This window comes from Musa acuminata, chromosome BXJ1-2 (assembly GCF_036884655.1).
Source record: "Musa acuminata AAA Group cultivar baxijiao chromosome BXJ1-2, Cavendish_Baxijiao_AAA, whole genome shotgun sequence".
Taxonomy (NCBI): Eukaryota; Viridiplantae; Streptophyta; class Magnoliopsida; order Zingiberales; family Musaceae; genus Musa; species Musa acuminata.
This window is the reverse complement of record NC_088328.1, coordinates 26,017,225-26,572,794: the sequence shown is the minus strand read 5'-3', so window position 1 is coordinate 26,572,794 and position 555,570 is coordinate 26,017,225. Positions and strand designations below refer to the sequence as shown.

The 555,570-nt window shown below is 39.0% G+C and overlaps 69 protein-coding genes, 4 long non-coding RNA genes, 3 other non-coding genes and 3 pseudogenes across 135 annotated transcripts in view; 41 read left to right on the top strand and 38 right to left on the bottom strand.

The window, feature by feature from the left end:
- LOC103975665 (homeobox-leucine zipper protein HOX32) overlaps positions 1–1,748 on the bottom strand; it is a 6,479-nt gene extending 4,731 nt beyond the window's left edge. Inside the window, exon 1 of the mRNA XM_009390689.3 lies at positions 1,100–1,748. Coding sequence (XP_009388964.2) covers positions 1,100–1,347 — 248 coding nt within the window. The 5' untranslated portion in view covers positions 1,348–1,748. The remainder of the gene's footprint in view (positions 1–1,099) is intronic.
- Positions 1,749–5,610: 3,862 nt separating this feature from the next.
- On the bottom strand, positions 5,611–16,557 carry LOC135605912 (single myb histone 6-like). Of its 4 annotated transcripts, none has more exons than XM_065096542.1 (7): positions 16,260–16,555; positions 14,541–14,738; positions 14,154–14,374; positions 12,946–13,030; positions 11,066–11,149; positions 10,349–10,684; positions 5,611–6,091 (listed from the first exon to the last, which is right to left on the bottom strand). In XM_065096542.1, exons 2-7 carry the CDS (start codon positions 14,688–14,690, stop codon positions 6,080–6,082), a joined length of 888 nt encoding a protein of 295 aa, XP_064952614.1. In that variant the 5' UTR covers positions 14,691–14,738; positions 16,260–16,555; the 3' UTR covers positions 5,611–6,079. The 4 variants fall into 4 exon arrangements, with proteins under 4 accessions (XP_064952614.1, XP_064952602.1, XP_064952597.1 ...); XM_065096530.1 differs by lacking the exon at positions 5,611–6,091 and adding an exon at positions 8,137–8,448 and having other exon boundaries at positions 14,541–14,743; positions 16,260–16,557; XM_065096525.1 differs by lacking the exon at positions 5,611–6,091 and adding an exon at positions 8,137–8,448.
- A 5,211-nt stretch (positions 16,558–21,768) lies between these two features.
- Positions 21,769–22,692, bottom strand: LOC135612975 (CSC1-like protein ERD4). The gene is made up of 2 exons (XM_065109834.1): positions 22,574–22,692; positions 21,769–22,490 (listed from the first exon to the last, which is right to left on the bottom strand). Exons 1-2 carry the CDS (start codon positions 22,580–22,582, stop codon positions 22,107–22,109), a joined length of 393 nt encoding a protein of 130 aa, XP_064965906.1. The 5' UTR covers positions 22,583–22,692; the 3' UTR covers positions 21,769–22,106.
- A 1,906-nt stretch (positions 22,693–24,598) lies between these two features.
- LOC135605907 (protein kinase PINOID-like) lies at positions 24,599–27,134 on the bottom strand. The gene is made up of 2 exons (XM_065096513.1): positions 25,697–27,134; positions 24,599–25,623 (listed from the first exon to the last, which is right to left on the bottom strand). Exons 1-2 carry the CDS (start codon positions 26,302–26,304, stop codon positions 24,903–24,905), a joined length of 1,329 nt encoding a protein of 442 aa, XP_064952585.1. The 5' UTR covers positions 26,305–27,134; the 3' UTR covers positions 24,599–24,902.
- Positions 27,135–27,994: 860 nt separating this feature from the next.
- LOC135612970 (pentatricopeptide repeat-containing protein At5g64320, mitochondrial-like) lies at positions 27,995–31,933 on the top strand (annotated as a pseudogene).
- Positions 31,934–35,337: 3,404 nt separating this feature from the next.
- Positions 35,338–44,161, top strand: LOC135605890 (transcription factor PCF6-like). Of its 4 annotated transcripts, none has more exons than XM_065096490.1 (4): positions 35,338–36,002; positions 36,198–36,356; positions 36,466–37,933; positions 43,762–44,161. In XM_065096490.1, the coding sequence occupies exon 3, from the start codon at positions 36,606–36,608 to the stop codon at positions 37,887–37,889; it is 1,284 nt and encodes a 427-aa protein (XP_064952562.1). In that variant the 5' UTR covers positions 35,338–36,002; positions 36,198–36,356; positions 36,466–36,605; the 3' UTR covers positions 37,890–37,933; positions 43,762–44,161. The 4 variants fall into 4 exon arrangements, with proteins under 4 accessions (XP_064952562.1, XP_064952556.1, XP_064952553.1 ...); XM_065096484.1 differs by having other exon boundaries at positions 36,163–36,356; XM_065096481.1 differs by having other exon boundaries at positions 35,338–36,356.
- Positions 44,162–44,677: 516 nt separating this feature from the next.
- LOC135605903 (protein TIFY 5A-like) lies at positions 44,678–45,829 on the bottom strand. Its single transcript, XM_065096504.1, has 3 exons — positions 45,688–45,829; positions 45,503–45,611; positions 44,678–45,012 (listed from the first exon to the last, which is right to left on the bottom strand). The coding sequence occupies exons 1-3, from the start codon at positions 45,747–45,749 to the stop codon at positions 44,794–44,796; spliced, it is 390 nt and encodes a 129-aa protein (XP_064952576.1). The 5' UTR covers positions 45,750–45,829; the 3' UTR covers positions 44,678–44,793.
- Positions 45,830–48,716: 2,887 nt separating this feature from the next.
- LOC135605883 (pyruvate dehydrogenase E1 component subunit beta-3, chloroplastic-like) lies at positions 48,717–51,449 on the top strand (annotated as a pseudogene).
- A 632-nt stretch (positions 51,450–52,081) lies between these two features.
- Positions 52,082–55,789, bottom strand: LOC135605888 (uncharacterized). Of its 4 annotated transcripts, XR_010484595.1 has the most exons (5): positions 55,378–55,789; positions 53,988–54,268; positions 53,547–53,880; positions 53,192–53,407; positions 52,082–52,936 (listed from the first exon to the last, which is right to left on the bottom strand). It is a non-coding gene; the product is annotated as an uncharacterized LOC135605888 (long non-coding RNA). The 4 variants fall into 4 exon arrangements; XR_010484592.1 differs by having other exon boundaries at positions 53,192–53,880; XR_010484593.1 differs by having other exon boundaries at positions 53,192–53,829; positions 55,378–55,788.
- A 7,013-nt stretch (positions 55,790–62,802) lies between these two features.
- On the top strand, positions 62,803–65,002 carry LOC135605877 (9-cis-epoxycarotenoid dioxygenase, chloroplastic-like). The gene has a single exon (XM_065096454.1). The coding sequence runs from the start codon at positions 62,968–62,970 to the stop codon at positions 64,756–64,758; it is 1,791 nt and encodes a 596-aa protein (XP_064952526.1). The 5' UTR covers positions 62,803–62,967; the 3' UTR covers positions 64,759–65,002.
- A 16,911-nt stretch (positions 65,003–81,913) lies between these two features.
- LOC135612965 (uncharacterized) lies at positions 81,914–82,880 on the bottom strand. The gene is made up of 3 exons (XR_010487152.1): positions 82,838–82,880; positions 82,694–82,755; positions 81,914–82,489 (listed from the first exon to the last, which is right to left on the bottom strand). It is a non-coding gene; the product is annotated as an uncharacterized LOC135612965 (long non-coding RNA).
- Positions 82,881–83,877: 997 nt separating this feature from the next.
- Positions 83,878–96,386, bottom strand: LOC135605874 (serine/threonine-protein phosphatase BSL2 homolog). The gene is made up of 21 exons (XM_065096447.1): positions 95,602–96,386; positions 95,193–95,253; positions 94,912–94,990; positions 94,683–94,762; positions 94,505–94,599; positions 94,292–94,391; positions 92,391–92,460; positions 90,550–90,651; positions 90,370–90,451; positions 89,367–89,546; positions 87,457–87,730; positions 87,049–87,292; positions 86,714–86,884; positions 86,142–86,380; positions 85,696–85,780; positions 85,479–85,577; positions 85,193–85,392; positions 85,017–85,092; positions 84,802–84,937; positions 84,581–84,720; positions 83,878–84,454 (listed from the first exon to the last, which is right to left on the bottom strand). The coding sequence occupies exons 1-21, from the start codon at positions 95,963–95,965 to the stop codon at positions 84,371–84,373; spliced, it is 2,961 nt and encodes a 986-aa protein (XP_064952519.1). The 5' UTR covers positions 95,966–96,386; the 3' UTR covers positions 83,878–84,370.
- An 884-nt stretch (positions 96,387–97,270) lies between these two features.
- On the bottom strand, positions 97,271–103,807 carry LOC103975674 (nuclear transcription factor Y subunit A-7). Of its 3 annotated transcripts, none has more exons than XM_009390698.3 (6): positions 103,645–103,801; positions 102,369–102,629; positions 101,346–101,455; positions 101,177–101,245; positions 98,517–98,657; positions 97,271–98,190 (listed from the first exon to the last, which is right to left on the bottom strand). In XM_009390698.3, exons 2-6 carry the CDS (start codon positions 102,463–102,465, stop codon positions 97,786–97,788), a joined length of 822 nt encoding a protein of 273 aa, XP_009388973.2. In that variant the 5' UTR covers positions 102,466–102,629; positions 103,645–103,801; the 3' UTR covers positions 97,271–97,785. The 3 variants fall into 3 exon arrangements, with proteins under 3 accessions (XP_009388973.2, XP_009388974.2, XP_064952510.1); XM_009390699.3 differs by lacking the exon at positions 103,645–103,801 and adding an exon at positions 103,391–103,516; XM_065096438.1 differs by lacking the exon at positions 101,177–101,245 and having other exon boundaries at positions 103,645–103,807.
- Positions 103,808–106,880: 3,073 nt separating this feature from the next.
- Positions 106,881–112,069, top strand: LOC135605857 (uncharacterized). Of its 4 annotated transcripts, none has more exons than XM_065096407.1 (11): positions 106,881–106,932; positions 107,318–107,364; positions 107,735–107,791; positions 107,909–108,147; positions 109,601–109,715; positions 109,792–109,872; positions 109,959–110,100; positions 110,177–110,619; positions 110,856–110,980; positions 111,424–111,513; positions 111,810–112,069. In XM_065096407.1, exons 3-11 carry the CDS (start codon positions 107,771–107,773, stop codon positions 111,913–111,915), a joined length of 1,362 nt encoding a protein of 453 aa, XP_064952479.1. In that variant the 5' UTR covers positions 106,881–106,932; positions 107,318–107,364; positions 107,735–107,770; the 3' UTR covers positions 111,916–112,069. The 4 variants fall into 4 exon arrangements, with proteins under 4 accessions (XP_064952479.1, XP_064952492.1, XP_064952471.1 ...); XM_065096420.1 differs by having other exon boundaries at positions 106,885–106,932; positions 107,729–107,791; positions 109,959–110,082; XM_065096399.1 differs by having other exon boundaries at positions 106,885–106,932; positions 107,729–107,791.
- A 2,396-nt stretch (positions 112,070–114,465) lies between these two features.
- On the top strand, positions 114,466–117,523 carry LOC135605853 (uncharacterized). The gene is made up of 4 exons (XM_065096387.1): positions 114,466–114,616; positions 115,361–115,462; positions 116,543–116,703; positions 117,259–117,523. The coding sequence occupies exons 1-4, from the start codon at positions 114,517–114,519 to the stop codon at positions 117,361–117,363; spliced, it is 468 nt and encodes a 155-aa protein (XP_064952459.1). The 5' UTR covers positions 114,466–114,516; the 3' UTR covers positions 117,364–117,523.
- A 121-nt stretch (positions 117,524–117,644) lies between these two features.
- LOC135605850 (methyl-CpG-binding domain-containing protein 11-like) lies at positions 117,645–123,172 on the bottom strand. Its single transcript, XM_065096376.1, has 3 exons — positions 122,925–123,172; positions 118,621–118,771; positions 117,645–118,495 (listed from the first exon to the last, which is right to left on the bottom strand). Exons 1-3 carry the CDS (start codon positions 123,042–123,044, stop codon positions 117,867–117,869), a joined length of 900 nt encoding a protein of 299 aa, XP_064952448.1. The 5' UTR covers positions 123,045–123,172; the 3' UTR covers positions 117,645–117,866.
- Positions 123,173–124,070: 898 nt separating this feature from the next.
- LOC135605846 (uncharacterized) lies at positions 124,071–129,210 on the bottom strand. Its single transcript, XM_065096370.1, has 4 exons — positions 128,595–129,210; positions 126,690–126,839; positions 125,758–126,420; positions 124,071–125,390 (listed from the first exon to the last, which is right to left on the bottom strand). Exons 1-4 carry the CDS (start codon positions 128,928–128,930, stop codon positions 124,311–124,313), a joined length of 2,229 nt encoding a protein of 742 aa, XP_064952442.1. The 5' UTR covers positions 128,931–129,210; the 3' UTR covers positions 124,071–124,310.
- An 8,036-nt stretch (positions 129,211–137,246) lies between these two features.
- On the top strand, positions 137,247–143,215 carry LOC135605842 (protein YABBY 2-like). 2 transcript variants are annotated; one of them, XM_065096362.1, is made up of 7 exons: positions 137,248–137,750; positions 139,240–139,359; positions 139,899–140,016; positions 140,333–140,381; positions 140,520–140,595; positions 142,270–142,401; positions 142,556–143,215. In XM_065096362.1, the coding sequence occupies exons 1-6, from the start codon at positions 137,682–137,684 to the stop codon at positions 142,393–142,395; spliced, it is 558 nt and encodes a 185-aa protein (XP_064952434.1). In that variant the 5' UTR covers positions 137,248–137,681; the 3' UTR covers positions 142,396–142,401; positions 142,556–143,215. The 2 variants fall into 2 exon arrangements, with proteins under 2 accessions (XP_064952429.1, XP_064952434.1); XM_065096357.1 differs by lacking the exon at positions 142,556–143,215 and having other exon boundaries at positions 137,247–137,750; positions 142,270–142,521.
- A 2,303-nt stretch (positions 143,216–145,518) lies between these two features.
- LOC103975680 (fasciclin-like arabinogalactan protein 17) lies at positions 145,519–147,933 on the bottom strand. Of its 2 annotated transcripts, XM_009390710.3 has the most exons (3): positions 146,325–147,933; positions 145,717–145,820; positions 145,519–145,618 (listed from the first exon to the last, which is right to left on the bottom strand). In XM_009390710.3, exons 1-2 carry the CDS (start codon positions 147,925–147,927, stop codon positions 145,747–145,749), a joined length of 1,677 nt encoding a protein of 558 aa, XP_009388985.2. In that variant the 5' UTR covers positions 147,928–147,933; the 3' UTR covers positions 145,519–145,618; positions 145,717–145,746. The 2 variants fall into 2 exon arrangements, with proteins under 2 accessions (XP_009388985.2, XP_009388984.2); XM_009390709.3 differs by having other exon boundaries at positions 145,519–145,820.
- Positions 147,934–150,152: 2,219 nt separating this feature from the next.
- LOC135611945 (uncharacterized) lies at positions 150,153–153,073 on the bottom strand. The gene is made up of 2 exons (XM_065107598.1): positions 152,753–153,073; positions 150,153–152,636 (listed from the first exon to the last, which is right to left on the bottom strand). The coding sequence occupies exons 1-2, from the start codon at positions 152,901–152,903 to the stop codon at positions 152,455–152,457; spliced, it is 333 nt and encodes a 110-aa protein (XP_064963670.1). The 5' UTR covers positions 152,904–153,073; the 3' UTR covers positions 150,153–152,454.
- Positions 153,074–155,324: 2,251 nt separating this feature from the next.
- On the bottom strand, positions 155,325–156,642 carry LOC135605827 (uncharacterized). The gene is made up of 2 exons (XM_065096334.1): positions 156,222–156,642; positions 155,325–156,009 (listed from the first exon to the last, which is right to left on the bottom strand). The coding sequence occupies exons 1-2, from the start codon at positions 156,546–156,548 to the stop codon at positions 155,539–155,541; spliced, it is 798 nt and encodes a 265-aa protein (XP_064952406.1). The 5' UTR covers positions 156,549–156,642; the 3' UTR covers positions 155,325–155,538.
- Positions 156,643–157,471: 829 nt separating this feature from the next.
- LOC135605820 (myosin-binding protein 7-like) lies at positions 157,472–162,176 on the bottom strand. Of its 2 annotated transcripts, none has more exons than XM_065096327.1 (3): positions 160,566–162,176; positions 157,953–158,003; positions 157,472–157,873 (listed from the first exon to the last, which is right to left on the bottom strand). In XM_065096327.1, exons 1-3 carry the CDS (start codon positions 161,874–161,876, stop codon positions 157,853–157,855), a joined length of 1,383 nt encoding a protein of 460 aa, XP_064952399.1. In that variant the 5' UTR covers positions 161,877–162,176; the 3' UTR covers positions 157,472–157,852. The 2 variants fall into 2 exon arrangements, with proteins under 2 accessions (XP_064952399.1, XP_064952394.1); XM_065096322.1 differs by having other exon boundaries at positions 157,957–158,003; positions 160,566–162,174.
- A 3,703-nt stretch (positions 162,177–165,879) lies between these two features.
- LOC135605814 (probable inactive leucine-rich repeat receptor-like protein kinase At3g03770) lies at positions 165,880–171,659 on the top strand. Of its 2 annotated transcripts, none has more exons than XM_065096307.1 (9): positions 165,880–166,396; positions 166,471–167,879; positions 168,216–168,349; positions 168,947–169,187; positions 169,297–169,499; positions 169,592–169,638; positions 170,413–170,524; positions 170,708–171,008; positions 171,521–171,659. In XM_065096307.1, the coding sequence occupies exons 2-8, from the start codon at positions 166,544–166,546 to the stop codon at positions 170,984–170,986; spliced, it is 2,352 nt and encodes a 783-aa protein (XP_064952379.1). In that variant the 5' UTR covers positions 165,880–166,396; positions 166,471–166,543; the 3' UTR covers positions 170,987–171,008; positions 171,521–171,659. The 2 variants fall into 2 exon arrangements, with proteins under 2 accessions (XP_064952379.1, XP_064952384.1); XM_065096312.1 differs by having other exon boundaries at positions 166,155–166,396; positions 166,460–167,879.
- A 2,208-nt stretch (positions 171,660–173,867) lies between these two features.
- Positions 173,868–182,069, top strand: LOC135605811 (cationic amino acid transporter 2, vacuolar-like). Its single transcript, XM_065096300.1, has 14 exons — positions 173,868–174,337; positions 174,985–175,186; positions 175,437–175,521; positions 176,381–176,521; positions 176,600–176,718; positions 176,794–176,890; positions 177,090–177,262; positions 177,376–177,442; positions 178,853–179,011; positions 179,180–179,450; positions 179,640–179,748; positions 181,289–181,401; positions 181,489–181,564; positions 181,733–182,069. Exons 1-14 carry the CDS (start codon positions 174,178–174,180, stop codon positions 181,884–181,886), a joined length of 1,926 nt encoding a protein of 641 aa, XP_064952372.1. The 5' UTR covers positions 173,868–174,177; the 3' UTR covers positions 181,887–182,069.
- Positions 182,070–182,909: 840 nt separating this feature from the next.
- LOC135605805 (glucan endo-1,3-beta-glucosidase 8-like) lies at positions 182,910–185,165 on the top strand. Its single transcript, XM_065096290.1, has 2 exons — positions 182,910–183,829; positions 183,908–185,165. Exons 1-2 carry the CDS (start codon positions 183,498–183,500, stop codon positions 185,022–185,024), a joined length of 1,449 nt encoding a protein of 482 aa, XP_064952362.1. The 5' UTR covers positions 182,910–183,497; the 3' UTR covers positions 185,025–185,165.
- A 1,889-nt stretch (positions 185,166–187,054) lies between these two features.
- Positions 187,055–190,693, top strand: LOC103975688 (uncharacterized). Of its 2 annotated transcripts, none has more exons than XM_065096270.1 (7): positions 187,055–187,401; positions 187,487–187,578; positions 187,759–187,893; positions 188,799–188,853; positions 189,062–189,149; positions 190,052–190,150; positions 190,238–190,693. In XM_065096270.1, exons 1-7 carry the CDS (start codon positions 187,091–187,093, stop codon positions 190,364–190,366), a joined length of 909 nt encoding a protein of 302 aa, XP_064952342.1. In that variant the 5' UTR covers positions 187,055–187,090; the 3' UTR covers positions 190,367–190,693. The 2 variants fall into 2 exon arrangements, with proteins under 2 accessions (XP_064952342.1, XP_009388998.2); XM_009390723.3 differs by having other exon boundaries at positions 187,056–187,401; positions 187,502–187,578.
- A 1,383-nt stretch (positions 190,694–192,076) lies between these two features.
- On the top strand, positions 192,077–192,157 carry LOC135613864 (small nucleolar RNA R12). Its single transcript, XR_010487391.1, has one exon. It is a non-coding gene; the product is annotated as a small nucleolar RNA R12 (small nucleolar RNA).
- Positions 192,158–192,283: 126 nt separating this feature from the next.
- LOC135613817 (small nucleolar RNA SNORD24) lies at positions 192,284–192,366 on the top strand. The gene has a single exon (XR_010487384.1). It is a non-coding gene; the product is annotated as a small nucleolar RNA SNORD24 (small nucleolar RNA).
- A 1,773-nt stretch (positions 192,367–194,139) lies between these two features.
- Positions 194,140–195,838, bottom strand: LOC103975689 (zinc finger A20 and AN1 domain-containing stress-associated protein 9). The gene is made up of 2 exons (XM_009390724.3): positions 195,702–195,838; positions 194,140–195,047 (listed from the first exon to the last, which is right to left on the bottom strand). The coding sequence occupies exon 2, from the start codon at positions 194,881–194,883 to the stop codon at positions 194,377–194,379; it is 507 nt and encodes a 168-aa protein (XP_009388999.2). The 5' UTR covers positions 194,884–195,047; positions 195,702–195,838; the 3' UTR covers positions 194,140–194,376.
- Positions 195,839–197,004: 1,166 nt separating this feature from the next.
- On the top strand, positions 197,005–201,103 carry LOC135605775 (uncharacterized). Its single transcript, XM_065096239.1, has 7 exons — positions 197,005–197,756; positions 199,009–199,063; positions 199,289–199,363; positions 199,455–199,546; positions 199,729–199,810; positions 200,658–200,741; positions 200,826–201,103. Exons 1-7 carry the CDS (start codon positions 197,419–197,421, stop codon positions 200,943–200,945), a joined length of 846 nt encoding a protein of 281 aa, XP_064952311.1. The 5' UTR covers positions 197,005–197,418; the 3' UTR covers positions 200,946–201,103.
- A 668-nt stretch (positions 201,104–201,771) lies between these two features.
- Positions 201,772–203,269, top strand: LOC135605785 (GATA transcription factor 9-like). The gene is made up of 2 exons (XM_065096248.1): positions 201,772–202,103; positions 202,509–203,269. The coding sequence occupies exons 1-2, from the start codon at positions 202,032–202,034 to the stop codon at positions 203,133–203,135; spliced, it is 699 nt and encodes a 232-aa protein (XP_064952320.1). The 5' UTR covers positions 201,772–202,031; the 3' UTR covers positions 203,136–203,269.
- A 1,417-nt stretch (positions 203,270–204,686) lies between these two features.
- Positions 204,687–213,507, bottom strand: LOC103975692 (glutamate dehydrogenase 1, mitochondrial). 8 transcript variants are annotated; one of them, XM_009390731.3, is made up of 12 exons: positions 213,156–213,507; positions 212,998–213,062; positions 211,620–211,676; positions 211,370–211,498; positions 210,566–210,679; positions 209,200–209,421; positions 209,019–209,093; positions 207,770–207,886; positions 206,433–206,683; positions 206,144–206,219; positions 205,964–206,050; positions 204,687–205,093 (listed from the first exon to the last, which is right to left on the bottom strand). In XM_009390731.3, exons 4-12 carry the CDS (start codon positions 211,475–211,477, stop codon positions 204,908–204,910), a joined length of 1,236 nt encoding a protein of 411 aa, XP_009389006.2. In that variant the 5' UTR covers positions 211,478–211,498; positions 211,620–211,676; positions 212,998–213,062; positions 213,156–213,507; the 3' UTR covers positions 204,687–204,907. The 8 variants fall into 8 exon arrangements, with proteins under 8 accessions (XP_009389006.2, XP_064952276.1, XP_009389003.2 ...); XM_065096204.1 differs by having other exon boundaries at positions 213,160–213,507; XM_009390728.3 differs by having other exon boundaries at positions 211,600–211,676; positions 213,156–213,506.
- Positions 213,508–214,997: 1,490 nt separating this feature from the next.
- LOC135605769 (autophagy-related protein 8C-like) lies at positions 214,998–218,833 on the top strand. Its single transcript, XM_065096227.1, has 6 exons — positions 214,998–215,157; positions 215,278–215,327; positions 216,836–216,891; positions 216,968–217,020; positions 218,373–218,491; positions 218,555–218,833. Exons 2-6 carry the CDS (start codon positions 215,291–215,293, stop codon positions 218,647–218,649), a joined length of 360 nt encoding a protein of 119 aa, XP_064952299.1. The 5' UTR covers positions 214,998–215,157; positions 215,278–215,290; the 3' UTR covers positions 218,650–218,833.
- An 818-nt stretch (positions 218,834–219,651) lies between these two features.
- Positions 219,652–223,260, top strand: LOC135605719 (FRIGIDA-like protein 4a). Its single transcript, XM_065096140.1, has 3 exons — positions 219,652–220,731; positions 222,068–222,240; positions 222,492–223,260. Exons 1-3 carry the CDS (start codon positions 219,855–219,857, stop codon positions 223,026–223,028), a joined length of 1,587 nt encoding a protein of 528 aa, XP_064952212.1. The 5' UTR covers positions 219,652–219,854; the 3' UTR covers positions 223,029–223,260.
- Positions 223,261–223,961: 701 nt separating this feature from the next.
- LOC135605730 (non-specific lipid transfer protein GPI-anchored 5-like) lies at positions 223,962–225,110 on the bottom strand. Its single transcript, XM_065096157.1, has 3 exons — positions 224,586–225,110; positions 224,365–224,499; positions 223,962–224,280 (listed from the first exon to the last, which is right to left on the bottom strand). Exons 1-3 carry the CDS (start codon positions 225,100–225,102, stop codon positions 224,204–224,206), a joined length of 729 nt encoding a protein of 242 aa, XP_064952229.1. The 5' UTR covers positions 225,103–225,110; the 3' UTR covers positions 223,962–224,203.
- Positions 225,111–225,641: 531 nt separating this feature from the next.
- Positions 225,642–227,128, bottom strand: LOC103975697 (leucine-rich repeat extensin-like protein 6). The gene has a single exon (XM_009390737.3). It carries the CDS (start codon positions 226,981–226,983, stop codon positions 225,826–225,828), a length of 1,158 nt encoding a protein of 385 aa, XP_009389012.2. The 5' UTR covers positions 226,984–227,128; the 3' UTR covers positions 225,642–225,825.
- A 12,159-nt stretch (positions 227,129–239,287) lies between these two features.
- On the top strand, positions 239,288–242,807 carry LOC108952138 (uncharacterized). 3 transcript variants are annotated; one of them, XR_001976714.2, is made up of 3 exons: positions 239,288–239,784; positions 240,476–241,120; positions 242,279–242,807. It is a non-coding gene; the product is annotated as an uncharacterized LOC108952138 (long non-coding RNA). The 3 variants fall into 3 exon arrangements; XR_010484525.1 differs by having other exon boundaries at positions 239,288–240,703; positions 240,779–241,120; XR_010484521.1 differs by having other exon boundaries at positions 239,288–241,120.
- A 989-nt stretch (positions 242,808–243,796) lies between these two features.
- LOC135605701 (uncharacterized) lies at positions 243,797–245,742 on the bottom strand. The gene is made up of 4 exons (XM_065096101.1): positions 245,131–245,742; positions 244,675–244,832; positions 244,517–244,597; positions 243,797–244,338 (listed from the first exon to the last, which is right to left on the bottom strand). Exons 1-4 carry the CDS (start codon positions 245,270–245,272, stop codon positions 244,204–244,206), a joined length of 516 nt encoding a protein of 171 aa, XP_064952173.1. The 5' UTR covers positions 245,273–245,742; the 3' UTR covers positions 243,797–244,203.
- A 153-nt stretch (positions 245,743–245,895) lies between these two features.
- LOC135583184 (2-methyl-6-phytyl-1,4-hydroquinone methyltransferase 1, chloroplastic-like) lies at positions 245,896–250,457 on the bottom strand. 3 transcript variants are annotated; one of them, XM_065096061.1, is made up of 4 exons: positions 250,298–250,457; positions 249,042–249,652; positions 247,643–247,949; positions 245,896–246,289 (listed from the first exon to the last, which is right to left on the bottom strand). In XM_065096061.1, exons 2-4 carry the CDS (start codon positions 249,602–249,604, stop codon positions 246,134–246,136), a joined length of 1,026 nt encoding a protein of 341 aa, XP_064952133.1. In that variant the 5' UTR covers positions 249,605–249,652; positions 250,298–250,457; the 3' UTR covers positions 245,896–246,133. The 3 variants fall into 3 exon arrangements, with proteins under 3 accessions (XP_064952133.1, XP_064952146.1, XP_064952140.1); XM_065096074.1 differs by having other exon boundaries at positions 249,042–249,667; positions 250,298–250,435; XM_065096068.1 differs by having other exon boundaries at positions 250,240–250,401.
- A 342-nt stretch (positions 250,458–250,799) lies between these two features.
- On the bottom strand, positions 250,800–254,833 carry LOC135605689 (large ribosomal subunit protein uL4-like; annotated as a pseudogene).
- Positions 254,834–255,052: 219 nt separating this feature from the next.
- On the top strand, positions 255,053–260,504 carry LOC103975700 (F-box/LRR-repeat protein 17). 2 transcript variants are annotated; one of them, XM_009390742.3, is made up of 11 exons: positions 255,053–255,712; positions 256,732–256,833; positions 257,678–257,822; positions 257,910–258,094; positions 258,328–258,432; positions 258,634–258,731; positions 258,856–259,103; positions 259,187–259,253; positions 259,332–259,417; positions 259,906–260,004; positions 260,111–260,504. In XM_009390742.3, exons 1-11 carry the CDS (start codon positions 255,141–255,143, stop codon positions 260,171–260,173), a joined length of 1,770 nt encoding a protein of 589 aa, XP_009389017.2. In that variant the 5' UTR covers positions 255,053–255,140; the 3' UTR covers positions 260,174–260,504. The 2 variants fall into 2 exon arrangements, with proteins under 2 accessions (XP_009389017.2, XP_018675967.2); XM_018820422.2 differs by lacking the exon at positions 260,111–260,504 and having other exon boundaries at positions 255,061–255,712; positions 259,891–260,004.
- A 779-nt stretch (positions 260,505–261,283) lies between these two features.
- LOC135605694 (auxin-induced protein 22D-like) lies at positions 261,284–262,371 on the top strand. Its single transcript, XM_065096093.1, has 4 exons — positions 261,284–261,492; positions 261,568–261,785; positions 261,871–261,973; positions 262,063–262,371. Exons 1-4 carry the CDS (start codon positions 261,284–261,286, stop codon positions 262,142–262,144), a joined length of 612 nt encoding a protein of 203 aa, XP_064952165.1. The 3' UTR covers positions 262,145–262,371.
- LOC135605705 (sec-independent protein translocase protein TATA, chloroplastic-like) lies at positions 261,711–265,513 on the bottom strand. Of its 2 annotated transcripts, XM_065096114.1 has the most exons (3): positions 265,077–265,441; positions 263,623–263,778; positions 261,711–262,077 (listed from the first exon to the last, which is right to left on the bottom strand). In XM_065096114.1, the coding sequence occupies exons 1-2, from the start codon at positions 265,386–265,388 to the stop codon at positions 263,638–263,640; spliced, it is 453 nt and encodes a 150-aa protein (XP_064952186.1). In that variant the 5' UTR covers positions 265,389–265,441; the 3' UTR covers positions 261,711–262,077; positions 263,623–263,637. The 2 variants fall into 2 exon arrangements, with proteins under 2 accessions (XP_064952186.1, XP_064952181.1); XM_065096109.1 differs by lacking the exon at positions 261,711–262,077 and having other exon boundaries at positions 263,455–263,778; positions 265,077–265,513.
- Positions 265,514–265,818: 305 nt separating this feature from the next.
- On the top strand, positions 265,819–274,842 carry LOC103975704 (bZIP transcription factor RISBZ2). 3 transcript variants are annotated; one of them, XM_009390747.3, is made up of 6 exons: positions 265,819–266,455; positions 268,265–268,361; positions 270,376–270,535; positions 273,184–273,259; positions 273,334–273,459; positions 274,262–274,842. In XM_009390747.3, exons 1-6 carry the CDS (start codon positions 265,988–265,990, stop codon positions 274,670–274,672), a joined length of 1,338 nt encoding a protein of 445 aa, XP_009389022.2. In that variant the 5' UTR covers positions 265,819–265,987; the 3' UTR covers positions 274,673–274,842. The 3 variants fall into 3 exon arrangements, with proteins under 3 accessions (XP_009389022.2, XP_009389020.2, XP_064952102.1); XM_009390745.3 differs by having other exon boundaries at positions 265,821–266,455; positions 270,352–270,535; XM_065096030.1 differs by lacking the exon at positions 274,262–274,842 and adding an exon at positions 273,897–274,011 and having other exon boundaries at positions 265,862–266,455; positions 270,352–270,535.
- Positions 274,843–276,604: 1,762 nt separating this feature from the next.
- Positions 276,605–284,044, top strand: LOC135605654 (protein WVD2-like 1). 4 transcript variants are annotated; one of them, XM_065096006.1, is made up of 8 exons: positions 276,605–277,643; positions 279,014–279,125; positions 279,237–279,675; positions 280,207–280,295; positions 280,377–280,467; positions 280,560–280,631; positions 281,700–281,810; positions 283,475–284,044. In XM_065096006.1, exons 3-8 carry the CDS (start codon positions 279,241–279,243, stop codon positions 283,775–283,777), a joined length of 1,101 nt encoding a protein of 366 aa, XP_064952078.1. In that variant the 5' UTR covers positions 276,605–277,643; positions 279,014–279,125; positions 279,237–279,240; the 3' UTR covers positions 283,778–284,044. The 4 variants fall into 4 exon arrangements, with proteins under 4 accessions (XP_064952078.1, XP_064952071.1, XP_064952087.1 ...); XM_065095999.1 differs by lacking the exon at positions 279,014–279,125 and having other exon boundaries at positions 276,621–277,643; XM_065096015.1 differs by lacking the exon at positions 279,014–279,125 and having other exon boundaries at positions 276,623–277,643; positions 280,395–280,467.
- A 1,737-nt stretch (positions 284,045–285,781) lies between these two features.
- Positions 285,782–301,427, bottom strand: LOC135605640 (TNF receptor-associated factor homolog 1b-like). Of its 7 annotated transcripts, none has more exons than XR_010484484.1 (14): positions 301,268–301,427; positions 300,517–300,740; positions 298,171–298,282; positions 294,954–295,042; positions 294,781–294,849; positions 294,558–294,687; positions 293,495–293,653; positions 292,968–293,331; positions 291,553–291,665; positions 290,978–291,128; positions 289,012–289,466; positions 288,733–288,931; positions 286,505–287,901; positions 285,782–286,399 (listed from the first exon to the last, which is right to left on the bottom strand). XR_010484484.1 is itself a non-coding variant. In XM_065095981.1 (13 exons), the coding sequence occupies exons 2-13, from the start codon at positions 300,701–300,703 to the stop codon at positions 286,555–286,557; spliced, it is 3,375 nt and encodes a 1,124-aa protein (XP_064952053.1). In that variant the 5' UTR covers positions 300,704–300,740; positions 301,268–301,427; the 3' UTR covers positions 286,413–286,554. The 7 variants fall into 7 exon arrangements, 1 of the variants encoding a protein (XP_064952053.1); XR_010484490.1 differs by having other exon boundaries at positions 290,978–291,125; XR_010484492.1 differs by having other exon boundaries at positions 293,504–293,653.
- A 2,307-nt stretch (positions 301,428–303,734) lies between these two features.
- LOC135605638 (uncharacterized) lies at positions 303,735–307,841 on the top strand. Its single transcript, XM_065095968.1, has 5 exons — positions 303,735–303,969; positions 305,494–305,566; positions 305,656–305,704; positions 306,167–306,290; positions 307,528–307,841. The coding sequence occupies exons 1-5, from the start codon at positions 303,967–303,969 to the stop codon at positions 307,606–307,608; spliced, it is 330 nt and encodes a 109-aa protein (XP_064952040.1). The 5' UTR covers positions 303,735–303,966; the 3' UTR covers positions 307,609–307,841.
- A 429-nt stretch (positions 307,842–308,270) lies between these two features.
- Positions 308,271–313,530, bottom strand: LOC135611939 (uncharacterized). The gene is made up of 6 exons (XM_065107589.1): positions 312,961–313,530; positions 312,787–312,853; positions 308,893–308,952; positions 308,616–308,760; positions 308,399–308,516; positions 308,271–308,324 (listed from the first exon to the last, which is right to left on the bottom strand). Exons 3-6 carry the CDS (start codon positions 308,942–308,944, stop codon positions 308,271–308,273), a joined length of 369 nt encoding a protein of 122 aa, XP_064963661.1. The 5' UTR covers positions 308,945–308,952; positions 312,787–312,853; positions 312,961–313,530.
- TRNAN-GUU (transfer RNA asparagine (anticodon GUU)) lies at positions 311,121–311,194 on the top strand. The gene has a single exon. It is a non-coding gene; the product is annotated as a tRNA-Asn (tRNA).
- A 135-nt stretch (positions 313,531–313,665) lies between the features above and the next one.
- LOC103975708 (glycine-rich RNA-binding protein RZ1C) lies at positions 313,666–319,768 on the bottom strand. 4 transcript variants are annotated; one of them, XM_009390757.3, is made up of 3 exons: positions 319,672–319,768; positions 319,390–319,526; positions 313,666–315,642 (listed from the first exon to the last, which is right to left on the bottom strand). In XM_009390757.3, the coding sequence occupies exons 2-3, from the start codon at positions 319,498–319,500 to the stop codon at positions 314,794–314,796; spliced, it is 960 nt and encodes a 319-aa protein (XP_009389032.2). In that variant the 5' UTR covers positions 319,501–319,526; positions 319,672–319,768; the 3' UTR covers positions 313,666–314,793. The 4 variants fall into 4 exon arrangements, with proteins under 4 accessions (XP_009389032.2, XP_009389033.2, XP_009389034.2 ...); XM_009390758.3 differs by having other exon boundaries at positions 319,640–319,702; XM_009390759.3 differs by having other exon boundaries at positions 319,667–319,689.
- A 439-nt stretch (positions 319,769–320,207) lies between these two features.
- LOC103975709 (small heat shock protein, chloroplastic) lies at positions 320,208–321,238 on the top strand. Its single transcript, XM_009390761.2, has 2 exons — positions 320,208–320,593; positions 320,692–321,238. The coding sequence occupies exons 1-2, from the start codon at positions 320,320–320,322 to the stop codon at positions 321,123–321,125; spliced, it is 708 nt and encodes a 235-aa protein (XP_009389036.2). The 5' UTR covers positions 320,208–320,319; the 3' UTR covers positions 321,126–321,238.
- A 451-nt stretch (positions 321,239–321,689) lies between these two features.
- Positions 321,690–327,486, top strand: LOC103976290 (peptidyl-prolyl cis-trans isomerase FKBP16-4, chloroplastic). Its single transcript, XM_018822083.2, has 10 exons — positions 321,690–321,830; positions 321,909–322,058; positions 322,999–323,054; positions 323,149–323,204; positions 324,051–324,108; positions 325,295–325,369; positions 325,630–325,719; positions 326,687–326,764; positions 327,043–327,083; positions 327,168–327,486. The coding sequence occupies exons 1-10, from the start codon at positions 321,776–321,778 to the stop codon at positions 327,193–327,195; spliced, it is 687 nt and encodes a 228-aa protein (XP_018677628.2). The 5' UTR covers positions 321,690–321,775; the 3' UTR covers positions 327,196–327,486.
- Positions 327,487–327,631: 145 nt separating this feature from the next.
- Positions 327,632–329,833, top strand: LOC103975710 (GDSL esterase/lipase At5g03810). The gene is made up of 5 exons (XM_009390763.3): positions 327,632–328,534; positions 328,616–328,746; positions 328,821–329,054; positions 329,230–329,488; positions 329,573–329,833. The coding sequence occupies exons 1-5, from the start codon at positions 328,300–328,302 to the stop codon at positions 329,764–329,766; spliced, it is 1,053 nt and encodes a 350-aa protein (XP_009389038.2). The 5' UTR covers positions 327,632–328,299; the 3' UTR covers positions 329,767–329,833.
- Positions 329,834–330,038: 205 nt separating this feature from the next.
- Positions 330,039–332,522, bottom strand: LOC135605621 (exonuclease 1-like). The gene is made up of 4 exons (XM_065095922.1): positions 332,279–332,522; positions 331,851–332,203; positions 331,712–331,763; positions 330,039–330,827 (listed from the first exon to the last, which is right to left on the bottom strand). The coding sequence occupies exons 1-4, from the start codon at positions 332,331–332,333 to the stop codon at positions 330,541–330,543; spliced, it is 747 nt and encodes a 248-aa protein (XP_064951994.1). The 5' UTR covers positions 332,334–332,522; the 3' UTR covers positions 330,039–330,540.
- A 128-nt stretch (positions 332,523–332,650) lies between these two features.
- Positions 332,651–339,048, bottom strand: LOC135605609 (exonuclease 1-like). The gene is made up of 7 exons (XM_065095902.1): positions 338,583–339,048; positions 336,551–336,670; positions 336,240–336,363; positions 335,916–336,053; positions 335,564–335,773; positions 334,473–334,816; positions 332,651–333,619 (listed from the first exon to the last, which is right to left on the bottom strand). Exons 1-6 carry the CDS (start codon positions 338,936–338,938, stop codon positions 334,577–334,579), a joined length of 1,188 nt encoding a protein of 395 aa, XP_064951974.1. The 5' UTR covers positions 338,939–339,048; the 3' UTR covers positions 332,651–333,619; positions 334,473–334,576.
- A 103-nt stretch (positions 339,049–339,151) lies between these two features.
- Positions 339,152–342,046, bottom strand: LOC135605603 (protein NRT1/ PTR FAMILY 2.13-like). Its single transcript, XM_065095891.1, has 4 exons — positions 341,894–342,046; positions 341,592–341,809; positions 340,236–340,807; positions 339,152–340,159 (listed from the first exon to the last, which is right to left on the bottom strand). Exons 1-4 carry the CDS (start codon positions 341,997–341,999, stop codon positions 339,286–339,288), a joined length of 1,770 nt encoding a protein of 589 aa, XP_064951963.1. The 5' UTR covers positions 342,000–342,046; the 3' UTR covers positions 339,152–339,285.
- A 2,380-nt stretch (positions 342,047–344,426) lies between these two features.
- Positions 344,427–353,096, top strand: LOC103975714 (exocyst complex component EXO84B). Its single transcript, XM_009390768.3, has 7 exons — positions 344,427–344,923; positions 346,033–346,130; positions 347,138–348,176; positions 349,920–350,435; positions 351,426–351,614; positions 351,722–351,855; positions 352,671–353,096. The coding sequence occupies exons 1-7, from the start codon at positions 344,726–344,728 to the stop codon at positions 352,831–352,833; spliced, it is 2,337 nt and encodes a 778-aa protein (XP_009389043.2). The 5' UTR covers positions 344,427–344,725; the 3' UTR covers positions 352,834–353,096.
- Positions 353,097–353,545: 449 nt separating this feature from the next.
- LOC135605597 (squalene synthase 1-like) lies at positions 353,546–367,455 on the top strand. Its single transcript, XM_065095883.1, has 14 exons — positions 353,546–353,888; positions 356,067–356,109; positions 357,012–357,101; positions 358,166–358,241; positions 360,373–360,442; positions 362,116–362,259; positions 362,366–362,470; positions 363,455–363,601; positions 364,696–364,771; positions 365,716–365,804; positions 366,753–366,844; positions 366,917–366,959; positions 367,045–367,117; positions 367,244–367,455. Exons 1-13 carry the CDS (start codon positions 353,694–353,696, stop codon positions 367,099–367,101), a joined length of 1,227 nt encoding a protein of 408 aa, XP_064951955.1. The 5' UTR covers positions 353,546–353,693; the 3' UTR covers positions 367,102–367,117; positions 367,244–367,455.
- Positions 367,456–369,192: 1,737 nt separating this feature from the next.
- LOC103975716 (uncharacterized) lies at positions 369,193–376,391 on the top strand. 3 transcript variants are annotated; one of them, XM_065095841.1, is made up of 9 exons: positions 369,202–369,659; positions 370,222–370,314; positions 370,495–370,890; positions 371,503–371,638; positions 371,762–371,924; positions 373,540–373,668; positions 374,897–375,091; positions 375,635–375,757; positions 375,882–376,391. In XM_065095841.1, exons 1-9 carry the CDS (start codon positions 369,470–369,472, stop codon positions 375,975–375,977), a joined length of 1,521 nt encoding a protein of 506 aa, XP_064951913.1. In that variant the 5' UTR covers positions 369,202–369,469; the 3' UTR covers positions 375,978–376,391. The 3 variants fall into 3 exon arrangements, with proteins under 3 accessions (XP_064951926.1, XP_064951913.1, XP_064951920.1); XM_065095848.1 differs by having other exon boundaries at positions 369,203–369,659; positions 370,234–370,314; XM_065095854.1 differs by lacking the exon at positions 375,882–376,391 and having other exon boundaries at positions 369,193–369,659; positions 375,563–375,701.
- Positions 376,392–377,223: 832 nt separating this feature from the next.
- Positions 377,224–385,791, bottom strand: LOC103975717 (succinate--CoA ligase [ADP-forming] subunit alpha, mitochondrial). The gene is made up of 7 exons (XM_009390772.3): positions 385,471–385,791; positions 384,890–385,099; positions 383,283–383,453; positions 383,081–383,204; positions 380,851–380,912; positions 379,300–379,381; positions 377,224–377,602 (listed from the first exon to the last, which is right to left on the bottom strand). Exons 1-7 carry the CDS (start codon positions 385,705–385,707, stop codon positions 377,463–377,465), a joined length of 1,026 nt encoding a protein of 341 aa, XP_009389047.2. The 5' UTR covers positions 385,708–385,791; the 3' UTR covers positions 377,224–377,462.
- Positions 385,792–387,366: 1,575 nt separating this feature from the next.
- Positions 387,367–398,489, top strand: LOC103975718 (serine/threonine-protein phosphatase PP2A catalytic subunit). The gene is made up of 11 exons (XM_009390773.3): positions 387,367–387,711; positions 389,070–389,126; positions 389,431–389,514; positions 389,660–389,731; positions 392,249–392,320; positions 392,507–392,547; positions 395,341–395,407; positions 396,143–396,334; positions 396,407–396,496; positions 396,592–396,699; positions 398,157–398,489. Exons 1-11 carry the CDS (start codon positions 387,616–387,618, stop codon positions 398,220–398,222), a joined length of 945 nt encoding a protein of 314 aa, XP_009389048.2. The 5' UTR covers positions 387,367–387,615; the 3' UTR covers positions 398,223–398,489.
- A 1,868-nt stretch (positions 398,490–400,357) lies between these two features.
- On the bottom strand, positions 400,358–403,874 carry LOC135605566 (lipid phosphate phosphatase delta-like). Of its 4 annotated transcripts, none has more exons than XM_065095803.1 (9): positions 403,620–403,856; positions 403,233–403,539; positions 402,949–403,044; positions 402,769–402,843; positions 402,510–402,640; positions 402,217–402,320; positions 401,903–402,031; positions 401,688–401,803; positions 400,358–401,071 (listed from the first exon to the last, which is right to left on the bottom strand). In XM_065095803.1, exons 1-9 carry the CDS (start codon positions 403,841–403,843, stop codon positions 400,664–400,666), a joined length of 1,590 nt encoding a protein of 529 aa, XP_064951875.1. In that variant the 5' UTR covers positions 403,844–403,856; the 3' UTR covers positions 400,358–400,663. The 4 variants fall into 4 exon arrangements, with proteins under 4 accessions (XP_064951875.1, XP_064951882.1, XP_064951889.1 ...); XM_065095810.1 differs by having other exon boundaries at positions 403,233–403,530; XM_065095817.1 differs by having other exon boundaries at positions 403,233–403,522.
- Positions 403,875–405,435: 1,561 nt separating this feature from the next.
- Positions 405,436–408,609, bottom strand: LOC103975720 (uncharacterized). Its single transcript, XM_009390777.3, has 3 exons — positions 408,271–408,609; positions 407,328–407,650; positions 405,436–407,249 (listed from the first exon to the last, which is right to left on the bottom strand). Exons 1-3 carry the CDS (start codon positions 408,467–408,469, stop codon positions 406,578–406,580), a joined length of 1,194 nt encoding a protein of 397 aa, XP_009389052.2. The 5' UTR covers positions 408,470–408,609; the 3' UTR covers positions 405,436–406,577.
- A 4,689-nt stretch (positions 408,610–413,298) lies between these two features.
- LOC135605547 (protein TIME FOR COFFEE-like) lies at positions 413,299–419,825 on the top strand. Of its 3 annotated transcripts, none has more exons than XM_065095783.1 (13): positions 413,299–413,679; positions 413,774–414,151; positions 414,219–414,358; positions 414,463–414,769; positions 414,850–415,222; positions 415,298–415,343; positions 415,426–415,515; positions 415,597–415,831; positions 415,927–415,990; positions 416,068–416,143; positions 416,214–416,615; positions 416,753–419,144; positions 419,250–419,825. In XM_065095783.1, the coding sequence occupies exons 1-13, from the start codon at positions 413,550–413,552 to the stop codon at positions 419,291–419,293; spliced, it is 4,677 nt and encodes a 1,558-aa protein (XP_064951855.1). In that variant the 5' UTR covers positions 413,299–413,549; the 3' UTR covers positions 419,294–419,825. The 3 variants fall into 3 exon arrangements, with proteins under 3 accessions (XP_064951855.1, XP_064951851.1, XP_064951844.1); XM_065095779.1 differs by having other exon boundaries at positions 416,750–419,144; XM_065095772.1 differs by having other exon boundaries at positions 416,717–419,144.
- A 709-nt stretch (positions 419,826–420,534) lies between these two features.
- Positions 420,535–423,583, top strand: LOC135605537 (uncharacterized). 3 transcript variants are annotated; one of them, XM_065095759.1, is made up of 5 exons: positions 420,549–421,425; positions 421,533–421,683; positions 421,757–421,823; positions 421,935–421,999; positions 423,452–423,583. In XM_065095759.1, the coding sequence occupies exons 2-5, from the start codon at positions 421,637–421,639 to the stop codon at positions 423,543–423,545; spliced, it is 273 nt and encodes a 90-aa protein (XP_064951831.1). In that variant the 5' UTR covers positions 420,549–421,425; positions 421,533–421,636; the 3' UTR covers positions 423,546–423,583. The 3 variants fall into 3 exon arrangements, 2 of the variants coding, with proteins under 2 accessions (XP_064951831.1, XP_064951825.1); XM_065095753.1 differs by having other exon boundaries at positions 420,549–421,683; XR_010484455.1 differs by having other exon boundaries at positions 420,535–423,378.
- A 383-nt stretch (positions 423,584–423,966) lies between these two features.
- LOC135605542 (uncharacterized) lies at positions 423,967–427,100 on the top strand. Its single transcript, XR_010484456.1, has 2 exons — positions 423,967–425,071; positions 425,702–427,100. It is a non-coding gene; the product is annotated as an uncharacterized LOC135605542 (long non-coding RNA).
- A 5,668-nt stretch (positions 427,101–432,768) lies between these two features.
- Positions 432,769–435,793, top strand: LOC103975724 (protein neprosin). Its single transcript, XM_009390781.3, has 7 exons — positions 432,769–432,971; positions 433,497–433,583; positions 433,664–433,915; positions 434,069–434,233; positions 434,314–434,367; positions 434,595–434,741; positions 434,908–435,793. Exons 1-7 carry the CDS (start codon positions 432,807–432,809, stop codon positions 435,283–435,285), a joined length of 1,248 nt encoding a protein of 415 aa, XP_009389056.2. The 5' UTR covers positions 432,769–432,806; the 3' UTR covers positions 435,286–435,793.
- A 7,144-nt stretch (positions 435,794–442,937) lies between these two features.
- LOC103975725 (tubulin alpha-3 chain) lies at positions 442,938–446,197 on the top strand. Its single transcript, XM_009390783.3, has 5 exons — positions 442,938–443,177; positions 443,671–443,885; positions 443,987–444,186; positions 445,044–445,552; positions 445,651–446,197. Exons 1-5 carry the CDS (start codon positions 443,065–443,067, stop codon positions 445,964–445,966), a joined length of 1,353 nt encoding a protein of 450 aa, XP_009389058.2. The 5' UTR covers positions 442,938–443,064; the 3' UTR covers positions 445,967–446,197.
- A 2,585-nt stretch (positions 446,198–448,782) lies between these two features.
- On the bottom strand, positions 448,783–455,466 carry LOC103975726 (protochlorophyllide-dependent translocon component 52, chloroplastic). The gene is made up of 7 exons (XM_009390784.3): positions 454,879–455,466; positions 453,440–453,627; positions 452,300–452,392; positions 451,954–452,137; positions 451,668–451,871; positions 449,751–449,938; positions 448,783–449,329 (listed from the first exon to the last, which is right to left on the bottom strand). The coding sequence occupies exons 1-7, from the start codon at positions 455,374–455,376 to the stop codon at positions 449,074–449,076; spliced, it is 1,611 nt and encodes a 536-aa protein (XP_009389059.2). The 5' UTR covers positions 455,377–455,466; the 3' UTR covers positions 448,783–449,073.
- Positions 455,467–456,050: 584 nt separating this feature from the next.
- LOC103975727 (uncharacterized) lies at positions 456,051–469,913 on the top strand. Of its 2 annotated transcripts, none has more exons than XM_065095715.1 (17): positions 456,051–456,087; positions 458,635–458,791; positions 458,890–459,078; positions 460,271–460,447; positions 460,650–461,058; positions 461,317–461,435; positions 462,608–462,685; positions 462,797–462,937; positions 463,046–463,090; positions 463,618–463,784; positions 465,257–465,335; positions 465,416–465,501; positions 467,857–467,986; positions 468,068–468,200; positions 468,366–468,508; positions 468,901–469,093; positions 469,294–469,913. In XM_065095715.1, exons 2-17 carry the CDS (start codon positions 458,672–458,674, stop codon positions 469,497–469,499), a joined length of 2,415 nt encoding a protein of 804 aa, XP_064951787.1. In that variant the 5' UTR covers positions 456,051–456,087; positions 458,635–458,671; the 3' UTR covers positions 469,500–469,913. The 2 variants fall into 2 exon arrangements, with proteins under 2 accessions (XP_064951787.1, XP_009389060.2); XM_009390785.3 differs by lacking the exon at positions 456,051–456,087 and adding an exon at positions 457,891–458,192.
- Positions 469,914–471,359: 1,446 nt separating this feature from the next.
- On the top strand, positions 471,360–479,488 carry LOC103975728 (phosphoglycerate mutase-like protein 1). The gene is made up of 10 exons (XM_009390786.3): positions 471,360–471,624; positions 472,438–472,499; positions 472,598–472,705; positions 475,572–475,651; positions 476,785–476,947; positions 477,242–477,316; positions 477,420–477,508; positions 478,950–479,069; positions 479,199–479,243; positions 479,320–479,488. The coding sequence occupies exons 1-10, from the start codon at positions 471,414–471,416 to the stop codon at positions 479,336–479,338; spliced, it is 972 nt and encodes a 323-aa protein (XP_009389061.2). The 5' UTR covers positions 471,360–471,413; the 3' UTR covers positions 479,339–479,488.
- Positions 479,489–482,457: 2,969 nt separating this feature from the next.
- Positions 482,458–487,041, top strand: LOC103975729 (probable E3 ubiquitin-protein ligase LUL2). Its single transcript, XM_009390788.3, has 3 exons — positions 482,458–483,211; positions 485,007–485,508; positions 486,646–487,041. The coding sequence occupies exons 1-3, from the start codon at positions 482,649–482,651 to the stop codon at positions 486,778–486,780; spliced, it is 1,200 nt and encodes a 399-aa protein (XP_009389063.2). The 5' UTR covers positions 482,458–482,648; the 3' UTR covers positions 486,781–487,041.
- Positions 487,042–489,834: 2,793 nt separating this feature from the next.
- On the bottom strand, positions 489,835–492,788 carry LOC135605500 (patatin-like protein 6). 2 transcript variants are annotated; one of them, XM_065095681.1, is made up of 3 exons: positions 492,483–492,788; positions 491,085–492,382; positions 489,835–490,321 (listed from the first exon to the last, which is right to left on the bottom strand). In XM_065095681.1, exons 2-3 carry the CDS (start codon positions 492,318–492,320, stop codon positions 490,052–490,054), a joined length of 1,506 nt encoding a protein of 501 aa, XP_064951753.1. In that variant the 5' UTR covers positions 492,321–492,382; positions 492,483–492,788; the 3' UTR covers positions 489,835–490,051. The 2 variants fall into 2 exon arrangements, with proteins under 2 accessions (XP_064951753.1, XP_064951744.1); XM_065095672.1 differs by having other exon boundaries at positions 491,085–492,788.
- A 2,947-nt stretch (positions 492,789–495,735) lies between these two features.
- Positions 495,736–497,340, bottom strand: LOC135605495 (phosphoenolpyruvate carboxylase kinase 2-like). Its single transcript, XM_065095660.1, has 2 exons — positions 496,517–497,340; positions 495,736–496,167 (listed from the first exon to the last, which is right to left on the bottom strand). The coding sequence occupies exons 1-2, from the start codon at positions 497,319–497,321 to the stop codon at positions 496,097–496,099; spliced, it is 876 nt and encodes a 291-aa protein (XP_064951732.1). The 5' UTR covers positions 497,322–497,340; the 3' UTR covers positions 495,736–496,096.
- A 10,464-nt stretch (positions 497,341–507,804) lies between these two features.
- LOC135605490 (protein SHI RELATED SEQUENCE 1-like) lies at positions 507,805–510,342 on the top strand. Its single transcript, XM_065095650.1, has 3 exons — positions 507,805–508,133; positions 508,216–508,904; positions 509,140–510,342. The coding sequence occupies exons 2-3, from the start codon at positions 508,274–508,276 to the stop codon at positions 509,526–509,528; spliced, it is 1,020 nt and encodes a 339-aa protein (XP_064951722.1). The 5' UTR covers positions 507,805–508,133; positions 508,216–508,273; the 3' UTR covers positions 509,529–510,342.
- A 4,224-nt stretch (positions 510,343–514,566) lies between these two features.
- On the bottom strand, positions 514,567–517,969 carry LOC135583112 (uncharacterized). Of its 2 annotated transcripts, XM_065095642.1 has the most exons (2): positions 515,541–517,968; positions 515,308–515,455 (listed from the first exon to the last, which is right to left on the bottom strand). In XM_065095642.1, exons 1-2 carry the CDS (start codon positions 517,514–517,516, stop codon positions 515,443–515,445), a joined length of 1,989 nt encoding a protein of 662 aa, XP_064951714.1. In that variant the 5' UTR covers positions 517,517–517,968; the 3' UTR covers positions 515,308–515,442. The 2 variants fall into 2 exon arrangements, with proteins under 2 accessions (XP_064951706.1, XP_064951714.1); XM_065095634.1 differs by having other exon boundaries at positions 514,567–517,969.
- A 2,146-nt stretch (positions 517,970–520,115) lies between these two features.
- Positions 520,116–529,722, bottom strand: LOC135605478 (protein gar2-like). 2 transcript variants are annotated; one of them, XM_065095624.1, is made up of 12 exons: positions 528,993–529,722; positions 526,836–527,221; positions 526,649–526,738; positions 526,301–526,540; positions 525,447–525,665; positions 525,172–525,367; positions 525,031–525,090; positions 524,756–524,940; positions 524,601–524,665; positions 524,469–524,518; positions 521,830–521,885; positions 520,116–520,406 (listed from the first exon to the last, which is right to left on the bottom strand). In XM_065095624.1, exons 1-12 carry the CDS (start codon positions 529,597–529,599, stop codon positions 520,335–520,337), a joined length of 2,226 nt encoding a protein of 741 aa, XP_064951696.1. In that variant the 5' UTR covers positions 529,600–529,722; the 3' UTR covers positions 520,116–520,334. The 2 variants fall into 2 exon arrangements, with proteins under 2 accessions (XP_064951696.1, XP_064951690.1); XM_065095618.1 differs by having other exon boundaries at positions 525,031–525,367.
- Positions 529,723–530,091: 369 nt separating this feature from the next.
- On the top strand, positions 530,092–535,747 carry LOC103975736 (probable protein S-acyltransferase 14). The gene is made up of 7 exons (XM_009390796.3): positions 530,092–530,383; positions 530,954–531,200; positions 531,311–531,402; positions 532,869–532,992; positions 533,092–533,177; positions 533,257–533,322; positions 535,325–535,747. The coding sequence occupies exons 1-7, from the start codon at positions 530,171–530,173 to the stop codon at positions 535,442–535,444; spliced, it is 948 nt and encodes a 315-aa protein (XP_009389071.1). The 5' UTR covers positions 530,092–530,170; the 3' UTR covers positions 535,445–535,747.
- Positions 535,748–536,282: 535 nt separating this feature from the next.
- On the bottom strand, positions 536,283–548,720 carry LOC103975737 (uncharacterized). The gene is made up of 13 exons (XM_009390797.3): positions 548,485–548,720; positions 548,250–548,408; positions 546,048–546,299; positions 545,807–545,926; positions 544,185–544,265; positions 542,925–543,017; positions 542,454–542,549; positions 541,930–541,983; positions 541,647–541,850; positions 541,053–541,178; positions 538,794–538,859; positions 537,151–537,450; positions 536,283–536,952 (listed from the first exon to the last, which is right to left on the bottom strand). The coding sequence occupies exons 1-13, from the start codon at positions 548,545–548,547 to the stop codon at positions 536,476–536,478; spliced, it is 2,091 nt and encodes a 696-aa protein (XP_009389072.1). The 5' UTR covers positions 548,548–548,720; the 3' UTR covers positions 536,283–536,475.
- Positions 548,721–555,570: the final 6,850 nt, after the last annotated feature.

The window sequence follows — 555,570 nt, the reverse complement described above, 5'->3', positions numbered from 1 at the left end:
CCCAGATAAAGTCTAACACTTTATTTTTCTCGCTAAATCCGATTCAAGATGGCATTCTGTATATCATTTTGTGAGCTAGATTCTAAGCCACTCGAAACACTACGAGAGAAAGGGATCAAAATACCAAGAGTCTAATCCCTTATGAATGTGGTGCAGCTTTTGAAAATATTTGTCATTTGTAGGTGTTCTTGCGGTCTTGATAAAATTATAAGCACAGGGCTTTTTGGATTACTTGGCACCTAAAGAACTTGTACAATGATTCATACCCGATTCGCATACAGCTTCAAGAACCAAAAGGTCACCCCCAATGCTCAATAGCCTTTGTTTTGTCAGGCAATAATCACTATGCACTACTATAGACTCCCTACCCAAACAAAAATCATTGTAATCTACCAAATTGAAACTTTGGGAAGCAAGATAGGAATTTTTGGCTCTCAAATAAACAATAAAAACTCCTGACTTCTAAAACCAAATAAGCCTGTTTTCTCCAAGATCATCTTAGCAAAATCCACATAGTGATAGAACAGAACCAGATCCTGAAAACCATAACCAAAGCCGAGCTATCGGAATGGAAATAAAAATCATTAAGCAACCGGACTCAATATCCTCAGGATCTTACCAAGGAATAGCAGCATTAGCGGGAAAAAAAAAATGCAATTTTGAATCAGAAACTCATAGGAAAAAAACAAGCAATAAGAAGCAGCATAGCAATAACACTTTGCAAAATGCACAATGCTTATAGGATTCATCAAAAAACAAACAAACAAACAAACGAAGCTGCAATTGTGTCTGCTAAAAACCCGCAGAAAGGTAATGGTTCTGTAGTGCGTTGCTTTTTGATGGGATTGACGTGTTTATAACGCCTGTCTCATTGAGGAACTAAAGGCGCTTTAATATGGTTATATAGTTCTAAGCTCAAGAACCAAGCAAGAAAGGTTTCTTCAAGCTACGTTCCCACCAGTGACTCGAAGTATCCCATTACTTCTCTGACTCCTACTCTATGGAAGAGAAGAAGATGTAATGATCAAAGAATCAATCTTTTTTCTTCGCAGACGGTTCCAGCCTTCCATTAACTCCTCGTGGTTTATGGATCCATTACCTTCTGTTCTGGAACCAGACCTTGATCTGCTTCGGCTCGATGTTGGAGAGGATGGGGCACTCCCGTATGAGTTGCTGTCGCTTCAGGGAGCTGGGCTTGGGGCACTCGTTGTAGACCCTCTCGAGCGCCTCCACCTGCTCCGGAGTATACCGCACGTACTTCCCCGCCTCCATCGCCGCCGCCTGCTGCTGGCCCTTCCCCGCCTCCTTACCGCTCACTACCATCGCCATCTCGCCCCCTCCAAGCATACCGCTAAAAATCCAACCTTTCCCCACCCAACGCACTTACCACCCTCACAAACCTCCCACCACCTCCTTCTTCCGGCTCCTCGGCAGCAGGAGCGCGCATCACCGCGCCTCAGAAACTCTCGTCCACCGCCGCCGAGGGGAACCCCATCCTCCTCCGCTCCTCCGAGGCGGCCATTGCTCTACAAAGAAGAGGCGACGGAGAAGCAGCAGAAAGCAAAAAGGCGTCGTCTTGCTCGGGAGGTAGTGCGAGATTTGCTTCGCCTACGCTCTGTTTTTGGCCTTTTATTGCCGATGGGGTGGGGTGGCCTTTGCTGTGGTGCGTCGCGCTGTCGATGCTTTAAAGTGAGCCGAGAGCGGCGATGTGTCCTTTGATGCCTTCTTCTCTCTCCTCTTCCTTCTTTCTAGTTTAATGAAGTGTGAGGTTTTCCATTCTTTTGAAGAAAATGTTTTGGGTGCAGAGGAATTGTTTATGGTCGGCCTGCTACTACGACTGCAGCTGCAGCTGCAGCTGTCTCTGTCTCTGAGAGAGAGAGAGAGAGAGAGAGAGAGAGAGAGGGAGAGAGACAATATGTTGCGATGGATGCTGGCATGAGGCATGTTATGATGCGCATAGCATGCGTGATGGAAGGTATTCCTTCTTCATGTTAGCTCCCTATTGTAGATTTAGATTTACCTTTATGTACACTCGATTCTCTGTGTGATTGAATCTACCAAAGTGAAATAGGACTTACGATCGTATAAATATAGGATCAAATGGATTTACTAAGCCATACATATCAGCGCATACTAAGCTCATATTAGCATATATTCTATATCATTTTCATGTCATGGATAAGGCTAAGAATAATTGTCATTTATATTAGCACTTATTTTCACATCATCTTCTTGTCAGAAATAAGATCAGCTTACCATAGGCGATGGGAATCAAAGCCATTACTCCTAACAAAGCCCTAATACTTTGAGCTGCAGGAACATAAAGAAGGGCTATATATATATATATATATATATATATATGATGTCTCCAACAATACATATACTAATATACAATCCACTGCAAGTCTTACGACCAAAATTTACCCGAATCTCTGCAACAAATGCGGTGAGATCTTTTGTCCCTCTACTGCTCATGAGCAGGCAACTTTTCCTCGTGTTCTCCCTCTCAGTGTTCCCCAAAAGTGAGCCCGATTAACTTCTTTTTCTATTATTCTTTTGATCTTTTGCAGGAGGCAGTAACTTGTGATTTTATTGCTTTTGCTGTTCTGCTGCTGATGGGAAGGCAGTGTGTTTGGTTCGCACTGTTCCATCGCTGCAGCGACTGAAACGGGAGGGGTGTGTGGCTTTTACTGTGTTCTTGCCATTTCTGATCTACGTTTGACCATGCAGAGAAGATGGAGGGGAGGAGGAAGCAGGTTGTGGAATGTGAGTTAATGTGCCGGCGCCAAATCTGGGTTGAAGGATATCTAATTTGTCTTCCTTCCATTACTACTGGAGTCAATGGTGAGGGATTCCATGGACGGCCAACATTTAAAGGTGCAATGAAACACCTGTGGAAGTATGAGAGATGCAGTTTTGGACACTGCTATTTTCCAATGATTTCTTCCCCCCCCCCCCTTCTCCCTTTTTTTTCCTTCTTTCTGAAAACAAAAGACACATATTCTTATCAAAATTCAGAAGAAAGCCATTGTGTTTTTCAGATCATTTATTTATGATATATGTTTGGGCTTTAAATTGTCATCAACAAAAGCTACTCACCAAACCTGTTCAAGATTTAATGTGACATCAGATTAGGAAGTCTCACATTCAATTTAATTTGAGGATCAAATCTCCATGCAGAAAAGTTAGGGTTTCTTCGTTTTCCAGCCACAGATCATCATCAAAGTGCTGACATTATTTGGCTCAAAATAAACTTGGCCACTGTAGTTGTCTTCCCTGCACACATCAATGACTCATTCATGAGCTAAGCCCTCGAGGCACTCCAGCAATGTTCCTGCGATGGCTGGTTTCCCAATGCATCGCAGCGCAGTGGATATTGCAAGCTCCATCGGAGAAGAAGTGAACATGTTGTAGTCCAAAGATGACAAGTTGATCTGATTTAAGCTGTTGAAGTGACTTCAACCTGGTTTGAACAGATAAAATCCACATTACAAATGGACTATTGTTGTTGCCATTTACCACTGAGATGATAAGTGGGTCCTTGGATAGGTTAATTATATAGTGCATGATGAATTAGTGGAAGAGTTGGACCCAAAAGATTAGGAGACAACACATGATAAAGCCCTATTCCTAGGTTCTTAGCATTCTTCTGGATCTAGATATTGGTCAAGATTTTCCCAAATGGTGGACTAAACTAATGACATGTGTAAACATCATATCTAATATTTTTGTGTGGGAACCAACCATATTGATTGAACCATTTAGTTCAAATGGAATTCATCTCATGCTGTTTGATGCTTTTACTACTCCAAGTCAATGGACATGAGTCACCAATCAACATATCAGTGGATGTTGATGGGTGTCTTCTCTTCCAAAAATCAATATACCTAGTTATTGTAGTGACTTGAAGTCCAAGAGAAGAATGCATGCATGCCACCCAATCCACAAAAGGAAGATGGAATGGGCAATGTGGAGCAGATTTGAGGTAGTGGTGGTGTACTATCAAAACCTTAAACCCTAAACCTAGGGTCCTTTAAAAAGCCACTTTTGTGGCATGAGGTACACCAACACCAACCATCACTTGCTTATATTTTTCTTCTCCTTTTCCCTTTGCTTGGGTTAGAGTAGAGAGAGAGAGAGTGTGTGTGTGTGTGTTGGCCACACCCCTCCCTTCAGTGCCAAGTTTGTCATTATCTTTAGTCGCAAAAGTGAAAGTGACTGTGGGAAGGCTGTTGGAGGGCAAAAAAGCATTCGACTTTTCTTGGTTTCCAGAGGTTGACATGCATGTTGTACGCATTAGCTTTTATCATCCCTACCTAAAAAGCATCCTAAGAAGAAGAAGAAGAATGCAGTCCACTCAGCTCACTCTGCTGAGACATGAGCTCACATTGCTCTCCAATACCATCAGCTACAACAAGCACAGCAACAATAAATGGGTCATGATGGGGGGTGTGGGGGAGTCAATGGCCATGGAGGTTTGCATAGGGTGTTTTCCTGTCTCCTCTCCGGCATGATGAGGGTTTCTGCCACTTTTCTCATGCCTCCTCTCCCTTGTCTCCTCCCCCCTCCTTTTCTTTCACAAAAGGAGCAGGTGGAGGAAGAGGAGGAGGAGGAGGCGGAGGGCATGGGATACGGAGGCCTGCCTTAGCAGTGCAACCAAGGCGTGCTTCCGAGATCCATTGCGTGATCCTGCAAATTAACAATGTGCGCAGGTCCCTTTCACAGCCCCCACTCTTTTTGTTTAGGGTGAGGAAGGGGAAGACCATGGGGTCCAGGACCACCCATTTGGGTGGTGGTGGTGGTGGCGGTGGTGGTGGTGGTGGATGCCTACTGACGAGCACGGCGGGCGCGTGTTCTTTGGCATGCGTGCTGCGACTGCCTTTGCGTGCCTCCCACACCTCAGACCCTCCTCCTTCAATCTGTTCATCCACCATGTATTTCTCCATGAGTTCGACTGCACATGCAATCGGTAGAGCTTTCACCGTTCCTTCTTCAACGAGTCATTAGTTAAGAGGCTTCTGGTCATTGTGATGGAAGCCATTAACTTCTTTCGGAAGAACCAATCAAGTCTGCATGGAACTTTGATTAAAAGTGTCACTGAAGAGTTTATTGCATGCATGGATTCATGATTAGGAATCCAAACAGGATTTCCTCTGATAATGACTTGGGGATTTTGTTGGTAGATTGTTATCTCCATGCATGCTTCATAATTCAAGGGGTCCAATCTCTCTCTCTCTCTCTCTCTCTCTCTCTCTAGGTTTTATCTGAATGCATGCATGCTTCATAATACAAAGGCTGCTGACTCTCTCTCTCTCTCTCTCCACTCCTTAATAATCACACAAGATTAATTAAGATACAGTCATCAAGTGAAGGATAGGGTGTGATGTAATGCATTGCGACCTGGCAAAGTTTCAGGAAGAGGAAATGGAGTGATAACTACTCCAAAGGACATGCAGCAGTCCGAATTACTTGGGTAGCAAGAGACTGAGATATAGGGGAGAGATCATGGAATGTGGACGTTCTCATGGATGTCTCCACCTTTGAAGAAGTTGCACTCCTTTAATATGATGGGTTACAGTGGATTTATAGAGTCAATCAGTCACAGTCTCCTTAAGACTTCAATGCTAAATATATTCAATATAATCATCTCTATCTAATGCATCCCCTTGCCCACTTCGGCTGTATGCATATGATATCAAAGTATACGCCTTTAATATCTGAAACCAAAGAGAATTCCACCAAAAAAAAAAAAAGATTTTGATGAAGAACACTAAGACGAAGCATTATCTGCACATGCTTTGTTTCCGAGAGAAACCCACATGATTGGATGGTTGAACTACAACGAGTCCTTCACTTTCTGCAGCCACAGTGATCACCATGTGAAGGAAAATATATTTGCTAACTCACGACAGATGAGCAAATGCCGAGATTGGAATTCGATGAAAGAGACTGTGTGGCAGACATTGTTTGAGTTCCTTTGAGAGTCATCATTGCCCAGCTTTGTTGACCTAGCCAACTGAGGAAGAGTTTAATGGTCAACCTTACATCAAGACTGGGGTTGAACATTTGAACTCCATCCCTAGCAGAGAATCTGCATGTTTCATGGTCAACTTACAGCACAAAGAAAGAAAGAAAGAAAGAAAAAAAAAAAACATATTTGTCAGATTAGAAGAAGTCAACCACTAGGGTGACTGATTAGGTAGACTGAAGCACACCTGAAAACTATCAGGGAAAGAAAAAGACAAATGATTTTCCCACCATTGATGCTAAAGAATGGAATAATAATTTTATTTTTATTTCTTTTAAAAGAAGAAGTAACTGAAATGGTGAGGAAAATGACATGTGTTGCTAGTAGAAGATATCCCTCTAGGGAAAGTAAAAACATTGTTAGCTTCCCTTCCCTTCCTGGTTAACTAATTTGTGAGCATAATTATTAATATATTTATTAAAAGGTAAAGGATGAAGAAGATGGGATATGTCTTAGGATGTTAAGTTATTTACCAGCTAAGCTAGTCAGCAGATATGCTTGAACCTAATAATGTTGACCTCCATGATCAACAGGCAGGTAACAAAGATCTTAATGGAATAATTCTAATTGAATACTAATTGCCAGACATGGATGAGGTAGAAATTAGTAACTACAAAATCTACATATAAAATACAACATATAAGAAGAATGGAGGAGCTAATGACACCCAATATTTTGTATAAACTTGTAGCTTAAATTTGGTGCAAACACAACTCCCGACTGAGCCCTTTTATTTCTTCATGCTTAAATGTCAAGAAAGTTCACTGGTGATGCAATGTAATTTATAACAACTTCTCAACATTTCTCAAGGACTTGAGCACTACAATGCATATCTCAATTCATGCATTGCATTGCCTTACCAAACTTCAGGCTCCCGAACAGTACACATTTCATCCATTTATTTATCGGTAATGGATAAAGGCTTCTCCTGGTATTCTTTCTGCCCCATCTCTTTGAGAATGAGAATAGATCGAAGCGTTGAATTAGATCCGATTCAATCATAAACGGATTCTGATTTCAAGAGGATCCGGATCTGCATTTGATTGCAAGGTAGGCAAGCATATTTCAGATACAGTTAGTTTCAGGTATTCAAAGTTCTGATACGTATTTGGACATGGAAATAACAATCAAATCCAGATCCGAATGAACCACTTGCAATGATGATACGTAATAAGGTTTCTTTATTAGAGATTAATTTGATTTTTTTTTTAGCAACACACCTATCAAATTTTGTTCATTAAATATTTATCATGCATTAATCTTCCAATATTTCAACCCTCCTAAGAATGCTGGATTTGTCTAAATTTCATATTAGCATTCATCCCAATCCACACACATGATCGATTTGTATTATCTGCCCAAAAATTTTGTATCCAGATCCATCCAACATTTGGTGTATACTTATATCTACTGTATATCCAATCCATTTTGGGTTCATATTCATACCCCTTCTCTCAAATAGCACTTCAAAATACAACATATATATTGGCATCCAAACTTGTATCAAATCCATTTTCGACTCTAATCTAATACCATGCAAGCACCCAATTTAATCGGAAGAAAAACGCCAATAGGGTGCCACAGAAACAGCATTTAATTTCACAACTGCAATATCTTGTGACAAAAATGATTTCCTCAATTCTTACCCTACTTGATTAACAACATCCAGTCAAATATCTATATAGCACAATATCAAATGCATGAGCCTTAACAAGATTTCATGTTGACTTGATGTTTCAAGGATCTCAACCTCTAATAAGAACTTTTGACAAACCTATACCCATCGCAAAAATGGTCAATTCACTCAAATAGGAACATGAAGGCTTGAACTCAGATCTGAAGAGCCAAAAACAGATGAAATTAGCAGCATTACTAATTTTCTTTGGATACGGCATATTCCAACCGTCAAACACGATGTGTTGTGCTTCATAATGATGACTTGATCTCTCTCTGATCTAGATATGCAAGAACAAACTGTACCCAACCAACACAGCACCTTAAAGATAGCCAGATGAAAACATCAAGAAGAGAAGATTTCTAACTGCTGGTCGTTTAGATACGTGTTTGTTAATATACTGCAAGACGCCAACTGATGTGAAAGATATTGATGACACCAAGTTCCAGCTGCCCAAGCAGTCCCACTTTTGTTACTTTCCGTAGCATGTCAACCGGAAATTGTTACATGAAATGCAGATGTGGAACAAATGAAGAAAAGCCAACTTCCAAGGTTGGCCATGAGAGACACAAGGCCTCTAGGGTGATGAACATAATAGATCATCAGTATACGAGCTATACAAAACCTGAACTATATCTACACGTATGACAAAACCACCATGAGGTGTGTACCCAAGTTGGAGGGAGAGAGAGCTAACGTTCTCCTATTAAACTCGAATCATCTGCACATAAAAAAATAAGTACATCTGAAGAATTTATATTAAACTGAATAGCTGCTTAAACACCAAAGCAGAAAGCATACACTATGCAGTTTACTGAGATGAGCAAACAAAAAAAGTACTGACTTGAAAACCAATACATCCACTGGATGCATGTTGGATACAGAAAGAAAAGTCAGTTCCTTTCCCCAAAACTAAACGCCAAGGGTGCTTGATTTTAATTTTGGGAAACTAACTCTTGTAATAATTCCAGTTTCTTGTAACAGTATACAGAGCTACTCTAGAACATATCAGTAACCTTCACAAAAGGAGGAAGAGGAATTGTTCTCCCTACCATCATTCGAAACTAAATATTTAATTGACACCTATTTTGGTTTTTGCGGTAAACAAACTCTTCTAGTCATTCCAGAATCTTCTTTATAAACAATACACAAAGCCACTCCAAGTTTCAGTATCCTTTTCCAAGAGGGGTCAGAGAAATTTTTCTCCAACTCCATTTAAAACTAACTGTTGCTTTAATTATGCTTTTTTTTCTCTCTCCTCTATCTTCCTCGGTAGTGACATCCACTTCTTCTCTTTTTTTCCTGCTGTCAATCTTCTCTCTTAATCACATTGCTGAACCCACTTTAACCCCAACACTAACAAGAAAATCATATGGCCAATTTATATTCAAAGCAACATGAACTTCACACTTGAGATCCATTACTGCTATGCCATGACGGTCCATGGCATTGACTTCCACCATGCCCTTCACCACAGTCAATTTTGGGGGCTTCAAAAAGCTCCAGTTCCAAGCAATGGCAAAGGAAATACCACTTACAAAGTTCACCACAGCCACCTTGACAGTCATGATTATCTTCCATGGCGATAACAGTATCGATGCCTCCTTCCTCCCACTGTTTCTCCGGGGCAATCTTACTCATCAACTCAGAACATATAAATGGTGGTTGCTCAATTTTTTCGTACTTCTCAAAAAGTACCCCCACAACATCTATCAAGCACTCTTATGTCTTCACTGTGTCCAATGTCCAATTTTCTTCTTCTTTTAAAAGCCTTGGTCAAGCATTCGTATATGCATATTAATAGATATTTAAGCATTAATTTACATTCACCAAGAGGATGCAATATGGTGCATTTCACCTGGTAAAAAACAGGTGAAATGTGAAAATGCAAAAAAATAGAAAATCCATGTTCATGGCATCAAGCACAAAAAAGACAAATCCTCAGGTTCTCTTCACTAAAAGAATCCCCATCTTTTTTCTTCTTTGTTCCCTTCCAGATCCTGATGGAATAGTGGAAACACAAACCCCAGATAACACCACAAGTATTCTCATCTCTCAAATTCGAAAATTGATGTAAACACCAAAATGGTCCCTAGCTAATAAAAGAACAAACAGACCTTTATCAGTTAATGGACGATTCAACTTTAACTTGAGCAAAGTGTATTCATAACCAGAATGGAACAGGGTCTAACAACCCGCATTCCATGTATTGTTCGCTCGGCAAAACAAAATGTTGTAGGTGAAATTATATGATTTGCCAAAAATACAAATCCTTGCATACCTATATAATAATCATAGACACTAATGCATATAGATATGCATACACCTCCATCAAAATATATTTTTCTAATTCCTCTTTTGGGTTCCTAATTGAAAATTGTAGTTGATAAATGCTCCGACGTTGATGGCAAGGTTCCAAAAACAAGAGACCTCTCCCTCTCAAATACATGCATAAAAGAACAAAAATCCTAATGATACTTGCATAAAGGTAACATAGTACATTATGTGCAGTTACGAACTTGAGAAGAAACAAAACAATGGAATAATGATGAACAAGAATATGGATGAAGCAAATGTGAATCGTGGTAATTTACACAAGTAGGGTCAGAAAGTTGCAATATTATCACAATAGGCAAGAAAATTACCCGTTTAGTAGCATTTCTATTTTTCAGTGTTAACATTGCAGCCTCAGCAAATGCTTGAGCTGCTTCTGCATCAGCTTCAGCAATCTCTGCCTCTCTTGCAGCTTGTTCAGCTTCTGCCATGGCTGCTTCTGCTTCTGCAACTGCTTGAGCAGCAAAAGCTGCAGCCTCCTGAGCTGTCATATTTCGCATCCGTGTTAATTCAGAATCTACTTGAGATTTCGAGAGGGATTTGATATCAACTCTTGGTTCCTTCTGTCTTCCCTCAAGAAGAAGAAATTTGGAGCTTTTCTCTTCTGAAAAAGCTGAAGTTGGTGCTATTCTATACTTGCGCTTCACCTAAAAGAATAAGGAAAAAAGTACAAATTTTGAGATGGCTACTTAGACTAACTGATTACTTATACAACAAACTAGTCAGAAGGAAACAAGAAATTTAATTTGTTTAATAAGAGAAAATTTGAAGGAAGTAGTTGCTAACGTGGAAGCTTATTCTCAAAGAACTCCATAACATTATTGTAGTAGGACGTCTCACCCCATGCTTCTGGCATATCGACACATGTATGAAGTAAAACCCAAAGGAACCTTTACCCAGAAGGCCCACTTAGATACTGCTTTAGTTTGACCAAGTTTGCACTTGCTTCATGACATAAAATAAGTACCTTAATTACACTGCTTTAGTTTAACCAAGTTTGCACTTGCTTCATGACATAAAATAAGTACCTTAATCAATCTCCCACATGCAGTCAAAGCCTTCAATTTTGCTGATAACAACTGTTTAGAATCTGTAGGAGGCCAGTAGTGATCCTACATAAGCCAGATCAATAAACATATCAGTCATTGCAAAAAGGAGGCAAGGTATTCAATTAATACCAAATCTGCACCTTAAGATGCGAAATGACATCTCAAAAGAAAGCATATCTAAGATTTTCGAATTTTCCAGTTAGTCATGATCAACAGAATGCTTGACGTGTTGATCATCATCTGTGGAAAATATTCATACATGTACATGTGAAAAGACACGAACACAAATGTAAAAGAAATATAGCTGAGCTGGTATCCTACCAGCAGGATTTGGAGCTCATTCCTACTGACCAAAAATAAAATACAAGAATACAATAGCTAGAATCAACTCAATTAGACACAGCATATAGATAATGTAGACACTTGCAACTATGTATCAAATAAATATAAAGATATTACGTCAGTGGTCACATATGAAATGACAACAAAATGCCTTCTTGAAGCTTGGTGTGCATACATATAGAAATACCTATAACAATCAATATTTTGGACCCTTGACTAAATATACTTAAAAAGAAAACAAAACCAAAATTCTTCTTACATTTTTCCATTTTTTAGCTTGACGAACATGCAAAGCATCCTTAATGTACATGATTTTTTATTATAGGTTCTATAATTGTTGTGTATCATGTTGAATAGCTGATTGTCATTCAGAGCTCCTATGTTTAATTTTGAAACAGTAGGTTGGGTGCCAGAAGGGTACTAGCTAGCTTTGCATACAATTGTTCTTTCCTTTTATACAGAAACCTTAGCATTGCATTGCTCCATCTCAATTGGTCAACCACCAAATTTTTAAGTTATATCACTTCCTAGTGATTTGGATTAGAACAGCAAGGCATAGATTGGAAACAACCTGAGTTTCACCCATTTGAAATTCTAAAAGATTGCACCTAAAAAAAGGGCAAAAGGTATTTCCATCCAAGATTTAATAACTGTTCCAACCTCTTTTTAAATCAAGTCCATCCTGTTTTGACAAAATCAAATGAATAGTACAAATTCTTATGCTTAGAAAGAAATGTAGTTTCATTTTCAAGACTTCAGTGAACAGATACATTTATTCTGTTCAAAATGTGATCTAAATTTTGCTTCAAATACTTCAAAATTGTGATATGAGAAAATAAGAACATGCAGTGGATGAAAAATAAATTCCATCCTTATGATTAAAGAGAACATCTAAAAACCATAATATTGGAAAAGCATATAACCACTCAAAATTGTTTAGAAGTAGTGCTTAGATCATAGGCTTCCATATCATTCTGAGACTTGACAAACTTCTGAACACATAGAATGGCAATGCGTTAGACCTTTCCACCAATCACAATCAGGAAAAAGGGAAAGAATATGTACAACCCTTTAAGAATAGTGGCAAAAAGTTCTTCTGGATTTCAGAACAAATAAATACAGTCTAGAAGACAGATCCAAATACTACAAGAATACCATAAAAGACTGGAAACTCTAAAAGCATAAAAAGAACAAGTATTGTTATATGTAAGTGAATATTGCCAGAAATAAGCTCTAATCTGAATGTACAAGTCCAATACCAACCATGTCTTCCGTATTTCAAGAGCAAAACATTAAAAAAAAATCTATAAGTTCATGTCAAACCAACAAAAAAAAGGACATTTACCAAAGCCTACTTAACTCAGATAAATTAGCTCAACAAATACCGAAAACCTATAAATGTGTATATCATTGTAGTGAAAAAAAGTAAAATATGGCTCTCCCTGTCATATATCCGTGTATAGTCTTGCAAGCAAATCAAGAACAGGAATTAGCCAGAGAAAGGGAAAATAAAGGACCTCTATATACAAGGCAATAGCTGTCTTGTTAGAACCAGTGGGTTCCTTCAAATTGGATATAGCTTCCAATATGAGATCGTCAAACCTGCATATATGAAAAATTATATCTAAAGGAGTCAGAATCAAAATAAGCAAATTGTGTTACCAGTAAGTACCAGTTATAGCTAAAAGTCACAATGCAGAAATTAAAAAAATCACATAAAATTAAAATGTCAAGAGGATAATGTAGATAAAAGAATCACACTATATCCTACTAAGTAAAATTCATTGTAATCCTCGTTATCACTGTTGTCATTTTTATGTGGAAAAAGAAATTACAGAAGGTAGGTATTTAAAATACAACAATGTTGTTATTATTGTCACAGAATAAAAAGCAGATCATGTTGTTTCATGACTAGCAAATGGGGGAAACTGAGGCATACATTGAAAAACTGGATCAGGCATGCACAGAGGGTCAGTATGACCTATCCCCACCCCCGACTTATATTTCCCCATGAAGTAACCACCACCGACAACTTCATATACATAATTTTCTATATATATGGCAAAATTGATTAAGACATATGTCAAGGATATAACATATGTTTCATAATTTGTACACAGGGGTCAGGGGAGGGAAAAAATATGTAATGCTAGTTTTTGTAAGGGTTTGAGAATGATATTGTAATTCTTAACTCAGATTGAGGAGAAGACAGGGATGGGGCAGAAATTTTTAGGTGGCATGGCAGGGACATTTTGAGTACGTCTACCAATACATTATGCAAAAGGAATGTGGTTAGCAGAAACAATGAACATAGGTACATCTACAAAGTTCCAAGTGCAGACATTTTCCCAAAAATGCTTATCTGGTCATCCCTGGCACAAACAAAGATGAGCATTTACACATAAAGAATCACACTTTTTAAAAATTTTCACATAATGAGACCACCTAAGCAGTACGATTGCTCCCCAATTAACCTCCCAAATATAGGCATACAGGAATTTCGCTTTTCTCTCCTATGCTTTGGGTCTTTGGCACTTAACCAATGTGCTTTAAACTTGGGAGAGCCTCTCTGTATTTTGCTCCGTTTGCAATACAGGCCCAGCTTAAATCTAGATTGGAAAGGAAAACAAAAGCAAAGGCAACATATACTAATATCAATAACTAAAATTTTGCATATGCTGCTAGAATTCCAAGCATGAACAGATGAAGCAATAACCAAACCAACCTAGAGATAGTTCTCTTTTGACCAGTAATTTGAAGAGGTTCACTAGACATGGCAAGAGGCTTGACATCAACAATTTCATTATCGATATCCTTAACTACAGTGCTGATGGACATTGGTGTGCCATCATGCTTGGAGATCTGTCGGCTCTTTTTCAAGGCTATCCTAGCTCTCTCTCGAGATCCCCATCCATATGCAGTCACACTCATGTTTCGCCACTTGTCCTGTTCAGTTGAAGACATAATATGAGGACTAAAAAATACTAACAAACTCAGAATTTTGATTATCTAGTGCTGAGATTTTATGTAACACAAGATTTTTCACAAAATATTTTTCAAGGATGTGAAAACAGAATTTTGGCCTATGAACATTTCATAAAAGAAATTATACCTTGAGATCAACATTAGATCGCATGCATAATATGCCACTAAATTCTTGATCTTTCAAAATCGTGCGCCATTTGCCAGGCCCATGCTTAAGAACTCCAGCCTTAAGTGCAGCTTCTTCATCTGGCGTCCATTTTTGCTTGGGAGCACCCATTTGAAATGGATTATTGCTTCTACTGACTTGTGAATATGACACTCAAACCTGAGCTAACACATCATTGAGAAATCCATCAGAAGTCATACAACCAACACTAACCAAAAGGTCCAAAACCGAATGAGAAGTTAATCATGTTCCTGGTTGGAGTTTGAAAAGTGGTCTCTGAATCATAATGTCAATTCCAGATTCAAAATCAAATTCTTGACAAAAAATGCAAATCAGGAACAACCAAATTACGTTGACCACAATAGCGAACCAGGCTTCCACAATAATCAGTGATAATCATGAAAGAGGAGATATCAACTAAAAAAGAGAAGTTTGTAAATTTTTTCACACCAAAAATAATAGAAATTAAGAGATCATGAGATATCACAAGGAAGAGGCAAAAGTGGCAAATGCATTACTCACTCAAGAAGGGGAAGAAAGAAAGAGCACGTGATTAGTCAGGTGGTAATTCAGATGTGCTTTGAACTTTTGTCATTAAAATCATTTTTCTTGGGTCTGAAAATGAAAAGAAACAATGAAATCACTATCAAACAGAGATATAGTCGACAAATTGAGTGAAAAACAAAAATTTGTTAAAATCGACGATAGCGAGTCTGGGTCTAAGTAATCAATGTTAACATAATGAGATTGAGATTGAGATTGAACATCAATTCAACCTAAAATTTTAAGCATATTATGTTGTACTTCTAATATCTCCTGTACTTAAGTATGGCTCAAACATCTTCCCCTTATTATTAAAATTTAAGTTAAATTACGAGCAAACCTATTTTTCATTTTCACTGGCTACGATCAAAATTTAGTTCCTTTTTTTAAATATTTTTTACACTTCTTTTTTACGCACAAACCTTAGCTCCGATAGCATGTTGACATTTATGAATCAACGATGAGTTAAGTCTAACTCAAACTAGTCACAATTAGCATACATGAGGTTGGACACCAATCAACTTAAACCTTAAAACTCATTACGTTGTACATCAAATCCAATGCAATATATGTTACTCCATTCTTTTAAATCTTACAAGTGTGGGACCATCCTTTACCGATGTGTGGGAGTATCCTCGTCCTCAATCAATCTTCATCTCGCTCACCCATAATATTCTTTTAACAAAATTTAGGTGGAAATAGTACTGCTACCATCACCATGGCAAAGCATCAAATTCTCCCCGAGTGGAATCGGAGAACCAGCGACCGATCAATAATCCAAAACGACGTTAGAGAAAAGCAAAGGCATAATTCATCATGAGTCCTATCAAACCCTGACTTCTTGCAGATCAGCCTAAACCTACAGAGACTCCACCAAAAATAATCCATCAAATTCCAGCGAATGTGATTCTAGCCAAGAACCCTAATATCACGTAAAAGAAACAATAACCAATCAAAATTCACGCAAACAAACATCTATCCGATCAAGAACGGTAAAACCTCAGACAAAGAATGAATTATCCGATAACAGATAAAAAATTCGAACGAGAAAAGGAAACCTATAAAGTATCCATGGGATCGGAGAGGGAAACCAAAGACAAGAGAGGAGCGAGGAACAAAATGGGGGTGGATCATAACCTTCCGCGGTGGAATCGACCATGGAGCGCATCCGAGGACGCGACGATCTCTCGTGATGTGCAGGTTCCCGATCTCGAGCGGTCACTAGGAGAACGACGATCCGGCAGCGCCCCGGGGGGGCGGGGGTTGGGGAAGGGTTGGGAGGGATCAAATCATTGCCCAAACCCTACGCTTGATTTAAACTGGAGCCCAAACACAGGTACAGAGACCCGAACTGACGATCTTCGTAATCCGTGAATTATTCGGGGGTGGCAGTCTTTAAATCACTCTAACAATCTTTTCTAAAATAATTTATCCAAACAGATATCTTTCCTAAAATTATTTATCTATAAAACGCCGGTCTGTCTTATATATATCTTCGATAATTATTCACATGACTAAACAGATGAACGGTGATCTATGTATTTTTCTTCTATCTTGAACAATTGACCGATAATATTTTCTTTATTATTTATCTCCCCACGTGTGCTTTAGAGGCTCTCGTAAGAATAATTGGAAGTACGATATCTAATTTGACCGACATATTAAGTGTATACCTTTTTAATTGATTCTCTAACTTTGTACGTTAGGTGGACGTTGAATGAGTTAGGGGTGCTCGACCTGAGCCTTGAATCGACGACCTCCGTCCCCCAGCAAGAGGTCATTTATTATCGACCAGCCCTCGTCAAGAGCAAGGGAGTCAAGGCATCCAACCTTCGTGCCTCGACAATGATGGTGGTCGGGGCACCTGACCTCCATGTCTCAATGAGACGTCGCTCATTGTCGATAGGCTCTCCTTGGCAATAGATCAATTCTCGCCAATATGAACCTGACCCTCCCTAAAGCGTGGAGGTCGACAACGACGAGAGTCGATTTCATGTCCTTCATAGCTTGAGGACGAAGAAAGCGAGGAGTCGGTTTTACAACTTAAGTGACTCTTAGTCGTTATTGTCTTGGTCACCTCCTTAAACCTTCAACCTTACGGAAGAGATAACAACACTCTTGGTTATAGTCTCTTTGGCCCTCTATAGGGTTTGATAATCCCCTCTATGAGCTCCGTACAATCTTGTCATCAAGGTCATAATCACCGATGGTAGAGGTAGCTTTGACCACATTTAGAGAGTCAGTAGGGTGCAACAACAATAAGAGTCACGTGTGCCATACATCGAAAAGGCCTTAGTTTTCTGACCTCCACACCTCAACAAAAGAGGGGTTTATTTGGTTTTTTTGACCTTCATGGCTCGATGACACCAAAAAGGGAGGGTCGAGTGCCTAACCTTCCTACCTCATGCAGAAGAGGCTTGTTTCCACCTGAGATGCCCACATCAGCTTGTTTCTACCTTAGGCTACAAAGCCTCTCACCATCAACTTGCCCCTCCCATCATTGATAGATTGACCTCGAGTGAAGAGGGCTTGTTTCAATTGGAGATGTCTACCTTGACCTTGAGCACTACTGGCGACAATATGGTAGGTTGCAAAGCCTCTCATTGTTGACTTGCCCCTCCCATTGGCGAGAGACTTATGCATGGGCCACCAAGTCAATCAGCTACATTAGGCAATGGCCTACCCATCTTGGATAAAGGAGGGGTCGACACTCGACCTCCCTACCTTAGATACTCTTTCCCTTGTATTTATTGCCGTAGCGAATTTATTTCATGTCAGTTGGGTTTTTCTGACTCGCATGCCTTAGACATATTTTTCTTTATATTTTTTTTATCGTGGCGAGTTTCTTCTCATGGAATTGGATTTTTTTTCGACTTATAAGCCCTGGACACATTTAACATTGTGCATCATGCTATGATGAGTTTCTTCTAATGTAAGTTGGGTTTCTCGACTCATGTGTCTTGGTTATATTTTGCCTTATATCATTTATTATGGTGGGTTTTCTTCTTATGTGGGTCGAGTTTTCCTAACTCGCTCATCGGCTACATTTTGCATTGTCTCCTACTATGATAGGTTTCTTTTTACGTGGGTCTGGTTTTTCCGACTCATGCACCTTAGGCACACTTAGCCTTATACCTCCTGTTGTTATAGGTTTTCTCTTACCCGGGTTGAGTTTTCCTAATTCATGCATCTTGGGTATATTTTACATTGTGCCTCTCATCATGACAAGTTTCTTCTTATGCGGGTTGGGTTTTCTTAACTGAGACGCTTTGAGCATATTTTGGTTTATGTCTCCCGCCTTAGCAAGTTTCTTCTTATGTGGGTCGAGTTTTCTCGACTCATATGCCTTGGACATATTTTGTCTTATACCTCCTATTGTGACGGATTTCTTTTATGTTTTTCGAGATGGTATTAGTATATCAATTACTTTTACACTTTCTCGACTCATATGCTTGTAGCATCACCATTACGTCACAACCCTTCTTGATTGAATATGAGACACTAGATTCATTATTTATCAATGGTCCCTCATAATTGACAATATCTACGAGGAGGTGGAGGAGCTAAAGAGGGAGAGGGGATACCCAATGCTTGTCAGGCAAAGGCTTGAGGAGTCGAGCTAGCGAGGTAGCTAGAAGAGATCGAGCAATGCCTCGCTGATTACACCGAACAGTTGAAGGTGGTCTAAAGCAACAACCGGAACATAGAGGACAAGCTACTATGACTTACCCAAGAGCTAGGTTCGATGAGGGCATACAACTTTGAGTTTGTCACACAAGTTGCCATGGGTCATGAGTATAATCGAATATATTTAAGGTCTGAATGGAGGCTGAGAGAAGTATGATAGTGAGATATCGGGAGGAAATGATTATCGACTACAATGCCCTTATCGGGTTTAGGAAGGTTATAGAGTGGTTGGGGGTTGCCTCTTGTCAGTATTGGTACTATATCACCTTAGCTTGTTTCAAGGTGAGGTACCTCGAGATGGAGATTGAGAATGATCAATTCATCGAGTGTTCCGATGATCAAAATATTTCGATGGCTACTGAAATATCTTTTAATGATGATCTTTACTCACAATCTTGCCCAGATGCTTAGTCAGTTATCTTATGATGTATTGGTCTTTATTGAGTTATTAGGTTTATCTACCTAACTCAGTTCTTATGTCCTTTCCTTGTTGCATCGTTGGGCTTGTTTGCCTAGCTAGTCTCAATCCCGATAGATCGATGTCTCATTTTAGATGTAGAGGTCAAATTGAGTTGATATTGTCTTTTTAAGCAATGAAACTTTATTTCTTCAACTTGTAACGCATACACCTTAAAAATACTCTTTTTTATTTTTCTAATTAAAGCTAAAAACATGAAAGATCGACACTCAGAGTATAGTCACCTTGACCTGACTTAGGGGTAGAATTTCTTTAAATTTATAATATGTCGTGTCTTTGATAACACCATCAATGTATCGTCCTAAGGTGATAGGTTTCATCTTGGATGACTCTGATGATTCGATATGGCTCTTCCTAGTTTGTCACTAGCTTATTTTGGGATTTAGTTGGATTGTTGACTTCAACTTTCCAAAGCACCAAGTCTCATAGTTCAACACCTTGTGGGTGAATACCTTGGTTGTAAAATTTGACTGTCGCTTTTGTATATCTTAGTGCCCTTAGGTGTGCTTTTGCTCTGGCCTCACTAATTAAGTTAAGTCCGTCCTGAAGTCATTCAAAGATTTTCTTATTAAAATTCTTAGCTCGAAGTGTTAGAAAGACTATCTCAGGTGGCAAGATAATCTCAGGGCTGAATGCTAAATTGAATAACGATTCTCTCGACCATGTCTTAGGTATTATTCGGAAGGCCTACAAGATATTTGATAGCTCATCTACTTAAGTATCTTTTACTCTAATGACCCGCTTCTTAAACCATTTGAGAATGACTCAGTTGGTAACCTCGAAGAGACTATTGGTCTAGCCTCCGTCCTCACCCTCCTTCTAGCACCAAACGTGGTCCAAATTTATATACGCAAGATTGTCCAAGGCAAGGTTCGCAATACCGTATCGTACCGGTATTTCGACCTAGGCTCGGTACCGGTACGATACGGTGTACCGAGCGGTACACCCAGGTGTACCGAGCACTGTAGCACTGCTACAGTATAGTGCTACAGTGTACTTGTGCACTGTAGCACTGTTACAGTGCACTGCAACAGTGCACTGTACTACTATAGTGCGGATCGGTACCGGGTGATCCGCGTACCGCTGGCCTGTCGGACCGGTACGTACCGCCCGTACCGGGCGATACGATTCGGTACGACAAACACTGGTCCAAGGTACCTCCAAGGTAAAAATTTAACTCCTAAGAGGACACATGTATAAAGATCAAGGTCGAGAGAGATTTCTTAACTCGATCTATTTGACATCTAAGTTAGTAACCCACGATAAACGAGTGTTATCAAAAGGTAATTCTCCTTTTTTTTTATTATATTAAAGATAAATTTTTATACTTTATCGTAAAGAAATAAAATATTTCATGAAATATTATATAAGGAAGTAACCTCTAACTACCTCTGACAATCTCCCTTTGATCTTTTGTCCATGTGAGTGATAAGGGAGGTAACTTACTTTTGCATGTCTTGAACCCTTGTCCACGTAGACAGATAAGTGTACGGTCTTCTCTTTCGAATCTGAACACCACATGTAATGTAATATATATATATATATATATATTAGCTTACACGGCCTCAATAATGCCGGATCAAATAATTACACGAAAATTTTAGTGGCAGATTGCACGCATTTGTACTTGGCGGATACATACTGCGTTCATGCTACACACCGGTGTTCTTTGAGGCACAAAAGAAACGTGTTGCCGCCAAGCGGAGGACAACTTCATTGAACTGATGTGCATCTCAGTCAACGTGATTGAGCATGTACAACCTGTTTGACCTCCTCGAGCTTCCTTGATCTAAAGCATGGTGGAATATAAGCCTCGTATATGGACACCATGTCTGGGGTTTCGCCTCCATTCCTGCACGCTGCTTCAAGAGAAGTGCAGTGGAAGGAGACGCAGAAACGCTTCTCGAATAAATAACCATATGTCAAGGAGATTAAGATCAAGGGAGTAAGAAGAGGACCGAAATAGAACTTCTTCCATGCCACAATGTATCCTATCATGATAGATGATGAGTGTGGCGACCACAGACTCCCTTTGCTCTCGTACTTGGGGATCTAAACCCTCAGCACCTGCAAATCTTCCATGATGTTATATCCTTCTTGCTCTATCAGAGATCATGGCACAAGCAAGAAGAGCAAGGTTCACTCACCTGATTCCTTGTGATGAGCCATCCGAGGCCAAAGTATACAGCACCAAATGGAATGATCATGGGAGCTGCCACTGAGTAGCAGAGGACGAGTGTGATGACAAGCATGTCACTGGGAAGTCTAGAAGCATAGCCGAGGTCACCTGGTGGCACTTCAGCTTTGGTCTTGCAGAGGAACTTCTTCTTGAAGTGGAAGATGATCAAGGGGAACAAGCGTGAGATTTCGAGCCCATTGCAAATGAAGAATCTGGGAAAACCAATCAGATGGATGCATCAGAATTTTTGCAGAACGTATCATTGATCAAGTAAAAAAAAGTTAAGTGCATCATACTTCAGAGAAATAAATGTGATGAAGAAGTTGGAATTTCTGGGCACGGTCAACCCGAGCAATGGCATAAACTGGTCAGAAGGTTGATCGATGAAGCCCTGCAGAGCATCTAAAAACGTCCCCCATACTCTAAATCCAAGGAAGACATCGAACACAACGAAGTATAAATACTTCTTGATGCCAGCTCTTACTGCTTGGCTTTCAGAAGGGAGCCCCTCTTTCTTGGATAGGAAAGCCCCCAGACCTGCCCATACCGCTGCTGGACAATTGTAGTTAAACAAGCCGACGATTGCAACTGGAATCATGAAGAAGCGTACTGTGAGGAAGACAATCCCATGTATAACAGATTATCTTGTCTGTATCTGGCTGCAGTTCTTCGGCAGATTTGCCCGGAGCAACTGGCGTGGCTCAGCAGCTTCAGTCACAGTCCATGTACCGGTCTTCTGCGCATGAATGGTTTGGGAGGCAAAAACTGCAGCAACCCTGCTGTTGAAGAAGACCAGGGCTGCAGCTTCTTGTTTCTCTCTGAGAGTGATCTGTTGTTCAGCTTCGAACTTGGGAAGCAGTTCCTTTATCTTCTTGTTACAGTGATCGATGGGATCCAATTTTGCGCTCACAACACCCAGGAAGCCAGTTCTGTAGGTGTTCCCCCTGCCGGACTCTGCAAGCACTCCTTCAGCACGAGCAAGCTTCTTCCTGCATTCTTCTTTCACCTTCCAGATTTTGTTAACCTAAAAGGGCAGAAAGCAAGAGCTGATCATTGTGTGCAGGTTGAAGTCTGGGCGTGCAAGAAGCAGGAAAAGAGATTGGCTACCTGTTGCATGGTTTCGTCTGTAACCAAGAGAACACAAGCATCAACTCGGCGAAGACGAGGAAGTACACCCCCAGCGACGCCAAGAAGGAGACGAATTCCATGGCTGCCCGCTTTCCTTATTGCTGCAAACTCCCGTCATCCCTCGCCTCTCTTTCTCTGTTTATATGTCCAAGCCGTAGGTTGACTTCCTTGCTCCACGATGCCCGCGCGACGAAGGACGATGAACTCCACACGTCAGGAAAACTATCCTCTTGCGGGCCTACGAGCAGAGTGGTTTTACGTTGACTGTGACCTGTTACGTCCATGCTTTCAGTTCTTACCGCACATCGTTTTCTCTGCAAATGGGGTTGGGAGAGAATTCTTGAGATATCCAATAAATGCAAAAGTTTAATCCACCCGTTGAAGGTCAAAACATTTCCAGCTCAACATGCATTACTTAAGGCACCAGTCATAGAACTGCTCCTCCCTTCTTTCGGTGCCTTGCCGCAGTCGTCGCCGCCACCGAGGTCTGCCTGCGAACGCTGCCGCAGCAAGCCGACGTCGGCCTCGGCTGACTCCCGCTCACCGTTGGTCGAGATCACGTCACCGCAGGCGATGCCCCTGGCGGGCTCCACCGTCGATCATCAGGTGGTCGCCGTCTTCATCTCTCGCATCTTTGGTTTTCAAAGGGAGGTCCTAAAGGTCAAGCTAGAGCGTGATGTGCTAGTCTATGCTACTGCATATAGGTCGACCTTTGCAAGCTTAGAACCCTACAAATGGCTGCTTGCTCGAATCCGTCAACTGCTGACGAGAGGATCACACGGCAGTCTTCTTGTTTGTACTCGAAGGATCTGCTGGAGACGACGAAAGGTGGTGGCAACACGCAAATGAGGTATCTTGGAACTCGAACAGGATTTTGGTGGATAAACTGGCACAATAATTTGACCATCAATTAAGATTTACGATTCGCCTACCAATTATCAGACTTTCACAGAGTACAATTGGCAGCTTTGCAATTATTATCCTTGCATAAAGAGCCCTGCCGCAGCAGAACCTACTGCTGCACCCTCATCACGCTTTTGCTTTACGTCGTCCATAATTGCGTACATTTACTTCCCTTTGTTCCGCACCCCATGCAAAAAGGACTCCGACCAACACACAATAAGAAATCCTGATCTAATGCGACACCCTTTTCGAACTTAAAAGAGACACCGGCACGTGAGCCATCAGTCACAGGCAGCGGGACCCATTGCATGCAATGCCACGCCACCAAACGTTCACCCCAGAGGTAAACTTTCCGGCGTCATCGGACCACCACCTTTTCTGTTCCCAGGCCATCGCTTCACATCAAAGGTGGCAGTACTCTCTCTCTCTAGGTGCTTCGGCCTATTTAATATTTATTTACGTAGCCGTCACGTACCTACGAACGTAAGGACTCCTCATCCAGGTATTTATGACGAGAGAGAGAGAGGGACCTGAAGGCCTTTGTGATGTGAGAGGCCTGTGACTTATCACTGGTGCATGCACCCATCAGAGGACTGCTTCGTGTCTGCCCTTCTCCACGTCCAATCTTTGTCTCACGTAAAAACGATGAGATTAGTATCTTAATTAGCAACTGTTGTGTTATCGATATATAATAGTAGAGGGAGAAAGAAAGATGGGATGGCACGTCCCACCCAGGTCGCGGTCGGGGTCCGGCAGGCGGCACGTGTGGGGCCTCACCCTCACATGCACGAGACGTGGCCGACCCACGTGTCAGGTCGGCCGAAATACGACGCACGTGACGCCGACATGCGTCCGGTCCGACTCAGGCGTCTCGATCGGGCCACCGATGATTCACGTAGTCGGCAACCATTGATAGGTTCGGCTCGAGCAAAAGCCATTTAAACAGGTACTAAATTTGGTATTTCCTCCGTGTTAAGCCACGTGGTCAGACTCCTCAACATGGCTCGGATCCCAAAGCACCACTGGCTTGGCAGATTAGGCACGTATGGCCCCACGTACTGATCAAGCCACCATCGCATGATGTGATGGGAAATTGCGATGTCACAAGTAATGCATATTACAACAAAATAATTGTATCCAACAGCATCGAATATATATATATGTATAAATATATATATAAGCAGAGATATGTGATATTGCAAGACGCATATTGCACAACTGTATACACCTATAACACATCCTAGGCCTACACGAGTTAATCCATAATTCCCCTTCTTCCCTTCAAAAAACTTGTGCGACAACGGAAGGGGGAGGAGGGTGCAATCTGTGCTTGAACAAAACCACGCGTGTCAGCTCTGCCCTGGTGGTCTTTCGAAGGGACCCACAAAAAAGGACAGTGGTCCAATTAGAAGTAGTCGAACCGGTCCGGTTTGCGACGCTCCTTGGCCGAGGCGGACCGGACTAGGCCGGGGATGACCGGGGGGCGGTGGGAGCGCATGAGGGCGAAGTTGAGGCCTTTGAAGAAGGGGTGTGCTTTGACCTCGGCGGAGCCGCCGCGCGAGCCAAGGCGGGCGGCTGGGTCTTTCAGGAGCAGACAGGTGATCAGGTCCCTCGCCGCTGAAGAGGAGCACGAGGAGGAGGAAGGGGGGAAGGTCAGCGGCTGCTTCACGATGTTCCGGAGCGTTGACTCATTGTTTGACCCCGCAAAGGGTGTTCGGCTGTAGAGCAGCTCGTAGAGGAGGACGCCGAAGGCCCACCAGTCGACGGCGCTGCCGTGGTGCCGGCCGGAGGCCACCTCCGGAGCGACGTACTCATGGGTCCCCACGAAGGAGCCCGACCGGGCGCTGATCGGCTCCGCTACGAACCGCCGGCACGCCCCGCTAGTGCGGGCAGGCCTCCGTGCCAGGAAGGGGATGCAGGAGAAGTCGTCACCGAAGGCTGCCTCGTCAGCGGCGTCGAATTGTTCGAGGGTGGGGGAGGCGGTGGACTCGAGGGAGAGGTCGAAGTCGGAAAGCATGATGTGGCCGTCGGAGCGGATGAGTATGTTCTCGGGCTTGAGGTCGCGGTAGACGATGCCAAGCATGTGGAGGTACTCCAGCGCAAGCAGCACCTCCGCCGCGTAGAACCTGCAGACGAATCGAAATCAGCGCCAAAACAATGCAAACATATGGTGGCGGCGACCGTGCAAGGGGTGCAGACCTGGTGGCCGCAACGGAGAAGCGGAGGCGGGGCTGGCGGTGGCGGAGCGTGTGGAGGTCGCCGCCACTGCAGTACTCCATCACCACGCAAGAGTAATGCGGGGACGCGTCGAAGTCGGCGTAGAGCGTGGGAAGAAAGGGGTGGTCGAGGACCCGCAGGATCCTCTTCTCGGTCGCCGCTCTCTCGAGCTTGTTCTTTTTCGCCAGCGCCAGCTTGTCCACCACCTTCATCGCGTAAACGCACGCCGAGGCTTCCTCGCGGAGGCGACAGAGGTAGACGGTGCCGATGTCGCCGCTCCCAATGCGGCGGACGATCTTGAAGTCCCGGGGGCCAAGATTGGCGTGTAGGCCGGCGGAGTTCCGCGACCGAATGGCCGCCCAAGAGGGATCCGACCAGCGGTGGGGCTTGGCGGGCAGCCGCCAGGCGGCGAGGGGGCGGTCGCCAGACGGGAGCTCGAGAGCCGCCGCTGCCGCCACGCCGTCGAAGGAGAGGCGGGAGAAGCTACTGTGGCGGTCATCGCAGCTGCCGCCGCTGCTGCTCATTGAGCTCTGGCTGGAATTCAGCGCTTCCGAGCCGATCTCGCCGTCGGAGTACATCGGCAAATCCATCCTAAGCTCCGCCACTTCCGATTCGCAGATCCTTATATGGCGAGCAAACGCAAAGGAGGAGGAAAAATCCAATCTTTTTCAACACCGGAACAGGGGAACACAAGAAAAACCCGGTAAAAGAGAACCCTTCTCTGGATCTTTCTCTGGACAACCCAAACGATTCTCGTCAACAGATGAGCAGCGATTCGCCGAATCCCAAAAGCAGTGAAGAAAAGCCGCAATTCTAGTCTACGCCGCTCCAGTGGCTCTCTAGAACAAGAAAGAAACAAGGGAGTCAAAAGAGCTCCGAATCGTTCGGTCTTCCTTCGCCGACCTTCTTTCTCGCCCACATACTTCGAATCCGACACAGGGACGCAGAGCAGGCAACGCACCAAAACTCCGTTTCCCTTCAACCTCCCAACCAAAAGTGGAAAACAGCAGCGACTCTTAGTCAACAAAAGAACACCAACGAAGCTAAGAATCACGAATCCGCCATCGGAGAACCTCCGATGCCGTCACTCACCCCACTCTCCTCCTCCTCCTCCGGTTGCTTGGAGAAGTGACGGCCGAGCTATTTATGCCAGCGGCCAGCACGCGACATTTCCCGTTTCAAAAAGCATCTGTTACGCGACGCTTTCCGTAACAGCAGTGAGGGAGTGGCAACATGGAGAATACCACCGAGCGTAGGGTTAACGAGAGTAGAAGAACGTCGCAGGTGACGCGGACGTATGCATGCAAAAGATGCGTACGATAGCATCGGCAGGCGTAGGGGCAAAACCGTGATTTGGAGGAGCTAGAGAGAGAGAGAGAGAGAGAGAGAGAGAGCGAGAGAGGTGCAGTACAATAAATATCGGAGGGTAGCAATAAAAGAGGGGGAGGAACACATTCTTAATCCATGACAATGTTGGCATCACTTTTGTAGATGCAGCAGCCAGTCAAAGAGAGTGCATTATAGTAAGAGGAGAGTGGAGTTGGAAATCTAACTCATGTTCAAATTAATCCAAAGTTGTTCTTGGGAACAAATGATGATTACTAATGTGTTTATTTACATTGACATAATATTTGGACTAGAAAAGGTAACAGTGAGCTCTCTATGAGTAGCATTTATAATAGTCACCATAACTTGAGTTGCATGTATTAACTTTTGCAAACTTTTTCCTGTTTTATTGGACAACATCTTAAGTTTGGGTGACATTAGGATTCTTGATGATTTGCCCCATTAATAGCATGGTTTACTTTGAGAGACAAGGTGGTTTCCCATCAATGATAGGCTACTCTTTTTGGTAACATAGGGGACCTTATAATCACAAGCCTTTTGACACCAAGAACACTGTGTTAGACTTGGATACATGGGAAAAAAAAATTGCTTTTCAAAAAATTCATATATCCAAAGTTAGTGATTTCACATTTCTCTCTAAAATTATGTTTAGGATATTAATTCATGTAATTTTAATGAGCCAAATTATCAATCATCTCATCACATCTAATTATGATAATTTAAATAATAAAAAATATAATTGTATTTAGTAATGTCATTATGTCATCATCTCTATTACTATTATGTTACCACTATTGATATTAGTATTTTAATTTTAATTTTTTTTTTATCTTTTGTGTTCTAATATGGAAAAATGAATTGGAGAAGAAGCAATATATATATATATATATATAATTATAATTTGAAGGCCTCTCAAAATGCCACTCGAAGTAATGCTTAGCGCCAAACAGTGGGAAACACAGGGACAAGCGTCACATGTCCTCTTCATCCTGGCTTGGATTGGCGGACAGCATCCCACGTTGTGGCTGTGCCACCGACCGCCTGTGACCCACGGCCATGTGCGGCGGCAGCAAGCGGCACGGCGTATGCATTAAGCTGCTGGCCCCTCCTCCACTGACCGCCGCAGGAGCCCATATGGGGGATCGATGTCTTGATGACTGAGATATGCTCCTCCTTTTTGTGCTGTCATGGGATGATGCTATAAGATGTGTCAGGGCAGCCAAGTATGTGAAGGCCGAGCTGTTCGCGCAAATGCCAGGCAAAAGTACACCATGTGGGGATCCACGCCGCTGCCCCCCTCATCGCCAAAGGGGATGGCAACAACTCATCCGAAAGGTGCTTGTTGGTTTGCCCAAACACGGGGTTGCAGCTCCCATAATACCTGTTACCAGCTGAGATGCTGAAACGACGCTGAACATAATGGTTGCTTTTATCATTCCAAGCAATCCCTTCCGGAGTTGAAACTGTGGGTAAGATTTGGAGAACCTACTATTGCTATTATATGTTGAATCTTGTCAACTGGCTTAATGGTGTTGAATCATGGCCTCCATATGCTGTTTCTTATGGGCCAACTAAGAGTCTTTCACTGCCACTCCTGATGATGACATGCGGTGAGAATTAGTACAATGTAGTTCGTAGAAGATTGACTTTGTTCTGTCATGATTAGCATCTAAAAGGAAGAGGATTTAGATCAGAAATTTCTCTTCAACAGGAATGGCCTTCAACATCAACCACTAAACCTTCATACTGAAATGTTAGTAATTTTCAAAGATGCTCCATATATTTGTTAGGAAATGTCCACCTGTTATTGCAAAAGAGGAATAACTACATAACCTGTAATAGTAACATTATGCATTTATGCCAAAGTTAAATGCAGGAAATATTTGATTGGAATGTTAAGTCTTTGCTTAGGAAGCTATTATTTCTTGTCCATGTAGTTCAAGTGCTGAAAGCCTCTCTAATCATGCTTTACAGACAGATTCAGTATAATGAACTCCTCAAGGAGGTCACTTACAAATCTTTCAGAAGGAGATATCAGTAAAATTGAAAAGTAGCTGATGAAAGTTTGATGGTTGTGCTTCTCATAAGAATCTAACTTCATTGTTTGATACTCTGTGAAAACCTAATTTAGATCAATCTTAATTGTAAGTTCTGACTAGAAATTGAACTTGTCTTTGACTCAGTTGATCGGAAGTTGCTGGAGACAATGATTAGGTGAGGCTATTTTGGAAGCCATGTACCATGTATATCACTTTCAGTCTCAAAAAATCTTCCTCCAATTGGTTTCAAAACTAGATGACATGCTGTGGAATAATGTTGCCAGCCATGTTCATCTCAAGCACTTGGTGCCACTAAGCTTCTCCAGTAATTAGTTTGCACAGCTAGAGCCTATTCAGAAGCTTTTTGATGAGCCACAGGGTTTGCTCATTTGATGGTCTCATACAGCTGAGCAGTAAAGCTCAGAAGTGGCTCTGGACCGAACCTTTGCATTTGCAACACTGTGATCCATGTGCAGAAGGCTTTGAGGTTCTTGGACCAAATGCAGCAGCTGGGGCTGCTTCTAGGTGCTCGCCTATAATTGCTTGATAAAGGGGCTTTCTGATGCCAACAGGACTTTGAAAATTATCAGGAAGATGTCTTTTAAGGGTTGCCCACCATGCAGGATCAGCTATTGCATATCAAGAAAAGAGTGGGAAGGTCAGAGAGTTGCTAGAGAAGAAAAAGTGAGGCTAATCCATTTCCTGACCAGATCAGTACTTTGATTCATGTTCTGCAGAGGAAAAAGGTTTCATTTGATAAAGTTAGTCATAATGCAAATTGTCTGGCTGCGAAGATGGAGGAGGCTATAAAAGTTGTGCATAAGATATTAGCAAGGGTCTGTCTTCCAGATTCTGTGACATTTAGTGCGGTGGTCAATGGATTTTGCCACACAGGGAAGATAGATTACTCAAGAAAAATGCAGAGGCACATGCAAAAGAATGGCTGCAAGCCCATTACTGTCACATACAACTTCCTTGCTAAATGGACTCTGCAGAATTGGATCCTCATCAGAGGCACTGGAAATGTTGAACAGGAGTGAAGAAGAGTGGTGGACTCCCAGTGTTGTGGCAGACAGTCTTGTTATGCATGGAAGCAGGCACGGGGAAAACTTGAAGGTGGCTTGTGATTTGGTCATCTAGATACCAGGGTATAATTTCTTCTTTTCCACTATGGTTGAGATGACTTAGCTATTCATGCATTCTGCAGGTAGCTTAGTGAGTTTGTAACTCACACAATTATTGTTGATGCAGCATTGGGAAAGAAAGTCTAACTTGAAAAAGCAACTGAACTTGCCAAGAAAAGGCTCTGCAGGGGTTTAACTCCTATGCCTGTTACTTGCAGGATGGTTATTCACAGATACTATGAGAAAGGTAGATGGAAGGAAGAAGTTCAGATCTGCATTCAAGCAAGTAATTGGGAAGCTTTGCATGTTTGGTAAACTCAAAATTGCTTGTAAGGTCTTTGACAAGGTTTTGAGGGTAGCTTCAATGTTAGACACCTATACATGCCAAATTTTGATGGAAAGCAATATGAAGAAAGGCATTTCATCAGTCATATAATCTGGCCTGCAGAATGTTCCACAGGAACTCGTTACCTGATGTGAAGCTGCGTCAAAAAGTTAGCAACTAGCTAATTGCAGGACATTTGGATGAGGGAGCAAGGCTTCTGATTAAGTCTGTCGAGAGAGGTTAAGCATACCTCATCATCAGGAATATTTCTCTGCCATCTTTGATTCAAGAGGTTCTCACTGGTGTCATGCTTAAAGAATCAGCAGCCTCAAAATGAAGAATTCGGTTTCTGGAGGTCAGGGGATGGATACAGATTTTGCACAATATAAAAATCCAGAGTTCATAATTCATCATCGTGTGTTTGATACATATCATTCATCATGGGTCAAACAAGAACTTGGTTGAGCTCCCATATCCTATTTTACACAGTGCTTGCGTAGACCATCCTAAGGATGCCAGATTTTACTCTTGATTATACCTGTCCAAGGAGCATTGCAGCATGTTACTCATGAACACACCAAGAACTAGTATCTGAATAGTCTTGCATCCATGCATACTCCAGTGATGAGGCAAGTGTAGTTCATTGGAGTTTGTCAATCAACAAAGGCCAAGCCCACATGCCAAAGGTTTTTTATCTCCATGAAATAGCTCTAACAGAAACATGAAGCTCATAAGCCATCACAAATTGCACCTCATGGGAGATTCTTTCTTGTTGCAGCACAACAGCTGTTGTTGAACTGTTCTCACAAAGTATGTGACTGACATTGTGATATAGATTCATGCCAATCACAGCATTCTCTTTCAGCAAAAAGGTTAGTATATAGTGCAAGAGACTTTTGCTCACTGTGGGGTTTGAGGACGATCAGCAAGTGTTCAGATGTTATTTTCGTGATCCGAACTATGGTCATCCACACTAAGCACACAATACTAGAACAAGAACAGAAACAGACGAATCCACATATCAGATCTTATGATTTATATCCACATCAAGAGCATGCTTAGTGGAAGCAAGGAACATGGCAGACCGGCTCGGAGGTTCGAGGGATTGCATATCTACCACACTGCAGGCTGTCTGGTATCTCATACAAGTGCATCTCCACCTTTCCAAAACCCTTAATGGCTACTTTTGACTTGGCATGCATGTAATCAAGTGAATTCAAACCGAATTCAACTCTTTCCAAGATTGATCTAAACTTACTCCTAACTTGTCGTCGATGGTCATCTTAACTTGAGCCTAATTTGTGTATCGGTGCATCAAAGAATGCGATTCTGTCGAGACAAAACTCGACGAAATCCGCCTTCGATGCTCAAGTTGAGAACTCGATGTATGATCAATATTTATTCAAGTTGAGGTTCTATTTTAATATCATAATTGCACAACAGTCGGATCAGATTTGAGTATTTCCACAAATTAGTATCATTAGAAAAGGAAAAGGAAGTTACGATCAAACATTCCTCAAGATTCATTAGCATCCATCATTGAAGTACATGGATTACTTGAATAAACGAGTGTGATTCATGCGACAGGGTATCTAATGTTTGTCGATAGAAGGAACAGAATGGTGATGTTAGATCTTTTCGTACAGGTGTCGTCCATCCAAATTACGAAACGTGTCCGAATGCCATCCAACCAAATCCAGACAAGTATCCTTCGTTGAATCTAGCAATTGCCGATTCACCAATCGAAAGCCTTCTAAATTTATGAATCCATGTGCTTCTTCATCTCCATGATCTAATCACTCCTCCCCACCCTAGATTTCATGACCATTAATCTTTTTGGTGTCTCGCTTTGCGTAGGTGCTGCACTATGCCATGCTCTCCTCCGGCAACCACCGGGCTTCCGGCAATGCAATCGTACCTCGTTTCCTTCTCGTCTTGGGCACAGACATCAAGAACACAAAACGAAAAAGAATAACTTTGATCCAACCATCTGTCGGTTTGATTCATAAAAATACATCATCTGAACTTTGAAAAGATTGGGAAACTCTCAATTTTGTTTATTCTTTTATGTGTTATTAAAAAAAACATTTTGGTTTTTCTTAAAGAATGTAAATGACGAATAATGATGATTGCTGGCTGTCAACAATCCCTGGAAGCTAAAATGCTCTTCGCATGTCCCTCATATTCTCATGAACCGCAGTTACATGCGGTGAATGCCGCCGCATTCCTCTGGAGAGAGTTAGAACTGCAATTCTTGTAATATGGAAACAGAGTTTGCGAAGAACATAGAAAGAAACACCAGCGTGCGTCCTTGTGTGTTAGCTTCAAGTTTGGCATTCATCAGGACCATGAAAGAAGCGACTCCATGGATGACAAACAAAGCATCAAGATCATGGAACCTGAGCCATCCATGTGAGAACATGAAGCACTGACCCAGGCCATTTGCTTTTCCTGCAACAAATAGCAACCAGCAGTGCCACCTTGTGCAGTGAAATATTGGTAGCCGCTGTTGCAAGGCCATCACCACCAACTTGAGATCTCCAGTTCCTTATATTGCTGCCCTTCCATGTACATTCCACTAGTGATGTTGCAGAAAGGCTCAAAATTATGGAGTGGGAGCCCCCAGAGTTGGCAGCAAGAGTCCAAGAAGTCACAGATTGCTGTTGCTACAGGTTGATGATTAAAGATGGGAGACAGAGAGACACGTATACATTGTCTCTTCTCAGATCTCTATCACTTTACAGCAGTAATCCTGTTGCCTCACAGCATCACTCGGTGCATGCATGCTCAAGTACGACCAAAAGCCTTCTTCTTCTTCTTCTTCTGCTTCTTCTTCTTTTTCTTCTTCTTCTTCTTCACACACACAAACCTTGTTCTTGAGGATGCGTGAGACTCACCACAAAAAAACTGAGTGGCAATCACTGCTTATGTTTCTTCTTTTGACTGCAGCTAGAAAAGAAGCAAGGAGGTAATATGCTGTCTACAGTCTTTGTTTCTTAGATAAAGAATGGAAGGACAGGTACTCTGTCCATCTCACTTGTTTCTCTCCCTTACTCTTTTCTGACACTCTATGATCATATACTGACCCTACAACCATTTGCTTCTTTGTTAAGAACGAAACTAAAAGATGTGGGTTTGTTTTCCAAGTTGGGATTGATCTGCTCCAAGAAAAGCCTTTGCATGCATGATAACAAGGTAGGTGGAGGGTGAAGCTGATATGATGAGGTCCAGATGAACTTGATCATTTAGATGGATGGAGTTGTTAGAGAATATTGCTGTATATAAAGATACCAAATTACCAAGATTTAGCTGGGCTTATATGAGAAAAAGCTATGTTTAAGGACTTCCTTATGTTCCCATAAAATACTTGTTGTTTTTTAAAACTAAAAAATGATGAAAATCAAAAAGTGGAGAACAGCATAAGGGTGCTTTCATTTTCAGAAGTAACAATTCCCACTTTTAATGTATGAATAATTATGAAATCATAAGAGTTTGTTTTAATATGTTGAAACACAAATGTATTTCAAAATGACACAGCTTGTAATTACTCTGAACATTTCATATTCCCCTTTAACTGTGTAGTTGTCCACATCAGAGAGAAGCCAAACAGTAATCACTAGGAGGATATGTTGCCAGGTCACTGATGACATGTTTGCTGGAGGCTGCAATTTGCTTGTAGGTTGTCTTCTTTGAACACAAGGCAAGCAAAAGTCCCCATCTGATTCACTTGGACAACAAGAAATGCTTAGAAGCTCCCACATTAAAAGAGAAGGAAAAAAGAAACACAATTTCATTAGTAGAAGCAGCACTGATATGTTACTTGTCTTCTTCTTTGATTTCTCAATCATCTACATTACCATTAGATGGATTTACACAGGACAAGGTGAAGCAATACCTGCAGTAAATCTCTCCAAGTGAAACCATAGGAACAGGGATGGTGAGAATGTAAGAGTTCTGAAAGAAGCTTCAAGCTCAATCAATGAGCTGCCAGGAATAGTTCAGCACCTCCAGTGTCTGATACAAATATCCAAGCGGAATGACATCATTGGGCAAGCACCATAATTTTGACCTCCAGGGAGCCTGCACATCACACAAATCTTTCTTACACAGTCCTCTCAACTCATTTCTGAACAGGTAACAAACAGTATCTGATATAATCAATGTCATTCATATGCAGTGTACAGGATCTGATCTCCCCACCTGTTCTATTGTTAGCCAATTATTCCCTCCTATCAGCTTAACCAGAAAAAGACTTCATTGAATAAGCCTCCCTCTCTTTAATTTATTAGAATAAGCCACCATTTTTCCTCTATGGCATTTATTATGCTGAAAACATTGTGAAAAGGAATTCAGAAAAAACTTTTTCTACCAGTTGTGCGATACCCGTCCTCCTACCTTCCTTGTTATTGGATGTGGGCCCATCTTGGTGTTGAATCTCAGGTCACAGGTGGCCGATCGAGTGGCGTACTGCGGAATGTTTTGGTGGAAAGAAATCGAAACAGTGGAAGAGAAGAAGAGAAGGGTAATATCGTTAATAAGTGAAACTTGCCTGCGATTCTTATTGTACGGAGCTAACGCGCCGTGAGGAAGCGGTAACGCTTTCCGTTAATGGGAGGCTTACCTTTGCTTATCGGGTGACGCGTCGCAGCGTGATTCGCAAGGATGGTATCGGGTGTCCGAATAGCACATGCAGAGGAGAGACGGTCGAGGGCAGAACGGTAAATAAATTTAAGTGCAGGGCGTAAATGGGAGGGGGTGTCCTCAGTATAAGAGGTGGGTGGGAGGAGGTGAAAGGGGGCGGCGGTGTGTCCGAGCTTTCCCGATAAGCTCGGTGATTGCTCGAAGGGCAACGCCTAGGGTTTCGATCCACGAGCTCTCTCTATCTCTGCAACCTTTTTTTTCCTCGGATGGATTAATTATTCTATGATTTCTCAGCAAGAGAACTATTTTTTTATCCCCCAATCCGATCCTTGCTTCCCTTGCTCTCCGCCCCACCAACTCGTGCTCACACCTACCTAAGCCCTCGAGCCATCCATTAGATCATACTCTTACTACGGCTGCTGGTACTTTTACCTCGCCGAGAAGATTGCGGGAGGAGAGGACGAGATCGAGGTCCGGTAATGGCGGATTCTTGTCCGACGCGGGTGTAGCATTGCACCGGTCTCATTTGGAAGATAATTACAGGCTGGAGGGCGGCATTTGCTGCGGGAGCTGTTTGTCGTTTCGATCTTGATGGGAGTTGGAGGAATGCAGGTCGATCGGGGTTGGCATGATTTGAATCTGGAGAAAAGGAGCGATTTTGAGCGTGGGAATTCGTGGTTCTCGGAGTTCGAGTGGGTGATATGAGAGGTCTGGGAAGCCGAAGCATTAGATCGAAGCAAGGCGAGTTTAGTTGACAAAGACAAAATTTTTGTGCGTAACATTGGTGTTTGATCGCTGAGATTTCCAGGCAGGTTCGTTCTCGAAGCGAGCATTTGCTTTTCTTCGCTTCGCTTCGTTGCTCATTTTACTGTCGTGTCTCGTATGGTTTCGTCTTTAAAGCTGCTACTTTGATTAAATTGGCTGCTGCTTGTGATTCGTGTTTTCATGGTTACGTTCTCAAAAACTCGCCAGAGTTCGGCGTCTCATACTGCCCTAAGTGGTTGCAGTCATTGCGGGAGCTGCCACTGCACTGCAGACTTCCTGCAGCCTGGTGAGCAGCGGGAGGGAGGGTCGGGGGGGGAGAGAGAGAGAGAGAGGCGGGAAGGAGGCAACCACAGGTCATAGCTGACACCTCCGACCACGATGGCGATCCGGAGCGTTTAAAGGTCTCGCCTTTCCTCTCCGTTTCTCCTTCTCTCTTCTCTTAACCTCTCGGAGTACTACAATTGTGAAATCATCATTAATGCTAAAGGACAGCCTTCCGCTGATTCTCAGAAACCCGACGCCCCAGAGCTGACATAACTCCTCTCAGACACCCCTATACAAAAAGGAGATCGAGAGGGGGTGATAAGAAAGGAGTGGTCGAGAAGGCCATAAAGATCCGTTATTGCGCCCAGGTGAGGCATGAGAGCTACATGGAATTGGAGGAGAACAACCACGCTTGCAAGCGTTCTTGGGCGGCGGGCAATGGCGGTCAGGCGGCCAAGATAGGGCGCACGGAGCACCAGGACGAGGACGAGGAGGACGGCGAGAGGAAAGGTGGAGGAGGAGCTGATACTAGCCGCTGGGGCCCCTGGCAGCATCACCCGTCGTCCAGGATCTTCCGGGTTTCGCGTGCTTCCGGCGGAAAGGACCGGCACAGCAAGGTCTACACGGCGAAGGGCCTCCGCGACCGGAGGATCCGCCTTTCCGTCTCCACCGCCATCCAGTTCTACGACCTTCAAGACCGCCTCGGCTATGACCAGCCTAGCAAGGCCATCGAGTGGCTAATCAAAGCTGCCGCGGCTGCCATCAATGAGCTCCCTCCCCTCGATTGCTTCCCCAAGCCTCCTGATCCTTGTGGGGACGAGACGATGAATGCCGATCGAGATGTCGAGCCGAGCTACGACCAGCAGCAGCAACAGCAACACCCGTCGAACAAATCCGGCTGCAGTAGCTCCTCGGATACCAGCAAAGGCTCCTCCGTCTTGTCGCTCTCACGACCGGAGAGCAGCATCAAGGCCAGGGAGCGAGCACGAGGACGAGAAGCAAAGAATAAAGAGGATAGAGACGATAGCGGCTACATTGTCGCCTCTCATCATCGGAACCTGAACCCTCAGACCTCCTCTTTCACGGAGCTTCTCACCGGCGGCAGTAACAGAGCCATCCCTGTTGCCGCAGGCGACGGGAACTCCAGCCACAATTGCATTCAGAAGCAAGTCTCTAACGCGGACTACTTCGGCCAAGATTGTCTCTTTGCCCAGTCCCAAAGGAGTCACCCGCTGCCGTCAGGGTTTTCCTCCCAATCTCACTTCGGAAACAGCTCTCCGACGGGAATGCTGTCGTTCAACATTGCTGCCGCCGGCGACCATCCAGAGATGCAGCAGTTCTCTTCCCTGCAGGACCATCTCTTCCCCTTCGCGGCGACCGGCAACTACAACCACAACTTCTCCATTTCGTCGGGTCTTGCAGGTTTCAACAGGGGGACCCTTCAGTCCAATTCACCAGCTCATTTGCCTCAGCTGCACCACGACAGTCACAACCACCTACAGAGGCTCTCTTCTACCGTCGACGGATCAAACCTGCAATTCTTCTTCGGTTCGGCTGCAGCCGCCGCCAACGCAGAGAACCAACTTCCGGCAGCGTTCGACGGCCGCCTGCAGCTCTACTACGGGGATGGCTATCGGCATTCAGACCTGAAGGGCAAGGGGAAGAGCTGAAACAATCAGCAAGATGGTGGCTTTTTGTCCGTACTCCATTACTGGTAAGAAGTCATTTCCACCACTCTCCTGGCTATCTAGAAGATCATTTCATTGGTCTATTACTTTAATCAAATCAAATTTGTCCGCATTCTCTTTTTTGCATAGCTTTTTGGGTTGTTGTGTTTTGTTGTCATACGTTCCTTTATCGAGGTGTTAAATTGAGACGAACTTTTCTCGATGTTGCATGTCTCAGTTAGATTCCCTTAGCTTTTATGACCTTACAATGCCCGCCATGGAAGAGAGCTTTAATGGTGGATCGACGGGTGGCAATGCTGGAATCCTGTGTTCCCTCATTTTGTTGTTTATGATTGACCAGCTGTCGAGATGTTAGGACCTATAAAGTCTGAATCCGATTGAAGGGGTAAAACTTGTTGCTGCCATCCATCTATACAACGTCAACAGTAGCCTGGCATTCTTTTGTATCCCAAGTTTGCACTGCATCCGGACCTGCTGTTCTTTTGTCCCATGGGGCCATAATCCAGAATCAAAGTTTAATATAAGTAAAGAAGCATTGTTAGAAGGATAAAGGCATAGGCATACTATTTGAATGGGTTTATCTAGTAGACATCCTCAATTGCCACGAGAATGATGAGGAATCTCATGCTTTGACATGGCTGGTCAAAGGCAGTGTAAGATTAAGGAAGTCAAATGTACATCTTGCGATAGTCAACTATAGAAAATAACAGCTGTAGATTGCCAAAATACCTCGTCTGGTACTTGGAAAAAACATGTAGCAGAGATTAATATTGCCAGAATAAGGGCTTTATGGGTTTCATATAGGCATCTTTAAATAAAGCAATCGTCTCTTGATACTAAAAAGAAAATACTAGAATTGAGAACAACTCTAACAAGGACGTAGTAATGCGTCACTGATTTTTGTCCAAGTGACCCAAGATTAGCAGCATACAATTCTTCATTAGAAGTCTAATTAAAATAATTAGCTGAGTTCATGGTTCATTGCTTTTATGCTGGTAATAATCCCTTGTCATTGATGCTTTGTCTAATATATATTCTGGCATTTCAGGCTTTGCACTTGTAGCACACCATCTATGAAATTTTCATATTCTTCAAAAATTTCACTGATAGTTCATATCTTTTCTATGCTACTTTACTCCATTCTCTTTCATCTATTCCCATCACATCCAGAGAAAGATTCATGAACGATGACTGTGTTTGCATGCCAATTATTTTCAGCATTATCAAATCACCTTCCTTTGGGATATTAGAGAGAATAACTATTGACCATACAAGTCTTTCTTTTGGTTGAGATTTATATTTCATGATTACAGATGGCAACTAGTGAGAAATGAACAATCATCAACCAACTTTATCCCTCTTCATCCCTATGCATTAGTGCTCAAGCTGTCTTTCAGGGTTTAAATGAAGATTGGATTTTAGTCAGTGACAGGGAGAAAGAAATATAGAGAGCAATTGACTTTGTAGTGCCGACAGCAGTTCTAAACAATGATATCATCATCTGTGTTGTAATCAAAGAGCCTTGTACTAGAAGCGATGAAGTTATATTCAGTCTGTCAAGTCTTAAATTGGAGAGTCCTACATCGCGAGGAAGAGTATCCTGAGATGAGAGAGCAGTGAGAAGAAAGGAAAGAGACCATAAACTGAGTCCCAGGGAACTGTCTTCATATCCACACTAGTTGGAAAGTCTTTGAGTTGAGTTTATCTTCACTTGATACTTTTTTCTTCCTCACAGTATCATTTGGGTGCCAAATCCTTACTATATTTGTGCATTTCTATTTTCAACAAGTCGTATTATAGCTACTACAGCGTTGGCTCTGAATATCTAGAAAGCTAGCTCATGGGGTGCAACAAAATTGAGAGAAAAAAGGGTAAGTGACATAACAAGTGGGAGGTTAACATTCTAAAATTTTTCTAATAGTGATTGTGATTAGGTTGAGCGCACCGATGCCCTGTCAAAATCGACAATGTATTATTGAATGGTCAAGCTAATGGTTCAATTTCTAGATTTCTGAAAACATGTGTGTTCGTCAAAAGTAGGCAAGTCTCTAAATTTTCTACAAGTCTGTTAAAGAATAGAAATCCAGACTTTAAAATTGGCATGATTAGGAGATCAATATGTTTTGTAAAATGACTTCTAGCAATCTATGTTGAGGTATGTGCAGATATTTTCAGAAACTAAAGATGAAAGTCAACTATTTTTGAAAAGGAGAACCAAGCACTGCTCCAAGGGTCTATCCGTATTTTTCTTACTTCGTACACTTTTCCTTGCTTGTACTTCTCTCTGGTTTTCACTTATTTAGGTTGAGGTGAATGCAAATCAATCTTTCTACTCTAGCCATTGTATGTTTACAAGATTTGAATTATACTGACGATCCATTATGCACTCCTTTTTTCAATTTGTTCTCTGAGTTTAAACTTTGAACCTTTTCTTTTCTTGATGTAAATGTGGATCATGCCAACCATTTTCATAGAAAAGCTGAAAAGAGCAATTCCAGATACTCATGATTCTCCTTTCTAAAATCTACTTGAACTCGAAGAACGTGAAGATGTATGGATTAGTATCATCATCTTTGAGCAATCTGCTGATATCACAGAACTCTTTTCAATTATGAATGTCATTTTTTTAAATATCTTTTTATACGTTCATAGGTAAGTAGATAAATGTTATTTTATTTATTATTTATAAATATTTATTATAATTTATTTATTCATCAAATCACAAGTAGAAAAATAAAAATAATTATATTAACTTCAAGAATCATTCAAATGGTTCTACCTAGCGATAGAGGAATGTTCACTCTTCGCTGGAATCTGATTTAGTACTAGAGGGAGGCTGCTTTGAAAATCAAAAACAAAAAAAATTCAGCAACGCTGAATAAGAACCCCAAAAGTCAACTCAAAATGAATATATGATTAAAATTCAATTATCCCATTGACGTATATCAAAAACCCGAAGAAGCACTCCCCCAACAGTGGATGAAGAGGCTTTATCCTAAGGATGAGTTTGTGTTCTCCCAACAGTGAATGAAGGAAAACTCATATCGTACTCCCAACAGCGGATGGAGTGGTATCTCTCACCCACTAAAGTGGGGACACGTTCCTCCCAACAGCGGATGGAGGAATCGTTCAACCGTCACGTCTAACGGCTTGCTAATCCCCGAAAGGAATCGCCCTACCTGCTCTCGGTAGGGAAATAACATAATCTCACACTGATCATATCCATATCGAGATGAAATAACATATTTAAAATATCTCTTTCAAATATCATCAATATCAAATAATACAAATTAACCATAGTTCAATCAATCTAATTGAACTCAATTTACTAGAACCTAACTGAACCGATCTCTAATCCTCATTTAAGTGGTCTGGAACCATCCTAGACTAGTATAATTTAGACTAGATTAAGTTCAATTTAGGTTAAATTGACTTGAATAAGTCAATCAATTCGGAATCACCCTGAATCCAATAACAATATTAGACTAGATTGGGTCATCCCATCTACTCGTCATGTGCATTACACATGATTGGATATGCATCACACAAAGCTGACCGAGCTCTGGCCCATGGACTGATCATGTTCGTCACATGTGATCGCCCATGATGGTTGGACTTGGTTAGCTTACGGGCCAAAGCTTGACCCGTGGGTTGGGCTTAGCTTATGGGTTGGGTCTGGTCTACTAACTAGGCCTGACCAGTGGGCTGTGGCATGACTTATGGGTTGGGCCACGCTTGTGAGCAATTTCAATCCAATTTATATCCAATTTCGTACTACAACATATATTCACTAATAATTATATAAACAAAAATATAATAATACATTAAAATATAGATTATGATATAAGCTTTAATACAAAGAAATAACCTTTTAAATTTAAATAGACATCATATTTTTAATGGACGTATAATTTCAACATATTCTAGTCAAATAAATTTTAAATTATTCAGAATAACATATTTTAAATTTCAGATAAAAAATCAAAAATTTTAGATAATATATTTTAATCTAACAAAAATTTTAATCCAGATAAGATTAAAGATAAATTTTAATGCTAAGAAATATTAAATATTTAATACATAAAACATGTCAATTTTTAACATGTTTAAATTTAAAAATAAAAATCTTAAGCAGGAATCAAAGAATGTTATAAAAACTTCAACATATTTTAATGCAACAATAAAATTTTGATATTTAAAGAATTGATAAATATTTTCAAACTAGCTTTCAACATTTAAAGAATCAAACTAAAAATTAAAACTTTTATTTTCAAGTAAGGTAGGGAAACCTACATCTTGTCAACATGGTGTAACTTCTCATTCCTCCTACTGGGCTCAACTAAGTGAGAAACGAAGGAGAGAAATTCTTCTCCTTTAATAGGAGATGATGAGCCTCCATTAAAGGAAATTTATTTTTTATTTTTATATTTATTTAATATAAATTATTTCTATTTAATGTACTAACAAATATGATATCGAATGCTTAATAGTTATTTCCTAATTTGTATTAACAAACAAAGAAATAAATTAAGATTTCCTAAATTATAATGGTAAGTAACAAAAAAATTAATTTCTAACTTAATTATTTGATTTGATTATATTAAAAAAATTAATAAAACCCGTAGGTTGAGGACTCAGTTTATGGTTTGTGAGATGAGATGAGCTAGAGTTAGAAAATATAGTATCTCTGTATGTTTTAATAAGGAAAAAGAGATAGTAACATCCTAATTAATTTTATATCAAAATAACTTATAAAAATTTGATAGATATATTATTATTAATTTTAACCTAAATATTTTGACTAGTGATTTGAATTTAATAAAATTGACAAGTCGATTAGCTCATCAAATTCAAGACAAATAATATTAGAGCTAACTTAGTATCCTCATGGATATAGTCAAAATACTAGAAGTGGTGTGAAGTTATCATTAGACTATGACTCACATGATCTATAACATATTAGGTCAGAATGTGAAATCGTCTAAGTATTTCTAGTTAATAATTTAGATTAAACAAAATTGACAAACTCATCTAGTTGAGAAAGAGATAGTACATATAATTCTTTTACAACCAAATACAAAATTAAAAGTTTTTCTATCCTATATCTAAAGCTAACTTGTGATCCTAATAAGAATGGAGATAAACAATATGAGTAATAAAGAGTAATAAAAAAACACAAAACTAAAAGAGAGCAAGGGTAGATTAAACCGTGCAGAATTATGCACATGGTTGGGCTATTTGTTTTGTTTTTTTTTTATTTTTCATTCTTCTTCTCTTTCATCAAAGATATCAAATGAAGCTTGGTCTTGTGTGAAGGTGGAATAGTCAGAGATCATGGGGTTAACATAAACCTGCAATGACCAGATGTTTGACTGAGTCTAAGCTCTATATTATTGCTGGTAAGTTTTATCCTATGGAAATGGACAGGTTTAGCTTCACTGATGAAATCTATGATTTGATCTAAGCTTAATCCATATTGCTACAGCATTAAACTTGCCTCACTGTGACACAACATGTAGATATCATAAACTGTCTTGAATGACAAATTTATTTTTGGTCAAGTAAACCCAAAATGGGCAGCCCAAGATCTTTGCTTCATGTGCACTACCTTGTTTAGGTGGTTCCTATAAGACAATTTAATCCAAACTAATAAGTTTATATGATCAAGACTGGGTAATAATATAAACTATTTTTATGACTTGATGCTGATTGATGGTAATATGGCTACCATAATAATGAGTACAGTCCCAGAATCAATCTTGTGGTTCTTTAGACTATGTTCCTGTTTGAGTTACTTAATGAGCAATATTATCCAGTGTACTTAATATAAGCTTCACATGGATGGATGATGCAGGGAGGAGCATGGAAACCTTCTCTAATTACCACCTGCAACATATTATTGGTCTCATTGATGACTCCAGTAGCAACCATTCACTTCTATAGTTATCTTCTTCTGGGTGGAGGGATAAACCTTGTGGTGAAGTGTCATCTTTCTTATGCTCTCCTAGTGGATATGGAGATCATCCAAAGCTGTCACAGTGTGAAATTTGTTCACTTGTAGGGAAGGTGGCTCTATCAATACACTCTGTTTTAAGTTGGAGCATGTGTATCACAATTATTACCAATCTAGTGCTAAGTCTGTCTGTAAACTATTTCTTGGTGCTTGTACTGATGGTATTTGTTGAATGCATCCTGTGGCACAGCAAGAGATGTAAATGAGCTAAAATTCTCATGATGATCCTTCATTTTTATTAGGAGCAGTATTATAGCTATAAGAACCAGCATCTGCAGACATGGTCTTTGGAGTGTGAGATGCCTATTAACTCTGCCAAGCTAACATCTCCTACATGAGCCTCCACAGAAGAGATGCAAACTATCAATCTTCTCCTTTGAGCTCATGGACATGAATCTTGTCTTGTGATTTGGTGCAAGTTTATTCTCAACCTTCATATATGAATCTGAACTGTGACATTTTCTCTTCAACAGCAAGCATTTATCAATGATCTGCCAGATTTCTTGTTCTTATTCTGGATTTGCACCCTGAAAAGTCTGGATGACTTGGGCATAGGCCATTCGACTATACAGGAAAAAAAAAAAAAAAAGTTTTCTTCCCCGACCCCGAATTCGATAAACAAACAAGAATTTTGGTTGTCCATCTGTGTAACATGAAGGAAAAAAAAAAAAAAAAACAAAATCCTTGAACATGTTTCATGGAGAAGTTTGGAAACTCAGCACTACTGCATTGTGGACTGTAACAAAAATCAACCGTATTTGAACTGTGATTTTTCCATCATTTGCATACAAGTTATATTCACAAATAGCCTATCGACAGTGTGCGGATGTCTAATTTGCTCATGAAATGAACTCAAAACCAATAGTATGCTTGCTATGACTTAACAGGGAACATTGGATGCAGTCTGTCGTTGTAAGGAGGGAGTGCACTTTGTCTAGACTTCCTGTTCTGAAGGAACTGCTGCAGTGATCGAATCATTGAGAGCTCGGCACTGTCTGGCTTCTGCTGTGGAGAAAGAAGAGAAGATTGCTCGTTCTTCTTCCTCATCTGGTCATCCATCTCTCTCTCGGCCATGGAGATGATGTTTCTTGCCTGTTTCCAATAATATATAAGAAACCAAAACATCATCCATTGTAGCATGATGATGAAAAATATTTTTGTTCTTGGATCAAGAAATTAAGTTAGAAAACCATCTCATGTTCTGAAGAGTCAGCAAAGCCAGAGTTTGGTCTGCTAACAGCACAGAGCAAAGAGACTAATGGCTATGAGAATTCAACCCACAAACATCTGAACTGTATACCACACAATTTTAGTTTTGTTGTCTCATGATTTGTAGAGAGAATGAAAGGTGCAACAAACCAAATTTTAGTTGTCTTATGGATGGTTTAAATTAAGTACTGATAGAGAGAATGAAATGCTTGTAAGACAATTGTAATAACGTAGATTACAGAAGCAAAGAACTTTCTGAAGAAGCAGATGACATAGATGAATGAACTCACTATACGATGCAGAAAGACTCGCTGTATGAGCTCAGGTTTCTTACACAAAATAGGAGGAATATTTAATGGGAGAGATGACGAACCTCCATCTCCGTTACTTGGCAGGTACAAATCCGACCATCGTAGAAGATTGTGATCTGCTGCTGCTGCTGCTGCTGGGTTTCTCCTGAATTCCCAAACGATTCCTCCACACTACACCAAAGTACATCATCACCGAGTTAAAAGCAGAAGCATGTTTGAGGTTTTGATGACATCAAGAACACAATACCTGCTGCTGCTGCTGCCGAGACGAAGTCGAAGGTCGATAGGATTACAGCCAACTCCCATCATGTCTCGTGTCTTCCTCTTCCTTCCTTCCTTGGTCTTTAGAAATATGGTTGGTTGGTGATCAGACGAAGCAGATGCCGAGGGGGAGTAGAGAGAAGCGAGAGGGAGAAGTAGGACTTTATAGTCTCCACAACACGCACCGGGCTAAGCAGTAGCTGACGACGCACGAAGAGCAGTCGGTCGTGACGGCGAACCAAACCACGTGGAACATGTGTTCCTCGTGTCGTAGGGCGGAGGTGGGCGTGGAGAGACACCACCCATTCCCATTTTGTTTACCGGCGTCCGAGTTTGGATTTGCCATGCGATTAGTAGATAAGTTCTTTTAACTAAGATGCCGATATTTAATTTTTCTATTCCTAATCTCTATTTTAACTTAGATAAGTTCGAATCTCATTTTTATTATTTATTTATTTATTACCAAAATAAAATAAAAACTACACGTGTTAATGTAACTTTGATAAGAAAATAAAATAATAAAAATATATGTAATTCTTTGTGATAATGTGACCCGACATAATCCAATGCAGACCGCCAAACTTTGAAACCCTCGCGTCGACAACGGTAGGACCCAACTCGTATTGGATGGACCTTTTCATCCTGGCTGGCTATTGGGTGACTGACTTGACGGCCCCAATTGGAAGCACAATTTCCACACTGATTGAAAGCAAAAAACACATTACTAACTTGTCATCACAACTACTAGTCAACTGAACAAGAATCAAACGTCTCAGTCAATTTGGTAATCCCGTCTTAGACTGCACCGCGCTGGATCATGTTTATTCTGACGACCTTTTGACTCGCAACAAAATCTGCACCGTCAGATTAGAAGGCCACAAAAACTTAATATTCTTTTCCTCCATAACTTGGAGAGGAAAGCCCGTTTTCCTTTTTCTTTAAAGACCGTGGAAATCGCGAGACACTAAAAAAGGGGCAAATTACGCAGTGATTGAAGCACATCATCACACAGTATATCTAAAACGAAATCTCTCAAAGATTATGTTAGGCGAATCTTGGGAACAATCCGTCTCTTTTCAGATCCAAGCATAATTCACATGCACGAGAAAATGACGTGTGTTGCTGTTGTTGTATTACGTAAATGCTTGTCTAATAAATCACGTGGAAATCGTCGCACGGCGCACAAGAATCGATCAGAGACGTCGACTGGAGTGACGCAGCGCGGAGGCGACGCCCAAACGTCCGTCCAAAACCCGCCGTTGACACCGTGTCGATTCCGCAGCTCGCGGAGCACGCGACGCACATTGGTAAAAATATTATTTTTATTTGTTTATATAAAAGATATAAATGGAAAATTAGGTGGCTGAGTCGATCTTCGAATACATTAAGAGTGTGACTTATTTCGTGTCGGGAATGAGGGAGGAGGGTTTCGACGATAATAAAGATTAAGAAGGGGTGGTTGAGATCCGATTGGGATCCTCTACGATGCGTGAGATCCGATTATTTCTCCAATTCCACAATCCACCGTTCCCTTGATCTCAATCTGGGATCTCAACCATTCACACATGTGGGCCCGATTCGTGGAGAGATGACCACGGATGGACCGTCAAATGTCAGATGATTAAGGGATGGTGGAGATCGGTAACTAATTGGAGGGTCGATCTCGATCCTTACTCGAAAACATTGCATCCGACGGCTACTACTCGCCCTAATCATCGCCAATTCGATCCTCAGATCGCCTCTTCGGTCGCATCCCTCTTGTGATTTGATCCGCCCGGGGATGGCAGCGGCGACGGAGACGGCGGAATTCCTCTTGGCTTCCACGAATCCGGTCGACTCTCCGTGGCATTGTCTCGAATCCTTGGCAACATCCCTTCCAGGTTGGATTCTATCCAACCTTCTCCGGGATTCTTTTCTCGTGACCTTCGAGGAAAGTTTGCTTCTTTTTGTTTCTGTTATTCCTGTTTGTGATCCCGCTCCCGCGGTCAAGTTCGATGTCTTCCGGACGCTTGCATTTGGTATCTACATCGACTTGTCGGACACAGACAAAGGTTGATGCGGCTACAAGTTCCGCCGCCTCCGAGCCTGGGTAAGTTCTTGCTTACCATAACATTCTAATCTTTACCATTCACATTTAGTGATCGCAATATTTCCAGTTAAATCTTTTATCATTTCTTCCCAATTTCACATGACTTGAAAGGCTTTTTGGGGTTAAGTATATATTCCTTCATCCGATTAACCTGGTAACCTGGAGATATATCCTGGTCACTTGGTGTTGCATAGGCATCAATGTCTGTTGTCAAAAATATCATTTTCTTACCGAAAATTGTTGCTGGTTTCATTAGATTGTTGCATCAAGGAGTAGACAACTTTTATATGTTTTCTGTAGTTCAAAAGCTTATTGCTGGCTCATGACAGTCCTAGTGGTACAGGATTGATCAAAGCACATAGTTTTGAGTGAGACTCGTTGGTCAGACTCCTTGTTTTGTAAGAATTTTGGTTCAAAGTGGTATTTCTGATACGAATGGCTCCAAGTACCTGGTAGCTACTGTAGAGCCAGGGTCCTTAAATTTCTTAAGAAGCTTGCTGACAATGTTGCTATATGAAAATTCCAATGTGGTAACCGAAATTTGATGTCAACTAATGCTACAACCAATACTATGTTTTGGTTAATTAAATCTTATCTAAGCTATGTTGGGTGTCAACTAATGCTGAAGTCTGTTCTGTACTTTTTGGAAAAGCAAGATCCATTTTCATGGTTATGAGATTTGTTGGCAAGTATGTATGAATATTGACATATATAGCTTTTATGTTCTCAATTTTTTGCTTTATATTTCTCTATCCACTTGCCAATTCATTAATTTTTTTTTTAAATCAGTCCTGAGCTCATTGATCCAATCGGACTGACCTTGCCCAATCTTGATTGCATTTGGATCTTTGGTTACTCACCATGAACTCTTATGCTTTATCATGTTCTGTTGTGTCTTCTGTTAGATTCTTGAACGGGTATGAATTATGAACATGGGTTTCCTCCTGCTGGTTTTCAACTAGATATTGAATAACTGTGGTATTCTTCATTACACTTCTGGTGGCCAGTTCACCATCTCAATAGTTATTGGAGGGCCTGGAGGCGTTGACGGCAACTTGGTGAAGAAGACCTTATAATGCTAATGGTTGCCTGCTCGACACCTTATACTGCAAAGGGCTTATGAAAGCAGCAATAAGGAGTGAAAAACCTGAAGTGCTGTTTGAGTACCTGTTACTATATAATCTGAAGGAGAGGATCCCTGACGAAGAGTATGTGCTCTGGCTGGAGAGGCTGAGATGGTTCGACCCGGAGAACATGTTACAATTCTTATATATTCATGCATGAGGTATCATGTGATGCTGGCTGCAAAGATGCTAGTGAACAAAACTATGATCCTGAGGTTATCAATATCAGATCACCGAAACCGTTTATCTCTATACCATTGGGAACTCCGTCAAGAAGACGCTTTGAATTTTGATTGTGGAGGAATGCATGCGAACAGGTGGAATCAGTGCAAATCTTAGGTCAGCCGTAATTGGCAACTTCTGGGACTACTTGGATGTGCCTATCATATGCTTGTCTTCACAGGTTGTACTGACACCTTATGCTGGGACTCTGAATGAGTGGATTATGGTACAACCAGCACAAATTGTGCCTGCAGTTGAGCAACTCTGCCACTAGAAGGTGCTTTAATTCTTAGTGTTTCTGAATGGCTTGAGCTTGGCTCCAAATTATTGCCGGAGTTTTATTACTCTGGCAATTTGTTCATCATCCAAGAGGGTATTGCCAGGTTATTGATTTCAAATATGAATTTTTTGTTTGTATACTTGTTCCAATTCTCCAAAACTTTATAGTTTGTTGTTTTTTTCCCCTTTTTTTTTTCCTTTCAGTGAGCTGATTGCTTACACTTCTGATCTTCTAAACTATAGGTATCTTTGGTTTCACTCCTTGTTTTGGCCCAGGAACTATTTGGTGCTTCATATATGTCAAACAAGGGGCTTCTGTGCAAAGATCAATCAAACTTAGAATTGATGAAGCTAAACTTGTCATGGCTTTGGGTTCATGATTCCAAGGTCCTACCATGGCTGACAGGTAATTTGTCCACATACAAAATCATCATCATCAGCTACTTTTAGAATGTACAAATACTACTACCTAAACTGCTTGCAGTTTTGCAAAACCAGAATCAACCAGAAAATACTGAAGATACTGATGCTGCAGAGGTATCTTTTCTCACTATCAACAAGACAACCACACAGTGTTGCTACTCCCATGAGCTTCTAAGATGAAAGAGAAGCATTTTTCGAGTAGAAATGGGATAATCCAACCCATGAAACATGCATCAAGGTCAAAGCAAATGGGTCCTAACTGTGTTAACACTGCAGAAAGTGGGTTGAGTTGCGGAGCTCAATGATTAAAGACCAATCATTCATGAGAGAAGGCATAATATGGAAGCTAATGTTTGTTAAAGTTGCAATGATTTCAAGGTCAACAAGACGAGAAGCTTGCCGACAATCATGTTACCCGTGGCAAAAGCTGAGACAGGATCAGGTACTTCCATATTTTGTTAATGTGTTGCTTATGTCTTTCTTTAACGTATCATTCAGGTTCTATATTCGAGTCTGTTTAAGAGCATCTCATCTGCGGTTTAATATAATGAAAGGTTAAAAAAAAATCTACTTTCATGTTCATAAATAGTAATTTTGACTAGTATCCTAGTTGTTATCCATTCTAAAACAGTCTTGTTTTTGTTACGATATGACAAAAATTATATTTAGAGGAGTAATTGCTGGATAGTGATAAGGACAATAATCCATGCAGGATTAGTGTTTGAGGGGCTGTGAGATATATATACATTGGCCTAGTAGCAATAGACATGCTGAATAATGACAACGATATGGTACATCGATGAGAACTCATGTGCCGCTGACACAAGGCAGGTGCGGTTGGTCTACATCAGAAAACTGAATTTTTTTCCCTTTTTTGCTGATGAACTCAATGAGGATAAAACATCCATGTAGGTGACTCCTCCAAATAATGGAGGTATCACTGCATCTTATTTCGGATAGATGGTATTAAGTGGGATTACATTTTCATTTTTATTTCGAGTTTAGGCTAATTAATTGCTCCTGTGCTGCCCCTTGCAGTTGCAGAGGTGCAGATCTTTAGCAGACTCCTCTTCCCATTGTTCTTTGTCTCTCACTCCTGGAGTCTCGCCGTCTCTCTCATGTTCAATCATTTATTTGGACCACCGAGAAGTGACAGAGTGGGAGGACTTCTTCTTCTTGTATTTATACGGCAAACTGTTGTGAAATATTGCAGCAGTCTTCGTGGCCTGCAAATGATTCGTTTGGTTGCCATCACTGTATTCTCGCTTTCTTCACAGCTCCAAAGACTCTTGGAATCCAGTGGTGGTTGCGGTGGCTACTTGATATGGTTTAAGTCATATTAAGATTCTTGCTAATCGGATTTAGAATTGATGATAATTTAAAAAAAAATACTCACAAATCTATGATGAGATTTGCGAGCATCGTATCTGTCAGTATTCCTGTCATGATATATTCTTGCTAGATCTTTATCAAGCTAAATTAGTTGAGTTTTTTTTAATGATTCTGTTATGTTGAATGATGAAGACCTTGCAAATTGGTTTCCAACCCTCCATTTTGATAAGCAAGTAGTGAGTTGGATTCATGTATAGATAGATGGCTGTTAATTTGGTTTGGAAAGAAGTGTAGATGAAATAAAGTAATGGAAGTTGAATGAGAATATGGAATAGATTGGAACGGTTAAGTCGTCTTCCTAAAGCCTTCGATTTCCATGGCACGTGAGGCTCACAGCCGAAACTAAAATTGGGTCGTTGCGGTGTCACTCTCACTGGCATCAGCTGCGCTGGCGTGGCCGAAAGCCTACTGAGTTGGGTGTCCCAACGACTCAGCAGTGACTTCCACAAACACGTACTGCTTGCTGAGGTAGCGATCCCAATCTCGGCAGCTGACCGTACCGTATCTGAAGAGTCTGGTGTCCAACGACTCAGCAGTGAGTTCCACGAACACGTACTGCTGAGGTCGCGATCCCAATCTCGGCAGCTCACCGTACCGTATCTTAGAGGGATCATCACCTGCTAAGTCCAACAACAATGCATGGCGTTCATGCTCCCCTTTGGACTGGTTTACAGGTTATAGCAGTCAGGGGTGAAAGCCAAGTCTAAGAATTGATTGATGATGGGCTAAGCTATTCAAGAAAGATATGATCGATTTGGGTGGGGGGAACATGATCTAACATCGCCCGCAAACGGACACCACTACACGATGTCAATGTCCCACCACCGCACACACAAGCTGTAGCCATATCATGCACAAATAATAGTCTTCTTCTTCCCTTCCAACCCATCCTCCTACATGGCCACCCTGCTGCAGCAGTGAGCCACTAGAGGTAAGAGAACAAACCGGAAGACGCAAACAAAACAATGAACAAGAAAGCAGTAGGAGTAGGGAAAGTAGCAGCAGCTGCAGATAAGCAACCTAAGACCAGAGCCTTAAGGAGAGATCGAGTTTGGTCCTGTCTTCTCCAACCGTAGTGGTGGTACCAGCAGCGGCTGTTGCTGCTGCGGCTGCAGAGCCAAGAAGTTCCTGCGCGTGTGGCTGTTGAGGATGAGAAGCTCTTTGCCAATTCAGGAGATCGACGGCATCGGTGCAGTAGGAGCTGAAGCTGCCGGAGAGATGGCCGAGGGGGTAACTGCTCGTGATGGGTCTGCAAGAGTGGGAGGCGAGGGAGAATGGATATGGCTTGAGGTGGTGGCCGCCGGCCGCAGGAGGGAGGTAAAGGTAGGAGTTCCACCCGGTGCTCCTCTCCTTCTTGTGGGCATTCTGGTGGCCTCCGAGTGCCTGTGACTTGAGGAACTTCTTGTTGCAGAAGAGACAGGGGAAGAGCCTGGAGTCCCTTGCGCCGCGGCGTCCGGCGGAGGACGGGGAGGAAGACGAGGCCAAGGTGAGGGAAAGATCGACACTCGATGCCGGTGGCGGTGGAGACCGAGGCTCGGACTCCATCTTACTCTCCTCCGAAGGGAGTGGACTGGAGTTGGCAGTGTGCCGCTGGGTTTCTCCTACCATTATATGGGAAGAGAATGACAACATCATGTCAGGACTCCCAACTCGACTCGGATGAAACCGTTTGGCTCCGAAGGACATCTCCTGCTGGATCTTAAGAACTGCCAACAAAGACTGGAATAGGTCAAGATAAGGATGGAGGAAAGGAGCAGGGAGTGTACGATGGGGAAGGAGGTGGTCATTTAGGTCGCTGCGGCCATGCTCGGATGAGAACAAAACAGCTGATGCAAGGAGCGCAGACATGGAGCCTTCAGGTGGTCGTGGCACCCAACAACTTTACCTACTCCCTGTACCTCGTTCCCTCGAACCACCACTGTTACCTATGGAACAGAGAGCACCGGAACGGTAGAACTCACCGGTCCAAGATGATCTCCGACTCCTGCTGGATCACATGGGCAGCAGCAGCTCAATAAGATCCTCCTAGCAAGATGTGGATCCTCATGTCCGATCACATGTGAGTCAACTTTGATTGAGATCCTCCTACACATCACAATTTGAATCTGCAAGCGACAAATGACAACTAGTTTTCTGGATTTTCATGATCATTTTGAGGGCCTGCAACATCGAATAAACTGGCACCATAATACAAACTAAATAAATTCTAATGATTCCTTCCATGGCACAGCAGAAGAAGAAGACATGGCTTTTCCAAGTAAATAATTCAGCAATTCTAATGAGTGCAGATGAGTGTGATCGAGATAGTCATCATACCACAGAATCCCAGCTTGTGATGGCTTATTATGATGCTGCGCCACATACTAATTAAATGCAGTGTCTTTCTGAAATGGGGAAGCTTATCCCGGTAACTCCAGGGAAAACAACAAAGGTTCCAAACCCAAACATTTTTGTCCTTGTTCTTCCGCAGCAAGGTGGTCCTGCTTGAATAGTAAATTGTGCCTCCAGATCTTTAGTGACAATCATTGCATGGCAGTCTGATCTATACAGATGAACTTATCCATCAGATACGCATGCTCCAGATGGATATTTCAGCTTTCTAAAGAAAAAAAGTCTTTTTGAGTATGCTGTGATGTGCATCACGAGTTCTCTGAAAGAAGAAGAGTAGGGGGGGGGGGGGGGGGGGAGGAGAAAGAATCAAGAACAAAGGCCAAACCATGGTGAATGTCAATTTGGAGAGTGGACCACCTGACTGACCTCTTTGTTTGGATCCCAAATCCTGAGCTTTCCACCCCTTTGTATCGACTGTGAGTGAGCTTTCCACACATTGCCAGAATTCAAAGGTGTACAGAGCACACATTCTGGAGAACATCAGAGGCCATGGCATGTTCGATTGTCTTCCACTTGTTTATTCAAGGACCACATCATGGATTCTGGCACTTGCATCCGGAAGACTAAATCTGCTGATGCTTCTCTAGATATTCAAGAGAGATTCTGAAGTATATATATACTTTCTTGGAACATCATGTCCATAACAGCTGCATTAACAAGAGACTGCTAGCATAAGAAGAGATTTTTTTGACAACATATCCCTTCTAGGAAGACAGAAATGAGAGGAAAAAGGAACATAGCGCAAAAGAAAAAACCTTGGATCAACACTCCAGGGATTACAGCTTAGTAGGTTTCTAAAATACGAGAGAGACATCGCAAAACACCAGCAAATTTAAAGCAAATATGAACAAAATTACTTGCTTGAGTGCTTGCAAGGGTCTCCAGAGAAACATGTGTATCTGATGCAACCTGACAACCCAATTTCATGACCTAAATTATACAGATCATGTGAAAAATAAAGAATAATAATAATAATAATAATAATCAATGACGAGAGCTAATGAGATTTTGACAATATTAATGATATAGTTGATGATCTAAATTACGAGATCTATGTTAGTGATATTAATATTTCTCGGAATAACAATAGTTACGATTCATCAGATCGGACATAGTTTTATGTTGGTTATCGATGACCTAACGTAACCTTTCACTTTCTTCGTTTAGACGTAGGATCGGCATTGGTATTGTTAAATAACATATACATCGTTGGATATAGAAAACAAATGTTGATCCAAAGTCAACAATTATATAACATATTGGATTCCATACATCATTTTTGGCTAAACTATGCATTTCGACACAAATTGAACTTGGGAAACCCTTCATTTACTCCGTGACAGCTCGAGGGAAACTTCATCATCCAATACAACTCTTACCAGGATTCCCAAAACTATTAGGAAATACATAGCTAACAATATGCTACATATGTATCTTTCAAACACATGATTATGTGTATGATTATTGATTAAAGAAGGAGAAATACTGCATGGGAGAACCATGCATTATACCGAACGACAGAAATCTAGTAATTATGTTTACTCAGTGTTTCTTTATGCTTTTTAATGCATATAAATGTGAAACACAGAATACATCAATCTACTTGTCTCCATGAGGTAAGAATAATTTTTGATTGGTCAGATTTAAGCAAAGAACAATGCTAAAGCTATGAAAACAAAAACAAGAACCGAGCATGTGGTTGAGTTGAAGGTAGAAGAAGAAAACAGCGAAGAAAAGCAACTCGAAAAGGCATCACCTCATATCTGAAATGCCAAGCAGAGTCTTCACCACCAGTGCAGTCACCAGAGGGCTCTTTGGAGTGTTGCCACCACGCCCTCCACCGCCAGCAGCCTTCATCACCATCGTTCCACCACTGCTCCCCGGAAAGGCGATGTGACTGCGTTCCAAGCATGCCACGAGACAAGATGTCTCATCGGCCATTGCTCCAAATATTTAGAATATCAAAAATAAAAAAAAAAATTTATTGAATTTTGTAATAATATTATAAAAAATAAACATTAAAAAACATGGTTTTTTTTACTTTAAAGAAAGAAATAAAATATAGAACAATTCTAATAAAAAATAAAACAATAATTCTCATCAACAATAATATATAAAAATAATGATTTAAATAGCTAAAAAATCATATGAAAAAGCTTTTGAAATGAATAACAAAATTTGCTTAAGAACATTAAAGATTCTGCATTCCTTCAACACATCTTATCAAAAAAATATGCCATCATAAAGATTTCGATATGTATGATTTACATAATTATTTACTGCCATGAAATAGGGATGGATTACGTGACAACCTAACCATACATCGGCCAAACAAAAAACCGAAAAGTTAGTTGAAATATTCAAAATTTTAATCTAAAGCACTCAGAAGTGATAGATTTGCAAGAAAATGTTGCTCACATAATTTAGAAGGATAGATATAACAGAACTCCGAAACTAAATCACAAGATCCATCAATCTTGTAATATCTAAAACTAGTAGTAAGCAGAAGATGTTAGCTAGTTTAACTGATAAAAATTTTGACAGTTTATTATAAGATCTTAATCTCCAATCTTGTTTCTATCACATTATCTACAAATAAAAGAAAATACTAGCATGAAGAATGCAGAACAATTAAAGAATCAGATGTTGGATAAGTTTGATTCACTAATTAGATCCTTTAATTTTCTTTTAGAAAAATAAATATTATTCTCAACTCTTTAATTATTTTCAAAGATATCTAAGGTCTTTTTATTATAAGCATGACAAAGAAAAGAATCCTATAATACTCCTTGTTCTCTCCTCCTCTGCTCCATTCTACCATTCTTTTTTCACTATGTTGTATAATTCAATATAGTGATTCAGTCAATGCAAACTGTTCGATCAATGATTCAGTCAATCCGACATCAATCGACATACGCTCTTGCCATGAAGAAAGATCCTCCTGCATAGCTTTTATCGTGTGTCACGTTACAGGTGGAATCCTAAGCCCCGAAAGAAAAGCTCCACCCACTACACTTCAACCCTAACTTATTAGACTTGATCTTCCACAATGAGTAGGAAAGGTTTGCATGAATTCATCGCAGTCGAGTGGAAAGTTGGTGTATGTGCAATGATATCAGAGATGCTCAATCTTTTCCACTGATGTGATCTAAAATCATGGATGCTTGCTTACTTGTGTTGATCCATGAATTGGCCGTGCACGATTCTACAACTACAAGTATGACACTGCAAGTTTGTAGACCAGTCAAGGTGAGGTGGGGCTTCAGGGATGCTTAGCCATGGATAATGTAGATCTTGGTGTCCATTGGCAAAAACATGCTTCGAACACAATTCTCAATTTGATATGCTTATAAAACCCAATTGCCTATTGACATTTAGAACATCTCTGTAGTTAGTGATCCCATTGAAAGCAATGAAACTATAGCCATTACAATCCAACAATAATGCGAAGAAAATGTATGCCACGAGATCCTACCATAGAAGAGAAGAGAAAGACTTTGTGAGAAAAGAATTGTCTGGTGGTCTATTATGTACAGTCATGAAATGTACTACGACAAGAAAAGCGAAGAAAATATGCAGCAACCATATTGTCGTAAAGTCAAGTTAGCAAGGACAGTGCATGTTGAACATGCAAGGCAATGGGATCCATCGGGGTTTCTCGCGGTCCCTCACCGGCCACCCAGAAAAACGTAGCCGGCAAGCAGACCCCACTCGACGGATTGGCTCGTCGACGGCCACACACCGGTCTTCTTATCAAATAAGTAGATGACGACGACGACGATGCACTACAAGCGAAGCCTGCATTTCTACAGGCATATGCTTACTACACACCAAGCAACCTTTTCCCACACACCATCTTACTTTCTTTTCCATCCTCATGCAAGGGATTCCTGACCTTCAAATCTGGAAAAAGGAAAAGCAAGCTGCCGGGTCAATGGAACTCCAAGGAGGTGGTGGAGACGGTCACGCCTCTCTCACCACCACCTGCATTCTATTTCCCCATAATGTTAATGTGTCAAAGTGGTGAGTCATTGCAACATGCAACACAAGAGAAAAAATGGTCGTCGAGGACTATATAACCGTGTCATTCGTGATTTTTGTACTGAACAACTCGAACAAGCAATCAAAATGAAAGTTACCAAACTTGTTCACTCTCTAGCTTAGACTACAAGCAAACTTAACTTGGGGTTACGTCATGGCACACTTGATAGCAATGCTAGAATATCGGATGTCTTGACATTTCCAAAACATTACAAATATCGAATGCGGCTTATGTTGATATTTGTAACATAGGGCTAATTACAGATTAGTTATCTTTAGTATCTTAATTTTTATACTTTCAAAAAATTATATTATGATTCATATACTTATGAAAGTGAAACATTTAATCTTACATCATCAATTTTGCTGGTTGAAATATCGTAAGGTTTACCAATGATCACGTGTTTACTTCGCTTTCGATTTACTATTGAACGATATTTCTATTAGTAAAGTCAACGATACGAAAAAAAATAAGATTAAATGTTTTACTTTCGTAAGTATAAAGATCCTAATATATTTTTTGAAAACATAAGAATTGAGATATTAAAGATAACTAACTGCATAGACTAATCTATAATTAACCTTATAAAACATGAAACTAGATTTATTCGAATCTCCACAAATGCTTGGGAAGTGCAATGCTAACTCGGCTAGTTGACTTGGAGGTACCATTCTAACTTGTCTAGTTGTCGTCAACAAGAGCATAATGTCAAAAATGAGACATTCCTCGAACTAAGTGGGTAAAAAGATGGGAAGAACTGCAAAGGGCTACGTAGAAAGTGGAACCCCACCGATGAGGAGATGCGTGCAAAACTCTCGTGTCGGATGATGCCCATGGTCCTGGACAAGCACATACACCTGCCACTGCTGCTGCATATGGAATAGCAACAGTGTTCGTCCATTATTGGAAGGTGGCCATCTTTCGTTGTGCTCCTCATATTTTTAGGCTTGACCGGACCATAAGAAAAGCCTAGTGCTGGTTCAACATTCACGCTCTCCAAAGGATCCTTTAGTCATGCAAATCCCATGCTTCAGAGAATCCTTATGGATGGATCTAAGGGATCCAACTAGTTTGTTTAGCAACCTTACCCTTTCGTATATTAACATAAGCACACACCCAATTTCTCTCACGAATTTAGTTTCGGAGTCTTGGTCAAAATAAGAGTCTCTATTGTAGTCAAAGTCAAAGTACCTCTCGATGAATAAAGGGCTCATATAATCAATCCTTCAGACATACAATTTGGAAAGAGAGATGAAGTGAATCAGATGAAAGATTATAAATTTTATCAAGGAAAAAAATAAATAAATAAAATTCAGTATCCATCCTCGGTTCAACCAAGACTTGCTGCCATCAGCTGCAGTTGGTAGTGTTTTCTGGTGAGGAAGGTTGGTCGAGATCAAGAAGAGGACTGGGGAATGAACAAGCCATTGCCGGTGGGGTCTCTCATGCAGAGCTGATCATTGTGATGACTGGCTCAACGAGGACGAGTATTTGAATAAGAGAAGAGTTTCAGCACAGCAGATCAAAAGTTGCTGTACCATAAATCCCAAAGTGTAATCAGAATGTGGTTTCTTAGGCATACGATGACCCATCTAAATAAATACCACAATACTACTCGTTACGAGTGTCGAGATCTTTCGAACTCACACACATCACATATCATCGTATACCAGAAACAACTCAGCATGATACAGAATGGATTGCGACTAAATGCTGAACGAAGCATAGGTCAAGATCATTTAAAACCCATGATTCCGCAACAAGGTCGAGACACTTGTACTATGATCGACATGCAAAAATGACGACGGCTGCCGGACAAATAATTCTGGCACTATACACAGAAGACATCAATCACTACTTTGACGGGGGTACAAAACATTGGAATAATGAAAAACGTGGGAATCGAACGAGGAACGCCTTGTTTTCTAAGCGTGGCATCGGAGTCGAGATGGTGCCAAGCTTGACGACCTCAAAAGGCTTTACTGGTTGTGCATAGGTCGACCGGGCAGGGACGGCCAACCACTCCTCGTTGCAATCATCTTAACCACAGAATGCGATTAGCATCAAAATCGTTTTCCACAATTGTCGGTATCATGACATCATGGTCCGATGAATTCATAGCTCCATTACATTAGCAAGTAAGAAGAAACAGATAAGGACAATATCATCACTATCACTGTTATCATCATCGCAACCTAATTAAGGTAAGTTACTATGATAATTTTTTTTATAATAAAGCTTCTTTTTATAATCCTCCATAAATATATTTTTTTAAAATATCAATCATAACATTGAAAATGATATATGTTTAAAACCTACGATTGAGTTTCCCTTATTATCTAATGCTCCTATGGATTTTGGCTCTCTTTTTCTTGATTTGTATCTACTCATTATTTCTTCATCCCAGCATAGTGATAGGAGAGAGTAATGACATTGACGAAGAAAAAATTTCAACATTAAAAAGATCAGAAAGAACAATTATCAAATCAACATTTTATATAGATTGAGATAATATAAGTATATATCATTATTTCTTTTCTGTCTCGAGCCTATTTGTTTTGATAAAGTGAAAGGCGCTAAAAAATTGAAGGAGTCACAACCTAACTAAGATATTGTTAGTATTATCCATCTTATTATTATTATTATTATTATTATTATTATTATTAAAAAGGCATCTCCATCTCCTCTTGAAGTATATATTTCTATCATTTGATAAGCTAAGGATTTCTAAGAAGAATATTTTTTTAAGTCTACTAATGATGATTATTGAACCCATCCTTAAATAGATAAAACACAAGAATTCTATTTTTTCAAAAATCATGAATAATATAATAATTTATTCATACATTAAAAATAAATTTATCTAGATCTTAGAGTCATATCTCTAAACATATATTTTTAATCTTAAAAAAGTACTAAGAAATCTAGAGACCACTTTGAATAGTATTTATCAAATCATTTTCTAAATACTAAAGCAAAGTTATATTCTTTTTTATGAACAATGCTCCAAAAAAATCTTTCAAATCTTATAATTAAATTGATTAAGAAGTTTAATACTAAGCCCATTAACTTAATTATTGTAATCCATAGTAAAAAAATATTACATTCTTGCCAAGGAGATCTTAAAATATAAAATATCATTATTGTAACTCTAATATTATATGAAAAAAAGAAAGAAATCACATAGTGCAATCCTTTCTCAAATAATAGTAATAAGATACTATTAGTCCGAGATCAAATCAAATAAAGGAAGAAGAAGAAATTAAGATAAAAATAAAAAAAACTATATTAAACTTCTAAAAAAGATATCTATCTTAGAATATTCTTAAAGTCGAACCTTGAACACTTAAGATATGAATTTCATACGTAGATGTTATCTATTTATAGCTATAGAATAATAATTTAAAATAAGATATATTTATCTCTAAGACTCTATCTAATTAATTTATTTAAAACAAAATTAAATTTAAAATATTTTAAAAATAATACTTTAAATCTTAACAACATATGCATCAAGTTGTCCGGCTACTAAATTCCCTTCTACTCTCAAGTCAGTCTTGTGCTTACATCTCCATCAAAATGGAGTGTTTGACCTAATGCCGACCACGGGGTGTGAGAGGCTAATAATGGGCAGGTGGTTAACCTCATGTGAAGCATGGGCGGCACACAACAACAAATTTGGAAGCTAGAGAAACAATGTTAAGCATAGAAACTGTGGTGGCTCGTTAGGTGCACTACTCCATCATGTATGTATACTTTTCATCTAATGGACTTGAAATCCGGTTCTCGCCCTAGTTTGTTTGGAACATCCAAGCCTCCTATTGGTCTAGCACGGTTTCAACCGTGCCGATCAGGACAAGAGCAAATCTCAAGCAATCGTGACGATCATGAAGGATGGCGATCCCCATTAGAAATTGACTATTAGACAGATCATAGGCTAGCTAGGGTGCAAGGAAGGGGAAGGAATACTAGTTGAGAATGGCACAGAAAAATGTAAATTATCTTGGGAAAACTTACTCCGGTCCTTGCAAATGACAGGATCTATATATAAAAGTGCTCCCAGTAAGTTGCTCAAGTTGCAATCAGAGGAAGATTGTGCAAGAAACATCGTTTCTAATGGTATCGGATGGCAAGTTAGCCCCACCTGAGATCACCAGTAACAGCTGATTCTAAGAGCCATAAAATACATGTGTATATAAAGTTTAAACCAGAACACAGGGGAAAAAAGGTGATGATCATAAGGTCAAACACAACATAATGATATACGAAATGATTTATGCTTATCCTATAGACTCGATATTCTTAATAAAAACAGAAAGCATTGATGAATACTTTCATCAAGAGTCGGGAAAGAAACAAACAAAGTCGTCAATGAATGCGAAAGGTAGAATGCATGTATGTCACTGTTGAAGCGTAGGCTCCCTGACGCCACAACGTCAGTCAATCTAAGCAAGTTCGCAATAATAGATTAACGGAAGTGGTCGAAGGAACATAGCAAGAAGACCTTTCCTCGCAAACAATTAATTGTCCTCGGGAACTACTTTGCTGCGATATCGCAAGGGACAAGAAGAATCAACTTTTAAGGGCGAATCATGGGAAGGCCAACTGTGCTTTTTCTTCCGCAAGAGAGAAAATTTGGCTCGCGTGGTGTTTGTGTGGCTATTGGTTCACGAGAGAATGTGATGACTTGACAATTCTTCGTGAGTCGTTCTTCAACACATGGCAAAACTGTCTTCCACTTTCTTCTGAGAATGTTAGTAAAAGCAAGTGTTTACGAGGGGAGTTGATGCGGGTTCTCAGGCGAGCATGTGGGGGGATGTCAACAGGGGATAAGGGGCGCCATTTGGGAGGAGACTGTTGCTGGTGGGACCATAGTGTCACCAGCGACACGCCTGAGCAACGGACGAGCCCTCCTAAGTTTACCACGGACCGGTACTGCGGGGCTGCAGTGTTTCCCTCCACCCGTTTCATGGCGGACCAAACCACTACTGCCCTCCACCATGTGGGCTTCTGCCACCAGTCAATCACATTTAATCTGAATATGAATAAGAAAATAAATATTCCAAGAAAAAAACGACAGCTCCCTCCGAGTTCAATAAATAGAGACCCGCCCCAACCTCCGTCTCTCTCCATATCCTCTTAGGTCGCTACATTTCCTAATCAAACAGCAGCCCCACCCCAAACTCCAAACTCCAAACTCCAAACTCCAAACTAGGGGGGAGAGAGAGAGAGAGAGAGAGAGACCACACTCCCGTCGACCCCCCAAGTGCTTGCCTTGAGGTTAATTTGGCAAAGAAGAATACTATGGCTTCTGCCACCACTGCCATGACTTCTACTGCCAAGCCAATCTCCAAGTCTCTCCAGTGTAACACACCACTGGCTACTCAATCTGTTAAGCTGACGAGAAACAAGACTTCTTCCCTCACCACCCTAAGAGTACACTGTTCGGCACCCGCCGATTCCCTCAATTTTCCGCCCAACACCAGACCGGCTTGCGGCGCGGGTCCTTGTTGTAAGAAGGCGACGACAAGCATCGCCAAGGAATGGAGTTTGCTCCAGCGGCTCGCCGCCGCCGCACTAGACGCTGTCGAGGACGGCTTCATATCGAACATGCTCGAGCGGCCGCGACCCCTGCCCAAGACGGCTGATCCCGCCGTCCAGATCGCCGGCAATTTCGCCCCTGTTGACGAGCGGGCCCCCTGCCACGACCTCCCCGTCCAAGGCCTCATCCCACCGTTCGTCGACGGGGTGTACGTTCGCAACGGCGCCAACCCACTGTTCGAGCCCGTCGCGGGGCACCACTTTTTCGATGGCGATGGCATGGTGCACGCCGTCCGCATCCACGATGGCACCGCTGCCTACGCCTGCCGCTACACCAAGACGGAGCGCCTCCGGCAGGAGCGCGCTATCGGGAAGCCCGTCTTCCCCAAGGCGATCGGCGAGCTCCACGGCCACTCGGGCATCGCGCGCCTGCTGCTCTTCTACGCGCGATGCCTCTTCGGCCTCGTCGACGGCGGCCGCGGGATCGGCGTCGCCAACGCCGGCCTCATCTACTTCAACGACCGCCTGCTCGCCATGTCGGAGGACGACGTCCCGTACCACGTCCGCGTCAATCGCTCCGGCGACCTGGAGACGGTGGAGCGGTACGACTTCGGCGGCCAGCTGCGCTCCTCCATGATCGCGCACCCAAAGCTGGACCCCGCCTCGCGTGAGCTCTTCGCGCTCAGCTACGACGTCATCCGGAAGCCCTACCTCAAGTACTTCTACTTCTCTCCCGACGGCAACAAGTCTCCCGACGTGGACATCCCCGTCGACAAGCCCACCATGATACACGACTTCGCCATCACGGAGAACCACGTCGTGGTTCCCGACCAGCAGGTGGTGTTCGAGCTTCAGGAGATGTTCCGAGGCGGCTCCCCGGTGGTCTACGACCGGGCGAAGACAACTCGCTTCGGCGTCCTGCCCAAGTACGCCGCCGACGCCGCCGAGATGCGGTGGGTCGTCGTGCCCGACTGCTTCTGTTTCCACCTGTGGAACGCGTGGGAGGAGCCGGCAACCGGCGAGGTGGTGGTGATTGGGTCGTGCATGACGCCGCCAGACTCCGTGTTTAACGAATGCGAGGAGAACCTCGCCAGCGTCCTGTCAGAGATCCGGCTCGACCTCCGGACCGGCGAGTCCAAGCGCCGCCCCATCCTGTCCCCAGACAACCAACCGAACCTGGAAGCCGGAATGGTGAACCGGAACAGGCTGGGGAGGAAGACCCGGTACGCGTACCTGGCCATCGCCGAGCCATGGCCGAAGGTTTCCGGGTTCGCCAAGGTCGATTTATTCACCGGGGAGATGAGCAAATTCGTCTTCGGCGACGGTCGGTATGGCGGTGAGCCATACTTCGTGGCGAGGGATCCGAACTCGCCGAAAGAGGACGACGGCTGCGTGCTCACCTTTATGCACGACGAGAAGACGTCGGAGTCGGAGCTGCTGATAGTGGACGCGGGCGACATGAGGCTCGAGGCAGCAGTGAAGCTGCCGTGGCGCGTTCCCTACGGTTTCCATGGTACATTCATCAGCTCAAGGGAGTTGGAGTCACAGGCCTAGCAAGAAAATGGTGTTTTGGGGAGGAGATGATACCAGAGCGATGCCTGCGGAGGACCCCGGTGTCACCTCCCCCAGTTCTGTACATAAGTTATTTTTACAGTTAGTGGCAGTTAGGAGAGAAACCAGCTTGTAGCAGTGGGTTCCGTTATTCTTTCCTTGGTTTTTTTTTTGTTCTTTCTTTTCTCCTCCCTGTTCATGCTGCGGATTGCTATAATAATTGATCACTACTCCATCATGCATAGAAGAGTGAGGGGATCATGTCTTGTTCTTGCATACACTCAATCCATTTCCTTCACTGGAACTTGTTCCTAACGTTTTTATCTCTCAAAAAGAGTGATGGTAGATGGAAAAGAACCGAGAGTGCTCGGTGACCGAACAATGAAAACGATGAGAGCTGAGGAAACCACAAGAGAAAAGAAGCTACAAAGCACCAACTGAGAAGGCCTCTCGGCCAGGGACGACGCGTTACGGGGAGGTGGGAGCACGTGGGAGAAGAAGGGAGGGCTGTTCCAATGGTTTTCTTTTTGTACATTGGAAATTGTCAAGAGAGGGGGGAGAGCGACGTGGAGAAGGGCAAACTCGTCCTTGTGGTGTGCGTGTGGTATAGTGGATCACTCGAAACCCAGGACCCCACCCTCTCGGTGGACCTCCCAGACACAGTATGCTGTACTGCAGCCCCTTTCAGAGCACAAGTCTCATCAACACTCGATTACTATGCTCCCCAGTTAATAGGAGCTTTCTCAGTCGGCAATCTATAGCCAATCAAGATTTTAAATATCGGTTCAATATCTGTGGCATGATGGGTACCATTCGGATAGTAATAGTGATAGTAATAAACAAGACACATATCTGTCGGAGCAATATCAACACGATCGATACCATGCATTATTAAGTTGCACGGATCAATAAATATCAGTCGGCATGTATCAGTCCAACTGATATTTTAAGTTATAATGACATCATTGTTATTATTGTAATTCCAACTGCGGTTCCCAATTTCGCCATGAGAACATCAACAAGGGGGGGGGGGGGCCTTATTCTACACAAGGACACCTAAATCAATTAACTTTAGTCACATCAATCTATATCTTATTGTCTAAATGAACACACCATCAATATGCAAACAATCTGTTATATTCTGATCAAACGAGAAGCTAACTAAAGCCAATGTCTTGGTGCGAATGGTTTCCCACATTAAAATGGCTTCGAGAATTGTATCAGCTACATGCTAACATTTTAGCATAATCTATTAATTTTGTTGTAGGAATAATTCCAACAAAACATGAAGCGTGATATCATTGTAGCATTATCCGTAGGAATAATGTTCACATCAAGCAAACAGTCCAACTCCGTCATGAGTTCAGACTGCTCAAATATCCTCGCGCTAAGACACGTGCTATGCTTACATTGGCCTTGTATTCCCACCACAAAAAAAAGATCAAGAACTGCATTTATGACATTGATAACCCCCATTTTCATCATTATTTCTAAGAAAAATTCTGACTGCCCCCTCTTTATTTAACGGAAACATAGAGAAAAAAAAGAAAAAAAGAAACACTTGATCCATAAATATCTCTTTTTTTCCTCTTACCACTTTATTAATTCCTATGGGCCTACCCGAAGAGAGTTGGCCGATCGCTCAAACTCTTGAAGCTACAGTCTGACTTGATCTCTAAAAGAAGGTTGGGATCGGCTTGTTGACCTCGACGATTAATGGCCGTGCACCTACCTTGACGAGCACATCTCTGGTTGCTGTAACCCTCGCTTTTCTTAATCACATGGCCTCGATGATCTTGAAGTTTTTGTCACTGATTATGATGGCATAATCTAACAGGCAAATCAGAGGAACAAACGTACAATGCATTCTATGACCTGTGACTCTCCAATGACAACGTCCATAGTTCTATTCAATTACATCCAACCGCATTCCAATAGCATACCACCAATATTGTTAGGCCTCAGTCTCTTATCAGTCCCCACATATTTCCTTCGTTGTTGGAAATTATTAGGACTACCTCCTTCCCATTTGCACCGTAGGATGTAACGATTTAGTGTGGAAAAGGAGAAAATTTCTCAAAAAAAGCTACCATTTAGGAGACTTAACTACGAAAAAAGTATTACTACAATGAAAAGAAAAATAAACATCCAAACAGAACTTTAGAGTATAGACCTATAGACCTTATGGACTATAGTTTGAAGAGAAAGGGTAGTCTCACCATCAGAAGCCATGAAATTTTCAGGCACCCAATAGGGACATAAATTAATTTTTAAAAATCGAAAGATAGATATCTACCAATAAAAAATAATGACAAATTAATCTGAAAATCACTAATATATCTGCGTAACTTTACGATCCATTTTTGAGTTGAGAAATGGTTAAATAATCATTCCATCTCTGTCTTGGAGTTGTGTAAATCCTTGGAAGGACCAAGTAGGAGGATCTAAATCGTAACAAAAGACAAGGATTATGATTGATTTGGCTTAAATTAAAACACATCACATCAACTTTTTGAGCCCAGTATCTATCTTCCCCAAGATGGCGGACCTGAAACACACTGCTAGATCGAATATATTCGTTGTCGGCTTCCATTTTATTTTTCACATATCGAGGTAAAGCAAAGCAGATACTGAATAGAACTCAATCCAAACAAAAGTAAAAACTTCATTGACATCTGTTAAGAGATTGGTCGTGAAATTTGTCTTTTAGAACTTAGGAACGTCCAAATATACGAGGGAGATTCGATAAACTTATGAATTCTTAATTTTCATACTCATACTCATTAATACTGAATAGAACTCATCAAGGGCTCATAATCGAGGTGCATAGCTCGGGAACAGGTTTGCTCGATCGAGGTGTAAGCCTCAATTCTTTCTTCTAGCGCCAATCTAATAAAGGATCATTTGATCAATCAACCATTGATGCGACCTATAAGAATATAAGAAATTATCGATTTTGGGCGATGGACGTACCCACACGGTTTTATCTTTTCAGAGCTCATAAGCTCCAAAAGGCGCCTCTAAAGATAAGAAAGACCCGAGAGACTTTTAAATCATTAGTTCTCATACTCAACCAATATAAGAGTAAATTATATTATCAATGAAAAATATTGTGCAACTTCACACTATGGTTGATTACTCGATCCGATTCGAGTACATAAGGTCATCGACATGGCTTCATAGCCGAAGAGAGTCAGGTCAGGTCAGGAGGACATCTGCCGAGCTGATCCGAGATGGACTCATAAGAAGGCAAGGAATTGTCAGCTTTGAGCGATGGATGTTCTCACATGATTTTATCTTTTCAGAGCTCGTGAGCTCCAAAAGGTACCTCTAAAGATAAGAGAGACCGAGGGACTTATAAGTCATTAGTTCTTATACTCAACCATTGTAGGAATAAATGGCCTTATCAATGAAAAATATTGTGCAACTTCACACTATGGCCGATTGTCAGCATGACTCGATCCGATCCGAGTATGCAAGGTCATCAACGTGGCTTCATGGCTAGAGAGAGTCAGCATCAGGTCGGATTAGGAGGACATCTGCCGAGCCGATCTGAGGTGGAGCTAGGGGGTTGCTTTTCCTTCCTCGTTGACACAAGCTAAAGTCAGGAGGGAAAATCCTGACTTGACCCCTCACTTAAATTAATATGGTGCTAATGGGATGGATTTGAGTGTTCGAGATCTAACCCCTTGCTGGCAGGAGATCGGCTTTTATACCCACAATCGAGAGTCAACCGTACTTGGTTCGTTAATGGTCATCGATGTTCTAGGCAACGAGCTCGTGCACTCTGCGTAAGTGCTAACCAACCTACATGACTTTGCATTGAACCATGTTGCTTCGCACCTTCTTGAGTAGCACTACACTACATGTTGCATCGTATAGCCTCGAGTGATGTAAGCATGGTCGGTTGTCTCGTAAGAATTTGTGCTGGTGACACGATTGTAGTCTACTGTCCCGTACGGACTTAAGGTGCTACATCGGCGTGCTTGTATGTGCCACATCAACCTTGGAGGTGCTACGCCTATTCTAACGTGGTGGCTGAATGTAGTTGCGAGGGTAATGCCAGAATATACCTTATCATTTAATGTGTAGATCCGGTAAACACAATCACAATCTGAAACATCTAGAATGGATCCATAAACTTGTCCAATTCAATTCTAAATCCTTGATGGATTTGAACTGATACCATCTCTAACATAATTGCAAGTTAGGTCACATCCGATTGCAAGTTAAACAAGATCTTATATTATCTAGGACAAGGTCGTTTCAGTTATTACACATCTAATTGTTTGAAGCTAGATTTATCTTAAACTTTCAGAGGAAAATGAGTCACTTTTGACTACATTACCACGGTTTAGGATCAGGTAAACATTTTATTCCAGCAATTCTAATCAGATGCCGGTCCATAGCTCTCGCAGAATGGCAATTTTATCACTCTTTGGTGATGGCGAAACCAGTTAACTTCTATGTAAACCTTCAGTAGCTTAAGACTATCAACCAGCTCAGTAGACTTTTAATGGAAAATCAAACGGTTCGAGATCCAAATACCAGGAAAGAAGCTCACTCTTGTTAAACATATCCTGGTCCCTTCAGGATGGGTACATCTTGAGCAGTGTCATATATTTATTTTGATTATATTTTAACGTGTTAGATAACCTTATCTATCAGAGGTAAGCTTTTTCTTACAAGGTAAAGCAGATATTGATTATATAAATTATATCAAAAATCTGATTGCGCACTCACACGTATCCGTCCTGTGGTCTTGGGGCTAATTATATATTATTTCATGTAATTAACTATCTATAGCATCTCGATCCCTATACTTTCAAAAATTATATTAGAATCCCTATACTTTCAAAAATTATATTAGAATCTCTATACTTATGAAAGTAAAATATTTAAGATTATTTCTCCTCACATTGTCGACTTTGCTAACAAAAATACTATAAGGGTTTACCATGAGCATATATTGACTCTATCTCATTTTGATTTATCACTAAGTATGTACGATATTTTCATCAATAAAATCGAAAGTGTGAAAAAAAATAAGATTAAATATTTTACTTTTATAAGTATAAAAATTTAAATATAACTTTTGAGAGTATAAAGATCGAAATACTAAAGATAATTAATTATAAAAAATAATATGTAATTAGCCTATGATCTTGAAATGTTTCATTCTGCATTTACAGGTTAAATTGTAAATCAAAATAAGATCTGTATACTTCTCCCATGCATCGCATCTTAATAAATTATCATTATTATGACCCGAGCCTGATGGGCTAATTGACCTATCAACTTCATTTGGTCTAAACCACTGACTTAACCCCAACATAACTCAGATCAAACCCTAGCATAGTGACGAGTCCTCTGACTCCGTCTATGGGTAGCCCTTTTCGACTCGGCTCTGATACCAAATATTATGACTTGAGCCTGATGGGCTAACTAACCTATCAACTTTGTTTGGTCTAAACCACTGACAAAAATGCTTAAGCCGAAGTTGATAATAGTATATTCATCAGACCCTTATAAGTCAATCTTAATTCTGCCCACTTTCGATATGGGACTAATCAAGGGTGTTCCAGTCATCTTCTCTATAGTAGTCCGCGGAGCCACAATCACTACAATACATGTAGGTATCAAAACAATTGTGCCCACAAACTACTACACGCAGCATTTCTTTCTATTTGTTTTCGTTGAAATGCTATCCGCTGACATATCTAGTTATCAGCAATCAAATCCACCTAATTGCAAAGCAATGAATTGGTGATCCTATCTCATCTAATCTTCACCGACCGCAGCCATTTTAGATACATGGATCCAGTAGCAAGATAAATATCTACCAATGTCACCATTCCGCGTTCAATCTCATCTATGTCAAAATAAGCACCAGGACTGCTTTCTTTACAACCGGAGAAAGTAGTGGCAGGTCCGTCACCCCCACTCTTTCCACTCAGTCGTATTTGTGGGCGCCACATACAAGCCTTTTGTAGGTCCGTCACCCCCATCATTTACGCTATATGCAGAACAAGGCTCAAAATATTCTGTTTTTATCCAAATAGCCATTACAGAGGGCGGGTTGACAAAGCATCAGTCCTGATTATAAAAAATAACTATTTCCATGTAAAGAAGTGAAAAAACAATTGCAGCCATTCAGTCCCAAGTCAAATGTTATTCTGCTGCGGAGCCCATTGCTGAATGAACACATCGATCAAACAACAATAACAAGAATCCCAATGACTTGAGAACCGCTATATAGATTTTTCTTGAATCAATCATACTTCACTTTATCTTGCATACCAGACTCCAATAGGTTTTCTTACGGCATAAAGTGCCAGTACATGGTCCAGGAACCTATCCTCATAGAACACAGTTAACAATCCTTTGAAACTCCTCGAAAACAAACTTGATAACGTTCAAGGACAAGTATTCATCCAATATGCTATCATATAACTTCTCTGCGTGAAGTACATTATCCATAAAAGCATAAAAATACAGTCACATATATGCTTTGTATTTTCTCCCCATAAGTATGGATTTCACTATTTTCTATTATCTTGGTGTTAGTATAGAGGCAAACTATTGTGCGTAATCCATGACGTTATAAATTATTGTTTAAAATTATGAGAATATAAATCAAAATTTATGATTAGATAGGATTTTTAATTTAGGAGTCTTAGTCAAAATAGGATTTCTTATCATAGTTAAAGTCAAAATCTTGAGTTTATCCCTCTATAGATATAAAAAACTCATGAACAAACAATTAGAAGAGATGAGATAAAATCTAAAAAGTCATATCTCTAGAATTTGAAAGATAAGTTTTCATATTTAATAAGCTTTTGAGTTTTGAAGTGTCTCCTCTATTCTGACTCCTCTATGATTTCATGTTCATGACTTTTTTGAGAGATTTTTTAATATGATATTCGAGCTTTTTTAATTTCTAACATGGTTTTGGAGTGGGTTTGATCTTGAAGGTCAAGCTAAAACTTGAAGAGATCGATCAAGAGAGAGAGAGAGTACTCCATCCTAAGGTGCAGGAGCCAAGAGGTTGCCGAGAGAAAAATAAATACTACAAGTATCTATCTTATATTGTTGAGAGATTTATTTGAGTCACATTAGAGAGAAACATAGGTATATTAGAGAAAGAAATAGATCAATAAAAAGAAAATACTATTGTTAGAGAGAAATAATAAAGAGAGAAAATCCAAGGAGGAAAAAACTATAAAGAGAGAAAATTTAAGGAGAGAGAAAAAAAATCCTAGAAAGAGAATATTACTCACAACATCAATGAAGAGCATATTTGATCATGATAATCAATATATAAGAGGAGATATCGAGATAAAAACAATCATATTTAATTATAGCAAGAGAAGGATGATCAACGAAAGAGTATCACGATGATGATTAGTTGATAGAGAAAGATCGACATATTGAAAGTTTGATCACTTTCAAAAGAAAAATTAAAGGTATGAATGATGACTTTTATCGATTATTTTGGATCTCATTATTATTTAGATTTGATAGAAAAAATTACTAGAGATGAATAATTATAATGAAAACTTTTCTCGGATCGAAATGTTTAAAAAAAATTATCTTGTATGATTTTGAAAATGTGACAGATGACAGAGAATAATTGTAGCTGGTGTTTAACAGAGAGGGAGATAAAAAACATTATTTTATGAATTTCTGGAGCTAAGATAGGCAAAGAAGTCTAGTTGATTTTAGAATATATTTATGAAAGAGGTATATATCCTTCTACATCATTTGAAAATGTTAGAAAATATTCATACGTGAGGATTAATTGGAAAAAAAAAAAGACTAAGAGAATAGTCACACATTGGAAAATATCAAGAGAACCGGATGATATATATTTGAGTAAAACCCACAATCCAATAGCTAAACTTTTATAGTAGTCATTATAAAAGTTTTAATCTAATATCATAGCTAAAGGTATGTAAGATGATTCCCAAGTAAAGTTTGTGATATGGATAAAGTTAATTGCACAAAACAATCAAGTTTGCGATTGCAGATAGAGTTAACTATATCACTTACTAAGCTAAGAATGTGAATTAAGTTGGCCGCACTACATGCCCAATGATTAAGCTGACTAGGGGAAGAATGTTATAAAGATATTCATGTGTGAGGAGAGATTAAAAAAATAAAAAATAGTCCCATATTGATAAATATTAAGAGAGCCAAATAATATATATTTGAGTCTAGTCCACATTCTAATAGCTTAAGATAAATCAGAAGTAAATAATGCAAAATTAAAAGTGACTAATTATCTTTTATCAAGTGAAAAAGAAAAAAAGATCTCATGAAACATGTTAGAGATTCCTGAGATTAAATATACTAAGATCTTGTAAAAACAATATTTAGACTACAAAATGGATAATATTAATTATGTTGGAATAGATGATTTTATTTTTATTGAAAGCATGAAAATATTTTTAAATCACTGTGAGAAAGAAAATTTTTCACAAGCAACTATTGAAGATAGAGAGGAAGATGTTGTTAATGCTGATATGAAGATCTAGAAGCTAATGAATATTCTACGATAAGGTTGTTAGATATATATATGCAAATGATAATATTGATTAGATTAATTTCGTATTTGAAGAATGATTGAAGAAATTTGACAATTTTAAACAGATCAGAGTTTTACAATTTATCACAACAGATGATTTTATTTTCATCGAAAGCATAAAATATCTTTACCTAACTATGAAAAAGAAAAAAGTTATAAAGCTAACCATTAAAGAAACATAAGAAGATGCTATTAATACTGATATGAAGATCATTATTGTTTAAGATCCAAAAGCTATAAAGATAGATGAATATTCCATGATAAGTCAGATATATATGCAAATGATTATGTTGATCAGATAGATTCTGTATTTGAAGATTGGTTCAAGAAATCTAACAATTCTAACCAAATCACAAAGTTTTATAATCTATCAGGGCAATTAAGATAGATCGAGCACATGGATGACTATTATGGATTTTATCTCAAAATTCATATATTCAAGAAAACATTATATATAGTAAGAACATCAAAGGAGATTACATCAAGCTTCAAGGCTTTTCATAATTTTTTTTTATAAAATTTAATTTATGGGAGGAAATTAGAATATAAATCATATTTTGTCACTAGATAAAATTGTTTGAGTCTCAATCAAAATAAGAGTTCTCGTAGTAGAAGTCAAAGTTTTGAATTTACCCCTATATAAATAAAGAAAAAAAACTCATGTAATGCTTTAGGCACACACTCGTGTAATGCTTTTGTCACTCCTCTTTGATTTTTTTATGTTCACCATTTTTTTTCGAGAGATTTTCTAACTTAGTATCAAAGTTTTTCTATTTATAACATGATATTAGAATATGTTTGATCCTGAAGATTAAGTTAGAACTTATAAAGAGATAGATCAAGAGAGAGAGAGTAATCCACCCTAAGAAAGAAGTGTGGGAGCCAAGAGATTACCGAGATAAATATAGGTGCTATGAGTATCTATTTTATCTCGTATAGAGTTCTATTAGAGAGAAAAACAGATATGTTAGAGAAAGAAATAGACCTATAAAGAAAAAACACTACTATTAAAGAGAAAAATAGTAGAAAGAAAAAAAATCCAATAAAAGAAACTATAGAGAGAGATGATTTGAGGAGAAAAAAAATTCTGGAGAGAAGAATTATTCACAACATCAATGTGGAGTAGATCTGATCGTGACAACCATCAAATAAGAGAAGATACCGATTTCAAAATAATAACTAACATATTAGATTGCAATAACAAAAAGATGATCAACAAAAGAGAACATCACGACGTTGATTATTTGATTAAAAAAATCGAGAGATTGAAAGTTTGATCACTTTCAAAAAAAAAAATTTTGAAGGTATGGATGTTTTAAAGATATAACAGATAGAGATTTTGAGTTACTCATAAAGATATAACAGAATCACGAGAAGAGACGAGGTACAACTTAAAAATGGTCAAATATCTAAAATTTAAAAGTAGTAATTTCTCATATTCAATAAGTTTTTATGAGTTTTAAGGTCTCATCTATTCTCTTTTATTGTCACTCTATGATTTCTCGATGTCCATTACTTTTTTCGATAGATTTTTTAACATGATATTAGATATTTTTTAATTTCTAACATAGTATTAGAGTGGGTTTGATCCTGGTAGTCTTACAATTTAAAGAATAACTAATTACATATTACCACTTGTAGTTAGTTCTTTTTAGCATCCCGATCCTTAAGAAATATTTTTATCTAAGAAAAATCTAAGGATCGGAATGCCTAACTATAAGAGATAATCTATAATTAGCCCTTAAAGAGATAAATCAAAAGAGTGAATAATACGCTAAGAGAGAGGTGCAAGAGTCAAGAGATTGTAGAAAGAGAAATGTATTAGGAGTATTTATTTTTTCTTGTCCAGAATCCTAATTGAGTCTTATTAAAGAGAAAAATAAATATTTTTAGAGAAATAAATAGATCTATAGAGAGAAAACACTTCTATTAGAGAGAGAAAATCCAAGAGAAAAACTATAAATAGAGAAAAAATCCTAAAGAGAAAAGAATTACTCATTACATCAATGATAAATAGATCAATAACTATCAAATAAGAAGAGATACCGAGATAAAAAAAAAATCAACTTATTATATTATAGCAAAAGAAAGATGGTCAATGAAAGAGATTATCACAATGCTAATTAATTAATAGAGAAGGATCGACAAATTAAAATTTTAATCACTTTCAAAAGAAAAAATTGAAAATATGGATGATGGCTTTTATAAGTTATTTTGGATCATGTTATTACTTAGATTTGATATAAAAGATTACAAGAGATAAAAATTATGATGAAAACTTTTCTTAGATAAAAATATTTTTAAAAAATTATTTTAGATGATTTTAAAGATGTGACAAATGAAAGAGACTTAGTTACTCTTAAGAACAATTAGTTTTTAATAAAAAGAGAGAGATAAAAGAGCATTAAAGGTTATCTCTCAATCAAGATGAGAGCATTATTTTCTAAATTTTTAGAACTAAGATAGGAAGACAAGTCTGCTTGATTTTAAAATATATTTATGAAAGAGGTGTCCCAACTATAAATTTTAAAATATATTTGAAAATGTTAGAAGATATTCATGTGTGAGAATTAATTAAAAAAGAATAAAAAATAATCTCACATTGATAAATATCAAGAGAATCGAATGATATATATTTGAGTCTCACCTATGGTCTAATAACTTCAACTTTTAAGTTGAATTGATGTCCGTCTTGATATATGTTTATCCTGACTAAAATTATTTAGACTAATCAAGTTTGCAAAGCCAAAGTTCATAAGATGATAACTAACTCAAGTTTGCAATGCGAATAAAGTTAACTATACCAAACAATCAAGCTTATGATTGCAAACAAAGTTAATCATATCACTTACTAAGCTAAGGTTATGGATAGAGTTAGTCGGACCATCTATCTAATGATTGAGCCATATGAATAATAAGAGATTGTTAAAAAGATATTCAAATGTGAAGAGATTAGAAAAAGATTAAGAAAATCGTTTGATATCGATAAATATCGAGTTAGATAATATATATTTGAATCTATTTAACAATCTAATAACTTAAGCTAAATCAAAGATAAATGATACAAAATTAAAAGAGACTAAATTGAGATCTTGCAAAAACAAAATCAAATTACGATATGGATAATATTAATTTTGTTGGAGCAAATAATTTTCTTTTCATGAAAACATAAAAGTATTCTTACCTTCCCATAAGAAAAGAAAAAATTACAAAGCCAACTATCAAAGGTACAAAGGAGGAAGTTGTTAATGTTGATATAAAGATCATTATTGTTCAAGATCCAAAAGTTGATAAATTTTCTATGATAAGTAAGTTAGATATATGTGCAGATGATCATATTGATCAGATTAATTTCGTATTTGAAAAATGATTCAAGAAATTTGATAATTTTAAATAAATTAGTTTTACAATTTATCAGAACAGATAATTTTATTTTTATCAAAAGTATAAAAGTATTTTTACCTCCTTATGAGATAGACAAAAATACACAACCAACTATTTAACATACAAAGGAAGATGTTAGTGTTGATACAAAGATCATTATTATTTAAGATGACGGTTAAAGACAAATGAATATTCTATGATAAGAAAGTAAGATATATGTGGAGATGATTATGTTGATCAAACTAATTTCAGATTTAAAGGTTGGTTCAAAAAATCCACTACTCTAGACAAATCAAAGCTTTACAATTTATCAATCAATTAAGATAAATTGAACTATTATAGATTATGTAATTCAAAATTTAGATAGTCAAAAGAAAACTACGTATAGCAATAACATCAAAGGAGATTACATCAAGCTTTAAGGCTTTTCATAATATTTTTTTTATAAAATTTAATTTATGAGAGGAAGTTAGAATATAAAATAAATTTTGTGATTAGATAAGATTGTTTAGGAGTCTTAATAAAAATAAAAGTTTTTATCATAATTGAAATCAAATACTTGAGTTTACTCCTTTACGAATAAAAAAGCTCATGTGATACTTTAGATACACAACTAGGTGAAGAGGTTGATAGAACCTGAAAAGACCAAATATCTAAAATTTAAAAGATGATAAGTTGTCGTATTCATTAAGAGTTTTTGAGTTTTGAGGTGTCCCAACTATAAATTTTATATTTAAACCCAATGCATTAGCTATCAGTGGTTCATATTGGATTGTGCAGCTTATATGTAATTAAGTATTCTCAATATTCAAATTGCATTGCATATGCTTTAGCATACTGTCATACGCAATACTTTTGACTGTCGAATGTCGGGGCTGCTTCTTTCAGTATAACTCACGTCACGCCTCGGAAGAGTAAAGAAAGAATATATCGTGGCTATTTTTATTATAGTTGTCGTCGCCCATATGAATACTATATGACACACAAACCCATCCATCTTATAGTCCAGACACTCTTGGGATGTCAGACGTCAACTCATCAAGAATATGATGATACTTTTGACTAAAGTAAATTATCTGCCTCAACATCGTCTGCTGAAGACCACGGAGGAGTGTGACGAAAGAGATGATGGTAAATCATACAGCACCATCCGACAAACAAGAAAAGACACCAGCATCTGCTGGTTGGAAGTCAAAGGTTAGATCAAGTCATTTTCCCGAAACCTCACCAATCACGGTCCATTCTCAAAATTGCATAATCCAATGTCGACACTGATATCCCATGCTCGTCTTCTTTATAGACACGGAGTTATAGTTGAAGTCCCTCAACCTTATTCGAACTTTTGTGTCATTAATGGACAAAATTGGAAAGGGGAGGAAGTGGCCACTCAAACACCTCCCACTTCATCCATTGGTCGGCAAAGCTGCCCTTCAGAATGGAGGCTAACGGGAAGTGAGCAACCCTAATCCCTAGAAGGATAAGCAAAACAACACTAGAAATAATTCCCTAATTATGAACCCATCTGAAGTGGGCGGCGGCATCAATGGAAGGTTGACTTCAATTAAATTACTACGAAAGAGGAAGAGGTTTCAAAAGTCAGACGCTATAATATTTATGTCAGCCACATTCTGATCAAGTCTACTTGTGAAAGTGGAATCACAGGCAGCAACATCACATGGGTCAAATGATCTTCGATTTCATTATACTTCCTTGGACAAAGTCAACATGCGACCAAATCTTAGAGTCTGCTTCACAAAGTGGCTTCCTAGGCAAGCATATCATATCTAAAAAGTAGTCCCAAATGGGATTTGGACTGAGGCCTGTGATGATATGAGCAAGTTTCCACCCAAAATAGATATTTTGAGTTGACTTATCTCGTCCATGTGGTTCCAAGCCACTGGTGAGGTATGATACGATACAAGAGCAACAAGACACTCGCGTAGTATGAACGACAATGGGATCTAATCTGCATCCCGATGACCATCTAATTTAAGTTTACGATGTATGAGTCATACATTTAACCTAAAAGAAGACCTTATTATTACTATTTTTCAGCGTTTTGATCAATGAAACCTTCGGATTTAGATTGTGACGTCACAGCCTCTCCAATGATCCTCGCTCCTCCGATAAAATACTATGATGGATTTCTAGAATGCCCAAAAGATATACAAAAATGAAAGTGCAACATTCGGATCATCACAATGAACATCAGCGGCAGCAAGGAACTGCTGCTGACTGGAGATTGATAACTCATTACAGCCACTAGGTGGTGCATACACTTTGGTGGTAGAGCACAAGGAATCAATCGGATCTTATGTTTATAATAACATCCAATCAAATCGAAGCCGTTAAAGAATATCTTTGTGTGTCGAATGATATTCAAAGAGGGGCAGAGCAATTGACCGAGCCACGGGAAAGGCACAATCAGACCATCCCACTATAGAACTATTCGTCGATTGGTGGAGAACATGTGATCAGTAGTGCTCGTCTGATGGACTGAAATGTCGACGTCTACCAGCTAGCACAATCTATCCATCCGTTAAGGGTCAAAATTAGTGGAGGTTTGGAAGCAATGTGGACTTTTAACACCATAGCAAATGCGTCGGCCGTGATGCCATCAAGCAGACGAGGCCCAACCGAAGCATGATGGTAAATGAGATACTTGCAAGTGGCGTCTCCAATACCTTGCTGATTAGGCTGGTAAAGAGAACATCACTTCTTTGAAGGGGCCGATATATGATCAGCCACATCTCTTGGACAGTGGACTTCTAGTCTGGCTTACGGCTCTGGAGTTGACCAAAACAAACATGGTACTTCACGACCAAACAATCCCCAAAAGACACGTGAGCCTCCCAGATACCATGAAGACAACGGTCGATATACCCTACTTCAACTCGAATTTGATTAAAGATTATAATCCATATCGAAATCCAACTCAACCACCTATTTTCCTTATTCGAAACTAAAACAACGATCTATCATCATACCATCATTTAACACGAATTAGAATGAGCAATACACTTACTTGCTAACCCTACTAGAACCTGGATCAAGTTGAAGTTGAATATAAACCAGTCTCAAACCCAATTAAAAAGTACCCCAACATGATGATTTAATAAGGGCTGAGTAGGGGGCATATATCCAGAAAACCCCCAGTACACTGTCATTCCTAAAGAACGGAGGACGCTACACTAGACGTGCACAATGACAAGCACAAACACAAACACAAAAGCTAAGATTTCAATGTCAGAAGCTCCAATGTCCCGTAGATGTCTTTTCTAGCACTAGTTTATGATATACATTCCATTCAAATTAGATATCCACATTTTGGTCGGAGTTGATCTCTTCACATGGACGCATGCACCCAAACGCAAAGCATAGTTTTTATAATTGCAAGTCCCATCACGCCATCTATAAGTCCGCCCTTCTATCAGTTGTTTTCCTTATGGCGTCTATATCCGATTAAGACGCATATGGACCGACCAACGATCTAAGGCCAGGGTGATGTTCGTGAATAGCTGAAACTCGAAACAATTTTCTGCTTGTAAAGCATGAGAGCCAAACCCAAACGACGAATAAAGATGATGATTAGTAACGGGGCCTATTTAGTTCATGTTGGGCTTAGTAAAAGCCCAATAGTATTTAGTTAAACCAGTTTGTATATCACAAATAATATGACGACAACTACAAGCTAGATAATGATTTAGATAACTACAACATAACTACCTCGCTTGTAGTAATCTATAATGATTTAGATAATCAAATTAGATCGGAAACGCAAAGCCAATCCCCGCCTTGCTCTCTTTCTCTCTCTCTCTCTCTAAAACTCTCTTCCTCTCTTCCATCCTACCCCTTTTTATCTTTACTCAATAATCATTCTCCCTAACCTGACGATCTATCAAAATCTAACTCTGTTTAACAGAGCTGTCGCATCTATCATAGAGATTTTGGATGATTGATCGACAACCTCCAATACTAATTTGCATGGATAATTACGCTTTTGCCTATAAGTTAACCTTGCCATCCACCTACTCGGTGACTTAAAAAGGCTACTAACTACATTGGCCGCACCATTATAATGTCCTTCACTTGTCCCAGTCCGGCCTGATATCCTCCAAGTCCAAGACCTGGGCTCCTTGGCTCCCTTCAAGTCACCTTCGAGCTCAAAGCAACTCTGAAGTCAAGCAATGTAAATTTGAGGCTAAGCCAAGCCCAAACACGAGAAATTGATCTCTTCTAAAACTTGAAGCAACGATAACAAGGAACATAAGAAGATAGAAGGGTCATGATTTAGCACTACGTAACTACTATAGTGCTTCAAATGTTATTCAATGCTTATGAAAATAATCATTAAGCTTAGGAAATGTAGAAACTAGATGCAGCAGGAAAGTAAATGGTGAGTACAACTGACGGAACAAAATCAATGAGACAGTGGGTAGCTGAGATACTTACAAGATGATGGAAGTATAACGAGATCCTTGATAGACAATGGAGGTAACCAACATTTTTGCAAGATGTCACACCCAGCGAGTCATTTACACTGTTGCAGAACTCAATGGTGTGTAAATTGGAACTAGAGCAGCAAATCAAAGAAAATTTATGACGTCTTATGCAGCAGACACTAGATGTGATTGTTATTGTTCATTAGTAGCCATCTATTCCACAGCAATGTTGCATAAAGAACAGGACACTGATTGGGAACAAGTGTAACATTCATTAAATGATAGCTGACACTGATTGAGAACAAAAGGGTGACGGAAATTCATGACAGGAATAGGATCAAACAATATTGAAAATGAATCAGTGTCACAATTTTAGATTTCAAATTAGGAATCCTATGGCATAACTGGAATCATTCCCAATTGCAGACAGAAATTTCCATGCACTCGTAACCAAATCAGTTAAAAGCTAACCCAAAACAGGGTAGGCTAACGGGGTTTAAAGTTGGTGAATACTCATTTAAATGTTCCTCCAAGTCAGGAACACAAGATAATTTAAACTACTCAAAATCGAATCAAAAGCAAAACATGAAAGGTAAATGAACAAAAATCATCTTGCTATTATGTTTCCAGAAAGCTAAAATTGCATGCCTGATATAACTCCTGGTAAGAGATCCTACATCTGTATATTACCATCTGCCTGTGCATACATGAATAAGCACATTCAAAGTTTAACATATCTCCAAATCTGAAAACCCAACTTCTGGAACATAAATTGAACTCATTATTTAAAATTTGATGCCACAACAAAGCATCTTACCCAGTCCTTCTAATGCTTAAAGTTCAAACTTCTAATCAATATTGAGAACTTACTGATTTATCGTTTTCCATCATGCATTGTCATATAAATAACTAGTTCCCCTGTCCATAGCTCAAAATAAGCCAATATATCATAGTTTTGTTCCATACATGGCTAAAATTTAAACCGTCCTCTCTAATGAGTCCAAGAAAGTCTGAGTCTACAATATACAAAACACAGGCGCAAATTTAATATTAATTTACCACTTTACTATACTGTTCCAACTAACACCAAATATAGAACTGAAATCATCTCTTCGGCTTCTTCAATCCTTCGCACAGCAACTACAACAACCACGTCTATCAGGCTTCAAGAGTTCAGCGGCACTCAGCGACTAATGAATTGCATTGCAACGATCTTATTAGTGAATACTGATGTTGCATTGTAACGATCATGGAAGACCAATCACTATGAAGCGACTAATGAGCCATCTATACTCAGCATTGCTTGAAAACCATATCCGTCCTAATAAACCAACACCCAAATCACCACCATCAAGGACAAAGTAATCTGATCTTCATCAAAACACAAGTCGAGGAACAAGAACCAAATTCAACATTCACATGCCATCTCGGTGAACGACACTAAACCGTAAACGCATCGACAGGAAGTAAAAGAAACACGCAAAAATATAAGATCAAAGAGGTAAAGACGAAAAAGAACCCTAACCTCCCGAACCGGCGATCAGCTTTCGCGCGACACCACCTCTCCCTGATCACAAACCAGAGGAACTGTGCTGCGATTAGAGGTAGAGTGATCAAGCCAACACGGAAGAGAAGAACCAAGGAAAGAGGGCGAGCCAAGATCGCTTACCTTTCGGTGAATCTCGACCTCAAATGAAACAACGAGAAGAGGAGAAACCAGCGAAATGTGCCACAGCATCGTCTTCCCTCATATATATACCTCCATGGCATGTAATTTTCCAATTTACCCCCTACAAAGTATAGTTTATCATATATGTCTCTATCACAATATGGATTAACGTGTTGTAGGAATGTTTCCACATTTAAATAGGGTCGAATATGTTATTTATAAACTTCGTAAGGATTGATATGAAAAAATACCGAAGGCAAAGACAAATCGAGTTCTCACTGTCAGTTGGGATCCTCTCCAATCTATCCCTGACACTTCTCTCGTTACCATCCGTCGCCATACGTTATGGATGTCCGCCTGTCACACGTGGCAGATGGTCAAGATGATGGAAGTCATAAGACACAAGCAGAATTGAACAGGATCCCATTGTCTCGACTTTCTCTCTTTGGCAAATGCCCGCGCTGGGTGACTTGGGCGCCAAAAGTTAGTTAGGGAATAACTTTTATGTTTTTTGAAAATTCAATGAGACTATCTTTGTATTTATGTTTCTAGAAAACACTTCACACATGATTTTTTTAGCTGGTTTCTCTTCCCAACGTTTACAAGAAAAGTGATCAGGATTTGCGAGAATTTTTATTTTTGAGATTTTTAGTTTTTATGTAATTTAATTGCAAGCATTAGATTAACTTAAACGAAATAAAATGAAAAAACTTCAAATTTCAATTATCATTCCATCGACCAATAAAAGTTAGATAATAAATAGGAAAATAAAAAAACACTAGATGGTGTTATAACAGTAACCAACTGATTCCCCCCAAAAATATGTCAATTGTAAATGAGATGAAATCTATATTTGAGTGTCAGATTTTTATTTCAAATTAATAGAAGAAGTAAAGAAAAACCTCAGAGAACATGGAGACGACTCATGTGTTCATAAACGACTCAACGATCCAGCAATCTTAGGTCAACCTTGATCGTCGGTCTTCATCCCAAACTGCGTTGTACAGAACACAATCACACAAATTACATGGCACGAGTGGTAAGAAAGAAAAAATCTACTATATTTATTATACAGGATTTCTCACAGAATTGCCAGACTCAACGTTTGCTTTCACCATCAACATTATGTCTTCTACAAAGGAGAGATGTAAACATAAAGAATACCCGCCATGGCATGGTAAGCCTATTGATTTGAAGAGATGACACGACCACATACACTAGCCTACTCAAGCAGAATATACAGGCGTGAAGCTTCTCTCGGTCAGTGAGGCAATTTCGAATCCATTTCTTCCTGGTGCAGGTAAACCAACAGCCTGGGTTTCAGTTTACAGGATGATGACCCTGAACCATCAACATCAGCTACTATGCATCTTTTTGGATTTAGCTCTCCCTATCTGGAACCATCTAGATCTTTACAAGTTTGGATGGTTATCTCAGAAACCCGTATGCCTGGTTGTAAAAAGAATGGGTTGGGCAAACCCCCACCAGGAGCCTCAGACCAAAGAACACGAACGACTGCGACATCAAAGATGGCTAAATCCAGGCAAGAGAACCCCGATCACTTGCCACTTGAGGACGGCCCCTGGTAGGTGTCGGTGGTCGATTGGCATTGAGCTCCTAATGAAACATGAAAAAGGGAAAAGGGTCAGAAACCCCAAAACTTCTGGTGGTGGTTACAAACTCACAGTTATACTGTAAACATCAAAGATCCAAAGATGTAGACTGAAAGAAATCATGCCATACCTGCATCCATGTATCTTCAATGTGATGCTCTGGTGATGCTTCAGGTGAACTTACGGCAGGTGGTAAAGGATGAATCAGCTTTGGAACAACTACAAGATCTCTGCCCAAAACCAAGATTGCGCCTGCATTGTTTGCAGTGCCTGTTTATAGACCAAAAAAAAAAATCAGGGATGAATACCTAAATACAGACATCTAGGCACATCATGAAAACCAATCCTTACCGCAATAATTAGTTGCAGAGAAAAGAGTAATCAAATGACCCTGAGCAAAACGCTCAAAACCATCCATGACGCACTCATGTGCTCGAACTATCAACTGGAGGTCATTATTATTGCAGAACTCCATAACTCGGTCAGGCTGTGGCCACAACAAGCAATCAATCTTAACAAACTAGCAAAAAACAGCAGAATAAAAAATCAAAGGTAAAATCACTAACCCCAAAGGTAACCAGGCCTGGACCCCTGGCATTTGGCCTTAAGCCCTCAACACTATCGTTCTCCGTTGGATCAGACCTGCATGAATAAGAAAAATGCCAGACAATTATGTACTGACAGACCAGAACACACATACCTAACAAAGAAGTCATTTTCTTTTAGCTGTTGGAATATTGACCATAGTAAATCCATAAGAACTACTGAGCCTGTTTCCATGGTGATGGGTCGTTGAAGGTTTTCAATCTGTTCTACATGATTTATTGACCGACCAATTCCGCCATGCATGCAGATAATTTTCTTCTCAATTAAAGCTGCTAATGGTAGCCAATTAAATAGTCGATTAATGCGGTGCCAAGTCCAGATTCCATCACGCTCACCCTGTATCCGAATAATGAAAAATGACAATAAGGAGCAAACTTTACTCAATAATTTCAATAATAGCAGTAAAGGGTAAATAATAATACCATTCGCTCAATGCACTCAGTCCGGAACCCAAATAAAGCATTAATATCTGCTGCCTCATGGTTTCCACGAATTAAATGTACATTGTGAGGATGCTCAACCTGAAAATATCAATTAACAGATTTTTTATTTGGCTCCTTAGATGACTATTCTCTTAAAAAATATTTGCAAAAAAAGATTGGATCTAATTAAGAGCTTGCTTGCATTATATACAATAACCTTCAATGCAAGGAGAAGGGCAATAGTTTCCAGACTATGCTGGCCCCGATCAACGTAATCACCCAAGAAGAGATAATCGATATAACTGAAAGTGGAAAAAGTAAAACACCATTATCTTCAGAGAAAGTGGGGAATGAACAATACATGATATATTTCAGAACAGGGAACATAGCACGCTATTGTGTTGTAAGAACTAAGAACTATAAGTGAATAATGGCCACCTATTTGCACTTCAATATAAGCCATACGGGTGGAAAAAATTGAGCTTGTTGGCTGACATACACATGTTAAAGCACAAGGGAACAAGATAAAAAAGATCGATAATGTTTTACACTAATTTAATGACAAATTATATTGTATTAGATAACTTCCAGAAAAGATCAATCTACAAAAGAAATCCAGCCTCGTCATAATTGATGTATCTAATGTAGTAAAAACAAACTTACGCTATGTCGCCTGCTGTTGAAGGGGCACCATACTCATCAAACAAACGCATGAGATCTCCAAACTGACCATGTAAATCACCAAAGATTTTGACAGGAGCCTTAATTTGCAAAACACTTGGCTCACTAGTAAATATTCTTTCGGCACTATCACAGAGATCAGCAATTTCATTGCAGTCTAAGAAGAACTGCCTGCGGACAGGGGGCTTCCAACCACGGGGTTTCAATAGATGAGCAATAACCTATATATTGAAAGCATGAGGTGAAGTCACTATCTGCAAACACATACTTTACGTACATCGTTAATAAGATAGCATAAGTGTCATTCTGATGCCTTGGTCTGAACTCTTTCACTTCGGTTTGCAGTAAAATAAGAAAAAAGGAAGTATAAAATGTTAAAACAAATTATTTTGCATCCATATTACATGCTGATAATTTACCAAGATTAAAAAAATTCACATAAAAAGCCTCTTGATTATTAAATAGCAAGGGAAAAATACAAGACTACACCTTCATGAACAGTACAAGCATACTATATCTAACTATCTAACAGTACAAGCATGCTGATAATTTACCTTTTTTGGCACACTGTTGATTGACATTTGCCGATCTAATAATTTCCTAGCTGCAGTTGCACTCTCAGGAGTGCCATAGCTGACCCTTCTGCCTTCATTTTCAAACTGATCAATTGAGAGCTGCCTAACCATACCACCCAATGCACCCCCTGTCTCGGCAGCAACGATGACCTGCATAAAGGATACTGTTATTTCATGACCCAACAAAGCAGCAATTGTTTTTTTTTTTTCCCCTCTAATAGCTATTTTCTCAAATGAATAACAAAGTTATGTTATTTCATATATTCTGGCAGAACTATGGCAAGGGACCAAATTTCATGTCTCAGTGAACTGACCGCTCTGTGATGTAGTCGGACCCCAGTGGGTGTGCCATTATTAGGTAGCGAAGAATCTGATGCTTTACTCAGGTTACACACTTGCTTTCCACCTAGAGTAGCCTCTGAACCATGAGCTTGATCAGGCAATTGCTCAACCTCACCATTAACTTGCCGAGCTTTGGCTGCAGCTAAAGCAGCACTAATTGCCTCAGCCTCTGCTGCTGAGGCTTCAACCAAGTATTCAACACCTTTGCTCAGTCTCCTGAAACCAAATAAGTCCCAAGTAATGATTCAAAATAAATTCCAGCAAATCCATTCTAGTGAAATACAAAGGAACTAAAAAGATTCGCAGTCTACGAAAAAAATCCAGATATATTAAGTCAAATAAAATGCTTTGACAAATCCTAAACCTAAGCAGTATGCTACCTTGATCCCTGGAACAGAGCATTTTCAGTACTTATGTCAGCAAACATATCTCCATTGACAGGAGGAGCCACTGGAGTTCCCAAGGCAACTGCACCATCAGGAACTGCTTCAGGACTACTTTGCCTTGATCTTTCATCAGAAAACATGTATCTTCCAGCTGATCTTCCTACTTGTACATTTGAAGCAGCAGCTACTGCAGCGGCATGGGAAGCCGAGTTTGTTGTTTCAGCAGCAGCCAGGTCTTCGGCAACAAGTAGGTCATCAAGCAGAACACCTGCAACAAAAAACATCTAGCTAAAACTATAGTGACAAAACTTGATGGATATCAACAATGAAAGAGCTAACCAATGGACCTAAATAGGCATCATAAATGCAGCATTCAGAAATAGAAAAATCCCAGTGTATTCATAGGGTTTGAACTTATGATCTAGGTGCGCTTTAATCCAACGAAAACTAGATAAACAAAATAGCTAAACTGATCCAGAATGTCAGATAGAATTGAAAACCAAAAAAGGTTCGTATATATGGTTAGACACTCCGGGTATTTCCATACGGGTCAACCAATAAAGATATGCTTCTATTTAAGATGATAAATAGTTCATACATGTTTATATTCAGAAACAGAGCAATGGGTGTGAATCCATCCTTTATCATCTACCACCTGTGCTTATAAGACTTTGATCTCACTAATCTAACAAGTCTTTGAAGTCAGTGGTTTTTCAAACATTGTCCTTTTAGGATAACTATGCTAGTCGACAGTCATTTCTTCTTTCCTTGTGCGATTCAGAGAGCTGTTGATTGATGCTACCACAAACATAAAGATATTACATAAAATAAAACAAATATATGAATGGTTCAAATGGCTAAAATGCATTATCTCAAAAATTGAAGTAGTTTGCAGTACGGATTACATGCTAATACCGAAGGAATGTTTACCAATTGTCTATAATAGAAAACAACCAGATAAAATTAACATTCCATAAGCATTCATATATTTGTAGAAGCATGATTACATGGCAGCTAATAGTAATTCCAACAGCAAGCAAACAAATGAAATCCTAGGATGATACCAGAAAGAAGGATTAAAGTTTTGGAGGCAAAGGACCTATCGGTAGAATGATAATGTTGAGATGGATGTGTGAACTTACTAAAAAAGAGAGAAAAAAATAAGTATCACTTTGATAAATGATAAAATAATAAAGAATCATTTAAGATGATATGAATATTTGCTCAGGAGATCTACAGATATAGTAGTTAAAAAATTAGAATGAATATTATTAGTGGTAACAAGGAAAGAAAGAGGAAGACCAAAAAAATTTTTAATAGAAACTTTAAATAAATATTTAAATATTTTTACCGTAACTAAACATATGCTTTTTACATGTCTCAATGATGACAAAAGATATGTAGCTAAGTTAGAAGTTTACGGCTTTTTTGTTTTGTTGTAATGGCAAGATAGGCTAAAGGTAATTACCAATATACATTTAATGATTCTTATTTGAAATACTTAAATCCAACGGAACTCCTTGGTTTTGGACTATGTGTTTTGGACCTATGCTCGGTATGACATGGCCCTTAAAACCATGACTAGAAGTTCTCTGAAAGCCTTGATTTTATCTATCCACTCTCAGTATAGATAATTTAACTTGTATAAATGCTGCAAGTACTGTCATAAAAAAATTGGAGGTTACAAAAATAGAGTGAATGAAGAATTTATCAGATTACTAATAAAAACAACAAAAAAGGTAGGCATAAATGCTTGTAGAATAACCAAAAAACTTCATGCAATGTAATGAAGCAGAATATAAACTGAGAATGTCTCAGTTAAGAGATACAGTAATTGACCTCTAGGTATTACAAATCAATCAAATAACATGTGCCAAAACAAAATAAAAGGATTCAATTCTTACCACCACGTAGTCCTCCATATATGAAAATTAGATCACCAACTGCAGCAGCTGCGTGCCTACAACGCCTTGTTAGCTCAACAGAAGCATCTCCACCGGCTGCATCAACACTGTACCTCCCTGGCCGGGGACTTGTAACAACAGACTTTGTATCACACCAAACTCCAGCAGCAGTATCCAGCACTAAACCAAACAAAGCATATAACAGGTTATGTAGTAAACTCACACCTATAATACAAATATATTAGACCATGAAATTCAAGATTTCAAGACATCCAATAGCAACACATGAACGTACTACCCTATAACTTGTATGACAGATCTTGCCACGTTGCCTAAGGTATTTATGCCTGAGTTATAAGTAGTAAAAAGTAGTCCACGGATTGAACTACTGGAATATCAAGATCTTCTCGCACAAATCCATAAAGACCTCATGAAGGCACCATGTATATCCTAGAATGTCTAACTAGTTTCAATATTTATATTAAAAAAGTTAAACTATTCTGTACCAATGCTATCCCAACTAGCTAAAGCTTCATTGATTATCATACCTCCATCATACACATTTAAGCTTCCAATAGCCGGACAAATACCATCCACTCATATTGCATCATTAATCAACGAAGCAATTTGGTTCTACCGGCTGATCAAGCATCACCCTTCTCTCACACACACTGAATTCAATGTCATCACTGTTCCTTTGTAATACTCATTTTTCCATTTCAATAATTTTTGTTTGAGCTTGAGATTCCCTTCTCAAATATAAATGGTAGACTAGGACGTGCTTGATATCAGTAAAATTTTCAAAACATCAATATAATTCAGAAAGCATGTTGTCTTAGCATACTCTAAAATACGATAACTCAACTTCCATGCTTCAGCAACCAGTCAATTATCTCACAGGCTAATATATGATAGGAGTTAACACATCCAGTTATCGAACAAGCCAAACACAGAGTTGGTGTACCTTAAAAATCGAATTTTTTAATCCATAACTATCAACTACCTGCTATGCTTGAAGAATCTTCAACCATGCGTCCACCACCAAGAGCCCCTCCAGAGACATGAAGTCTTGCATTGACAAATACCTACAAGATTATTGATATATGTACAACTACAGATTTAGTTATAACACATAAACAACAATAACAAAAAACAAAAGAGAAAAACGAAATGCAAGTCCCACAGCAGCATGCTGGTATCTCGGAGATGGAGAGACCCCAGGAGCAATAGCCCACTCCCAACGACCATCCCTGTGTTTTGCAAGACCATATGCACTTGATAAAGGCTGCAGGAGTAACATATATGTAAATCAATCATAAAATACCTATTCAGTAATATAGACAACACACAGTATCTACAATAGTTCAGATAATCCTACAAGCTGGTTTGCTCACTTATGAACAGGACATATCCCATTTGTAGTTAGCAGCCTAGGAAATGCTCCACAGATTGCTTATGAAACCAGACAAGTTATTAAAATCTCAGTAGGCATTTTTTCCTGAACAGATTATGTAAAACGAAAGACAATGATAGGGAAGTCTTACAAGAATCCTAGCATCTTGGTCACTGAGAACATTATTCAGGACAACGATTCAGGCTAGTTAGAAGTCTTACAAGAATCCTAGCATCTTGGTCACTGAGAACATTATTCAGGACAACAATTCAGGCTAGTTAGATCAGTTGACTTACGGTTGACCTAAAGAATTAACCCAAAAGGAACCTCCGGATGATACATGTATCAAGTTTGAGCATGGATATGCAATCACATTTGCAGATTTTATTTTGCTTTTATTATAATTGTTCTTATAAATGTTAAATTTAATATTGCCACAACCAAATAGTTCTTATGTTAAAAGACAATCAACAAATAGAAGAGAATCATTTGGAGCTTTACTCATTTTTAATTGCTTATCACATAATGATTTCATAAATGAGTACATATATCATCCGTTAGTGCCATATAATAATATTCTTTATTAGTACTTGATTATAAACTACTCTGATAACTTTACTGAAACCATGTGGAATATGTGTATTGCAGTTCCTTGACTGCCCCATAATGTAGCCACTGTTTTGAATTTAGATAATTGATTGCAGCAACTGGAACCAACAATTTTCTCTCGAAAGCATTGATATATTTATACCCTATTGGACATTGTGGTTCCTTGACTGCCCCATAATGTAGCCACTGTTTCGAATTTAGATCATTGGTTGTAGCAACTGGAACAAGCAATTTTCTCTCGAAAGCATGGATATATTTATTCCCTATTCCTTTGTTGTTTAGACATAACAACTCTCCTGCTACTGCTGCTTTTCCATACAATTTCCCTACTCAGTTTTTTATCAACAAAGTCCTAATTTACTGGATTTTGGATCCAGTATCATCAGAATAATCAGATAACTTAATCTCTAGCATTTGTAGCTTTTTGGTGCTCTAGCTGTAAACTAAGTGGAATCAAAGTGATCCTGTAAGTGATGAACTGTGTTACTGACAGAAGATACATACAAAGGCAAAGAAACCATTGTTTTGAACAATATAATGGAAAGAGTATAACTTATGTTCAAAGATTATTTAAGTTAAATATATATAACTCAATCCTAACTAACTCCTTTATAATATTTATTTTGATACTTTTGCTTGTGTTCACATCAACTTTCAACTGTGGGTAGCATACACACTAATATTAGCAGAATGTATTATGTTCCACAGGTCTACTGCACTAACAATTTTCTTCCTCTAATTCTTCTCATATACTTTATTACCCAAAGTATCTATGAATTTAGTTTCTCTCTTTATGTTCCTAAAAATTCTCCAAATTTCAGAAATATCTGTAAATTTAAGGTATTTAAATTCACCTAATATGCATTGGATCCTTGCAAGGCAGAATATGGAAATCACCTGGTGAAAACAAATTGAAATATCATATAATTCAAAATTGCAACTTACCACACCACTAATAATACTTACTTTTTCTGCTTTGCATATAGTTAAACCATTATTCAAAAGCAACATTGTTTACTTACCACACCATTTGCATCCCTCCCACCACAAAGCAAAAGAAGACCATCAGAGCGTGCACTTGCAGTTGCATACCTAAGATGAGAACAATCAACCACATCAACATATATCATGGCTGAAAAGACAACAATCACTGGTAAGAGTAATCATACAATTCCTTATTTAAATATTATGCATAAAAAATTCCACTCCTGAAACTGGCCACGAAGAATTTTTAAATAGTCATTATTGGATTAAAATTTAAAAATAAATTTAGCCAGCATTACATTCTATAATCAAATTCTTCACAGCTTTCACCTGAAAGCCTAAACAACTGATATGCTACAGATATAGAGTTCAGTCTCAAAAGACAAGTGGCAGCACGACCACAATTGGCCATTACAAGTGTTTGCATCCAGGAAGCCAATAACTAGATCCAAACAATATAACATTGAGTAAATTGCAGTTGAGTCAATTTAGGTCAAAGAAATTAATTAGGAATTGATTTGGAATAAGCATGAGGCTCCCGACATGCAGGGTCTATAGAGATTCAATTATATAATCTTAGCCCTATATGCTTGAAGGTTGTTTCTATTACTCAAACCTTAATCACCCAAGTGACAATGAACAACCTTATCATGGTGCTAAAGGTTTTCTGATTTCATTTATCTAGCATGATAATTCTAAGTAAATGATTGTCGCAGTTCATCATACTTTTATGTCATAACCACTTATGCCTAAAAACAATGTCAACAACCCAAAATCATAGAAGGTGCTTATATAACAGATAAGAATATGATATCCAACAATATAACAACATCAAGAATATAATTAATTGATAAAATTTTTCAGCATCAGCTCAGTATGCATGAAACACATTTTAAGACATAAATTACTACCGTCGAGGAAATAATAAAATGGACAAGTATGAACTTTATTTTATTTGTAAAAGAAAATCCAATAGAAGTAAAATTAAAGTATTTTTTAAACACCAAGAAACAAATCACAAGGAGGATATGCAGCATTCAGAAAAAAAATATGGAACATCCAAAGAGGCAACTAATCAAGCAAGTGATAAAACAGATGATGCACAATAATACAGAATATCCTCAAATACATCAAGCAAGTGATTTAAGTCACTATTCAGTGCATCAATCCTAGTTATCAATGGTTACCAGGATACCAGTGAAATTATCCATAAAAGTATATCACTTTGTAGCAGACCTAGAAATCTAGTATAAAGCAGAGAGTGCAAGGTTCTAGGAAGGTTAAGGATTAGTAATTATACTTAATAAGCATGCTAGAAAACCAAGCCCATGATTTTATTCTTCCATCCAAAGTAAGTGCAATATAGTCACAAAAGAAAATTTTAGAATATTAGATTAATTAAAGACATGTCTGGAGCTAAATATGATGCCTGTTAGGACTATGGCACATTCATATTCAAGAATGTAAAATTTTATTTTAAACATTCTCTTGGCCTAAATAACCAAACAAACGCTAAGGAGACTTCTATACCAAAATAAGAAACCAAAAAAATCATAATTTCAAATGGTCATAGCTAAAACACTAGCGTTGAACAGATCAGCCTATTCAATGATTAACTTCTAGCTGATACAAAGCATGAACTAAAAATCTGCAATCAGCTAGTCAACAAAATTAAGTTATCCAATTTTAGAAAACATTTATTAATAAAAAAACATTTTCATGACATTAAATAAGCAATCTTTACATGCTTCTAACATTGATTGATTAGATAAAAAGCATAAATGGATGAAAGGCCTGTAATTATACAATACTTAATATATAAAAAGCATTAACAACTAGGACATGCAGTATAGAAACACTCATCTACCAGATTGCCCCTACATGACATAATATATAACAAGACCACTCTTTTAAAAGAATAACAGCTTAGATTACTCACATGCACGGAGGTGGACCTTCGCCTTCCGGTTCCAACTTCCTCCATTCATATGGTTTGGCAGCAGTATCTAGGGCCCAAACATCAGCTAAAGGTCGCTTTCCTGACATCATAACTTGTTTTTATAAACTCATCTATAGAAAATGCAAACACATATACTAATTCTTTTTGGTACAAAAAACCAAGCTCCTACTTATACAAACAAAAAGAACCGACCATCATTTCCACCAATTGTCAGTAGGAATCTCTGCCCAACTAAAGCCATCACATGCCCATAACGTGCTCCTGGACCAGGTCCTTGGACAACAACCCTATGTGCAAGAATTTTATTTCAGCATTGGTAAGTAGAAAGTCGATATAATAGTCAAAACTGTCGTGTTGATGTGACCATGACCTATGCCACCGTGGCCGCTGTTGTGTCAAGTCCAGAACATGAAGATCCTCGGCAGACAAACCAGCAGGGCCAATTCCACCCTGAATAGATCGCAAAAGATAAAATCTTCCCATGAATGTATTCAAAGTGGTTTACTTTCTCACTAAAGGTTAAGTCATGTTAGAAAGTGCATACTATCTTAATTAAAGAATCATGCAGTAAAGCTACTGAATGCAATGTATAAGACTACCTGAATTACCACCATAGTACCCACAGCAGTTGCGACATGTGCAGCCCTGGGTGATGGGGGTTCTCCAAGAGGTGTCACCCTGAAAACACATACCAGGACCACTCATGATAGCTAAATAAATATCACACAATTTCTTGAAGGGATACTCACATCCAAAGACCATGAACAAGATGCTGTTCTCAAAGAACTTGTTGTTGCTAGATAAAACAAAATCAACTACAAATTCATGGAATTCGATGTATCAAATATAAATGAATTATCAACTTGTTAATGAAACTTACCTTGTCCATTTATTAGAGAGCACATCATAGCAATGAACATCAGCTGTTGCACCTGCAAGACCTGCAATCCAGCGAGGAATCAGCAATAGAAAACAATTGCAATAGCAGATCTTCATAGTTACAATCTAACACACACTAAACCGCTCATATAGAAGCCAACGTATAGTTCGTCAAATAGCATAATTCGAATTTTTTTTCTTCATCCGGTCCTACCCATTTTTTTCTGAATGCCTAAGCTAGGTTCCTAAGAGTTCGATAAAGATCCCAAAACTCCAGAACTATCTCAGTTCAAACCACTGACCGAGATTCTTTCTGTAACGAGAATTAGGGTTCCAATATGTTAAAAATGGGGATCCACAACTATGCATCGGCTTAAGAATCGAGGCTTTAGAGAAGAGAGAGGACATACGGATGCCAGCACTTCCGGTCGGTGATGCTGGAGCAGCTGAGTTGCCCTCGAGCGCTGTCGCTCCTCCAAAGAGTATAAGCCGCGGCCCGATGTACCCAGGCGTTCCCTCTTCACCGACGGCCGCCACGGCCGTAAGAGTGTGGCCACACCTGCAACCCGGGCCATCCTCCTTCCTCTCTATGACCGCATTCACCACCGAGTACCCCGGCGCAGGCCTCGGCCCGGCCGCGACCGGCTGCGCCTCCGCCGGAGGCACAGCCCCGGGAGCGGACGGCGACGAGGAGGGCTCATTCGGGTTCCCGGTGTGGTTCCCAGCAGCCGGATCGTGGCCGGACTCCGTCGACATCGTCGAATCAACCTCCATAGCAGCAGCTCGTCGCGGGGTAGGGGATCGGGTACAGGGAAGGGTGTCGACCTAGGACTCGGTCCACCGGACAGCGTTGCTCCTCCGCAGCGTCCCCGGCGCTTTCGGCATCACCGCTGTCCGGGGCAGGTTCAGCAATTCAACTCGACCGCTGCCGCCGCCGCCGCCGGCGGAGAAGGAGGCCCCAATCTATCGGAATCGCCCGCCCGTATCGGCTCGCGAGGGAGAATCTTGGATGAGAGGAGGAGAAGGAGCGATCGCCTTTTTCCGTTGGACTCTTTTCTGTCGATCTTTCGCCCAGGCAGACGGGAAATAAGAATTGAAGCGGAATTAATCCGGGAATTAAAGTGGATGAGAGAAATGAAGCGAGAGAGAACCCTTTCGTTCCTCCCGTGTTCTTTTCCTTCTTTTTTTGTCCTTTTTCCAACTATCTGTTAATGACGTCCAATTAAAGGTTTCAGGTTTCTAAACCTACACATACCCATCTGAACACTACCCGCATCGTTTCTCCGTTATGATACGAATATTAGGAAGAAGGCAAGAAAGCATAAATAAGCAAAAAAGAATGGCCAGGGACCGTCCGATCGAACGTGACCGCTGCTACATGGGACCCACCAGCTGTGATGCCGGTGTTGATCTGTTGATCGGGTAGGACTCGCGAAGACGACGGGTGTATGTCCGCGTTTTCCACAGAAATCCATGTTTTACCCGTTTTTGTTTTTCGTAGCACTCCTTTTTTTTTTTCAGGTGGGAGCCACTGGTTAACCAAATGGCAGAACAGAGGCACCGCTGGGTGGCTTCTACCAACGTAAGAAAAACAAGGTTGCCATTTCCTATGGCTCATCGGTGGGACCACTGTGGGTCCCATCTGTTCGTTAACCTGTTCCTCCGGTCTCCACGCAGGTAACTGAGCGAGTAGAGAGGAGTTGGGTAGGTAAAGCCTAAAGAGTGTTTGAAATGATGAAAAACCTACGAAACAGGTGAATATATATATATATATATATATTATAACTATATTATGGAAGGATACGAATGTATCATCTTATATGTATGTAAATGAATGCTATGAAAAGCAATGTGAAGAGGAAAGAGGGAAAGTGAAAAGGAAAACCAAACTGCCACAATGATGTCCAGATGATGATCTAGCTGCACATAAAAGGCAAATTTTCCAAAGGGATTTGTTATCAGGTCCCCAGTTCAAGGAGCAACCATCTGCACTTACAATGTTCAGGAAGACCTTGTTCACATCAAACCATTATTTCAGTTGTGATCAGTGTCATAATATCTTCATTAGGAGACCTGTAATGGAGCAAAATAGATCACCAACATTATTTGAAAGGTCCTAAGCACATAGATTGATCCAATGTAAGACCACTTTCACTCTGAGAAATAATACCAAAGCCACAACTTCACATTGTCACAAGGACTTAGCAAACAAGGTTTCAATCAAGCAAGCAAACTCCAGGGCCACAATGCCCACAGGTATCTGACTACTAATACTTCTGATACTTGGTGTCACAAGCCCTGTCCATATTGTTACAGTGCATAGAGGACTTCCATCATCACTGTCCCGAGACTGCAAGATTTCTTAGAACTGTTGGTGATTCTGAAAGTCTGATGAAGATGAGCCAAGAATGAATTGCCTTCTAAAAACAACCAAATGATAGCATGCCAAATGAAGTGCATAGAGGACTTCCATCTGGTCGTATTTAGTTTTGGAGGGGAAGTTACCAGGTCATGGCACTGCTCTCAAGTTGAAAATACTCAGCTCAAGGATGCAAATACTGCAACTTCCAGCAACCCTCCCAGTATCACTCTCATCAGACATTGAGGAGATCACAGCAGCCATTGGCTGCTGAACCCCACTTGCTGTGGATAACACTGGTACTTTGTCCCCCATTCATCACACTTGACAGAGAATGCAAAACAGATGGATGTAGATGCTGAATGGCACCAAAGTGATCGACATCGTTGTGAGTGCACACACTGGTCACCTCTGATCCTGATCCACTTGACCCACCCCTTGCTGAGTTGAGATTTAAGCTGTCAGATTGCAGGACTTCAGAGCTTGGAGATGCAGCAGGGAGACGAGGCACCAAATCATTCACCTTGTGACCACTGTTCCCAGCCTGTGCACTTACTTCTTTTTTTGTGTTAAAAAAACGACCACCACAGTCCCTAGCTCGGCGCGCTGCATGAAGGTGACGCGACACGTGCATATATGGCTGCAGGAGAGAGAAAACTCAATAAGCATACAATGGAATCTAAGACCATATATAAGTAAAAGAAAAGTAAGGATGATGCCTCCTACAGTAAATATATGATGATTCTTTTGACTGTTATAAAAATGTAAATTAAATGTGTCACAAGTATTAGCCACCAGATGGTATATAAAATGAAACGACTGCAAATTAATTATATTGAGCCCCTTAAAAGATTGATATGGTCTGCCAAAAATAGATAGCTCAAATAAATAGTAGCTACTGTTATTATTGGTCATACAGGAATACATGAATCTCAATATGTTGAAAACTTCACATCTATTGCATACCTTCCTAACTTTAATCAAGTTGTTCTCTTTCTCAGCCTTAGCTCGAGCTTTGCGACGGCGAATAATTGCATTGAACTGTTTTTCATTCACATAGATTGGTCCTTCAGCTGTTGTATCCATTGGTAAAAGCATTCGTCCATGCTGGAAAATTAACATAAGGAATTCACTATCACTTAATTTTTGGTAATAATTAACTACTAGAGGTAAGTTGCAAATGCTCATGATTGATGAATCTGTTCCTTGGTCTATCATTTTAACTATGTTAAGCCACCAAGCATCATGGATCAAAAACGAAGTATAATGCAAAGTGGTTGGCGAGTTCCTATTTTTATTTGTAGATTTGCTTCCAGATTCACAAGGATAAACAAGATTATAATTATTTTATACAAACTTCTAACCCCAAGTCAGTGAACTTGAATATATGTTCACAGATGAGGCAATTTCAAGAAAAATGGACCTCTATCACAATTCTACATCAACCAACAAGTCCTATAATTTCCAATAGCACCATTTAACTTTTCAAATGGGCTGCTTGTTGACTAATTAAGACCACAATAAGCACAAAATTCCATGTAGCGACATTTGATAAAGCACTGGAACTTTTTAATAAACGTTTTCAGATGCTTCAAATACCAGGCAGTCTACTACATAAGGCACTAGGTTGATGGTACTCAGCTTTTCAACAGTCGTGCATTTTTCATGTTCTGCTGGTAAGGAAGCATACAAGTTATAGCAAAGGTAACATATACTAAATTTCGCAATACTAGCCTACAGAACACAAGATATGCCTCAAGCCAGAAGTACCTCAATGGCTTAATTAGCATGTCATTCTTTTGGATTGTCGTGGACTATTGTCGCGCACCCACAACACCTTCGTGAACAGACCGTTCGTCGCTTTTGTTTGCTTTTACATATGTTTGACAATGTGTTTTACCTAGTTTTATGTGTTTTTGATTGAAAACTATGAGCAGAAATAGTTTGCAGGGTTGTAGGGCGATCGCTCACCAGAATGGGCAAAAGTTAAAAGTACCCCAAAATGGCCTAATTTTCATGTGTCATGACCTGTTTTATGCAAGTTGTGGTGCGGTGCAAAGTGTCAACCATCTCAGTACCCTAGAACCACCCGGGTGACACAGAGCTAGATGGCGGTTTTAGATAGTGTTGGGAGTTAATTGGATTCACAAGTTCGCATGTAAAACCTACGAAGACTTGCCAACACACCCTACACTCAGTGAGCAATCGTTTCGTTTATGGACTTGCAACTGTTCGTTTGTCTTCTTAAGTCCTGTTTTTCTCTTTTCTCTTTTTTATCTCTTGCACACCAAGTGCTTGCTGAATTGCTTATAAAACTACCCTCTTTGTGAGACGCCAGGACTTGTCCGTCATTCGTTTTTGGAACTAATCAGGTAGTTCTTTTACCGGTTGTTTGGGACCTAAGCGAGGTTGCAACTAGGCTGACCCTTTGCAGACGGATAATGCAAGGGTGCTTTACGACTTAGACAATTCCAGCTAAGTCTGTGACAAGATAGCAAATGCAGCAACCATGTTGGGTGGCAAATTGACTATTGTTGACCTGATTCATTGCAGCTCAACAAATTTTCTAGTCAATCATGAAAAAAATATTTGATGACAATCCAATCTCCTAGCATTTTAAATGTCAATTTGTCAAACCAATAATTTCACAACTAAGGTGATAATGCATTTATTATTATCATATTATGGAAATTCCAGCTTGTTTAGGTTATTTGATCTACGAGCAAAATCAATTGACTCTCATTAGGTTTCTTGGTTTAAAATAAATGTTCCAACCATTAAAGTAAAATGCATAACATGATGAGATGAAATCATTCGGATTAAAAAGAATCTCGTCGTTCCTTGCAAACAAACAAGATGCTGCTTGCAAACAATCAATAGTAGCATAATATTAGATTTAACTTGTCTTTATAAGAGAGCAATAAAAATAATCCGCCCATGTGAAAATTCTCAGAATGCTTCCTAATATATATTAGAGGTCTAATCCAAACAATATATTTCAGACCTATTCTGCAACTCATTGACCAACCTTCACCTTTCTTAGGTTCATTGTATTTTGAGATAGATGAACTTTGCCAGCAACTTAGGCCAAAGATTAACCAAGAAGAACCTCCATGTCAAAATTTAACCAAATAGCTTCCCATACATGTGTGTTAAGAAAGATTTAACACAGAAACCTAAGCATTTAATGAATCTAGTTCCAAGTCAATCCCAGATTCTTAGTCCATACTCCTAACATCTAGCAAAACAAGAAAAAAATTGTTGAGAGATTGATTTTGATTGCTGCTAAGCAAAGGCAGGACTTTTCCAATATAACAACATTAAGGATTAGATATTTATTATTTATTGTAGTTCAAAATTGAAAATAACCCAGAAAACTAGAGGCTCCCATCAACAATAACTGAAGACAGCTAAAATGTTCAGGCTCATATGCAAAAAAAAAAAAGAGTATTTTCTGTGAGAAATTGAAAATTAATGAGAAAAAGACCAGTATAACCACTCCAATGGATTTAATTACTTGAAATAATCCATACAGTCAAAATAGTTTCCTTCACTCAAGAAAAAAAAAAGAGCACAATTGAAACCCTTATTGTCATTCAGATTATATAAGATTAGAAGAAACCAACCATTGCTTGAGCTCCATAAGTTGCATATAAGCCATAGAACTGGTCAACATAAGACTGACTTGGACAAACCTACACCAGTATTATAAAAACAAAAGAAGAAGAAGAAAGCTAAGTGTCGTTGTGAATTTATTAGTCAAACAACTAGAGAGTGAGAAAACAGAAGCCCTACCACAGACTGACCAACTCCTTTGAAACCTGAATTTTCAGGTAATAATGACTGTAGAGAGAAGTGCCCAAAATGTTGCTGGGTCTTCTGCTCTCCTCCCAACTCCTTGGAGTCTAAAGTAGAAACACATAGAAATTATCAAATTTACGTTACACAAGCAACAGCAGAGAGAAAATTAGAGAGTACTAAAGCTTGGAAGAAACTTGTATGTAGTGGAAATTTATACCATGAGTTCCTTTACAACTCTACTAATTAGTGTAACACATCACCTGGAGATCTATACATGGCATTTTAAGCTCTTACATGGTGGAAATAATTATCCAAAATCAATAACACTTTAAATAAATAACTTTGCTTTTTTATGCTTATTGAAGCAGATGATTATGTTCTAGTTCAAGGAATTGATTGTTATAAGTGATTTCTTTATGATACTCAAACATCCTGTATAAATCCTTTAAATAATTCTTTATTTCAGCACATTCAAATAGCTCTTGCAGAAGGAGTTTTGTTCAGACATTGTATCCACTGGATCCCACATAAAGTAGTATCAAGATTCAAGTATCCACACCCTGAGCCAAATTATAGCAACTAGAGCAAAATTTTAGTTCCAGAACTATGATTTGGATTCAAATGTCAAGAGTAGCCATTAAAAGTCAACTTAAAACTATTTTTCTTAGTAGCACCAAGAAGATATTGAAACAAACACACCATCAAGGAAAAAGAGCTATAAATACTTTCACCAACAGCAATGATCAGAATACGAACAGTCACTTATAAATAATTTCCTGTTTAATGTTTTCTTTAACTATGTAAAGAGTTGTTTCAGGACCACAGATAAATAATGGTATTGTAACTATTGTTGCCAGAAAAATGGCACAAAGAGGCTTAAAGGAAGAAATATTTCAGTCAGACAAATAATAATAGATCATGATTAGATTTATTTCAGGACCACAGATTAATAATAACATCAAATGCAATGAAAATGGTCTGAAACAGGCTCAAAAACAGTGCCTGCAAAAACAGTACCTGGGAATATTGTGAACTTAGCAGTATTATTGCCCCCTTTCTCTGGGATTCCAAACCCCAGTAGTGGCCCCTGACTTGGGTCTTCTAAATGATTCATTTGTCAGGTTACTGCAGGTAGCTGATCCTCAGTTTTCTCACAAAAAGGTTGATCACGCCAAGATCCTTAGTTATTGGAAATCTGAACCCAAACAAATCTTAACTCCTACTATATCAGATATCTTGCTTGTTCTTGATTGTGATGATCAGCTTGTCTTCCATTACCTGCAATTTGAAGATCTATGTCCTAAATTCTATCTGCTATGAACAAAGAGAAGCGTAAATAAAAACATAACCAAATCAGTGCCATAAACCCGCACTACCAAGCAAGAAACAGGGTGGAGTGAAGGAGCAAGACGAAGTAGGGGGAAACTAAGCATAAGTAACCAACAAACATGAGCTCAGTTTCAACGAGCTATGATTACACACCAAAGTAGCATCTCTCCGCCCTTTCTGCTCCGAACCTTCATGAAAAGGTGCTCTCAACTTGTTATCGAGAGACCTTTGACTCGCAAAGCTTTCGAGATTTGAACTTTACAACGAAAACCCATTCGAAATCAAGAACACGGAAGCCAAACCAACCAAAGGAGGATCTTTTGGCGGTTCCATGTGCGAAAACACTCCATTCAGAGAGACCAAACATCGAAGCATCAACACAAGATCAAGAAAACGTGGAAGCAGCAAATCCAGCCAAAAGAATCCTCGACGGCGACAGAAGGCGCGTAGTTCCAACCAAGAACAGAGAGTGGGAAGACGCCACTCACGTTTTCGTCGCGGCGGCCTTTCAAGATTTGAACTTTCAATACGAAAACCCATTCGAAATCAAGAACACGGAAGGCAAACCAGTCACGGGAGGATCTTTTGCCGGTTCCACGCACGAAAACGCTCCATTCAGAGAGACCAAACATTCAAGCATCGATACAAGACAGGCAAAAAGAATCCTCGACAGTCCAAGCAAGAACAAAGAATGGGAAGACGCCACTCACGTTTCCGTCGCTGCGGCCTTGCAAGATTTAACCTTTCCGAGAAAAACCGTTCCAAATCAAAAACACGGAGGGCAAGCCAACCAAAAGAGGGTCTTTTGCCGGTTCCATGCGCGGAAATACTCCATTCAGAAAGAATAAACATCCAAGCATACACACCAGATCAAGAAAACGCGGAAGCAGCAAACCGAGGCAACAGAACCGACGGAAAGCGCGGAGTTCCAACCGAGAATAGAGATCGGAGAGACGCCACTCACGCTTCAGTCGGGGCGGCCGTCGCATAGAGCGGAAGACAAGAACGAGAGGCAAGCGTGCGCGTCATTGTGTGAGAGACAGGAAGAGGGAGAGATGGGGCCGTCGTGCCCTCTGTGAGTCTTCAAGCATTTGGTGGTGATACATTTCGACATGATTATCCACCACTACTTTAATCTCTCCATAGTTGTTCGCATGCTTTTTCTCTTCCATTTGGTGGTGCACGACTTCATGAAAAGGCCAACTTGGATCAGCTCATAGTAGGACGGACGTACTTTATTGATTAGTTAATTGGTGGGCTCGGAGAATTTTGCACAGCTATCCACTCACCTAATTAAGAACCTATTTCATTAAAAAATTAATTCTTAATTTAATTTTTAAATATTAGTAAATAGTAGGATTTTATAGTAAACTAATATAATTTTATAGGAAATAAATTCTTCGCGATCTCTTCAACCAATTACAATGGTTAATTGGTCTATAACTTCATTTGATCTAAATCAGTGATGAAAATATTTAAGCTGAAGTTGATAATAATACATTAATTTTACTTATTTCTAATATGAGATTAATTGAAGATGTTACGATCATTTATTACCTTTTGGCTTAAACAAATTAAGTTATTCTTTGGTTACCACTCTATGCACATAACTTTTATATTATCTTTGTCTTTGAGAATATAAAACTATGAAAAGACAAACTAATTATTGGCATAAAAAATATTTAAGTTACAAGTGATAAAAGATAAAATAATATAATCAATAATAAAAAAAGAAAATAATGCCTTTGGAGGATAAAATCCCACCTGTCTGCCATAGTAAATAATAATAATAATAATGATAATAATAATAATAAATAATTTTGAGAGATCAACTAAAGCTGTAAAATTCATATATAAGTACAACTATGCAATTTAATTTACAAGGACACAATAATTGATTTAAAGACAATGAATATTGAACACCTTAAGCTCTTTGAAGGAGGCAAATCAACATGCCAATTATTTAAGAATAGTACAAGGCTAATTGTTCTAGTGACATGTTTCTTGGTTCTTTTGTCCTCTCCAAAGCTTCATAGTTGACCTTTAACTTTTGAATGATTTACACCAACCATATCTAACATTGAAAAAAAATCTAACAGTATAGTTAGATCCAGACATTTCAGCTACTAGCAGTCACTTCAGTGCTAACACATTATGTAACATCTTTTCTGGCATAATTCAAATAAAATGTTCTTCTATATTAGCCATACATCAGCAATGCACAGACACACTCTGAAAAACTTGATGGAAGCAGCTAACTGCAATGATTGGTTGGTATCAGAACTAGAAGAAGGCAATGGAGAAGTACCAGTAAGCTTCCTGGAGGTCTACGAGCCCTGTAAGGATCATGGAGGAAGTTCTTGTCAATTCAGATGCACCTCAAAGAAGTTAAAACTGGTGACAGTAAGCATCGGCATTCAGTTAACGCAGTTTGGAGAACAGCCAGAGAACAGTAAGAGAGAGCAATAGATCAATGGAAATAAGCGTTGCCAACATTATTCCGTTCTCAGTCGAGCTTACTCAAAAGTGTTCCATAGGAATAAAATTTTAGAAGGAACAATTTCTAGTCTTATTGGAAATTTTTATTAGCCAAACTCACCATGAGACTACCTTGTGATCTCCTCTTCCAATCCAAAAAATTAGTCTTTTGCGAACTAGGTATTGGTAAACTTATGTGTTGGGGCCGAGGAGTCAGTACGACTTGGTCCACGAGTCAATGTCCGGAGTTCTTGATCAGTTGGAAAAAGTGCTGGAGCTGGCTAGATTAGGGGTCGGGACATTGATGCCGTCTTCCGGGAGCGCGTCTCTCGATCGTTTGGAAGAGGTTATGAAGCCGGTTGGGTCAGGGGTTGGGACGTTAATGCCTTCTTCCGAGAGTACGTCTCTCGGTCGTTTGGAAGAGGTGCTGAAGCCAACTGGATCAAGGGTCGGGACGATTGTGCCTCTAGGGATGGTTGAGTTCCTACACACAGGCCCTGGTCGGGGGTTCTCAACTTGGGACGCTTGTAGATTAAGTCAGTGATTTTGTTTCCCTCCTTTTTTTTTTTTTTTCAAACCAGATGTTGATCAGGGACTTTTATACTATTGCTCGAGGATCAGTCGTATGCGGATTTGGCATGACGATCAATCCCCTGAGTGATGAAATGGTACCATTGTACGATCGTCGCTCGGTATGCACAGAACAGAACGGCGCCATGCGACGTCGTCCCGAGCTTTTCGGGATGAGACTCGTCGACAGGACGTCTCCCTGTACGGGCTCGGCGTGGGAAAGCACCCGCTCATGCTGACTTCACATGAGCATGACGCAGCGTGGGTCGTGATGATCAGGATCCAAAATATGGCTTGGAACAATGGAAACTAAAAAGAGAATGATCATCAAAGGTAAAACAAACACATATGAGATTGTGATACCTAAAACCAGTGTGACCTATAGCCTCAGATGGATCGACCGATGTTGTCAAAAAAATCCATATGGATTGGGAATTACTGTGCATCTTTGGGAGCGAACTAAATCCCACGATACCCGACAAACATAATCCAATTGACAACATCAAACGGACGACCAATAGCAACTGAATGAAAAATCGCGACTTGAGGACTAACAAACAAAAAGAGAACGCAAAAGATTCGGTTTCAGCTTACGCGATACCGCCGGGGGTCAGAATCCAATCGACAACTTCAAGCGGACGGCATCGAGAAGGAGGGGATCAAGCAAGCGCCCATATCCGACCACACACACTCCGACGAGAGAGAGGGGGATCCGAGAACGGTTTCGAATCCAAAGCTCAACTGCAATGCCGCCTGTCACTTCCCGTCTCGCTTGTCCGCCGCCACTTTCCTCTTCCTCGCAGTCGCCTCCGAAGCCGCCGGTGTCTATTCATGATTACCCGGGGTAAAATGGTAAAATAGCCACCTCATTCCTGCTCTAAATTCCAATCTTACCCCAGACGCACAAATTGCGTACATTAAAAAGGTGATGCCTCGTAGTCGATCGAACCTAAATCGAGCAACCGTCGAGTTTGTTTTCGGCCAATGATCCAGCGGATTAATAATCGTTATCTGATCGGGTTTGATTCGAACCAAAACGTTCCCGGATCCAGGTCCGAGTTTGAGTCGGGTTATCGGGTTGTCATACTATTTCGGATCCGCGCCTCAACTCCCAAGTGCCACGGTCTATATAAACGTTACCCATTCCCCCCCTAGTCGCCCCTCTCCCCCGTCGGCCCCTTCTGCTCGTTGCGCTAGAGATCAGGTAATCCCTTCTCTTCTTCGGTTCCTTGTTTCCGTTTCGAATTCGCCTTTGTTTTCGATTTTTTGCGTTACTTTCTCATCGATGTATCAGTTTATTGCTTTAATTTTTCTCATGCTAGTTGTCTTGCGGGATCGAATTTTAATTCTGAAAGGAGGCGCTTACGGGAAGGCCGATTTTTTCTGTTCTTTTCCCTTCGTTTTTGGTTACGATTTTACTTTTAGAGTGATCATTTTTCTTATCTTTTGCCCCTTATTGTTTATTGGATTTGGCAGTAATTTAAGGGTTCTTGGATTGGATTAGGGTTTCTTTGAAAATGCTATAATTTTAATGGTTAGGTACTTTTTGATCTAGAAATCAGTTAAACGCTTTGATTTTTCTTGTGCAGGTCTGAGATTACGGCATCGATCTGCTTGACGATTTTCAAATCTGAAAGTATGTTCTTGAATCAAAATTTCATTTTTTTATTTTTTTTACTTCAAAGTTTGATAGGGTTCTGCTTTTGGAGTGATTATTTTTCTTTTCTTTTAGTTAGCGTCTTGCTCTATGGTTGAATTTGTAGTGATTTTGGACTTTTGGATTCAGGTTAGGGTCTCGGTAAATTTCAAAGTAAGAATCTCGATAGATCCGTATGTAGAACATATTTTGACAGATGAATTGATTTTGTTATAAATCCAAGAAATTCCCTTTACAAGAACTATTTTCTTCTTGGTTTGTTTGGTTTTTTCCTTTTCGTTTGCCACTTTGTTGGTATTTTTGTCAGATTAAGCAATGATCTTTACTTTTTTTCTGTTTGAAGTTTCAGGTCTTCTTTAGAACCAGTTGAAGATTATAGAATAAAATGATTCAGCATCATAGAAACGTAAGTTATTCAATTTTTTTGGCCTTTTACCAACAATATATGCGCATGTTCAGTTTGCCTAAGATGCTCTGCTTGTTACTTTTGCTGATTTATTTTGGTATTATGTTAAATATGCAGGGTTTTCATCAAAGGCCTCATGAATATGAAATGGAAGACTATGAAGAATATGAGGAGGAAGCTTCTGAGCCTGATGAAGAGGAACTGGAAGCTCCAAAATCTACCAAGGATGAACAAGATTTTCTTAAGCTGAGAGAACAATTAAAAGCTAGATTCAGACAGAAACTGAAAAAACAAAGCGCTGGTGCTCTTGGTCGTCTATCTCAGACTCAGGACAAAAGAACAGCGACAAATGACAGGTATGCTATTTCAGCTTTGTACTTTTTAGGCTGGCACCGTGTGATTTTGTTATGCTGCAAAACTATTGTGAGTTTTATCTTTCTAGTTTGTATCATCTGCACGAGGACAAATTTGAGCAAGATCTAACAAAATGTACAATATAGTGTGTAACTTACCAAATAGGTGATGAAACTGGATAAAGGATGTATTTGAAATAATCAATACATACATGCGTTAGATTTTTATGGTCTTTGGATAATTTAGTGGTACAGTTGCTTTTGGTACAACATAGTTACATACTCGGTAACTGGAAATGTGAAACTCTCTTCATGGCTCTTACTAGTTTTAAAAAATCATTACATCATATCTCTCCAATCCATGTGTATACCATGAAGGTACATAAGTTGTACTTATGAATCAACCTCAAACGAAGTGAGGTTGAAATTCATTTATCTTTTTTAAAAATTGATGATCTGAAATAAGATAAATATCCTTTTTATTAATGGTGTTGGTGGTGCACATTGTATCATGACTTGACATGATGATATAATTGGCTTATTAGTTTCGTTGGGCCTAAACCATCGACTAAAATGTTTAAGCTTGAAGTTAACAGTAGTACACCCATCATACTCATTATAAGTCAATCTTAGTCTTAGTCCACTTTCGATATGGTACTAATCGGGGTGTTATAATATTTCCCACTTAAGGGCTTGATGTCCTCGGCAAGGTTCAGCATAGCCCGTATCAAACCCTAGCATAGTGCATGTGAGACATAGCCTGATGGTGGCTCCATGCTATGACAAGTCATTTGACTTCGTCTAAGGATAGTCCTTTCTTACTCGAACCCCTCACTATGCCTCAATAGTAGGTTGACTTTGATACCAATTGTCACGATCCAATATGATAGAATAACTAGCCTATTAGCTCCATTGAGCCCAAACCATTGGTCAAAATGTTTAAGCTAAAATTAACAGTATTACACCTATCAAACCCTTATAATGTAATTTTGGTCTTAGCCTACTTTCAATGTTGGACTAATCAAGGTGTTACATAGTGAATTGAATTAAAACATGATCGCATGTTTTGCTCCATCTAATGTGTTAATTAAGTTTATCTGCAGAAAATCCAATCAATCCTGACTTGCTCTTTGTAATCATCTGCCATGTTGTATAGAAGGATTTGATAATCTAGATATCTGTGCTTATATTCATGTATTCAACATCATGCATGATGCTCAAAATAATAGTGAACTAAGGTTGAGATATAAGCCTACATTTTCACTGTCAAGTTAGGTAAACAAGGTTCATCGTAAGTGATGAGGCTTTCTTAACTGAAACTCGGGATAACTGCACTAAGATGAAAATTTTATTGTCAATGATCAATAATTCATACTTGGCTTGCTGGAATGCAAGAAATTTCTGAAGTTGTTCCTTCTTGTTCCTCTTTTCATGTATGAGTTAATTACTCTTGCAGATTTGGCTCCTTTTTTGGCCCTTCACAACCTTCTATTGCTCCACGAGTTATTGAAGAAAGCCGATCTATTCGAGAAACTAAACATATCATGACAAACTATTCAAGTTCTTCAACTGTATGTATATGGTCCATTTCTTCATTCCTTTAAAATTTTATCTGAACTTATATAAGGATCACTTCCTGATATGCAGAATAAAAGAGATCCCACGTCTTCTGTACCAAGGACATCTGCAGATCACCAAAATCACCAGCGACCAAAAATTGTAAATCAGGTAGTGACCATTTAGCATAGAACTAATTGCAGAGCTTGTGGTTATTTTATATGACTTTGACATGCTAAAATTTGTACTATTTTTAGATTAAAAATAAAGCACAGACACTAAAAGATATGCGAGACTATTCCTTTCTACTGTCTGATGATGCTGACCTTCCTACCGCAAAGGAGCAGCCTAAACCGAGGAGTGCCTCATCAGCAACGTCTGGTATGCACAAGCCTCTAGGTATTGACTAGTATATAATGGGGCATCTTAGTCTTTTCATAGAGGATACTTATACAGGTTTCTGATCATGTGGAAGATGGTCGGATGGCTCAATCATCATTAAAGAGCAAAGTACCAACAGGCAAACCTGCTAAATTAGCATCTGCCGGGCATGAACAGAAGAAACCAGCTCTAAGCAATCAACATGTACAGAATAGAGTTGGACATGTGAAGGAACCTACACTCAACAGACCCAAGTCATCTTCAAATGATTCTCAGAAGGTCTTCGGTGATGTTAGAAATGGACCTGGAAGAACTACAGGAAATATTGCTTTGAAGGGCAAAGTTCCTAATCAGAGTACGATCACAAATAGGCCTCCTAGGAGCGTTACAAATGCGCCTAGTATGAAGAAGAATGTTCCATCCGCCAAGACTCATTCTTCTGCACAGAATCATTACTCTGAGCAAAAAAGATTGCCTCCTGGGATGGATCGAGCAAAAACAACAATGAAACAACCAATGTCTTCCTCAAAAGCTGAGGTGTGTTTATCTCTCTATTTAGCTGTTTGTTTATAAATATGTCATGTGTAAAATTTATGCTGGAATGGTAATAATGTTACATAATAAATATACGGATTTCTTATACTACTATCGATAAGCTGTCACCATGTTCTTCTGCAATGCATACATGCCATGTACATATATGACGTCTGGATAATTTTGGCATTAGTAATTACTTTTGACTATCCTGACATTTGGTTTTCAATTTGGCGCAGCCTTCTAAGCAGAACTCATCACGTGGAGTCCATAATGATCGTCTAAATCAAAGGCCTGCAAAAAGAAAGTCCAGTGAGGAAGAAGACGTTGATGATTACCGCAGAGCGATCAGAGAAATGTTTGGGTAAATATTACTTCAGCAAATTTGCATATGTTTCTATGTTATTCATATCTCGATGTGGTTTTGTGCATCCTGCCATTTAAAAACCTCTGAAAGTGTTCTTTGATACCACTATCAAGTCAATAGACTCAAAGAGCATTTTTAGCAATTCTATTTTAATAGGCTAGAGACCAATTTGGAAACTCCACAAGTTCAGATACGAGGAATTCTCTTATTAGTGTAGTACTGTTTTTTCAATTTCTTATTACAGTTGGTGTAATTCTGTCAGACTACTGGAACAATGCTTGGGAAGTATGATTTCTTGCATAGAGCTTCAATTTCTTTCTAAAGAACTTTCGTTTTCTTACTAAATCACTTTGATTTGTTTAAGGGGCTTTCTTTTGGGATAAGTTTCATGTTTGTTGTGTTTTTGTATAGTGTACTGAGGTTATCAAATTTTAATGCAGGTATAATCCTAATAGATATGCTGGGATGGATGAAGATGACAGTGACATGGAGGTTGGTTTTGATGTAATCCAGAAGGAAGAGCGGATAAGGTATTATATTCTTTCTTAAAATTTCATGGTGCCATATAGCGCAGTATTATATTCTTTCTTAAAATGTCATGGTGCCATATAGTGCAGTAACACTGGAGTGCTGTGTAATTTTGAAGACTATCTTGCAGCTTTTGTTCGTGCTTTCTTTTTTTGCATCAAGAGATGATATTGATTCTACCGATATATGTCTACAATTCCAAGATTGGTAGAAAGGAGGACGAAGCATGGATGTTTTTGTTATTGCATTCTTTTTTGCATCAAGAAATGAGATGAATTCTACTGAATTATGTCTACAGTTCCAAGATTGCTAGAAAGGAGGACGAGGAGGAGCTTCGCCTGATCGAGGAAGAAGAAGAACGAGAGAGAAGGATGAGGACGAAGAAGAAATTAAAACGAAGCTAGCGGTGAAGCGCAATGATTAGCATTTATCCAAGTCCATTTGTTGTGGAATGATTAGCATTTATCCAAGTCCATTTGTTGCTCTACTTCATGTGGTATTGTGAAAGCAAACGAGTCATTCTAAGATGGATGAATCAAAAGAAATCTCTTTGCTGCATTCATGTTCCAGGCTAGTATTTTGTAGGGCAGGTAACTTAATTTCTATGTTGATCATTGCTGTGACGATCAATATGGTCAATTCTGCTCTGGCATTTGGACTGCTGGAAATTTATACATTGCTTCCAAGTACAATGAGAAAGATGATTCAAGATAGACAATAAATGTAATGTTCAAATGAAGAGAGTATTATTCTGTGCCTCCCCTGGTGGGAATTATAGTCTATTCTAAACATCAGCATCAACCATTTTGGCATTAAAGAAGTCCTTTTGGTGTTCAAATCCATCATAACCAAAACATTTCGGGAGATAAAACGTTTGATAAATTACTATATTTTTCCTCAAAAAAAGAAAACTGTATATATATATATATATATATATATATATATATATATATATATATATATATATATATATATATATATATATATATATATATATATATATATATATATATATATATATATATATATATATATAAGAGTTATCCAATTGGATGCTGCAAACAACAAAAAAAAATTAATCAATTCATCAGTAGAAGCTTTGTGCAAAAGTTCAATTATCTTCTCCAAGCTGTATTACATTTCTTATGATTGCAAAATCGAAGCAACTCCCCCACTTTCCCACTCGAGTCACAGTTATTCTCTCTTTCTTCAACTAACCAATCCTCGCTTCCCACTACAGATCATAGACAACACAAAAACCGTTCTCATTTCCACTCTTCATTGTCAACCATATCATCCCGTAGAAAGGCAGAAGACTGTGATCAATGCGAGCCAAAAGGTGGCCGATCCAACTCCGACTGGCCGTCGTAGCCACTGCCTGCATTGGCTGTTCTCTTGCTCATCAGCACCTCGTAGGGGACTCCATATGGTCGATTCCTCCGAGCAATGAGTTCTACAGCAACTGGGCCAGCAACAGATCTTTCGCAGTCGGTGATGATTTAGGTAACCTATACTTTCACTCGCTAGAATCGTTCACATGCTTCAGATCTAAACGTTCGAGTCCTTCCTCAGTCTTCAGGTTCGAGTTAGGGTTCTACGACGTGGTGCAGGTGTCGAGGAGGGAGTTCGACAGCTGCAGCGCCGACAACGCCTTCCGTTCATTTCTCGTCGGTCCGGCGACGGTGAGTCTTAACGAAGAAGGTGTGTTCTACTTCATATGTAGCTTCGGAAACTACTGTCTTCTCGGCCAGAAGCTATCTGTTACCGTTCAGCGTCTGCTACCACCACCGACCGGTGCTTCTCCCTCTTCAACTCCTCCGGCGTCGCGACATCTCAAATGACGAGAACAGTATTGGAATCAGATCTCATGTACTGCACCTGTCGTGCTCTGCTTGTTTGGCTCGTTAGAATTTGATGCACTTGACTAACATAAAAGGAAGAGAAACTTATGCGTGCTGTGCATGGCACTACTCTCATGGAAGTGGATGATGAATACAACATCTAACATAAACACTATCTCATCAACATGAAAATTTAATGAAAGGAAATAATTGTAAGAAAAATAATAAAAAGTTCAAAATTTTTTTTCTGGAATCGTGTTTGATGATACCCTCCTAACGAACGGTTCGTTAAGATCGATTAAAATTAGACATAATAAGATTTTTTAAAACAGTGAAAGAGAAAAGAAGGAAATATATGACCGAGAAAGATATATGAGAAAAAGAAAAGAAAATAGGAATGAAATATGGTGGTGGTATCTTCGAGAAGAAGAAAAGATCTCGACGGTTTAGGTTACCTTAAACATTAAACCATAAAATAAATGACACGTCGAAAACAATATATAAAGGAAATAAAACGAAAAGATATGAAAAATAATAACGTTGAAATAAAACAATAATAACACGTCGACACATTAAAAATAATATAAAGAAAAAAATAAAGTAATTTTGATATTTTTCCGTTACTCAATCCTAACAATAATAACGTTGAAATCTCGGCTCCATCCAAACTCTTCAATAGTATAGATAAAAGGTTGGTTAATCTCTTGATGATATGGATGATCGAACCAACGAAGCAATCTTTCCTACGGAAAAGACGAGTCGTCGTCGTCTTCTATCCACCCGCCCTCACCTAACAGTCTTTTTCTTTTTTATTTTTGCTAAATTCTCTTGGAAAATTGTTCTGCGCCGTAGCAAATTTACATGAGTATATAATTATTAATATATCGTCACAAATTTATAATATTGATTTCTCCTCCTTCGCTTTTGTTATTTACTTGAAGCGTATTTATTTTAATTACTACAAATTGGTAATTAATAATGCACAGAATTATAAATTGTATTAATAATTCCCGTTAGAAAATTATTAATGGATTATTACCGGTTGAGAAGTCGAGGGCTAAATATGTAATTGCATCTGTACAATTATCCTATAAATTCCCAAGGACAGAACGTTTCCCTCTATCATTGGATTCTTCCGCTTGATCTCCGCGAAGAAGCCAAACGATGGCGTCGAAGGTCGGCCGTCTCCTCGTCTCCGCCGCCTCGCTCCTCCTCCTCCTCCTCGTCGCGCCGCTAGCCGCCGCCACCGACGTTGATTACTGCAGTGAGTTCCCCTTCGACCCTTTCGCTTCCACTTTCCCCTTTCTTCTTTCGATCGGTCTGTGACCCCGTACAACCCCCTCGGCGATCTTGTTCTTGGGTCCTAATCTTTATGTTGTTGAGATCCTTAGTTTTTTTTCGTGGTCGCGTGTTCCCTAGTCTTGCCTTACCGATTGTTCTTGACCACTGCGTTCGCTCTTTCCCTCGTCGATCGCTTGGTTTTGGTCCTAGTTCTTCTCCAGCCCGGAAACCAGAGCAGGGATTAGGTTGGCCGACATGTGTCCTGTATCTCGTTGCGTAGATTTGCCGCATTAAACAGGAAAGGAATGTTTTTTGTTTATTTTTCTTTTTAACGAATTTTGATCTTATTATCAAGAAATGTTTATTTATACGATAGAAAGGGAAACTTTTGCAGCACTAGTTAACAATCTGTGTGCGTTCAATCCTAACATTATACTTCAATTTCCTCTTGTGTCTTCTTGTATCTCATTTGGTTTTATCTGAATCCTTATTTTGTTCTCAAGTTTGTCCTTTCACAGGAATTCTTAACTCTTTGGTTAAGCTTGCTTAGTTCATTATTGGTAGCTTGTACTGCTTGTTTGTTCGGTTATACGTTGAGCATGATGATCGAGTTGATTGTTCAAACAATCGTTATTTCCTCGAGGTTGATTATTTTAAAGGATGTGTGATAGCCACTATAGATGATATTTTTGCTGATCTCTTTCTGAGGGTTGAGTTATCTTTACAGAAAAGGGAGCTGACTATCCAGTGACGGTCAGTGGAATTGAAATCTTTCCTTATCCAATTGCTCGGGGCATGCCAGCGACATTCAATATCTCAGCAAGCACTGGTACGGTCAGATGCTTTGCATGTTTCTCATGTTCTTTCTTGTAGCAGCTTTTGGCATCCAATTTATTTTGCTTCAATCAACTCTTTTGTTTTGATAACAATTTATTGATTTTAAATGAACCACTTGTGGAAATTGACCTAGTACCGACAATATATCAAGTACATTTACATATTTTTATCATGGTGCTCCATGGTCATTTCGATAGTGGTCTATCTATCACTGCAGTATTACAAAGAAGGATTCTAAGAGATAACCAGGTTACCAGCTAGTTAGCAAGGGGCAAACTGTAAATACATTTGTTTTGTTTTGAAATCTAGATCAGACATTGGAGAGAAGTTCAGTGTAAAAGATAATCAGAACCTATGAACAAGATTCTCTTATTTTCTTTTTCAGACAACAGTATAGCTTGATTTATAGAAAAAAAAATTAAGTTTATATATGATGTCCCACAAGAGTGTTGATTGTGAAAGGTAGGAAGGTTCTTAGATATTATATTTTTTCTACAAGCTAGCGAGGGATGTTTGCTTCCGTGTCAGCAAAATAGAAGATAAGCAGGTTAATTTAGAGGAACAAGGATCGGAAGACTAGTAGATATCCCTATTACATATTTGGTAACATGCAGTAGTGTTTGTCCCGCTAAAGAGTATGTTATGGACATCTGGTAATATCTGATTGTTGAATGGCCAACGGTAATTAAGGTTAGATGATCAGTTCTCCAATGGAGAGGTAAGAATTGCACATGCCAGTTAGCATGCGTGGGGCTAGTGTTCCTGACCTGTCTTTGTGGGTTTCTTTTCTAAAAAACTTTTGTCTTGGCTTAGAAAAAATCTGTTAATTTTGGGATTTATGTTAATTAGAATTTCCAATACTGATCTAGGTTTTACACAATAAAAGTATGGAAAGAAAACTTTTAGCCTGCTTAACTTATGCAATTTGCTTCACAATTAATTGTTGATGCAAACAAAGTGTTTTTGAGAGTTCTTTGGAGTACATCATAGATATTAATTTGCTTATGTGAAGTTTCTACCTTGTATTTCGTTTGAAGCCCAAGTTCATTTCTGATTTTGGTGTCTTAAACAGGAGATGAAATATCAGAAGGAAAGTTGATAATTGATGTCAAGTATTTTGGATTTCATGTTCACCAAGAAACTCATGATCTTTGCCAGGAGACATCGTGCCCAGTCTCAACTGGTGACTTTGTACTATCTCATCAGCAGACTCTACCATCATTTACGCCACCAGTAAGATGTCCTATTCAAAGTTTTTGTCATTATGTTTTATTGTTATGGTTGCTTTAAACAACTTTGATTTTATATGGTACGAAAATGGGGTATGATTTTGGAGAATTGTGTTTGGCTTTCTTGACTAGTATGTTGATTGACACCTTACATCATTGTTGTTTTGCTTCAAGACTAAGAAAAAAGGAATAGGAAGGGGAGAAAAAGGAAGTGTGTAGATAGGGACTTAAGATGTTTATTGCATGATATGTACCGCCTACCAAGAGCAATATATATGATTGGAGTATCTAAGAAGAATTCCATTAGAAGAATTATGTCGTGGAACATAATCACCAGTATAAGCTATTCTATATTATTGTTCTACATTGAATGGAATCTTTTTGGTCTCTTCAACAATTTAAACGAAGCAAATTATATTTGCATGTTATACACTAGCGTGCAAGTTTTCATGTTTGTGTCCATAATGCTACTTGAACTTGAGATTCAGATGGAACCGATTTGATTGAATCACATCAGTAGTGAATCTGATTTGTTTGTGGTGGTGTCTTTATCCTGCAGGGTTCATACACACTTACAATGAAGCTGACTGGAGAGCAAGGAAAACAACTGACATGCATCGTTTTCGATTTCAGCATTGGATTTGCATCTGTGGCTGATAGCTGAATGTAATCCAAATTTACATAAGGTGGTGTGTTCTTTTGTCTATAATACTACAGCACTCAGAACCATAGTTCCTCCAAGGAATCAACCCAAATCTGGCATGTATCTAGAACATCCATCTGAAGACTCTCCTCCATAAATAAACTGTTTATATTTTATGGTTTGCCAGCGTTTTATGGATATATCGTGTAGAAGCTTCTCCTTGATGTTGTGAATTCTGATGATACCATTCCATCAAGACCACAAATGCCCTCAGTTTCTTGGTGTAACAACAGGAACACTCATGAGTCACAAATTAGTTCTTCTATTGACAGATTCTACTGGAACCTGTTCAAATGATACATACAAAGCATGACAAAAGACTAAACCACTTAGTAGTTTACACAGGATGGTAAGTTCCGGTTGCCATGATCGAGTGTCTGCAACCGCCCACTTATACCAACTACAAGTTCATACAAAGGCCTACAACTAAATGACATAATGGTACATCCGAGCATTTGTGAGTTTCAACAGTTAACAGGAGAGGTCTTAGGCAGATGTTGCCCATCTGTTGCCGAAGGGACTTCCTTCATGACCACGGCACCAGCATCCTCCTTGTGACTGCTTTTCTCTGATAGAATCTCTCCATCCTGGTTCTCCTTTGCAGCTGATGCCTCTTTGCAGTGGTCAGATGGAGGCGGTACCTCATTGTCAGCTGGTTTGTCATCTGCTTCCCCATTGTTCTCCAAAGTAGTGTCAGTTTTCTCTTCAACACTTCCATTGGTTTTGAGGAGGGAATTATCTTGCTGTGGTGCATCTTCATTTATAACTTCAATGGCAGGATCCTTGTTCACTGCAACCTCTTCAGTGACACCCTCATCCACCGAAAGCCCCACTGCAACATTCTCACCTTCCACCTTATTCACATCGTCATCAGCTTCTTTCATTTCCACATCAGTAGGCACTTTCGCTTCTTCTGTAGTGACATCCTCCTTCATCTCTGACATTCCATCCGCTGCATCTCCACCATCTTTCTTTTCTTTTGCTCCTTTCTTTGAGCTTGATTTCCTTTCTCGCTTCTTTGGCTTTTCGTCTTCTGGGGTTTCCACAGCCTTGGCTTTCTCCCTAATTCTTGCTGAACGTCTTGGGGTGTCGCCTGCACGCAAGTCGTGCAATGAAGGAAGCACAAACTGATTCTTTCATGCTAGATTCTTATGGGTGCACGCTACATAACTGTATACGTCCACAGGCACTTTAAAAACATAGGAGGGAGGAAGGTACCAGTTCCCCAGTCAAATTCAGATGATGAGGGCCCTCCAGGGTGAGTCTTCAAGTATTGCTGTAATTGTCGTTTACTCTTAATCTCCTCGCCAGTTGGTGATATGAAGACGATCTCATTCCTTCTTGGACTTCCATCCTCATTTAACATGAACTATCAATGTAAAAAAATATATATCATCAGTGTCGTAAAGAAAGAACAAGACGAATGGAAGCATTCCATAGTCCAGACATGTTGATTATATATATGACTTCTACAATTAAGAAGCAAATCGGCTAGAGGTATTAAGGCAATAGAATTTTTAAACAATAATGTCCAGAAAATATAATTGTTGCACAGCTGGTCTTACATCATTAGAGGAAAAAGTTCCAAAAAAATACGGAGTGGTTCAAACTCTTTGCTATCAATCAGAAATGATAGAAGAATATCATAGATACAAATGGTTAATAAACATCACTCGAACTTGTCATTACCTGATTCAAATAAGAAAAAAGAACATATAGAACATTCAAGTCTCTTAAGGCCGATGAGTATCTAGGGATTAGTGTTACTTTTAAGCAGTGATGGAGTAAGTTACCCCAAAAGGCAACAGAGCTTACTTTAATAAAAAAAGGTTTTCATCATAATAAATGAAGGCAAAAGGTAAAGGTAGCCAGCACTGTACAGGATATGGGCTGGCTTGTCTATACTAACATATTGATCCACCTAATGAACACACAATAGAAATGTCACATGTGCCTGGAATTTGCAAATTAATGATTAAAGCATCTAGCTCCCACATTTAAATAAAAAATATAAAATGACAGCATTATGTGCTTAAATAAAAAAGCGAGCCTCAAATTTTGGTTTATTGAATATGCTCAAACAATCAAAATCAATAAAAAAGAACACACAGGCACATGTTTCAATAGGCTAGAAACACTCAAAATCAATAAAAAAAAAGGTGATTAAAACATAGTAAATAGTAGCACATGTCTCTTATGGAAACAACTCTATAAAAAAGGAACAAATATGACACACATGAAGCACTCACTACCTTATGCCAATACATCCACGATTATTTGTGAGAACAAGGACTATGATTATTTTTGATAAATCCACTTCACTGTTACAAATCCTATCTGAAGCAATACTTGATTGTCATTTAGATTTGGTTTTGTTCTATTCAAAGGCTTTAATGCTATTTGGCACAATTCCTTTCTATATGGTCCCTTTTTTTTTTTTTTACAAATTACAGCGATGCCTTCTAAGCTCTGATTGCTCATCTTCCTCTGTCTTCATCACAAGTCTGCCAGCAGGAGAATCATCAGATAATCGTCAATCTTTATCATAAGAAATGCAGCAACAAATTGTTTAATTAGTAAAGAGAAACTAGTCTGCTTTTCTCCTACATTGTTAATGAATTACTTTTTACATTTAGCTATATGTTGGCCATGTCATTCATTAAGGAAATAACATCCTCAATTTGGTGCAGAATGAGAAACAAAGAAACATTCTATATTAGAATATAATTAATCAACTGAGTTCTTACAAGTTGGCAGTGGCAAATACATCATCATATACAAGTAGAGTGAAACTAAAAACAAAGGGAATCAAGATATGCAAAAGAGGAAATGCTGACAGAAGCAAGAATAGATCATATGAAAGGGCTAAAGACCCAAAACAGCTCTTCAATCAAGTAGACATGCAATTCCAACAGAACAGTTGAACAAACCATCACAGGAAAGAGACAATTTAACACATTCCATTTTAGAATGGTAGAAAAAGGAACAATTGATAGCTGTTCCAGACTTTCCTTAATTAAATAATTGAGGACTATTTAGACTTCTGGTAGCGTCCGACTAGATCAAAAAAACTGCACAAGGCCTCAGTTAGCCTCTCAATGCATCCTTGTCTGGGTTGTATAATTGGTGTTATCAACAAGAAATTATAGTTCACAACTGGTGAACTGAAGCACTGAAGACATGAAAATTTTTTTAACCACCCTGATCAACATATAACTTTAGCAAAAAGATCCACTTAGGATTATCAAATGATGTCTATTTTTATCAAAAAGTAAAACCCGTGAATTTTGGAAAGTAATCACATGACTCGGAGGTTAGCTAATCACTTTCATATGTCTTGATCAACTACAATTAAAGACATCAATCACCTTGAACTTCACATTATATAACCAAAAGCTTCGCATCATCATCTACTCTGAGCATTTTGCCTTTATGAAAAAGCAAAAAAGAAAACAAGCTTGATCATATTTACTGCTAATGTTGACCCGATTTCAATTACTGTAATAGAAATCAGTTGCAGCCAACAAACAGGATAAGAAAAAATGATGGACAAAATTAATAAAAAATCTAAGAAGAATAAGAGAGAAGGGGATAAATGCTTCATTTCACTCTAAGAACTGATCTACCATTCCAAACCTGCCAAAGATAGATGATTAGTGAAGCTTAACTGGATAAATTGCCAAAGAAAGAGATGATCCGTAAATTTGTCCTACTTTAATATAAAATCCATAAAGGAAACCAGAGCAGTTAAGCAATCGTCATAGTTTAGTTAACTTAAAACACCACAATCCAGAGGGCAAGCTTTGTTACCACAATCCAAAGGGAGAGCTATATTACCGCAATCCTTTGAGACTTGGATGATCAAAGTTCGTGTCAAGAAGAAAACAAAGACAAGGTTGCATACATAGACCTTCCTGAAACCCCGCATTTGCAGGGAGCCTAGTACATTAGGTTGCCCTTATTTTCTTGAGGACCACACATAAAATGCCAACAAGCAGAACACAGAAAAAATAGAAAGGTAACAACGAGTCAGCTATTATGTGCTCTTCACTGAGTTGCAATAAAACAAATCTCAAAAAGGAAAAAAAAAACCATAGTTAGTTGACAAAGTACCGAAAGAAAAAAGTTTCAAGGTGTTTCAAGAATTCAAAGCCCTTGTTTGGATGACAACAGAGCCATTAACTTCCTTCAAATAACAACTAAAGATAAATATAATGACAGAAATTCCTGCAACATACCAAAAATGACTCAAAGACCAATAACCTGCTACACAAATTTGTTGACTACCATATCAATTAATTCAGGATAACATATCACAAAAACCCAAATAATTTCAGTTCTCATCAATATGCAGCAGGATGTATGTTAGACATAACCAAGCCATGGATTTCATTTCAGTAGTTGCTGCCACGAGTTTGAATAGCTTCATATGTCAGTTTTCAGTTAAATCAGTAAATCAGCCATTACATAGATGACTTTTATCTAAAGCTAAGATCAGTACTTTGCGTCTAAGCATCTTCTGGACTTAATTTAAATGTCTTCTCCCCTCTTCCTCTTCTATTAAATCTCAAGTGACATGTGATTTGTGTACAGGATCAACCGGAAGCCAGTGCTTTTACTTAGATTTTTTGGTGGTCACAAAAGTATCCAATGGTGAAGCCTTCGTTACTTAAGTAGCTTTCACCCAATTCCACACAATAGAAAGATTGTCTTATGGACACATATTCACTATGTAAGTTTCGAATTTATGAAATTACCAAATTTCTAGTTTGATGGTGAACATGTTAAGAGTCCTTCCCCAGATTCCATGGCATCTCGAATGCAGAGCTTGGGCAAGCACATCTCCTGTGCTCTAATCTAAAAGCAATTAGATGCTGTACTAATTAAGGCATGCCTTGAAGAGTAGGTTGCATGCCGCCATCACTTTTATCATGCAGCTCAGAGCAACACTACGATAAAGATCTTCAGGGATAAAATGGCATGCAACAAACTATTTAGCAAAAGCTAGTCCTTGGACAAGAAAAGGCGCGTCTTTAGCCAGAAACTAAAAACCATTCATGTTTCTGACAGCGCACCTTGCAGGAATGCCACTAAGCACCTACTTCAACAAGTATAATTCTAAATACAGACTAAGCATAAAGACCATCAAATCCATACTTGGACAGCACTACATCCAGAGATAAACCACCACTCAGCAAATATACGAGTACCAAACCCTAGGTCGAGCTAAAACAGGGACACGAAGCAAAGCAAGAAGAATTACCAAAAAGGAAGCAACCACGACCACCAATTTGACCATGCTCATACCAAATACCCTTTCAAAACCCTAATTCAAACGCATACCTGCTCCAGAAAGCACGGAAACCCTAGAATGCACACCACACAATCATGAACACACACACACACACACACACACACACACAACAACAACAATTACGTGAGCTCCCCAGTGCAGCTGAAACCAGAGGACAAGAAATTAGGGCAGGGGGAACCGAACACGAAGGGATTCCTTGGAACCGGACCTTCTTTTTCCACCCGGTGGGCGCCGGGAGCTCGACGGAGACGACCTCCGCGTCGTCCCTCGCCTTCTCTGGCGGCGACCCCTTCTCGGCGCTCGCCCCTCCGCCCTCCTCCGCCGTCATCGCCCTCTCCTTTTCGCGCTGCCTCGACTTCCCGCTCTCGGATGCGCCAACGAATCAGCACGAAACCAAGCGAAGAAAACGAGCAGAATAGTTCCTCCGTCTCGAGGCCGCAAAAGCGAAACACCACACCGTAAACGGCGTCCGGGAAACGGCGGAACTCGAAGTGAATCCTGCGTCGGATTGAAACATGGGCTCTCGCGTCCGAGATTACCGACTCCGGATCCCCTGTGTGGTACCGTTCGCAACCATTCTGTGTCATCGCTTCCGTCGATCGGATTCGGTGGGACCCAGCAGCGCTCCGCGGTGACCCATCAGATAAAAGATATAATCTTGAGATGGGTTCAGACAGGGGATTCACAGCACGGGCAGATTTTGATGCGCGCCACCGCTGTGGGGGTTGGGCTCGGGGAACGTGGCGGACTGCGATTGGCGAGAGGTGAGAGGATAGAGCAGACAAGTGAATCTCAGGAGTGGCACGTGTGGCGTCGACGAGGTTTGACGGCGTTTATCAAACCTCGTTTATGGTTGAGGATGTGAGCGGGGCGGAAGTTGACAGCGACGCGTGGCGTGGTGGTATCGCCTCGGCATATGCGCTCTCTCGGTTGAAATCTTATCCACTGCCACACGAGTTCGAAGAGCTTGCAATGTTGGATTAATTTAATATTTATTTTACACATAAATTTAAATTTAATTATTCTTTACTATTATTTAGTAATTATTAAAAATCTAATTGACATCAATAATCTTGATTTTAGTACTAAACTAATCTTCACAATTCCACACCCTTCCAATAGAGTGAATACACCAATAAAACAAACATAACTGCATATATACAGACAAACACCTAAGTTAATTAGGTTATATACTTACACATGCATGCAGAATTATAAACCGAAATAATATGATGTTTATCAGCAAAGCTAACACCTTCAAATTGAAAAAAAAATTTATTCGATAATTTCTCTGTCTATTAAATTCTATCGATGATCACCGAACCATCAACGATAATCCATGCAAGTTCAAAAATGATGGTAAAAATCTTAGTGTGCATTGGCTACTAGCTTACTTCATTAATATACAGGAAGACCAACAAGTTGAAACAAAGCATTCAACACAAACTTCACAATGTACCAATGCAAACAGACACAACAAAGTCCCTATAGTTAGTTGAGGTCAAGAGAGAAGCACACTATTTAATGTTTCTCTATTTTCCGTCATCCATCCAACTCAGATAAGCACATAATTACCTAACATTGGAGATCGATCTTATACAACCAGAACTGCAGGTGCTGTTGAAATTGCTCCTGCTGGTTTGACTGGCCATGACAACTCAGGAACAGACTCTGTTGATGAGGATAGAGTAGCCAAACCGAGCTCATTGGACAACTCTGTGTAATGGAACTCGATCTGAAGGCGGCGATGCAAGGGAGTGGAAGATATCCGCCCTTTCTTGATGTCGGCTTCGAGCTCCCTGATTGGAATTGCCGCAAGGAAGCTCTTGATGTACTCCTTGCATGCCTCCTTTCCCCTGCACACAAGATCCCCCTCCACAACAACATTTCCTTTTTCCAGGTCCAAACTCCCAGCAACACCATTTCCTGCTGCTGTGGCCTCACTGTCAACATTCTTGCTCCCACTAGAAACCTTGTGAATGGCCGTGCTATCATCAAACTTTAGGATGTAAGCCTGCTGGCACCCCTCGTACAGCCGCTCACCAAGCGTGTCTATTATGTAGCAAGCATGGTGTTCAACCATGAGGACAAAGAAGTGGTCATTCCAGCTTACTATGTATAGCTGAGGACAGCGTCCATCGCTTGGGCAGTCTAAGCCAATTCGGCTAATCTCATCCCAGATGCTGTCAAACGACATGGCTCCATGTAAGAAATCGAAGCCACTGTTGCTGGCGGGGCCTTCAGGATGGAAGAATCCAATGAAAGATTTCCTTGGAACAACAGAAAGTGGTCGAATCTTGGCTTGAAGAACTGTCTCAAGGTCAAAGTGCTTGTCAGGGAAACATTCACGATATGCCTGATTGTCGCAAAGGTTTCTCCACTCGAGGGAGCCTTCTCGGATGAGGCTATCAAACTGGGATTTGATAGGCATCATGTCTTTGTTCCTATGAAACCAGTCAGCAATGACGGCAACAAGAGCCGTGCATGCACTTTCACCAGAGGCTCGCTCGCTCCTCTGGTCAATGGATGCAAAGAAAACCTGAGTGGCAAGCTTCATTTGCCCATCACGGCTAACTAGTTCCTTTGATTCCCAACTGCCTATGACAAAGTAGTCATCACCAAAATCAGATAGTGATGATCGGTTCATAGCACTATCGTCATACCATTTGTGCCTCTGCAAGAAAATCATGCAAACATTCTCAATTTCCCTCCCAAATAGGCTATATAATCAACATAAAGAAAACATGTATAAAGACATTTTTTGGTCAAAATTCTGTAAATATTTGATTATCTTTACTGCATGTAGGAGAAACCTACTAGCCAATTATGACTGTCAGACAATCTAAAAACCGAGAACAGGACCAGGAAAGGGAAGGCTGCACATTATCATATGGTTAACCCTGAAAGGCTTGTTCAGTTATCAATAGCTGGAAACATCAACCCATACAAAAATAAAAAATAATAACAATGCATTCTATATATCAATCTAAATAGCTTTATAAAAAATAAACTAGCAGAAGCAGTAAGCAAGAGAAGCATACACCAGCAGAAAGTGATTCATCAGAGGAACTCAGCAGCCGCCGGTCATAGTCAATGTCATCACCTCCTTCTTCATATGCTTTCTTTAGCAACGGCTCCCCTTTGGGCTTGGGAGATCTGAAACTCAGCTTCCTCTTTTTCCATGGGAGGATACTTCTCTTAGACAGGGAAAATTCAGGAACGGATGCAATTGTATCCTCTGCATGTGAACAACCTACATCTGATCTTCGATGATTGTAATAGATACAATCCTCCTGGTCCCCATCTTCCCTCATCTCATAGCCAATATTGTTAACAGATGCTAATGTACCATAACTGAATGACTTTCTTACATTGGTATCCTCTTTGCTTTCTTCTACTTCTTCATCAAGTTCATCATCTGGGGAGTCTGTATCACACGGATAAGGGAATTCTGCATCATCACTCCTAGTAGAGCACTTCCCCTCACTACCAGCATCATCTTGGCATGTCTTTTTAGATTTACGAGTTGACACAAGCTCGGTCAAGATTTTCACCTTTCTTAATCCAGCTTTAAGAGCAGAAAGCTCATCTTTCTCAGGAGGAATAACATCCCCAGAGAAGGGTGACGAGGGTGCAGCCGGTGACCTCTGTATCATATCAGAAGAATCTTGTGAAGTTCTCAGTTCTAATATATTGAGAGCCAGCTGCAAAATAAACAGCTTCACATGTCACATTCTAGAATTTTGTAAAAATTCTTCTAACGAGGTTCAGCGATGAACACAGAGAACATAGGGGAAGAGTAAAGGGCAGAGCAGAAAAGTTAGTTGAAAATGGGCTTGGGGAGGAAGATGTTCCATGAAAATGAATCTTGAATGGGATATTCAAAAGCATCATCATTTCCTAAAACCATAGTTATCCACATTAAGTAGAACTAGTAGACTCGAAAATCAAAATCTAAGGTGTCTTAACATACATGAAGCGCCAAGTGAGACTCGACGGCACCAGGAAGCAACAATGGAAGGTAGAGCTCAATCTCCTGATCAGCAGTAGATGTGAATTCTGCTATGTTCACTGTAGCCACTCCAAGAACAGATTCCTTGTTCTTGGCACCATGGTTTGAGCCCTAGATCAGATGGAAATCAGTTTAGCTCCACCATACTTAATTTGATCAAATTTATAACAGATAGACTTTCACAAAAAAAGGAAAATCATAAAATTTCACAAAACAGATGGAAAAATAAAACACATAATAATTTGACAAGTAAAACAGGTCTATATGCCAAAAGGTAAAATAACTAAACATGTCCCTTCCAAATTGGTAATAATGACGCAGAGCAGATCTGGACATAAGCTGACTTATTTATTTTCCAAAGTGACTTGATTGAAGTTATATATGGAAGATTGCAAAGCTTCAAATTATGATGTTCAATATTAATTATTAAGCAATTAAGCATATCATTGCTCTACAGCAGCACATCTTACAAATCATTAAGTTAAGAATCATTGCCAATGATTTTATATATGCCAAACAACAATGTTTTTCATTTTAGAAATGGCTTTCTCATTAACAGCAGTACATAGCTTCCTAACAAAAGCTATATGCCACAACCCGGGCCTGATAGGTTAACTGGCTCATCAACTTAATTTTACCTAAATCACTGGTCAAAATGCTTAAGTTAAAGTTGATGATAATACACTCACTATTATAAATCAATCTTAATCTTCTCCACTTCTGATATGAGACTAATCGAGGTATTATAATTTTTTCCATTCAAGAGCTTAACATTCTCGCTAAGACCCAACATAACCTAGATCAAATCTTAGCATGGTGCATGTGAAGCATAACTGGTCGGCTTTGATACCAAATATTATGACCTGAGCCTAATAGGTTAATTGGCCCATCAACTTTGTTTGACCTAAATCATTAGTGAAAATGTCTATGCTAAAGTTGATATTAATATACTCATTAGACCCTTATAGGTTAATTTTAATCTTACCCACTTCCGATATGGAAGTAATCGAGGTGTTACACTATGAAGAATAAGTTAGTGTCAGAGGCAACTATTAGGCGATGTTAAAAGTTAATTAAAGAAAGTTGACTTTTTTTTTTTTGACAAAGCAACTCTTTAGATGTAAAGAACCAAATTACCATTAGAAATCAAACAACCATTAAAATTTGAGAAAGACATTTATAAAAAAAGACCAATATTTAGCAATCAATAATTCATAAATATAAAAGCAATACAAAATGTTTCTCGTTTTCATTCATGAAAATATGGAAAGAAAGGAAAAGGAGTAAGATGAGTGCTGAAAGAAGGAAAAAATCTTCTAAAAACTGAAAGAAAGAAAAAAGAAGAATAAAAAATTATGTGTGTGAAACACTTGACAGAAAATGACATCCTGGTTAAAAACAAAAATGAATTTACAAATAATATAACTAATTCACAGCGAAGGATGCCATCCGATACGGGATATTCAAAAGGCATACATAGGAGAAGATACAACTTGACCAACCTCTAACTCGCGTTCAAAGAATCGGTATATCTTTCTAGATTTCGAGATAAGAAAACAAACTTCACCACAAAACCCCTAAAACAAATATCAAAAACACATTTTTGATCAGCCTAAACGAAAACCGTGAAGAGAATTCGAAACGTTCGACATCAATTTCGACAAGTATAGTCTAAATGAATTAGCCCAATAATGAAGATTGTCGAGAACGAAACTGGGACCCTGGTATTGGTAAATGCCCTAATGAAACACCAAATCGCCAAGATTCGGCACAAGAAAACAAAAGTAGGATGAGAACAGAACAAGCAAATCAAGCAGCATTTCAGATGAGAAAACAACAAGGGAATCAGGGCCGATTTGGACTCACATTGAAGACGGCAAATACGATCTCCCATGGATGGAACGCGTTTCTCCTATGCGCCGTCAGGGTACAAACCATCTCAAATTCCTCGTTCCACGCTACCACACCCCCATCGCCCACCTCCTCCTCCCTCGTCCGGTTCCTCTTCACCGTCCTCCTCAACGAGCTCAGCGCCACCTTCGGCCCCTTCCACCTCACCTCCGCAGCCACCTTCCTCCGCACCTCCTCCGCCGCCTCATCCCCAGCACTGACCCCTTCGACCCTCCGAACCACCAGCCTCACCTGAAACTTCTTTGACAACAGCGGCGGCCACGGCCGCCACCGCATCATCGTCACCGCCATCCCTGCAGCCGATCCAACCGCTGCAGAGCCCACAACTTAGCACAGCCACGGGAAGCCAAATCTCGAGGTCCAGGCACCAAAACACATTCGGATCGCCAAATCTCCACCAAAAGGAGCTCAAAGACCACGAGAAAAACCGCGCCTTGGTATCAAAATCGACGCAGGGGTCGAATGATCAACAAGTATGGGAGAAAAGGAGGGTTTTTGGCGGAGATTAGGCGAGAGATTGAAGAAATGGGGGAGAGAACAGAGCAGAAGCGCAACGCATATACGAACCTTGACGTGGATGTGGATATATATATATATATATATACATACATATATATATATATATATATATACATACATATATATATATATATTTATATATATGAACAGATGAGGGGAGTTCTTCGAGGCCACTGCCGGCGTTACTCTGTCGTTAGCAATATAATATATATTCCCGATAAAGCTGGCACGACGGTTCTCGGACTTAACGGTGACGGAATCATCATACAATTACCAAACTAACCTTCCTGATTGCAGAGAATTCACTTGAAATGCACTCAATAAGAGAGGGGAAAAACACACCATCTATTTAATTAACCTAAAAAATATTTATAAAGAAGAATAGATGTAATATTATAAAATAATTTTTTTCTTTTTTGCAGTATTAACATGACTATATAAATCCTGTGATATAATACAAGTTATACTATAACTATAATTATTGATTATATCTAATTGCAGTCCACCATGTTTATCCTGATATGAACTAAGGTAACTGAGGGGTAATTTTGGAAGGGAAAAAATAATAATTGTGATTTTGATCAGATGTCACAGATGGACAAGAGTAATTAGAAGATCCAAGAGATATTATTTGATTTTGTTGGTGGGGTTTTAATATAATATTTTGGATTTAGAACATATTCTAGTTAAGCCAATTCCTAGTTGAGCATCTTTCATGTGGATAAGTTCTTCATCATTAATCCAATAAAACATTCATGAACAGGATCTTGTCGATATGAATCTTCTCTTGATACACTGTCCACTTATATATGTGTATGAAGGTAAAATATTGAAGTCTAATAAATTTGCATGAATGTCACCCAATTAAAAGCTCAGGATTACCAGACTTGTTTCTCTGCATTTGTTGTTGTGTGCCAATTCAACTCAACTGTATGAACTTATATGTTGACACAACTGATATTTGAGGGTTTCAAGTCAAGGTTGCCTCTTTTGTTTTCTTTTTCTTTTCTGTGTTTTCTTTACAGTAATCTTATATTTTTCATATCAGAAAAGCCTCAATCTTGATCATCTTCATGTGATCCTATTACACAATTCTTGTGTACTTTGTACTCTCTTCTCTCTTCTTCATCTCCTCCATGTGATCTCCATTTCTTGAAGTTTCATTGTAATATATTTATATGAGACAGCAAGAGAGAGAAATCATGGCTTCTTCTATATTTTTACATCTATCAAGAAATGAATCACATCATTGCAGTAATTCTTTTTGTACCTACCTTTAATTAGCTAGGCTTGTATTTGAGTGTTCTGATACAAGAGAAGGATGAACAAGATTCTATTGCTTCTCTGTAGCATGTATGATGATATGATTTTTTCCTTTGGATGATTGGTTTCCTAGTAAAGTGGAACATATGGAGATCCATTATTCCTTGAGTCCTTTCATGACACATCTAATCTGCAACAAAAGGTTGAAAACTTGTGCTTTCCTTTTTTTCTTCCACCAGTGGAAGTGACAGACAAGATCATTCATTCAGTCTTCTTTTGTCAGTGCTGTTGGGTTGCCATTACATGAGATTTGGTCTCATTTTCTTAAAGTCAAGCTCAGACACCATGCTTGATCATATAAAAGCTGGATATCAGGAGAGTAAGAAATCAGATATTTATGTGAATCTCAACCTTGGTTTTCTTTAGAGTGAAAAATGATCTCAATATCCTTCATAAGTTTACGAAACTTGAGTCTGAACAATGAGCAAAGGCAGTGGAACTACATTCAGGCAAGTGCCTTTCTTTAGAAGCTAAATGTGTCATCAATCTCAACTTGTTTCATTCTGTGCTTCTGCATTCAGTTCCCTTCATACCATTGCTGTTTGCTTCTTGCTTTTCTTACAACTTATTTGGTTCTAGTCTCATGCAATACCAAACAAGCAGACAAAATGCTTACAGATTCCACACCCACACTCACATGTTTTGGCAATTTGCTTTCTGACATCATGACCACAGGGGAAGCACATCCTCTGAGATGTGTTGAGTCATTGGCTTTCTGGCCCTCAAAGTTGGTCTCCACACTTTCCAAAGAGAAGCCCTCATTTTGCTGGTGTTGACAAGGTAGATATATATGCTCACATGTGGTGAGGGGTGACATGTTGTGTTCCTTGAAATGGCTTGCATTTTAGCCTTGGCAGTGGCACTTGCTTTGCTTGAAATCAAAGATCTCTTGTATTTTCTCTCATCACCTAAACCATCATCAGACTGAATAATGAGATTTGGTCAAGGCTGCTAACTAAGAAATGAAAAGCTAATAATTATTTCCATAGGAAATGTTATCATTCACTTGTCAGCATCATTCAATTTCCTTATCTTCCAGTCCCTACTTGGGCATTGGAAGATGAACACCTGAAAACCTCATTGAGTGATTCATGAATTCTAGGACCACAGTGAGAGTGATTCTTACCATGAATGTTCATCATGTTTAAGTGCTATATTAGGTTGAGTTTGGAGGAAACACTTTAAAGTCCACCTACCACATCTTGATTTCTTTACAACAGAGTAAAAAAGGATGATGGAGCAAGGCAGGTGATGACTCCTTGTTGGATGGTGATCTGTAAGATAATTCGGTACAGATCTTTTGTGAACAAGGTCTCACTCAATGACAGGTTCCAGCATCCATCAACCGAGGAAGGAAGGAACATGTCATAGTTACTCAAGAACCAATCTTTCAGCAAAAGATTGCTGAAAGAATTGAATGAGGCAGGGGATTCTTCTTAGGTTGTTTCAAAATCTTACCATAAATTCCACTTGTCTGAAAGGAAATCAGTAGGCCTACATTTGCAGTGCAGTTATCAGTCCTAAATCAGAGAGTAGTCAGCTGCATTTTTCTTGGGCAAAGTTCTGTTCATTGATGATTGATTAAAGAATTGTTAAAAATATGAAAAGAGGCCACTTTGTGAATCCAAGTTGAACAGCCAAGATCACAAGCAACACAAGGAAACAAAATCTTTTGGAGAACCTAATGCCTGTTTGAGCTCTTGGCCTTGGCAGGATCTTAATGGCATAGGTTTGGCCACTGACCTCAGCTCTTCCACAGATGTGACACAAAACACCAACAAACGACAATGGATTCAATCAATCACCGACCATTTGTCCTTGGCTGTGACTTGTTCCTTTTGATCCACTTCGAGGCCAAGAAGACAAAAGGAAAGGTTTCCCAGCTGCAGCCATCATCACTTGGCTTTATCTCCAATGGTTGCTGATTCCATCCCTTGTTGTGAGCCTGACAGTTGTTTAATGATACTGACAAGGATAAAGATGTGGTGGTTTAGTGAGTGCAACAGTTTTGACACACTTTCTTGTTCTAATCTTCTCCCCTTCGATGTGATATCCAAGAAATATGAAATGCAGACCAAATGCTCCAATGAGTCACTTGGCATCTGCCTCTCTTGCATTCTACTTTGATTTGAAGGTAATTTATCCGAGTGTGTATGATGCCAAACATCATTGCACACTGGCTGACCACTTGTAATGTCAGCTTCGTCTTCTGGTATAACATATTATATTCGTGTGATCTGGTGTCATGTATTGGCACCAAATCACACCAATTTGGTTGCAGAGCAAGAATGATTGTTGTCACCTGTTCGACTAGTCTCAGAAGTGAGCTCGTGAGAATGAATGTTTGATTTGCCAATGATAGGATGATTCCTGGAAGAACACTTGGCCGACATTTATCGAACATGGAAGCCACCATCTTAAAAAAGCAACACCTGCTTAGCAAGGCATCCACCCAACCTTCATATGCTGCTTTTGGAGATTAGACAATGCCATCACACTACCTAAAAATGAAATCTTGAACATTGGTTTGTGGCCAAGAGGTCACGCAAAAGCTCCTTTGTCAAAAAGAAAATGGCAAGGGACCCAGAGCTTAGAGCAGAGCTGAGCCTCCAGAACGAGGAAGGGGATGAGAGCTAGTGGGAGATATGATGGCTCCATTTTTTATGCCTCACCTGAGTGAGGGACATGATGGCAGGATGAGGGTGAGGAGATTGGAGGTCCACACACCCTGTGGCCTTTGTGATTGATGGATCCTTCTCCTTTCTGATCTCCACTATGTCACAGGTCCCCAAGTTCATCTCATGGATGTGCCATGAGAAGAAAGCATCCCGTTCTATCCTTGGGGAGAGGATTCTGTCATCACATGGCCGAAAGGGATGAAATGCTCCTTACTCCAGTGATTGATGTGCTTCAAAATCTTTCCCCTGGAAGTGACCGATACATTGCATTAGCTGATTAATTATAGTTCTTCCAAGACAGTGAATCGAGAGAAGAAGATTGTTGCAACTATCTATCGAGCTTGATTGTTTATTTGATGGCATATACGATGAAAGAAATGTCAGATTCCAGCTGCTAATGTGCTGTCCACTTCAGGGATCAAAACAGGAGCTTGATTACACCAACCAACCACTATACTGTGACCCACTGCAGATCATCATAAATGAGTTGGAGCAGTTTAATGACCTAAATAAGACAGTCTAATGCTTGCTTGAATGCGAGTTTAGCAAGTGTCGATATACACAATCTTACTCACTCGGTTTTAATCGAACGAACAATTTCTCCTCGGATCCAAGTGAATGCCAAGCAGTCCTCAAAATGTGGGGATGCTGAGAGCACTACAGAGTGGGACATGGTTGAGTCCAAACCTGAGGTCCAGATGTTTCCCACCAAGATTTCTCAACATGATCCAAGTGGATTAGGTTTGCCTGATGCGTGCAGACCAACTGCAATGTTCACCTACTTGTCAGCAGCTGATCTTTGCAGAAACCTCGAGCCCTGCTGTCCTCTGCCAAGATTCACCTTTGTACTGGCTCCATTCTTCCTCCGATTCCATGTTCATCATTCATGGCTTCCTGCTGGCCATTATGTTGGTGGTGGGAGCTCTCATTTTCAAGCTACAAGCAAAGCGACAATAAGGAGGGTGACGGTGCAACCTAAGGATGAAGAATCATGAAAGTTCATTGGCAAGAGATGGAGATGCTGAATTAGGAATGCAGTCACTTATATATCACTGCAAGCTCATACAATGATCCCATCGAAGAAGTTTATAGACAGCACAGACCATTGAATCTGATCCAAAGTTCATTCGAGCAACTTCAAGAAAAGTTGCTCGAGCAAATGGTTTGTGAGCTGTGTGGCTTTGTGTCTGCAAACCGATGGCCTTCGGCAGCGAGGTTGCATCCCCTTCGGCATGTTGCCATTCTATTTGGTGACTGTGGATGGAGTTGGCTCCACTGGACAACCACTACAATTCACAGCAAGATTGTCAAAGTTCAGAAACTACTGCTTTGAGTGGCCATATCCACCTTCAGAGGAAGAGAACTCCACTTGATTGGCCCATCACCGAGTCAATAAAAACCTAAGGGTGAGGGTTTTCCATGAATCTAGGTTTTAGGCTTTATTCATATGCAATACTGGAACTACTCTCTTGGACACTTGTAGCCCTTTTCCATGATCAAATCAACCTTACCTCATGGAAAGAAAGGGACAAGTCTTTGGGACGCAAACTCTGTAGACCATTCTTCTATAGATCTTGCACCCGGTGCTTTGTCCTCGTCTTCCCTGTCTTCTATGTTGTCACCAAACCATCGTGAAGCTTTATGTGGGCACAGGAAAAGTTTACATTTATCTGTATGCATCTACATTGGTCATGAATGATTCTAAGATGAAGATGATAACACTCGCTAGATAACCAGTGATTTGTTCTCAGAAAGGGGAAGAGACCAGTGATTTGATGAGTTGTGATGACATTAGAGAAATAACCTCACAAAAGGAATCCAAAACAAAATTGCTAATCACAATGTAAAGGAGATAACCTCAGCTTTGATGGACTTGACTGAGGATGACTAGATACAATTACTTGTGAGTGCTTTGAGCATTACTCATCACAAAGTACTTGGATGGAACACTTCATGGATGACTTTAGCATGTGGCAACTATCGATTGGATGATTCCGATCGATAGATAGTCGAAGTCATTGATGATGATGATTTTGAGATAGTCGACGAGAATCGACATGTCGATTTGTTTTAATTTCTTATATTGTAGTCTTAAAAATGCTACGATTGAGGAGCAAAATCTAGGAATGACATTACTCTTGGAAGGATTGGCTTTGTATATGGAATGACAAAGAATTTTCCAAAAGAATTTAGCTGTGAAATCTCTCATAATTATTGTTATCTTTTCTTCATCTATGAAACTTGGTACTTCAGAATATTAACTTGATCAAACATGCTCACTTGAATCTCAAGCCTCCCTCTTTTTCTTGGTGTTCTTGTTGCAATTACATAGATAAGTTGGTCAGCAACAAATCAAGTCAAGCATGTAGTTAAGAGGGACAAACACTTTGCAGCTTTCTTTTATCTGTGAACAGTGTAGCATGTCTTGTTTTGTCAATTCTTGCATCCACTCGAGGTACTCAAATACTATTGAGGGAAGGAAAGAACCAAGGCATGCATCATTATCAAGGGACATGGCAAAAAGCATGACTTAATACCAAGCTTATGTGGCTACAAATCCTTGATGTTAACTCTATATCGAGATATCAAGAGGAAGAAGTCAGTTTGATGCAGTGTAGCACATTGAAGATGGAGATGTGTTCTTGAGTGCCACTGAACAGTAGATTCTATCAAAATATGAACTTAACTGCTACCTGTACTTGACAGAGGAGGAGGCAAGCAGAATTAATCATGTTATATATCATGACAAGACCTAGATATCACATCCATCATCTCAATCATCACATGTGCTCCAGATGAAGGATCCAAAATGTCCAATCTATGTGATATTACATGGGTGATCTCATACAAAAGTTTTGAGCAAAGCTTGGGCACCTGGGAACAGCTGCTCATGAACATAAAGAAAACTATCAAAGGCATCATTACAAGGACATGGTTGTAATGCTTGTCTTTTATGCTCATAGAATATACACTTGTGTAGCTGGAGATGTCTGCTGCTACTTCAAAAAAATGGCAACCATTTAATTCAAAATTAAGTTCTCTCAAAAGTTCATAATTAATTTGCAGAAGATTCACATAACATGGTCTAAAAAAAAAACTCAAGCACATGACATTTTTGGAGGTACTTTCTGCATTTTTCAGAGAGCATCAATGTTGGTAATAGAACTAAATCCATGTCATTTCCATCATTAGACATAGTTAGGGATGATTGAGATACATTAGTTTGTGATTAGATGGTTATAAGAATCCTTGTAGAGTCCATTAAAATGCCTCAAAGATGAACAAGACCAAACTGATGGTAGATACACTTGGAAGGACAAAGATCACACACTGAATCCATGTCTAGTAGGGGTAATCTTTATGTTGTTCCTATCAACAATACAATCTGATCCAATTTTGATGTTTTGGGGAGACTAAATTGACCAATTTCGATGAATCTAGATGAGACATTGACATCTTCTTCGGTCATAGCTCACTCATCACATTTGGATTCTCCCTTATCTCAACTTCAGAACAGCAGCAAAGACCCAAATGACAAGGAGATCTAAGCTCCACATTCCATGTGACCGTGAATCGATCCGACAGTCTACGATAAATGTGCGATGATAGTCGATCGATGATTGATGCTTTCGGATCACCAGAACTGTAGCAGACGTTTGGAACTTTGCTCATTATGCTGCATCTTCCTGAGTCGTCCATGTCAAATGTACGTTGCGCAAACGACAATTCGGGTCCTGTGAATGAAGGACTCATGCTGATATTTTGGAGCAAAGCATGCATGTGCTTGGAAACAGCATTCGGACATGGTAATTGATCACCACAAGTCATGGTTAAAGGATCATAGCAATCTGATCTAGCAAACACTATTTCTTACTCTCTACTTTTGACTTGTTGACAACATAGATCGGTAGATGCTATATATTGTCAATCTTTCATCAAACAGTTTTCAGGATCGATCTTTGCTTTGCTAAATGATCGTTATAAGCTATCATAATGTGTGTCTAATATAAGGAAAAGTAGCTCTTATCTATAATCATCTACCACAATGATATCATATGATAGGAATACATCCTTTGTAATCTATTGATGTTCTCCATGATCTTCTCTTGAAGGGATTAGCAATTCATTCACCTTCATCTCTCTCCATTAGAATAGTTCCTTGCCACCGCCCACATGATGTCGAGCTACAGAAAGAGAGAGAATGAAAAGCAAGGAAGAAGGATACTCTCACCCACTACTCGTTGATCCAATCATGGCCCCCTCAAATCTCCCTCAAGACCATCTTCTCAGAAGGGGCAGCAGTGTGCTGCCCCCACCCACACACCATCGTCTTTTGATTGTATCCCAGCTATTACAAAAGAGATCCGAGAAACAGGCGGAGAGAAGAAAGATAAGGAGAGCTTCCCTTTCATATCATAAGCTCGCCGTCAGCTTTGCTCCTCGGATCGTCGCTTGTGTCCATCTCCGTCTTCCTCGTCCTATGTGCGGAGTCCTCCTCCTCTTCGCGCTTCATTGATCGCCAATGTCGGCCCAAGTTCTGCCCGAGCACGTTTGCTATGTCCACTGCAACTTCTGCAACACCGTCCTTGCGGTATCCATCATCCTGAATTCCCCTTTATTTTCTCCTCTCCTCTGTCTCATCTCAGTTTGTTCCCGTGAATTTTCTTGATTCGATCCAAGTTCTGATCATATCGAGAAAATTAGTTTAGCTAAGCTACAAAAGCTTGAATCCAGAGCTTAAGGAAGTTTGCAGAATGGGCTGAGTTCTAAGTAATTCTTGATGTTAGCTGCGGGACGAGAGGAAGAAGAAGAAGAAGAAGAGGCTTGATATTGTTATGGAATGGGTCTAGAATGTTACATTTCTAATCGGATGATGTGACAAAATCTCATATCATGTCAAGATGATATCTTGCATGGACACATCATGTCTTTGACAGGTGAATGACATATAATATATTTCAATATCCTACCTTTGCTGCGTATTGAAGAGTTTCAGGTGGAGTATAGGTTATAGGTTGATGCTTCAGACTAAAATAGGTATACCTTTTGACCTCTTTGGATCCACTGAGAATCCATCAAGTGTCCTTAAAGATCTATTGCATGCCTTCCCTTCTAAATTTTCTATGTTGTTGTGTCTTTCTTGTGTGGTCAAAATCACTTTTTGGTTTCATAAAGATGTGATAAAGTTCCTCTCTTTTTTTGGCTCTACAAAGCAACATCAAATTCCTTTTGAATCAAGATGTGATCAGAGTCACTCTTCCAGTGAGCTCCTTGCAATGAGCAGATCTCAACAACTGTTTGTGCTTCTTTGTTCAGAAAAGAGAGAATCCAACTTATAATGGTCAAGATCCTCTTTTCCTTGGAGATTTAGAACATAGGAGATTCCATCTCATTCAAGATTTTGAGACCACACTAAAAGGCATGGGGAGTGGGGTTTTACGGCCAAATCTTTTTGGTCCTTTTTTCCTGGCTGGGTAATAATGGTGGCTTCAAAGCGGAAGAGATGAAAGATGAGATGAGTCTTCGAAAAAGAAAATGATGCTCTTCACAGGTTCTTTTTCTTTGCTTCTTCATTAGACCTATTCTGACTCCTCTGAACCCTAATTCTAGCAGGGAGAGTGCACCCTTGTTTCCGCCCGAGAGAAGGTCCAAAAGTCCTCCAGGTATACGGAGCTCCTACAAACCTACAGATCTAAAGAACAACACAAAAGTGAGATACCTAAAAGTAAACCCATCCTTGTCGAAGATACGAAGAGACCCATCATCTTTTGTTGCTAATCTTGTTTCACCACTTTGCCTTTACTATGTCCTTTCTTCCTTTTCCTTCATCCTCCTCTTCTTCTTGTCGACTAACCTTCTTTTCATCCTGCAAATACTTTGTTTCTCCTGTGCACGCTGTTATGTTAGATTTGGTTAAAAATGGCTCATTTTTCTGATAAGACGAGCATCGATGCATCAAGAACGAGGTCATACAGAATGTTTTGGGTCATCAATCATGATATTTTCTGCTACTGCAGCTGAATGAAGTAGCATTCTTGAGATCAACTTACTATTAGTTTTGATCGTCTTTGATGATTCAGGTTAGTGTCCCTGGCAACAGCTTGCTCAACATAGTCACGGTGAGATGTGGGCACTGTTCTAATCTTCTGTCCGTCAACATGGGAGTTTTGCTTCAAGCACTTCCTTTTCAGAGTCTTCAGGTCTGGATGTACCTTCCCATCCTGTGATTTCTTGAGGTGTTTGATCTACTTATTTGTTGGTGAATGTTTAAGGCACCAAGGTTCCGACATAACCATTCTTTTTCTTGATCTATTGCATTGCGATTTCTGGTGGCTGAAATAGAACAAGCATGATAATTAGATGTTCAAATCACTAAAACTATCAGAATTAGATGGAAGTTCTTAGGTTCGCTAATATGAAATCAATTGTTCTTTTTGCTTGAATCCAGCAGAAGCTTATTATAGTGAAGAGGTTAACATGTGATGCATACATACATATATATATTCTGTACATAAAGTAGGAAAATGACCTTCTTCATTTCTGATGAAAACATACCATAATGAAGTGAAAGCATGCTTGAAGGGAGAGCAAACTTCCAATGTAAATCGACTACATTGTTTTTCTCCTTGTAAAGGCAATTATTTTTGAGTTTTCAAGCACTTCTTACACTTGAATCCAAAGCAAAAGTAGAATCTAACAATATCATCATCTGCTAATTTGGTGGGAGAGAAAATTGCAGACTCGCAGCATATGTTCTCAAGGAAATGGAGTGGAATGTGGATCACCTTCCAAGTGCAAAAGGACTTCATTGTTGTGCACAATGCCAAAGGATCAAGAACAAACGCTACCGATGCATCGTAAGCCTCTAAAACTCTCCAAATTACTCTCTTCTAGTATGTCGAAAGAATTGCAAGGAATTCTCAAGCGAACATCTCATGCAACAAAGGTTGGAGGCTTCATACTAATATGTATTTTTTAGCTAATTGAAGACCAACTACATTATGCTAACCTCACATAATAAGTCATCATAGCCCGTTGCTTCCTACTTTTGTTCTTGGTGGTTGGTTTCATCTCTCTTTGATTAGACCATGGTGGTTAGCTTGATAAGGGCTAAGTTGACCAAGAACCAGTTGTGATCAGGCTATTAATCTGGTTTCTTTTATGCAAAACCAGCTCCAGAGAAGAGACAACGCGCGCCTTCTGCATATAACAGGTTTATCAAGTGAGTTTTGATCTGTTGTGCTTCACTTGTTTGAGCAAAATTTTATTGCAACATTTATGCAGGACACTTATAATGGAAAATTTAAGCTAAATAAACATTGTTAGTATTTACTTTGCAAGTATTTAACTCCATGTTCAGGGAAGAAATACAAAGGATAAAGGCTAACAATCCAGACATCAGCCACAGAGAAGCATTCAGCACTGCAGCAAAGAATGTAAGTGTTCCATAATGTTGCAAAAGATGAAAAGGAAAGCTAAATGATATACTAAGATGAACTGTAGAATGAGAAGTATATCTTGGTCAATAAACATAGATTCTTTGGATCTCTAGTCCATTGCAACCTTCCTAAACAAACAATAGCAGTATCTTTCCTTCAGCCTCTCAGTGATTGGCTCTGGCTTACAGGAACTACACCTCTTCTCTCTCTCTCTCTCTCTCTCTCTCTCTCTCTCTCTGGATGTCATCCATACAATTGATGAAGTGGCTGTCCTACTGAATATTACTCAGAAGAAGGGGAACAAGAATTACTCTTCTCCTAATGTAACATATGGATAAGAACATATAGGAAGTTACTGTCTTATAAAGCTTGAAATATTTCAATTCTCATTACATTTCAATACTCACCTTTCAATATTTTGAATGTTCCATCAACATCAGCTGCCTGCAAACTATCAAGAAACTAGAATCAAGATACTGATTGCATTAGTATATGGAAAAGTTGTACAGTAATAACCATTAGGAAAAATAGTATACTTGAATCTGATACAAAGAACTTAAGAAAGATGCAATATGTATCTAACATTATCATGACATATACACTACCTGATGGTTGCCTCAGATAAAAATACAGTTGTTTCCCAAATCAAAGTAGTGAAGTTGAAATACCAAAATTTATGTAATAATGCAAAATTCACTCACGCAGCAATCTTTAAAGAAATTATTATTCCAAGAAACCTTTTCTAGGATTGAATTGGTGATTTGATGACATAAGTATATGCATAAGTAAACAAAAGGAAACCAAGATTGATTACATGAGGACTGTTCATCATTAGCTGGATTAGGCTTTAATATTATCTTTGTTTTAGCCATCCCATTGTCATCATATGAGCAGCATGCTCTTCAATCATAGCTTGTTCTATTTATGTTGCTACATTGCACTTTACATTGTTAAGTTACAAAGTCATCCTTGCATCTCTACAAATACTTCATCACTATGCTACTCTAATTTCATCAGGACATCATGATCAGCAAAGTGCATAAATTATGAAACTTCATCTTGAATGCCCCTAGTGAGTTCATCCATTATGTGCAGATAAATTATACATCGGATATTGATACTTGATTATTATAATATTGCAATAGTTAGCAAATTAATTTGAGTTGGTAATATTGTTCTTACTCTGGTAGCTATAGCAGCATGCATTTCTCTCATCATATTAATTAGAAATCTTTCTAAAAGTTCACCATATTTTCATTATATACGAAGAATCGTGTTTTCTATATTTTCTTAAAACCAGTAAAAATTATTGTGTGCCACTATTCATGCATTTCATTCATCAAAATAATTCAAACAACTTAATCTTTTGCTGAAACAGCTTAAAAAAATTTAAAACGGAGTACATGAACACAATTACAATCTACACAATAATCACTCAACACAGCAAAGATGAAAAGGCACTGTTGCATTAGAGAAACCTCTGAGTACATTCATTCACAATCTAGGACAAGGCACTTGGAACAACATGAGAGAGAGATTGGCCATCCACAAAAACTTCATCCTCTAATATATGGATTACGTCGGAAAGATCAGAGTTATAATTACTACTTTTAAATCCTCGATTCTTTTCATAATGTTCAAGCTAAATTTCTTTCCTTTTTTCACTTGCAGTGGGCACATTTTCCTCGCATCCATTTTGGGTTAAACATTGATGGCAATAAGCAAGCAAAGCTTGATGAGCCAGTAAGTGCACCGGCCAATACACCTGGGGGCCAAAAGGGTCACAGTTTCTGCTGATAATTAGTATGTGTAGTGAGTAGATGCTGTTCTGCAAGTCAATTTGTAGAATATGAGCACTTCATTGTAATAGAATGATCATCTAAGCACTTTGTTATTTAATGCAATTTTCTATGTTTATGCCAACCCAATAATTTTTTCTTTTTTTGCTTCTCTTCAGCATGCCTTTGCACTGGAGATCAAATCTCTGATATCATCTAAATCTACAGATTGTGAGTTGTGCTTGAAATGTCCATGAAACACTTGCAGGCTGGTATTTATTTCTCCTCCTCTGTGATACCTATCTAGATCATGTTGGGTTCTTGGATGTTGTGTTCATTAGTAGCTGCAGCAGTGGTGGCCCTATGGATTCTTTGCCTATGTCCATAGAGATGGAGTTGTAATCTAACAACGGACCAAAGATATACAGCTAGGGTTAGGTTGTTCTTGGGTGTTGCACATCCGAGTAGATAATGCATGGATGCTGTAGCCTACGAGTCCTTTGTCTATGTTCAGAGGATTGGACTTGTAATGAAGGGTTCAGCACACAGCTTGATGATGTGCTGTGGTTTTGTGAGAATGGCTTTTCTTCTCTGGGAAAACCTCACAGACTAATCCAATTGCTTCTTGAAGAGAAAGATGATATGGTCATTACTGTTCCTTCATTTCTCAACCAAACCAATGGCGCACTCTAAATGCAGCTACTTCTATCTCTTGTGGGCAGATTTATAATCTAAATTGTAGCAGCAAATAGAGGGATACTAATTATCCTTCTCAAAACTGTATGAATGTCTTTGATATATAACAAACATGATCTTAACATCATACAAATCATGTCACACATCTTGTTTCCTCCATACCTTTGAGTTGGTTTAGTTGTGTCATTGGCAGTGATTTGTGAGTGTTATTATTGCTCATTGCTGTTCTTTCGGTCAATGCTTGAAGGATAATTTAATGTGTGAAGATGAGTGTAAGCTCAATAACTAATGTATGAGAGAGAGAGAGAGAGAGAGAGAGAGAGAGAGAGAGGGAATCACGGTGGGAATCGGTGAGAGAATGAAGTGTCACTGTCAACAGTGATTCAGAATGTGCGAGGGACTGCAAAAATCTGTAGCTCACAACATTGCAAGGACACTCCCTCCCTAAAATTTCTCGGTCTTCTTCTCTCTGCTTTGCCTGGGATTCCACAACAGAACCAATTTGCCAATCCACCAGCTTAAGCTGCAGCTTGCAGGCCTGCTAAAAAGGCGGCCAACCATGCACTTAATTTCAAGACTACATGAAGCTACTTGTACCATTCCTACCCATTGAACAACCTGGTAAAGACATCCTACGTAGGAGATATGTGGATGCCTCCAGGAGATCCATTCCAATGGAGGAAGAGCAGGGAACACAGCCAATGGAGAGAACAGGCTGCACAGGCAATGTGCAGTATCCTCATCATGCTGCTTCACGGAGAGAGAAGTAAATGACTTTGACCTCATTACTCCACAAAAATGTTACAGTAGTCGAGACATGACCATCCTTGATGGCTTCCAAACATGCTGCTAACAAATCTTGGATGATGTATTCATTCCTGGCAACTTGAAGCAATATGCATCATCCTGCTGCTACCATTCCACTTGTTTGGGGCTTGGTGAAGGAGGGTGAGAGCTCACCATCAAGGGAAATTAGAGTGATGTTTACTTGCTATCAAACTCTTTAACTTACGGCATTGTTTTCCAAGAGAAATAGTACATGAGTTGTGTTCTAAGTCATACACTGTGACATCACTCTTTGGCAAATAGCAGCTCATTCTGACAACAGTTCTCCATCCAACCTTCTGCTTTGAATTCAATCCAACTCGATCCCCGCTCTGCTTTGAGATCAAACGTGCACAGCAAGTGTTCTACGACGAGTGCGAATGTTGCATACAGTATGCATCTGAGTTCTTATTTCATTGTGGGCTTCTGTGAGAAGATTTTAACAGAGATAAGGAATCAGTTCCTGCCTTCATCGAAGATCCAAGTCACACACACCAAAAAAAGAAAAAGGAACACTGCCTTCATCATGAATGCAGTGTGCATCCAAAAAGCATGCAGCCATACCTCATCCTATCTTGTCCTCCGGAGTCAAACATTGCTAGACTCAAGAAACCAGATGTTGTGTGCTGTTGTGTTTAGCAAATAGATGGATGAGATCTGCAGGAGGAAGCCAGCAATGGCGTTCCTCTTGCAGCAACAGTAATTGATTCCCCAGGTGGACCAGATGCAGAGCTCATGAATGTCCGAGTCCCCAATAATTCTTGTGTTGAGCGGCTCAAGAACAGCCAATAATTGGCTGTCCACCTCCCTGTTCTGGGCACAAGCATAGCTGTGTTCTGAAAGAGACCAGCCTCCTCCTCAATTCATTGCAACAAAATGTCGGGGAATCCTCCATATTCATCATATCGTCCTTAACAATGTACACGACAGTAGTTTAAATTTCATGTCCAAATAAAATCATTGGATCCATGAAGAGGGGTGTCATCAGGATTCAAGAATGCAGGAGTGAAGGCCTTTAACTTTTAATCACAGTCACCTTTGTTATAAGATGTTATACATCTGTTTTGCAAGATAAACAACTTAAAATCGAAATCAGAATAGGAATGAAGACCGAATGGAGTATTGGCAAATCAAAATTATAGCTGGAGAGGTCAGAGATCAAACAGATTCAGCCAAATTCTGAATCTGAACTAGAAAGAAATGGTCAGCTTGTAGTTCACAGAATAGGAGGACCTAAAGCAGGCCAACTGGAGAGCATGATCACCTGGTGACAACCAGGCTGGAAGAAGACAGCAGCATAGGAAGAGACAGCTATGAACACAAAAGGCCGAAGACATCAATCAACATGGTGGCATATTTGCATGTTATGCCATGTTTCCACTTTCCCACAATCATCATATGCAAGGCCATTTATTTCATGCATGATACAATTATCTTCTTCCCCATGAGCTCCAGCTCTTAAATCAGAAAACTCATTCTTCTAATTCTGCAATGTGAAATGAGTGGAGAAGAGAGAAGGCAGTGACATAGTGCATGATCCACACACCAACCGTTCATTCTTAAACAGAAGAATCTTTGAAGGCATTATTGCAGATTGACTTTGTATCCAAACAAATATGGCTGACAACAACAAAGGGCAAAAAAGAAGCATTGCCTATACATGTTCATACACCTCAGTAATCACTGGTATCAACACTGCATACACTCAGTTCATCCCCTCCCTGCAGCATCATCGTTATTATTATTAGGTAAAGAATAGAGGGGGCATATACATCTCTCTCTCTCTCTCTCTCTCTCTCTCTCTCTCTCTTGCTTTTACCTTTGGCTTTTTGTTCTAATGTTTTCTCTCTTATTGGCAGGTGGCAAAGTGAGAACGCTGACCAAACGCCCCGAGCAGATTGCACCCAATTTCTAACAATTTCCCTGCATTAAATTGACAAAGAATCATATCTTAGTTTGATACCATGCACAATAAAAAGACATATGCCAACTTAATTTGGTCTTTGAGAATGAATTCTGAGGGAAAAAGTTGACATTTTCCTTAGGGAATGGTTCAGAGGTCAATGTCAAACAGGGTGGGATTTTGTAGTGCCACCAAGAAAATAATTCTAGCTTTTGAAGGTGACTAATCACCTGTTTGTGTTTAAGTAATAAAACACGTTAATGGTGGAGATGATCACTTCATTGGACAAAAGAACTCTAAGCATAATTCTATGGCCTCTAATTTCTCATCTATTATCACCCTACAAAAGAAAAAGGCGTAGAAAAGATGATAGATGTCTCTAAAAACTAAATTGCTGTGTGTTCTTAGAATGAATAATACTGCAAAAACCACATTGCATGTAGAAGAGAAGAAATGGTAATAATTTGCTTCTCAAGAGAGGAAAAAAACTGAGGAAATGTAGTAGTAATGGTGATAATGATTACCTCTCCTGAGCTTGGCTTTGAGCTTGGCTTTGGCCTTGACCTGGGCGACCTCGGCCTTGTGGGCGGCGGGGGGGAGGGGGGAGGCGGGGGGCGCCTCCTCATCTGGAGGGAAGAGGACGGCGTCCATACCCTGCACGGAGATCCGGCCGTCGGTGTAGATGTCCGGGTCGAACAGGTAGGCGGAGCCCTCGCCGGCGCCGAACTTGACGGAGCCGTCGGCCTCCCGCGCCATCACCTTGTGCGGCAGCCGCAGCGTGTCGTACCGGACCTTCCCGAACCGCCGGACCGCGTTGTACATGCTCTCCTCCGTCTGGTACTCGGGGATCAGGTGGTAGTACATGATGGCCTCCGGCGCCCCGGGCTCGCTCAGCTGGTCCGCGGTCAGCCGCGCCATCGCGTCGTCGTTGGGCGCCAGCACCGTCAGCACGTAGCCCTCCGAAACAAGCCGCCCCATCTCCGTCGCCAGCGACGTCAGGTTCACCAGGATGTCCGCGAACTCGTTGTAGCCGCCGTAGAGGAGCAGGGTCTGGATGAAGTCCTTCACCTGGCTCTCGCCGTCGAACCAATGCTTGCCGGAGCCGGGCCCTGGCGCGGGGGCAGGGGCCAGCGACGGCCCGGGGGCCATGGCGTCGTAGATCGGGAGCACGGGAGGGGCGCCGGCCGGGACGGGCGGCGCCGGCTTCTTGAGGCGGTGCGTCCGCGGGTCCACCTCCGGCGCACCGGTAGGGAGCACCGCGGAGATCGCGGCGAGGCTACGCCGGCGGTTGAAGTCCTCCTGCACGGACCGGGGCACGAGCAGGCGCTCGATGCCGTGGATCACACCGTCCGGGCGCACCACCGCGTCCGGGTGGACCACAGCCGCGAGGCCGACCTTCCGGTCAACCGCGGCGCCAGCAGAGGAAGATGATGAGAGTTGGACGTGGTCGCCGGCGAGGGTGGGGCGGCGAGACTGGGGCCAGGAGTCGGAGGCGACGCGGGAGGGAACGACGTGGTAGAGGAGCAGGGTCTGGAGGGAGCGCAGGTTGCCAGGCTCGAGAAGGAAGCGCTTGAACTCGGGGTCGAGGTCGCGCTCGAGGGCCTCGTTACGGGGGGCGAAGATGGTGACGTTGTGGCGGCCGACGGCGGCCTCCAGCGAGGGGAGAAGAAGGGCCTTCTCCACCAGCTCCGCCAACTCAGTGTAGTGGGAGTCGAGGAGGGCGACGAGCACCGAGTTGGAATTGATCTGTCCGCCAGAGGCCGCCACAGGCAATGTGGCGACGGATTCGCGCAATGCAGGCGAAGATTCTGAGGCGGCCGCAGCGGCGGAGACGATGAGGAGGAGGAGCGCCGTAACGCCGCCGAGGGTGGCACGATCCATGGCGACGCCGAGGGCCGGGGTGGGGGGACCTCTCAAGACACTTTTTATGGGCTTCCGCTTCTTCCTCTTCCTGTGCTGTGGATTTGGTGGCGCGTTGAGAGAGAGAGAGGGGTACTTGCAGCTTGTTCGCTTGTGCGCAGGCTTTGCAGTGAAGGCAGAGGGAGGAGAGGGGGCCCACCGGCTGGGTGAGACACGTGATCTCGACTCGTCGCCTGTCGATGCGGTAGATCTAAACATCGGCAACATCTAAAAGACGTAACTACCCTCACGTAGATCCCTAACCCAGTAATAATTCTGTGGATGGACTAGTAATTTTGCCGGCCGTAAAAGAATAAGAGAAGTGGCTAAAGGGACATGTAAAAGGACCAGCGAGCCGCATCGGGGAAACGGAAGACGAGGCGTCGGCGTTGCTTCCGACTTCGATGACCGTGCGACGCCGTAACTCCGCACGCGGAGTTGCTTCGCTTTGGTGTTGAGTGTTTCCAGAGTCTTATTTAATTTTTCTTTAGTAATATTATATATATTATATTTATTCTTATAAATACAATTTCGAATTTCCTTATAAATCTGGTATATATATATCGAGTATGAAAACAGAAGGTGGGGTCTGAGACGCCAGGAAATGACTCGGGCGTGGGACCCATGAGAGGAAGGTGAGTATTCGAGGGTGGCTTAAATGTGAGGTCAGATTCTTTCTTTTGCCCTCTTTGATTTGGTGGTGATGGTGGGCGCGATCAGACAAACAGGTAAGCGAGTGGGTAAGAAATAAATGAACAGGGAAAAGCATCGTTTTGCCAGTGTCGGTGGCTCTCCACGTCGGTTAGAATCATGGAGGAATGAGAAGACAACGAGAAAGAAAAGGAAAGAAATGGCATGTCTCGCGTTGTTACAATGTTGATCGGTGTAGAAATTATGTTTGGCTTCCACCACCTACCATTAAACTCGGATTACAGTCATGAAAAGGAACGGGAGTAGCTTACTCGCTGCCACGTTCTGATGTGGTTCTTTCGGCCATTGATGTCCTAGTGCAGCTTTCGTTTGTTTCTACGTACTACATGTTTCTGTTGGCCATTAATGTCAAAAGGCCTTTCCATCAGTAAACCAATAAAATGCCTCTGATACTGCAAGCTTTAATCAGTAGATGCAAATGCAATCCACTTACTGACTTGATAGGCTAACTACTGTATTTGTGGACTCCTCCTAAGTCAAGAGGCTTATTAATTATTAGAACAAATGCAACTCCACTTGTCCCTCATGTTCTCCTCTTCTTCGTATAGAATAATAGCTAAGCAATTTTCACGTCGCATGGGTCTAAAAATTGATATATAAGTCTCACCAACACCTTGTAGGGTTCGACAGTAATATTCAAACATAATATAATTCCATAACGTGCTCAGAGATGGCCTTAATTTTTCTTTTCCCCCTCGATTATTTAATCAATTAGTAAATTGTTTGGCCGGCAGAGCCAATGACTCCAATGACAACCAGCATGATTAACTATCAGTCTCTTTTGAGGCTGATGTGATTGAAATAGGCCATTCTTTGGATCAATGGAATGCACATCAAGTCGTCCATTTCTATCTGAATGATAAATATCATTTTGCATCTCTCATTCTGCTTTTGTCTTATCAGATCACTTTTATTATATATATATATATATATATATATTATTTTCTCTTATCAGGTCATACAGTAATATTTTATTCATCGGATAGGATAGGAAAGGACGTAGAGAAAGATACTCCATGTGCATGAAAAATGAAGAGATATATCAATTACTAATAAAAGGAGAGTTATTGATGAAAGCTTTTCTTCTAATGATGGTATGTATATTCATCAAATCACATTGAAGCTCCGAGTCTTGTCGAATACAAACTAACCAAGATGGTTAATTCAAATCCCTGACATGATTATCTCAAGTCAAAATAGCATTAAATTTCCAGCCAAATAGCTTTACATCACACAATTTTAGGTTCTTGCTGTATCCTTGATTTCTTCTATCCATCAATGTTCTTTGATGAAGCACCATTTTTAGACTTTGGGCTTTAGGGGGGCCAATTCTATATATATAGCTGGGGGGCCAATTATTAATAACATAATGATATCTTGGAGCTGGCAAAAAGCATCTGGATTGATTTAGGTGGGGTTTTTTTTCTTTCTAAATCAGTTCATTCTGAATGATGAGATAGATTACATGAGGAGAATGACCAACCTGTTATGCTGCCAACAAACTGTAGCAAGTTAAATACTGATGAAACCTAACACGGTTATAATATTTTCACACAAGTCTAAGAGGAAAATATTACTCTTGAATTTTTCAGAAGGTGCCTATTTGCTGCTGCTTCTGAACTACAGGAGATTAGTGAGAAAACCTCTCTAGTTTCCCACACTGTTTCCAGTGTTGTAGTTGAGTCATTGCTTTGAATGATCTCCAATCAAGATCTCTTATCCACGCAAGAAAGAAAAGAAAGAAAACCAATTTTCTACAATCTTCTATTTGACAATCCATAGTTGTTTGGGTACAAGAATTTGTTCTTCAGTTGATGCCACTAGTATCTACCTGCAGGAGATACGACATGGATGAGCTATTCTAACATCCGCCCAGGCCCTCAAACATCTTTTAAACCGACACACAACTTTTCTCTTCGGTGTTTACACCAATCTAAAGCAATCAAACTGAAGAAAGGAAAACATAGATGCCAAGATGTGTTTGGGATGACCAGGTGTGCCTCTGGATCAATCCTCTTATCCTCCATGCAGCTTGCTTGGAGGCAGCAGTGCAATCACTCATTCACACTTGGCAGCAAGAGAAAGAAACAAGGAAAGAGAAGCAATTTCCGTATACAGACTGTCGTCTTGGGGTGGGGGCGGCTGGGGTTCTACCTTACATGTGTTCTTTATGTAACTTGTAATCCCTGCTCTCTGGGTAATTCCATCTCGAGTGTCGGTTCAGAAGGCAGCTGCTTTGCTTAGCTTCATCAACTTCTCCTTCTCAAATCCATTATAATAATCTGTCCATATTCTATGGGCAAATTGATTCCTGGCTTTGACTATTCTCTTCATCATCAAAACGATACATCCAACACCATCTCAGACTTCTCACGAAATATTTGTTGGTCTGGTAAAAAGCCTCAAACAGTTTGATTAGCTTGTTCTACTGCTCTTAAGTCTGACATTTGCTTGACTCTTTAGGTTCATGATGCAAATCAATACGAGCAAAATGGGTGTCAATATGTTTCTGGAAATTAAACGTTAAATGCCTAGAGAACTTCATGCAAATCTAAGGTAGATCAGTGTTAGCCATTTTCTTGACTCTATTTGATGATGCGAACCACCTTGCAATAATGAGTTGATCTGTCACAATCATTGAAAGACACAATACTTATAGTCCTAGTCTTTGCTACAATATTTAATCCAACTTAGACTGCTAGAGAAAATATAACCAGGAAGATTCAGCAATCATTACCTTTAATTTCTAGAGATTAATTCACTGATATTCTTCCTAAAATTACATATGGTAAATTCATGACAATTATTGTCTTACGTCCTCCCATAAATGATTGCATTAACCAGAAAAACTAGCAAAAGACTTCCCCAGTTTTACCCAACAGTATTCATGACAATTATTTTTTTAATTCCGACCATAAATCATTGCATTAACTAGAAAAATTAGCAAAAGACTTCCTTAGTTTTACCCAACAGTTTACCATGATAAGACCCTAGTATAGCAGTACATATAGAAGCAAAATGTTAGGTAGAATGCTAATAGCACACACACACACACTCTCTCTCTCTCTCTCTCTCTCTCTCTCTCTCTCTCTCTCTCTCTCTCTCTATATATATATATATATATATATATATATAGTCATAATAAAGATGCAGCAATCCAATGGGCGTTGAGATTGATATATTTGGACAAACAACTGATGGCAGTGGTCAGCTTTAGAAAATGATGTTCATACTTGTCAAGTTAGATTTGTACTATGATACTTTTCATTTGCCTAACCATCACTGTTCTTAGCTTTGGTACACAGTTTTGAATTTTCTAGACTTGATAAGTTCTTGGTCTACATCATCCACCTAAAACTTCTTTCATCTTTTGTCACTGAAGCTTAACTGACTTCTGCAAACTACTATGACCAATGCACAGGGAAAGGTACATTAGTTCGGTATTGTCTCAATGCACATAATTAGTTATCTTAAAGAAGTGTACATAACCATTGATTCCCCTTCACATTAGCCTCTCTTAACAGCTATCATCAGGAATCAAAACTTAAAGTCATCACCATTACAAGACTAATGATAGTTATCATATCAATCAAGCAATCCAAAACACCATGTATATATAAAACCTATAGCAGAAAGAGAAGCAAAGGAACACCTAGAATTGTCATCAGAAGAGGAGATATCTCTCAAGAAATATTTTGTTTCCATATGATCTTGGACTGGAATTCCTATCATGACAATAATTGTATGGCCTCTGTGATTTTTTCTTTTTCGTTCAAAAACTACATAGAGCCATCCGGTTCGACAACCAAGGTAAGAAATTGAATCCAGGGAATCCACAGTCGCAGCTATGATTCAGCAGATGGCACAAAGCTGTTGCCTTCAACATGTAGGTGTGGGCGTATTGACAGGGACATGAATCTAAGAGGATTCAGATACAGAACAGACTAATCCTTCCGATTTGCCCTATAACAAAAAATTCCACAAAAAAAGTAGTGTATTTTTGTTACTTTGTACAACAAAATCTCGGCCAACTCCACCGATACTTTACAGGGACGACATCATCCTACGCCTCCGATACTCCTTATTGTTCGACGACGGCTCCATCACGTCGGGGGCAAACCTCACCTTCTTCTTCGGCCTGTTCCTTTCACGACCTATCCAAGTTCGATTGCAGAGCAAACTAAATGCTTGTACGTGGCCTAAACGACACAAATCGAGGAGGAAGACTAAACCGAGAGAGAACTCCACTTATCCACTACTCCCCAAACCAATCAGCACAAGAAGCAGTTCTCGAACATCTCATCAATGCAGTCGACATGAGGGCAAAACAAGAAGCGGAATCAAGAGACAGGTGGCGAAGACATACCGATTTCGGATTCGAGCTTCTTGATGAAATCGGAGGCGAGGCGCTTGTGGATCTGGAGGACGACGAGGGCGACGCTGCTGGAGACGGCGACGACCACCATGAGTCCCATGCAGTTGGAGCTCTCCATCTCCTTCTTTGATATCTATGTTATGCCTTCCTGGTTCCTCTTCCTTCGAGCAAGACTACGAATCCATGAGGACGGAGGAGGAGGAGAGAGAATTGGATTTGGATTGGGAGAAGCGCTGTGAATGCGGGAAGGGGATGAAACAGGGAAGAGGAAGGGCCGGGAAAAGCAAAGGGTTGGGCTACATTTAGACGAGGGAGGACACGCTTTGGAATTTGATGAATCTTCGTTTGACTTCGTTCCAACAATACTCTCACCACTCATCGGGCGATTCCCCAATTCCTTCGCTGGTCTTTGATTGGCAAGAGATTGGAGACCGTGCGGGCCCGGGTAAATAACTCCAATCGCAAGGCTGGTGTAGAAGATGAGTTGGACTCGTTTGGCATTTGCTGAATTCTTGCTTGACTCCGTCGAGAGGCCATCGTACGAGAGCATGTTACTCGCCCCCGTACCTGCTTTCTGATCCCCCGTGGGACCCACGTAGATGATTGAGTGGGTAAACGGCTGGGGTAAAACGCGGTTAAGTTTAGACACAGAACGAGTTCTCGTTTGGCGTCGTGGCGCCCCCAAAAGGAGAAATACTTGTCCTTGCGTGAGGACGCCTTGACGTCGAACGGTACTGCTGGGCCCATCCTAGAATCCATTAACGGTTTAGGTAGGTGAAACGGGTACATGTCGAAGAGGAGGAGAAGTGTTGTCCGGAAGACATTCTTAACTGTCTCTTCGGAGGGACGCCACCTCGGCCGTATCGTCGGGTGAAATGAAATGACCCAAATGCCCTCCTATGAGATATTCTTCTTCTCTTTTTTCTGGGTTGACTCATTTCGATTTGGATGTTGATGTTGACCGGATCAGTTTCCCAAAAATTTGATCCATGTAATTATCTTCATCATTCTAAAATAAACAAATAATGCTGCTAAAAAAATATTTATTTATTTAGTTAGCATGTGTCACCATAATAAACACAATTTATTTATTTGTTTGTTTGTCAACATGTGTTGACTTTGGATTTCCAAGTCAAACCAGTAAATTTCATCATCTTAATCCCAAAAAAAAGGGTTAATAGAACAAATGCAGTAAGATGATGGGTTAAATATCATGATTTTAATATTAATATTTTGCTAGTGGTCTAATCCATGCATTAATTATATGTGACCAAACATGGAGGTAGGGAACACACTACAGAATGAAGTCATAGTGTGGGGATTAAGGTCAAGAGGACCACAAAACCTTCACTATCTGGTTAGCACACATATCACACTGTATACTATCAGAAGGGTGGATCCTTCTAGAACTGAAAAATGTCAATAATGTGAGGTTACAGTGAGCTCGCATGTAATTAATGTGCCTTCAACTATAATGCAGTGCCAAATTTCAAGCTGAAGTTTGACACAGATGCATGGATAGCATTCAGTGTCAGAAAAGTTTGGGACCAGATGTCTTTGGAGGACAGGACCACACAGTAGATTGTGAGCAGAGCAGAGATAAGAAACAGTACTGATGTAGGACAGGAAGAGGATGTGAACAGTAGAAACAGAGCATTCTTGAATTTTTTTTTTCTCTTTTTTTGTCCTTTTTTAAGCTGTATCAATCAATTTAATGAAACAAAGAAGAGTCATTCAGCATGCGATAGACCATGCCATATAAGATTAGAAATGATCAATGCACGTCGTCTTACCTTCTTTAAGAAGTTGTACGAGTTTTTGTGTCTGTTCCTGATTCCAAAGTGAGCAAATATTGAGGTATTGGAAGATGGTGCTGATGAAATGGACGATGAGGTAACATGCGCAACAATTTAAGAACAGTGCAGCTGAAAGAGACTGTCTGATCCTTTTTGATGGCTTGTTAGGGTTTAGTTGGAGGTGAGAAAACTGGGGAGAGGTTGAGTAAAAACTGATGAAGGTTTGGCAGGAGCTCAAGGGAGTAGAACTGAACTGTTAAAAGAGGAAGAAGAAGAAGATAAGACACACCATAAGAGCAAAGTAGATGATGACTCTCAGATCTTATATAAGACATCAGACCTTCGAATCTTGATTCCTATGAGTTTAGAAAATGTTTCTATGGTCCAAAAATGAAAATTTGATGGAAATTATCAAAAATGAGATCTTTGAATTAGATCAATGCTTGAATTCACAGTAATTTGTGTTGGACATAACATAAACTATTGTAACAGTTACCAAGATTGTAAACTCATAACTGCAGTAAATGCATGATTCATTATATTTCAGCAAATAATGTGTTCTTGTTTCTCTCTCATGAATCTCTTCTGCACAAGGAATGAAGGTATCTCTTCCAAGAACCAAATTTTACACAGTACACTGCACACAAAATTTTATTAAGAGGGCTTCAATAACAGAGAAAAACTAATAGGTAAGCTCTAATATCAAGCATTTGAGATTTTGAGGGACACTAAAATCTCAAACATGATGGAAAAGGAAATATAGAACATAACATGAATACATATTTTTCTTGCTGAGATGTAGACTAGTCTCCAAGCATTTTACACATGGATGCTGATTCCAGACACACTTGAACCTTTTTTTCTCAGCACATAGAGATGTGCTAATTATTAGGAGACACTCCCACACTATATCATGAAGATGAAGGTGATCATCATCTCCCAACACAATTCATGTGGCTAGAAAACGTAGGGAATCAAAGCCTTGACTTGTTTAGGGAAGTTCTCGAATTTGGAGAGGTACCATCTCCTTGTTGCATGACTCCTGCCCATCAAGTACCAGAGTGTCCCCAGTGCAAACAAGAAGGAATACAGAGTCTGGGAGATGAGGCAGAACCCAATGAAAATAATTATCTCGAAGAGGTAATGTGGGCAGATGACCAGTCCAAACAGGCCACCCTTTGGGATTTTGTATGTCTTGTCACCCTTCTCCCTGAGCTTGGAAAGCAGGTGATGGTGGTAGAAGTTGCCTGTGATCCCTACCAGGAAAAGCACCTCCCCTGCAACCTTCAGATCCAGTTTTGGCCCTGGCATTCCCTGGGTGAGATACTGAGCATAGATCATGCACACAGTGCCCGTGAAATAACTTAGGGTTATCGGGATGACTGAATCCAGCATCATATTTCCACTGTATTGGTGGATGAACAACACCTGAAAGAATAAGCAGCTCAAGAGAACATAATCAAGATAGAGATGTATACGATTTTTGCAGAATATAGGCATAGATTCGGTGTCACAGAGACGTATAGGATTTTTTTCTTCCCTTTCTTGTGTTATTTTAGTAGATAGATAGAGAGAGAGAGGGGGGTGGGAGGGGGAAGAGAGTTCTCCATAATATTCCATCAACTCCTGGCTATGCATACCTCGAAGTCTCTCTTGAAGAAATGGACGGCGAGGGCGAGGGCAAGCAGCCGGCACCGATCGTCGGCGACGACGGCGGGGACCGCGAAGGCGGCCGCGGCGGCCGCCAGCGCTGGCGTGTAGAGGAGCAGCATGCCGACGCGGCTAGAGACGCGGATCTGCTCGCCGGAGGGGCCCGAGCCGGCGTTCCAGAACTTGGAGTACTGCAGGTGTTTGCCCCAGGCCTCTGAGAGGCCGAAGTAGACGAGGGCGACGCTGCTGATCGCGGTCATGGCCGTGATGATTGCCGAGGGCGGCGGCGGGTAGAGGAAGCCGGACAAGATCGACATCTCCTTCCTTCCCTACAAACACGATCGATGAAGAGAGAGAGAGAGAGAGAGCGTGCGCTTCGTGGCTTTAAGAGGGCGAGCACGCGAACCACATAGCATTGACATTGGATGGATATTTTGAAGCGACTGACAGGATACAGGAATATTGACGATGTGGCTCTAATAGTGTTATGATGTGATCATTCTGCGATGTCCACATGGCAATAGATTCTTACCGTGCAAACACGATCAATGAAGAGGGAGAGTGTGCGTACGTACGTGGCTTTAAGAAGGCGAGCACGCGAGAACCACATGCCATTAACATAATAGATGAATAGTTGATGATGAGGCTTTAAGACTGTTATGATGTGATCAGTCTGCGATGTCGACGTGGAGTTCGGTGGACTTCAGTGTTTGATTGGAGATGCTTCCCAGCTTGCATCCCCACACCATTATTTGGTATATAATGAAAATAAAACAGATTGGTTTTTTTTATATATAAAAATATCATTACGAGTTATATGGATTCCTATTATTTATATAAAAATACATTAATTAATTCGAATATCTTAATAAAGACATAAAAAAGGAAGAAGATTGGCATTATTCTGAATTTTCACTTAGAAACTCAAATTAGATGCCTCAAGAGATACCCTAGCAAAAATGAGACACAGAACAAAACATTATTCTCTCACAACTAGGAAAAGGAAAAGAAAAAGGGGGGAAAGCAAAGAAGAAGAAGCTCAAGAAACCAACATGAGCAATAAACTTAGTTCCAGAAAATAATGTAACCTGCATGATAGGATCAGATATCCATCCTACAGATGGTCCAACTTAAGACTTCATTATGTAACCAAATGATAAACAAACAGTGACCCTCTTAGTATCCATATACACATTACATAAATAGAAAAAAAAAGGTACAGAGAAATTACACAGGAGCACAATTGGAACAGTACAATTTCATCATCAGATTGAAACCAACATGCTTTTCGAATATCAATCCTAAGAACTAAAGAGCAACCCTCCCCAGACAAGCTCATGGTTTACTTGTAAACCATGTGGAACACCTCCAAGCCCAAAAAACGATTACAAGAGTAAAAAAAAAAAAAGAAGCAAACTTGGGACTCAAACAGATCCTCGCGAAAAATGCACTCCCAAACATGATGATTTGGTTAAACAATATCATGATTTACATTTATCTTATTCACTTTGAATTCAAACAAGTCAAACATAGTCAAATTCACCCATGTGTTCTTGTGACACACTTCCAGTTGCTGATTCGATGTGTCTTGTCTAAAAGCAGCAGCAATCCAGCATTGTTATTAGATGACCCAAAAGAGTACCTGTTGTAACATCCAAAGGTATAGCACCATCACTTGGCTTTTGGATTAAAAAAGGAACAAAAAAGATGAGAATGCTCACATACTTGATTCGTGATGCCTTCTTTCTCCAGACAATAAATGACACTATCAACTGAAACAGGCAACACAAGACAAACATTTGGCTTCAAGGCAACAAAGCTAAAGAACAAATAAGAACATATGCTTCCTAAATTTAATCAACACAGCTTCAAAACCAAATAGGATTGAGAAAAATGCAGTTGAAACTGAAATGCAGCCTCAATGGGTTTTAAGTAATGTAGGACATTAGAACTTAATCAGAGAACACTAATAACATTTTCAGTGTTCAACGCCACCACTGAAAGTGGTGAATAACAAGGGAATATGCAGTAAATAAACAGTGAATCACAAAACACCAAGTTGAAAGTTCTTCTAGCATTTGTTTGCTCATCCTAAAAAACCCAAGTCATGACCACATGCAGATGCATCCCACTACCTGCCACTAGCGTCCAGCCCATGGAGTGAAAACTACTGGTAAGTCTACCCTAAGATTAGGGTCCTCTTTTGTGAACAAAAAATTAAAGAAAAAACCATCCATTAAGTAGAAGCCCATCCAGTAGTGTTCCTTCCTTTCATTTTATTAACAGCAAAAGAAATGAAATTCTACTTTTTAGTGAATTACCACTGCCAAGCAATAGTTATTGAAAATTTTGAGTACTTTTAGCAGCATAAAATTTCGGACAGAAATATCATCAAAACAGGAATGCCTACAATCATGCCATCCCTTGCAAGTTTCTTGATTGTAACTGACTGATGTTGCTCGCTAAGTCAATTGACAGAAGTTTAAAAGGAGCCAATCACTGAGAATTTCTATTTTGCCAATTTCATACCAGTTTAAGAGAAAAATAAGTATTTTACTGGCTTCTCTCCTAAAAACCCCAACTAATGCCCTTGTCAATTTAATAGATCTGGACACCACCAAACAAATCCTCATGTAAGATTGTTGAAATCACAAAAACTTGCTAAAAAGGCATGATATATAGTCAATTCCAAACAAATTTCATGCAACTATTTTACTGCAAGAAATGTTGTCTTTGGTTTCAAAAGTTGCACCATAAATTTTGTTATGATGCATGTTTGCATTCCAACTTCTGCTTATTATGGTATACATTTTAAGCATAGTTACTACTGGTCCAGCAAAGTAATTATCAATATTATCAGTATTACATAGCCTATTTTGTGATAAAATCACTTTTTGATAATTGTGTAGCAGGATATTTGCTTTTATACACCTTAATATCAAGATTTTTTCAAATACACTCCCTTTAGTGTTGCCTCATGTGGCCGAACTCATCTTAGCAGAGGATGTGGTGCTCCAGCAGTGACACTGTGGGCCTGTCTTCCTTCAAAAGTACTGACAAAATTTCTCCCAACCTCTTTCTTGTTTTAATTTTCCCTCTTATTTCCATGTAAATCTAGTCACCACTCTTTTAAGTTTTAACAATGTTTTGATTCTCAACCTGGGCTCCAGTTGACAAGTAAACTTTTTTTTTAAATACAATCATCTCAAAATTTGGGATGGTGATTAAATTTAACTAATTAAAAGGATTAGGCCATTGGCATAACTCTGTCTGATGAATGTATTAACACCAATGGCATGCCCATGGAAAGAATATTGTGGAACTTGCTTATTGTCTTTTCTCCCTGATGCATAGGTCCCCTCTTCCTGTGTTTTTTTAACAAATTCAAGACTTAAGCCACACTCATCAAAGCAGACTTGTCCATGATGAACAAGCCACACTTCCTACTGATGTATAAACCTACCTTAACAAAAAAGAGAATCTCAATTTCAATCAGACATCCGAACTGGGTTAAAATTACCACTATTGTCACAGAGGAGTGATGACTCTTGCCGGAATAACTCGTACAAGTGTAGATTGATCATGTTGTAAACATTAAGGACTTTATTACTTTCTACAATGTCATGTATCATCTCTTTCTGAAACTCATTAACATCTTCTTGGTCCATGTCATTCTGATGCCACAAAAAAAATAAATATGATGACAGAATATTTTTTTCAGAAAGCAAGACACTCTAATGGCCAAAGAAAGAAATCAAACATGCATGAAAAAAAGGGAACATAACTGCAAATTATATTACCACTAATCAGAAAATCAATGTATATAGCAAGAACCATTTACTCTAGGTCCATCACACAGGTCTTATACTAGATAGGTATGTTGAAAAATTAACCCAGGAAACTTCCAATACCAAAGCTTCCAATGTTGGAGATAACAAGCATAGTTAAAACTTAAACGTGTCACGCACATGAAATTGACATATTAACTGACGAATCATTAGTCTTAGGCGCGACAAAGACAATCTACCAACTGCTTTTGAAAGGTCTCACTGTCACAGAAATTTTACTAGTCCCACTTGTGTAATCTTCTTATTTAAATTTCATTTTTTTCTCTTTTTTTCTGTAAACATGATTTCTCAGTATAATTTACTTCTTTAAATTTCATTGCTTCTCTACATTCTTCTGATGCTTTCAATAAATGTAATACTGTTATCTCTCCACAAATCCAAAATTTGGGCTACAGCACCCAAGGATAACAACTATGTGAAAAAGAAATATGCTCTAATTTCCCAAATAAACCAAATTAGTTTGATCAAACACTTGGAAAATATTACCTTAAGCAGACCAACGATGGAGAAATTCGCAGTCGAAGATTTCTTCTTGACGATCTTACTCTCAGGAGCCACCTCCCTGTAAAGCTGCTGTGCTATCTCTCTGAGCAGCACCAATTGTGCCTTCTCTGTTCGCATGGAAATGATGGTCTGCCGCATCGACTCCCTATCTGCCTCAAGCGCCTGTAGCCTCATGTACAGATTCTTTATATCTGGACTCCCACCTTCTAATCTTCCATCCATCTCCCCATTCTTCTCCTCCTTCACTGGCGTGTCCACACAATCCTCGGACACAATGACCATCGGAACTCCATGTACCGTATCTATGGTGTACACCCTATCGGCCATGTCATCAAAGCCACTCCCGTCGTCCAATGGTTTGTCCGTTGAGGCAGGAAACTCCTCGCCTTTTGTGAGCCCTGGCAAATTCTTGGCCGACACAGAGCCATGGCTATCAGCAAGCGAATGCCTGGAATCGCTGAGGGGCCGTGGCGATTCCTCGATGACACCCTTTTCCATCAGACTGATGTCGTCTGGATAGGCTTCGAGCTGGCATATACGCTGCTCCAAATCCTCGAGGTCTTCTTTGGCCTGCGGTGTCTCCACAGAAGCATACTTTTCGAGATGAGGAGCCTCATCATAATGGTCCTCTTCGTGTTCGACATCATAGGGCAGGGTGCACTTGAGACGAGGGTAATCAAAGGTTGGGAACTCGTCCAATTGAGGAGTCCAAGCGTCGTCTTTCGCACCACTGGTGGAGGCAGGGGCAAGATCGGCACCAACGGCATTGGGGTCGATGCCGTAGCTGAGAAGGCGGTGCGCATAGGCCTGCAGCCGGAAGGTGAGAAATTGGACGGCCTCCTCGCGCTTGAAGAGGAGATCTTCGAGGGCAAGAATCTCCTGCTGATCGTGGTCCATCTTCTCCTCGGCGAAGCGCTTGAACTGGCGGGCCTCCATCTGGGCCTCGGCCTTCTCGCGCTGGAGACGGAGGATCATGGACATGGCCTCGCTAGCGGCGGAGGCGGCGGCGTTGCGCTCCTCTTCGAGCTCCACGAGCAGCTCGTGGATCGACTGCTGCTGGCTCGCCACGGCCTCCCTGAGGGCGGCCACCTCGTTCTCGACCTCCACCCTGGCGGCGACATCGCCGCCGGCCGGAGAAGGGGCGGCGCAATCGGCCGACGCCTCTGGGTCAAGTCGGCGTTTTATGGAGCGGCGCCAGGAGGGAGAAGGGGACCGGCAGCAGAAGGGGCAGGCGCAGGGGCAGAGACGGGTATAAGCGGCGGCGTCTGGTACAAGTAGGGTCTCGAGATCCATGATGGACCGGGGGCGAGCATGCGATCACAAAGGCACGATCTTTCTCGACGAAAACTGAGGAAGCAGAAGCGAATCGGAATCGGAGATCGAGTTCTTCGTTGGATTCCTCCGCCTCTTATCGATGGATTCGATCAACAGAGGAGCAGAAAGGAAGCGGGGGCGGAAGCGGTCTCGTCTTTGTTGGGGGTTTTGGGAAGCGACTCGGAACGCGATGGTAGGCAATCGTACACACGTCCGGTCGGGAATGCTGACGTCGGATGAAGTCGATAAACAACGAAGGGATAAAGCTGAAGGAACAACTTACGCCACAACCAACGACACGAAGATCGTTGGAGGTGCTGTACACCTTTTCGGCCCGGGCCACTGTTTTTGTAAGCCTAATCACAATTCATAATTAATTAAATATATTTAGTATCTTAATTATTATATTTTTTTAAAAAATTATATTAATTTTTTTTATAAAAAAAATATTTATTAAAATAAAATATTTTATTTTTATATTATTAATTTTACTAATAAAAAATATCGTAGGATTTACTATTTAGCACATATTGAATCTGTCATTTATCATCGAATACATATCGTATTCTCATCAATAAAAATAAATAACATGAAAAAAAATAAGATTAGATGTTTAAGTGTAGATCTCAATATAACTTTTAAAAGTAAAAAAATCAATACTAAATATATCTAATTAAATTACAATGAATAATATATAATTAATCCTTTTATTTATAAAAATCATGTGCGACGAACAGCATATTACGGGTTTATCCGAATCGAATTCAGATATTTTCTTATTAGATTTAAGATCCAATTCAAGTCAATCGAAATAAAATCCACATGAATCGTACCTTAAGTCGTAACTTAAGTTGAGTACTGGGATTGGGATTGGGATTGGGATTGGGATTGGGATGGGTAGATAGGAATATATCCTGTGAAAGATACCGAGGCATCAGAACCAACTACATCAGCCAAAAATGATCAATGGATAGATGTTTAAGCAACCCAAGGGAGATTAAAACAAATCTCAAAATAAATCAAACAATGAATCTATCTTCTTTGGATACATATGTTTCCTAGTGAAATGACAATGTGATCCTACTTAAAAGGATCCCACTCCCAAAGTCAATTACATTATGATATCATCAAAGAGATTTATGTTGTGGCATAAATTTGTACATGATACTAAAAATTAATTAATATCTGGATGGATGGGCACTTTTGCTAAATCTTCTGCTTTATCTTCAAGAGATTTTCTTTTGATCCACTGGTCACAACTTTAATATGTAAATGTAAATGGGCCAATCATGAATGATACTTGAAAGTGATCATTGGACAGCTACTTGATATGAAAAGAATTTTGAAGTTTTAGTATTATATATAGTTTATCAACATAAAAAAGTTTCATCCTTTGTGTTATGGTAAAAATATAAATCAGATCATATCTCATCTACATATTTAAGCTTTTAGATTTTTTTTTGAAGATTTAAGATGAGGAGGTCACAATATCCAAAATCTAGACACTATGATATGATCTTTAATATATTAGAGACAATCCATATTTAAATAAATTATTTTTTTTCTGCTTGTATTAGTGTCCGATTTTATTATTCATCATTTGAAAAAAATACTTTCTCAATATTCAAAGTGGTATAATAATTATAAAAATGCTGGCATGATCATTTTTACTCCATCAAATCCAAGACTAAATAAGCTGCAGTCATACTAAACAATGCATCTGTCTCTTTTGAATATATATTCTTTTTTCTTCACTTGCTCAAACATAGTTGGCATAATAAACATTTATAATCATACTGGATAAAAAAATACTCATATATGGCCTACATGTACATATGATTTTGTTTCATAATCAATCTTGGATTCTTTAGATGTTATGTGCTTTAAACTGTTGTACAAATGAGTCTGACAATAGCTGTATCTTTCTTTCTTCCTTGTCTGAAGGAATTGCTGTGTCACACTTGACAACAAGAGGTTATACTTTTCAGAATCAAACAACATCACATCTGATTTGGACTGGTATTTCAACTTGTTATGTTCTTTTGTTGGATAGAACTCAACCATCAGATGATGGCCCACCTATCACTGGGACATGTCTCTCACTTGCTATTATTACTTTGGACATGCTCTTCTTTTCTGCTTTCTCCACAGAAGATGCTTGAGATGCATGAATGATCATTTCTTCCAATTGTTAGCTGCTTGTGTAGATAATGATGCTGCAATATGATCAAAACTTTTGAGTTGTTGCTTATGATTGCTCCTCATAATGATGTTTGAAGTTGGGGATCTCACCTGCAAAAGTTCTAATTCTTGTGCCGGAAGACAAATGATTTGAGTCCAATCTCATCTATCAGTTCAAGCTTTTAGAAAGATTTACAGGAGTTAAAAGGTTTTTTTTTTTTTTTGTATCTTTCATATTTAATTATTCAATATTGATTCAGCAAATGGTCATTAAAAACTAAATCTAGTTATAGATTAGTATGCAGTCTTAGTGTGTACTTATGTGTTCTCTGCATTTTATCATATCACAATATAACTGAAGCGTGCTAAAATGCTACTGAACAAAATTAATTGAGAATATAATAAGAAAAATGTGATTCTCCAGCTCAGGCCAGTCGAGGGAAAGAGAAGCATCACATGATGGAGAGTCTGCATTGTCTTTTGGATTAGCTCTCAGAGTTCATCATTTATGGATTTTTTTCCTCTGAAGTTTGTGCTCTCCACTTTGTTGTGGCCCCTTCTGTGTTGATGACAATGTCCAATCTCTTTCTTTGATATCTTTAAGGGTTAGGGTTCTGTTACAGCCAATCAAGCTGAAAGCCAACAGTCATGAGGACACAATTATGTTGCTACAATATCTCTGTGATAGTTGTCTGCATTCTGATGTCTCTTATGATTAGAGTTATACAAGGCTAAAAAGATTGAGAGCCACCAGTGATGGGTGTCTGCAGTAAGAGGTATCAACCTCTTAGGATGAGTGAGGGTTTTGCAAAGCCAAACAAACTGAAAGCCACCATGGAAAAAGTTCCAATAAGAACCTTCTTGTCTGTAAAGGCTCTAAGAATAGTTAGCAACCAACAAAGTAGAATCCAATTCTTGGCATGCACTCCAAGGAAGCTATAACAGGATATCCAACACTGACATTTCACCTCAGATCTTGAAATATGAGGAGCAAAATTATAACCTAGTTCTACTTTTCTAGCATTCCATAGTTATATAATGGAGGGTGAAGTGGAAGATGATCATGAACTTATCTTCTCCATTGTATTTTTGGTGTGCTTTACAATTTGCAGCTCATCTTATCAAACTAAATTCTTCTTTTTTTTTTTCCTCAGTAGAATTCTTTAATTGTTGAAAATGTTGAGGTTGATGCTGAGAACTAAATCCAAAATGAGAAAGAAAGATTTCACATCGTCCGGAATTCATTAATTACTGTCCTTCTGAACTTAAGAGGGCGACTTCTCAACCATGGCTCTTACCATCAATCAAACATGAACACCATATGCCTGCAGTTACCGGCAGTCAAAGTTCTTGTTCTTCTGTTTCTTTCAGGAAGACGGCGAGTGCAGTGAGAGACCCAGCACTTCAATTCATACCCCGCAACTTCAAGCCTATCTTCTCCCATGTCTCAGCTCAGCGGGGAATAACAGATCATCACTCTAATGGCAGAAACTCGACGAGTTTCAGCTGCACACATTCTGCAAACGTGGTGGGCTTCTCAGTCTCATCCTTATGTGATGTTTTGCTGTTTCATGCGTTTGTCGGAGAAGACAGTGGCCGTCAGTGTTTGGATGTAGATCATTAACCCGAATCCGAGATGGTTGTCGGATCGAGTATGGGTTGCTTGGCCTGGCAGGTGAATCCGACCCGATAAGAGTGCACTCGTGTGTCCTGTCGACTATTTATTAGGGGCAATTTCGTCAATAAAAATATCGACACTGCTACGAGGAGGGCGGGAGAGAGAGACGCCTACGAGAGATCGAAGGGCGAAAGCCTCTCCGGGGGGATCAGCTCTTTCGCTCTAATGGCAGTGGTGAAATCCGCAAGGGAGAGAGCATGAGCTGACATGTCCGTGAGACCGCCACGCTTCGTAGGGAGAAAAAGGAGGGTGGGTTTTGTCGCCACCCGCCTTCCGCTCCCGGCCACTTCCAGCTCGGCTTCCCCAGATCTTTTGGCGTTTTCGCCGTCCAATTCACCCGTGATGGAGAGAGAACCCGAGGAGGTAGAGGAAGGCTTCTCTGTTGCCCTAGGTTGGCGTTTTTGGATCTGGATTGGAGGACGCAATGATGGTCGAAGGGATTTGGGACTGTAAAGTTGCGAGTTTTGGAGTTCATGTGGAGAAAAAGAGTGAACTTTGTTTCATTTTGATCCAACTGGAGCTGATTTAATTCTTCGAGTGGCACCGATTCTCCGTTTTACTGAGGCACTCAAAAGTTGCGATTTTGATTCGTTCATCCTCGGTTTCTCCTACACACACTTTTGAGGCATACTGAACGAAGGTATGCTCCATTTCTTTGTCCTTAATAGAACAAGATGCAGGCTCCAAATACTATCTTTTATAGTTCTCTTGCAGTATTTTGGTGCAGAAAGCAGGGATATTGTTGAGAAAGATTATTGTGCTTCAGCTGCTAGTTTTGTTCTGGGCAATGTCTCCAGGAAGCTACATTGCTTGTCTGCTCACTCTATTCGTGGTTTTGGTCCTTGTACCCAACACAAATGAGCTGCAATCATCAGAAGCTTGGTCCCTGCTGAGAATCCAGCGACTTCTAAACTATCCATCTGTCTTGAGCAACTGGAGCACCAACACAGACTTCTGTAATGCCGATCCAAATCCATATCTGACAGTCGTTTGTTATGAAGACAGCATAACCCAATTGCATATAAGCGGTAGTGAGAACTCTCCGCCTCTTCCGAGGAGTTTCTCGATCGATTCCTTCTTCACTACCCTCACTCGGCTCCCAAACTTGAAGGTCCTTTCTTTGACATCACTAGGCCTTTGGGGTCCCCTGCCAGCAAAGATTTCTCGTTTGTCTTCTTTAGAGATCGTCAATATGAGCTCAAATTACTTATATGGGGCAATTATTCAGCAAGTTTTTAGTTTGGATAACCTCCAAACTCTTATACTTGATCATAACATGTTTAGTGGCCGTGTTCCTGATGCTATAAGCAAACTTCATCTGTTGGCTGTGTTGAGTTTAAGGAACAATACCTTCAGTGGGCCTTTGCCAAAATCGTTTAGTGTTCTGGAGTCACTTCGAGTCCTTGTGCTGTCATCAAATAGTTTGTCTGGAGATCTGCCTGATCTTAGCCGTTTGACTAACCTCCAAGTTCTTAATCTAGAGAACAACTATCTTGGACCTAATTTTCCACGTTTGGGAAGGAAGGTGGCATCAATCATGTTGAGCAAAAATATGTTTGGTGGTGGGTTTCCAGCTAATCTTAGCTCATATTATTTGCTTGAACAGTTGGATGTCTCTTTCAATAGATTCGTCGGGCCGTTTCTGCCGTCATTGTTGTCTCTCCCTTCTATTCGATACCTAAATATTGCTGGAAACAGATTCACTGGAATGCTTTTCCGAAACATGACATGCAATGATGATCTCATGTTTGTGGACTTGTCTTCAAATCTTCTGTCTGGGAAATTGCCGACATGCCTGACTTCAGATTCTAAGAACAAGGTGTTTCTGTACTCCTCAAATTGCTTGAGAATCAAAGATCATAGTCAGCACCCATCCTCATTTTGCCAGACTCAGGCTTTAGCTGCGGGAATACTGCCTCATAAAGAAATGAGAGTATCAGGTGGAAGAACAGCTATGGCGGTAGGTGCAGCCGGAGGAATTGTTGTAAGTGTTTCCTTGGTCGGTCTTGCAGTATTTTTTGTGCTTAGAAGAATAAATATCAAGAGGCCAATGAAGAAACCTCCAAGAAGAATAGTAGAGCATGCTTCAAATGGCTATCCTCCCAAGTTGCTGGCTGATGCAAGTATACCCTCCATCCCTGCCTCCCTCCCTCTATTTATTCTGTTATAGACTGCACATATGTTGTTAACTTAGTCAAGTAGTATTGCTAGTTGTTTCTGTACAGTGGTGTGGTGTTATAGTCCATGAAACTTAGTCCTATGTTTGCTCATGCCTCTAAAAAAGAAAAAGAAAAAGAAGAGATTTAGCTGGATAGTAATGTCTTAAATTTGTGCAATTACTAAGTTTCAAGTATTTGGTCTTAATATATATGAGGCCATTGCATATCTGTTCCATTTATTCTATGTTGATGCCACTCATTTTTCTGCTTTATAATATTGATTTTGTACTTCTTTCAAAGGGTACATATATCAGACAATGAAGCTGGGAGCACTTGGCATACCATCTTATAGATCATTTTCGTTGGAGGAGCTTGAAGCTGCTACAAACAACTTTGAAACATCAAGTTTAATGGGAAAAGGTTCTCATGGTCAGGTATGCCGTTACCTCATAGTCTTAGCATCATGTTCAAACATATGCTTTTTAGCTCAGATGTTTTATACTTTAAATGTATCACAAACAACTTCTTTTCAGTCTGCCTATTCGTGCTTCATCGAGTACTTGCTTATATTGCTGCTTTGTCGATTACTTGCTTAACATTTTTTTTTTTATGTTTTTGTTATGTGTTTTAATGGGTTAATTAAAACACAATTTTCTGCTTCTGAGATTTCTATGATTGTTTTTATCCTGATCTACCCAAATGTTTGTATCAGAAGCCATGTAACATTGATGAATCAACCAAATTGTTTTTACAATTTTAACATTGTACGATAGCCATGCTTTCTAATCGAGTCGTGTTAGCCAGATTGACTATCCATATTTAACCGATGAAATCATCGGCATCGACTAAAATTCAAAAGAAAAAAATATCAACTAAACGTATGGATGCTGAATTGCAATGCTTCTTTCACTTGGTATAAATGATTGTGACAGAAAATTTAGGTTCATTCGACTATTGTTTTCATGTATTTTTCTATGAACCTTCTGATTCGTCCTACAATTTATTTGACAACCCTTTTTATGTGACATCAGTTATACAGAGGAAAACTCAAAGATGGTTCCCTTTTGGCAATAAGATGCCTAAAGCTGAAAAAGAGCCAGAATTCCCAGAACTTCAATCACCACATTGAACTAATTTCCAAGCTTAGGTATCATCATTTAGTGAGTGCCCTTGGTCACTGCTTTGAGTATCACCCTGATGATTCCAGTGTCAGCAGATTATTTCTCATTTTTGAATATGTGACAAATGGAACATTGAGAAGCAATATATCAGGTATGAGGGAAACTTGGCCTTAGAAATATCCAATGTCATTTTTCGTTAGACAATTATGTTCTCTATGATTATAATCTTAACCTATTCCAATTATACAATTTTTTTTCAGTGGAAGGACATAAGTTAACATGGATGCAGAGGATATCTACTGCCATTGGCGTAGCAAAGGGTATCCAGTTTTTGCATGGGGGTATTATACCCGGCTTATTTGCAAATGATCTGAAAATTACAAACATACTTTTAGATCAGAACCTTATTGCAAAAATTAGCAGCTATAATCTTCCAGTACTAGCAGAGAATATGAAAGCCATGGTAAAATAAAGCTTCTGCAGCTTTCTGGCTCCTGTTAATTGACCTATTTGATCCATGCATTCTATCTGATATCCATCTTTGTTTTTGTGTAGGTACTGGCTGGAAGTTCTTCAAGTGGATCAAATTTGCTCGGAGAAAGGCATGTGGAAAGACATTTGATACCTTAAATGCTTAGTTAAGATCTATAGATGACAACAAAATATAGTAGCGTCCAACAAAGGAAACCGAAGAATATCAACTTAACAGATGAACAAAATGAAGAATCAAGGGCTTTAGAATTGGGCAATAATTTTATAATTACGATGTCTTCCAATAATATTTATGATCAAATATTTGAATGGAAAACAAGTGTTTTTGCAATCAACTTATGTTAATAAATTTTGAAGAACAAATATCAGTTAACTCGGAAATCAGGCTATAATTGGCTTACTCTACATGTTGTGCGGGTCAACTTCCAACACAGTTTATGGACAAAACTGTATCTACTTCCTCGTCTTATATGAACTTCAACATATAAAGATTGTCTAGAAACATTATATAGCCATCAAGCAGATTCTATATACTTGGTTCATTTATTGCTTTGCTCCGAAAACATGATTTTTTAAGATATTAATTTTTAAATTGGTAGAGTAAGTTGCATGCTTTAGTCAAGCATGTAGGAGCACAATCAGTACTGTGTTTCAAATATTCAAATCACTTGCATGAAATCAATGCTCTTTTACGCATTGCATGTCTGTATTTCTTGAATGAATTTATGAAATTTGTTTTATTGTTTATGAGCCCTCACTCTTATGTTATTGCATGCATTGGCATTGTGTCAGTTATAAATTGCATATATGATAGTATATGTGTTTTGCATCTTTGAATTATTTATAAATGTTGTAAGCATTTTATGACTTGTGGTCTTTTGCAGAACTAAGCATTTGGATACGATTGACATCTACGATTTTGGTGTCATCTTGCTCGAGATTGTATCTGGAAGACCAATCATATCAACAAATGAACTGGACATAATGAAAGATGAGGTGTGAACTGTTTTTGTTTTTAATGTATGTTTCATTTTTTTTTTATTGTTTGCAACTGCTTTTGTAGTATTTTTCAAAATTGAATAAGAAAATTTGGTTATGAATGTGAATTTGTGAAACATATTTTTTTGGATCTATTAAGTCTGCATGCTTCAGTATTCACCTTGAGTTTTATTTTTGTAGTTACAAGAAAACATTGTAGCTGATGGAACTGCGAGGAGAAGCATTGTGGATCCCGTCATAAGCAGGCAATGCTGTGATGAATCACTGAAGGTTGTCATGGAGATCTGCTTACGATGCCTTTCAGAGGAACCAACACAGAGACCTTCAGTTGAGGATGTGCTTTGGAACTTACAATTTGCTGCTCAGGTCCAAGAATCTTGGAGGGGAGACTCTCAAAGGAGTGAGGAATCATCACTTTCACCTTCCCAGCCGCCTCAATCACCAATCATACTGAATTAGGAACACGAAATATAACATGATAGTAAGTGAAAATCATGACATGAATTTTGTGACTGTTCAATTCAGTTAATTGCCATATGAAGTTGCTGCCTCTTTTATGTTGATGTATCATTTAACATGAACTTTGGAACTCTTTAAGTGTTTCCTCTCTTCCAAATAGACTAGTACGAAAGGCTTGTGTAATTTAAACCTGATGAGTACATGACCGTGATGCAATGTCCCCTAATTAAATCCCTCCCATACTGCACATTCGATAAAATTGTTGCTTTGTATGGTTTAAACTACAAGTGAAGTGAGATAGCATATTCTTCCAGAGACTGACGCTTCCAAGTTTTGATATCACTCTGTTGCCTATATTTGCTTTGTTTTGCTTTGCACATACTTTAGTTATCTGTTGATCATAAAGTCTTCAATTGATCAAACAGACGGATGAATTTTCTGGGATCCAAAAGTTGTCATTTCGGTATTTGCCATTCAGAAATTTCTTCACAACTTGCTGTTGTTAATGATTTGATAAATATTTTCTTTGTATAGGTTGATCGGCTTCTCATTCCCAAGCAGCTAGGATCAAGGATTGAAGCCTGTAAATGTGTCGGTCTGGACAAAACCGATGAGTGTTATGAAGATACCTATCCATCAATCACCATTAGATGGGGTCTTCAATATTTTTATTGTCTCAACCTGAAGTTCGAATCTAACTTCACCAGAGAAAGAAATCCTGCAAGATGAATATCAGATTTCATGTCTATCCTCAATTTGTATTTACCCTAGGAATATTCTTCTTCCTTTTCGACATGGCCCCATGTTATTATAAAAATTCAAACATGGGCAATGGCTAAGAACATCCATGATGTCTTACATGACTTTGCATTGGCAAGAGCTGTGTGCATTGGGTTGTCTTCTTATGATATCTTCTTCCTATGTGACAGTATCTCAGATCCGGCTTCAGCATACATCACTCGGGTTGAAACAATTCATGCTTCTTTTTAAATTCTACCTGGATCTGGAATATCAAAAGGATGATAATAATGATGGTTCTTGCCATGGTCATCAAGCTTGGCCACATTATATGGGACAAGGATGAGAACAGAGAAATAATTGTGTCATGTTTGTTTCCAAGGTAGCTAATTGTGACCATAAATTGAAAGGTGTTTTTTGCCATCTGATTTTTCTGAGTAAAAATTTCTATAAGATTTTTAAGAACACAACACAGCCAGCTTTCCTGTGTGTTCTGTGAATGTTTTGGTTAGGTTTAGAATTGTCTCAAATCATATCTGCTAACATTTTTTTCTTCATTTCTCTAATCTCAAACAGGACAAATCAAACAACTATGGAAAATGGAGAATTCATGGCACTTTTTACTGTATTGAGTTGGATGAAAATGAACCTATCCCATACTATTATAGATTTCCATCATACTGGCACACTGAATATTTATTGAACCCTTATCTGGAAATCACAGCAACCAATGCTGTGGATGTGCCAAAGTGGAAATCACTTTCAGATCTCATGTTGAGATATTTCCTGATGCTCACATTTAGCTTGTCTACTACTGGAGCAAAAAGTTAGATGAGGAATCATATCATCTCAAGCTGAATTGGAGAAAAGAACTCTTGCTAAAACTTGACCTCTGATCTTGAGAACATGCCCACTGCAAATTCATATGAAGCACTCTTTGGTTTTTTTTTTTTTTAGATAAATTGTCCAAAATATATGAATGAAGAGATAATAAACTATCAAAAATAAAAGGGAAAAATCATTGGAACTGCACATCTGAACTGTGAAGTTCCAAGTGTTCTTCTTTGTGCTTTCAGAAGTCTGAAGAATTGGGATCTGTGGTTCCTCCTCCTCCATGAACACCAGAAGCTTCATCTCCATTGAAGGTCACAAACAAAAGCTTTCACTCCACGTTTCCGGTCACATGAGAAACAGCAGCCACACAGCCCATTGATGAGCTGCCAATTGTCTTGAAGTGTGTGCGGAGAACACGGCTGCAAGTTGCAGGTATCGATCAATCATGGTTGATTTCATGATTTCTCTGTTCTTTATATATTATAATGGATGCTGCTTGTGACATCAACCATTATCTCCTTCATTCTTCGCATGCACATAATGCCAAAAGCCACCTCTCTCTCTCTCTCTCTCTCTCTCTCTCTCTCTCTCTCTCATGGTTGCGTTTCATGATTTCTCTGTTCTTTATATATTATAATGGATGCTGCTTGTGACATCAACCATTATCTCCTTCATTCTTCGCATGCACATAATGCCAAAAGCCACCTCTCTATCTCTCTCTCTCTCTCTAATCTCCATCATTCCATAATTACGTAAAAATATCGAGATTCAAATGTTCCTTAAAATCAAATATGTTATGTGCGCTGGTGGCGAGTACGTTGACCGAGAAGGTCAAATGTCAACTATCTCCACCAATTAAATTGCTTGACACGTGTTGATGTTAATGCTGTTAGAAATTTTAGTTAAAGCCTCAAGATTGATTCTGGAATCTTCTTCAGTGTCCTTCCCACACAAGTTTTTAACGTGGTAAGTTCGCATGTCGAGTCACCCGCTTCGGGCTACCCTGAGGCAATTGGACTTGAGACCGGGACCCACGTGGTCTTCTAGTTATAATCCCTGGGTACCTCTAGGGGTAAAGTTAAGGCGGGTAGAAGATGTACTTCCATCTCGTATCATCCAACCGGGTCATTTTCTTTAACCGGTGGTGGGATCCTCTCCACTGACAATCACAGATCTGGCACCATTGAACGGTCAGATTTCGAGATATTTGTAGACCGACAGATTGAACGGTATAGATGTGCGTAGTTGGTTTTATTAAAAGTAGGATTGGAGAGGATCTCTCTCCTAATCATATTCTCTCATTCTGGTCTCGGCCCGTAGGAAGAGGCTGTCTATCGAGGAGTAAAAGGCCGGAGAGAGAGGGAGAGAGAGCGCCTGGTCATAGCACGAAGGAGGAGGGAAGGAGGAGGAGGAGGAATAGCAAATAACAAAAGGGAGAAGAAGTCGTTTTCTTCTCCCACTTCTCCTCCTCTCTGCCCTCTCTCCTCTCTCCTCTCTCCTCTCTGCAAGAAGGGATAACTTTCCTATCTTTTCGAGGAATTCGACATCGAGCGAGCTCTGCCGCCTAATCTGCGGATAAATTTTGCATCTTTTCGGGGTTCGGTGCGTTATTTGCGGTGATGGGATTCGAAGGGGGGAGCGGGAAGGAGGGAGGGGGAGCTGGGGCGCGGTTCCGGTTCCTGACGAGGAGGAAGCAGGTGGATTCGGATCGGGTCAGGAACCGCGGAGGGTATTACCAGCTCGCCAAGGCGTTGTCAGTACCCGAGCTCGTTGCGATTGGTATCGTCGATTGCCTCGTAAATCGTTATTATTATCATCTTGTAGTTCTGAACCAAGATGTTATCCAGTCGTGTTGCCTTGTTTCCATTTTGCCCTGTCAATTAATTGACGATTGGATTAGAATTAAGGAGGAAAGAAAAAAAAAGGTGATTTCTACAGCAGTCAGTGCATTCGTAGAGACAGGCATTTTTCCCCTTGTGTGTGATTTCTGTCCTTTTTGTTCGCTCTTCGAGAAAGGGAATTGATTTTGCTAGGTTTTGGCACGGTGCACTGACTCTTTAGTAGTCTTATGCTTTCAGTATCAATTCCTATTCCTTTTGGTGCCAGTACTCATATAATCTGTTGTTCTGTATTTTTCGGTCTTGTCTTATTGGTTGTCCATCCATGAAGAGAGAATGAACATTCTTCCTCAGACTAATGAAGTCACATGAAGATCCCTATAATCGTCTTGAAATATTAGAACATTGAAGAATTTGATTTTGTTGTGACCACTGAGTGCTAGAAAATGATTATGCTCAGCTTTTAGTATTCCAAGGTTAGTAGTTTGTAACTTGCTTTCCATGCTTCCATGCTCGTGTAAAATTTTCAAGCCTGACTTTATAATGTTAGGTAATGTCTCTTAAAAAAATTCAGTTCCTGTGTTCCAGGTGTTGGTGCGACAATAGGTGCTGGAGTCTATGTTCTTGTTGGAACTGTTGCCAGAGAACATGCTGGACCAGCTTTGGCCATTTCTTTTCTGATAGCTGGGATAGCAGCTGCTCTTTCTGCTTTCTGCTATGCGGAGCTTGCGAGTCGCTGCCCTTCTGCAGGGAGTGCCTATCACTATTCATACATCTGTGTTGGGGAAGGGTAAATTTTTTAGTTTATAAAAGAATCAGCTTGCATTTTTTTTATTTATGATATTAGATAAGTCAATTAAAGATTAATCTCAAAAAGGCAAACTATATCTGATAATATTTACCTTCAGCAGTTCAGAGAGTGTAAAGTATACTAGTGACTGAAAACAAATATTGTTATGAATAGAATGATGGCATCAATTAATTGTGCCAGTACCAATAGGCTTCTGGGTATTCTGACTCTTTGTTAATCTTATTGTCAGTGTTGCTTGGTTGATTGGTTGGGCTCTTATTCTGGAATATACGATTGGTGGAGCAGCTGTTGCACGTGGCATATCCCCAAATTTGGTAAGTAAAACTTTATTATTTCACTCATCTTTCACTTAAGTCAATCCCTCACTTATATACAATAAGCACCATAATGTATTTATATTAGGCATGTTCATTATGACTTTGTAACGTATCACACATGAGCTTGTATATCTGATGCACTCATGTCTTGGAACAATATTGGCATATTTTATATTCTGAAGCTAACACATTCTGATGCAAAGATGTTTGGAATGATACTAGCAATGACCAGCTGGTGTTAAAATGGCTAAATATTTTGTACTTGCACTCATCAGTGAGGATTCACTTCACAAAATTTGTTGTCATTTCTTTCTTTTCTTTCAAATAACTGAAACCAAGATACTTGCAAAATCTACTTAGATATCTTATTCCCTGATAAGTTGCATATCCTCTGGAATATCTTAATTCATGATGGGTACAACGAAGTAATGTTCAGATAGCACAAGTATAACAAAGTAATAGTCGGAACAAGGTATGCAATTCCTCATATGGAATTCTTTCTAGAATTAGGGTTAGATAAAATATTCAATCTTTCTTAATGGTCAACAATGTGTGCTGATATTTGTAGGGATGAGAGGTAATGTTTGATTTTGGGAGTCCATTGGTTGCACCTTTTTCTTAACCTATTGCATATGTTTCTCAAGGAATGAACTGTTAATTAGAATCCTCACAACATTAGTGTAACACCATTGGTTGGTAATAGTGCAATTTTTCCATGTTTTGTTGTATGCATATACTGTTTAATTAGAATAATCACAACATTAGTGAAACACCATAATTGATTCAAGTTTTACGAGCAGTGAGAGTAAATTAACACTTGTTTTCTTGATGCGGTTTTTCTTAAAAATATTTTCAGGCCTTGTTTTTCGGAGGACAAGATAGTCTGCCTTCATTTTTAGCACGTGCTCACATTCCAGGCACTGATATTGTTGTTGATCCATGTGCTGCAGTTCTTGTTTTGATTGTTATTGGATTACTATGCTTGGGAATTAAGAAGGTATGCTGCTTCCTGTTTTCTGGCCATCCCTGTTATCGAGTATGTTAGGATAATAACCTTGGGTGATTTGCCTCACAGAGCTCATTTGTACAAGCAATTGTCACAGCTGCAAATGTCTGTGTGTTGTTATTTGTCATTATTGCTGGTGGGTATATTGGCTTTCAGACTGGATGGGTTGGATATACTGTTAATGACGGGTAATCAGACTTAAACATCTCATGCAGGAATTTAGTTGATTCTTGTAACTCGCTCATTTTGTTTCTCAACTTCAGATATTTTCCTTATGGAGTAAATGGAGTGCTTGCTGGTTCAGCAACTGTCTTCTTTTCGTACATAGGTTTTGATTCTGTTGCCAGCACTGCTGAGGAAGTAAGTTTTTTTTTTTTTTTTTGCTTCTAGTGCTCATCAATGCACTAGGTGACTAGCTGTTGCTTATATGAGATTTACATTATGATGTCCAAAAGTTCCTTTCGTGACTATATTCTATAAACTGAAAATGATAGAGTTATTATTTGGCTTCTCTCTTGATTAGTTTCTTTTCTTGTGCTAAGCATTTAAATTTTTGCAGGTTAAGAACCCTCGAAGAGATTTGCCATTGGGAATAGCAACTTCAGTGTCCATATGTTGCTTACTCTATATGATGGTTTCTGTTGTCATTGTTGGTTTGGTGCCGTATTTTGCCATGGACCCCGACACCCCAATCGCATCTGTGTTTGCAAGGAATGATATGCAGTGGGCAGTGTAAGTAGTAGTTGTATACTTGTATCTGCATTTCAATAATTCTATATGCAGTTATTCTGTACTAGAATCCTTGTTCCTTCTCTTAGGTCTTTGTTTATCTTGAATACTAATAGGTATGTTATCACATCTGGTGCTGTTCTTGCACTTTGCTCAGCTTTGATGGGCTCCCTTCTCCCACAGGTATGAGTCAACTTCCCCTCTCCACTGTAACTATTATTTATGAGTGAATCTTCTTTAAACTTCTCTTCCTGTTGACCCATAGATCCAAAATGCTGAAACTTGAAAGCTTTTATTATGAGAATTACTAATCTATCTATTTTACCTATATCTTCGACTATTCATCAATTATTTGGTGAAAGTCATGTGGTTAGCCATAGAGCTGTAAACTATAGAATCATATAAAATAAGAATTGGTATGGAAAAGAAAACTTTTCTGGAAATGCAACTGAGTATTATTATTGAAGCATGGAATTGTTCAAACAGTAATAGATTGCTTTGGGTGGGTAACTACTAATTTAGTAAAATTTATTAATTAAGAGAAAAACCTTTTGAGGAAGCAATACACCATTGTGTTTATATACAAGACTCGGGCATTTTCTGATATTATAGAAACATATGGGATAGACTAACTGAAGGATATCTGTATATTCTTTTTATTCAAATATTGTCCTATCTAATTAGGATTTACTATGGAATGCAACCGAAAATTCAAGAAGGGTTTGAGGATCCAACAGATTGACACAACATTGTGATAAAGCCAACTGAAAAAACTTTTTAGTCGGTACCTACTCTCCAGTCTGAATATGTTCAAGCAAGAAAGACTCTTTTGAATTAAGTTATTAAATGAGAATATTTCTGATACATTGATATTGAGTTGGCAAGATCAACCACATGATTGTTTACTTGTTGGCTAATAGAAATTTAGAGAGAAGAAGACAATAAAAAGGTTTTAAAACACAATAAAATGAGTTTCAGACAGAAAGGAGTATCTATTCGATGTTGATATGGTCAAGTATATGTTTGAAGAAAAGTGAGTTGCTTGTCACAAGAGATTCACATGAGAGGAAGAACCTTGAGTTGTCTATATAATTTTATTAGCTAATGGGTAAATTTGAAAGTTTATTGCTATTCTCTTAAATAGCAAGAGTAGAGGACAGATTGTATCCATATAGAGAAATTTTAGAAATCAAGAGGTTTTAGAATAAACAGGAACAAACGGGAATACATGGAAGTATGATTATACCTTTAGTCAGTGTAAATCAAAACAATGAAGGTGTAGTTGAGAGAAATTTGCATCAATATCACATTGATTCTTGCAGCTTTGTGACATACTGGATAAGTTGTCTTAATATCAGATTTGTTTAAAAATTCAAGTATAACTCAGTTCCTCAGCTATAAGTTGTCAGTTTTACAAGCTCATACACATATTTTTGAGTTTGCTGCTCTGCTTGTCTCATACAGATTCACTAACCTTTGAGATTATTTCATATGCCTATAGCTTATTTCAAGTCGAAGCAAATTTTGGGAAGTGACAAAATAGTGGATAATGCAACCTACTGATGTTTGGATTTTTCTTGCTTCTTTTACCAGCCAAGAATACTGATGGCGATGGCTAGAGATGGCTTGTTGCCATCTTTCTTCTCAGATGTTAACAAGCGTACTCAAGTTCCGGTTAAGAGCACAATTCTAACCGGGATTTTTGCAGCTTCCCTAGCCTTCTTCATGGATGTATCACAACTCGCAGGAATGGTAAAATATTGCTTTAGGATTTATCATTTTCTTAACAAGTTTTAAGTTTTCACTCTGTAGTTGTATCTGAAGGATAAATGAAAAGAAACTGTGATAAGCTGTATTATTCAAGGCATGAAGTCATGCAATTGACCATTCTGTATTGGACTGTTGTACTGTTTTATGTAGGTCAGTGTTGGCACACTTCTAGCATTCACCATCGTTGCAGTTTCAATCTTGATATTGAGATACGTTCCGCCGGATGAAGTACCTCTGCCGTCATCTCTTAGGGAATCAATTGAATCGGTTTCATTTCGCTATAGTGTTCGACAGAACAATGCAGAAAAGACGGATCCTATTGGAATTAAGAACAGTGACCAAAACCAACGTGATGTCTCATCTCAAGCAATAATTAAGGAATCAGTTGAGTATCCTCTCATGGTGAAGGACAATAATCAAGGTATTGATGGCTGTCATTCACACTCTTCTGGATTCTTGGTAATTTGAGATTTCCTGTGTAAACGTGATTCGCACCTAGTTTCAGTTCCTTGTAATTATAGTTGTTGAACAGTCAAATACATGTATTTCCTTTCTAGTTGTTTTGGCGATCATTATTTTCTAGTGTTCATCTTATGAGTTAACTTTGCAGATGATTCTAATGAACAAACTCGGCGACGAAAAGCAGCTTGGAGCATAACATCCATTTGTGTTGGAGTTGTCTTCGTCACAACAGCAGCTTCTTACTCATTCCTACCTGTGTAAGTCTAGCTGACAACTGTATATATGTCCTGCCACTGATGCTGATGAAAATTTTCATGTGTCTCTCTAGGGTCTTATGATGAATTGTTTACTAAATAATTTACCAATTGCCACGATGAACAATAACAAAATGTGCAAAATATACTAAACTCAGTTATTCGTTTCTTAAAATAATGGTGCATTCGTAGACAAATACTTGGGGATGATTCCAAAACACCATGAATCCCGAGTGCAAGTTTTGATAGAAAAAGATGGAGGGTTGCATTAAGCTTGACACGACTCAACCCGATGGGCTAATTAGCTTATGAACTTTGTTGGATCTGAGTCGCTGGCTCAAAATACTTAAGCTAAAGTTAATATTAGTGGATCCATTGGACCCTTGTAAGTCAATCCAATTTTTAACCCACTTCCGATGTGAGACTAAATCTGGGGTATTACAATCTCTTTCATTTATGGATTTGACGTCCTCATTAAGGTGGCTCATGTAAGACTTAACCCAATGGTACATATGAGACTTAACCCTGTGGTGACTCCATGCTATTTTGTGCCCTCTAGCATTGTCCACAAATATCCCCTTCTCTCATCATGTCTTAGTATTAGTTCGGTTCTAATACCAATGTCACGATCCGACTTGATGGATAGCTGACCTATGAATTTTTTTTTAGCCTGAACCATCGACTCAAAATGCTTAAACTAAAGTTAATAATGCTACATTCATCGTTCCCTTATAAGTCAATTTAAATCTTACATCACTTCTAATGTTTGACTAAATAAAGGGATTAGAAAGCTACCTATAATTGATATAAAATTTCATCATATCTCATAAGCAAGCTGTAATGTTAATCAAACCGATACATAATGACCTATTATTTATCGGTTTGGCCAATATTGATATCAAAACATATAGTTTTATTCTAGTACATATTAGAAATTTCTATTTTTATTACTAAAACTAATATCGGATTGCTACTTAAATAATTGCTCATAAGCATTTTATTTTATTAGGAGGTTAAGAAATAGCATGTATAAAAAATAATGAAAATAGAGGTGGATGCATGGAGTTAAAAAATATTTTCGTTCAAGGAAAAAAAAAAGGATGTAAGCTCTATAGAGGATAAAATAAGAAAAAAATATCTAAGATAGTATAAATTATTTGAAAGAGATCTATAGATACTATGGTTAGGCTATGTAAGTCAATTAGGATCAATGTTATATAGAAAGATAGAGGGAAACATAAGAATACTTTACTAGAATGATAAAAATTGGATGATCTTGATTTAACTAGAGATGTTGCATTATACATAGGGCTCAATAATGGAAAACATATGGCTAACCCCAAATAGTTTACACGCTCCGACTTCTTGTTTAATTCAAGATCTGAGCTCCATTTGGTGCTCTGCTTGCTCCAAAAGCGACTTTTTGGACCATCCAAACAAAAAACTACTCTCCTATCAGATTATCTGTTAGATGTGCATCTTTTGAATGTTCAGATTCATCATCTATGTTTCCTGATGATTCTCCACTCACTTATCATAACAGCTTTGTCCGCTACTTGGCTTGCTCTATTGGAGGCTTACTTGTGCTGGGTGGTCTAGTTGTTCTCTCCTGGATCGATCAGGACGATGGTCGTCATAAATTTGGACATGCCGGAGGTACCATACATATAATCTCATTCCCTGTAGCATAGCTTATTATGATATGATGACAACCTACTGACAATCGAGGCTGGGTCTATGCAGGTTTTATTTGCCCCTTTGTTCCATTTCTTCCTGTTTGCTGCATCCTCGTTAACGCATATCTGCTGGTAAATCTTGGGTAAGTTATAAATTTTGGCATATCGATCAATAATTAATCACCTAGTCAGTATTATGGCGATTGTCACAGAAATGGTTTGAAATAATTAACATAATGTTGGATGGCTTGTCATGAAGTCAGGATCATCAGAATCAACTCTAAACTCGCAATTTACTTTCTGATACGCAGTGCTGGCACCTGGCTACGTGTTTCTTCATGGCTTTTGGTCGGGGTCTTGGTGTACTTGTTCTACGGACGAAGCCACAGCTCGCTGACTGACGTCGTATACGTGCCGGCAGCACATGTGGATGAAATATACAAGACTTCAGAAAATGTCGTTTAGAACTCATCACAACCTTGTATTATATCTTATTCATTAGCGTTATCATGTCGATTATCATTGTGGTTTGGTCATCAAGGATTCATTTCATCCCTGCATGTTTATGTAATACGACCATCTAAAACAAGCATTGCTGCTTACCTCCTACAGGAGGAATGCAAATGGTTAGAATAAACGATTGTATCAGATGAACCTGTGCTTTAATTCTGGATTGATCATCATATACTTTTCTCTCTAGTTATATTTAACCAAATTATAATGTGACCCCTTGATATAATGAATCCTAAATTGGCATGATGTGATGTTTTTCTCCAGATAAATAAAATTAGATCATGTAACATTTACATAAACTGGGGAACTCAACAGGCCAATTTCATCTCTACAATAGCAAAATTAGCTTTTTCTTCTCCCTATAAAAAACACTACCAAAACGTGTGGAAAATGATGATGTGAATATGATGATCCTTTTTAGTAAACTGCGTGCATGTTTTGTCCACGGCTCCGCCTGCCTTTGACTTTTTCATCCTAAAAGTTGACTTTTGACACACGCTCCTCAATTAGCACGATTGCTGTCTTTTTCTTCCTATAATTCTAGCCAAAAATGCTTTTTAATAAGAAAATTCATGATTAATATGGTCGATTAAGTATAATTTGTAAGATGAAGCAAAAAATATAATCAAAATTGATACATCTCCAATCAATCGGAGGAATGTGCACACAGCAAATGAAGTGCTGCAGCAGTGTGTAATAGCAGCATGTGGCCCCCACCTTATCGGATGGTGTGTCTCGATCTGCCAGAGGAGACGAGCACTTTGGATATGCGCCACTGACACATAGCCGTTGGATCATTTAATTCAAAACAAATCATTGTTTATTTCTTCTCCCTTCGTCGACTATTGATAGTTACTGCAAACTCCAATGGATGTAAATGTTCTTCAATTGTTTATGTTTTTATACTATACTTTGATAATATGTATGTTTTCCCCAAAATTCCCTCACGCCACGTGGATTTGCTGCTATTTCTGATAGCCTCATCCGTCTCTCTCTCGCTCTCTCTGCAAAGTGCTCACGCTTTTCATCTCCCTTTCATGTTTGTTGCCGTCGTCCTTCTTCTTGTTGTCGATGCTGGGAAGAGTATCTCGGAAAGCTGAGCACTCGTAAAGCTTCTCCTTTGTGCTCCTGCTTCACCAAGAAAAAATCTCTTCTTTGAGCTTGAATCGCCTTGTGTTCTGCTCTTTCTTCCTTGTCCGGGCAAATTAGCGTGTTTTCTTTTGGTAGACTGAAGAAAGATTCGAACTTTCGCATAAAGATCATCACTTTCCTGGAGGAAAAGTTGGTGTTCTTGCGCTTTTTGCCATCTTGTGGTTTGCTTGTCCTTTTCCTCTTTCTTGCAGTTTCCTCTTCTTCTTCTTCTTCTTGGTGTCTCCCCTATTAATTTATTTGTCTTCGAGTATATCTCTTGGTTTTCTCCAGGTCAACTCATCCAGCTAACCGATTGGATTCCGAAGCGCCGCAGATTACCCACCCCCTTCACACAGTATCCCAATCCGGCTGCGCTCCCAATCATACATTCCTTCTTCTTCCTCCTCCATCCTACCCTGTCCCTGCAGCGACATGGCGGGGAGCCGATTCTTGGTGGTCTCGGTGCTTGTCGTGGGGCTATGCTCTGCTTTGGCCCAGGGCCTCGGGGTGAACTGGGGCACCATGGCGTCGCACCCGCTGCCGCCAAAGATCGTGGTTCAGCTCCTCAAGGACAACGGGATCGACAAGGTCAAGATCTTCGATGCCGACTCCTCCACCATGAAGGCCCTCGCCGGGTCTGACATCGAGGTCATGGTGGCCATTCCGAACAACATGCTCCGCACCATGACCGACTACGGCGCCGCCCGGGACTGGGTGAAGACGAACGTCACCCGCTACCACTTCGAGGGAGGCGTCAACATCAAGTGAGTCATCCTAACATACATTGATTTCTCTTGTATTGGTTCTTTGCAGATCCATTGATTCTGTCCATGGTGTTGCAGATATGTAGCAGTCGGAAACGAGCCGTTCCTGTCATCCTACAATGGTTCGTTCTTGAACGTGACCTTCCCGGCCCTAAAGAACATTCAGAACGCCCTCAATGATGCAGGGGTCGGTGGCAGCATTAAGGCCACCGTTCCCCTCAACGCCGACGTCTACAACTCGCCCGAAAGCAACCCGGTTCCCTCAGCCGGAAGATTCAGGACCGACATCAGCGATCTCATGACCGAGATCGTCCAGTTCCTGAACCAGAGCGGTGCGCCCTTCACCGTCAACATCTACCCTTTCTTGAGCCTCTACGGGAACCCCAATTTCCCAGTCGAGTTCGCCTTCTTCGACGGCGGGAGCGACCCCGTCGTGGACAACGGGATTCAGTACACGAACGTGTTCGACGCCAACTTCGACACCCTGGTCTCAGCTCTCAAAGGAGTCGGCTTGGGAGATCTGCCGATCATCGTCGGCGAGGTGGGCTGGCCTACCGACGGCGACAAGAACGCCAAGGCGTCCTACGCCCAGAGGTTCTACGACGGCCTCCTGAAGCGTCTCGCGGCGAACCACGGCACGCCTCTTCGGCCCAACCAGTACATCGAGGTCTACCTGTTCAGCTTCATCGACGAGGACGCCAAGAGCATCGAGCCGGGGAACTTCGAGCGGCACTGGGGGGTCCTCAAGTACGACGGGCAGCCCAAGTACAACATGGATCTCTCAGGGCAGGGACAGGCCAAGACGCTTGTGCCGGCGAAGGACGTGGAGTACCTGCCGAAGAAGTGGTGCGTGTTCGATCCGAACGGTGGCGGCAACGTGAGCACGCTCGGGGACCAGATCACGTTCGCTTGCACTTGGTCGGATTGCACCGCGCTGGGCTATGGATCGACGTGCAATGGGTTGGATGGGAATGGGAACGCCTCCTTCGCCTTCAACATGTACTACCAAGTGCAGAACCACCAGGAGCTGAGCTGCAACTTCCAGGGATTGGCCACGGAGACGACGCAGGATCCCTCGACGGCCGGCTGCAACTTCACCATCCAGATTGCTACTTCTGTCGCCGATGCTCCCATGAAGCCATTGCTTGTGGTATTTATGATGTATGCATACGTTATGGCACTTCTGCTGCTGTAGTTGGTTGGAGTTGTCGTCGAAGGGTGTAAGTTGGTGTGATGGTTTTGGGTTGCTGGCCATATTTGTACGTGACATTCTTGAGGAAGTGTAGTTCTTTGGATTCATTACATCTACTAATAATGGTTAGAGTGATTGGGCTCATTTACTTTGTGCTTCTTCTCGAGATAGCCAAACTCTGTTCTTATCAATGTGATTAGCATGATCTTGCAGATTGCTTGGATTAATCTCTCTCTCTCTCACTCTCTCTCTCTCTCTCTCTCTCTATCAAGCAAAGGTGGCACTTCATATCAAGTATGCTTACTTATTTCCTCAACTATTTGTTGTCTTCAACTGAGGCCAACTTGGAAAGACAGCCAATGCCATTAAAGAGGTGCCCAAATTGGTGGCAGGAGAACATGCTACTGAGCAAGTGGTTAATTTCCTCACAGAATGCATGTAGCCATCTGAAATGGAGTCTCAATTATTGATGCCATGTGAAGTGCATGGACAGATCATATGAAGAAGCTCAATTATTTCCCAATAAATGAATCTGACTGAAGAGTATGATCTGAACTTATGAAGATATCCCTCCCAATAAATAAATCTGAAGGCCAATTGGATTAGAGGACATGATCCATTGAGGTTGGTTAACATGGGATCTCCTGTAGCTTTAGGGAGTTCAATTCCAGAGTTAGAGAGGCATAAAGAATTAGCCCTTCAGTGAATATAAGATTTGCTTGGCCCATAAAAAATCTTTATCCACATGTGTAGCCTAACAAGGAATATAAATATAATATGTAGAGAATAAGTGAGGATAATCAAAAAAATTACAAAGGATAAATGTGATTATGAATATGTAATACTTTTGATTTAGAGTCAAGAGAGTAAAATTTTGTATTGATGTATATGTAATAGTTTAATGTGTGTATTGATAGGGCACATTTTGGATCATTCTATTGACTTGACCCCCCGTCACATCAGCCCGAGCACAAGACCTCGGGAGGGAGATAGAGTCACGACAGATGTGCTGTCGATAATTCGAGATGCAACGATCATCTCCTCATGTTGTTCGGCGTTGTGCCAACTAATCCTGTCGAAACAAGGATCATCCTGAGAAACCATGGATGACGTTGCATGGCGCCATCTTCGTATATCCTGGACAACAAACATCCGAAGGTACATTTGTGGCTTATCGGGATAGGTCGTACGGCCGACCCCCGGGGGTCACAATAAAAATCTCTCACCAGCATCTTACGGGAAGCATGAGAACATTAGCAAACTACTGACTCAAGCTTTATAGGGGCTCAAGTTGGGATAATCCTCATCCCGACTTATGCCAATGCGTAGAAATTCAGGTGCATCAACAACGAACGAGTTCGGGGGAGAAGCACGTCACCACCAAGTCTAATCTCGACCTACTCGACTGAGATCTTCGCCCTTAGGACGATCCTGTTGCCAGTTGGATTGCGTCACAGTGGGAGGTTCACGGAACATGGGTAAATTGAGTTTAAATGCTCTGGATCAATTAATTATATTTTTAAAAATTAATTTATCAGTTATATTATTAGGTCATATCACTAAATGATATCAAAACTAATTTTACTATTAAAATTTTAAGTAAATATATATCCATCGTAAACGAGCTTATAAAACATATTGATACATAGCTAAACTTCATATACACTTATATTAGATTTTAATCCAAGATTATATTGATCGAGTATATAAATCTCTTATGTAAACGAGATTAGAAGTTATTAAGTTATATTGGTTTTACACCTTTATTATTTTAAAAATAATAATTTATTAAAAAAAAGTGGAGGCTCTGATTCATAATTTTGTTGTTTTTTTTAATTACTAGAGCTTGTTTTGCAAAAAAAATTTATAGGATATTTTATTTTTCTCCATATTCTTCTTTCCAAAGCATTTAGGGGATTTTTTTTTCCTTAATAGTCAAATTAATTAGGTTTTAACCCTATGTTATGTTTGCATAGATGTTTCTATTTCCTAAAACCCCTCTTCTATATATTTGGCTACCTGAATGCAAAACCTTATCTATAGTTACTCTTGGGGGTCGGGGGCGAAGAATGGAGGCATGCTGTCTCTGCTCCTCCTCCTCTTCTCCAAAGCCCCATCTTTCTTTCAATATCTCCCCCAATTCTTCTCCTTTTTCTGCTCGTAGGCATCCTCTGCTCGTAAGCTTCCATCCGATACCCCTAAAAGGCCTCATCTTGTCGCCGTCCTCTCGGAGTTCCCTGCAAATTTCGCCACCCTTTGCGGTTGCCGAAGCCTTGGAACAAGCGGCGGAGACGTCGGCGTCCCCCAGAGGCGCGTCCTCGTCTAAGGTCGATAAAAGCGGGAGGTTCTGTAGCCCTAGAGCCGCTCGCGAGCTCGCTCTGTGAGTTGGAACCTCGTTTGGGTCTTAAAATTTTCTCCTTTTTTGTTTCTTTGAGGCAATTGGTGAAGAATTTAACTTAGGGAAGAATGGCGATGTTTAGGATGATCGCTTATGCTGCTTGTTTAGAGGGGTCTGATCCGGTTCGGCTCTTCGACAAGAGAGTCAATGCAAAAAGAGGCAAGCTTTCTTATAATCCATGCAGGTGCCGTTGTTTTTGGATGGTTTAATCATGGAAGTATGGTTAATCGAGAAATTTGTTCTATGATTGAACCTTTTTCTTCTTGGGTTGAATGGTGGCTGGTTATTATTGGTTTTGTTGATCTATTATACATGGTTTCCTTGGTTTTCTGCTCCCAGAGCCTGGATATGTTTTCGACAAGGCCATCCTGTTACAGTATGATCACATGAGCTTTGGTGGGGCTCCTGTTGAGGTAGGAACAGAAGAAGAGGCAGAGGGGCTGATGCTTCAAAATGATAAGGATTCAGCTAATGGTAATTAGGTTCCTGAATTGTCTTACAGTTTCTTTTGGGTTTCAATTTGTTGAAGTTAATGAAACCAAATGCTTCTATTATGATTATTTGTGCATGAATTGCCTAATGATATCAGTAGGTTGTACTTTGTTGGAAGGGCATCTATTTGACAAGATAAGTGGGACAGCATCATGATAATCAATATGATCAAGATAGGTTGTGGAGGTACAATAATTGTAGGAAAGGATGGCATACATGGCTCATGATGGTCAACTTTGGCAGTGGAAGTGGTGCCTGTTAAATTGCAAGTAGTCGACATTTGTGATCATATACATGCACGCTAATTTTGTCTGGAAATTAAGATCAAATGGCTTATATTACAATTCCAAATACAGTTTATGGTTGCAGTATATGCCTCCAAATAACTTCATTATACAAAATAAACATGTTTGTAATTATCAGCAGATGTTAGAAATTGATTCTAAATAATCTACTTCACCAAGTATCAACCAGATGCAAGTGATGAGATAATACCACACTGGATTGTTTTCTGCATCACTGCCAAAGGTAGCTTAGTTTCAATTGGTCTACATCCTATCACATAATAACCAAGAAAGAAAGACACCTCAATCCCCATACACAATATCAAGGTTCCATGGAGGGGAAAATGTTCTCTTTGTTTCAGTTATCAAAATTTCATAGTAATTGGAGTTGTCATTTAGTAATAAATACTTGTAGGATCTGATGCTTGTTAGTTGTCTTACCGCATGATACAGACTTTTGTGGCATCAGCTTTTTTTTTAGTAATTTATTTCATATTTGTTGAAACTTGAAACATTAGTCAAGTTATTCATATGACATGTTCTGTTGGTTCCTTTTACATAGTTTTCAACCATAATTCCCTCATGATTTTTTGTAATTTTCAGAAGCAGAGGTTCTATCAGCTCCTCCAAAGCTGGTCTACAACAAATTTGTTTTGCGGTGCTTCCCTCTTCCTTCAGCCTGACATTTCTCCCATTTCCATCTAGCTAAAAATCTCATGCAAGCTGCATAAATCTAACATCTTACTGATAAATTTTATGGATACAGTTAATCATGTTGATCACTAATTGCTCTTTTTATTCTTTTGGTTCACATTATCCTCAAATCAAGAATTATTGTTTATAAAGTTGATTAATGCATTTTCCAGCCTGACGAGGAATATACTGGTAGCTGTGGTTGATCGGTGGAATGATCATGTTCGTCTAATCGCCAAAGTAATTCCCCAAAATTGGAAGGTACGGTGTGCATGTCTCAAGGCTTAAGTGAGCTCTTCTCCTTTTCCATAATGACACTGGGAACATCAAACTTTGGAGTTTACAATTAACTGGCTTCATGTAATAATCCTACTCAAGTAAAGAAACTTAATGATATGTTTTTTTAGGCTAACACAAATTTTGCATGCGTGAGACATCTTTGATACTTTCAGGCTTTGGTTGGCTCAAAAGATCTATATGCATTATCATTTCTGACAATTGCAGGTTTCTTTACATTCTTTGATGGGCATCTTCATTTGTTCAATCACACAAAATATTGCAATCTGAAATCCCAAAAGTTCTTATTCTACGGCATATGCTCTTATGTATATAAACTTATGGAGAAATTTCTAACTCAGAAAATTGTGTCTTGAGGTGTCTGTTGTTTGTCTTTGATAAATGTCCCTGTAGTAACTGTTCGAATCTATGGTTTGTTGTTCTTGTTACCTACATGAAATTGAGTTTGTATGTACAATGAGTAAAGGCATTTTAGATACAGTAGATGAGTGCTTTCAAACAAAATGTTCTACCATTTGTTCCATAGAACACATTAATTGTTTGATAAAATAATTAATTTAGGTATATTTTGGGCTGAGTTGTAGGTTTGCAGAATCAAGCCACATATTTCTAATTTAACTGGAGAAATATGATTTATTTGAAATATAGGCGTTTCAATATCATTATGATCATTTGTCGGTGAACATACCAGTTCTTGACTCTTTTGTTTAGTATTTGTATGCGGTTCTTGGATATTACTTCCAGTTCAAAAAGCTTTTGCAATATGTCTTATCGTAGTTTGTGAATACCTTGTTGAGACCGGTTTCATTTAGTTTTCTGGAATTGAACTCAAGACACCCTCCTCAATACACAATCTAAAATCGCAGGATGAGCCTGCAGCAAGAATCTTGGAACTCTGCATTCTTCACCTTGCCATGGCAGAGATAACATCAATAGGAACAAGACACCAAATCGTCATCAATGAGGCAAGTTTCCCCATCCCACAGAACCTTTATCTTTGCCTATATAGCCTTCATCATCTTCATAATCGATTCTGATCTCTTGTCGTGAAGGCTGTTGATCTCGCCAAGCGGTTCTGCGATGGTTGCGCCCCACGGGTAATCAATGGATGCCTTCGAACTTTTGTGAAAGAGTATAACACAGTCGATACTGTTCGGCCCTCAGAAGCACCAACAGCCTGAAAAGCATGCATAGGTTCTCAGTTATCATTCTCATTCTCATTACAAAGTGGGGTGATCAACCTCAGATGATGACTTAATCTGTGGCCACAGCTGAAAGTGTTTGCAAGTTCCAAGTGGCTGCAGGAAGAAGGATAGAGATTGGAGATGGATATCACAAGGCACACTACTAGTATTTGGATCATGTGATGCTTTTAAAGACAAAGCAATAATGGACACTGTAAAATTTCAACAGCTTCTTGTGAATTTTCCTTTCAGTGGAGATGATCCAAAATTGGTGCCTTGGAGATGATGCTAGATGATCTTTATTAATCCAATGGTTTTGCTGTACTACTAGATATGATACACAGATTTAGGGTTTTTGTTGAACTTACTGATGCATTAGCATGCATGTGGTGTATGTGATGAAGTGGATCCATGCAAGCTCCAAATATAGTCTCACTTGCCATGTGGATGCCACATCAACATCTTGAGTCACCAATCTATATATATATATATGTATATGTATATATATATATATATGTGTGTGTGTGTATTTATATGTATATTTATATTTATATGTAAATACATATATATATATACATATATGTATATGTATATATATATATATATATATATATATATATATATATATATATATATATATATATATAGACATACTCTGTTCAGCATAATTTCATCCCTCCCTTTTGCACAAATCAACTATGTATATATATATATATATATATATATATATATATATAGTGTTATTTTATATTTTCAAGGTTGGCCTGTCGCAATTTTTAGCATATCTATTAGGAATCTAGTGTTTTTTTTAATGTAAATTTAAATTCGGATTTAGTTGGATTAGGAAAGAAATATGCATTCATCTATTAGCATATCTATGTTAATGATCGAATCAATTCAAGAATGTTATTATTATTATTATATATTATTTTATTGATAGGAGCCACTTAAATCGTATTTCGATAATTGATTTTGTATAGGAAAAGCTGCACCCAAAATTATAAGCGTAAACCCTAATTTGGGCGCCCGAAACCCCTGATTTATAGAAACGGCCGGTGTTTCTGCTGTCCCGCGGTGCATTTCTCATATATTGAACCGTTCGGCCAGCGTGGTCATAAAAACACCCCCGGCAAAACGGTTCAATATACGGGTACTGCACCGCGGGACAGCAGAAACACCAACCGCTTCTATAAATTAAGGGTGTCGAGCAGGCGAATTATGGTTTAGGGTTCGATCGTGTGTCGCCGTCCTCTGCCACCCTTGTGTGATACCTTTTTAGATGCAACTGTTAGTCGTTTGGATTTTCTGAATAGGCTGTTGATCATCTCTGATTATTCGTTACGTTCTCGCCGATTTTAGGGTTTCTTATCTCGGTTTGAAGGCCTAATATTGCAAATTTTTGCTGCTGGATTTTGCGGTGCAGCAAGGAATCTATCGTTGGGCCAGATACATTTCTTCCTTTAGCTCCGATGATCCTTTACTCGACTTTGTTCTCTCTGTAGGATTTTTCGGTGACAAGGCTGATACATATCTCTTTTCTTTTCTCAATCGATTATGTGCTGCGCATGGTCTTTCGATGCTGTTTAATGTTCGTTCAAGATCCGATTTTGATCTGTCCAAACTGGGATTTTTGGTGGTACAGTCGTTTTATTGCCCTTAGATGCGTCATTTTAGTTCAAAATCTGATTTTGATTTGTTCTACTCGTGATGTTGGATGATGAAAAAAATCAGACGGATTCCCAATGATGTCCAAAAGATGATATCAGAAACCAGCTACTTCTGACACATCACTGGAACAAATAGCAGTAACTAGAGTTTTTCTTATGTTCTGCATGATGAATTCTATCTATTTTCTTTTCTTGGACTTGGAAAAGCGTTCCAATTCATATGTATGATTAGGTTTGGTTTCTTGTGGGCCTAAGATGTGAGAATAATATTTGCTACTCTTGATGGGGTCACCCATTTGATGATCCTTATCCACCAAGATCTCTGAGGCCCATCTCATGATTCACCATGAGTTATATGAAATGATTATAATAAACAAATCATACAAAAATTATTATAATTTATTGTTGTCAACTGTATTTATAAATTATTGTAGTATATTATATTACCATGATTGTTGCTATTTTGTTTTTATGAAAAATAAGTAAAATTTTATTTTATCTGGATTGTGACTCAAGTTTTCTGGTTTTCTTCTTTTATCTACCCATTTTTATTGGATCAAATATTCAAAATCATATCCATCCTTGTGCTTGCAGCAAAATGTGCAGGAACATTTCCAGAATAAATATTCTATAGCCCCTAACATAATTGTCATGTAGTTGGCATCAGTGTTGTAATTTCTGATGCAAAACAACATATTTCACAATCAGTACATGAGTTAATCTGGGACTGAACAAACCAACTTCTTATGGTAGAAAATGATCCTGCTATGCTAACACATAGTAGCAGTCTATGGAGCACTTGCATGTGTCATTCAGGTCAATATGTGCAAGAAATTTTCAGGATAGGAACTTTCTGGGACCAACATAATTTTCATGAAAAGATCACCAGAATTTATGACTTCTGATGCAAAAAAATGACTAGTAGATGTATATAGCATCAGTACAAGGAGCAGGTTAAGAGTCCCAAAGTTCAGTATATAATTGTCAAAAGCATCTGTGGTTTCACAAATCTAACTTCTACCTTTTAATTTCGATTACTTCAATGCCACAAGAAGCATGCTACATCCAGCCAACTCTTTCACGTTGGAGCAATGATAATGTGGAGTAGGCCTTAAAGAAATATTACTGACAGAGCAGGTTCTCTGGAGCTGGAATTACAGGTCTTAAGCAATTTTGTTAAGCAAAACCTCTCTGCCTACCCTCATTACCTAAATCATTCTCAACTAACTCAGGTTTAGAAGAGCTTTGAGCAAATATGTTATTATAGGAACTTGTCAATGCTAGTCCTGTTGTTGCAAATGACCCCTCCTCTCTTAGGTGACACTGACAGATCTTGAAGGACCTAATGCAATAAACCAATTTTCTCTTTTATCTTTGCAGAGCACTTGAACATCCTGTCCTTGAAGAAATTGTCATACCTCAAATGAAACTAAAGTCAAGCAAGCAATACAAGTCTCATTGTCTGAATCAATCTTCCATGTTGATGGCTGGCTTGAGAAAGCCGCACTTGTACTGGTAATCATGGTCAAGAACCACCTTTTTGAATATTAAGTTGTATCACCAGAATGTTAGGTATAAGATGGCTAGCATTAGGTTGTCTACCATGCCTTTTCTGTGATCAAATGCAATTTTATGTGTTGCAATCACAGACTAACCAACCATGCCATTTGGTTGGCCCCCAGAATTCTTGAATCTTGATTAACACCAAGAGTGACAGAAACCTGTGTCAGGGTATTTCTCATAATCTTATTCATTTAATGAATATTAAATAGTTAATAAAGTTGTCATCAATTGATTAGAAAATATCAAATGTCATCTATAAATAGTCAAATTACCTTGTAGAGTTGATGAGCCATCAAAGCTCATCAAAATGTAAATGGTGAATATTACTGCAAAAATGCCAAAAAGGCTGCCAAATTGTCACAAACATTTTGGAAAATTGCACTAGTTTCAGTTTAGTGATCACCAATCTTGTTTTGTCTGTCCACAGTTGCAGTATTTGACTACCCTAAAGTTTTGACATGGCAACCACACAACTTTGTTCTATATGCCACCAGAAAAAACATGGACAAACCCACAATCCAGAACAGAGCTTCCTGAAAGTTCACCAAAGAGTGGAAAGATACTTAAGCACATTACAAGAAACATGGACAATGAGAAGACACTCAATGCTTTTTTACATTATTTACCACTGGAAATCACATCAACATCCACAATCTGATAGTAGACCGACCATATTGTGAAATCCCCATTCATAAAAGTTAAAACTGTTGAAATCTATGGGAAGGTACCATTTAAGATAAACAGCGAATGATGTTTTATACCTTCATCAGAACAATCTTAGATCTTGTTGATCTTTTCTGCCTTCACAACAGGGTTCTCTTTGGCTATTGCCTTCCGGCCAGCAGCCTTGTAGTCAAATGAGCATTCATGAGCCTCGGGGTGCCGGTGAGCCGAACACAAGGTGTTCTCGCATCGGCATTTAAACCCTGCTAATCCTACTTTTTTCCGGCATCGGAAACAGCGGTTAGCAGGCCGCTTGTTGCATAAGTCCTCCACTTGATCCTTAACAACTTTCATGTCGCATGGTCCATCAACTTCATCCGAGCTGATAACAGTAGGTTCAATTTTCACCGAAGAAGATGGAATACAAGTTGTCTTCTCCGCCTCAGCAGGAGGAGTCGTCAGGATGGAATTCTGTTTCATGACAAGGTCTTTATAGCATTTAGAGCACAGGTTATTGGTCATGGCACTCCCGAAAAAGCCACAGTTATTAGAGCATAAAATTGGGCTTTCGGGTGTCTCACACTCGGTCTGCTCAGTCTCCTTCCAACTCTCCTGAGCCATTATTCCAAGATACTCTGTTGCAGTATCTCAACAGACCTCAAGAAACCTTATTTGCTATTGTCCAACTCGAAATAAACGCGTAAAGCACTAACAATTGAAGATCTCATATAGTTCCAAGTCAAATAGCTCAGGCAGAGGTGAGTAATCAGTACATCATACAGGACCTACAACATCAGTTGAGAATTTATAGTTCATAAGAAAGGCAGCAATAGATAGAACAAGTTGATCATATATAATGCAAATGTAACAATTGAGAGACAGCATCATATTCCTTGAAGCACAATTCTAACTCCAATAATGTTTTGTCGGTAGTAGAAATCAGGAAACCATTGTTCGAAGGCATATGTTTCCATATTATCAAGAGCATAAAATTCGTAGGGATATTATCATTCACAGACATCAATCGCATGAACACCAACAAAGTACTAGAAAATAAATCTGAAAGCCTATCAGTGAATGATAACTGCAAGAAGAAGAGAGAAAAAAAATCTGTGACGAGGAAAAGATACTTATTTTTTACACGCTGATGACACAGAAGATCCCCGAAGAACACAATACATCTGAAATTTCAACGAGAAAAATTCCAAATCGAAAAAGGCAGGGGTAAATGCGTCCCATCCCCCACGAATCGCAATCAAATTGGTCGAATCGAAGCCAAGAAATTCATCTACTTCGAATTCGCAGGGTAAATAATCCATAGAAAAGGCCGATCCACATCCGAATTATGATGAAAACAAGGAAACCCCAAAGCAATTCTTGCAACGACGCAAAAAAGATCAAGTCCTCGCAATTGACAAGCGAGGCAGGGATCGGATTACCGCAAATTCGAACAAGAGAAACTGGAAGCAGAAGATTGGCCAAGCAGAGGCCACAGACCTCGGAAACCTTCGACCGATCTGCTTCGAGGGGGCCGAGAGCGCGACAGGATTTTTATTGCAGGGTTAGGGTTTCATTTATTTCTCGATGTCTTAGGAAGATCCTTAATAGGAAGAAAAGCTACAAGACACTTGCCCTACCCTCTGCCCTTACTCGCCATCTTACTTGGCTAGCAATTCGAAGAATCAACCGGGCCCGCAAGCTGACACCACACAGACACATCGTACTACAAGAAGGTAAGAAAAAGGGTAATAAATTAACGCGTGGAGAAGTGTAGCGCAGCAAATCTTTGGGACAAATGATTAGTATTAGTGTTAGTAGGTTTTAATCGGGCCCCAACTCAAAAGGTCAGCCTCGTGGAGGACAAGAGTTCCACAATTGGAACTTTAAGATTACCATCGCATGATGTTTGGTGGGATACTTGAGATGATAATAGTAGTCCATCCAATCATGTGTCACAGTATGTGATTTCATTAATGGAGAGATGAGGTTGTACTAAATAAAGAAGAGTTTGGTGGAGTCTCATCTTTGATGTGGCTCATTTGTGTTCTCATATTTAGCCCACCAATCCATCATAGGCAAATGTCACAACCAAGAATCTATTTTGGATACTGGTCTTTCATGCTGAAACTTTCATGAATGAATGAGAATTTACTGCTACCGATGACTGAAGCTGTATCAGCTGCTGCAAGCTAGCTAGTTTTTAACTCTATGACTGCAGTTTTTGCTTGTGATGTTATTGCCATTGTTTAAGCTTTATATATATATATATATATATATATATATATATATATATATATATATATATAATTTGGTGCTCATTTTCTGCTTTATTGGCTCAAATATTTATATTAGTGTGTTCAATGGTATCAAGCCATTTGGACCTACCATGAAATGAGAATACAAGAAATGAGAATGGAGTGGGGGTTTTTGGTTTTCTTTCAGAACATGGATGTTTAGTGTTCTTAGTAGCTGTTGGATCAAATAGTCATGGTAGTTCATAGTTAGTAATCCACAGAAGCTGGCAAATTGGGAATCTCAGAGCTGCATGAATGTGCTCAATGATGTCTGGGTTTCTGTGGTTGTAGTTTAGTATTGTTCTTCTAAATTCTATTGTTTTTTGTGGCATATTTGCATATGCAAATCATGTAAATGTCAGAGGAATGACTGCACCTGCAAAGGATCTTGGGATGTTGATCTATGTGAAAACAATTGTAATTTAGGGACTGATGAGCAATCTATGTTAGATCTCAAAAATCTAAGAAATGGGGTGTTGGGAATCACAGGCTGTGAGGGAGAGAGAGATATTCCTTTGTGCCAAAAACAACTTGTGGCTGTGAAACCTCAACAGTTGCCACACTCCGTCAAAGGCCTTCTTCTGTCAACTCTCTCACTCGACCTCTCGTCAGGTCTTGCATCCAATTTGCTCGAAAGAAATCTTTAGATCCAATACTCTCCCACCCTTCGCCATTCCCACTCAGGATCCTTCCCTGCCTCTGCTCCCCAAAGGCCCATGTGCCACCCAGAACCCAAGAGTTGAGCTCGGTGAGACAACTACACAGGTCATTTGCAAGGCTTCAGCTACTGCAGACTTGGATCAGGCTTCAGACCTGACAACTTCACCCTCAGACAGGGACCCTGGAAGCCAGAGCTACCCCCATGGCCAAGCTCACAGCCCAGGGGAGTCTCAGGCTGACCTTGTGCGGAGACAGAGCCTCCTTCTGGTGTGAACCACGAGACCAGGTTCGCTGCAGGATTGGTGGTGGGAAGAGGCCACTTGATAGCCCAGTTGGGATCCATAGGAGTAGCAGCGGCTTCACGTCTCCTGATGCTGGTAGGGTTTGGGCTGTGGGAAAGAAGTCAAAAAGCTTTAAGCCTGATGAGTTTGAGAGTGGGGAGGGTAAAGAGGTGGAGTATGAGGAAGAGGAAGAGGAGAATGAGTTGCAGAGGGATGAGTTGTCATGCTTCAGAGGTTTGGTGTTGGATGTCTCCTACAGGTAATCAATTTCATTTACATTTTGTGTTATCTATCAGTCCAGTGAGATCCTTATTAAGGTTTTCATTGCTTGGGGTAAACAATAATTGGAACTAAGAAGCTGCTATAAATTCTTTAAGATTATTGTTGGTTAGGGATCTTTCTCAATGTTGTTGATGTTCCCCATTTAATGAAGCACCTAAATTTCCTTTGGAACATTGCTGCTGTAGGAAGAAAATATTGCCTTTAGTTTATTTTCAAATGATCTTCTTCTTGACATGTGTTTTGATTGGATCACATCTCAGACAATCTTCAGTAGCATTAGTTTCTTAAGGTCTTTCTTGGCCAACAGCAACTTCTCGTACATTGCTTCAAAACAACAGCATTTTATAGTTGAGCCTGAGCTTTGCAGTATATGATCGTTTGCGCTGCTGTGTGACGCAGATGATCATCAATTGATTTTTACATCCATACCTAGGCTTTCCTGTTGTTTGTTCAATTCATTTCCAAGGATTATCCAAATAATGTAGTTCATAAAATTTTACCGATATTGTTCTATTGCAAAATTGGCCCCTCTTTTATCATACCATTAGTACCATACAATTTTCATATCCTATGGCATGGGAGTTTTTAGATTAGATTCTGCTCATATAATATGAAGATGTCTAGTAATTTTAGTAAAGGCTGAAGGCTGACTTCAAGCAGATACTTTTGCAAATAGAAAATTAGGGGGTTCTAATTTAAAGACTCAAGCAAGAACTGAAAAGAATCCTAGAAAGAAAATTGTTCCAAGTACCAACACAACAAATATGCGACTTATCCAAGATGGGGCCAATTCAGGGTATTTGGCAATAACGAGGCTAGATAACATACCTAGACATCGTTCTTCAGGACAGTTAAATCTTCTACAAGACCATGATGAATCTCATAGTGGCTTGATGAACAGGAATCCAGGGATGGCAGAGTTATGAAGGCATTATCAGACTTTTTATTCAGATTTCTTGATACATAGCAGCACACAAATAAAGTTGCGTCTCGATGAATAAAAAAACGCTAAGCAAACTGTTGTATGGTTTGCTTAACACCATCGCTTGATATCAAAATTCTTCTTATTTATTTTACTGAATATCAGAGCATGTGCCTTCTGCATCGTTCTTGTTGTCATTTCACAGTGCACAGTTCTATTATCAGAATAACTTGAAAAAAGAAATAGTACAGAGCCTTTAAATTTCTGCATTTTTGCGTGTGGATCTAACTTTTATCATGCTCACTAGGCCCGTAAATGTTGTCTGCTGGAAGCGTGCCATCTGTCTGGAATTTATGGAGAAGGTTAGATTGCTTTGTGCAGTCTATGATCATATTGCTGCTTGGGATCAAAAATAGAGATTAACTTTGATCTTTATATCAAGGATATATTTGGTGATCTTCTTTAGACATATTGTCATACAATTTTGTCAAGCATATATGCCATGTTATGTGGAACTATATTACCCATATGCCTGCATGCCTGCCTACGAGCAACGAAACATAACAATTCTTGATATCGACTGACAGGCTGATGTTCTGGAATACTATGACCAGACGGTGTCTTCGGCGCAAGGATCCTTCTACATACCAGCAGTCTTGCAGGTTTGTTGTACACCTCTTGTAACTTTTGGACAACAACGATGTCCTATTTTACTTCTTAACAAGTTATGTTCAATAATGTTTCACTCCTCAGATTCCACATTTACTGCAAGTTGTCAAGAGGAGAAGGATCAAACAAAACCTTAGTCGCAGAAACATATTTTATAGGGATTCTTTTACTTGTCAGTAAGTGTTCCTTTAAAACAGTATTTGATGGGAATTGGAAACTTCATACTGTTATCTTTGTTAAGTTCATTAGTCCAAAAAATTAATCCTATTTATTATATGTTTAATTTAGCCATATAGCATAATCCAGTCAAGGCTTGCAGCTTATCACTGAAGCAACAAGCATATTATGTTCTCTACAGATATTGCTCTTCTCGAGATAACTTGACGGTTGACCATGTGGTACCAATTTCACGAGGTGGTGAATGGATGTGGGAAAATCTGGTATGTAACACTTATAATGCATACCATATCATATTTTTTTAATTTCATCTTACTTGAAAACTCAATTCTGAGTGCTATATCTCTTGTTTACTGGGAATAACATGTTTCGTTTCAAGCCAATGTATGTCTTGTTTTTGTTTGGACCAGTATGTACATGTTGAAGTACTTGAATTTTGAACGATGTTGTCATAGCTGTTTAAATGAAGTGGTATATAACAGGATTGTAATTTTGAACCGTTTGGTCATACATTTTGAATGTTTGATAAAATGAAAGCAAAAGTGAAATTTTCTTTTAAGTGAATTATGTAGTCTTAACAGTGTAGCCACTAAGAAGAAATTATCTAACGTTTCTAGTATTTGTAGTTCTTAGTCATTCAGTTCACCGTCAAATTTATCCCAAATAGCGCATACTCACTTCATCATGATATGAAACCTCAAACAATAGTCACACATGATCCTTTTCCATCTGATAATAATGAAGGCGTAGTGTTCCTAGCATATAATAACGAGTACCGATGAGATTTTAAATTTACCTGAAGCTAATAGCTGAAAGCACTCAGGAAACACTGATTTATGGTGCAACAGAAACTGCAGTGCGAACAGTTTCTGATTTAAAAGTTGAATTATCACGGCACGATATTATGATAAATGGCCTCAGATGCCTATCATGCGATCTTATTTTCCATGCTAGCAATGATTTTGGTTTGCGTTGTGAGGGTCATTTCATAAATCCGCATCATAGAACTGTTAATCTGAGTTTGAACCAGAGCACTAACAGGTTATGTTGCATAGTTCTAATGCATTGATTGAACCTTTCCTCCTCTCATGCTTCCTATCCTATTTGCAGGTCACCGCATGTGCAAGATGTAACTCCAGGAAGGGACAGAAGACCTTAGAAGAAGCAAACATGAAACTGATTAAAATTCCCAAGGTTTCTGGCAACTATTTCTGATCAATTTTCTCAGCCACTCTCATGGATTTTCCACACCAATGTGTCCTTCAATTCCCATTGCAGGTTCCTAAAGACTATGACATACTTGCCATTCCCTTGACATCAGCTGCTGTCAAGATGCTGAAGATGAGGAAAGGGGTGCCTGAAGAGTGGCTTCAGTACCTCTCCAAGCCAAGTCCATAGTCATGCTTGCCATCAGTGACCCACACAGCCTCATTGGCTTCCTTCAAGTCCTCTGCACAGAATCCCAGCTCGACATGTATTATTATTATGAGCACAAAATTGGCAACTCATGTACATAACAATACCACAGATATATATAACAATCTCTTCTTCACTCATTGCTCAATCATTGATGGCAGCGTGTATAATGGGTATGTGTAGGGGCAGAAATCATAAAGCTTCTGGGGTGTTGAAGTCCATGCAAACAATGCTGAACAACATCTTCCTGATACAGTACCAGCAACTTCTTTGCTGCTTAATCTGTAGTCCAAGTTATCATGGTGCAGATGATGAAGATGAAGTGACAACAAAATAGGACTCTCCAAGGAGGGGAAGGTCAACAAGGAAGCCAACAGCTTGTCCCTTGTTTCCTAGCTAAGATGAGTTTGAAAGAGGGAGCAAAGACAGCTGTGCTCAAGTGGAAGTAATGGAGTTCCTCCAAAAGTAGAGCCTCCAAAGTAAAACAAGCTTCAAGAAATACCAAAACCCCTTCTTCCTTCCTCATTCAAACTCAGTGTCAGCTAATCCAAGAGAGTTGAGCTTAAATAGAATCCCATGGCCAAGACCCTGAGATGAGATGGCTTGTCATGGTGGTTGGACCTCAGCATCTCAACACCCCATCCACCCCATTTACTGCTGCATGAAAGGGTTGTGGATATGGACTCGAGGACCCACAGAAAGAAGAGGGAGGAGAGATATCATCACTTGCATCATGGATTCAAAATTTAAAAGGGTAGAGAGAGATGTGTGTGTGTAGTATACTCATACATATTGGAGGAAGAAATGTATGTGTGTGTGTGTGTCCATCCGTGTGGAAGACGATGTAGTCTGTAGTCTGGTTGTATTCCTCTACCGACAAAAGAACGCGGAGATAAAGGCCAGAGAAAAGAGGGAGGCAGCTGTTGCCTGCCCCTCTTATTTAGGCCTCCTTAACCCACAACAAACATAGAATTTACCACCTCACTTGCTCTCCCCTCTTCTTCTTCTTCATCATCATCATCTTCTTCTTCTTTTGTTCTTTGTCTCTGGCTTGTTGTGCAGCTTAAAATGGACACCTGCAACAAATCCTCCTCTGCTGGCAGTTCTTTGTTGGAGGAGTTCATCCCTGGAGATAACATGGTCATTCTTTTCAGCCATTTTCTTCTCCCTGTGATCAGTGGATTTTCCATTAGAGTGCTGAAATTTATTCCTTGGATGATATGTTCTTGGTTGTGGTTGCTTGGTGCAACGATCACCAATCTCTTTTGAGGGACTACAATTTTGAGTTTGTTCTCAGTCTTCTTTCTTCTTTTCCTTTCGTGACTCTGAAAACTGCTCTCGTATGTTTGAATTCTTGATTTTCCTGTGAACACTTGTGATCTATCTTTAGAGTCAAGAAAAGAATCTTTCGACTCTGATGGTTGCCAGCTTTTGATTTGTGGATTTCTGCCCTCATTTTGCTTTCAGATCTTCTTTCTTGGTTTGGTTGCATTCATTAAAGTCAAAAAAAGACATTTGAATTGCTCTCACTGTTCTTGCATGCAGGTAGAAGGAGAGGATGAGAGCCTGGAATGGCTGTCCATATATGTGGAGGACTGCCTCTCTGGTGCCACATCCTACACCACCACCACCACCACCACCACCACCATTTCCAAGCCCCTCCCACCGACAGCAAGACTCCCACAAAACCCAGACCCCAAAACTTCATGCAGAAGTCTTGCAGTCCCAGCAAAGGCCAGAACCAAGAGAAGAAGAATCACCCCAAGAAACCCTTCTCCTGATGCCTTCTCAACCTTCCATCTCACCTCTTCAGACCCACCTCTCCTCCAGCAGACCTACTGGCTTGCAGAGAGTGAGCTGATCGTCCCCATAAAGGAGGAAGGGGGCAAGACAGCAGCCGCGGGTGGAGGAAGAGTAGGGGAGGAGGAGAAGGTGGTGGTGCAGCCAAGGAGGTGCAGCCATTGCCTGTCACAGAAGACTCCACAGTGGAGGGCAGGGCCTTTGGGGCCCAAGACCCTCTGCAATGCATGTGGTGTGAGGTTCAAGTCAGGGAGGCTGCTCCCTGAGTACAGGCCAGCAAAGAGCCCCACTTTTGTGAGCTACAAGCACTCCAACTCACACAAGAAGGTGATGGAGATGAGGATGGCTTTACTGTCCTCCAATTCCACTTAAGATGATGCTTAGTAGTCAGTCATATGCAACATATAAAAGTACATCTTTCATATTTTGCTTTCTTTTTCTTTCTCCTTTTGTTGAGCCTATATGATGCTTAAAATCTGGTTGAACTAAACTACCTTTTATGAGCATTGTTGACTGTTGCATGCTCTTCAGTGCACCAGTTTGACTTCTTTATCATATTGCAAGGGAAAAATATAAGAAAGATCAATGGAAATAAGCTCTTCAACTTTAAATGGGGAAGCATGACAACAATCTGACTACTCCCCCTTTCAAATGGATAAAAAAATATAAACAAATCATTTATTTTTTTATTATACATATGTTTGGTATAATACATATAATATTATATTGCCATGAATGTCATCGATCTATCACATCAAAACAATGGATAAGGATTCAAAACCCTGTTTTTGGTTCACTTTCCAAGCTCCAAGGAAAGATAATTTTGGGACCAGCCATGTTCAAACATCACTGTTAAGCTGGTTGTGTGTAACCAGTCCATGTGTTATCAACCTGTGCTACCTTCAATGAATACTCTGTGGAAATCAACCATGCCATTCAAGATAAGTGGCATGGGCAAGGTTCAATGTATCCTTTGACTTGAATGCTTTGGGTTGGTTCCACACTCCTCAAGCTTATTAATTTGAAGGCGAAATTATATATATACATTATGATTTTTATTTATACATATCTCCCTAATTGATAGAAAAAAATGTTCATCCTCAATTAGGAGTTACATTAACATAGCAAAAAACGATAAAGGTAATATCAACTTAACAATAAAAGATAAAAGCGATAGATCAAATCCACCACATCAACAAGAATCGAAAATACACATAAATCTATTTTAAAATTTCATAACTCAGATGTCGGAGTGACCTTATCGAGAGATGCACTCGATAAAAGTCTTATTGTCGGAGTGTAGTTTATTCTACGCCACCACGACACCATGAATTAACACTAATTATTAGGTTAAATATATGAATTCATGCGAAACCTAACAATTTTTTGAGTCTAGTCAATGGAATGTGTGCAACAATGTGCCTCCACCAGATACCTGCTTTGCAAAGAAAACAAGTAATGCATGACATGGAAATTTTGCTACCAGAGGATGGCCAAGAAGTGAAGTCTTCCAAGTTGGAAAGCAACCTATCAGATGGAATCTTGGAAGAAAAGCACATAAGAAATTTCTGAAAGGACACTTGTGCCAAGAATGTTTTGGATAGCAGATCATGAAGCATGTCAAACTGAACTGACCTGGTGGAGTTGCATCAAATAAAATGTTCAGCCATGAAGAAAGATTGGTTTCAAGAATGCTGTCCTTGTGTTATGTGAGTCACAAGAAGAGCCATCAGTTTGCCTCTAATTAATTGTGGGCAATTGAATTGCATGACATAAATATGTGACATTGCCCATGGCAAACTTTCAAGACTGACAGGAAATTGGCCAACTACCTTGTTCCAATTGTTTTCTTCATCACTGAATTTTCACAACAACATAAAATCAGCAAAAGCAAGTTTCACAAATTCTCTTGCCAAAGAAGTCTTGCATAAAATCAGATCAATACTAATGATTTGGTTTTAGAAAAAGAAGATCATCAAAATCAAAGTGATTGATGACCATCAAGCATACCCAACCTCACAGTACCTCACATCAAAGTCAAATCAGGTGAAGTTTTTGTTGATGACAGGGCCCAAATTGTTCTCTAAATGACAATTAGGGAACTATTATTTTGTCGCAATATGGAAAAAGGGGGAATCAGGCCACTAAGCTTCCCATCCTCGGAGAACGGTTGCTCGTGCAACTCGGTTGACTCCAAGTGTGAAAGCACCCATGCGGAGGTCACAGTTGTGCGTCTTGCACATCTCCTTCATATCTTTGAAGCCTCGAGTCATATATGTTTTCAGCTCCGCATTAACCTTCTTTTCATCCCACATGAATCCTTGAATATTCTGAATGCAAAGAGAAAAATAACACTTTTGAACTTTGATACATGCAAACTACACAAGAACAGGATAACTGTTGAGAGTACGCACCTCCCACTAGTATTTCTGATATAAGTAGTCATGCAGCTCATAAAATAAGTTTTTACTTGTTCATATGTGGTTCATGAGCCCATATTGTGGGGAACTAAATGTGAGGACATATAGTTCAACTAATGAATTGCCATATTAACAACCATGTGGAGAGGTGATATGAAAGCTAAGTGATTTCAACATCTTAAATTTATTTTCTACCGAAAAAGAATCCGCTGTGTTGTGTGGTTTCTATGGTGACTTTACTGGTCTAGAAGGGTTGTTCTAGAGGACAAATGCTTTGCTCTAAGAGAAACTGATGTTTAATCAAACAACAATGACATTTGTCACAGTTAACTGCAGAAAGCCTAAACTCCTCCTGGAAGATCACTCAAAACCCATCAGAACAAGCTGATATTTTCATCTCTTGTACACAGATGTTGCATTAATATGTTGACGTCCGGTTGCACTCATCATTCTTAACAGCACTATCATAAGATATTCTTATGCAGAATAAAATAAGGAAACGAGACGATAAGCAAGATCCTCAGTACTCTGTGGAACTCAGTATAGGTCTATCAAAAATTAGTGATTGAAGCTTCTTTATTGATGCATCACTGGTTAGATCGTTGCTAATTACTGAGTCATGAGTGCTTTAATGTTATCAATGATCTACTCCACTTTCTTACATAAAATAAAGAAATGTCAGATTTAGACGTTGAAATTGAACGTACATAGTCAGAAGTTCATTGATGAAATAAGAGTTTCAACAAAATAATATGAACAGGACGGAAATTAAACACTAACCTGAACCCACTCAAAATAACTCACAGTAACACCGCCAGAATTTGCATATATGTCTGGAAGAATGATAACACCTTTCTTTGATAAGATCTGAAATAGAAGAAAAAGTTCCGAGAATAGCTTCCCATTGTGCCGACAGTTATCATATTCTTAGTCTATAGAGCAGTTAGAAAGTTGTATCACCTCATCAGCCTCAGGGTCAGTTGGATGATTTGCTGCCTCAATGATGAATTTGGCCCTTATGTCATTAGCATTTTCCCTTCAAAGTGGCAGAAGAGGCCAAAAATAAAAAGTTGATATCAGATTAATGAGTAAATTTAGAAGATCAGCTAGCAAGGAAAAGAAACAACTTATTTCATTTATTCTAGCCAGTTACATGTCAAATTTTCTCAAGAACCACTGTTAGTAGCCTATAGAATTTTAATAATTTGTATTTTTTCTGGAATCAACTAAGAATCATAAGAGAAATAACCTGTTTATTACACCTCCAAGTGCTGCTGGAATAAGAACATCACAGTCTTTGGTAAGCAAGGAACTTGGATCAATTGATTCTCCACCACTGAAACCTTTGATTCCACGATTCTCCGCGCTGTGCTTAAGTAGGTTTTCGATGTCAAGACCATTAGTGTTCTTGACGGCCCCTGTCACATCGCTTATAGCAATCACCTTACCACCAGCTTCACTGATAAGTTGGGCAGCCCAAGAACCAACATTACCAAAGCCCTGATTATTGAAAGATATGAGGAGTTGAGACCCTTACGAACCTCAAAAGTCTCTGATTTTGTAATTTCATTCAGTTTAATAGACTGAATCATCATGTAATGAAATCTGAATTAACAAACTAAGATTTTGAGCAACTACCATGCATGCATGGCATAAAGATAAGATTACTCAAGTACAATAAGTTATAAGGGGCCACTGATTTTGGAGCAAAAAACTTCAGTTCAGGTATTAGGAATGCGAGAGTCGGGCAGGCAGCTGACATTTTGCAGTAGATCTGCACTTGTATACCACCACATATCTGTGTACCACGGGTCAACAAGATAAACATTCGCAAGCCAAAGAATATAATTCTGCTCTATAAAACAACTTAAGAAATCTCTAATTTTTGCTATATTTGTTTAGTGGAAAATTGAAGTCATATACCACTTGAAAGCCATATAACTAATTCCACAAAACTATTGATGCATAATACCAGTGAAGTTTCTGCCAGCATGCCTCATTTCATAAAAGTGATTTTGTCATAACATTAGATGGACTAGTAATCTTGATCACCGATGATATGAATCACCGTATGAATGCTAGTAGCTAAAGATGATTCGAGAAAGTAAGAATTAGTTAAGTTTGGCATGCTAGAGGTGTGTGCTTTCCCAATAGTAGCAGTTATTGTATTTAAATTAATTCTGTAAGTCCTAGCATCCACAGTGATGAAAAAAGAAGCATCCAGGGCACAAAAGAGAGAGCATCAAAAAAGTGCTTTCTTTAAATATTGTAAATGTTAAAGACTTGTCTATTCCTTATAACAATATGCAAATAGCTCTCCCTTCAATGAATATCATCCCCTCTTTATACATAGTAAAGAAATTCTTATTTTAACATTCCAACTCCCCTGTATATTAGAGACCTCAAAGGTTCTCTTTGTGAGTAATCATATTAGTGTTACTTTTGTGAAAAGGAATCACACGATTGTTTGTTTGGCTAATACTCCTAGATTTATGGTTCAAATTGTTGTGATGACTTTTCTTAATTCCCATTTGCAATTGGTCTGTTCATATATGATCAACAACTACTGAAGAACCATAGCTTTACCTGTATTATGAAGCGCTGATCTTTAATGCTCTTTCCATATTCTGCAAGTACGGCTTCTGTTGCAAACAGGACCCCCCTTCCAGTAGCCGCCTCTCTACCCAGAGATCCACCAAGATCCTTTAAAGGAAATCAGCATTAGGTATCCTAAAGGAACAATTAATTACAAAGTATTCAAGAATTTTAAAATATTCTCTCTCTCAGTGAAGCATAAAATGAAGGAATTACCTTAGCCTTATTTGCTAGTCTAAGATGGAGAATTTATTGCATAGAATGGCATCAAGGAACAACCAGATACATTCCATGGTAAGCATGGAACACAGAAGACCATATTCTGGTCCTTTAAATAGAGAGAACACTGTATCAACCATCTTATCATGATTGACGAAGTTGTTCATCAGCTATTCTAGGCTAGATGAATGCCAGAAATTAGATACCATTAATAAACAGAAAATCATAAAGAAAAAGATAAGCAATATTAAAGGAAGATCCATTTGTAACTTTCACTCAACCTGCAATTAAAACCAAAAAAGCTTGACTTAACAATTATTTGTTTCTAATCAACTGCATATATCCTGCTTAAATTAAATATTAATTTAGCATGCTCTTAGTGGTGTTTGTGACAAAATATCTTGCATGACTTTCCAGAAACTGGGTTTAACCACAAGCAAGATCATAAACAACCTTTGTATAGTGAAATGAAGTTTCTACATATAGGAAGACTTCTATCACAGAAATGTGGTCATCATAAATCTCATATTCGCAGTCCAAAAAGTATTTTGTGATGGCTACGTGAGCATTTTCTGGTCATAACATTATTCTCCAAGGTCAAATTCAATAGAGCCTCATGGCATATCTAAAAATGTGAATCTGTATGGTGTGACAAAAGTTTTTATAATTCAGAACGATTTTCTAAGCAATTGAATTTTATGATATTCTCCATCCTTTTATGTGAACTATCTCAATCTTCCTTTCAAGTACCAGTACTTCGTGTTACATACTTAGTTTGGAATAACCTGCAGCTCTGAAGTGCAAACTTTAACCTAAGATGGATACCTTATTATTCTCCATCCTGCTGCAAAACTAAACATTTTCTTTATATGAAGAACTTTAAATGTCAGGTAAACAAGTAATCACCAATAGTCACATTTTTGAATTGTAAACTATAGTGACAGCAGATCTGCAGGGCCATATAAGCCTTCAAATTATCTGTAGTAACAAATGTAGTTGTTCCAAATCATAGTGTACTTACAATAGGTTTTCCAGTCACAACTGCTGGTGAGTGGCCATGAAATTTTGAGTACTCATCAAGTATCCAAGCCATTGTCTGTTGCATTTACAGTAAAAACAATTAAATCTGTATTTTAAGCATACATAATATATATAACTTCTCTAAACATCATAAAAGAAAAGTGAAACCAAAAATGAATAACCTGTGAATTAGTTCCCATATCGGGTGCTGGAACATCAGTGTGAATGCCAATTAGATCATGTATCTTCTGTGTGAAAACTCTGGTAAGCCTCTCAAGTTCAGAACAACTAAGTTTTCCAGGACTGCATCCTATTCCACCTTTAGCACCCCCATATGGTATATTTGCTACAGCTGTTTTCCAAGTCATTAATTGTGCCAAGGCATTCACCTCGTCTGGGTCAACCTAAAGTATATCACATATTAAAATTTTTTAAAAAAAAGAAAAATCTGAAATTGTTCGCTTGGTGTCCTCAAGTACTATTGGACTTGCTTTATCAACATCTTTGATGCTCAAGCATAGACATGAAAAAGAACAACCACATAGTATGATGAATGTGCACTTATGTTCAATAATTTGGATGCAGACAAATTTGGTATGGCATACTGCTAGGAAAACAATATAAATAATGTTTTCTCACCAATATTAATTTTGTACCAGTTGGTGTGGTTCAATATTTGAAACCTTGGCTTGCATGAGTAATTCTTTTATATACCTCAAGTTGAATACAGAAAGTAAAATTACCCCAAGCATACATTTCCTTATTCAACATATAAAGATACGCAGAACACCAATCATCTATTTCCTTCATGTATGCATAAGCTCCCTTTTTCATTTTAGTAGTTCAACAAGGTAAAGAGGGCAATTAGCATTTTGGAGCAGTTTGTGATCCTCATATTTTTTCAATAATAATTATAAACATAATGATGACTACTGGAAACTGGTTCAGAAAACTGTGTAAATCAATAGGATAATGTCTTTACTTTCTATATGGAAAGAAGCAAAGTAGTTTCCCATCATCTATGCTTTATTAAATATAAATATTGTGGATATGACAAGTAGCAAGGAAACACATTTCACACAATGAAACAGCACAAAAGAGAAAATTATTATACATATACAAATAGAATGCACTCAAGTACAATTTGTTTGTAAAATCCATAATCTGTTCTGATAATTGCAGATTTAGTGTGGATGAGGCAAAAACCTTGTCAGATGTTTCATTAGGAAGAAAATCCTGTTTGACAATTTTCCTGAAAACAAGGAGTTACTAGAAGAGAAAATTAAAAAAAAAAAAAAACTTGACTCTTTCTTAATCAAAATTACTGGAGCTAGTGATTGACAGAGGCAATTGATCTGAGACCTTACTGAATATACTAGAGGTTATGCATTGTACAATTGCACTGCCTTCACATCTGTGAATACAGTGTCAATCATGCTTTTAATAAACACTTAAAGAAGTGACCGTAGAATACAATGGCACAAATACCAAGTGATTTGACAAAAGATCCAACAGGAATAAGAATGGGAACATGATATAGCAACCCACCTCATGATGGTATCTGATTCCTCCCTTCATAGGGCCTCTGGCATTATCATGCTGCACCCTAAACCCCACAAAAGATGCCAAAGTGCCATCATCTTTTGGAATTGTGCACTCAACCTGCAGTACAAAAATGTTGATGCTGCCAATGAAATAGAACAATTTTTGCATAAATATATTGTATCTTCTTTTTTCCCTGAAGCATATAATATACTAAACATATAATATAACACTCATCATAGATAAAGCTAGTTCACTGATAAATCATTCGCCAGTATCAGAGAGAACATGCTTCTTTAGTAACAATCAACACTCAAGAGTCAGAACCCATTTCAGTTTAACTGATTCACAAATCAACCATCTTTTACTATCATCTAAAGCCAGAGAGATATGCATCATGATGAGATTGGAGACTTGGGCATCACGATGGAAGGCATACACAGAACAAGAAATATGTAGACACACACAAACAGGCATCTTTGCTCATAAAGATAAAAAAAACTAATATTCGCAAGTGTGTAAAAACGGTTTGAAGTGGAAACATATTTTAAAAAACAGCTAATTGAATCATGCCAAAAGGTTCAGAAGGAAGGTCATCCAAATATGCAGACAATGCTGAATTCTTTACAACTCGTACCAGTGCACCTCTGTTAGAGAAGCTATTGAAGACGTGAGTATTATAGTAGGGTAATCAGGCTGAAAAACTAGAGAAGATGGGCTGGACTCTAGGATACTTCAACATGAAGAGTTAGATAACATAAGCAGGACCAATGGGGGAAGAAAAAAAAAGGTTTGTGCTGCCTTCCTTACCTTAATCTCTCTGAATGGAATTAGCAAACTTTTTTCCAGCTTAGAGTCCAATCCCAGCAGCTTAGCAGCCTGCTTGAAATTTCTACTTGTTGCGACCAGTGCGTTCATTTTCTCCAAATATCAGATACTCTATATAACACAAGAAGGAAGCTAATGATACCAAAAACCCATAAAGAGTAGGAAAGCCTATGGCCATCTCCTTTCTCTGAAGTCATGGCATAGTTCCTTACCAGAAGTTCTGCAAGCCTACCTACTGCTGGAATCTCTCTTCTCTCTGTGATGGCTTTCCGCAGGATCAAACGCAAACCTGCCAATGAGTAGTCAGTGACTAAGCATGGAAGATGGTTAAGAACCTAGGGTATGTATAAGAGAACAGAGATGGAGAAGCAGACAAGACTATGGTAATAGATGCACTGGAGAAGTACAGATCAATGCTGATGACCCATGTGTTGATCCCTGAAAGGCATGCATAACAGAAGATAGGAATACCACCAATTGCTGACTAAAAGCCTTGTCCAGTGTTAAATATTTGAGTTAAACTTATCCAGGAAATGGGTTATCCATCCCAGGTAAGAATTAATGGTATCTAATCTCATGTTGAAAGGGGGATTAAGAAGGGTACGATAAACCAGAATATTTTTTTTATTCAACATAGGAGGCAAAATATGTACATAGTGCATTATTATTTCTCTGAAATAACTTCATGAGATTAGCCTAATGCAACCATAACAAATGATATTAAAGTAGAAGATGAGATGCCATTTAAATAACCATCAAAGTCATCTAAATGTCTCATGTTTGGCACATTTAGTAACCCACAAACCATCTCAAATGGTTCTATGACTTGGAGAGGCTGACATGAAGACATTCTAAATCAACTAGGTGACAGGAACACACACAGACAGTTCTTTCCTCCATGTTTCTAGTTCCAGACAGGAATGGCAAAAGTTGGCCATGCTGATCAACACATATCATGCTGACACACATTGCATGTAAACATTATCAGCATGTCCTTGTGCCATGAAACAAAAATCATCAAACCCCATAATTTGTATGGGTTCTATAGGTAATTGATGGGTTACACTAGCAAAGGTTTCACAAGTGCTCGATCAATGTAATTCTGCTTAGAAGCCTCAAGATTGCAGAAAAACACATTATGCAAATGACAAAAGAGTTCAAATCTATTAAGACTAACAAAATACAATAACCCTTATATGTTCGTAATGGTGTATCACACTGACCTTTCAGATTTGCCCTTCTTTAGCCATCTTGTCTACTTGTTTGAACAATGGCACAAGAACAGCCCCGCAAGAAGCATCACACTACCAATTCTATTTTAATCTGCCTAACCAAGGAGCTATCTTTAGGTTGGAATCTGAAGGCGGTTCAGTCTCTGCTACCTAATCACAATAAAATATCTTTTTTTTTCTTTTGGACTTCAGACTATGCCTATGCAACTATTATGTGGGAAAGGATAACATTTTGTGTTCCAAACTTCCCTCGCAAAAATTTTCTCCTCCCATACTGCACCCTCACAATCTTGACAAGTGGATGGGACCTACACACAGAGGAAGATCCCCACCGGCTTCGACGCAGTGGAATAAAGCCACGTTATGTACTCATCATACCTCGAAGGGAATCGGTGGAAACGCCTCCCACAAGCCCCGGATGCGGAGATGCAAACGGAATTCACCTAAAATCCAATAAAGATCGATTCTTTAGCGCAGACTTCGGAGAAAGCCTCCGTAAACGAAGAGGAAACGTAAGGAAGATGAGGGCTTAAGACCTACGGAACCAATGTCTCGCAGGATGGTGAGCTCAGAGCTTCCGGGAACGGGAAGGGGGTATAAAAGGCCGCGGGGAAAGGCGAGGGCATCCGCATCCACATCCGGAGATGAGGAATCCTCGGCGGCCGGTGGGCCAACTGCACTGCCGGTGGAATCAGCTTCCATTAATGGCCTCTCTCTTTCATTTTTGTTTCTTTAGGGAGAGATGGGGGGAACCACGTTGAGCCATTGCGGGAGTCGCGCGAGCCAGTCCCTGGATTCCACCTCCTCTTCCCACCTTGACAATCCCCCATTTGCTTAGAAAGCGAGAGACTCTTGGGTGCTAAAGCTAGGGTTAGGGTTTAGTCCAAGGTGATGATTGCTTGATTTGGGTTTCCATGGAGGATATGTGATCACCCAAAAATTTATGAGAAATTTAATTTGGACGAACTCCAAACAAGTCAAAATTTGAACTTTTTTTTGCTCGAGATTTTTTGTTTATAATGTTAATTATTAAAAAAAAAAAGGGTTAAATTATGCATTAATCTTTTGATTTATATTCTTAATAACACATCGAACTGATACGCTACGATGGTACACTTCGAATGCGCATTAGTTTATGACATCAGTGATGGTACATGAGATGAACCAAGAAAGGACCGCCATGATGGTGGTGAGGGAGGAATCACGGCCCACTGACAAGATACAGACTGATGAGGGGGAAGCATCACGATCCACTGACAGGATGATGTGGGATGATGGAATTGTATTCCACTCCCACATGCTTTGGAAGAGTGAGAGCAGCTTTTTCCTGCAGTTCTTGCTGCCGCAGCAGCAGCAGCAGCAGCACCACCACCACCACCACCAAGAACGGGAAGGCAGTGGGATTCCAGCACTCCTCACGTTGCTGCCGGTGACAGTGGCATCTCGCGTCCCATTCCTCTCCTTTATGCTGCATGCAACGAGCATCACCGCGACGCACTCGCGTTGAGAAAAAGGAGGAAAAGCTTCTGGATTCCTCATGGAAACTGGCACAAACCTGACATCAAACAATGTTCCCTGGGAATGAATGTAGTGTTGTAGTGGCCAGTGACTCATTACAAATGTGCACTGCAAATATTCTGAGATCTAGAAAGTAAATGTGGATTAGGATGTGAGCGTGTTTGTGGAGGGGCAGAAGGATAATTAGATACTGAGAGAGTGTGGTAAGGAAAAGTAACGGAGGAGGAGGAGCGAGGGAGAAGAATAGATGGAGGACGAAGACCTGAAGAAGCGAAGTACGGAGGATTATGATAGTATTTGTAAGAATCATGTCGATGAGACGCCATCCTCTCCTAATTTACAATTTACACATAAGTTTACCTCATTGGGATTTGCTGATCACCGACAACCTTAGGGCCCACCACATTACTGCACATGTGTGCAACTGAAATCCAGGTATGCAAACCGGGTAATCATGGCAGGGTGAAATTTGTTTTGGTGTATCATGCGGAGAGATCCTCCTAGTTTCCCAAGCAACACACGGCTGTACCTGCCTTTCGATTCAGGAATATCCATGGACCACGTGGATCCACAAATTTCTTCTTGTACATCCAATCAAAACAAAGGTATGGAAGTCGAGTAGTTAGACGAGGTGTCGAAAATTTATTTTCCATTGGGTCTCCTCGTATTATACGGAGATCCATCTTCTAATCATACAGAGCAGATTTGTAAAGGATCGCGCCAATGTTTACACCACATTTATCCGCCTCGTGATTCGGAATGATACGGAGCCCACAACAATATTGCTGATATTCCCAATCAAAAGACAGGTAAACAAGTCCAGCAAGTCCGACGGGGTCAAATTTATTTTGGATGGGCTTCCCTGTATCACACGGGAGATCCGCTCCCTTTTCTTGCGCGTACATGTAACAGCCGCCGCGGAGAAACGTAAGAGTCTTCCCTTCCCCCAAATCCCTATCGAGTCTATCTTCCTTCCGTCGATCGACCCGAAGACCCTTCGATCTATCCTCGTTGCGTTAGGTGCGTGATCTTTCTGGTATTCATCATGTCGATTTTGATCGATGAACGGGAGATCTTCTTTCACGATTCTTTTCTTGGTGATCTTGACATGGCGATGCCGGCTTGTTTCTGGGATTGCAGGAAAACAGGATCCATGGCGAAGAGTTCCTTCAAGTTGGAACATCCTCTCGGTCCATGCCCTTCTTTTTATCCCCCTTCTTGATTATTCTTGTATTAAATATGATATGATGTTTGTATTATTTTTTCTGGGTGATTATTCTTGTGATATAGGGTTCTCTTGAATTCTTGTTGAAGTTGAACTGGTTACAGAGATCCTGGATTGGAAATTTCCTTTGAGAATTACATTTGGGAAAACAAAATTTCCATAATTTTATGAATATAATGTTGACAGAAATTATTTTTGTCAATACAATGTTGGCCATGGTAGTTCTCTGGTCTTTGGAGATTGGTACTCTCTGTTGTCGTTGAATAACAGGTTTAGACAATTAAATTGGACGCATTTAGAGGATTCAGCTTTTCATTTTGAAATTTATGTAACAAAAAAATCCCCTCCTTTTATAATAATGTTGGCACAAATTATCATGTTTTATACAAAACTTATCACAGGATTTAAATTGCACAAGTTAAATATATGTGTTTTTCATGTCACTGGCTGACCACATTAGGACGTAGGGTAGAGGAAGACTGTGTGTAACTGAAGATTGATCTTTAACAGCCTATTTAAGTGCCTGTCGTAAGCGATTCACAATGACCTGTATTTTCTATTCTGAGGTTGAGGGTTCAAGTACGTCGATAACCTAAGAATTCTTGTCTCTTGTTCGATTAGTTCAACATTTTTTTCTCATTAGCTTCCTTTTAGCATTACAGTTCTTGATCACAAATTATTTTGGCCATCAATTGTTTTGATTGCTTATTGTGTAAACATCTGTTATGCAAAGAATAAATTGTTTCTGGGGTAGTTCCTGAATTGTAGTGATTTCAATCTTTGTTCTTTTTTAGAACACAATTCATTTCTTGCATGCCATGCTTTTGATCTTTGTCCTAAATTTTAATTTTGAAAACATGGAAAAATGCTCTTTGATCAGTTTACCATTTGTGTAAGACTTCTATAGGATTATAATCCTTTCATTCAGTTTCCTATATATACTTTAATTTCTTGATCTTTTTCAGTCTATCAATTCAAACGAAAACGGGGTTTTGGTTCTCCCCAACATGCAATCTCTTCATATTGTTAGAAGTTTTTATTTTTATGATTTCAGTTAGATGTTGGCAACCATGGATACCTGAAGTAGGCATGAAAAGACAGTCCACTGCATTCTAGAAAAGTGTTACATGATAAGACTAATTTGAAATGATTATTTTAATTGTTCCTCGGGGCTATGTGGTACTGATGGTTTGGCTTCCTTTCAATTGCAAATGCTACGCATCACATGATCAAACTTGTTTGTTGTGGCAACTGACTAGAGAAACTTTAACTGGTCTAGCATGTGGTTACATTTTAGAGAAGTAGAAGGTAATTGCATCTCAATAGATACTTGGGAATTATTTATTTTTCCAAAAGACACGTGCTTCATGTAACATCAAGTATGCTTGTGTTGCAATGCTTTTAAGTCTGATTGAAATGGCTTTCAAGATGATTTAATTTTATAATTCCTCTAAAGCATATATTGTGTTACAGAAAGGAGGCAAGCAGAGGCTGCTCGTATCAGGGAGAAGTATCCTGACAGGATTCCTGTAATTGACATCATGTTGATCATGCATGAAATAATTAACTGATGTTTTATTTTGTCTAATGCTTCATTTGATATAGGTGATTGTGGAGAAGGCTGAAAGAAGTGACATTCCAGACATTGACAAGAAGAAGTTAGTTTCTTAACATGTTTACATTACCTGTTGAATCATGTCTCATTCATAACTACTCACATATTATGAGGAACTTATAAAACCTTGCATGTTCATAACAGTCTAATAGTTTGTTTTGAACTGACCAATTATATTAACTTGGATCACCGCTAGGTTCTCCTACATGCTAAAAGCTAAGCACAACTATCATGTTGTGTTACATGTCTTTGGCGATTATAGTCTTATTGGGTTGTCCTTTTTTAATGTTTTACTAATAGATCATCTACATGTTAGATACTGTACTCTACCCTTAGGTGGTTCACTTTGCATAACATGGCATCTATTATTTCTTCCTTTATACGGAATATATTTTGTTATTCATCTGAAGTGAAGTTAAGAAAACATTGAGATACAATAAATTCCTAAATGGATTCATTGATGTGTGACATGTCATTTACAATGCTGTGTGCCACTTCTGTAGGCCATAATGCTGATGTGCCATGTAATGGCTACATTTTCACTATTTATAATATGTACTTTACATGTGTATTACTACATTTTACTTGTTGGGCTGTTGTGGCTCATTTATTGCAATTTATGTGACTCCACGATGGACACAAGCAGATGCTATTCTATGGTTTCCTGTTTTTGCTGTAGCACTAGGCAGTACATAAGCTGAGTCTTTTTTTATGGGCGTTACCTACTTTATTTATTTTGTAGTTATATTCACCCTCTCCATGTGGTTTTGAATTTATCTACCAAGGAATTTTCATTATGATATCATTTTTTATGTGATGTGGATAATGGAGCTATATTTTACATGATTGAAGAAACTCCTGGTAGTTTAAGTGTTACATAGTGGCAAAATGAAATGAGATGATCCTGGGTAATTTATAATAAATTATGAATGTGTCAACTAACTTATTTGGTAAAGACTTTAACAGCTTATCGCCGGGTCTTGAGCTCGAATCCCGCTTTCACTCCTCATTGCAAAAAAAAAAAAAAAAACCTGATCTGATATCTAGCTGAGCTAGTTCCGGCAAATGTCAGAACACTTGAACTGGATTGTTCATTGTTGGGGAGCTGAATCCAAAGCCCCTGGAGTGTTCTCAGTTTGGATTGAATGATGTTACTCAAGTGAGCTGTAAGGGTATTTATAGGAGCATAGCAGTGTGTCACCCTTCATCCTAATGGCATAGACACGTTGCTGGATAATAAATATGGACAATAATTCTGTACTTCTTGCTTATCAGAATGAGTGATGCTCGAATGTAGATAATTCTTGTGGTCTTGGTAGAAAACTAGTTCATCTAGCTGTGCAAGGTTTTTGTGCTAAGATATTGTCATACAATTATGATAACAACTTAATGCAGGTACCTGGTTCCCGCTGATCTCACAGTAGGACAATTTGTTTATGTGGTGCGGAAGAGGATTAAGCTCAGTGCTGAGAAGGCCATTTTCATCTTTGTGAAGAATACTCTTCCATCAACAGGTAAGCTCTACAAGTGTTAAATTAATTGTTTCTCAATGTAGTTTAACACTAATTTTCTTGCAGCTGCCATGATGTCCGCAATCTATGAGGAAAGTAAGGATGAGGATGGTTTCCTGTACATGACTTACAGCGGGGAGAACACATTTGGATCCATGTAGGCAAAGCAGAACATCTGCTGTAAATAAGAACTGATATTTATGTATATTCTTCTCACTCCCCCTGTGAGCTTCTCAGTACTGTTCCATTTTCATATGCACGAGTCTAATTCGGTATACTTTTGAAGTTGGGTTTCTTATGTACATTCGTCTCTTTTAACTATTGTTTCCAATGGTTCTTTTGTCATCGTGTCACCGTTATTTCTTGATTGCCTGCTGTGATAGTGTGTTATTGTATATGGAAATCCGGTATTGGGAATTCTTCACATGAGTTACGTGCTTTATTCCTGTGCACACGATATGAGTTACGTGCTTTATTCTTTCATGATAGAGCAAACCTTTATGAATTTTTTTTTTTTGGAATATAGTCCTTCAAGATTGATAAGCTCTATGAATGCTCTTTCTATTTGAAATTTTGTGGGCATATGTGAATTTCGGGTTTCAGCCACAATAAATGAATCATTTGCGTGTTATTAACTTAAATTATTGGTATGTGTGAATTCCTCTTTATTTATGGCTTCCACCTATCTGTTAATTGAAAATTTGGTGTCGATGTGGTAAATCCCCAAAGTAGGTTTGTCCTATCAAAGTGTAAAAGATTGTTTATTATTTTAAGGTAATTCGATTCAATTCTGAACCTAAGCATATAGCAAATCATAATCGGGTTCGAATCATCACAAACATGTGGACCTGATTACGATGAGCCCCATAGATCGGTCACTTGATAGACCAGGTGATCTCGTTTGGCTAAAACATCGCCATTGTTGATGTGACCAGACTGGCTTCACTCGGATCCAGAAGCTTATCATACGACCCGTTATTAGTCACCCTCCGAACATCGGAATTCTGGGTCATGGCCCATGAGATCATTACTCGAGTCCCGTGACACGCGGTAAGCGCACCGGTCTCATCGGCACCTCCCTCCTCACTTGTGACGAGTCACCCCCTTGTATTCTACTCCGCTTTAACACTTTACAGTGAACAAACCGCCACTTTTCGTCCTCCCATTGGCTCCTCCACCGACCGTACTTACTCCCTCCACCCAGCCCTCCTTTTCTTCTCCTCCCTTTTCCGACCCTTGTTTTCTTTCCCCCTCTCTCCCTCTCTAGGGTTAGGGTTAGGTTCCTCTTCGTCTCTTCCTTCTCCCTTTGCCCTGGCGATCAAGAGCAGAAATCGAGGGTTTTGACTGAGATTGGGTCAGATCAGAGATGGGATCCGAGGCGGCCGCCGCCATTCCTAGCTCGCTGGTGCAGGAGAGCTTCGCGGAGCTGGAGAAGCAGCGGGAGCTCATCACCTGCTGCACGCTTCTGTGGAAGGAGCTGTCCGACCACTTCTCCACCCTCGAACGGGGGCTCGAGATCAAGTCCGAGGCCCTCCGGTCCAAGCGCCAGTCCCTCGACGCCTCCACCCGGCGCACTCTCGGCTCCCTCCGCCGCCGCGAGCTCTCCATCGACGCCGCCGTCGACCTCGCCCTATCCAAGCTCGACGAGCGCCGTGTCGCCGCCGTACAGGCCCTCGCTGCCGCCGCTGCCGAAGGGGACGAGCTTGGTCTCCCCGAAAAGCTGCGATCTCTGTGCACTAAGATGGATTTCGACGGGTTCTTCGACCTCGTGGTGGCGAAGAGGAAGGATGTGGAGCTTCTCCGGTCGGAACTCCCTGTGGCCCTCGCGGACTGCATCGATCCGTCCAAGTTCGTGATGAACGCCATCTCTGGGGTCTTCCCTGTCGATAAGAGGCTGGTGAAGTCACCGAATGATCTCGGGTGGGCCTGCGTGCTGATTCTGGAGTCGCTGGTGCCTGTCCTGGCGGATCCAGAGCTGGGGACGGCAAGGCTGTTGGTAACTCGAACCACAAGGGAGCGGGCCAAGGAGATAGCGGAGGAGTGGAAGGAGGGGCTGGAGCAGCACGGTGGGGTCGAGAACACAAAGCCATCTGATGCGCACACGTTTCTCCAGCTCGTGGTAACTTTTGGGATCGTAGAGAAGGATGACAAGGCGTTATACCAGAGGCTTGTGGTTAGTTTTTCATGGAGGAAGCAGATGCCAAAGCTGGCTATATCATTAGGTCTTGAGGATAAAATGGAAGGTACTCCTTTCTTCTGTGGTTTCCTTTTCGGTAGTCTAATGCATCCTAGGGCTTCCTGATATTAGATCATCAAAGTAATACTATTACATTTGCACGGTTGTCTTCGCAGTAGTGTAAGAATGTTTCTTTAGCGAACTAGAATAATTATGAAATTGCTAGTCTTAGTAATGCTATGCGCTGTAGTCTACGAATGTTCGAACTAGAACAATTATGAAATTGCTAGTCTTAGTACTGCTATGTGCAGCTTTGAAGATGAGGAGAAATAAGGTTTTATCTCTTACAGTTATCTGGAGCTTGTTATCTTCATGCTTGCCATAAACTATCAAACAAATATAACCCTGTGGGATATATATGAAAGTTTGGGTAATGTTGATTGACTTAATGCTACATGCTGTTATCATATTATCTTATCTCCCAATTCTTTAGTTCCAATGACCATGAGGGGGTATTTTGTCGGTATTAAATTTGTTATGCTTTATGCATGGCAGCAATTCTAAACAACATGAACCATCTTGAAGTGCCATGTGTCAGCTTGGCTAGGCATTTTTTGACTGTGGATGACTCATGTTCGGCAGCTGCTGCATCATTTTCAGGTGTAATATGGATCAATGGTTGTTGCATCAAAGTGCATACTCCACTTCTTCTAGATGATAAATTACCTGTTTATTCTCATTGACTGTGGTATTTTGGTCATATTCAAAATGGCCTCGAGTTATTTGGGCTACTTGGAACTAGGCTTCTGTAGTCGGAAGTTGGAATGTGCTCTGGTGGCTTTCAAGCACTCATCATGTGTTCTGTGGAAGCTCATGTTAACAAGTGCTTCCTGTTGGAATGCATTTTCATGAGTTCAACATGCACAATTATATATATTTTCTGTTGAGGTACAACTGAAAATAGATATGAATAACCTAACGCACTCCTGTGGAGTTCTAATTACGCTCCTTAGATGGTGTCAATGTCTCTATTTGAGCTGGGGAGGACTATCTGATAACTATTATGGCATATTACGTGAACTATAAAGTTTAGGTGCTATGTGATAACCATCGTTGCTAGACAGAATTCCTTGAGCTGATCACTTAATATCTGATCCAAGAGTTGCATTAGTCCTTGAATACTTAAAAGCTTGTTGATATTCTTTGTAGTCTTTCCTTTTGGAACTGTACCTTAATGTATCGTGAATTCAGTCTGTACATTTTGGGATTTTGTAGGATTATTATTTAAATGTCTGCAGGAAAGAAAATGCAGCTTGTGAAGGATCGGTGCTACTGCCAATTATTCTATGGAAGATCCCATCACATTTAGATGTTTTACTTGAGTTCTTCTTTTTCATCTGCAGATATTATTGAGGAACTAATCAGCAATGGGCATCAGCTGGATGCAATAAACTTTGCCTATGAGGCTGGTCTTCAGGACAAGTTCCCTCCTGTTCCACTGCTAAAATCCTTCCTCAAAGACTCTAAGAAAGCAACTTCAACCTCTGAGGATCGCAACAATTGTGGGCAATCTGTGGTATACCTACGCATTCTGGAGGGTCTTGTCTTTAATCAATTGATGTGACTAATCATTAGCTTAATTCAATAATGTTAACTTTAGATACTTCCATATGGGCTGCTTCTTTTTGTCTCTCTGATAAATTTATGCTCATATTCTTGGATACCTAAGCTTAGTAATTATTTGAGATGCTTAATATGATTTTGTAGCTTGTCTAATGTTTCACATGGACGTAGAAGCCAGAGGGTGCTCATTCTGTTCTATTGCAGAATAACACATGCCGCAAGGAACAGTCAGTTATTCGGGCTGCTATGAAATGTATTCAAGAACACAAGCTCGAAGCTGAGTTTCCTTTAGAGGGGCTTCAGAAGCGACTCGAACAATTGGAGAAGGCCAAAGTTGAGAAGAAAAGACCTTCTGGTGGTGGTCCTGCCAACAAGCGAACCCGAGCCAGTAATGGGGGACCAATGCCTCCTGCCAAGGCTGGTCGTCTGACTAGCAATGCCTGTGTTTCCTCCTTCCCTGCTGCTCCCGCCTTTGTACGATCACCATCATCCCATGCGACATACCCTGCAGCTGCTCCTTATCCTTACGATAGTCCAGCAGGACTTGGGGTCTATGGTAGCAGGAGTCCACCAGCTCTCAGGGACTCCTATGGATACCCAGCTGAAGTTGGCTCTGCTGCACTTGGTGCATCATACCCCTCGCCACCTATGAGCTATTCAGTCTATGGGAATTACAACAATGGCTTGGGAGGTTACAACAATGCATTGACACCAGTCTACCAGCAGGCTTACTACAGGTAGGTTTGTATCGAGACTTTGACAAATTGACCTGGCTGGATGATATAACGTGTAATAAATTTCAGCCACTTGCTCGATGGCCTATTTTGTAGCAACTAACTAAAACTGTAGGATGTGTGATGTGTGCTTACTAGATGGTTTGCTTTTAGTTTCTTGTTTAGATCATCTGTATTCTGCTTTCCCCTACTGCATGTAAATTATATTGGATCAAAATTTCAAGATGCTTTAATCCTTAGTAGCCGAATACTTTTCATATCAGATTACTTAATCCATCATAGAGATGTATATGGTATCTTGGTTCAACACTTGCTGCTTTTCAGACAATCATGATTGTAAAACTCTTTTGTACTGGACATGAAGAATAGGTATTGCATGTATGAACCTGTCATTGGTCAGTGTCGATAGTTCCCTTGGGTAGTTGTATTGATGTTTGTAGGGGAACCTGCCATGTGCTCTTGGTTCTTTGAAACCCCTGTTGATAGTGCAAAGTTGACATGGTTTTGATCTCATCTGTTGGCATAGTGTGTGCCTACTTCATCATCACTTTAATAGCTTTTGGCTTTTTCTGGTGGTTGCTGCATGAATGCTGCACTTGTCACAGCCTGACATCAAGAAAAAGATGCCCTTCTTTGCCTTGCTTTTCCAATCCGTCGGTTGCTTAGGTGCACAAAATTCTCTGCTGGTTTGTCATCATATGTATCAGGGTTCTATCTGAAGAAGGTTGCAACGTCTCAAACGCATAATAAATTGATAATAATGCAGTGGTTATGCTGTCTGAATTATTTGGATAAGGTGCAGCAGGATCTACTTTTGTTGCTAGCTCTGCTATTCTTGCATGTTTATTGGGCATATCCCCTCTCATTGTATTCCCTCTCTATGCGACAAGCTTCACATCATGTTGATATAATTTGCATAATTCATCAACATATCTGATAATTCTCAAAATATTTTGGCCATTGTGAGCACAATGACATTTTATCATCTCTCGTTAATTCTCTTCATCAAGAGACTTACATTATTCTACGACGCACAACAACAGAATTTACTGTCTTCTCAAGCTAACAAGCAATACATGAAACGAGCCTACTTTCGCTGATATTTGTCGGAAGATACGAGCAAGAGCAGTCCCAGAAATCACTCACAGACGAAGCCTTCTACTCCACCCATGCTGATCTCCATCATTGATTCCATGCCCACGTACTTGAGAGGAAGAAGAGCGGAACTATCAGAGAACGGCTCGATCTGCTGCCTGAATCTGTGTGGTGTCATCTCCTTTAGAAGACAAAAGAACCAACACCTTCTTCGTTATCTCGAGGCATCAAGTATTGTGGGACTCTACCTGCGCTTGACCGTGGCGTCGTCGACGGGATCTCCGACGCTGGGCTGGCGGGAACCAACGGCGTCGATGGGGTCTCCGCGGCCGGTAGTGCAGCAGGTGAGGCCGCCGGTGCGCCGCTGACACCTGCTGCTGCACCTATGAAACGACTCGACGTCAACAATGCCGCCTCGGGCGGCCCCCGGCGGGGTTGGGGGGGCGGCTTAGAAACACCGGCTACGTACCTTTGCACTGGCTAAGTGGCGGGGTGTTCACTTTGCAGGCGCCGGGCAGTGCCAAGGCCTGGGTCTTGTTGACGGCGAGCCCGAACGACGCCGCATCGCCGTTGAGCACCGCGCACAGGCACGTCGGCTGGGACCGCACCGCGCTGCCCAGCTGCGTGCAGCACGCGGCGGTGGGTGCTGCAGGTGATCCAACGCCTCGTTCCCTTATGAAGCTCATGCACGGGGAGAGGCTCATGATCACGGAGGTGCAACCCAGTTGCGCGGAGGCTGGGTCCGAGAGCGTCGCCGCGGCGATCAGTGCCGTGGCGAAGGCGGTCGCGGCGGTGGTCGTTGTCGTCATCTCCATCTCGTGGGGGGCAGCGGTGGTGATTGTGGCGAGGCGAGCAAGGGAGGAGCGGTTCATATGGCAGTTTGAATGGCGTGGTTGACCTCCAAATGGGTGGCCAATTCTGCCTGTCCATGGATGCCTCAAAGGAAGAAGGAAGTAGGTGACATAACTATATCTACTTACGTACATATAAAGATTTATTGGCCACAATTAACATCATCTTCGAATGTTTGGAGACAAGGATTTGATTGAAACCGTATATAATGATAGTTAGCTTCGCTTATACGATTATATGGTCTAATTTAGATTGGATTTAGAAGTTGGACTTTATGGGTTCACACCACGAATAGCCCAACAAAGTCAAGTCAAAATTGCCACCTTACAAAACCCAACAATAGAATTGAATCAGATCTAACCAATCGATTTCTATGATTCTGTTCTTTTATTCGTAGCTCATTAATAATAATGTAAATCTTTCTCGCATAGGAGTCTTCTTCTCGTGGCGGCTTCGAAGGTGCGGATGAGTTAAGGCTGTCAAAGTCAAAAGACATCTCTCTTGGCATTACATAGCCGAATGCCATGGACTTTCGATTCCATGGTGCTCACCAGCCTGGCATCCTTCAGGTCTTGACCAAGTCAAACAATAACTATATTGTATTTTCATTCCAAATCTTATAATTATCTCATAAATTATTTATCGATTAGGATGAGGTTTCGAAGAAGAAGAAGAAGAAGAAGAAGTGTTTTTAATTGATGTTTTTATCTCATACATGTCACTATCTGCAAGAAAACGAAAGATGAACTGCCCGTCTCCCACTCCTCCACACAAATCCTTATTCTGAATGTAGTCTGTGTCCAGCAACCAATAGTCCACACTTCTGATCAATGATGTGCACCGATCACGGCTCGATCTCAGTAATGATGATGAACAGGCGGCGGCGAGGATGGCTGTGGAGGTGGAGGTGGAGGCGGCGGCGGCGGTGGTGGCCGTGCGATGCAGCCATTGGAGTCGCAGTATTTCGGCTTCGACAAGAAGGCCATGCACTGCTCCGGCGGCCGTTGGTCCGGCCGGTACGGGATGCAGTTCTTCCGGTCGTCGTGGCTTCGGATCTTCAAGCACTGCGGCGGCTCCCCGCAGAAGTAGTTGTAGGAGTAGGTGAAGTTCTTCAGCCTGGGCAGGTCGCAGATGCTGCATGGGATCTCCCCCGACAGCTTGTTGTGCGCCACGTCCAGCTGCTCCAGCTTCCTCATCCCCCCGATGCTCTCCGGCAGCGGCCCCACCAGGTGGTTGTAGCTCACGTCGAGCACCCGCAGCTTGTCCAGCCTCCCGATCTCCGGCGGTATGCATGCTCTGAGGCCGGTGTTCAGGATCACCAGCTCCCGCAGGGTCTCGTGCATGTTGGCTATGCTCTTGGGGAAGCACCCGGTGATCTGGTTGTTGGCCAGCACCAGGACCGACACCGGGGAGTTGCCGATGTTGTCTGGTATGGAGAAGGTGAGTTGGTTGTTGTTGATGAACAGAGCATCCAGCTTGAGGTCGAAGACGCAGGGCGGGACGTCGCCGCAGAACCTGTTGTAGCGGATGTCGAGGAACTTGAGCGACGGCAGCTGGAAGACGACCGAGGGGAACGATCCCTCGAACTGGTTGTTGCTGACGTCCAGCTCGTAGAGCAGCTTCAAGCACTCGAGGGAGGAAGGCAGGGCGCCGTGGAACTTGTTGGAGTTGAGGTGGAAGAGGGCGAGGTCGGCGAGGAGGCCGAGCTCTTCGGGGAGAGTCCCCTCGATGGCGCCGTGGTTGAGGTCGACGCCGGCGACGGTGAACTCGTGGGGGTTGTCGAGGGCGGGCGCGCAGTACACGCCGGTGTAGTTGCACACGTGCGGGCCGCACCAGTTCTCGGTGAAGCCCTTGGGATCAGAGGTGATGGAGTGCTTCCATGCTTGCAGAGCCACGTAGGCCTTCTCGAGCCGGGGGTTGGAAGGGGGATAGTATTCAGAGGCCGACGAGAGGAGGGGAAGACACAGGAAGAAGAGGCCTAACAAGGCTCTGTGCAGGCTGATAGAGGTGACCATGTTTCCACATGAAGTTTAATGGTTGTGTCGGAGACTGGCTTGGCTTTGGCTTCTATATATACACAGACAATGAATGGGACCAAAGATGAGCAATGGCAGGATGCTTCCATCTCTTACGATGTGGCAAAATGGATCCAGGAAATGAAGGTTGACTGGGTAAGAGAAGCATGTGTTTCAGGTTAGTGTGCGGGCGAGCATGGTGGACAGCAACACAAGGAAGACGACTGTGGGACAATGCACTGTCCGGTTGCTGCAAATGGAGAATAAGATAATAATAGTCTCGTTGGGCGACTGCTATTGCCTGTTGCGACACCAAATACACGGTTTGGGGTTTCCACATGAGTTGTGAGACCAGCTTGCAATGGCCATGATGGACGCTGCAACAAGAAGAAGGCATGTGGAAGGAAAGAAAACCCATATCAATTAGGGTTTTGCTTGCATGTTGGGTTGCTAAATCCACCACTTTTGGTCTTGAGGATGTCTTCTTCTTCTTCTTCTTCTTCTTCTTCTTCTTCTTCTTGCATTATTTATCTTTGGAATAATTGTAGTAGCTTTTCCTTTTCTTCTTAATTAGAAGTAACTCATTGTTTCTAATTTTATGGAGAGACATTTCCATGATCTGAAATCTTTGAAAAGATTTCTTTTGACAAGTCAAACTTATGGTCACCAATCATGCATGCTTTTGGAGAAAGAACAAGTCAAAACCACAGGTAGTGCCCATTTGCTTAAGCTGTAAGAACTCTTTCATCAGCTGACTATTATTCATTGATCAGACAATGAAAATAGAGATCAATGCATAAATATTTACAAACATGAGATAAAAATAATAATAATAATTATGTAATCTTGTATTTGAATAAGCCTCATGAGTCATACACCATCACAATTTCATCTACAACCTCCTATATATTTGACTTGATGATTACAAAAACACAAAAGAATGTTTTGTCATTAAATCAAAATGATGGTTAAGATCAAACCCACCAAATGATCTAAAAGGGTTCAGATGAAGCCTTCAAACTTCTTTTTTCTTATTGGCTTCAACAAAAACACAAGAGTCACATACATACTTGTTGGAAAAGGTTTAATCTTGGGACCAATAAGTTGGGTCCTTGCAATAAGATTCTCCTTTGCCAGTCCTTTTAAGGTCTACTACTGTGCTAAGGTCCACAAAGATGACCCTTCCTCTTGGCCTATGCTTTGTTTTCATGTATCTACTTGTAGTACATCCATTCCCTAAATATCTGTTGATATGATTGTCTCAACATAAAATAGCTGTCTTGGATTATCTCTTAAACATGTATGTACACAAGCATCCATTACCATTAATTAATCATATATAGGTGGGTAACCCAACCCAAGTCCAACTTTTTTATTATATAATTTTGATTTAGTTATGATGATCAGTGGCTATTATATTAGCAAAAACTATGGTTAGTACATGATTGATGATCTTTGGCCAAATCCAATTTGGTTAGGGTCGGAATTGAACTATTCCATTATATAGACCTAATCAGAATACATATCCAAGAAATTGAGCTTATGAAGAGTTCAACTCATTGTTTTCAGTTTTCTTTCTTAGACCATCTCACTTGCACATACAAATATGAAAGGTATCATCTACCTACTCAAATGCTCAAATCAACCACCACTCAATGTGAATTGACAAGTACATGTTATCAATTTGCTTAGCAATCTTGCCTACAATGTATAATATATATATATTACATTGCTTGATTGATGTGATCTTTGGGAGCCACTTGAAGTAAGTCTTTTTATGCAATACTTTTATGTGGTTGGATGTTGACTACCTGGCATCCTTCCTTTTGTTTGGGGGCGAGTGGTTATAGGTAGCCAATCCCTTTTGTAGAGACATTAGTTTATTACTTCTTGGATTTTATGTGGAATAACTATCAATCTTAAATGTCATATAATCGAACTCGAATACTCTATTATATTGCATGCATATAATACTAATTCTTCAGATACCTTCAATCATCTCATAAATGGTTATTCGAGCACAGAAAAAAAATATATACATATATATCTTGTAAAAATGATTGATTAACCATTACATATTTCAGGAAATTTTAGATTGACATGCCATCACACATGGTGACCATGTCACCTCCTCTTTTACCATGGTTTGACGTGAATTCCATGGTCCAATGGGTGTGCAGCAGCAATGTCCACATCATGCACACAGATGAAGAGAGAGAGAGAGAGAGAGCACCCTCAAGAACAAGGCAGTGAGAAGAATCTTGTCTGAGTCATTGTGGTCACAGGGTCCTATGAAAAGAAAGAGGATGGTGCCATAGAGCCTTCATTTCATGCCAGTAAAATGCATCACTTTAATACTTTGGATTCCTTCTTTGTGATGCTACTACTTGCATCAAACAAGCTTTGTCATGGACTGTTCAACCATATATGCCTTTTTGACCATCTCCCTTATTATTATTATTATTTTTCCTTCTTTCTTTTTCTGATTTGGAGGGATGAGTGTTGGAGATTCAATTAAACTTGATCCAAATATCACATGCAAGATGTTAATTAATTAGTCTAGCTGATAAAGATCTTGATATTGATCGTACGATTCTGAAATCGAGCAAGCAAAAAATATTGTTAGTCCTAAATTGATGTATCGAAATCCACTTTCCAAAAGATCTTTTGCTCTCATGTTTCTGATCAAGGAAGCATATAGCCTTAATTTTGAAGAGTGCATCAATTATTTGTAAATATGCTAATATTGTTGTTTATTCCCTGATTGCTTCTTGTATATTCTATTTGTACAAATGAAATATTATTGCAGCTATATTTCATAATAAAATGATCATTATCTCTTTCTATTCGTTATCTCTTACTTATTTAGATGTGATGATCATTAGTTTATGAGCCAGTCTATAGTCACTTTTTCTACTCATTCTTGTATATTAATTGAATCATCCTATCCTTATTTATTCGGTAATTACAATTCTTCATTTTTGTCTGTTGATTGATACTTGTGAATTAAGTTTGGACTGATGATCATGGAGTCTGGAACATAATTATCTACCATATGTTCGACCTAATCCCAAGTATGAAATTACCAGTATAAAAGTATAATAATTATTCAAATATAATAATAAGTATTATTATTATTATCATATAATGCTTTCACCGGCCCATGGGCCTATGGATTTTGGCCCAACAATCGGCCTATGTTTGAACTTTGTTTGTGATAACCTCAACACACACATCATGCATGATATGATGTGGATAACACATTGATCACAGGGCATATATTTACCTTGCATTTTGTGCCCAAACAATGGTGAAGGTGGCGAGTTGGCATCTTTGATGTGTGCTTGTTGTGCTGCTCATCGCATCAGCATCTATGTTCTTTCTACCGTGTTGATGTCGAGCAATGACAATGCCACGCGTGGTGGTGATAGTACCACAAATGCCTCTCAAAAGATTCGCAAGCCTTCTATCGAAACTCTACAACCTTATCCATCTGCAGGATGGTGCCAACCTTTACTACAAAACCTAGGCTTCTTTTCATCCTTTGATCTCACCATCGTCTGGTAGCTCTCATCTCGATTCCACCTTGTTTTACAGAATCATGCAATGTTGCAAGCTTCATGTCTGCTTGCTAGAATCATGAATCCATCGGCAACCTTGTTTCTCGATTTACCCAGATGAGCCATGGCTGAGATCGAAGTCTCCACCCACTGCAACTGCTGCAGCGATGACATGCTTCTCTACGGATCATCTATAGCCTCACGTATCAGTTTGCGAGAGAAGTAGACGGTGGTGCATCTGAGGCCACACTCGGCACTGCTTCTGATCTTTCAACTGGCCGGATTTGCCACCGTTTCCGCTGGCAGTCCAGTTCTGAATCTGTCCAGCAACGCACTGTGGTCGATCACGGTGGCCTTCTTGCATATCCATGTCTAGGAAGGAATTCACCTCCATCGAATTCAACTCTCATGAACACTGTGGAATTTTCATTCCTCGTCAAGCATTCTGCTTTAAGCAGCACAAGTGTGCCTTCTGCTATCTCGTTAGCTCTTTGGGTTAGCAATCGAGCTCTACTTTGTGCATGAGCTAATCATTCGACAACATGCAAACGATCTTGGACTTGGACTTCTCGTTCACGCGTAACATCGGATTTCACAATGGCATGTGCGAGCGATACAGAGCATAATTAGGCGTAATGTGATGATGGTCCCAATCCAATTTGCTCGATGACCTAATAATATGCAAAACGCAGTACACACTTGCTGCGATGCATCGGATATTTAATGGCCTGCTTGTGCTCGTTGGTGGTGGTGAGTATTATTGAATGGGGAAGAGAGGACAGGACCACAGCAATTCAATGGTGGTGACAAGGAAAAGAGAAAGAAAGGCTACTGCATGCATGGACCACAAAGCCATTGTTTCCGATTCTAGGGTTTTTCTTTTTTATCTAGGGTTTATTAGGACTCCGCAGGAAGTTGCTTCACCGTCTGCAAGCCCCTGCACGGGAGACTGGCACCCTCTTGGAATCAGCTCACAGATGCAATGGCAGGGACGGTGATGGGTGAACTGTTTGTTTTGTGGAGAATGGTACACGAGCATCTTTCCAATCTGTTCCTACTAACATACCACTTCCATGTATATCTCTTTCGCTTACACCATGGACCACTGCGTCGTGTTGCAGAGCTGAGTACAATCGCAGCTGCACTGTGAGGTGTTGATTCCTTGGAACCTCAGAGATCATCGTTACATGGATGCTCAGATGGCCCACCGATCACATTATTGAGCTTTACACCATGAAATGAAAACTTGGTTGCAGATATTGCCACCGGTACTTTGATTCCCCTATCCAATAAACCTACTCATAAATGTTTGCTGCCGGTACGATAAAGAGATGTCGAGCCACAACTTTGTCCGAGTGGGGCACCAACAATTCCTATACTGGTAAGGTAGTGTAAGGTGAAAAGACGTGGATCCATGGAGGGGTGTGGATTCTCTCCTTTGGATACAATAATGTCGGAAGGAAATAAAAAGATTACAGAATCAAACACAGGAAACAGAGAGTCATTCCCTGCTTGAGGTGAGCAAAGGTTTGTCGTAAAGATTTGAGATCACAAGTTCTTTTGGTTCATAATTAAGAACCAGCAGAAGATCATACATAGTACAGGTTGCATCGAGATCTTTATCTTGTTCACTTCTCTATGGCTGGGAGTCGTTTGCTTTCATGCTGTAAAGTGAGTACAACCCTAGAAAAGATACAGGAGAACGAAAAGATGGGTGTGCACTACTTCATCATCTTTGCATAAGATCCATTGGGCAGGAACAAAATAGCTCTTGCAGATAATTAAGATCGTCTTTTGGATGCAATAACTTTAACATAAAAGTGGACACAAATGGACGGCAGCAGCTTCTTCCCAAACTTCCATCCTCTCTCTCTCTCTCTCTCTCTCTCTCAAAGTTGAGACACTTGAAGAGAATGAAAGAACTGAAAGTGATCTTTTTTGTGTTCCCTCTTTGTGACCCAAACAAAGCAAGGGAAAGTAGTCCTCTCTCTCTCTTCTTTTCTCATCTCACCTTCTTCCTCTTCTCTTTCTCTCTTAGATTATTATCCAAACACAGACACTTGTTCAGGGGAGCTGTATCCGATGGAAGGATTGTGGAGATCATGGTGACATTCCCTTCTTCCTCTTCTCTTTCTCTCTTAAATTATTATCCAAACACACACACACTTGTTCAGGGGAGCTGTATCCGATAGAAGGATTGTGGAGATCATGGTGACATTCCCTTCCTTTCTGCAGTCGATCTAAATGTTGTGGAAGTGTGGTTGCCTTCCCAAAATATGCATGTTGCTTACCTAATAGAATCTGGCCCTTTGGGAAGGCTGAAAGCAAGACTTTGTATATGGTCGAGTACTACTGCTTCAAAAGAATATTGACAAGACCTTAATTAATAACACTATTAGATATACAACACCAGCCCTGACAATATAGAAGAAACATAAATAGTTCAATGACATATATTGCAATCGATGCAGACATTACTACTGTCATTATAATTTCTGTTTTACACACAACATACACATTTTATCTTGGCATTAGGTGGCTGAATCAAGTACTTCTTTAACTAGTGCAGACTCAACTTTACAAGTACATGTAAAGGAGCACCCAAGAGGAACAAAAGCAAGCATTGGATGGAAAGAGGGCATGGAAAATAAACACTGGAGTCCTTGAGAGGTGATAAAAGAAAAGAAGAAGACTGTATGGGTAGCAAGCTTTGTCTGGTGAAAGGGGATAAAGTGTGAAAGAAAGCTATTATCTGAGGTAATTAAGTTGTTTGACATTATTAACAGGGAATTCACACAGTAAAGTGAGAAGAGCAACAAGAAATAAAGCCTCAATTCATTTTTGTCTCCATATTTATATTGGCATCTTCATCCATCTGACATGAGAGACATTGGATTAGCATCTGTTGTTACCATTTTGAATTTGAATGGGTTATTCACATCATATAATTGGGTTTTATGTTCATTGGAGATGGTGGTTATTATATTGATTTATTAGGTTGATGATGAGTGGTACTAAATGCCTGATCCTTATGAAAGTTGAAGATATAAATTCCTCCTTTGGAGGATCAAGTACTTTTTTTCTCTCTCTACTCTCTCCATTGTTCTCATGTACTTTTGCAACAATGCAAACTCAATCAGAGAAGATTTTGATGTCCTTCTCAATATGAAGTGGCCTCATCATCCCAGTCTGGGAGTAGCAGCACTTCCTTCACAAGATGACATTTTTCAGTGACAACAGGGAACAACATAATCTCACAAATCATTCTGTCTTCTTATTCCCTTCCCATGGATTGCAAATTCACACTTGAATTCATTAGTACTGCATTTGATAGTTCCCACTGAACAACATGATGTCAAGCATAATTGCACATAAGAAAAGTAGCGAAAATAGATAAACGATTAAGTCAAGCCAACATCAAGTAATTTTCTCGATCACAAATTTATCTAACTAAATCTTGTTTATGACGAATTCGATGACCGATGATAATTGTGGGTCATTCAAGAACATAATTGAGCTGGTTGATGCAATAGACTTGTGTAGATTCAACCATGATTATGTCTTGCACAACAAACAATTGAATCAAGTTAGCTCATCACCATCTTTTAGCATCTGATTAGGTTAACTTAATCAGCCACAATCTTGCATTATCTCTACTCACTGATAAATGTTTTGGTTCCCGAATTATTCAAAGCACTAAATTAAATGAAACTGAATTTGGAAGAATTCTCAAATCCATTCTACTATTTTCATTATTTTTCTTTCTACTCATGTTATTAATTATTATTATACTTCACAAACTTATCAGGAAAGAAACAATCATGAAAGAATTCACATGGACAGCTAAATGTTCATCAAACCATCACAGAGCTAAATGTATCATGAAGCTACAGATCATTCTACATCTTTGCTACGCTGTTTCTCTTGTTGTGTGATTCAGAGGTCATAATTTGCATACCATCTCAGAGCTGGCTTCCACTGCTTCGGATATAGCAAGATGATCTCACATCTCAGACTCCTCCATCTTGTTTCATCCAACACTTCATGTGGACATAACCTTACATGCATTTAATCTTGTTGATAGCCATATAATATATGTATATATATGTATATATATAAAATTAATGCATGGCTATACCTGCAATGTAATATGCATTTTATATGTGTAGAAACTACTACATCATAAGAATATATATGTGAGGGACTTTTGTCCTCGATATTGTAGCATGAAGCTTTAAGACCCAATAATCGATCTTCTGAATCCGCATGGAGTACGGCCTCTCATATATATATATATGACTGTCTCCAAACCTTTGGTGCTGCACTATGCCACCCTACAGCCTGCAACCCTAAAACCCTAGACATAATATAGCACTGTATGACTGTAACCCTGACCCAAACCCTAACACCTAAACACTCTCACTAGCCGCTGTCTCGACTTCCTTCTCTCTTTAACTCTTCACTTTATGTGTCTCAACTACCTTTGTCTTTGGCTTTGGCTTGAATATTTTATGTTGGGGGGGATTGCTCGCACCACCAGCATAAAGACAGACTTCATCCTTCCCTCTATAAATCCAGTTGTTGGGTCTTTTGAGTGTGACATATTCCCATCAACTTCCTCCACCATGCTTTACCTTTGTTTTCTTGCTTATTCTATTCCGGGCATACTCTCCTCCTTTTGGTAATGTTGCTTTACATGCTATAGTTTGACATTTTTCTGCCCCCTTTTTTTTTCCTCTCCCTTTGATTCTCCTGTCTCTTCGTCTGGTCTGGAGCTGCTCCAGTTAAGTAGTTGCACCTATACAGATTCTTTTTTTCTTCTCTGGATTTGAACTTTTTCATTGCTTTAGTTTGATCTTTCTTTTCTCTTCTTGATCATTTTTTAGCTACTAATTTTCTTCATCACACTGTTTGTTCTTTAGTTTTCTCTGATCTTTCCCTGATTTCTTGATCCAGGATTTTCTGTTTTTAGCTCCATAAAGCTACCAATTTGTTCTTATTATTTTCCCTTGGAGAAGCAACAGTTGATGTATTATATGCATCTATCTATGTGACTTTGATAACACTGTTTGCTTGAATGAACTTTGAGAACTTGTGTTGCTTGCTTGTTGGTTAAGGTTCACATTCCTCTGGATTTTGATATATAGTAGGGGTTGACCTACAGATATATGCTCATGCTAGCTCTCAATCATTTATTCTTTGGACTCCTCTCCTTTTCCTTTCTCAAACTGTTAACCTAGTTATCATGTCATATTCCCTTGTTCCCTCGCATTCTCTTTTATCTCTCTCTCTCTCTCTCTCTCTCTCTCTCTCTCTCTCTCTCTCATACTCTTACATCCACACGCTTCTTTTTCTTTCTGATGGAAGAGCTCAGTCAAGGCTACTAAGAAATGCCCAGAGGAATGAGTGAAGCTGCCAGCATGATCTAGCTTTGGGTGACCAGAACACTCGTATGCGTGTTTATGAAGGTTGATCATTGCTAGGTCATGCTGTGCCAGCCTCACTTCTTCCCGTTGTTGGGCATCACGATCACCTCCGGAAACGAAGAACAAGAGGCAGCAGCAGCAGCAGTACCTTTGAGTATGCTCCTTTTCCTTGTGGTGTTCCCTTCACATCATGCTGACTTTGTGTTTTCCTCGGTGTGGCATCCCCACATCTCTAGTCTCTGCAAAAGCCTGAGTGCGCAAAGAAGATGTGGCATCTAAATCTCCATTTTCTGCGCAAGTCAAGAATCTGCAGATAAGAGGAGACCCACTTCACCTGCTGTTTCTCTTGAGACCTTCGCGTTTTGCCTCTCGTACAGACAACATGTGTTCTTGCTCTTAATTTTCTTTGCTTTTTACAGTCATATAAAGCACTAACTAAAACAAAAAGGCATGAATGTGATGTGAATAGTAGCTTTTGACATCGTTCAGCACACACATTATTTGTGGCCATTTTCTTGTGATTCTGTTTTCCCTGATCTAAGCAAGCATTCTCTGAATCCTCCAAGACTAATCTGTTTACACTCAGATGCTTTTTCTAGCCTCCGATGCAAGGATTCATTGGAAGCAAGAAAGTCCAAGACAATTGTGATGATAATTTCATGCTACGATCACTGGAAATAGGCATCAAGATAACACTGCATCCCCTGATGCATGGTGGCCACTTGGTAGCTGCCGAAGACAACTGACCTGGGAAGTCTTTGTTCCTCGCTCACAAATCTCACCTCCCATTTCTGGTGCTAAAACATCCCATTGCCGTCGTTTGAAGTGGTCGGGTTCACTAAGAGACAAGATTCACGTCTTCCTTCAGCTCTGTAAATTCTACCAGGTCACAGTCAAGATAAGCGACAAACATGTCCTCTTCACTCTCGCCTAACCTTCAGAATAAACTAATATATTCGGACAATAATATTGGAAATAACAGTGCAAGAAATATATTTCTAGCGTCAGTGGAGATTGACCAGAACACAATGATCAAACGACTACATTGTTGCTTGGAAGAAATAAAGTAATTGATGCCAGAATTGAACGGTTCTGAAACTGATATGGAATGTTTCATTTTCAAGTTTCTGACTTGTCGACAACTCTGAAGATAGTAGTATGTGATAGATGTCACTCCAACAATTAACTATCTTCTTGCTTCATTTGGATCAGAAGAAGTTCAATTAGCACAATCCTTTTTGGTAGCAGGAAACTAATTCGTGACATACTTCAAAAGAAAGGTGAGACTTTAATGACATCTGAGAAAAGTTGAGTAGGTTAAGTTTGAGTCTCTTCTGAAGGGGCAAATTCTAACTCAGGCAAATGCCTTTTCATCACCTGCAGACAAACAAATTGCCCCATGAACTTTGTCCCAGGGATGAGTCCATCCAAGAAACCTTTGTTCTCAGATCATTCTGACATCACATGCTGTAACTCAATCAGATGATATTACAAATATTCATCAACTTCAGTCTCATTCTTCAGACCTTTAACTTAATCCATTCCACAAAAACTGTAGAGAATCTAAAGGCATTCTTTTGACATTACCTCCCTAGCCTGTTTGCTAAGTGTTGCATATTTCAGTTCATGCAGACTAGATCTTCAAATATTAATCTCTAAGCATGATTGCTTCAGATCCTTCATGTGGGGATTTGTTCTTCTTGTATGGTATCAGATAGATAGAACAAAATGACTTGTTGACATGGCTTCTCTTAATATTGCTAAGAAATGATTCTTGTTCATGTGTGATGAGAACCAATGCTGTCATTTTAATCCTACTCAAAAGGAGTGTCCACTTGCTATTACTTTTGACTTGAGCTCAATATATACCACCTAACTTTACATACATTTTTAATTCATGAAAAGCAATTCATATTCTCCAAGTCTATGCATAACAAAGAATGCACAGTTGTTTGGCAATACAATTAAGGCCTTCGATTTCTTTATAAGAACAATGTTACAGTGATTAATTAGCAAGACCTGCAAATGCTCATTCTGCAGCAAACACAAGTTTGGACTTGACAGTGTAAAGGAAAAGTGTGGATTCCCAAAAGTTGGAAGTTAGATATCAGTCTCTATTGAGCTCACATTTAGATCTAACAGAGGTATTTGGAATATCATCAAAGAAAAATTAAAGATCAGTGGAAAAGTGAATCTTCACATCAACTAATGGAAAAATAGAGAAGTCTGTGAAGTTTGCCATCAAAATTCATCTCCTCTCTTACTCAGCAAACTTGAGAGATTTAGATTGTGAAATGAGCATCGAGCAAAGAGAAAGGTTTTGGATTCTAAGAACGGGGAAGAAAATTTAGAAGAACAGAAACCAAAATATAGTCTTTGTCTGAACTGATAGCAACAAAACAAATCTCCTGCCGAAATCTCTTCTTATCTTTTGAATCCTTCCAACAGTTGTTCTCATATTAGAATCCCCGATCCAAAAGCACATTTTTGCCAGACGTATCACTGTGTCGCTTCAGTCATGCAGTGGCTTGTGCATGCTGGTTTCACCATGCTGCCATATGAAGACAGCTACACCATACACCTCTTGCAAGCAACATGCCAGAGACACAGATGTGCATTCTCTTCGCGGACAGTGGATCGTCACTAGTGATGTTCTTCGACCTACAAAAATTGTTTTTTCAGCAAATAATATAATGATTCAGAATAAAAGGCAAATAAAATTAATCAAAATATAATTTAATGTCAAAGAAATGTTTGTGTGCCACCAAAACTGGGCCTCAACTGTAGTTGTGATAAACGTACAAGAGAGAGATCTGAGCTTATCCCTCCGACCCACACGCAAACAAACAGAGACACATAGGGAAGAGATATCACATGCACTTGTTGATATGCTCACCTCATCCTTGTGCGAGAACAGCGTACTTGTGGAAGCAAGGTGGTGTTGGTCCATCATGGCCTTCGTTATCCTGCGCCCCCTCTCACTGTGTGTAGTAGGGCATGCATTCCATGGAAAGGGACGTGCAGATGCATGAAAGGTTGTCACCAGCAGTCTTCGGTGTAGCTCACAATAAAGTTAGAAGCCCCCAACTGGCCCATGCATGTATGACAACATTCAATGTTGTCTTCTGATTCTGGACCACACTTTTAGGTTATTCTTAGCCTTCTTTTTTGCTCAGAATTAAGCCAGAAATCCCATGACAACCAAATAAGATTGCCTCTCTCTACCTTCCCCTTTCCTCCTTCCTTCTATATATTTCATCTCCCCACCTCCTTTCCCCTCCACAGCCGCCACTCTCTCTCTCTCTCTCTCTCTCTCTCTCTCTCTCTCTTGGTGGTTGGCCATGGGTTTAACTGTGATGGGGGTGCACCATGAGAAGCTGAAGCTGCCAGCATGATCTGAGAAGTACTCCATCCTCCCTATCTTCTGGATCTTGGATGAAGTCATGCAGATCATGTTGCAGCTTCATCTACTGGTGGGAGCACCAAAAGAGCACAGAGAAGACTCAGCCTACTTTTTCTTTCTTTCTCCTTTTAACCTAATAATTAAGGTTTCATGGGAAGTAAATGGGATGGTTGCTGATCTTGACTCGCTTGGCATGACGAATCTGGGAAGTAAATGAGATGTTTGCTGATCTTGATTTCCTTACCATGTTGGATTCATGGGTATTGTGCTTGTTTCTATTCTGATACTGTTGATACCTTGTGACAACAAAGAAGACCCCTAATCATGTAAAGAGGAATGGGATGGCTTGGCTCTCATTTTGTTGGTGCCTTTGAGATCTCGACCTTGGAAGAGAACCAAGGCATCCTACCCTGTGAGTACTTGTTTTGTTCTATGAATCGTTTCGGCTGCCATATTTTATGCAATGTTCTCTTGACAATGGGTCTCTATACCAATATCTAGGAAGATTTACAGGTTATAACATCATCTCTTGCACGCACAAATTTATGTATGTGCTCATTACTTGACTTCATGACTGCTACTAATTTTAATCCAACTTGCATGCATAAGATTCTTCTTATTTGCTCTCAGAATAATCTCGAAAGATCTGAACCATTTTGAGCACCAACATCTTTGCATGACCTAAAATTTCAAAATTGGGAATTGTGTGATGAAAAGCATGGAATTAGCAGAGCTGCATTTTTTTTTTTTTTGCATTAGAATGGAGATTTTTATTTTTGTGTAGTATTTATATGAATCTGAGTACCTAAAGAACTCAAGATTTGTCATAGATTTCAACTTCTTTTCATTTTGTTTTTGAAGCTTCCCATGGCCAGAAGATTAGGTAAGTAGGTAGGGTCTTCTCCTGTTGTTTTTGGCCCCCCTCTCTCTCTCTCTCTCTCTTTATATTCTTTTTAAGGTACATATATGTGGCTTTCTTTATAAAGAACAGCAATTTGAATTAACCTCTCAATTGAAAGATTATAATCAATGTTAATTTGTTGATTATTCAACGACACTCGTTCCTTTCCTTTCAACTCTTTTCTCTTGCTTGTTGCTTGCAGCAGTTCGACTTGCTTTCCTCTCCTTGGAAGCTACATGGGTGCCAAGGAAATCCAGCTATATTAGCATGATTTGTTTGGTGCCCTCGTAGCTTTTAATGCCCGATTCACTGGTGGAGGACACATGTTGAACTGTTCCCATCCATGTAGCGTTTGTCTCATGCAGCCTCACCGTTTGGTTGCATGGAGTCCAGAACCTGTGGAGCCTCAGTTGAGCTTAGCACCAAAATGGTATGGCTATGTATGTTCATATATGACTGCAAAAGCTTCTCCCCATGGCTCTTGTTATGTTTGGTTCCATGGCAGTGGCTTGGGCATCTAAACACAAAAGGGATGCCGAAAGGGAGAGATGACTGCAAGGAGTAAAAAGGAGTTGATGCAATTGAGGAAAGTGATCTGTCCCTGAGAATTGAAGTCCCATTGTAAGGTGAGAAAGTCATATGTCTTTTTCTTTGCTGATGTTACAGACAGTAGTACTTAATTGGTTTCTCAAACTTTGTGGAACTGTTGATGGATTCCATCAACAACTTGCCCAACATCTAATTGACACTCCAGGAATTGCTGCCATGAGACATGCAGACCATGATCGGTTTGAAGTACACAGACAGAGTTCAGAGACAAAACTTGCTGTATAGATTTATCACACAGGTGATGTCAGATTGGAAAATGATTCAACTTCAATTTTATTTTGATTGGATAATCTGTTCATTCATGGTAGCAAATTCCATTGATCCAAACAACAAAAGAGTTCAATGACTAGTGACAGTATTATACCAAAACATCATGCACTACTTTGAGAGATAATGAGCAATCAATGCTGTTTCTGATAGTGACCAATTAAGATAAATAAGAATTTGTATAGTTAATTTGATGAGAAATCTGAAATGGTTACTATCTTTGATTATGAGAAAGGACTCTTATGATTGGGTAATCAAGTCTGCTTCACTTATTATGCATGTATGAGCACTGCAATCTGCAATGAGTTGGTAGCTCCATAAGATGTATTTTTCTTATTGTTAATAAGGATATACTTTCTTAATGGTAAATGAAAACAAAACATTAGATGTAGCATTAACAGTAAAATCAGTTAGATCATCAGAAATTTGCACTCACAAAAGGATAAGATGAACCAATTTGGGATCTTAAATAGATAGAGGAAATCCAAGAAAGACTTATAATATGTGGAAGAGATGATATAAAACAAAGATCTAAATTTTCAATGAGAATTAAGTTCAGACTTCCATGAACATCATATCAAAATTAAAAGATCTGCATGTTTTTGTTTGTTTGCTTGCTTTTAACTGAGTTTGTCGCGAAGTCAATCATGTGTATCAATCATTCTTTGTTAGTATAAGTTGTTGATCGAACACAAGTTCTTCATTCAACTCAGCAACATGCACAATGCTGTTTGTTCTTCAGATTCTCCGACTACACTCCTTTTAGCTTCTTGACTGAATTGAAATTGTTCTTCTTTTAGTCTTCATTAAGGTCTGGAATAATATGAAGAAAAAGCTTTTCTTTCTTTTTGTGTGAATGAGATTGGCTAGCTAGGATCCTATTCAATTATTGAATCGACCGTATTCTGATTAGGTTAGCATTATGGTCCACCCCATTGACAGAAAGCTTTGTTCTCATTTGAGATGAATGTTCATCATTGGAGCCCTGTGGTACTTATTGCTTGCAGATCAGGATCATCATCAGCCACAGTGGAAGCTTTTTGGATCAAAATTTCATGTTTTTTTGTAGCTTCATGAAATTGATAAGCCCACATATCATTGTGCCAATGAATGTATTGTGTTCTTGCAGCAGATGCAGCTTACACAAAACTATAGCAAGAAATGTTCTTGCAGCGGCAGATACATGTACTCTGAACCAGCAAAGAAGCAATCTTACCCTTCTAATAGTTACTTCGATCCATGAACAGTGAGTGCAGTATTAGCATAACCTGATGAAACCAAAGCTACATTTCAGCAGAGGAGGAAGCCATGTCCAAACTGACGGACAAGAACTGCGACACAGATCGAGAGAGGTGCTGTAGCCATGGACCAACTTGTCATGGATTATAGTTCCAGGTTGGTTGGTTGATAGCAACTCCACAACCGAAAGATCTTACGGAGGTGATACACAGGGACACAGAAAACTGTAGCTTGGATTTTGCTTCACAGTGCCAAGTTGTTCCACCGGCATCATCCAAAAGAATCAGAAACCATGTCTGGCATTCTTCCCTAGCGTGGAAGGTGTAATGAGATCATGTACTGCTCTCAACCCAAACGCTTCTTTCTATACTTTGCAACGAGCATTATATTCTATACATCACAAACTTTATCTGTGCATAGATAGATTAGAACAAATCCTATACTTTGTGCAGTTTTGTTTCTGAGTTGCATCCTATGAGCTTATGTTCAGTAAAAGCTGCAAATGCAAAACCTGCGAGCTCAGACATTCTCAACATACTAATTATTTGCATCAAGTAAGTCTTCTTCTTCTTCTGCCAAGATATGTACAGCTACAGTGCATAGCCCGTCCATGGCCAAAAACTGATCAGCCTTCTTATTCCGATGATGAGAACAGAAAACCCTAAATGGAAGCAAAAAATATTAATTATTTTTCTCTTTCTTTTCCCCCTTTCCTTTGCCTTCTTTTTCGTCATGGAGTGCTATGCTAAAGCCTTCATTCAAAGAAAAAGGTTGCATTAAGTAAGACCAACTTTTGTGATCAGTGTCATTTGACAAAGGAGTTCCCATGCAAACGTTTGAGGACTGCAGATGACAAATGTTAGGAATGGTTGACCTGAGTCAGCACTCTACTTGACTTTCTTTCTTAGTTTGACTGGGTCAAAGTGAGGACCTGCTCTCCATGTCAACATCTCTTCAATCCAACACATTGCAAACGCTGGAAATGGTTTAGGCATTGTAGACAGATATTAGCATCCTGTAGTAGGATTATTGAAGGATAAATGTATATAGATCACACAAAAATCACATTCCTTCTCAAAAGACTATCCATTTTTAAGGCCAGAAAATATATTTCAATACGATAACAAATGATCATGCAAGATCATGAAGGACTTGGAATACAACTATCAGGATGTCACTGCATAGACTCTGTCATTTCATGTTGTGAGACATCTATGAGAGCTTGGCATGCATGCGCAGAAAAGTAAACCTTGGTTTGGCAGATTAGAGAGGAAGAAATCGACTCGACTTTGCAAGTCATGTTTGATGTTTGATCTGCCGTGTCAACGAGGGAGTGTTCTCTGGATGTGTCCAAGATGGAGGAGAAAGAAACACTACACCTCGTGTGTTAAGAGAGCAACATGAGGACTTGAAGTATCCACCAAGTAAGCTGGAAGATTTGTTGTTTCCTTGACTTGGTCTGAGATGTTTGATTGATGTCATCAGGGAAGCATGTTTCGAGACGATGTCTAATCTCTTGCGCTATGAATCATTATACTACATTGTGAATTTTCTAGCTTCATTAATTGGATGAACCCACAAACAATCTCAATGAATGCTTATAGTCTTTCGATTTGCAGCTTCAGTGATTCCAAGAAGAAGAAAGAAGAAAACTGAAGACCAGACTGCTGACAAAGTAATGTTCATTAGACAGAAACAAAGACTGTGATGAGAAGACAAATTCAATTTAGTATCAGAAGATGTGGTTTCTTGACACACAGCTGATGGAAATCAGTGTAGATCAATCCATTGTGTGGTCTCTTCTTTGAAAACCAATCAGGTGGTCATCATCATCTGCACAAATTCTTCATAGTTCACTTGCCCATCTCCATCCAAGTCTGCCTCTCTAATCATCTGATCCACCTCTTCATCAGTCAACTTTTCCCCAAGATTCATCATCACATTCCTCAGCTGCAACAACAGGAAAGTTGGGTGTAAGCTTGAGAGGTGTACACAGAATTCATGGTCATATGATCCATCTAATTGTTCTCAGTGATCATTTTAACTCATGAACTGGTGGTTTAACTAACAATTAACGTTCCAACAAAAGCATGAAAGAGAGAGAGTCAAAGATGAAGCTCAGTTTCACCTCGCTGGCCGAGATATAACCATTTTGATCATTGTCGAAGACCTTAAAAGCTTCCTTTAGTTCTTCCTCCTCGTCTGTCTCCTGCAAGGAGGCAAGTGTTGTGTGTCAACTCCCTTGTTTACAATGCAAACATCTTGCCAGAGTTCCATGTCATTTACCTTCATTTTTCTAGCCATTAGGTTCAAGAATTCTCCAAAATCTATGGTTCCATTGCCATCCAAATCGACGTTTCGGATCATTTCTTGCAACTCTTCCTCACTTGGGTTCTGATCCAATGATTTGATGACTGTGGCAAGCTCTTCCAGTGTGATGCACCCTAAAAAACCAATCAAAGGCAAATAATTCATGTAGAAACAAGTCAAACAAAGTGAAGATTCAATTATACTTCCAACTAAATGCCACATAAAACAACAAAGCCATGTAAGTAATTAGTTCCATGAATCCACCAAAAACATATCTACCTTCAATTGCCATTATACTTACAGCTTTCGAGTTTAAGGATAAATAATCAAGTCCTAAAACTTTCCCTTGGAAACAATCAGTAAATATAGTAGGATTTAACCCATAAAAAATAAAAACTGAGAGAGAGAGAGAGAGAGAGAGAGAGAGAGAACCATCTCCATCTTTGTCAAAGAGGCAGAAGGCTTCCTTGAACTCCATGATTTGGTCCTCCGACAGAAGATCCATACCAGAACGAGCGGAGAAATGGTCTAGAGGTTTGGATGGTGGAATGCTATGAGGGGAAACCATAACCATGCCTTGACCTTTTATAGACCAGGGAGTGATGGTATGTGTTCTCGGAGACTATTTTGACGTCTGACTTCATCAAGGCTCATAAGAAATCTAGAAGGGAAAGAAATGACTTTTAAATCATCTAAGAGAACAAGAAGAACAAATAAAAGTCTTCTCAAACCAGTTCTAAGTGGGATCGATTAGGTGTGTCAGTCACCTACCATTACACATTCAAGATAAAGTTTGATCATGAAATTATTAACACTGTATTTATTCAACCATAAAATACATTGCATTTGTTCAACCAATAGTACAACCAGATTAAAATACTATGTTGTTTATTAAGTTTTGATGATTACTCCTTGGTATTGCACCATTTAGAGACGAAGCTGATGAGAAAATAACATGACCTTTCGAGAACATATGTACATAAAAAAAAAATCCCATATTTCCAAAAAATTAATAATAATAATAAAACACAACACAACATTTTGAGCTATCTATCCATTTTGATATATGGTTGGGACCCCACAGATTTGTTTTTCATTTGGATACCTAAGGAGAACTGTATGAGAGAAAAAGATCAGAGAAGTTGTAAAATTATGGAACAAACACATTCTCCAACAGTGAAAAATTTACAACCACTATTAAATTTTAAGGCCTAATGATGGATAATAAAATAATTTTGCTACAAATCAGAACAAAGAAGAAATTCCCTGATGAGTATTTAAGTGTTTCTCGTAGGAGATGCATGCCTTAATTTCCGACTGATACAAGCTGTCCAAACTTAACAAAGAACAACTTAAAAGATCTAAAACAAAATATTACATGCAATGGATTATTATCTTGGACTGTGATGTTCGTCGCAGGATCAAGGCTACTGCTCTATATAGGCTGCCCTTTGGGGACAATCTGATCTTTAATCCACATGTAGATCGGCACCAAGACATAATATGTCGCTGCGACCGTACCCAAAATGAAGCGTAGGAGGAAGGCAAATGGATTCACAGGCTTCTTTACATCCTCCACTTTCGGACCCAGCTGCAGAATGATCCAATAATTTCTTAGCCAGAGAATTGTAATATGTCTATGAAGCAACTGATTAAATGTTATCGCTATCTTTATATGATGTTGATGAACTGCACCTTATGGAAGTAGATTATAGTTCTTTCCCAACATTTTGTGGAAAGAGTTGTCTTATGTATGCCAAATCGTGACAAGTTTGAAGTCAGTTCCGAGTCCTAAAAAATGCTGAAGAAACAAAGAACTCCTAACCTTATGAATCTTTTGCTACTATGAACCAAAACAAGCGATCTCAAGAGGTGTCGAATCCTCTTGTCACTATGAACCAGAATAAGTATGTGCAGGTCATGCACATGATTGCTCTTACCAAGTCAAAGTCTCTTCAACTGAGGAATTCTTTGCTCTCAGTGGCTAAAGTTGTCAATAAAAGTTTGGTACTAACAAACAATAATGGAAAAAAGAGAAATAAATACCTTTATATATAAACATAGCTAGAAAATAACCGAATAACAATAACCAATTCTGGCTCGGCCACATAAGTCAAGGATGGTAGGTATTCAAATTCCACCATGTTATCACTATTGTTATCAATATTTCACTGCTCATTCTCTCATTCTTAAGAAGCCTTGCTTGTAACAACTCATTTCCATGCTAAGTCAGTCATAAATCTTTTGCAAATATTTCAATCATTCCACACGAGTCAACAGTAGAATCCAAAATATATGAGGATCAAAGTAGGAATATAAACTTAACTAAATTTTAAGGCACTAACAAATCATTCCAAAAAAGGCATCCTCACAGTGCGGATTATGCTATATGAATATTTTCCGGCCATTGAAATTCATCGAGGCCCATATCAATATTTCAACTGAGTCATCATGTATTTTTTTGTAGTATCTTAAAAAGCTTCCTTAAGTCTCCATTTTCTCTTTTTATTTCACCACAAACATGTTTTATCATTTTAAATAGTTTCTCTCATTTTATTCTCGACTGTAGATATTTCAAACCGTTCACATTTTTAATTTCAGAAATAATTTATATTAATTTTTAAAAAAATTTAAAAGGACATAGGTGCATATATCAGATAACTAACTTCAAATAATTATTAATGATGTGTATCTTCCAATATGTAACAACATCACATATGATAAGGTAAACAAAAAGGTCCATCACAATCTCACATGATGCTGAGAATTATTACCAAAAAATTCAATTAGCATCCAACTCATAGATGCATATCTAAGTATATGACTTGAAACATATGAATGCAACATGATCTATGGTAGTGGACATGATAGTCGAGGTTTTACTAAAACCAAGCAGTTGATGCCAAGAATGCTTAGAATAATGTCTGATGAAAGAAATAATTACCTGCAAAGGTGAATCACCAGATTCTCTTTTAACACCTGTGACAGAGCAGCCCATAATGAGACCATGACGACGGACACCACGGTACCATTTCGGGCCAATTCTTTTCAATTTGACATCTTTAAAACCAGCCTTTTTGAACCACTCAATATATTCCTCTTCCTTGGGGAACAGCATCCACATGTCAGCGAAGAAGCGTGACAACCAAAAGGTTGGGTATACAGGACCAATGATACAGGCCAACCCTCCAAGTTTCAACACTCTGTATGCTTCCTTGATTCCACGTTGAGGATCGGGCCAATACTCAATACTAGATGTTGATCATAAAGTAAGCATTAACAAACAAAGACCACGGTATATGATATAATAATATTACTTGCCATGATCTCCTTGAAATGAATAAGAAAGCTGCTAATAGTCAAGAGTTAGTGTAGAATCTTAGCTAGAACATATCTCTAAAAATGTTTATTTTTTTTATGCCCGAGTGTAAAGATTGTCCTGACAATTAAGGTTAAATCTCCTATTTTTCTTTCTTTTGAATTGTTATTGACTTGTATAGAAAGACAATTGGAAGCAAGTTGAAACTGGATCTTCTGATAAGAAACAGAGGCTTCTGATAAGCTATCATAGTTTTGGAGCTTCACAAGAAGCTCATGAAGAATATCTATTAAATAAATAGCACTGCAGAACTCTTTCAAGATTTGGCTTATGCTCATAATTAACTAATAAAAATGGCAAAATTGCATACACATATAACTTCAAAGTCATCTCCACTAAATTTATTTTAAAATATACATTTTCCAAAACCTAAAAATTTGCATATATGCTCTTGTAGTTAATCGTCATTAACAATCAACATGCCTTTGTTGATTGAAACTCTGATTCATGATAGGACCCTTTTTGTAATTTGTAAGAACATCAGGGGTATTTCAGGTGCTTTAAGTTTTTACATACATTTTTAAAAAACATGCTAACATTGACAATGGTTAGAGGTGCTTAAATTCTAAATTTTTTATGGATGTTAAACCAAAAATACATGAGGATCTTAATATCTAGAGGGACATATATTCTATATTAAAATTTATAATGACAAATACACTATTCCCAAACTTTTCAAGGATAGATATGTAAAAACCTCCAGAAAAATAAAATTTCGATGAAATTTATCAGGTTTTCTACTCAATAAGATATTCACAAACAAGAATCAGAAGAACTTTTGTCATTCGATCATCATACTAAATCACAGCTCTATGTGGTCCTATGTGCTGAGGAATATAAACTCAGGAATCAAACTAGCAAGAAGCATCTTCAAAATAGACTATCACTGGATCACTAGAAATATGAGTTCCATTTCAAAAAAGGTTTTATCAAACGTATTGTAAACAAGTCATGGAAATCTTACCTTCCTGCAGAAATATACCGATCCACAGAGTCGGTCGGGAAGGGAAGTTCCTCGGCATCCCCTTCAATGATTGTGCACTCTTTCAGTTCCTCCTTCTGCCTCGCCTTCTCGAGTTGGTGCGGTGACTGGTCCAGGATGGTTACGTTCTTGGGGTATATGTGTTTAACAATGCCCAATGTGGTGAATCCAGTCCCACCGCCGACATCTACCACCTTCAACCTTGCATCATATAGATCTGCAGGCTCGAGCGCCTCATCCCTCATGTCCTCAGTCCAATGGCCAGGGTTTATGATGTGGTCATAGACTATGGAGAGGAACCTATAAAACCAAAACGCCTCCTTTTTGTGCTGAATGAACCTGGGTTGGGAAGCTGGCCTAGAAGAGGAAAGGCCACACGCTGGCACTAAAGATTTGGCCTTCATACTACCACCACCAACGGAGACCACACCCATCTTGGGAAGGCACATCCCATTGAGAGAAGACCCCCTGAAGCCCAACCCAGTTGGAGTTCTTCCTTTGGGGAAAGTAAGCGCTTCAGCTCCATTGAGCATATAGGAAGTCATCTATGGTGACACAGACAGTAGTGCAGATTGGCCCTCCAACGTGCAAAGCTGCAACAGAAGAAACTACTCTGTTCATCAAATTTCAGAGAAAATACCAAATCTTTTACTAGAAAAAAGCGTTCTTTTAGAGATCTAAGAGAGGATCGGTGGGTCAGAGACAAAAGTTGCACTAAAGGCTAAGCCAAACAAATGAAAATATTAGCGCTCGTCAAAAGAACAGACGTCGTTTTTCTACACACACTCTGTCCTCCAAAGCTTGGATTGCTGTTCCAACGCCATAGAAAAGCTCTTAAAACAGTAATGTTCCATCACAATCAGACACAATATCATATTTTCACTTGAAATAGACAAAAGAGAGAACCAAAATTAGCCAAAATCTTGGCAAAATTATCTATATTTTCTCCACCCTTTATTTCCTTCAAACCCTCATGGCTGTTCCCACGCTCCTGCAAAGCTTTAAAAAACACCTACGTTTCATCGATAATCACAGACAATTCGATTTTTTCAGTCGAAAAAAGTGTCCTTTAGGGGCTTGATGACGGATCGACGAAAGATAGAAAAAAGAAATCACCAAAAAACAGCCAAGAAAACGGGGATCTTTGCACTTCTCTGAAAAGGAGCAGTCTTGTCCTTACCAAGAACGGAAGCCTGAAGAGATGGAAACCAGCGGGATATGGCCGGGATATGGCTTACCTGTTCGCCGATGGATTCACAGACACTGGAGAGAAGGGAAGAGGCGCAGTACTCCCACACGCACCACAGGTCTTCGGACGCGGAAGTGATGGGTGTGTAGTAGGGTGCCGGGTGTATGATTGCGTATACTTGATAGCCGGCGACTAATTTGTGACTCACAATGGCTCGAGGATGAGGAGAGACATGTGATTGCCACGTGTGGCTCCTACCATCCAAGCTAAATGGAGGGCTAATCTTTCTCCATCCGTAACACACTCTATTGTTTGGTTGCTATTTCTTGTTGATTCATGTAATGCGGTGCGACCCTTTCATAATTACTTTCTTGGGAAAGAAATGGAATTGTTGAAGCCTATAAAAAAGTATGAAATAATTGATGAATTATTTTTTTAAAAAAAATTTAGTGATCCCCAAATCAAATCTACTCAAAATATTACTATGCAAAAATTGGTTGATACTTTAGTTAATTAGAATTAAGAAACATAACTATTTAACGATCTAATAATAAGATTCAACATAGCATTCTAAAACTTACTAAAAATTATTGTTATTTACATTACAGAAAAAAACTTTATTTGAAGATTAAAGTCAATTCAAGTAAGAAATTTCTCTAAAGGTCATGCTGTGGCGAGAGTGATCTGACGAACATGAACCGGACATTGCGAGTCCGTGGGTTCCACTTGCATTCTGTGATCTGAACAAATCGGAATGAAAGATTCAACACAATGAATACTTCTAATACGTCAATTGCAATTGATTTGATCGATTGTGCTTGCCGGTCATACATACCATCGGATGTAGATTCTATGAATCTCTCTAGGAAGACAAAAGAGAGGGCTTCATCAACTTTCATCTGGGCAAGAGCAAATACTGGGCTGTTGCCTGCTGCCATCGATGACGATACAGGAATCACGTAAAACTGTTGGAAGCAATGCATCAAATTGGTAGCAAATGATTCCAAAGTTTCCCTAGCTGTAAAATCACTGCATATTTGCAATCGTAAGATCTCATAGTTTGTCGACCAAATCTACCTCATGAACTACTAGACCATATAATAATGCATCAAATTGGTAGCAAATGATTCCAAAGTTTCCCTAGCTGTAAAATCACTGCATATTTGCAATCGTAAGATCTCATAGTTTGTCGACCAAATCTACCTCATGAACTACTAGACCATATAATAATGATTAGCAATCCATACATTTAATATAAACTTCATAGACTTGTACCAATAGTCATAACCAAAATTTTTCTTAAAGAAACGCAACGGGATGCAAAATTCCCTCTTACACATACCTTATGCTGAACACCAAACACTCACTGTCTGAGATCATAGTCTTGTACCATGCCGGACCTGCAGCCTTGATTGCAGCAGCTTCTTCCTGGAGGAGTATGAAGATGGAAAAAAAACTCCAGTCACAAAACTAGAACAAGACAAATTGGCAAGTGTAGCCCTATTGACCATTAAAAGATGAGCATCTTGGTAATAAAGTCCAAAATTGCCGACTTATTAATGAATTCATAAATTCAGCCACTGCTTTGGCTATGACACCTCAACTAGCAAGCAACTATACTTTGAAACCCTTTTTCATCCTATTCGAGTAAATATACTCCTAGAGAAGGCATCCTTGAATGCATCAACATCATAACCAGAAAGCACCAGGTACACTACTACTATCAGTTGTATATTACTTTATCCAGGCTAGTTGTTGCACTACCACTATCAAGAGGGACCGACCCAAGAAGTCTAGGACAACATTCAACCGCATTTACACTTAAAATTCAACAAAAATCACCAGGTGTTTATCAAATAAAATTTCAAAAGAGAATGTGTTAAAGACAATTTCCTGATTCCAGTATGTCATGTATTAGGATATCTGTTCCATCTCACGTTCTCTCTTTCAATTTCATACAGTAGAACAACAGCCTTTTAATCTTGAATAATTTTGTAGACGATGTCAATTTTTTTCAATGCTTTTGGTTCATTGTTGGATGCAATTAAGAGACATATTATAGTACATATTTTTGTTCTTATATTGAAAATTATTCATATTATAACTATAGTCTTTAAAATGTACTCCGCCTTAGTGGCATCAACTGGTATGACCACGTTTAGAGAGATCTTGAGTCTTAGACATGGACACCCATTCGAGAGATACTCCTTATATTCAAGATGGGAGAACTTTCCCGACGGTGCTCACTAGGGATGTTGCGATAAGTCTTCTGTCTTCATGGTAAGTCTGCGACCTGCTAAAATATTATTCTGGAATTTCTCCAATAAAAGCCATGGAATCTGGAACTAATAATCGTTCCAAAGAAATCAATCATAAAAAAATATATGTACCAAATTTCGAATGCTAACATAAATTATTTTCATCTTAGACATTAATGTCAAATATCAGTACAGATTTTGCAATCAAATAACAAGAGTTTTTGACACTTACAAATCTAATTAAAAGCATCCTAGCAGATGGAGACATTTCATATTACCTCCATGTTTTCCTTAATTAAATCAAGAAATTTCAAGAACAGTGGAAGTAATAATAGAAGTCAGAAAAATGGACTAATTATAAGCTCCATACTAGCCTAGAAAAAAAAAAACAGAAACAGTCAACCATGCAGCTTAAATTTCCACATATAGGTCAATCCACAAGATAACAATGATGAATTGCAATACCTTGGGAAGTTGGGTCCTCTTCTTGTCAAGCTACCCCTTCTTTGCCTTTAAGCGTTGTGCCTCCGCAAGCAAAGCCATCCTTCTCACTGTCTTGACATAGGGGTTAAGCTTCAGCAATGTGTAGAGATTCTTCAAAGGGTTCCTCTTCAATGTGTGCCTCTTCACATCCTTCTTGATCGGTTGCACCACCAACTGCACCTCGTCAGAGTTAATGATCATCGACAGATCCGCATTGTGCATCTTCGACCTCAACAGCACATAGCCCTTCTTTTTCTCAGATGGCTTATCAACGGTTCCAAACACAGTTCAACTTCGGGCTAATTATAGATTAGCTCTTGTAATTAACTATTCTTGGCATTTTGATCTATATGCTTTCAAAAATTGCATTGATATTTCTATACTTACAAAAATGAAACATTTAATCTCGTTTTTTCTAACGTTATCAACTCTACTAACAGAAATACCGCATGTGCTATCACGCACGAAAAATAACGTTAACACAAGGTTTAAAAGGTAATTTCACAATGCTACTCATCGATATTAATTTGTTCTTTTTATAACTTCTGTAAAAACAACAGTCGAGAAATCAACAGTTCTGTAACAGTCAACGGATGAACAGATAGGATCACAAGAGAGATCCTTTCTATCGAATGCTTCACTTTCCAACAAAATATTCGAAGACAAAAATAAAATAAAACAATTGAATAGCACTATCCCATTTTGTTTCTCAACAAGACTCCTTCTCTCTCTCTCTCTCTCTCTCTCTCTTTGGACAATAAAAAAATATTATAAAATTATCTTTTTAACTCTATTTTAATATTATTTTTTAGGGTTTCAGCACATACAGCATTTCTATCAACAGAATGAAAAAAAAGAGATTAAATATTTTATTTTTCTCAATATAACTTGAAACAAAATCGACGACGTAAAAAAAAAACGATATTAAATATTTTACTTTTCCCCATATAACTTGAGAGTATAAGGATGATATGTTAAGATGACTAGCCTGTCAATATGTCTCCCGAAGCCAACTTTACAAGGTTGAGGCGCTTGACATAAGAATATTGCCGTAAACGATCAGAGGACCCATACGAAAGATGTAGCCGCGGTTGCGCATTTTTCTCATACCAGGGCGGATGCCCTGGCTGTCCCTAGCCTTCTCGGCGTCAGGGACGGCGCCAACCTGCTTAAGGATCTTGATCGCGGAGGCGGTCTTCTCTACGCCCTCGGCAGTGTCAGAAACCACGAGAGGGAACTCGGGAACGGACTCGATGCGGTGGCCGCGGGCGAGGACAAGCGAGGGGACGGCGGAGGCGGCGAGGGCGGAGGCAGTGGCGTAGCGCCGTATGTTGACGTTGACGTGGCGGTGCCAGGTCTTGGTGGGGGGGCGAACAGACGGCCGCCGCGGCACATGTTGCCGAAGGCACCCTAGCCGGCGCGGTGTGTTCCGCCGCCGGGGACGCGGGGGATACGGAAGACGGCGCGGCCGGTACTCCACAAGACTCGGTGGAGGTCTGGTGGCCGGCGTGCTTAGAGACGGCGTACGGCCGGCGGCTGTTCCTTGAGAGGCTGGCGTGGACGAAGCGGACCACGTCGGGGCGCATCGGGGCCTTGAGGACGTCGGGTCGGGGGACACCGGCAAGAGCGTTAGTGGCCATGTGGCCCTCGAGGGGCTGCACGGTGACGAGGGGACGGACGGCGGCCATCGGACGAGGAGGCAAGTCCCCCCGACTTACGGTTTCAGGAACGGGAGACGAGGCTAAAATAGTGAAGGGTAACAAACTTCTATAAGAGAAGGGTAGGGTTTGATCATGACCGTCCGTTGTGTCTTGATCAGTGCGTTTCCACTGATGCGCCTGATGTCATAGTGGAGGCACAAATGGGAAGAAGGCCCAATATGTAATGGACCATCGTTATTGGGCCAATTCAGTTAAGGCCCAATACGTGATCAGGGTCATTTGAGTAAATTTATAGCCTCTCCACAACCCCGCGTTTCGACCTGACGTGATCGCGCACATGACTGAAATGGCGCGAAATCATCTCTAATCTCCCGCCACTTTCCGACGACGCTTCCCTCCCATCGCCTCTATTTCACCCACCTCAACTCCGCCCTCCTCTCTCTCTCTCTCGCTCTCTGAGCGACCGAAGCCCCGATCTCCTTCCATTAACATGATCCACCATCCGCCCACCGCCGCAGCCCCCGCGAGGGTGGTGGCCCCCAAGAAGCGGGGCAGCTACAACTGCGGACGCTGCGGCCTCCCCAAGAAGGGCCACGTCTGCCCCTCTGCCGACGGCGGATCCGCCTCCCTCCACCTCCCTCGCTCCGGCAACCGCCTCCGCCGTGCGCTCTCCTTCGACGAGGACCGTCCCTCCTCGTCCCCCGCCCCGGCGCTGGAGGATGAGGACGAGAGGGTGATCGAGGCGGCGGCCGTGGTGACGATGGGGGAGCCAGAGGTGGTCGTCGAGGAGGGAGGAGAGGAGGACGACGAGGAGGAGGCGGGGTGGGATGGAGAAGGGTCTCTGCCGTCGTCGTGCATGGTGGAGATCCTAAGGCGGCTGTCGCCCAAGGAGCTGATGCGGGTGGCGGCGGTGTGCCGGGGATGGAGGGAGTGCGTGCGGAAGGTGTGGCTCTCCGCGGAGGAGCTCAGGCTTAGGGTTTCACCTCAATCGCAGATCGGGTTTGTCGGGTCGGTTCTCCACAAATGTGCCGGATTGACGCGGCTCACTCTGACGATGGAAAGGTAGGGTTTGGTCTCTCTGAGAAGGATGAGGGCGGTCGATTGGATCGGCTATGGAAAACAACTTAATTAAGATTACATGACAGTGACAAAAAAACCAACCTTTAGTCAAATATTGGTAATAGATGAACACATGGGGCAGATCTAGGCTTAAACCTCGCGAAAGATTTATATGAAGCAGATTTAAGATAAGAATGAAAATTTGATATTTCGATCGTTGGTCAATTGACAATATCAGATCTGGTCATGGATCTATCAATTTTGGCTTTGATCTTATTGTAGATCCAAGTCAACCTGTGAAAGGGAACCATGACATCTGTTGAAGTGAACTGTGAGGAAGAAACGATAAGGACATGTTCTACTCGTTGAATGAGTGGAGATCTTCCTTCCCCACTTCAAGATCTGTTTTTCTGTTATGCGATTGTGTCTTCATATGTCCTAGATCTGAAGGGAAGAACTTGCATTGGCGACATGGATCACAGAGGCCCTACCAATATGCCTTTTGATGATCTATTTGATTTGGCTGAATAGTTAAATAATGATGCAGAATGCTCGGATCTGTCATATTGATGAAAGGCTAGATCTTAATACTATCTGCATACTACATTTTGCATTTTATACTTTTTCTTTTTTTTTTTCTTGTACAAATATACTTCTCCTTTTGATTATGGTTTTTCACTTTTTGTTATTGTTTTCTTTGTGTCTGGCTTGGGTTCCGCAGATCAGAAGGTTTAATGATTGATGAAGACTCAGGTTAGATGGATTCATTTGTCTATCATTTCTCTTTGTTTTGAGTGAGATACATTTGTGACAATCTAGTATGAATCAACTCAGTTAGTGGCTTTTTAAACTAATAATATATTGATAAAACACGCCAGAAATAAAAGTTATGCCTTTTCAAGCATTTGAAGACTGGACTATGTAACAGATCTTATCATTTGGTTTGCTTCTTTTACCAGTGTTAGGTGAAAATCTGGTAGCATAATGTCTGATTAATCTCTCTTTTTGTTCATTTTCTGCAGTGATATTGATGCTACCATGTTAGCTTGTGTTGCATTCTCGCTGCCTAGTTTAGAAGCTTTTGAGATAAACATGGCTGAAAATGTGGTCAACAGGATAACAGGGTATATGTCATTGGCTTTTAAACACTCATTTTCTTTTCTTGGTTATGTTTTGCTTTTGATTCCTTGCATCATCCTGTGTAGTTTCAAGTATCTTAGGTCTAAGCTAACAGTTCACTCGTGCCTTCTAAGTTTGGTTGATCCTCATCTATGTTAAGCTACTGCACTGAATTGTTGGCGCATGGATATAGAGCTCAATTTTTTACAGAATGACTTGTTTTGGTTTTAGTGTTGATTTCCTGTCTTAGGTCTGGTTTTGTGCAGACCATCTGCTTGACACACACTGTATATTCTTATTAACTGCAATTGCAACTTAGTGTATTATATTTTTGCTGAAAGGCCTACTAATGTTTTCAAGGATGTTTGCCTGTCCTATCTATTTCATTTTTTCTGGCACTTTTGACCACAAAATATTTACTTGATTTACTTAAGATTTGAACCATTCCAGACCAATTTACCTCTCATTAGATGTGCTTCTATCGTTGCATGTCAATTGTCAGACATATTTCCTCGAAGAAGGGTGAACTGTCACATCCTGAAGAGTGATTCACATGTACTTATCATTTCATGCATGATTTTAAGATAAATAATACATTGATTTTTGTGTAATTATTTCAATTCTTTTTGCCTTACCTGCCAGGATTTTATATCTCTTCTGAAAATCTTTGATATATACCTCTTTTCAGAAGAATGCTGGTGGTAAACTCTATAGTTGTGCTTTTAGTCTTGTAAATTCAGCCACATCCAAGGTCTACTAATAGAATTTGTTTTCCAAGGTCATTTACAAAATCAATGCAATTTTTCTTGTGCATAACCATATGTGTGCCATCTTTTTGTTTGTTTGTAGGGATGAATTGGGTCGTTTTGTTGCTGAGAAACGATGTCTCTCAACGCTTAAAGTCGAGGGTTGCACCAACATTGGATTTCTCAGTATCTCTTCATCAAGTCTTTCATCACTCTGGCTATCAAATCTTTACTGCATCTCAAAAATGGTATGTGACTGTCTTGCTTATAAAAGTTCATTGTGATTTATTTATCTTTCCTTTTGTGCATGTAAGGACTTCTAATCATTTTGATAGGTATTTAAATGTCCTAATCTGAGAGAGCTGTCTCTTGATTTTACACGACAAGAAAATGATTCGACAGATCTTATCACGATGATGGAATGTTTGGGGCGTACCTGTCCAAGGCTAAGAAATATTCATGTTGCCTCGATTCATCTTTCTAATGAAGCTGTCCTCTCTCTTACAAGTGCAAATCTCAGGTAGGTATTATGCTTGAGGTACATTCATGATGATGTTTAACAATTATGAACTGGGCACATGCATCCCATAAAGACTCTAATGCTAAAGTAGGCTTTGTGATGTATTTCTATCTATAATGTAACAGATGTTAGGGCCCAATCATACTAGATGAAATTTATTAAAAAAGCATTATTTTTCTGCTGCTGCTTAGTTTCCATTTCAGTAGATTGATGGTTAAATTTTGTTTTCTTAGGGATTTGCGTATGTTGTCATTGGTTCTGGGTTCAAGAATCACAGATGCTGCTGTAACTGCCATTGTTTCGTGTTGCACAAGTCTAGAATTGCTTGATTTGAGTGGGTATGTTTCATTCTGTGCTAAAGTAGTGGTTATATGTAGTTATTATCTTCGAATCTCTGGATTTAGATTTCATTGTAACATCAATTTTCTATGTGAATGCCAATCTGTTTCACATTTCCTTTAGAGTTCTAGTTGTACATGCTTTTCACTCTTTTTTTGATTATTTGAGTTCTCTGGATTCACACTTGCTTGATTTTTTAGGTCAAGCATCACTGACAGTGGAATCCGAATGATATGCAATGTATTTCCTGAAACTCTATCCAGACTCCTACTTGCTCTGTGCCCAAATATTACTTCAAGTAAGTATTTGTTTGTTTCCTCATCCTTCGGATTCTTAATTCCTTTGTCCAGCAAGGGTTACCATACCTTGTAAATCGGGTGACTGCATGCATTGTTCCTCATTTCTCTGTCCATCTTTTTCAGATGGAGTCCAGTTTGCTGCAGTTCAATTGCCTCTTCTCCAGCTAATTGACTGTGGGATGAGCATATGTGATACTGATTACCAGAACGAAAGTGCTGAAGAAAATGTATATCCCAATAATGAAAGGAGTGGAGAATATACCAAGTGCCAGAAATCACCTACCATGAAGTCACAGAAGATCTACCAAAAGCTTATTATAAAACATGGAACTCTGAGGAAGCTCAGTTTATGGGGTTGCTCAGGTTTAGATGTAAGTGAAAATGCATAAGAATCAGCAGCAACTTCCGTGATTTCTTTCTCATCATGCCTTCTGAAATGACTTTGGCACTGCAGACCCTGTACTTGAACTGTCCGGAGCTCAATGATCTTAATCTTAACTCATGTACAAACTTACATCCGGGTAGAATACTGCCATTGAACTTTATGATGTTATAATGACACATCATGGTTTCTAACAAGGTATGCTAAAATCACACAGAAAGGTTGTTGCTCCAATGCCCTAATTTGAAGAATGTACATGCTTCCGGATGTCAAGACATGCTAATTGGAGCTATACGGAATCAGGTACCATTCTTATAAGCTACATTTAATTGCTTGTGTTTTGTGCATGACAAAGACACCTGTTTTTGTTTTGAATTAACAAAAATTTTACCAACCCTACACAATTTTTATGAAGATAAGAAGTAAACTTAAGCAGTATACAGACCAAGCACATATTTTTGTGGTAAAAGAGTTTAGAACAAGACTGATGTAAATCACTAGGCCTCATATGGCACATGTAAATGTGTTATTGGTGAACAAGAAATGGTGTTCCACATTTCTTCAAGATGCTTTGTTTCCTTTTTAGTTGTATAAAAATGTAAACAGGGTGGGAAATTTGCCCCCTTTCTTTTATACACATTTCATCTGAAAACTTGCTATGCTTCAGTGTGCTCCCTCCCCCTTCTAATACTGCCTTGTTTAAGTTTCCAAGTTGCTTTATGTCTGGCACTCAAATGAAAGAAGTTTTTCCACTGTTTTTTCTCTTCTTCAACCAGTGGCCATACTTGTAGGTACTCAATGAGTTTGCTGCTGCTGTCAAAGACCATTTACCATGTAAGCGACTAGCTGATGGATCTAAAAGGGTCCAGGTTCCCCATTTTGTCCAGCAGGTGAGTACGAGCATCTTCAGAGCTACGCCTGCTTCTTCAGTACCTTGGTGCTAAGTTTTGTTTCCTGAAAACATAGTCATATGCTTGCTGCTGCTGCTGCTTGCAGTTATCCGATGATGAGAAACAGAAGAGGAGAAGGATGACCCAATGCATTGTGCATCATGACTAATTAGCTCCAACAATGTCAAGTATCTTTCAACCTCTAATGTGACATACAAAGCACTTCAAAAGCGTTCAGGAATCAGGGACTTGTAGAAGAATAAGATTGTTCCCAACGTGTTATTGCTCACTTTGCCCAGAAATTTTTTAGCTTTGTATTATTAGTTGGATGGTTTTCAAGTCCTCATCCATAGATTTGAAACCATGGAATCTTAATCTTATTGTCCTGATGCGATTCAAATTCACTACAACAAATGTTGTGAATGAATCATTCGAGAGATATAAAGTAGCTGAACTCTGAACATGTATCAATCCATCTATCTATCTATTATAAACCTGCACAGCGCATGTTGCTTCACCTAAAATGCTCCCTTTTGTTAGATTAACATGATTTTGTTAATGGGAATCCAACTAGCAATGGACCACGATTTTGTACTAAACTTCAAATTCAGCAACTTTGACAGAGTGGTCAGTCATGCTTTTCTCGTTGTTGAAAGATGTAAAGATTCTCACTGACATGACACGTTCAAATACAAAGAGAAAAGAACTTGTCGTGAAATTGACTTTTGTCTCCCCCTCGTTTATAATAATCGATCTGTCTCTCACCTTTCGGTCGGTCAATAAACGTCGTCCAACATATCGATCACTAATTGTTGTCGAACAGATCAATTTGCACGGTGCGATTATGCAGATATTACGATGATTAGATAAATTAGATGGTGTTAAGAGCCCTACCGACCAAACCCAAACACCTCATGTGCTCCTCCACTGTTGCGAGCTCCAAAGAAAGCTGTGTTGGTTCCCTCGACCACATGCCGCTGTCCTGGGCCAGACCGGCGGGGATGGTTCGACGGCCACGATCTTTGCTAAACCACCGATCAACGAATCCCAGCCGTCGGATCGGGTCGGCCCGAGGCCTAATCGGTCCGGCACGGTGGTCACCCCTGTCCGCCATCCGGGCGACCAGCGTCCTCCGTGCACTAAAGCCTTCGCACAGCGTGCGTTCTCCTACTACCGCTGCTGCTTTCATGTCAGCCACTATATATCTCTACCATCCTCGGAAGGCTTTCTTCCACCTCCACAGGCACGGTCTGCCGGCATCGCTTCCATTTGGCACACCATGGAAGCTGCGGCGAGCTACGTGAAGGACGGCGACGACCTCAGGGACACGGAACTCAGGCTCGGGCTGCCGGGCACCGAAGCGCCCGAGAAACCGGCGGCCCCCTCGACGAGGGGCAGCAAAAGAGCGCTGCAGGAAGATGGCGACATGGAAAGCCGTGCCAAGAGCAGGCCTTTGGAGGTGGACTGCGGCGAAGCACCAGCGGCAAAGTAAGAGTGCCTTGAATGATTTCTCGGTACCATGTGGTTTTTGTTTAGCTGATGGGTGATTCCTTGACATGGCAGAACGCAGATAGTTGGGTGGCCGCCGATCCGATCGTACAGGAGGAACAGCTTCCCGCCGAGGAAGGTGGAGGCGGAGGCGGAGGCGGAGGCCGCCGGACTGTACGTGAAAGTGAGCATGGACGGGGCTCCTTACCTGAGGAAGATTGACCTCAAGGTTTACAAGGGTTACAAGGAGCTAAGGGAGGCCATCGACAACATGTTCAAGTGCTTCACTCAAGGTGAGGGAACTCATCCTCAACAACAGCAACATCAAGAACAAGCATGGCCATGGGAATGATGCAGATCTCCCTTCATTTCTTGCAGGAGAGGTCTCAAGGAAAGAAGGCTGCAGCAGTGGATCTGAATCTGCCATCACCTATGAGGACAAAGATGGAGACTTGATGTTGGTCGGTGATGTTCCCTGGGAGTAAGCATCTGATCTGCTCCTGTTAGATCTCATCTCCTTCTCCTTGAACTTGGCTGACATGCTTTGTCTTCTTGATTTGGTGTCTGTAGGATGTTCATCTCCTCCTGCAGAAGATTGAGGATAATGAAAGGATGCGAAGTAAGAGGCCTGAGAACAAGACAATATAGCTAGGGCACAGGCTTACAAAGAAGAAACAAAGATGGAGAGAAGAAGAAAGAGAAAGAAGAAGAAGGAAGCATGATGTCTGTGTCAAGAACAATCTTGTATTCCAACTTCACAAGATGCAGAGTTTGTTCTGCATGAGATGTTTTCTGTATAAAGGATCTCTTTTAAGTTTTTTTGAGTTCTGGTTACACTATATAATCAAAGGATTGCTTGACTTCCTATTTCATGTACCACCATGATCTGAATTTGAAGAAGCAAACAGAACAAAAAAGAAGATAAACCATGTTTCAGAATCTCTCCTATTGTTCTGATATCTCTATCTTTCTACTTCTATTCCTTCTCAAGTTTTCTAGGTAAATGCATTGATACAGGAACTTGCCTTCTTTTGAAACCAGTGCCCAATTTGCATTGCAGACAAAGTGCACCACTTGGGCAGAGATTTACATGGTGGGAACACTTGGATCTCAAAGTCAAACAATGTTTTCTATATCAGAGTGATGGGGGTGTGCAAATAAAGCTAACAGTTGGTGGCTGACAAGATCCAAGTAGGCCAGTCCATATTCCTTGAATCCAAGACAGTGGGAATCAACATTTCTGACAACACATGTGATGCAGATGGATGAGAGTAGGATGGAAACTTCCAGTTTGGTTGCCATGGTTGGATCCCAGCTTATTACAGATCTGTGCCTGAAAGTGACTTGAACTATGTTTAAGAAATTAGGAGCCTACAAAAATGAATGGAAGAACAGATCTGTGACAAATAATACTACTCTCTTATCAGCTTAATTTGTCATATTTTTTGCATCTGAAACTTGAAAGTAATTTTCACTTACATGATAGCACAAAGATCAACCACCAATACCAACAAAAGCTAGAGAGAGATGTAAACTTGACCCAAGACTGGTATCAAATCAACCCCAAATTGGATGTCAATGGATGAAGATTTATCTTGAAGCTAAGTCAGGTGGAAGTGCATTACATGCCTGGATTGATCATCTTGAAGCTTAATCATGTCCAGCACAATCAATCAATTACCCCAACAATAGATGCTGCATATTGATTCTAAAAACATACTTGCTACAGTATGCACATCGATTATCTTGTACTACAATAAAGAAAAAAAAAAATCCCTGCCTGCAGGATAAAAGCACTCCTTCAATACATGAAAATGAGCAATTCCAGTGCTGAAAGGTTGTGGAGAAACAATCGATTGGTCATATCAATTCAACGATGTGTTATGACCTGGTCAATCAACTCTGACAGATCATAAGATTCATAAGATTAAAAGATTGAGCTTCAATCTAAGTTGATAGGCATTAAAACTAACAGCCACTTCATTCCTCCTTGCTAGAACTATTAGAACATAACTATAAGCAGCTACAGAAACTCCAAGAAAAGCCGTGGTAGCTTTAACTAATTCAGACTCTCATGTCTTTTGCATAATAGAAGGAAGAACTCATTTGCACCATACTAATAGTTTGGACCTTGTCAACAGTCGATCATGAGCTGTCTGTTGTGCCTGATGTTTCAAGTTCCTTCTTTTCATCTTCACTGCTAACTGCTTTAGGGCTTTCAGCTGGAGGAGATTTACTTGAATCTTCTGGATCCTTCTTTAACTCGGTTTCAAATTCTTTTGCAGCCTGAACAATCAAAGACAAGCTGGCCAGTTAGACTCAGATTAAAGAAGTAAACTCTAGAATCAATATGGTAAAAGTAAAGAACCCTGGCAATTGAATAATATGCAGTGCTCAATCAAAGTAACTACATAATATGAAAAAAGCTCAGGAAGGTAAAAAAGAACAAAGGTTTTCCTTACTGTACAAATCAGGTTAGCTGGGTTAATAAAGGGGCTAAAACACAAAAAGAGTGTATTGGACCCAACGCAACCCAACCTAGATATGTATTTTTCATGATCCACCTAAATGGGATGATTATGAACCACTGTTCCACAATTCTTAAGCCAAAATTAATGGAAGGGGACTGATCTAGCCTTTACAAATTCGTTCAAGTCTTCTCTCACTACTGATATGGGAATAAGTTGACATCTTCGTCAAGAACCAATATGGTTAATAATCAAAACCTATCATGGTGAAGCTCAGCCTAGTTGTAGTTCCACGTCGTGATGTGTGCTTTAGTCTTGTTCACAGATAGTCTTTTCTACTCTGCCTCTTATCACGCCTAATACTAGATCACCTTTGATATTATTTGTAATAATCCAACTAGATGGAACAATTGAACCATTAACACTTGTTGAGCCTAAACTAGTGGTCCAAAATGCTTAAGTGTAAACTCGTGTAGTCTCTATAAATCTATTCAAATCTTCTTCCGCTTTTGTTGTGATACAAATTCAGGTATTATAGTAGCACTTCTCAGTTGGATAATAGTGCAAAATTGACAAAGTATTAGAATCTATTCTCAACCTTTCTCAGGGATAGAGCTCTGTTGCATGACAAATTTATCTCTAGTACATCACCCGGCAAATATTATATTCATCATACAATACCAGATGAGAACATATTATGCTGCTACTTATTGCTTAGCCAGCAATTCTCAAATTTGGGTGTGATGCTGACAGAGGTACACTATGTACCAATTGGAGATCAATCTGTTAATCAAATCATGGTCAGATAAGATTGAGATGGGAGAAACTGGTTCATCTACCGAAAGAAAATTTTGAGATGGCCCAGTTTTGGCTGAACACAGCCTGAGTTGCCCTGGCAAGTTGCATTTGTGATGACGAGTTATAAAGCATTCACAGGCAAAACAATTGAAAGCAGTAGCAGTATAGTCGATCAGATTATGCCAATTAATGGAATAACACAATCATAATTGCCTAGTTATTATTCATCGATAGATCCACTTGTTCTTAGGAGGAGGAGACAAAGTGGGAGCAAATGGAGACAAACCATCAGAAGGAACAATTTTGAGTGCAGCAAACCTGTTGGAAGCTCTTGACGGTCTTGCCGATGCTCCGGCCAATCTCTGGGAGATTCTTCGGGCCAAAGACGAGCGCGGCGACCCCGGCGATCACGACGAGCTCCGGCACCCCGAGGCCGAACAAGCAGCGGCACCCGAGGCCGCCGCTCCTCCCGGGTCGCAGCCTCCTCTGGAGGGCGCGGGTGCGGTGGGCGGCGGCAACGACGAAGAGGGACTCGGATGATGCGAGAGAGGAGCGCTTCGACAGCAGCCGAGGCGAGGAGGACGTCGTCATTAGAGCGGCCGGCGAAGCAGCAAAGGCCATCGCCACCATCTCTCCCGCCACGCGCGATCGATTTTTTTCTTTTTTTCCTTTTATTTATTTCTCAATGGATAATTATCAGAACATGAGATTGGGAACAGCGAGCAAAGTCGGCGTAGCGACAAACAAATATCGCCACATGATAATTCGTTGAATTAAAATTATGTCGAATCATAATGTCACTATAAATATTTTTCGTGGCTGTTTTCATAATCTCCTAACTTATATATTTGATTATAGTAAATGTTTATTAATTGGAATAATAGCTATTAACATAAGTTGTCGGAACTACGAATATAATTAAAAAGATAAATACATAAAAGCCATCAACAGAAGCAAAAAAGGGACGGAGGACGAGAAAAAGGTCGAAGAAAGCTTTCTTCACGTTTTACCCAGAGAAGCTACCTGCCTTTTTATTGGTGGTAAAGGTGGCCCCTCTGGTGCTTGCTCTACGCAGCTAATTGGAGGTCAGGTAGGCGAGAGGAGAAGACGATCAGCGTGCCGTCTCCCCGCCTCCCCCACCTCACCGAAGAAGAAGAAAAAGGAGGGTAGGAAGACCGGCAGCATCAAATCTCAACTCTGCTTCTGCTGCTTCTTCTTGATCGAGAGAGATGGAGAGGGTCTTCTCGGCGGATGAGATCGCCGACTCTTTCTGGGCCGCCTCTCCCGCCTCGGCAGGCCTGCCCTCGCCCGCCGGAGCCGCGATGAGCCGGTGCCCCTCCGAGTGGTACTTAGAGAAGTTCCTCGAGGAGGCCGCCGCTTTCTCCGCCCCCAGCCCTAACCCTAGCCTCAACGCCAACCAAAATAACTGTAATACGGTCCCCTATCCTCCGAGCGCCGTCTCCTCGGCCTCTAGCCGCAACCCTAGCCCTAACCTGGCACCCAATCCCAGCGCTTCGTCCTCCACCGTGGGGTCCAACTTTTGTGGGGCCCCGAGGGCCTCTGGACGAGTCGGAAATGGCGAGGTGGTGGAGATCAAGCTCCCCTTCGGTCCGCCGGTTGCTGTCGATCCCGGGAACTACCAAGCGCTTCTGAAGCAAAAGCTGGACGTGATCTGTGCTGCAGTCGCCATGTCTCGAGTACACCTTGTTTCTAATTCTCTTGATGAAGTATTTAGCTTGTGGTGAAATATTTTCTGCGCAATTGCAATATGCTTATCTTATATATGGAAATTAAACAAGTTTTATCTCTTCTAATCTCATAAAAGGAAAATCTTTTGACATATTTCGGTTTGGGGATTTGGCGATTTTGCTTCTAAGATTGTGGATCAGCTTTTGACTGTTATCCATATATTTTGCATCTTGTCACCTATATTATACTGTCACTATTGGCCTAGATAATTGCTTCAACATTTTTGAGAAGGATGAAATGGTGAATAGTGTTGTTGATTCAAAGTAGTTGGGATGTGTGAAGTCTATAGGAATTGCTTCTTACTGGCCAAATTATTCCTTCTGCCTAGTTTGCTGCTTATACGACCTGTTAGCACATCTTTGAGTGGAAGAAAGGGGTAAATTCCTTATTTTTCAAGCGCAAGTCTCACCATTAGTTACTTAAGCAAACATCTAAACCAAACTTGAGCAAGTTGTGACAGGAAACAGCTTGTCTAAATTGAGCTCAAGGTGGCTGATATAATTAGGGACTAACACTGGACTATCTATGAATGACTTGTTTGAGATTCATGGTTCAATGGAGCTTGCTAAAGCTTTTCAAACATGTATACTTGAATCAAACCATGCTTTGATAATTGAGATCCAAACCAAGAGACGAAAGGATTTCTGAATAGATAAATTATAAAGTTGAGTCAGATGTAAAATTAACTTATTTAGTCACTGATACTATAAGCTAAATCAAGTGTGACCAAAATGAGTTGGCAAGTTTCAAATTTTATTTTGTATACTTATGGATACAAAATTTCAGTTAAATTTCAGGCAGAATGCATACTTCATTAACTCTGCGACCATTTAATAGTAAGTTGCTAAATATTAATAAGCATTCCAAGAACAGAACTCTCACGCCAAGAAACAATAGTTACATGGAAGTATGAAATTGTCTGTTTAATTGCTTACCACATTGAAAATTAGAAGGAATGCTTTCGTTTACTTCCTTCCTTAAGATTCGAGGTTAACGTCGGTGCTAAAGCAAATCAGTTATGTAGACCTATGCAAGGAACCATCTTGGTGGTTGGTTTGGCCCATGCGTCTTTCTTTTTTTTGGCAAAGGGTTAATGGTGAAGGTAGGATTTGAGCCCAAGACCTTGCGATAAACTATCAAATTCTTTACTAGCTACGTTAGTTGAGACCTTCCTCATGCATTGTTTAGAGTTACTGTTATTCATTTTATCATTAGCCTTAAGCTAGTAACCAAGCAAAAAAAAAAGGGAGCAATTATCTGCAGTCAAACCATTCTGTAATTGTGGAATATGAGGTTTCACTCCTCTGAGACTGAAAATTTTAAGCAGGATGTTATCATGTTTTGTATTTGATGAATATCATCTACTTCATTTACATGTATTTTATCTTACTAATCAACTGTTGCTGTCTTTTAAAGCTATTTGTTGTATGCATTAAGTTCTAATCTTTAACTATCACTTACACGCTTACCAAAAAATGTATAAAGAACAAAAAATTATGTATAACACTCATGTTTCTCTTATTACTGAAAGATATGATTGTATGTTGAGCTATTGAGATTTTCTTTTTTCTTTTTAATCTTTGGTTTCTCATTAAAAAGAAATTGACTTTATACATTCTTGGTGCCCTGGATAATTGCTCTTCAGTATAATCTTATATGGAGGACTTTTATTACATTTTAAATTCTATTAGTCAAAAAAGAAAACATATGTGGATGTTTGGATTTGGTTTTTCAAATTGTATATTTCTTCATTGCAGAGCTCTAGTGTGAATCCACAAAATTCTGCTTCTGTAGCTGACAGCAGGTCACCGATTTCAGATGCTTCACAGTTTGGTTCTCAAGTACCTGTGAAGGGTATAATTGCTAGTCCAATTTAGTGTTTGAAGACATGATTTAGGCTAATTTTATCCATTTCTGAATTTTCAATTTGTTCGGATGAAGAGGGTGTTTAAAGAGATATGCATCTTCATGGACTTGTGTGGCTTTTTGACTTTCTTTTTCCCTACTATGTTTGTCTCCTCGATTAATTAGGTAGAGTAGTATTCAGTTTAGTTTAAATTTCTTCTTTTTGGTATATCTATTATAAATTTATTTGGGTTATGGAGCTACATTAGAGACTTATGTCGAAAAGAGAAGGGGCTAAATAACATTTTATATGCTTATATATAACCAGTTGTCCTTTTTTTTATTTCATATGAAAGTCAAAGAATCATTGAAGGGCTCGGATTTGTCCAAAAATGGTAGTTATGTTGAGTGAGGAATAAATATGGTTGATCTTATTCTTTTTTTGTGTCATGGATTAAATGGAACATGACCATTTCCTAGTAAAGATTAGACTGAGCTGAAGAGAAAAGGGATTGTGTACATGATCTCTTTTGAGAATATAATTTTTTTGTTATGTTTAGGCCACTCTTGTCATTCTTTTTTTTTAGTCTTGTTCCGCCTAGCATCCCTATGCATTTTATGTTTAGACTTATTTCTTCTATGTCTTTATATTAAACAAATAAAATATACTGAATTACCAGTCATCCTATTCTGAGATGATCTTTAGAGCCATCACTATTATAAATCCTCATTGTTCATGATTTGTTTATAGTTGTATACTAGATGGAAGCATTGATATGCAGGATTTGATCATGAAAAGTTACGACCCCTGAAATCAATAAGAGCTACATCAAGATGCTAGAATAAAATAGTTATATTTGGAAAACGTCTTTGGTAATTTCAAAAAGGATGTTAAACTCAATTACTTGGGGGAAGCTTTGGCTTATCTGTAGGGCTGGATGAACCACACGCAAGAAGAAGTAACCACAACCTTCCAGCAAGATGACCTTAATGAGCCTGTACTACCACCTATATCTCCAAATTGGAGCTGTCAAAATGGATCATAAAGAAATATAGTCATGGGGAGCATAAATTATTTAATGGAATATTCAAGGAACAAATTCTTACCTCTGATTTCTGAAGTTTACCATGATAATTCTTTGGTCAATGACATTGTTGTCTAGAAATGCTGTACTTTATGAACATTCATTATTGATTGATCCACCAAACAAAATGAAGTTTATTCTAGGAAGTATTCGGGATGACATACTCATTGATAGTGATATGGTGAAAATTTTGTTAATGTATCTGTTCATGTGCAATCTTGAAATGACAGAATTTATCAATTTATATGGATTCAGAGAAGCTGGGTTATGGACAATATAACATCCCAAACATCTTAAGGACAATATTTTCATAGAGAAAAAGATTTTATATATCTAATTTTTATATTAGAGATAGGTAAGTTTCAGTCTCCATCTGTTGGAAATTTGGTAGGCTTTTTGAAAACATCAGGTACATGTTTATAGAATTTGGTTCACTCTCTCTTTTCTTAAACTCCATAATCAGTCACTATTGGTGATCACTGCTTACAATTTTGAGCACCTTTAATTTTGTTAGCAAAATTGCTGAATATATAGATTATGTTGTGCATTTGTAAGTTTTAGGTGTAAAAGTTCTGATGTAGCCTGAGTTGATCCCAAAAGCTGTATAACCTGCATCTTTCAGAATATGATGTTGTATTTTGATTGCTAGCTTTTATACAGCCGTGTCTTATTAAAATATCGACATGGTCTAAATTTAGAAAGGGTAGCTTTTGTTTATCACTTAAGGTTGAATGCAGTGTGATAGCATACCTTTTGTTGTAGCACATATAAAAATTTTAGCATGCTAATTTGCATGGATAAAATTTGGTTGATGCATATTTATTGCAACTTGATATTTTTTCTTTATTTTTCTTTCCTTTTCTGCATTTAACATTGCATAGTTAGGAAATGCTTCTAAGTTGTAATGTAAACAGGTGATGGACCTGGTGGAGTTCCAGCTCTATCCATTTTGCAGAACTCAGGTACCCAAGGGAAGCCAGCTACCAGTGGTTCATCAAGGGACCAGTCTGATGATGATGATGATGATGATGATGAACTTGAAGGAGAAGCAGAGACCAATGAAAATATGGACCCTGCTGAAAGAAGACGCATGAGGAGGTAAAATATGATTGTGTGCTGATTTGAGTATAGCTTTCTTGAGATAGTAAGCCTTTGTTAACCTTTACTCCCACACATTATTAATCATGTGTTCATTGTGTTGTCTGATTAGAATGTTTTTGTGCACACCAATAATTTGCATGAACACCTGTCCCTAGGTTTATCTTGGCTCATCAGTCTTTGATTATTCAAGCTTCGGAATGGTAAATGAAGGAACTGTCATTTTCAGATTTGCTTGGAAATCCGAGTTTTTGGAGCTGCAAAAATGCTGCTGTAGCTAGACTAATTTACTGAATATATTTCATGCCTTGCAAAGTGGATTTTTCTGATAGATCCGGGTAATTTTTGAAAAAAATTACTGAGAAATGAATAAATAAGGCAATGGCACCGAAAAGTATATTGGGTTTGGATTTCTGTTCCCATAATTAGTGTTGGTCAACAGAGTGGTTTGCTATTTTATGCGAAATAAACAAGAATGTGCTGCTAGTTTGTCGGCAATAGTGCATTAATTTTACAAGAACAAATACTTGTCATTTCTTTTTCTTGTGCTAAGTTTAGTGAATGGTAGTGGCTCCACTTGGACCAGTGGCAAGGCATTCTGCAACGGGCTTAATGAATTCCAGTCAGGGAAATGGCATCCCATCTTGTGGAGGCGATGCAGATGATATCTGAACTCCTTATATCCACATTGTCAGTTCTTTGTTGAGCTGTCTTCACTTATTGGGCAGCCTATATCTAAGCTCTTGCTATCAGCTTATTCTTCTCTTGGTTTTCAGTGGCATAATCCGTTCCTTCTGTGTTTCATAACTGGAGAGACCTATACCAGGACTCCTGAATTTTCATGAGATCAATCACACACTGTCAGAAACAAATGAATTTCAGCTGGAATGGTTGATTTTGGCTGGGTTTTGACTAGTTCTTGTAGATTCTTGAATGGAACTTAGAAGATAGAGAAAATGTATAAAAGGATTTATAAGAATTTGTGAAGTTTGCTCTAGTTAGTGAGAATTTTATTCATCACCAATAAATTTTTTATTGTTGTGATTCTTCAGACATTAAAAAAGGATGGTTCACTGCACAAGTTTCTTTCCAATGTGAGCCCTAGGTAGGATCAATTGCCAACAAAGAACTCTAGAGCATTGTATTCTGTTAATAAAGGATTCCAGACTTAAAAGGTTCTGTTGGACATTATTTCAATAAAGCAAGGACATGCAATCCACTTAAATTGAAATTATTGTATTTCTGACTATATATATTTTCTCGTGAATTCATATTTTCACATAAAGGTCATTCATGAGATTTAGGACTCCAACAAACTCACCTGAAGGATAACCAGAAATTAAATTTTAAAATTAAATTAAATGAACCAAATAATCTGGAAGACTGTTTCAGACTTCCAGTCACATAAGTAAATCTGAAAATTTTTCTTTAAAATAATAGGCCAATTTCCCACCATTACACTAATGAGAAGTACATCTTTGATAGGATAACTTGCTGCAGAGAATGCATGAAGTGTTGGCTTTTAGCCTATAAGAAAGTCATTTGTAGAGCCATAGTAGAAAAGGAAGGAATAAGGTGTGCAATATAAGTGCTTCTGGCCACTTGAGATATTTGATTTAAAGTGCTTTCAGCCACTTGTATGGTACTTTTTGGGATCCAGGATGGCCCCTTTCACCAAAAGCTTAATCCAACATAAGCATGATACTCTGGTCTTTGGGTGACAAGAAGTATCTGCTATGTCTTTCATGTTAAATGATAAAAAAAGGCCAGTTCCTTCAACATAACCCTAATGACAAAGAGATCCGTTAAGGCTAATGGTCCACCAAGTTTAGTTCTAACTGTGACAAAAATGGCCTTGTACTAAGAACATAAGTGAGATGCATTTGACATGTCCTTGTGCTTCTTTCGGAGAAAGTTCTTGTTGCATTTTTTTTTCATTTTCTGTTACATTGGTTGCATGACTGGTGTATTAATACAAAATGTTGGTTTTCTTGAACTTTTTTTTGTTTTGTGGTACCATACTGTCACGCACTTAACTTGTTTTGCCTAAGTCATGCGGCACCCTTGCGTGTCTGTTCGCAAAGGTCAACCTCCCCGAAACCTCCTGTGGTCCCTTAGGACCTACAAAAGGGAAAACGGGTTAGAGAAAGTCTCACTCGGGATTCACAACCAATCATTTCAGTAAATACTTCATAGCCAATGCAAATTACAAACATACTTTACAAGCTCTGAATGGTCGCACAACAAAGAGTCCAAAATGGTCCACTACAGTCTGAGATCCCCACAAGTGCCCATATGACACAACCTTTGTTTGCAAGCCTAAAACGGTCATCAAAACCAAAGAAAACTAAGCCTAGTGCCAGCCCTTTATATGCAAAACCGAAAGACACAGACATACATAAGCATTACATCGAATATCCCATTTACAATTTTGTCCGTGAGAATACGTGATCTTGTATCTCGTCGTTTTTATGTGACATCATTCTTACAATTATTTAAAAGAATGGCCTTGTGTTTCTCTATGGTAAGACGTAAAATGTCATACATAGATAAATTCTAGATTTGTGAAATGTATCCTGTGCAGGTATCTTTACTTTAATACTTTTAATTCTGTGTAGTGAATCTGAATTCTTTCTGTTTGTGCCCAGAATGCTCTCAAACCGAGAATCTGCAAGACGTTCAAGAAGGAGAAAGCAAGCACATCTAAGTGAACTTGAGGGACAGGTTGCTTTCTGAAATTGATTTTTTTTTGTATCTTCAAAATTATTAGTGTTAAGATTTGTCATACTTTTTGATAGGTCTCTGAATTAAAAATTGAGAATTCAACACTGTTAAAGCGTCTAACTGATATTAATCAGAAGTACGGTGATGCTGCTGTTGGCAATAGGATACTAAAAGCAGATGTAGAGACATTAAGAGCAAAGGTAAGCTGTTCGCTGGTTGATGTTTGTTTATGCTAGACCTGTGACTGAATCCATTCTGTTGTTCCTTGCAGAAAATTGGTAAATAATACTTATGTCATTTCTTATTGCTTAAGTTGTGAATCTTTCTAAGGATGCTATTTTATCAATTGCATGGCTATTGTTCATGGAGATGATATCGAAGGTTTCAATGTCAGTACACTTTTCAAGAGCATAGAAGCAAATACAACATTTTGAGTGGTACAATCTGCAAACAAGAAAACATTATAATGACAAATGAAAGCATGTGAATGGCATGAAATCTACTGATTATATGACATAAAGTGATAACAATGCATTGAACAACTTCTATATTATTGATGCTATATCTGGCTTTAAAAACTTTTTGATTTTAGACATCCTATGAACAAATTGCTTAATTAAATGTTATTACAAAACAGACATGACTTACAAGCAATGCCAAGACTTGTGCATTGTCCATCTGCACCATCTCAATCATCTTTTAATGCCAATCATTGGACCACTATTCCCCCTGTGATTGTATGGTGATCATCAAGCTCCTATTATTCTTCACTTCATCTGAAGTGGTAGACAACTAGTACTTTAAAGCACCTGTGGCTACGAGAACAGGTAAGTGGTAGTCTGTAGGTGTATTCTTGCAACTATAATCAGTTTGCTTAAGAACATTATGATTAGTTCTGAAGTTCTACTAAGATGAGTTTGGTTTCGTCAAACGCATTGTAGTAGAAGGTTTTTTTTTTTTTACAGAACTTATTTGCTCAAGTCTAATATCTATGGCATTCAGGTGAAAATGGCAGAGGAGACTGTAAAGAGGGTAACTGGAGTGTGTCCTTTGTACCCGATCATCTCCGACATGTCAAATATCAGTTTACCGTTTAACGGGAGTTCATCTGATGCAACCTCCAATGTTGTCATTCCTGTTCATGACAGCACAAACCGCTTCTTCCATGTGTCAGCATACGATCAGAGAACGAACACCTGCCTTCCTGACATTGGGATCCCTCCTCCGGTTGAGGATGCTGTCCATGGTGCTGTGGCTGCGGGGAAGGCTGACGGAGCTGCATCCATGCGGCAAGCTGACAGCCTGGAGCATCCTCATAAAAGAATCCTCGGAGGACCAAACTCATCCCCAGAATGGGACTCAGCAGCATGGGATCCGAAGACCTCTGTCACTGGCAAAAAGAATCAGGGCTAACAAGTTTCTGGGACTGTGTCATATTTAGATGTCATAAGCACATTGTCCATTGTGAAGGCAACCTAACTACTGTTTTGGATGCTACAAGTTATGATCTCATCTTTCTTGTTTGTCAAAACATAAGTCCCTGTTTGGAAGGGCAAAAAAGGCATCTCAGGTGATTTCTCCTCCTTTTTTTCTCCATAGAACAGCCCTGGTGAATCAAAACTGATTCAAATATGTGTTATCGACACCAGAAACAGGACAGTGTATTTACAGCTGAAGCGCTCTCTGTGGTTCCTCCTCCTGTCATGTGGTTCCAGCTTTCATAAACCATGACGGATGAAATGATACGTCATTAAATGGATGTGATGGATTACACATTACTGAGTGCATGCAAATCTCATGTCTTCTTCTTCTTCTGTGGACATGATATGAATTCTATGGATCTTTTATTGTCACTGAGTATTTAATTCTTTTCAGGAAACCTTAGATGAAGAAAAGTATACTGATGGCGATTCCATCACATGGGAATGGATTCTCATTCGAGGATAATTAGAAAAGTCAAAATTACTTGGGAAGGAAGATCAGATTGACAGCTGACGTAATTAATAGATGAAATCTAAGGACGGAAGGAAGATCTAAGCATTTGAAGTTTTGGAACCTTACCGGTGGAACAGTGAGCCATCTCTTCGAAATCAAGACAAAGAAGGTGGTCTCGATGAGGACGAGGGTCACCGGCCAAGTCCCGATTGGTCTACAGCCAACGTCAATCGACATAGACTCGACAATTGTCGCTTACACAGCCTCCTTTGGATCTCACTGGTCGCTCGTCAAAGAAGGTCTAAAGGGAGAACAGACCATGGAAAGAGGCATCAATCATTAAGCTTGACTCATCTTTTACTTGGTGAAGCATACATCCTCTTGCGTCTCACTCAAAGCTAAAAGTGACTTGCAGATTATAGTAGTCCTACATGAACCATCATCTCTCTCTCTCTCTCTCTCTCTCTCTCTCTCTCTCTCTTCTTGGCACCTTAGCTTGTGATAGGCTTTGATAACGATCAAGATTAGCAATCGCGATAACCTCAAACAATCAGAATGTATAATAATATTATCAATCTCAAATCTAATTTAGATCGATGAATATCTTATTCCAACTTAAGTATATCATAATTACCTTATTCTTAGAAGCTACGAGTGCCCCAAAAAATTAGATAGATTGACAGACGTATGTCAATATCCGAATCGTAGTAATTCGAATTAATTATCCAATTATTCCAATATGTATTTTCCTAATCCCAAAAAGAAAAAGGAAAACAAAAACAAAGAAATCAACGTGACACGCGATTCCCGTGATCCAGCAATTCGAGGTGTGTTGGTGACGGTCCGGTAGATGCGCCGATTGGTCCTCGTGGTGGGACCCGTGTTGAAGGAATGGTGGGTCACGTGGCGGAAGACCATTGCAAGTCTCGCGTCGGTATCTGTAGAAGGCGCCAACGTTTCAATTCAAAAGCCGCTGCAGAGCGGGTCGCTCAGTTCGCAGTCCGACCCATGAGGTGGGCCATTCTTCCATTTACATCCTCCGAGGATCTCCTTTTTACACCAACGCCCTCGTGAGGATGTGTACGTAAAAGATCGCTTTACGTGCAATCCAAAATCATGTTATGCAGCTCGATTTAGTCAACTCATGGTCTCGAATGTGACCTAAAAGTCAAACATTTGTCCCACATTTCATTTCAATGACCTAAAAGCCAAGTATTAAGCCACAATTATTGTGCGCTAGGGAGGTACCCATCTACAAATAACACGTCGACAGGGGGTAAAACGCGAAAGTAACCTTCCAGGGGAGGGTATTTTCGTAAATTAGGGCGGCTAGTAAGTTCCGTCACGACGAACACGAGGGGGTGACGACGTGGGTTTAGTTCGTGTGGTGCGACCTGGGGATCCCGTCACCGGAAGGTGAACAGGTGACCGTTTTGCGCTAATAAAAGCCGTCGCTGAGCCCCGACAGGCTCGAGAGAACGACGACACCGGGAGGATCTCGAGACCCTCCCGTTAGTTGACGGCGTCAACTTCCGGGCGGCTATAATAGGAGTAACAGCAGCGGTCGTCGCCGTTCTCGAGGGCGTGAGCGGCGGAGGAGAGCAAGGCCAGGGCACGCAAGGTAAAGGAAGCCGCCTCACGACGAGATCCTGATCTCTTGGAAATTAGGGCGAAAGTAACCTTCCAGGGGAGGGTATTTTCGTAAATTAGGGCGGCTAGTAAGTTCCGTCACGACGAACACGAGGGGGTGACGACGTGGGTTTAGTTCGTGTGGTGCGACCTGGGGATCCCGTCACCGGAAGGTGAACAGGTGACCGTTTTGCGCTAATAAAAGCCGTCGCTGAGCCCCGACAGGCTCGAGAGAACGACGACACCGGGAGGATCTCGAGACCCTCCCGTTAGTTGACGGCGTCAACTTCCGGGCGGCTATAATAGGAGTAACAGCAGCGGTCGTCGCCGTTCTCGAGGGCGTGAGCGGCGGAGGAGAGCAAGGCCAGGGCACGCAAGGTAAAGGAAGCCGCCTCACGACGAGATCCTGATCTCTTGGAAATTAGGGCGAAAGTAACCTTCCAGGGGAGGGTATTTTCGTAAATTAGGGCGGCTAGTAAGTTCCGTCACGACGAACACGAGGGGGTGACGACGTGGGTTTAGTTCGTGTGGTGCGACCTGGGGATCCCGTCACCGGAAGGTGAACAGGTGACCGTTTTGCGCTAATAAAAGCCGTCGCTGAGCCCCGACAGGCTCGAGAGAACGACGACACCGGGAGGATCTCGAGACCCTCCCGTTAGTTGACGGCGTCAACTTCCGGGCGGCTATAATAGGAGTAACAGCAGCGGTCGTCGCCGTTCTCGAGGGCGTGAGCGGCGGAGGAGAGCAAGGCCAGGGCACGCAAGGTAAAGGAAGCCGCCTCACGACGAGATCCTGATCTCTTGGACCGGTCTTCCGATTTGTAAGTAATCCGTCTCGTTCTCCTCCGTTTGGTTCTCCCATTCTTGGTTCTTGATCTCGAATGCGGGTAGGGGGTTCGATTGGGAGGGTCGGATCTGGGGTGGGTGTTTGAGATCTGGCGCATTTATCCGGATTTCGAGTTTTTCCTACCGTTTGGGTGGACATGAGCGACGGTTTTTGGATAGAAATGACGCCTTTGAAGAAAGATTTGCCCCTTGTCGATGCTGGTGGAATGTGCTTTCGGCTGCTAAGCTCATTCGTTCTGATCCAATCGTTTTCTATGTGGTTTGAAGGAAGTAAAATAATGTTTTAGTTCCATTCCACTTTCTCGTAGTCTTATATTGTATTGGTTTCTTGGGGGATTCCTTCCCTAAAATACTGATTCACGCAAAATAGGGTAATGAGTTTATTCCTGGTTCGGCAAAGGTTCAATTTTTACTGTTGGAATGTGAAGGCAGTCGATGGATTTCCTTGATTCGTTGTTGAATGTTGATGTGTTGGACATTTGATCTATTTCCCTTGCAAGATTTCATATGAGAAAACAACATGTTGATTTGTCGGAGAGTCAATATATGAAAGGGAAAGAAATAAAGCAAATAGAATTATAGAGGCCACATGAGTTACTTGTATCAGAATGTCGCACTTGTGTTGAATGCTTCAGAGGTGAGTTTCTGAATGCAATATGAGCGTCATCATGCATGGTAATCTTGTTTAACATACTTTGACAGTGATATCTAAGCTCTCTGCATGATGTTACAGAGACATACATAAAGAAAAAATTCCTCTTAATTTCTTTGGCTTCAGAAAACAAATTATGATAAAGATGTTGTTGCATCTGCCATGTTATGCCCCCCCCCCCCCCCCCCCCCTCTCTCTCTCTCTCTCACTCTCTCTCTCTCTCTCATTTAGCTGCTAGTTATCCAGATAAGTAGTGATAATTTTATTGGACAGATTTCTATGAGCAAGAATTTTTTTAATTACTCTGGAGGCACTTGAAATTTGCTTTTGCTGTTCCATCATACTTCGGATTATGGGAAGCTACCTTTCTCCTTTTGCTATTTTCTATTTCTGCCATGCTAATGGAAGAAGCTCTCAATTTGTTCCCTTAGACTTTAGAATGGAGTGGATGCTACTTACATGAAAAGTTTCTTCTATAGTCTCATAACATTGAATGGAGAACTGCAAACAGAGAATTTATTTGCCTCCAAGGAAATGCATATAATGGACATATTAGAGAAAGACCAAGCACTCTTATTAAAAAAATGTTCCTTCACTGGTTCTACATGCACATGTCATTCTTCAAGCATGTCTCATTTTTTTCATTGCTAGACATGACCAAGGAAGAATGCTTCAACTAAGTTAATGTTACAGATAATCCTACTATGGAAGTACTATTCTTGGGAGAATATGAACATGTTCGTGATGATAGGAACCAATAGACATTCCTTCAAATGATAATATAATTACTGCATTTATGTGATAGGTAAATATCTGATTTATATTTTGCCATTAGATTCATATACACACCATTTATTTTTGTGCTTTATCACTTGTCATACAAAAACATTTGATCTGTGTGGTTCACTTTTTGCAGCTCAATGGGTAAGGAAGTCACAGAATTATCAAGGGATGGGGAAAGAGATTGTGTTCGCATGCATGCACCCAATGGTAAAACTGATCAAAATAGTCCCTGCAAGCCTTCCACAGTTGCTGGGTCAGATGAAGCTATAGATAATAATCAGGATGATGCAAATTCTCAAGGGCATGCAGTACCTCATATTAAAAATTTGAGCATAGATCAGGACACAACAGAAAAGAACTATGGTGATCCAAAATCTTCAAATCAGAAGTCAGCATCATCAAACTCTGATAAAGCTACTGGATCTGACCACACTGTTCCTCAGCCATTTGCTCCCACAACTGAAAAGCATGTTTCTGGTGGAAATCGTGCTTTTGTTGCTAAACCTGCTATCAGTGGAGACAAACATCCTAATGTAGATATACAACGTGCCAATATCCATCAGAAGGCTCAGGTCTGTTTCCTATTGCTTCCTACTCCTGATCTTTATTTATTTATTTTATACACTTGCAATACCATGCTTCAGTGTAATGCATCATTCATACATTTTGCTTTGGATAATCTAAGAACTAGAATCATAACATTTTCTGATACATTTGGGTCTGTTATGTTTGGGTTAGAAGTCAATATATTGCAACATCTCTTGTTTTCTTTATTATTCAAAATCAATTTACTTCTATAATATGCTTGTTCTAACTGACCTCCCTATGCTAATATGTAAGAGATTACGGACTAAATTTTCTTGTCATGATTGGGCTTCATCTCCTAAAGCTCTCATTAGCATTTAATATAAAGCATTACAATTAGTTCTACAACTTCCTGATTTCTCTTGCACATCTTTAATAATTTTGAAGTTTAAACCTTTTTATATATAGTAGAAAATATTGCTGTATTTGAGAGCATGTATTTTTGTGTGGTACTTCAACATATTGAAAAATTAGTTAGTGGGTTTATTCATTGTGGTAGTTCTACAAGGTGTTTGCAGAGTAACTTGATGCTCACGTCTAGGAAGCCGCTGCATCCCGATAATATCATGCACCCAGACGATGAGGATTCTTGCTCTGTTGCTTCTTCGTATCCTTTTTCTGATTTATATTTCTTGAAGTCCCTTTATTTGTAAACAAAATACAGTAATTTTTCCTGAATTATTCATGGTAGTACACTATCTATTAGGAATTTGAAAGCTAGAACAGTGGCAGTTGCCCCTACATTCAGATCCAGTGAACGTGCAGAGAGGCGGAAAGAGGTACCTTCTTTAAAATTAAGGAATACTAGAATTTTGCAATCATCGCTGGATTTATAAAGAGGATTTTTAATGTCTTTTCCTACTTTATGTAGTTCTACTCGAAATTAGAAGAGAAACATCAAGCTCTAGAAGCTGAGAAGCTCCAATGTGAAGCTAGGACCAAGGTACGTCTTCTTCCATCTATCTGTTGCTGAGAGGAATGGTTCGAAAGGCATTAACATAGTTCCATGTGGAGTATCTAGAGCTCCAATGATATTTGGATTTTGACGTTATCATAGTTCCATGTGGAGTATCTAAGTGGGACATGAAATTTCTCTGCTGATGAAATCATTTCGAATTTTATTTAATGGCCTTGTACTGACCAAAATGATGATCAGTGCCTATGATTCGTTTATTTGGACATCAATATTGTGTATCATGTTTAGTGGGTGGGCAGCTGCACATTATACATTCTCCAAGCAGACTCCTATTTTTTAAATTTATGACAGTCTAAATGTGAGCTTTTACTAATGATTTTGGCAGTCTAGCATAATACTTGCATGAATGCTAATTGACCACTTAAATAAAATCTGCAACTCAGGCAGCAGACTCTACATTTAGAAGAAACATTTATAATATTTATTTTTCCAAAGTCGCAAAACGCTTGTGTATTATCTCCTCTTCTTCAATGTTAATTTGCTCATCACTCTCTACCACATAAACTGCTTTTCTTTAGCAAATATGTATCTTGAATGTCTTTCTTGAAACCAGATACTTATATACCTAAATTGTTTCCTCTCTAGCATAGTAATGACCTTTAGTTTTCATCTGCCGTACAAGAGATATGAGCTACCTATATTAGATCCATCACATTAGATGTCATTGGTCCTCTTTTTTATGGCTATCTCAATACCATTATTGACAAACATATTTCAATAGGCCCGGATGCAGGGTTGAAAATTTCTCTCGCTCCATGTCATTTGACTCCAATTATGTTGTTAATGACAAAATATATTAGAATAATATGAATATGAGGTCCCATTAAAAAATGTTGACAGGAAATCTTGCAGGGTTGTTACTTTATTTTGTATGTGAAATAAAAGACTGAAGGATTATAAAGGACCAAGTTGTAATGCAGTGTGTTATTGGTGTCATTAATGTCATGACAACTTGTGAGTCACTTTTGAGCTGAACAAGTTCTAGAAAACATACTTTAGTGAGTATTGCTAATCTCAACTTGTAAATTTTCCCAGGAAGAACAAGAGGCAGCTCTAAAGCAACTAAGGAAGAGTTTAACTTTCAAAGCGACACCAATGCCCAGCTTCTACAATGAGGGTCCTCCGCCTAAGGTTGAACTAAAGAAGGTACTTGTCTTAGGCTTTCATTTGATAGGCTACTTAATTCAAATAAGTTACTATGATAATTAGCTATTTGCTGGATAACTTGAATATAACATGAGCAGATCAAACATGTTTGCTATTGTTGTAATCAGGCACACTTTGTAGTCCATTTAAATAAGTGCACATTTGAAGGAAAAAACCAATGTGTTTACAGAGAACTGATTCTTCAGTTTTTAAACATAGGCAACAAACTGTATTGCTCGGACTTGGAATACAGGTGTGGATATAGATACCTAAATGTTCTATGTTAGGTTGAGGGATGATTTAAATAGGTTGAAATCAATATGTGGATACAGAGGTTCTAAATATTTTTTACATATTCTAATTTATTTTTACATATAGAAAAAATGTTCTTTTACTATTTTGAAGTTAAAATTTTAGTTTAAAATATATTTCTTTTATTCTCTTCTGTTTCTCATCTTTTCTTCCTTTTATTATTTTATTTTCTCTTCACTAGACAACTAGGATGATGTATTTTGCAACATGTTCAAAAGTCAAACTTGAGGATGTTCAGGATCAAATCCACCAGAGTTTGAATTGGTTAAGATTAAAAAGGGCTATGAGATTTTGCTGTAGGCGTTGGCTATTTCCGATTTGGCCCTTCCCATTCTTTATACAGAAGCTGTAATGGTGTGTGAGGCAGCAGGATGTGACCAATGGGCGATTGTAGGTTGACCTCTTACTCTTCTCCTACCTCCTGTTTATTATCCTCCCCCTCTTCCTCGTCCCCTCCTCTTTCTTCTTCCCTGGTCAGGATTGGCTGGGATTGGCTGGAATTGGCTGGGATGAGTGAAATTTGCTACGATCTGCTGAGTCAACAGACTTCACAATAAATTCTGTGGATCGTACCTTCTACTGTCATGACATGCATACCATGCTGAGTGCAGGTTCCATAAACGAGTTTTCAGTTTTAATACTTTTGTTCATAATATACTATTATATTTCACTCAAAGCTCCTAGCATATGCCATCACTAGTGTTACTTCTATATATATAATATATATGTATTTTGCCTTATCTTGGGATTCTGACCTGTAAATTTTCATTACTGCAAATAACTATACATGTTCTTTGTCTGATATCCAGATTATGTGGTTGATATGTTAAATTGATTCATTTTTCGCAATGATGAGCAGAAGCTATCTTAATATTTGCGATTTCCTAACTGATAAATTTCAAGTGTCTTCTCACATGGAACTTCCTATGTTATCCTACCATGTTCGATCTTGCATATATGACATTACGCGATTTTCCTCTACCCATCCAGGCACATTGCAATTACCAAGATCCTCTATGCTGCATTCTTCTCACAACAAATTCTGATTTCTATTTGCTATCTAGATTGTAGTGTTATATCTTATGAATCTTGGCTTATATTTATCATGATGATCTTTCGACAACATGTGCCTCCTGTAAATCTTTGGTTCAAATTTTAATGTTATTTTAGTGTCCTGAAGATATTGTATGGCTTCGTATATCCATCCGGGCCACGTGCTTATTCGCAATCTAAGTCTGGTTGTTTATGAGATTTAGGATTTTTCTCCCATCAGATATTTGTTTCCTATCTACATCTGATTGTTGAGTTTATGAAATCTTGCCTTTGGTTTTGCATTTTCCTTGGACAAAAAGGTACCTCCAACTCGTGCAAAATCACCAAAGTTTGGTCGAAGGAAGAGCTATGGTGACGCGAGCAATGTGGCCGAAGGAGAGAACCACAGCGGAGTACGAGTTCGGCTTCAGCGGCACAGTGTGGGTGCTTGCAAAGATGCCGCAAACAAGTTACACAGTAGTCCCAAGAACAGAAATGCAATCAAAACCAAGGATGGGGCGAAACCCACTAGGGAGAACTCTACTCCCCATGCTGACAAGGGAGCAGCTCAATCTGCCACCATCACCACCGAGCCAAGTCAGGCGGACACTCTGCAGCCCTAATGTCTGCCTTTCCATGCACTCTTGACCTTAAATTTTTCTTGCCTCGCAAAATTTACCCTATAATTTGCCTCGACATGGAAGTGACAATCATCAATGTGAGCAAGTTTGTCAGTGGACTTTAGATGTAAGTTGTAGAATTAGTATGTATGCAGTGATCCTGACGGTTGTGTATGTAAGCTGCTGGAGTTTTTATTATTGTTCATGGAACCTGAAGTAGAACATTTGGTGCCTGCTTGATATTTCTAAAATTTATTTGAATATTTCTCATACCATTAGAGTTATTACACACACAATCACTCTTTTTCTTTTTTTTTTTCAAGTAGTAGGAAAAAAAAAAATGTAAACAATGTTAAATAACATTTCACTTCAACTCAACTATATATTATGAAAACATCAGTTAACAAAAATATTATTTTTATTTTTTTTTTGATCTGTTATGCCAGAGGTTGGGGAAATAAAGAGTAAATGTACAAGAAAAAGATGAATCATATCATTATTTTTTTCGGATAGAAGAAAATATTTACTTAAAATTGAACTTATAGTTCATTGTGGAAGACGTTTATGAGGAATTGAACATGAAATAATATTTGATCTATGCATAACATCATGAAAAATAGATACAAATTTGAGAGTACTACTTGGTTGAAAGGATCTGATGTGGTGTGAATGTGTTCAGTCTTTTTACTTCTTTCCGGCCGGATGATAGATATATTTCTTAGAACCGTGTGGGCCTCACACGCTCACAATTAAGCCAGTGATGAGAGCCCCAACCGATACGCCACGAACGAAAGCTGTGGAGCGAGCACCGGCCGCCCCAAGTAAACGGAAGCGGAGACGACGGTGCCTATATATGGGTGTGGGTATAGATGGAAGCGTTTGCAGGGGCCTACATACGAGGGATGAGCTGCGCCCGTGGAAGAAGAGTCGTCTTCTTCCTCCTCCTCCTCCTCGTCTCCGTCGTGCTATGGCTGTCGACCACGCAGTGCGCGCAGGCGGCGAGGCTTTTGGATGAAGCGGATGACGGGTCCAGCCCCGACACTCCCACGGATTGCTGGGTGGACGGCAATGGCGAGCAGCACTGCGAGCAACGCGCCCCGGTTACCGAGGTTAATCCTCCGGGGAAGCCGACGCAGGAGCCGTTTAGGTGCAGCATCGGAGGAGGATGTCCTCCTTAGAGTTGTCCATCACGGCAATAAAGTTGTTATGTTTAGGCGCAGCATCGGAGGAGGATGGCCTCCTTAGCGTTGTCCATCACAGCAACATATTATGGTACGAGGCTGTGGTATTATGCAACAAAAATGGCGTCGCATTTCTAATTTTGCTATGTTATGTTCACCAAAACGATAAGTGGTCTTTAGATATGCAACTCTTTTTGCAGTTCTTTATTAAAAGGTGTCGAGTGATTGATTATTGGATTTGCATCTGTCTTGAGAATAACAGATAAAATGATCATCCAGAAGATGATGAATTGGATGACTGATATATATAGAATTGCTAATGCAGTATGCCAAAATTCTAATGAGTAAATACAGGTTGATTCAACCACAGCGGATGCGAGTTAGTTGACTTGACATAATCAATAAGGACCTGTGACCCCGACCCCGACCCCGACCCCACGAAACTCACCTTCCGCGTCAACACTTCTACTTGATCACCCTCCATTGTCACTGCATCCCTCCCGACGAACTTCGTCGTCCTCCCACGCACCTATCCAACCTCGAGACGACACAACCCCATCCCTCACCCTCACTTTCTCCTTTCCTCTCTCTCTCTCTCTCCTACTCCTCTCTTAGGATCAAAATGTTAAGATCGACATCATGAGATTCATACCGATAACGGAAGACCCATGTGTCGATAGGCTGATGGACCGATATGTACCATCCGATACATCCGAAATTAAAAATATTATGAACATGTCCGATAGATGTTTATGGCTGAGAATAACTGCATGTTCTGTGCCAAACATTAACATCGTGAATATAAAAATAATGGTTTGGAAAAGCATGACGAATCAAAAGTTGGAATTCATAAATAAATAATCAACATTCTTGACAGTAAATAATAATTGCCTGGAACATCATGAGAAGAGAGAAAAATTGAACAAGATTGTTGCATTTGAGCTTTTCCAAAGCTTACACTGTTGTAACGATCAATGCCAATTTTAAGTCCCAACTTATTCTGATTCTTTCACGGAAGCAACAGCTCCAACACATGCAATTAATAACCTAACCTAAGAGTTTCCCTTTTCCACGACTCAAAAGGTTACAGGATGAACTTCAAACATGGATGCTCACAATAACCCTTTCTCCAAGTCGATATTCCGTAATGTCATCAGAAAGAATATAAAACATAAGAGAAAGTAATCTTAATAAACCAAACAGGCAAAGGTAAATTTGCTATGGGTGGCGTTGAAAAATCACATGAATCAGCTTCAGAATTCGGAAATTTGCTTGTAGGGGGGAATACTAAATGTTCGTATGGCTTCCTATTTAAACATGAAAGACACATGCCAGTAAATAAGTAGAATTAGCACCTCACCTCCGCACTCGAGGCAAGCAGACAAATTCAGGTTCCGCTTCCGCCGGCAAGAAAAACTCGAGAAACATTCAAGAGCAGATGGCGCTATGAAAGGAAATGCAAAATCACTCTCTACGAAATGCCTTTCTTTAAGTGGAAAAAACAAGGAAAGAATTACATCTCACCGGAAAGCTCAGAAGAACAGATTACCTGGATTATAATCATTGTTATGACCAAATGGTCAATCCTATTATGTGCTCTCAAGGCCCATTAGCAGGATGATACAAGTATCTGTTTCCACCTCTTGCACGATAGACTCGGAACTGGTAAGGGTACGTATTAGCATCCCCGTCCCCCAATCTGAGCATGGATGGATCAGTGTTCCCATAAGGCCAATGGTTCCGCATCAATCCATCAAGCTGGCTATGGTTATTAGAATATGATGAAAGATCCATCTGCTGGAGAGCTCCATCCCTCAGCCCTTGAAGGGGGTTAGCGGAAGTGCCGTAGCCCCCAAGGAAACCCTCTTCATAGTACTGATCTGAATGGTCAAACCGGCCAGAGCCACCTAATGATCCAAACTCAGCAGCAAACAAATTACTTGGCAAAGAATACTGCCTATTGAAGCCATGTTGTGGACCTCTAGCTGCCCGTTCAATGTTTTGTTCATCATCGAGCAAGTCATTGATAATGTCGAGGTGAGGAAACTCCTCTGCCACCGTACCTTGGTCCTGATACGGAGTAATCCTGGAAGCAATCTCAGCTGGATATTGTTCTTTCCACAAATTATTATCAATGTCAAGCTTCTGCATGTTATCCACAAGAGATGAACCAATCCTCTGACTGCTGCTGCTGGATTCATGGTAGCTGTCATCTATCCGCGGATGATGGCTATGGACTACTTCCGGCTTGAGGCAACCAAAGGTCAAGCCAGGTCGAACTGATGTCTGGTCCTTCCTTACAAGGGCCTGAGGCGGAAGCATAGAGGCAGATGATAGGCATACCGATGGAGACTGTGAGCATGAAACACTTTGGCCTGAGGAAGTAGTCTCATCAATAATATCAGACCTCCTTGCACGCATAGTTTTACCGATTATCGCATTCCTGTATGACTGCAGAATATAACTTGGGGCAGATGGTGATGGATCAGTTCCCAATCGACCAGCTGCACTAACAGAGCGTGAAAGGAGAGGTACTGCTTGAACTGTGGAAGCGATGGAAGCAGGTGGCCTTGGTGCCGGGACAAGAGGAGCACTGGAAGGCCGTGATATTGCATTGTCTTGATGAGAAGTATTAATCTTTAATGGCATGTTCTGCTTCTGAGCTTCAGACTGGGAACTGGACGAAACTGGTGCTGATCCTGATGCAAGAACAAGAATCTTTTCGGTTTGAGATGTGCTACTCGATGTTGCCTCTTTAGAAGAAGCTGGCTCCACTGTGGTGATAGCAGCCGTGATGGCAGTGGTGGAGGTGGTGACAACTGAGGAATGCTTTGGCTGCTGAATAGTGCTGAGTGGCTTTTTACCGAGGCCAGATGAAGAGGATTGACTCTCCGCATCAACCTGATCTTTGGATGTTGATTTCTTTTGTAGAGAAGAAACTTCCTCCTGGGAGAAAGAAAAAGTCATGAAATTAAGTTGCTTGCTGAGTAACTTCAATAACATTATCGAACACCAAGTAAAATGTTCAAGGTTTGACAAGATCAGCACAAAGAGATTATACACTCCTAGTAGATAGATACAGGGATATGAAAGAAACTCGAATAAGGGAATTATGCAGATGACACAATCATGTCAATCCTAAAATGAAACAGCAGGCAATGACCTTATTCAAGCTTAATAACTTCGGCAAGACTCACCAAAAAGACTATGTGCTAAAGTATTACTTTCAATCAAGAGAAAGCTAATAGTTCAGATGTACTCAGGCGAATCCAGAACAATGCAACAAAGACAATTAATTGACATTAAAGCAGCACTAGGCAATGGGAACTTCAAGATAACATTTCATTTCAGGGAACAAATAAGAAATTCAGAGCTCTCAAAAACACAAATAATAAGCATAGCTGCATTTTCAAAAAAGTCAAGGAAACAATAGAACAGACGAGAATTAGTGTATACATAACTGGACACATCAATTGGCGCTACATTTGAGGCCAATGCCAAGCTGTCCCCAAAATATTTACAGTACAAGTTGTAATAGCAGCAAGCATGTCAGAACAAGCCACAATAACCATACAATGTCATTCATAAAGCTGCACAATGGTCAGACATGCATGTCTCTAGAAATTTATAGTAAACTACACCAAGTAGGCATTACTGCATAGTCAAGTATAGAACAAACAAAGAAGCAACATCTAACATATGGAACATATATAAGTTTGGAATGATCATAAAACCCCCAATGCAAAAATAAAACGTCAATGTATCAATAAACTCCACCTTCCTGGCTAAATTTTTGCCAAGATGCTGTATCTCATTCTTGAAGGAGAATCCAGTGGCCTCCAATTCAGGTTGGGAAGCCTTGCTGCCAGTAGCATCATGTGAATGGCCATCAACAGAAGTAGTTTCAGGTGGAATTTGCCCACCATGAGTTAAACTTATGCGGTTGTTTGTTTCTCTACTCCAATGATTTTTTCTTCTGCATATACAGTTTGTCACTCGTTAAAAACTCCAGGTGTTACAGCCACCACAACATAATATGCTCATATCTATATTTACCTGTTTGGAGAAGACTGTGCACCATTGTTGTTTGGTAAAATGTTTCCTTTATATGGTCCACTCATGAAAGCAGAAGGAACTGAGTCGGTTGAGCACGTTGAGGAGCTATCATCCATAACAGATTGACTCCTCTTTTCAGTTTGTCCATTTTGCACATCGCTGCCACTAGCTTCAGTGATCAGATGAATTTCTGATGTATCTGTGTCCCAATTAGTAGGACTGGTATCTCTGTCATCTAAATCAGGTTGAAGCACCTCAGCAACATCATCTCCAGTCTCAGACACATCTTCTCGTGCATCAATCTTTTCAATAATCAATTCTACCTGCCCAGAGGAGAAGCTATCTGAAGTTCGCTCTTCCAAAGGAGTTTCTTGTTGGAGCCTCTCCTGTGCTTGATTACACCTCACGTCCTTTACTTTGTCTTTACCCTTGCGACTATTATGCTTCTGTTTAGCCTGGAACAAGAGTAAAGAACAAGATTAAGCAGACTACAAACTCATCAACTTCTATTCTTGAATTATGAAACTGAAGTTAATCAAACACCAAAGCTAAAAAATAAAGGGGAAAAGCTACTGTATATCTTTTCAATTGCAAAAATGATGTAAAAGCTCAAAAAGAACAAAGAGACACGATGCCTGTAGGAGTTTGCAAAGAAAGCAACTACAATAAAACTCATAAAGTCTAATGCAGCATAGGATAAGTTATATTGGACTTAGAGATGGTTTCATGTGAACATCAACAAGTTTTAAGTTTTGTCACCTCCTCTAAAATCAAAATGCAATTGACTTACCAAGAATAAACACGATCTGACAATCTAGAAGGATCAGCAATAGATTCCATCGGTGAATAAGTCAAGCATGAATGGATCCCTGCTTGTGTTTGCTTCAAATGAACATATGGGTTTTTATGATTGACTTGAGCTCAGAAGGTTCATATCAAGGTTTAAAATTTCAGTCCGGAACCTGTACTTGTCCCTGGGTGGACCGGTAAGGTATCAGGAGGGTTGGACATACAATGCATCTTTATGCTCCTGTGCCGACAGATGGGTCTGGCAAGGGGAGGAGGAGGAGAGGGGGGCACAGAGAAGGAGAAAGAGAAGAAGAATTAAGGAGGAAAACGTGGAAGAGGAAGAAGTGGTGACCTAGTGAGAGAATAGGTGAAGGCAGCAGCAACATGGGGGTGGAGGAGACAAAGGCAGCATGGCAGTGATGAGGTGGCAGCAGTGTTGGTTGGAGGAGGCAGCGGCAAAGGAAAAGAGAGAGAAAGAGAGGAATAGTCAGGGACATAAAGAGATGGAAAGGCGGAGGGAAAGAAGAAAAAAGAAAGATTGACAACGGTGACAACTGTCATAAATTTAAAAAGAAAATAATATAGGTACAAACATTAGGCTTACCACCAGATACTTAGTATACAGTAAGCATACTAGGCCATACAACTTATCCCAAACAAAATCAAGCAAAATCACCTAGTCCGCATGTTGACCCCTACCAAAGTGGTGAAAGCTGACCATCCTGAGAGAAACTGTCGGTCTTTATAACCATGGTGCATATGTTCAGAAATAAAATGAACCTGAGATAAAACCAAGCTCAAGTTCCAGCTGCTCATGAATATATTTCGAGTCTCTCAAGAGCAGAACAGGAAAAATGAAGAGAGGGTCTAGAGGGAGGTGATCAATTAAAGGGATGGGTGAGGCTAAGGCTTTCACAGACAGAATGCGGGAGAATAAGTAAAGCACATAAGAAAGAATTTAGGATTTCTATACACTCTTAGACACCATTATTCATAGAAAATTTTGTCTTAAACAAAGGCCAGGTAATTTGGTCATATTTGTCATAATTCATATGTGTCATATTCTGAGGGTTCAAAAAGTGTTCACATAAACTTCCAACCTAAACAGTGCCCATGATGCTAACATATAGGTCTCCAATGCACAATTCCCAAAATATTGACAGAATCAAAACCCCACCTGTTTTTTCTTTGCACGTTTTTCCTTTTCAGCAGCACCACGCTTTGACTTAAGCTCATGTTCAACCTGGCCAGCAGCTTCCTCCTCCCGAATAAGCTCCTCTTGCCTCTTTAGAGCAACAGCCTCCTGGTAGGAAACTTCAATTCTACTGCTGCCCGCAACATAAAAGAACATAGACATTAAGGACAAAAAAGATCCCATAGATTAGTCCACGGACAATTTGAATAAATAAGAAACAAATACTAATGACAACATCAAACTGTAACATATATAAAAAAAGGTAGTTCATAAAATTTAAATTTCACTACTTTAATTAAAAGAGCATTAGGACCACATTTACTTGCACACATGAAACACTCAACCTGAATGGCTTGTGAAATGCTTAAAGGTATATGGTTAGACATTTTAGAAAGATATATCTAGAACATTACTGTTCATAAACTGATCTAAAAGGATTAAGCATGGCCTGGTCAATAATTAATTGCACAAAGAATCTTCATAGTGTACTGACATAACAGGGTAATGTAAAACTTGGTTACAAATGCAACCAGTAACGTCAGAGATAAGTTAGTTACCTGAATATGTGAGCTAGGACAAAAATTTCAATTGTCCTACGACCCAGCTCCATAAGTCGCTTTTCATCACGCTCAATGGAGTCCTTATTAAACTCATCCCCAGAGCTTCCATCCTACATATGTAACTTGGTTAGTGTATATTAGGGACTAGAGGTCTGAAAGATGGGAGTTTGATGCCCAAGATTTATATTATGTGAAACTTTATCAAAACAACAGACTGTGGGGAAAGCCAGCAATGTCTATTGTATGGCAAACTATGTACACATTAACAAGATTTCCTAAATAAAAAATCAATGTTTATGTTTTTCCAAAACCAGAGATAAGAGAGATAGTGATGTCAATTCTATTAAATGAAGATGTTCATAATCAACACTGAACAGCACAAAATTTTAAACTAGACAGGATGCATAAACATCAAGAAACATGAGCATGCATCTACTGAATATTTACAACACAAACAAAATGGAAAGTTGCCAAATTTAGTTGCCTTAGAACCAAATTCTAAATCCTAACAAACATGACTAAATTTTGGATTAGACTACCAAGTCAATGTCAAGGGTTCCCATGAATACAATTTGGAAGAAAAAAATTTATTGTATGCACTATGAAGATATTTGACCATCTAGATTGAGCCAATGAGTACTACGTAAACCCAAAAGGATTTTATGGGACAGTGGAAGTACCTTTTCTCCCACATCTTAAAAAGTACGAGTACCAAGTGAGTGCAAGAGGAAAGGCATGAGTTTATATCTCCTATAAAGTAAATAGCTTATCATAGTATTGGTTTAGCCTCTCAGTTGTTGGTTGGAAGTTCTTATGTTTCCACAAAGTTGATAAGCATTAATTAAGAGGAGTTGTTCCTTACAGAACCACACATTACAATATACATATAAGGAAATTGAGCATCCATACCTCAGTATTATCTTCTTAGCAGTCATCGTTAATTAGGGTCGGCTACACTTATAAATAATTAAAGCTCAACAAATGGCCTAGAGATATCTCAATCCTTAGCCATTAACAGTAGGAATAACACCCATCTTAAAAGCAAAAATAATAATCCCCTAAACTAACTATAGGTTCCCAAATTATGTAACTATCAGGAAGATTACAGATTGCAAACCACCACATTTCATCAAACTTGCAAATTGTGGTCATAACAGAAAATTGAACCCAACAGCACTTACACAATAGCCCTTAAATATATAATGATGCATACTAAATAATACAAGAAATTTCCATAAGCCAAAAGCTAAGTACATCTGCTAAAATGGGAAACCTCACAAAAGAACCTAGATATTTCTCATAGAATTTTATGGAAAAAAAATTGTCACTTCCATTGACAAACAAAATTCATCCAGATTAAGGCATACAACATGTCTACCTAGATAGCAGACTAAAAAGTGTTCTTTACCTACCTTGGTACGATTCTGTGGACACTTGTCATCTTTCGAAGGCAAAGGCTGATGAGGCAAGGAGTCTGATACCACTCTTTCAATCAGAAGAATTACATCATCAGCCAATACAAACAAATCTTTATCAACTAGGATCATAGGAGATGGTAATTCTTCCAAATCCACTAATCTAGCTCTTCCTTTCATGTTCTTGCTCTGAAATTCAAGAGCCTTTAGCCCACTGTATAGAGAATCCATAACCAAAGTAGATGTGACTTCTTTCTCTATGAAAAAATGTTTAACAACTGCTTTCAGTATAGCATCTGTTCTGTCTCTTGACATGCGCCACCTAGAATTTAGATCCATTCCGAACCAAAAGGCACGAAAACTGCAACATCCAAACAATATTTGGTCACAAACTTGCATATGCCAAAAGGGAATCTTAATGCCATCAGGAGGTAGAAAACCAGATGCAGCAACTTTTGATAAAATTAAAAGGTAAGAGTAATACAAGGGCTCATTTTAAACTATTAACTCAGAAAAATGTTTACCCAGACCACCTCACTTTATCCTCAACAAACTTGCTAAGCTTGCCTATTCTCTCTTCTAGAAAATGCCGGCAAACCTTCTCTACATTTGACAAATATACTCGGACCAGTTCCCTCCTGTATTGGCAATCAAGACAACGAAAAGGGCGGTCTGCCTTCTCCCTGAAGTTTCAGTTGCACAAATGAAGAAACATATGTAAAGATCAACAAAATGTCCTCACGCAAAATAAAATAATAAACTATCATAGTAAGTACAATAGAGATTTCCAAGCAAAATGGTCCTTAGAAAAAACCTGAGAATTTATAATAGGTATCCGTATATAAACAAAACAACGATGAGAATATGCAGCCCAAATTAAATATGTAAAAACTAAGTACTGCTCTCAATAGAAACAAGATTAAGGTCAAGTATCCATATCTGCACACATATCAAAAAAATAAGTATTGGAACACCACTGCATTCAAGGTCAACAACATTGAACTAAGAGATCTTCAGTCATTATGTCTTTCATCTCATTTACCAAGTTATAATCCAAAGTACGAAGTCAACAGAACACCATGCAGAAAAGATTGAAAAACTTGGTTACACATGCTTCTTTAATAAGCCAGATGGGTCTAAACCTCTAGACAAAGATTACATATACCAGTCCAATTAAGGTTTCAGAAATTGGTGTACCAGATTGCCTTTATAGTTCCAAGATATAGAGTGATATAACGACTTGTGTGTCTAGAAAATGATAGAAAACTTTATAATGAGCAGTACCAATCTTATAGTTTCATTTTTAATGTTTGGTTGGACCTGTAAATTTCGGTCAGTACATACTAATTTGACTAGTATTTTAAACCATGTTTCAAACATATCGCTTCCCCACATTTTTACTGAAATCAACATAACAAAATGCACAAGGCAAACTATGAACCGTGACCACATTAACATGTGCATCTATGTCAACTACAGATTCTAATTTTTTGTTCCTGTCAAGAGTTGTTTAACTAACCAATCAAGTTATAAACAGATATTAATATTATGGACTAGGAACTAGAAACAGATATATGTAATGTTTACCTGATAACTTGGACTTGGGCTTTAATAACAAGAGTGTCAGCAACAATAAAGCCATCATACACTTTAGATAACTCCATGAACTTTTTCCAACCCCAATCATGCTCCTTTTTCCAAAACCTATGTAATGTATCTGCAAATTTCTTTACAAGCATAAGCTTTAATGCAGCTTAGTGAAGGCTAAGTTGACTTTCTGTAAGGTTAGATCATCTGATGATTGACTGACCAGAGTACTTTGATTTCTTTGGGTCTTTGTTGACTACAGCTATTGTAAACTGCGCAAAATGACTCCATCCTTCCAACATCATGAATTACAAAGGAATTATAAGGTTTGCTATTGAAATTTAGAAATCAGGCTCTACTTAGCCAAAAAGAACAGAAAAAAGCCATGCTGCAAACCTGGGAGAAGTTTGTCATGATTAGCAACACAAAGAAATAATGAAAGATGATTGCAGACATCACAACCCTGTGGGTAGATCAAAATGTACCTGCAAAATTAATTAACAAACTGTTACATCTTAAGCCAAAGTTACACAACAGACATAAGATTGAGATATATCTGAATAAGTAAGCATGTCTATTAGTACATAACAATTATTCAAGATCCTAGATGCAATAATAAACATGTCATTTCAGCTACTACCAATGCAACCTAAATTCATTTGACCAGAATGTCTCTGTGGTATAACCAAAAAATAAAGAAAGTCACTTGTCTTGTACTTGTACTAAACTGTAGTGACAAGCAATCACATACGGCAACCTACTCTAGTACAAGGTATTCCAACAATACAAGGCAGACCTCATCTAGCCGTTCCATCGGACAACGTAATCATCCATGCTGAACAGTATGGAACAGCATGTCAATCCATGTTCTAGCATACAAAATATTATTAATTTGTAAAAGGAACAAGGAATTGGTAAAGGTAATTCTCAATCAGGGTTTTGGTACCAGTCCGAGCGGTGCATTCCATAGACCATGTAGATCGGCACCAATCTATACTTATCAATGATACTAGGCTGTACAAGCCAGTAAACCATCAAGCAAGCTAGTATCACAGCAATCCGATGAGGTGTTGGAACTGGTATTAGACCAGAAATTTAAAACTTATTTGCAATAATCAAGATAAACAAATGCAATATAAAGCAGTGACAAGCACCTTTGAGCTTAAGTGCTGTCCTGCTGCAATAAAGATTAGAAACTACTTTAGGAAGCATGACAAGCTGTAGATGGGTACTGCATCACCTCCCTTTTTTTTTTCCTTTTGGTTCCATCGCTGTTATATAAATTTGAAGTAAGAAAGAAAAGTCTGATGCTTCATATACAGCTACACAGAAATGGAAATAAGGTCACTTTGCAACTAGCTGAAAACTAAAAAGTAGGACAAGTTATGTTTTGGGAATGGGTTGGAAGTACGGAATAGTATTTAATGGTGATGCTGATCCTATGAAACAATCATTGTGGAATATCAAAGCTTTTTCTCACCATGGGAAAAATAATCTGCCAGATCTATAGAATTATAATGGTAACAAAAGTAAGCAGCCACTAACTTTTTTTCCATATAGACATCTCTTTAAGAGCATTTCAAGAGAGTCAAAGAAGTTTGACCAAGCATATGTGCCTGCTCCAGGAAATCCTACACTTGGAGATATATATATATATATATATATATCTCCAGAGGTTTGATTCAGTAATGTGGCTGTGTCAGAATTATATGATGACGTCATGTATATATTTCTCTTTAATCCATTACAACAAAAGAAGCACATAATGTGCTCAAGTATGTTCAACATATTCAACATGTTCAAGTATGTGCTCGAGTATATAAATTACCATCTTTTTATAGACATAAACAACATATTCAACACAACAGCATACAGCAACATGACAAACATTATATGTTCATATGTGCCTGAGTGTATTAAATTAAAACCTGTTTTGATTGTTCACACATTTATCTCCAGCTTGCAAAATAAACAAGATATTATGTTGTAGCAATTCTCTTTTGTTAAAGCATAGTATACCAAATTAAACATTGTTCTCAAGTAAAGTAGCTAGATAATTTTTTTCAAATACCAAAATTTAAGAGGTGGCTAGGCAAAACTAGTATAATACAAGTTACTAAACAAATCAAGGAACAGAAGTGAGCTTATCCAGAGCTGCAGCAAGGCACCAAAAACAACTATTTTCCTTAATATAAATCATAGTACTGACAGTAGAAACTTAATTATAAAAAATATGACTGATGATAGAATTTTTCATTATTTGATTTTGGGTTTGATTAGTTAACTCATTTGTCTATTTGTTCCTTTCAGGTGAATATTGATACCCTTACAAAAAGTTGTATCCCCCTACTAGACTTTTCATTGGTCTAGGGTGATTTTGAATTTCAAACAAATCCCTATTTTGCCTAAAGGTGCATATGAACTCAGCATTATCTTTTGGATGGTTGAAATTAGGTCGACCATTATGAAACTTTCTCATATCTCCCATGAAACCATCCCAATTCGAGTGTTTGTAAAGACCAACCCACACTCTCAACGAAATGCTTGCTAAATGAATACATTAATTTGTTTTTTTTGTTCTCAAGTAAATTACACAAATGTTCCCAAGTAACAAGTAGATTGAACTACACTCAATTGTGTCTGCAAGTAAAGCACAAACAATAACAATATAAAAAATGACTACAACAACAATAAAACAGTAAGTCTCATCTATTTGGGTCGACTACATGGATCTTTTGCTGCCATTAAGATCTGTAAAAAGTCATATGTTTAGTTAAATTCAGAATACTTAAATCTTTATTTATAGCTTCTATTAAAGTCCTTTTAGATTTTTCTTTATCTCTCTCCGTACCACTAACATTAATTATTTTATCTATTCTGACTATCGCATCCAAAGGTCTCCAAAGCATATGCTCGTACTATTTTAAACGATTTTCTCTTATCTTATCTTCTATCGAAATGATACCTAGTTATTCACGAATAAAAATATTTCTTTTCCTATCTTTTTTGGTAACTCCACACATCCATATCAACATTCTTATCTCGGCACAAACTTTTTGTATATGTTTTTTTCTTAACTGTCCAACACTTAGATCCATAAAGCATTGTTAGTCTCACAATGATCTTATATTTTTTTTTTCAATCTCAAAAGTATCCGATGATCACACAAGACTTCTAACGTCCTTCGTCATTTTAATCATCCTGCTTTTACTCTATGAATGCTATCATCATTAATCTCTCCATCTTGTTGAATAATTGATCCAAGATACCTAAAACTTTTACTTAAAAGGACTTCTAGTCCATCCAATTTAACTATATCCTCTTGTCTATTTCTAAAATCACTAAAATTATATTTATATATTCAGTTTTAATCCTACTTAATCTGAAACCTTTAGTTTCTAAAACTTACCTCCATAGCTGAAGTTTATAATTAACTTCACTAAGGCTCTTATTAACTAAGACAACATCATCAGCAAATAACATACACCAGCGAGGTCTATCATGTAAGTGACCAGTAAGTTCATCCATTATTAATGTGAAAAGACAGGGACTTAATGACCAAGTAAACAAAATAATGAAGTATTGGCACAAAAATTTTATATAAGGTTTATACCACTTGTAGCCTCCAACTTCAAATGCATTACTTCGCAATTCTCTTTTGTTGATTGTTGAAAATTTTTCAATCTTCCACGTAAATCTTCCATAGAGCTCGAAAGTCTTTGATCCTAAAAGAATGTTGCATCATAGGTTCAATCTCAAGAAAAATGATAATGCTACGAAAAGCAAAATTTAAAAAGAACAAACATCTCAAGAGGATAACAATACAACCCTGAAAGCAAGTTCTCAGGGCTGTAAGCTGGATCTGTTCAAAGACCATTTGTATAATCATACACCAATACAAGCACTCAAAGAGAGAAGATCACATAAATTAACTATCCAGCAATATGGTATGTCCCATTACAAAAGCAAGGAAGTTATTTCAGGAAGGAATTAGACATAGAAAATGACTACAATACAGGTCTTATCTGTGTTTATATCAAAAAATTAAAATTATTAGTTGCAGAGTTCCACCTAAGTAGCCTGAATTATATATTGAATACAAGCATTGAAAGAAAGAAGATGGCATAAATCGACTATCCAACAATATGGCAAGTCCCATTACAACAATAAGAGAGCCGTTCTAGGAAGGAATCAGACAGAAAATGACTGGAATCCAAGTCCCATCTGTGTTGATGTTTAAGTACCAAAATTATCGGTTGCAGAGTTCCACCTCAATAGCCTCAATTATATATTGAGCACAACAGTACAGAGAAGCCCATACACGACTTCCATCTGCAGGGTGTGAGGTGTATACACTGTCTTAAACCTGCATGTGGAGAAGCTACTTCTACTGCTCAAAACATGATACCCATGTCAGAGTGAAGCAACCTTACGTAAATACAAAGGCTCACCTTCAAGAACAAGAAGCACTATACTGAAGTTATCTATCGGATGAAATCCAGGAATATGAACACAAATGTGTGTATACTGAATGTTATGATTATGCAACACCTCACTTTCAATAGTTTCTAATATTATAAAAACTTGCATATCAACAAAAATTTATTATTGTTGGATACCAAGGTGATAACCCAAAGAAAAATGGTACAGCATCTCACATTCAAAATTTTGATTAGCAGGAAAAAAGGAGGAAGACAGATATTGATCATTCCATCAAGGAACCTATTAGACAATAAAAGCATACAACTTTAAACAGTTACACAAAGGACTACCTTTCAGAAACTTGTTTAAAGAACAATGATTTTTTCTAAACAACAACTTCATTCAGTGTACATCAGACCCACAAACGAACACCAGTGTGTGTTTGTCAGACCAACAAACATCTCCTCAGGTAAAGTTACTCAATGGAATTGACATAAGAGGAAATCATGACTATCAAATTTCTTGAACAACGCATACTACAAAGTAAATGGTCTATAGAAAGACCACTTCACTTCATACATAACCTATTTTACTATCCATCATGGTATTAAATTTGAAGGGTTTGGAACTTCTTTTTGTATATTTTCTCATTTGCTTCTAACAGCACAGCAACTTCCCACTATTTCATCGTGTTACTAACTTGTTTGCAGTTCATATACAATTTCCGAATTGTCAAAGCTGACATACTGCAAAAAAAGCAAATTGAACTCAAAACTATTCAATAGACAAATTGAGTTGTTATATATGCATCTTTCCTCAGAATTCTAAGGTACATTTTGTAGTTGGTTTCTTAACATGTTAATGTTTCAATTCAGAAATATAGTTCAGAAGCTAGCTGAAAAAATATATCAGTTATAGTTTTTATGTGGAGAACCCTTAAATTTCACATGTAGCAAGCAACTGGCACCATATTTTTCAGGAGCTCTACTTAGCTGATTGTTTGATAGGACTTCAGATTTAAAATTTATGGCCAATGAAAGATGCAATGTCAACTGGGACTGCAGAATCACAGAGGAAATTCTTAAGAAAGAATAGCAAACATGTTTCTATACATTATGTAAACTATGTGAGACCTGCATTCAAATCAATATATTAATAGAAACACAAACAAAGAGATCACTTTAATTACCCGTCTGATAACATGTCAACATCAGTCAGTTTTATCAACTACATAGATGCTCGTTCCATTTCATGTGTGAATGTGGCACAAAAGAAATAGATTTTTAGTTTCAAGCGACTAGCTTAATTTAAATATAAAGCCATGTAAATCAGCTTTTAGAATGCAGCATAAATCTTTTGATGCATGGAGATTAAAGTCCATCAATGAGTACACTTATGTTTAAGCAAACAAATCTAAAATGACAAAATAAACAACTACTGATTATACCCAAAAGAGAATCAAAACCACATGATCTGATTGCAAGGAAGATACTTCACAAGAACAGAAAAACAACAAACTGAGGGGAAGATATCTCACTGCCATCATCGTCATCATCAGTATCCCAGTATGGGGGTGAAGTGGAAGGTGTCCCATTCTCAACCTGCTCGCAGGACCGCCATTCCGTGATTGAATCACTGGACGGGCAGCGCTGCTCGCTTAACATTCCCTCTGTAGCTGAAGACCTAAGGCTCATTCCGTAATCCTCCGTTATAGTTCCGGTCATTGCCCAAACAAATCCCTTCTCTTCTTCACCTGACAAACTTATCAAACACGAACATGCATGAGGAGGAAGAAAAAAGACATAAGAAGAGATGTTGCCATTTTTGTTCGCCGGAATGACCCATACCGAACTGCTAAACAGAATCTTGAAACAAAGTATGGCAAAAACTACAGCTCTAGAATTCATAAAAACGAAATAGGTCAACAAAAAAAGAAATCCACAAGCTCCAAGTCCATGCCCATAAGAAAAGGCTCCATGAAAGCCACAAATCAAGCCCTAAAAATCCTATTAGAAACCTGAGCCATTCACCAATCTCAGTTTTCCCTCGTGTTCCCGCAACCATAAACCTCGAAAACCAAATCAAGACCAAAACGCCCAATCGAATCTAACATCTCCAACCGCACCGCAGGGCCACAAATCAAAGAAGAAATCCCACATGGGAATCGAGCTAGAATCTCCAGCGATTCCAAAAATTAACCTCCAATAGACACGCCGAGGACCAATCGACTGCCCACACGAAAGAACCCGCGCCAAGCCCGAGCTAAGAAACAGATCTAAATCGAGTACCTTGCGGTAGCGCCGCGCAGCTCAAGGAGCTGGAGATAGCGAGTTGAAAACTCCTTCTTCCCACTCGCCTTCGACGGTGAGCGAAGGACGAGCTGACGATGAGGCGAGAGAGAGGCGAGAGAGATGGGGAAGAGATTGGGAAGCAGCAGAAAGGAAGGAAAAAAAAGGGAGAAGAATTTGGTGCAAAATAAGCGCAAATTTGCAAATAGATCCCTCCAAAGGACCAATTTGAATTTGTAGCCTCTCTATTTAAATTTATCATATTCAACCCAGAAAACCTAAAACGTATATGTACGTAAACCGTTACAGTAGCAGCTCCCATTGGTTGACTGTCAAAATGACAGTTAGTTGAAATTTAATTGACATTAATATTCTTTAATATTTTTTAGGTAATTTTAATCTCTTTACCAATTAAATTATCGACATTTTTTTATATTTAATAATCCATTGATGTAGCTAAGAATATTTTAATTGTATTATATTTTTATTTCAATTTCTTGAATAAATAATAAAACTGGGGAAAAGTAGGTGACACGTGGCAAGTATGTTAAATTAATTTCTCGTTGTTGTAATTTTTCATATAAAAAATTAAATTAAAAGGTATTGTCAGTATAACGCGTACAGAAAGCGGTCTTTGTACTGCAACATGCTAAAAAGATAAAATAAATGTGATTTTATACATGGAAAAGAGAGAGGATTAGGGTTCTATTGGATTCGGATTCGGATCGAGTTTGAAAGGTAAGATTTGGGTCCGTATATGTTGAGCACGTGGTAAAATAAATACGCTTTCGCGGTTAAAAATAGAAAGAAAAAAATAAACAATAAAATATAATTTGCGATGTAAAATAGATAATTACACACGTGTCTCTCGTCAACGCCACGCTCCAGCGGATCGATCGCTTCAGCTCGCAGAGCTGGGGAGTGCGATGCTAAGAGGAATGGCGATGGAAACGAAGAAGGCCACATCGGTCGGAGAGGAGATGAGACTTGCTCCCACGGAGAAGAAGAGAGATCTGTTGGGGACAGCACAAAGCGGTCGATACGCCTGCGGTGAGAGAGCCTTCATCTTGCCTTGACCTTTCCATGGAAGAGGAAGCAGCATCAGCGACAGATGCTCGTGGCGGAATCCTGTGCAGCGCAGCTCTTCGCTGCACTCCACGTATTGATACATCCCTTTTCAAACTCAGATGTTGCAGACTTTGGAGACTCGCCGCTTCTTGGGAGCTGGGCAGCTGCTGATCTAAAGCCTTTTAACTGCAGGAAGGCTGGAGAACAAAGGAAGCTACTCAATCTTTGTCAGGGAATCAGCGCCATTCATCTGCAGGAGGCTCCAGCGGACATGGTTGCTCCAAACATCATCCAGCACCTGTAAGCTCCTCTTCGCCGTGTTCTCGAGTTGCTATTTTTGTTCGAGCTTCGCAATGGCTGCCTCCTGCACCAGTTGTCGGTGAATTGTTGGGAGACACAAACCCATACCCTGAGCAGGAGTCAGGTTTCAGCCGCTCGCCGTGTGGATCCTTCGACCTTAAGCAGTCTTGCCTATTCCTCGAGCTTGCACTGATCGATTATAACGTCGACATCATATATGATTTCTTTTAGATTGTTGACCAATGGTGGTTTGAGTTCCAAAGGCTGATACGCATCTATCCATCTCCACGCCAAAAAAGGAGGAAGAAGAAGAGCCATTAATTTCCTCTGGTTTGAGTTCCATTGTATCGTCATATCAAAGTCAAAATAGGCACCAGCGTGGACAATTTCCATCACTCTAAAACCTCTCTGGCTTTTTCTAATAGATAACCACTTCGATCTCTTCATCCTCCATCCTTTGTCGGGTGGTATCACGGCACAAGTAGAACGATATATGGACGGCGTCACGCAATTGAGATTCCTTGTTGACCTTGAAACCAGCATCAAGTGGCAATAGGTCGAGTCAGGTCAGATTGAAATCGATGCTCATGCATCGGGTTTGATTCGACCCACCCCGAACTCTTGTGATGTGGATTCCTCGATCGACTCGAATCCATAGAGCAAGTTGGTCTGGTTGGATCATCAACTGGCGTGTTGAAGGCCCAAAGTTGCTTCATCGATCGAATCGTGTGGGCCAAATGGATCGGGTCGATCGATGATCCAACCTGAAAATGACAGCTCGGCAGCAGACGTCAAGTCAAAGTTGAAGTGTGGGTCCCAGGAACGCGAAGACAGCTCGGCAACAGACGTCAAGTCAACGACGTCTCATTCGAGCGACCTTATCCGACGGCGGAGAGGAGCCCTGCTCAACCAGGCCCTAGGAGGATCCTATCCAACGAGATAGATGATTGCAAGCTTTTCATGCTCACGTGAACCGTTCAAATCTCGGAGTTCACAATAGATTCGAAAATTAACCGTCCAATTTTACACGGATGATAGAACGCTTGGAGGGGATTCCCATGCGTTCTCCACCGGGGCAGGGGCAAATTCGCAATATCGATCATAGTCTCCCCCCTTCTTCGTTACTCCGCACCAATTACTTGTATGCTGCAAGTCTCAGTGGTTTCCCGTGGTGGTCTGGATCCGCTTACCGACTTCGCCGCTCCCGCTCCGCGGCTCCTCCTCCTCGATTCGAGACGCTCCTGCAAGCCCTAATCTCCAGTGCCGATCCCCAACAAGAACCGATCCTTTCGGCTGGATTTCGTCGGAGTTAGTTTGATGCTATAAAGAGCATGGTAATGCCTCATCTCTTGCCGCCTCGTGTTCGAAAGGCATTTTCTTTCCTAAATTTTTTACATTACCATTTCCTCTCGATCCAGGTTGGTTGGTAGTGAGCTGGTGTATGGTTGTAGGTCTTTGAGATCTTGATTTCTTTGTAGCGATCAATTTGGGTCTGTTTGTTTCATTTACTATGTTGTTGAAAATCCTGGATTAGCTGCATTCATATGGATTTAAGTGGGATCGAGGATATATTAAATGTTCATCGAACCCCCAAGAACTGCAAAATAAGGAAATCTCTGTATTAGATGCTTAGACTCATTATGAAGCCAACCATTTAACTTTCAACTCATATCGAGTTTCTTTTTTGATAACTAGTTTCTTCAAATTAGTTTTATGCTATTTCTAAATGTTCAGGTTGAACAAAGTCTTTGTTTCTATACATAATGTAGGAAAAGAGAAAAAAAAAAATTTTGGTCATTTTTTTTCTATACAATCCATTCACACTTTATGTAAATCCTTAGGTAAGGTTTCAGAAATCAGCCAGAGAACTGGTAATCATTGTCTCCCAAAAATAAAAAGAAAACAAACAAACAAACAAACAACAAACTACAAAGCCTTAAGTCCTGGGAAGAACAAAAATAAAACAACTAAAGAAATAGCGAAAAAAAATTTAAGCGAAACCTACCCCTTGAGCCAGCTGTTTGAATCTCTTAGGAGCAAATGTACTTCTAAAATTGTCTAATATATAATCTATTCTTTCTATGTAAATCCTGAAAGACAGTAATTTCCTTCTTTGGGTATATAAATTAAATAACGCAACTTCCATATACAACTTATTACATCTGCAACTTCAACCCTTTGTTCAACAGTTGACACTGAAACCTAATGTTCTTTAAAAATGTTGACTATTTTGGCAATGAAACTAAGGAACCATTGTCCCCTGTCTTGCTTCTATGCATGAAATGGTAGGTTAATCTATGCCTCCTTTGATCCGGTAATAAATGCTAGCATGTAGAAAATTAATTTTCTCTATATATTAACTATTTATTTTGTACCATCCCTGATATGATCATAAAAAACAATCCGAAAGACTTATGCAGTTAGAGTATGGTTTTTTAGTTAGCAGCTGCATCATTTATTCAGAGTTAAGAGGTAAATTTATGTGTCATATAAGGAACTAGAGATTCTACACTCAAATTCAATCAGTCTATCTACCAAAGCACAGTTTTGAAAAACATTTACACTCTACTATTAACTTCCTAAATAACTTCGACAAGTGAAGCAACAATCACCAGAGATAGAATTACCCATGATGATACAAAGATGTCAAAGGAAGCCATGTAAGGCCATAAATTAAAGAGTCGTGTTTCATTCTTGCGAAATGTCAAAAGCTTGTAACAAGATTTACAGTTAGCATCAAATGAGTATAAAACTTGCTGTTGTTTTGCCATTTGCTGTTCAACCTTTTTCTTTGTGTATTAACGAATTCAGGTTTATTATTTTGTGATGTTGTTTTATCGCTAAAATGCCTTCTGCAGGAAAGGGAAGCAAAAAAGGAAGCTTTCAGGAAGTATCTGGAATCAAGTGGGGTGCTTGATGCTCTCACTAAAGGTTTGTCTGTCTTGTTGGCTCTTTTCATTATGTTTTTTGGCTAGATGTTTTGGTAAACCAATGAATACCCACCTCATTACGTAATGCAGTTCTTGTTGCACTATATGAAGAAAATGACAGGCCTTCATCTGCTGTCGAGTAAGCTTTCTGACTGTGTTCCTAATATTCAGAATATAACTTGATGCAAAGTGCCAATCAAGTTTAAAATTTTGGATTTTTTTTAAATGATAGATCTATTGAATCCATTTTGAAGGAACTTGATGTTTTACTTGCCTTGTGTATTTTGGGCTACATTGACCAGGGCACTAATTACCAAGCCCCAAATTTTAGTTTTATGATATTGCATAAGCTCTTTCATCACAGATTAACCAACAGTTTTTTTATGCCGTTATTTAATTTTGTCCATGTAATATATAGATAGCTGCAACGATTTTAACTTCTTTGCAAACAGGCTGGTGTTATTTCACTTCTCCGGTTTTTATACACCTGTTCTTTATTTTCAGTAAAAGACTGCTTCTATTGAAAGAAAGAACTTAAATTCTAGTGTCTGTGTTTGTTTAGATATTTTTTGATACAAAGTTACTTGAATGACTTTATCAGGTTCGTCCAACAAAAGTTAGGTGGACCATCAATTTCTCAATATGAAAAGCTACTAGCTGAAAAGTCGGATTTGCAATTGAAGTATGATGAGCTCTTAGCAGCTCACAGAGAAAAGTGCAGAGAGGTTAGTTGCAACTTGCCACATCAATATCCTCCGGCATATTTTCTGAACCTCTTAATTTAACTTTGGGGCTACATCAGAAATCTTAACTTTTTCTTTAATTAAATTATCATTTGTGTACTTGCAGTTTATGAGTTTGCTGTTTTTTTTTAATGCTGTAAAAGTTAACCACTTATGTGATTTGGTCATATAAGAGAAAAGCTGTAATAATCCCTAGATTTTTTTATAAGGTGACCCTAAATAGTAATAGGGATGAATTGCTGGAAAGAATCCATGTAGTTAAAACTAAATAGTTAATAGTAGAGGCTTGCTATGCTGTTTGCTCCACTGCACAAGTGCACTTGGTTCCAAAATAGAACTTGCTGGTCCTCAGCTACTCCAGAATGAACACTACTAGGCATGGCATGAATTTATTTGCCCTTATATGCTTGTCTGGTAAGAAGATGTTAGAGGACTGTTGGTAGGTAAGTAATGAAGGCAGTGATAATGGTCCTAGCACCAGGCATGGTAATGGTGATAAGTGGAGAAACATGGTTAGGTGGTCCTAGCATGTACGTCCTTTTGCATATATGCTTACATATGAATTGCCCTAGCACCAGCGATAATGAAGGCAGCGATAATGGTCCTAGTACCAGTGATAATTGCCCTTCTATGCTTATATATGAATTTTTTTTTTCTTGTACATCCTTTTGTCAAGATATACCAAGAATTTATTTCTATGTATTTCACATTTTGTAATTGCTGTATCTTAAGTTGTGATTGTTGTTACAACTTTGACTTTTGTGGTTGTTAAATATGTTAGAGGTCCATTCACTTCCAGTTGTATGATCTCTCACCTTATATGAAAATTCCCTATTCTTCATATTGCAATTTGCAGGACACTTCAGTTTTGTGTACCTTTCTGACTCCTAGTTAAATTGTTCATGACATTTTATGAATTAACTTTACATTGTGGCTCAAATGAAATTTGGGCCTTGGTTGTGCTGCTCCAGTGCTCAAGTGCTGTGACATTTTTTTTTACGGTCCCTGCATGCATGGAATTGATATAACCTGAAACGTACAAAATTATAATACCTTCTCTTTTGTTGCTTGCCTAATCTTAAAATACATCAACATCTTCAGACTCCATTTATAGCTTTATGTGAGGAAAATCACCAAAATAAGAGCTGAGTTTGCAGTTTTTTAATCTTCATTTTTTTTTTTGGATTATAATATTTCATTATCATTTGGTTAATTGCAGCTCGAGGAACTACGAAACTTGAAATTGACCACAACATTAAAGGAGAATACAAATGGAGATAAATTGAAAGATGGATTGTGAAGACCTCCCCAGAAATGATTATACATGTTGGTTTTAACAAATTCCAAGATTTGTTTGTCAGATTATCTTTTGTGCAATATATCACAGAAAAAAAGGATGATTTGTCTGCTGAAGTATATATCTAGTGTACTACTGTTCACCACTGATGTATCACACATGAATTCCCAGATATTATCTTTTGTGAATTGCTATTTAATATTACAAGGAATGGACATGGACATCTCTCTCATTTATTTCCTGGTTGATTCCTTTTGGGGCACTGCTTCCTTGTATACAAACTTCTAACTTTTAATGCAAATTGACTCTTTTCATGATGTGATACCAGTTGAGCCAATCTTCATGTAATTTCCAATAATTTACATACTGTCATGTTAATAACTGATTTATTTATAACTATTGTTCTTGTAGCAGCACATGCTTAGCTTGTTCATGACAAAACAAAGAAATGACTTTTGACACCTGGTATGAAAACTAGCAAATGAATCCAAAAATTTTAGCTATATTGATATTAAAATCAATGCTTGCAGAAACAAAACCCACAAGTCATCAATCTTCCAGTTCTAAAGGCAACAACACTAATGTACTCTATGCACCTTAGTCTATGGCACATAATATTATTTTGCCTAAAAGACAAGGTGCAACTATAACTATGTTAAGAGAAGCTACAGATGTACAGCCACCAATGTGATCAATGCTGCAACAGAACAAATCAAAGCCTGCAAAGCATTGACAAGGTCAGTAACCGTGTGAAGCTAGAACACTAGAATTCAGATGCTTTAATCTCACTTACTGCAATTGCAGATGCTGCAAGCCCTGCTCTTTCCCTTGGATCCTTGAGGTGGTACTTCCCAAAGTAAAGAGCAGTAGCAATGTACCAGAGCAGAGGGAAGCCAAAGCCCAAGATGAAACTGGCAAGGTGAAGAAACACCAAGCACAGAATGATCAAAGAACAGAGCCAAAACAGATGGTAATCCCATGAAAAGTTCAGACAACAAGAGGATCATCACCAGGCCCATCCTATGCCGCAGCCGAAGCACGCCAGCGGCCGGTCGTAGATCCCGTCAAACTCGTCGAGATATCGATGCTGGAGGAGAGAGCATCCACCTTTATCAGATTGCTGTTCTAACTGCTGCTTGTTCTGTTGAGCTCCACCTACACTTGGAGCAATGGCAAGCTTCTTAGTGATGCAAGAACAGGTAAGATATCTTCACACATAAATATATATGATGTCTAAAATCTATCTTATCATGCAATCTTAGTGCATGTATTACAATTAGAACTTACCTCCTTCCATAGAAAGAACCACTCCAACAAAACCATCTGATTTGAGTTCCATATGCTTCACTACAAAGAGATCTTTTATTAGCTTTGCACCTGAAAGATTACATGACTGCTGTCTGAAAGCTATACAATTGTCACAGGAATTGCATGTTCGATTTGGCTCATCAAATCAGCATCTGTGTGCATCAAACACGTGATGTATGTATGCTTCATTACTGTGTCCTAATACATTGGGCCCTCACAACGAAGATTGTGAAGCATGAGAAGTGTCTTCAACGTATGTGAAATCTGTAAGACCACAGAGAAATGTCTCTGTTTGTTGTTCTTAAAAGTTATCAGCCTACTAAATTGTGCTGAAAATAATGATGTGAGGGTGAGATACATAAATAAAAGAACAATCTATTTCCAACTAGAATTTGCACGAGAATTTGGAGGGATGATATAATAAAAAATTACTTTATAATGATGTAAAAAAAAAAAAGATGCTATTTGTACATAATTATTTAGAACCCTATAAAATAGATGAATGTTTCGATTAGAGATCAAATCAGTGACTCTTTTTCTGTGAGAAGCAGTTTGTAGAACCTTATGAGGATACCCTTCTCTTCTTCCTCAAGAAACTAAACATCTTTGGTCAATTAGTAGGAGTGGACTGAATTCTCAGTCAGACACCCAATACAAGTCTTTTGACCATTACATTGCAAAGAAAACAAGATGTCTTCTCTACCCATAACAATCCATCACCCCATGTCTTGTTGAGTTCTTCATGACGTGACAAAAAGAATGAAAGAAGTACTTGTGTCTTAGGAGACATGGATATCAGAAAGGAAAGAACTCATAATTTCTTCTAAATGGGGGGAAAAAAAGGTAATTCACATAGTAATGGAAGAAAATGAGGAGATGCATCACCGGTGAGGAGTGAAGAAGAAAGGAAGACAGGAGTGCGGTGACTGAAACAACTGCTCTCTCTCTCTCTCTCTCTCTCTCTCTCTCTACAGTACGGCAATCACTGTGGCAACTGCCTTCATGGGTGGCAACTTATAACCATTACCAATCATCAAACGAATGCAAAGCCAATCAAAACACCATGAATTGATGATGATGGCAGATTCTTGAGTTCAAACCATCCCTTTCTTTTTCGACATCCGTTTGACTCGGGTCGAACCCGACCCGATCGAATAGATCTGTTAGGGTTTCTATGTCGACTCAAACTCGATCCATTTTAGGGTTGACTCGAAACTCAAATCCTAATCGATACTTACATAATCTTATTCCTAGTATGAATTCTCATGATCCACATCATGAAGAAGTTAATTTTATTGCATAAAGAGCTGTTTCATGTTTTTTAACCAAATCAACAAACACAAAGAAAAATATAAAAACAAAAACAAAAGTAGAATATGACTTCCATCATCGACCGAGCATCCAATTTTCCTAATATTCTTGGCATATGTGGTTTAAAGGACATGTGTTCTTCTTTGTCTTTTAATTCCAACATCATTTGTCCATAATCTAAAGCCAACTACTTTTCTTTATTTTGGTTATTTAAAATCTACTATTAGTAATAAATAAATAAATATTTAAAATATTTAAAAACATTATCCATGTTATAGTAATCATCGATTTGAAATCTTATTCGATAAATTTTTTTAAATATATCAACCAAGAATTTTGATTTAAAATCTTATTCGATAAATTTTTAGATATATCAACTTGCTTAGTTGATAAGAATTCTGAGTCTCGATGACAAAATCTCGAATCAAATCTCATTTTCATCTTTTTTTTATTTTTTGTTAAGAAAAAAACTAATGAAGCATTAAAAAAAAAGGAAAAAGAAGGCTATATGTATATATAGAAGAAAACAAACTGTCTTCTCTTATCACACCTTTTTCCAACTCGACAGCGAATCTTATCATATGCGTATGCATAGAACATAACGAAATGTAATCTACGTTTGGTATCTATCACCACAAATGAGGACGGCTTCCAAATCTCATCTTCAGTTTCTTCTCTCCCCTAGTCTAAGCTTCCTACAAATCCACCCATAATAGGTTTGTCGCATCCACTTGCATGGCAATCAACTTAATACTTGTTCTTTTTGTTCTTCGACTACTTTGATTGCCTTATCGTAACAGTAATAATCATACATAACTTCTTAAAGGATTATTCATTTTATCTCACAATTTAATGGTTTTAGTATTTCATTATATATGTTACTAAATTATTCACAAGCTGGAATAGCTCAGTTGGTTAGAGCGTGTGGCTGTTAACCACAAGGTCGGAGGTTCAAGCCCTCCTTCTAGCGAATTAATTTATATTCAATTTTAATACACAAATATATTATTATTGACTTATTTTTAATACATGTAAACATACAAAAATTTTAATCCATATAGCCAAAGACAAACAAACATGACTTATTTTAATCCATTTAGACATATAGTGGCTTTCTATTTGACATAAAAAGATTTTAATCGATGTAGAAGAAGATAAACATTTAGACATGTATCCAAAGTGAAATAAAGACTATTATTTAACTTATTACATATAAAGATTTTTTTTTTACTTATAAAGATTTTAATGCATGTAATCCAAGACAAACAAAGACTTTATTAATATTCAATTTTAATACACAAATATATTATTATTGACTTATTTTTAATACATGTAAACATACAAAAATTTTAATCCATATAGCCAAAGACAAACAAACATGACTTATTTTAATCCATTTAGACATATAGTGGCTTTCTATTTGACATAAAAAGATTTTAATCGATGTAGAAGAAGATAAACATTTAGACATGTATCCAAAGTGAAATAAAGACTATTATTTAACTTATTACATATAAAGATTTTTTTTTTACTTATAAAGATTTTAATGCATGTAATCCAAGACAAACAAAGACTTTATTAATCCATGTAGACATATATAAAAAAAATGACATGTCAAGAGTTTAATCTATGTAATCAAAGATAAACATTTAGCCATACAAATACTTTTTTCTTTACATGGAAAGATTTTTATGCATGTTGGCAAAGACAAATAATGATTTTATTATTTGACTTATTTTTAGCCATGTAGACAAATAAGTGTTTTTTTTTTTTTTTTTACCTACATAGATTTTAATACTTTATTATTTGGCTTAGGTTTAATCCATCTAGACATATAAAAACTTATTTTATATACATAAATATTTTAATTCATAGAGTGGACTTCCCAATAGCTAAGATTTTATGGGTTTACTGTTATTTTTCTATAAGAAAATCAAAACTAAGATAGACTATGTGTAGTCAGGCTAAGTAGGATATTGTTCAAATTTAACAGGTAAAGGGTATAACAATTGAAAGACACAATAATCTGACAGTAATCTACTGAGGATTGACATGACACATCTGCCCTGTTCTTTCTGGGCCACTATGTAACATGCCCATGTCATATGTTCCTATGTATGCATGCATCCAGAGGCATGAGATGGCAGCAGCCAGTGTGGACAATCATTACATGTCACATTTTCGCAGTTCAGCTTGTCAAACTTGTAATGGTGTGAGATATTATGAAAGGGATTTGAGAAATAACAGCAGCTTGAGAGTGCAGTGTAATAGGATACAAACATCAGCATGTTAAAGATGCATCATCACAGATACAAACAGAACTTCTAATTAATATGATGAGCTAACACTGACATAGAGATCAAATATGCTTTGACACAGAAAATATACAGCCTTGTTTGTAGTTATTTGAATTATGATTCTTCTCTAATCGATAGTCCAAAGATTAAAATAAGGGAAGGCAGCAAATATCCACCAAAGAACAACATATGAAAGCAATAATTTCTGATTCGAACCATCATATAAAATCTCTACTCATTTTCGACTCAAGCAAATGAGAGTTACCTAAACATCTGTGTGCCCGTTGCTATAGACGTGCGGATGACCGAAGCACAGGATGCAGATATATGACCTGAACAAAACCCAACAATAGATCACAATCCGATCGACCTAAATTTACATAAAGAAGAGAAAAAGAAGAAGATAATTCTACCAAAAACAATCCCAAAATTCCCTTACTTGGGGAGCTTCTTGGGGATATTGCTCCGGGAAATCGAGTTGCAACTGGTACTTATCGTTTTCATATAGCGTCCCAATCACTTCAATTATCCACCTTTAGAATGGATCAAATAGAGAGACAATCAACTGCCATCTAAGTGGGGACAAAAAAAATTGAACTAGCCAACCTTTGGGGAATTGGGAGACGACGGCCGGAAGACAAAATCGATGGAGGAAAAAGAGAAATGGAGAAGAGGGGTTCAACCTTGAGGGAGGGTGCGGAAGAGCTGGCAATGCTTCGGCGGCGAACGGCAACGCTGGAGAGCGGAGCCGAGGAACAAAGGCGTCCTTTTTAGCTGCTTACATAGTTTTCGTTGCTTCTCTTATTTCCTTCAATGGGTATAATTGACATTTTAATTCCTACAAATTAAACCCTATTCCAATTAAATCCTTAAGTTTGTCGAATTGTAAACCGAGTCCTTGTTGTATTGGAATAATTATCACTGCTCGAAGTTTGCCATATTTCTTGGGGACTGCCACAAGTAGCTTGCTTCACTGAATTCAAGTACTCTGTCAGACAACTTTCCGTAGAAGACATGTTCGAAGCACCCAAACAGGAGAATGAGTCAGCTACACAAACTAAGAACAAAGCATCACACAAACTAAGAACGAAGCATCAACTTCGATAAAACAAAACGATTAAGATAATGACAAAATATACTCGACTAATGGTAAGAGGTAAAAGAACAATTATAGCTCGAGAAAATTGGTAAATTATACAAATGAATTCTTTGCAAACATAACAATTCAATACAACTATCTAACATTTGATCAAGTTAGTATGACAACCATACCCTATAACTAATATGATAAATAGCCCCTTGTACCACATATATCATCTGGCGAGCACACTGCTATCAATAACATCAATTCTGAAAAGCATTTGCGACTATTAAAGTGAACGACCAACTCTCGTTCCAGCCTTCATGCACCAACAACTTTCTAATTGCACTATATCAGCAACAAAGTGGAACTTAAGACTCCACCTTCAACCAGGTAATAGAGCATGAGACTGGGAGTCAGCTTAAATTATCCGGCCCGAAGAACCAATTTAAGGGATTGAGAACAGAGTGGGGATTATTATTTGGCAACTGCAGAGCTCTGATGGCCGGGAATCAGAAACGAAATTCATACGTATATCAAAAGTGCTGTCAAAATCAAACGACTTGAATCCATACAAAAAAGGATCTTCCATCAATCTTACAGCAAATAAAAGTGGCCCACCATATGATCCGATAGCTCATCAACCAGGAAGCAACTGCCTCAAATTGTATCACAGGCACAGAAAATATGACCTGATCAGAACTCATTTGTCAATGGTGTTATAGTGCAGAAATCAGCAGGGCTATAAATTTTCACAGCTTCACAGAAGACAAAGAGGATCAGCACTTAAAGATACTGCTATCAGTAAAATATTGTGACAGGTTTCTCAATAGTAAGCACAATAACAAACACAACTTGATCATGAGCCAAAACCAACATGTAATAACAGCCTGCACTGACTTATAAGATCAACCAGATATAATCATATCAAACTGTGGGCCACCGGCAGTTCAGATAAAGCACAATCCTTCATAAAGTTAAGATTCCAATATGAGCAGGCCACTTGCGTAAAGGCTCAGTCTCATAAAGCTAAGTGATCGATTCAGAGGATTTCACAGCAAATGGACAGCATAGATTTTCAATCCCAGAGTCTTAACAGAATCACTGCATTGTTACCATGAGCTATCCTAAAATACCAGAGCATAAGGTTCGGGAAAACAAATACAGTTTTGACTGCTAACAACACAAGCATCAGTAGCGAACATCAAAGGATGATGGACGTCTGCCTCTATTTGGCCGATCATAAGGCCCAGGCCTGTTCCTGAAACTTCCACCACCATCATAACGTGCAGGCCCACCACTCCCGTATCTATCACTGCCGCCACCACAAGGTCCATCCCTCTCATAGCCACCACCACCTCTTGACCCTCCATCTCTGTCATAGCCACCACCACCACGAGGTACATCCTTCTCATAGCTTCTTTCCCGGCTGTATCCATTCTGTGGGTACCGATCAGGGCGCCCTCCATATCTATCACCAGAAAAACGATCCACAGGAGGCCCATACCGATCATTGGCATATCGGTCACGATCATTGTCAAATCGATCACGACCACCACTATATCGACTGTCCCTGCTGTCAATATGATCACGGTCCCCATATCGGTCTCCATCATAACGGTCATCCACATATCGGTCACTCAAGCGATCTGGTCCACCAAATCGATCCCCTCGGCCACCACCTCCACCAAACTTGGAACGAGAAGGGAATCGACCGCCACTACTTCCCCCAGCTGAAGGGCATTCACGTGCCCAGTGTCCAAGTCGTCCACACTTGAAGCATTCATCAGAGCGCCCTGCGGGTGGTGGACCATCATTACCATGATAACCTCCTTTGCTTCCTGGTGTGTATCCTCCACCATTGTAGCCATAGGTAGAGTCATCTGTGCTTATCTTAGGTTGAGCCTTATTCACTGAAATGACACGTCCGTCAAGCTCACGCTCATGCATCTCGCTGATGGAAACCTCAACTGCACGTGGATCAGAGAATGTCACAAACCCAAACCCGCGAGGACGACCAGTATCTCTCTCCAGCATGACCTACACATAAAAAGACTGCTAAGAACTGAAAGAAAACAAAATGAAGTAGGTGCACCATCATCCTTCAGACAGAGACAGACACAGAGATAAGATGATGACAATAACATGGAAAAGGAATTATATCAAGGCTACCCTTAGTGGATAAATTTTTGTTCTTTCTATACAAATGAAGGCCAGAAACAAAATAACTAAAAAATCAACTATTGTGTATAAATGCCTAAAGAAATTACATGTTATACCTAGGGATAATCAATAGCTGAATAGAAATAATATTTGTTACTGCATTCCCTATTATTTTAATATCATTCAAAGAATTCAGTCCGAGCAAATTATTATGTCCCTAAGTATTTTTAAATCAAAAAGTCACAATTGACAAATAAACTATAAAAGAAAATGTCAAAGAAAATATTTCAGCAGAAAACTACTCTTGGCACAAAAAATATGGCATATTTGTACTATATCATAAGAAAACTTTTCAATATATAAAGGCAGAGGACATAAAAAAAAAAGCAAGGTGATGTCATATTCAACAGATTTACCCACTGGAATTGCAATATGAAATCCCATTGTGTAGAATTTGGTTGGGAGGTATTATAAAAAAATGTTTATAGCTGTTATGTGGCAAAAATGCTGATCCTATACTCAACTTGCATGAATGATGACCACAAAACATGAAAAATGTTTAATGCAGCAGAAACATTTTAACAACTAATTGTACAGTTTTAAAATGAATATACAGGAACCAGTGAATATTGTTAATAAAAAGATAAAAAAAGACGTACAAAAGAACTCTTGTATCTTTAATCATGAAACAAGAGGATCAAATTTTGAAGATTAGTATCTTTGTAAAAATATTTGTAGCACTAAATTAGACATAAGAAGCTGCAGTATTAACAAATTAAACATGCCAAAGAAAAGCGACCAAGGAGACAAAAAAATGATGATATCGCTTACCTGAGAGTAACAGGATGTACCGGTTATGCGAACATGCATGTGACTCATTCAGACATCTCACTGTGATCTCTGTATAGGCCACAATCTACTATGACTAAAGCAATCCGTGCAGTGTCTTTTCCTACCTAATATATACATCTGACATTCACGAATATCCAGAAAATAGCAAAATCTTCATCTTATATCCAAGCAAGTGGCCATGTAACAAGCAAAATTCGACCAAACAATAACAGGTGTGAAACAAACGTCCTAGAGAACCATTCAGGCAATCATTGGTGAATTGATATTGCAAACACAGCAAGCATCAACTCAGGTGATATGTTATTGTTACAATGAGTTTAACACTTAATGGGATAAAAAGGTTCAATTCTTGTAACACCTTCTTTCAAACCTTAACACGACCTTTGCTGAATGAAACTAACTTCAGAAACAGCAGCCATAACAAACAGGCTCAAACATCTCAACTGAGTAATTCTAACAACTGCTCCACATCCAAATCCCAATCCATGATAAAGGATCTGTTGCTTAGGAAAAAACAACTGCAGCAATCTAGTGCAAACAATATGTAGAGAATCACATTCTGCAGCATGAATAGTTGAGCAGCTCCAGAGGTACATTCAGATCTCTCAAAAGACTACAGAAGACACCATAATTCAGATGTGACTGACCCTGTGATCAATTTTGAAGCAACTTTTACCATCAAACAAAAAATACAGTATCTATCTGACAGTTTGTATAACACAACCATCTGTTCCATTTGTTCCTCTTCCTCTTCTAACTCAAATACAATCCCGTAAACAACATTTCACCAAATACCATCCAAAACTAAATCAGCAAGGATACATTTAACCATTAATCTTCCCACAACCAGTGGAGTTTTACTCAGTTCCATGATCTCAAATTGTCACCAAAATCATTTTCTACTGCCAATTTGCCTTTCAAATAACAAGGCCAGTGTCTCACTTGCCTAAGTTTTACTTTAGCAAATTGTAAAATGCCTTTAGAGTGTCAATAATTGTTCATATTTAGTGGCATACATTGAGAAAAGTTGTGCCCTAGTCCCAGAAATACTAACAGGAAATTTTTTTAACAAGAACATTAAAGAGAAAGAGAGAGATATACATCAGAGAAAGAAGTGATGCAAGTTATAGTTGCAATCGATGCGCATGTTTATCAACCATCAATGTGCCAAGTCTGCAACATTTATTATGACAAAGATCAAACACCCTGGTGCACATTGTGCTTATGAATACACATGGAATGTTAAGGCCATCACTCAGTGCCGCCAAGAAACCATTCATCGCTTAAGCAATTTAACAGGCATCATGGAATTTTCTAAAAATCCTCAGCTGAAAGATCAGAGACTGCCGAGTTTCTCACAATGTACTGAGAGAGGCCAGCCATCTGAAGAAATGGTCAAGCATGCACCTGAACCTTCACATTATGCATCCTTTATCCCTTTCGGTGCATAATAATAGATAAATCAATTATCCAAAAAATCCACTCCCTCTCAATTCCAAGTTTCACTTAAGCGCCTAATTGTACTAAACAAGACTTACACAAAACTAAAATTTTTCATTGATATGCAATGCAGAGCAGAGAACATTAAACCAAGCAGCCTAATCTTTCCTCAAAATGCTGCATGGTGCTGATATTAATCCACAAATATAGCTGAAACTGAAAGAACCTAGCAAACGTTTGATTACATATACTGCATTTCAGACAGTGTCTTGGCCAACAAGCATCTCATCAAACAATAAACAAGCCTTACATCACCACCACGGGCATGCAAGGTGAATTACCTTATATACCTGTCTCAAATGGGCAAGCCATCAGGGTACGACATAGATGTAATATTAGTGAAGAGTATCTATCTGTCAATGTCAAAAGCCAAAACAAGCAATTCAACCCAACTTATCTCTTCCAGCCTACTGAAGATTGACTGCTCCATATGAAGATCTCAAGGCTCAAACCTCAAAGAAGCAACTTATCAGTGACATGCAATGGCATCAACCAGCACTAAGCTCATAACAATGGCAAAATGACAGCAGCGGATGGCATTATCCTCCAAAAAGACCAAACTAGTAGAGGTGTCTATATCTGCTCACTGATATAGCCAGATAAAAAGCAAACCTTCTTTTATGCTTACCAGCTTGAAGAACACATATAACACGTCTCCTCCTCACATACACAAAAGAGTGGAACGGAGATTGATACTCACACAAAGCCAAGAAACGAAGGAGGTCTCACCGTGATACATAAGAAGAAAGTATGGAGTCAATGAGAAGGACAAAGATAATAATACAATAAATTGGTACAAAATATACAGTCTCACAAAATAGACACACTGATAGAACATCAGCACTGCCATGTTATGTTCGCACAGATAATAGAGGACATCTATTTTATTTACTTAGGTACCGCTTGTTGCATGGAGAACGGTAATATCCTTAAAGATTGTATTGAAGTTCAAAAACTTCATAATGAAATTAAATGCCAAATAAAGCATCAAAGTGTCTTTCTTCAGCTACTAAACAAAAAGAAACCTATGAACCATCTTAAAGATATGAAGATTCAGACCAAAGGCAGCTTAGTTTGTAACAATTTTACGAAAAAATAAAAATATATCACAGTTTGCAGTGTTAATCACAAAATCATAAAGAATATTTTATAGTGTCAATCATTTTTTCTGATATCAGTCAGAGGCACCAAACAGATGAAGCAACAGATGTATCACAAGAAAAACCTAATCGAATTGCCGAAAACATTGGAGGATGAGGGAGCGGTCCATACTTGAGTCTCGATAACCTTTCCGAAGCGACTAAACTCGGCCTCCAGCCGCCTCTCTGTTGTGTCCCACGATAAGCCTCCGACAAAGATCCGGTTTTCTTCCTTCGCAGACATCTCTGCTTCTGTTCCCTCCAAAGAATCTACAAAAATAAACAACAAATTCGAAAAATAAAAAAAATATCGTTCAAAAAGAACCTAGAAAACAATCATAACAACAGAAATCCAAAATGTAACGATCCCCCACTCGACGCACAGGGATCCACGAGGAAGAAGCCAATACCCTACCGAGAACAGGCGGAGCGACGGCCGAAACCCTAAAAGCCAGAGCGAGAGCGGCGTAAGCTTATATAGAACGACGAATTTTCGGTAGAATGCCTCGCGGTATGAATTTAATCTTAAGATGATACATAATTAGGCCGGTTTATAAGTGGATTTCGCGTCCTGGTCTTGCCCTTATTGAACCGCTCGGAGTTCTGGTCGAGTCACGTTGAGAACCAACCACTTCGAATTCGGATCGAGTCCTGTTCGGATTGAACCGCCTCGACATCGAGTTTGAGTCCCGATAGAATGAAATAATTGCATATTTTATGTATTATTATTGACATTGCCACTAATACATATAAATAGGATTAAAAAAATTAGTAGAATTTGAGATAGAATTTGGATTCTTGATCGTTATCCAACGGTTCGTACGAACCCGACGCGCACAGAACACACTGGAGTTTTCTTGACGGCGCGAGAAGGTGGTCGCCCGAGCGTCCACGTGTCTTGTACTTCCACATATTAGCCGACTCCGGAACGTTCCCATCCTTCTCCGACGCTTCCCGATCTCTCTCTCCCTTCCGATTCCTCTGTATAAAGCACCGATCTCTGCATTCGATCCTCCACAGCAAGCGGTTCACAGTCGTTTCTCTTCTTTGTTATCCGATTGCCATGGCCTCAGCGTCTACCTTACCAGGCCTTGTCCTACGCCCTTCTCCTCTGCTTTCCGGGCACACCTTGCGCCGGAAGCAGCGCCAGCCTTCGACAGTAGCATTTCCATCGCCTTCTTGCCGTCGCCGGCTCTCGGTATCGGCCTCCGCGGCGCCGCAGAGCAAGGAGACCTCCTCCTCCATCGACGTGCACGTCAACAAGGACGCTAAAGCCGGGAACGGCGCCGCCATAGAGCAGCGGCGTCGCCGGTCGGGCTTCGACGTCTCGCCTTTTGGTAAGTAGTTTGCTTGATGACTGCCTGTTTGTATCCTTCGAATTAAGGAGACAACTTCACGGTCACTATATCTGCAATCTGTTTCTGGAACACCGAAGGTTTGGTTGATGCTATGTCGCCCGTGAGGACAATGAAGATGATGCTGGACACGATGGACCGGCTGTTCGAGGACGCGATGTCCTTCCCCGGGAGCAGCACGGGGGAGATGAGGCCGCCGTGGGAGATAAAGGAGGAGGACAACGAGATCACGATGAGGTTCGACGTGCCGGGGCTGTCGAAGGAAGAGGTGAAGGTGTCGGTGGAGGACGACGTACTGGTGATCAAGGGGGAGCACAAGGAGCAGGAGCCAACGGCGGCGGGGGAGGAGTCCAAGTGGAGAGGTTGGAGCTCCAGCTCCTACGACTCCTGGTTCCTTCTCCCCGACAACTGTGACAAGGAGAAGGTGAAGGCTGAGCTCAAGAACGGGGTGCTGCTGGTCGTCATCCCCAAGACGAAGACGGATCGCAAGGTCATCGACGTTGAGATCCAGTGACGCCATGGAAGCTTTGCAGATGTTAAGCTCCTACAAGGCTGTCATGTTAATTTCCACTCTTAATCCTGTGTATGCAGTTTCTCTGCTCTGGTAATATATTATTACGCCACTAACACTGTGCTGCACAATGATACTTAGGCATGTGATTTGTGTCGGAGATTTTATTTTATTTTTAATATTAAAAATTCCTACTTACTAATTTATTGTATACAATATTTTTTAAAATTAAAAAATATTGTTTTTATATGACTTAATTAATGTTTTATAATTTATATATTGTCACACATAGTTTGAAATGCACTTCAAATTTAAGGGGTGTATTTGTCTAAGAAATGATTTTAAAATAAATTAAAAATTTAATTAAAATAATGAGAAGATGTAATTTTGCAAAGCAAGAAGATAAGATGGAGATCAATTAGAATATGTCTTTAAATGAAGGGAATATAATCCTTATAGTATTTCAGAAAATAAATTATTGGCTTGCTGTAGACTTTGTGTTGATCAATAAATGAGGAAGTCAACATCGAAGTCAAAGATTTATGTCAACCTCTATTTTCCAGATATTAAAAAATAAATAAAATGGAAAATAAAAAAATCCTTTGCTCCTATTTTCCAACCGCGAACTCCTCACCACTCTTTCGCTCCAAGCGATGGAGCTCTCCCTCCACCTCCTCCTCCTCCCTACGAGTCCCTCTCTGGACACCGGTAGGGCTCCGCTCTCTCCCCCTCTCTCTCTCTCTATCTCATTTCTCGATCTTTTGGTGGTTTATGCGTCCGTTACAGTGAGATTCGCTGCGAGGAGGTTTCCCAAGAGGCGGCCGTTCGTCTCCTTTACGTGCCGCTGCTCGAGGGATTCGCCTGCGCGGCCGGAAGAAACCAGTGCTGTCTCTCCCGACGGGAGGAGGTGGTTCTTGGGCTTTCTCCTCGCTTCTGGTGAGCACAAGTTCTTGATCGCTCCCTCCTTGTGTGAAATGGGAGATCGTGAAGATTGGCATGTTTATGTACTTCGATGGGAATAGTTAGGGTCTGAAATTTTGCTCCTGGATATATGCCACCGCAAGAAACAGGTTATTTTGATCCAAATTTGGGTTTTTCGCTTTTGCTATAGTGCTCGAGTTTCTTGAAGACTGGAACTTGACAATTTCCCATACCTTTTGAATGAAAAGCTCAATATGTGATCAGATAAACTGTTTGGATGAATCTGAAAGTGTTATTAACTAGGGGAAGAATCTAAAGCCTACGAAAAGGAAACAGAATACCAGTGTTACTGTATGTAGGATATGCCATCGAATAGATAATTTTGAAGTGTTATATATGGTCAAGGGATCCGTAGCTTATGCATGTTAAACCTAGAAGATGATTGTCTTGGAGGAATCGTTAATTCAAAATTATTAATTCACAATCTGAGAAATATAAAAGACGGTTTAAATTGCATAATCTTGAATGGTTATTATTTCTTGTTATAACGTAGTAGTAGATACTTTTGTGGGATGATCTGAAATTAAAATTATAGATGCATGATAATTCAGACCATGATTGCTTTCCAGGGAGATTTCTGAATCTATTGCATAGATTAGAACACTGAACATTTGGCTATAGAAGTGATGTTATCATCATAGGACGTTGGCATCTGAATTTGTTGTCGCTTAGATTTAGAGATACAGAATTGATTGTGGTAGAGACATGGTGGTTTTACCTCAATACTACTACACCAACAAAGCCGTAAAGTCCCAATTGGTTTTACCTCAATACTGATATCAAATTAGTTTTTAGTGTCTCAAGTTTTAATGTAGAGATAATGTATCATGCACACCCATCTTCATTTTTCTCTTCTGTGTGATAATTAACTAATCTTGGTCTTACGTTATTTCAGCTTCCGGACTCAATTTTTGTGGTGATGCTGAATCTGTATCCTCCAGCAGGAGAGCTGTAAGAAAACCTTAGTTCATTGCTTTTTTTTTGTCAACAAGGAGACCGTATTGAAATTTTCTGTTAGAGTTTTTTATCTCTCATTCCTCTACAGCTTAGATCGGCAAAGGTTCCTGAGACCGAATATACTACTCTACCAAATGGCCTCAAGTTAGTAACAGCCATTCAACTTATGTTATAGCCTTATCGTTCTCATAAACAATTGTAGATCTGTAGTCAGTTTAAGACTGTAATTTAGAAGAAATAATGCCTTTTCTTTTCATCTTGGTATTCATTATTGAAAGTGGATTATATTATATTTCATATGTGTGTTTACACATCTTTTGACTAAAATGAGTTCTTCCGTATTTACTCGCCTCATTCGCATGTGTATTTTCTATTGTCTAGTTCTTTCATTGTTTTGAGCTTTTCTTGAATGGTGATGGATTTTATTTGTCGTAGTTAGTTTACTTTATAAAACTAAATATTAAGGAGGTGAATCATTAGTTTTGATGAATTGGATCAAGATTGTGATAATAACATCTGGGGTGCCAACAGCAGTACTATGAATTGGGATGTAAAAAACTGTATCACTGTTTTGACGGGACAAGTGATCTGAGACCCAGCAACCATGATACATTATATATTAAAAAGAAAGACAATTATCATAAAATTGACTTATACTGCAATTTGATTCGGAATGAAGGGAACTATAAATGGTTAATCATTATTCCACAGGACAACTTGGCTTTAAGCTACTAAAGCATGTTGAATTTGCTTTAGTAGCTTTGAGCTCATGGATCATAGTATGGGTTGGCAATATATCTCTTTTGCATATGATCACATATATGGAAATTTTTTATTATTTCAAGACATCAAACTATTACTATCCTTTTGCATATTTGTCACAATCTTGTTTAATTTTGTTTGCAGTTTCCTCTTTTTGTAAGTTCAGAATATACATATTTTGCCATGTGAACTGTTTCCAATTTTCCTGATCTTATTACCGCTTACTAGGTACTATGATATAAAGGTTGGAGGTGGACCTAAAGCTGTGAAAGGATCACGAGTCACTGTATGATTGTTGTCCCAAGCATTTTCTGTGAACTAATTATCTTTTGCCAATTAGAAATAAAGATTATGATATTTGAATAAGTCAGTAACCATGGTGACAATAAGAGATTTTTTGTCTTGGAGGATGCTATTGATGAGAGTCTGGTATATCAACATATGTGTAGTTAATAACAGAAATTAATAGCAAACAAATAGCTGTTTATGTATATTGATCATTCCTTGTTCTTATTTGAGTGGTAATAGTATATTCTAAAGAGAAGTTGTCAACAAATCAAGACTTGCATATCTTATATTATTGAGCTGTACCTTGTCAGTTAGAATAGAAGCTTAATTGTCGAGCATATCCAGTAATTGAATATTGACATTCTATTTTAATAGATCTGTGGAAGAAAACCTTGTTCTTATTCTCGTGGTATACATGTTTAATCATATATTCTAAAGGGAAGTTGTCAGCAAATCAAGACATGCGTAATTGTGTATTGAGCTGTACATTATTGAGCTGTACTATGTCAGAATAGAAGCTTGATTGTCAAGCATATCCAGTAATTGTGTATTGACATTATCTTTTAATAAATCTGTGGAACTAGACTTAAAAGTTTTCTCTTAATATATGTCTTGTCAATATTCAAATAGTTTATATGGTTGGAACATGCAAGTTTGTTGAGGTTAATCTTTTAATAAGGATAATATAGCTTGCTTTAACACACCTTTTAGATGATAGTTGCTCTTGAGCTCTTTCTATACAGTCCCCGTGCATTACTTCTAACTAGGTTTCTGTCTTGAGAGCCTTGAAGCATCATGCCATTCTACTGTTTCGCAGCATCTAATATGGATGTTATTTAATATCTATTTAAAGTATGGGATCTGCACACATGTTAAGGGCCATATGTGATTCACTTTCTTAGCAAAGTGGCCTAAATGAACTACTGAAGCTTCTATTTATCTCTTGGAAGTTTCGAATCTATATAAAACATTGCATGTAATTTATTGCTCATTCAATCAGTTCACATCATTTTGTTCATGTCAGCCTTCTAAATTTCAGATATCCAACCTGCTTATATGATGCTATTTAGACTAGAAATAAAAGATTCACACTTTATTTCTTCATCTCGTCCTTCCGATTTCCTTTTATGCTGCATGCTTTTAGTTTTTTACAAGATGAATGAAAGTTAAATTTCTCACTGCAGTTACATTATGTCGCCAAATGGAAGGGCATAACATTTATGACGAGTAGGCAAGGGCTTGGTGTCACTGGTGGAACGGTACTCTTTGCAACTCTTCTATGCTTTTAGTTCTTTGACAATTGATACATTATAGTAACTGCCATCCGTATCTGTGTATTGTGACAAAACACAATAAATATGATGCTTTTTTTTAGTTCTTCTATGCTTTTTTTTTCGGTAGTTTGAGTTGGAAGTGACAAAACCTATAGGAAATTTTATGCTACTACAAATATTTGCATCTGATTAGTTTACCTACAATTTTATGTAGTGATGAATGACTAAAGCATCACTAATTGCAGCCCTATGCTTTTGATGTTGGTCAATCTGAGAGAGGAGCTGTCCTGAAAGGTTTAGATTTGGGGGTCGAAGGAATGAGAGTGGGAGGCCAGGTCTGTATTTCCTGTTGTTTAATTTAATTATCTTACTCGTTCAAAATGATTTCTGTGCACTTATACCTTTTTGCTGGAATATGGACAACCATATAGTTTTTACCTTACAAGATTGTAGAATGTGTATCTTCTGGATCCTTGAATAATTGCATTCCATTTTATCAGAAGTGATCCGCATGGAGTTAATTTTAGATAAGCTTGAGAACTCAATAGTTTTCTCATTTTACATGTGCCCAGGTTCGTACCAATGCAGGTTTTAGGGAGGGACAATATATGCTATCTGACTAAACCATACCTTACCACTAAATATAGTGAGGTTGTTTATTTCTTTCCCTATATGGTGTCCTAAAAATTACTGCTATGAGTGACTAAAACCACCATTGGCCTTAAAATAATAATTCATTTATCAATATCATATATAATACAAAAGCAAACTGTTTGACTAATCAGCTAATGTAATAGTTCAGTTGGTTTAGTCTTGCTTGATATTTGGGTGCATGATAATCGTTCTCATGAATTTGTTTATCTTGACTTGGAAGTTTGTAACTTTAAGCTCTGCTTCTGTGCATTTTTTTATCGGTTTCTGGTTATATACATAGGAGGCCCTCTTTTTTTTTTTTTTTGTTAGATGGTAACTCTTATTCTCGTACAATCTATATTCTTGGAACTTTGGGTCATGTCTTCATTTCAGTTTGAGAAATTGATAATGTCCTCAATGATGACAAAAAAAAAGGGTAGACAATGGGGAAACAAAGATTGTAGACTAGTAGACTCAACCAAACAGATGTTTAATTAAACATATTTTTGGACCTAATCTCCTTTCCTTTGGAAAGCAATTTATGATCAAGCTTCTGGAGTTTAAGAAAATTGACAGCCTTTGGTAATTGATTCTGTTCAATCAGTATACTCGAAATGGTTTCTGAGTGCTTTTGGTTCATTTACTAACTAATGGTTACATAAACTTCAGAGATTGTTGATAGTTCCTCCTGAGCTGGCTTATGGAAGTAAAGGAGTCCAAGAGATCCCTCCAAATGCGACAATTGAGGTTAGCAGAAAATCCCATTTGAAGCCATCAAGCTAATTATCTATTCTTTCCTTGTGATATGTCCAAAAAAATAAATCCTTAAGAATGATATAAATCACATAAAGTTCTAGGAAATGATTTTCGATATGAAACTTGAAGGCAAAACTAATAGCAAGTTCCCTGGACATATTTACACAATCATATCTCTAATTGGTAAGGTGAAGGCATACCAGTGTTTCTTTAATCATTCTTAGAATGATTCAGTCACCTTTTTGACTTTCTTATCATAACATTCGCAGTTGGATGTTGAACTTCTGGCTATCAAGCAAAGTCCATTTGGGTATGTGCAGTCGCAAACAGCCGTTTCATCCTTCTTGCCATGTTTCCTTTCTGCCTGTAGCCTCACAATTTAATGGTTGCACAGGTCGGGTGCGAAGCTTATTGAAGGCTGAAAGTGCATGCCCCCATTGTTGGTTGTTGGGTCTTTCAATTTCAAGCTACGCCAATTTCCTCTTTTGTTTCCGTTTTATCGAAGAAGGTTCAGATCTCCGCTGGTTTGCAACTTTTATTTGGTCTCTCTGATCCTTCTTTATGTGGATATGTGGCTCTCCTCATATGATGCATGAGGTTCTGCTATGCCCATAACTCATAATTATCACTTTCATCAACCTGTGTTTTCGATGGTGCAATTTGGGCATTTTGATTTCAAGGAAATAGAATCATGGGCATCCTTATACACAGTATATTGTGAAGTTTGATACTTTTGGTGGTATTAATGATTTCATGTGGGGCTTTACCATGGTGTGCAATTTTGGACTGTCTTAGAAGGTTAGCTTGATGCACACTCTGGGACAAGATCATGCAATATGAGATCAGAGGCTGATTCCTGCAGTAACCTTACCGGTACCTTCAAACTCAACTTAGAACTGAGTAAATTGTTGATGTATCACCTCATCTATATGCTCATCTGTATTCTTCATATACCATCCGAAATGATTAGTATGCGAAGCATAAAGTGTGAGTAGTTCATAACAAAAGTGTAGCAGAAACTTGAAAGAAAGGTTGATGTATTACCTCATTGATATACTCATCTGTACTCTTCATATACCATCTGAACAATATCTGAAATGATTAGAATGGAGTGAGTAGTTCACATCAGAAGTGTTGCAGAGACTCGAAAACTGTGAAGCCTGATGATGAAAGCAGGAGCTCATATCTTTAGCATTAACAATCAAAAGGATGACAACGGAATCACTCTCTCAGATGAGGTTATGCTTCAGCCACTATTATCTTTTGTCATTTGAAATCAGCATACAGCTTCGAGGGAAAGAGGAAATGGAGGAGCGGTTGGTGGCCGCCTCAATCACTGACCTGTTGAAGACACCAAAGCCCACTTTTGCTTTTTACGAGTGCCATCCCCAGGTATACTCCTCACACTCCACTTCTTAAGTGCCCCACTCATCTCTAACTTTTCCACCTCCTCATCGCCCCCCGTCATCTCCGCGCCACCACCGGCGCTTGGCGAGGAAGAAGAGAAGAACAAGTGCAGTGCAGCCATGGTTCCGATTCTGGTAGCTGCTGTTCAAGTGTTAGTCGGGCTGGTGGGGGTGTCAGAAGGGCAGGGGCTGGTCCCTGGTGTCATCATCTTCGGCGACTCGACCGTCGACGTCGGCAACAACAACCACCTCCTCACTCTCGTCAAGGCCGACTTCCCCCCCTACGGCAGAGACTTTCCCCACCACTCACCAACCGGAAGGTTTTGCAATGGCAAGCTTGTCACCGACTTTGTTGGTATGCATCCGACTCTTCCTCTCCATTCTTTCTTTTCATTACTGCAAGTCTTTCTGTGAACTTTACATACACAATCTGCAGTCGAGGTCCTTGGATTCACGTCACACCCACCGGCCTATCTCAGCAAGGAGGCTACAGGAAACAACCTCTTGAACGGTGCCAACTTCGCCTCTGCGTCTTCTGGATACTTGGATGCTACAGCAAGTCTCTATGTGAGTGGCTTCCTGAATCCTTGTCATGTTGCAGAGGCCGGAATGATTAGGCGATGGCCGTGTCTTTTTGGCAGCAAGCAGTCTCTCTGACACGGCAGCTGCGATACTTCGAGCAGTACCAGGCGAAGGTGAAGAGCATCGCGGGAAAGGCGACCGCGACGGCGCTGTTCGCGGATTCCATCTACGTGCTGAGCGCCGGAAGCAGCGACTTCCTTCAGAACTACTACATCAATCCCTTGCTCCGTGCGATTTATAGCCCGGATCAGTTCTCCGGCTTGCTGCTGCAGTCTTTTACCACCTTTGTTCAGGTCTCTTCTTGATGTTAAGATGAAAGCATTCACGTAGCCACATCTACTCCTTGTGCTTCCGTCTTTTCATGCAAACTATCGGAGATCACCTTCTTATGCAAAGAAAGCCGGTAGTTCCTGTTATTGTTTTGATCTCTGGTTACCAGCATTCACGATGAACTCCTCCATGGATCAGGAGCTGCACGACATGGGAGCAAGACGGATCGGGGTCACGTCGCTGCCACCCATCGGCTGTCTTCCGGCGGCCATCACGCTGTTCGGCGGCGGCGACGGCGATGCCTGCGTGGCGCGGCTCAACGACGATGCGGTGGCCTTCAACGAGAAACTCGACGCAGCAGCTCGGGCCCTCAAAAGGAACCACGCCGACCTGAAGCTGGTCGTCTTCGACGTCTACGGCCCTCTGCTGAAGCTGATCCGCAACCCCGCAGACGGTGGTACGCATCTCCTCCTCCGCCCATTGCATGGTAGTTTCTTGGGCGCATGAAGGCGAATGACCTGTAAAGTTGTGGATGGCAAAGGTTTCTTGGAAGCACGGAGGGCGTGCTGCGGGACGGGGACGATCGAGACGTCGCTGCTGTGCAATGCAGCGTCCCCGGGGACATGCGGCAACGCCACGGGGTACGTGTTCTGGGACAGCTTCCATCCCTCGGAGGCGGCGAACAGCGTGTTGGCCGACGCTCTTATCATCCAAGGCATTGATCTCATCTTCTAATATACTGCTGTGTAATCTGGCTATCTATCTTTGCTTTCACATCATGATCATAAATTTCTCTTCGGAAGTGACTCCTCTCTCTCTCTCTCTCCGCCTAAAAATAAAGAAAGAAGCAGACGACCACATTGTCCAATTTCTCAGACGTTGAAGGTGCAACAAGATGACGGTGGGGTGTACGATGAATCACCATCATCACAAGTGACTACTAGGAGTAAAGTAGTATAGTGCCTCCTGCATCACGAACTGGTATAAAAAGGCCTAACCAAGATTTGATGATGGATGATAGGAGTCGGAGATGGTGACAAAGAAGTGACAAACAACTGACCATGCAGCCACTAATTCTGATTTATCGAACCTTACATCGGTTGGACTCGTCAACCTTTTACCTGACACCTAAACTTATTACTTCATATTCAAACTTGTAGCCCAATCAATCACTTTCACCAAATTTGCAGATACTTCCAAGTACCAAACACAAAGATGAGGAACAAAAATCTAACATGTATTAGCATAAATATAGAAAGACAATGTTCAGTCCTTGAGTAGCAATGTGAATGAATAACGAGTATGGGAATGAAAGGCGTTGAAAAGCCAGAAGAAATGGGGATAAATGAGCATGACCACTTATACATACAGATCCCAGATGATAGTATTATCCATCACGTGGAAGATCCTGCTGACGATCTTTATTTTTTGGATGAATATGCAAATTTGTTGATATTGATGGGTGCAACAGTCCGCCTTCATTTAAAACAAAACAACAAAAAATGAGGATCATGCGGTGGAGATAATCTTAGAAACACATTCGGATGATTGTTCAGATGAAGCGTAGAAGACATACCTTGAAGAACATGTATTTTGTACATCTTTTAGCGGGGCACGAAGGCCACTTGCACGTGAACCTGATGAAGTGTATCTGTAGGACGAAATGAGCGCAACAAATTTTTCCATTGATTTCTCTGCTATACCGGTGTAGTTGTTCAGGTGCGAAATATTGCATCCAAATTTTCCAGTCTCCTGCATCTCTTTGCCTTTGTTGCTAGAATCAGAAGCTTCACCATCTGCAGGATAAAAAAACATCCAAGGGTAATGCAACACTTTTGAAATCAAAACATACATATTTCTCGAACAAGCATTGAGGATTCGTTTCCTCCTCAGATCCAATTCACTAAAGGAACTTGAGATTGAAAATTGCAGTAAGCTTAATGTTTTGATAAGCTGAAATGTTAACTCGCTTGAAAAAAATGTTAACATAAATCACAATATGGAGTGACCGGTCAGAGCATCAACTAGTGATATTGAATGAAATAAGCAATGGAATGTTAAATGACATGCTCTTATGTTTTGAATGCCATAAAAAAGAAAAAAGGTCCAGTTGCAAGTTCAGGGGTCTATCTATTAGATCTAAGTGAAAGCTCTAGCAACCCTAAAACATCTAAGGCCTTTATTCTGATATTTTAAAAAACATCTAAGCAACCAAGTTTTCAGCTTTCATAATATGATACATTTGGGATGAACCAAAAATCAGGATAAACACATGACAAGTGGTTGCAAGTTAAATAACTATCCACAAGGGTAGATTACATAGTCAATTAATACAAAGCATCAAATAAAAAGAGAGCCATTGCAGACCATAACTAAAGTCATATACTACTAATTTCTTTTCCATGAAATCATAATTAAAAAGATGAGAACAATACATGTAATATTTAATATAAGTCATACATGAATGTGCAATATATTTAAGATGTCATACAACAATAATATGCTGTAATGTCCCAACTAATAGTTATAAGATGGCTATTTACAATTTTTTAATACACATTAAAACAGAAGATATGAAAAATCAAAGCAAAAAATTACTATATCATAGACCCATGCAAGATAGAATTGATAGAATCCTATGTCAGAATAATTTGTTTATGATTGCAAAGCCATTCCAAACCTTCTTCAAAATAAGTTGAAGTTGTCCGTGCATTCTTCGATCCTAGATCTCCCTGATTCATTAAAATGCATAAGCAAGAAAGCACTTAAAATAAAAGCTACTTAATCTAGGAACCACACAAAACAACAGACAAACACACCAGTTGCTTGTCACTGATATTGACTGGCTTTCTTTTCTTCATGCCACTTTTTAGACATGCATTTCCACATGATGCACCATTAGGCACAGGACAATCACAAGAAGTGCAATCGTAATTTTCATTATTCACATTGGTGCCATCATTTTGGTTCTCAGGATCATTGTCATCCGATAGTTTATGCCTAAAATATGAGCTCTTGACGATGACTTTTCTTTTTGTCGACTTTGTCGTGACATCGACATCCGCCATTTGAAGTTTAAAGTCATATTCCTTGTGTGATGTCAAAAATGGTTTACATGTTTCATTCTTCAGCTCTGGCAATAAGGAAGAACATTGCAGATCCTTAAGGTCACCTGTTATGGTTCAGACACAGGAAAAAGTTTTTCATGATTTCTATAATGGTGGCAGATAAAATTTTGCATACTTACTATTCAAAGGTAGCCTGCTAACTTTCTGGTTGTGATTGGTAGACTTATCTTCCATCTGAAAAGAAGAAAGAGTTATGTATTCTTCACGAGAGACTGTAAATGAACTTTAATATTATTTCCAATACTTTTGTTGTATCTCCTACACAATCCTCTGCGGGCAGACTATCATTAGTAGTGCTTGCATTGACTGGGGCATGTGCTGCGTGATTATTGATACAAGTAGCCTCTTCTGTTGAACCAAGTGATTCAGAATCATATTTTTCTGAACTTGGAGAATCAGAGTCCATCACCACCAACTCTTTTGGCATGACTTTGGGGGCTCTGAATTTCCGTCTTGCTTCAAGTGACGCTAGACCTTTACTTTGTTAAAGAATTGGAAAAGAATGCTAAACATCTATAAGCATGCCTCACTTACGTAAAAAGAAATGAAAACAAACATACCATAGCAGCTTTAAGAATAAACTGGATGATAGAGCCTAGGTCGATGATGTTTCTTGAAATTGATGACCACTAATGCAAAATGAATTACTGTAATAATGATTTCTTAACTAGATCAGTCAAAGATGAATGAGAACGATGTTTTAAGGGGAGAAGAAAGAAATAGTAAAACATTTTGGCTTCTTAAAGCCTAAGAATGAGAACAGGCAACAGCACTGATCACATATAGTAAATAAAAGGAGAACAGGTCAAGATGAAACTACTGATGATTTCCTTTAAAAATTTTATTGCACTTGCAAGAAAACATGCCAAAGACAATTTATCTTTGATAATAAGAAAATTGCAGATGCCCATTTAAAGTTCACAACGTTATCTTTGATAATCTTACAATTCTTCTACTATCAGAAATAACAAAGGAAAACATTAAAAAAATCAGAAAGTTTCCAGACTGCTCCGAGAATTCAGATAAAGTAAATGGAGAAAGAATGTGTTTTACCCTGAAGTATAGAAACAAGAAAGTTGGATCACAACGTCTTGAAGTATAAAACCCAATTTTTTTTACTCAAATATTATTCATTTTCATAAGCTATATCCAGCTATTGTTGGCTACATATAGGAGATCATGATGTACGGCTAAAGAAAAGTAAACATATTATAGCAATCTGCTAATCTAACTAAATATGAACTAGCAATTAAGTGATGCACAAAAGCATTCATTTGTGATGCTAATTATGGATTCAGTAATGGAATATTTAAGTTTGTCAAAATCATTTGGATACAGAAGTAATTGGTCAATAAATTTTTCTGGACAGGCAAATCTAGCTTTTTCCTTCCACTTGATGGTACAGATTCTTTTTCTAAGCAATTTCTACCAAGCATCAATTGTCTGCATGTGTCCTTTCCCTGCAACCATAAATCGAGAAATAATCAATGAATACATCATCTGGAAAAAGTTAAGCGGAATAATTTGGCCAATTAGGAAAAAAGAAGCCATGGGAAAATATATGCTAAACAACAACAAATAAAATGGATCTAGAAAGAACATACTTTCTAGTACCTGTTAATAGTATAATTATGCACAACTATCAAGAAAATACTAATATAGCATCCTCTACTAGTCAAAACACCACGAGATAACCATAAAAAGAAGAGCATTAGTTAATGCAGCTTAAGAGGGGAACTGCTGACAATCAGTTGTGATAATATGTCTACTACTTGATGGAACATGTAAATGTAGCATCAGTTAAACATGTAATGTATATGGTCTTCACCAAGCAAGCCATTAGCACCTTCTAAAATATTTGGCTGAGGTTTCGAAGCCTCAATTTTGGTAAGTAGATACGGCCTAAATAGGATTACCCGTACTATGTCATGCTGACCAAACACCCTTTAAGGTTAATTAACCAATCAACCTTTGAGGACATGTAGCCATTAGAATAATGGCTAATCCTCCCATGTTCTATGAATGGAGCTCTTCAAGAACTCTCTTTTGTTTTTCATGAACTAAAAATTGAGCATATTCTTGAGCTTCTATGTTTTCAGATATAAAGCTAATCAAAAGAAGGAAAATGCAGGAGAAAGATACTAATGGGTTACAAAATCAAAGATATTTTCATCAAAGTTCAACTTAATTTTGCAAGAGATATGTAATGCTTAAATAGGCTAAGGGCTGATAGATATCAGAATTTACATAACTAATATCCCAAAAAATTGAAGAATATGCTAATATCAGCAGATCAGGTTCAACTAGAAGAACCTGGAATGGCATCTTCGTTAATGGATCAATGTCTCCTTGTGCTATTTCCTTAGCTATACCTTGTGGTAACCATGTAAATTCAGTCAAGGAAAGCTACCATCATTTCAAAGGAAAAAAGGATATAGCATGGCATGTATAGTAAAAACATAAGTAGCAGATGAAGGATATGGGCCCAGAAAATCCAAATCTTCAAAAACACCATGAGGTATGTCCGTCAAATGAACAATGTCTTCTTTTGCCGGATCATAAACTCTCTGATGCTGAAATGCCCAGATCGCTTTTCCGAATGATTCCTCAAAAAGTGGTGGGATAGAAACAGCACTATACCTTAAGTGCTTAATTACCTGAATGAACAAGATATCTTATTCAAAATATAACTGAAGGTCAAAACATTCATCAAAAATCAAGAATTTAGTACATGATCAAGTTAACAGTAAATTATGGACGAAGGAAGAGAAAATGTTTCATTAAGGTAAAACAAGGATGGCAAATATGTGATTCAGTATATCACTACATAGACAAACATGACATGAATGATGCAAACTTAAGCTACATGAACCCTCAAGGTAAAATCCTCTAAATATGGGGAAAAAAGTCCTCTGGATATGTGGAAAAACCTAAAAAATGAGAAAATGAAAAAGGTGAGCAAGTGAAAGTGTTAGATGTTCTACTACTCAAATTGAAAAGAAAGCTATTCTGAAATTGCATTATTCTACTTCCAGCTTACTATTCTACCGATACGATGGCCCTTACTCCATAAGTTTTGACTGGTCAGGCACCAAGAAACCAGTTTAAATTAAACAGTATAATGGCTGACGATTACCAAATTAAATAATTGAACTAAAATCATGATAAAATAAATTTACAGTTGGTGTTACATACTTTAAGGTAAAACTATAGTATAACATGTGATTGCACAAACTAGATTTAAACAATTCAGAGCTTATCAAAAAATTGAAAACTAGAGTACAAAATAGTGAAAGATAGTGCTATAGAAAACGATAAGATGAGGACAGCTATATATTCCATAGATGTAAATCATCATCTTTCCGATTGCAGTGCCTAATATGATGCATATAATTTTAACTTACCTTATTGTAGCTCTTAAGCCTCTTGACGAGTGCATGGGCCCTTTTCAAGCCCATGCCAGGCAGTGATGGTAGATAGTCACAACCACTAAAAATGCACATCTCAAGTAGCATCCGATTGGTGAATCCGGTTAAATCAAGCTCCTTATTTTTTCCCAAACGTAAACTTTGAAACTCGACTCCCTGGCCAAATTTGTCCATTTTGAAGATAATCTGAATAAGGTACTTGAAAAGTTAATATCTTAAAAGAAACAAGGTACTACAGAGAAATAAATAAAAAGATAACTAAATGATTAAGAATTAAGATATACATTTTTAAAGCCAACTAGTAGAAAGTCTTTTAACATATACTCACTCTTGAACAACCAAAGGGTATCAAGTCTGAGTCTTCAGTGATGACAGCATCAACAAGGCTATTTATGGACAAGAATGTCATCTGAGCATCAGCTTCATAAGGTGCCACAATGTAATCAACATGATCTTGTTTCAAAACCTGCAATAGTACATCTCGAAAGTTATTAGATTTAGACAAAGTTGCTTGACAGTGATGGTGGCGTCAGTCAACAAATTATGCATAGAAAAAAGACATTATTAAGAGAATATAGGGAGTTTATCTCATAGCATGGGCAAGGAGTTCAGTAATGTTGGATCTAGAAGTAACCAAAAAAAAATATCCTACCTGGATTAGTTCAAATGCAACCAAAGGTGAAATATCAACAGCTTTTTGGTAGCACTCATAAGCAGCAGAAGAATTACCCAATGTCTCATGTTCCATTGCTCGTGCAAGATTTTCCTTCCTGGTCCTGAATTCATTTCATTTAGTTAGATATCATGCATGACATTTTGTGTAATATATCTAAGACCATAAGAACCAGCATATTCCTGCAAAACATATTGACATTTGACATCCCTCACTAAGATGAAGTCTCATATCAACTTTCATTCCTCTCAAATATGAAGCTGAAGCATATTACCAATCACAGTCGATACCTTGAACGCTTGGTCTCTTGTTCAATCTTCATCGGTAGAATACCACCATCAAAAACAAGAATAGGTTTGACACCATGATGCTTCAACAAATTTACTCTATGCATACAATAGTCGATATGCCTAGAATTCCACATATAAGTTAGTCGCACTTAGAGGATATCATATCATTGAGAACTTAACAAGTTTCTTGCAAAACAATTGTAGAAGGCTGTAGCCATATGAAAAAATAAGAGCAAACATCATTATTAAATCTCATCTTTTGAGTAAACATACATGCTTCAGAATACTGCTCCGTAGGTGCCCAGCAAAAAAATATAAATCTAAAATCACTAGCTCAAATATTAGGATCAGAATTGAAGTCAAGAGGACATATCTGACAAAAAAATAATGCATTTTTGCATATATTGACTGCCTCAAGTTGACTGATAACTTGCACAAAGATAGAATGAGAAAAGGAAAAGCATTTTGAATGCAAAATGTAATAGACATATTTCAAAATGTGATTAACATTAAAAATAAGGAACGACAAAAGAAGCTTGAAACAAGTAAATCTAGTAGCAAGAGTGAAGGAAAGTAAAGCCTACATATATTCTTAAGAGAAAAGGACAACTTGTAGTCTCAAAGGACAATTATCAAGCTCGTAAGAGATTGGAAAAAAAGTATGTTTACAATCACAAGAAATGAAATTCTCACAAGAATGATCAAGGCAGAGTTTATCAAAGATTTGACGAGCCAGTCTGCTTAACTATTGGTTTCCTAAAAATATGATTAGACAGAGAATCCACTAAAATACACAACAAGCAGTCCTTCAAAGCAGACCTAAAATGCCACAGCAAAATTACATCTTTCGTTAAGAAAGTTGATACGGTTAAATGAGAGGCAACAGAATCAGTTGACTACTAGTGCATTTACACTTCAAGAATATAGTTTTAAAACTTAGCATCACCAAAAGCAACTGCATCGAGCAATGCACAGAACATAACTATGGAAATCCATAGCATCAGGACCAAAGATAGTACTTTAGACCAATTGAAACATACCATTCTTTTGAAATTTTTCATTGCAAAAGCGGGACATAAGAGGTAGGTTGCCACAAGAAACTAAGATTTTTAAAGCTATCCCAAGAAAAAGCACTTAATATAGAACAAATTAATGGTCAACTATAAAGCCTAAATCAACTTCAGAGTCACAATGCGATCACAGAATTAACCTAGCTAATTTCAAACTCCATTAGTCAATTACAAGTATCTCTCAGTCGTCAGCAAATCTACACTTACAGGAAAATCATATGTATAGGATGCCAAGGGACAATATTTGCAAACCGTAGAAAATGTCCATGGACAACATAAGATGTTAGATTAGATGAATGTTCGAGGGCGATATCATGATCATGTCTGCCCGAAGATAAATCAAGAGTATCATCGAAAAACTGTATGACGATAATGATTTCAGCTGATGACAGAACAATGTATAATGCCCCAGAATTTGGGTAAAATGACAAGCTTACATGAAGATGCACCAAGCTGAAAATTTAAAGTCCAAACGAAATCCTGGTAATTAAACAGCAGTCGTCATCTTTATGAAGAATACAAAGCGGAATGGCGGCAAGAGATGGAAACTTCCATGAAATTGCTCAGGGAAAAATAGAAAAAGAAGGAAAAAGAATCGTGAACCAAGACTCAAGAAAAGAAAAGAAGACCATGAATGTCAGATCATTTTTTTCCCGAGTTCTTGTCTTTGTCCCCTTTGCTCTTCATAAGGTTTCTCTGGAGGAGAAAATAAAATGAAAACGACGACAGGAGAACAGAAACACAAAATGCCTTTTTTGTAAAGAAATATCAAGAAAGAGAAAAAAGAAACCTCTGTCGAAACCAATAGGAAGAAAAGAAAATGGATCGACAGTGGAGTAATAACAAAAAAGAAGAATCTTTCTTCTCAAAATGGGCAATGAGAGCCTCCATAATTACATATCTAGAAGAGTATTTTCCTTCGGGCGAAAAAGAACAGTAGAAGGAAATGGGTTTAGGAGTACTTCGAGGTTGGGAGGCCTTTGCAGAGCTGGGTGGCGCAGGAGAAGGCGCCCTTGTGGAGCCAGGAATAGGCGTCCACCGCCACCGTCTGGCCTCGGAGCTCCTCCACATGGATAGGCGCCATGATCGACTTGAGCAAGGGAAGCAGCCCTTGGATCCCCATCGCTCCTCGTCCGCCGTCGCAGCCAAACCGATCGCGTCTACCCTCTCGACGTCGCCGTCTCTGCCACTTCTTTCCTCTCGCTTGGCTCGAAGCTTCCCATTTCGTCCTCCAAGAAAAGGAAAGAAAGATCGAAAAACCGAGGGTTCGATGAGAGAAGAGGCGGGAAATGAAAAGCCTGTCTATGTCACGTGACATTCACGTGGTCTTATTGTTCTTGTTCTATTTCAGTTGACGGTCATTATAAAATTATATTTTATAAACAAAACATATATATATATATATATATAATCTTATTGGAAAAGAAAAGAAGAAAGAAAACTTGTCATTATTGCTTTAAAATGTGTAACTATTTTATTTAGATGATTGAAATAATATATATATATATATTAGACTATAATTATATATATAGAATCATATCCAAATCAAAGCTTGTCATCACATTGCTCGTGCGTGCGACTACTGCAACGAGTTACAACCTTTTGGCAGCATGGTGTTCTCTAACAACAACTACTATCTTCTTATTCTCCTCTTGTATTTGTAGCTTATGCTGCAGATTGCAAGCTTCCTTTAATGTCCTTGCATCCATCTTCCGGCTCTGGAGTGCCCTTGTAGCGGTAGAGATGCGCGCAGACCATGAAATATAGCAGATTGCCTACTCCCAAGGCGGCGATCAGGTAGTAGTAGTAGTCTACCTTGCCGACGTTGATGTCGTCGTCCAGCCAACTGGCTCGGCCTGGCCCTCCGGTTCTCTTTTGGACGAAGGCGATGAGAAAGGAGCTCAGGTAGCTCGCACCCGCCAGGCTGCAGTGGAAGAGCGACCCTGCCAACGTCTGCATGTGCTCCGGGAACTGCCGGTTGTAGAACTCCACCTGCCCGACCGCGTTGAAGGCCTCGGCTACGCCCATCAGGCAGAGTTGCGGCGCGAGCCACATCGCCGAGAGGGGGGAGCTCCCGTCCGCGCCGCCGTGGGCTAGAGCTGAGTCCCTCCTCTTCTTCTCCACTAAACCGGCCACCACCATGGACAGTATGGCGATGGCCATCCCGGCGCCTTGCCTCTGTAGGAGTGTGATCCCGCCCTCGACCCCGGTGATGCTCGTGGCCATGGGAACGAGGATTTGGTCGTAGACAGGGATGAAGAGGACTATGGCCATCAAGCAGATGATGCCCAGGGAGCCAGGAGGGATCTGAAAGCTCGGGCCGAGATGGCGGTCCATTTTCATGGACTGGAGAGCCGCCAGAGTCCACTGTTGTGTCAGGGCGACGAAGCAGATGATGCCGGAGGCCCAGATGGGCACGATGCGCATCAGGCATTTCACCTCCTCGATCTGCTGCACACTGCACAGTTTCCAGGGATCTGCAGAGCGACCGTCTTCCTTCACGTCGCCCTCACATACTATAGCAGCCTTGTTCAAGAACCTGCAAAGAAGTACCAACCGATCGCATCTAATGGAGAACGCCGTTTCCATTGCATGTTCAGAAGGGGGCTTTCTACCTGAACTGATGTGTCAGGGGAAGCTTCATCACCACGGTGCTCTTCCTAGCATGGTTGCTGTACAACAGCGTCTCCTGTTCCGCCGCATCGTTTGGTGCAGGCAATCGAAGCTCGCGCTTTCTGAACGCGGCGACGAGGACCTGCACGACGCCGGAGAAGACACTGCCCTCCGGCGGCACGAACACGTAAAGCCTGATCCCGGCGAAGAAGAAGATGATGGCGAGGAGCATCAGCGCCGTTGGGATGCCAAACCCCAGCGGCCAGCTGACACTGTCTTGGATGTAGACGACGGCTGTCATGGCCACCACCGTTGCGCCGGTCGAGATGGAGTAGTACCAGTTGAAAAAACTGTTGAGGCCGCGCCGCCCTTGCTCTGTGCTACGATCAAATTGGTCGACGCCGAAAGGTAGGCTGCAGGGGCGAACGCCGCCGGCGCCGAGGACTAGGAGTGCCAGGGACAAGAATAGTATGGCCAAATGGGCGCCGGAGGGACCCAAGGGTTTCCCGGATTCCTCATCTACCGGTGGCCGGAGTTTAGGAACTGCTGCCGTCAAAGTCAGCACTACCATTCCCTGCAGCAATCATCGGATCAATCAAATAAGATTCCATATCTAAATCACCGAAATACTTCTTAATTATTATTCGCTACTTTTTGTCGAACACAAATCCCATTGCTGTCGAAAGAAAAAATATTATCAGCAAAAATTTCCAATAATTATTTATTCTCAAAAATAATAAAATAAATAAATAAATTCCTCAAAGAAAACCTTAATTTTTTATTACTTTTAAATTTATTCCCATAAAAACGTCTATTAATTATTAAAAGATGATATTTATTATCCACAGTCACCGGCAACAATTTTTCGGGCCCAAATAAATATCTATACATTAATGTTGCTCCTGTACCGACGGGCTTTGGACGTGAAACATGTGGCATTGTAGAAAAGATCTTAAGATCGTTAATGAAGGGGACAAGAATCTAACAGAAGGTAAATAAGTTCGAACCGAAGAATAGATCTGTAGCAGATGAGTCCTACCACTTCATAAATACTGAGTACTAGTCATTACCCTGTAATTGAGGGCATTCAATAATTGTGGTCCAGAGGTTCAAACTCCCGAACAAGGACACCGCGGGCAATGTCCGGTGCACGGTTCATTGGATCTCCCTATCCAAGGAAACGAGAGAGAGATGCGTTCATGGAGAGAATGCCGATCCAAGTGATTCAGTTTATTGCATTGCGGATGAATTCATCTCAAGTCTGCTGCATTCTCGCGTTCATGGTCGATGCAGCTCGTAATGTTCAGTAATCAGTGAAGGATTGGAGGAGGAGAAGGGAGAGGGGAGGAGGCATGCACCAGGAAGGTGGTCACCGAGGCGTAGGCGAGGGTGCGGAACCGGCCCCAGTAGGCGTCGGAGACGAAGGCGCCGAGGAGCGGCGCGGCGTTGCTGGTGCCGGAGAAGATGTTGCACAAGTTTGCGGCCGCCATCTGCCTCATGCCGTACTGCTCCACCAGGTACACCATGAAGTTGGCCGTCAGGCCGTAGGTCGCCACCCGCTCGAACGCCTCGTTCCCTGGCGGCATGAAAGTTTAATTTCACGCACACGCACATGGCACGCAAGGAGAAAGAAGTGAGGAAGAAGAGTTCCGGTACGTGCCTATGATGAACGGCATCGACTTCCATCCTCCAGGCTTCCTCTCTTCTCGGCCGGTCTCGTCGGAGGCGCCTCCGGCACCGTCGAGAAGCAGTGGGTTGTGATCCATGGAACTGTCACTCCGACTGCTCTTGCTCGACCTCTTCCATAGCCTCACTCCGGCATTTATACTAGAGAGAGAGAGAGAGGAAGTGCAGATTGAGGCAGTCATTAATGAGGAGTTACCGAGGTTGAAGCCGGGGTTACATTTAACCTGCATTTAATCTTCTAAATGTCCACTTGACAGTGCAAATGATTCCATGCTGCGATAATAATTTGTGGAGGAAAGATTCTTTTGTCCGATCTGTGCAGAGATCGGAGGTAGCGCGAGAGCAACACTAGTATCCAAAGAAGTGAAATGGCAAGAGACAGATCTGATGTGGCCGGTCCGGCAGGAGAGACAAAGAACGGTGCAGTATTTGTCTCTAAGTAGAAGCATAAATAATCCTCGAGATAAGAAGAAACGCCTCTAAAAAATTTGAATTGATCTATAATGATTTGAGAGCTCTTCTGTGGTCTCAATCAACTTGCTCTCATGTACCTCATATATCTCTTCACCTTGGGAATCAGCAAGTCATGTCCCTTGGAGCCTTTAAATCAGCAAGTCATATCACAAGGCAAAGATCTGGTGATATGTATATGTTTGGTTTTATGTAGCAAGTCATCTGCCTGGGAGTCTTAAATCAATTTGCTTCATGCAAAAAGTCATGTTTGTTTTGCTTTCATGAAGCAACTCATGTATCTTGTGGTAGATGATGCACAATCTCTTATTTGCTTTCATGCTCATCTTTCCTCGCTTTAGGAAGACTCGAAACATATGTTTGCTATCGTGCAGCAAGGAAGACCTGTAACATGCATTTTGATTCCATGCACCAACTCAATATAATCTCTTATTCTGCTTTCATGCAGCAGCTCATAATTCTTATGAACTCTTAAACAGTCTCAAATCACTTTGCTTCGTGCACATCTCTCTCTCTCTCTCACTTACATATGTTTGCTTGCATGCAGCAAGTCATGCGTTGAAGTGCTCAGGTTGGTAGGTGTCCTAACTATATTTAAATTAATGTATAAAATTTTAATTATATTAATTTTTTTAAAAATAAATTAAAATTATTTTTATAAATATATACTGAGTCTCAATATTTTTATTTAGAAAAAGATAAATCACTTGAGAAGATGCTCATAACAATGATCTTAGGAGTTTTAAGAAACAGTTGAGAGAGATTTTATGTTTATGTGAGAGGTGAATAAGGTAGATTGTACTCGAGTTAGGATAACTCAAAAGTCTTATAATTGATTTTATATATTTAAAAAAATATTTTTTTTGATAAAATGAGATTTATCGAATGTTAATCTTGGTTAAATTTTTGATATGATTTTGATATCTATGAGTATTATCTTTTAGTTTTGATAAATTTTCTCCCTCCCAACAAAGTGGTATCATAGCCTAAAAAATCGATTGGCCAAAGATTTAATAAGGATAAGTTATGAAAATTTGATGAAATATGAATCAAAATTATTTTCCCTTTAGGAGATACAAAAGTAAACAAAAATACGTGAGAGATTATTGGGATCGGTATATATTTTAGAATTCCTGAAATTAGTATTCAAATGGGATAAGAAATCATAATACAAGAAAAAATTTATGTGAAAAAAGGAAACTTAATAATTAGGATTTGTTTATTCTATAAATATCTCATGTATTTACGGATTTTGGTATGGGATAGCAAGATATAAAGAATACTTTTTGTACTATTGGATTCTTTTTAGGTACCTGATATTTTATATTGATTATAAAGAGGAGAGATAAAATAATGTATATTTTTCATAATTTATGTGAGATGGTTTATAAGGAAATCATGTTTAAGTAGTGATATTTTTAATTTTTGATAATTGATAAACATGATAACATATATGGTGAGATATTAATTGCTAAGGGGTTCGAGGAAGATTTTTTGATAATAATAAATCGTAAAGTGATATGTTGAGATCAAAAGTCAGGTTTTTGATGATGCTAAGTGTTATATATATATATATATATATATATATATATATATATATATATATATATATATATGTATATATGTATATGTATGTATATATATATAATGAATATGGACTTATCGAATGAAATTATATATATATATATATATATATTATTGACGTCATGAAAATATCTTTATAATATTTGCTCACGATGCAAAAAAATAAGATTGATATTCATAAATTTCAAAATAGATTTTCAAAAACAAAAATCATTTTTTATCCCATTTTGATTAAATTTGTTGTTTGTTTAGAGGTAATCGCATCACATGGTGGAGCCCACAATTATCAACCAATAGCCGTTTCCCAGTCGGTGGTTCCCACGTCGGCCCGTAAACGGATGCCACGTGGTCGGCCGTCTACGTGCTGACGTGTGTGTACACGGCGTTTCCTCTTTGATCCGTTACGGCACGAATCAACTCGTATCCTTCCACCCTTTCACTGTAAAATAATAATTTTTCCCCCAACAGCTCCACCAGCCTTCCTTTTCTTCCCCTCTCTCTCTCCGCACGCCGTCCCACTCCGCGGCCACCGGCTTCACTTCTCTCCACCAGGCCATTCACGATGCTCCTTCTGGCGGCGATCTAATCGTGCCCGCGATCCCCACGATGCCTCCTTTTCCCTCCCTATCGCGGCGATTGTAGGGGGATCTGTTCCTTGTATTTGGCCGTGGATTGGGGATCGGACTTGAGAATTGTTGGAGTTTGTTGGCGGGTGGGGAGGGATCTGATAGGTTGAGTTTAGATCGCGGGGATGGCTTCGGCGAAGTCGTCTCGATCTAGGGCTTCGGCCCCGTCTGGGCAGGTCGCCGCTGGAGTGCCCCATGCGAATGGGGGCGGCGCCGGGCAGGAGGCTGGGGTCCAGCTCGCCGACAAGCTGAAGATCTTCAAGACCGATAATTTCGACCCCGATGCCTACGTGCAGTCGAAATGCCAGAGCATGAACGAAAAGGTCCGGTGTTTTCTTTGTTAGAATTCGGTGCCGTTGGTTCTTTAATCAAATTTCACCCTGAATATGTCCTTTCTTTCAAATAGTCTTTTGTTTGCATTATCTTTCATTTGATTGGCCATATCGATCTATGAGGTGCTGCCGTTGTGGATTTGCATGGTCCCTAAGAGGCTATGTTGTTGTTGGGGGATGGTGAATGATTCTGACTCACCTTTTTTTCGAACTTATTAAGTTTTCCCTGTGCGTCCATCACAATTCTTCACCAACCAACTAGTTTATTATCGAATGCATTATTCTTTCGGCCAAAAGCTTTTAGCAGAATGGATATTTCTGGATGCATTAACTGGTTATGATTTTACTTGCCTGATTGGTTGATCAAGGATGAAAATGAGGACCCTAAATGAATTGTCTTATTAATTGAAGAAAATCCTTCTTCTTTTGAAGGCCTATCTCTTGTATGGTATTGCATGATTCCATTATGAAAGAACTTCCAGGTTCGTGTCAATGATTTTGATCAAGTTCCCTTGGGTCTCCCCTTCTCTCTTTTGAATCATTAATTTGAATAATCTTTAGAGCCATTTAACTTGCCAAGCGTTAGTTGGTGAAATGCATTTCTCATTTTCCACAAGCATTAATATGTGCATCCTTACCCTTACAAGTACATAGGCTGTTTTTGTGACCTTGGTCACCTAGGTCACAAACGGTTGCATGGCACCATTGCATGGATTTAGGATTCTAAATTGTGGTTGTTTATTAGCTTATGCATGTAGTTCAACAAGAAGCACGTGCTTGTTGGTCACAGTGCCTCACAAGCTCTTGCCCTTGATCTCCTCCACATTCTCTTTCTTTTTGTCCCTGGCTCTTCTATCCTTCCTTCCAATTTTTTTAAAACAAAACATTACTGTTGTATAATACAATCAAGCATTATAAGCTCTATATGGTGTGTCTAAGCTATTACTTTCTTTTCATAGATTCTTGTTATTATTTGGTAATTGAAAATTTCCCTTTGAAGTAAATTCTACTGGAGTCTTAGTTGAAAGTAATTTAATTAAAGCTTGTTTAAGCATATATAATACAATATGAATTCTTACTTGTTCTATTACTCTATGAAGGAAATAAAACAACTATGCAATTATTTACAAGATTTAAAGAGGGCTTCTGCAGAAGAAATGCGTAAAAGTGTCTATGCAAACTATGCGGCATTTATAAGGTGAGTTATAATATTCGTTATTTTCATTATATTGTATTGTTTTTTCATGGAACCTATCAACTGGAATCATACCACTAGCTTTTGCAAGATTAAGTTTCTTTTTATATTCTCACTGTTGCTTTAAAAATAATGAATGTTCTTTTCCTTAGCAACTTGTAATGTATGGGTCTTCTTGCTTGGGCAATGACATTTGAATATCTGTATAGTTCTTTGTTTTTCTTCTTATTTTGAAAGTGAAGAGTTTCGGAAGTTCATGGTGTTGAAGAAAAGGAATGTTGACAGAAATAATTTAACTTTATGATCTGCTGGTGCAATAGTCTTGACTATAGCAAAATGATTATGATGCCTAGTGGGGAAGCCATCGAATGAACCTTACATATGGATTAGCCACTGTTTTTCTTCTAAAAGTCAATCATGAGCAAAACCTTCTTCTTTAGTGAATATTTATATATCAATTTCAAGGTTATTATTTAGATGGTTTATTCCATATTACGAGACCATGTAGAATACTGGCATTAGGTAGACACATAAGGAAACAGAGAAAATGGAAATAAATACTAACCCGAGTTTTAGGTGGTGCGATTTAAAACTGGAAATATAATGCAGCGAAAATCAGAAAGGAACTTAAGGAATATATCAAATTGGCAGGAAAAATTATTAGAATCATGTAAAATATATGTTCTTTTTGTCATGGTTCATCTTATTGGTTCGTACCAGTGTACCGACCGACCGTTAGTATAGTACTTATTGAGCCGTACTGATATATCAACAGATGGTATGGTGGGGCATACTGACAGACTAGTATGTACTGCCCATATCGATCCTCTGTCAAACCAGTATATACCACCCATACTGAGCCGTATGCTGCGGTATGGTGAACCTTGCTTTTTGTTTTGTGTTGTTGAGTTCGTTTTGCTTCCTTGATGTGTGCTTTACCTGATTATACAACACGAACAAGTTATAAGTATTGATGCAAACTCTTTGTGCGTTTAACATACCAAATACAGAACATCAAAGGAAATATCAGATCTGGAAGGCGAGCTTTTGTCTATAAAGAATCTTTTAGGAGCTCAGACAGGTTTAATTCATGGTTTAGCCGAAGGTGTTAACATTGATTCCCTGTCTGCTGGTTCTGAGAGCATAAGAGAAAATGACATCTCAAATGTGGAAGACCGAGAACCTTCAGATCTAGAAAAATGGGTAGAGGAGTTTCCCGATATGCTGGAAGTTCTGCTGGCTGAAAGGAGAGTTGATGAAGCTTTGGATGCTCTGGATGAAGCAGAACATCTAGTTATAGATGCAAAACAAAAGCAAACTGTGGGTACTGCTGAACTTTCATCATTGCAGAATGCTATTTCTGAACATCGTCAGAAGTTAGCTGATCAACTTGCTGAGGCTGCTTGTCAATCTTCTACCCACGGTGTTGAACTTCGTGCTGCCGCTGCTGCTCTCAAAAGACTTGGTGATGGTCCACGGGCTCACAGTTTGCTGCTTAGTGCTCATTACCAGAGGCTTCAGTACAATATGCAAGTTATTCATCCTACTAGTACTTCATATGGAGGAGCATATACTGCTGCTCTGTCACAGCAAGTATTTTCTGCCATTGGTCAGGCTCTGAACGACTCTCAAGCTGTCTTTGGGGATGAGTATGCATCAGAACTGGTCATATGGTCTACAAAGCGAGCAGAGGCCTTTTCACATCTTGTAAAGAGGCATGCATTAGCTTCATCGGCAGCAGCTGGAGGGTTACGAGCTGCTGCAGAATGTGTGCAGATAGCCATTGGACATTGTTCCATGCTTGAAGCTCGTGGGAGATTGTCACTTTCTTCTGTTCTTCTGAAACTATTTAGGCCTAGTGTTGAGCAAGCATTAAATGCTAATTTAAAAAGAATTGAAGAGAGTACTGCTGCCTTAGCAGCTGCAGATGATTGGGTACTTACTTATCCACCTACAGGTGCACGCACATCAAATAGAATATCTTCTACAGTTGTGGGTATCCAACCCAAACTTTCAAGCAGTGCACATCGCTTCTATTCAATGGTTCAGGTGACTTATATTTACACTGGGATTAGTGATTTTCCAAGTTTCTTCTTTTCATGTCAGTTTAATTTTGTTTGACTTTGCACGATGATATGGTTTTTGAGTACGTATGATATGGTTTCAACTTTCAAGATTATTTACACATGAACAAGCAAAAGCTAATATATATGTTTATACTCTATACCTACAGAGAGATATAGAGTGCTCACCTTCCTTTTAGTTTCTGATGGTCCAATTTATTTCTGTTTCTGAACAACTGAAAAATTGGAGCTATTAGAAATAACTCTTTGGATAACATCTCTCTCTCTCCATTCTTCCCTGCCCTTCCACTCCCCCCTTCTCTCTCCCCCCCCCTTCATGCCATTTTCTCAATAATATATGGTGATGTTGCTTGTAGTATGGGTGTTTGTTTATACTTTATAATATTGGCTCTTTTTTTGTCTTTCCTGACTTAAAGTAATCATCATGTGTTAGAAATTCTTAGCTGTTATCTTAATTGTACATTTTGTTAATACATAAGGTTGCCTAGTAAATTACATATCTTCTTCTGTTACATGACGTACACTGGTGTACCTCTATGAATATGGTGTCACACTCGAGCATTCTGCATTTATGCAGACACAATTTGAATGTAGCCATCTGCAATGCTGCAAGTTGAGTCTTATAATGGGTAATGTTATGTGAATTTGTTAATTCATGCACAAACAGAATTGATCCTAAATGAACTGATCTATTACCTTTAATATTATATTGCTCTGATTGTCTGAACATGAAGGAAAATGAGAAGGCAGACCGAGAGCATAGGAACAAAGGGAAGAGGTGAGATTTAGGTATTGAGTGCACTTTATATTCCAAATCTGGTGAATCAAATGGTTGTTCTCTTATTATATTGCTCGCCATTGTTTGACAAATTTATCGTTTTTACTAATATTATTAGTGCATAAACAATTATACGTGCCTTAATATTACTATATCGAATGTTTCTATTATTGGTCAAACTGGTATGTGTTATTAGTGGTTCAACCAAGATCCAATATCCCATCATAAAACTCAGTACCAGTCTATATTTTTCATTATTCTTTTGTGGTGCCAAGCTATACAGGTTGGTGTACTGGTTGGTATACCAGTATCCTACCAGTTTGAAAGGTGTTGAATCCAGTATTTGACAAAAATTTAAAACTTGAATCCATTTACCAGTAAGATAGATTATTATTTAAAATAATCCATCCCAGTTTAGTAGACTGACATGTACAAGAAGCAAACAGATACTTTCAATTTATTTTAAATGATGTATATTATATTTCTTCCTTCTGTGTGATGGCTATGTTGTTCTGTGGGTATTATGCTGCACACGCCAGCCAGAGGTTGCACTAAGCTAAGCTGGGATTGGGGGAACAACATTCTGTTTTCTGAATCAACTATCTATGTCCTGGTCTATAAGGCCTGGTGCATAATAGACAAGATACTAGTAGTTGGCATGTTGATGCATGCAAAGGACATGAGGAAAGTAGCATCATATTGTCTGGTGCCATATGAAAAATAATCAGATCGAACCATTTCATCAACTTTATTTGTGGTGTGCATTCTATTAGATGATTTAAGTATGTTTCATGGTTATGACTCCATCAAACTAGATGCAGTAGGATTAGTCCATACTTGCTATTATATTTCTCGCTTTTCCATTAAATTATATGTAAAATCATATATTCATGTTCATCTGTTCATAGTTGATTTCAAATAAATTTGCAGGATTTCTTTGAGGATGTAGGGCCACTTTTAAGTATGCAACTAGGGGGTTCCACCGTGGATGGTCTTTTAAAGGTCTTCAATTCATATATCGGTCTTCTGATAAACGCATTGCCAAGTTCAATAGAGGAGGAAGCAAATTTGGATGGTCCAGTAAACAAACTTGTTCGAATAGCAGAGACTGAAACACAACAATTAGGTTTATTAGCAAATGCATCTCTATTGGCAGAGGAGTTGCTCCCTCGAGCAGCAATGAAGCTTTCACCAATGTATCAGGCTGGTGGAATGGATGATTCTCGTAGACGAGGCTCAGATAGAAACACTCGTGTGCCAGAGCAAAGAGAATGGAAAAAAAAGCTGCAGCGATCTGTTGACAAGCTGCGAGATAGCTTTTGTAGGCAGCATGCACTTGATCTTATATTCACAGAAGATGGTGATAATAATCTAAGTGCAGGAATGTATATAAGCATGGATTTAAATTCTGACGAGCTAGAGTGGGCTCCTTCTCCAATATTTCAGGTATCTTAACCAGAATGTTTAGACATTTATCATGGGAGATGTTTCTTCCATTTTCAAGGTTACACTTGGATCCTTTTTTGGTTACGTAAACTTGCTCTATAGAATTTGCTTCAAGAAATATGGATGATTCCATCATTTTTTTATGTTTGGTTTATCAAACAATCCAATTCTGGATTACATTTGATGTTTTTTTTTTCTTGAAAAATCCAAGTAATGTTGCATTGCATTACATCATGTAATACTTGAACAATACTTATCCTGTATTACTATATGCCACTGAAGGTACTTTGCCGCATGGCAAAGTAATTCCTTTACAAGAGTCACAAATGTTGCTTCTTTCCATGTAGTGATTTCTGATTTTAAAACCCTCAATTTCAGCTTGTTAGTTATTTTCCAAAAGATCAGTAATATTTTAGTTCACTTAATAAAATAAGATCACAAATTATATAGAAAATTATTTGGAGAAAATAAAGCATAAACAATCATAAAAGTTTATTGGATGTCTTTTGGAATGGAATTAACATGGTTTCAAATGCCTTGTTATACTGATTGAACCATACCTGTCTAATAGTATCCTGATATACCACTGAATTGACCATTTTGGTTGATACTGACATATTAAACATTTTTAATCTTTTGTTAATGTACCAAGGCATACCATATATTACCAGTTAATATGTACCTAACAGATGAGATTACGATATGTGCATTAGTATTGGTTACTAAAACTTGATCACTCATGTAAGTTATCTTTTACTGTATCACCTATTCTCATGGTTTAATGAGAGAGAATGATGGATTAGATATTTGTGATTTTTAGTTAGTAAGTTGGTGAAGCTTGTATTAAAGTATCTAAAATTTGCACTTGGTTGTAAAAGAGTCCTTCACAGGCTGATGTGCACCTGGTTATAAAATTGGTAGCTTATACATGTTTCTCTTCAGGCTGGTTTTCCAAAAATCTAAAAGCTCCTAACTACTGTATTTGCTTAGGAACTATATGCCAAATTGAATCGAATGGCAAGCGTTGCCTCAGATATGTTTGTTGGTAGGGAAAGATTTGCTACCTTGTTGATGATGAGACTCACAGAGACAGTCATACTATGGCTTTCAGAAGATCAGAGCTTCTGGGAGGAAATTGAAGAGGGAGACAGACCTTTGGGTCCCCTTGGCCTTCAGCAGGTCTTGATCCTGTTTTCCTTAACATATATTTTGTATTACTATGGACAATCAGAAACTTCTTATCTTCTATTACTTTTTAATGTCGACTTGTTTTTCCTTTCCTGCAGTTTTATCTAGATATGCAATTTATAATTCTTTTTGGAAAAGGCCGTTTCTTGTCTCGAAATGTGCATCAAGTTGTTATCGACATCATTGAAAGAGCTATGGCTGCATTTTCTGCAACTGGAATGGATCCAGATAGGTCAGTTATCTAGTGACTGCAGCACTGGTACAAGTATTTTTCTTGTTTTTGCTCTTTTTTTTTCCTGTTACTCTATGTATAAACTGTTAGAGGGTCATATTTTACATTTGTTAAGCATATATTTATCCTGTATGTGATAAATTTTATTTTGGTGATGGCTAACTAATTTCCATTTACTATATGTAATCCTACTATGGTAGTTTTACCAGCAACACTAAATTGAAACATCTTGATGCAATTGGTGAGGAAAAAGAATGAAAAAAAAGGACTCGATGAATGGCCAATGTACAAGATCAACATAATGTTCAGCATGGTCTCTGATACCAAATTTTCCAACCTTACCATACTGGCCTAGAGGCGTGTCAACCATACCAAACAGTGCCAATGTACCAACTATACCAATTCGTATGTACCGGTATGGGTGTCAATATCTAAAACCTGTGTCTAGGCCCATCAGGAAGTCAGTTAAGGATGCCAGCAGTAGTAATTGAAGTATTTTAATAGTTAAACATAGGTGCTAGAAAAGTAAAGTTATGTTCAATTCAGTTTGGCCCTAACTCCCTCCAAAAACTAACGTATAATACAGTTCCTACGTTTAACTATTATGAGGAATTTAAGTTCATAAATCCCTTTTGAATAACAAATTATTAAATGGGTTCCAGTATGGTTGATGGTCTCAGACATCCTTCTCTATTGTAGATAGCATGCAATGGCCTCATATTCCTAGTTTTATATACAACATGCATTTCATAAAGTTGTTCCTAAGATTGCTTTTAGGCCTTGTTTGGTCAAGCTAACATCTGAGTTTCATGCAGTACTCTTCCAAACGATGACTGGTTCTTTGAAGTTGCTCAAGAAACTATAAGTAGGATAAGCGGTAGAACAAGGGTTGGCAATGGAGAGAGAGAAACAAACAGCCCAACTGCATCCATCTCGGCACAATCCATATCGTCATTCAGATCTCATGGGAGCTTGTAGCGTGCATCTTTTCTTGCAGACAGGTTCTTGTATAATAAGCAGCATTGCGCTCTGTGTGTTTGTCTTAGATGATTATGGTTTATGTCAGCAAGTCATCTAATTTTTGGAGTTTGCATATGTATTTATTGCTTTTTCTTATACAGTCCAAAGTCCCGCTTGTACCATTCTTTTCACTCATTCATTCATTCATTTTCCGTCATGAGAGGACAAGTGGAATGTGTTGGCTGCGCACTATAATGCTTCCCATAGTTCTATTTGCTTTCTGGATGTGTGTTTCACCCGTTGATGGTGTCTTGTAGACACTGCTTGTGGTTGTAGCTGTAGTCTTTGGAATGAAATGTTTAAGCATGAAGGAACATAGGATTACTACACTGTATTCAATAGCACAATAGTTAATTTAACTAGCAGTGTAGCAGATGGAATAGATTAACTGGAGACTTGCTGTTGTAATCTTAATAGAACTATTGGCTGCAGTTGGGATGCTGCTATTATCCTCTACCAGATGGAAAATATCATCATTTCATATACATGTCTTTCTCGAAGAGAAATAGACAATGGGTTTGTGGCCGTGAAATGGAAGAGGAATAGGTATTTGGACGGGTATGTATACCCGTCGGTGTCGGACAGTATTCGAAGCCTCGTTTTATTGGATCAAGTCGATTTAATTATTGGATAAACCAAACGGTTCGAAACTACGGAAAAATAAGAGAAAAAAATAAATAAAAACCACCGGCGAACAACCCGTCACGAAGACCACGTTCTACACGCCTTCGAAAGGCGTGAAAGGCATTCGGTTTTCGAGTACTATTTGAACACACCGACCGTATCGAGAGAGAGAGAGAGAGAGGAGAGAGAGAGAGATGGGGATGCTGGCAGCGATGGTGACGCATCCCGACGAGGTGTACCCGATGGTGAAGCTGAAGCTGGCGTCCGACCGGATCCGTCGCCAGATCCCGGCGGAGCCCCACTGGTCCTTCTCCTACTCCATGCTCCAGAAGGTCTCCCGCAGCTTCGCTCTCGTCATCCAGCAGCTGGAACCCCAGCTACGCGACGCCGTGCGTACCCACCTTCCCTTCTTCCCTCCCGCCCTTTCCTCGATCCGTCCCCTCTCGCTCGCTCTCCTGTTCGTTGCTTCGTTTCTTGCGACGATCGGATTTTTCTGCTTCATGCCTTTTTCAGATTTACATGTTCTTCTCATGTTTCTTTGACGAATACCCAAGTGCGAATCACATCAGTCGTGTCTATGGAGATGTGCTAGAAACCATGCTGCTAATTTCTCAGGAATGCGGTTAGGTTTTCTCCTTTCAACTATGTGTTTGAACGTGTGGTCGTGGTTATGCAACCGCATTGCTTGTCGCCTCGAATACACGAGTATGTTTGTAATGGCTATGAAGCGGCTTGAAACTAGAATCAAATATGCAGTCCATGAAGTCAAATAAAATATGAATCAAATATTCAGTTCGCCTATTTCGACCGCTATGCTCTGCTACCAACAGTATCGTTATTGTGCTATAATACATGGGATATTATTGTTATTGTATCAATTTGTTAAGTCTTATTACTAATCGAAGCAATTATTGGACCTGCTATTCCTTGATCCTTCCGATTACTGGAATGAAGTGCATCAGATTTCTAGGACACTGTTCAGATTTGCAGTCGAACCTGATAGAAGAATGTGATCCATCTATGGACCTACTATCCACAATTTTGTTGATCATAAACATGAGGTTTACAGTTAAAAATTGGAAATAAGCTATGAGACTCTTTTAATTTCATGTAGAATACATATGATTTGCATTTGTAGGAAGATTTGGTCCATCACATAGTCTTTCTTATTATGGATATTGATGTCATAGACAGAAGGTCTTTGAGCTGATGTATGTAGATATATTTACCTCATGGCAAGTGTGTGAGGGTTTTATTGGTGTACAACTTTTTTATACCCATGTAAATATATCTGCACTTCCTGTATGTGCAATCACATATATTCTTGTATTTTTATACGTGTATATGTTTGTAGGTGCACACATCACCTTTACATTTACTATAAATATTCTCTTGCCGTACATAACTTTGTCGAACTTTTAATTAAAACTGCAGTTGTTTGCTAACAATATTGTCTTGATTGATGAAAGTTTGGTTAAAATAAATTCTAAGTCTGAATTATTGAACTATTGTGACAAATGCTAAAAGTTTTTACACTAAGAAGGACAAATGCTAAACTCTATAGTTTTTACACTAAGAAGGACTGGGACCAAATGTCTAAAATGCAATTTTAGCGATATTAAGAGAATAACTGTTAGGTAGTGATGATGAATAGAAAAGAAGTTCTTATAATTAGAATTTTTAGGTATCCTAGATCTATTCTTTGACAAGGAGTTTTGGAGAAATGTTTTTATACTAAGTAGGATTAACACTAAATGTATTAAATGGAAATATTGTGTTACCAGTAGAAGAATTGAGTGTGCAGTTAAGATAAATGGAAAAATGGTTACAGTAACCAAAATTTCTAGGTATCTTAGATCTGTTATTCAATGGGAAGGAAATATTGATGAAGACATCCTTCATATAGCCAAAGCAAGGTGATTGAAATAGAAGGGGCATCACTTTTGATTAAAATAAAATTTCATAACTACTATCAAGAGACAATATAAATAAAAAGATGAGCATCGTGTCTTTATTGAGGTAAATTTATGGAGGGACTAAAAAACAAAATTAGAAATTGTCATCCATAATCAATTAGGTGTAGCCATAATAGAAGATAAAGTGAGCGAAAAACATTTGAGATGATATGGACATGTTTAAAAGTGTCATATAGATGTCATAGTTCGACATGTTAGTGGTAATGGTACACTAAGAGATAGGTGAAGATCTAAGAGAATTTATCTAGAAACAAAAGAAGTGATTTAATTGGTCTTTTACTTAACTATGGAAGTATGGATATTCCCCTATATAGAGCTCAATGGTGGGAAAAAAATCCACTCAAATAGTTGAGACATTATGGCTTGTTGTTGCCACTTCTCTTGTCAAAGTTGACCCATAAATGACAGAAAAAGCAGTCAGATAAAGACCTGTATTTTTTGTATATCATAGTTGAGTAGATTATAAAGTATCAATTTTACAAATGCATCTGCTCTTATTTTTCTGTTCCAAAATCTTCAATTTTTTAAGACTTTTTCCTTGACATATAGTGTTCTTGATTAAATTAATATCCTTATATTCTGCTTTTGTAGGTTTGTGTTTTCTATCTGGTGCTCAGAGCCCTCGATACTGTTGGTTTGTTCTGTGCCTCTTAATGCGTAATATATTATTTGTCTCCAAATTATGCATTCACCTTTTATGTTCAAGGAGGCATGAGTTGAGATGAAGCTTCTGTTACTGATAACCATGGCCAACGCTGCCATATATTGTGAACAAGATGAAATTATTTTGTGCATGTAGAATTATACTGCTGAAAAAATATGGCTTTAGGAATTCTGTTTCCTAGCTGACTACCACATTGCTCAAAGAAATTTTACTTGACTGAAGAACTTGGATTTGCAGTTTTACCAAGTGAAGGAGAAAGCAGGTACTCATCCAACATTGGTCAAGTTGTATAATTAATATTGAACATTTATAAGTTGTGAATATGAAACATAAAATTTCAGTCAATCAGATAAGTACTGATTTTGTCAGTTTCTTGAAACTGGCTTGCACAACTTAATGCCCGAACAAATGATTTAACAATTGGACTTTGATAAAGATTTTAAAAAAGTTCTTGGAAATGATGCTATATATGCAGCTCTTTGATGTCTTTTATAATCCACCTATATAGAGGGCGGGCCTTGGAACAATGGTGCATATTGGAACGGGATGAGCTATTGCAATAAATCAAAATTGTAAACAGAAACAAAGTTCTCTACATAAGTTAACAAGCTTAAAAACAAATTGGCTGATCTTACTGCTAGTTCTGAACTAGTGATTTTAAATACAGTATTCTGTAGAGAACTTTTATAAAAAAACATCTTACTTTCATTTTTTGCCAAATTTGCATCACATTATGCAATTAGTTTGAAGACATGCACCCATATCGTGTTAATGGAATATGCAGATTTTTTGACACTTGTCAGCTTGGTATATTCCTGATAAATTTTTAAGGTTGAGCTCTTCATATAACTTGTATCCTAACAAAATTGCAGAAGATGATACGAGCATACCTTCTGACATCAAAGTGCCAATTCTGCAGAACTTTTATCTCCACATCTATGATCGCAAATGGCATTTTTCATGTAAGGGTATCTTTCTAATTGAACTTTTTGGTCATCCTTCATCTTGTGTGTCAATTTTTGAATATTATAACGTTTTTAATATACATCATGTCTACTTTCTAGATATGTGTTTCTTCCTTACACATATTATGAAAATGAACTGTTTATTTTGTATGATATGTAGGCAGTTTTCAGCAATCTAAATTATTCCTTTGTGAGTTATTGATTTCTGACTAGAGGATGCTATTCTGATGACACTGCAAATTGGGTCCTCTCTGATTCAGTTTTAAATGAATTGCCTAATCATACAAGTCATGTCCATTGGACCAAACACAGTTTGTGAATCAAGTGTCAGTATTACCATCCATTTTAAATATGACTATCTGATAAAATTGGAGAAGATCGAGTGATCGACACAATCATCTCATGGTTGATAGACTCTTTAGGGTTTCCATTTGAGAACAAATAAATTTAAAAAATATATTAATTTGAGAGAATATCCTATTTTAACTAGGTAAGAATGATGTATTCTGATTTAAAAATTAAATACAAATTAAGTATCAATTAGTTGGAAAAAATAGAATAATTGACATTGTTTAATTTATGTTTCGCATGTGTACATTAGATATCTGTATATTATGTCAACATTTAAATTTAACATAAACAACTTTTTATATTATTATTTCTTAAAACATTTTATTTTTATTTTTTGTATCTGATGTTGATGCAATTGATCTGGTGTCGTTGATCATGATCCTAAGCCCATGTCAATCTTGATCCTGTGAACCTTGGGATAGACTTATTATACTGCCTCCTTAGAATTATACTATTCCTTTTGTTGGAATGTTCAATTAGTTACATATGCTTATGTTTGGCTTTAACATTCCCTAGTTTACTAGAAACTAAAATGCACATTCACCTAAAGATATTAAAAACAAACCACAGATCCTATTTTAATTGGAATAAAAAAATTATTATGCATTATATTCTTACAGTGAACTTTTGTATGGTACAAAGGTCTCTGGAATCTGGGATCAATTTCATATTCTTGGTTTTTTGCTAATCATGCTGCCCTTTCTTAATAGGTGGTGCAAAGGACTACAAAATTCTTATGGATAAATTTCATCTTGTCTCAACTGCTTTCTTGGAACTTGATAAAAGGTCAGCTTTTCCAATATTTGTTCAATTTAGCAACTTAAAAAAAGTCAAATGCGTGCATCCCTACAATTACTTTCTTTTGTTGTATTCATATATTTCATACTTGTATATATTTGCCTCTCTGGAATTTCCAGTAGATGTTTACAGTGAACAATCATGTTTGCTTGTGCTTTGTTGTCGTATTTACATGATCATATAACATCTGTGTCTAAGTATGTAATTATATTGTACCAGGTGCCAGTTATCCTTATCATGCACAATCATTGCCATATAACTAGAAATTAAATTTAAAGTTAACAATGATTTTCTTAAACATCATAATCCACTAAAAAAAGATCAATTGTGTGAATATTGTCTAGGTTTTTGTCAATGGATTGTCTCACTTGGATGCTTTATCAGTTTGAGGATATTGAGAGTTCAGAAAATCATTGGGTGATGATCAACACAATAGAAATGAATGAACAGAATCTAGGTTATAAGTTCAGGCTGAATTGCAACGAATTTGTTATATATGCATGTACTTTGATGAATTAGTGTCTCTTTCAAGCAATGGGTCTGCTCTCTTTATTTACATTACCCCTTTTGTTTCTGCTGTATTTTTTGCTACCTTTCTCTATTATCACTTGATACAATTGGAGTTCTGTACAGTTCTAACTACTCTGATTCTTCTGTCCTAAAATTTTCTGATACCTTGTTTTCTCTAGCTGAATTTTCTATCCATGCTCACGTTGCTGCTTGCGGATTGTTTAATCTCAAATTTTGTCTTAGTAAGTCATTTTTATGGAACCATGATTACCTTGTCTTAATACTTCTACATGCTGATACCCAGTATTCCTTCTTATTCCAGCACATTATAAATAATGCAGATCATGTTTAGTGGTGTGGATCTTTATACTTGAATGTTCTAATTTTGTTTTAATTTGGGAGGATTGAAGCCTCAAGCGCATTGGTGTTTGCTAAACTGACTTGTGTGTAAAATTAACATGTGTATGCTAATATATGTGTTAAGAAATTTGGATTTATTTAGATAGCATGACCTTACAAAGATCTTTCTTATTTTTCCTCAAAATATGCTTTCCTTTGTTTCCTCAATTGAATCCTTTTGCCATGATTATCCTCAACGTATCTGGTATGAGGCTACCCTAGTCAGTGACATTTCTCTGGTAACATTGACCTTGATGAATGCCTACCGAGATTGCAGCTCAAACATGAAAGGCCCTTTTCTCAGTCGTATCCCTTTATCCATTTCTCATTCTGTGCACACTCATATGTAAGTACACTGTGTACCAAGCTGTCCTGACTCCGTGCCAACCATTGGCTGTCATGGGGATGTGCGTCAAAAAGTATTTCCCAGTTAACCTATTTATGAAATTACCTATTTTGGATCACAAGAATACATTTCTTACCCATTTTAACTTTCTTGCCTAAACGTGGTAGCAAAGCTATCAGAGGGGCAAAAAGGACACTTCTGGTTGGTTCTTACTTCTTAGGGCCTATGTTTCCCTCTGGTCATCGCACACTCTTTCTTCCCAGTTTTAGGTGGGGAAGTGAAAATTAGTAGGCGAAGTATTGACCTGTTTTAAGTTCATTTCTACAGTGGAATCTTGACTAGCATCCTCTAAGCACTGTGTCTCCTGGATATAAAGCCTGCCATTGTCCCTAATATGCACCATCAGGCCTATACCATTCTTGAAGAGCAGAGATTAGTTTTATATATCTCATGTGAGAAAGCTGTGTGCTTAAGCTGATTTTGATTTGTTATTCTTACGTGGATGTAATGGTGCTTGAGTAATGGTAAATGAGTATTTCTTTTCTTGAATCAGATTATTATTCTGCCACCATTCTATGTATCAAATTGTGAATGTGTTACATTGGCTTCTAATTGATGCTTTAACCTAAGATACAGTTAGCTTGTTTTTATAAGTTCATTTCTTACATGTTGTGGCATTACTCCTTAAGCTTTTATGCCTATTAATATGTCCAGTTCTCCACTCATTTTTTTTCCTGATAAAATTTTATTATCTCCACTCAATTTTGACATATACACAATTATGTTAGATTAAAGATAATTTTCCTCCTCCAACTTAAATAGACTGTTCTGATATACCAATTCTATTGCTTTTGTGGCATCCAGTTATCAAGAGGCAATTGAAGATATTACCAGGAGAATGGGTGCAGGAATGGCAAAGTTCATATGCAAGGAGGTCTGAACGCAATAGCTTATGTGCATCAACTCGCACAAACTTACAAGATAGAATCACCACACTCACCTAATTATTGCTACGGTTTCTTGGATATTTATGAAATAAATAGATCCAACCTCTGAGTTGATTCATGATTTTCTTCAGTATATTATTTGTTATTGTTAGTAAGTTTTGTGTTTTTGACATTTCAGCTATGCTGAGTGTTATGATGAAGTTAAGTTTGTTACTAATGGAAATCAATTTTAAATGTTAATTTCCAGCGTGCTTTCTTTAATCACAATCAGTTATAGTCAGCTATTCAAAATTTTCTAGCTTAATTCCGGCGCATAAACTGTAATGCACTGCCAAAATAAAACATTTAAGTTTTAAGATTTAAGTGAATCAAGCTGTTACATTTCCATGACATTGAAGTTCCTTGTGAAATCAAATTATAGAAGCTGCTTAACACATATGAAGACGTTCAAAATGAATGGTTTTAGAAATTGTAGTTGGTAAACCAACAGCTAATGTGTGATGCTATGTTTGGGTTTTTATAAAGTTATCTAGGCATCTGGCCAGTAATCGAACCAGTGAAAAACATCGCAGCATTCAAAAGAATAAAAAATAAATTAATATATTTGTCCATTTAATTCATGAACTTTCTTCAAGCATGAAAAAACTCATTAAGACATACTCAAGAAACAACATTAACATTAGTGCTTATTTTGTGCAAAGTAGAATAATGGATTATTTGCACGGTTCAGGAGATAATTAATGTAAGTATGTAACAACTATTATTTTTTGTCTTCAGTGAGAAATATAGTGAAGCCAATCATTATTGACATGAGCAAACTGGCTGCAAATTTACTAACAGCAGAAAAAAGTTATTCAAGTTAGTCATTACCAGAGTCATTGGCTACCATGACCTATTGTTATTTTGTTCTCCAATAGGTGTCTTTTATATAAGCCAGCATCAATACATCCTTCCCTTTGTCTTCTGATTGTTCAAACTTTGTTGGAAGAAAAATTTGTGCTGCAATTACATTAATTTGAAGAGTGGATACAACATATGTGCTATGGTGGTTGGTCCATGGATATATGGACAAAATCATTTCATGGTTTTGTTAAAACAATTGGATTCGGATAGGCATGTAGGTGGGTCTAGTTACCTAAGTTGTCGCCTTACTGTTGATCATCCAGAAAAAACAACAGAGCTATAGGCAAGAGGTGTGCTTCTGTGCTTCTAATGGCCGTAGCTACCATTTTTTGAACAATTTCTCAACATGACTTGTTGTATAGTTTCATAAATAATAGAAAATTTAAAAATAATTGGTGTAAAACCTTAAGATGCGGATCCACGTTTGTGTGGTTATATATAATTTATTATTATTTATCAAGATCATTATAACTTAAATATGCATAAAATTCTCAAGCAGAAGAGCTACAGAATGATGTTCGTCACATTCGCTTGCCATTGCCTGGTTGACCATGTAGATTGACATACTTGCATTTACTTATTTGTTCAGAAATTATAAAAACACTTCACAGTGTTGTCATATCTCAGTAGCAGATTACAATTTTTAAAGTGTATCTTGGGTTATCTAAGCATGCTACATGTCTAATCTATAACTTTTCTCACATTTTTATACTCTTTAATCAAAATATTATTCAAGTGTTCTTTACATTGTTTGCAGGTGGAATCAATAGATGATTATGATGAATATTGTCACTATGTGGCAGGACTGGTTGGGCTAGGACTTTCTAAGCTCTTTCATGCTTCTGGGTCAGAAGAACTGGCTTCAGATAATCTGTCCAATTCGATGGGTTTGTTTCTTCAAGTATGTGTTAGGCATATATGACAATCTTCATTTGTTGATTGTGGTTGCTATTTATTCTTTTTGCAGTTTTACCATGTAATGGCTTGTGGCTTCTTCTGAAATGCAGAAAACAAACATCATTCGGGATTATTTGGAGGACATAAATGAGATTCCAAAGTCACGCATGTTTTGGCCTCGCCAAATCTGGAGCAAATATGCTGACAAGCTTGAGGTTTATTTTTTGCATTTGCTTTATAAGTTTCACAATCATTGCCTTGCATCGTGTTAGTTGTAGTAGCTTATGTCACCTTCCAAGGGAAAAAAGAGAAACAGCCACCATCATACAAAGCAAACACAAATCTCACATTGTTAGATGCGTATCTCTTTGTTGGCGAGTTAGGCTCACTTATTAGATCTCCAAAATCAACTAGGAATGGATACTTCAAATGATAAGTTTTATCATATCTTAAAGACAAAAGTGGACCTGTTTGATTTTTCCAGCTTCACATGTACTTAGTTTTAGTATTTCACATTTTCTCAATGTACAAGTACAATGCATACTCTAGTTCAACATAGATATCTTCTATATATCCATGTATCTCCCTTTTTCCTTTTTAATCTATTACTTGGATATGAATCAGTTTCCAATTGTTTTGTTCATGCAATATTGGGTTTTATGTACTTAAGTCACTGCACGCCATTCTTCCAGAACCTGATATAGTTTTGTCTTGTGTGGGGCTTTTCCTTAGTCTTTTAAACAGTGCTCAATGGCAGTTGATATATCCAACCCCAAATAACATATATGTTAGTTTGTTAGTTGTGAATAAATATAAATATGTTTCCTGTTTAATGATTTATTGTAAATATGATTTATAAAAATAGCACCTGCAAATAATATGTTACTACACTTGCTAGTGTCTCTTTCCTCTTCATTCCATCAAGCAATTTTATTTCTTTTTAGGGTGTTCTGGCCTTACTGTTTAAGATAATGCAGTAATCAAATTTATGAGATGCTTCATGGTGATGCAGCTATTTATGCTTTCATGTCTAGACTCTAGAGGATAATTTGTTTCGTTAAGATTCTTCAGGCAAGCCTATGTCATTTTAGAGGGTTCCAGACTTATTGTTTAACTAAGGTTTAGATAATGCAGTAATCAGGTCACTGATTTCTTCAAGTTGATTCAGCTGTTTATACTTTTATTTTTGTGGCATTCAGGGTTTCAAGAACGCTGAGAACTCAACAAAGGCAGTAGAATGCTTGAATGACCTTGTAACTAACGCTTTGATCCATGCCGAAGATTGCCTACAGTACATGTCCGCACTAAAAGATCTTGCTATCTTTCGTTTTTGTGCCATTCCACAGGTATGGTAGAACATTGGTACTTCAAGGACACATTTACAGCAAACATAATATTTGAATTATTTTCTTCTAGCTTTTTAGTTATATGAATTCTAATATATGGATGTAAGGTTGTTTCTGCATCTTAGTTATATCCTGTTAACCACATGGTCTATGCATCTAAGAAGAAATATTTACAAGATGGGGTTGGCTTTGTGACTCTTATACTAATCAAATCTTAAGCCCACATCCAATATGGGATTAACAGGATTGAGGTATTGCGATCCTCCTGCTTAAACCCCTGACATCCCCTCATGTCACATGCATATCACATCAAATCGAATCACCAGGTTTCCTCATAGGTGATATGGGATTTGGAAGTGTTGGTTCTACAATGTCATACTGCCATTGTACTTATTGTCTGTCTTTGTGGAACTAGAGATTCTTCAAAATGCACAATAGGTCCCAGTGTGGACTGCCATACCATAAGCAGTTGTTGCTATGAACTAATTTGTCATGAGTTAAGCTTGAAACTGCATGTGTTGTGCCTCTAAACAAAAGTAATCACAAGATGGGGCCGGGTCGCGACATTTACTAACCCAAGTCTAATACATATCTGAGGTGAGAATAATTAAAACTGTTGCAGCTCATATTTTCCTTTTCTAATTCATATTGTATTTTGTGAGTAACGCATGAGATGCACTTTTATATTTCCATTTTCAGTGTGTTGGTTTCCTTAATGCTTGAGCATGAAACTTACAATTGACATCATGATGCTCAAACCTAAGTTTTTTAATGTTAGTTATCCAATCAGAACATGTTTTGCTGATTGTTTGTCACCTTTAACAGATTATGGCAATTGTTGGTTTCCTTAGAGCTTGAGTATGAAACTTACTATTGACATCATGATGCTCAAACCTAAGGTTTTTAATGTTAGTTATCCAATCAGAATATGTTTTGCTGATTGTTGTCTCCTTTAACAGATCATGTTAATTGTTGGTTCCCTTATAGCTTGAGTATGAAACTTACTATTGACATCATGATGCTCAAACCTAAGTTTTTTTTATGTTAATTATCCAATCAGGACATGTTTTGCTGATTGTTGTCACATTTAACAGATAATGGCAATTGGAACCCTAGCCTTGTGCTATAATAATGTGGAGGTGTTTAGAGGTGTTGTAAAAATGCGACGTGGTAAGATCATTTGACAGGATTAATATGATTTACATATGTTCTTCTCTACTTCCTAATTGTATACTTTTTCTCATTCATTCTTTTTTGATTGATTCAGTTTTGATGTTATAGTGAAAACTGTTCTCTTATTTTATTGTATAGACTCTTATATACGAAAACATAATACTTGGATTTATGGAGTGCACAAATTCTCTCTCTCATTCTTAATTTGCTAATGAAGCATTTTAAGGTGGTCATGTTGATCATGAAGGAGCTTACAAATTTATAAGGATCCAAATCCCAAAAAAGTAAAATATAAAAACCATATTACGGCCCTAATGTATTAGAGATACAATTACACATGTAAGTCTTAGAAACTATCTTATTTAAATTAGGATATACAGCCGTATAGGAATATAACTTTCATATTCTAGCAATGCAACTTCCATACTCAAGGATTACAGCTTCCACATGCGTGTGATTCTCCAACGTAGCTTCCATATTCAAGGATTTGAGCTTCCATAACTATGTGATTTACCAACAACAGCTATAGTTGCTTGAAGCTTGACTCACTTGTTTTTGCTAATTAGCATCTAGAGTAGGTCCAGGTTGACTCTTTTTTCCAGCATTTACTGATATCAAGAAACTAAAAAATATAATATATATTGCAAGTGACAATGGATTTGTTCCCATAGAAGATGAAACTGTATAACAATCATATGATATACATGTGACTGGCTCTCTGTTTGTTTTTTTTTCCTTCTTTTTGCTGTTAATGATCCTTGCCGTGACTAGTTGACAAGATGATTTTAATTATTGGATGTACTTAACAGAAGGTTTGGGCTATTTTATTCCACTTGGATATCTATAAAGTTTCATATTTCAGTTCAGTACAATCCAATTTTTTGTATTATCGATTGATATATTTCTGCACTTATTAATCTCTTGGCACTGCTCTTTTGCAGGACTAACAGCTAAGATTATCGACCAGACAAACTCAATGTCAGATGTATATGGTGCTTTTTATGAATTTTCTTCTCTGCTGAAATCAAAGGTAGGAATCCTCTATTATGCAGAATAACTATATGATAATTTTGAAGGTGAATGACTTTTCACATGTGCATATAAAGTGAATAAAGGTGAGGTTGCTATTTTGGTGGACCAAATCACACTGAAAATTGTTGGAAGTATCATCACCTACCACAGACCCGCTGAATGAGTCCCGACACATTGTCCCCATCTTATGAATTAATTTACTGAATTACTTGGTAAATGTCATCTGATTTACTTGATCAAAATGTCATCTGAGTTAAATGTACTAAAATTCTTTGTAAACATCATCTTGTAGTTATTTGGTCAAAATTAATTTACTGAATCAAACCAAACCTACTTGGTAAATGTAATCTGGTTTACTTAATGGGTCAGTATGGTTTGGTAACTTTAATTTTTTTGGTATGTTTTGTGGAATGAAAACCGGATAAGCCGAATAAACAAAACTAAGATTAGACTTTTCTTTAGCAATCTAGTCGAGCAGTTTACTCTTAGTATTAATGTGTACATTAAACTAAACAGACTTATTGATGGCAATATAAATATAATTTACAAACCCCTTTTAGGAACCAGCCTTGGTGTTTGAACAAACAAATGAAGCCATAATCACTAGCCTCCACTTGGAAGTTGTTGCTCCCGTGCAAGTCAAAAACTGACTGAACCAACTGAATTTTAATATACGGCATGGTATGGTCAGTTCATTTTTTTAATATAATTCAGTTCAGTTTGACAGATAAAATTCATAATTGATCAAGAATTCCAAATTGAGATATCCTAAAACCAACTAAACTGACCAAATGCTCATCCCTATTTCTTCAACATGATTTTATCTGGATTTCCGTTTTTTTTTTTAACTTGAAGATCATGCTAAAACTGCCCTTCGTTTCCACTTATGATCGTAATCCTTAGTTCCGTACATAAGGAATTGACTAAAAGTTAATTGGCCATTCAGATTGATGATAATGATCCAAATGCCAAGCTCACTCGTAAGCATGTAGAGGCTATACAGAAGGCTTGTGGATCTTCTGGGTTGCTTGATACAAGGTTCGTTGTTAAATCATTGTTCTCTGAAGATTCTTATTTATGCCATTCTTTTTTAAAATTTGAGTGTTTTAGGGGACTTCGTATGCACGAGAGCAATCGTCACACTTCATTGCTGGTGAGTTGTGCTCCATACACCAGAACAATCATTGCTTCTTTAAGGCTAGAGTTTCACCTAAATTTCCTGGTAATGTTCAATGCAGATTATGGTGGTCTTCCTTTTACTAGCCCTGTTACTTTCCTTTCTATCACACAAATGATTAGTCTCCATTGAGGGTAAGGATCATTGTGAAAGGTCAACAGCTCATAGTACATTCTTCTAAATGTCAGAAAGAACAACTTTATAAACTGAAAACGAAATCTTTTCATACTCCATCTGATTCCGATTGCTGATAACTGCAGGACTCAGCTACTTATCTCATCGCCACTGTGGTTGGAAGGCTCTATGTTTGGTCTTGTGCGCGCGATGGATTTCTTTCGTTTCTTATGTGGGTGGTAACATGTTCTTGCAAGGAAGAGTATTGGCAGTATTATTGACCATGTAATGGATTAAGATGTGTTGTAATGGAATAACAAAATGAACTGTTTTCCTCCTTAATATATATATTTTATCAGTGCATGCTTTGTAATGAAAAACTTAGTAACTAAAATTTAGATTTATTTGTCACCATTTGTGTACATCTCTCTCTCTTCTTTTAATATATATCTCAAGAATTAATGTTGTCAGAGACACATCAAGATTTGAAGCCTTTTCATCTAAGCTTTCTTGTTATGTTAGACTTTCAGTTCTTCTATGAATCAACAAATTATTGCACACACGCTCTTAATATCTTCCCTGAAATTACCAGCTATCACCTTTTTTTTTTAATTCAGAAAAGAAAGCTTTAAATGTCCACAGGACGACCTAAAGAACTCGGTACAAAATGGATTTCAAATCCAAAGGAAGGTGAGCATCTTACCACATACTTGAGCTAATAACTTTGTATGATGCCTCATCATCCTGCAATAGTAAACATCTATCAGTATTCATTTTGAAATAGAAAATTGTCATTCAAAGAAAAAGATGTGTGATAGATTCTAATGCTATTTATATGTGTTAAATAGGAAGTGAATTTTTCTCTCTCCCTTTTATTTTTTTCCAAGCAATTAAGTATTCTCTCTCTAATGACAGATTACTTAATGGTATTAATGGTATCTCTCTTAATTAGTTGAAACAAAATATAGGAAGTTGTTGTTAAAGAACATCCCCACTCCAATGATAAGAGATCGATCCCTTGGATTCTAGCAAAATCGAAACCAACAACATTTAGGATTCCTTTAATTCATCAAAATGACTGTGGAAGTGACAATCATTTTGATGAATTAAAGGAATCCACATGAAATTATCTATCAAGGAGATGTCAACAATCAAAAGCACGAGCGAGGGTGTTCTACTTGTAATCATAAATGTATTCCATGTTATCACGTGAAAGGTAAAATCCATCTCCTTCACTTTCTCCATCCTCGACGAACAAACCTCGTGAGAGATCGTCGTCGACAAGGAATTTATCCATACGATAATGATAACACATCGTGAAACATGCTTCTTTTGACCGGTCAATGCTTACCTTTCGCTGCTCATAACGAAGTATTGAAATTTGATACTACTAAACGCATCTTTACCTGTAAAGTATTTTAGATCGAACCCTTTCCCTTGAAATGCCATGCTTTTTCAATCAGAATATGTTGAAATTGATTTGGATTCATGCACTGTGTGACGCTGTCACATCATTTAAGCTAACTTGAGTGCCCGACTCTCCGACTCATCGACCACACACCAATGGCCAGATCGACCCCACAATAACTCTCGCAGTCAACGATGGCATTGGCCGAGGACATCAGAGTCCGAGTTGATCCCAACCACTCGCCCGCACACGTAAGGATGTTAATGTATCCACGTCTCTCCGGTCGACCGCAACCTTCCACGCGATCCAAGCGTGGGAGGCAACACCCATCACACAGAGAGAGAGAGAGAGAGAGAGGACAAGAGAGCGTGCGGATCACAGCGGCCGACACGCGGCGTCACCTGAGCGAAGCCTTCCGAGAAGTGCAAAGAATTTCCACTCGTTGGCTTCTCAGCCACGATTGCACCCGGTTGTTTTACGTGGGCCCCACCTATACGCCAATGACAAGAGAGGTGAAGGGAAGGGTATTCATCGGCCAAATCTCTGCACTATTCGGCCCAATCCCCGCCTCTCTCTCTCTCTCTCTCTCTCTCCTGGTGTTGCCGAGCGGATCATGTTTTCCCGCACTTGTTCGTTTGTTACCCGCTACCTCAGAAGGTCATTCGATGCGGACCCCAGTGATCAACCAACAACAAGAGAGGTGCACAAGGGATGCGCCAATCCTCTCTCTCGCTCTCTCTCGCTGTTGTTGAGCCGATCGATCATGTTGTTGGTTTTATAATGGAGATGTGGATACGATGGTATTGACGATGTGAGTTACGATCCCCCCAAGTCCTCCTCGGTCGGGCCGCTATTCTTCTTCCTGGATCTCGGAATCAGATTGCAGACCCCAACATTTCGATCCTAAGAGAGGAGCAGGAGAGGAGAGAGAGAGAGAGAGAGAGAGAGAGAGAGAGAGAGAGGGATGGGGTTGTGCGTCTCGAGGCCGGACAGGTGCGTGGGAGGGCGGCGGAGCTCGCCGGGAGGGACGCGGCGGCGGCGGAGGAGGGCGACCAAGTGGCGAGCGGTGACGCGGAAGGTGATGGAGAGGATCGAAGAGGCCCAGGGGTTGGACGGGGCCGATCCCATGTCTTACAGCAACCCCGCGTTCCAAGGTTATGGCTTGATTCTGTTTCTGTTTTTTATTTTTTGGGGCTTGATGCGGTTGCTTTTGGCGAAAAAGATCGGTTTTCTTGATCTGTGCATCGTTTCCTGATGTGCATTGTGCCCGGCCGGTTTTGCTTTCCAAGTTCCGATTTTGGCCCCCTGGTTCGAGGTTTCGACTGATAATTTTAAGGCCCTTAGAAGATCATGGTAAAGGGAAAGCAAACGTTTACCTCCAGTTCTTAATGGTATCAATCTATCTTAACAGAACTAATATCTTGATCAAATCGAGATGTTAGCCAGAAGAAGCTTATAGTTTATACTGCTGCAATCGTACGCAATTTGACGGAATATTGCTGACTCAGATTCTGCATTTGAAATACACAGTTTATAGCAAAAAATTTCTTTTTTGAGTGAATTCTCAAGGCTTGAAATATTTATCATCGTCCTCCTTCTTGGACGTGTCTCATACTGATTTTATCTATTTTGCAAATTGTTTGCAATGATTGGAATTATTCCTTTGAGCAATCTTTTTCTATTACTCCTAACTGTTTGGCATTGCTTAAATTGAAGTTATGGTGTCAGCCACGACCGTCGAAGAAGCATGGTTTGACACTTTCTCTGCTATAGAATCAGATGAGGAGGATTTCCATAGTGTTCAAGATGGTATGTTGCACGTATCATATTGGTACTCGATCATGGACTCTTGGTGATGATTTTTCATTTTAATTGATTTGATGAAATTAGGATGGTCATCGTTGATGCTGTCTGCGATTTTCTTTGAGCTAATTCCAGCTTCCTTGGTACTGATATGCATTGTAAATTTCTCTGTAAATGGTTGTGAAGGTGAATTCACAATGAGCCCTACATCCTATAGAGATGACAACCTTGGAGCGAACGACCCAAATGCTTTCACCAGCAATTCTATTGATGGAAAGCAGAAGGGACTAAAATTAGGGGAGCAGTTGTCAATGAACTTGGAGAATACTGCGAAAGCCTTTGTAAGTCATGAGGATGTGTCAGTCATTTCTGTGGATGAGAATGCTGGTCACAGTGATAGGGGGATTTTGAACAATTGTGGTATCCTTCCAAACAACTGTTTGCCTTGCCTTGTTGTTGCAACGTCCACAATTGAAAAGAGAAAAGCCCTAAGCACCAGTCCACCAAACTCGGCCAAAAAGGCTTCTTTGAAGCTTTCCTTCAAGCGGAAGTCAGGGGAAGCACATGCTACATCAACACTATGTTAGTAACTACCCTTTTTTATCTGGATACGGGTTTTTCCATATAATGATACCAAACTCCTCCGACTTTCGGCTTCATATGATGCTGGTTTTTGTGTGGGACAAGCTTGTTATGTTTTTTTTTTCTGAAACTAATAAGCAATTGTCATCAATCAATTGTTGATCCCCACTCTTTGCCTTCATATATCTTCTCAAGTGTCATTATTTAATTTTCTGATGTAGGTCTCCCAAGTTATAACATTGCCTCTTCGGATTTCTGTTTAATATTACTTATTCTAACTCTTGTCTAATAGATTAGTATTGTATTTATACCTTAGTGTTGAGGGGTACCTCTGGCTATCTGAGAATATTTCTTAGTCATAACTTGACCACCAGTAGATTGTTCTTTGGCTTTTCTACATTGTTTTGTTTCTGATTTATTGCAAGAGAATCTTGGACACAATTTTGGTTGAACTATGTTATTCTGAAGATTCTTCACCGATGCCATTTCGCTTTTTTCAGTTTCTTTACAATTTGAAGAGCATATCCAGCATAAGAGATCATGAAAATCTTTTGAGGATTTCTATCTGTGATCATGTAACTTACTGATTTTTTGTCTTTGCTTCGCATTAAGTTTCTACAAAGGCCTTTCTCGAAAAGCCACTAGCAGGATCTCAAGTCCAATTCTGCTTGCTGGAAAAGAAAATGCTTGATAGCTGGTCGTTCATTGAACCCAATACATTCAGAGTGCGGGGAGAACATTACCTTAGGCAGGTGTTGTCCAATTATTTTAATTTTTAGCTTCTATACAATTTAGCATGCATACTTTAACTTGGAGTTGGAGATGATCTACATGTGACTGAAATTTTACATTAGTTTGTGTCTGATTCCAGGGATAAGAAGAAAGAGTTTGCTCCAAATTATGCAGCATACTGTCCTTTTGGTGTTGATGTCTACCTGTCTCAGCAGAAAATTAATCACATTGCTCGATTTGTGGAACTTCCCATCTTCAATCCATCTGGCAAGTTCCCACCTATTCTTGTGGTTAACATTCAGGTATAATCCCGAGTGACTCTGACTGAAGTTATATATATTTCATGAATTCTATTTCCAGGATGTTTGTTCTTTATGATGTTCTAAAATAAAACTTTACTAAGTTCAGTTTTCTATTCATGCTAGTTAGTAGTTCAAATGAAACACTGCCTCGAGTTGTGGTTTTCTTTGTCTTTAAAAATAAATTCAAATTTATCGAAGGCATCCTAAGATATCTGGACAGACTTTATCTGCTTATTAAGATGGATTAGGTTTACTTTCGTTGTGGGAATAATAGAGTTTCTGAATTCCTTTCTTTCGTGCATGACATGCTGTGGCTGGCATATCAAGGGGCTATGTGACCGAACAATTTGTTAATTGTTTTGCACTTTTTGTTTCTATATGAGACATTATTGTCATGATTTACATGCTTATTTCTTATTACTTCTTTGGGATGTTTTTCCTACCCAGATGAAGTTGATTATTATTCGTCTTATATAAATCTTGAAGACAATCATATGGATAGTGATAATAGCTATTCTTTTCTTGGCATCCAAATCTACATCATCAATATTCAATAATTACAAGGATAAAAAATCTTGACTGAATCAGTCAAGGGCAACACTATTCTCCTTATTATTGAAAAGAGCCATAAAATTTAGTATTAACACATTTGCCAACAAGCAGAAATACCAAGAACATACCTTGAGTACTTTGAAAATATTAAATATATGGAGATCTGTATGATAGAAGAAATTTCACAAATATAATTTTCAGAAAGAGCAAATAGTAAATAGCAATCAGTGCTTAGTTGTCTAGCACCCATCTATGTTATTATGGGCTTCAAAACGACGACAACAACAAGACCGTAAATCCCAACTATTTAGGGAATCGACTATATAGATTCTTTGCCGCCATTGAGATCTATAAGAAGCCATATATTTAGTTAAGTCTAGAGGATTTAAATCTTTATTTATAGTTTGCATTGAAGTTTTTTAGGTCTTCCTCTACCTCTCCCACTAATATTAATCGTTTCATCTCTTCTAAATATCATATCCGGAGGTCTCCTAAGCATATGTCACATCATCTTATATAATTCTCTCTCATGTTATCCATTCTCATCTTATGCATATATATGGGCTTCAAAAGGATATAGCAAGAAAAAAAGGATATATTGACGTGTTGTTGCAACATGTAAGGAAAACAAAAAGAAGAAAAAGGATATAGTGACATGTTAATGCAACAGCTAGGAGATCAGCATTGTCAGCTGGCAGCTGGTCATTCATCCTGATATGCTGACTAACACAAAGGATACATAAGGTCTCCTTGAGTTGAAACTTGTATGTCATTTTATAAATTTGTGAAGCCAGGTTTAGATATTGAGCCAAATGGTCCACAATGGTTTCTAGAAATATAATCTTTCTCAAGTTAGCTTGAACATATAAGCATTGTACATGTTCTTGCTACCAGAATGATATTCAAAAAAGAAAAAGCATTTCACACAATGAATCCAGGATCCAGTAAAATATCGATCTAAATTGATGTTTTGAAGAATTTTCCTTATTATTTATATTATTTCAGTAGCTTTTTAAGTTTTAGGCTGTCTCCTGATCTGCCAGATTTGTCATGTCTATTACAGATTCCACTCTATCCTGCTACCATATTTCAGAGTGAAACCGATGGTGAAGGAATAAGTTTTGTGTTATATTTTAGGCTCTCTGAAGGCTATTCTAAGGAACTTCCATCGCATTTCTTGGAGAATATTCGAGTGAGATAAATTCTGCTCATCATGTTGCATTTTTGTCCATCTAATAAACCGTATGCTTTTCCAACTTCAAAGGCTTTATACATCTTAACAATGATGTAATGTGCCCTGTTGTTTTACATCAGCCAATTATTTCATCTTTAATGCTCGACCCTGTAGCTTAAACTCAGTATGTTCAATAAATTTTATCGATACAGCAATGTAATTGATTTTCTTTGTGCTTTTTTAAGTACCAAAATTGAAAGGTTTTCAAAGTTGAGGTGCTTCAAATGCACAAATTATAGTTTTTGGTACATGTGATGTCGTATGAGTGGTCAAATTGGATTTGGACTAATTTCCTTGCCCTTGTTGTGCCTTGTCATAACATTGTGGATAACCTGAGTAGTCCACTAGTCTCATACAGATCACATCACTAGTATATTTTGATCATGTTTTCGTAGAGAAGACCTAAGTGACTATTTTTTTAATACGAAAATTGAAAGGGTTGTTCAAATTTGTTATGCGACATCCACCTCAATCTATCACAAAGATTGCATTACTAAGCCTTGATTCAATAAATTTTTTTTTGGAATCTGCTTCGCAAATCACTATTCTGTATGGTTAACTGACAGTACACCATGTACCAACTTTCAGCCCTTTTCAATTCTTGGAGGACCTGTGAAGTTGCAAAATAATCATCAAAATTTAATCTCATTCCTGCCCGCTAGGAAGTGGTTTTTCGATTAGCATTTTGATGATTATTCTGAGGACTTTTTGTTGAGCTCCCAGCCCTTGTGTCTTGTTGACCTTCTATAGATTTAGAACCACCCATCTACTGTAGAAAATGACAAGATTGCAAACCTGTTCCCACATAAGACCATTGACTTCTTCTAAAACCTGTGTAAGTGAAGAGGTATTGTTGGATTTATATTTCTCTACTTCTAATCTCTCTTATATTGTTTAATATTTCATGTTCTTCTCTACTGCTATACATAAATCTGATCTTATTATTCATTTCTATGGCCCGCTATGCCATCCATCTTATGTCAATTTGGTATACCAAGACAGACAGGCAGGCCGGCTGCTGCACAATAGTATGCAGGCATCAGCAGTCTATCTTGCATTGTTGATTACCTTGCGCTTCTAATTTGTATTTCTTCAAAAATGTGCTGCTTTTGTCAGTAGGAAATATAGATATGCTGGTTTTCTTTATGCTCAATTGTTCATATATTTCTATCTTGATACTTGGTAGAGGTTAATCGATGATGAGGTAGAAAGGGTCAAAGGTTTTGCTATGGATACATCAGTTCCCTTCAGAGAAAGGTTAAAAATACTTGGTCGTGTAGCAAATTTGGAGGATCTTCCTCTAAACGCTGCTGAGAGGAAGCTTATGCATGCCTACAATGAGAAGCCAGTTCTGTCCCGTCCTCAGCATGATTTCTACTTGGTAAGTTCATCCCTCTTTGTACATTAAAGCAAAATCATATCATTTTCAGATCCACAAAATACTTAGTGATTATGCAATTATTCTTACTATATACTTTTTAATATAAAATTGATCCTTTTCATCTTTAGCTTCATAGGTCTGTGTTGTGAGATCAACCTCTCTGCCTGCATGTAAATTCATGCCTCCATTGTTTCAATTTCCTCCTACATATTAAAGCTACATTCAATTTCTGATCAGATATTGAAGACACAAATATTAGTGAAATATTATATGCTTCCAAGTAACTACTTATGTGCTATCAAAATCACAATAGTTAAAGAGTGCGCATGAGGTATGGATTACCAGAAATTTAAAAAGCAATGCTTGCTCCATGCCCGCTAAACTGTGTTCAAGTTTGCTTGCTTTGAAAGTTCACTTACATACTGTCAATAAATATTCTTCCTAAAAGTCAGGATCAATTGCTTGCTGCAGTGATGCTTATTTCAGCACTCAAATGCATCATATGGTGAGCCTAATGTTGCCGCTATGATGCAACATTTGCAGGGTAAAAATTATTTCGAGATAGATTTGGACATGCACAGATTTAGTTACATCTCAAGGAAAGGATTTGAAGCATTCCTTGACAGGCTGAAGCTGTGTGTCTTGGATTTTGGCCTAACGATACAGGTAGCTCTTTTATGTTTAGTACAACTTGAATAAGAAACATACGATGGACTACTTCCTTTAAAATTTAGCATTTACGTGATTAAAAATTGGGAACACTGAAGTAAGTAATTTCTTTCTTGTACAGGGAAACAAGGCAGAAGAATTGCCAGAGAATATACTATGTTGTGTACGGTTAAATGGGATTGATTATACCAAATACCTTCAACTTGCAGCGCATTGACATCAAGTACAAAGGTTTCCAAACATCTCAAGTGATTGTTAATAGATCAACATTTTCAAATCAACATGCACCAGTGCAACTTAAGCAGCTGTTAATAAACATGGAAGAATGACTTGCTGAAGCAGCCGTGGATGGAATGAAGAAGACTTGTGCAAATTATCTGAAGAAGCCCTATTTTGACATGGGATTCATGTCAATAATTTTGATTGTTTGGTAGATTGTCAGGAATTTTGTTGTAAAAAATATCAATCGAAGCAATTGGCAGAACAGCAACTATTTATAGGCTGCATGTAAGAGAGTCATAAGGTGAGTCATATGAATGATTAGCCTTCTTAAGATGTCACCCAAGACATCATTGCTGTAGTATATTTGATGTGTCAATCCATGAAAGAAAAAGTGATTCTTTTTTATTTATTGGGCTGCTTCAGTTACTAAGTCTGTATTTAGATCACTCTTAGAAGTGTAGTCTAAATGCACTAACACAAAAACAGAAGAGCCCATCTGACGTTGTCATCCAAATTCTTAAGTCCTTATGGAGATGAGAGATGAGGGTGTAAATCTTGAGAATGAGAATTACAGAGATAAGGGTTATATTGTTATAACAGAGATTGCAGTGCTGAAATCAACTGAAGCTAAAAAACACCCAACTTTCAAAACAACAAAAAACATTTGATAATACACAAAACATTCGACTGGCACTCGAGCACCAAACAATAACATTCGACTGGCACTCGAGCACCAAACAATAATACACGATCTTGATCTCGTGGCATTTGGCACAAGGGAAGACACTGATCATACGATGCCACTAGTAGACGAAAGCGACGAATACCAAAGGTAAAAAAATAAAGATCAAAATGGAACATTTTGTGGGAATAAAACAAAAAAAAACCACTATAAAAAATAATGAAAACTGAGACTTTCGGGAAGAATTTGCCCTGGTAACATAACTAGAGAAGTTAAAGCAGCAAATGCAAAGAAGAAAAGATGCAAGTACAAATTGTGCTTTTGCATGTGAACTTTTAAAGGCGAATTATTTAATTATAAAAAAAAGATAAGCTATAATATTGCTCCTTTACCTAAGTGCTAAGGATTTGAATTAAAAATGATATCATCGCAAACAGAAAGGTAAAACTCTCTTGAAATTGCATTTCATGCTACAAGACAAAAAGATTCACCACACAACCATCAACAAGAACATTGCGCCCCTCCAATTCAAACACAACCAAAAGATCCCCTGGACAAATGATCAAGCAAAAAGAATAGTGAGAGATTGCATTAATACACTAATCTCACACAATATATTCCTTCAGGATTTTTCTTATTGATGAGCAGGGAAGGGTGGGGGGGGGGGGAGTTAATATTTCAGAACTCTGAAAAAATCAGATGGATTGCTACAACCGTGCATGGAAAGCCCCCAGGCATCATAAGTCAAAAAAGATTTATGGTTTTGCAACATCAAAAGATCAATAGCAGGAGTGCCGTCTACTCTGCAAGCCCACGCTGCTTGAAAACCTCGAGCATAGCCACACCAATCTTGGCTGGGGACTCGACCACCGTCACGCCAGCTTCTCTGAGGGTTTTGATCTTGTCTTGTGCAGTTCCCTTCCCACCTGACACAATTGCTGCAACATACCAAACGAAAATAGTGAACACACCAAGAAGTGCTTTCATGGTATATGTCACCTAAACAAAAGTTTTAGTTGTCTAATTAATAAATCCAAAAGTGAAATACATATATGTGACTAAACAAGTAATCAACAACAGTGAACATTAACATTAATGCTCAAGTGGAGTACTAACAGTGTGATATATCATGGAAGGTAAAAAAAAATCAGTGAGTCTTGGTATAACAGAATGAAGTACCTTTATGATGATCTATCCAATTGTAAATTGACTAGAACTAGCAGTTGCATCTCTGCAGCAGGCCATGGTGAACTAGACATGATCATCATTGGAACTCACAGACAAGCACAGGAACATGTTTAAAGCAAACCTCAAAATCAACTAGGCTCCAAAAGATTTGATAAACCAAATTCCAAATTGTGCATTAATGCGACTTACCTTGTAATAAAGTGATTACATTAGTTAATACCTCTAAAACAAAGACCAAATTCTAGCCAGATTTACATTAGTTAATCAAGTGACTTACCTTGTAATAACAAGGTCAGTGAGCAAGCATAAATTTTCTTTGTTGGTAACAGTTATGCTCAGAAAACAAAAAATCCCTCAAAGATGCTTGACCTTGGAAGAGTCCAGGACAAGGGATCTTCACCACAAGGAGAAACACTCATTTCAGAGGTTGAAAGAAACCAGAAAGACTATACTTGACTTTAGATGAGACCAAGAAAAGGGGAAAGAGAAGTATACCAAAGGGAGAAATAATGCTTATCTCAGATATCAAAATAAGCCAAAAAGACTACACTCGACTTTGGAAGAGTCCAGGACAAGAGGAAACAGACCTAAGGCCACAAATGAACATCACGTAGAGGCATTAACAACAACAACAACAAGCCATAATGTCCCAACTATCTGGGATCTGCTACATGATCCTCTTGCTACCATTGAGCAGATGATAGAATACAAACCCAAAAAGATATCCAAATGCTAGTGATTCAAATAAAGCAGACTAAAGTTAAACATGCATTCTCCAATTTATAGCTGATGAGACATTCCTGTACCATGTCTAAATCAATGAATTCAAAATTGTCCACTATTTCAATCATAAGTTGACTACTAAAAGCAAGTGGGCTTTTCAACTACTACACATATTTCTCAACTTGCTTAAGTATCCTGATTTTGCTACAGCCATCTGAGCTCTAGACAAAGGGTTGCCACAAACAATTCCAGCATAAATAACAACAAATAATAGGCATAAATGCAATTACAACAATAGGATGCATTTTTTTATACATGCAAGCTGTTAAAATTTAAGATTAGTGCTATTTGTTTGAATAATCCAGGAAAACTTAATGTAATTTAGATGCACATGTAAACCCCTAATCTCTATGATTCTCTAGAGAAATTTGTTTCTCTAAAGCAAAATATAGGTAGCTCATTTATATAAAAATTTAAAAAATTCTCAATGTCGCTGCTCTATAAAATGAGTCATTCCTGAATTTGCACAATATATCGTGCTTTTATGTTGGTATATAGGTTTCAAATCTCATTGTCATGAAAAAGTTGAAGTATCGTGCCCATGCTGATCATATTTCTAAATACAACAAGTGGTCATGCATCGGCAAACGTGTTGGCATTTTTCACATGATCAGCATGTAAACTCATGGAGTATATAACTTGACCTAGAATATATTTTACATACCTCCAGCATGACCCATGCGGCGACCTGGTGGTGCAGTAAGTCCAGCTATAAATGCAACAATTGGCTTCTCAGTTCCACTTTCCTGTTTAATATAGGAAATTTGAGAAAATTAAATACATATATTCCAAAATGGAGAAAATATACAACTAAAATAATCAAAGAAACCACAGGCATTGTTATATGTCGACGATTATATTAATCTATGTGCATGGTTTAGGGAGCGTCAATGTAAGAATCATTATGCCAATCAAGAAAATCGGCTGATTTGAATCTTGATCACCTAATGTGACATAAGATGCACCCCCTTTTTTTTTTGCAACTAAACATGGATATTTATGAATTAGGTTCAGTATAAAGTGTACATTCACGCTCGACCTGCGAACATTTGTCCTACTACATCTGTGTGCCTGTGGTTCTTAAAACATTTCATCAAGAGAACTAACCTCATATCACATTATCTTGTTTGAGATATTTTCATTTTGTGAAAATCAAATTTCCCATGGAAGGCTATTCATCTTTTAAAAATGGCTATCCAAATATCAAAGTCATTTAACATCAAACTTCACTATAACACTAGGATACAGACAGGCAACCAAGAGCCTGTTCAATTACATCATCCCTGGAGCTAGTGGTAGATCCTGTATCTATCAGATCTAAGAATTTCATCAAATTAAGTTGCTCGACAGCAGCCTACCATCAGAGATACACCTAATAATGTTTGAAAAGCTGTAATGAGAGTTCTAACCAGCACAATTACATGCAAAAAACCATTCATTTTCACCATCTCAAATAAGACTGCACATCAGCATAAATTAGCGGCTACATGTCCAGTTTCACTGGTAATGGAAATTGTTTTCCCGTGTACCCCTGATAAATGATTATTAGTCATCTTTTAGCTTTTGCTTGCAGTTTTACTTTAATTAAAGGCATGATGATGTAGAAACTTCCCAGCCTTTGTACTATTGCAGGAGTACAAAATTGTCAAGTATTTATTTCCAAATTGCCAGTGACTTATCATTTTGGTTTCTCAATTTAATACATGAGCACACTTGTCCATCAAGCAGATTTTGGATATTTTCATTTATCATTCTCTAGAAGCATTTTGATACTGTTGCAAAGTGTTTCATGAAACACTTCCACTTATAGATAATCATGAGAACTGCAGGACCTTAGAGATAAATGAGTCACAATTCTATGTATAAGGATCTTTTTATAGGAAGTATTAATGTATCAAAAAGCAATATCTCAATTTCGACATGAGAAAAAAAAGATCCTTATAGAAAAGATAAAGAAAAATTTGCATGAGACTTTAAATAAGAAGCCATCCTAATGGATACTATAAGTTATGATATAAAGAAAATGTACTAATCATATTACGATAAGTTTATGAAAGATATTATATAGGACTTTGGTCAAATAACAAGTTTATATAGCACTTTATACATAAAAATGTGGTAAAATTTTCACACATTAGTCAATGAAGAAAAATAATATGTAAATACTCAAAGATGTGTCATGCAAATTATTGAATGAGATAAAAATTTCACATACAAGTATCAAAGCAGCAGCATCCTCTTCTGCAGTTCCTCCAATCTCTCCTATAAGGATAATACCTGGAATGCAATAGCAGGTAAACATCAATGGAAAAAATAGCCAACTATATCATACAGACACAAGTTCATCAACATTGAAGCCAAGTACTGGATGCATCATTTAAAAGAAGCTTAGTAACAAAGTTATCTGAATACACTAACTTGCTAAAAAATTTTATGGTTTTTTTTTTTTAAATTTATCAACAGACATACCATACATACTAGAGGTAGTGCTAATGTCAAAAACTATAAGTCTCTATCACTTGTAACAGATTTAGATAATTATAAGATTCATTGGCAATGAACTGGTCTGTCTAAATTTTATCAACAATATAGTGAACTGACAAAATAGTAGGAACAATAATCCATCTCAAGTCTTACTAAACAAAAAGGGATAGTTTTGGTCATTATTTATACATATATCTGTAAACCGACCACTAGTTTTCAGCCAATTTCTGTTAATAGAATCAACAAGGTTATGGTATAGTTACTTATTGAATGTGCCATCCAGTTTCATCAGTTGGAACCGGGTGTATCTGTAAACAAAAATAATTATCCATCTCAAGTCTTACTAAACAAAAGGGGACAGGGACAGTTTTGGCCATGGTTTAGACATATATCTGCAAAGAGAGGGCTAATTACAGAGGATCCCCTGTAATTAGACCTCCTTAGCATCCTGATCCCTAGACATAAAAAAATTACATTAAAATTCTTGTTACTATGAATGTGAAACATCTAACCCCATTTACTCTAACGCCATCGATTTTACTGACAGAAAATACAACACGTGCATGAATGACACAAAAACGATGGACAAAAAAATAATTTCAATGATAGTGGCGGACAATAGCGCTGTGGGTGGCTATTGTGATGGTGGTCGACGACAACGACGTGATGGTCAACCTTGCCAATGTCGATCCGAACATCAACGATGAGGAGGAAGAGGAGGCAGAGCGGTGAGGCATCTGCGTCGATGCCAAAGGAGGAAGAGGAGAGAGGTGAGGCATTTGCATTGGCGCCGCATCACTCGACCTTCTCTTCCTCCTCTGACGTTGCTATGCATCTGCGTCAGCGTTGGAGGAGGAAGGTGAGGTAGATGAGGCATCTATGTGGCTGCGACAAGGAGGGCGGAGGAAGAGGAGGCAGGTGAGGCAGAGCAGTGTGGCACTAATGCAGATGCCTCACCTGCTCCTCTTCCTTCTCCAGCGCCAACACAAATGTAAAGCGGTGTGATGCTGACATAGATGCCTCACCTGCCTCCTCTTTCTCCTTCGGCGTCGATATAGATGCAGAGCAACGCCGACGCAAATGCCTTATTGCTCCTCTTCCTCGTCATCGATGTTCGAATCGACATCGCCAAGGTTGATCACCATGTCATTGTTGACAACCACCACCACAATAACCACCCACGATGCCATCATCCGCCACCACCATTGAAATTACCTTTTTGTCCATCGTTTTCGTGTCATTTAGGCACGTGCTGTCTCTTTTGTTAGTAAAGCCGACGACCTTAGGATAAATAGGGTTAAATATTTTGCTTTTATAACTATATAGATTTCAATGTAAATTTTTTAAGTCTACAGGTCGGGATGTAATTAGCCCTTAAAAAAACCACTAGTTTTCACCCAATTTCTGTTAATAGAATCAATAAGCTTATGGTATATTTACTTTATTGAATGTGCCATCCAGTTTCATCGGTTGGAACTGGGTGTACAGGGCAGCAAATTTACTGCTCTTTTTAGTATCACTTTCTTTTTCATAGTTGTCTTCTTTTCTTTCTCTCCTGTTACACATTCTCTCTCTCTCTCTCATGTGTTATTTCTCTTCTTTTCCAACTCTTTTGCCTCCTCCCCACTATGTCACTTCTTCCTCATTATCACCATAAAGGTTCTCGCTAGCCCCCTCGTCTCTCTCTCCCCCACCTTCTCTCCCTCGTTCTCTCTGGTTTGAATGGTACCAACTACCGACAATACTAGTACCTTACTGGTCCAGTAGTCAGCGGGTATCAACAACAGACAGATTTTAAACCTAGGTTTTGGGAGTCCAAGAAAAAAGATGGTCTGATTAACAACTTACCTACAGTTAGAAGATCAAAAATACTGTAACATTCTTAAAGATGAAAAGTCAACACCCAAATTTTCCAGCATCACATCATTTATGCTATACACAATTATACCTAAGCAGCTTACCTTCAGTCTGAGGATCATCAAGGAACTTTGTTATGCAGTCAACAAAGTTTGTCCCATTAAAGGGGTCTCCACCAATACCGACACAGGTGGACTGTCCAAGACCAACGTTAGTTGTCTGGAAGACCTGAAATCAGAAAACAAAATTACTGATGCATAGAAGTTCCCTCAATGGTAAACATATCCTGACAAAATAAAACCATACCGCCTCATAGGTTAAGGTACCAGATCGAGATACAATCCCTACACGTCCTGGCTTGTGAATATATCCAGGCATTATTCCAATCTTACACTCTCCAGGTTTAATAATGCCTGGACAATTTGGTCCAATTAACCGAGTTTTAGATTGCTTGTTTAAAGCAGCTTTGACTCGTACCTGACATTCAAATATCACATTATAGGCCACTTATAATACACGGAAATAAGTATTTACTTTTGTGATAAAATAACTAGAGACTGGGTCATTGAAGTTACAAATATGACCAAAACACATAAAATTTTTGCAGTAAACCCCTTTAAGCAAATTTGCAGTTCACTATAGTAAGGAAACTAAGTCGAGAGCATCTAACAATATAATCAGAGTACAAGAAATTATCTACATATATAAACATCAAAAGCGAAAAAATAATTATCCTTAAGCAGAAAAGCCAGCTCCAAGTGCATACATCCTTACACATCATGTGAACAAGCAATGATATTGGTATCAGCATTAGTAGCAGAGTAATACATCAGGCTTAGCAAAACACTAAGACTCTGTGACTTGAAAAACTGAAAAGAAAAATACTGAGTTTGAAAACATAAAGAGCTGATATGTGCATCAGCATTTGTAGCAGTGTAACACATCAAGCTTAGCAAAATACTAAGATTCCATGACTTGAAAAACTGAAAGGAAAAAAATCCTAAGTTTGAAAAAAAAAAGAGCCATGTAAGCCATAATCAATGAGGTCAAGAGGCTTGTAGCTTGAAAGATTGACATCAGAATTGACTAGGGACAATATGATCAAGATCATTAATGCTAGTCAGATAAGACCAATGAGATCAAGATCATATGCAGAAAAAAGTTAATAAAGATTACATAGGCAACAAAATATTTTAAAAATGTAACATAATTTATAACAGAATGATATATATATATATATATATATATATATATATAAAACCTTTATGTATCATAAAATATTTAATATTTAAAAACCAAATTATGGGTCAATTTTCCAATTCTGATTCAGCTTGTGCACAAAATTCAATCTTATTTTTTTCCTAGCAAATTCTCTTTGGTGAAGTAAACAAATGATGAGAAAACTCTAATGAAACATTTTGCCATTTTATCGAGAAATTGAAATGGAAAGAAGCATCTAGATATGCACTATTCCATGACTATCAACAAATATTAAAACAATGAAAGATAGGTGTGTTTATTATCTCTTATCAAACCGGTTGAAATAAAAAGCTGCCAGAAGGCTCCATTATCTTCACAATCTCTGAATCTCAAAGACACATTGCACGAACCTTAAATCAGAACAATCAACTTATAGTCTTAAACTTTATCCGTCTGTGTACACAAAATCAGTGGCTAAATTTCTAGATTTGGCTTACTGTGCTTGTTTATTCTTCCATCTTCTAACTTCTAGATGTTTTGTATTTTCTGCTTCAACAGTATAGATAACCAAAAAAACGGTTGAATGAAAGAGACTGTCCCCAACTTGCAGTAGCTATTACTAATCTTTGCTTCACCTAACATAAGACTAATTAAACATGAAAAAACATGAATATGAAACCAATTTAAATAAGAAAGCTAGAATTTTTTTTTACCATGTCATGTTGCGGAATTCCTTCAGTAATGCAGACAACAAGATCCAACTCCGCCTCCATAGCCTCCATAATTGCAGCAGCAGCAAAAGGCGGGGGAACATAAATAACTGATGCATTTGCTTTTGTCTCAGCCTTGGCTTCCGCTACGGTATTGAAAACTGGAAGACCAAGGTGTTCAGTTCCACCTTTCTTAGGTGTCACTCCACCTACCTACAAAGATCAAACAATAACATTTGATAGGGTGTTTAGTAAGTTCGATATCCTTAGTCGTACAGAAACAAGCAAACGAATACTTTAACCGCAGCAATATGCCCTGAACCTCACGAAGGCAGTCGGAAAATCCAAAATACAAGCAGAAAGATCAATAGAAATACCATCTAATTCAGTGCCCGTAACATATACCTGGAAGATAAAATTTCGGCCAAAAACAGATCTATAGAAAGAGAACAATATATAGATCAATAAATCGTATCCGATCAGCCGAACCATCAAGGGAAGAAGATCCAGAAAAATAACGATCTGTACCGAGACCCTCACGAGAGATTCCCTGAACGGGAAAGAGATTGATGGAGAGTGCTCACCATCTTGGTGCCGTACTCGATGGCCTGCTCGGTGTGGAAGGTGCCGTTCTTTCCGGTGATCCCTTGGCATATGACGCGGGTGTTCTTGTCCACGAAGACGGCCGGGGGCGGCGGCGGCGCAGCGGCGAAGTGGCGACTAGGGGATGAGAGAGTGGAAGATGAGGCGGCGGATGGATTCGGCCTGGAGAAGATCTTGGACGCTAGGGTTCCGATCAGCCTCGAGGCTTGGCGATTCATGGCTGATCTCTTCCTGTTCTCCTACCTTTTCCCTTTCTCTCTTGCAGTCGAGGTTTTCCTCCGTTGCTTCTTTCCTGGTATTCGGGAACAAAGAAAAGGAAACAAACAGGAAAGCGGAGCGGACCGGACCGGACGGCATGCGGCGAAATCGGCCGAACCGGATACAATTTGAAATCCAACCGGACCAGATAGGAACGGAACGAACCGCTGGCACCAACCGACCTGTTTCGATTTGATTCGATAGTCTCGTCAAAACATGACTTCGATAGTCTCATCAAAAAATGATAATAAATAATATGCAAAATTAATATAAAGATAAATGTTACAACGGATATAAATCAGTTTAATATTGGTAGAAGAATTTAGAAATAATTATATTAATTTTTTAAAAAATATACTATCTAATATTTAAGTCATGATGACTAAGTTGGGTGAATTATTTACTTTTAAAACATTATAATGGATCATTTAAATTTGGATATTTAATTTCTTATCAAAAAAAATTAGATGCAATTGCCAACACAAGACTCGAGCTTTCCTAATGGGCTCTAATGATTATATTTAAAGAAATTGATTTTACAAGAAAATGATAATTAAAACGTTCGACATGAGTTTTTGGTATTATTTTTAGGACCGACATAATATTCTCTTGGTTTTCTTCTCTTAGCGTTGAAAATTGTAATATCTTGATATGATTGATTTTGGATTTATTTATTTTAATTTTGATAGAAGTATATGCCAAAATAATAATTTAAATAAAATCCCTAAAGAGTTAGAAAAAGAATTGTTTTCTTAGAAAATATTCATATTTTAAGTATTTTATAAACTATTAACCCTTTTAGCTTTTTTTCAGACAATACATTTAATTTTAAAAGTATTCAAAATGTTGCTCTTTTTTTTCCGTTAAGATTTTTTTTTGACCTATTATAGTATCTTAGTGATCATAATCAAAATATTATAAAACCTATTTGAAAAACATGATAAATTATAAAAATAAAAATATACTTAAAATTATTTCATATATCATATTATTTTTAAAATAAAGTTTTTATAATAGTTTAGAAATAATATCACCCAAATCAAAAATAAAAATTATATACACAATAAAACCTACTCAAAAACATAATACATAATTTAAATAGACTTTTAACCTTAAATAAACTAATTATAAGCCTAAAAAATCGACATTATAATGAACTACGAGTAATGATAATAAAAAAATATGATATCACTTATAATAATTTTTAATAGTATTTATAGTACTTTTAATATCTCAATAAAAATATTTTAAATATTATTAAAAACACTATACAAGTTTAAAACTGATGAAAATTAAAAAAAGAGTATTTTAGGTATTTTAAAATTAAAAAAATATTGTTTAAAAAAAACAAAAGGCCAGATATTGGCCGAATTATATAATATTAATTTTTTTAATTACGATTAATTTCATATTTGTGGAGAAGTAGAACAAGACACATGGGTGATGCATTGACCACTTTCTTTAACACTTTCCTTCCGGACAGCGTTCTCTATAAATTAACGATTCATTGCTAAGATCATCTTTCGCGTCCCCACAGACACAGAACGTTGACGACTATCATTTTGACACGTCATCAAAAATATAAACCCTATCTCAATCAGACAGCCAGTCCCTCCCAATTCGAACGGCAAATTCTTAATTCCAGAAATTTCTCTCTCCGACGATTAAACCGGCGACAGAGGTCGAAAGGTTTCTTCTGCCCTTGCCACCCTTCTCCCCTCTAATTTTTTTTGCCCCTTCCGCCATCTCTCGCCTTCGAGGGAAAGATCTGTACGATTGAAAGAGAGGGATTTGGATCCGGCACGCTACGAAGAAACCTAGGGTTAGGGCTTTCGTTCCTCGTGGCGTTCGTGGCTTGAGAGGAGAAGATGAGCGTGAACGCGGTGCTGGCGCCCAACTCCCATGGGAACCTGGACGAGCAGATCGCGCAGCTCATGCAGTGCAAGCCGCTCTCCGAACAAGAGGTTTGCACCTCCCTGGCCTTTTTCGATTCTTGGTGCCCTTTTATGTTCGAATCCGTGTGGATCTCAGCGGATCGTGGTTGGTATGTTTGTCTTAGATCAGGAAGGATATTTGGGGCAGATCAGGAACGATTCCTGATCTGATTCGGAGTCGAGATTTCCGAAGAGCTGAAGCTTCTTTTTCTTCGGACATTTAGTTATCTAATCTGGATCAGTTTAAAGATTTTTTATAATTAGGTTGGTATAATTTTCTCTATTTACGGGCTTGACTTCATCCACAAGGTCCAGTATAGTCCAGAATCAAATCCTGTCGTACCGTGCCCTTTGGCCTTATCCATAGATAGTCTCGAGTCTGTCATCATTCTTCAATATTAGGTCGGCTCTATATCATTTATTAAGACTCGATTTGATTGGATAACTGACCTATTATTTTCGTTCATCCGGAATGCTTAAGCCTAAGTTAATAGTAGAACACCCATCAGACCAGCTAGTCTTTGTCCACTTCTGATGTGGGATTAAATTGGGGTGTTATAATTCTCTTCGATAATTTTTTTTGGCCCATATTCTTTGTGTATCATAATTTGCATCGACTGACTTTAGTTTGTCTAGATTATTCTCTGCACAGATAGTTTCTTGTAGCATTTATGTTCTAATGCAATTATATCAGTTATCTTGTCATTATATCTACCAACACAAGATTGTGGTTCAATAATTTTCTTGCATTTAAATTTTGTTAGGCTAAGCACAGTCTCTTGAACTTACTTTTTAGTCCATGCTAGTTCCAAACAACACCGACTCCTTTAGTAGGTAATTCTGCTCCAATTGCGCCATAATCCATCTCCACTGAATGGGTGTCAATTGAATATCCTTTGTGACAATCTCTTGTATTCTAGAGTCAACTCAAACAACACCTACTTCTTCTCTTTGTAATCCATCTCTCAATGGCACTTCTCTACCCTTCTTTGTGGTAACTCTTTCAGAAGTCGAGTAATGTCAATTTGGCATTGCAAAAAGCCTTGAGATTGCAGGATGGACAACCTTACCTTATACACCAAACTTTTGCTGCCTCATTTTTAAGTCTTAAAATGCTGAAATTTATTATGTTTCTTGGTTTTCGGTAGCTGTAAAATTATTGATCTGTCTGTAAAATTTTACATGTCTGCCTTTCTTGTCCTTTCCATTGCTGGTAAAAGCTTTAAGAATAATTGTATTATAATGTTGGACATATTAGATCTGTTTCATCATCGTATATTATGTATCTGTCTTTGACTTCTTGAAATTTTTTATATCTAGTTATTGGTTCGGTTGCCATTTAATTGTTAAATTATTGCTCGGCTTTTAATGTTGATATTGTGATATAGGTTAGGGTTTTGTGTGAAAAAGCCAAGGAGGTATTGATGGAAGAAAGCAATGTTCAGGTAAGGCATTATCTTATTGGTACATTATGCTAATTCCAAACTTCCTTATTCGTATATACTTTTTTTGTAACAAAGGAACCATAATACTTTGCTTTTAGTATTTTTCAACTTCTATGATTTCTTTTCACTTTAAAATAGGGTTCAAGAATGTTTAGTTGTTATGGCAGCTTAAATTTTTTTTCTTTTCTTTCAATTCTTTCTCTCTCTCAAAGTATCTTGTGATTTATGATTGGGTGCATATTCCCTGACAAATTTGATGAACTATTTTGGCAATTGTCTTTTATGCTACTTGACTTCATTTCAGCCTGTGAAGAGCCCTGTGACAATATGTGGTGACATTCATGGGCAATTTCATGATCTAGCGGAACTGTTTCGAATTGGAGGGAAGGTACTTCTTGTTTGCTACTCTGCATAAATGTCACTGGTCTTTTTTTAACATGGATCAAATTGATTTAGATTTCTGACAGTAGATTATATGTAAGCTGCCCTCCTAAGTCTAGCTATGTAGTTGATGATTTTTTTTTTGTTGCTAGTGTCCAGATACAAATTACTTATTTATGGGTGATTATGTGGACCGTGGATACTATTCTGTTGAAACTGTTACGGTAAGATAGCACCTCTCTTCTATTATGCTGTCAACAAGAATTGTAATTTTTTATTGCTATGTTGTTATGCAAGTTCATATATATTCCCTACATTTCATTGTCATTTAGAGAAAATCTGCCACTTTCTTTAAGAACGCAAGACTTGCAGTGTTTTTGGTTTCAAACTTGTAGTAGACATTGTTATTTTATCCAGATATTTCAACTAATATGATTCTACACTAGAAAAATTGCTTCATCTAAAACAATGTTTGGTTTGTAAATTATTCAATAGGTTGCAAGTCCCAAGAGACATCATGCATATGCTTTCAGTGAGTACTGGTTGCTTTGTGTTGGTTCTTTGGGATTATGTGTTTCATATGTTTTGCTTCCTATAAGCCCTCCTGATGGATTCCTTTTTAGTTTTTAACTTATTACACGGTTGCATCTCTATGCATAATATGTGAACCTTCATATGTTGAGGATTAAGCTGCTTATGTGGATGCTGATGCTAATCCTAACCATTACATTTTGGAAAGATACATTCTATAAATTCAAATCAAGAATATAAGTTATCAGTGTGTATTAGCTGCAATTTTATTATAGATATTCCCAAGTATTTCCTTCTCACATAAATGCCAATGGCTGTTAGCGCATGTGCAATTTGCACATGATATAGCATCCTTACCATGTCAACATTGGTACGTTGGTGGATAAGAAAGCAGAGAGCAAGTAAAGATAAAAAAGCAGAAAGAGGAACAATAAAGTAAGAAAAAACCTTGTTACTCCAACTAGTCTCAAGCCTAAACTCCTTTGGCAGAAAGGTTCAAAGTGCTGAGGCAAGTGCCTTGCCGTAGACCTTTCGACATAGATACCCGTCTCCTTGATTGAAACCTTGAGCCCAATGTGAATAAGTTTCTTGGGCCTGTAAAGTTCTTTACATTTGATTAGCCATTTCACGTATCTGCCCTGAGTTGGTAGTGATGTGAGTCAATTAGGAATTAGTAATACAATAAAAAGATATAGGAGAACACAAGAAAGGTTGACTAGTGATGTTTTCAACAGAGCTCAATGGAGGAAAGATTGCGTTGTCATGTGCGTGAACAGGTATGCTGTCATTATGTATATTGTATGCAGAGACAATTTTGAAAATGCAAATGAAAGATTATAACAATTTCACAAAGTACATAGTTAATTGGCATTAGACACTGAGGTCTGTTTTTAATAAAGTTTGCAGAGGGAAGGTGGTGTATTGGCCCTACTTAGATTCTGCATTGGCAGAAATCTCATGCAGTAGACTGTCTTTTTATCTTCTTTTTTTAATAAATTCTTGGTAATTTATGGAAAAACTATAAGTTCTTTTCATTATTATAATGATCATCTGATAACGAGCTAATATATTTTTAACTAATTTGTTTGATATATATTTCAAATATATCAAATTTTGACAATGTTTTTATTGATCCTACTTAGATTATGCATTGACAATGTTTTTATGCATATCTTGAGGGGTATAGATTGGCATTATATATTTGTGGATAATGAGGCATGCTATTGTTGGCAAGCTTAAAAATTGGGTTTGTATAGATTGTTTGCAATATCAGAAACTGCAGCAAGTATTTGCTTGTCTTCATGCATGCATGCCATGTTATGCTAAAATATATGTTTATTACCAACTACTGCAAAAACACTTCAATGAGAGAGCCAATATGTTATTGCTGTTTTCCATTTATTGGAACGGTATTGTCATTGGTTGTCATAAATCACTAAATGTGAACATGGTTCTTTTGGAACTAAATGGTTGGAAAATTGTTATTGTTGTTGACTTAATAGTTAATGTATGTGCTTCTCTTTTCTTGATGTAGAGTTTTTTTTTGACATGGAGGTAGATATCCTTACTGTTGGTTTTTTTTGGGTACTTGTACATGTCTGACAGACTCATGTTCACGTTTAGATGGTACCATTGTTTAACCATACTAATCCCTAGTTATGCACTTCTATATTCCAATGTGTTAGTGTACTGTGATGATAATCTTCAATTTGTGTGCAATTTCATAACCAATGTTGCTACATCTTGCATCACTTTCTTTGCATCTGTGCCTGCATATCTCAGCTTGAACAATCTGAACATTTTTCGCTTTATTTTCGAACTTGGATGTTATGACTGTTATGAATGTTATTATCACATGGTAGCATCATGTCTGAACGAGTTGGTTTTATGTTTGAGACACTTTATTAACCTCAGGCCGTGCTTATGTGCATGTGGTTTTCCGTGTTTTGCTGGAATTATTGTGGTTGATCTAGCTGAAACACAATCAAAACTCTTGTTATAGGTTATATGCATGTTGTGCCATATTTATCACATATTGTATTTTCTGACATGACTGAAAATATTATATTTGAATGAATGAATTTTTTTTTGTTTGGGTTACTATAGTGCATCTTTAGTTCTGTTAGGATATTCTGCTTGTTGAACATTTTGTAACTTTACATCTTTATTTGAATATTTGAGATAACACATTGGTGGATTCACATGAACAGCTTTTGGTGGCCCTCAAGGTTCGTTATCCTCAGCGAATTACCATTCTTAGAGGAAACCATGAGAGCCGTCAGGTACCACAGTTTATCTCTTTCTTTATCATTGCTGACAGTGTTTATGTCTAATTTTTTTGTTGCAGAATGTATGATGGATAGAAATTGACTATAATATTGGTCAATTAGACTTGTAGATTTTTGTTCAATCATTCTTAAATATATTGCAGATAGATTTTAACTGAAGATTGTTGTATCATATTGCAGATTACCCAAGTTTATGGATTTTATGATGAATGTTTAAGAAAGTAAGCTCTTGCTGCCTTTGGATTCAATTTTTCATATTTGTTATATCCCATTTGTTCTCATTCACATCAAGATTTGGCTTTGCATATTTTTTTCTCTTCTGCCAGTCCATGGAATTTCTTACTTGAAATACGTGCTACTGGTGAATCTGTGTGTTTAATATTTAGTCACGTGTGCTTGTTCTGTACTTGTGATTAAGCAGTCTTGGGTATGATTTCCATGGCATGTTGGGTGCCAAACCCTATATGCCTAGCAAAGGCTAATAGTTTGTGTGGCCGTATATGGACACCTCTAGCATGGGTTGGTGTGTGATGGTTGCTGGTAATTTTCTGGCATACTGCATCTCAGCACATACTGAACCATGGTGATAGGCATGACAAATTTGGTTGTCCTTGTACAGCTCCACGAACTATCTACTACATATTTCTACAGTTTGTCTCATACAACAGTTGTTCTTTGAAGATCCATATACATGCAGATGAAACTATAGTTGTACAAAATGACTTGTATTTTTATTATTGTAAGCCCATCATGCAAAGCTATGTTAAATTTGACATTATCACTTCAAGCATATATTAGCTCATTCTTGTTAAATCAAGACATTTCTGGGGAATTCTTCAGGGCATGTGTGCCTAAATCAGTGTTTGTCAAGAAATATAAAGGTCATATCATGGTATTGCAGAAATATAACATCCAAAAGACAATTTCATTGGTATTCTCTACCTATGTTTGTTTTCTTGGGCATCATGCAAAGCTACATTAAATTTGACATTATCACTTCACGCATATATTAGCTCAGTCTTGTTAAATCAAGACATTTCTGGGGAATTCTTCAGGGCATGTGTGCCTAAATCAGTGTTTGTTAAGAAATATAAAGGCCATATCATGGTATTGCAGAAATATAACATCCAAAAGACAATTTCATTGGTATTCTCTACCTATGTTTGTTTTCTTGGGCTTCTGCCTAGAAATTACTAGATAATCAATTTCAAGTCTCATAATAGCATGGAGCATTTCAAAATTCTCCATGTGAATTCAATGATCTGACATTACAGAAGACTAATTTCAATCTAGTGGTTTTACCCTCAGAAAGTAGGAAGCAATAGATATATATATATATATATATATATATATATATATATATATATATATATACCCTTGCTAAATTTTGAAACAGATAGATGTCCCTTAAGTTGGCTATTGTCTCCATTCTACTAGAAATTTGTGTAAGTCCAGTATACAAGGCTCCTATCAATGCCTATGTAGGAGTAATGTGTATGGTCTAATCGTTTCGAGGAAAGCGGTTGTTTTCATGACTTGAATCTTGGCCATCCAAATTGCAAAGGAGCAATCTTTCTATCACAATATGGCCCACCCTCTTGACTATTAGATTGTTGTTAGTATTTAGAGTAATATAGATGCCCCCTTTCACATGTGCCTTCTGTTGCAATTATATAGAGTATAGACCATATGTAACTAGGGACAATTCCGTAGATTATGTTGAGTTGGGTCTTTGGTATAGTTAGGGGTTAGGGTGAACTTACATAATTCATATGTTGAGTGAACTCATGATAAAAAACAAATAAAGGAGAAAAGATTATGTTATTGTATATTTGTGGAAATATGCAACTTTTATGGATTGGTGTAATGTCTTCATGGTTGAAATAATTTGCATATTTTGTACAAAGTTGGTTTTTTACAACATTGTAGATTGGTGTTATTGTGTGGTTGCACTATATGTGGTACTATAACATACAAGGTTCGTAATTTCAATCTGTACCGATGTACCAAGCCTTGCTCGGTATGGTACATATCGAGGTGTACCACTCCCTAAGATAGCTAAAAACACTAATACATATTGTATTAGTGTTTTCAGCTATTTTAGCTAAAATAGCTAGAAGGTCGGTACCAGTCGATTTCGCCTGGTACAGGTCAGTAATGGTCAATTTTTTTATTGTTATTACTCGATATGGCGCCAAAAATTTGGTACTGCCTGGTAGCGGGGTGGTCTGCATGCCAAGAGGCTCTCGGACCGGTATATACCGCCCATACCGGGTGATACACATTGAAATTAAAAACCATGATAACACCTGGAATTTGTCTTTGGAAAACAAATTTATATGCATTTAAGTGGACCAATGATAGTCAAGCTTACTGCATATTGCAAACATGTTATTATATCCTCGTTTAATAAGTGCAGGACATACCAAGGTGGTAGTATCATTGCCTTTGCTGTGAGGTAATTATAGTTAAGAAATATATTTGTAATGGTCAGAAGTGTCAGGTGTCCCAGTTCTGAGGTGTTGTGCTGTCCTATGATTGGATGTGTTCCCCCTGCAAGGGGCAAATGGGGAAGATTGATGATTGCAGAATCATTGTCCAAGTAATTCCAGTTTATATCGCATTTCATCAACTACAATGGGAATATACATGCCTTCCCTGGACGGGCAGAATTAATTGTGGAAATGGACAAACATGTGTTACTGAGGCATGATAATAAGAGAAAAAATATTGGTTTAGGTGATACAAGTGCGGTCAAGGACTTATTCTTCGATTATAGTAAATCCAGTGCACTGGTAGTACACAAGACATCAATTCCGTGGTTGTAATCCTGCTTTCTCTTTATGTTGAGTTTTGTTGTACAAGAAAGCAAAACCAGTTACTTGTTGATTTTACAACAAAGAATATACTATGAAATCCATGGGACTTGTCAATTTCCCCTTGTTCGTGTTCCTATATTGATTTGTCCAAGTTAAGTTAACTTTTTAACATTTGCTTTCATTATGTTATGGCAGATATGGTAATGCAAATGTATGGAAGACCTTCACAGATTTATTTGATTATTTCCCATTGACAGCACTGGTTGGTACTCTGAAAATTTCTTACTGTTCTTGGTCAATGAATTTTTGTCTTGGATACTATTATCTTTCAGTTATTTTGCTAATATCAGGGTGGCATTTTTGGTTTTAATTTGCATGTGCAACTTCTGTAAGCTGATTCTGGAAGTGTTCTTGTTGAACACTAGTTGATTATGATTATTTTTGTTATTCTCATGGACTAGTGCAAGTGCAACTATGAGAGATGAAATATATAAAAGAATATCTTCTTAAGGAATGGTTTGTATAGATATAAATGATTTTGTACCAGTAAAGAGTTAATTATGTTGGAAGCTTCAGTTAGTGTATCGTAATAATAATGTTTCTTTATGATAAGAATTTATATTATTTTTTGTGACATGGGTACCTAATTGTTGGGTGAAAGACATGCATTTTATTCTGTGGCTCATATTTTCTTCTTTTGCGATTGTTTTTATAGTGCAAATTACTAAAATAGAAAGTCTTCTTTATATGACAACTAATTTCTTTATGTTCTTTTGCTAGTGTCATCGTTTCTCCCTTGTTGAAGATCAATTTGCATGCAGCTTGATTTTTTTTTTTTTTTTTGCTGTAAATGTGTTCCTCATGATTTTTCAACTTGGGTACCTGAGTGTTTATGCCTATTAATAGCCATTGCTGATGGCTGTTTCTTGATTCTCCAGACCTTGCTCTCTTGAACTTGGCTATCTGACTTGGAAAAGTTTTCATTATGTCTGTGCAGGTTGAATCTGAAATATTTTGCCTGCATGGTGGATTATCTCCATCTATTGAAACCCTTGATAGTATACGTAGCTTTGATCGTGTTCAAGAAGTTCCGCATGAGGGCCCTATGTGTGATCTTTTATGGTCTGACCCTGATGATCGATGTGGTTGGGGTATTTCTCCTCGTGGTGCTGGATATACTTTTGGCCAAGTATAATGACACACTTTCCTCTTCCTTATTGGTTTGATGGTCATCTTTTTACTAAACTTCTGGTGATTTCAGGATATATCAGAGCAGTTTAACCACACCAATAACCTTAAGCTGATAGCAAGAGCTCATCAATTAGTCATGGAAGGATACAACTGGGGACATGTAACTACCCTTTGTTGTTTGTCTTTTTAAGTGTGATTCTTCTGCATTGTCTTCTGGTAATCCAGAATTTGAATTACTTTAATTGCCTAAAACAGGACCAAAAGGTAGTGACTATATTTAGTGCACCAAATTATTGCTATCGGTGTGGTAACATGGCCTCCATCTGTGAAGTCGATGACTGTAAGGACCATACATTTATCCAGGTGGATCTCTCTCTCTCTCTCTCTCTCTCTCTCTCTCTCTCTCACACACACACACACACACACACACACACATTTACATGTGTGCAATATGCTCGAATGCATGTATTTAGCCTTCATTTATTTTTTATACCAACAGGTTCACATTTTTTCAATATTCACATTGGTGATTACATCCAATATTGACATAAAATGAAGATCATTATGAGAATCGGAACACTTCTATGAAGGGATTTGAACACTTCTTTGTGAAGGAATTAAAGAATCTGATTGAAAATGTTATCTCAAATCTGTTGTAGTCTACAACCAGACAAACACTTGTGTTTTGCTACATGACAAGAGTGGATTGACATGCCGAATAATAGTACAGTTTACTTCAAAGCACTTGAATTCATAAGCCAATTTGTTGTTTTTGATATTGATAATTCTTTCTAGAATGTCTGATCGGTTATTGGTTATCAGACATAATGGTAAAATCATATTTCACATGTATATATTGCAAGACTGGATCGGCTACTACTTTCAAGCAAATGACTCATGAATTTGTTTAGAGTGGTTGTAGCTGGTTTTTAACTTACAGTTGGTCAATTTCAATGGGATATAGTTTTGTCACTTTGTTAATATTCATATCTGCACAATCATTTGCCTGTGACAATGTTCTCAATGCTTTGGTAATTTGGATGATTCTTTTATTCTTCCGAATATATTTTTTGGATGTTTGTTGTGATGCTAACCTCCAGTAGTTTGCTAAATTGGTTTTAAGCTGTGACAAATCTTCCTCACAGGGTCTAGTTTTTTTGCCATGTTAAACTGTTAATACATCTAACTTGTGAAGTTTCTTTGTATCCTTGTTTGTGTCAACATGGTCAGACCAAGGCAAATTAAGAATCTAGTAACATAGAACCAATCACCAAACCAAATGGGTTTAAGCTGCCTTTACACCTGGCTAGACCTTGAATAATGTGTTTTCATTTGAAGTCCAATGGCTATACGTATGCCCAGGTATGAGAGGGTTCAATGTTGATTGTCCAGACATTGGCACCTATACTAACAGAAATGTTGCTTATATTACTTTTGTTATGTAAAAATGCTGAACATTAATGTCCATCAAGGTGAAGCTTTCCTACACAAAATGTGCACAACTGAAAAACTGCTCCCTCTCAAATCGGTTGAATAGCATCAAGGTGTCCTAGTAGCACAAGCTGGGTGTAGATGACATGTACACCCAGCGTGGCTCTTTTTTTTTTTGGTGAACTTAAAGATTTAGCTCAGGATGGCTCGAGGTGGATGCTACGTGATCAATTGCTTCTCACTTAAGCTACCATGTAATTTTTCGACTAACTTAGGCTGGTATTATGGGCTGAAGCACATCAGCTATCATTATTTAGCTAGATTGAATAATGATTTTTTTCCTCCCTAGAAGATAAACCTGTTGTTGATCTAGCTTTTTTGTGTTGCAGTTTGAGCCAGCCCCCAGGAGAGGAGAGCCGGATGTGTCTCGCAGAACTCCTGACTACTTCCTGTAAATCAGCTAGTGGAGGAGTTGAATTCTTGATTCCTCACAGCAAGCACTGCTTGCTAAATGGCATTGTGATTGGAGACAGTTCCCTCCCAGGATCCTACGATCAGTTTGACATTTTTATTCCAAGCTGCTTGGCTTTGGTGGTTTGGATGGAATAGATGTATATTGATGTTGAAAGCTGTACCTCTAATGGGGTTCCATTGTTGTTGGAGGTAGCAAGGCTGACAATGTAGCAGCGTGTATCATTTCCAAGGGAATTCTTTGGTATCCACCCCTTTTCCCATTTTCTGGTTATCTTTTCGTTTTTGCTGGAATCATTTTCATCCTGCAGAGGGAACTTTTAACGTATGGAGTTGCTTCGACAATATCATAGATTTAGCCCACGATTCTAGATCTGTTTCTTCCTTCCGTCTGTGTGTAAGTGACTGCTTCTCTATGTTGGAACCGTGCCTGAACCATTTCTCGCCAAGGGTTTCTTTTCTACAAGAATGCACAGAAGTTGTTTACCAAATAAGTATTTTTTCGGAGAGTAGTAGTACCGGAGCAATGTACGGAGGCAAACTCTCTAAAAATATTTAGTAGATTATTTCAGTGTCATTTAATTGAAAAATAGTTGGAATCGTAATTTGGCATGTACAACATTTGGGCTTTATAATACAAGTGTTATATAATAATAATAATAATAATAATAATAATAATAATAATAGTTACTTTATTTGTGGATGTATTGTTACTTAAATTGTACCTTCGTATTATAATGCTTCCTGCCTTTGTTATAATGTTTCCTAAGCAAAATGATATTATGCCCTTTGAAAGAGGACCAGTGTTGGTGTCACAATGTTGATTGCTCGTTTACGTGGGCTAATTATATATTATCTTTTATAGTTAGTTATTTTTATTATTTATGTTTTTATATTTAATATTGATTATATCAATAAAAATATAAAAATAAAAGATAAAAAAAATAATTTTAATGATTATTATGGATAAAGAGAAGGAGGTAAGAGTCATTATGCATCGATGTCGATGCAATTGTCTAGCAACAAAGGAATCGTATGACTTTCATCTTTTGTTACCGTTTTCTTCATCTACAATAGTCACTTGTGGCTTCTAGCAACAATATCATTCATTATCATCAATTGAAATATTAAATTTATTTATTTTTTTAATTTTATTTTCATGTTTCGATTGATAAAAATTGACGATGCAAAGATAAATAGATTTATATATTTTATTTTTATAATAATATAAATATCAATATAACTTATAAAATATAGGAATTGAAATATTAAATATAGCATATGTAAGTATTGGAACTGAAATATTAATGATAGTTAATATATAGTTAGTCTCATTTATGAGGTAAGTGATTAATGTCGGAGTCAGAATAGCTATTCTCTTTGTTTTTTATAAAAGCTGTCGCTTTATAAGACTATTTGTTTTATCGAGCTTCTTCGGACTCCCCGTCAGGTCGCCTTGCGGGCCCCACCATATTCCGACGGCCGAACAAGGCAGCCCGTGGTTTCCCTTTAATTGCTCGGCTGCGATGGACTCGGTCAAAATACGGCAGCTCGTAGTTTCCTGTAATTTCTTGGTCAATCTCAAACGCTTTCGTTGTCGCCGCATGCTACGCCAGCGTTCGCAGGAATCCCTCGCATGTGCAGAACGGGACACACCATACCTGTCCGAATGGGACGCGTCCTCGTTGTCTTTCTCAAGGGGTGCTGAGATGTACGTCGGCCGCAAACAGGTTGGCAGCGCCCCATGTAACGCTGCAAGTGCACAACTTGCCAGTTTCTTCTTCCTCACCTAAGATGGCAATCCTGTGATATATATATATACATATATTCATTCATGTAAAGCCTATTTTAATGTTTATATTCCTGTTAAGACTTGATAGATGAATTCCAGTAGAGTTGCTCATCCGAAAAGGTAAGACATTTAGTTTAGAAAGTGTAATGCTTTGTAAATTGAGTTGGATTTTAGATGATGCTTTGTACATCGAACATCAAAATCATATACAGGAGACTACTTTCTACAGTGAGTTGAATCTAATCTGTACTTGTCTTTGCAAATTCTACATGAAGCACATACAAAAGGCTACTCGGAGAACCTCAAAGTCACTGAGACCAGTCTGAATTGAGCTGATACAATAATGCCAATATATTCTCCAAAGTAGTCATTGAAACATGATGATTATATACATACATTAGCTGGGCCATGCCAGCTCATCAAGATTGTTTATACAAACCATTTGTGGCACCATACTAACACCCGATATCGAGTAAGTGATCATAACGCAAGTATTCTCATATTAGACACAAATTTATACAGCCAAATGACAAAAAAAAAAAAAAATTAATCTACAGACTCTTCGAGGCAAAATGTGAAGTTCTGAATTCCATGAAACGGAGAGAAGACTTGTGTTCATGCGAGGTAAACCTGCTACAAATTGAGATGAGAGAAGAGGGAGGGAACCAAATCGACCACCGACCACGCAAGGCCTGCATACTGGAGAAATCTAATTCCGGTGTCCACATCGTATGCCTTCTGAGGGAAGAGAGTCACCAATTTCTGAAGATAACCTGATTGCTTACCGTCAGACTTGTCCTTGCTATCAGACCCCTTCAGTGTTGGCACATAGCATGATGATACTATTGGAATACCCAAAGTGTTGCAAACAATAGGGAGCAACCATTTAGCAATAGCCTTGCTGCAGAACTTCACAATAAGTATGGTAGGAATGCCGACTAATACTCGTCCTAGGAATACTGCAACCGGTAATTGGGGGCTGAAGATCCGTGGAACATTATCATGGTGATAATGAAGATATGTTTGTTGAATTCCAGTAACCTGTATGACAAAAAGTTTTAGATATAGCATTTGTACTTGGACGTTACTGAATACATAATCAAAGAACAATAAAAGAGAAACCATTTTGTTGCCAGGCTGATAGAAAGATAATACATGATTTTTCTCTCCAAAGATATGATCATTTCGGTAGCTTATTAGGATAGCAAAGTTTGTGTTTTCCTTCATCTGACCGAGCCTTCTCAGGAGCCAAATTTGTGCAATATCATTATCCCATTATCTTTCAAAGATTCACTTACAGGATCTTCAAACAAGTAATGATCTTTCTGATTTTGCCCACTAGGAGGATAAGCTTGCAGAGATTTCTACATCCTCAGGTCATCAAGTCAATTTTTATCATTGCTAACGCAATGAGTCAACTCTGGAAGCAGTGCACAGTGGAATAAATCCTGAATCGAATGCGACATCCCAATTGACCACACATGCATATTTGTATCTAACTATGCCAGTTATATACAAATATATATTTCAGCAACAACATTTCCATTGCTATGCCACTGAATTTAGCCATTATACATATCAAATGTATGATACATGATAAAAAGCAGTAAATATTATAAAGAAGCAAGGCCAAAAAAAGAGAGATGTTTATGCTTACTATTCCAAATGCAACACCATTAAAGGCTGTGTGGTACTCAAAGCTTGGGGTTGGAAGTTCCGGATTAGGGTATGCAAAGGACAATAGAAGAGACAGGCTTGCCCAGAAATATGTAACTGAAAAACAAATGAAAAGAAGAAACAACATAAAATCAACATGGACAATTAACTCTAGAACGTTGGAAAATAAATGCTCGTTAGAGTTTTGATGCTCACCATTCTGCCCAGAGATGATGAACTCATCAACATATCCATGAACCATCAACCAAAAGGCAAAGATAACAAGCCCAAAGCTTATTCCAGCCACAACATCGATCAAGCTATGCATGCCCAAATATACCCTCCCTGAATGGATAAACAAAGAAGAACAGAAGTCATACACCTCGAAGAATGCAAAGAATCCAACTTGGAAACCAAAGATAAGATCTCTTTTTTCTTTCACAGACAAATAATATGGTTCATATCACCTACTCCAATTAGCTGTTAGTGGTATACCCAAAATAACTTTTGCGAATTGGAAGTCACCTCACCTACTCCAATTAGCATGACAAACAAGAAAACTAGCCCAAACCAAATGGCAATATCAATTCCATCTCTTTGCGGATAATGTGCCAGTACATAGTGCAACATATATCTGCAAGAACAAAAAATAGTTAATCAAAGTTATGAGATACTCCATTACATTTTACTGCAGTGTGAAAAATACCAGGCAAGCTGTTGTTGTCAACTTATGAGATCGTATAATCTTTGAACTTAGTTTTAGAAAAGAAAAGTAAATGACAAAGTGACAAATCATTGCACTAAATGAAAAAGAAGAAATTACCCTAACAGACAAACAGTGTTCAGACAGTGTGAAGACGGCAATCCATATTCCATGGCATTCTCCTTCTCATCCTCTGTGGCAGTCACTCTTCTCACAGGTGGACAACTTGGTCTAGGAGCTGATACCACATCCTAAGTGTTCATACCACAAAAGGTTCAATAAAGCAAAAAACCAGAAGTAGCATGAAAAAGAAATATATAAAGATCACTTGCCAGATTATTCCATCAGAGCAACAGCTTATAACTAATATCAAATATACCTTTATGGAATTCCCCATGTAGTCACAGAAAGCCATCAACAGGGTCATTTGTCTGGCCAATTTGCTATGCCCGCTCTAGAGGATTACCAACAATCAAGAAAATTCAGTATCTATTCTCTCATCCGAGAGGGGGGAAAGGAAAAAAAAGGAGAACAAGGATAAGACAATAACAAGACCTACCCAGAAAAGAATAGGAAGGAATCCTGTATAAAATGGCACCGATACACCGCATGACAGCACCGAGAACATGTTGTCCAAGAACCCGTGGTGGAATCTCTGTTGGGAATCAACCAAGAAACCCTCAGAATTTGGATCAAAATCCTACCTTGAGCACAATTGTATGTAGAACTTGAAAACGTCAGCTGCCCGTGTCATAAATCAAACAACAAAATTCCCCAGGAAACAAAGATCCCAAAATTTTCCCGATACAAAAACAGAAAATCCAACACATCTTTAGGATTCACCTGCACCCGAAGTATCGACGGGGTATCCGCGAGCACGCGGCGGGTGACCCAAGGCTGCGTCAAGGCTCTCACCCTCCTGGTGAGATCGAACAACGACGAGGCCACCGCCCAACCCAAGATCGAAGACAGCATCAACGCCGGCCAAAACGATACACCCCCTTCCATTTCTCTCCGATCCCTGCTTCCGACAAGAAATCTCTTCCAATCCCGCAAAAAGGTCCCAACTTTTCCCACGGGAACGCTCCCTCCGAGCTGTGCGCTATCTGGCCTTCGAAGCCTCCGAGACCGTCCTACCCAACTTGCAGCGCTATAAATGGGCGGGTTGGAATAGCGCTTCTGGAAATCAGCAGAAGGAAAAAAAAAAAAAAGCTTCTTTTGACGTCCTACCGATGCAAAGAAGTCGTTTTTGGCGGTCTCTTGGTGGATTTTGGACGTCGAAGAGATCTGAATCCAACAGACGAGAAGATTATGCAGTGGAGAAGCGGTCGTGGGGTTGAACGGAGACTTCGAACTTCGTTCTTGGGGGGCTTCTGGTGACAGAGTCTGGACGTCGACGGCCTCCTCGGGCGACCGAGATTAATGAATGGATGGGTCTTTCGTGTCACTTTCATTCACACAAAACCGGTCACCCATGTAAACGATTGGAGGGAGGCCCTACATGGGGTCCCCTCATCTGCATCCACTAGCATAACAGGTAAGCGTTTGCGGAAACGGAATCAGGGAGGACTACTAATGTCGACCGAGACTAATCGGTGGACAGAGATTAACCATCCCCACTCACCTTCATGATTGGAGCAGAGTTGGGCCCCATCGCGGGCTCCACGCGGGCGCCAAGTTTCATCTGCAATCACAAGACAGGTGTAACGACAGGGTAACGACGGAGGGCAGCACGGACAAGTCTTGCTCTTCTTCTTCTTCTTCTCTAAAAGAAATATTGTTCTTCTTGGATAATGACATTTGAGTCTTTTAAATCAAATTCTTTCTGTATGATTAAATTAAAGAAGAAAAAAAAGGAATCCTGTGTGCCAGATGTGTATCGGCCGGTTGTTTCTTGTTCGAAGGTTAATAGGCAATTGAGAGGGAAGCATCCTCAATTTCTTGCCCTACTTTATTTGGATTTACTTGGTCCAACTAAGAGGAGCTATGTGATTAGCAGATAAGTTTAATGTCTCTGGTTTTACTTGGTCCAACTAAGATCATAATCGAATAGGGATCACAATAATCCGTGTAACTCTTAAATTCTGGCAATGACAGTTGGAAATGAAGGTGGAAAGTACAGTGATGACTACTCATATTTCAAATATGAATAGTATATTTTAAATATAAATCGATATTTAATAATATTATTATTATAAATGCTTAAATGTTAATATGATAATATTAGTATTTCATTATTTATGAAATATTAATATTTTTTTAAAATTCTCAAGAGACTGTATGACATTATTTAAAATTACAAGATTATTAAGATGATCTAGTGAGAAACCAATATGATTTATATTTTTTAAGATAAAATTTTATTTATTTATTTATTTTAAAAATTATTTTACATTCATTTATATAATTATATTTTATATTTATTATGTATTTGTACCAGACCAATTTTTTTTTTGTGAAATTACAAACATTCATTCATTGATTTTATCTATTTACTTATTTATAAAATAAATATTAAAAATATTTTTAAAAATAAATTTATCATTGAATTTTTTTAAAAAAATAATTTTACCAAACAATACTTACATCAATACATATTAAAATATATTTTTTTTATCAATTACCTATCAAATATTTAAAGTATTCCATGCTACATATTCACTTAAGTCTTTTTTTTCAAATATATATTAAAATATAAATATATTTTCAAACACAGCTTTAAATCACATGAACTGTGTTCACATCTGAAATTATGTGAAGATGTCATACTTCAAATCTGTTTCAAGAAAAGAAGACTTGTGAATGGGTTGATAGACTTGAATCAGAAGTTACCTGCCAAATAAACCTGTGAAGCATATGCTTGATGCTTCTGGATTCCACAAAAAAAAAGTAAGTTGTGCAAGTTCAGAAGGCTTTGAGAAAACATGATAAAAAAAACATGAAACCATTTTTAGGAGTGTAAATTGTGACATGGTTAAAAGTAGTTCACTATCAAACAGAACATATTGAGCAGTTTCTAATGTTTTTAGCAAAATAACCCAATGCATTCTACAAAAATGGAATATCTAGTACTACAGATGTGGTAACCATATGGCAAATGATAAGATGACAAATCTGTAGCCGAGTAGAAATAGGCCAATTATGTAGGAGTTTCATCAAACTCCCTTTGAGACTAGACAAGTGTTAGGATATCACCTTCCCTCACCGGACCTTCCACAAAGGGGACGTAGTACTCGATTTTGTCACACTTGCAGTCCAAGCTAGTTTTATCTTGCAAGGCATTGATGTCAGAATCAACCAGAGTTTGTGTATCAGTTTCATGGTTTCCAGGACACAGCCCATCAGTTCCTTCGCATGGAACTTCAACTATGAATGAAGATGGTTCACTCATGTTAAGGTTGCAAGGGTCAGATGAGATGGTTGCCACATCTGAGCTACTCTTGGAAGTTTTGAACTTCCTCAAGGAAAGAACAGCTGCATGCATTGATCCTTGCAGGAACCATCATTGTTTGGCTCTGCAGTATCACCACAACTAATAAAATCATCATTTAATAACTCAGGTGCCTTACCTGAATCCATTTGAGGGGGAAGGCAAAGAAGAGACCAAGGTATCAGCAGATAGTGAAGAGTCATCTAAAGCTGCAGATCCCTTCAAAATGCACGATATATCACAACCACTATCCCAGTCAGAATTTCTGGCAATCTCAGATGCTTCAGACACTGATGAGTCACCAACAGTTATTTCCCCATTCACTTCACTTCACTCAATGTGCTGGTGGATCTGTTAGCTCCACTAGAAAGAAGTCTGACAGGAGAGGGATTCAAACCACTTTCAACACCAGCAGAAAGCTTCTAAGGCTCCATCATAATAGGGCCGGAATTTGAGCTCGGAAGTGCTCCCAATGCTGAAGCTAATGCACAATATATGGATGAGATATTTGTACCTTCACTAAAGTTCAAAACTTCAAATCAGAGGCTAAACTAGAACCATCTTTATTATACTCATTTGTCTTCATTGGCTACGGATGACAGCTTCTTATCTTCACTACAGTTTGAATCAGTAGCTAAACTAGCATCATAATTTAAATACTCATCATCTTCGACAGAGGCCATGACACCAGCAGCCAGTAACAACAGGTGCTCTGTGACATCAGCTGGTGATGATGGGTCATGAAGAACAGTATCAGCCTATGATGCAGATCTAAAGTTGAAACTGTCTTTATTTTCTGAATCAGAATCATCTGATATAAATTCTGGGGCTGATATCCTTGAACAAGCACCTTGCCGACGAGATTGGGCTCTTTCAGCATATGTATGACATAGCTCCTCCAATTGCTGAAGTCTCATCTCAATGCTATTGAATGGCTTTAGCAAGCTTTCTTCCAATCTTAAACAGAATGCTTCTATTCTTGTCACCCTTAAAACCAGTTCATCTAGAACCCTTTCGATATGATTAGCAGCTACAAATTTGTCTCGAGCATAAGATTTTGACACCTGATCAAGGTCACTTTGTCCATTATATGTCGATTGTCCACTTTTAAGCCTTGCATGGGCTTCCCGAACAGTTGCACTTGGAGATGCTTCTTTCTCTGTTATATTCTGACTGGATCCCAACTGCATGATTTCTGCTGACTTGAACAATGGCAAAGGATTGGGCATAAACATGGCCGAGTGAGAACTTCCTCCAAACTTTTTCCCCGTATGGACAGGAGTACCTGCTTCAGTGGTTACAACAGGGTCGGCATGTATGTAAATCTCTGATACATGAACATAGGTCTTAGCTTGAAGTGAGAGAAATCGAAGTGTAACAGACATAGTCGGACTAGCATCCGAAATATCAGCTGTTGCCTCATAATATATCTGCAAATTACAAGCTAAAAACTAAGAATTACCACGACAAAGTAAAGTGATGCAAGGATGATGTGCAACAACAATTACCTGAAAATCTTTCTTGGAATTTCCAGCAGCTTGCCTTGATGGAACATTTGTTTTCTGATCATGCAAGGGAGAATCAGGTACCTTTCCTTCTACCCAATCATCTTCACTTTTACAATTACTATCAGCGAGAGACATCTTGTCTTTCTTCTCTGAAGTTGCATGATTTCCACTCTCACAATCAGCAGAAGCCACATTAGTAGCAATTACTGGTGCCACTTCCTTTGCAGCAACGCGACAGTGCACGTTGCACAGGTATATCTCATATGCTTGAGCTGTACTACGCACATAGATCTTTCGTATTTTACACTTTTCATTGAAACAAACTGCGAAGCACATAATAGCTAAATTAACTTAGAAGAGGGGAAATGCTGCAATTTAGTAATGAATGAATCAAAACTCTACACAAAGTATACTAACTATAATAAGTGCATCTACCTACAATCAATAGTGATGTAGAACCAAGAAAAGCCCACAGAAGATGTAGTATTATTCTATCAATCAACAGGGCCTGAGAATAGGTTTAGGGCTCGACCGCTCACGGAGGCTGAGACGAAGTATTTGTTAAAGCTATTCTCCAAAGCAAGAGTTCACCCCTGTGTTATTCTTCATGCAAAGGAGGATGCTTTTCGACATTAAATGAAGTCTTCAGGACAGCTATTGCTTTGTCGATTCGAAAGGTAAGCAAAAGAAGCATTTATCTAAGAACCAACCTCGATGAGTTCACTAGTACAGAGATCTTCCTTATATCGGTTGTAGAAACCCATTTCTATCTAACGACTCGTTAGGGTTTAAAGGGTCCAAAGGAAGGGGACGCAAAAAGCATAAGCATCTACTAAAGCCACGACGACATCAAAGGCCCAGTCGAGGCATTCTCATTCTCGATGGGTTGCGTCATATAACCCAAGATGAAGATGAGTTCCAACATTAAGATCGGTGAACTCACTGGTGATCTCGCAGGGCAGGAGGCCGGACCGGAGGAGGAGAATAGGCGTCGAGATCGCCCGGATGGCAGGGGCGTCCTTCGCGTAGGTGTCTAAGGAGATTACGTCCCGGAGACACCCACCGGCGACGATCCAGTTCGCCACCGCCGTCCACTGACTCCCGCCGCCGCACCCTTCTTCGCCGCGCGCTTCCGTCGCCATCCAGAACCCGCTCGGCGCTCGTCCTTCTTTCCTTCCCGCTGGCGCCGTTTTAACTCCCGGCCTCGGGCGGCGTACCGCAGCTGGTTCATGTACTCGTAGCAGGTCACCGCGTGCGCTACCTGCTTGGTGATTCGTAAAATGTGGCCTCCGATCTCTGACCCATATGAAGGGACCCACACGAGTGATGGGAAAACTAAAATATAAATTCATGCGAATACCCCCGCGATTTTTTATTATATTGTTTATATTATTGAATTGTTTTAGTTTATGAAACAATGCATTTCTAATAAACAAAATATTTAATCTGTGTTTTCTTATCTTGAAAAGAGTTTAATTTTGAGAATAAATAATTAAAAATTTTATTTATTTTATATATAAATATATTTATATTTTATTACATCAAATGTCATACATATTGATTTAAATTTAAGAGATATCAATAATACAATGACATATTAATCAACTTAGATATTTCAACAAAGATCTATCATTTTTATGTAATAATATATTAATTAATATAAATATTTTATTAAAAAATATATTTCATACATTTTTAAAACTAAAAAATAATATTATATATGTATATATATATATATATATAATTAGAAATTAGAGAGGCTTGTAAGTGAAGGATGTTTGGAGCATATTCCCCAATCAACCAAAACCAAAAGCAAGAAAAGAGGCCACTTTTTCCCCTTTTTTTTATTGGGATCAAACTAAGATGGACTTTATTTTTCTAAAGATGTGGCGTGGAAAGTGACAATTGATGGCAAAAGTGCACCCAATTTGGAGATTCCAAGTGGGACACTTTTCTCGGTGGATGGTGGGGTCACCCGTGAATTTTGTTTTAGATTCCTTAAGAAAAATGTGATATTTTGGTTAAGAATTTGAATTTTAATATGATGTCGGTCTCGGTGATGAGTCATATGATATATCCATCCAAATCATTCAATATCATAATCGAAGAAAAGGACACCAAAACAAATCACACATTTCTTTAATTCTTTAAAGAATTATATATATATATAATAAGATTTCGACAATGATAGATTTTTTTATTTTTATAATTTGAATACACATATACCTATAATAAGATGACTCATCTTTTTTTTTTTGTAATTGATAGGGTAAACATCGTTAGTCATTCGTCTTATGATACATAGTTTTCGTATTATAAAAACTGTCATTCAACTGTTTGCTCACGTGGACAGGAATCCAAGATATGTAATTATAAATTATACCACTTATCATGAATAAAAAGCCAATCAGACATTGTTAAAGACATTCACGAGTTACTTCCTATTTCAATATTTTATAAAATATTTTGTCACATTACCACTAGATATCAAATCTCATATTAAACATAATGAAAAGATGATTTTTTTTTAACTACTAGCGTTCATACTTATCAACACGAGATTACTAATCGAAAAATCTATTTCGATCTCAATCTTTATACATGTGACATCCTAATAGCTTGACATTTTTACCTCAAAAGTGCCTCGAAGACTCGTGAGCTTCTTTCATGTATTAGTTGTCTTATCCGTAATATTTTTCTCGAGCCAAAATTTACCAAGAATGAATAAAATCATTAATAAAATCAAATTGTTATTTCTTTTTACCAACACAATAATAATGAACGATTATAATCAATGGAGTTTGTTCTAAACATAAATATGTAATAAATTTGAGAAAATCGAAATTAATTATATCCAACAAGTTGGGTGAGTTTAATGTAGGTTTTGAAGCCAGCATTTCGAGTTTACTTGCAGACATAAAGCACGAACTGTCAAGATAAATAAAATACTCTATTTTGACATAAATTTGTCATTAAAATTATAACATAGCATATAAAATGATTTGATTGCAATAAAGTTTATCGAGTTGACATCTTCCATGACTCCTTATTTCCCATACGTACAATAAAATATGTCTTTATCTAGTTTTTACTTGTACATCCCGTATAGGTTTGTTTAACTGTGTATCAACATAAAGGTAATGGAAACTAAGAATTACCTATGGTTATAATAAAACCATTGTGGAAGGCTTCATCTCGATCTTTACGCAAGTGATATATTATCGAAGATGTCAGCTAATTTAGTCGATAAAAATTTTAATAAATTATTATAAAATTTTGAACTTCCTCACTTATACTTTAAAAACTATAGCAACTCAAAGAATAATAACCTATACAAAGTGGTCTTGGCAACTGCCATCTTTACATATAATATTACAGTATTGGCTTAGTTTGTCACTACACTATGACTCGGTCATGCTAACATAAGATAGTAGCTGATGGATTACAATATAGTAAAAGCTTATCTTGCAAGAATATAATTCGGCAGTAGACACAGTTTTTGTATTGAACTGTTAACAGTACGTGTTTAAAGAAGCGTTCATGCTTTCTCATTAAGAAATGAGAGAGAGAAAGAGAGAGAGAGAGAGAGAGAGTTAAAATATCGTGAATGATGGATGACCTAACAATAAAGAAAGAGACCATTCATTATGGATTATAATATATTAAAAGCTTGAGCCTCTGTCATATGGCTTTCCTGCCAAGGATTTAACAGTTAAAAAACATTCTTTAAATGATAGGAAAAATATTCAATTGTATTATAATAATAATAATAAAAGAAGATAAAAAATTATTAATTGTGGATCCATCATGTTATCTATCATCGGTTAAAAAAAAATACATAAAATATTTCTCTCGATCGATAGTATGTTATCATCCGTTAAAACCTAATTAAGCTTGTTGTGCATTTTATATTAGTCATAGACTTATTTTCTATCACTAATTGATTATTATAACGAGGGTTAGAAGGAATAATTATGCTTTCTTACTAGGAAACGAGAGAGATAAGATATTGTGAATGTGGTTGATGCTTATTTGTACTTGTTAAGTGTGATGTGGCCATGAATGCTACTTGTATCTTGTTGGCCACTTAATTTTATATTAAAGGATAAGAAACAATAATTAAGCACCACTAGTCAATGTTAGAGTGCTCCATTATTAAATGTGATATTCAAATAGTTGATTATTTATTTGGAATATTAAAATCCAAAGATCAAGATATCACTAGTAAAATATTGCAATCATCTGCTCTAATATATTGTCCTACCTACCTATTGCCCTCTTGGTCCCATTCAAGGTCATGATCAATAGATATCAACCACATTATTCAAATTAAGAATACTTGGAATATCAACATGATCTTCCATCACTTCCATGCACAGCGAATAGTTGTTCTTATTCACTTCTTGTATTCTTTCTCTCTTTTCACTTTTAATAATAATATAATAATTGATATATAGGATGAATTCCTCACAAAAGTTCCATTGTTTCGTTATATTTCCACATCTCTATAAGGCCTTCATTTTTCTCCCTTTACAAAAACATATATTTCCCATTATTTTTGTATAGTTTGAGGGTATTTTTATGCTATTAAACAAGTCCCATGCTCCATAGCAAATTAAAAAGGTGCTTACTATTTAAAATTATTTTCTAATTGACAGTTCTTTTACTATTCATAATCTTTTTAAAAATTAACAAAATAATATTTAATATTTAATTTTTTTTTCTCTTTCATATCCTTTAGATCTATCTATGCATCTTATCGTTGTCGATTATCATCCTCGGTGTACACTCATTATCAATCATAGTCTCTCGTATCATGATCGCGTAGTCTATCCGATCATTCCCATAATTATTTCATATTGCATTCAAAACAGAGGAAAAAAAAAAATAAAAAGAAATAATAAAAAAAGGAGGAGAGGATTATGAAGATAAGAAGGATGGATTATTTTAAAATATTAAAAAATTAAAAATAATATTATAAAATAATAATTTTATTAAAAGAAAAAGAAGTTTTTCTAAGAATATATATATATATATAATTATAATATGAAAGGGAGAGTTGATGGGGTGGTCATGTGGGAGGAACGTGAGGTGGACTTATCCAAGCGTGTGGGTCCAGATTTGTGATGCATGTGATGATGGCATGGGAGCCATCAATCGTTGTCACTTTAGTTTGGTTGGGGCTTTGAAATGTGTAAACAATGATAGCAACAATAATAATAAAGTGGACATGGATCACATCGGTTTTGGCACATGACGCCAAATCCTACTTCGCCATGGTCTATTTATCAGGCATTCTGAGCCGGATTAGGGAGTCAATTAGCACGATTTGGTCCACGTGGGCCCCTTAGATCCTTTGACACGCAACTCGACTCACCTTATTCTATCCCATCTGTTTCCTTCCCATAAAACTATTGACTTCTTTATACGAACATGCCGTTTATTTTAGTGTTCTTTTTTATTGTCATCATGTGTGTTTATTTATTTATTTTATTTATTTGCTTATTTTTATAATCCCCGAGGCGGGCAGTGCGGACGTCGTGGCCTGGTGGGTGGTGGGCCCCGACGACGACGCCAACCTCGTGCCACGTCGACGACTGCAACCAGAAAAAGGCGTCGGTAGGGGGCGGAGCGAGCCCGGCCCCACTCGAAGCATTTTTCGACCGTCCGATCGATCCGCACCGGCCGCCCGGGCCTTCCCTCTCGGTTCGGAGATCTCGGGCCGCCCTGCCAGCTTGGCCTGGGACAGCGTCACCGAGCTCGCGACGTGATCCGACGGGTGTGGTTCGTCTAGCTCGGTTGACTCCCGAAATCACGACCGTCGGATTTCTGGCACGATGTTTTACCACGCCGATCTAGGCCGTCGGATGGTATGGAGGATCCGAGGGACCGAGCGGTCTGCTTCGTTCGCTGGCGCCTCATGTGGCCCTCGAGAAGTGACAAAAACCGGGGAGAGACCGGATGGGGCTGCAGAAGGAGGCGACTGGCGACGGAAGCTGACCACAAGAGGGAGGAGATAGGGAGAGAGAGAGAGAGAGAGGAGGAGGAGGAGGAGGAGCTCTGACCGGCAAAATCCCTCGCTTTTGGCGCCCTCTCGAAGGAATCTGACGAGGTTAAGCGATCGTACCCGTGGGAAGGGACCCAAGTCTGTGTAGTTTTCGGGGGAAGGATCTGAGCAGGAGCGACGAGGGGATGAGAGGAATCTGGTGATGAAAGGGAGAGATGGAGAGGAACCGTGAAGCGAGGAGAGGGACCATGGCAGCGTCGACAGAGGCCACCAACGACGGAGGTGGTGGTAACGTGTTGTCTAGGAGGAGGCATAGGAACAGCAGCAGCGTCAGGGACTCTCCTGGTCAGGAGTCTCCGGAATCTGCGTCCTTCCTTCTCCCTTATCCTTTCTTGTTCGACGCTGATTATCATCTTTTTGGGGTAACTTCTTATTTCAGATGAGGATGGAAGAGTGGAGATGCAGGAGACGTGGAGACCACGAGATCGGGGGGCCAAGAAAACTTGGGATCGGGACAGATCCAGCCGGAGCAAGAAGAGGAGAGGGGAGAGATTGAGCAACAGAGACGAAGAGGATGAGAGCTCCGAGGAGAGCCTCGACGAGGATGAGGGGGCCGAGGACGATGACCTGTTGGTCCCCGCTCGGCTACCTCCGCCCTCGCCCCCTCCGTCAAATCCGGGTGCTGCGGCTTCCTCGTCGCCCAAGCAGAACCACCATCACTGCCACCAGCTGTTGCGAAAGAGCTTCCCACCCAAAGCGGTGAAGTGGCGAACAGATGAAACCATCGGAGTCACGGTGCCTAGAAAAGCTCGTTCAGGTAGGGACGAGGAGGAAGGGAGGACCGTTGGCAAGAGCTGTTTATTTATCTTCTCGTGGTTTTGCAGCATCCGCCAGGAGATCACATGAAGCTCCAGCCTTAGGTGGAGGAGGTGGTGGTGGTCGAGGCCGAGAGCTAATGACCCGACAAGCTTCCACAACCAGAATACCGTCGTGTTCCTCGAATGGCTCTCTGCCAAAGAAGATGGTTGGATTCACTTTGACATTACATCATATTTCTCCTTCCTGGTCTCAATTTCCAAGTGATTGATTGGCAATTTGTTGTTGTGTTTTCCCTCTTGCTGACATCAGAAGCTGATCGATGGAGAAAAGCCATCAGAAATCTCCAAATCGGCATCTTTGGTCGAAGATGAAATCGAGATTGAGGTTGCAGAGGTACTGTTTGGGATGACAAGGCAATTCGAGTGCCTTTCGAAGCACGATAGCAATAATAAGCTGGATTCAAGGGACATCGATGCCGATTCAGGCAATGAAGCGAAATCTAGAGCTTCGTCGCCAAGTTTGATGTCGCCATCTCCGGCGAGCTATCCATCAGACTGCCCATCTGCACTTACATCGTCCAATTCGTGCTCCAATCCTGCCTCGTTGCCTACTGTAGGTGCGCCAATATTTGATTCATTTCCTCATCCTTTTTACGAGTATTGTTCCGTTTCACTGATTGTTTAGTGATATCAACAGCTTCAAAGAGGAAAATGCAGATGCACGTAGAAAGCTTTGCAAATCCAGTGGGATTACATAACCTTTCGAGCTTCATTTTACCTTCTGGGGATAAAATGGATGCAAGGAACCAGATTAAGGCAGAGGCTTCATCGCCTGGATCAGAAAGGCACAATGCATCTCCTGCAACCAAGAATGGCAGTGGATTGATTGATGTTTTTGTCTCTCGGTCTGAGATCTCTGATGTACAACAGCAGAAATGGGCCAAGACTGTTCAGGAGTTGCGTCCATTGACAGGAGGGTCAGATGATAAGGAAGAAATCATTTCACCCGCAAAGGGATCTGCTTGTACTGATTTGGACACCAATATCTGTGAATTGATCGCTCAAAAGATGTATGTTGTGATGTGCTATCATTCTTTACTCACAAATTTGTGATTTATTTATCAAAACTACTTTCAATTTTACAGAGTGCCCGATATCCCTAAGGAGCAAAAGTTCAATATTGATCTGATGGTGAGCAGCATGGATTGGCCATCAGTTGAAGTTTCTTCTTTCAACAACAATTTAATTAAAGGAAGTTTTGTCCTTATTGCAGGCACCTCCTCCAGGAGAGCTGTCACCAGAGAGGGATGATTTAAATGTCTTTGACTCAGATCGCAAGCCAAAGGGCCCAGATGTTGAAATGGTATGTTCTGCTTAATGATTTGGCTGTAAGTTGGCAAGAACTATTCTGACTGGACCCTGGGCTCACTTCTATCAATTTTAGGCACTGAAAGAGGTAGAAAACCCCACAGATGGTGTACTGGTGGGAGATAAGCAACAGATCGAGAAGCCCATTCAGACAAATATTGACTTGAGAAAGCAGCTGGTGGTCAAGCAGAATCGAGACCTTTGTCTTGATTTGGAAAAGCCAAAGAGTGATGACATTGGCACTGGCAGAGTGCAAGTCCATAAGAAGCAAGTCAAAGAACCTAAAGTAGAGCCTAAACAAGAGAAGTCTGGTAATAATGATTTCCAATAGAGTTTCTTCTATGTCGTCTGATCTCTGCTATGAGGATATCTGATTTAAAGTCTGTTTCTCTTTTTCAACTTTTAGCATCAGCATCCTCACTCCATATGCCATTCAATCAAACTTGGCCTGGAAGTTTTCCTCCATACGGGTGAGTAATTGATCTTCTTTCTCTAGGAATTTAAAGTTTGTGATGACTACGGAGGATTTCATCTTCTTCATCCTCAGGTACATGGGTCAGGGTCCAACTTTGCAAGCTGTTGTTCCTATGGATGGAACTGCAGGTCCTTCCAATTCCTTGCAGGTTTCTCCTCCGCTCCCCCATTCCATATCTCACTCTCACTCTCTGGTTCTCACAATTTCTCCTGTTGCAGCCACCACCCTTTCAACAAATGCATCCTCGTCCAAAGCGTTGTGCCACACAATTCTATATCACACAGATGATATCCAATCACCAGAAATTTATGAGGATGAGTTCTTTCTGGACTGCTGCAGCTGGAGCTGCACCTTTGTATGGGGCCAACCCATATAACCTTAATGTAGTTCCGCCTTCAGATGTTCCTCTCTCTGGAAAAACAAAGGAAGGAAGTTCCCTAGGTAAGAATATGAGTACATTGCAAGACACTAAAGGGACACCAGCATATGCTATGCCATATTCAGGGCATACCTCACAGGAGAAGATGCCATCAGCCAATAATACAAACATGGAATCTGCCCAGGGAAAACAACTAATTCTGCAGCAGATGGCTCAGTCTGGATCCACAAACAAGATGCCGGTAAGGTTTCTCTGCATGTGTTGGTATTGAATCTTTTTACAATGCTGTTCTGAGATAATTTATACTCTTTTTTTGTGGATCCAATTCTATTTTCTATTTAGCACGTTCCTGCATTCATTTTCCCTATAAACCAGCAGCAAGCAACACCCACAGCCTCTGCAGCAGCTGCTAATAGAGTTGGGGTAGCAAAATCTACTACGGTTTCAGGTGCTGAGGTGCGGGTATCTGGTGCCTTGGGTTCTGCTGGGGGAAGCAGTGGAGGTGGTGGATCAGCAACTCCAGTGAATTTGAGCTTTTCTAGTTTGCCTCCTAATGAAGCTCAGTACCTGGCATTTGTTCAGAACAATGCATATCCTTTTCCTATTCCTCCCCAAATTGCTGCAGCTCCTCCATTTCCTGGAACAAGTAATGCTCAAGCAATGCCCTTCTTCTACCCTTCTCACATGCTTCATGCATCACAACAACGATCACAACAGCAGCAGTTGGCAGGGCCTCCACGACAGCATGGTAAACAAAGCCACCCCAATTTGAGCACCTTAAGTGGATCATCCTCACAGAAATATCCACAGAAATCACAATGTATGGGGGGAAATGGTGCTGGTGCTGCTAGTGATGGCGGTGCAATCTCTTATGTATTTTCAGAAACTCATCAACAGCAGGACCTACTGTCTCAGCAAGCTTGCCATAGTGAGTGCAATAAGAACATGAAAAATGACCTTCCCGCTGCTGATGGTACAAATTTTCAATCTCAGAAGGCAATCTGTTTCCAAAAAGGTTCTACTCCAATTCATCCTCAGAACTTCGTCTTGATGTCTACTGCTGCAGCTGCTATTGCAATGGGCAATAGTAAGGGTCACGGTGATAAGCAGCCAGTTTATCAGCAGCCACAAGAGAAGCACAACATGAAGGCAGAGCTTGCATTGCCTCAAGCTTTCACAATTCCCTTTGCATCCTTTGGCGGAGCTGGAACTGTACCATCAGATTTTGATTTTTCTTCCATGACACAGAATCATTCCATTTTATGGAGCCTTCCAGAACCTTCCCGGGATGGCTACCACCAGATGGCAAAAGCTGCAGTTACTACCACTACTCAAGCTGCAGAACAGAAGAAGGTCCACCAAGTAACAGAGGGAAAATCTGCAGCCTGGGAGTCAGACACAAGTATCACAGTTGAAGAGGGCAGAAATATTATAGCAGCTAGCAAAGGCCTACAGCATTTGTTTTCATTTGCAAAATCAGATAATGAACCTCCCATCCAGTCAGGTGTCAGTAACAGTGTCTTAGACCTCTCTTCCAGATCAGTGAACCTCATCCAAGCTCCGGGAAATTGTGGTATATCTGTTGACCACGCTGCTGGCACTTCTACAGCTGCAACTTCTGTTCTCACATCTACCAACAATGTTGCCAATTCCCAACAACAGAAACAGCAACTGATTCATTCTCAGAAGCATCAACTGCAACAGCTGCAGATGCAGCACCATCTTGCATCCTCTCATGCAAAGTCCTCAGGCTCAAGGAACAACACCAATATCCACCCTGAGAGTCTAACTGAGGGTTTTACCGCTAGGTTCCCTCAGTCTCTAAGTGGGCCCCCTCAGGCTCTTGTGCATGGTGGCAGCCCCATCCAGTGGCCTCAGGGCAAAACATCCAGAGTAGGAGATATTACTGCAGTTTCATCTACTCCATTACCAAAGAAAAACCTCAGAGAAGGTCACCAAATACAGATATCTTTTGGCATGAACTCAAATGAAGTGGTGGCAGTAGGGGGTCAACACCTCTCTGGAACATGTGATAGTCCATCAGTATCTTCTGTCACCATTGCTGTTGGTTCATCTTCGAAATCTGTCTCTAAGATTGCTGGTGGCAGCCCTAGGGAATGTGCCAGTATGAAGCCTGGTCCATCGACCTCTGCAATTGCGCTCACTCAACAGTCAGCTGTAAAGCAATCAGTGACAAGCTCTAGTTCAAAGCCGATATCTATGAGTAGCTTTAACATGCCATCCATTCTTGGGCGCCCTCAGAAAGTTCCTGCCCCAAGTTCTAACACTAAGCAGCAGCAACAGCCTCAGCAATTACCAGATCATCAAACCTTTTCTCAGGCTCAACTCTTCTTCTCTAATCCTCACATGCAACAGGTCCCATATTCTAAATCCAGTGCTGCTGCTCCCACTGTTGTGCAGTACTATGAGAAGCCTCGATCTGAACAACATACACGGCAGTCTCAACTGCAGCAACAACTCAGCTCAGCTCCGTCTTCTACTGGGATGCCATGTTTTTTTGCTCCCACTGCATTTACCCTAGCCGGTGTTCCCACATCTGACCCTGCAAAGGCCATGGCTGCTGCCTCTGTGGTTGCGGCCAACAGTATAAAAGGCTCTCCGCCATCTAATTTTCTGAATGCTACTCAACTAGCTTTGACTACCCAGTCTGCCTCTGGCTCTCCTCACCCTCCAATTTCTGCTACATTCCCTTTCATGTCTTCGCTGCCATTTTCCATGAAGCCCTCAGCTGAGCAGAAGCCTGTAGCTGGTAAATGCTTTCTTCTCATCATTTCTCCCTTATTCTTAAATAAAGATAAAAAATAGCTTTATCAGATTAGTCTCCTCATTGCTCTATCACAAATCATTCTATTAGGAAATGGCGGTATACAAGCTTTCTGGCAGTCTGACAAGAGGTAACGCTGGACTGAACAACAATTGCTCGCTGGTGCTATATGAGCGGATGACGCTTGGGCTCACCGACTGCATCTGATGCTTCTTTGCATAAGATTCTGAAATCTAACAAGAGGCTCTCTGCTCCCTTCCCTCTTCCCCCTGTCTCTCTGCTCAAATGTGTGCAAATTGAAGTATTGAGAAAGAGTAGAAAGAAGGGAAAAATGAGAAACAGGGAGAACAATCGCAGAGGGAAGATGGGTGGTAGGCCATAGCTTCCAGAACGGGTCGGCATTTTGGTTTCGCTCTCAGTTTCCAGTTAGCTTGATTCAGATGAGCAGAAAGCAGTCCAGGAAGATGATTATTACAAAAGGTTTCCTCTTCTCTCAACTGTCTTCGGATGCTAATGGCCATCATGAATGTTTCTTTGATTTAATTCTAACTTCATTAAGATTGGTGAGAGAATTAAATTAATGTCATCATTACATGCTTCTCCTTATCTCTACATATGTGTATCTGTTCTTTTATGGAGTAAAAAACCAAATTTATGTTGTTTTCATGCTACCATTTTTCCTTTACAATCTGGATGATTAGGATGAGTCACAGAAATAGTATTTCTTTACAAGATTAAGATGGTGTATCATAATGAGTTTATAAAGGAGTTTTAACTATCTTTTATTCCTTGGACTTATGATATATAGTGAACTCAAATTTAGATAGATAAATACTAAATCTTATATAAAAATGAATATTTTAGTGTATGTTCAATTCTCGTCTTAAATATATTTCTCTTATAAACATGGTGTATCTTTACTGGGCAAATTAAAAAAAAAAACTCAAGTTTTCACTTTTTCTCGTAAAACATGTTTTTTATTTTATTTCTACAATATTTTTTATTTTTTAGAAGATAAGATTATCTTTATCCTTCGCGCCCGATCGATTGATATTTTGATTTCGTTGTGACTATTTTTGTCTCATGGTTGCATTGTGAGGCATAGTTAATTTTGCACGATTGTCTTCGTCTTATTATGCTCTATATTACACTCCTCTTTAATTTTCAATCTTTTTTGTCTTCATGTTGTCTACTTATATTGGGAAGCCACTCTACTCGACCTCTCGAGTAGGTGGTATTCTCTTTTTCACCTCACTCTCATCACTCTTTATCTTCGGAACTCTGTTGTGGTCATCTTCGCCCAAGAAAATCCTTTGAAGAAATGGTAGGACGAAACTTTCATAGGCAAAAAAAAAAGTACTATACCCAAAAAAAAGTGAACCTTAGGCTTTCTTCCAAAATTTATCTATTTTTTATTTCTAATAAATTTATTTAAATAATTTATCTTATTATCTTAAATAGATAAATAAATAAACCTTTGTTGTCATCCCGGAAATAGACCTATATATAAATACATCGACACATGAAGCTGATGGATGAAGTCAGGCGGCATCACAGCGGACGGACGGCTTTAGCGGGACTGCCTATTGCTTGTAGTGGAGCGCTTCTCTCTCTCTCTCTGCGTTCCTCAATCTCTGCTACCGCGAGGGCGATCGGCCGTCCTGGGTTCTCGACGGAATGCAGTAAGTCAATCTCCTCACTGGTGGCGTATCTCGTGACTACGGCGCGCAGGGGCGGTGTTTGTGATAAGTCCTCCCTTGTTCTGGCCTGTATCAAGCGGGCGGGTGAAGCTCCTTCTTTCGTTGCTTTGAGGCCGCTCGATGTGTGTGATTAGTCCTTTGGAGTTCTTGGCTGGATTGGGTGGTCGAGGCTCCTCATTTCGTCGTTTCGAGGCCTCTCTGAGTGTTTGCGATAAGTCCTTCCGTGTCCTTGGCTGGGCCGGGTGCGCGAGGCTACTCATTTCTTTGTCTCGAGGCGCGCAGGAGGCTCGGGACGAGGGTCTTCCCTTCTATTTTCGGAGACAGCGGAGTTCAGGTTCGGATTCGTCATCGGCGGCGGGGATGGCGTTGGCAACTCCGTGCAGAATCTGTTGGCTTGCCTCTACCGGACTCAGCTCGGTAGCCGTTCTTGCTTCATCGGCACTACGTGGAGCAAAGTGATCGAGGGGCCAAGGGTTGAGCACGGGGATTGAGGGTTGTGACGGCCAGTGCCTCTGCAAAGTGGACATCAAACCGTGGGCTTTATCCACGAAGAAATGATCTAAGAGGTGAGAGCAGCAAAGTGGACATCTTCTGAGATTTGTCTGTTGCCAAGTTTGGGATGGGAACTCAGCCATTGGAAGGTTACTATGTCACTGTCTTCTTTGATCTCCAGATGGTCCTCCTGCTCGTCGATCTGGCCAAGGAGGCCCACAATAAAACTACAGCGTGACCCTCTGTATTCAAATGTGGTTTTGGTGGCCATGAGGGAACCCATATATGGGAAGACGGTCCGACAATGGACAAATTCATCATGTTGCAATTGGGTACGACATGATTGGGAATTGGGATAGGTATCCATTCCTTTAAATCCTTATTGATATGAAGCGGGTAATGCAGGTCAAGCTATTTGTGTGGGAATTCCATGGAAACCAGGCAATCCTGGTTGACATCCTTCCCCATAGAGGTATTTTGGAATGTTCACAACTGGCTTCTTAGAACTCCTGGTGGAAATGCAGTCTTCATGTTTCAACATTGCCTCTAAGTGGAAAAATTGTTGTTGGCATTGATATTGCAGGGTTTCAGACAATTCCAATTTCAAGGCGTTGGCTTTTCATTGATGTTACATGCTTCAATAAACAAGTAAGACGATGCAGGATAATATTTTTGCTTGCATTTTTATTTGAGTTCGAACACTAGCTAGCAAGTAATTGTTTTGACAATGTAAGTGGGGCTCCCATTTCCTTCATATCTTTTACTACTTAAAACTCTTTCCTGTTTGACTAGGTGGCAAGCTTCTAATACTTCTTTAGATTCCTCAGCATGTTTCTTCTCTCTTTGTTCAATCATGGCTTATTGTAGGAAAAATTAATGCTTGCTATTTAACCATAAATAAAATATGTTCCCTTCTCTATTCATTCAAGAATAATGGGGATACAGAATTTATTTTGTTGCTAAAGCTGAGCTGACGAGGACAAGCATGGGTCTGGTACATACTTTTTACGAATGATATCCTTTTTGATGCATGTTACTCTTATTGTGAATGCTTGTTTTCTGAGTAAGGTTTGATGATTTTATTTTCTTAGTAATTACTGTGGGGTGAAATAATTTTAACCATTATAACATGAGCTGTGAAGCCACACATAAAGCCTTTGCGATCCTGTCGTTTACTTATGTTACCATAATTCATGAAAGATTTAACTATCAGTTTTAATAATTATAAAGGTGGTCAAAATATAGAGAATGATTGGCAAAAATCATAAAAATCTTATCATGTCTAAAGATTTGGTAAAGTCTAAGCTAAGCTTGATTATTGTTACAATAGATATAGGTTACATAAAACCATGTAAATGTTTGTCTTATTTTTCTACCTAAATTCTTCTTGTTTATTTTTTATTAACATCAGCTGTCATCAGTTCCACTCTTTAAAGAATAAATGATACTGTCACTGGCCAATTTCCACAAAATTTAGGAAAAGTTTAACCATGTTTTCAGTAGTTTCCCTATATGTGAGCTTTTGTACAGTACTTTAAGCATAATCCATTAGCCAGCAAATGTCATATAAAATAATATTCACAATCTTATTGTCTTGCACTTTGGCCAACTCCTGCATCATAAGTGGATTTGAAATATTCTATAAATCTTATCCTAACCATGTCTCCATACTAAATTTGGTCACTGTTTGCAATGGAGCTAAAATGAATTAACATGACAACTAGTTATATTCTTTAAGATATTAGACAATAATTTTGGAGCTATTAATTCCCATTTGTTCATTGCTGACTTCGTCTATATGTGAGCATGGCAATTGCAAGTTAAACATCAACTTCTTGAATTAAAAGGGTCTCCTTGCAAGAGACCCTCTGCTTGTTTTGTTGAGAGTTTAAGAAATGGTAGGCCACCATTAGTTGAGAAGCAGGAAAGAGAGGAAAAAAAAGTTTAGCTGACATCATGCAGATTGTTTGAAGAGAGAGCATTGTGCCTTCTGATATCTGAGAAACTTATTGGGCAATGTTCAAGAGGTGATTTCTGAGAAGAGAGGTGGACAGTGATTGGGTACCAAGACAACATTGTGATTCATGATTTATACTGCAGGAGGATGGAAATGGACTTCCACCTGAGCCTAAAGCAGACTGAGGGTTGTTTACTCTCCTTTTCTGCTCAACCTGCATTCAACCACCACCAATGAGCCAATAATATACCCACCTTCACTTCTCCTGCAGATGGGGTGGCTCCAATCCCTCTTCTCCCCACTGAAGAAGCTGTGGATTCGCCTGCATTCTGCACATAAAAAGAGTATGTTTCACTGCTGCTGATAATGCTTCATCTTCCTTTTGCAATTCCAACATACGTTAATTTGTCAGCAAAGACTTGTCTCAACATGTGTTTTCCTTCATACTCTTTATGTCCAAAGCTGTTCTCAGTTTTTTCCATATTACATGCATGTACATGGCATATAGTGATTAAATGGCTATTCTTGTTATGTTGACAGAGAGAGGGATCTACATCCTCTATGAGGATGTCAAGTCATGCCCATATGAAGACGTGCATGTCCTCTGGTCGATCCTCATGGAATCGCATGTGCCACAGTTGCAATTGAAGCAATGAGGGTTTGTTTCCTTAGGGCCTCAGAGAAGAAGGGACTCGAAGAGATGAGCACCATGGTTTTGATGTACAGTAGAACATACAAGTATGTGTTTAACGCCTCTCCTTTGTAGTCATATAATACCTGTTTGTAAGTGTGATGAACTCTGTAGGCAATGTTTTGTACCCTTTTTGCTTGTATACTTTCTTTGCTTGTGTACACATGTATTCAAGTAGATCAACAAAGAAGAAAAAGACTGAACGAATGCCACTGGATTTGGTAGGATATGCTTATTTGTTTTCTCTCTCTCTCTCTCTCTCCCTCCAATTGTTGATTTGTCTATTGTGTAGTTGTGGAGCAGCAGGCATTTCGTTCTCAGTGGTTTCATGTCGCTATTTGAAGGTTTAGAGTTTTGTTAAGTGGTGACTCTATGATGTTATTCTCAAGTTAGCTATTTGATTTGTGCTTATGTAAATGTAAGTCGAGATTCAAGGAACTAGTGGCGATGGTTTAAGATTCGTGCAAGGATCTGGGAACCGGTACCAACGGACGAAAACTAACCGAAACGCATCACCGTAGAAATGCGTTGAGATGAAAACTAGGATCTAAACACAAATCACGATGCATCCTCGATGTCTAGTGACGATTTCTTCTTCCCCACGGTACCCTCGCTTCTTTTCCTGGCGGCGGACGGAATACCCAATTAGAAGAGAGGAAGAAGAAGGGGAGAAAGAAGGACGATGTGAGGAGGCAAAGGAGAAGAGACGGAAGAACAAAGAAGGGGAAGGGAATGGTGTTCAACGCAGGGTGGGTGGCGGCGGTGGCGAGGGAGTCGGCCGAGGCGTGCCAGTACGTGGCTTGCAACCCGGAACGGCTTAGCAGTGAGGAAGTGCTCGACCTCCTCTTCTGCCTCCCCCTCCGCCATCTCCGCGGCTTCGCCCTCTGCCTCTTCTCCTTCCTCTGCTTCCCACCCTTCCTGTCCGACGACCTCCGCCGCAACCGTCTCTATTACCTCGGATCCTCCTCCTCTTCGTCGTCCTCCTCAGACGAATATGACTCCACCGGCGGCGGCTACGACTCGCATTCCGACTGATGGATAGAATCCGGCGGATCTCTGTTCACTATGCACAGTAATTTTTCGTCCTTTCACTTCCCTTCCCTTCCGATGATTAATCGGTCGTCTTGGTTGGGATTGGCACATTTTGTTTCTCTTATGATCACGATGACTTGGAAGTCTTGTATTGACAGATAATTCATCTCTTGTATGTTGGATCTTGTAGTTTGTCGATCCCTAGCTAGTCATGTCCTCCCGTGGTAGTCATATTTGAATGCTGAAGCTTGTTCATGTTTATAGTTACATTTGGATAAATATTTTATAGGGTAATTGAACACTTTTGTTTTGCCATCGGAACAATCTGAATTCTCATTTCCATCTTGGTATATAATGGAGCTTGACTTTTGATATCATGACCAAACCAATCTTTACAGGACAACCCACTTACTAGTATAACTGGTATTGTACATGAAAGACACCATTGAACAGGTTTTGACTGTTTAATCATATTATTTGGAGCAAAAAGAAAATAAATTAAAATATTAATATTGTAATTCTAAGTTTCGTGACATGCTTAGAGCTCTTCGATAACATCTTCTGTGGGACTTCAGCGAACAATTGTCAAATTGACTTTTAAGTTTACATGTTAAGTACATTGACTTCCTAATAACTCCAAAACTTACATCCTCAATTTTTTATGTTTCAGGTTAAATTTGGCACTAAAACTGTTCCATTATCAGGATCGTTAAATTTGAGTTACAAACATTTCAGGTCTTATAGCTTCTTACATAATTGTCAGTGTTTCTTGATCTATTATCATCAGCTCTTCTTACTTGCATTCTTTAACTTGATATGAATATTCTCCTATTTAAGATCAAGTTCCATTTATTAGCTTACATTGCTTTATTTGCTAACTTCTAGGTCATTCTTTTAGTTCCTCTAGTATATATGCTTTGTTTTAGGTGCTGCATTTTTTATGGATCCTAATCTGGTTTGATTCTGTAATCATTATCGTAGGATTTTAGATAAGCAAATCACTCTCCAGATGATAAATATGCATGTGATGCCGATTGTTTGCACATCTTACGTATGATCCATCGCAGCTTGTCGTCTTTCTTTTATAAGTCCTCTGTCTGGTTTACAGCTTAAGATCTTACATGTTAGCCTTTGATGCAAGTGTTTCTTTATTGTTTGCTACTTTTTATATTTCTGAATAATAATCTGTCTTTTTTTATTGGCACTCTTTTATATGAGCATGAAACTATCAATCTGTGGAATTGCATATTGATTACAAAAAAACTTCACTTAACAGTTTGTTTGGAGGAACAATGATGCTTATTTCCACATAGTGCTTTCAGTGTTTATTATTTTGCATTGATCTGTATTGAATATCAAATTTTTAAAAGCTATTGTTCAGAACATAGTCATAATAAACCTACTGCTTCGGATCCTATTCTTTGGTTTCAGAACAATGTCCAGACATTATATATATTCAATTTAAATAAGAAACAAGAAGTTTTTAAATTTAATTTTTTTTGTTCATTTCTTTCTCATCTATATACTGTTAGAAGGCATTATTTTATTATAATCAGGAGTTTGTTTCATTTGTGAAGTTTTCTTTTTCAATACCAATTAGGAGTTTGTTCCCTGTGGAAGTATCTAGGGAAAGATGGAACTCTGTAACTATGTATACATAGAAAAAAGGATCAAACAGTCTGAAATGAACAACATATTTGAGACTTAAATGAAGTACCATAATCTTTCTAATGCCTCAAGGCTCTTATATAAATTATGTTTGTGGCATGTGTAAGAAATAATGAAATATAGGTATACCTATTGATGCAAACTTTGTTTATTTGAGGCGAGGATGGGATGTTTGACCTGCTGATGCAAGCTTTTTGAAAAGGAATCAGTGTCAAAAGTACAAAAAAAATATTTGTGTTCATTCACTTAAGCTACAATATGCATATATGTTTTAGTTATTTTCATTACCAACCATGCAGGTTGTGTAGCTTTCAGGTATAGTTATCTCACTTGAATGTACTATGTTAAGACAAATTTGTTCTTATTTGAAGTTGCTGTGGCTTTGTTTGGACAGTATTGTACTGCTCTATTTGTTAGTAGTGCTTGGTTTATGTTTAACATTTTAGATCCATTACACTGATTGTGGATCAGTGTACATGAGCATTAGATATTCCTACACACTCATTTTCAATCTATACTTCAAATTCTATTTGTTATAGATCCTCGTGGTTCTTTATTTAAGTAGTTCCAGTAATTCTCAATCCAGACATTCTAAATGCTAGCTGGTCTTATCTCTCTCTAGACCAGCATTCAACATGTCAATGGACCAGTAAAGCAGGCCTGAGCACAGTGGAACTCCTTTTTTTTTTATTCTGACATAACAGTCTTCTACTAGTAAGTCCTATCTCTCTATTTCTTGTACATTGGTATTGTGATATGACAAAGATTTCTACTAGTTAGAAGTTCTCTCTCCTGCCTATCTGTAAGAAAGAAGATAAACTAAAAAATTGCAGATGATAAAATGGGTGATAAACTACAAAATTCATGTAATTAAATGGTCTGTCTTTATGATGAAGCTGTCATACAACTGTGAGATTCTGGTGATGATGCATGCCATTGCACATGATAGACAATCAATCTAGGTGGGTGCCTACCTGATAAGACTTAGGATATCTGACTCGTAACCAGTCTTATTTTTCTTCAAATAGATTTGATTAGTTTAGAGGTTATTTTGCATATCATAAGTTGCCATGTGGCAACATACGGAATAATTCTGATATAGTTTCCTAATTTATTTGAGGAAGAATACAATTTGGAAAGAATTTAAGAAAAATCAAATTATGATTGTTATTGGAGATTCCAAATCCTGAGATGAGATTTTGTGAAGATCAATCTCTACAAGGATGGAAGCATAACAATTAAGAATATTATCCTGTTTGAAGGGAAGATCAAATCATATATTTGATTTGATTCAATTATAAATTTTCACTTATATATATATATATATATATATATATATATATATATATATATATATATATATATATATATATATTCTTGTACTTAGCTTATAAAAAGGGGCAAGAAAATTGGAATGCAAATCAATTAGAAATGGATTAATAAAATGAGTTCTTTTTGCACCTTTGTGTGAGTGGTGTAAGGCCACATTTGCTTTATGACATGATTCCATTGTCCACATGCAAAATGTGCCAAGACCTTCATCCAGGGAGTGTTCTTCTTGAGTTGTAGCTATCCAACTGTTTTCCTATTATCTTTTGATTACTATATTCTATTCCTCTCTTTCATGTTCCTTTATTATAAAAAAAAAAAAAAAGACTGCTCATGTCCTACATCAATACCATTCAATTCTATGGAAAACTTCATTCCTATTCCAATTCGTTTGGATTTCCTCATTAATAATCAATTCATTGTTTGCTTCATCTCGGTCATCATTGATTGATTGTCAACACCAACAGTGTCGAGTGACAACATCAACACCAGTGGGGAGAATTAGAGATTCCAATTCTTCCTATCAATAGGGGAGGATTCTTCCCCTATTGACACACTATTCACCTGTATGTGGAAGTGTATGTGGAAGCAGTGACTAATTTTTAACACTTTATCAATAATAATTTAAAGTTTGATATATGAAATCTAGCTTAAGATTTGTTATATTGATATGTACCACCTAGTACGGATAGTATGTACTGATCCGATAGAATACCGATGCACAGACCATCCTCTATCGAGCGATACCAGTTACGCCACATTGATGCACCAATGACATATACTGTATCAGCACTATGTTGTGAGATCAATTTCAGGATTGGGTTCGACAAGCATATCATATTGATATATAATTACATAGGATTGAGGACATCGATCCATCGTCCGTGGAGTCCTGTCATTCTTTTTTGTGGTAGAACTAGGTATATCCATCGATTGATTATTTAATTCATTTGAATCTTAAGACTTAAGTTGTATAAAATATAATCTAATAATTCATATAATTGTTTTGTAGATAATTCAATATTTACGGAAGGATGATTCGGAACGTACTACAAAGCTACTCCTCAAAGCCCGAAAAAGATATGTGGTACTATTCTATCCTAATTTACATTATTTTTACTAAAATTATACTAAATTTATATTTATTTATAACTTAAAAACTTAAATCTAACTTCTTCTTTTTTCTATTTTTAGGTATTTTTTAAATTTTTTTATGATTTTGGACGTATCGTCAATATGCCTCGGTACATATCGTATCGAGTAGGGCTTTGGTATATCAGTACGGATCAAAATTGCAATTCTAGATCTAGCCTCATTTTACATTTCCTATTTGGTACGATACGATACGTACCAAATAGCTAATCCTGGTATAGCTATTTATTGACCAGCTTTGGTTTAATAAACATTACTGAGATCAATTAAGTATCGCCTTCCTACTAATTGACTCCTGATTAAATCTAATTCCTGTGCTGGTTTCATTACTTTCATTGTAAACAGAGATTGCTATTTACTTGTCGACCAGCCTGTGGAGAACAATAACAAATTCATGTGTTTATACATAATTAGAAGTTGTAACGTTTTAAATATTTGTGATCGATTATATGAATTTTTTTTTCTGTCATTGAACTCTATATAAGATAGTAACTTGATAAATTCGTACTTCCAGATTATTGTCACTGATATAGCTTGATATGTGGTTATATCTATGATGTTGAATTCTTTACCCGTAGTGTGCAGGGTGAACTGTTTATGGGTACATAATTATTTTCTAGCTCAATAATTAGCCACTTGGAGCTCTTCACTTACTTTATGAAGTGAACATGAAAAAAAAAGTCAATATCTAATTTTCAGATTTAGCTGTTTCTATTGTTGAATAATGTGCAATATTAGGTAATTACTAGCTAAAATTGCTAACGTATTTTAGAAAGAAGGGTATTTAGATCTTCTGGTTTGTCAATAATCTTTACCTTTTGTTTGGTGAGAAGCTTGACTAGTAGACGACCTAACTTGAGCTTGATTCTGATAGTTGAACCCTGAGCTAGGCATAATAATCTCGTTTGAGCTCTCTTTTACACTGTGGATTCACCAGACGCATTTTTTTTTTTGTAGGCAGGAAGGAATCTGTCATCGTACCTTTACACAGTCATAGTCTTTACGCCAAACCTTTGTGTCCATGTTGATGAATCCTCTCCATCTTTCAAACTTTCTTGAGTACAGGGAGATCTGAACTTGACACTAGAATTGTTAGGTAGTCAATGTTGATGGGTCTTTCCTGCAAGCAGCCACATTTTTGCAAATTCAATGTTGCATATTTTCCAAGTTTATGTTATCGTTGGCCATGGATTTCAAACTTCGGCAGAGTCGATGGACCCAGACATCTCTTCCCACTCATAAGGTTAGTGTGACCTGACCAAAAACAAAGAAGCAGGAGTCCCAACACCTATATATCATATATAGGTTAAATAAACAATCCAGGATAATAATATAGGCTTACACTAGTGGTGATTGAGATGTAAGGATTTGAAGTTTCCAGTGCTCTGTACATTTTGGAGAGGATCCTAACATGAGTTCAGCAAATATATATATAATTTGAGTTCAGCAGGTGACTTCATCTGCCAGTGTAATAGCTTTGGGAGATTTCATAGTGGAAGAAGGCAGATAGGTTTAGATCAGCATTGGAAGGTTTCCTATGTGCATTCTTCCATGAACATTATAGTTAGTTCTTTTTTTCCTTTTTATATTGTGTTGAACATGAAATACTCATTTTCTTCTTGTTGCTTCTCAAAAGCAAGGCGAAATTTCTGAGTTTAAGGAACCCCAACCAACCACCCTCTCTCTCTCTCTCTCTCTCTCTCTCTCTCTCTCTCTCTCTCACTCATGTATTGGTGGTATCAAAAGAGGTGGAGCATTGCCAACTAACCATTTCTCCCTACTCATGGCAGTACCACACATGAATCCTGTTTCTGTTGTGGAGGCTAGCATTGGTCCTACCCTCTCTCCAGTCTCATGAAATATTGCCAAACTTGCATGCCTTCTTTTGTGAGCCTAAAGGACAACAGTGGTGTCTTTCTCCCACCTTTCTTCTCTTTTTTTCTTATCCTGGGGCTTATCCATGGCAACCACCCATACTTCTGGTGGATATAGATCTGCAGATGGTTCCAGGTGTTCATGGCTTGATAATATAATAGCTTTCTCCAATTTGCAGTGAACTGGCCACACACAACTGCATTTGAACATGATCAAACAGATTGTCAAAGGAATAAATAGGTAATGATTGAGCTTCCCCTGTATTTACTTGATTAATGTAGTGTCCCAGTGCCTATGCAGAATAAGAAAAGTCTTTGTCTTATGAGCAATCATTCAGGAAAACTCTAAGAAATGTTATTGATTGGCTTCATCAGTGCCCACTGTGACAATTGATAGGGCAAGGGGAATGACAGAGAGGCAGGGTACATGGTTGGTCAGCATGAGCAATCATGTGCAGTTGGCTTGGTCATGTGAACAGTAAATGCATCACACTCTCCAAGCACACAAGAGAACTACAAAATGGGGTGGGGACTGCTACTCTTTAGATCTCAATCAAGTGTTGATTGAAGAATCTTCTTAGATGCATGGTACCAATTTGGCACCATGCTGAGAAAGCAGTTGAACAAAGTGAAGATAAGGCTATCTATTGCAGCTCTCAATAAATTGAGGTACATACACTAAACACTCTGGTTTTTTTTATTCTTTGTAATCTACAGTGATCTTAAGGAAAAGAAGGTCCTTTCAAACATTTCTATATTTTGGTCAATTTTGAAAGTACATCTTGCTCATAAAAATGACCATATTCTGACTCTTGCACTGATAAATTATAAAATGTCCTTTCTAGATTTGATCTAAAGTTATTTATTTATTAAGTTGATATTTTAAGAGCATTGATTATTAGTGTGAATTTATAATACTCATGGTTTTGACAAACATTAGCAGGACAAGGGAAGTTAAGATCCCACCTAGCCCGAATCTCCACGCTATTGTCGATTCGATAGCCATCCACATCGAGATTCGTGCGAGAGACTCTCTGCATCGTGATTCGTGTCAGGGTTCGTTCCTAGCAAGATTCTTCTCCGGTAAATGGAGTCGCTCGTTCTGCACACTCCGTTCCTCAAGCCACGTTCACGCTGTTTTATAACGTAGAATAGCATAAAGCCCATATCCTCATCCAGACCGTCCGTTTGATCATCGGACGGATGGAACGGCAGCAAGACATCACGTGATACGAGATCCCGTCACCGCTCCTCCTTTTTGGTTATCTTCGCGCGTGGAAAACGGTAACGTTTCGTGCGATGAGGAAATAGAAGGCGATGAGGGTGGACTTCGAACCGGCCAGCCAACGCACGTGCCTTATCGCACATTCTCGACCAAACGCCGTTACGTGACGCATAAAATCGAAAGATATATCGGCTGTATATAACGGATATGGTTGCGCTGTCGATTGGAGTTTGGCGTAGCTTTGTGCCAAAGGGACTCGTATATCTCGCAGGATGTTCGTTACATACACTGTAACGTCCCCACCTCCTCCCCAGCCGTTATGTTTGACTCTATTTTGACCGATAAATCATCTTCTTCCTATTCTACCCTCCTAGGGATACATACACATGGGCACGGAGATCCGGGAGACAGTGGACGGGCACGAGAGAGAGAGAGAGAGAGAGAGAGAGAGAGCGCTTTTCGGTGACCAAAAAACTAGTACTGTTCGAGGTGGGGGAGATAGACGAGGAGGGCGGGGGGAAGGAGCCATGGCGGCGCATGGTAGCGTGGGCCGCAGCCTGGTGGCACTGCTGGCGCTGATGGCCTGTCTATCGTGCGCTGCGGGGGGGCGGGCCGGTGGGGTGGCGAGGCAGCGGCTGGAGCTGCGGCGGCACCTGAAGCGGCTCAACAAGACGCCTGTCAAGAGCATCAAGGTCTCTCTCTCTCTCTCTCTCTCTCTTTCTCTCGCTTTTCTTTCTGGATTTATCGGTTTTCATTTTTGGGTTGGCTTCTTATCGATTATGGGTGTGTATCAGATAATCCTACATATTTTGTCCCTGTTTTGGAGATTTTAATTTCTGTTCGTGGAAAAAAAATGGTCAATAGAAGCGTTCCATTTGTTTTTTATAATGCATGCGGTTAATAGGCCAATTATCTTCGTTTTTGTTTACGATTTTCCATCTTTTTTGTTGTATTTTGGCAAACTCGGCGTGTTCTCCGATAGATGAAAAAAAAAAAAAGTGGATTCCTTTCTTCCATTCGTTTAAAATTTTAGCATGTTGATCTCTCTATAAATAAGAGTGTCGCTTATAAAGACAATTTCTATCATCCGGTTGAGAGTTCTCCTGTCATCAAAATACTGGAGTTGTGGTCTGCACTTTTTTCCCTTCTTGTTTTCCGTACCTAAAAATCTAGCTTTTAGCATTCTAAATGCTTTCCTTCTTGATGTAAATGAGCAGAGTCCAGATGGAGATATTATAGACTGTGTGCATGTCTCTCACCAACCAGCCTTTGATCATCCTTTCCTCAAGAACCACACGATCCAGGTTTCTCTCTCTTTTCTTGCTCCAAACCTTCTGCGGTTTGTCTACTTGACAATTCACTTTTATGCCGATAATATTTTCAGATGAGGCCAGCTTATCACCCAGAAGGCTTGTTCGGCGGGAACAAGGTTGTGTCTCAGACGAAAACCCCCTCCATGGCTCAACTGTGGCATCAGAATGGTAGGTGCCCTGAGGACACCATCCCCATCCGGAGAACCACCAGGGAGGACGTGTCAAGGGCCAGCTCTGTTAAAAGATATGGGAGGAAGAAGCACAGGAGCCTTCCCAACCCCATGTCTGTTGACCCTGACCTTCTCAATGAGAGTGGCCATCAGGTTAATGCAAACATCAATATTACGCTTCGGAATCAAGTTCACTTTTTGTTAAATATTTTAGCTTGCTTTTGAATCTTGGCTTTCATCTTTTCCTTTCTCATTGGTTTTGTTTTGTTCTTTTTCCTTTGTTTGTGTGCGGATCCTTTTGAGTAGCATGCAATTGCTTATGTGGAGGGAGATAAATATTATGGAGCAAAGGCAACCATAAATGTGTGGCAGCCAAAGATTCAGCAATCCAATGAGTTCAGTCTATCTCAGATCTGGATTTTAGGGGGCTCTTTTGGGGCGGATCTTAATAGCATTGAAGCTGGTTGGCAGGTACATTTCTTATTTCTGTCCTTTGATATAATGAAAGGGACTATGCATGCATTGAATCCTCTTTGTGTGGTGAGAATCAGGTCAGCCCGGATTTGTATGGAGACAATTACACAAGGCTTTTTACTTACTGGACTGTAAGTTTTCTTGTCCTTCCAAGCTTCATCTATCCTTTTTTTCCCCCTCTAATTATACCATCCTACACTGTGTTCTATGGGTTGTTATTTATATTATAATTTTATTAGCAGAATTGTTTTGCTTGACTCTTCTTCGATTCGTTTGATGAGACGGTGGAATGGTTTCGGTAATCGTTCTTATATAATATCGGTCGGGTTTAAAATAGGTTCTTTACATGATTTTTCAGAGTGATGCATATCAAGCAACTGGCTGCTACAACCTACTTTGCTCTGGGTTCATTCAAATTAACAATGAGATTGCAATGGGTGCCAGCATCTCTCCGATCTCCAACTATGATGGCTCACAATATGATATAAGCATACTCGTTTGGAAGGTATGTAAAATAAAAAACAAAACAACAGAGAATGAATCTGATCCACCTACTCTTGTTCTTTTTCATGCACTTGCACATTGTATAATTCTGCTGCTTGGATTGTTTATTACTTTCTGCCTTATCTCTTTCAATAATGATGATAACATGGTTCTGATTAACTGTGCAGGATCCTAAGGAGGGGAACTGGTGGATGCAATTTGGGAGCGACTACGTTTTGGGCTACTGGCCTTCTTTCCTCTTCTCTTATTTGGCAGACAGTGCCACCATGATAGAATGGGGAGGGGAGGTTGTGAACTCGGAGCCGGATGGTGAGCACACCTCCACCGAGATGGGCAGTGGCCGTTTCCCTGAAGAAGGGTTTAGCAAGGCAAGTTACTTCAGGAACATTCAGATAGTTGATGGGTCTAACAATCTAAGGGCACCTGAAGGTGTTGGAGCCTTCACTGAGCAGTCAAACTGCTACGATGTGCAGAATGGGAACAGTAATGCATGGGGGCAGTACTTTTACTATGGGGGGCCTGGTAGAAACTCTAATTGTCCATAGAAATCCTAATCAAATTCCCTCCTTTTCTCTTGTACCATTCAGTGTAATACCACCCCTTTTCAACACCTTGGCAGCTGTGAAAATTGGTCTCTTCTTCAGAGGTTTTTGTCTGCCTTCTTAACTTTGTACTCTTCTTCTCTCCATATAGAGCTGGAGAGAGATAGAGGCTAGGTTTCTCAAGAGAAACAGGGCCTGTTATAGTCTCTCACATGTATTTGTTTCTTTGTCATTTGCCCCTTCTTGGGACTATTGATTCAGGTTATGCTAATGGGTGAATGGGATTCTGCGACATGTGAGCTTTAGCAATCTTGGTAGTGTGGATCTGGGGCCTTCAAAGAAACAAGCAGAGTGAGAGGGAAGTTTCTTTGTCTTTTATGATATAGGCTGTTGATGACAAGCTGGGGAGAGTCAAAGTGCTGTTGTGCATGTGAATGACCTCCATGGCTTTTTGTGCTGCATGTTTTGGACAGTTTTGGCTTCTGAGAACACTGTTTGGCTTGTTCCACTACTCCTGGTCCTTGTAGATTTCTGGCTTTTACCCTCTGCATGTTTTGGACACCTCAAATAATTCCACAGCTGGTTTTCCATAGCTCAGGAGAACAATACAAACAAGGCATGTCACATGGCACACAGAAGATTTGGTTGCATTCAAATTCCCAGTCCCTTCTGATTTTGTTGTCAGACATTTTACTGAGTTACCAGCTTTTGTGTTCTCCTGCATGTGGAACTACATGCAGCCTGCAAGTGCAAGTAAATCTTTTGCTTACCTTCTGTGCTCAATGAATCATTCCACTGTACTCTATGCATAGCATTATGTGGCATGCAGTGCACATTTTGTAATGTCTTCTGAACATGACCTTCCTGGTGGTGCTGGAAACTCCACTTTGTGTGGCTGAGAGACACATTTGACTTCAAAATATTCTTACCATGTCTGCTTCTTTGAACTACACCAGTGGATTACAGATGTGGAACTCTTTCTTGAGATTGTCAAAGATGGAACTCCATATAGCAGAAGTCAAAAATGCTACTTTACCTAACTATATGACTGCAGACGAAGCAAAGAGTTGGAACTCAGCTGGATTCAGGTTGGAACATTGCTTCTAATACCATCATCATGCTTGAATCATTAATGCATGTACATTTCTCATTGCCCAGCTATTTTCATTGGTTGCGGCAGACCTAAATTAATTATAATTAATTCTACCATTTTGGAATGATTAATGTAGAAAATGTTTTTTGTTTTTTTGCATTAACACCACAATTTTGCAAAGGTCTTAAAATCAGAAGGTCCATTTCTGGCCCTTTATCATGAATCTAAGCATGTCAATTATTTGGGATTGACTATTTGGGATTGACTATATGAAATATTTCATCTAAATCCAAGGGTTCGATTTTAAGTTCGGTTAATCGTCGTTCCATGTTGGGTCGATAATCTCGATTCGAGTTCCATGTTGGGTCGATAATCGTCGTTCCATGGTTAATCGTCGGCTTATTTATGGTTAATCGTCGTTCCATGTTGGGTCGATAATCTCGATTCGAGTTCAAAACAAGTCTTTACTAATCTTGTTTATGTCAAACTCAATCCTAACCCAAATACATCTGAACAATCCTTTTTTTTTGTTTTATGATAAACATGATATGCTATGACTAATTTACAATCTTAATGCTGGACCTATTCACATAACATTTTCTATTTGACTCTTATCATGTTTTATTATTGTCATTTGATGAATAACTAATTCATTAACATGATAAATTTGAAGTATTGATTCAAAATACTTAAGTTTAAATTAATGATAATAACGCATTTATTCCAATCTTACATGTCTGGTCTCACCTCCTTTCATTCATATTCATTGATTTCAATTCGTTCACAGCCTCTCCTCCACCTTTGACAGCTTCTTCCTTCCTAATTCTCAGGCCTTCTGCCCAACCACACAATAGACAACACATCTCCTACTTCTGTCCACCATATAAACCCCCCCACGCCACCACATGAAGGCACTCCCACCTCTCTTTTCTTCTCATTCCTCGAACACATTACCAGCCTTTCCTCCTCTCTCCCAACTATACCTTCATCATCATCATCATCATCAACAACAACAATGGAAGCTGGTCTCAAGCTCCGCTTCTTCGCCATGGCCGTCATGGCCCTCCTCATGGCCTCTTCCCTGGTGCAAAAGGCCGCTGCGGCCTCCAGCCACGCCGCTGATGCCGCAGCCAGCCCTGCCTCTGATGCGGCCGCAGCCGACCCTGCCTCTGGCGCCGCCGCCTCCGCCCCTGGCTCTGCCGCAGCCGGCCCTACCTCCGGCGCCACCACCATCGCCGCGCCTGCCGCCGCCCTCGCCTCGTTGGCCGCCGTCGTCTTCGGATGCTTCCTCGCCTAAGAAGACAACTGCAAGAGACTAAACCTTCTTTTACCGTCTCGTTTTGTTTTCTGTGATCTCTTCTTCATCATGTCGCGTTTGGTCTGACGCGTGCAGAGATAGGAATAAACGTTTACGTGTTTGATGCATGCATGCATGCATGCATGCGCTGGTGATCGACGTACGTGACGGTCTCTCGGTTAGAAAGCAGAGAACTGTCTTGTTGGAATAAAACTCAATAATATATGTTGCTTATTCATTTACTTTCTCTGTTGGAGTCATGCATACAGCAGATCTCCGATCTCCGATCATGACAATTCTAAGCTTACAGAGATCTCCGATCTCTGTTGGTCTCAACGTGGTTCTTTCTTAGGCTTAGTTTACAGGGTTCGAATCATGACAATTCTAAGCAAAAGAAACATACAAAGCATTAACATCCATTTATTAGAGTCTATGAGGGGCAAAATTGCTACCTTCAACATATATGGATTGGCATTTCAAATAATTTTTTTCAACCTTTAACAAAATTTCACACTCATAATATAAAAAAAACTTGATCTAACGTTCTTAGGATCGACCGTTTTATTAGGCTTACGATAATCTTACCGTCGTACCAAGACTCGTTCTCACAAAATTAATATTATCAAACAAATTTGTCAGCTCAAAATTCTGATACTAAAAGCCTATCTAGCAGAATTGGGTTTATGTCATTCATAACTAGGCTTTTCTCATCTTACCAAAATATGTCTAGGCTTGTCAAACTGATCCTCATAATAATAATAATTAATGGCAGAAGAAGTCATAGGAATTCTAATATGCAATGTAATAATCAATATTCCAACTATGGTTAGTGTCATGTCACAAATTACTTTGAATAAAACAACTAAGTTGGAGGAAACAACATGCAATGCACAAAGAGGAAAAAAGAAGATGATATTAGTATCAGAATAGAGGGCTTTTTTTTGGTTTTATAGCATGATTTTTCTTAGTGGACCTTTGACTCTGGTATCATATTGAGATGTTAAAATTGATAATGAGTTTGAATCAAACTAAATTAGAAATAAATTGATTGGAAAGGAGACCTCTGTTTGGTCAGCCCATTTGACACCAGTACAAGTTAAGTTCCTGGTGAGAAACAAGGCATGAAGAAGAATCATCACTCCATCTTTTTACCTTTATCCTTGGACAAGATTTCATGGAGGATAACTGCATCAACAAGGAAAGAAGCTATCATGTTTTTAAAGATTGAATTGCAAGCAAAACCTGGAACCCTTTTGACTTTTAGAAATGCTGAAGGATTCTGAGGCAGATGATCCAAGAGATGTCAATATCCACACCATGCCTTACCCAAACTTGTGGGTGCAAATCCCCATATGGATAGTGCAGCTGAACAGCACAATCACTCCTCATGAATGTTAGGTGGAAAAGGAAGCTTCATGTGAGTAGATTCCCTGCAAGGCTGCAACTGGAGCTAGAAAAACTTGCAAGCACCAATCAGTTCGCTTTCTGGTTCGAAATCAACAAGACTTCTACTCCAAGCTGGAACAGATCCCATACATGCATTAGCCTCAGAGCATGTTGTCACACATGACTCACTCCTTTGGCATAGAAGCAACCAAGAGATAGCATCTTGGAAGGGAGACAAGAATAAAAAAGAAAAAAAAAAGGAGAGAGAGATTAGTTCTCCTAAAAAGATTACTATTTTGATTGAGAAGTAGAAAAATCAAATAATGACGTATCTAATTTTATATGATTGAGTAGAAAAAATCTCTACTTGCAGCTTGGAATCCAATTTGAAGTGACAAAACTGAGTGGGGACTTACTGCAGAATGAATGATTTCTTAATGATTCAAGAACTCATAATTACAAATGATGATTTATTAATGCATAATTAAGTTATACTAAATAATTAATAGACAATATTATGTACTGGTATTGGCCATGAATTGTGATCATAAGTAAACCCCTATCAGCTGTCCATGACCTTTTGCTTAAAAGCCTAAATATAGGAACTCCCTGTAGTTTGTTTATGCAGTTGGTTCCTCATTTAAAGTTGGCTGCTAAATTGACTTCAAAAGAAAGGAGGACATAAGCTGCAAAGGTAGTAATTGCTACTCACTATCAAACTTCCCTCTATCCTGTATGTTCTATATAGATCTGCTTCTTCTTTTCTTCTTTTTTTGTTTCTATTTCAAAGTGAAGGAAAAAAACAGAACTTGCATCACTTTAGTAGTTTAATACTTCCAATGGTATATGTTCATCAACTCAAAACATCAAGTAGCTTAGGAGGTCAAACATATCTGAGATGAAAAATCAATCAGTGAACACAACAATAAGCTCCTGAAATAAAACCATGTCCAAAAAAAAAAAATGTTGATAACTAAGATATGCTTTTTTATTATCATAGAAGACAAGCTTTTGCACTTGGTTATCAAACTCAAAAATGTTGTCTGGTTTGAGTCTCTAGTTGACTAAAACCTTTCTGATTTCTCCAGAAATAACTCCACTTGAGCTATGATTGGAGTTGTTTTCTTCAACTTAATTGCAATGTTTCTTCTATGGAAGTCTTGTCAAAGTTCAGTGAAGGATGGAGATGCTGTAGTTGAATCAGCTGGTGACACCCAAACTTGCTCCATGATTGAGTTGGGTGTGCAGCATCAGTAGTTTATTTATCATTGTCTCTTGCCCAATTAAAATCATGTCGGAGGTGGGTTGCAATGAACTGGTGGACCCATGAAGCTTCAACAAATGGCAGGCAACAGCTAAGCAGTCTGTCCTCACTCACATGCTCTCCACTGCAGACTGTTTCCATCTACCCATTTTAACCTCTCTCTCTCTCTCCCTCTCTCTCTCTTCTTTCACATGCCAATACTTTTCTCTCACTATAATAATATACAAACCATCCTTGAATAAAATACAAGAGGTGATGTCAGGAAAACAAAGATAATGTTACTCAAAATACATTTCCTGTGTTGGAGTTGAATATTCTCCAACATCATTCAACATATAGCCCGACAACAAGTTTTATTTTGTGGTTGTCTAAAAACATTGCACATCAAGAAAATAATCCAATTCATGAAGGTTTTTATAAGGCAAATTCTAGTTGGAAAAGGTTCATGTTTGAGCATAACATGATAATTCCTTGGCCTTCTTATAATAATAACATGCTCTTCTAGAATTAAGTTAGCAACAAGAATACATAATTAGATGTTTGAGAGGAAAAATCCAAGAGACAATTATATTGAAATGGACAGGTACTTTGATGATCCTCACGTTATATAGAAGGTACGGAAAAAAAACATAACATAAGAGAAAAGTTGACAAGGCAAATAGCATGGTCAAAATCATTAGTTTCTTTAGGTTGAGAAAGCATGGTGGCTAATTTGTCATTTAAATTAAGGTCTTTATGACAATTACAATGAGTATTTCAACAAAGAGAGAAAAAATTATAATGGTTGTCCTAAATAAATTGAAAGTTATAATATAGTGATTTTACTTTTATTTCATCGTGTTTATGTGTTTAATTCTATTTATTTCAGAGTTCTAAGAAATTAAAATTGGGGTTATAATGCTAAGATTTATTATTAATCTTTTAAGGATATTTTTGAAGTTTCATGAAACTCATATGCATTTTCTAAAATATCCCATATATATATATATATATATATATATATATATATATATATATATATATATATATATATATATATAACACCTTATTCTTAGTTACATGTATATCAATAGGAGTGTAACGAAAAAATAAATAATCTTAAAAGTAAAATATGCTAATTTACTAAACAAATGATAGAATTTCATGTGTGCATGATAATTTTGGCACTTCTACATAATTATAATATCTAATTAAAAGAAATATATATATAAATAATATGTCTTACTTCACTATTATAGTTAACCAAATGATTTTAAATTTTCATAAACTTTTATAAAAAACTAAAAAATATATAAATTTAAATATTTATAAAATTTTAGTTTAAAATAAAATCATTTGAAGATTAAACTATTATCCTAATTCAACTATCAATACATATTATATTTTCTAAAATTGAGTTAAGGCTATCTAAATTTATAAACCTCATATATTGGGGAATAGAGGTGGTATTCAATCATTCTAAATCCCACAAAACCTTTATATATATATATATATATATATATATATATATATATATATATATATATATATATATATATATATATATAATAGAGCATAATTATATCCTTAGGAGATTAATTTAGCTCGAATTGAATCTCTTAAAAAAAAAAAAAAAGATTCTGAGCATCTAAACACACATAACTCTATGCATCATCTCAAATCAAAATCATATCAGAGGTTTTGAAACTATAAGAGATTTATACAAAATATATCAAAAAATTAAATATTAATTCGAAGTCTAGATTACTCAAAATTATATGAAAATATTATTTTATAATTTATAAAACTAAAATTCTAAGTATTGAGTATTTTTTATTTTAATTTTTCTTATAACCAAAATCATTAGGCTTCAACGTTGAATTGGTTGAATTTGAAAAAAAAAAAGAAAGTAAGGAATTTTCATGCTGGTAAAAAAGATAAGATTGAAGATAAGATTATGAGTTCAATCACGTTAGACCTCCTCTCAAGTTTATTTTTCTTAACATAATTCTGATATTACAATAATTAAATTTAAACTTAATTTGGCATGATAAGAATGACATATTTTGATCTAAATTAATTATTGAATCTCACATATGAATCTCAATATTTTTAATACAATATTTTTTTCATCTCTATTTAATTTTTTATTATTTCATTTATACCTAAGTAATTATTATTCTCTACTTTTTAATATGAATAGTACTAGATATTTCTCTTCTATCCATTCTTCTCTTTCTCAAATTGCTTCCTCTATTATATAATTTTTTTATAATATTTGACTAAGATAATCTTTTTATTATGAAGTTTCTTTTTTTTATCAAGAATTTATACCGTCCTTCTTATATGTTAATTTTTTTATCTAATTTTATTAGAATAATATGAAAAATAATCTGTAATATATCTTTTCAATATTGATATATAAAAATATATTATACTTGTAAGATTAGTCTAATAATCATATTATCAGTTAATTAAAATTTTATATGATTCGGTGCAAAGGTCCACCTCATGGTGGCATTATGGTCTTTCGGGAGGGCATCAATGAGCCCACGCCCGCGCTGTGGAGGCCCACTTACTGGTCTTCCTCCGCACTCTTCCTCCTTCGCCGACTAAATAAATATACGCCCCCGCCTGCTGTCCGCTGTCCGCCGTCCCCTGCGCCCATACAGGAGCCGTCAAAAACCCTACTCTTCCTCTTCGTCTTCCATTTCTCCGATACACATCTTCCACGGTTTCTGCTCGAGAAGAGGAAGAGGAAAGATGAGGGAGATCATCAGCATCCACATCGGCCAGGCCGGGATCCAAGTGGGGAACGCCTGCTGGGAGCTCTACTGCCTCGAGCACGGCATCCAGCCCGATGGCATCATGCCCAGGTCTCCCTAACCAAACGCTTTTCTTCTACAAATCGTCGATTCCCTACTCTTTCTTTTGTTAGATCCGGTGGTGTTTTAGTCCCATTAGTTCGTTTCCTTGTTAGATCTAGGGTTTTTTACCTTGATTTTTGAAAGGGGCTTGACGCCGAAGCGAGGACACGATGATCAAAGGTCGCTTTTTTCCCGCTTTAAAACCTACCCTAACCCAATCATTTCTGTAACTTGGCAACGTCTTAAGAAAAAGTTGGATTTCCGAACTGTTTTTGTCAAAGATCACACCTTTATTTTTTTGTTGTTATGTTTTACCCTGCATGAGTTTGCAAAATCTCACCTTGCACGTTATTTAATGGAGTCTAGCGACTTCTTGTTCCTTTCTCGTTCCGTTTAAGGAATCGGAGCAAAGGAAATGACGTTTACCTGTGAAAGTTGGAACATTTTGTACCAAGGAATAGTTTGTGTGGTTTTTGGCTTATAGATCTCTTGTCTTCAACAGTGATACTTCTGTAGGAGTGGCGTGTGATGCCTTCAATACCTTCTTCAGCGAGACTGGTTCTGGTAAGCATGTGCCGAGGGCCATCTTTGTGGACCTCGAGCCGACTGTCATCGACGAGGTCAGAACCGGGACTTATCGCCAACTCTTCCATCCGGAGCAACTCATCTCCGGTAAGGAGGATGCTGCTAACAACTTTGCGCGGGGCCACTACACAGGTAGTGACACCTTTCTTTGTACCCCATGAAAACCTATTGTTTCTGGTGGAAGAGATTCTTTTTATTCTGTTTGTAACCTTGGATTGTCTTGTGAGCTGCAGTGGGGAAGGAAATTGTGGATCTATGCCTTGATCGTGTCAGGAAACTGGCTGACAATTGCACTGGCTTGCAAGGGTTTTTGGTTTTCAATGCTGTTGGTGGTGGAACTGGATCTGGTTTGGGCTCCTTGCTTTTGGAACGATTGTCTGTGGATTATGGGAAGAAGTCGAAGCTTGGTTTTACCATATATCCTTCTCCTCAGGTATGAACAAGTTGTGCAAGCTTCCTTACTTTCAGTCAATAGTCAATGTCTGATAGATTGATTTCTGTGAATTAGGTCTCTGTTGTTGAACTCTAATGCTTTCATACATTATTCTGATTTTATTGGTCATTGATGTGAAAACTATGTTCTAGGACTCTGTAAGGCATAAGATGCTAATATATGATCTGATTGAACCCAGAAAACCTAATTATCATGTTAATATTCTTAGCAATTGGATAGTTTTGTCATTTAACAGTGGCGTTTTAAGTTGAAAAGCTTTTTTCTCCAGAGCAAGTGAAACTCTGTTGAAAATATGTTCATTTTTATGCAAATGCCTATGGTGGCAAATTGTGAGCTTATTTATACATGATGTAAGTTGGATGACTTGTTAGAAAAATGATAATGGATAACAAAGTTGCATAACAAAGTCTCATTTGGTTCTTTGTTTCATTGCAATGCTGATGAGAATTAAAATTTATCATACAATTTCTGCAAACCATAGTACATTAAGTTAACTGGAGATGAATATATAGTGATCAATTTTTGAAAGCATATCAATATTGTATCCTTGTATTGATGTATGATTTAGCATGGGCACATCTGCAAGATCCTCTATAGCACTGTTCTCTAATAGAGGAAAGCCTTTCAACACCCACCTGTCATGTGGCTGCACAAATCTCGACGGGTGTTGGATGGTCGTCCTCCTGCATTGGACCATCCTGTACAGTAGAGGATATGATTCTAGTGATAAGTATTGATTGGTGTCTGGTCTCTTTATAGCTGGGTACTTGTGGCTTAGTTGGTGTGTCATCTTTTTCTTTTGCACAAATTATTGGTCATCTGTATTTTTCTTGTAGGTTTCTACAGCAGTTGTAGAACCATATAACAGTGTCCTATCCACCCATTCCTTGCTCGAGCACACTGATGTTGCAGTTCTTTTAGACAATGAAGCCATCTATGATATCTGCAGAAGGTCTCTGGATATTGAGCGTCCAACTTATACCAACTTGAACCGGTTGATATCTCAGATCATATCTTCCTTGACTACTTCCCTAAGGTTTGATGGAGCCATCAATGTGGATATCACAGAGTTCCAGACCAATCTTGTTCCATATCCTAGAATCCATTTCATGCTCTCCTCGTACGCCCCTGTTATCTCTGCCGAGAAAGCATATCATGAGCAGCTCTCAGTCCCCGAAATCACAAACGCTGTATTTGAGCCATCCAGCATGATGGCCAAATGTGATCCAAGGCATGGAAAATACATGGCTTGTTGTCTGATGTACCGAGGAGATGTCGTGCCCAAGGATGTTAATGCTGCTGTTGCAACAATCAAGACCAAGAGAACCGTCCAATTTGTTGACTGGTGAGCTTATTGTACCAAGATCCCTCCTCTTTCTTCTCTTAATTGCAAGGTTGAGTTGCCATGCTTTGGAATTGATTGCTTTACCATCTGCCATGAAGGTGTCCTACTGGTTTTAAGTGCGGAATCAACTATCAGCCACCATCAGTGGTGCCCGGAGGAGATTTGGCCAAGGTTCAGCGTGCTGTGTGCATGATCAGTAACAATACTGCTGTCGCCGAGGTGTTTTCACGAATCGACCACAAGTTTGACCTCATGTATGCAAAGCGAGCATTTGTTCACTGGTATGTTGGTGAAGGGATGGAAGAAGGTGAGTTCTCAGAAGCACGAGAGGACTTGGCTGCCCTTGAAAAGGACTACGAGGAGGTCGGAGCAGAGGGCGGAGATGATGATGATGAAGAGGCAGAGGATTTCTAGGCTATTCATGTTTGCATTGTGGGAATTGGTCTTTATGTGGTTGTGCATTGTAGTCACGTTCTCTACCTACGACATGTCAGTGATGAACTTGCCATTGTTCTGTATGTTGTGAACATTGGGTTGTTGTGGAACTTGAGCTAGGATTGTTATCGTTTTCGGTTATTTCAGATTAAATTAGGTCCTTGTGACAATTGTCATCATCTCCAAGAAGAAATCGTCATTTGGATGGTATTTTTTTTGTCTCACCTACAAATTTTGTGAGAAAAGTCAACCATGCATGTGTTTTCTTATTCAAGTGTAGTATCTAATGGAATTATGTGTTATGAGGTATGGTAAATGCAGGTTAAAAGTGATAACTAATGTCCCTGGTATAATATCTAATATTAGCTGCATCAGGAAATCATCTGAAAAGTGATAATAGGATGTTCAAAAGAAATCTAATGCGATGTTTCATTGATCATGTGAATTGAGCCATGAATTATACATGTTTTCTTCCAAAGATACTAGACCAGCATACTGGAACAATTGCTTAACAATCTGTCACTGGCAAGTTGCTGAAAGTATTGGCTCTACGACACTTTCGGATCTTACACAGCTTTAGCAAACAAAGTGGCTATCCAGATGTCCAGATTCTACACGCTTGACACTTTTTTTTTTTTCTTGTTCTTGTGATGGATGAAGGATCAACTTCTTGACAAACATTACATGTTAAAAATCTAAAAAATAAAAAGTAGCAGTAAAATAAAAAACACCTGAAACTGGAAGACCAGAAGAGATTGGAAGAGTTTGATGCTTCCATGTCAATTAATCCATAATGGGAAGGAAGACATTGTAGCCAAGGTTAGATTGGCCAAATAATAGCATGAGGAACTCCAAATCCATCTACATATACATAACTCTTTTAAGGCCACAAACATGTTCAGCACAAACTCAAACAATCTCAACATCAACTTGAACACCTCAAAGTCTAAATAAAAGTGACCGAGAAAACCATGACAAGCAATCTACCACCTTGGTCATCCCTGTGCTATATATCTCCTTCCTTGTCTGCAGCCCGCCATCTCACATCCATGGAGCTCCAGTTCAAACCCCAAAGGAATCCAATGCCAAATCCCAACTCGAAACCTGGCCTCAAATACAAGGTTAGGAGCAAGAACAGCACCCGCAAGTTTGTGGGTGTCAGGTAAACGCCTTCAGTACAGTGGGTGGTGGAGATCAAGGACACCACGCAAAAGATCATGATGTGGCTGGGTACCTTCCAGACTGCAGAGGCTACCGCCCGGGGCTACAACAAGGCCGCTTTTGCCTCCTCTGAGGCTCCAACACCAGCACAAACTTCATCGCCCACGTCAAACGTTACCGCCAGCTCCTCCTCTCTTGCGACCACCAGCTTGACATGCCATCCTTCTCTGACCACAATGGAACCTGAGAGCTGCAGTAGTAAGAACAGAGTTAGCCACATGGATATTGATGATGTTGAAGTGTACAGGCCATGTAGTGGTGACAGCTGCAAGTAGCTCGATGCTCTACACCATGAATGGAGTCCAGAAGTGCTTCAGCATCGTGCACGAGCCTATGGATACTCCGAGGGATCTCCCTCCGTGATGCCATTTGTCTTGCAGGACTTACAATCTTTACTACCGTGTGTTGTCTTCGATCTCTTTCTGTATCTTATCCTAGAACAGTGATTGAAAAAGGTGCTCGGGCGAGGCGAGGCGAGGCCCGAGCGCCTCGCTAATCTCCCAGGCGGCGCGCTTCAAACAGGCGCCGCCTGGGCACTCGCCCGAGCCCAGGCGCTTCGGGTGAGCGCCTGGGTAAACCAAGGCGACCGAACCAGGATTTTAGGTCTGGTTCGGTCTTGGTTCGGTTGGTTAGTTGGTTCAATCGAACCAACTAAACCGATATAACCCTTACCTAACCCTAACCCTAACCCGCTGCCGCTGCCACTCCCGATCCCGATCCCGATCCCGATCCCGATCTCGCTGCTCGCCGCTGTCACTGCTCGCAAACGCTGCCTCTGTCGCCGCTCGCGCCTCCCGCTGCTCGCCGCTCCTGCTCCCGCTGCCGCTACTCGCAAACGCTGCCTCTGTCGCCGCTCGCGCCTCTCACTGCTCGCCGCTCCTGCTCCCGCTACCGCTGCTCGCAAACGCTGTCGCTGTCGCCGCTCGCGCCTCCCGCTGCTTGTCGCTCCCGCTCCCTTTCTCGCTGCCGCTGTCGCTGTCGCCGCTGCCGCCGCTCGTCGCTGCTTCCTCGTTTCTCAGTCAGCAGGCTCAGTATACAGTATACTGTTAATATTAAGTTTATTTGAAATGATTAATTTTCAATACTGTTAATAGATTTTCTTAATTTAATAGCATATTTTTATTTAAAATTTTAAATAATTATATTTATTAATTATATTATATATTTTTACATTTTAGCGCCTCGGGCGAGCGCCTCGGGCGAGCGCCTCGGGCGTTTTTGGACCTTGGCACCTAGCGCTTTTTAAATCACTGTCCTAGAATCAACTGGATCTGGTTTGAAATTTTCAATCATACTGAGCTTGAGAACATCACAGAAATCTTGGCCTCCAAGAGATCTCAAATTAATGTTGGTCAAGCAGAACTGACCAAGCTCAAAGGTAAGTAGTGACAAGAGCTGCATCTTTAATCACTCCCGTCTCAGTGCAGTCTCATGCAAATTTTCATATACTGATCCAACAAACATAAAAGCAATTTATTACTTTGTCATTTAACTATGCACACATACATGTTAATAATCTCATGATGCCTGGATAAGAGCTCAAGAATATGGCAAGCACAGTGAGGAGCACTGAGTGAATGGAAACATTGTTTTACAATTATAATGAAAATTGTATGTATCCAGAAACTGCAAATAATCCTGATCAATACTGTAAAATTTCTCTAGTTGACCCAAATAGTTTGGACTTACTGCTATTTTGCATCTGCGGAATGGAAGAACTGCATAGCGAATCATATGATATGTGATCTTGTATGTCTGTTCATAGCCATTGACCTTTTTTACATAAATCTCAGAAGAAAGGATATTGACAAACAAACCAGACGCAAGTTGATTTATTCACACTGAGAAAAGCAGATCCCTATTCCTCATCTGAAAGCATGATCATAATCATGATAATAGAAGTTCTTGTAGATGAAAACAGAGAGCCACTTGGAAGCAAGGAAGCATATAACTGCCGTCGAGACAATCACAGTCCTTGTAATGGTCGATATCATGCTCTGATTAAGGGCTGCGACAATTCCTACAGAAGCTATTGAGATAATCTGCAGAGATAACTTAAGGGCCTTCAGAACTTTTAAAGCATCACGACAGCTACTGCATTGGACGACATGAGACCAATATCTGAAAGTAGTGAAACAGACAATGTTTTAGTTTTAGTACTTCATTTTTAAGCAAGCTACACTTACAGTACAGAAGGGGAAGCATATAAAAAAATAAATGCATGTTGCTGAAGTTCAAAGTTATCAATCTCAGTACGAGAGAAACAAACACATGAAATGTCCAATTGCATCATAAGATTAAATATCTTGCTTATCACTTGAGGACAGTCTGACAGAATTAGATTCCCACGTGAGTGAGACTGCCTCTGCAGAGCTGAAGTCCTTCTGACATATACTATGCATTTTCTTATTAGAATCTCGTATATTTTTATAGATCAGTGGACATCATTATTGTACTATGTTTCCTACAATAGAATACACAATTGCACATATGCATTTAATAATAATTTACATAGGAATGAATAGACCACCATAGTTTTTACCTGTCCATAAGTTGCTCTCTTGGAGGAGTAGGCGGAAGTTGTTCACTAGATGTGGTTCCCCAATTGATCTGATTGTTTGAATATTTCCTTAACCAATTTCTGAAGGCAACAACCATAGCATCTGACTTTGTTGGTACAAAACAGACCTTTGGCCAATTAGAATAACCAGCTTTGGCAAACTTCCGCTCCTGTGAAGAAAGATATATTAACGAAGAGCCAAACAGACAAGCCTTAAACTTTGGTAATACTACAATAGTTGCTTCGAGCCTTCCGCATATTAACATTGCTGGTCTTGTCTTTAACGAGCAAATCATCATTCAAAAATTAAAATAAGGAACATCATAGCAGTGTGACATAAATTAACAAAATAATTAAGAGACTTAGCATATCGGCAAGGAATATCTTCCACATTACCTTAACTTCTGTGATAGCCTAATATAGCAATTAGAACCATGCTTTTGGAAGATTTGGCAACATTAACAAAATAAGTGGATATGCTGCTGCTTTGCAACAATTAAAAATAAAAGATTATTAGGCCGGAGCACTTCCTGTTTTCCTTTTGTTGCTTATCAGAGTTGATCTCCAACATGACAAGAGTTCTTATCTAGTTGCAAGAAGACACATATTTATGAGATAATGCCATGAAAGACAAATATGTACCTAAATTTCCAAAATCTTATGTCATAGAAATGTCAAACACTCAGCTTTAAATTTCAAAAGATGATGTGGAGAAAGAACAGAAAAGATAAATGGCTCAATTTTTGTTTGTGGATATGGATGCAAACATCTGGGTGCAGGTGCATGTCCAAGCATATGATCTTTTGAATCCTAAATCATAATGCAAGCTTCAATCCTGCAATTATGCCATTTTGGTCAACACAGGTCCAAGCCCAGATGTTATCAATAAATAATAGCAAGAATAGAATACAAATTGCCATAACACAACGTTGAAAGTGAAGTTTCCATCTTGCCATCAAGAACCAACAAAGTGAGCAGACTGATCAATTAATGTAACGCAGTGCTACTTAACTTATTTCCTGCATTTCAGATGTTCCTTGGAGGGTGCCGAAAAGGAGAAGTGCAAATTTGATAAAATAGTACGTGGTCCCCAAGAGGAAAAGACTGGGGAAATAAGCATGATTAATGCTTCATTGATGAGGAGGTTATTATGGAGATTGGATATTAGGAAGCAGTAAGTTCATTTGATTTTTAGAAGATGTGCTAGAAAACCAAAGGGATTTTTAAGTCCCAGAGCTTCCAAATTGAGTTTCTCTGCAGAACCTATATAGTTACCGACAGGTCAAGACTCAATCACTAGAAAAAGAGGAATTAGCTTATTTCAGACATAGTTGAGATGATTAGCTCTCTGACTGCTTAGCTTGCAAGGTGTTTTAAACATTGCTCAGAGTAGAAATTAGCAATCTAGTGTGCAGAAGCAGCTGGTTGTGAAGATCAATCCCAGTCAATTCATGTGCCTGATAATTCTTTGATCACGCCCATGATCCCCGGGTAAAACATGCAATTGGGGTGCATAATGGATACATACACAACCACAAACGCAAACAAGCTCCACTAGTAGAAGGGTGAAAGAAGGTATAAGCAGGATATTTATTGACTATCTATTATCTGTTTAATTTTAGCCTGCTAATGTTTGGTTTATTGCATAATGATATGAATATTACCTCATATGAAATATAAAGATTTTTTTTCCCATAAAGATATCCCCAGGACATAGGGAGGAAAAAGATGAGGGTGAAATTAAGTAGCTTAAAGAAAGACAGAGGAACTAAATATGTCTTGCAGAATTACGGTGAAGACATCTTTGTCCTTTAAGATTTAGTAACTCATTTTAGTTTAAGTTCATAAATTAGTCAAAATAAATATATCAGGAAGAAACAAAGAAGAAAGTAATCGTACCTCTACATGAAGAAGATAGAGGTCGGAATCAAGAATAAGATTCTGGCCTACGTGAAATATCCATCGTGGAACAACTTGATCAACCCAAACTGCAAAGTTTCTTGGGAAGACATAAATCAATCTGCTTCTTCCTGGACTAACTGGAATACACATAAAAATTAGAAGAAATCTACGTTGCTTCTGGAGTGTCTTCAGTGCAGAACCCTGAACCCACAGTAGGTTATATATCTTAGAACAGAGTGGACACTCTCCAATTGTCATAGGAAATGAATTAACAAAACATTACCCCTTGGACATCCGATGATGAAGCAGATCCATTCCCTGACATTAGACGATGAGGTGCAGAATAAAATACACATGGTGCTATAAATTTGTTATAGCCAATATCCCGCTGTGAAAGTAAACCATTTATGTTTGATGTCTCGATTCTTATATCAATAGGGCTGCCTCCTTCCCTGTCACCATTAACTGTGAAAGAGTCTCTCTAGTTAGTGAAATAAAAAAAGGATAACTTGCACAATACAAGTGCTTAGTTTTCTGTTGACTTGCAATTCAAGGATTAAATGTTAGTAGAACACAAGCTCAAGTGCTTCAGTCAGCTAATTTGAGACAAGTTTTCAAGAAGTACATATCTGCTAGTCAGACTTTTTGGGATTCTCATTATTCCATGGTGTGCATATGGAACGTGAGCCGGGTCCATGAGGTTCTCTATCAGAACTTCATACCTGAAATGTCGGGCAGGTACTTAGTGATGACTTCATATTCCAAGAAAAGCTGAACAATAAATCAGGATAATCTAGGCCTAGAAGAAGAAAATGCAGATAACATGGAAATTTAAAATAGTGTATTAATTGTCATCACCTAGAAACATCTGTCTAAACATAAATATGAGTGGCAAATGGTTAACTGGTGGCAGAAGAATCACATCCACGGGCAAGCATTGCCTTTTGCAGCATGAATGACAAATCAGAAAGTTAAATGCCAAAAACCTAAACAATCTTTTCTATAAAGCAAACACATTGATCAAGGTTGCCTAGAAGACAGATCGAGTATAAAATGCAAGAAATTTAGCAAAATCCAATAGACTTGCCATCACATAATGCCATACTGGTGTTATGCATTTCCTTCACCTTTTTTCCTTATTTACATGTTCTTGCAGTGATTTTATATCATTTCATTATTTTTTGAAGAAATCAAGACATCTGAGAGAGTAAGCACTGGCTGCTACTTGTAATTTCTATGCGATGATGCCTACACTAATGAACAAGAATATAAAAGGGCAAGTTATGACATTAGTCAAGAGGCACCAACACGAACAAGCCCAAAGTTCTGTACACAATTTTAGAAACTGATGAATCCCTCTATGTTCAAGCTCATGTTCTTCTTTTTAAAAAGGTTCTCAAACTGAACTCCATAATTATTACTAAATGACATACTGAAAACTTAAATTTAAACTCCACTATTGGAGTCACCGGTTTTTTCCACTTGCCTTGGAAGAGGAATGTTTTTGCACACAATTTAGCTAACTACAGTAGACTTAGCTAACTTGTACGTGGGGAGTTGAAGCTTCCACCCTATTCAGAGTTTTATGATAGCCTTCCTATGGAAGCATAATGAAAGTTCTTCATTTTCTTGAAAAAAAACTCAAATTTAAGATCATAACAGGTAATTTGACCAAGAATGGTCAGTTTATAAATGTTGGGATTGAAAATTTCATAGTTGGGATTGTAAATGTTTGATGATAGGAAATTAATCCAGAGAAAAGAACCTACCCATATGGAAGATCTCTCATTCCCATTGTAGAAGTGTATGATGGATCATCTAACTCTTCAATGTATGGAGGCTTTGCTTTCACTGCGATGTCTTTGCACTGAGGATCTGTGCTTGGCCAGAACCACAAAATCTTATTCTGTTCAAAACTTGGATAAACAGAAGCACAAGCCTTCCTGAATGTATGAACCTGTAGGGTTGGATGATCAATCAATAGTTTATGTTTAACTTTATTTAAACAAAAGGTTAACATATCACACAATCACATAATGCCACACATACACATTATATGATAGCTATTGCTTATTCATAGAAGTTTCCATTTATATCATTACTTCCTAGTGGAAAGGCCCTTGACTTCCAACCCAAAACTTACTTCCTCCCCAGTTTGAATAAATTAAAAACAAAGAGTATCTACCTGCATACTCTCATACTTGTTTTCCTCTAGGTGGTTTGTTTAATTTGGGCTAGGTCAATGTGGAATAAAATTGATCCACTAATTGGACAAAAGTAAATTTAGTTTAGTGCACTAGCTATACAGTCAACATATGATGACTTGTGTCTCAAACAACATGTTAGTTATTTAATACTTGTAATGAATAAAACATTTGATAGGCTACCACCCAATACAAGTCAATCAGGTGGAATCATTACGATCGACATGAAAAATAGAATCCAACAGCCAGTCTTATTGAAATTGATATCAGATGGTCACTATATGGCCTATTTTGCACATTGTTATGAATAGCTTAGATCTCTGTCGAATTGACTTGAATTAAATCCAACAAAATCAAGTCCCACTCTGGCCAAAACAGATTGATTTGGTTCCTGTTTAGCCCTATTCTAGTTTAAACCATTCAATTACATCTAACCAAATCAAGAATTATACCATTTCACCTGTTGTTCTATTATAGTTCCAACAATTTTGGTATTTGGAAAGCAAATTCACATGATTTCCTATATTCCAATGCTCAATTTTAGCTCGACTGTCACGATGTGATTCTCAGTCATGTGTGTTTGTTTCTCATTGACCAGCACTAGAGTCGTGAGTTGTTTCCTTGAGTTGCAATCACTATTCTGATCTACTAATATGTGTCTAACCATGGTCATGATCAAGGAACATGTATCGTTTTAACCACATTTAGAGCGAGGAAGAAATTATCTATTCGTCATGTAAACAAAAAAGAACTTATCTACTCAATTGTAACACACCTAAATCAAAAGCCACCATACAAAGTAGATTATGCAAAAGCAAGAGCTTCGATAATTGTTCAGCGGGTTACAGTTGGCCACCTCAGGCGGCAAATTCGTCGGACTCAGCTCCACAAGGTGAATCCATGTATACAATCCACACTATATATACTCTAAGAAAAGCATCAACCAACAAACTTATTTCAACAGCAGAACACAATAAGATGGTCGGACAAGCAAAGTTACTCACCGGAGGCCCATCGTCCGGCGCCTGGGGGATGTACTTGCAGCTGCCGCTGCCGTCGAAGCACCAGCCATGGTACACGCACTGCAGGCGGCCCGACGGGTCGATGCGGCCCTCTGAAAGCGGGGCCAATCGGTGGGGGCAGCGGTCGTCGAACACCTGCCATCGCCCCTTCGTCCGGTCCCACCACACGACGAGGTCCAGTCCCATCACAGTCTTCGCGTGCGGCCGCCGCTTGTCGAGGTCGCAGATGGGGGCGACGGGGTACCAGTGGGCGAACCAGTCGAACTTCTCCCCCTCACCGGTGGCATCTGGTTCCGCTTCGGTCACCACCGCCGCGGCCGAGGAGGAGGCGGAGGCATGGCAGTGGAGTCTAGCGTTCTTGATCGAGGAGGAGAGACGGAGTACCGAATATTGGAATGACGGGGAAAGAGGAGATGGGAAAGAGCGAGGGGTTTTGGATGGGAGGGAGTGTGGAGCGAGGAGAGAATTGAGAGCGGCCATGAGGCGATGGGTTCGGAAAGGGCATCGAGGCAAACGAGAGGTGCTAAAGGAGGAACACGACGGCGCGTGGAGCGAACATGTGGTGCTATGAGATGGCTGCACAAAGCAATCGATTTAAACCACACTATTTGACCATTTCCGACCGTTAAACTATTTGGATAATGGGCAACATCAAATGTGAAATACATAAGCATATATATATATATATATATATATATGTATATATATATATGTATATATATATATGTATGTATATATATATGTATATATATATATGTATGTATATATATATGTATATATATATATGTATGTATATATATATGTATATATATATATATGTATGTATATATATATGTATATATATATATGTATGTATATATATATGTATATATATATATGTATGTATATATATATGTATATATATATATGTATGTATATATATATATGTATGTATATATATATATGTATATATATATATATATACGTACATGGGTGATTGACTGACTCGTATGGGTCCATTGCGGTCCGGTTTGGTCTATTTCGGGCCGGCCCATTAACTGACTCGTTTCGTCGAGCCGTTGCCGCTCCACTACGGTCCGGTTAATGCCCTGGGTGGTTCCCTATAAATACCAACCACCATGAGGGTTCCGTTGTTTTCTCTTGCTGTCGCTTTCGCTGCTTCCGGCTCCTTGTGGAATTGATCTCGGCAAGGTTCGAAATCGAAGAACGCCTCTTCCTCTTTCTTGTTTTTCCTTCGTTCTCTTTGCAATGGATTTTTTTGGTGTCGTTGTATGCTGGGTTATATAATGTTACGCTATTGTTCTTGACGTTTGTTCTTGTTCTTTTAAACAGTAGTGTATGACATATGTCGTTTATGCTAGTTGAGACGATCCACTACAGAAGATGAAATTTTTTTGCGTTGTGGGAACGATTAGGATGTTTAATTGCTTATAGTGATTTTGGTCGAAGATAAGTTCTAAAAAAGGTTTTCTTGAGATCGATTTATGATGTTTCTTGATAGGGATCGGTAATTCTGGTCATGCATCTTCTAGATGGATGCGATCTCCTTAGCTCCAGTAAGTTGGCAAACTGAAAATTGGTTCTGTTTGCCATAGTGAGCATTCCGTTACAGAAACTTTCTCTATCTTCCGCGAGTAGAAAGCATCACAGTTTCCTAGAGGCACCTATTTGTCCAACCTATACAATATGTATAGGAAATTGGCCGTCATAGCCGGAAGTTCGTCTTTTGATTGTTGTTATTTGAACTTGAAATTGGCAGTTCTGTGAAGGAAATTGACAGGCATCTTATGAAAGGTCTAATTACTGGTTACTGCATGTATGCTGTCCGATTCTCTCTAGTGGTGTGTGCGATTACTATAATGTAGCAATTTTTTTAGATGCATAAAGTATTATCATTTGCATTGTTTGAAGAGCCCTAGATGCTATCAGGATTCTTGTTGTTAACCCTGGCAGCTTTAGTAAAGACTGAGGGTTCAAGTTTAAGTCTAATTAGAATCAATATGTTCTAGTTTGTACTCAAGATAACAGATGTATTATCTGTAGTTATGATGGAAATTGAAGCACTTTTGGGTCTACTAGGCATGTAAGGAGGAAGGGCAAACCCGAATCCCTTCAGACTGTTGATGAATTTGGATTTGGGTTCAATTGACATGTTCCAAATCGAGTCTAGTTTTTTTTTGGGAATAGTTTTAGTGCCATGGAAGGATTCTTTTATAAGAATTATAAGTTGTTACATGGCAATGTTTCCTACATCCTATCTTTATTTCCTGGATTGCTCAAGGCCGTGGATAGGAAGTTAATGAAAAAAAGGAGGGAAGAAATTAAAGATTTAATCTTGAAAAATAAGTGTAATCTAACTGCAAAGATGGAAGTGTTTCTACTTTCCATAATAATTCTCAGTGACATTGTTTATAAGAGCTGCTATAAAAACATCATTTATGCTAGATATGCCTGCCCTTAGACAGATGATGCCTTACCTTTTCATTAGGTGGATCATACCACAAATTTGCTGGGATGTTCATACCACAAGGGAAAACAATGCCAACAACGAAATGAACTCTTGTTGAACCTATAAATTGACAAGGGGGGAAGAGAGAGACGCTCGGTATTAGAGAGTTGCTGCAGCTGCATGATCCTTGTAATCAGGCAGACCAGTGTTTAAGAAGTTGCCAAGGTGGGAAGAGGTTGGGCTTTGTTTACATTTTTTGCTGTTCTTTCAGCTGCTGTTTGATTGTGGAAATACATGCTCTCTGCCATAATGCATCCACCATCGAGCGGCCGCTGTTGTCAGAGCAACTGCTAGAGACACAGGTTTCTATTTTGTCTACAGTCTATATGCACTGTTCATGATGTCTAGATCCACCATTGAGCGTCCGGTTTAAATAGTTGAACCGAATCAGACTTTTAAGTCTGGTTCGATTGGCTAGTTGATTCGATTGAATCAACTAACCACTTTCTTACCTACAAAAGCCACCATTGAGCGATCAACCCTAGCGAGCGTTCCTCCCCTCGCGGCCGACGCTTTCTGCCGCTGCCTCCACCGCAGACGCAGCGGACCGAGGCCTCCTCTGTCACCGACGGACGGGTCCGACGGCTTAGCCTTCGTCCGTAGCTTCCTTCCGCCGCCGTTGGCAGTTCCTTATACCGTCGAGGGAGAGGACCGCAGCTTCCTCCACGACTGACGTACACTTCGGAAGCTTCGTCCGTCCACGACGTCGCCGTCCGCCGCTGTCGCAACTGCCGTCCGCAGCTTCCTCCGTCACCGCTGCCTTCTCCTTCCCTACTGTCAACCATCGGTGACACTTTTCTCTTTTTTTTTTCTCCCCCTCTGCTACTGTTAACGGTTTTTTTCCCCCTCTAACTACTGTTTAACAGTAGATTGTTAAATCTCTAATATTTATTGTTTTGAAATTATATGTTAGATTTTAGAATTAATGACAAGTGTACAAAGCAGTTTAATTCTAATATAGGTCTTCGTAAACATGTTTAGCATATTTCTATTTAGTTGTATATTCTTTTAATTATAATATTCGAGAGCATCTCGTTTCGCTCGGGCGAGAGCCTCGGCGTTGTGGGACTTTGGCGTCATTTGGCTGTCAATATCATCACTAACCACACTGTCGATATATCTGCTTTATGGATGCAACAATGCACATCATGCATACCATGTATTTCTCTATAATCTGGTTTAATGATCGAACTGATCTTCATGTTCTTCATTTGCTTTTACCTCTGCAGCCATCGAAACCCTAGGGTTGGAACGACATCGGGCACCATGATCCCGGGAGGTCAGAGCTTAGTTTCGTCACCTCCTGTCTTCTCTCATGATGGCAAGAAGCTCCTGGTGTGCACTGGTTGCACTGTCTCCATCTTCAGCACCTCTACCGGCATGAAGGTTATTCGTCTGCCTCGAACTTTGATTTCGAGATAGGGAGATAGAGAGTGTCGGAAGAGTTTAAGTTTGATGATCAAAATCCAATATTGATGTGTCAGATTACGGAATTGGAGGGTGGTCACACTGACCGTGTCACGTCAGTTGTCGTTGTTCCAGTAGCCGCGCCCTCGAGTAAGTTCATCAGCTACTGCTGGACATCATCGATAGATGGGACCATCTGTTACTGGGATTTCTCTGTGCCTGAGTTGATAAAGAAGGTGAAGGTCCAGCTTCCAATCCATTCGATGGTAAGTATTGTCATTCCACCTCTTTGTGATTTTTGTTATTCTGCAAGCTTGCTGCATTTGACTAACTAACTAGTTAATGATTACCTCTCTGCTTCTTTCTTTTCATTTTTTTGTTAAGTTTTCCTTCTTTATACGGAGAGTTAGAGTTTAAGTGATATTGAGGTAGACATGTACGAACAATAGTGGTTTAAGTCATGATTTTAGCTTGTTGCAAGAACTACTTGGTCGTTCCATATCAGAAAAGTGTTATCTTGGACTTGTCGGTCATAAAAAAATGGCCTCTAAATTTAAACCAAAATGTAGCATGGATTGCATTTGGGTTTCCTATTGTCTGAAGAACATTGACCAAGACATGAAATCGGTAGCCTATTTTATAACTACTTCAATCATCTCAAATCACCTTCCATGGTTCCTGATTCACCCAGTTGGTTGACTATTATCCAAGGTGAGTAACAATTTTAGTTTCACGTTTGCTACTTTGCTAAGAAGACAAGCTTTGGGACTTTGTTATCACATAAAGATTGCTCTCATATGGCCTGACTGACTGGGTTTGAAGTTATAGAAGTAGTTTCTTTGTTTTCAAGTATAAGACTGTATGTATATATTGACTATCCCTAGACCTTGCATTAGTGTTTCCGTTTTTCACTTGAAAATTAAAATTTGTCCAAAATCAATGTTATATGTGGATCAGAAAAATATTATATGTTATTTGTTAGATCTAGATTTCCTAGATCTTTCACTCTATGAAACTTCAGTTTGGTGGAACTACAGTTCTACACTCAAAATGGAACTTGTGAAACATTGAAAATGCTTCTAATTTTTGTAATTAAATATTTTAGATGTATTTTCGGTTGGTTTCCTAGTTAGGATAGGCATAGATTGGGATCTTTTTTTCTTGTGGTTTTTGGATAAAAGGTTCATCATTAGTTTTCCAAGTTATCTCATTACTATAAGTCGCTTTAATTCTTATGATCATGCTTGTATCTTTTGTAGTTTTTCTGTTATCTGTTTGAAGTTTTATATTGTGTGATATACAGATTATAATCCATTTTTGTTATTGTGAAATCTTTTTTGCTTGGCTATCTATTTTTTTCAACATGTCTTTATGTTTGAGGTCTATTTCTTTGTATCGTTTTGTTATCTTCATGGGTTTTTTTTGTTAAATTTTTAATATGGTATCATTTTCTTGTAGGTCATTCCGAATATTTCATGCACACCCATTGGAAGCAGTGAGAAGACATCTAATCATTATGCATTTATATCAGTTGAAGATCCAACCATATCAGCTGATGAAAATAAGGCATTTCGTGGGCAGATCCAGATTTACAATTTAACAAAGTCACGTCGTGTTAGAGGATTGTTGGCTGAGGTATGACCATGAAAGTATTCACTCTGCAGTCATTCTTAGGATTGATTGTTTAAACAGTTCCTGTTAAATTGATGTGACATATAATCCTATTAGAACATTAAGCAAAGATTTATTTTTATTTATTTGCTGAACTCACAACTTGTAATTCTAGTTAATGACTCAAGAGCAGACTGTGACATGATATTGAATCTGATTTCTGCAGACCAGAAAACCAGAGTTATTATCTGTGAGTAAAAATGGGGAATTCTTAGGTATAACGAACAAAAGAAAACTTGACATTTGGAAGATTCCTTCAAATGATTTTAGGATTGAAGAAATAAAAAAGATCAAGCTGCATCACACAAAGAAGTTGACTGCTTTAGCATTTCATCCAAAACTGAGAATGGTGGCTGGAGGTGATGTAACAGGAAGGATCTTGATGTGGATTGGTTTTGGGAGAAGAAAATTCTCAGGAGATTCACAAGCAACCAATAAGAAAAAGAATTTAACTGATGAAGAAAAGCCTGGGGTGAGGAACAATGATGATGCTGATTCCTGCTCGACATGGCATTGGCACCCTAGTGAGATTAAGTTTCTTTCCTTCTCTTCTGATGGAGCTTATTTGTACTCAGGTAGTGCATGTTTGACTATGACATAATTGATTAGAGCTTATTATGATCTTTTAGATGTTACAATGTAATGCCTTATCATGTTGGCATTAGTTCATTGGCAGTTGATTGACTATAGTCAAAATACATCTGATCATAGAAAGGATAAAAAAGACCTTCATTACTTCTTTGAAGCTTCCTGATTTTCAAATTTTTCTATAACATATAGTTTAAGTGTTGCATCCTTGTTCTTATCAGTAAGCTTTCATTGGATTGTATCAGGTGGAAAGGAAGGAGTCATTGTGGTTTGGCAGATCGACACTGGAAAGAAAAAATTCAAGCCACGTTTAGGATCACCACTTTTATACTTTACTGAATCTCCAGATCCTTCTCTTTCTTGTGTAAGACTTCTGATAGAAAATTGCTTTATCTCCCCTTGTATGATCTAATTGAATATTGATGATTCATCTGATGCGATGCACTTACTGGATGGAAAATTTTTTTAGTTTCTTGCTGTTCTCTTTAGTTTATTGTTCAGATTAAGTCACTTGGAAGATGCAGTAACTATGTAGTGGCTTCTAGAAATCTGGTATGGGTTGCTTGCTTGGTCCTGACTGCAAAACATGTAATCTTGTTATGAACCTGTACGAGGGATGCTAGGTGACGGCTATATTTTTCAGTCAAATAAATTTGTGCATGAAGGACATGGATCTCAAATCAGCATTTTGGTTTGGCCATTTCAAGACTGTCCTGCTTACATCTCAATGTTATATCAGATGACAGCTAAAAGTTCACCTGGAATCTAGACATTTCCTTTCTAAAACTCTGATGGTCTCTTGATGTTATTGTTTATAGCTTAGTATATATTTTAGGCATCATAGTTTTTGGGTGACATTATATTAAAATACAAATCAAAGTCTAGCTATGTTGCATTGATATGACAGAATTACTTGGCTCTCTTTCATGAGAAAGCAAAACCAGCTAGAGTTGTAATTCAACTAAGTCATGCAGTCATCACCAAAATTCCTTAAATATTCTTTTTGAAATAGTATGTTCCTAGTTATAAAATAGCTAATATCCGGGTTTAAGTAGAAATTTTAACAAAATTTTATTTGCTTATATTTTTGGGGCAGTTCAATGCCTAATCCTCTCTATATCAATCTGGATTGAATTGTTTTAGGACATTGGTGTCAGAAAGCAATCATTATCCTGCATTCTTATGAGGCTAAAAGATATCTGAAGCAACAACATTATCTGCACTTATCACCTTCAAAATAATGATATTTTTTTATTGGCATGTATCTGGCAGTGGAACTCAACCGGACATTTGTAAAAATATTGCACTAGTTTTTTGTTAAGTGTGTGCATATATATATGTATGTATGTAAGCAGCATTTTTCATTCTTACATGGATTCTTGTGTACACCTTATCCAAGAATTAAACATACAATGTATGAGTTTGTTGTCCTTCTTTTTTCCTTCTCTTTTACTGTACTTCGTCGTTCCTTCATGGGTATGATACATATGTGAGTTTTCTAGAGTAGTTGATGTTAATTCATATTTGTCATTTCAGGTAACTTGTGCAGATAATCACATCCATCTGTTAAAAATGCCTACAATGGAGATCACAAAGTCTATTGCTGGAATCAAGGTTTGTCAGATGGTTAATACACTAATCCCCTGTGGGCTTATTTCAGACTTAAACAGTGATACATCCTTGCATAAGCTACCTTCAATTAATATATACTTATATGATCATTAGCTTCCTTTCTCATATCCTGTTGGACATAAAGGCTTGTGCACACAAGTTGCATATGATGAGACAGCTGGGTTAATTGCTGTGCTGACTGAAGATTATTGTGTACAGTTCTTTAGTTTGTTTGATAACCATGAGGTTTCACAGGTGAGCAATCTTCCTCTGCCTCCTTTTTATGATCTGAAGTTGTCTGTTTATTGTTCTATTGTTTTTTTAGAGAAATATATTTATTGTGAACATTCTGATATTTTCTAGGTGCAAGTGTGCAAAAGAAATTTCCAACCCGTGGATGATGTCACGGTAAGGAACAAACTTATTCTAGATACACGTATCTTGCTGTAAGGTTCATCGTATGATGACATATTGTTTGGTACGGGCGATATTTACCAATCTAACAAGGGATCGATATGGGTGATAGATACCAGTCCGTTGGTACACTCTACCATATCTTGTGTCGGTATGTTAGTACATATCATACCGACGGTCAGTACATTGGTACGGACCGGTAAGGTGAACCATGTCTTGCTATATTATCTTGTTTGTAATAATTAAGTCCTCTTCGACTCCAATTCTTGGTGTATGCCCCTTTTTTTGTACTCTAACTTGTTTGCTGGCTGTTCATTCATGCAGAAAGTTGTAGGCATGTTAATTTTGACACAGTTCTTTATATCATGGAATGTTGCTAATTTAGAAGAATAATTAATTTTGTCACCATCCTGTAGATATGAAAAAAAAAAAAATATATATATATATATATATAATATTATATATTAAATTTTTACTGATGCTTTGTGGAATGGTATTGTTTGTACTTTTGATGGTTGCAGCTATATGTGGCTCTAGTCTCTGTTTCCCTTGATGGCTCCCTAATGGGCACAGTTGATGTTAAGATTCCTGAAGATGGATTAGGTGGACTTGTAAGTCTGAAATTTTGGATGCGTGGCTCTCGGATTGCAGAGTACTCATTGTCAACTGTCATTTATGAGCCTCACAGGTAAAAATACTTACATAGCTTCATCCAGAGTTCAATATCTTTACCTCTGTTAATTTTACAATGGTTACTTGATCTCGTATTTCCAAGTTGGTCTAAATGAGCTCATATCTCTGTTCCAAGCTGCTGCTTCTTGTCCAAGTTGCAAGTTATATCCAAAATATTTTTTGGGATTTATTGTGTGATGTAATGAGCAATATACTTGTCATCAATAAGAAGGAAAAACCTTCTAGGTTTTTCTGTAAATCCTTCATAACTTTGCAACAAAGTCGAATGTTAAATCTTCGATTTTCCATGCTACTAAATTTTATATATCTCGAACTACTAGTCAGGGTGCAAAGTGGAAATACATCATTGCACAACCTAAAATTGTGCATGTTGTAGCACTCGCCTGATCACTAAAAATAGTGAAAAGATTATTGCCTTCTTAAACTTATTGCAATATTGAGACTGTATTCACATGAAAAACCTTCTAGGTTTTTCTGTAAATCCTTCATAACTTTGCAACAAAGTCGAATGTTAAATCTTCAATTTTCCATGCTACTAAATTTTATATATCTCAAACTACTAGTCAGGGTGCAAAGTGGAAATACATCATTGCACAACCTAAAATTGTGCATGTGGTAGCACTCGCCTGATCACTAAAAGTAGTGAAAAGATTATTGCCTTCTTAAACTTATTGCAATATTGAGACTGTATTCACATGATATCTTCCTGTGAGGTGGATATGCTTAAGTATCACAAATACTTGAAGCAAAAGTAATGTGATTTGAGATGACCCAGTGGCAGGAATTAATACATATGATAAGAAAGACCAGAAAACATGTTCTTTTCCATACTTTTATTATTTTCTTTTGCTTCTTACACGATGCTTCTTTCCATAATTTTAAATTCCAGATGCTCTATATTGATCTTTTGTCATTTAGATCTAAAGATACGGCCTTCTGAATTCTATACTTTTATTTGTTTTGATGCCTTACATGTGGATCTCATATTTTTATGCAAGGTTACAAATGTTTGGTTGAAGGGGGTGTTATAATTACTCAGAAATATTTAATACATTGAATCACTGATGTTCGGAAGGTGCATTGACTGAGATACCGTGATGTGTGGGTGGAAAAATGGTCAATTAAAGTTGAAGTAGTTTCAATTTGTCAGAAAACAGAGTCTGAATTTTACTATGGAATCTACTATTGTGAACAACAGTCAAACACTTCAAGTATAGAAGGAGGAAACATATATTTTATATGAACAAGGTTATGAAGCTATTAGTTTTTAGGATATCTAAACATTTGACAATTGTCCGATTCACTTTTCTTTTTCCTATTCAACTTGGTTCCAGCTTGACGGTTGTGATCCCTCTTTTTAAAATGGATATTTGGAATTTGTTTCTAAAGTTGTTTTGTGGTTGTTGAAGATCCTTGGTTCTGAAAATATGGATATCTTTTTTGTAATTGCTATTCTTTCTTATGCAGTGATGCTGAAATTTCTTCTCTTGCATTCCGTCCTGGACATTGCATGGCCGTCACATCTTCTTTTGGTGGTGATTTTAAGGTAATACATATTATTTACTCTTCCTTGTGTTACTCTTTCTGTGTTATGTTTGTTGAATATCAATTTTTTTGACTTTGTAGATTTGGATTCATAATTTGGGCATCAAGTTAAATGATCAGTTGCACCAGAAAACTGGTTGGCGATGCCAATCTGTTGGTTCATACAAGTAATAAATCTTTATTGTTCATGTTTTTTTTAATATTCTGATCAGATTTTTTTTTCATGTACTAAATGCCTTGTCTTTGCAACTCTCCTTTTCACATGGCAAAACTTTAGTGTTGAATGAAATTGAAATTATTTCTAGAGGCTGCAATCTGTTGAATCAAACTATTGGAAGCATTCTATTGGTTGATGCTGTTTGTAATCTCAAATAAGTAAAAAAAATATTGAATGCTTGATTTGCTGATTTAATCCTCATAGACAAATTGAGGATACTCGCAATGATCACATTACGTCTACCTGAAACCAAAAAACTACATTCAAGGAAAAACTGCGGAGTCTCGTCAGTCATTATGATATGAACATCCAGAGATACTTGGTAAAAAATAACCATGTGGATTTTCAAGTTTGCATATGAATAACCAAGACAAGTTTGCTAATGTTAATTTTGATAGGAAACTAGTGGCCATGGTCTATGTAAAATATGATGGATTAAGCAAGTTCAACACCTAGAGTTAGTTAAGGATGTTGCTTGGTATCACAAATGAGTGGTCATGATTCTAAACATTGACTTGGCTGAAAAGTCATGTTGAGTTGTGATGCATATTGACAGGGTTTGGTCATGAGTTGCTGCTGCAGATTCACGAGATTTGGGCATCAGTTGACTAGGGATGGAAATCATGGTAACTTATCAGTGTAGATTCTAAGATGTACAGACTACCAATTTTGTGTATAAAACGATGGCAGAAGGGTAACCTAGCAGGAATTGAAGAGTGCTGCTTCCTTCGCTTGGCAATGTTATTTTATAAAGGATCTGCACCTTTTGCTAGGAACTAGTGGATGCTATTACTATGAATATTGGAAAATGTGCAATTTTATATGCAAACTTATTATGTTACTAGCAAGGTGCAGCACCGATGGCCATGCTGTTTTGTTTTTGATGAAAAATATGTTGTCATGCTATCTTGGTACAATAGCTGCTATTCTTAAGTAGTACTTGTCTTAGGTTTTTAATTCTTTGATGGCATGGCTAGTTGAGGGATTATCAGTGATTTAAAAAGTGCTAAGCGTCAAAAGGCGTCAAGGTTCAAAAATGCCCGAGGCGCTAGGCGCTCGCCCGAGCGAAGCGAGGCGCTAAAATATAAAAATATATAATATAATTAATAAATATAATTATTTTAAATTTTAAATAAAAATATGCTATTAAATTAAGAAAATCTAAGATACAAAATCACAATGTTACATTAACAAAAAGTTTCAAAATTCAAAACAATAAAATTTTACATCAAAGTCATTTATGTTAAAACCTAGCAATAATTTCAAATAAATAAAAATTAACAACATTAAAATCAAAATAATATATTATTAATCTATTAACAGTATTGAAAATTAATCATTTCAAAATTCAAATAAACTTAATATTAAGATTATACTGTATACTGAGCCTAACGGAGAAACGAGGAAGCAGCGGCTAGTGGCGGCAGCGGTAGCGGGAAAGGGAAAGGGAGCGGGAGGTGCGAGCAGCGGGACAGCTCGCGGGAGTCGCGAGCAGCGGGAAGGCTCGCGGGAGGCGCGAGCAGCGACAGCGGCGAGCAGCGGCAACGAGAGCAGGAGCGACGAGCAGCGAGATCGGGATCGGGAGCGGCAGCTGGTTAGGGATGGGTAAGGGTTATATCGGTTTAGTTGGTTCGATTGAACCAACTAACAACCGAACCAGGACCGAACCAGACCTAAAATCCTGGTTCGGTCACTTGGTTTACCCAGGCGCTCGCCCGAAGCGCCCAGGTGGCGCCTGTTTGAAGCGCGCTGCCTGGGACATTAGCGAGGCGCTCGGGCCTCGCCTCGCCTCGCCCGAGCGCCTAGGCGAGCGCCTTTTTCAATCACTGGGGATTATATGCAACTTCTAAACCTGGTCTCAGTTAACAATGGTTTTTGGACCTGTGATGATATCTGTGATTTTATCAAATTCAAGGCTTCTCTCAGATGAAATGGAGCCACATTACTGGCATGATGTTTCTAGTTGATATTTCACATATATTGGCGTTGTGTGCTCTTTAGTAGGGGGTTATCCAGCATATGTATTCCATACTGCTGTTTGCCTTGTTGAATCATTTGCTTTACGTTACTAGAAAACCAGTGTTGAAAACATATGATTGATATGCACATATCATTGTAGAAAAACAGTATAATTCAGTTTCTTTTGCAATAATACCCGGACATTTAGATTGATTTAATGGTGATATACTTGAACTATATGTATGTGTTCATCTTTTTTTCAATCTTATTGAAATCATTTATCTATCTATCCCTTTGAATGATCAATGAATTATACTTGGTGACTAATTTTACAAATTGATGACAGGGGTAGACCTATGACAGCTGCAGCTTTTTCTGCTGATGGATCTGTTCTAGCTATTGCAGCAGAGTCTGTAGTTACATTATGGGACCCTGATAGCAATGTACTTGTGGCTGTAATTGGAGATACACATTCGGTGATTATCATCTTACCTGTATTGCTTTTATTCGCAAGCCCAAATCGGGTGACAATGTTCTGATCTTGATGTGCTTTGCAGCCAATCACGTCGTTGTCATTTATCGGGAATTCAGAGTATCTGGTGTCACTTACAGGTGGTTCAACACCACAGTTAGCTGTTTTGACTACTTCAAAATTAAGATTGTCTTGGTCATACAAGCTTGTTGCAGAGGGTATGTATTTTGTTTACTGTTAAATGCTCATGTTTTGACTACTGCCTTAGGACTCACACATTGTGTGAAAATTAAAACATCATATGCATTTTTCTCTTTGAACACTCAGTAGGTTACTTGATGGTCTTAGATCTTTGAACTAATTGGTTTTTCATTTTTCTACAGCCTTAAGCAGTTCTCGTGATACATCTCAATTTTCTGTACTAGTGCTTCTCAATTCACAATGTGGAATTGAGAAAGAAAATGGAGTAATATTATTGTTCGATGTGGAAGATCCAGTTCCTGTGGCAACTTGGATGGTGAAGAAGGTAGATTCTCTACATATCTAGTTGTACTTTAGTGACTATTTTAGATGCAGGTTTGCCTATTGTACTTGTCTCCTTATTTTCCATTTGGCAGACTTTGCGCTTTGAAACTTGTCTGAGCATTTACAGACCACACTTCAGGATTAATTTAACCTTTATTGAAGATCTATCTGTATATCATTGTGCCTCACTTGGCTTCTGTGTTACCTTGATGATCTTTCATGACGAAGAGTCATTTTTTCTAATGTCTTTGGTTCAGTGTTTTGTCTAGTTTCATGATAGCTTTGCCTTCTAGATTTATTAATTACTGGAATTAAATTCAGTCACAAAGGATCAAATATATAGTAGTTTTCTAGTTCAGTATGCCAATCTGATTGCTCATTTGCTGATTCCAGGCAAAGGGTGGTAGCCTTGCTTTTGTACCTGCTAATCCATCTTTTGATGAAATCAAAGCTATGGATGGAGAAAAACCTTCTTTGCTGGTATATGTGAATGGCGATCATGAGTACATCATCTTTGATCCACACAACATGGACAATAGAATTGGCAAGAGTTCTCGAACAAGTCAAATTGCTTTGGAAGAAGCTGGTAAGAGTCATGATGGCATATCTCGACAGCATCATGTTCTATAGATTCTGTGGGACGTTCCACATGACTGGTCCACCCACATGACATAAAGCTCTCCTTGCAAGCAGTTTGCTTATTTTGTTTACTTGCACAATGCTTGAATGTAGCAATTACTAATTTTGGTTGCTTTTATTTTGTATCTTCCTTTGTGGGGTTTGCAGGCATGTTCGGGTATGCGTCAATTTATGGGGATCTCTCTAACCTAAATCCAAAGCAAGACCAAGTTCCAGAAATCACATTTGCCCCCTCAGAAAGACCTTGGGAAACCATATTCAATGGATCTTCCCATGCTCTTCCACCACTAACCAAACTTTGCTCCACATTTTTGGCATCCTTGATCGAGAAGAAGCCAAGTATGAATGAATGATACCTTTAAGATCTTTGGACTCTAATATGCAGTCACCACTATGCAGTCTCCATGTCTGACACATGAAGAGTTTACAGAAAGCGATAAAGGCCTTCAATCATCAAAATGGTGGTATTCAGTCTTTTTTTGACCGCTAAAAAAGATTCTATGTTTGTGGCAGCCAGAGGAGCAAAAATCAATCTGCTTGCAGAAAGTGGCCATTGATTTATAACGTGTAGAAATCTCAGGAGGGTGCTCATGAGCTCAGCTGGGTTCTGAAAATTTTGTAATTTAGCTAATGTGCGTTGTAAATTGGGATTCCGAATTTCCTACTTCTAACTGGCAATTGTTTTCTTTAATTTTTGAAACTCTTGATTCCCAAATGCATTGAGTTGAGATTGATTTCGATAATATATTTATACATTTATTTTTGAAGGTTTCCCAGGGACGTATTTTCATGTTTTGAACAAGTGGTTCTTCCACTGGTGTTGTGCTCCCTGCTTCCTGTGACCTTGCATCCGCCGAGTCCCTATGAGCTTTGAGTTTCCGAGGTGGATCAAGATGAACAGGACTGATCAACGGTCGCACGTGACCTTTACCAGACAATGTGAATGGCTGCAGCGATGGGGCCCATATGGAGCCATGGTGTGGCGGCTTTTCCCACCGGCTCTTCTAGTTGGGTCCGCGATTTGTTTTTGCCTATTTTGATTCTTGGCCGAATTCTAAAAATATATATTTATCCTTTGAAAATTATCAAATAGTATTTTTCTTATCAAAATAATCATTTTATCTTTGTCGACCATCCCGTTTTGCCCGATTGATCATCCTCCCTTGATTGTTTGTGTCTTTACAAAATAGTGTTTTTTCATATAGTATTTTATTTTCTTATCAAAATAGTATTTTTTCACACGTGGGCTGGCCTCTCTTGCTTGGTTGCCCATGCTTTTGTGTGTAGGTTGGCCCCGTTGGTCAAACTCCATTTGTGCAAGGGTTGATTTCATCGGTCACACTTGTGCTTGTAAGTGCAAGTTGGTCTTATCGATTGCCCCCCTTTATGTATGCGACACTCTTGGGGTTGAGGAGGGTGGCTAGGGCTGACATGAGATACTCACACTCGTGCCCACAACGCTCCTGGGTTTGATGAGAATGCGAAGGTGCCCACAACGCTCCTGGGTTTGATGAGAATGCAAAGATGGTGACAAACATAGTGTAGGGAGAAAGAAAAGACGATGGGTTTAACAAAGATAGAGGCATATTGGTTTGTATCAGTATACTATGATCAGCTATCTGTACGGTACATATTGAAATGTATCGAATGTACCGACACATAATATACGAAACTGTATCAATGTATCATATATATCGATCCTCTATCAAATCGATACGTATCGATTATACCGAATGATACGTTTCGGTACGTCAAACCTTGATACGGATAAAATAATCTTTTCATTAGTTTAAGGATGTTTTATGAAAAAAATTAAAATTAAAATGTCATGCTGAAAATTTTCAAGCGTAAGACTTTTTCTGGAAATTCGCTCATGATTTTTTATTTTTATTTTTTTTTCAGTTTACGTGCCCGATGTCTACCAGCCACATGAATGGCGTCATTGGTGGGGCCCGAAGCAGAGCCGCGGTGTTACTTACTCTTCACGCCATTTGTTTTCACGTAGGAAAGGGGTTTTCTGTTTGTTTTTCTTTTGCTGTTTTCTTTTTACGTGTCCACTGTCTACTAGCCACGTGAATAACCTAGTGATGGGCCCACGTTAAGCAGTGTGTGCGGTCTGCACGCATTTGCACGTGGTGTTTCTGTTGGGCAGGCGCTTTTGTTTGTTTTTGTCCTACGTGGATGCATCGATGCGAGTTCCCTGAAAAGTGGGGCACGATTCCCCCCGTCTCGCCCCAAACCGCACGAATTGAAGCCCGCACTTGGATATGACCCATTCCGTCTTCGCCTCGCCCTCATCGTCCTCCTCTGTCTTCATCGCCACAACCAACCATCGCTGCTATCACCGCCGCAAAACCCATCTTCCGATTACCTCCCTCCCACCATTTCTTCGTCGCCCGCCGCCTCCTTCCCCTTCCTTGTCTTGGCCACGCCGGCTTGCCGCTTCGGCTCCCGTCCGCTGCACATCCGGCTTGTCAGGTAAACTAAGACGCCCTCCTTCCTGGTCTCGTGTTCTTTATGCCTCTTTGCTTGCTTGCCTGTTTACTTCTTTGCGATTGCGCTTCTTGAATTTGCGTTTCTTTAACTGGCCCGAATTGGGAATCTTGTAGTTGTGCGTTAGGGCAATCCGCTAATTGCGTGCTGTTAGATCGGTCTGTTGGACGATTTTGTGTACATCACTTTTAGATCTTGATCTGTTTCTTTTTCAAGATTTGCACATATCTACGTGAAATCTTGAATGACGACTAAGGCAGACCTGAATCTTGAAAAAGGTCATTAGGGATGTCAGGCTTGGCTTCGATCACTGGTAACGCATGCGTGCTTGTAGATGAGAGCAAGGTACAGGGTCTACAATGGGAAGTGAGTAGACGTTGTGCCTATTTAAGGTAGCAAGGGTCAAACTACATGCTACTTGCCATATTAAATTTAAATTGTCCGACATCCCATGCCAACTACACGGAAAAATGCTAATCTTTCACCACCCTATTTCACTTGCACATTTTCTTACATGTCGGTGGGAAGGAATCTATTTGATATGCCTGGTTGTTGGAACCGAACTTCTACTTCTATTTATGTTAGTATCTTCAGAGCATTTTTTCAAAATATGTCGGTAAAAGGAATAAACCAATTATGATCGGAATGGCCAATATGAACCTATGGTGATAGGAACTTTGTCTTACATGACTTTCATGAAATTCGTAATTCGTGAAGATTCCATATGATATAACATGAGACATGTTGCTCATGTTTTTTTTCCCTGAATTTGTTTCAAGTTTCTCAATTTGGCTGCAGAGATGGATGATGTCACTGGTTCAAGCTTGTTTCCTTTGCAGCGTTGCAAAACTGTGCACGTGGTTTGTTATAACTAAATATTTTATCCATAAATCTCTTGTTTCAAAGCAAACTCTCAGGCCTGAAAGTTTAATCTATAATATCCAAAATTTGTGTGTAGGTTAGGCATGCACAGGGCATTCATAATGTGGAAGGCGAGAAGGACTACAAAGCATACTTATCTCCAGAACTTTTTGATGCACATCTTACTCCATTGGGATGGGATCAGGTGCAGTCGATGTTTTTTTGGTTTTATTATATCACAATTAGAGCAAATACACTGTTTCTCTTTATTTCCTGCACATCACTTGTTTGAGTAGTCTATCTCTTATTGATTCCAATACGAAGTCAAAGAATTTTTGGTGCACTGGTGCACAGCTTTTTTTGTCATAATTTTTGTGTGTGCATTTGATGTGGGCTTCTGCAATTAATATACCCTATTTGATTTAACAAATAATTTATGAGATACAAAATGGTATCTTGACATTACTGCTTGCGGAAAATTGTGTGAAAAATATATTACTGATAAAAGCTGTTAATCACTTGCAGTTTTCTTGATGTTAATGCAGCATTTATGTGTAAGTTCCAGCAGTTTCACAAATGTAGATTCTTGCAACTAAATATGAATTGAGACGAAAGCTTTATTTTATGCTCTCATGATAATATCTGCAGCTCTCTATGGTATATTCTATTGATAAATTTCTGTAACTTCTTTTGGTGGGTACCCTTTAGTCTAGTTTGGGATGGGTGAAAGTAGGAAAGTAGGCACTTGATTCAGAGATGGGTCCAGGCTCTCTCTGTGGCTCAAGTGCCTAGATAGTCAGATTTGGGTTTATGTTTGGGCACCCTACATTGTCTTTCTTAATATGAGGTGGGGATGACAATGGTTGAGCTTTTTGGGTACTTAGGTGACTGGGTCCATCTGATCAAGCTCAAATTGGATTCAATTACCTTTTAAATGAGTTTGGGTAGAAAGTACGTAACCAAATCGGGTTTGGATTTGACTTCAGGGGCCTAGGTTACTAGATAGTCAGTTTCTGGTGAAATTCATTAGTACCTAACACAATGCCATCTCTAACAGCCACTCATGTTGCAGATTAGTAGAGACGAACTGCTATAACACCTGGCTAGGTTTGGCGGTGTTAAAAGGTTTGACACAGTTTAACACAAGGAATAACATAGGACTAGTTTGCAAAATGTTCAGGATACTTGTGGTCCTGACACTGAAATTACACATTGAAGTTATTCTGTTGCCAATGTTAGTGTGCCTTGCATTTGATGATGCCATTGGACCAAGAAAAAGATGACTAGAACTCTATAATCAATTTCCACACATTAAGAGTGATTTCCTAAGAAAAAAATGACAAATCTATCTTTTGTCAATATTTGGTGAGATTATGAATGGATTCTTAACTTAAACCCTTTGGGTAAGTGCAAATTGACCTAGACCATACCCATTTAAGATGACCCATTGGGTTCATGTCTTTGGTCTGGGTCAACAGTTATTAACCACTGGTGGGATGGGATGGGTTAAATTTTGGTCAGGCATATGTTACCTTGATAGTATGGTTTAACCCTATATGCTAGTTATATGTTTTAAATCTGGATCAAGAATATTTGGCTTATTGGCAGGTCAGGTTAGGCTCGGATTAGCATCAAGTGAACTCAACCTAATCTGGCCATTTCCTACCTCTAGTTGAGATCTCATTTTTTCAATTCTTCATATTTGTATATATATTTTCAACAAGATTTGGAATGCTTATATGATCCAAACTCAACACATACTTTACAAATTTGATAATGACACAACTTGACCTATTTATAAGAGCCATACATTTATTTGACACACTAAGCTGTAAAGACTGTTTAACAATTTTGACATAATTATTAATTAAATCTGTTTGGGTCAATCATGTCAATTCTTTAAATTCAAATCCAATTCATTTAATAATTGGGTTGTCAACCATTTTATGACCCCAAACATATAAACCAAACACAAACCTACTAATGCCATGTCGGCTTTTGTTGCATTGACTTGTCGGGTCATGAATTACCACCCTACATGTAATGCTGTAAAATAACCAAACTGGTGAGAGATGAACTACTTGGGTTGTGATACGTATTGAAAAGAGATAAAAGTACAGACTTGTACCTTTGAAATTGAAAGGCTATGAGAGGATCGAAACTAGTGGAATATGCAAGGTCACTTCTGATGCTTTAAAAACATTAATGATTCAGTGCGAGTGATACCTTATCAAGCAATAGGGTACCATGGATTGCAACAGTAGCAGTCTTCTTGTCATGCCCTACAAATTCTTCAATAGCTAGTGGAATATTCAGTTGCACATGGCTAACATTAATGATTCAAATCGTGGAGATTGTGATATCCCAAAATGGCCCCACGTGGAGAAGAAATAAAATTGTGTGGTGTATATGAACTTGAGTGGATGCTAATAGGGAGGTACATTTAGGCCACAGATTCCAAGACACAAAGCAGTATTGGACTTGGTACATGTCATGGCAAAGTTTGAACTTTGGAAGAATGTTTAAGATGTGGCAAGAAATGAATAATTCCACCAAAGAAAGATAATGCAACATTTACTTAATAATGTGAGGAATGGGTGTGAAATGCAATTTGGAGGGTCTTGAACCATATGGGGAAATTAGAATTGCGGCTATAGGGTGTTAGATCACTGCATGATTTCATTCATGGATGTAAATGTGGTAGAGATTGATATATGACTGGAATGTGGCTTGAATACGTTGTGAGAGGCCAGGAAAAAGTTGTAAATACAAAATCTATCCAAACCAACATAAAAGATGGTTGAGCATTATTTGGAAAAGTAATCCCATTGTTTGGTTTATGTTTAGCAATTTTGTGTATGGTAACTTAGATGCCTGTTCAACTTATTCAGACATCTTTGTTCTGATTCTAACCTATGCATATTCTGCATGTTATTGTAAAACTGATTCCACAATAAAAAAAAGGGGCGTACCAAGGCTCCACCAATGCAGGGTCTGGGTACAGTCAATATATGCAGTCTTATCTCCAAGTATTGAAACTGATTCACAATGATTTACACTATTTTTTCCAGGTTGATAGTCTCCGTAAACACATTAAAGCTTGTGGCCTATCTAAGAAAATTGAATTGGTTATTACATCTCCTTTGTTAAGGTACATGTCTTGACATAAGTATTTTATTGATATGAAATATGAAATATTGTCCCTTTTTTCATTTGTAAATTCCTACTGCACTTTAAGAACCAAGATGTACAAGGAGGACATGTTTAGTCCTCATATTTCACTTCTTTATGTGCTGAAAATATTGGTAGAATTATTGGGCTTAGTACAATTTATATCTACAAGTATTATGAAGGGGACACCCTATCATGTTGAAGCATTCGGATTCTTTAGAACATCAATGAAGAAACTGTTATACAATATCATGAAATTTTGCCATGGGTTCGGTGTATATGATGCATAGTTGCATACAATGTGTTGGCATAGATCGATTTATAAATGTACATATAGCTAACGAGGACTTTTCTACTGTTTATTGGCATGAACCAATGTAGTGTATGAGAATTTCTTTCAGTCGTCAAACCTCTTGAACTCATAGATTGGTGTTTCTAAAGTACTTCTGTCATGGAAAGTCAATTCCACATTTCATGCTTTACAAAGGTTATGCCAATACAATTTGAAATTGAGAAGATATAGAGGTTTGACGGAAATTGTTTGGTTTGTCTTTTGGTTTATAATTTTATGTGATTCTCCTTGTTTATTACCACTGTTATTGCTTTATAAGAATATCAACTCATTCTAAGAATATCATCCACATTCTTTCTAGTTACATTGGATTGTTATGTGATGTTGAATTGATCCACATAGGCAGGGAAACCTATCAATGCCAAAGGAACTAAATTTTTTCATGAGGGGACAAGTGTAAGGCACACATTTTGAAATGAGATGTTGAGATGAGCCCAAATTTCTTACTAGAAATGAGATTGCAAATTATCTTTACTAATTATGAATTATCGTACTAAAAATTTCATAAGGATTATCGATACTCATTATGAATGTTATTCACAACAGTATTACAAATTCCAATAGCAAAATGCTCTGTTAGGAATATGAATGAATTAAAATCTTTGAATCATCTTTTTGTTTCTGCAAGGATGAGTTGATTATGGTGTAGTTAGTTTCATTTTCTTCGGTATCATAGTTTATATTTTGTCAGTGCATCTGGAAAATGTAGTTAAATTGTGGCTCCATTGTAGTCTCTTATAATGACAAAAAATATATTGCAGGACAATGCAAACTGCGGTTGGGGTGTTTGGAGGTGACAGCCAAAGCGATGTAAATAACACACCAGCCTTAATGGTTGAAAATGCTGGGAAGAGTCGACGGCCCGCAATTTCCAGTTTGAACTGCCCACCATTTATAGCAGTTGAATATTGCCGAGAGCACTTGGTATGCCTTGCCTTTCTATGAGTTGATGATTTATTCAGTCTTTTATTCGTTACATTTGAAAGCTCAATTTACAAGAGTACTTCTATTGTCTAATTCATCATAGTTCCCTTTGTTGAGTCTACTTGTTGATTATGAAGTTAAGATCCAGTTTGGAGTCTGTCCTCATTCAGTGAATATTAATATATAACATGAATAATTTATTTATATGAAACATATATCGAGTTCTATTAACTGTCATTCTTTAATAAAGTTGATAGTTGACTTTCTTATGTAGAAGATGTACACTGATTGCAGGGAGTTCACCCTTGTGATAAGAGGAGCAGTATAAGCGAGTATCGGCAGCTTTTTCCAGCTATTGATTTTTCTTTGGCAAGTACTTAATCCTGTTGATGGTTCATTTGATGATTGGATAAAGTTTTGTGGAAATTCATCTTTGTTGGCACATTATATTAAATTGGGGCTCTCTTTTCAGATAGAAAATGATGAAGACATCTTGTGGAAAGCAGACATCAGAGAGGCCAATGAGGAGGTTGCAGCTAGAGGAGTGAAATTTATTAACTGGTATTATTTAGGGCTCAAAAGTTTTCATGAACAACAATTGACTGTCATTTTTTGGTTCTGTCCACACAGAAGATTAATTTTAAGTTTCAATTGCCTCTTTTCTTCTGAATATCATTACCAATTTTAATGAACTAATCTACTGATCGCCTTTGCCTCTGTTCTTCCTGCCCTTGTAATTACATACTTATTGTTGCCCAATTATTTTTATGTTTTTTAATTATGGTTCATTCATATATAAATTATAAATTTGTTTTTATGGAAGTTCTCTACCATTCTTGTATCTTGAACATTTTCTTTTACTATTGATGTGAAAGATTAATAACAACAACAACAAAGACGAAAGTCTCAATAATTTAGGATCGGCTATTTGGATCTTTTGTCGTCATTAGGATATATAAAAAATCATATGTTTAGTTAAGTTTAGAATATTGAAATTTTTATTTATAGTTTTTATAATTTTATTAAGGTCCTTTTAGGTCTTTCTTTGCCTTTCTTCTTGCCACTAACATTAATCATTTCACTTCTTCTAATGACCGTATACATAGGTTTCACTTCTTCTATACCATCTTAAACTATTATTTATCATCTTCTCAAGATTAATATTCTTTACATTTCCATGTTAATAGTTGTTCCTTTGCTTTGTACATGTGAATTTGTGTTGTTATATTACATTTCTTGAGAGCTATTCATTAGGAGAGTGATATACTGACTCTTTGTTTATCTTGTGACATATGATCACCTTTTATTCACTTTGATTTTTAAGGTCTCTTTTTCTTATGAAGATGCTAATTTTAAATTATCCAGATCATTTTAGTTTATAATCACACATCAAACTGTAGTATTTTAAGATTTTACCGAAGAATAAATTAACTTTGGGGGAACAAAGGAACTTCCAATAAAATGTTCATTGTATTTTGTTTAATTTCCAACATGGCATAAACCAAAAAGCTTACAAGCTGAACCATATTGAAGTTTTGATGAGACAATACTTTATTGATAAATTATTATTATTTTCTTGTTACTGGTCAATCTTCACTTCTTAAGAACAGCTTAATTAAGAAAAAGAAAAACTAAAAAGGATATTGTGTTTTGTAGAAGTTAATATAGTGAAAAAAATGGAGTCGTTCTGTAATATCCATAAAAAATGGCATTCTTTAGCATTTTGAGTTTACAGTGACCTTGTAGTTATAACATAAATTGGTTTATTAGAAACCTGTCTTAGCAAAACTTTATTCTCTTCAAGATGTCAAACTGTCAGAGGTGTATATTATTCTGTGCTCTCTCAAGGTCTCAGATCTTCATCCGTTATATTCCCTGACAAAATTGAACTTTATCTGAACGAAGTTCTTGGTTGCGGTAGAAATGGACTTGTAGCATAAAATGTCTCTTAACAGAGGAAAGAATGAAACTAGATGCAACTTACTTTCCTCGTTGACTTCAGGTTGTGGACACGTAAAGAGAAGGAGATTGCTATTGTTAGCCATAGTGGATTCTTGTTTCATACCTTACAAATGTTTGGTGGCGACTGTCATCCTATTGTTAAGGAGGAAATTGGCAAACAGTAAGTGTTAATGGAATCATTTTGTTGGTATCTTCTAATCAAGGGCTAAGATTTTTATTGGGACAAGCTACGGTGTTTAGTTGTGATGGAAAATCTGACTTCTTCTATTGTTCACTTATTGTTTCACAGCTTTGCGAACTGTGAGCTGCGATCCATGGTATTGGTTGACAGAAGGTGAGAAATTCTCCTGTTGTTCATTGTTTTCTGAGTCAGTTATCGGCTAATCATGCATCAGGATTTTATTTTACAGTATGCTTGGTTCAGATTGATCCTTGAATATTTTCATATCACAAATGATGTGATCTATTAGTTGGGTTGTCTCGCAGTCTGGATCTTTGGGCTTGTATGGAAGCATTATGTTGTGGATTCTCATACGAAAGAAATTTTTAATCTCAAAGTTTTGCAAGAACTTTAGTCAACTCGTACAATTCTGTCTCTTATAGAGAGATGAGATATAAATACTTTTTGCCCTCCTAGTAAAATAGGGTATTAGGTATGAGCGGTTTTGTTTTGGTCACCTAAAGTAGTTAGATTTGGATATTAGGTATGACCCAACTAACCTATCCAAATCTGCTGTCGCTCTTCAATAGTTGCACTGTACCCACGTATTCCTTTGCGACAACATATGCCTCAAACGTTAACTTCATCCATTGCGCCGAAGACCGATGTTTCCTCCTCTAGAGCGCATGACGTGTCCAAAGTATTCCATTCCCTCCACGGTAGTATATATATATATATATATATATATATATATATATATATATATATATATATATATATATATATATATATATATATATATATATATAGGTATTCAACACGACTAGTAGCCTCTTTCCACATAAAAAAAAGAAAATTAACGTATTCAATTGGATCAAGGTGACCCATTTATGTGTATTTGTTTAGAACATAAAAATAAATAAACCGAAGTGTTTATTTATATGCTTAACATAAAAAAAAAATATGTTACTAGATCATATATGTTTAACATGCATGATGCCACAAAAGTCTCTCCCAGCATGTTATACGTTTGTCTAGCTAAAAATTCTTGAAGCACTCGATGTAACTAAGGTGTTTTATGATGCATCCGTCCATAATAAAAAAATATAAATAGTATCGAAAAAGAATCAAAGTATTTCGTTGTATAAGGCTAATTATATATTATCTTGTATATTTGATCCTATTAGTATTATGATTCTTATAATTTAAAAAATTATATTAAAATCTTTATAATTCTAAAAGTGAAATAAATAATTTTATTTGTTCTAACATTATCAGTTGTATTGATGAAAAATAGATACCATATACTACATCTACACGAAAGTGATAAGCAAAAAGTTAATAAATTTTAGCATTCCTTCCATTTTCGATTTCACGAAATTATCTTTTTGTTGATCAAATAATTAGAAACAAAAGGAATATTAAAATTATTCTTTTGTCTATTACTTTTGTGTCAATCCAGCACATAGTGTCATATGTTATATTTTCCTTCAATATAATTAACGATATTAAGATAAATAAGATAATTTATTTTATTTTTAAAATTATAAAAATATATAATTAACCCATTTACATGTGATGTGTCCACCCGATATAAGACACCAGATATTTGACGTGTCCACCAGAAGTTTTGGATGCAACCAATATATTCCTTTGCATATAGTGGATTCACTTAGAATAAGAAAGCATCGAGACACCATTTAAGATATACAAATAATTATTGAGGTCTCAAGATGGACATTATGCATAAGAACAGGTTAACCTTTAACCCCAAACACAATGGAAGGTTAATGATGTAATAATTGTATTTGATCCATTAGGACTCGTCATGCTGAATTAAGTTAACATCGACTTAGACATGTCACATTAACAAGACGTTCAAAGAAAAAGTTCTATTAAATCCACGATTACAACACCAATAATATAAAAGCAACCTCTCCAACACGTTTCTATTGGAAGCATTCTAAACTCTTAAGCTATTTAAGATCTTTTATTTTTTCATCAACAACTATCGGCCCAACTAATTTGAAAGTTGAGGGGTTTTACCGTATAAACTTACGATACAATCTTTTACGAGAATAGAGAAAGCAAGATATTAGATGATACACGGCTAGGTTCGACTTCAGATGCGCAAGGTTGTTCGGTCTAACGTTCGGGTAGCAAAGATGGACGTCGGTCTTCCCGTGTCTGGCATCTCATCGTGTGATAGTCGGATCCCTGCACGCAGGTCGAGATCGAGAGGTTTCTCGACCTAACCCCTTCGAATATTAAGTTAGCCTTCTGTCTTCGAGTTTTTCCCCCCTTTACACTTACTAGGGGGTGAGTTTTTATACATGCGTACAGAGTCGATCGTACTCGATCGATTAATGACCGTCGACCGTTGGGGCGGTTGACTCGTACTTACCATGTAGGCGTCGGATGCCCACACAAATCGGTGCCAAATGGCATCGCCCCAGGCTTTCAAGGGGGCCATGTACCTTGCGACATCGTCCTGAGCTTTCCGAAATAATATCCTATGAGTCAACGGCGAGCGACACCACCTCAGACTTTTCGAGATAACATCATACCGCTCAGTGTACCACGCATGACATCGATCTGAATCCGACATGTTCTATCACCTTGGCTCTATAGGACCCCCGATGATGATGTGGCTGTGGATCACTACCTGACGGCGTGTGTCGCTAGTGTATGCCCTATCACTGGATATAGATGTTTTTCTTTCTCGAATTAAATGAAACAAGATACCAACATTATTTTTTAAGCTCGAATCGGAGATATAAAATAGGATCATTTTCTATCATTTAAGTGACAATCTATACTAAAACTTCTTTCTCTCTTAAATCAATTTGATTAAATCAGATTGATGATCAAAATCTGACGACATCATTGCTCATCTCATGTTAGTATTGGCGAGTTAGATTTTATGATTCTGATTTTGACTTGAAGTCAGACAGAGCTCTTATTGTTGACGAACAAGTGGATCAAATTATAATTATTTAGGAATAATAATAGATAGAATATTCTTAACTTTCATCGAATCTATCAATCCAAGCAGATGTTTTTTGCATCAAAACCATAGACACCATCATTTTGTTGCAAAATACATGGGCTCCATCTCCTCGACATCCGCTCCACCGGACGACGCGTCCCTCAGCTACTCATTTCGGGAATCTTGCATGGAGGCCCCTCTCTCTCTCTCTCTCTCTCTCGGTAACGCCCGCCCCCGCCCAGAGAGGGACCTCTTTGGAAATTATAATCTTCTAGGGGACTCACACATAGAACCTTTAGAAGCCGAAAGGGAAAGGGCTTTGTTTGATAATTTCTGAAATTATTAGGACCCATTTGTAAAAATGTTGTGGATTTGGGAAAGTTTTGTGCTGGCTTCCATCCTGGCGTTCCTCCTCTTCTTTCCTCCTTTCCCCCACCCCCGTTTGGATTGTGAGGAATCGCCTAAATTGGATATCAAATCGCTGCAAGAACGGATCTTTGTATAATTTTACTGTTCTTCTCCTTGATCCCTGAAAGCCGTCAGATTTTGCCGAGGCGAGAAGCTGATCCCGATCGGTATTTCGTTGCCCAATGGGGAACGCCGGGAGCAGCGGCAACGGCGGAGGCGGCGACGGCGCCGGGGTTGGTAGTGTTCGGCGGAGGAACTCCGGCCGTCACCATCATCACCACCACCATCCGCTCCCTTTCGGCCCTTCGCCTGCTCCACAACCGCCGCAGCCGCAGCAGCCGCCGGAGGCGTCCGCCAACCGCTACGTGTTCGCCGCCGTGACGCCTTACCCGCCGCAGTACCCCGGCCCTAACCCCCCTCAGTACTACCAGTACGGGTACTATCCACCGCCGCCACCGGCGATGCCGGTGCCCCCTTTTGCGTCATTCGATCACCACCACCGCGGCGGCGGAGGCGTCGGGCCCAATGGAGAGTATCCGACCCACCACCCGGGGTGGGTGGGCGGCGGGAGGTATCCGCCATACGGCCCCCCTCCTCCTCCGCTTACGTACGTTGAGCACCAGAAGGCCGTCACCATCAGGAACGACATTAATATCAAGAAGGAGACTCTCAGGGTCGAGCCCGATGAGCAGAACGCTGGTCGATTCCTTGTGGCCTTCACGTTCGATGCCACCGTTGCAGGAAGGTGGTGTTCCTCCTTTCCACCTTTCTTGTGCCTATAGAAAATAATTGCTCGTACATATATATATGTTTGACGCCCTTCTCTTCATATCCTTCAAAAAAAATTTTGGACTTTGCTGGTGAGATTAATCCAACATTTCTAACGAAGTATGGCCATATGAGTTGAACTTGGCGTGCTCAAAAAAGAATTGTATTTTGGCAACCTCTCCTTTGTTGTGAGGTACTGTTAGATGACATAGTTTTAGATTCTTGTAAAGCTGACAAGAGTTTTCTTCATGCTTTAACCTTGCTGATAATCTTAATGATAAATAATTCATTACATGCGTTCAACACTATTTCCTGAAAACAAAATGTCTTCAACTGTACTACAAGAACGGCAACAACAACAACAATACCGTAAATCATAACTATTTTTGATTGATTACATGAATCTTTTTCCGTCATTGAGATCGGTAAGAAGCCATATGTTTAATTAAGTTCAGAGTACTTAAATATTTATTTATAGATTCTATTAATTTTTTTTTAAATCTTACTCTACCTCTCCTCGTACCAAAGGATATAGAAAATTACAGTTGAAGGCAATTCCTTTGCCTTCAACTGTAATTTTCTATATACCAAAGGATGGTCCGGTCAACTATAAACTGCTTTTAGTTGAGAATCAAGCAAGATGGGATCATATTTATTGTGAATATGACCTAATCTTCCCAATTTTCCATTAGAATTGACTTTTCTCTTTCATAAATAACTTCTTTTTTAAGTTCAGAAGTTGATGTAGAATGGACTTCTCTCTCTTCCTTCCCTATTGATGCTCTCAATAAAGAGCTGCCTCAAAACATGAATACCATTCTACACCTATATAAACCATTAGATGTATGCATATTCATGTGTGTGCTACTAGCTCGCTTAACTGACATGTGGAAGTGTAACATACAAATCTCAGCTTCTATGAATCTTGGAAATGAATACAAAGTTCAGTCTCCTTATATTAGAATTTCTCAATCTCAAGTTTGCTAATATCAGATTTTTGAATGAGGATAGAAGTTGCGACTTGACATGGCACGCCAGTACGTTGAATAGTTCATGTTGGTTTCTATGCTGCACTGACACCACATAACCTGGCACGCTATAAGCATGACAAAAGAAAAAAGCAAATATATAAGTATCACCTGTATCATTGTAACTTAAATCATAACATTAAGCTTTGAGTGAGTAGATTAATAGATTTAACCATTCTGTAGGAAAATGGAGATACATTTTACAGCAGTCAAACAAGAATTTCTTGGTAAAAAATGAATACAATTGTACATGAATCTCAGCACTTGTTGTCTCTACCAATGCTAGTGTCCAAGGCTGATGTGGCCTCTGGAAAAAGTCAAGGAAAAGGGGCCGAGCTCATGGAGGACCAAATGCCAGGTTTGAGTGTCTTATGGAGTGTCGAACTCCTTCTCACACTCCTCTTGCATGGTTCTAGTTTTACTTCAATGCCTGCTTTCAGATCCACATTCTTTAGGCCATGTCCTGTCCTATATGATCCATGACATTGACTCGCTAGCACCACTTTCCCGGTGATTCCATCTTGTCCTAGATTTTTGTTGAAGATAGAATAGGATCTTTGACCCTGTGCTATTGGATCAGGAATGATCAATTTAAAAGATAATAACCTAATACATACCGCTATTAGTACATGACCTCTTTATACTTCATACTGTATCTCCTATTTGTAACTTATTTTAATATGCAATGATACCTTAGAATAGTTTATCTAAACATTGTGTTGTTTATAAAATTTCTGTAAACAGCATCACTGTGTTCTTCTTTGCAAAAGAAGGTACAGATTGTGACGTGACTGCAACAAAGGAGGACTTGCTTGCACCGGTCACAGTATCTTTCAAGGAAGGTTTGGGTCAGAGGTTCAGGCAACCATCTGGGACAGGAATTGACTTCTCAATTTTTGATGAGGCCGAGTTGATGAAAGGGGGAGAACTGGGTATGTATCCCCTTGCTGTAAAAGCAGAAGCTTCTCTGTCTAGTAATCAAGGGCCAGTTGGTGAGAACCAGAAATTAGAAATTCCGAACTCACAAATTACCCAGGCTGTGTTTGAGAAGAAAGAGAACTGTGAGTATAATGTTCGTGTGGTGAAGCAGATCTTGTGGGTGAACCAAACCAGGTATGAACTGCAGGAGATTTATGGCATAGGGAACTCGGTTGATAATGACACTGATGGGAATGACCCAGGAAAAGAATGTGTGATTTGTCTTTCGGAACCACGTGATACCACTGTCCTCCCTTGCAGACACATGGTAAGTCAAAGTTTTCACTCTGTAAATAGTCCTTGTTTATGCTAGTTTTTATAGCCAACATTTTCCAGAAATCTAACAACAGTAGTGTTCAGAAGGTAATTTTGGTTCATAGAGAGATTGGATGCTAGTTGTTAGTCATGTTAGAAAGGAATGCATTAATAGTTAATGGTGACTTTGACCGTCGTAAAAATTTAATTCACCTTGTATGCTTCTAAATTCTGCAATATCATGGATATTGGCAGCATAATCATTATTTCTTCTGTGTGTATGTTTTGATGGCAAAAATCAGAGTCATCCTGCTGCTTCCTTTTGGTCTTAGGTTCATTTGTTATCGTTTAACATTGCTCCATGGTAGTACATGGTATTTAAAAAGTAGTTTCGGTCAAATGGGAAGGTGAACTATATAAATCAGCATGTTAGCTAGGAAAACTTTTGTACTTGCTTTTGTATCTGTTAAACTTTTGATATGCATTTCCCACCCCTATATCATGAATGTTGCCAATAAGCTTCTGTGAAGGTACATTAAATCAAATTGCATTCAAAATTTTTGTAATATCTTGACATTCAAATTTGATTAGTTTGAGTTGTAAACCAAGGTATTTGCGTAATTAATTTCTTCTCTCCACTTTTGAATTGTTTTCATTCATGCCATTCAGAGAGCTGGTTTTCATTATGTAGCTTATGCATTTTGAAATTCAAGTTGACTTAGCTGAAGCTAAGTTTTTGGATTCGCACCACACCAAATTTTTACTGAAAAAATTTCAATCCACTTACCTTTTCTACTTGTGGATTTGAACCATCTCATAAAGATGCATTAGATATCTGTAGCTAATAAAAAGTTGGCTTTTAATTACTTCTTATAGGTTAGCACATCATAAGTTTATACTTTTTGCTGTATCTGCTCATGTTACACTCGGGGAATCAGTCACTTCAAGTTATTCTGCTGCATGTTTGGCATGCTTATCGTCCATCACAACACTGGCAGCTTGTAATATCTGAATTTTAAGGATTAAGCCTAGGAAGCTGAAACCACTGTGACCTTGCTAACTATAATCATAAAAAATGTAAAGCATGCCATCTTGGACAATCTTAATTTTGCTAGCATGAACTAATTTTCCTTTGTTGGCTTTTTTGCAGTGCATGTGCAGCAACTGCGCAAAGGTTCTCAGGTTCCAGACAAACCGATGCCCGATATGCAGGCAGCCGGTAGAGCGGCTACTGGAGATCAAGGTTAACAACACAGCGGAGCAGCAACAAGAGCCACAATGCTGATCTAGTCAATGTGTGATGATGCCCCGTGGAAGTTGAATCAGTAGATGGTGTGGCCATTTAGTTGGATGCATGGTTTTGTGAGTATAAAAAGGACTGTAAGGATTGACAATAATATGTTGTTGTTTGGAAGAGCAAACCAGATGTATATTCTTGATATCTGCTAGCTTGATTGTGGTGCCTCTGTTAGAACACCATGTGTCAGACTCAAGTACATATTTGTTCCAATCTATTCTTCTATAGTAGCTTGCATGTTTTGGTGCACTTGACCTTAAAATGCAACCAATATGTTTGGTATAAAGGTTCTATTTGCTTCCAAGTGATGGCAACACTGTTTTATATAACTTGTGATCACAGAATATGTTTGTAATTGTCATCAAGCATGAATAATAGCACTTGCTAAAGGAGTTCTTTGCAACACCAAGAGGAACATAACACATGTTTAGAAACATTAGTCATGGTAAAGAATATAATCCAAATGTATGTGTAAGAATTGTGGACTAAACTATCTTAGTAGATAAGAATTTTTTGATGTTATACTAGATTTTGCAGGGTTTATATGTTGTTTTTGGAATTTACATGTGTAGAAATAACAGACTTTTATTATATAATATTAAAATGATTTCTCTCTTTTTTGACATAATTGAAGTTTAGATAATAGATTGTCCTAGATTTTGCCAAATTTAGATTATAAAAAATGTAACTTCACCATATATATATATATATATATATATAACCTGCAAAATGCTGGTTAAATATGTATTTAATATATTAGATGGGACAAATATATTGATCAAACTATTATCAAACATAGTCACACATGCATAGTTATACTCATTTGTAACCATAGCCAGTGATGCTAGTCCAGCATCCAACTCAACCTGCACTGTGTTCCGAGGAAAATTACTTCCTATAACTTCATTGTCGACAAGGGAGAGAAAAAACAATGAATGGTTAGCTTTGAGAGAGAGAGAGGTAGGTGAGCTCCCAATGATTCCTCCACTCAAAATGATGCAGTAACAGGGCAAAGAGTACATATTCTCACTCAGCAAGAGCAGAGTTCTTCAGCAAGAAGTCCCCCCATCAGTCCCACAAACCCTGGTGAGCTCCCAATGAGAGATCTGTGGCGACAAGAAGTGGCCATTCCTCCACCGGAGGAAGATGCAGTAACAAGACAGTAAAACTCCCCCTGACAGCAGTACAAAAGTCCCTCGGTGGTCCTCCAAGCATGACTCTCAAAGATCAATCAAACCACCACATTGCACTCATGGGGTGGTGGGCTCTCCGAACTCTTCCTTTCAGAAAGAGGAACCTCCACACACACACACAAACTACCCCACACACTCTTTTGTCCCTGTCCTGTGAGATCCACCATCACTGCCCACAAAAGGCTTCTTGTGGGGTTTCCATGGTCCTCTCCCAAATATGTTCTCGAAGCAGGTACCATGTATTTCTGAAACAAATGAGGGAAGCTAATTAAGCATAGGTTGATGAAGATTGATGTTGGGAGTTTGGGAAGAGTGTTAGTGCATCATCTTCAGACTCCCAATGCAGTAGCCTTTTGCCACAGCCTTTCTCTAACACCAACCTATGACCTCTTTCTCATCTTTCATTCTCAGATTAGATTATGTAGAGGACATGCCACTGGCAGAGAAGACACATGCATATGAGTATGGAAGTTTAATACCATATGAATCAATTTGCATATATTTTGAGTTGGAAATAGAAGCATTAAGGAGAACATTATGCTGATCTCCTTGGGAAATTCTACCTGTTTTCAATTCAAAATCCACACATTCTGCTCTATTTTCCTATATAACTTGACCCTCTTTCAAGAGGCATTGCATCTAATAGATAGTAAACAAAAATAAAGAAGATTCAGAAAACACTCTACAGTTCTTTTTCAGATATTATTATTATTATTATTATTAAAACTCATGCAATCTCATCTAATCACAGAGTAATTATTTGTTAATTTCTTGGTTTAATATTGTTTCAATTATTCAACAGATGGTTAAAAGAAAAAAATTTTGATTACCCAAGAGCAGTCTGGTAAAACATTCAAAACATAGTATTCCAATATGAGCTTCAAGGACAATGCTCAGAGACATCAGACAAGTTGCAGAGGAAAGTGACACAGTCACTAAGCAGTTGATACCATTCATTGTTCAGTACAAGCATGTTCCTACAAAGATTTGGATTTGACTGAATGTTGAGCTACAGGCTCCATGAGATCTCACAACTTCATGGAAACATTACTGGAGTAAAAATGTCTACTTGAGTTCAAATCTCACTCACTACTGCTGAAAAAGATAGAACCACCAGGCACAGTTTATCATTCAGTGAATACCATGAGCTTCTGATGGAAGTCATTTAACCTTTTCTCTGCTAAAGAGGAATCAATTTCTGGGTGATGAGCAGAATCAGGGATGATGTTGAGGTGACAGGAAACACAGAATTTTCTGAAAGAAAAAGACAAAGACACTCATCTTGTGATGTTGAATTCATTGATTACTTGTGGCAAAATGTGTTCAAGTTACTTGAACAGATGAACCAGGTGGAAGACACAAAAAAAATCCTCAAGAATGCATGAATTCTGGAAGCTCTGTTGGTAGCTCATGGACCACTTCACTGCAGATAAGTAAAAGAAAGGTGGATTTGGCTAGCTCTTACCTTCAAAAAGGATAGGTTAAGAACAAAAAGATTCCTGAAAATGCAACTAAAAAAGGGCTAATTTTGATGCCACAATGGATTTGATAAAGAAAGAAGCCGCGGGAAAGTGTGTCAGATTGGAAGAGAATACTTAGGGATGATAAAGAGATTGATAGGAGGACATAATTGCATGAACATTCATGCTCCATATCGATCTATTCCACAGAATGTCAGCTATAAGATTCTACTTGACCTACCACGAAGAATGAAAACCAAGATGAATATAGTATCACGATGCATATTTGATAGCATATGACAAGCTATTAGACCATAGAGAGAGATTTTGATTTATTTGTTCACAAGAACTTGAATGTAGAAAAGCCCAGAAGGCAATGTCCGAGAAACTGAAACAAATGCAATCTCTTCACAAACATCATGAAATGAGACAACAAAGGTGTTCCATAGTAATGAAACATTCGACAATTTCTTTTCACCGTCTTGAATTCCTATGGAGATCAATGCTATTCTGCTATGCAAAAACCAGCAGGATCCAGCAAATGACAGGAGTGAAAAAGAAAAGGAAAGAAAGATTAGCTTTTTACTCGCAGGCCAATCAAAAACTCTAGTTGGACTTGGAAGTTGCTTGCTTGAACGCAACCGTGGGAGCAATCCGGCAGCGCCGCTGCTGGTGCTCCAGCACCAGCTCCCCTGCAAACCAATCCAATTTCTCCATATTTGTTTCCTCTCCGATCCTTCTCCCGCTGAATAGCACCGACTCCACATTCTTCTGCTTCAGCATTTCTTCAGCTGCCCCCAACAGTACCTCCACATTTGCAGGGCTTGCGTCGCAATCCATGTCCACTCCACACCTCCCCATGGTTGAAGGGTTTGCCTGTGATCAAAACCAAGATGCATCAAATAAGAAGAATCGGCTAAGACCATAAACAGAGATGGTATCCGGTGTGTTCATCTAGGGACAAGTAGGCAATTGATAGATGCATCCATAACAGGTTGGATTTTGTCCACCAATGCCATCTTTCCTACCAATGAACTAAGCATAACATGCAGTTCATGATCTGTAGAACAAAATATAATGGATGAAAAGAAGCCTACAACCAAGTTTTTCCTGCACTTTTAGCAACAAGTTATGTTTTGCCAAGAAAAGAACCGTGAAAAGGCTGAGCAGGGGCCTGAGACAGGGACCCAAATCCCCTGTTCTGAGAGGGGGGAAAGGCCATGGTGATGCCATTGCCTTGTCAACATGTGATCTCACAGTGATCTCGTATCAGGGAGCGCTGCTCTGCCCACCACCATTACCACCAGCGGCGCCGCCGGGCAAAGGAAGCCACCAGAACATAGACAGTTCACCACCATTGCCTCATCCTCTTCCTTTCCCACCCACGAAAGACAACGCACACGGAATGTAGAGGGAGAATGCACGTTTCCTTCTCCAAAAAGATCACATCTTTGGTCCAATTTGGGGCAGAAGAAGGCATCCCCACAGCCATTGAATGATACAGCGGACCCGAGGGCACCTAAGGCTCACGTTAACACCTGGGTGGTCCTCCTCCGCCTCCTCCTCCTCCTTCCGCCCCCAGCAGGCGTACGTTAGGTTTATGGTCTCATGTTAGCGTCTGAGGGTGTGAGAGGAGTACCTGAATTCGGACGTAGTTGGAGCTCCGGTACGGGCCGAAGGCCAGCGCCACGGATTGGTCCACCAGGTCCGCGGCGCCGTCGGCGGCGATCCGCGAGATGGGCCGGACCCACTCCCTGGCACCCCACCGCCGTAGCCTGCGCTGGTCCGTCTCCGGCACGACGGTGGTGCCGCTGCCCGTGCCGCAGCCGAGGGAGAGGACCATAAGGTCTTCGACGCCGCGGACGAAGGGGAACTCCTGCTTGTTGTGGAGGACGTGGGTGATGGCCGCCGCGGCCGGGTTGCTCATCGTCAGCCCGCCGTCGACACCGACACAGGTCGTGGAGCGGTCCACCGACCGTATCTCCGCCGGTTCGAACCTGCCTGGTTCCGCCCACGTGGCCCTGCATACCTCCCACAGCCGGAAGTCGAAGCTCTCGCTCTCCAGGGCGTCGGCGCGCGAGAAGACGAGCGGGGCGGAGCTTTGCAGGTCGTAACACGGGATCAGCACCGGCTTCACTGTATTGCGCAGCGTCAGTCTATCCCCGAAAGCCTCCTTCATGACCCTCTCCATGGCCGTCGTCGCGGTCCCTCCGCCGCCCCCGCCTTGGAACACTCCGCACAAGAACCCATGAGACGGCGTGGGGGAGGTCGGAGAAGAAGTAGACGCCTTTCGGAAGAGGCGCTTGCCGTGATCGGCGAGGAAGCGCCAGGTGTCGTCAGCGCGGAAGAGTGGGCGGGCGCCATCGCGAGTGGCGAAAAGCATGACGGCGAAGACGCCCCCGACGCCGGTGCCAGCAACAACGTCGAAGTAGTCGGAGATCCTGGCGTCGGGGTCGCCGGACTTGGACCTAAGGGCATGCTCGAGGTACGCGAGGGCCTTTCCCGGGAGTATCCCTCGCATCGCGCCGCCACCGCCTCCATCGATGCAGAGCACGCAGACCTTGCCCCTCTGGCTCCTGACCGGGGACGGCACAGCCGCGCCGGTGTCAGGCGCCACCGTCATGTCGGCGTCGGATGCGTGTAAAGGAGACGCTTTTGGGACCCAGAGCTGGTGGTCATCGTAGCCGAAGAGGAACTTGCTTTCCAGGATGGAAAAAATGTCGCAGTTAAGCTTGTCGGCATGGATGCTGGGCTCCTCCTCCTCCTCCTCCTCCTTCTTCTCTCCTCCACCCTTCTTCCCCTGGCGCACGGCCACCAGCATCTCCTCCGCAGCCGCCATCCCCTCTCGCTCGCTCTCTCCTCCGCTCCTCTCCATCACCTCCTCTCTCCCTACCCCTCCCGTCTCCTCGTCGGCATGTCGGGAAGACAGCGCAGGGCCTGCGAGCGGAAGGAGCCTATATATATATGACTGGATGAAGAGGAGGCAACAACACAGTGTAATTATAGGAAGTAGCTAAAACAGGGGATGCTCTCCAACTTGAGGGTGGGAATTGCCGCAACGACCAAACCGGATTGCTCCGCCTGCCTATCTAAGAAAGAGAGGGGCAGATGAGCTGCCTTCTTCCTCTCTTTGAACTCGGTCGGTCGGTCTGCTCTCTCTTTCCTTGTCTGCTTGTTGCGGATGTAGTTGATTAAGGTTGGCTTCTTGGCAGAGAGCACGCGAGTAAAGGAAGGAACGAGGAAAGTTGGAAGAGTGGGAATGGAGTTGCAGGGGAGGTGAGGGAACACAAAGGACGAAGATAGATTCAGAGCATGTCTTGTTCTACTTGCCCTGTAACTCATGCTTTTATTGCTTCTCTCACTCTCTCTCTCTCTCTCTTCCCAAATTAATAGTTTCTCCTCCTCTCTTTATAATAATAATAATAATAATAATAATATTATTATTATTATTATTATTATTATTATATAATTTCAAAATACTTTCACTATACAAAATTATATATTAAAAATGCTAAAAAAATAATTATATGAGATTATCTGAAGAAAAAAATTACTTTTTTATCGTCTGAGTTATTCAAGCTGGTCAAAAGAAAAAATATATATATTAATATTCAAGACTAACATTTCATATATTTTGTTGTTATTATTACTTTCAAGAAAGATAGATCTTTATGTCACAATAAGATTACGTAATTGGAATCAAGAGAAAGCCGATAGGATTCCACACGCATTTGGATCGCTCTCATATTTGGATATCCAAAATTAGGAACGATCGAAACAACTCCAAAGGGTTTTTAACTCACAAAACAATATTTTAAGAGGATAATATATTATCTTAAATAAAACACCAATTTCAATAAGGTTTTCCTAAAAAAAAAATATCTTTAAAGAGTGATGTTGTTGGCAGATCTTGATGGATCTATTGACCTTTTTATTTTTAGGTGTGTGATGACATTCCAAAAGATTATAGTGAAGCTATTGTCCAAAAGATCATATTTTTCTTTTTATACAAGATATTTGTCATCTTCAAATTAAATTATTTGAATATTTTACTATTTCAACTATTTGTCATCTTCAAGAATTTATCGGATGAAATTTGTAGTCGTCTGATGATTACTCATATTATTTTCATAATAGACAAAAATATCAAGAATAATTTTTTTAATGTAAAATGATAACATATATTAATTCCACCCATACTCATATTTAACGTTGACAATTGAAAATGTGTTACTTTCCGATAGATAGTTTGACTTATGACAGTAAGATCTTGGATTTAAATTCCGATAGATAGCTGACTTATAACTTATGACAGTAAGATCTTGAATTTGGCTATGTCAGATGCTTTTCTCCCCAACACATTCGAGAGTACTTTAAGGATATTCAAATCATTACGATCCATTGAATCTTAATTCGTTTGTAATATATAGACAAACTATAAATAAAAATTTATAGAAAAAGTCTATGTAAAATTCAAATAATTAAAATTATATCACTTGTTATTATTCCTGTAGAGATTAAGTTTTATAACTTTGGAAAATAAATGTGGATGAAGTCTATTCAAACAAAAACTATGTTTTTAGAGAGACATATACATATACATATATATACATGTATATATATATATATATATATATATATATATATATATATATATATATATATATAATATGTATTATGCATCCATATTCTCGATGCCCTTTCTTCTGCTTTAGTTGATTAGATCAAGAAGAATACATGTAATTTAATCTTATTACACTTATTAAAATATATGTATATATGTTATTTTTTTATATTTGTAAATGGTATGGTTATGAAGGAGACGTTGGATCAACTACGTTGCTCACCACCTCATGTGGGTCTAATATAATGCATTACAGTGAACGTTACCTTCTCCAAACCCCTTCTCTTCGACGTTGTGTCTTCCTCACATTTCTTATTCGCAAGTAGCTCCCCATATCAAGGATGTATGGACAAAGAGTTTGTGGTCCAACGACGAGTATAGCTCATGACTTCCAACCCTATCAAACAATAGAAAGAACAAAAAGAAGAAAGAAGAATAATATCACGTACGTCGATACAAGAAGAGACATATTGCATCCCCTCTTGTTGAAGAAAAGTATAACATCATCATCCATCCTAATCCTCCCTTTTTCTTTTCATCCCGCTTTAATGATAGATTACGAGCTTTCAGCTAACGTTTGGGCCACACAACTTGTTCTCTCTCTCTCTCTCTCTCTCTCTCTCTCGTTCTCTCTCCCTATATAATATACATGGAGAGAGAGAGAGAGAGAGAGAGGATAAATGGGCCTGATCTGAGCGACTACAACAGTAGTCTGGTCTGGGTTGGGCCTTGGTGGGCCATGGACTTTTACGTGGACATCTCTTTTCTTATGCAAGTATTATAGTAATACGAGGAGTATCCCTTTTCCTGGTGTCATTTGAGAGTTATAACTTTACATCTTTGGATTACATTCTCAATCATTGATAACACACCATAATGCTGGTGATTAAAGCATCTCACCCTAATAGAAAATCCTAATTTTAGTTACATTATGTTCAGAAAATCCACTTTTAGATTACAAATTTTTGGCAAACATGAACTCAGGCATGGAGGACAGGGCTTGCCCCAATCAGTGATGCCTCCTCCAATTCATTGTTTCAAAACCTCCTTGCCAACTTAGGATGAGAATGGTCCCTACTCCCATCACCACATGATGGCAAGGAGACATCACCATGTTCTTGTTTAAGGCTTTGTCTTGTCAATTTTGAGGTTTATCAATCACTATGGAGAATTGATTTTTGTTTTAAGCAATGGTGTCCCAGTGCAAGTTCACTTGAAAGCATTTCACTGTTCAAGCTAAACTTGAGGTTATTGGATCACAATCTCAATACCAAGTAGCATGAAAACTGAAGCAAATTCCCATCTGAACTCCAGTGATGGAGTTGCAAATGTTATGCATCATCCACCAGTTGAATCATGTAATTGGGAATCAAATGAAAGGGCTTGGAATGCAAGTCTTTTTCTTCATCAGAAAAGCAATTGGAAGACCAGATCTAAAGAATGGAGAATGCCATTCACATTATCTGATCTAGAAATGCCAAAGGTGAGGCACTGTCCTCTATGAATCCATGTGGATGTCTTGTTAGGTATATATCATCTGCATTTGTCTCAAAATCAATGCTATGTGAAGGTCTCTGAAGAGACATGTCAATGTTTGGCACATTGTTTGTATATATGTGGCTAATGGACAAGATCATGTATGTGCATGAGTCATCATCACAAGAGATGCACTGAATGACTTTCTCACGGAAAAGATTGATTGCGAAGGTGGGTGTAGATATTGAGTAGACAAATTTTAGAACGTCTCATCAATCAGTTCCATAATGGACTAAAATCAAAATCGAGGAAGCTACAACAACAAAGAAGTGAAGGGGAAAGAAGAAGAGGGAAGAATAAGGGACACTGAAGCTTTACATGTGTAGAAACAGAGGATGCCATCTCTCTTTCTCCTGCACACACAGCTCAAGCTCAGAGTGCGTGTTATGGTTCTGCAGAGCACTCTTCATGGAGCCACAAGGAGAAGCCAAGGAGAAGGACGTACAGAGCTAGCCACTGCAGAATCCAAGAACCAAGGCTTCGTCGTGCCGTTACATGGAGAGTGATGGATCTCCCTCTGCTGGCCTCATCATCCCTCCTCTGTTTGTAATCCATCGATGCCCTGTAAAAATTACATATAGATTAGATCGAAAGATCAAGTTTTTTTTTTTTTTCTTTCTTGCTCCCCAAACTAGTAATTTGAACAGTAACACAATTCCCAAACAAATCAGACGAAAAAGGTTCCATTTTTTTATTGATATGACAAAATCATTGGAATCGACGGGCTAAATCTTTGAATTTGAAGGAATAGAATCGCATTTCTTTTCGTTGGGGAAATCCCAGAATCCGATGAAACAGAGCAAGTAAAAAGGGTTTATAGAACCCTAGAAATCGGTGTTTTTGAAATGAGCCAATAGAAAACCCTCTCAAGAATACGATCGAAGAGAGATGGAAGTTTGATCGGTACTAACTGAGAACTTGCTCGGCGGAGAATCTTCTGGAGACGTCCTTGCAGAGAATCCGCCGCATCAGGTCCTTGGCCGCCGGCGACACCGAGCGGAATACCCTCGGCGGGAACCTGAGGTTGGCCCTCGCCACCGCATCGAAGATCTCCACCGCTGTTTCCCCATAGAACGGGGGCAGCCCCCCGGCCAGCATCATGTACATCACCACCCCCACGCTCCACACGTCTACCTTCTCCCCGTAATCCCTCCCGGCCACCACCTCCGGCGCCACGTACCACGGCGTCCCCACGATCCCCTTCATCGGCACCCGGCCCCCGTCAGCGCCCACGAAGCACTCCGCCGACCCGAAGTCGGCCAGCTTGAGCAGCCCCCTCGCATCGAAGAGTACGTTGTCCGGTTTCACGTCCCGGTGCACCACCCCCCTCCGGTGGCACGCGGCCACGGCCTCCGCCAGCGCGGCCACCACAGCCGCCGCCTCCGGCTCCGCGAACGGCGTCCCCTGGCGAGCAGCGATTCGGTCGCAGAGGTCGGGCCCGTCGAGGAGCTCCAGCACCAGATGCACCCACTTGTCGTCCTCGTATGCGGCGTGGATCTGCACCGCGTGGGGATTCCCGGCGGCCGCAAGGTAGTGGATCTTAACCTCCCGTTCCGCGCACTCGCGGTCGACGTCGTCAGCAAGGAGGCGCTTCTCGATCGACTTCAAGGCGAACTCCTCCCCGGTCACGGCCGAAATGCAACGCCGAACCAACCCGAACCGGCCCCGCCCGATCTCCGCCCCGATCTCGTAGTCCCTCACCAATCCCTCGCTCATAGCGCTTCGTTCCGTTCTCGGTATCCTCTTCTGCAACTCGATTCCATGGCCGCTTGGCATACTTATAAACAGAGAAGATTCTGGTCACCCGCTGGGAATATTCCCACCCATCTTTGACCACGTGGACGGTTCTATCAAAAGAGTCTCTGAATCAGACGGACACAATAGCCACGAATATTAGCTTTCCACGGTCTTTAAAGTGAGGCCCATTGTTGTATTATCCCCCAGTTGCCCATCGTGGATCCATGACCGTCAGATGGGATGGGGCAGCAAACTTAGAGACATGGACGGTGGCAATAGCGAGGAAACGGGTGTCCCCGATTTTGACGGCTTTTTCCGGGAAGTAATTGGACGTTGCGGAAAGGGTCCCACGAGAGCGTTCCGCGCGAAAAGCCGACGCGAGGGGGACCCACGCGAGAAGTGGGCGTTGATTGGGACGGGACACGTGGGTGGTGCCGGGGAGTTTCGGTATGGTTTGCGTCGGGGACAAGGCGTGAAAAGTAGGGAGCTCTTCGCCATAAGCTATCGTCGTGGAATCGATAAGCTGGTTGCGTTTGACCGTCGCGATCGCGTGTCGCGGCCGTGGCTGAAGGAAGCATACGGCCTTCTGCTTATCGCGTGGAAAATATCGTGCTTTGAATGTCGCGCAAAGGTGGATGCCGATGGAGGACTTGAACGAGCGAGCCTGGAGTTACACGTGGTGTTGAAGCGAAGGCTGCGACGTTCTCTAGAAGATGGCAGGAGTCAACACCACCCACACTAAGATTAAGCTTAATTAGTGCCATCAATTTAACACCAAAATTACATGCGTAGCCAAGAACAATCGACATAAGCTACTCAAGTAACTTAGTTCTAATTACGTCACGAATCGTACCGTTCGAAAGATTCGGGCTCTCCGGTAAGCTGTAAGTCCAGTGGCAGGTCACGTCAAAGGGCACATCAACGAATGAAATGAAGGAACGGGTGGCCAGCTGCCATACTAAGCACTCTGGGGTTTATTATTATGTGTTTCAATCAAATTTGATAAGATATATTAAGAATATAATTAAATTTTGATGATGATTATTGGTCAATAAAATAAAAATAAAATTAATGATATTAATTCTCAAAATTATTTATCTTAGATTTTTTTGCTATCTGATCTTTTAATAACCTAAAATCATATAAAATATATAATAATTAAATATATAAATATGTAAATACGTGAGTATACGAATTCATCGATCATAAGAATTCTGTGAATAATAGAAAAAGAAAAAAAGACGAGTGTAGTTATCTTTACAAATCCACGTCGTTACAAATTTCAAATTCATTATGCCTATAAATCAGATAAACTTTTTTTTTAAAATATTTTATAATATTTAAATATATATTATTATTATTTGATTTTAAATTTTAATATTAAAATTCGTTCGTTTAATAATAATATATTATGATTTTTATGCTTATATTTGACTCTTATTTTGGCATGTGGCTCTCACCGGGGCTGGAAAAACCAGGGCGGTCAGCTTATGGTGTGGAATGGAATTGGATCAGTCGTTCTGTACACTTGAAGACACTGTTGTAAGGTAGTATATTAAACGTGGGCTTCCGTTTTGGGGCTTCGGAATTGGTCAGAAGATGTGCACATTTCTCAGTCCTTTGAAGAAATGTTTGTAAATAATTCCTCCTGAGAACATGAGTCAATGATATGTTGACTCGGAAAATAATCTCTAAAGAAATCTGATTAATAGATACCCAAAGGCAGTTAAAAGAGGTAAGACACACGAATACTAAAAAAAATTAATCCACTTCCATCCAAGCTAAAATTTGTAATATGTTGATTTAATTCCACATCTGAAGTGGAAGGAGACTTGAATTTAACTTAAATTATTACTTTTAATTTAAATTTAAATATTTTAAATCAGTGATTTATAATCAATAAAGTACCAGATCAATTATCACATTGGTTTCGGACATAATAAAATTTACTACAGTAAACCAAAGCTAGCAATAACTTAAATTGACTACTGATAGAGAATCTGTGCAACACAGCTAGTCGGGAGGCATCATATGATCATTGAGAACACATATTCCAGCATCAGTTAGCTAGACACATTTCAGGATTTTATGCCCAAATATCTAATATTATTATCAATCTTCAGAAAAGTTTTAACATTGAAGCATTTCTGAACCTGAATCAGTCTCTGATAATTACAAACAATCACAAAAATGGTCACTTGGCTAATTTCTGAGTTCGACATGTTGCATTCCCATAGTCTTTGTGTTCAAGTGATTAAGCAAAGAAACAATTTAACTCGTGCTTCTATTCCCTAAATAATGCAACACCACCATCCATGATCAGAGAACACACTCACATGTTTCTGGTTCATTGTTGCATTGGCAATCTGGAAAAATCAAAATAAAAAACATAAATAGATTCTGTTAAAATCAAGACCAACTACTTGATAAATCTCGGCATAAAACTGGATTTATGGTGACATCCCTGCCTGCAGTAACTTGAACAATAAAAGTGTTGGCCCAAGTATTCTAAAATGCTCACTTGATCTAGATGCAATAGAAATGAATGCCATGAAATAAACAATTTGGGATTTAATATCTTTCTGTGTGGAGCCATGGGTACAGCAATAACGAAGTGAATGCCGACGCCAAGTTGCCTGCGGAGAACAACCTTGGAAAGCTATGAAGCTGTTCTAGGGTAGCTTTGACCTAGCATCAGAAGAGTCACAACACTCATTTGGGCAGCTAATAAATGTATGAATCAGAAACGGTAAGTCTAAGCAGATGCAACTATAGTATGGAGAAATACTACATCAAGTTTAATGTCCATCAATTCTGTACATCCCTTACCAGAATGTTGGCACTTGCAGAATAAGCCTCCCCTGTGGAAATCTAATGTATTTCTAGATTAGTAACAAAGAGAAAGCTTTTATTCCATGATCTTAAAAGTACTCGATGTTTTGCAACTTGCTTGAAGACTAGTTAGCTACATAAGCTATTTTTATCCTGCCTATATCAACCTCACTTTATCCACGAAATGTTTGTCCCGCTATATATTTGCACCAATATTGTAGTAACAAAGGCTGTTCGATTTCATACCTTTACCAAACTCCATAACACGCCAAGCAAATACTTCCTGAACCCATTGATATCCTAATCATGTGTTAAAGGGATTAAAAAGTTTTCCAATGGTTGATTTGAAAATTCTAGCAATTTAAAAGCAACTTTTTTGGAATATATTCTTTAAGATGTCTTAAGTCACCATAATTGAAGCATTATTTTGATGAGCTTTTATGGCTAGAGATCTTAGGTCACCAAAGAAATGAACACCTTTTATGGTTAGAGATCTTGCCCTACAAAGCATGTTATTTAGTCAAAATAATTGGCAATAGCAAGGATTACAAATTGGCAATCTTCAATTCCATTAAACTACAACTTGATATGATATTGTCTCTGTTATCTATGATCTTGTTTCTTCAAGGCAAGAAGGTATCCTCCTAGAGATATTAGCAAGAAAAGATGTTCAAAAGAGATATGGAAGGAACAAGAGAAGATAGAAGAGGAGAGAAGAGAAAAGAGGGTTAGAAAGGAACTGAGAAGGAGATAATATTTATAACTTTAATTCAGATATAATCTAATGCCTTTAAGGCTTACCATGGCTCCTAAACATAGCAAGACTTAATCGGACTTGAGTAAAGGACTTAATTGTTGTCTTATTCCATATGTTACAATAATCCATTAAATAACTAGCCTAACTATACTACAGCCGCATTAAGGTTTATGGACAACATATCAACTCTAAGTAGAACTTTAAAAACCATCCAAAATCAACTTAGAAAATAAGGATGAAAATACAACAATATTCCTAATCCAAGTGTGCCTAGGACTCTTCTGAGACAAAATACCGAGTTGGAACTCAATAGGATCAGGCTAAGGAGCCACTCCAGAAACTTATGGTGCAATCTGATGCATAAAAAATTATTAACTGGTTGAAAGGGATGAGTGGAGTTCCGTGGGACCACAGATCAATGGTGGCAGATATTTTGGAGTTGGCACAGTAACTCATTGTGGTACAGTTTCATTTTGTCAACAAAAGTGTGACAATTATGGCACATAATCTTGCTAACTTGGGTAGAACAGGAAGATCAACACTAACCTGGAGAGTTGAGGATGCTAACAATTTTGTAAATGGACACTCACTGAGGGGTGATATGACTCAAAGTTGAATGAACAGTTTTTCTTTTAAAAAAACACTCGATAGGATCTTAATTCAGATATTTACTTGAACCTTAACTTGGGATTTAATTTGAATGCCAATTTGAACTAATCATCTTCTACGGTTCTACCTTGATGCAGAGATTGACACCATCAGTGGACCCACCCAAGTGCTATAGAGTCTAATAAAGATCTCTATAGTCTATTTTAGGCACTAGCTTCTATGGAGTTTTCTAAGTTGATGAAAGTGAATTACTTGTTAGTATTTAGCATAGCAACAAGATCCAGTGTTCTTATCATACATAAATCAACCCATAATGTTGTCATCACTTATCGATGGATAACTCCATGTGAGAGGGAATATTTTGATACCAATCGCTATTCGCCAACTGGCAACCACCAAGGAGCTGATGTGGAAGACAGTGGGACATCTACATGACATAGAAGATGATTGGGCTGGCAGCCGACACCCCCTCGGTCGTCCTCTGCTAGCGCAGTGCTGCAGGGGGGTGTATGGCTCGACGCCGCACCACGGATGGTCATACCAGTCGATCCGCACCTCAGGAGATCGTACAAATCGACCTGTGTCTCGGGAGATCATACCAGCCGACCTACGCCGCAGGGGGTCGTACCGGACGACTGTCCACATGAATGTGCCACGAAAAGATGTATAGGTAGTCCCTAGCGACCGTAGCCCCATCCCAAAGGCTTTGTAGGTATAAAAATCAATCACCGATACTTGAACAGGGATCAGATTCTGAACCTCAAAAAGGCTACAGTCCCCACTCAAAACTAAACCAAGTGTCAGAGGGGTCGAGTCGAAAACCCCCACCTAACACTGACCTGTTGTGCAGGGCGCCGAAGAGATCGAGCTCACTCAAGCACCATCTTGGGACAACCCCTATAACTCCTGTCTCCCATCTCGCCCTCGGGAGGACCTTCCAGGATGACCTTACACCTTCGAGACAGGACCGACTCGTACCGACTCCCCGTCCACGGCATCAAGTTGTTAACACCACGAAAAAGGATTGTTGTCCTAAAGAGTAGCAACAAATTCGTTCCATATAAATTTTTTGAAGAGTTAATTATTCCATACCTTAAGGTTCCAACATTATTGTTCTATGCTTTCGAACTCAAGTTCCTCCTTAATAAGATAATAGAAGTACGAGTATCCTCTATGATTCAAATTTTTTGTATGAGAAAATATTCATCACTTTGCTTTCCTTAAGATGCATGAAACCTTTTCTTAAGTTTGTGCTCTGTTAACTTCTTCACTTCATTGGCACCTTCGAGATAACTTCTTTTGCAAATTTGCCGTTTACTGTTTCTTCTAAACTTGTTTCTTGTTTAAGATTTTGCAAGTTGCATGAACTTAAAACTATTGAAAAAATATCAGCCTTCCTACCAAACAACTTGGCTTGGTAGGCTTTAGGTAATCTCTCTCCTGTTTAGGCATCCAGTAGTGTAATAGGCATCCTGGTGACATAAGTAATAAGAATGAAAGAAGGAAAGAATAGCAGCTTACAACAGCTTGTTTTCAAAAGGGGGGATGAAGTGATTCATGCCAAACATCTCTTCCGTTCCAGGTATCTTAACCATCTTCCTCCATAGACAACCTGATATATTCTCTATTCTCTATGTGCAAAGCCGTCCCACTCTGTCAAAGTAGAATTTTTCATATTCCTGCATGAATCAATATTGAAAAGGAAAGGATCACGAGTTTTGAATTCCAGAAATTTATCAAGATTGAAAAGGATAATAAAGATATTTCATGAAAGTTTGGAGCCTTTTAAATTGCAGTGTAAAAAAGCCCTCATTCTGTACATGTGACAATTGTCAGGAGCAAAGTTAAGAAAAACCAAATAAAAATAACAGGAAAAAAAAATACCTATGCGACTTTGAGAATACATTTACACCAGAAACTATCTAACTATTAGAATATAAAGAATTTTTTTAAACTTGCAAAAATATCATCAAATCTAAACCAAATATAAACAACAATAATGGTCAACTCATAGTTGATCACTCTACCATTCCTCTATAATTCTCTATGTTAATACAATATAATTCCCACTAATTTTTATTTTATTATAAAATTCATATATCAAATAAGAGATTTATGGGTATAGTGAGTAACTGAAATTATTTATTGATCTTATTTTGCAAACTTCAAACTTAAAAAACAACAACAACAACAACAACAAAACCATAAGTTCCAATTATTTGGGGTTGGCTATATGAATCTTTTGCTGTCATTTAGTTAAGTTTAATTAAACTTCAAAAATATTATAGTAATTTCTGTTTTATTCCAAATGAAAAGACTACCATCACTGAATTCAATTTGAATTAACTAGAATCAATTAGTTTATTGTAACTTATTAAAATAAGATCAATCTAATTAAATAATTGTTTTCAGCCAAAAACCAACAAGCCCGTTAAGATTAAACTAACGCTAATATATTGACATACATTTCAACGTAGGATACTATACATCTAAAGAGCATGGAGGTCCAGTTTTGCAAACTGTTGTTTCAAAAATAGAGGTGCCTAACTTCTTACAATGATATACTTAAATTTTACCTAAACACATCAAGAATGAGTGTACGAAATGAACTTATGCCCATTCATCAAAGAAGATGCTAGGTCGTCATAATTGCAATGTAAAATGAAATGATTCAATATGCACATAACCATTCATCAGTTGGCAAACAATTTGATCAAGAACAAGTTCCAAAACAATCAACATTCATACAAAAGATACATGAAAGAACGAAGTACCAGTTTGCTGGTTTCTAGTAGTGAAAGCCACTGGCAGAACAGTTCGTCGGCTGATTTAGGGTTGTCACTCGGAGCCAACTGAGACATTTCCGAGAGCTACAAAAGATCAGGGACGAGCAATGCCACGTCTCGTACTATGGCCACATCCATCCCAACCATTTTCTGCGTCTCTCGTACAACAAAGGACGAAGCAAGCACCGCTAGAACCCCAACCACCTTCAAAGAAAAGATTCCGAAATCCCAAGTTTAGTCTAACCGATTGCAGCAAAACAACCCTAGACATCCCAAGAGCAATTCGGGCCGCTCCCTCGTTCGCCACTGCAATCCAGGCATCCAACACTCGTAGCCGAATTCAAAGAAAGAACCCTAAAATTAAAGCTGGAGAACGGAAGAAAAATCAGATCGTCTCGCCTCGCGAAAATCGTCCTCTTTTCCGGCTTCGTGGCTTCACGGAATCGATCGAGCTCGAGATCACTCGCTCGATTGAAGGAGACCGAGGGAACGCGAGGAGGCCGAGGGATTTTATGGGAACTCGGATGCGATTTAGATCCCGAGCTCGCCTTACTTAAGAACGAAAGGAGAGGGGAAAGAGGAGATTTAAAACGAACACAACACGAGACCAAAGAACGTGGAGGGGCGAAGAGTGAGCGGTTCAAATCACCAAATACGTATGTATACGTATATGATTCATTTCGATCCCAAATAACATCTAGCTCAGCTTCTGCCACGAGTTAGGCCACGATCTAATTAGCTAGCGGAAGCAAACAGGAAACATGCGTTTCCTCCAGCAATCGCAACCACGCGGCTTCCTAACTCGTAGGTTAGATCTGTCGTGTCTAATAGGACCTGTAGTCCACCACTAGATGTGTGTATTCGTACAGGAGTTCTACAATGGCAAACTCGTAAATTACAGCCAAAGAGAGGAAGATTAGTTTTAGAAGATTAGTTTAAGATATTAGACTGTAAAAAATCATAATATATTGAAAGTAAAAAAAATAAACAGAAATAAAAAGAACAAACACAATGCACAACACTCTCATGTATATGGGAGGGTTATATAGGCAGTCTAATAAGATCTTTTCGAATAATGATCCCTTAATCTTAATGACGAGTCACCAGAATTTTTTGATTTATTTTCGTTGTTTTCTAAACGATTCGTTTTTCTACGAAAAAATTGATTAAAAAGTATTTTCTGGTTTTTGTTTCTGTTTATTGCTTTATTTTCTGAGATATCATATTTGTTGTTTTGCAGTTTAGTCCAGTTTATGTTTTGTTTTCTATTTTATAATCCTTCTCTTCAGATTTGTCAGCTTAATAGGGAAATACTTCTAATCGGTGCAACAAAACTCGACCTTTCCGACTACACTACATAGATTTCCTTCAATAAAGTCAAAGAAACAAAACTCGATCTTTTGCATATAGTCCTTTTCTGATCTCCTCTTCTGTGCAGTAAAGATCTGTAGAGTTAGATGAGGTTTGGCTTTGGGTTACTCGTTTAACACTGAACAGGTTTCGTTGCTCCCTGCAGTTTTCAACGTCGATCGATGAAAGCATCTCTTGTTCTTTATCTTATATTTGGTTGCATGAACTTAGACTTCTAACCTGACTGCTCATTCAGGAGTGATCCCATGGCGTGCTGAAAGGGTCATTACATACATTCTGTGCTATTCTCTGATTACATGACCATATACTTCTCTGATAAACAACACCATGACCATGTACATTCTGTGCTGAGCACGGCATGCATGCATGGTTCAGGGTGTGTCCTATCACGTGAGAGAAGTCTCGGCCCGGTGTCAACACAAAACACCGACGCTGTTGGGACGAAGGATACTCCCTTCGTAGCACATGGATGCTATGTTGGCTCCGGGATTTGTGATCTGCCTTCCATTCCCCCACCCTCTCTTTCTCCGCGTATTCGATTCTTTAAGGGTATCAAGCTGGCTCCGCGTCCGACAATGCCAGGAGAGATGAGATGCGAAGAAGAAGAAGGAGGAGAAGGAGAAGACGGGAAAGCAGGAGAGCGATCGAGGGTGACTGCTGCAGATGAGGGAAAAGAGGAGAGTCAACTCCCGGGAGGCCGCGCAGGGCTCGAGGAGTGGGGAGAAGAGACAACAGCAGCACCTTCATCGGGAGCTCCCCGCGTCATTCTCCCGGCAAATCAGCTCTACGGAGACGTCCTTTTAATACATTCTATATCCATACTAACATGGTAACAGTTGGTAGATGTGAACAGTGGTACCATTTTCTTCCTCTGGCTTCTCCCCCATGAAACCTTAATCACGTTCTTTTTCTGCTTTAGGTATGCATCTTCTTCTTGCATGTGTGCTCACTGGGTCGATGAATATTTGGACTTGTGGGAAAAAGTCCAAGTGGACTTCCCCAATGTGACTTAAGAAGTTAAATCAATGATGAGAGACAAACAAAGGGAGGGAAAAGTCAAATGGTGCATGTTATGTAGTAAAAGATAAGCAAGCATATTACTGCATCCGTGTCAGAAGCATGTAGAGGAGTATATTTATGATCGGTGGCTTCTCGTAGTCACCCATGCATGTAGTACATACGCTGGAGCGTATTGAAGAGTTTTGTCGGGAATGGCACGCGTCCCGAGTCGAGTAGCCATATTCGGCGCGACTCCGGACCGGCGGAGCAATGAATGCATCACAATAGAATACTCATGCACAGTACTGCACGTAAAAAGCTGCAGTTTATACGCTTATAATATGAGGAGATCAACAATGCACCGGAAAAATAACATCTCCTTGCTAATATTATGCTAATAAGCTTGGTCCAAAAGAGGTCACAGGATAAACTATGGTCAGCTTCCTGTCATCACCTACTCATTCTGTGAACTGCAGCACTGATATTGAGGTACATATTAACCTTTACTTGTCTATATGGGATCTTTGGTTGCACTTCAATTGGTGTGGACATCAAGTGTTGCACACTGAAGACAGTGGCAGGGGTGTTCAAATGGGATGGGTTCAATGGGGGCAGACTTTTGGCGAGGTTTACTTGGGTCTCTTGTTGGTGTTGGTGTTGGTGGTGTTGTGCTGCCTCTAACTTTTGAGCAGGTGCAGTAAAGTAGAGAGAGAGAGAGAGAGAGAGAGAGAGAGAGAGAGAGAGAGAGAGAGAGAGAGAGGGGCTGGGAAAGTACCGGGTTTTGCGCGTCGAGAGGGTGGCCGAGCAACAGCTGGCTGTCAGACACGTGGAGCTATCTCCTCCCTCCGATCGTGCGGAAACATGGTCCAGAATCTAGCGGTAGCTCATGATGGATCAGTAGGCAACGAGAAGCAAGCAAAGGGAAAATTGGGCTGATTCATGTTTTCTTTGATCCTTTTTATTTCCCTTTTTGCGACCACAATTCGTTGATGATTACCAGCAGCAACCTCGTTCTTCAGACTTTTCATCTGATCTTAAATCCGATATGCGAGTTTGCTTGTTTTTAGTGGGAGAGATGATGGGAGGAGAGAGGGGGGGCGAGGAGGGGGTGTAATAAATGGAATTGAGGTTGTGGCAGTGGCAGCGAGTGATTGCAGTCTCCATGGCGGCGTTGCAGTGGCTCTAATTCCGTGTCTTAAATATACTCCCCAAAGCGAGTGAGGGCAGAGAAACAGAAAGACAAGTGAAGGGAAGGGAAGGGAAGGGAATTCAAGGAGGGATCGAGGATGAGGTAGCAGTGTTGCTACAGCCGCTGCTGCGGCCTCCCTCTCCATCTTAGTGTTAGGGATTGGAGGAGGCGAAAAATTAGCAGGGAAAGCGAGCATAACAAGAACGACATCTTTGCTACTCAGTAGGAATACAAGGAAATCTCTCGAGGTACAGCCACCTATTTATTCTCTCTCAGAAATTCTACTGCCTTGTAGATTTATCATGATGCAGTTTGTGCTTCTTTTAGCAGAGGGGAGAGGAGGAGCGATCGATCTTGCTATGGATTTGAAGCTTGGTGGGTAGGAAGCATGGCAGGGTTCTCTCTAGGTGGGGGAAACAGGCAGGGCGGAGGTGACGAAGGGATCCCACCAGAGAGCTTATTCCTCTACGGCAGCGGAAGCGGCGTGGGCGGCAATAGAACCGAAGAGATCGGCTACGGGAGAGGCTTCGAGCTATGGCAGCAGCACCAGCAGCAAATCCATCGGCAACAACCTCAGCAACAGCAGCAGCAACTCTACATTTCCTCCACCGCCGGGCTCCTCTCTTTCTCCGATGAGCCGCTCCAACCTGGCGGATCGATCGAGCGCACCGTCAGCTTGAGGGACAGCGGAGGAGGGGGGATGAGCTGCCAGGACTGCGGCAACCAGGCAAAGAAGGACTGCTCCCACATGCGATGCCGGACCTGCTGCAAGAGCCGGGGCTTCCAATGCTCCACGCACGTCAAGAGCACCTGGGTCCCCGCCGCCAAGCGGCGCGAGCGCCAGCAGCATCTCGCCGCCGCCGCCTCCTCCCTGCAGCAGCAGTCTCAGCAGCTCCGAATCGGAGGCTCGACGAGCGGCGGAGGAGGAGATGTTGGTGGCAGTGGAGGCGGGGAGCCCTCCAAAAGGCCACGGGAGATGACCACCCATCTATCCACCGTCATCACCACCGCATCATCAGGTAGCAGCAGCACATGCAGTACAAATCATTCTACTATTTCGTGAATCCACTCCACTATTCACTCGAATCATTTGCGTGTGCTCCGTTCCATCACTCCCACTCGCTCCCGTCTTTCACTGTCTTCCTCTTTCTCCTGCACCCATCGCCTACTAATCCAACAAGAGACGAGTGTAACACCTCCTTGCACGCTTCTTATGTTACTTGATGGCCATTAACTGGAACCACACTCTGGCAGGAGGGGAGGTGAGTTTCCCGGCCGAGGTGAGCTCCCCGGCAGTGTTCCGGTGCGTTCGGGTGAGCCCGTTGGACGACACCGAGGACGAGTTCGCATACCAGACCGCGGTCAGCATCGGTGGGCATGTGTTCAAGGGCATCCTCTACGACCACGGCCCGGACGTGCCGACCCCGTCGACTCCTCTCGCGCTGCACGGGGAATCCTCGTCTTCCGCTGCCGCCGCTTCTATCTCGACCGCAGCCGCTCTTGCCACCGGCCTGGCTGCACCTTCTAGCTCAGCTACCGCGGCGGCTTCCACCGGATCGATGGATCCTTCCGCCCTCTATCCGACGCCACTAAGCGCCTTCATGGCCGGAACCCAGTTCTTCCCTCACCATCCCAGACCTTAGAGAGCTAACGAGCAAGGCTATATAGCATGGTAGACACTTCAGCTAGAGCTAATATTTTTACCTGCTTCTTTTAGAATTTGGAGCAATTGTTGGGTCTTATTCTTGTTTCGAGTTTCCTACCTTGACAATGCAGCGTCGGGAGTCAAATCCTACTCCATTCTAACAAAAGTTGCAGTCATGCATGGCTTAGCTTTTCTTCCTACTCCTTTCATTCTGAGCCTTTGTCTTCTTGGGATTGCTATTAGAGAAAGAGCTAGGCTATCGCATGCCCTCTAGGTCTGCCGGCTTGGGAGTGGGACGACCCCAACAGCATCGACGAGTAGCTTGGCTACCGGAAGACCTGCAAGCGAGCTGGAAGCATGGATTCCTTTGTTCTTGATGGCTTTGCTTGGGTCTTGGATTCTTTAGCTCAAGAAACGTCGGCATTATTTAGCTTGAGGGTCATGTCAATGGCCCGGACTGCACAAGGTCGCGGCCACGCATGGCATGGGTGTATACGGAACTCGAGGAGGGGAAAGCTCATCTTCTGCACCACCCATCTATTCTGTCGCTGGTGTTCCTTGCATGCATTACTTCTTTATGCGAGTTGCGTATGATTTTTCCGCCTCTTTTAATGGCATTGATGGATGGATGTGACCTTCGTCTGTTTCTTTCCAATGGCCTCAATATAAGGAAGAATGATATGAAAGGATAATAGAAGCAGAAACTGAGAGAAAGAACATAACTTTATTAGGTATCGCAATGATTTGTAATCTCTTATCAACCCACCTTTTTTGCTACAAATTGAATACTGAGTACTGGGATTTGCCTGCTAGAGATGATTAATTGTATTAGGTTTTACTTGCGTCTCTCGTGAAACTTATGTTTGTTGATGTTGCTTCATATGACAAGAATCTATGTTGAGGTTTGGTGGAGATTTTTCTTGGCTTAGCTTCTGTGTTTCCAAGTTAAGCTTCCGAAACTACTCTCTAATCTGGTTAATGACATCTTGGATTACAAAAGCATGTTCTTTATGTTATTTACTTGTAAGGAAAAGTTGTTCATCAAATATTTAGGGTTTATCTATACCACCCAAATATGAACAAACAAACATGATGACCTCCTTTTTGAACAAAACTAGATTCGTTTGGATTAATCCATCTCAGTTTGGATTGTGTTATTTTAATTAGAACAGTTACTTTGTTTCGACTTAGTGATATATCTTCTTAAGAATGCCGTATTCAAGTGGTAAATGCCTCTTCTTTATAGGGTCATGATTATTTCTGTGCTAATCATGGTCATACGTTCTTGTTCAAATCGAGTTACTATCATAACATGATATCCTTGACATGCAAAGATTGGGCAGTCCCCAAGTAAAGGTTGGGGTGAGTGACAGGTGACAATAATGATGATTATTAGCACACATAGTTGAATGGAGTTCGAAGTAAATTTCGTCTTCGGAACGAAAACCCACACCTACGAATAAAAGTGAATCATCGCTCCTTTTCGTTTCTCCCTCCATTCATGATCGATCTTGAGAATTGAGTTCCATAATGTTTCTCTTGACTCGTGATATCGACCATTAGAGAGATATATGTACTCTTTCTCAGATGTACCTTTGTGGAATCTGGTTTGACATGTCTCGACCATCCCTTTGTCGCCTCTTATAGGCCTTTTTTATCTTCTCAGACGTCAGGTTATTTTTCTGACTCGCTTGATCCGTGAAGAACTCAATTTCATCGTGATGCTAAAGCAACACGAGTATGGAGAACAAGTGGGCTGTTGTTTTGTAGTTAATACAAGCTGTCTCCCTCCTTATCAAGGCTTGATAAGACTCCAACGCGCGCACGCATCCTCTCGTCGCCGATCCAAATGGTGGGAAGCCGAAGCTGTTTCCGCTATGGTCATCTCTCTGGAGCGCCGCCGCTTCCTCGACGTTCCATAGAACAGGAAGCGCGATGCCAGCGACGAGGGAGGGAGGGCGGCAGTGAGTTCTGCTGCTTCATTATCGGTGCGCGGCGTTTCCTTCTCAGGTCATGTATTGCTGCTCTGTGCTGAGTTCTGCGTGCATGCGTCCATAAGCTCGGGAAGAGCATGAGAGGCGGAACAGGCTGTGATAACCGGTCCAGTTATGATCTATAGGATCTCGACCGGTCTCGATTTGACACGAACCGATTCGAACCTCGAGTCGATCATGATCTTCTCATAATTGGGTCGCTTAATGGGCCGAAGCCCGCGGCCCAACACGCGCAGGGATTTCGGGTCGGGTTTGACCCGCATTGACCAGTCCACCCCCTTCCCCTTTTTATCAAAAGAAACTCTGATAATTTTATATACGTAATATTATATTCATGATTTTTGCTGATAATAAAAATCAGCAAATGTTCACCGGGTTCTCTCGCTCGAGGACTCGAGACACGCGGCGTCTCCTGGTCGAAAGATCCGCCGCCGCGGCGGTGGTTCGGAAAAGATTCGCTGGTGGCCACCCATCGTTGTCAGATATGATACGGTGGAGGGCGGCGTTACGTCAGCAAGTAGGTCCCACTTTGACGGGATTGTTTGACCGGGTCAAAATAAAATGCCGCAATTTTTTTTTTCAGCAAAATTAAAAATAGTTTTTTTTCTGAGCTGGCGATTTTTATACTTAATTCTGTAATATTTAAGTCTACTAATTTGCATTTATCGGAGGAAATATATGCGAAAGATGGATTAAAATTAAATGAGATAGGAAGTTGTAGTTACATTTAAGTACAAACATTTACGAATTTGTGCCCCCTCGATTATTTCTTTTTTTTTTAACTGATAATATTTTCGTAGAATCAAAAGTAAAATGTTGGAAATTATTTGATTATCCATGTAAGAAATCTTTGATGTCAAAATATATTTTTAAATTATTATAATAGAAACATAATAAAAATTAATATAGAAATAAAATAACGTACATCCAACTTTAAGAATTTCTACGATAGTTTCTTCTTAAACTTTAGTACTTTTCGGTTCACAACTCTCATTTTAGATGGTGTAGAAAGTTCTTTTGACTACAAAGATGTTGAGTCCACGGACCAAAATCCTCGTTTATATAGATGTTCTCCCATCAAAAATATTTATTAAGAATTTTAATGATATTAAATATTTAATTTAATAATAAAATAAAAATTTAAAATTATTTTAATTATAATAAATAAAAATTTTATAATAATAAATTATAAAATAGAATGGTTATATTATTATTAAATAAGATAATTAATAAGAACGGTTACAATAAAATCACTCGAGTAAAGCAAGCTAAGGATTCCTTCCAATATACTTGAAAACCGTCACCAGATTCGTCGTCGACGATGGCCCCCCCGCGCAACACCGAATCACCGATCAAATTTGTATTCCGAGGAAGTGAGGAAGGCAAAAGGAAGGGCGAAGGAGGAGGAAGAAGAGGGGAGGGGAGGGGTAGAGGAAGTGGTTGGGATTCTCGTGGAAAGCGGCCACCTTCGTCCTCACTGCTTTTGTTCGACGTCATCGCTCTCCCTCTCTACTCACCAAAAGCGCAAAAAAAGATCGATCCAGTTGGTGAGGCATCAGCATTCCCCGCCACCCCCGCCGACACACCCTCCACCGCCTCGTGTCTCTCGATTCATGCCCGACATCTCGCGTCGACTCGGACATTAATCCTTTTCCGCTTCTCATTTACGCTTACTATCATGGGTAAGTCGAGTCTTTGGCGAAATGGATTTCCGGAATCCTTTGCATCCGATCTTTAGACGCCCAAATGACTTAGCAAACTCGTTTGCACTTTTTTTTGGACATAATATAGTTATTTTTAAAAGAAATATAGTAAAAACATTTATTTAATTTTTAGAATTATTATACCAATGAATTCACAATACCTTTTCTTATATTAAATCGATTGATAAGTCTTTATTGAGATATTTGATTGATTAGTACATCATTATACGAGTAATAAGTCTATTTTTTTTTTTTTATAAATAAAAATAAAAATAATATAGGCATTTTTTTTATTATTTTTAATTCATTCTCGGCATTTTATTGAATGAAGGATGAGGGGACTTCTCCCCTCGTACTAGAGAGAGAGAGAGAGTAGATGGTGGCTGCAGTGCCGCTGCTTTCCAAAACACTGCATCTACTGCCTACTAAATCTTCATCCCCCCAACCCTATACCAAAAGCTTCTACCTTTTCCCATGTTTATAATATCCCATACAACCATCCGACGCAAGAAAAGATTCCCAACGCAGACGTCGTAGATTTAATAGTATTTGATCTCGATCCCGTAGCTGTAGCATCATATAATTAGTCCACACATGCCGGTATTCTGCAACTATAATAATCTTAATTGGTGCTCTCCTTATGGCCACATCACATACATTATCGAGCAGCATCCCTGTGACGTTGATGTCTCATCTTCTGTCCTGGGGAGGAGAAAAGTGAGTCACGATGTGTAGAAGACAAGTCATGGAAGGACTGGCTTTAGCATGGACACGAGGATTCCTTGGGAGGTCTCCCGCTGTACCTCGTGCTCTCCTAGGTTGGGTTTCTGATGCAACACATTCCTAGGTTGAGAACGAGATGCCCAGCTTGTGTGACAGACTGAGATCGAAGAAGATGAAAGAGGGGTGACACTTCCTAAGACGCCTCTGTCTGCTACGGCACCAGAGTGTGTTTAGCTACGGTGATCGATTCAGAATTCAGAGTCTCCTCCGCCTAGAGCTAGATTCAGAGTCTCCTCCTCCTAGAGCTAGAGATGCTCGATTCAGGCTTGTGAAGCTCCACGATGAAAATCAAATTCTTCACGGGATTAGGATAGCGATTGCGATACGATTATTCGGTTCTTGTGATGAGTACAGGTGCCACGCTTCGTTGAAACAAAGCAGAATAGAGTACAGGTGACACGCTTCGTCGAAACAAAGCAGAATTAATTAAGCGTATCGATCACAACAAAACCTTTCTGAATGGATCAAGTGTGTAACGTGCCATAGTGTGAGGTGCAGGAAACACATTATGTCATACTTAAGAAACAGCAAGTGAAGACTTTGATAGAAGTATTCATGATGTAACTCGAAGATCAAATTGCTGAAGATGAGCTGCATGCTAACATCCTAAAAGAACAAGAAGCAAGCATGCATTCACAATCACTTCATTTGCAGGACTAGATCAGTGAATCAAGCAACAAAAAGAGCGATACAAATCGCCTCAAGGCGAACAAAGCCCGACCCCATATACATATATTATTCCTCAAAAAAAGAAGAAGCAATTGTTACATGGTTCTTCTTGTTTCCCACCTCTGCAATGATCCTCTCCTGTAAACAAGAAGACTCCCAGTTTCTTACTGCAGGCTCATTTGTCCCCAAGAATCATAATGCCCATGCAGGAAAAGCTGGAGTTTTAGCATGTCAATTAGGTCTCTCTCATGCCCCACACTCCCCTACCAAACCCGCCTCCCCCCAACCCACCCAAAATCTCAATGGGCAAATTGAAATATTTAGACTTTGAAGGAAAAAATTCCTGAGAATTCCTACTAATCCAATTCTACAAAAGGCACAATTGAAGCAATTAAAGACATGAGATCTCACACCGAAGAGGCTTCGGCAAAAGCTGTATCGTTTAGACCATCATCTTCCCCATTCATCAATGTGGAATCTTTCTCTTCCTCGCTCGAAAAATCTCTTCTTTCTAGCTTTGCATGAGCTGCCACGAACACTAACTTGTGCATTCGGTCGATGCTGGTCCTCGAGCGATCACGTGCACACACCCACCGCAGTATGGATGGATTGTGCTTGAAACCACACGCGGTGGCGTGCAGGAAGATTATCCTCACAGCCACTTTGCCAAGGGATTTGAACTCATTCAGGCATGTTTCCCACACCAGCCTGCTGCTCTGCGGGTTTGCGATCCTCAGCTTCCCTGTCACTGGGTCTTGCTGCTTCACCTGCACGGCCTGCGCGTACAATGGATCCAATCCTTCAGTCCTCCACTTCATCAGCTCCATCAGAGCAATGTGGGCTTCTTCACGAGAAACCAACCTGGTGATCAGCTTGTCCACATCCTTCTCCTGATCAGCCGTCAAACACTTAAAGGGTGGAAGGTACTTCCCGCTCACATCCTTCACCAAGTACAGTGGATCCAATATGAACGCTGCCGACCAAGCTGGGTGGTAGTTCTTCTTAAACCTTTTCTCGACCACCTTCTCCACAGGCCCATCCTTGACACCATACTTAGAGCACCAGTTCTTCACCTTGGACCTCAGCTCCTCCCACATTGGCAGGCATTGCCCGACGAGTGGCCTCTCTGCCTTTATTTCTTGAAGCATATCGTCGAACAGCTTGACGAGGAAGTGGCCTGCCTCCAATTCGTTCCAGAAGCCAGTGTCGTCGATCATGTCGGCGCACTCTCTTGCGGTAGGATCATCATGGCAGGCCAGCTCGTAGGACTCATGGTGGATGACCGACCGCAGAGCCTGAGCAGAGCTCAAGATGTCCTCCATCATCATGAAGAGGGACGAGGCGCTGCAGCCTCCTACCAGTGGGTCATACGAGGGCGGGACTCGGAGGAGGCATGCATGGTCGAGCTCTTGAAGCTGGTACTTGTGGAAAACGCTTCGGACCTGGGAGTGGGTGTTGAAGAAGGTGGCGAGTTTGTGACACTTGGCCGCGACGGTCTGGAAGAGCGGCAGCTCGCGGGCGAAGTCCTTGATGAGGCTGCGGAATCCCTGGAGCTGGCAGGAGAGGTTCACCAGCCACTGGTTCTGGTTCTCCAGGCTTAGGAGGGCCTTGGACTTGAACTTGTCGGCGACGATTCCGACGCACCGCCGGGTGGCGCCTTCGCCGGAGATGTCCGCAATGGTGTGCGACAGCACCACCTCCGCGAACTGGGACGGGGACCGGGCGGGAGTAAGCACGGACCTGTGGAAGACGGTGGTGCCGTTGGGGAGGTTCACGGTTAAACTCACGATTGAGTCGCCACCGGAGGACGAGTCGTGGGGCTTCCAGCCATCGGCCGCTAGCTGGAAGAAGAGTGCGTCGTGTGTGCGGGCATCGGCTTCCGCACGGGCCTCATCGTAGCGAACGTCCAGGCGACGGCCGACGATGTCACGGCGGGAGATGGGCGGGAGGCCGACCTGGCCAAGGAAGGCGCGGAATTTGGGATGCTCTATGGAGGACAAGGAGACGGCGCCGGTTCCGGCCGACTCTTGGAACCAGTCGGAGAGGAGGGAGAGGGCGGAGTCAGCCTGGGCCTTGGAGAGAGTCGGTCCAGGGGAGGCCTTGGGGCTCTTGAGCTTCCTGACCCTGTCCTCCAACATCGCGAGCGGGCCGACGTCCTCCCTCCCCCCGGAAAGGACCAGCTGAGGCTGCGGCGCGGGGAGCGGCAGAGGGGGCGGGGTGGAGAAGACGACTTCGCTGGCACCGGCAGCAGGGGTAGTTGGTGACGAGGAGAAGCGGGAGTGGTCCGCGATCGCGAGGCGAGGGGCGTGGAAGTGGGCGGACGAAGGGTTCGCGCCGACAGAGGTGGAGGAGCGCTTACGGCTGTTCGGGTGGTGGTGGTGGTGGGAAGCGGTAGAGGAGGAGGAGCAAGGGGCGATGGAGGAGATGGGCTTGAGGGCGGCGAGGGTGGCGGCGGAGGAGGAGGAGGGGGAGCCGAAATTGGGGCAGGTGCCGCGCTTGAGGTGCTCGGAGGCGGTGCGGGAGGGGTTGGAGGCGGAGAAGACGGTGTCGCAGAGGACGCAGCGTAGCTTGACGGCCTTGGGGAGGCCCGTGTCGGCGCTCTGCACCATCACAGGCTCCAGGTGCGCCCAGTACCACGCCCCCTTCCCCTTGATCGCCTTGATCCTCACCGTCGTCAGCGCCTCGTACCTCTTGTGCACCGCCTTCGCCGCCACGTCCTCCGCAACCGCCCCCGCCCCTGCCGTCACCGTCGCCGTCGCCGTCACCGCCGCCGCCGCCGAATCATCCATCGTCGCAGTGGACACCGCCGTCGTCGTCAACGCGTTCGCCGTCGCCATCGGACGCCCCCTGAAACCAGCAGCAGTTTCCTCCCTCTTCAATCCCCCCAAAAGCAACACTAGTTTCGAGTGACGCCGCAGCAGCTACTTCGCTTCCACCGCCGAGGCATCAGCGAAGACTTCATCAGAGTCACCGACTCCCTTTGCATTCAACTGGAGCGATCCAAAGGAGACGGCATGGGTCGGAGGGTCGCGTCGAACACCTCGACTGCGCTGATCATGGTGACGAGGAGGAGGAGGACGGGTTTTGGGTTTTGGAGAGCAAGAGAGGGGGAGAGGAGAGCAGCAGCAGCACTCGAGGAGACATGGGAGAAGGGGATTGCTGTTTTGGTGGGTTTCGCTTTCTGCAGCTCGTACTATTTCTTGGCATCTCTCCTTTCTCTTTCTCTCTCTACGTCGTCGTCCTGCGTCTCCTTTTTCTTCGTCTACTACTACGACGCTCGAGCACAAACCCTTTTGTTTGTTGTGTGCGGTGGATGGGTGGGGGTGAGGCGACGGGGGGCCGAAATAATTCTGGCTTTTGGGCGGCTTGTTGTTCCATGTGACTTATTATGGTGGGCCGAAGGAGGCCAGCACATGGTGGGCTCCGCTCTCCCCGGACCCATCCCGACCTTACCATCCACGCCGTCAATTTTCTTTAGAGCATCCGAGTTTTGCTTTGCGCGGCGTGCGATCTCATGATTAAGCATTTCTGTTTCAAAAAACGAAGCATATATATATATATATATATATATATATATATATATATATATTGATTGCATTAAGACGTAAATCCCATCTTACACACACATATATATGTCATGGTTTATTCTTAATTATTATGACATAATGATATCATTATAGAAATATACCCATGTAATGAATGCTTGTGTCGGGAGCTATGGGGGCCTTCTTTTCGGATTCTCGGTCAGGGTTGACCGGTCTTGGAAATAATATTGTTTTAATTGATATTTTTGTCCAATTGTATTGAAATCATAAAAATTACCATGTCATATGTGTATGTATTATATTAAAATCATAACCTTACTTAATCAAAACTTTTGCATGTGTATGCATTTTAATTATTAAGGTGCTCCACCCAACGGCGAGAGAATTGAGTCGGGATTGATGGACAAGGGAACGCCATGAAACGGACGACCAAAAGTCCGCGTTTGTTTGGGCGTGGAGGAACGCGGAGGGCGACGAGAGAGAGAGAGATCGAGGTAGCGCCACAAGGAATCACATCTCCTCCTATGCCAAGATATCGAGATCATCTTCGCAGCTAAAAGCTGTTGCCTGAGAAAGTCGCATCCACTTTTCTCTCTCTCTCTCTCTCACTCTGCGTGTGTGCCGTTCCCCCTTGCAGCAACGAAGCAGCAGCAGCAGCAGCAGGAGGAGGAGGAGGCGGAGGAGGAAAAGACTCGTCAACTTCCTTCACCAAAGCTGTGACCTGACAACCAACCACAAACATGTCGTGATACGGAGAGCAAAGAGACAAGGGGGGGCAATAAAGAAGAAGGAATGCGTGGGAGCTCCCAATCCCCTGAGGAACACAGCCATGGTGACCGGGGACCATCTTCTTCTCCGCCTTGCTACACCAAAGCCGGGTGCATCCTTCAAGGCTAAACAGGGATTCCCAGTACAATTATACGTGAGCAAATGATGGCGCTTTGACAAAAGCCACGGCCACCTCTGCGATAAATCCTGCAAAAGGGAACAAAAAGAGGAGGTCTGCCATCAGAAAAAGCGATGAGGAGGGGGGTGAGCTGAGGAGGAGGGTACACACCTCCAACCTGGCCTCGAGTACACAGATTGGCTGCCTCATTAACCCTTTGAGCACTCCACCATCAGGAATGATGAGGGGCGTATCCTCTGGTCACTGCAGAACCAGCCCCAGGTGGTGGTCGATGCAGTCGCCATTGATTCATACTTGTCCACCTGCAGCCTTTTCTCAACCCATCACTTTTGCTTCTCTCCTTTCCCAACAGCACCACCCGCTGCTGCACCTCTCTCTCTCTCTCTCTGGCACTGAGCTCGACGAATTGGCATCTCCGCAGCGCACAGGCTACGCCAAGAAACGTGTTCTTTTCTTCATTCATCTTCATCACATTCTTGATCTGAAACTACTACTCCAACTTATCTTGCTTTCTTCTCACCTGACTAATTGTACTGATACAAACAAAACAGTTGCCATGAACCTTGTAAACACTTCTCTTTCGATGATGTTATATTATCCACATACGAGATCCACAAATTGATCGCTACATTTCATGTTTTGTTCTAGAGAAAGAAAAAGATTGTTGGATCGGCTGGAACAATTTTATAAGAATAAGAAGAGGTGAAAACGAACCTGCTCCTGAAGCCACACGATCGTCATCCAAGCTTAGCTACGGGCCACTTATCTCCAAAAAATGATTTTGTGTAAAAACTATCAAAGCATCCCATGTTGACAACTTTAAACCCTTTGAACTTGGAAATTTTGTGTCGCAATGTAGAGTAACTATAGCAGCATACTGCAACCAGATTCCATACATAAAACCCAGATATCATGTTCCCTATACAACAACTGTGTTTCATGAAGCCACAAGCATTTTAGTCCCAGCACAAGCACAGATGGCAATAAACAAAAAACTCAATGGCTTGTTTGCACTGGTAAATCTTGAGAGTGACCATTAATCGAGACAAATGGAAGCTTTCAGCCCCTTTAAGATGATACACTATCAAGGTGAAACAAAAAGATCTTATGGAGTAGCTATCACCTTTTAGAAATCTTAATCATTCAGTGTCTGCCAACAGGCCACCTTCAGAACAATCAATGACCAGATGCAGACTATGTGCGTCAGTAATAGCCGCGAGGTGCATGGTTAACGCGACCAGGATACGCTCCGATACTAGGATAAGCATAACCACCCTGCCAGCAGCCAAGATATCAGATAATGTCCTACATAGTTAATCATGATAAAATGTCTACAAGATTGACAACTCAAATTTGGAAATAAATTGGAAAATATCGTAAATTCTCCCACCATAACAATGCCTGCATAAATCAACATTCAGAATTATTCAGTAATAGCATTGTTTTCATGTAATTTTTTCAGGTAGTCATGTTAACCATAGTAAAAATGCTCTAAAAAGTTATTGAAAAACACTTGAATCGATCAACGGATGAAATAATTCTCCAAATAAATCTCTGTAACCAAACTAATTTTCTAGATATATGTATATATTGATAATTCACAGTATATGATATTTTTCCAATTATCTTTTCCTATTTTTCATATTAATGATTCTTTAGTTTTTTAGATTAGTTTCTGATTATAGAGCATGACATGACAGTAGGGAGTAGGGACCCCACCACAGTGAATTTTTCGTAAGTAGGTCACAACATAACATTGAATCAGCAGATGATATGTATAACTTGAATAAAATATAATCATTATATATAATTTATAAGAAGTATGCTAACTATTCATCTGAGTTGCAAAAGTCACAAAACTACTTCAAACACGTATACAAAACATGCAGTAAATCAACACTCAAATTTGCATGCCAAATTTGTAGTTTTGAAACCTCATATAGAATAAAAAACATCTTGCATTAACATAAATGTGTCAATCATACAAAAGCAGATAATATGTTCTGAAGTACCCAGGATGTGTTGGTAGGTATTAGACAAGTGTCATGTCCAAAACAAAAATGACATGGATGTGACATCCAATTCAGCATTTCTGATGGATCAGTAAACTTGACGTACCAATAGCATCCAGCAAAAGAACAAAGGAAAAAAAAACCCAAGAAAAAACAAAGGTAGAACCAGCATAAAAAATGATAAATTATAATAGTAGAAGTCTAAGCATGATGTTGATTGCAGGATCTTCTTCCTTGCCGCTCACTACATCACGATTTATGGCTCAAAGCATTGAAATATCGGCAATGGACCAGTTAAATTCTAATTACTCCCATAAATATCATATCCCTCAACTGATCCCAAATCACTTCACTTGATATAAATGAACCAGGTTTATCTGAATAAAGATATTGATCTGTTTGGTTAATATTCCTCAGACCACTCAACAGCAGGGTATATTATTTAATATCGAGCAGTTCAGTTGGTACAAGGAATAACCATCAGGTTTAGGTTGGTCCACGTACCAGTGGCACCTATGGATGGCACATCTGGTACCATTGGTATATTATTTTATGCCATGAACAACATTATCAAACAATGATTTTTTTATCAAACAGACCTTACCATTATCCATTCTTGTGTGACAATATCATTAAGGTAAAGCTAAATAGTTTTTCATAATGATAAATTAACTAAGACTTAATACCTGGTAACCAGTTGAGCTCGAATACACGGGGAAGGATGTTTGAGTTGCTGATAGTCCTGAAACAGAACAAAAAGGAAAACTTTTAGATGTAAAATGTAAATAAGCAGTAAATATGCTAAAGAGGAAATAAGAACCAAGGACATTTTAGAAGAATAGCCAACATTAAAACACTTGATTAATAGTCAATGAATTTATTAAAAAACGAGAAGTATTAGTTTTATTTGATTTAAAGCATGGATATAGGTTCACTGTATAATTTCACAGCCTTTGTCTCCCCAACTCAAAATGTTCTTCAGCGATTTGTTATGACTTGATAAAGTAATATCTTAATTAGGATTTTCAAAGAACAAAAATTGTCAGTTGCTATAGTCAAAGATAATCCCAGGCTAAATGTGTATCAATTGTTCAGATGCAATCTAAACTTTGAGTGCATCAACTTGGATAGTCCATTATGCAGCTTTTTAGAACATTCTAAGAAGATTAAGTTACTTAACTAACATGTACATAGAAGCATTAACAATTTACAAAATTAATTTTATGCAAAATTAATTTTATGCAAGCCAGTCAGAGGTAACTCTACTTGTGCTCCAAGTGCCTATTCAAGTACCATGAGGTCTACCATGCACACAGAATGTGGGTCTAAAATGCCATAGCAATGTCAGTAAATTTCTAGTGGAAGACATGATATGCAGCAATCTCATTCCATTACTGGCAGAGCCCATATCTTTGTTGATGTACACAGACAATCAAGGCTGTCAGTTTTTAAATTAGCTGCACATCCATCCTTTGACGCTACCATCCAGTAGGGATGATGTTTTTACACACCATATCAGAACAAGCGTCAAAGCCAGGTTTCAAAAGTTACCTAAATCTCTAAGACATTTCCTTGTCATCAATCTTCGAATCCAAGAAAAAGATCAGTATCCTAAGAATTAGAATTGTAAATGCAACAGTTCAAAGTTCAAACAACAGAAAAAAATTCAAGCGTACATGATGTTCCCCAAGTAATTATAATTCCAGTTAGAAACTATATAAACTTGCCCATGGTCTGAAAAATTGCCCAATCCATATCTGGTTTAGGATTACCATGTTCTGATGCTGCAGCAGAAAAGAAATTGAAATCCTTGATCCTAGGTCCCATCCGACTTTATTTAAGCCAACATAGAAGAAAGAGAAATGGAGGAGAACAAAAAGGAGAAATATGTTGCTTGTTGGCAGAATGAGGAAAAAGAAGAGGAGAAAGAAAAAGGAGAGTAGGAGACTGAAGACTTGCAGTTGTAGCTAGGTTGCACCTTTGCAACCTGGGTAAGCAGGGTTTCCAACCATAATTGGAAACAGCCCCAAACTATTTAACTGACTGGAAGAGAATCCTTCCAACCAGTTCATTTAGCTTGAAATCTGTAGTCTTCCAACAAGAAGATTGCAACCATTCAATGGCACCAATCTTTTCAAGCATGAATGGTTCAACAAAAGATTAACAATTAGAGATGTTCACCAGCTGAAAATAATCCAAACTGAGGAATAAACAAAGAAGAGCATTAAATAATAAATAGAAGATACTGCACATAACACAAAATTACAAAAAATTATAGAATTAAGACAAATAAAGAAAAATTGTCATTAATATCATTATATAACAATGTTGTACAAAAATATCAAAATGATTGAAAACTATTCATAACATCAAAATAGTAACTAGAAAATGTATATGGTTAGCTTTCAACTATAATTAATAATTAATAATGACAACAATGTTGATTTAAAATTATAAAAAAAATTCAATATTTTGAATTTAAATATTATAATTAATAAAAATGGTAAATTTTCATAAAACGTAAATATCTAACACATAATTTTCAAATATTATATTAAAACAATAATATAATAAAAAACTATATAATCGTTAAACTTTTAAGTGTTTATTGGAATACAGAGTTATCAATATTGTTTCACCATTATTTTAATAGATATCACACCAACAATAGATAAAAACTCGCTATAAGAACATTATTAGAAGGATCAAACGTGGAGTATAGAAAATATTAATGTACCAATTTGACTTTACAAGCAGACAAATTGTTTTTGAACCTTGGTCACTTAGGTTAAGGAACAATTTTAGTTGAAGTGGCATCAACACTAGTCCTCTTAGAAAAGAACATAAATCATGTAAATGTAATTTACAAAATTTCATGATAAAGACTACTATCTCAGTGCACATTCTTGGGCAAATATCAAGTACTAAAACTTCATATAAATATGTATAAATAGGACAACAATCACATTAAGATGGGAAAGAGAATTGAAACACAAGCAGTGTTGTTAATCTCATCTACTCAGTTGATCAAGTACAATACCAACAACAAGCCATAGTATCCAAACTAATTTTGGGATCGGCTACATGCATATTTTCCTATCATAAGCATGCAAACATACATAGAGAGAAAAAACTACAAATTAAAATCAAAAGCTGCATTAGCATAACACTAAGAAAAAGCAATGCTGCATGCCCAGCTGGTGATGGAAAACCAATAAATGAGTTAGGGGAGAACACTCTTTTGATTCAGAAGCACATCCATATTTGAAGCATTAAAAGAGCTAGCCATAAATTATATGTACAACACATTCTTGTAAGTAATTACCTCCGGTGAATTCAGAACCTCTATTTGGTTGGACATCATAAGGAGCAACTCTGAAACACAAAATAAATAAGACACATTGAGGAACAACATATTTTGGAAGGTTTACAAGACATACGGATACCAAGAAGAAACCTTTGCTCATATCCATAAGGGTATTGGCGATGTTGTGAAGCAGGAAGATATCCAGCATGAGGCTCCTGAAAATTAACACAAGCTACACATTAAAGACATCTTTGAAATTGAAACTCAGAAGTGACCAGATGGAGGAATATGACAGAAGTGCTTACTAGATCAGGATGGTGAATTTTAGATCCAGAAGCTCCAGCATAAGCATAACCCTGGTAGTTAGTTGCTGGCAGTGCATATCTTGGGGTATGACTAACAGTCTGCAATACGTAACTGTCTCTCGGATTTTCTGAATAAGCATCCATTTGGTGATCAAAGACAGTGGAAGGTCTACCACGCGAATTACCTATATGTTCAGAAAAATAAATATAGGATTAGTATCAAAAATAGAAAATCATGAAATGTACAAATTACTATATATTATGCTTTCACATACCATAGTAATAATCTCTGCGTGCTTTTTTTGATAATCGTTCATTAATGACAATTCCCCTGTCTCCACCACGTTTTTGTGCTTTGTCAGATTTTTCTGATTTATGGTACTTCTTACGCATATCACATTTACCTCGAGACTTACTACTTGATTCATCTTTTTTCAGTTTGCTTTTGGCATTTCCCTGGACAAAAACCTCTTTTGATTTGGCTCTTTTCTTCTTTTTGGACTGGGCAACTTGTTTTGTAACTTCTCCATCCTTGTTAATTTTGAATCCACCTCGAGCACCTCGCTTGGCAAGCCGTCCTTTGCTAGGAGGCCTTGCAAGGTTTACTTTAATCTGAACTTGGAACATAATTAGGGAACTTAATTTACAGTTTACTGATACAAACATTAGACAATTCAGATGTATGCAATACCTTGACCTCTCCTTCCCCATTCTGGGCACTATTTACCCCCTCCATGCAAGCTACAGCACTCTCTCGAGATGTAAATTCAACAAAAGCAAAATTTTTCTTTTTAGTTGTGGATTTCTTAAATAGTTGTACTTTCTCTACTTCACCATAATGTTGGCAAATTTCTTTGATTTTCTTACCATCCCAAAAATCGGGAATACTCTCAATATAAACAGTTTTGACCTGCAGACAGGCATCCATTATTAGTTGAGCAAAAAAGTGCCAATCTAAACTGGTAAACAGACTACAAGTTAATCCACTTCTTAAGTAAGCAAATTAAGAGAAGACAGTAGAGAGCAACTGAAAAAAATGCTGCACATGGCAAAAGATCCATCACTAAGAAATATTGAATAAACAGGACAGTATAAGAGAAAGATGACAAAAAATGAAAAGCAACAGAGAGAAGCAATATGGAAATTCAAAGTGAAAATCTAATTTAATACAGAACTAACAGAAATAATGAATGAAAGTGACGACAATATGTAGGTTTAGACCCCGTCATAATCAGATCCCCTCATCATTTGAACTGATTTTTCCCAGCCTAAAGAAGTCTAAAAAGATGTTAGCTGACAAGTTTCAAGATTGTCATGTTGGGAAAGATGTGCCAAACTAACTTGATGACTTTGAGTTGGGTGGGATTAAGGATAGGATTCTGTTAGATATTGACCAAGTAATAAGCTACAAAAAATACATGGTCAAGCTTTGTCCAACTAGCAACGAATGAGATTGAATTAGACAAGATTCATACAGCGAAAAGAAAGATAAGGAGACTTAAAAAAAGGAATAAAGAAAATGAGGTAACAAGAAGTATATTAAACCTGTAATGTTACTTCTTCACTTGGATGCATTGAGTTTTCTGCAAAAGAAACTTTAGCACTTCTATCACGACCAAATAAAGCATCTGGTTTCCTTAAGCGTTGAAATGCTGCCATCGCATCTGAATGCGAGTTAAACTCTAGAAAAGCAAAACCTTTGGTTTTGCCTTCATTTTTAGGATCATCTGGCAAGATTATGTCCTCAAGTTGTTCAATTCCATACCCTTTAAGTGTCTCGATCACCTATAACCATCCAAATGCTAGTTAGAACATTAGAATGGCCAAGAAAGCTTGTGGGCATATGCAGAAAAAATGGCGATGAGGTAAACATTAGAATGAGTAATCGCATACTTGTTCTTTTGTCCAAGTCTTGCATATATTTCCAAGGTAAAGGGTGTCATTATCCTGACTAGCAGATATTCCTACTTGTTTGCCTCTCACCTGGACAAAGTAAAATATAAAACAAAGTTACACAATTTGTTTGACTTCTTTAAAAAAAGAATAAAACTAAGGAGGCATTAAAGGTCTAAAGCAAAACCTCTGTCCCATCCTTTAGCTCAGTAAGAGCCTTCTTTGCATGATCGATATTAGCATAATGAATGAAAGCATATCCCTTACTCTTCTGTGTTACTGGATTTCTAACTATCCTTACAGATTTAATCTCCCCAAACACACCAAAGACTTCAATTAGATCTTTCTCAACAGCACTTTTATCCAACCCTCCAACGAATACTCCAAATTTCTTGTGCTTTTTTCTCACTTCCATTTGGGCTTGCATATACAGAGCAGCAGCATCTTCATCATTCTCTTCATTATCTGCATTATCATCAGTTCTATTTCCATCACCATCATTTGATTCCTCTACACCTTCATCATCATTTCCATCGCTGACTTCAGCTTCATTCTTGACTTCTTGTTCTGTACCTGATAAAATGAATTTAATTGTATTTTAAGTAACATCTAGACCTACAGCATCAGAAAACAGACAAGATTTTTTTTGTACATTTTTTAGCTGGATCAGTTTTGAAGAGGAACACAAATCTGTATAAGGGAAGAACATGCTAATCCAACATCGGTCCACGTAAACAATATTTTTTCAAGAAAATGTTCACATAAAACCTCATAATATTTCTCTTAAATATCTATTTATTAATACAAATCAAGAGATCACAGGATAATTCAAATAGTAAATTTATTCTACAAAGTTTGTCACTTCCATGACTGTATGACACACAACACTGACGTTACTTAATCTCTCTTACACTACATATTTCTGTTAAATTATTTGCATACAAGAGAAAGAGAAGAATTCATCCAAAACAGCTATAGAAATGTAATGTTGAAAATGTCAAATGATAGCTGCACATTCCTCTTAGTGACTCCACAATGAATCAGACCGCAAAATCCATTCCCATTGATAATTTATAATTAAAGTGGAAGCACATTCTGTCCAATCAAATTGATCACTCCCAATAGGCATCATTCTGCACATTCTGTACTCAGTGATTCCTTTTCCACTATCCTTTACTAAAACCAAAGAATGAAGACCCAGAGATATGGAGCATATCCACTTCCACTTCCTCATTCCAACTAAATTAACCATCAAAAGTGCCTAACTTTACAACTCTACCAATGTCCGACAATAATGACCTAGACAGATTCTGTGAAAAAAAAAAGTCCATTGGTTCTCTCCATCAACTAGGCCAAGAGTCTGGTTAGAAGGAAGCCATCATCAAGCTAAATCTATTACTTCAAATGCAAAACACCACCAACCAATGACACACCTCATTTCGAATGTCCAACCATATCCATCTCATGACTGGTATTTTGTTTGTGCTTCTCTGGAGACATCTTTGATGTTAACTTTTGAGTTTTTAAATAATCCAAACAATTAGAAGGCTGATATCATTGATTCACATAAGATTAATGGGTTCTGTCACTGCTTTTTTAGGTTTTTCTATATCCCTAAGAATTTGTCTATTACTTTTCATGGTTATGATCCTCTCAATGATACTTTAACTTACTAATTAAGCATAACCAGGCCTAACTGGTAAAAGTCAGGATTCGTCATCATCCTCCCATCAGTGTTGGGACTAACCTTTTACGAAAACTATTGAACCGAGGCCCAAGCTAAAGGTTCGTAGAACAAAAGAGCAACCTAATGGTCAGAAACAGTTCATGCTGCAATGGTAGACTGGGCAAATGGATACAGTTTGTGTTGAAACTGTGGATGCGGCAAAAATGGTTGATCATAAGGGTGAAAAAGTGGTGGGTGATTTTAGAGATGAAATAAAAAAAATGCCTTTAATGGAAGCAAGACAGAATAACTAGTAGGTATGTGAAGCACAGCAGTATTCAGTGTCAGTGGATATTTTCTCATCAATTAGGAAAGTGGGATCTGATAATCCTTCCAATTATGTGATTTTATTTTCTCTCAAAGCTACAGGCCAGCACACTGAGAAATTATAGAATTTTACAAGAGAGACAAGATAATTCCTAAGCAATATTGAGTTCTTCTACATGCCACCAAAATGCAAGATAACATATTTCCCCTTTCTGTGTGAGAAGCAAATCGATGCTGAAACATATTTGCCTAGTTCATTCAAATTTATGATCGAAAATTACGTACACATTTTCATACTATGAAGAGTCAGATGCCAATGGTTCAGTCAGAACGAAGCTGCATAATACATACCTTCATCAACATCAGTCTCATTCGCAGAATCATCTGCATCCTTTGGAGCTTCCACGCTTTCTGAAGGAAGAACAGTTGAATCACCACCTTTCTCCGAAGCTGTCTCACCGCCACCATTAACTTCAGCGGCAAATTCTTCTCCAATCTTCTCGACGATCGCTGCTCCCTCAGCCTTCTCCTCAGATTTCATTTCCTGCATCGCCATAGCCTCATCCTCAACTTCCCGCATCGCGATAGCATCTCCAATAGACACTTCCTGAGTCGTAATAGCCTCTCCAATCTTCTCGACGATCACAGCTCCTTCAACCTTCTCCTCAGATTCCGTTTCCCGCATTGCCATAGCCTCAACCTCTGCTTCCTCAGTCTTAACCTCTACGAGCACTTCTCCCCTGCTCTCCAATGCTAGAGTATTCCCCTCCTCCGGCGCCTCCACCGCATGCGGGGCGGCGAGAACCTCCTCTTCCGCCGGCTCCTCCTTCACAGCGGCCACCTCGGAGGGCGACTCTTCGACGGCAGGGGGAAGGGTTGTCGCCGACTGCGGCGAGGGTTTCTTCGCCCTCGACGGCATCTTCCTAGCGGCGCTTTTCCTCGCCGACCGCGGAGGCATCTTCCCCACGCTTTACTGCGATCGTGAGGGGCAGAGGCGGAGCGTAGTGGCTAGGGTTCGAAGGACGAAGAGGGAGAGAGAGACGATAGGGATGAAGACGAAGGGAAGGGCTTGCGATCGAAAGAGCGGACGAAGGCTCGAGGGTTACCCCTAGATCGCCCCATTCGGATGCGGATCAAGAAACGCGAACCGGGTTCACCCTTTGCTTGGATCCGCCACGTTGCTCGCCCAATTACTAAATTCATTGTAAATTTATATTAATTAATGATTAATGAAATGAACATAAAAATTGATTGTTTAGCTATTTAATCAAAATGATTAAACTATTTGACTTTTGGATCAAATTGGTCGAACCCGATCCAATCAGGTCCGGTTTGGGTCGAGATCAGTTGGGGATGAAGCGATCCCTCTTCTCGTTTTCCTGTGAATTATAAGATTTGACCGAGGCAAGCGTACGAAATGGATATCATGGTTGATGGTCGCGGTAAAACCCGAGAAGTGGAAGGAAAAAGAGGAGAGAAAGGGATCTTTTTGACCCGTTCCCTTTTTTTAGAGGGGCGGACGGGGGGCGATGAGATCGGGGGCGGTGGTCATGGCGTGGAACGTGTTCAGGTTCTGCACCGCGCTGCGGGGCCTCGGCTCCCTTATGATCCTCATCGTCCTCGGCATCGTTGGTGTCAGCTACTACGCCGTCGTCGTCGCCATTTACGGCCCCGCCCTTCTCACCGCCGGCTGGCTCGATTCGCTCCTGGCCGTCGGTGTCTTGGTCCCCTTCCATCTCCTGGTACTCGATTCACCTCCCCGATCCGCCTTTCCCGCTTCGATTTGCGGTCTTCAGCTGTGTAAATCGTCGCTAATCCCTCCTTATCTGTGCCTGGTTCTCTCCGATGTTTGAAAATTTAGATTTTTCAGTTGCTCCTGCTCTTAAATTTTGTTGATCTTGATGTTCCAGCGTTATCTATGCAGTCGTCCTTTTATGTTAAGCAAGATTGTGTTTGACATCATTTGATACTTCAACTTCCGATTTGGCGATCAAGAAAAGATTTGTTAGTCTTCCGGGAAAGTCAATCAACCATCCATGATAAGAAAATAAAGTGTTTGGTACAGATTTTAAACTTAGGCCTTCAAATTATTGTACTCCAATTCAAGAAAGTGAGCTGATTTTATAGATGGTACATTAGATTTTAAATCCAATTATTGCAAACTTAGGCCTTCAAATCATTGTACTGGATTTTCTTCCTAATTATGAGAAAAAAAAGTTACTGATGCAGAATGGAGGTTGAAGGGGAAACAAAATGAGTTTGTATGCTTATATTGTATTATATCTACCTAATTAATGTATTTGGTTACACAGCTAGGATTGCTTCTATGGGCCTATTTCTCTGTTGTCATCACGGACCCTGGCAGTGTTCCACCACATTGGAAGCCTGTCATTGATGAGGAGGAAGGAGAAACTGCTCCACTAGCCAACTCGGAGTTCACTAGTCATATTCTGAATTTGCAACAACCAGGACCCGTTGCGGACACAGGTAGCCCAAGGATAAGATACTGCAGGAAGTGCAACCAGTTGAAGCCACCTCGTTGCCATCATTGTTCTGTTTGTAAGTCCATGCATCTTAAATTATATATAGTTGAAAGATTATGTTAAAATTTGTCCATGATACACTCTCTTCTATTGGCCTCTTTTGTTTGATCTGTAATCCTTATTTAGGTGGGAGATGTGTACTAAAGATGGATCACCACTGTGTGTGGGTTGTAAATTGCGTGGGAGCTTTAAATTATAAGTTCTTTCTTCTTTTTCTGGTAAGTAGCTTAGTTCCAATTTCCTACAGCATTATGGTGATATGCTTCTGTCATTACTGCTGGTAGACTGGCAATTTTCCGAAAGGCTGCCTCTTCTGATGCTCTTGGATTATTATTTTTTTATTCTATTCTATCAAGTTGCAATGTCCACATGCAAATTAAATAGTTCAGTTACTGCCTATATATTTATGGAAGAAGCTAACCTGCATATATTTGCTCCATAACTGGTTTTTCAGAATTGCCTGTCATTGCAATAGGATATTATTATATTTCTTTGAATTTGATTTTTGAGTTTATTTTGAGCATACAAAAAATAGTTATCTTGATGACCTTGATCAATTTGTTAACTTGCTTTTAGTTCTTTGTTACTTTTTTCCATTTGAGTAGCAAAGAGGAATCACAACAGCTTCTTGTTTGATCCAGAATTACAACAGCAGATTACAAGCAATAAAGAGAAATTAGTTGCAGCAAGATCAACCATGTGCTATTCCGATTCAGTTATCATTGGTTGATCCTGTGAACTATGATGGTTGGGATCTAACATAATGCAGTCTGGTTAAATATAATCGATCCATAAAATGATTGATTTTTTTTTCTTGACCAAAACTAATTTACATAGAACATGATTAATTGCTCTGACCTCAACTTGCAAACCATGACCAATTCTTCATATAGGCTATTTAAAAAAGCAATGTCCAATTCAGGTGGTCTTAATAGAAATAAGGGGAAAACTTTTATGCAGTATAAATAATTAGTATTCATTTGGGTTGAAATGGTTGGTTCATGAAGGTAAATAAAGTTTCCTTTTCGTCATGCCAAAGTAAGTAAAAAAGGAGAAATCCATTTCCTTTCTTTCCTTAATTTTATAATTCAAGGTGCTAGATGACTATTTAGATTGATTCCAAATGGAGAAACCAATCAAGACAGTATTTGTAGAATCCTTGTTTGTAGGATGCTAAAATCTTAAAAGATCCCAATCTCAAGGGTGGAAACATATGTGCAGTTTCTCTCATTTTCTTTTTCCGAGTTATGCAGCCTACCCCAATAAGCATAGACTTATTTAGGGTTCCCTTTTGAGTGTTTGGGCCTTTCCCCATAGAAAGTGGTAACAGGAATAGGTTAGAATTGTGGCTGGGGCTTCACCTTTGTGAAGCAGGTTCTCAAGATGTCTCAGTTTAGTATATTGTGAATCATAAAACTGTATTTAACTGTTCAGGCAGAACCTGATGTCATATACCTTGATACTTGGCATTATTGGTTCTATCATTGAATACTTGTGACATTTTAATTAACTATTCGATGATATTTGTCAAATTTAACTATCTTCATTTTGATTATATTGTACAAATGCAAGTAATTTATTAAAAGTTTTAATTTAAATTTTCAGCTGTACCGTTGTTTTGTCTGTTTTGTTGCATTTTAGCCATTGATCCTTGATACCGATCTTTTCTTTCTTATGGGTGCAGTTTTACACATTTCTTGAGACGACTCTTGTTACTGTTTCACTATTTCCCCATTTTATTGCTTTCTTTAAAGATGTGGAGATCCCTGGAACACCAGGAACACTTGCAGCTACGTTTATTACATTTGGTATGTATTCTTTCCTTTTTACTTAAACAGTAGCTTATGTTTTCAGACAACTTTGTTTTCTCTACTTTTGGGTATTTGACAGTTATTCTTATTTTCTAGTGTTGAATCTGGCTTTTGCATTAAGTGTTCTTGGGTTTCTTGTCATGCACATATCTTTAGTGATGAAGAATACTACAACCATTGAGGTTAGTTTTCTTTTGTTTTGCTATAATATTGTCTCACCTGATATGAATAAATATGAAGGCAAACATTTCCAATAATTAGGCATATGAGAAGAAAACAACTCCAAAATGGAAGTACGATCTCGGTCGAAAGAAGAACTTTGAACAGGTTAGTTCATCTTTTCAATGCCTCACCAGGTCTACTATAATGCTTGAGCAATCTATTCTTTGTGTCATTCCATTATTGGTCGACTTTGTTGACTAAGTTCAGATAGATCAGAGGGGTTTTGAAATTAGAATCGTTGAGTCTTTGGCCTTTGTTAGCAATTATGCATGGAAGTATTGATGACGGTTGATTGGCTGGTAGATTCTGGTCTTATGCCTACCTAATTGAAATCAACTGGTAGTTTATAAGCTCCCCCTAGAGTATAGAGGGGTTTTCCATTCGAGGACTATGGTCGAACTAAGGGAGAGTAGATTGGAAGATGATGGTCTAAGAAGCACGGACAAAGACATGGGACTCGTACACGACAGGGACATGACGAAATGCCATTTTTAAAAAATTAAGACATGGACACGAAGAGAACATGTGTATTTTTAACATATATATACATATATATTATTCCATTAACATTAGTCTTATGGTCAATTAAATTTTATAAACTAAATAAATACAATTAATATGATATTCTCTTTTTGTGTTATGAAGCTTTGTAAAATAATTAAATTCATAAAAATACATTGCTTTAAAAGCAATAAGAGATTTATCTAAAAAGAAACACTGAAATAGAAGGCAGAAGCTAACGAGATACAGAAATGAAGTAAGTTGGTTTCTGACTTCGTTCCATTGATCAATTCCAAAATGAAGTAATAGAAAGCAGAAGCTAACCGGTGTCGGAATTGATACTGAAGTGGTAGGGGCCCTTCAAGCTTCTCCTCCCCTCCTCGGCGTGTCACCCTCCACTTGACCTCCCCTTCAACGAGGGCGATTGGATTCCCATGAGGAGATTGGATTTGACACAACGAGATAGGATTCCCACAATGTTGGTTTAAGGATGGGACGGTGGCTTCATCAGTGAGGTCACTGAGGGCGCGTGATGGGTCAAGGTTGGCTCGGCTGCTTGGGGCAAATGTACACCCAACGTTGGTGGTGCAGCTAATCAGTGTTAGAAGCCAAAAGCGAGCAAGGGTGGTGGCTTCGTCAGTGAGGTCGCCAAGGGCGCATGACAAGTCTTGGACGCAGGTGGGCTCGGGGAAGATGTATAGCCAACGTCGTCGACGCAACTAATCAGTGTCGTAAGCGTAAGGGAGGGGGGGCCCTTCGAATGCCGACGTGTCGCTCTCCGCTCGGCCTTCCCTTCAACAAGGGCGATCGGATTATTGCGACAAGATTAATTCCCGTGATGTAGGTTTGGGGGTGGGATGTTGGCTTCTCTAGTGAGGTCACCAAGGGTGCATGGGTTGTGGGCTCCGAGCTTAGGGCCACACAAGATTTCATATAAGATTTTCATGTTCGCAACGATTCTAGTAAGAAATCCTCTAAGAATTATGAGATTTCACGCCTTAAGTAAGCAGATGGCCCTCACGTGAGGGCCACGTGAGCTCCATGCAACGAAGCTTGTGGGAGCATGCGGGAGCAGTGCCATGTCCAAAAAAAGAAAACAAAAAATAAATAAAAAAGACGAGTAGACACATGTCTAACACGTGTCCGTGACATATTAGTGTCCGACATGGGTACGCCCACGAAATGCATGTGTTCGTGCTTCATAGATGATGGTACAACCACTAGACAAGATGCCTTGCCAGTAGAGTTGCAACCATGTGTATATCTCAGGAGTAATCTTTAGGCAAACAAGTACTGACTTGATGGGCAAACAAGTACTGACTTGAAAAAGATTACGAGGTGAGGTTTGTACTCATGCCAGAGCAAGAACCATCAACCTGAATTAAAATACTGAATGATCCATTCAAACCTATCTATCTCAGCTTGTGAACTCGACTGCTTGATAGGTAGGGAAAATTGGATCCAAACAAAAATTTGGTCAGACCCATGGTTGAGTAAATTTGGCATGTTTGTAAATCCATGGGTTCATCATCTCTTGATCATATTATTTGTTCAGTATACTTGTTGTGAAAAATGTAATAGTATGGTTAATTTGTTTGTGGAACAGGTGTTTGGAACGGATAAGAAATACTGGTTCATCCCTGCATATTCCGAGGAAGATTTGAGAAGAATGCCAGCCCTGCAAGGACTCAAGTATCCCACAAAGCCGAATCTGGATGTACAGTAGCTCTAAAAGGTTGATGTGGAAATGGAAATCTCCTCTTCCTCTTCTGCAACAGACGTAGGCCCGAGAAATAGCTTTGTACATGCAGACCACTGATCTTTCGCGGCTGTTCAGCAAGCACATCTCCTATCACAATCTCTTCCAAAATTTAACATCAAATGTGTAAGCAAGATAGTTGAGAAATAAAAAAAAAAAAAAAACAATGTGTTACTCCAAATTTGTCAAAGTTTGATGGCATTCCGACAAGATGTTCACGGTATATATACTTTGTTCATACAGCTGTTGTAAAGAGCAGGGTTTATACTATGCTCGGTGTGTGTATAGTGTTGTTCTCATAACAGGAGTCGATGATCTGACAATATTTTCATGTGATGATACCATGACAAACGAAAAAGCACCAACAGGCGGTGGATAAATTAGAAAATGATTAAGTATCTGAGAAACCATGCTCTCTGCTTGATATTGATAACCAAAAAGCACGTGAGGGAATAGGCTTATTCTGCAAGGATGCTGGGAGAGAAATGGCTTCATCTGCATTGCTGTGTCAAAGAAAGGGAACTCTTCATGGAAGATGATTGCATGAGCTCAATAGATTCTCCAACCAAAGAAGGAAGATAACAAATTGTGTATTTTCTTTACATGAACTTACTGCAGTTTAGATTTTTCATCCAGTGAAAGATTAGGCTGCAAGCATAGGTACTGAAGCATCACCATATAATAAAATACCAGAAAAGATATTTGAACGAGTCGATGACTACTAAACCCACATAAGTAAACATTCATGTCCACATAGCTTCACAACATTTGTGACGCATGGATCAAATTCATGGGAACAGTTCAATTAGGGTGCAATAAGCAAAACTTAGCTGTATAAGGAGTGCATGGTAATGTTAGTACAACAACATTTTCGACTGAAGGTGATAATATATATATCTCTGACGTGCTGTTATGTTACTCATTTGCGATGTCTATATAGCCTATTTGATCCCAACTAAGGAGAAGAGGGGAAACCTTCACTCGGAAGCCACTAGAGTTCACCTGTGATCACTTGAAGCTCTTGGTTTCCCCTTGCTTATGGAATTCAGGTGTTGGGAGACGAAAATGACTACAATAACAACGATCAAGCAACCTACAAGGGTGCTGAAAAAGAGCGCTCCAGGCTGCCTGGTCTGTACATATCCATAAACCCCACCAGAAGTTACCAGAATAATGTCAGTGAGGCCGTCATTGGAGAAGTCTTCTAACACCAAGGCGTGTGTCGGCAGTCCAGGTAGCTCGATGGATGCTAACATGCTGCCTCCATGAGATATCACCACCGCCTCATGCTCACCAGCTGCAACTATCACCTCCTTGTTACTGTGAGCATGCAAAGGGAAAGATTTCAGTGTGGGCACAATGACGTCTTCCATCATGCGAAACGGGGATGGGACATTTGACCAAGTAGCACCAGTTGAGATTTGCCATCTCCAAACAGCATCATGGCCATGCAATCCCGGGGAGTATGAGGTGACCTAAAATTTATCAAATGGAAGTATTACTTCGAAGCAAGGTGTCTAATATATGTAATCTCTAAGGAGAAAAAAATGAACAACCAAATTAGCAATAAGCAAGTGCCAAATATATTTAAGCTCATGCATACTGACCATGTCCCGAAATATCTTTTCAGTTCAACCTTTAAAAAAATGCAATTTAAACACACTATGACATACCTCCCCGCGGTTTGTCAAAAATACAACATCCCCATGGCTTCCCTTCCGATGCTTATGGCCGTCATCTCTGCTTACCAGGATAGGAGTTGCCACCTCTAAACTACCTACATCATAGTTCCTTCCAAAACTTCTTGCAAAGTCTCCATGTTGAAATAAATTGAAAGGAGAATGATGACAGATAGAAACGTTGAAAAGCTGCTCTCGTACAGGTACCCCAGAGGTAGCAACAGCCCAACAAGGTTTTAACACCTCCATAGAACCACTAACAACAGTTTGTTCGGCACCGTTAGCCCCAACAACCTATAAACAAACAGAAATCACCCGACTTTGGATCCACAATTATTATTATAATAAGTTTCTAAATTTAAATGAATAGATACATATGCCAAATTCAGCAAAAGATTTCTGATTAAGTTAATGGAAGAAAGACACATCAACCAAAAAATGAATAGAACATATGTTATGGTATACCATCCATTTCGCCTGCAAGTACTGGCCCAAGTAACAATATACCAATACTGTAGTACAGTAACCAAACACCTGCACTATATTTTTATTTTTTAATTTGGATGTAACCATTACTACAATACCATAGTGGCCAATCAATGCCAAAGTCTAAAAGAGTTTAGGTGTCAATATCAGACCAGTATCCTGAATTATCCTATAAAAATATGCTCTGTTTAAGATGACATTAATAAGTGCATCATGTTTGACAAAGAGTTATTTATTATCTGATGAGTTTGAGCTCATTGAAACCTGAATGTCAAGATAGAATTACACATTCAAATAGTAAAATAGAACAAAGATACAATTACACGGAGTCCACTTGATTTCTGATCACATAATATATTTCAACCTCTGGATATGGACTGCAATCAGTTTTCTACAAAATCTGGAGGAACAGTGCCTCATACAATCCACGGCCTATAGTTGAAATAAAATGTAAAAGACCTCGATCTGAATTTTTTTTCTCAAGTGATGTTGCTCATCTCGTTTTGCTTTACCATAACTCTCTTAAAAAGTTTAATTTGTTTGCCTATAAGCAATTTAATCAAATAATTGGTATGTGCACCTGATATTTATGCTTCCATGTAATGTTGCACTTGTATCCATTAAAGCAGTTTTCAGCACTATCCATTCATTTTTATCAGTACCCAAGAATAATAAGTCAAATTTAAACATGCATCCAACCCTATTCTAGATTTAATCAACCAAGTGTGCAAATGATCGGCAGCATCAAACAATAACGTAGACATAAAAGAAGATTGTGAATAGATAATTTAGATTCAAGGACAGATACAAAGGAAGATTCAAATAGAATCTGAGTTTAGTTATCAGTAAGTAACAGAGAGTCCTGAATAAGGACCTTTTTAACAATAAAGAGTAGGGTTATCACTGAACAGCCAGAGAACAGAAAAGAAATTGGTAGCAGTACAATAGAAGATAAAAAAACCAGAAAGGAATTGACATTTTGTTTCTAGCCTTCTTTTTATCACTTATAAAAAACTCTTTCTACAGATCATTTCAATGATAACTAGAGATGATACTTTCTGGTTATCCACACCACAAATCAAAATGAAAAATTAAAATCAACAAATAACAAAAGAAAAAGTCAATATAAAAACAAATAAATAATTTTGCACCTGAACATGATCTAGGACACCGTCCCCATTAATATCAGCATGAAGACCTCCTTCAGGCAAATGTAGCTGAAAACAAAAGAACAAATAAAACTCATTGGTGTCTAGTGAAAAAAGTTATGGAAGTCCTGAGACAGATAAGGGTCATTTTGTTGTCAGTTAACTAAAGGTCTAGAAGACAGAAGCAATTAAAATCACATTACCGAGCAGGATTTGTTGACACAGCTCTACAATTCACATGAATTACCTAGAGCAAATAAGTAACCACAACAAAGGTAAAGTAATTGACATATGACTCTTTACACCATTGACAATCCGTGTAAAGCGTAATCAAATTTTGAATACAACTCCTAGTATCAAAGTGAAAAATGTCATGCTGCAAGAAGTTCAGGCTATGAATAGCAAAATCATGAATATCCACATTATCTTTCAATGCAATCAAATTACTCTTCCATGATTTTCAGAACAAAAGGTTTATATTGGGATAAAAACACTACTTAAGTTACATAGCTCTATTTGAATTCACTCTTAAACCAAATATGTAATAATCAGCTTTAGAGAAAAAATGTTTCATATTTCAAAATGATCATATGTAAGGAAATAAAAAGTGACTTAAAATGGAGAAAATTTCACGGCAAATTGTACAAGTATAGGAGATATTAAATAATTAGAAAGATTTCCATTTTATAATGATTTCACTACACGAGATTATCAATCAAGGATTAGAGAGATTTGGTGTCAGTGAGTCACATGGAACATAGTTACTAAAAAATTAATTCGCTAATGAAGGGACATGACCACCCACAAACAAATTCTACAAGCTAAATCTCATCAGCTAACCTGACATTTGGCATCAAATAGGACTATAGTTTGAGAAAGGAGGATTTGCCAAAACATTAAGATTTCTAGAAGGCTATAGTAATCGTATTTTCTAAAACTTATATAACCACATTTGATGATTCGAACTGAGCTCAGCAACAGAATCACAGTTTTCAGTTATTTCTATAGGCTTAAAGGTGATCAAATATAAAAAAAATTCTGAATGCACAATAATTCTTCAAATTTTATAAATTATGAGTTGAAGCAGTGGTTCATTTTATAGGTTCAGACATTACTAAAGCTCAGATAAACCTAATGAACCAAAATATGGTTAATCCTTTAACCCACGTATGATTGGGCTGAAAATCAGTTTGACAATCATTATATCTACATTGGAGAGTTAGAAGTGACGCGTCCAGTTTTAGCATACTTGTAAAGCCAACAAAAATAGACAATTTTTTAAGCACAATTCAGTATAGTAAATATTTGATGTCTTTAACCAGATTTAATTATCAAGGATCACTATATCATACCGCACCTACCTGAACTATTCTGATAGGCTACAAATTGTGAGATTAAGTGGTTCAGGTTAAAGAGAAGGGGAGGTCAAATATGAAAAAGCAACCGGCTGAGTCGATGAGAATAGATTTATCAAGAAATTAGATTTGATTGATGTGTTCAGGTTAAACACAGAAGTCCAGGATTTAAGTGGTTCGTGTCCCAGTCAACAGTCAGATAGATAAATACCAGCCAAATCATATGGAACTGTGAAAAATTAAAAACCTTGATGTATCTCAATTCAAGTATACTATATATTAAACTTATAAACATAATTTCTCTCTCCCAATTACTAACTTTGAGCTAAGTGGGTGAGGCTTGAAACATTTGCATGCTGAGTCAAGGACAAATAACTCATTTTATTGAAAATAATATAAATAATAATATTACGGACAACACAAGAGGCAGATACCACATTCGGTGTAATTAATCAACAAACAAACAAAAAAATAGTTTCCCAACTTACTGCAACATCAATCTTGATCAGCTAAAACATTCTTGATCTTACCAAAGGCTGATTAACTGCATGCCAGCTGCTTCTATCCACCAATTTGATAGTGACTTCAACTTCATAGCATTTACTAGTGATTTCTCTAACAAGTCACTACCAATCACTGCTAACTAGGACATGGATGTGCTACAATTTGATGATATATCATATTTGTTATATCGTTGGAGTAAACACCCAAAACAATAATACAGGGGATAAGAAATATAAAATATTTTTCTTATTACAATCTGATGTATAATGTCTTTATCAAAATCACAACAGATAATCAAGAATAAACCTCAAAAGCAAAGACTAAACTTGAAAGAGAATTGACATTAAAGGTACCTACAGTATAAGAAAAAAAAAAGTTTAATAGACACAATAATCAGGTATACCTGGCAAATTGTCCGCCCTGAAGCCAAATGCACAGCTTCTATTCCTTCCTTCTGATGCGCAACAACTACATTTGGGACCCACCAAACTTGAGTGTGATTTGTTATGGTAGGAATATAGAGCGACCTCTGTAGACATTAAAAAAGTTTAAAAAACATTATATTCAACATGAAAAAAAAAAACATAAAATAGCAGTGCCATAATATTATCCACTAAGTTGCATATAAGAATATTTATGACAATACTATTGATTCTATTTTAAAATGATTTTAAATATAAACAACAAAGCAGGAAGGAGATTAAAAAACATACAAAAGAGCCGTGTAATTTTATTTAACTATGAACTGAACAAAATACTTGCAGCAAAGTACTACAATCTTCCTTTCTTTATCAGATCAACTAAAAACCCTGGATAGAGAGAATATCACTATTTGCAGCAAACACATGTTTAAGACCTTTTAATTGTCAATCACATGTCTAAAAAAAGATCTGCCATTTAAAACTTAAGATACTCATATTATTTGATGGGAAAATAGTATGAAAAATTAATATAAACTTTAACTAAGTACCAGTAGCCAAATATCCATAAGCTCTACCTTCTTGGTTTTCGCTGAACCAGCATAATCTGCAGCTTTTCCAATCACCCTCGCAATTTTATTTGATGAATCTTTCCCGGGTGGATTGTGATCGATAGGCTTATGGAAAGGACTAGTAGTACCTTTCCCAGGTGTTTTCTTAAGCGACTTTCTTTTATGCCTCCGGAAGTTTGATAGTTGCAAAGATGTATCTTCCCTCCTATCCTGACGAGAAAGATTATTGCACCATGAGCTTTAACAATTCTTCACTTAATAGATAGTAGAAAACAAAGTTTATGATTACCCAATGATGAGGCATCACTCCAAGAATTGATTCTCTGAATTCTCTACATTCAAACTGCGAATGAATGTAAAGCAATTATTTCTCAGTTGGAAGTTGAAAATAATCTCGACTTTTTCTCATCATTAAAAGATAAAAAGTAGCAAAACTTCTCCACATATATTTTGACAACAAAATTGCTAGTTAGATCAAAACATGTGCAATCTTCTAAATAATAGATATGATGATAAGTATTGTTCTAGTCACCAAAGAAGCATATTATATTCTCAATACAAACTCCATATTTATGCTTAGGATATTGTCCTGCAGCACAAAAATAGTGACAAACATATTAAATAACAGTAATTGTTAACTATGTCTACATAAGTAGCAAAGTACATGCAACAAACCAACTACTAAAATTGATATTTAGTGGCATAGTTCTCCCCTGACAAATTTTTTATTGTTTACAACACCAATGAATTCATTCTTTCAAAATAGAGAAACAACTAAATGTCAAGTATTTTGTGGTTGTTGCAGAAGCATACCTCTCCAGGGTGACGAGCATTCAGAGCATGAACATCAAGCTTGTAGTTATGTTGTGGAATCAGCTGTGACGAATCAGAGGATTGTACCTGGATATTCTACGATGTCCATTTTATAAAATAAGTATATTCAGAAAAAAGAATAGATATTTATCTACCTTGAATGAAATTCCACAAGATCATCCTACGCAAACTTTTGAGAGGAATCATCAAAGGCATTAAGCAGAACGATGAAACAAAACATAAACAAAAGGAACACTGTCTAAAGACTAGGGTCTAAATCACAGAATCATGTTATTTTAACATATAAAGTTATAAACTATTGACCTGATGCTCTGCATATATATATATATATATATATATATATATATATATATATATATATATATATATATGAGCATACATGTCTGCAGTTTTAAGTCACTATAATATAGAACTCCCCATGAGATGGACCGTATGAGGAAAAAAACATACGTCATTCTTTCTGCTCCATCTTAGTGTGCCAGTCCGACCAGCAAAAGCATAAAAGGCAAAATGGCGTAGATCCACATTGCCACTTCCAGAGTTCTGCATTTTAAGAACAACTAACATTAATAAAGTATGAGCAATAAATTTGTTTCATCACATGTGTTGTGCATTGATGAAGGTATCCCTTTACATGTATGCAAAATCCAGGAATTAAAATTGAACACATCCTCTGGATCCACTCATTTGTAATTTATAGCTGAAGTAGTTAAGCTAGTAGAGGAGTGACAAAAGCATGCCAATCATCAATAATCACTCAACACAAATCTATCCATGACTTAATTGGGTATTTATTTAGTCCCCACTTTGACTTCAGTAACTATATCTTTGATAATTGCAACCCAGTTTATCAGGGTTAGTGGAGTCTGCTTGCAGTCAATTAGCTAACTATAAACAAACTAGAAGTTAGAAAAGACATAATTGATACAAGATCAAATCCTATCATAAGTATACAGTTAAAGGTACTTTTTCAATAAAGACGAGGATCTTAAAGCTTTGTAGGAAAAGGAATCCAGAGCACACTCCAGTGTGTGATCATCATAACAGTGAGAAAATCAGCATTCTTTATGTTTATAGTAGTCATAATCCACGAAAATTTCTGAATCTTTTGAGGTAGCAAGATAAACAAAAGTCTAGCATTAAAGAAGAGAAAGGTTAGGCAGGTAGAAGACAGTCAATTGGAAAAAGGTCTAAGTAGGAAGAATCATGCAAGAGAAACAAAAGGTTTCTGATGTTATCAAGTCAGTCTCAAGATCAAAACTCACCACATTATTTGCATTTTCAAATATATGGTTCAGAAAACTAAATCCATTGAAATACAGAGGATGATTGACAAGTAAATTTCAGTTTTCCATATTAACTAAACTTATAGCATGTTAAAATTCTAGGTGAATATGATGAATATTATTTTCATATAGCAAGTCAATTCACATAGGAACAGCTTAGCCATGTTAGCTTAGAGGCTTCTAGTGAGGTAAAGAAACACCAAACAAGTCTTAGTTTAAAAGAAAACAATGGTCTTCGAATCATACAAGAAACTTGACCATAATTAAATCCACTGGCAGAGAATTCTCATTAATTAGTTCATAACACATGTCGTGTTCAAGTGTACAAAGACAATATCATAGTTTAATAGGATATCTCTTTTAGTGAACTTACTAACAGAGAGTTGAACAGCATATGCAAGAGACCAACTGTAAAGCAGGATACCTCTTTTTCATTAGTGTTTCTCCGATGCAGCTCACCACCTTCATCTGCTATCATAGTTTCCTCAAATAGATCCATAGAGCTCTATAATAATAATTATTTGGTGAAACTCATTGAAGCACTAAGAGGATAAAAAGGAGAAAGACTAAAATATGATCCATAATCTAATCAATAGCATAAATAGTGCAATCAACGTCCCTGTACAGATCCCTATACAATTATAACGATGACACAGAAGCCATATCAAATCAACAAAAATTCTATAAGCACACAAAATATCAAAACAAGTAAAACATTCAACATACACGACTCAAATGGAAAAAAGGGTATAATAAACACAAATTCTTACAGCATCAGATACATCAAAAACAAACCAAGGGAAAATATCCCAGGTGAAAAATGAAATAAACTGTCTAATGCAACTATCAGCTAGCTTTGGTTGACAAGACGCTTCTTGTGATTATGTTAAGTCATACAGAAGTTTCCACCATTACCAATACATGCTACTTGAAAGCGACCATCACATTCCCCACCAGTTGAAATTAAAAGAAAAAGGCCATGTATGCACTCAGGATCTAGAGTGCAATACTTATAATGTTAAAGATTTTGGTTTATCACACAGCTGAGAGGACAGAGTACGCTGCCTAGCTTGGAATGGAATAAGGGGTAGCATTAGTCGTCTGTTGTTTTGGGTTTGGAATCACTATAGTCTCTTGCTATATAAATGTATCATTCATCTGATTGGTCCAGTAACAATGGCAGTAGAAGACCTAGAAGCCATAACTGAATATTTTCTATTTTGTGTTTAGTTGTTTAGAGCAGGGATCGTGGACTGATACAAAATGGGTGGCACATACCAATCAGAGCACTGACCGGTAGCGCCGCTGCATAAAAGAAGTGGGAAACCCTAATTCCCACTTCTCACACGAGCGTCGCCTCCGATGCTGTGATCGACGCTTCTCATGCAGGCAGCTACCGGACCGGGGTGTGATCGTGACCTCACTGCACAATGCCACATCTCAGGTAAGGCTTTCTCCTCTTCCTCCTTCCTACTTCCTCATCCTACGTCGCTTCCTCATCTTCCCTCTTTCTTCCTCCTTCATCTTCCCTTCCTCTTCTCCCCTTTTTTTCATCCTCTCCAAAACATCGATACTTATTGGTGCATCTTCTGTCGGTACAGACGAGTACGTACCAGCCTGATGAATCTCCGAGTTAGGTCCAGTACCTGGTTTGGCAAACCCTGGTTTAGAGTTATTCCAAAAAGATCCTAGAAAATTAATGAGTACAGATTTAAATTGTGTTTCATTAGTCTATATTTGCAAAATTGTTTGGTATTGATGAGATTAGATTATCAAAAGGCATTGTTATTTAAGATGATGAACCTAGTTTGTTGTTCCAAAAGCGATAGTGGGATCCAGGTAGCAAGCTTTGAAGAATAATAGTTGTCAAAACTTCTCATCATTATACTAGTTCAAGTTTAAGACAAATCATCTAAGCAAGATGACCAAAAGAGTTCTAACAGCTCATGAATATGTTCTAGACTTGATTTTCAAGTACAAAAGCCTAAACCCGTCATCAACATTCATAACACAATCAGGCATGCGAGATAAAACAAAGTGATATACTTGATGATGCATTTCCATCCTCCCTCCCACTATAATCAATCCTGCATCACCATGCTTCAATGTGTAATTGCTTATTGATATTGCTATCTCCCTGTGGTGAGCACCATGAGGAAAATCATCCTGCACAAACCATAAGTCTAGTGCATTCAAAGCTTTATCTTTACACATTAACATTATAGAGATCAACAGTCAAAATTAGGATATTTGAAATGGCCATACATTAAACAGAATATACTATTACCTGTAAATTGGTTTCCCATAGCTTTTTAAGGTTGTGATCAAAACACATTACCAACCAACCTGATGTGACAACAACCACAACCTGCTTCCTCATTTCTCCATGTTTATATGACCGATCAACCACACCTGCAGCAAGAGCAACAGGACGCCTTCCAGATGATATGCGGATCTTATCAGGCAGCAATGAAACCTCAGCCAATACTCGCGCTTCAGCAAATCCTTCGTCAACACGTCTCCTATGAGGCTCCAAGACCTAAGAATAAAATAAGAGTTCTAATGTAAAATTTTAAATGTCTGCTTTGATGTTAATAAGCTGGTTGATAACCTGGGAGGCATCATAAAAACCACATGCAGCCAGAGACAGTTCTGCAGTCTTAGATCTATGTTCATATGACACAAACTATGGAAGAGACGAATACTTCGATCCACAAATTCTATCATGATAATCGACCAAAGAATTGAACAAAAGGTTCGAGAAGTTAAAAAGATGACATCTTTACATCAAAACATGTAAAAGTAATGAACTACTGGTGTTCCTTAACCAGATGGAAAAATGCAACCATTCAGAACATTGACATTGATGACAAATTTGACAAATTACTTTCCTGTAAAATACAAAACCTGTCTGCACTTCCCAAGAAGATAACCACAATTTATCCTCATTAATATTTCCTAGACCAAATATCTGCATGTGCACAAAAAAGGACTGATGGATACAATCTTGAAGCTTCCTCTATGCTTCCAAATGTGAAGCTTTTATAGACTAAGTATTAGTAATAAAAGAGAAATGGATCAGGAAATTCAGAATTATTTAGATATAGCGAGTGGTATCAAATTACCAACTTCAAATTTATTTCAGGTGTGACCTATACCACAAAGTTGGTCATGTATATCAAATACATATTAGATTCTATTAAGCATGAACCTGACCAGCAATAAACAGGGTATAAACACCACCAATTACCAACTTCAAAGTTATTTCAGGTGTGACCTATACCATAAAGTTGGTCGTGTATATCAAATACATATTAGATTCTATTGAGCATGAACCTGAACAGCAATAAATAGGGTATAAACACCACCAACGGGACATAATTGACACCGGTTGAATAAATCCTTTTAGTATATTCTTCTAGGTAGCAGAAAAAATCCAGCTTCAAATAAATGCAACATTTAAAGGGTCCATAGAATGTACAAAATAGTACATAATGCCTTAAGTGGATAATGTATGTACAAAAAACCTTAAGCGCAATGTATAAAAAGCCTTAGTGCAGTATCACCAGGGACATCAGTATAGGATTCTCTAAAAAGTTACTTATCCTGGTAAAGCAATGTCCCTCGTTATATATGACTTTTCAAATGAAAAACACTCTTTGATATGATAGCATCAAGGACAACACATACTCAAGAAATAAAGGGGGAAAAGAAGTAATATAACTATCAGGGAATAAACAAAAAGAAACATTAGAGAGATAAGGAAAAGAAAGGCCCCTGTCTCAAAACATCTTACCATTCTTTGTCAGAATATACACGTGTTTACATAACGATGACCGACCCGTGATCAATAAAAGAGAACTATGAGTGAAAACTGTGAAATTAAGTTAGTTAACTATTCCTCGCAACTATAGCAGTATACTCCTCACATATCTTATATCTTTTTAAAGATACATTGAAGATGACAAAAGTGATTTGGAATGAGACCATAAAGAACATTTACAACTATCTAATTACTAGGAATCCTATTATGATTCTATCAACTGGCATTACTTCTCCTTATAATAAATTGCGATGACCCGATTATACAGTCATAACAGAGACAATGCATTCAAATGGATCCAAATCTATGAGTAATTTGGGATTTTTTTTCCTAAATAACTTAATCAAACCTAGACAAAGATATAGTGCAAGTACTACCACCATAAAGTGGAAGACTAGTACCACCAAAGCTAATTAACTAACTACGGATGAAATCAAAATAAAGAAACATCGGAACTTGATATTGGTAGTTTTATGGGAAAGCAAACAATGTCTCATTAAACCCCTTGAATAAAGATATTTGTGTCTTACCGCAAAATTTAATAGTTTTTCGATGTAAGGATCAAACATCGGCACCGACCAAGAAAGTTCAGAACCTTTTTTTCCAACAAGAGTAAGATCTCTATCCCAGCAAAGCGATAAAAGAACACACAAGCGATAATCTCACCTGAATCTTAGCGTCATGGGTGGCGACGAGGATTTCGCTCTTTCCGTCGCCGTTCAGATCGACCACGACGGGCGGAGGGAGACGTTCGGCTTCAAATTTAATAGGATACTCGTCGGAGAGATGGTACCACGCCTCTTTGAAGGAGAAATCGCCTTCATGCTGGAGAAAATACCCGACTCAGTGCCAGAACAGATCAAGAATCAAAATCAAGAAAAAGAGGGATCAGCGCCCGTACCTGGAGGGAGAAGAAGATGGCGAAGGCGGCGAGGAGGAGGATGCCGAGATCCCGCTTCCTCATCTCTTTCTGCTCTCACGGCGGGCGATCGCCGGGTTCCACCGCTTGTTGACGACTGAGAGGACGAAGGGATCGGCCAGAATCAAGGAGAAGTTCCGAAAAATTCACGTTGGGGTTGCGTTGTAGCGCCGCCCTATAGAGGGAGGAGACCTCTCGATCGTTCGGAAACGTTTTTGTTTTGTGTTTTTTGTTCTGTGTTTCTCGGTTTTGTAAAACAAAAAGATTAAAACATAACACAAAAGCATATGTTCTTTTACATATTTATCCTTTCGGAGAGTGAAAATATCACATTTACCCATGTAAATCTTGGTACAGCACATATATACTTCCATCACTGACAAGCTCGGATGGACTATGACAAGTTATAGTGTTTGTCATACTCCGTGTTTTTGCTCTGCGTTTCTTAGTTTTACGAAGCAAAGACATTAAAAAGGAAGACAAAAGTGTATGTATTTTACATATCTATCCACTGAAAGAATATATCAAATTTACCTTATAAATCTTAGTATGGCATATATATCGTATGGGGTTTATATATCTATCTATCCACCGAAAGAAAATATAAAATTTACCTTACGTATCTTAGTAGTACTAATTTTATATTACTATGATCTTTTTGTATTCTTATAAAATATTTAATTTTATTTACTTTAGCATCGTTGATTTTATTGACGAAAGATACAACACGTGGTAGTATGTGCATAAATAGCACGAAAATAATGAACAAAAGAATATTTTCAATAATGGTGACAGATGATGGCACCGTGGGTGATTATTGTAGTAGTGATCGACGACAACGATGCGATGATCGACCTTGCTAACGTCGATCCAAATATTAACGAGGAGGAGAAAGATGAGATAGAGTAGTAAGGTATCTGCGTTAAAGGATGAAGAGGATGGAGGTGAGGCATCTACGTCGATGTCACACTACTCTACCCCTTTTTTCTTCTCCGATGTCGCTCTGCATCTATGTCAGTGTCGAAAGAGGAAGAAGAGGTAGGTGAGGCATCTACATTAACACAGCATTGCTTTGCCTCACCTGCTTCTTCTTCCTCCTCCAACGCCAATGCAAATACAAAATAATGCTGGAGGAGCAAGAGGAGGCAGAGCAGTACGACGTCAACACAGATGCTTTTTTTCTTCCTCCTTCAGCGTCGACACAGATATAGAGACACATATGCCTCACCACTCTACCTTCTCGTCGTCGATGTTCAAATAGATATTGACAAAGTCGACCACCACCACAACAATCATCTGTTATAATCGTTGAAATTATCTTTTTGCTCATCCTTTTCGTGTCACTTATGCATATGTTATTACGTATTGTATCTTCCGTTGATAAAATCGATGACATTAGGATAAATATATTAAATATTTTACTTTCATAACTATAGGGATCTTAATATATATTTTTTAATTTAAGAATCGAGATACTAAGGGGATTTAAAGAGATTGAGATAATATGTAATTAGCCCATCTTAGTATGGCACATTTATTATTAAGACTCGTAGGATATATCATTCCATCAACATCGATAAACTCAGATTAACCACGACTAATTGTAGTAAATATTAATCAGTTTGAATAAAAGGATATATATAACTGCATAGATCTCCCCGGTGTTCTTTGTCATAGAGTATTAGTATCATTTAAATTTTCAAATAAAATCAAATAATGTCATATATGAACAAGGTTTTAAATATTGTAATATACATACACTAAACACAAATTTGGAGGGACAGATATGAAACAAACTTATCTGGATATATATATATATATATATATATATATATATATATATATATATATATATATATATATATATATATATATATATATATATATATATATATATATATATATATATATATATATGTAATTGCACTAAAATATTAGGATCATAATTTTAGATCCGTTTTTACCGATGGGGTCCCAATTTTTTGGCGAGTTTATTAATAATAAGCCATCCTTCCAAAACATTTCTCTCTCTCTCTCTCTCTCTCTCTTCCTTTTTTTTGTTTTTGTTTTTTTGTGATATAAGTTGACGATTAGAGTCGTTTAAGCTGAAAGGAGAACCAGTGACAGTGTTAACTACCCACCCTCGTAAGCTGAGTTATCTACATTTAATAATTAAAATTGCTTTAAAATAACTTCGTATCGCACCAACTATGTTTTAAAGCTTCAACTTCAAACTTTTTTGATGATAAGACAGTAAGGACGTGAGATCTGATGTTGCTATCGCAATCAAAAGTAAAAGTGTAACTCAAGAGTCGAAGTTTACCGTACTTCTCCAACCTTGTAATCCTTCAATTAAATATAACCCAAAGGTGAAGTCAATTTGTCACCATCACACGCCCTAAGACAAACAATCAAATTTTCGTTATCAAGCTTCAAAAACCAAAGAGTAAAAAAAGAGTTTAAGCCTCAACATAGAATATTTAAACCTAAATCTGCGACGAACTTTAGTAGTAAATCCAGTCGAGTATGATATCAGGTGGCATTAGCAGAATCGAAATGAGAATATACATCAAAAAAGTATATTACTGAAATTTTCAATTGATGCAAAAAAACTATTATTAAAACAGCCCTTAAAGTGACTCAGCCAATCAATAAATGCGCGGCGTTGACGAGTGACCAGAAGCAGCAAAACTTGAACCTAGATTTTATTAATAAGCACCATTAGCATATGGGACATTGCAGGAAAATATTGAAGGAAATACAACTATCCAATTTTTGTAATACTTTATTGATAAGCACCATTAGCATACAAAGGCATTACACGAAAATATTGAAGAAAACACAATTGTCCAGTTTTCACAGCAATACCTATCACAAGGAACCTAAATTTTATTGATAAGCGCCATTAGCATATGAAGACATTGTAGAAAAAATATCGAAGGAAATACAACTATCCAGTTTTCAGCTAACATCATTTGGAACAGTTATTGGAAGTAGAACTAAGTGTCAAAAATCTTCTTGTTGATCCTGGTGAAAAGTGCTCCAGGAACCCAACAGGTATAATCAGCCATGGAGGCAGAAGTACACCAAACAGTAGAAATTGATGACAACTAAATTCAATCATGCAGTTAAAGAATCACCACACACCACATTCTGTTCCTCAGTGGTGGCCTTTTGCCTCTTCCTTCTTGTGATACTTTGCCTTGACCTGGAGAGGATGTGCAAGAAACATTAAGTTAGCCACCACCATGGAGCTTATAATAACCAAAGTTGTTTAACTTGTATCTTCAATAACAATTTTTGAACACTGGATCAAATAGTGCATCAGAAAAAAAATGACATGTTATAAACCAGGATTAAGCGAGAGGTTGAATCACGATCACAAAATAAATAAAATTCCAAGTGAAAAACGGTAACGTGGAGGAAAAAGGAGACGACACCACAAGTTGAAATTCAAATTCCACATCCACATATGACCCTGCAATAGAGCTCCACAAATTTTCATATCACAAGTAACAGGTTTCACATAAATCAGACATAATTCTGTAATTATTTGAAAGAATAATGTGAGGAAACACAAACAAAGTGCACAAAGGCTTTTGTCAATGCATGGTATGAGGAGGACCGATGTATCTTCTAGCAAGTAAAGAAGTTGTTTCCGTTACTTGAACCATCATCACCCATGTCATTAAGATGCGCTCTTACCTTGAACCAAGCTTGCCCTCAATGAACCTTACAGAAACAATAAAGAAAATTATTGCTTCACAGAATCCTATGCCAACAAAATCAAAATTTGCAGTAAAACTGTGCACCATAGCAATCAATGATGCACAAACTACCGAAATGGTCCCCTTGGTTGACCAGACAACCAAGAAGAACATTACCGAGCATAAAGCCTTCAGCACTTCGAAGGAAGATGCCTATTGATGCAGCTTTGAGTTTTTGTGAGTGAAGATTTATTTGGTGGACCTAAGGAAACAAGTAATTGGGCTTAGTACAACTTTTTCCACTTGGTTAAGCAATGTGGTGGCAATTTTTTGGCTGCCAGCAAACAAGAGCCCTAAGAAAATGATAGGAATGGCATTACAGCAGAGAAATTCCAACAAGAGCCCTAAGAAATTGGTAAGAACAGCATTACAGCAGAGATACTTGGCACATCATTAAGTGTTCAACTATTATAGCCTTGAAACTAAATTGAATAGGACCAATCAATTTTCAGTGATCCTGATTCCCTTGGCAGTTCACTAGCTTGACCTTTGTTCCAAGTGGGCTTTTGTTAGGGTTTTAATCTTACCAGCCTATAATGGATTAAATTAGCCTTATAGCCGGTCCCAAGTTAATGCAATGATAACAAATTCCAATCTATTTATCTATTTTTCATGAAAATTGACCTTCCCACAAACTGGCACAAAGATTTCTCATCAAAGAACAGTAACACGGATAGCATAGCATGACCATGGATAAAAGAGAAAAAGATGGCATTTGTAACAATCTCGTTCAGCAAACATTTATTTTATCATTCATTTGAATCGTGAAAAACAAAAACCAATCACTATGCTTATCTGCAAAGATAAAGTGCCCATATGTTCAAAGATAAAAGTGTCTACAAACTATGAAGCATCAATATGTGACTTCAGGTTCAACTATCAGTCTCGTCATTCTTTCAGGTTTGCTGAGGAAAACCAGCTTAATTTCTGAATCAGCCACGATGGTTATAGAATTTCAAAATACTAACTTGGTGTTAATCTCATCAACCATTTGTGTGCAAGTACATACAATCATACCTCAACAAGTCACAGATACTAACTGGAATACTCAAAGAACAACCATAAATTACATCATAGCTTAACAACATACAATACAACTGAGGCAGTTAATGTCCAAGGAAGCACAGAAAAGTCGTCGGTCCGACGACAGAGAGCAAGAATTTAGTACCTGGAGATACGATAGCTTGACGCTTCCATAGACGACACCGAACGCGAACGCCGAAGCACGAGCAACCTATTTAAGACGACCGCCGTCATTGGAAGTCATGGATTGATCGAAAGTGAAAGAGAAATAGAGAGGGAGGGAGGAAAAAGGTACGTACGAACGCGAGGGTGCTGACGCCAGAGTAAGGGCCGGGTATCGCCATGGAAGGAGCGGTAGAGGGAAAATGAGGAAAGGGGAAGAGGGTTGACGATGAAAACCCTAATGGCAGTAACGCGCCGCAAGCCGCCCTGTGTGTCGAACCATTGACTTCAATAAAGAAACTCTTGGGCGTTTCTTTAACTGCTTTTACAAATCTGCCACTTCACAATTTTATATTTGCCCCGTCAGAATTTACCACAGCATATAATATATTCTATGGTATATGTATTTGTGAATTTTTGAAGAAAACTCAATGTGCTGATACCACCGATGTATCTATAAAATAACTCAATGTCCTGAAAAAGGAGCCACTGTGACGATGGTCCTCGTAGGGAAGGGTTCAGCGAAGTTCACATAAACAGTGATAGTCTTCATACGATTAAAGAAGGGGACAATGTAACAGTGACTCTCATATGAGGAAATAGATAATGTGGCGATTGTGACTTTGTCATCCTCGCTTATAACTCTCACGCATAAGGAAAGGCCAACACGAGGTCACCATTGTTGCTCGTTGCATAAAGGCAAAGATCATAGCAAGTTCAATAAAAATCAAGGGTAAAATGATTATTTATAAGAACGACTAAGAAAATTAAAAAAAACATGAGGATGGGAATTTCTCAAAGATAAAGGTATTTTTTTTAAAAAAATTCACCCTATATTTTAAAAATTTAAAGGTAATTTATAAAAAATCTCCTTTTATTATAAAATGTTTTTATATTATAAAATTACCATATGGCACTCATTATTACGTATATACATTATCATTTTGGTTTGAGTTTTTTTTTTTTTTTGTTAAATCAAATCGATTCGGTTCGAGTTAATGAATCGGTTTTGATCCACTAGCTCCTCCTCATCTGCTTTCTTTCACCTTCTCCTCCACCTCCACTTTATTAGCTTTTGTTGTCAATCGGAGTATTTGGAAGAGAAGAGAATCAAGGATCCGATCAAGAAGCATTGCGAGTTCATTAGCAATCCGATCTACTTGTTGATTGAGAAAACCACAAATAAGGAAATCAACGATGGTGAAGATGAAGAATCAAAAAAAGGAAGGCGAAGGGGATGTCAAAGATATTGATGAAGATTTTGATTGAAATAGATTCATTCAAACAGTTTGACCCAAATTAGAGCTAAGTCCAAATTTGATTGGATAGGGTGATTCTAGAGTACGTAGTACATAAGATTTTGAGTTGGTACAATTAGATTCTGGTTGAATTTGAGTATATTTGACCAACGAAACTAGGGTTCAAACCAATTAAAAGTTAATTATAGTATAATTTTTTATATTGATATTGTTTAATAATTTCTAAATTGATGGATATATGTGGTAGCACCATTCCTAATGATATGAGTTTAATATAATATGAGGATTTGGATGATTACTATCAATTATAGAAAGATCATGTAGAATAGTAGTAATTGTTTTGGCCTTACCAACTTATACCGAAGTGATTAAGAGATCCTAGCACTTGAAAGGCACGATAATGACATGCATAGATCATGATCAGAAACGATCCTTCAGCTCTGCATCTTTTGCAAAAGGAGGATCATCCGTCGAGTCTGCAAGGAAAGGCAGAAACTAACAGTAGCAGGAAGCTTCGACCAGTAAAGTAATTATGATGTGTTATTTCTACGGAAAGATTGATCACATATTTGCATCTTGCCTTGACTGCTGACTATAAAAACACACTCACTGGCTAATGGGGCAAGATACAAGATTGGTTTTTCCGTAGAAATAACACACCACAATTATTTGATTGATCAGAGCTCCCTGATTGGTTTCTTTTTTTCTTTTTTCTTTTTTTTTAATTTTCCTTACAGGCCCAAAGGATGATCTTCCCTTTGCATATGGTGAAAAGCTAAAAGGTCATTTCTGATCCTTGATTTGCTACATGCTATTATCATATCTTTCAACTGTTAGGGCTTTGTTACCCACTGGTC

Bases quoted from the DNA above. Each gene is read 5' to 3' on its own strand.
- LOC135605621 (XM_065095922.1), bottom strand. From the start codon at position 332,333: ATGGAAGATAAGTCTACCAATCACAACCAGAAAGTTAGCAGGCTACCT. The intron at 332,204-332,278 runs GTAAGTATGCAA...GAACCATAACAG, and splicing joins TAGCAGGCTACCTTTGAATA to GTGACCTTAAGGATCTGCAA. The intron at 331,764-331,850 runs GTGTGTTTGTCT...TTAATGAATCAG, and splicing joins ATATCAGTGACAAGCAACTG to GGAGATCTAGGATCGAAGAA.
- LOC103975718 (XM_009390773.3), top strand. From the start codon at position 387,616: ATGAGCGTGAACGCGGTGCTGGCGCCCAACTCCCATGGGAACCTGGAC. The intron at 387,712-389,069 runs GTTTGCACCTCC...ATTGTGATATAG, and splicing joins AGCCGCTCTCCGAACAAGAG to GTTAGGGTTTTGTGTGAAAA. The intron at 389,515-389,659 runs GTACTTCTTGTT...TTTTGTTGCTAG, and splicing joins TGTTTCGAATTGGAGGGAAG to TGTCCAGATACAAATTACTT.
- LOC135605609 (XM_065095902.1), bottom strand. From the start codon at position 338,938: ATGTCACGTGACATAGACAGGCTTTTCATTTCCCGCCTCTTCTCTCAT. The intron at 335,774-335,915 runs GTGAGTATATGT...TACCTTATTCAG, and splicing joins TACCCTTTGGTTGTTCAAGA to ATTATCTTCAAAATGGACAA. The intron at 334,817-335,563 runs GTAAGTTAAAAT...TTGTTCATTCAG, and splicing joins GGCTTAAGAGCTACAATAAG to GTAATTAAGCACTTAAGGTA.
- LOC103975689 (XM_009390724.3), bottom strand. From the start codon at position 194,883: ATGGCTCAGGAGAGTTGGAAGGAGACTGAGCAGACCGAGTGTGAGACA.
- LOC135605785 (XM_065096248.1), top strand. From the start codon at position 202,032: ATGGACACCTGCAACAAATCCTCCTCTGCTGGCAGTTCTTTGTTGGAG. The intron at 202,104-202,508 runs GTCATTCTTTTC...TCTTGCATGCAG, and splicing joins TCATCCCTGGAGATAACATG to GTAGAAGGAGAGGATGAGAG.
- LOC135605820 (XM_065096322.1), bottom strand. From the start codon at position 161,876: ATGGATCTCGAGACCCTACTTGTACCAGACGCCGCCGCTTATACCCGT. The intron at 158,004-160,565 runs GTAATATTTTCC...TGCCTGTTTCAG, and splicing joins CCATCGTTGGTCTGCTTAAG to TTGATAGTGTCATTTATTGT. The intron at 157,874-157,956 runs GTATGTGAGCAT...ATGTTACAACAG, and splicing joins AAGAAGGCATCACGAATCAA to GTACTCTTTTGGGTCATCTA.
- LOC135605490 (XM_065095650.1), top strand. From the start codon at position 508,274: ATGGCAGGGTTCTCTCTAGGTGGGGGAAACAGGCAGGGCGGAGGTGAC. The intron at 508,905-509,139 runs GTAGCAGCAGCA...ACACTCTGGCAG, and splicing joins CATCACCACCGCATCATCAG to GAGGGGAGGTGAGTTTCCCG.
- LOC135605842 (XM_065096362.1), top strand. From the start codon at position 137,682: ATGTCGGCCCAAGTTCTGCCCGAGCACGTTTGCTATGTCCACTGCAAC. The intron at 140,382-140,519 runs GTGAGTTTTGAT...CTCCATGTTCAG, and splicing joins GCATATAACAGGTTTATCAA to GGAAGAAATACAAAGGATAA. The intron at 140,596-142,269 runs GTAAGTGTTCCA...TTTCACTTGCAG, and splicing joins TCAGCACTGCAGCAAAGAAT to TGGGCACATTTTCCTCGCAT.
- LOC135605597 (XM_065095883.1), top strand. From the start codon at position 353,694: ATGGGGATGCTGGCAGCGATGGTGACGCATCCCGACGAGGTGTACCCG. The intron at 362,471-363,454 runs GTTTATTTTTTG...TGTGGCATTCAG, and splicing joins AATATGCTGACAAGCTTGAG to GGTTTCAAGAACGCTGAGAA. The intron at 365,805-366,752 runs GTAGGAATCCTC...TTGGCCATTCAG, and splicing joins CTTCTCTGCTGAAATCAAAG to ATTGATGATAATGATCCAAA.
- LOC135605857 (XM_065096407.1), top strand. From the start codon at position 107,771: ATGATTCAGCATCATAGAAAC. The intron at 107,792-107,908 runs GTAAGTTATTCA...TTAAATATGCAG, and splicing joins TGATTCAGCATCATAGAAAC to GGTTTTCATCAAAGGCCTCA. The intron at 110,101-110,176 runs GTATTGACTAGT...ATCATGTGGAAG, and splicing joins TGGTATGCACAAGCCTCTAG to ATGGTCGGATGGCTCAATCA.
- LOC135605811 (XM_065096300.1), top strand. From the start codon at position 174,178: ATGGGATTCGAAGGGGGGAGCGGGAAGGAGGGAGGGGGAGCTGGGGCG. The intron at 175,187-175,436 runs GTAAATTTTTTA...TCTTATTGTCAG, and splicing joins TACATCTGTGTTGGGGAAGG to TGTTGCTTGGTTGATTGGTT. The intron at 181,565-181,732 runs GTAAGTTATAAA...TCTGATACGCAG, and splicing joins TATCTGCTGGTAAATCTTGG to TGCTGGCACCTGGCTACGTG.
- LOC103975704 (XM_009390745.3), top strand. From the start codon at position 265,988: ATGGAGAGGGTCTTCTCGGCGGATGAGATCGCCGACTCTTTCTGGGCC. The intron at 266,456-268,264 runs GTACACCTTGTT...TCTTCATTGCAG, and splicing joins CTGCAGTCGCCATGTCTCGA to AGCTCTAGTGTGAATCCACA. The intron at 273,260-273,333 runs GTTGCTTTCTGA...ACTTTTTGATAG, and splicing joins TAAGTGAACTTGAGGGACAG to GTCTCTGAATTAAAAATTGA.
- LOC103975680 (XM_009390709.3), bottom strand. From the start codon at position 147,927: ATGTTGCCGATGTTTAGATCTACCGCATCGACAGGCGACGAGTCGAGA. The intron at 145,821-146,324 runs GTAATCATTATC...AATTTAATGCAG, and splicing joins CAAAGCCAAGCTCAGGAGAG to GGAAATTGTTAGAAATTGGG.
- LOC135605495 (XM_065095660.1), bottom strand. From the start codon at position 497,321: ATGAGCGAGGGATTGGTGAGGGACTACGAGATCGGGGCGGAGATCGGG. The intron at 496,168-496,516 runs GTTAGTACCGAT...TAATTTTTACAG, and splicing joins CTCCGCCGAGCAAGTTCTCA to GGCATCGATGGATTACAAAC.
- LOC135605814 (XM_065096307.1), top strand. From the start codon at position 166,544: ATGTCTCCAGGAAGCTACATTGCTTGTCTGCTCACTCTATTCGTGGTT. The intron at 167,880-168,215 runs GTATACCCTCCA...CTTCTTTCAAAG, and splicing joins CAAGTTGCTGGCTGATGCAA to GGTACATATATCAGACAATG. The intron at 170,525-170,707 runs GTGTGAACTGTT...TTATTTTTGTAG, and splicing joins TGGACATAATGAAAGATGAG to TTACAAGAAAACATTGTAGC.
- LOC135605566 (XM_065095803.1), bottom strand. From the start codon at position 403,843: ATGAAAGTGACACGAAAGACCCATCCATTCATTAATCTCGGTCGCCCG. The intron at 403,045-403,232 runs GTGAATCCTAAA...GATTCCCAACAG, and splicing joins CGTCGATACTTCGGGTGCAG to AGATTCCACCACGGGTTCTT. The intron at 401,804-401,902 runs GTGAGCATCAAA...TTTGTTTTTCAG, and splicing joins CATCATCTCTGGGCAGAATG to TTACATATTTCTGGGCAAGC.
- LOC135605903 (XM_065096504.1), bottom strand. From the start codon at position 45,749: ATGATGGGAGTTGGCTGTAATCCTATCGACCTTCGACTTCGTCTCGGC. The intron at 45,612-45,687 runs GTATTGTGTTCT...ACTTTGGTGTAG, and splicing joins CTCGGCAGCAGCAGCAGCAG to TGTGGAGGAATCGTTTGGGA. The intron at 45,013-45,502 runs GTTCGTCATCTC...TATTGGAAACAG, and splicing joins GCCAAGTAACGGAGATGGAG to GCAAGAAACATCATCTCCAT.
- LOC135605730 (XM_065096157.1), bottom strand. From the start codon at position 225,102: ATGTACGTAAGTAGATATAGTTATGTCACCTACTTCCTTCTTCCTTTG. The intron at 224,500-224,585 runs GTACGTAGCCGG...GTCGTTTCATAG, and splicing joins GCCACTTAGCCAGTGCAAAG to GTGCAGCAGCAGGTGTCAGC. The intron at 224,281-224,364 runs GTAGAGTCCCAC...GACACCACACAG, and splicing joins GACGCCACGGTCAAGCGCAG to ATTCAGGCAGCAGATCGAGC.
- LOC135611945 (XM_065107598.1), bottom strand. From the start codon at position 152,903: ATGGAGAGCTCCAACTGCATGGGACTCATGGTGGTCGTCGCCGTCTCC. The intron at 152,637-152,752 runs GATTCCGCTTCT...CTCTCGGTTTAG, and splicing joins GTCTTCGCCACCTGTCTCTT to TCTTCCTCCTCGATTTGTGT.
- LOC103975736 (XM_009390796.3), top strand. From the start codon at position 530,171: ATGAGATCGGGGGCGGTGGTCATGGCGTGGAACGTGTTCAGGTTCTGC. The intron at 531,403-532,868 runs GTAAGTAGCTTA...TTATGGGTGCAG, and splicing joins AGTTCTTTCTTCTTTTTCTG to TTTTACACATTTCTTGAGAC. The intron at 532,993-533,091 runs GTATGTATTCTT...CTTATTTTCTAG, and splicing joins AGCTACGTTTATTACATTTG to TGTTGAATCTGGCTTTTGCA.
- LOC135583184 (XM_065096061.1), bottom strand. From the start codon at position 249,604: ATGACTTCCTATATGCTCAATGGAGCTGAAGCGCTTACTTTCCCCAAA. The intron at 247,950-249,041 runs GTAAGATTTCCA...ATCAACATCTAG, and splicing joins CGGTATATTTCTGCAGGAAG to TATTGAGTATTGGCCCGATC. The intron at 246,290-247,642 runs GTAATTATTTCT...ATCATTCTGCAG, and splicing joins CTGGTGATTCACCTTTGCAG to CTGGGTCCGAAAGTGGAGGA.
- LOC135605853 (XM_065096387.1), top strand. From the start codon at position 114,517: ATGGCGTCGAAGGTCGGCCGTCTCCTCGTCTCCGCCGCCTCGCTCCTC. The intron at 115,463-116,542 runs GTACGGTCAGAT...TGTCTTAAACAG, and splicing joins CAATATCTCAGCAAGCACTG to GAGATGAAATATCAGAAGGA. The intron at 116,704-117,258 runs GTAAGATGTCCT...TTTATCCTGCAG, and splicing joins TACCATCATTTACGCCACCA to GGTTCATACACACTTACAAT.
- LOC103975725 (XM_009390783.3), top strand. From the start codon at position 443,065: ATGAGGGAGATCATCAGCATCCACATCGGCCAGGCCGGGATCCAAGTG. The intron at 443,178-443,670 runs GTCTCCCTAACC...TGTCTTCAACAG, and splicing joins CCCGATGGCATCATGCCCAG to TGATACTTCTGTAGGAGTGG. The intron at 445,553-445,650 runs GTGAGCTTATTG...TCTGCCATGAAG, and splicing joins ACCGTCCAATTTGTTGACTG to GTGTCCTACTGGTTTTAAGT.
- LOC135605769 (XM_065096227.1), top strand. From the start codon at position 215,291: ATGGCGAAGAGTTCCTTCAAGTTGGAACATCCTCTCG. The intron at 216,892-216,967 runs GTAATTGACATC...CATTTGATATAG, and splicing joins AGTATCCTGACAGGATTCCT to GTGATTGTGGAGAAGGCTGA. The intron at 217,021-218,372 runs GTTAGTTTCTTA...AACTTAATGCAG, and splicing joins CCAGACATTGACAAGAAGAA to GTACCTGGTTCCCGCTGATC.
- LOC103975709 (XM_009390761.2), top strand. From the start codon at position 320,320: ATGGCCTCAGCGTCTACCTTACCAGGCCTTGTCCTACGCCCTTCTCCT. The intron at 320,594-320,691 runs GTAAGTAGTTTG...GGAACACCGAAG, and splicing joins CTTCGACGTCTCGCCTTTTG to GTTTGGTTGATGCTATGTCG.
- LOC103975692 (XM_009390731.3), bottom strand. From the start codon at position 211,477: ATGAACGCACTGGTCGCAACAAGTAGAAATTTCAAGCAGGCTGCTAAG. The intron at 207,887-209,018 runs GTAAGTACACTA...TTTCCTTTAAAG, and splicing joins TTGTGACTGGAAAACCTATT to GATCTTGGTGGATCTCTGGG. The intron at 206,220-206,432 runs GTTATTTCTCTT...GCCACTTTGAAG, and splicing joins CTTGGAGGTGTAATAAACAG to GGAAAATGCTAATGACATAA.
- LOC103975716 (XM_065095841.1), top strand. From the start codon at position 369,470: ATGGGGTTGTGCGTCTCGAGGCCGGACAGGTGCGTGGGAGGGCGGCGG. The intron at 370,315-370,494 runs GTATGTTGCACG...ATGGTTGTGAAG, and splicing joins TTTCCATAGTGTTCAAGATG to GTGAATTCACAATGAGCCCT. The intron at 375,758-375,881 runs GTAGCTCTTTTA...TTTCTTGTACAG, and splicing joins ATTTTGGCCTAACGATACAG to GGAAACAAGGCAGAAGAATT.
- LOC135605640 (XM_065095981.1), bottom strand. From the start codon at position 300,703: ATGACCGGAACTATAACGGAGGATTACGGAATGAGCCTTAGGTCTTCA. The intron at 298,283-300,516 runs GTGAGATATCTT...ACATTCTTTTAG, and splicing joins TGATGATGACGATGATGGCA to GATCAAAGACTTTCGAGCTC. The intron at 295,043-298,170 runs GTATAAACCTTA...TTAATTTTGCAG, and splicing joins GAAGTTGGAGGCTACAAGTG to GTACATTTTGATCTACCCAC.
- LOC135605907 (XM_065096513.1), bottom strand. From the start codon at position 26,304: ATGGATTTGCCGATGTACTCCGACGGCGAGATCGGCTCGGAAGCGCTG. The intron at 25,624-25,696 runs GTCTGCACCCCT...ATTCGTCTGCAG, and splicing joins TTCTCCGTTGCGGCCACCAG to GTTCTACGCGGCGGAGGTGC.
- LOC103975724 (XM_009390781.3), top strand. From the start codon at position 432,807: ATGGCGGCGCATGGTAGCGTGGGCCGCAGCCTGGTGGCACTGCTGGCG. The intron at 433,584-433,663 runs GTTTCTCTCTCT...TAATATTTTCAG, and splicing joins TCAAGAACCACACGATCCAG to ATGAGGCCAGCTTATCACCC. The intron at 434,368-434,594 runs GTAAGTTTTCTT...ATGATTTTTCAG, and splicing joins GGCTTTTTACTTACTGGACT to AGTGATGCATATCAAGCAAC.
- LOC135605805 (XM_065096290.1), top strand. From the start codon at position 183,498: ATGGCGGGGAGCCGATTCTTGGTGGTCTCGGTGCTTGTCGTGGGGCTA. The intron at 183,830-183,907 runs GTGAGTCATCCT...ATGGTGTTGCAG, and splicing joins GAGGGAGGCGTCAACATCAA to ATATGTAGCAGTCGGAAACG.
- LOC103975674 (XM_009390698.3), bottom strand. From the start codon at position 102,465: ATGAATCATTTAGAAGACCCAAGTCAGGGGCCACTACTGGGGTTTGGA. The intron at 101,456-102,368 runs GTACTGTTTTTG...TTTCTACTTTAG, and splicing joins TAAGTTCACAATATTCCCAG to ACTCCAAGGAGTTGGGAGGA. The intron at 98,658-101,176 runs GTTGGTTTCTTC...TTAATTTTCCAG, and splicing joins CTTATGGAGCTCAAGCAATG to CATGGACGAATGCTTTTACC.
- LOC135605537 (XM_065095753.1), top strand. From the start codon at position 421,507: ATGTCACTGTCTTCTTTGATCTCCAGATGGTCCTCCTGCTCGTCGATC. The intron at 421,684-421,756 runs GTACGACATGAT...CGGGTAATGCAG, and splicing joins ATTCATCATGTTGCAATTGG to GTCAAGCTATTTGTGTGGGA. The intron at 422,000-423,451 runs GTAAGACGATGC...TTTATACTGCAG, and splicing joins TTACATGCTTCAATAAACAA to GAGGATGGAAATGGACTTCC.
- LOC135605654 (XM_065096006.1), top strand. From the start codon at position 279,241: ATGGGTAAGGAAGTCACAGAATTATCAAGGGATGGGGAAAGAGATTGT. The intron at 279,676-280,206 runs GTCTGTTTCCTA...AGGTGTTTGCAG, and splicing joins ATATCCATCAGAAGGCTCAG to AGTAACTTGATGCTCACGTC. The intron at 280,468-280,559 runs GTACCTTCTTTA...TACTTTATGTAG, and splicing joins GTGCAGAGAGGCGGAAAGAG to TTCTACTCGAAATTAGAAGA.
- LOC103975720 (XM_009390777.3), bottom strand. From the start codon at position 408,469: ATGGCGACGGAAGCGCGCGGCGAAGAAGGGTGCGGCGGCGGGAGTCAG. The intron at 407,651-408,270 runs GTGAGTTCACCG...TGTGCTTCGCAG, and splicing joins CCTGCCCTGCGAGATCACCA to TTTGTTTCAATGAAAAGTGT. The intron at 407,250-407,327 runs GTAATTGTTGTT...TGTAATTTGCAG, and splicing joins ATTCCAAGAAAGATTTTCAG to ATATATTATGAGGCAACAGC.
- LOC103975726 (XM_009390784.3), bottom strand. From the start codon at position 455,376: ATGGCCGCTCTCAATTCTCTCCTCGCTCCACACTCCCTCCCATCCAAA. The intron at 452,393-453,439 runs GTAGGTTCTTTT...CCGACATTTCAG, and splicing joins ATGAGAGATCTTCCATATGG to GTATGAAGTTCTGATAGAGA. The intron at 449,939-451,667 runs GTACGATTACTT...CTTTCTTCACAG, and splicing joins TCTATCTTCTTCATGTAGAG to GAGCGGAAGTTTGCCAAAGC.
- LOC135605638 (XM_065095968.1), top strand. The intron at 305,705-306,166 runs GTAAGCTTTCTG...TGACTTTATCAG, and splicing joins AGGCCTTCATCTGCTGTCGA to GTTCGTCCAACAAAAGTTAG. The intron at 306,291-307,527 runs GTTAGTTGCAAC...GGTTAATTGCAG, and splicing joins ACAGAGAAAAGTGCAGAGAG to CTCGAGGAACTACGAAACTT.
- LOC103975737 (XM_009390797.3), bottom strand. From the start codon at position 548,547: ATGAGGAAGCGGGATCTCGGCATCCTCCTCCTCGCCGCCTTCGCCATC. The intron at 548,409-548,484 runs GTACGGGCGCTG...TATTTTCTCCAG, and splicing joins CCATCTTCTTCTCCCTCCAG to CATGAAGGCGATTTCTCCTT. The intron at 538,860-541,052 runs GTATACCTGATT...TTTTGTTTTCAG, and splicing joins CAGGGCGGACAATTTGCCAG to CTACATTTGCCTGAAGGAGG.
- LOC135605890 (XM_065096490.1), top strand. From the start codon at position 36,606: ATGGAATTGGAGGAGAACAACCACGCTTGCAAGCGTTCTTGGGCGGCG.
- LOC103975688 (XM_065096270.1), top strand. From the start codon at position 187,091: ATGGAGGCATGCTGTCTCTGCTCCTCCTCCTCTTCTCCAAAGCCCCAT. The intron at 187,402-187,486 runs GTGAGTTGGAAC...AACTTAGGGAAG, and splicing joins GCCGCTCGCGAGCTCGCTCT to AATGGCGATGTTTAGGATGA. The intron at 188,854-189,061 runs GTGCTTCCCTCT...TGCATTTTCCAG, and splicing joins TACAACAAATTTGTTTTGCG to CCTGACGAGGAATATACTGG.
- LOC135605827 (XM_065096334.1), bottom strand. From the start codon at position 156,548: ATGTCGATCTTGTCCGGCTTCCTCTACCCGCCGCCGCCCTCGGCAATC. The intron at 156,010-156,221 runs GTATGCATAGCC...TTATTCTTTCAG, and splicing joins TCTTCAAGAGAGACTTCGAG to GTGTTGTTCATCCACCAATA.
- LOC103975710 (XM_009390763.3), top strand. From the start codon at position 328,300: ATGGTTCCGATTCTGGTAGCTGCTGTTCAAGTGTTAGTCGGGCTGGTG. The intron at 328,535-328,615 runs GTATGCATCCGA...CACAATCTGCAG, and splicing joins GCTTGTCACCGACTTTGTTG to TCGAGGTCCTTGGATTCACG. The intron at 329,055-329,229 runs GTCTCTTCTTGA...TCCATGGATCAG, and splicing joins CTTTTACCACCTTTGTTCAG to GAGCTGCACGACATGGGAGC.
- LOC135605547 (XM_065095772.1), top strand. From the start codon at position 413,550: ATGGAGAGGAACCGTGAAGCGAGGAGAGGGACCATGGCAGCGTCGACA. The intron at 414,359-414,462 runs GTTGGATTCACT...TGCTGACATCAG, and splicing joins GCTCTCTGCCAAAGAAGATG to AAGCTGATCGATGGAGAAAA. The intron at 415,223-415,297 runs GTATGTTGTGAT...TCAATTTTACAG, and splicing joins GAATTGATCGCTCAAAAGAT to AGTGCCCGATATCCCTAAGG.
- LOC103975717 (XM_009390772.3), bottom strand. From the start codon at position 385,707: ATGAATCGCCAAGCCTCGAGGCTGATCGGAACCCTAGCGTCCAAGATC. The intron at 385,100-385,470 runs GTGAGCACTCTC...TGATCTTTGTAG, and splicing joins TCGAGTACGGCACCAAGATG to GTAGGTGGAGTGACACCTAA. The intron at 383,205-383,282 runs GTATGGTTTTAT...TTCTGATTTCAG, and splicing joins GTACCTTAACCTATGAGGCG to GTCTTCCAGACAACTAACGT.
- LOC135605694 (XM_065096093.1), top strand. From the start codon at position 261,284: ATGGAAGCTGCGGCGAGCTACGTGAAGGACGGCGACGACCTCAGGGAC. The intron at 261,493-261,567 runs GTAAGAGTGCCT...TTGACATGGCAG, and splicing joins GGCGAAGCACCAGCGGCAAA to AACGCAGATAGTTGGGTGGC. The intron at 261,974-262,062 runs GTAAGCATCTGA...TGGTGTCTGTAG, and splicing joins GTCGGTGATGTTCCCTGGGA to GATGTTCATCTCCTCCTGCA.
- LOC135605912 (XM_065096530.1), bottom strand. From the start codon at position 14,690: ATGGGTGCTCCCAAGCAAAAATGGACGCCAGATGAAGAAGCTGCACTT. The intron at 14,375-14,540 runs GTATAATTTCTT...TCAACTGAACAG, and splicing joins GATCTAATGTTGATCTCAAG to GACAAGTGGCGAAACATGAG. The intron at 13,031-14,153 runs GTTGGTTTGGTT...TCATATATGCAG, and splicing joins CAAAAGAGAACTATCTCTAG to GTTTGACGATCTCATATTGG.
- LOC135605603 (XM_065095891.1), bottom strand. From the start codon at position 341,999: ATGGATCACAACCCACTGCTTCTCGACGGTGCCGGAGGCGCCTCCGAC. The intron at 341,810-341,893 runs GCACGTACCGGA...TCATGCCGCCAG, and splicing joins GTCGATGCCGTTCATCATAG to GGAACGAGGCGTTCGAGCGG. The intron at 340,160-340,235 runs GTAGAAAGCCCC...ACTTCTTTGCAG, and splicing joins CCCCTGACACATCAGTTCAG to GTTCTTGAACAAGGCTGCTA.
- LOC135605500 (XM_065095672.1), bottom strand. From the start codon at position 492,320: ATGGAGAGGAGCGGAGGAGAGAGCGAGCGAGAGGGGATGGCGGCTGCG. The intron at 490,322-491,084 runs GTACTCCTCTCA...TTTTGATCACAG, and splicing joins CCAACTACGTCCGAATTCAG to GCAAACCCTTCAACCATGGG.
- LOC135583112 (XM_065095634.1), bottom strand. From the start codon at position 517,516: ATGGCGACGGCGAACGCGTTGACGACGACGGCGGTGTCCACTGCGACG.
- LOC135605701 (XM_065096101.1), bottom strand. From the start codon at position 245,272: ATGGTTATGGTTTCCCCTCATAGCATTCCACCATCCAAACCTCTAGAC. The intron at 244,833-245,130 runs GTTCTCTCTCTC...TTGGTTTTTTAG, and splicing joins CTTTGACAAAGATGGAGATG to GGTGCATCACACTGGAAGAG. The intron at 244,598-244,674 runs GTAAATGACATG...GCCTCCTTGCAG, and splicing joins TAATGGCTAGAAAAATGAAG to GAGACAGACGAGGAGGAAGA.
- LOC103975727 (XM_065095715.1), top strand. From the start codon at position 458,672: ATGATCCCGGGAGGTCAGAGCTTAGTTTCGTCACCTCCTGTCTTCTCT. The intron at 459,079-460,270 runs GTAAGTATTGTC...ATTTTCTTGTAG, and splicing joins AGCTTCCAATCCATTCGATG to GTCATTCCGAATATTTCATG. The intron at 465,502-467,856 runs GTAATAAATCTT...AATTGATGACAG, and splicing joins CAATCTGTTGGTTCATACAA to GGGTAGACCTATGACAGCTG.
- LOC103975728 (XM_009390786.3), top strand. From the start codon at position 471,414: ATGACCCATTCCGTCTTCGCCTCGCCCTCATCGTCCTCCTCTGTCTTC. The intron at 475,652-476,784 runs GTACATGTCTTG...AATATATTGCAG, and splicing joins ATTACATCTCCTTTGTTAAG to GACAATGCAAACTGCGGTTG. The intron at 477,317-477,419 runs GCAAGTACTTAA...CTCTCTTTTCAG, and splicing joins CAGCTATTGATTTTTCTTTG to ATAGAAAATGATGAAGACAT.
- LOC135605850 (XM_065096376.1), bottom strand. From the start codon at position 123,044: ATGACGGCGGAGGAGGGCGGAGGGGCGAGCGCCGAGAAGGGGTCGCCG. The intron at 118,772-122,924 runs GTCCGGTTCCAA...TTACATTGATAG, and splicing joins CCACCGGGTGGAAAAAGAAG to TTCATGTTAAATGAGGATGG. The intron at 118,496-118,620 runs GTACCTTCCTCC...ACTTGCGTGCAG, and splicing joins TGAATTTGACTGGGGAACTG to GCGACACCCCAAGACGTTCA.
- LOC135611939 (XM_065107589.1), bottom strand. From the start codon at position 308,944: ATGGAACTCAAATCAGATGGTTTTGTTGGAGTGGTTCTTTCTATGGAA. The intron at 308,761-308,892 runs GTAAGTTCTAAT...CTCCAAGTGTAG, and splicing joins GGTTCTTTCTATGGAAGGAG to GTGGAGCTCAACAGAACAAG. The intron at 308,517-308,615 runs GTGATGATCCTC...TCACCTTGCCAG, and splicing joins TGCGGCATAGGATGGGCCTG to TTTCATCTTGGGCTTTGGCT.
- LOC135605705 (XM_065096109.1), bottom strand. From the start codon at position 265,388: ATGGTGGCGATGGCCTTTGCTGCTTCGCCGGCCGCTCTAATGACGACG. The intron at 263,779-265,076 runs GTTTGCTGCACT...TTGATTGTTCAG, and splicing joins CCGTCAAGAGCTTCCAACAG to GCTGCAAAAGAATTTGAAAC.
- LOC103975729 (XM_009390788.3), top strand. From the start codon at position 482,649: ATGGGGAACGCCGGGAGCAGCGGCAACGGCGGAGGCGGCGACGGCGCC. The intron at 483,212-485,006 runs GTGGTGTTCCTC...TTCTGTAAACAG, and splicing joins GATGCCACCGTTGCAGGAAG to CATCACTGTGTTCTTCTTTG. The intron at 485,509-486,645 runs GTAAGTCAAAGT...GCTTTTTTGCAG, and splicing joins TCCTCCCTTGCAGACACATG to TGCATGTGCAGCAACTGCGC.
- LOC135605719 (XM_065096140.1), top strand. From the start codon at position 219,855: ATGGGATCCGAGGCGGCCGCCGCCATTCCTAGCTCGCTGGTGCAGGAG. The intron at 220,732-222,067 runs GTACTCCTTTCT...TTTCATCTGCAG, and splicing joins TCTTGAGGATAAAATGGAAG to ATATTATTGAGGAACTAATC. The intron at 222,241-222,491 runs GTATACCTACGC...GTTCTATTGCAG, and splicing joins ACAATTGTGGGCAATCTGTG to AATAACACATGCCGCAAGGA.
- LOC135605775 (XM_065096239.1), top strand. From the start codon at position 197,419: ATGGCCAAGCTCACAGCCCAGGGGAGTCTCAGGCTGACCTTGTGCGGA. The intron at 197,757-199,008 runs GTAATCAATTTC...CATGCTCACTAG, and splicing joins GTGTTGGATGTCTCCTACAG to GCCCGTAAATGTTGTCTGCT. The intron at 199,364-199,454 runs GTTTGTTGTACA...TTCACTCCTCAG, and splicing joins ACATACCAGCAGTCTTGCAG to ATTCCACATTTACTGCAAGT.
- LOC135605877 (XM_065096454.1), top strand. From the start codon at position 62,968: ATGGCTTCTGCCACCACTGCCATGACTTCTACTGCCAAGCCAATCTCC.
- LOC103975697 (XM_009390737.3), bottom strand. From the start codon at position 226,983: ATGGTCACCTCTATCAGCCTGCACAGAGCCTTGTTAGGCCTCTTCTTC.
- LOC103976290 (XM_018822083.2), top strand. From the start codon at position 321,776: ATGGAGCTCTCCCTCCACCTCCTCCTCCTCCCTACGAGTCCCTCTCTG. The intron at 322,059-322,998 runs GTGAGCACAAGT...ACGTTATTTCAG, and splicing joins GGGCTTTCTCCTCGCTTCTG to CTTCCGGACTCAATTTTTGT. The intron at 325,720-326,686 runs GTCTGTATTTCC...CATAAACTTCAG, and splicing joins GAATGAGAGTGGGAGGCCAG to AGATTGTTGATAGTTCCTCC.
- LOC103975714 (XM_009390768.3), top strand. From the start codon at position 344,726: ATGGCTTCGGCGAAGTCGTCTCGATCTAGGGCTTCGGCCCCGTCTGGG. The intron at 346,131-347,137 runs GTGAGTTATAAT...TACCAAATACAG, and splicing joins AACTATGCGGCATTTATAAG to AACATCAAAGGAAATATCAG. The intron at 348,177-349,919 runs GTGACTTATATT...ATAAATTTGCAG, and splicing joins GCTTCTATTCAATGGTTCAG to GATTTCTTTGAGGATGTAGG.
- LOC135605874 (XM_065096447.1), bottom strand. From the start codon at position 95,965: ATGGAGGTTGATTCGACGATGTCGACGGAGTCCGGCCACGATCCGGCT. The intron at 94,763-94,911 runs GTAGTCTTATAC...CGATCTATTCAG, and splicing joins GTACTATGGTGGTAATTCAG to GGTGGAATTGGCCCTGCTGG. The intron at 84,938-85,016 runs GTTAGTGATTTT...TTGTGGCCACAG, and splicing joins CAGGCCTGGTTACCTTTGGG to CCTGACCGAGTTATGGAGTT.
- LOC103975700 (XM_009390742.3), top strand. From the start codon at position 255,141: ATGATCCACCATCCGCCCACCGCCGCAGCCCCCGCGAGGGTGGTGGCC. The intron at 256,834-257,677 runs GTATATGTCATT...GTTTGTTTGTAG, and splicing joins GTGGTCAACAGGATAACAGG to GGATGAATTGGGTCGTTTTG. The intron at 258,433-258,633 runs GTATGTTTCATT...TTGATTTTTTAG, and splicing joins GAATTGCTTGATTTGAGTGG to GTCAAGCATCACTGACAGTG.
- LOC135605478 (XM_065095618.1), bottom strand. From the start codon at position 529,599: ATGCCTCCGCGGTCGGCGAGGAAAAGCGCCGCTAGGAAGATGCCGTCG. The intron at 526,739-526,835 runs GTTTTGCTTTAG...TACTTTGTCCAG, and splicing joins AGCTAAAGGATGGGACAGAG to GTGAGAGGCAAACAAGTAGG. The intron at 524,519-524,600 runs GTTTCTTCTTGG...TTTGTGTTTCAG, and splicing joins CCTTATGGATATGAGCAAAG to AGTTGCTCCTTATGATGTCC.
- LOC135605846 (XM_065096370.1), bottom strand. From the start codon at position 128,930: ATGGCGGTGACGATGATGCGGTGGCGGCCGTGGCCGCCGCTGTTGTCA. The intron at 126,840-128,594 runs GTGAGTCCAAAT...CATCTGATCTAG, and splicing joins TCGTATTTGCCGTCTTCAAT to GGCTCAAACCATGGTGCCAA. The intron at 125,391-125,757 runs GTATGCTTCTCT...ATTTTCTTGCAG, and splicing joins ATGAATCACTTTCTGCTGGT to AGGCACAAATGGTATGACGA.
- LOC103975708 (XM_009390757.3), bottom strand. From the start codon at position 319,500: ATGTCTGCGAAGGAAGAAAACCGGATCTTTGTCGGAGGCTTATCGTGG. The intron at 315,643-319,389 runs GTATGGACCGCT...TTTTATGTGTAG, and splicing joins GAAAGGTTATCGAGACTCAA to GTCATGCTGGAGAGAGATAC.